Genomic DNA, 425175 nt, shown 5'->3' with positions numbered 1-425175 from the left:
CCGCTCACTGCCTTGTTTGCAGCTAGCTGCATTTAGCTGAAGCTAGTATAAGACTGAAGACTGGGGGAGGACACAGTCTCTCAGTCTGTAACATCAGGACTTTGACGCAGTCTACAATGCCAGCTATGTTTAGCTAACTTTGTGGATTTGTTGAGTTTCCTTTGGTATTATTGTTTTACCGTCTGAGTTTAGCATGTTTTTAACATGGTTTTGTGTTGCTAGCAGCTGTGTTTTAATATTCTTTTCATTGTTCATTGTGCATATTCCTAGTTTTTACTTGTTTTGTTTAACAGCGCTTTGTGATTACTATATGTTTAACACCTGGATGGAAACAAGCTAGTTATTCATCTCCCCCCCCCCATATTTGTGCTAAGCTAAGGTAACTGCACACTTCAGGATGTGCTGGTTGTATTATTTGTTTATCTATGTATTTGTTTATTGTTTTTGCTGTTTATGAGTAAAAATTTCAGGCTAATATCACAAAATCTGGAGTTGAGTTGAGTTAAGTTGAGTTAGATATCATGAAATTTCAAATTACTCAGAAGTAAACTGAAAGTTTGAGAGAGTCAGTATTGTGGGACTCATAGCTTCAAATTTTGAGTTATTTTATTGGCAGAAACAAGCTTCCTTAAATAAAGAGTACGCGGTTCATGATGGAGTTAATGTTTATATTTCATCAGTCTGGCAGCTTTCCCAGTCTCAATTCATTCCATTAAAGAGCAATGTTCAGATTCATAAAACACCACCATAACTTCTAAAATCTTTGCATATTTATGTAAATACAAACTTCAACAAAGAGGTTTCCATTACAGAAACTGTGATGGTGCTTGAGGTGTGTCGCTGTGTGCCCCTTGACACTTTCAGAGAGAAATCAAAATAGAGAAAGAGTGGAAAAACATTGTAGCATTTCTTTTTCTTTTTACATTTGACTCCAAGTTTCATTATCACAGAAAATACTAATTCAGTCACGAGAATTAACTATCCAACCTCCCACAAAAAGGAAAATGAAGTGTGATTCAATAAAACCTGTTTGAGCCTCCAGGCAGAGGTACATTAAATGTGTCGCAGTCTGCTACTATGAATACAAACGGTCACTTTATCTGAAATCCAAGACGAGCTTCTGACATTTTACGGCCATGAATCCAACAGTGCAAGCCAGCACTGGGATCTGGCCGACTGATAACATAATGAGACATCATCTGAAGAGACAAGGTGATGATTTACATCCCATTTGGGAACCCCATGTGAATAATCTCCGGGTGGTGATAAGGGGGAAGGATAAAGTAGAGGACAGATATTAAAGGGGGCTAAATAGTAGCTAATTCACAGCATATTTATGAAACAGTTTTGCATAAATAGGAATATTTTCCCTCTACAAGCACATTAATCAGCATAAAGACTTCTTTTTGTTGCCCCTCGAGCAACTAGAGTTTAAGCTGCTAAAAAAGCCAGTGTCTGCTCTTTAAGAGATCACATTTTATCAGTAGAAACACCCTCCATATCATCTAAATCATCCCCCAACAAGGTCACCTCATTTACTCTGAAACAGCCAATATTCATATATCACAAGTCAGACTGTTATCCAGTACCATCCAGAGCATTTAATCACGTATTTTATTACTTAGTGACAGCAGCGTGCTGACAGATATTAAAGGATCAATACACAAACCGGGAACACTGCAATTACACGGTCAGGATTGAAAACACAGAGACCACCAGTACACCTGCAATCAGCATTATTTTAAGTAGAAATAGAAATCAAGATATTTGTGCAAAATCTGCTTCACTATAGGTCACATTTTTTAAAAACAAACAAACAAACAAAAAGGTGAGTAAACAATAAGTGGACACTGGAATTCTTCAAATATGCAGTTATATCTTTCTGAAATAGTAATAAAGGAAAAGATTATTGTACAAATATAATGTAATAAAAAACATACTGGGTTTCTACATGACTATTATAATCTGTCATTACTTCACAGGTTAAATTCCTTTAGAGGGATGGAAAAAACACTCCTTTTAGCATTATCGCTCCATAACATGTCAGTGCACAATATTCACACTTCACTTATCAAACATGGAGCTCTTTCATCCACAATCAACACTAAGCGTCCTCAAACGTCTCTTCTTATCCAAGATTGAACTCTGACCATGAAGGTTATAAGCACAGTTTCATTGTTACTCCTATTAAAACCAAACATGTTGTCACAATGAAGTAAACAGCTAAGATATGGGTACATAGTGAGCTAAGGAGTACTGTGTGCATAGACTTGTGTAGGAATATTAGACTCCAACTCAATACTCAAATGAAACAGATCATTGCAGGTAACTGGAATCAAGGATTAAAAATAGTTGACCATTTTAGATTAAAGCTGTTGATTAATTTAAAAAGAGAGAGAGAGAGACTTTATCACACGCACCTGTTTATGATCCGTCTGGCTCTTCCTGCACTCGGAGCAGAGATTGCGCCCAGAGTTGTGAATTAAAACCTCACTCCTGCAGTTTGCCCGCTGAAGGTCTGACTTACGGAGGAAGATCGGCGTTGCTCCGTCGAGTCGGTCACGAATTCGTTCGGAAAACTGTGTAATCTTTGGGTAGAGAGATAACGCATTGCAGACACAGTCCGTGAGATAAACTGAGACGGACCGCTGGTCCCGCTCTCTGCTGCGTGCTTTCAGAGAGAGAGAGAGAGGGGGATTGTTGATGTTGTGGAGAGAGAGAGACCTGCTATCAAAGCGAGTCCACTCCACTGCTAATGAGCCAACTGGTCAAAGCTTTGATTAACTCTCTGCGATGAATCAGTGAATTTAAGTCAGTGTGATGTCCTTTACATAAACTCACTCTGTTTCTATCAGGACCAAGGACAGCTCCAATCAGAAAAGGATAGAGTAGTTTATGTTCTGTAATGAAATTCTTTACAGATCCATGTTGTATATTATAAACTAGCATTTTATCCATTTATGGTCACGTCTTAAAGAAAACACACCTCCAATCAGGGATGGAAAAACTACCCTGATTATATTCTCACATTATTCGAACAACTAGTCGTTTGTTCTGCTGTAAAATGGTCTCTGTGATTCATATACACTCTCTGGCCACTTCAATAGCTGCACGGAGGATGTGTACACTGTGGTCATAAACGGACGCATCTGTACTCAGGTAGGCTGCGTGTTTAAAGTTTAAAGTACTCAGTTGGTGCCAAAAATTTGGTGCTAAAAAGTATCCGCCACATTATTTCACAAGCAGGCTGAACTATAGATACATGACATGTAATACATTTCATGTTGTTTACTCTAAATTCTGACCCTATAGCTTCGGACTTTGACAAGCAGAAATCCAGACTCATCAAACCAGGCACCATTTTTCCAGTCTTCTATTGTCGCGCTGACCTAGTAGGTGTGGCTGTTATTCCTCTTTTCCTCCTCCTGCCCTCTACCTGTTCGGTGCTGCTGCTTACCCATGGCCGCTGATTAGACCTTGGGTGCAATCAACAACTAAGCACGGCCTGGTGTGCGCCGCCCTGCCAGGTGAGCCACATTAGAGCAATCAAGGGTGGGCGTGCTGAGTAAACCTTTAAATGCATGCAGCAGTCATTTGACCCGGGTGCAACATACTGAGAGGACGGCAAACAAAGCACTTTTCCACTGTGAGGAAGACTTTGAACAAGACAGGCTATCGGTAAGCTCTTGAGTTCACATTTTGCTTTTGCAGATGTATCTGGGACTATGGAAGCTCAGTTGTGCAAATGTTTTACGCTTAGGGAAATAGTTGCTGCTAGTGATGGTGAGATGAAGCCTCATGATGAACTGAAGCTTCCCATCCAACTGGTCGACTCATGGTTCGAAGCATTGTGATGATTCATTTGCTCTACTGCGCCATCAAGTGGACAATTCAAGTGAAACGGGCTCAATAATTATAATGATGTGATGTGTAAACCGCTAAACCGAATAAATAAATTGTTTTTCATGGTTATTTATCCCGAATATTGTCTCAGTATGTCTGATACAAAAGAGAAAGTGGAAACTATCAGTACACAGTTTTTGGGATGATTGTGTAACTGCGTAATCATTCTTATGTACATCTCAATAATGACACAAACTAGTGTGTGGCACTTCAAGTTGAATGAATAAAGGAATTACTATTGTTCATGACACCAATAACTGAACTCTAAATATTAGTTATATTTAATATTATACTAATTTTATATTAATTTAATTAATATTTGTGTATAATAAATTGGCAGCTTAACACAGGAATGTACATGGAAACAAAAAGGGAGGGAGTTGTGATGTGAATGTGCTTGTATAACAGTGCTCATGACACTAGGGGAAAGTTTTCATTTGTTTTTATTCAAAAATAGCAGCTTTCCCACAGTGCTGGGCTGAAGACGGTTCCTCTTTTTTGAGAGGATTTCTCCTGCTTTTGAAAATATCCTCTCACAGGGCACAGATGAAGCAGGGGTTGCAAGAAAAACCACAGCAAGTTTATACAAGTTTGGATAAAGAAATTTGTGTCCAGTACTCCAGTAGCTATGTAACACGTACGTAATCCAATTCCACAACACGATGTGATGAGGGAATCAGCTGTGTTTTGCTGCCCATTTTATTTCGAATCTGGCGCGAACCGGTGAACCAGTTCCCGAATCAGTCACGTGGTACGGACTGCCCGCGAGGCCTCGAACGTCACTGCATACGTAATCAACGCAAGCCTCGATACGCGCTTCAGAAAAACGCCCCCGCGATTACCCGACGCGCGATTCGAAGCTTCGACACACAGGACACATCACTAGTTGCTGCATTTAAGTTTAATTATATTGACAAAAATGAATGTTTAAGTTTGAATAAATTGTTTGTGCAGTTAGTGTTCCCACATATTTATGTTAATTAATATTAAAAATAGTTACCCCAAATCCTTGGGTGGATTGTAAAACTAGTGAATAAATGTTTGGTTTTGATTTAAAGAAAATAATTCTTTGTAAAGAAAATCCTTAGTTAAAGTCTATTAAAATGTTTGTGAACTCTAAAATGTATACTTTAAAATACAATTGTTTATAAAAAAAAAGTGTTAAATGCAAAGAAGACACATTGTGTATATTTATTTAAGAACCACAGTTAAATTAACACAGTTAACCACATGGTAAATGGCTTTACTGAAGTGTATTTTGTTATTTCATCTGTCTTCTGTGTAATTTATCTGAATGGTTAATGAAATGTTCTTTATTTTTGTGTTGAAAGGTTTTTTACCTGCTGCTACCTACCAGCTATCAAACTAGTTGGTCTAAATAAAGTTGAGTGAAATTCAAAGTCTGGTCTTTTTCAAGTGTGGACACCTCACAGTCAGAGGAACACTTGACATCTATTGTTCAGTTCTGATGAGGCCATGTGAATTATACACCCCGTTTCCTGTTCTTTGCTGACAGGAGTGGCACTTGTTGCTATCTTCAGCTGCTGTACTCCCTCCGCTTCAAGTTTCGACGCGTTGTGCGTTCAGAGATGCTCTCCTGCATACCTTGGTTCTAACAACTGGTTATCTGAGTTACTGTTAGCTTCTTGTCAGCTCAAATCAGACTGTCAGTTCTCCTCTGACCTCTGGCATCAACAGGGATTTTTTTTTTTCAGAGCACTGCAACGTCTATAAGTCTAAACGTGCTGCCCTATGATGGGATGATTAGATATTTACAGTGTCCAGATGAACCCAATAAAAGCGCCAGTGGCACTAGTTGGTTCAGTTTTTTGTTCTGCCTCTTTGTTAGCAGTCTAGTGACCACAGATTTTATGATATCGTTTTTTATGGATCATCTTCAAACTTCACAACAGTATTCGAGGCCTTGGGGAACATGAGTACCTTGGTTGGCTAAGCATTTGACCCTCGATCATGTTGCAATAAAAACAAAACATAAAAAGGTTTAGTACAGCACTTGTCCTTTGGGGGGAGTTGCGCTCTCTGAGGCTTTCTTGTATACTGTGATAGTGGAACAAAATAAACATATACAGTACATCATGCATAATTCAATCACTGGTAATTTAATCTCCTTTTCCTCAAGCCAAATAAGGGTGGCGGTGACATGATTAAATTGGTAGGAAATAAATAAAAAAACAAAAAGCTGTCTTTTCTTTTATGCATTATTTATTGTGAAATAAAGTCAAATAGGGATTGGTGGAACAAAAAGGTTAAAAGGTAAAGAAAAAGCATAAAGTAACAGTGTTGAAGTTGTACTTAACCGACCTCTGTAAAGTGCAAAACTGTAAAGTTTTGCTTGTAAAAGCTTTTAAACCACACGCCCGTGCCATCTGGCTTCTGTCAGGTGCAGTGTGTACAAAACACACAGCGATGTGAAAACAATGCGGCATAATGTCATTCATGCGCTTGCTACTTTAGGCATTTCAGCGTGAGACAAAAATACTATGAGGCAAAAGTGAGAACCAGGAAATTTACTGCAATAACTTGAGCTGTGAGTCACACTGCCCGAGTGTAGGCCTGTGGTATGCCACCGCTATTAACTCTGGCAAAGGAGAACTTAAACCATAAAATCTAAACCTAAGGTAAGAAAACAAATGAATGATATCCAGTAGGTCAAATTACCCTCCTTCAAAGCAAGAGAAAGCCTGCGTGTGCCGTTGACATGTGACATGATGTAAACGCAGATTAACACGTGACCACTAAGAGCTACGATACAGAGTTAGAAGAAAAAGTCCACAATGAAAAAGAGCGAAGGAATATTTTCATTTTCATACTTTATTTATGCACAGTATCCGTCATACCACAAATAACAGAGGAACGAGAAGAATCAGGTTAACAAAAAGCAAGGGCAGTGAAAGGAAACATACAAACATCCCTGTGGCTCTAACTGTAGCCTGTAGTGGTTCTGTACCCTGACTAGCCCAACTTATGATGATCTCTGTTAAGGGGTTGTTTTTGTTTTTAAATCCCTCTTTCAGTTCAGATTCTCAATGTGAGACATGTAAACACGCAGATTAAACGTAGAGATCTCATTTTGGTCCTGATATGTGACAGCTGCAGGGCTTAAAAGCTGTGGTAAAAAGTCTTCCTTAATTTGGCAGTTCATTTTGAAGATTCACTGTTTTAATTTGTACATATTGGTAATTAAAACACAAACAAAAAAAAACAACAAAAAACCCCAAAGAAATACAGAAATAAACAAACTGCTTGACGCACCTGACTGAAATCAAAAAAAGACTGTTTGGCACCGGTAAACAAAAAGCCATTAGAAGCAATTTCCACACATTTGTCTGCTTATATTTCAGCATTTTAGCCAAACAGGTCCGGCTACATGACAGCGAAACTGGGAAGAGACATGAAAGCGCACGATGCTGCTTGGACTGGGATGGTGGGGGTTTGTCTAATTCTGCGCGGTAAGGTGGGAAACTTCATGCTCCACACCAGGCATCTCTGTATTTCATGCAAGGGGTCGTTCTCATGCTTAGATCAGGCCTCGCCTCACGCATGCACACACGATATATATAAAGAATGGACGTATTTCGGCCCCGCAGGAAGGGCTCTGAAATCCTCATTAGCATTAACGTGGTTTAGTTACATAAGGAGTCAGCCCTGAGACGACCAAGGCAAGAGGGCATTCAACGGTTCCACGCACAGTAAGTGCTGCATATTCTCTATATGACACTGAGTAGAAAACAATGGATAAGTAGTGGAAATACATATAACAAGGTTTGCTGATACCAAAGCTACCAAAGATTCAGCCAAATGTTATATATCTCTTCTTAGGGCTAATCTAAACATAGAAATGTCCGAACCGTCTACGGTAATAAAAGCACATTCAGTTCGTAGTATAAAATCTGCAAGTAGCTCGTCGCTTCGAAACATATTTACATAAAAGACCCCCCAGAAACGAATAAATAAAACAAAAACACGGTCGACTCACGACAGAGGGGTTAGACGTCGCTCTGAATGTAAAAGCTGTCTTTTAAACAGAACATTAAAACAGGGACAAACCCCCTTTTTTTGTTTTTCCCAATTAGGACCCTCTCTTTAGAAGAAAACGTATGACAGTTATATAGCAACGCTGTTTATATCGTAATACTAAACTTTACAATGATACCAGACGTGTAATGCATCCTAGAGTCTACTGCTCGTACAGAGTCAGAAAATAAGCATGCAACAGAGATTTGCTTTGTGCATATGGAAAATAGCATCGTTATCATTCAAAACACTGCGACTCTTTAGCCACACTTTTCTGACCCTATAGCCACTGTAGGCAACATCTGTTGCATTGAAAAAACCTAGACAGTTTGTAACTGTAGCACAGTTTGATTCAGCTTCTCCATGTCAGGTTAGGTATACTGTAGTTTTACATGAGCTACAAAACAACAGATACAAACAGCCCCTGTTTAAGGGTTTCGGTTATTTTTTTTCACTGGGAAAAAAAGGCCAGAGGAGGAAGAGTGGAGAAAAAAACACTACAAGGACAGCAATAGAAATGTGTTATTCCACTTCTACTTTGGCACACAGTATACTACCTCTTTTTTTGTTTGTTTCTTTTAGTATATAAATATAATTTACACATGTAGCAGTTCAGAAGTAGATAAAGCCGGGACAGAGCAGAAAAAATAGGTTCCGTATTTGTTGTGCATTGCAGCTCTTTGTGTGGTGACATGGGGGAAGCATGAGAGGTGGGATGAGCTGGAAAACTGATTAAATACCTAAAGAGATAGTAACTGATACTGACACATATTTGTTCACAAGGTAAAGGCTGCGGGTCTGGAAAAAGAGGCAGAGAGTTAGAATAAAAGAACATACTGTGAGATGTTTGGGAAAGCGATTCTCTTTAGATTGTACATATATGGTTTTCACACTTTGCTCCTCTCTCCTCGGTCATTTCTCGATGCGGGTGTTGATAGCTAGTAGACGGAGCACTGCGGAGGATGAATCGAGTCTGTTGACAGCGGGGTGTTTGGTTGAGACCGGAAAGAACCTGTATACAGTGACAGTCATTCTTTTTTTGTGTGGTTTTCCTTCTTTAAAATCTCCGTTCTCTCTCTCCTCATACCACGCTGTGCAGGGATGGATGGAGGAACTGAGGGTTGATGTAGGAAAAGCCGGCGAACTCGCCCTGGTCGATGTTGGCAATGACCAGCTGGTCCGGAGGGGTGAGGACGGGTTGGGTACGCGTGAAAAACTTGTCAAAGTTTTCTGCTCCTTTGCCGCACTGAAAGAGATAAATAAAAAAAAGGGATGTCAGATGCAGAAAAGGGTCAGTTATCTTTTTGATCACCGGGCAGTAAAAAGCTGGTTAACAGTAACAGGATTGGAGTGGCATGATGAAAGGCGCTTCCTCGCTTTCGTTAGAAAGCTTCACAACAGTCCCAGGGAAGGGGTGCAGGAAAATGTCAAAGCCTGATGTGTAGCCGGGCAGATGCTGTAATTAGATTAGGAGCTAACCCTAAGCACCCACAGTGGAGGTCATTAGCATCGGTTTGTGGCCCCGCTCGGGGCTTTCATGTGTCTAAGCTGCTGAATATATATACGGTTATAGCCGTGTGTTGTGCACAGTCACGACACTTACAGGAAAATGAGATGAATTCACTCTGAATGAATAATCCACAACAAAAACAAACCTGTAGTGCATTTCAGAGCCTGCTGTTCCCAACGCATTTTCCTCAGGAGACATATCAGCATGTGAGGCATTTTCAGCTTCTTCTATAATATTACAGAAGCCAAACCATAAAGGCTCAGATGGAGGCTTTGTTTGGCAGTCCCTTCAGACCAATTAATGACACAGTGTACGAGATCACAACTGTGATACACCGCATAGCCCCCTGAATGGATGGATCTGCTTTTAGCAGTGTTTTCCTCCCCCTTGTGTGAGGAGAGGCAGACACATCCGCTGTGCAACCCGGCATCTATCAGGGCCTTTGTGTGGAAGTGAAGGGGAACTCTACTCTTGGAGAGCTATTTTTAATCATTGGTGGCAGCGGTTGTGTTGCTTTAAGCGCTGTAGGCAGCGAGGGGATGGAGCACGTGGGGGTCCGCAAACAGAGAATGGAGCGTTTGTGGTGACAGCAGGATGTTTAGGTGTCAGCAGCAGGCAGCGGGGCAGGTGGCTGCAGCTGGGATGCAGCCTTCAGTTCTTCAGAGTGCATATAAACCACAACACCAGCTGGAGGTGAACGAGAATACAAACAAAAGACGAGTGTTTGTTTTTTATGTTTGTGTTCTTTAGAATTGTTTAGGTCCCACTTTGCATGATTTATTTGAATTTATTGTTTTTTTGTGGGGCTTTTTTGCCGAAAGGTGAATAAACCCCCAATAAATAATTTAACGTTGCTGCTTTACGATCATTTGTGATATTATACTAGACCATGTAAACACCAATCAAATCTTTCTGCATCTGGAAATATTCACCTGAAGGAACAGATTTCACGAAATGCAACATAGAAACAAAAAAATACAACAAAAGGTGTTTTTTCCGTTTAGCTCAGCTGGAGCCATGTATTGATAAAAAGAAGCTGAGGCAAAGATGAAATGATAGAACGTGTCACTAAATGCACAAAAAAATATATGTTTTAAAAAAGCACCAAACAAACTAATTCACCTCCAAGTATGTGTTGAATTCATAAAATTCTACTAACACATAAAATCACATAATAAGTAATTATCCGGGAAATTTCCAGAATAAAACAAAAATATATTAACGCATTAGTGCCAAATATTATAGGAAGGATTAAGCAAACTGACAGTGCAGGTTGTATTTCTGGGCTTTTTCACTCATTTTCAGTGATGTCCTTGTACCCGAACATTTTCAGGGGAATATTTTTAATTTTTTAATCCATTTAACTTTGACCTATAAATGATTTAAGTGTTAAAAACGGGCATCTAACTCAATGAACGAAGCAGTGTTTTGTTTACACATTACAGACAATTTGGAAGATAATTCATTTTAAATGTAAATCAGTAGCATCCAGGCTTACTTTTCCAAACTTTTGGTTCAAATCATCGCCAATATGCATGGAGGAGGTCAGGATGGAGTGGCTGCATTTCAGCCAGCGATGTTGGGAATTTTGTCAAAATTGTTCAAATTATTAATTTTTGATGCACTATGCAATGCAAATCTGAGAAGCAGAAGAAGCGTGGGATCATCTTGACAGAGAACAGAACAAAAGGCAGCCAACATTCAAAGAAAAGCTTTGAATGTCTTTCAAGAAGCCTCGAGAACTATTCCTGAAGACTAATGAAAGGAATGACAAGAAAGCTGAGAGTTCAGACTATGTTTAAGAATAAAGGTGGTCAAACCAAATGTTGACTTTCAAGGTCGTTAGAATTACACAAATTCTTTCTTAGCCTTATATACAGGATTTTCATGCATGTTTGTATATTTTATTAGTTGCAACTATTTCCAATTTTCCTAGTAAAATATAAAGAGATGAGGGGTGGCTTAAGACTTTTGCACAGCACAGCTTCAGTGTTGTTCTTTCATGTTGGAAGCACACTCAGCCTCCACTCACCACTTTGGGTTTAAATGGTGGCTGGATCTCTCTGTTGGCCAGGCGCTCCCAGTCGATGCGTCTGAAGAAGGCCTGCTCTCTGATGTCTCTCTCACCCTCCAGGCCACAGCCGAGACGCTTTGAGGGGTGCTTGGTCATCAGCTGGTGACAAACGGAGGAAGAAAAAGAAGAGATGGAGGCAGCTTGAGGGAAGAAGGTAAAAATAGGACAGCAGGAGGACTGTGAAAGGATCTTAAAAACGTAAATATAGAAATGGCATATTTTAAATCCTTGCTTCCATCGGCAACATTATGCAGAGCCAGACTGACACTCAACCAGCTTATATATAGTTACAAGCAATCACGCCACCTTTTCATCGCTGCTTTTTTTTTTCTGAATCAACAGCCGCTTTTAATTTCAACTGTGAATCATTTGTTGCAAATGAAATGTGAAGAAAATAATAAGAGGGGTCAGGATAGTCTCTCTCGTCAGCGGCTCTGAGACGATGAAAGATATTTATAGTGGCGGGACGCAGCCACAGGATGTAATATCATAATAAATGAAGGCGGGTGTGTTATTAAAAACTCAATCAGACCGCGCTTGAATCTTAATAGAATTGTCTCCGGTTTCTAAATTTGCTGTGAAAACTCATTTCCATGTTGGTAAACAATCATAATAATGACGACCTTGATGCCAACTTGACTGTGATGATGTCAAAGTCCCCAAGTGTGAGAAAAAACCCCAGGTGGTCACTAAATAAAGGGTTAGTGTTGAAAGCCATGGAAATCGGTGATTTGGTGCATTTTTCCACATAAATGTTAGTGTGAAAAATTATTTCCTGCTACAGTGAAGCAGCATATTCTTAAAAAGGATCCTTAAAAATGACTGGTAATATTTATAATGTATTTACATCACTGTGGGCCGTGTTGCTAGGCAATCGAGCACAAGTCGGATTGCTTCTAGTCACCGATTTGAGAAAATGCAAAAAAGGTTAAAAGTAGCTTAAAGTTGCTTGTTTGGTGTAACAGTGTGTGTCTGGTTCGAGAAACAAACCCTGACGATGACAAGTTGTACTGCTGTTACCAAAACTGGTCCAAACTGGGAGTCATTTTCCAGGCGTGGAGGGTGTAATGAAAAACATGGGACACATTTGCTGTTGCAGTGTTCTGTCTCTACAGTTTTTTATTGCACTTTTATCAAAGTGCAATAAAAAACTGACTGGAGATCCCATGAGGAAGAGCATCTAAAGCAATGTTTTTTTTAGCTACAACATGCTTGTACCATATTGGATCCCCTTTTGCTTTAATTCTTTGTCGCATAGATTCAAAAAGGTGTTGGAAACACTTTCGTGTTGACATGATGGTATCACCCAGTTGCTGCAGATTTGTCGGCTGCACATGCTTGACGAGAATCTACCGTTTCACCACATCCCAAAGATGCTCTACTGGATTGAGATCTGGTGACGGTGGGGGTCATTTCAGTACATTGCATATATTGTCATGTTCAAGATTATTTGAGCTTTGTGACATGGCACCACCACGCTGGTGGAAGCGGTTTTTCAGGTAGTACTCAGGTGTGGCGTTTAAAAGATGCTCAGCTGAAACTAAGGTGGAAGAGTGTACTAGGAAAAATATCCCCCTCACCGCTATATCACCACCAGCAGGCGGAATCACCAATAAAGCAGGATGAATCAAGGCTTTCTTGTTGTTTATATCAAACTCTGAGCCTAATATCAGAATAGTGCAGCAGAAACTGAGACTCAGACCAAGCAACAGTAACAAGCTGTACCCTTCATATTTTTTGTTGACAGGAGTGGAACACGATGTAGTCGTCTGCTACAAGTTTCAACACGTTGCACATTCAGAGATGTTTTTCTGCAGCTTTTGAAGTAGCTTGAGTCTAACGAATGACTATTTCAGTCATTGCTCACAGGATATTTTCTCTTTTTCTCTGTAAATCTACATTTCTAAATGCTCTGAGTTAATGCCATGTTATTGCTGATTAGGTATTCCTGTTAATGAGCAGTTAATGAAGTGGTTAGTGAGTTAAATCTGCAATAACTGTACAATGCTATCACGTCAATATGGACCAAAATCTGTGAGGAATGTTTCCAGGATCTTGATGAATCTATGACATGAAGAAATAAGGCAGCTCAGAAAAGGAGGTCCAATTTCTGTTTTCTAGTTTGATCACTCATGTCTGACATGCCTCTGATGTTCAGTGTTTGGGTTCTCAGCAGCACGTAACACCAACTTAGAGTGGATAAAAATAATAATACTATACACTAACTACGATAACTATAAGTGTCCAGTAAGTATGTCTACAATGGCAGCAAACAAGTAATTACTGTATAGCAGCTGCTCCAGGGTAGAGCAGTGGACTCTCTGAGAGCAACGTTTGAGCTTAAGGGGTTAAAAGCTTTTGTGTCCAACAGATCAGACAGGATTCTTTGTTTCATGATTTGAGCTTTGATAAATATAACATAATATTTTTTCATTAAATCATACCCGACTCTTGCACACGACAGCTACTGAAACCAGCTTTCTGTTATATCCTATATCATTATACCCTGGAGGTTCAGCTACCAGTAGCAGAGCGGTGTCCTGTGAAGTGAGATTAATGACTTACCGAGCTGTGTCGAGCTTAAAGCCAGAGTTTTCTGTGGCTCTACCTGGCTAAACCTTTTTACTGTGGATCTGGTACTAATTGAATCTCAAGCCTTCTGCTCAAGGAGTTCTCTTAACAAATAAACAGATTTAGCAAAGAAGCAGGAGCCTTTTATCTGAAGTCCTTTGGCCTTTTACACAATACTTACTCCTTTGCAGATGGACACAGCTTCTTTAGACATGGACTTGGGGTAGGACACATTGTGCTCCATGATAGACTGGAAGAGCTCGTCCTCGTCTTCTCCATCAAACGGCGGCTGAAGAGAACAGAAGCAGTGTCGGAGAGTTCAGACAAAAGATGATGATGATGATGATAATGAAGATGACGATTTGCAGCTTGTTATGTGGAAGACACTTAGGCGGCAACTCTGGCAGGTGAAGGTGATTCGCTGTGGTGTTAAGTGTGTTATGAGGCGTTGCTATCTCTGTAAGCTGTTGTTGTACTTACGGTTCCTGTGTGGTTCACTCCAGGTTACTCAAAGCAGCGACACGTCTTATGAGCGGTAAACAAACAGCAAATCCTGGTATAACAGTTTATGTGATTGTTTTCAAGCATGAACCACCTAAACTAAGAAAAATGTCTTCCTCCAGACTGTTGCCTGGAAACTGGAAACCTTTTATTCACACCTTAAGTATCTGAGCCAAGGTAACTTGCGATTTCTTTTTCCAAGGACACACACTGGTTATAATAATAAGACGAAATATTGCAGTGCTTTGCTGCAGTCACTTTTAATCTTCAATCAAAACCAAACTATTCACAGAGATATTGTGAGGCTTCTCACTATTCTCTTTCATTTCTGAGCATTGGGAAGATAATTACTTGTCATTCCCCCTGTCTCTCTTTTTCTTCAACAAATTGCTCGTCTTTCATTAATACAGCTGGAGCCACTTCAGCTAGCTGCTGTTTCCGTCATCAGTTAATCTGATTACTATGCTAGCCGATCTTAATTAATTAATTTTCATCTAAAATGTCAGAATATAGAGAAGGAGAAAATGCCCCACAGTTTCCTAGAGATTGAAGGCACATCTCGAAATCTCTTTGTTTAAAGCAGATGGTCAGTGGCGTAGTACAGGAGCTCATCGGGCTCATCATGCCTCAAAACTCACAGGTTACTATAATGTGTGGAGTAAAGAAAGAAAGTGATAAGCTTTGTTGCTTTGTGGGAAGAAAAAACTCTGGAAACTCTGGCAGAACCAGGAGGAGGGTCAGCCATGTGTTCCATCCAAAGTGGGATGGATGCTAGCTTTCCTAACAAGACCAGGTTTTCCAGGGGAACAGCCAATAAGACTTCAAGAAATCAGAGATCCAAATGACTGCAGGAAACGCTTTGAATGCAGGCTGTGCTTGAGTGGCAGCTAATATTAAAATGTGAGCTATATCTGATTAACTTGCAACAGGTTTAAGCACAATTTTAAGAATACATTTGTAAGTACAACTGGTGCATGAAAAACAACGCATTACCTGTCCTGCCAGCATCTCGTACAGAAGAACTCCATAGGCCCACCAGTCCACTGATTTCCCATAAGGCTGGTATGCTATAATCTGAAAGTAATGAGAAAAGAAAATATATTCAAAAAGTGGAATAACTGTGAGGGCATGAAGCAACAACATCCCTGCTGTCAAAATCCTTTTCTAACCTGCCTTTATTCTGTCACTGCTGCTCGACTCTGTGCAGAAAAAGGTGACGACTGCAGTGTTGTACTGTATGCAACCAAAGGCAGACACAGTGAACGTATCAGAGAAAAGTGAACAAGCAAATCAACCGCCATTAAACACATTCAGCTATTCCGAGCTTCCATAACAAAAGCGTTTTCTCCTACCATCCAATTTGCCATCCCACAACTGCCTCCCACACACAGACTACACACGCGAAATGATAATCATGGAGACGCAAAAGCAACGCGCTAAAGCACAGCTGCACACAAACGCAGCAATTTATGCAGCTCCCAAAGTTATAATTTGTAGCTTGGCTTTCTTGGGAGATAAACCCACAGCCATGCGAGGTGCAAATGTTTACATCTTTCTCTGGATTCATTAACTTAAGAAAAAAAAATACAGTTTAGAATTAAAGCCTTGTCAATCTCTGTCAATGTTCCTGCATATTTAATGATTTAGAAAGTTATTAATATGTGGTGTTATTTTAGCAGGTGGAGTAGTAGTCAGGAAGTTTAAAAAAAAGAAAACGACTAAGAGTAAGGGCTTCCCTCACCTCCCACCTGGGAGATGCTCCCCTCTGAATCATTGCAGACAGATTGTATATATACACGTATATATGCGTATGCATGCACATAATACTAAACACATAATCACACATTTCATCACCCTGAGTGACTCATCTCCTCCTTTTACTCTTAACTCTATTTCTGTTCCTTTTATTAGTGATCTGAAGTCTTTCTCTTTCCGAGCATCCACCCACAAATAATATTTTCTTTGAGCATCTGATTTCATGAGCCTCAGAGCAGCTCCGGTGCTCCTTGTCGTGATGAGTGTGAGTGGTTAAAAAAAAGAAAGTGATTAAAAAAAAAGCCCATCACAGATCACTTAAACGACTCTCACAGGCTTGAGAGATGTCTTGATATCCAAGAAACTTCAAACCATAACGGTGACATGAAGGCACACACCCACATCTTTCTGTTCATTTATTCACACTTTTTAAAAAGCCTGACTTTTTAACACATTATTACTCCAATGGTTTCAATCTTTCTCCATAATTCACTATAAGCTCTGTTGGATTCCACAATTCGGTGTTTTTATGCACTCATGAAAGACTTCCAAGGTCTGTTTTTAGAAAAATGAACATTTGAAGTGTTTATATGCACTAAATTTATAAATTGTAAAGTTTTTATGGATTCTTTTTAAACTGTTATATTACTAGTATGGTTAATCTGTGGTGGGCAAAATTAAGTTACATTAAGTTATCAGTGCTAATTTTTTTATTTGTTATCAGAATAGGGAGCTTTTAATTTCATTAATTTGCACATACACAGGTAGAATAATTAAATTCATTCTCCAACCAGCTTGGTCTCACACTGTCCACAGAAACATCGGCTTAAAGCAGCTTGCATGGCTTTATAGGTAATCTGTTTCAAAGCAGGCCTATAGTGCAGTACATGGTAAAAGATATGTTCCCCCTCCACCTAACTACTGTTCTCTTTTTTCAAAGTAGAAATCAAATTTAAAACAGTAAAAATCTCATTTTTCGTTCTACGATTTCAGTCACTGTAATGAAAATGCAAAGTTCAAGTACTGGACAATCAGAAAGACCGACAAAACTCCATTACATTACAGTATTAAACCAATAAGAAAGTCCCCAAAGAACCTGCACAGTAGTAATGTCGTCTTTGTTTTGTTACTCTCATTGTAATCCCTGGGTTTTGTTTTGTTGTTGTTTTTTTGTTGCAGACATCTCACCTCCGGTGCGATGTAGTCTGGGGTGCCGCAGAAAGTGCGCGTGGTCATTCCTTCGTACATGTTTTCCTTACACATGCCAAAGTCTGCTATCTTGATGTGGCCCTCGTAGTCCAGCATCACATTGTCGAGCTTCAGATCCCTGCAGCAGAGGCGGCATTTGTGTGAGTGCATTTGTGACTCCTTTAATACTTCTTACATGCGGCTAAGCCAATATTTCTGCACCGTCTCTGAGCAGTTTATCTGCCTGCGGCGTACATCATACACTGAGTAATAAGCAGTAATTTCTAGGTCTGAAATTATTTTCCCATCAGCTTTTTATCTCTATGCTGTCGTTGCTCTTACAATTCAGCCCGCATCTCTGCTTGTGTTTTATGTCTCGATTCTTCATTTTCCTCCCCACCCCCGGCCTTCTGGCGGTTACGTCTGTCACATACTAGACTCTGTATGTCAAGCAGAGCGCTACTCGCATATGAAGAATGAACGTGAGCATTTGGCTGAAGTACTGAAAAGGAGCGGGGTGACCTTGGCCTCCTTCAATCACATTTTTTTTTTTAGAATTGAGTGATCAGTATGGATGTAATACTGTGGCTTAGGGAAAGACTGACGATCAAGGCATAGCTACATGTCCATTTTAATCTCTTTGTTTAGGGGCTCAGGAGATAGTGCGGGTTATCTACTAACAGGATGGTCAATGATTAAATCCTCGGCTCCTTCCTGATTATCACTGGGAAAGACACTGAACCACAGGTTGGGCCCGGTGAGTCAATCGTCTGTACGAATGTGTGTCTGAAGAGGCGATTGAGGCTTGCAGTAAAAAAGTGCTCGAGTGTTAAAATTAAATGCAGTTAGTGATGAAACATCATGACAAGCATCAACACCTGTCACCCACCTGTAGATGATCCCCTTTCGGTGCAAGAAAAACAAACCGACAGCAATCTCTGCGGCATAAAACCTGCAAAATTGAAAAACAGACATAATATACAAGCCATAAAATAGGCTGTATATCTTCCCAAAAGAAAACTGTCTGGGAATATATTAAAGGTTCCCTTTCCCTTTCCCTAAAGAATAATAAATTACAAATCATGGTGACCTGACACTATGAGCAAGCCAGAGTGTGTCACTGAGGGAAAATGCACCAAATAAAAACTTTCAGCTGGGGTTTGTAATGCGTCTTTTCAGCAGACGGTGCTTCGTGTTGTAGATTGTCATTTTTTGTTGCGTTCTTTTTCGCTCTCTTCTGAAAGTAGGCTGTTATATTTCTTGACACCTATTTGACAAGTCTGCTCTGATGGACAGAATGAAAAGAGTTGAAATTACAGAGAAGTGCTTCCTGTGATGGGCGTAGAAAGTATGACTAGCAGCAGTGTGGAGACCACAGATCATGGAGTGTCAATGAAATCCAGCGACAGCAGAGGCAAGCAAAATAACTATTAACCGTCTTAAAGTGGGGGAGTTAAACTCGTCTCAGCTACGACACGGGTGAAGAATGAAGCATCGCGTTGACTGACGTTTAGTGGAGCTATAAATACCCACGCAACTGAACCAACCGTCAGGTGCAAAGCAGTGTGTAACCAGGTAGACGGGGCTCATATTGTGACAGGAAAGGTGAATGAATGAAAGGTAGTAGTGCTTTTTTCCCCTTGTTGCAGGAATGCACTGATCCAGCGTTTTCAGTTACAATCTGATTCGATATCTGCTGACGCAGAGCCTTCTTCAAGTTTTGGGCGTCAGTACAACAGATCATCTGCCTCCATCTCACCCTAACCCCAGCATCCTCCTCACAGCAACCCTCTGCAAGTCCTCCTTCACTCCATTCATCAGTCTTCTCTGTTGTCTTCCTTATTTCCTCATGCCTAGCAGCTTTATCTTCAACATCCTTCGTCCTGTATATCCACTATCCCTCCTCTGCACATTTGCAAACCTTCTCAGCTTTGCCTCTCTAACCAAATTTCTGTTGCTCTGATCGTTCTGATATACTCATTCCTAATCCTGATCTCCCTTGACGAAAATCTTATTAAGTACCAATCCCAAAATTGAATTAATAAGCCCTAGTCCCCATTGTGAGGAACAGAACGGGAATTATTTTTAAATGTTAAAGGCAGCATTGGGTCCAACTTAAACATGGCCCGAGTTCACAAATTAACTGTTGCAAATAAAAAACAAGTAGGAAGAGAAATTTACTGAACTGCTTTTGTGTTACCAAGACGATGACAGACAAGGCAATCAAAATACATGGAGCCATGCAAATAAAAGCTTATGCAAGAGGATGCACTTTCCCAACGTAGCCACAATAGCTCGTTTTTCAGCCAAAATAAGCTGTTTCTCTTAAGTTCTCTACAAGTATTACCTGTTTACTTTTCTTACTCAAGAAATAAGCTGCCTGTGTAGGTGATACTGCATGTCCAGGCTTCGTCCTCACTCATCTCCCTCCACGCTACATGACATCATAGAACTGAACTGGATAGATAGGGCCATACATCAGCTTAGAGTCACCAGTACAAATACCAGATTGGTGCATCCTGAATACTCAGACACCACTGGCCCATGAGCTGCACCGAGACTCTCTGTTTTCAGCCTTTTATCTAGCATAATCATATTGTTATATTTAAAATATATCATATCTTAGAATCACCTAAAAATAATGTTATTTCAATATGATTTTCCTCTTAATTTGACACTCATCTTGTCAATATGTACCAGGTTAAAAGGAATACTATAGTTCACACATTACTCTACTATAGTACTGGGCATCATTACTGTAAGTATGTGTACTTTTAAATAACTTGACGTGACTATAAAACATGTAAGCTGCCTGCAGGATATCAACATCAACATCCTTACACAGCCTGTGGCTCCTTAAACTTGCCCATACGCTGGATATGATACATGAGGTCTCCTCCGTTAATGTACTCCATCACAAAGTACAACCGATCCTACACACACACAAAAAAAGAAGAAAAAAAATTAGTTATTGTCCACGATTACATAAAGATAAACACCTCACACTGTGAATCTGTGCAGATATAATATTCAGTGTCTAAAAGTCTACAGCCATATATCTTAGAGTTACAGTATAATTCAGACTGAATACATTCTTCTATTAAAGCCTGCTGTACAGATTATAGATCTATATTATAGGACACAAAGGTTTGATCATTAAATATAATTTTATTTAAGGACTTCTTGAGTCACCCGGTCTACGCACAGAGTTGACGTCATACAGGAGGACTTTGTATTCAAAGGGTGGTCTCAGTTCAGTTTCAATTTTCTCTGCAGGAGCACCGTTCAAATAAATGTAAGTAGGAAAAGCAAATATAGACGTAATGACAGACACACACAATAGGACACACAGATTGAGCACTAAGTAACGGCTCCCTTTGTAAATTAAACGGATATTTTTGGAAGTGTGATTAAAAACTTTGACGTCAGCAGGGGCTGAAGTTTCTACACACCACTGTCTGGAAGCAGGAGTGGAGCTGCGTGAGGAAGGGCGGTTTGTCTCTCAGGGCCAAGACTCTCTTCTCCACCATTGTACATTCGACGTCATCGTCCTGGATCACGACATCTTTCTTCAGGATCTTTATAGCGTACAGCTCCTCCGTCGACTTCATCTCAGCCAGCATCACCTGCAACGGGGGGAGACGCCAAGAGCCAAAGCCACCATAAGACAAAGATAAAAAACAAAATCAAGCAAATGAAAAAGCACAGGAGCATCTATTTTCTCTCACCTTGCCGAAGCTGCCCTTCCCGAGCAGAGCCAGGAAGTTGAAGTCATTGAGTCGGACCCGGTCCATATTCCCTGACGGGAAGCTGAACCGCCGGTGGTCTGATGGCGTGATCACTTTCTTACCGTGTCCCAGCTTTGCTTTCTGCAGAGACAGACGTGTGTTAGGATACAGACTGCATTCACTCACGTGCCAAATAGAGTCAAATTAGAGTTTGAGCGTGGATAAGGTTTGCACATTTTTGTTCTGTGCTTCAGATTTTGTTTTTGCTTGTAAATAACTGTAAGCATGATCCCAGCAAAGTTAAAGAAAAGAACTTAATCACCACCACCTTAATTTGTGACAGTCAAGAGGATGAAGGAAGTATACATGCCACCCGTTGCTGTTGTTTTCCAGTTTATGATAAGATATAAAAATCAGAAAACCATACTGTAACAACTCACAATGTAATACCAACAAAAACATGTCAAAATGTGATAAAAATATCTTTCGGAATGTTTGAAAATGCAACAAATTCTAATAAATTATGGTCAACGTGACAGTTCTTTACACGAAAGCATGCTGTAACATATTTACACCTCATTTAAGGTTACATTTTACAAATGGAGTTTTCGTGATTTGTTACATTTTCAATCTCTCTGGAGATATTTTAAAATGTTTCGCATGCTGACAATCACATTAATGCATGGGAGTTGCTTCTGTAATTGTTAGTTATTACATTGTGATATCGTTACAAAGAACAATGACAGACACATGCATCCATACAAAAAAAAAAGAAAAGAAAAACAGGTTTGCTGCATAATCACAAGAAAATATAAAGTCAAGCTTGTTTAATCCTTCCAGAGCCGACAGTAATCAGCATCTAATTTTTTTCTGGCACGCGTGGCAGTTTCTTTGTTATATTCAAACATCCTCGGTTATTCAGCGAGATCTCACTACTGGTGCATTTTGGGAAACTGTCTGGTGGACAGTCAGCGGGGGTTGCCAGTGTTGTGAGGATCCCTGTTGTTATAATCACTGCTCTGCTGAGCGTCTTTGAACAAAAAAAAAGGGGCAATTAGGACCCTGCCAGCTCCCATCACGGGTCCAGCGGTTGTCTGTTTCTGTCAGATGGAGCACACAAAAAACAACAACAAAAAGAAAAACATACAACCAGTGTGAGCCACGAGAGCTGTTTCCAGGACAACCGTTTCTCTACTCTTTACTAAATGTGACGGTATACTTCACTTAATACTTATCACATATTTATTGGACTCGGGTCACGTGGTTTTATGCGTACATCTGGTTAGGTCAGTGAGCAGCTGATTATTCTAAACATTAAGTAGGTATGTCAGTAAACAAGCAGGGCGGGATGAGTGATTTTCATTTTGACCCTGAGTGCCGCCTGATCCACTAATTCACTGCGGTTAATGAATTTCACCTGACAGTCCAAGTGTAATTGAGGTGGAGAGGAGACAACTGTGATGAAAATGAACTGACCAGATATTTGCAGGAGTGCGCAAAAGCGCGGGAGACAGGAAAAATCTAAATAAACAGCAGTCTACAGTCAGCGTGACCACACTCGAGGTTCCCTAGGGTGGTAACTCCACAGCTGAGGTCAGCTCACAGCAGCTCACAGTGCAGGCCAGAGTACAGGCCATATTTAATTTGGAGTTAAAATCTCCCTTTAATTCAATTTTAGGTGTTACAGGCCTAAAAAAAAATGTGGAAACAAAAATATGAGATAAAAAATGATGGTTTTATTTTGAAATTGCACACGAAATTGTTTTATGTTGCTAGGTAGATCTGACATGCCGCATTGCTGCTGCTCTTTTTATTAAATAGTAACACATTTGAATAAGACGGTAAACACTAGGTCGTGCTGTTGATTGCAACTGAAGTTCAGCTTCCACCGCTTGCTCCACTGATACCCTTACCTTGGAAGGACACCTAGTGGTCATTCCTCAAACACAAAACTGCACCTATCTAACATGGACCAGCTGCCGGTATATAGCGTATAAAAGAAACCGGCACGTCTCCAACACAAGCACTCACACAATATCGACACAAAGATGCTGTGGCCACACAAAAGTTAGGCAAACCGTTACAAAGCAGCCACTCACTGGTCTCTTAATAAATCTAGGACTGCCACTGTGTTGAGGGATCTGGCATGTGTGAGTGTTCATCAGTGCCTCATATTTTAACATTTAGACTCTTGACTAAAGAGACATTAATAATAAAACTAATTGGAAAGTCTGCCTTTGGGGTTTGTGCCAGTATCTTTCTCAAAAAGACTTAAGAAAACATCATGGATTGGACTTAAAGGTGTTAATCTTGTCTTACAGAGCCTCTCGGTAAACTTCTCTGTGCTCCATAAGTTTACAACAGAGGGACAGACGACAGACTGCTGTCTGCTGTTTGTGTATTAGAAGATATGAGGGACATAAGCTAAAGAGTGTACACGCGGCATCTTTATAATCATAATGAAACTGTTAAAGATACAGACTAAAAACACAAAAAGAATTTAAGTCATTCGCTTTCTTTGTTCTTTTATTTTTCATGTTGCTTAAATGTTTTTGAACCTCCTGCATGAAAGATGAAGATGTTGCAGTCAGTTTGGAGCACTTTCTGTAGTTCAGAGATTTTTTATTCTTCTGAGTCATTCTATATATAGCTAATGTCATGTTTTAGCAATCTGAGTTACACAGATCAAGCAGATACTTACCAACATAGTGCTCTGTCTACTTTGCCTTGTGTCCTGTGTTAAGTTTTACAGAGAAACAGAAAACAACTGGAAACAGCAGGCTTTGCTGATTAAAACCGCCCAGTAGATCACTGGCACCAATCATTCCAGTATTAGATACTAGCGAGCTGTCTGCACAAAGTCCGTAAGTAATACAGAAGCATCTGCTGCAGCGCTACCAGACTTCAGAGCAGTTTCTTTCCTCAAGCTTCTGATGCTACCGAATCCATCCTCCCGAGGTCAAGATGAAAAATGCCTTCTGTTTTTAAAATTATTCATTCTTTCTTTTATGTATTGATTTATTTGTCTAGTGGCACGAAGGTTCTACATCTACAATTTTGATGTAAAACCCTGGCAGGAATTCATCTATCGTTTTGAATATATTTGTGCACAAAACAAGGATTGTGGATTTTGTCCTTGACACTGGAATAAAAAAGGGGGGATGCATTAATGGGTGGCGTCAGCGGGTGGAGGAATGTTTACTGCAAGCAGAACCCTTCTTTTTTTCCACTGCTTGTACCTGACTATTGCTTTAACACAGGCTTGAAAAATTGCGAGCCACTCCTCTGCAGCCATTTGCAAGTGCTGCAAATGTCAGACTTTGCTGATGTGACCTTCAATGCGAACACACCAGGAGTTGTGAAAACCTCAAAATGTGTCATTCATTCATCGTAATGTGTGGTTCGTTTTACTTTATGCTTACATGTGATTATGAGCCTGAGACAAGGAGAGAGTATAAGAGTGCTCGAGAGGAGTTAGAGAAAGAAGACAATTTATTACAAAGGGTCTGTAACAGCAAGCAAATTGGGCTGATTCAACTGTGTGCTGTTGAAAGCCATTGTTAGTAAATCAGATTGATTTGTGGAATCCCAGCAGAGATTCACAAACAATCCTAATTCGGTAAGTAAATTAAGTGCGAGGCAAGCTACAAGTGAGAGAAAAAAAATTAGATGAAGCAGGCAGGGGAGCTACCTTCAGATAGTGGATATTTAACTGGCAGTCCTAGAAGAAAGGAGGAAACTCAAAGGTTAGCCGGTGTGTGCGAGCGTGTGGACAGAGACAAGAGAAGACATTATTCTGATCACTTGTAATCCTAAAATCGTAATTGGCCCGGAAAACAGAGAGATTCCTGCTCTGTCACATCTGTCGCATCCCGCCTTAGTTTCCACGGCAACCGCACAGTCGTGCATAGACGCGAGCCTTGGAGGAAAGTCGAGGTCAGCGTCGTACGCCGTGGAGAGAAAAGAAGCGAAAAAATTAAAAACAAAGCAGAGAGAGTCGGCGCTTTGAGGACTTGCTGTGAGTTTACACAGAGTATTAAAACCTCCGCCTGCCCACGCGCAGGGCTGGACTTTAATAAAACGCCTCTCGCTCTCTGCCGTCTCGGTTTTCCTGTTTTTTTAAAAAAATCTCTTGCAGTTTTGCACCTGTTTTCATTGCACTGTTCAATATAGCAGCCACCTTAATAATATGGACATAAAGAGGTCGTGAGTTTTATTTAAGGCTGCATGCTGTAAGGTGTTAAAATAATGAACAACCTGCAGTCGACAGCGAGGCCACTAGAGAGCCAACTTAAAGCCTGCTTCCACTGACTTGATTAGAAGGACTGTGCTGGGGCTGCTGCATGCTTATTTCACTTGGCTCTAAACATGTCAATGCGAAACATTTTCAAAGCCTTTAGTCGTGTTTTTAAAGGACTATGCATCGTTTCAGTTTTGAATTATAAAAGTGATGTGGAATCAAATATGTTTAAACATCTTAGTGAGCCTGGAAGCGCAACTGAGGGAGAAATCCAGACGAAAAACATGATTTTCAATTTAAAAAATAATCAAATTTTAGACATCAAGGACTCTTTGACACAGTGTATGAGGGCTTCTTGGGAGTTCTCATTTTACTCAAATGTTAACATAATAAAAAAACTAAAATTGTTTTTTTTTTTTCCAAACATCTTGAACGTTAATGTTTTAAATCTCTGCTGCTGCAAACAGCTTATGGTCAAATCCACTGAGGCCTGGGAAATGTAGCCTCAAAGCTTACCTTTCCAATTCAACAACAAAGCTACCCTCGAGTCAGAGTACAAACCCAGCGGTCCACATGGGATTGTGGCACTTCATGTGCACAAACTTACAGTTTAAACCTCTAAGTGAGCTTTTTTCAATACACACAACTGTTGTCATGCATATTTTATAAATTCTCCTACAGATTTTCTTCTAAAGTAAAACTACCTGTGCCTATGCAGCACTTATTGTATTTCTTGCCTTTTATTTGAAGCCGATTTTCATTTACGATTTTCATAGACTTGTTGAATAGCAGCTTCTGCAGCGAGCACCAGCGTGAGAAAGATAAATTATCATCTGCTGCTGTACTTCCCACATAGGGGTCTCTGGGATTTGCATCCTTCGTTGTCCGGTCTGTCTCCCGCTTCTGCGTGGTCTTATTTGTGCTGCTTGCACCTTCTTGTTTCAGCTCGCCAAGCTTTTAATGCACAGTATACACAATTGTAATTTAAAAAACAAGAGCTGATGATCTCCCTCTCAGGCGCACAGGGTGAAAAGCACAAGTAGGAACGGGATGAGGTTACCATGGTGACAGGGACACACATTTTGTTAAAATGAGTGCGTACAAGTACAATAGACACGTATGACAAAGGAAATCTAGTTATGCCTTTATTAGAGTTAGAAATCGCACAGCTCCTCACCTCAAACTTCTGTCGGAGCTCAAGGTTGACATCATCCACCTCGGGAATGGGAACATTGTAGTACTCTCCCTCTTCCTGGTTCAGCAACTTGTACCTGACAGTAAAGAAAGCAGAGAGATGTTTGTCGAAATGTGCAAAAACTGAGTGCATTTATTATTCAGTTTTCAAAACACATCACAATCTTTATTCGACAGAGTGCCTGTTTTTAGATGAAGCTGTTTGCAGACCTGTTCTGTGAGCAGTAAACACTTAGTCACGTGAAATACACAAGACTTTCACAAGACTTTATGTCGTCCTGTGGAAAACTAAGTACGCCCTTACTGCTTAATTAAGTAGGTAAGCAGCAGCCAGGTGGTGCTAATCAAATGCACTTGATTAACTGATTATCAGTAAGTGTGAGGCGCCTCTATAAAAGCAGAATTTTGGGAAGTTTGCTGGTCCGAAACATGCATGTGAGTGTTAACACAATGCTATAATTGTCACGATCCTGGGTCTTTTGACCCTGCGTTTTGAGTTTTAGTTTATGGTTTACGTTTAAGCCCTTCAGGTTTTCTAGTTCATTTTTTATCATGCCATGCCATGTTATAGTTTGTTATTAGATTCCCCTTGTGTCTTCCACCCTTGTTAAGTCTCCCTTGGCCTTTATGTGTTTCATGTCTGTGTCTTACGTTGTCAAGTTCAGGTTGTCATGTCTGCGACTTATGTTTCCTGTTTTACTTTGAAGAGATCTTGTGTTCCTGTGTTCATCGTGTTTAGTTTTACTCTTTCCCTGCGAGTTCATTATGTTCATGTGGGTTGTGCTGTTTTGATCTTTATAGTTATTATTTCCCTAGGTTTCAGTTATGGTTATCATAGGCTTAGTTCTTGTAATATGACTTTCCATGTGTTCCATGTTGTGTCTACTGTGCCTTTCTGTACCATGTTTCAGGTTCCTATGTTCTGTCTCCCCAGTTGCTGTTAAGTTTACATGTTTAGAGTTCAGTCAGTGTGTTTCCTGTTTTACTTTGAAGGTCCGTGTCTCATGTCAGTGTTTCTAGTTTTGCTTCCCTTGTCTCGTCCAGCCCGATTACTCCCAGCTGTGCTCTCCTTCTGTGTCTCATTCCCTCGTTATCCCTCAGTGTATTTAAGCCCTGTGTTTCTCTTTGTCAGTGTCTTAATCTCCCTCATAGTTGTGTGATTCGCCATGTGGTTTCATGTATGAGTTATTTGTAGTTTTCTCAGTTTAGTTTTGTTCTTTGTTTCCTTTCCAAGCCTGCAATAAAGCAGTATTTTGAGTTAACTTTTGTCTCGGTGAGTTTTGTGTCTGGGTCCTTCTCTTCCCTGCACACAGCCGAAACATGACAATAATCTTCCCAGGAGTGGACAGCCGCTGCAAAAATCCATAAAGCACCATTTTAGACTCCACAAGCCTCAGTTACATCATGTTACATATCATAGTTTAGGTTTGGAGTGAACTCCACTGTATACCAAAGTATTCTAGAGGTAAATGTAAGGTAATCTGCCTGACAGCTAAAGCTTGGCCAATGGGAATTTGAGCCCCAGCACAACAGCAAATCTACAACAGCATGGCTTAAAAAGCAAATAATTAAGTGCTGCAATGACCTAGTCAAAGTCTAGACCTCAACCTGTGTGATGGGACCTTAAGAGTGTGTGCATAAATGTCCCCAAACCTCAATGAATAGAAGCAACGTTAAGAGTGAAGAGTGGGAAGACGAGCGGGCCAAAATTCCTCCTTATTGATGTAAGAGAATGACAAAAGTCACACAGAAAACAGTTACTACAACTTATTACTGCTAAAGGATGTATTTAGTTCTCACAGGACTGCAGAGTCCTCCTCTACTTCCAGTATAGACATCTTCCAGCCACTTGTCTAACGACCTGTAATAACCAGTAAAAAAAAATAGCAGCGCGCACACATGCATATAGTACGCCTAAAAATGTTTTGGTCCGGTGTCTCGGAAACTACTGCAGGCATTTCCCAGAGCTTATAACTGTGCTCACAGCAGCAGTCAATCAGACTTGGTTTAGGCTAAGTCGCTGCAGGTATGCTAACATGGTTTATGGAAGAGTCATTTTAACAGGTCTGTGAGTGTGTGTTTATCAGACTGAGACAAAGCAGCCAGACAAAGATGGAGAGGCGAGGAAATGAGTCTAGTAGGTGAAGTTTGTCAGCGTGAGTGGACCTGGCTGCAGATGGCATTTCCGTCTGTTTTACGCACACCCTGCGGCCGTTTTGTTGTGGTCAGTGTCATGTCGACTTTACAAGTTGGCAACCTGCGATGACAAATAAGCTCTATATTAAATAAAGCAGATGATCTACAATATGACGTTTAAAACTAGCTTCCATTGCTGTCTGAGTTTTTGTAAATATGACTTTCCAGTGTTACTGGCACTGACAGAATTTAAAGCTCGTGGTTGTTTATATAAACACAAAGAGACACATGTACGAACTGTATTTTGACTCTTATAAAACAGCGCGGACAAAAGCCAACTAAAAGTGTTCACATTGACCATCCTTCTATTCAGCTCTCTGAATGCCCACAATCATGCACAAACAATGAATGCATGAATGATGCCTGAAAATGAGGCTACTGGACAGTAGTCCTTCCATTCATGCAGTCCTCCAACAGTATAACAGCATGGTGCACATACATAACTGCAGAACTTCCCACAATTATCACAATTATAAGTGGCATCCTCTAACCTGGGATATCATTGGAAATTTGAAGTGTCATTGATAAATACAATTTATTCATTAATGTTTGTAATTGTAAATTGGGCCCACACATAATTAGGAACACAATGAAGGTATGTAGTGTGTGTGTGTCTGTGTGTGTGTGTGTCACTGGGTTTATTTCCAGACTGTAAATGTATGTGATGTTCACACATGAAACAGTAACTTAACACTAACTCTGTACTCGGTGATACATACGGTACTCAGTACAGCACAGTAATAGAAGATATAATTTATATTACTGATGCTCCATTATGTTTTTTACCACTTATCTTGGCTTTCTACCACAGATTCTGATAACAGCAATTGCTATTATGTGAGGGGGAAAGAGAATAAGCTTAATATGAAGGAAGTTGGACTATTATGACTTCTGCCAAATCCTGGCATCATCCTGGATTTTAAAAGTCGCGTAGCACTCCACAAGTTTCATATAATTAGTTCACTATTAGTTTAAAGAGTGAATTACTGAACTGATTGATGTAAATTCTACTTTTTTTACTGACTGATAGAACAACCATCAAATAAAGCTTCTTTAGCCACATTTCTAATTGTTGAAATGCATGAGTGAGTGTACGAGAGTCAGAAACATAACGGACCATCCAACTGTAGGAGCTTTGATGAGCTCAGACACTCCAAACGACATGGACCCCATGAAGTCATTCCGAGTGGTTCGGTCCCAGTCCCACACCTCGATGGACAGACGACGGTCCTTGTCCGATGCTTTCAGCTTACTGAGCACATATACACAAAGCAGGAGGGAAAGTAACACAGTGATGTCATGCTTAATATTCGCCTGATTTAATGAAAGTATGATAAAAATGTCATTTAAACAAACACACACATACAAACTTTGTCACTTACAAGGTGAAGGACTCATTCCAGCACGGGTTGAGAGAGGAACGGATGGTCCTGGTCTTCTGTTTGGTTTCATTCTTTGGATCCGGGATGAGCTTGAGTTTAACATATGGGTCTGATAAACCATTTGGATCCATTGGAATCAGGTTCCTGGCTTCTCCGACTAGAAGAAATACGACACAAAGAAAATATGGTAAGACTTTATGATACAACCCATGACTTAGGCTGTAATTCCCCTGTAATTAAATTGAATTAAATGCATTTTATTTTGAAATTACAAAGTAATTATATTAAAGAAGCACACTAGAATAAGGAGGTAACAAGTCAGGTTTTTACAGGAAACAAAGAAATAATTATGCTATAAGTAAATCTAAGAAGTGTGTTATTTAGGTGCTGTATGATTTCCTGGTAATTCAGTGGAAAAACTAAACGTTTTCCTCATCTTAGATCATAAGTACGCTCTACTTTTTGGGGAGTGGGACATACTACGGAGTGGCTTACCCCTGTCTGACTTCTGGGTATTTTACAGGAGAGAAGACACATTATACATATAAGTAGTAAGTAATTATATAAAACAGGACAAATTAATAATACAAAGTCAAACAGAACATTAAATCCACTCCGTAATACAGCACACGCCCAGGAAAGTACAGTGTACATATGACGGGGAATATTGTTTAGAAATATTACCTGTAATTATGCAGTATTTAAAATTATTAAAGTATTACTTTAAATTTTCTTACAGCATAATTATTATTTGGTTTCCTGTAAAAAGCTGACTTGTTACTGCCATACTATGCCTTTATTTTTGTAGGGAGTTAGAGCATAATTTCAAAATAAATCCATTAAAATTTCATTTAATTACAGGGGAATTATGCCATTATTCACAGGCCATATTATAAAGAGTTACCAAAAATATAAGCGTAAGAGTATTTGCCACCCACCTCCCAGCTAAACGCAAAGACTGTGACTTCGCACTGACTCAGGGGTTAAAAGGCGCACAGATGGGAGAACGTAGATGAAGTGTTGATGAGAGGGATGGATAGAAAGAAAGAGGGGTGAGTCACTGCAAGTCACTCTATGGCTGAACAGCCAACAAGAATGATCTGACCTTCACTCAGAAGCAAATTATCTGTTTGTACTCTACTGTATACATGGGATTCTTCTTTAGATAGACAGGCAGATGGCTGATCAAATCAGGCACCACAGGTGCTGCAAGGCAAAGCATACTGTCAAAATTCACTTAAGTATAAGTGTGAAAAAACACCAACAGAAGTGTAATGCTGGTGGGTGTTAGGGCGCACGTACACGTAAATCAAAGAAAGAAAAAAAAAAAAAAAAAAGAAGTGTAATGCTCGCCCAAAAGCCACATTTTCTGTTGCAAAATGAGCAAAAGTGAAAGCAAAAGAGGTGAAAACACGTCTTTTACTGTCTCGTAGGAAACATGTGTGAGCGGATATTGTGAAGGACACATGAAAAATGATCACATAAAAACAAGTGATAACAGCAACAGGAGCAGGGGGATGAGGTGGCATGAGCGGGCCACCATCACCATGGCGACAGCATCTAGTGTTAAATGGCCACTCCCTCATATATGATGTAATGTATAACAGGGATCAAACAGAAGCAAGAAAGGAAGGAAGGACAAAGTCTACTTTAAACAACAGGCCACTAAATGTAAATCTGAGATTTTGAAATGACAAAACTCTTAACAGATGGAAAGCAGAAACAGGATCCCACTGATCCTGTAAAATAACGTTTTTCAGCTCCACTCTCCCCACTCTGTATATTTAAATGCAATCAGACACACTGCAGGATAAAGCAGCTCTGGAAAAACAACAAAAGAACAACTTATTCGTTCTAGTTCCACCGGTGGATTTCACATTTGTGGATGTAAAAGCCATACAAACCCAGGCCGTGAAGCGCCCATGAAGCACCGCTTCTGTGCTGATGTTACAGGCTTGCTGAGTGCCTCAGCACTCAGCAAGCCTGCTGTGTAACTGTGTGTGGCCCGTCACTTTGTGGCTAAGTTCATAAATGCTTCCACTTTGCAATAATACCAGTTAGAACTGATCGTGGAATATCTAGGAGGGAAGAAGAATAGAGATCTCTGATGTTCCGCCTTCAGCCCCTGGCACTCCTTTCTGATCTTGCTGCTCTCTGGGACTGTCACATCCCAGGGACTCCGCCTCTTCAGCCTCCACTATGTCTGCTTGTTGGCCAGCAGCTGCCTCTCTGTCTGGAGGTTGAATTCCCACAGGACCTTAGCCTTAGTGTTGTTCTCAACCACCTCTGGCACTGGACTTGGGGACTTCTAATACATGTGCAGCATAGAGGTTCGTCTACACTATCCCACCCCACCTTGCATCTTAGATCCTGCTACTATGTGCTGGGGCACCTCCAGCCTTTATGGAGCTGGAGCTCGGGGCCTGTTCTTGTGCTGATCAGAGCGTGTGTGTTGTCCTTTAGGCTGACCATTTCTTCATATCAGTCACAGCCTCAACCACTCAGTGGTACATCCCATGGAGGGACTTGGTTATCCATGGCTCACAAGCCAAGAGCTTAGAGTTAACCGTATATATGCTGTATGTATCCATACATATTACATGTATTAATGTACCCTCTTCCAGTTACATCCAAGCTTAAATTGTTCCTTTGATGTTTCATGACTTCCAACCTCTGGCCTCGCCCATTTGGTATGGAACATAACCAGTCAGCCAAAATGAATTCTTCCAAAATAAAGAAGAATAACGTGAGCTAACAAAAACACAATGTATAAAAAAACAAAACAAATCATTAAACACAATGGTAAATATAGTACATTCTATCAATGAGTCAGTCAGTCAGTCTGATCAACTTCCTATTGCTTCATGCACTTCCAGCTTAATGCAGTAGAGGGCAGTATAGGTCTCCTGCTTGGAGTTGCAAACATTGACAAAAGCTCTTCTCTTTTTCATTGTTGTGTTGTTCTAACCTCATAGTTAACTCTTTGTCCAGTGCACATTCTCAGCTACAGTACTCACCTTCCCTGTCTTATCGCCTCTCTCTCTCTTTGCGTCTCTCACGCACCCCACACACACACACACACACACACACACACACACACACACACACACACAATGAGACAAGTGGCAGAAGGACAATCTCCCACGTTCTCATCTAAATCCTCCCCTCTGCTGGCTGTGGCTGTGCTCACAGGCATCAGTCACTTCCATGGCAACGCTGGCACCAAACAACGCCAAAGAAACTTAGGCAAGCATGTAAACACCCTAACTAGACACAGGCACACAGGCGTGTGTGTGTGCGCGCACGCCATGCGTGGATAAACAGAAACTGCTGTTTAACAGACTCTACATAAGTGTGTGTGTGAGAGAGAGACCTGTGGCGCATGTGCTGTGTATGTAATTTACACACACACACACACACACACACACACACACACACACACACACACACACACACACACACACAATGAAACCTCATCATCAGCAGTGATCAAGGACTATCTCTGCTGTCGGTTGTTGCTTAGCTACAACAAGAGCTGCTTGCCTTCTGTGTCCTCCCCTCTACTCACTCCTTATGAGGTAGCTGCTAATATAATTAGGGTGTGTTTGTGTGTGTTTTGTTTTTATGCAGACATATTTTACATTAAGCATCTGCATCAATAAGTAACTTCAGCATTGGAACCTCTCTGCTATTGTCATGCTTTGTGAAAAAGCCAAACATAAGCCTGATACTGAAATCTTCTACAAAGCAAAAAAACTAACCCTTGGCATTGCCTTTGAAGTTTTGCAGTGTTTCTTCTCGAAAATGACTGCTGTCTATTATCCAGTGCCAATCGTTTCTCTAAAAAGTCTTAAATTAATTTATCTGTTGCACTTAAGGCTGTTGGACAAAATCTCTCCAACAGCAAATGCAAAGACACCAGCAAATTGTTTCAAATTTCCTGCGTATTATTTGACGTATAACAACAATAGCACCACCCTAACATTATCTCCTGTATCTGAATGTCAGCTTGATAAAAATGTGCCACAGCTAAAAATGACATATCATTTGGATCCCGGGGTGCGTGCATGCAGGGCTGCTGTGGGCCAACAGTGTAATCTCTCCCAACAAATTCAAATGTGTTGTTGCATAACAATGCCATGTGCAACCAATGAATGCCTGATAATCTTGGGGGGGGGGGGGGGGGGGGGGGGGGGGGGGGAGAGATATGCACGGCCAAATGGGAACTAGATAGATCCCTGCTGTGCAGTGCCTGGGATCTGAAAACAGAGGAACAGAGAAACAAAATGAACTTAAAAGTTCTATTTCTGGCCGTGGTCACTTTTAGGAAGAGCAATTAGGACATTAAGTACAGGCTTTAGGGCCAGTTCCCACTGCACGTCTCACACACACACACACAATGAGACTAATACCTTTCCATCTCTCATCACAACTCCAAAGTATCAAACCTGTTCACAGTGAATGCATAATGAGAGAAACCGCACTTTGATGACATTACTTTTACAGTTTGAAAAACAAATCGGTATATGTATCATTTGGTTCTAGTATATATATACTAGAACCAAATGATACATATACACTATACTCGAAGCTTCCTTGACGAATATCAGTTTGTTTGTGCCCACACAGTTTGAACTAGTGACGGTTACAGTTAGGGTTAGAAATGGAGTTATGGGTTATGGAGCAAATTGGTGTTTTGTCTCCATGTTTAGTCTCCAAATTAAATACAATGTCCTTACATCAAACACACCAAGGTGATGGGTAGGTTGCTGGAAAACCAGCTACAGTGTTGTTAGTCAGTGCAGGGACACTGACATCACATGCAAGCTATTCTGCATTTTATCTCACAGACCAGTAGAATTCGCCCTCACGTCAAAAGAGGGTGAAACCTTGATTTTGACTTTTGATGTTGGGTTTAACGAGTTTCAAAGTCTCGCTGCTTCTGGTAGTTTCTAATTTGCCTCCGATTTTAGGTAATGAAGGATGCAGTAATGTCCTTATGAAGAACACGTGGAACAACATAAATGATTGAATCATTCTTTAGGATATTCTGTAATGTAGTTTTAATGAAACATTAGGACATTTGAAAATGTTTACGGGTGTCAATAAGGGAAGTGTCAATAAATCCCACACATAATCAGTGAATGTCCAATCATAGCTTAACAACCAAACTATAAAGTTTGAACACAAATGTTCATGGGTGTATCCATGGTGCTAAACAACAAAATGAATTAGGACACAAATGGAACCTAAAACTCTCAGAAAGCAGCGTCAACCAGACAGTTACTCTGGACATTATTACCTTTGGCTTCCAGTAAAACTGCAAGGAACCTATGAGGAATAAGTAAACCAATTTCTAGGACTGCCTCCTTCATCTGCTCAATATTGTCCAAATTAGGTACACATTGTCCAAGAGTTATGCCAAAAAAATGGCTAGACTACTATAAATCGTTATTAGCCGTTATTATAAGAATACTTATGGAGAGAAAAAGAGATAACATTTCATCCATATTAGATTCTCTTCATTGGCTTTGTGTTAACACAGCAGGCCTTATCCTGTCTTAAAGACCTCATAGTATCATGTTATTCCAATAGAGTATTTCGCTCTCAGAGTTCAGTCTAAAAAGGGATTTCTTCCTCCCCACCATCACCAAGTGCTTGCTCATCGGTGTCTGTCCGATCACTGGGGTTCATTTTTGGATATTATAGGTTTTATTTACACTGCAGTATCAGAACACTACAAAACCTTTTTCCAGAGTCTTCTATATAAATAACTATTCCTTTTTTTTTCTATAGAATTGTGCAGAGAGACTGATCAGGTGTTTTAAAGACCCAATGAATCCTAAAATGAGCTTAATGAACTAGCCTGCTACAGACATTTAAATGACTAAACCAGCAGATTTGAATAAAAACTCTGATTTTCCCAACAGCTTTCTGAAATCAAGGACTCCTTATTTTCAAGAGTTTCAAGTCGCCTAAATCTGCCATAGAAACTTTATGATAACTGAAGCCTCCATAACTAGACTATGAACATTCTGGTAATGATAAACTGAAGCACCATAATCATATTTAATGCTTCCAAACATGAACATTAGTGAGTTATAAGACAGTTTTTGACTTCACACATGGAGAGATCTTTTGCATGTGTATAAATTGTGTTTCAACATAATGTCCTGAATTTTAATAAGCTCTCACACACAAACAGATGGCCTACTAGATTTCTCAAAAATGACAGGCATACATTTGCAGTAACACATTAAACTCTTCATATTAAAATAATTGTATTTTACTTGTGTTATCAAATATTACCAAACATTCAATATCTGTACTGTACATCTGTCAGCATCTGTGGAAAAGTATCTGCCCTGATTTCAGAGATTTTTGCGTATATACTTAAATGTTTCAATTAAACTAATTTTATTATTCAACAAAGATAACCTAAGTGATTACAAAGGGCAGTTTTCAAAATTAGGATTTCATTTATCAACAGAAAAAAGCTATCCAAATCTGCCTAGCCCTGTGTGAAAAACTAATTGACCCTTTATTTTTTTTATTTCACTAGCCACACCCAGGCCTGATTACTGCCAGACCTGTTGAACCAAGAAATTGCTGAAATAGTCCTGTATGATAAGGTAGCAACACATCACACCACCATCACAACAAACTCAAGAACTCAAGAAGGTCATTGAAATGTATCAGTCTGGAAAGGGTTACAAATGTGTTCTTTTGGGACACCGATGAACCACAGTGAGACCCATTATCCACAAATGTGGAACAACTTTGGCTAGCCAAGAGTGGCCGGCCTACCGATATTACACCAAGAAAACATCGACGGCGACATCCAGGAAGTCACAAAAGAACCCAAAACAATATCTAAAGAACTACAGGCCTTGCTTGGCTCAGTTAAGGTCAGAGTTCATGAACAAAAAGTGGTGGTGGTAGTGTGATAGCCTGGGGCTGCTTAGCTGATTGGGGACAACTTGCTTTAATTGATGGAACCAAAAATTTTGCTCTCTGACAGAAAATCCATCAGATGATGTCCTGACGTTCTAGCTCACTTGAGTTATGCAGCAGAACAACAGTCTGAAACACACCGGCAAGTCCACCTCTTAATGGCTTAAAAAAATAAATTAAAAAAATAAGTCCCGTTAAAGGGTGACTGATTGAAGTGCAACCGCATGATCTTAAAAAGGTCGTTCGTGCTAGAGAGACCTGTTAAAGTGTGACTGAATTAAAACAGTTCTGCAAAGAAGAGTGGGCCAAAAGTCCTCCACAGTGATGTGGAAAACTCCCAGCCAGTTATCACACACTAGATTGCAATTGTTCCTGCTGAGGGTGGCACAACCAGTCATTAGGTTGAGGGGGCAATTATTTTTTCACATGGGGCCAGGTAGGTTTGGATAGCTTTCCCCTTAACTTCAGGAAGGAGTGCTACTCAATGTGAAGTCTCACTAATTGTAGCCCTTATCTTTGGCTACAGCCGCACTACAGTGTGTTCATTTATTTAAGACACACCCACAGACAATTCAAAGCCCTGATCAGACACACTTAGATATTTAACTGTTATCCTCATATTTGTCAAAAGCTTCTTTGAAAAAAAAAAGGCCTAATATTAGATATTAAGCCTTAAGTGTACTAAAAGCCTAGTGGCACTATGTGCAGTGTCAGCGCAGGGTAAAATTTATTTGTGTTCAACTACGCTTTAAACCTGAGGCAAAGATGTCAGCAGTAGAAAATCTCACCCTGAGTAAACCGCCGTGCAATCCGCCATCCTCAGATGCTCTGAGTGTGTGTGTGTGTGCATGTTTGCCTTTTCTTAAAACTCCAGAATAAATGTCTGCTCATGCCCATAGGTTATTTATGTGACTTTCATGAGAAGAAACGGCAATTCGGGAGAGGAGTAAGAGAAGGATGAAGGATGCAATCAGAGGAAAGAAAGAAACAAGCAAGGATGGAGAAAATAAGAGAAAAAAGCCATGAAGAACAAAAGCAGAGGAAAGGACAGAGATTATGGAGGGAAATGAGTAGTCATTCAACTGAAAAAAAGAGGTCCTATGATGATGTCCTATTGAGGAAGAAAATGGATGTGGGGAAAACCTAGACGGGTGAGGCGAGCCCAGGTCTCGAAGGAACAGGTAGGCGAAGACAACACGAAAAGTCAATATTGGAGGAAAGATAGAGGAGAGAAAGAAGGAGACAGAGAGGAGCGGGTAACAGAGAGAGAGCCTCGAGAGCTTTGTCTGTTTTCTTGGCTGGAAAGATTTAATCAAGTTCACATCGTGCGGTGAACCACAAAGGCCCGCCACTTGTCTGAGGGGAGCCAGAGGGGAGCCAGAGAACAAGCTGAGCCTTCGCTGTTCAGACCGCTGTCGTTAGGGAGGAGGGGAAAAAAACGCAACCCAAAACAAAGCAGACACTTTCTCTCCCGCCCCTCCTGTGTTGATCTTTATCTACTTGTTACCAAAGAAAACTCTCAATCATGTTTAAAGCTGCGTGTCAGCATCAGTCTCATTTTCAGCTTTATTTCACTTGATGAAAAACTCTTTATCTATATTTATGGATTTAAAAACTTTCATGGTACAGTAGAAGCGCTCTTTGCACCTGATGATAAAGATCTTCTATTTAGCTGAAATCATCAACATTATTATGTTAACAGCTTTCATTTCCAGCTACAGGAAGCTCCTGTGAACTCACTGTATGTGTCTGCTTGACACCAAGCAGGAGACACATGATGTTAATGACTCTCTGTTGAACAAAGTGGAACCTTTTTACAGCTGAATAGACAAATGGAGACCCATGTGTATCAAAAAGAAGAGCAAATATTGGGCTTGTTGTACGTTGGCAGGTGGGCAGAGCCAGTAATAGACCATTAAAATACTAACCATGGCTATTTCAATAACTAGTCACTTTAGTCTGAATAATGTCCCCCTTCAAGGTTTGATAAGTTTTTGCTTGTTTGCAAGAAAACAGTCAATGTTGTCTACAAAATTAAATAACGGGTTCTCAGAGTGGGTGTCATTAGAAGTTGAATGCACTCACCGGTCAGTTCATCAGGCACACGTGTTTAACCACTCGTTAACATTACTATCTAATCAGCCAATCACGTGGCAGCAAGTCAATGCATGTAAGCATGGAGATGTGGTGGTGGGCCATGGTACCTAAAATAGGCACTCAGTACAATGAAGGTATACAGGAGCACCTCTGAATCCCAAGTCAAATCACAGGGTTGCAGCAGCAGAAGTCCACACTATATTCTGGTGTTCCTGGCAGACTTTGGGTCCCTTTGTACCAACTGAGCATTGCTGAAACGGCACAGTTTACCTAAGTATTACATGAGTATTACATGGTATATCCAATAAAATGGCTAGTGAGTGTATAAGTACAGCTTTTTTGCTTATTTTGCTCGACTTGAATGGCCTTTTAAATATAGGTTTGCAATGTCCGTCCATCCAACCATTTTCTTACGCTTATCCAGGCCCAGGTCGCGGGGGCAGCAGCCAAAGCAGAGAAGCTCAGACCTCCCTCTTCCCGGCCACCTCTTCCAGCTTGTCCAGGGGAACATCAAGGCGTTCCCAGGCCAGCCGAGAGACATAGTGTCCTAGGTCTGCCCCGGGGACTCCTCCCAGTGGAACACCTCGCCCAGGAGTCATCCTTATCAGATGCCCGGACCACCTCTACTGGCTCCTTTCGATGTGGAGGAGCAGCAGCTCTGCTCTGAGCCCCTCCCAGATGGCTGTACTCCTCACCCTAAGGGAGAGTCCAGCCATCCTTTGGATAAAGCCACCTACCCACAGCTCGTGAGCATAGCTGAGGGTAGGGACGTAGATCAACCGGTAAATTGAGACCTTCGCTTTTACACTCAGCTCTCTCTTCACCACGACAGACCGCATCGTATTGCTGTGCAATCCCACCATCCTCAGATGCATTGTATTGCTGGAAAATAATCCATAGCTTTAATCTACTGTACAGTAACACCAATGCCAATGAGATTAAATGCACTTTCCCAAAAATAAAACCTTTAAAAAAACAATAAAAAACTAAAGCATGTGAGCTGCAGAAGGTATAGCAGGTCCCAACTTTTTCTGCTTGACTTTTCTGTCTGATTGATTTGAGCACAAACCTAACTGACTGACTAATGAAATAATCACATGTTGCAGCTCTGACAAATACAGGCAGAGCAGCTGTATGATGAAAACAAACACAGAAGTCCAGAGTTTACATTTTATCAAAATATCAAATGCCACAAATGCCAGTAGCAGGTGCTGCAGAGCATACTGTGGTACATTCAGTGAGAAGTAGCACAAACACATTTAAAAAACACTGGAAGGCTGGTGGGTGTTGTGGCGTGTGTAAGCATAAAATCAAGGACAGCAAGGCAGAAGAAAAAGAAGGCTTATCAATTCAGCACGGTAGCAGCCACCTATGCCGCAGTCTCTGCAAACGCGTTCACTTTCAGCAGTGTCCGTCTAGCCAAAAAGACTGAGGTAACCATGTCAACGAGATCCCTGTTGTCATCATCACGGCTAATAGCCTACCTTGTTTGCCCATCGTCACCATCCCACAAGTCAAATTCACAGACAGACGAAAAACAAGAACATAAAAGAGGACATGTAGCTGTCAGCGCGGTGCACCAGATCAAAGCAGTAATACACACAAAAGAGCTGGATGTTGTGTGCAGCACACCAAATAATAAACTGCAAAGTAAAACAACAACAACTGAAAAGCACTGCAAGCAGACCGAACAATCAATGTCAGACTGATGCTGAATATTCCTCATTTTCCCCCCATTTTGAACACTATAAACGAACACACACTTTTTTATGAAAGCAATATATTTCCACGTCAATCACATCTGCCACTCTGCTCCCGCTGTGGCTGCAGGTTATTCCTGTCTGAGCCGCACTGAGTTAGAAACTATTTATTGGCCTCAGCAATCATATTCCCTGACCACCCCTGTCTCGCCCGGCTATTGCATGTGTGTGCGTGCGTGTGTGTGTGCGTGTGTGTGTGTGTGTGTGTGTGTGTGTGTGTGTGTGTGCGTGTGCTTGAGTGTGACAGTGAGAGAGGTTGTGGAAGTGACCCAGCAGTCATTTCTCTCACTGCCAAAGGGTTTTTAACACCAGAGAGATCTCCACTCCAGGTGCTGCTTATGACTGAAAGGATAATTTGGAGGTGTTGAAAACACACGCACACACACACACACGCATGCACGCAGGCTATAAAAGCAGCAAAGAGTTGATTTTTATGCTGGCAAAGTAGCACGCTACATTATTTTTAGACATAAGTCACAGTTTTTATTAAGTTACAGGCTGGAAAATTGAAGAGGATTTAGTTCCTCTTGTTTTTATTCATTTCTGTATTTTATGTATATAAGTTTAGATTAGTTATTTATAGTTGGTTTACACAGCTTTGTGTATGTATGTGTACGTATGTGTAATGTGTGTATATAGACACGTGTGTGTGTGTGTGTGTGTGTGTGTGTGTGTGTGTGTGTGTGTGTGTGTGTGTGTGTGTGTGTGTGTGTGTGTGTGTGTGATTTACATTGCTGTGCTTGAGAGCCACCATCTACCGGAACCAAATTCCCTGTATGTGTCTGCACATATACTTGGCCAATAAACACGATTCTGATTTTAAGTAAATCCTTCTGTCAAATAGTGTGATTTGGAATCAGGTAACACTTTATATTACAGCTGGGGCTGGGTAATAAAACAATAAAGATAATAATCGCAAAATAACTTTTTCTCGATGGAAATAGCAGACAAGATTTGTGTCCCAGTTCAAGGATTGCATCCTTCAAAGGTGGATTACATCAAAGCGTGGCGTAGAAGGCAAGATTCATTGCGCCCCAGTGGCAGTGGATCATTTTCTTTTTCAAAACTTTTCAAAATTTATTAAAAAAGAAAAAATAAAAGATGGGAAACAGCCCAAAGAAAGCAGCTGAGAAATAAACTTTTAAAAGTAAGTAATGGGTTTCATACGACTCAGTTATCTAACAGTACAAATAACAAAATGATGAGGAAACTTAAACCTGTGGAGCATGAATCATCAAATTTTTTGAAACTAAATTTTTAATTGTTTAAATTTGATTTTTAATATGTTTTTGCTATATCTGGCTTTTAAAGGTGTTTCAGGGGCTGGAGAGTCACACTGATGATGTAGAAACTTACAGAAACCCATTTATCAAATATAAAACATTCTGCATTACCAATTTACCAATACTGAGTACCAATAACATATCCTAATATGCAGCTTTCACTTTTACCAGGACAAGCCGTTTGTAACATTACGATTTTACCACATTGTAGTTTAAATTTATTGGGATTTTTTAAATTTGTTTCCCCCATTTTCTCCCCCAAAATAGAAAACCTTCAAGGAGGATTTCCAATTTTTTTTCTGGTAAAGGCCTTGGTCTGCGAGTTATCCATCCTGGCTTCTTAAGAGTGAAACATGTAATGCTCCAGAAACATGCTAGAGCATTACCCAAGCCTACTTGTTCCTTCAACTGCTGATGTTGCTGTCAGCTTGGGTTTGCCACATTTATTCAGCTTCTGATGTTTCTCACTGTATCGGGTTGGTTAGCCAGCAGCTTTGTTTTTGTTTTTTACGTCTGGAACTTTTAAGTCCCACAGGATGTTCGCTTTGCTGTCCTTAAATAGTTTGGCGTGTCCCATTGGGACATGGAGACTTCCAACCCAAATTCCACACAGATGTTCTTGTACACTGTCCTAACCTCTTGGTTATGCTTCACTCATATACATCATCTATCTGCTGAGGATACGTCTTGAAGAGTTTGATCTTCCACAACCTCTAGAAACTGCCGGTGACCTTGCCAAACTTGATAACTGGTTTAGGCCTGTGTGACTGAGGTCTAATGGGAAAATTATGGTTCAACAGTGGAAGTGCGCAGGGAGTCATGAGCAGCTTCGGACTGCCCACTGTTGTCAAATGGGGGTAGTGTCAAAAAAATGGTACAAAGCGTCACTAGGTAACTGTTGCTTGTGCTATTGTTGATCCATCAGCTAGCCACAAAGACCTGAAGTGAAAACAAGCAATGAAAAGCAGTCACTGCAGCCACTGTCTGTATTTTTCATGCTGTATTTTTTTTTTTAATCTTTGATGTCTTGTTTTTCTTGTTTTTCCCATTCCCAGTGAGCTCTGTTACTGCTTCCATTCCTGTTCCGACCAACTTGTCCACTAATTAGCATTTGACCAACACACAGAGCATCATTTATGTCAAGCACCTCTCCATAGGCTCCGTGTGGGCAAATACCTCTGTAAACAGACATAACCGTGGTAGCATAAATTAAGCATGAGGTGCTCCAACTAAACTTCCCAACCCTACAGCAATGGTGTATATCTAATTGAACTTCCCCTACATCTAGAAAAATGCTGTAACATTTTCATGTGGTAGATTAAAGTTAAAAATTGAATATGAATACATCCAACATAACTCTGAGACTGAGTACTTTTGTGCAATCAAGTGATTTACAGACAATAATTTAAACCAACCTGTGACGTGTAGCCTGTCTACGCTGACCTCTATCTTGAGGAACAGGCGACCCCGGCGCTCAGTGTGGTCCGTCCCACACAGGCTCGGCACATTGACCACACACTGTTTGTGCACGTTCATGTCGCAGGCTTGAAAGAGACAGGAAACAGAGACAAACATACAGAGGGTTGACTTCATCTGGAAAGGACTTTGTGTTTGGCTTTTTTTTTTTTTGACTTATGCGTGCAGTCATGCAACAATTCATGCTATTGCTAAATGCTAATTTAACACTTGCTGAATTTGAGGTTGAATACTTATATAACAGAAATGTTTAGGGTAAGAGGAGTTACTGTATTTGCATATACTAAAGAAGATGCTGATGTAAACAACATCTTCTGCCCCTGAAGAAAATATACAAAAATAATACATTTTCGAGAAGGAGAACCACAACGCAGGAAGATATACAGAATTACTCCAGTTAGCAAAAGATCAAGATTATTTAATAATTGTAAGTTAAACTTTATCCTAAGCTTTGCTGTGCTTACATAGATGCTGGCAAGAAAGTAAGTTGTGTCACTTTCAGACACATACTGACAAAGATAAAGCCCTTAGCTACTCTACTAGTGCAAAGGGGATGCCTGTGAAGCAGTGCAGCTCTTTCAGATAAAACAGTTATACAAGGCTCAAGTTTGGACACCTTTTGTAAGCTCTGTAAGTCAGAATATTTCCACTGAAATATTAATTAGTTTCTCTATGAGTATTGAAGCATGTTGTGTTTAGGCATCACAGTGACAGAGCCCCTCAAAGAGCTGTATGCTGTGCTAACATGACAAAACATTTATTGCAGAGAGTAATCAGAAATGCCTGTTTCAAGTGGTTAAAAGCAGTAATTAAAAGCACCGCTTGCTTTCTCAAATGTGCTGTCTAGTACTTTAACATCAATAAGTAATCACCACATGGATGTGCTATAATCCCTGTGAGCGGATGAGATCACCATTCAGCGGACTAGCAGTGGGTTGGATGTTGTAGGAAATGTGCTGAATCATGTTACAACATGAGCAAAGGCTGCTGGATTCTAATAATTAAAGATGCTCTTTGTCACGAATCAAAAAGGCAGACGAGAAATGTGTTTTTAATTATTAAATTATCGCCCTGGGATGAGCTAGAGTGCCACCTGACTTTCTTACAGCCTTTCTTCCCCTCTATATACTGCACTTTGTCCTCCTCTCTCTAACCCTCCATCCGTCTCTCCTGCTCTCTTCCCTTCCTTCCTCTTCTTGGCAGGCTTGTCAGGCTGACATGCCGAGAGGAGACAAGGAGAGACGAGAGATGGGGAAGCAGCTCGTAATAGCGATGGCCTCCCCACATCAATTTGTTCTGGTGTGCTCCCATTACCATCTGTGATGAGGCCACCACCAGAGACCCACAGATGGATGGACAGAACAAGAGGAAGGGAGAATGAGGCACGGTGATGGATGAAGAGGCTTTGGGGGGAGGAGGGAACAGGAAATGTACAGTGAAGGATATAAAAGTGGGAGAATCTAAAGAGAAATTTGTTGTTGGAGAAGGAAAAAGAGGTGTGGAAGTAAGTGATCAGGGGAAAATACCAGGGACAGTGGAGGGGAAAGGAAGGAAAGAAGTGGAAGGGAAAGGAGACTTTAAATGAGGGAAATATGGTGCCGGATCGGGGTCATACATGCAAAGAAAAGGAAGAAGACTTGAAGGAGGAGCGTGGGTGGAAAGAATGGGAGCACACAGAAGACTCAGCAGGGCAGGATAGTGAATTGTGCCTGGGCTGCAGATGTGTCTGAGTGTAGTACAGTACCAGCCTATTCCCATCTGTTCTCATTAGGTGCGGCTCTAGGACGTAAACCGGCACAGCGTGTTTGACACGGCCGCGCTCTGCACGCTCACATGCACACATGTGAACAAGGTGATACTCACTGTCACATTTCATCCCTTGGTGGATGAGCCCATACAGCAGCGAGCCACAGTGGTCACAGAAGGTTGGACTGCCGTATGTGTGAATCTTGAACTTGTGCTTGCTTCTGGGGTCCTGGGCAACAAAGACAGAAAACAGTAAGATGATTACAGCGAGTCACACCTCATTTCTTTTTATTTTGACTTTCTTTTTCAAAGCGGTCTTGAGCAATAGTTTTTGAAAGTTTAAAGTTTTACTTTGGACATTGGCTGCTTTTTCACTTATTTTCAGTTCAGTCCTTGACCACGACCATTTTCAGAGTATTTTTGTATTTGTTAATCCATTTAACACTGACCCATGAATCATTCAAACATAAAAAAGAAACAAGAACAAATCCAGCAACGAGCTGCCACAGGACCTGAGGGGTGAGTCCACAGCCATCTGTAAAACACAGTGTAGGCTTTGTAATGGTTTGATCCCAAACACACTGCCAATGCAGTAAAAAGCATACATGGATAGAAAAACACATCAGTCATATCAGTCGTGGATTGGTCTCTCCAGATGCTGGATCTCAACATTACTGATGCACTGTGGGATCATCTTAACAGAGAAAAGAACAAAAGGCAGCCGACCCCCAAGAAGAGCTTTGAATGGCCTTAAGGAAGCCTGGAAAACTATTCCTGAAGACAACTTAAGGAAATGACAAGAACGCTGACTAGAAAGTCAGGCTGTGTTAAAGAATAAAGGTGGTCGTATCAAATATCGACTTTCAAGCTTGTTAGAATTGTATAAAATCTTCTTTTGCTTTTATGCGTTTCACTGTATGCTTGTTTCAATAAATCTCTGCACATAGTTCCCCATTTTCCTACCCAATTAAAAAGAAATCAGTGGTAGCTCAAGACTTTGCCACAGTACTGTATGTAACTGATGCTAGGATAGATACAATGTTAACCAGCTTCCTCAACAGTATTGAATACATTGTACATGCCAATTTTTAAGCTTGGAGTTTCTGATCAACTATGACAGCGGCGCTCAGCCTCCAGGCCACGTACCGGTCCGTGAGTCGTTTGGTACCGGGCCGCGAAAGTTGAGGCTTGGGTGTGAAATGTACGGTTTTCAGGGTTTTTATCGCTAACTCTGTTTCCCGGGGTCTTTTCCTGTGTTGTAGTTGTGTGTCTTATTTTGAAAGAAATATTTACACGTTACCATAGCGACCAGAGAGCATTAAGGGGCAGAAAGGAGGATGTTACTCTCAATGTTGTTAGCGCATTTCAGGAGGACGCTGCTAATAAAGTTACACAATTACACAGTGAATTCGCATTTATTATTATATTTACAAAATACCACAGATTTTGACTTGGTTGTATCATTTTATTTTGTTGTATTTGTCTGCGACACCTTAAAGGCCGGTCTGTGAAAATATTGTCAGACATTAAACCGGTCCGTGGCACAAAAAAAAGTTGGGACCGCTGAACTATGACATAAGAATCTTAGAAAAACATGGATTGCAGCTTAAGAATTTCTTTGCAACATGTTAAATCAACATTTCTTCCAATGTGTTCACCAGGTTAGCTAATTTCCACAGTCACCACAAAATAAACATAGCTATAATTAAAGGCCTGCAAATGAGGGTGGATAAACCCCCACCAGCATTGCCTCCATCATTCTGAAATGTGTCAGAGTGGCTGGATGTGTAATTATCCAGGCCACTGACTGAGTAAGTGGGCCCGCATCATTGAAAAATGCCCTTTTCTCCACAAACACGCTAAATCAGATAAACAAGAAAATGACAGAAGAAGAGCGCGAGAGAGATGACAGCAGAGGGAGGGCGGAGGAAAGCCTGTGTGTGAAAGAGGAGGGAGCCGTTAGGGTGTGATTGGCAGGGGAATGACTCAGTGGCGTGAGGGTTCCAGAAAAGTCTAATTAACATGTTCTTCTTTTAGTAAGCATGCCTATTTTTACCCCTTTCCTCCAGCCTTTCTTCGAGGCTTTTCTTGTGAGGAAAAAAAAAGACGTAAAAAAAGATGGCGTTTTGGTCAGGCCCTTGTGTCCCGACTGTCTTTTCTCTCGGGTATTCTGCAGACCATTTTTACCTACTTATTGTTGCATGAACACTTCTTCCTCTCCATTATTCAATTGTTGGAACAGTGAATTTATCCTAAAAGAGACTTGCTGAGAGAACTGCAGACACCAGGGACCCAAACAGCAACTGAAGAGAGCTCACATCTCTCTGCTCTCTGTTCCCGTGCCTTTCTTTGTCTTTATCCAGCTTTTTCCTCACTCCTTTCCCCAGCAATCTGTGGACAGGGAGCCCAGGAAGTTTCTTGCTTTTTCTGAAGCTTTTATAGGTTTTCTCTCTTTAACGCTATGTCACTGTCTCTTTGCTTTTGCTCCCACTCTTCTCAGGAGCTAAGGCTGTAATAAAATTGTATTTTTTTCTCATGTACTTGCAGCCCGAGTCTTTAACTCAGGATTGCAGGAAGAGGCAGGGCGTGAAAACATAATGTGTTTAGTAACCTTGGATTCCGAACAATGTACTAGTGAAGGCGCACAGATAAGTGCAGATGCACATCATAACCAAAATCTAATACTTGCACAGGCTCAAACTAATTTCTCTCTCCCTCTCTTTCTGGCTCTCTTTTGAACTGCCTGGCGATCTCTAATAAGCAAGATGATGATATAAGACATCATAACACCATCAGTATCTCAAAATCACCACATACTTGCCCCAAAACCTCTCTTAAAGTTAGAATAGAATAAATTAAGCGTACGTAGCATAACCCACCTGGACTTCCTGCTCAAAACCAATACCAATACCAACATTAGCAGTATCCACAGCACCACCAGATCCCAAAATGTTGATTCTGTTCATCTGGAAGTAGTGTTTTCAGTAGGAAAAATGTTGCATCACTCATCCAAGTGACTTCTTCAGTCTCAGCTGACTGCAGGTTTCCCCAATCTGTTTATAAGATTGGGGAAAATGCTGAAAACGCTACGTCGCTACATCGCTACGTCCAGATGAACAGAATCAACTTTTGGGGATTTACTTACCTGGATGATTGAGCATGCATCAAGAAGCACCACCAAATGTTCATTACAGAAGATGGAAGTGCAGATAAAACCTTCTTTTGGCGAAAGTGACTAATTTGTATTATTTTTTTCAACTAGTATAAACCAATGCAAATCAGGCGATTGCACATTACACACTGTTTGAGATGATCATGAATCATAGAACATGGCTAACACCATTAGCAGGATCTCTCTTGTACAGATGTTTCAGATCTCCAAAAAAGAAGGAAAAAGAACAACAAGTTGTTTCTTTCTTTGTTGTGATTAGGTTTCAAAAACACTAATATGCATAATATTTAAATGTACAAACACTTGAAGAGGCAGCACACTTGGCAGCTTTTGATTGTGGCCCACGCTGCCACATTTAAAAAATAAAAAAAATCCACAGTTTGGTTGAGTGAACACACAGTTATGGATGTTTTTCATTTTTTCCACCAGAGTCAGAGGGCCCGTGTTGCTTGATGTGAGTATGAGGCACAAAGCCTTAATATCTCAGGGAAACCTTTGCCGTTAGCACTGCATGGCTTTTTCGACTGGCCCGTTCAGCCTTGGGATCCCTATTCACCAGCTGGACCATTGTTTCCACATCACCTTTGAATCAAGCTGCTTTTTTCCGTCTCTCATGGTCTGTCAACTCAGAGGCTGCTAAACAAATCACATGTAGTGGTAAAAGTCACCAGCAGCACACTGTGGTGGCTCTGATCTCATCTGTGTTAGTCTATAACACTATTTTTAAAGTTAAACTGTTTCTCTGGCTTCAACCGGACCGTTTTTCTTTGTTTGCTCTCCCAAAATCTCTATTAGTGTCATTTTATATCCAGTATAAATTCTGAAAATTAAATATTGCCTAAATATTACCTGATGACACCGGCGCGTTCTAATCTTTTCCATCTGGTGATGCAGATAATGAATTAAAACAATCCTGAGCTGTTTCTTTACACAGAGGTTTTTGGCCCTCTGGGCCTTTTAAAAGTGTCAAGTCATTCATCGCTGGGTGCTGAGAGAAACACTGAAAGATATTCGTACTTGCTTTGTTCGCTTAGAAGCAAACATGCACATCAACATCGACTGGAGCTTTCAATAGCGGCGTTCTACAGGTGACTTGTTTGTCTGCTACTCAGTTTTCATTGTTGTTGAAGCCGCTATGAAAAACATGATTCACAGTTCATCAAGAGACAGTCAAAAACGTAAGGAGGTTAGTCACAGAGCCCAGGCACTGGAAAATAAAATTCACAAAACCACGCTTGCATAATGCACAAAATAAAAACATCTGAAAGTATCAAACCTATTTGACAGGTCATCCTTTTAGCCTCAAACACCCTCTCAGTTATTTGAATACAGGACTGTGCTGAGGAAAGGTGTTATCAGATGAACCGCATTAATACTAACAAACAGAGCTGTGGACTTAAAAATGGGAGGTTTGGCTGTGGTGAGTCAAGATGCTTCTGCTGCTGCTGAGTTTCTCAGAGCGTAACAGGTAACAGTAACAATAACTAACAATAATCTATCTATCTATCTATCTATCTATCTATCCACACACGTAAGGTGGAACAGTGGTTGCCTCACAGCAGGAGGATTTGGGTTGAGAATCCACCGGGTGGCTGAGGCCTCTCTGTGTGAAGTCTACACGTTCTCCCCGTGCTTGTGTGGGTTCTCTCCGGGTACTCCAGCTTTCTCCCACAGTCCAAATGCATGTTAGGCTGATTGGTGATTTCAAACTGCCTTGGGATAGACTGGCAACCTGTCCAGGGTGTACCCCACCCCTTGCGTTTGGACATCTGGACTCGCAACCCCGTGACCTTGAACTGGATAAGTGGTTAAGAGGATGGATGGATGGCAAAAAACACTTTTCCAGTTCGGGATGTTTTGGGTAATCATATCCTATACTTTATTCTGCAGAACTGCTCAGATTCGATTGTTTACAACACTCTCGGCACTGTCTGCAGCACATGTGGCAGCAGAGGATGACAGTAGTGTCTCTTCAGTATAAGCTGCTAACCAATTTATGAAATACAGTGCTGGAAAGTTATTAAACAATGACCTCATCATTTACCCTGTCCAAAATAACTCTAGTTGTATGTATAAACATGCATACATGTGTGACTGTAACTAATTTTGTGGAACATAAAGCAATCCATCCATCTTCTTCTCTTTATGCAATTTGGGGGTCACTGAGGGGCTGTAGCACACCCCAGTGGTCACGGGGTGAGAGGCTGGTTGCCAGACTCACACCCCAGTGGTCATGGGGTGAGAGGCTGGTTGCCAGACTGTTGCAGTGCTAATACAGACAAATGTAGGAAGCGAGGAAGGAACTCGCTTTTCGGGGCTTTGAAGCCGACTGCTGTTTGCTTGCAGACATTCTAGACTATGGTTGCCTGGGTAACCCTCTAATGTATTTACTGCCATTAAACATGTCAATCAACAGTATCCCGCGCTCTGCCTGGAAGTTGAGAAAAGTTAGTCTCACCCATCTTGATCCACGTTGCCAGGTCACTCACTTTCTGCACTTCCACATAGGAAGGCCCCCAGGCAGCTGACAAGTCTAGGATCTTCTTACTATAAAGCAACAGTGCTAAACACAGCAGCACTGTGCTGCCCAATCCTCAGCTGTCAAAAAACATGGCAAGGCTAAAAAAGGGTGGTGCTGCCAGATGGAACAAAAGAAAGTCAGTCCGATGCAGCTCAGTCCCAGATGGCTGCAGCGTGTAGTCAGCCATGAATCTCTGCCAGGAATCGTATGACTTTCATGTTGCCTAATCTGACACAGTGATATCAACAGGCAACCTTTTTTAAGTGTTTATATAATTTAAAGTTAAAAGTACTTCCATGGGAAATTTGTCAGGAGAATTGGGACCAACAGCAAAAGGTTCTTTAAGGTTCACCTGGCCCAGGTTAACAGAGAGACACTTTGTGGAGGTAGAGGAAGTTCACCAGACAGGAGGTGTGACCTCAGCCTACTCCATTATCCTGTCAGGTCTGATCTCAGCGCTCCGCTGCAGTCGCAGGTCTCTTACTGGGAAAAGTAGCACGAACCTCCTCGAAGCAAAACTTCGGAACTGAATGTCAGATCTTCGCTTTAACACGAACAGATTGGAGAACTGAAATGGTTTAATGATTTAAGTCAGCAAAGCTCCATCAGGAATTGTTTTTCTGTTCATCGTTTTACTTTTTATTTATTTATTTTCTTTATTTGTATTTATGCGCTCCACAATCACACACTAGATAACAGCAAAACGGTCCCCAGACATCACTGGGGGGAATTAAATTCCTCAAAAACACCAACAGAGAAAAACAATGAAACTACAATTAAATTAAAAGACCAGAATCATACTGTGTTTATGCAAGAATGTGCATGCTCGTGTGAGTGCCTGTGTGCATGTTGGAAAAAGGCACCTGGGGTAACAAAGTGAACAACTGTACAGTTGCTATGGTGATAACGGGCTGGAGAAAATGCAGTGATAGATTGAAAGCAGGCAGGAAAAAAAACTAAGAGAAAGAGAGAAGGAGGTTTAATAAAATTAAGCATGTGCTGTGCAACTATGAAGAGAGTCTGGTTAGAAGTAAAGGAACAAGAAGAAGAAAAGAAAGAGTGCCAATCTCATAGCCAGATACACGTGATGAAATGCTCCCTTTTCTTCCAAGCTCAAGGTCAGGTGAAAGAAAGGACTGCGCAGGGTTGTTTTTAGCTGAGAGAATCATCAGTTATTCTCTGCCGGTAGAGTGGAACCCAAAACAACCAGTGTTGTCAGGCTCGCCCAAACAAACACTGCCCAGAGCTTCGGCTGAACAGGCGCTAGTCTGACCCGCGATGGTGAAGGGCACACACTGCTTATTGCACTCTGTGACTGCATTAAAATGAGTGTGCCTCAGTGTTTGTGTGCGCATCTGTCTGTTAGAGTGTGTATGATGGTACGAGCACCAGAAAAACAAAAAGGAGAGAAACCAGCGCAAAAGAAGAATTAATAGAAATAGAAATAATAGAAGGAAAAAAAAGATAGAGGTCTACCAATGTGGAGACAAAGAGAGACACATGGACAAAAAAGGAGAACGATGGCAGAGAGAAAGTTGAGCGGCGTTTGTGTGCGAGTGTGTTTGTGGGTGGGCGGGTTTGTTGCATCAAAGTAATACCAAATCTCCAGGCCAAGAGTTGAGACTTTCCACATTCAAGCCACCGTGGGCTTTAGTGAACTGGCTGGCGTACACAATGCCCAGACAACTATTTACACAGAGGGACGATCCACAGTGACAGTCAAAGTGAATCAAAGGCACAAGAAAACATTTTAAGCTGGGATTAAAAGGTATGGAAGCCCAGAGAGGCAAGGGGTGAAAAACTTTTGCAGGAATTATCTTTTATAATGTATTTAGTGTAATTTATTTTGTCTCCGTTATATGTGTTCACTATTTCCTGTGGTTCCCCTGTCTCTGACTGCATGTCTCAGTGTTACTTTAAAGATTAGTTTTCTCTTGTGTCTTGTTTTGATTTCACTTGCTGCTTTTGTTCCTTTGCCTCTGCTGTGATTGTCTGCCAGAGGCGATTTATACTTCTGTGTTAAAGCTACATGCACAAACCCCTCTGAAACCCTGCACTGTAACCTCACGGCCGCCTCCCTGGAAATGTAACCACTCGTCACATCAGTGCAGCCCACCGTTGTGCCTGGCCTGTTTAGGACAGTCAATTTGTCCATTTCCTGCCACTTTTTTCTTTTCTGTGTTAAATCTGCACACTAGGTATGTTGTAATTGTAAACCCCTCTGAAACCTCACATCATAATCCGACTTGGACCTCCAAGGAATTGCAAACATGGCGTCAATATAACGACAAAAAGCGAGGACCCAAAGGGGGGGAGAAATAAATCCCAACATTTTACTTGTTTCTATCACGTCTGGCACCACTTACCAAACACCAGGACACAACCACAAGGTAATTAACACATAGTGCACCAGCACAAGCATGAACGTCAGCCATTCATGTGATGAATAGTAATGACAATGATGTGGGAAGCTTGCATAGCTCATGTGGCCGACGTCACGCTGGAAGATTCATCGCAAAAGTCTAAATCAAACATGAGTTTCACTGGAGGTCTCAGGCCCACAGATCAAGAAAACAGCTGGCAACTGGTCGCTAGAAGGGGGGGGGAAAAAAGCATGTTTCAGCTGCAGAGAAGGTGCTGCATCAAGAACCCCCTTGGTACCTTTGGTTGCTTGCAGGTTGCTAGCGACTTTCTCAGGGAAAACTCGCCAACTACTCAACGAGTAAATGTAAACAGACACCATTCGCATTCAAAGTAAAAGCTGAGCCTTTTGAAATCTAAGTTACCACTTAACGTGTATACCCCTACTTGCCAAACGGTGGGGATAAACACCCTTCTCTTTAGTGGTTGCCATGGAGTCGCAGACCAGTCTTTAGGCTTGTGTGACTGAATTGCGTTCACCTGTCTCTTGTTCCCACTCCAGGGTTATAATCCTGTCTTTCCTCTCGTCTTTGTCAGAGCATCATTGTTGAGTTTCCCCTCTTCCTGTTCCCCGTGCTCCTACACATACTCTAGAGTCATCAGAACTCTCCAGAATCATACCACATATTAAAACAAATGGAATAAAGATTTGGACTGAGAAATATATGCTTCATCATGGGTTCTTTTAGGATTTCTAGTCATCGTGAGTAAAATAAATTACAGTTCTAGTACTGCCATGTCAAATACGATCACCAAACCGTAACTTGTCTACCAGTTCACACTGACTTTATCCCTCTTTCTCATTCACCCATGCATAAAACACGCACACACTTAGCTATACAGATACAAACCCTGACAGCCACCCGAGTCCTGGGGTGGGGTTTTGCTTCAAGCAATCAATCGTATCACAGAGACTAATCTGTCATCACTGATAAAAACAATAATGAAGCCGTGACTCAGTATGAAAGAAAAAGAAGACAGAGGACAGAGGGCGGCAGAGCTGACACGAGCTATATCAACAGCAGAAAAACTACTTGAGACGAGCAGAATAAGACTTAGAGAGAAGGAGGTCAGGCGATAAAAGGGGGGAAAAAAACCCAAAACTTGTCAAAGGTCATTGAAAACTAGAAAGCGCTGCTGATTTAAAAACAGCATAATGAGTTGCTCTTTATCATGTCGCCGCTTTTATTATCTCCCAGCTAACGTTTCACCCATCAAAGAAGACTCACAGTGACAACTGTGCATGCATTTGCTGTCTCCGGGTTCATCTGTATCTTCAAATCATGCTTGTAAAGGTACCTCTATCCATCACTGATTTAATTAGAGCTATCCCATCTCTCTCTCTCTCCACCTGCAGCTCCTGAGTGTTTACTGGACCATTGTTATCAGACTATCCCTCTGTAAGCCGCATTATGTTAAAGACCGATTTACAGCCAGGCAATCCAAAGTGGAAATTTTTAAACAGATACTGGAGGATATTTGTATTTAAAAAATGTTAGCCCCGAGGTTGCTTCATGGAGACTTTATTTTGCAGTATTTTGCCATTTCCGAGCTCCCTGATGTTATATGAAGTGATGGAGTGTAAGGGTGTTTTCACCCCATGGCCTGCCTGTCCCAGCGGCAGCATAATACACGTCTCGTCAATGCGTCGTTTGTTGTGTGCCTCCTCTGATTACATGCCTTTCTGGTCTTTTTAGAGATTCAAACATCAAAAAGCATTAGTATATCATGGTTCTCGCATACATGAAAGGATGCACTGCTGCATGCGTTCACGCAGGCACACAGACACACACCGGGAGTGTGCGAACAAGCTCATTAGTGAGGAATGGTACAGAGAGCAATGAGAGCAACTTTCCAGTGATTCTTTAATATGAATTGTGCAGTTGGATATCTAGCTGAAGCCATGAGAAGACTTATTAGTCTTGAGCGTCTCATATGGCTTATGGTGCACACCAGTGAAATTACCAGAACAGTCATAGAAACATAATCCGTTAAAAAAAGATGTTTCAAAAGTGAAATTACAAATTCTGAAGAAAACTGTTGGTTTGTATTAGGTTATTTATACATCAGGTTTTCTTCTTTATTACTATTTCGGTATCATTTTCTTGTTGTAGATGATTGATGTGGTGAGAAGAGTTTAAAATAACAGCCTGATTAACAGACCATCAACCTGGCAATTACCAGTCTTCCCCCATACTTCCGGGTCTACTTTTATAGCATTATTATACACCCAGCCTGCAGTTAATTACATGCACCTATCCAAGGTGCATGTAATAATCTGAAAGAGCAGCGCTGCAATAAAATGCTTTTATAAAAAGCTTTATAAAAAGCTATAATGTAGAAGTTAAGCACCTCTAAAACAAATTTAAACTTCAGGTTGCTGTTCCTGATTAAGGAACTCTTAATCTGTTTTCAAAAAAGCAAAATAAAAAGGAGAAGAGAAGAAAAAGCAGATTACAGAGATTATATTGTGTGGAAGTGTCGTCATTTCTGTAGTTATCCACGGTGATCACATAGTTAACCACACCCTGATGACTACAATCCTACAGTGCTTCAGTAATGTTGAGGTCTGGGCTCTGAGGAGGCCAATCCATGACTGATAGTGTTGCAGTGTGCTTTTTTTTATCCAGGTATGCCTTTACTGCATTGGGAGCATGTTTGAGATCACTGACATGCTGAGAATTGAAGCTGTTGCCAATCATATGCATTCCAGGTAGTTTTGCATAGTGCTAATGATAATTTTCTATATTCATAAATTCCATAAATTCTGAGAAGATCCTTAACACCACTGACTGGAGCCCTAAACCATTACAGAGCCTCTGCAGTGTTTTACAGTTGTACCTCTCGTCTGACCTCTAAACACAACACTCAAGCACATCTTGGTTGGTTGTAGGACTAGCCTTACTCAGGGCTGATACATATGGAAACACAACCAGGTTCTCAGGTGTCTAGCCGAGAAAGTTGAGCCCAAAAGAAAATCCATCATCGCTCAACCTTTCATAAACCAAGAGGAGCGTCAGTTTTCATCAACATTTGTCCGGGAAGGAGACAAGCTGAGGACAAGCCCCTCAAACCCAGATTTGGGCCCACTGAAGGTTGCCAGGGATTGGCAGATGCAAACAGACTTGGAACAGAGGCTAATTTTTCCCCACAGAGATCGTAACAACAACTTTGCGACCAGACCTCGTCCTTTGGTCTAACTCCCAAAAACTTGCGTACATCACTGAGCTGACGGTACCATGGGAGGAAGCAATTGAGGAAGCGTTTGAGTGTAAGAAGCTGCGGTATGCCAACTTGGCAGCTGAGGCAGAGGACAGAGGCTGGAAGATCAAGGTGGAAGTGGGGTGCAGGGGCTTTGTTGCCAGTACAACAGCAAAACTGCTTAGAGAGATTGGGATCAGAGGACAGGCGCAACGGCAGGCTATAAGAGAACTAGCTAACACTGCTGAGAGGACCAGTCACTGGCTATGGTTAAAAAGGGCTGACAGCACTTGGGCAGCTAAGGCAGTCAGCTAACCGCGAGAGAAAAGAAATATTCCGCTCTTTTCCCCTCTGCTCTTCTTCCCTTTTCTGGGAGGCAGTGGGGAGGTAGAGCGTACAGCCCGATCCAGCGGGGAGGTGTGGGAAGCCAGATCGGGCGCCCCTTTCCGGCTCTCCTCTCTGCTCTCTCCTATCTTGTCCCTCTTGTCTTACTTCTCTCTATCACCTTTTGGGTCTGCCATTACATTTTATATTCTTTTATTCTATTATATTTTATATTCTTCACTGTTTTGTCCAGTTTCCTCAAATTGTCTTAAGGATGCACTGCACACCATGCTGAGACAGGGCTGTGCGATATGACCAAAATCTCATATCCCGATATAAGACATTTATCGTCCTGACAACGATATAAATCACAAAAATGTAACATTTTCTGTAAATTCTGTGACTCTTGGGCAACTCGACTTGCGTGAAGTGTTTTCAGCTGGGCATCCTTTACCTGGAGTCCAGTGTTTTAACCGATGCATGAAACTGTACATTTTTAGACATAAGTTGTAACGGCCACCACTTTCTTTCGAAGTTTGAGTCTAAGGCTTATTTTTTAGCACCTGATGTCTCTGAATTTTGCTTCTCATCTGTAAACTCTCTGCATACTCTTTCACATGATTCAGATTATTTGGAAAAGTCTCAACAGGAGCTTGAGCTTTATTGTGAAAGTGTTACGTGAAAAACAAACAAGCGGACGGCAGAGCCACGCGATGGTTTTACCATCATTGTTGCTAACGACAGCACGTAAAAACAGGCGCTTGTCTGTCCGTACTGTTGTTATATTAAATATAAGAGAAAGAGAGAACTTTAAGAAATTAATATAGCCACTACAGTGACCATCAAAAGCTGAAAATATATTGCTGTAAACAGTTTATTTTACGAAACAAACAATAGCGTAATAGGAAACGATAGACGTTTTTATATCGTCATCTGATATATATATCGTTATATCGAACAGCCCTATGCTGAGATATGTAAAAGTTTTTGCTAATAGTTCTTTATCCTGTTGGTCCAAAAAAATTATATTTTATACCTGTGTTGTCTTTGTCATTATCTGCACATTTATGCAGCCAATGTCCAAAGAAACCATTTTTTTTAAAAGTGCTCCTTGGATACAAAGGACCTTTGCAAAACCTTTGCATAGTACTGTAAATAGGAGGATTAAAGGATCAAAAACAGCTTAGACTGGACTGTCCCACCTCAAGTTGGTAGAACAAGGCAGCCACTCATCTTGGAAACTAAATACAGCCACTGTTCACAAGTGATCCTTGCAAATGTCTGCTCCCTATATATCTTCACTTGTTTTACCAAGGCATAATGCATCACAGATGATGCCTCAGAAATATTCACAGGAAATTTATCACGAACGACAGAGCCATCACACGCTCGTTACACTCATAATCGTAGAACTATTGATCGTGTCCTCAATCCACGCTTCACATTACTGCCTGGTTGGAGATGAACAAACTGCCTCATTGACTCTGTTGTATATAGTATAAGGCTGTATGTGAGGCCAGGGCACTGATGATATTTATGAATATGAGCAAGTTTAAAATGACAACAAAGCACGGCTCAAGTTTGTCAGTTTCAAATAAAAACTTCATTGCAAATGAAAGCATTCTGTTTTTAAACACATATAAGACCAAATTTTACTTAAGAACTAAATGTGTAGACACACACACAGATAAAACACACAGAGTAAAATGAGTACAGAGTAAAATCAAACCGAGCAGACACAGGTGTTCGGCCCTTAATCCTTTCCCGTTGCTATCTAATTAGCAGATCTAGTGTTGAGATCCATTCAAACTGCACCTCTGAGCCGCGCACACGCTTTCATCACAACCCAACTTTCATCATCAAACAGAGCGTTTAATTAGATTGACTAGGATATGAGGCCTGCTTTTATATGCGCGTGGGTTGCCCTTTCTGTGGCATGAACTGTAGCTACAGTCCTTTGTTGCTTCAATTCGCACAAAGGCCAAAGCGGGGTCTTTAACCTGTGAGAGTATCATCACTTCCTGTTTGCGCCTCCATATGACTAGGGGTCTCTGCGGCAGCAGTTATCAGGCTCCATTAGGAGACACTGGTGGCAATAGCTCCATCTCGGCTCATTGGTAATTGAGCTAAATGGCTGTGAGAGAGGATGAGTTGTTCAGAGGATAGTTGACTTTGTCGAGAGGTAGTGGAGAATCCCACTTAGTGTAACAGAAATCCACTGTGCCTATATCTGGCCTGCACTTATGCCTACATGCAATATGTAAACACAGACAACTACTGCTTCAGCACATCGAGGACTGTGGTGAGGACAGGTTGACTGATGCAGTCCAGTAGGAGTCTCTGATGATGTTTGCAGACTATATGTTAGATTGCTGTGTTGTGGGTTTTAGAGAAGACAGTATTAACCAAAAGACAGGAGGCCAAACTGGAGGTGGCAGAGTTTAAGATTTTCATTGGGAGTGATCAGGTACATCGGGGGGACAGCTCAGGTTGAGTCAATCTGGAGACAGACTTAGAGATGTAAGGTTGAAATGATTCGGACATGTGCAGAAGAGGGATAGCGGATATATTAGACAAAGGGCGTTGAAGATGGAGCTGCCAGGCAGGAGGAAAAGAGGAAGACCTCAGAGAAGATTCAGGATTGGTGTGACAGAGGAGGATGGAAGATACAGGAAGACATGGAGGCAGATGATCTGTTGTGGTGACCCCTAATAGGAACAGCTAAAAGAAGAAGAACAAAGGCGGAGATATGTCCAATATCTTCTGAGTTCACATTGTTATTCTATTATTGAACATTAGGGAACCAATTCCATCCCTGGAATGAGCCCTCTGAAGGGCACATTATCTCCAACGTCACTTTTTTTTCTCGATAGCTGTTGCAGCATCTCCCTCTGTATAATTTGGGAATCCCATGTCTTCGACCTGAACGTCACCAGTCGCACCACCTGCACAAGGTTACAAAAATTGAGAAGTGTGCGACCAGCCGAAACACCACCAAAGCGTGGCCCCCATCAGTGAATGTGGAGTCACATAAGCAGTGGGTATAGTTGTAAAAAGAAAAAGAAAAAAAGAAAAGCTGAGCACATGAAATAAACTGCTCCCATACCTAAAGAAGCAAACGGTTCTTTCTGTGAAATTTTCATGAACACTTCCAGTTATTTAAAATAACATAAGAGAGGAGTCTCTAAATAAAAGGTGCACCAGCAACAATGCCAAGAATCAGAGTCGCTCTGCCTTTTGTCTTTAAACAGATAGTACCATGTCCAATCAGTAAACACAACAGTGCTGTGCTGGGACAAAAAAGAAAAGACCTTTAGAGTGCAGGTAGAGCTAAAAATAATCCAGTAATAAGAAGACAATTCAAAAATAAAGGAGTTTTGGGAAGAGGTTGGAGCAATCATAAAGGAGATTTTGTCAATTAAACTTGTGATGGATCCCAAACTTTTCCTACTGGGATTATATCCTGTAGGGTGTAACATAGATCATTTTGAAAAAATCTTCATAAACATGGGAATACTACAAGCAAAGAGAGTGATAGCTCTAACGTGGAGGAGTCTTGGCAAACCAAGTATTTCACATTGGTTCAAAGAATTGTCTTTATGTTTACCATTAGAGAAAATTACATATACTCTAAAAGATAAACAAGAAATTTTCCAGAAAATTTGGGGGCGCTACATCCAGTATATTGGGAATAAAGATCTATCTGGTTTACTGTGTGAGACAGGGACAGCCTAGCTATTCCCTGTACAGGACCACAACCATATGCTGCAATCTGAAAATTATTCTTTAAAATCTGTCAGAGGTCTCATGGACTCAAGTGCTTTCATTGAATGTACCTTGTGTTTCGTTTATTGTGTAAATTTGTTTGTGTGTGTACTTTATATATGTATATATGTAAAACTTTAATAAACATAATGTTAAAAAAAAAAGAAGCAGACAATTAGTTACTGGCTCAGAATATCTATCAAACTGTCTCTCACTGTTTGCTGCCAGCACTTCCCTCTTAGATCATTTTAATTGAATAATAATTGATTTAATGATGAGTCTTCTTCTTTTTCTTCTTCTTCTGTCTGTTATCTGTTGTTGCTGTTACCCGTTTCTCATTCGTCACAGCAGACTCAACTGTGTAATATACTGAGTCAAACAGCGCCCCTCTATAGATGTGTGGTGAAAGATTGTATTACATTCCCAAAAAGATAAGCAGGGAGCTGAGTTTGCTTCGCTTGGAAAATAAAAAATAAAAACAATCAGACCAATTAAGTCATACCACTGCGTCAGCTGCATTTTTACTGGCTGACTTGCTTCTGCTGAGGGTTCCTGCTCACTCAGCAAGTACGGACTTTATCAACGTTAAAGAATAAAATAAACGTGTCAGAAGAAGACTTGTGGACAGGATGGACTTTTCAGCTTTAGTGTGGATTTGTTCAACACAGTTATCACAAACAAACGCCACCCTCTTCAAATAGGGTGAGGGACAAGCACACCCCTTTTACTCTGTGTCTGGACACAGAAAACATACACAGATGAATATTTTTTATGTAAAATTATTTATGAGTGATTACAAATGTAAAAACAATCTTGTTTTATTATCATAACAAGTGAAAAACCCCAGAGCATCCCTGATGAACAAATTATGACTCTGATAATATAGTTGAACAACGTTTCTCCCATCTCTTTACTTTTTTAATTTTTATTTAGTGGCATACTAACATATCGACTGATATATTGGCCCTGCAGATGTACAATGTCAGGCTCTGGCTGACTGAATTGCTCATGTATCCATGCTTGCAGTTTTGCATATAGAGTCTTGGCTGGATTCAGCTGCATGTGTTAGTCTACTGAAGCAGTACTTTTAATACGGCTGTATACACACAGAAAACTAGCATAGTGGGCGGCAGCTGTAGGTTACCTGAACAGATTGTGACTATTTACAGCCTTGGCAAGTTTATTATTGTTGTTAGCCTGTTCTGTTGGGCACTGAACATTTGTTATAGTTTTAAATGATAAGGAAGCCTGAACAGGATTTTTGTATATCAGGGAAATAAAACAGAGTTACTAAGTCCTTTCTTTTAATACATTATCACAGAGAGGATGTGTTATGCATGCCAGTGAACTTGGATAACAAGGCATGTGCCAGTCTTGAATCTGTATGGTGCCGTTTTGTGTAAAATGCAATCCAATAGATGGGGGTTAGTGTTTCAAAATACCCACACAACCAGACTGGTTTAAATTGGCTTACCAAGTCTCAGAAAAGGCCAGCTGTTACAATAAAGTCATAAAAGTTTAAGAAAAGGGGAAAGTTACAAAACTTTTCAGGTCATCTATCACCTGGCTTCCCACAATGTTTTATAGCAGCCCCCACTTTTACCCTAGTTCCCCTGGTGTGTTTATTAAAGCTTTCACTTGCAGGAGAACAGGACAACTGGCTGTTAACATACCTGCCCGTTAATCACTGCAACATCGCCACTGAATCCAAGCAGGACGGGCCCCAGGTGGCCATCTCACACGGAAACTATATTTAACCATCGCACAATATAAACAACAGAAAAGAAGAAGCTGCACTTTCACAACTAAGGAGAGTGTACACATGTTCATGTGTGAACACACACACACACACTCTTTCTAAACACAAAGTACTATTTTCTGTAGGAGGCACAATAAAAATACAGGTATCCAATCCTATTTGTCACTCAAATGAACGACTGAAAATGGCTATAACCGATATTTTTATAATAACTAAGCATAAAATGTAATAGAGAAAACAATGTGACAGTGTGAAAGGGGTCGCTCATAGTGATGAACCTGCAGAAAATGATGAATCTGTATCTCATCTTTGCTTTACAGAGATTTATACACAGATTCATCTCTTTGTTTCTTTGCCCTGATGCAAAGTCACCGTTGTGGTTTACTGGCAGTGTGTTGGTTTCTCATCTCCAGGCAAAGCTCTAAAAACACCGTGCACCACAAACGCTGAGCAGACACAGTCAACATCTAGCTGGGTACTAGTTTCTAATACCTGCCTACATGATGAGCACAAGGGCAGCCCGCATGTAACAGTGAATATATAAGTATAAGAATATAAGACTGCAGATTACAAGTCACTTTAGAATTGACTGACACGAAAGCATATTGAAGCCCAGAGAACTGTACTTTAGTACAATGCACACAAAAAAACAGATATTTTGTTTTGTTTGAACAGTTTTTGAAAATTTAATATTTACCTAAAATGCCTTTGCATTAACGGCACTTGGTCTTCAGCAGAGAACTGGAATGCAGTTTAATAAATTAAAAGAAAAAGTTATTATCTTCCCTGTAATTGAATAAAACCTGGGTCACCACAGTGATTATATTTCATGAAAAATGCTTAAGATACACATACAAATCCATTACAGACTGTTGTATATATATGGGATTTAAAGTAAAGAAAAAATCTGCTTTACATTTTCTAAAGCGAAGAGAATTCTGATCTAGTTTGTCGTGTGTTTGACATGTAAATGTGTAAACAGATGCTCTGTTTGTCCTTCCTTATGCTGGCTGTGTGTGTGTGTGTGTGTGTGTGTGTGTGTGTGTGTGTGTGTGTGTGTGTGTGTGTGTGTGTGTGTGTGTGTGTTTGCGATCATCTTGCATGCACTAACATGTGTGAGTGAGGATTATGTCAGATGCCCTGTAGCTGGCAGAGAGACCACTTTGGCCCCTGATGTTTCTGTCCAGCGTCCAAAAAGCTGATGATTAGCGCCGCGCCACTTGATTGTCTATGTGCGTACCATTTACTCTCTGCAATTACATAAGCAACACAGCTGTTCTCTGCATCTTTGTCTTTCCTCAGTACAACTGCTGAATGTGCAGCTCTCCTCCCAACCACACTGCTGCCATATCCAGCTTACAAATGACCGGCTAACTGAAAGCTTTCAGGTCATCTAAGAGTTATGCATCATAAGGATGAAGCCAAAAGATCAACAGCTGTCAGTGGGGTTTTAATCCACGAGGTGTTAGAGATATGGGAACACCCTCAGCTGGCTTATGCATACGTGATTAGATGTAGGGGCATATCACTGGTGATATGAAATGAACCCTTGACCTATGCCTTTGCACTCTACTAGAGATAGATCTGCAGTTATAGATGTTATATATGTTCTGATCCTTAGATATGTTTTGTTATTTGAGAATAGCATATTTTATTTATAGCCCACTCTTTTTCAGTGAACCAGAGATAATTGGGCAACTGACTCAAAATGTCACATCAGCCTTAGACTCCCCTCGAACATCCCATTCTAGGTCAGCCTGACCTTTTGCCACTTCTAGAATGACTCTCTTTCTGTCTTTGTTCTTTCCTATAACAATAAATGACCCTGCCTTCCCCTTGTCTGTATATGTTTGGGTTCACCAGTTCTGCACAGCCCAGAAGCGTATTTCATAGGTAGGTAATGGTTGTTTGTTTGTTACATCTTCATCAGTTAAGCAGGCAAAAGGTCTAAAGTTGAATATATGTATGGGTATTTGCATTTTTAAGGCGTCTGCTTACGACGAACCTGGTGTGCGCGTTTCGAAAGGCAGAACTTTTAGTTTTAAGGCAAACATTCTCCATTTCCAGCTTGTGTTGCCTCTTTTACGGTTTCACAGCTGAACGAGTCGCTGCCAAGTGTTTGCAGACAACTCTGTCTTCCATGCAAACTACTGGTAACTGCGGCAACCTGCTAATAGCCAAAGCAATCACAAGGAGGTTTTCAGTGCAACAACATATCACTCTTGGCAACCAATTTCATTCTCGCTAAAGCTAGCAACCACTTTCCAACCTTTGTCTAGCAGCTAGTTGTTACCAGGGGGGCACTGACCAGTCTCTTGCACTGAATTAATGAGGCAAATAATTTCACAACAGTTACCAGTGACTGCCTCCAACAGTTGCTAGATGATTGCAGAGTGGTCTCTAGGCCTAAAGCAAATCCATTACATACAGAACATGCTTGTGAAGCCATTTACAGAAGATAACAGTGGCAGATGATCACAGAATTCTTTCCATTATACAATAAAAAATACTGGGAATTATCAGTGTTACTTCTCAGCCTCCCAGTAGACTCACGTACGGTATCAATTTGAAAATCCTACAGTATGTCACCTTGTTTTTGAGTTATCGCATTCACAAGGTTTTCAGAAAACTTGACCTCTGACCTTGACCCTGAAAACTAAAGGGTAAAAAAGTTCCAAAAACCTTAACAACATCCAACCAAGTGAAAAACACAGGAGGTAAGTACTGTACTAAGTCCACCAAAATGTTACCACAACATAATTTTTCATAGGATCTAAAACCATTAAGACCAGGTTACAGCTAAAGTATACAAACATTTTAGATACTTGATCATAATTTTTGGTCTCAGTGAGGGATATTTCACTCTGCCTAATTTAGCTAATAATTTATGTTTATTAGATGTTTGTTAAATGTTTAATCTCTGTTTGGTGTAGATTTATTTTTTTACTGTGTAGATTCTATCAGTACAACAATACCTTTCCTTTTAGCAATCATTATCCATCACTACTGATTTCTACAGATCTTTTTTCATACATCTTACAGCAAACTACATCTGTATCTGTTTTCACACATGAACTCCTAACAATTTTGGAAGAGTGAGGCCAGGAAATTGTGTTCATTTTTTCTTTCTCACACATAGCACAGAGCAGATGATAGACCCGGTCTCACTCTCTGGAAGATTGGTTTGGGATGAGGTGATGTAGAGTGTGCGAACGCTGGGTAGCTTTTATCAGAGCTGTTCTCACATCAGCTGTGAGAATAGTGGATGATCACTAAGGAGCTATCAGGTTAAAAAGATAATAAATACATCAGCAGTTTTGAACTCGGGAAAAAGAATGCTGATGTGAAAATGTCACATTGAACTTTAGAAATCTGTGACTCTACAACTGACACACACAGTTAATCAAGAAAATAATTATTGAACTAATCAATATTTTTGAATGCCACTGTCAATTTTTTTCCTTTTAACAATATGGACTTGGAGTCTTGGTTCAGTAGCTAACCCTCCAATCTATTGCATGAGGTGTGATCGCCTTAATATTTCAAAGATAAATAATTATTGGCATTCTTAGATGACACACACATGACACATTATCAACCCACTCATGACACAAATATCCAATTGCGCAGCTCCTGTGTGAGCGCATGAATATTTCAGACATCGATGTTAATACTCTACGGCTGAGCTCATCGATTATTTGTCAAGGTGGGGAAAGCGGCAGCGCCTGCTCAGACTTGATTGTGATTCAGATATTTGGAGACTATTAGAGGCTATTCTTGTCAAGCTGGGTGTCTTAGACAGGGCTGACTAATGATCCAATGGTCTCAGCCACAGCAGGAGGGATCAGTGACAGCTTAATGAGGCCACAGGGCTTCTGTGCTTACAGTGACAGAGGGAAAAGGAGGAATGTGGTGTGATGGGAGGTGTGGAGGGGGCAAAGGAAGGTAAAAGTAGTAGTGAGTAGAGACGAGATGTTTTGTAAAACCAGATAAGAAAAACAAGTTCAAGGCAAAACAGAAAAAAGTCTGGAAGAAGATAAATGAGAAAGTAGTTAGTATGCAATTTGAAAGAATGCACGGTGTAAGGTGTCCCACTGACGTCCTCCCACTCCTGAAAAGCCTGGGATTCACTCTTATGGAGGATCCCCAACAGCTCGGTGCATTTAAAGTGACAACTCAAGCGGGTGGTTTTTGTCTCCTGTGTATCCTCCTCCTCATCTTCCTGTGTTGGTGTTGGATGAGTCACCCACAGTAATAGTTAGGGAGGGTTGTGTTGCTCCTCTCGTCACTGCTCGAGATGGGGCCACCGTGGGGTGTAGGGCCTGCATCAGCATGTTTGCACCGACTGGCAGAGGAAGTTGGCAACCAAGAAAATAACAGGTTAGGTTGAAAGCAAGGGAAAACAACAGTGCGAGCAGGTGAACACCAAGCTGAAATGTTATGAGCAGTCACACATGAAGCGAATAACATGCTGGGTGCAAGAGAAACTGGCCAGTGTGCAACTGTGACGAGAGACAAATAGCAATGGCCACCTAATTTTGTCTCCATGTCAGGTGCTCATGGTTAGCAGACGTAAGCACATACTGAAACAAGTCTGTAGCCTAGGAGGAGGGACCTAACGATGAGGCGCAACGCTGCAGCAGCAGCACTGCTTAAAGTATCAGCTGCTGCTGTCCTGGTGAGATATAAAAGTCGTGCATAGTCCATGCCCAAAAACCCTAAATCAAGGGTGTCACTCTCATTTGACATCATACAGCCGACTTTGATTTTAAGTGGGCCGGACCTGTGAAACTACATGACAAATGTGTAAAATTACAGAAAAATATCTGGTAGTTTGTTGCCCATACTGTCCTGTAATTTTAAAATAAAGTTTTAGTTAATTTAGAAAACAAATCTCTTTTTTTCCCCTTCTGCTGTGGATTCACTGTAAAAAAAAAAGAAGAAGAAGAAAAAAAAAAAGGAACATTTCTGTGATTTCCAAAGCTGACCAGTGGGCCCAAGTGGAGTCTTTGCCAGGCCGATTCTGGCCCCCAGGCCATATGTTTGACAACTCCGTCCTAGATTTGGAAGGACTCCAAAATGTAATCATTTTTTAAGTCGTGCCAAGCCCCACCTTTGGTAGAAGTTTCATGCTAATATGTCCATAACTTTTTGAGTAAACCTGCTAAAAACCATCAAACAGGCAGACAAACTGAACCAATCATGAAATCTCCAGGGCACGGTGGAGTGAAATTAACTTGCACCATTAAAGCAGCATTAGCCACCTTCCTTAAAGTTATTTGTGTTTGCCCATGACCCACACATCTGTAAAGCAGGGGTTAGTTAAATGAAAATATAGTGACCGAAATTAAATTTAAAATGAATCTCAAGAGAAATAAGGTATAAAAAAAAAAATCACCATAAGAGGCTGACCGAAATCACTATCATCATCTACTGCCACAACCGCACCCTGACGAGAACTAATTTTATTCACATCTTTGGCCATTTATTTGGCCATGACACCTTTGTTCTAAAAAGAGATCCAGAAGACAGAGAACTACAAAGAAAGGGAGATGTGACCAGTTTCATCTTCTTGAAGTATTTCCCATCTGCTCACACATCCTTTCCCCAGCAGAAGGCCTAATCTTCAGTAGAGGAAAAGCAAATCTCACTTATTTCTTTTTGTAAAATGGTGCAACTCAGTAGCTATGCAAATGCCAGATGTGTCACTGTGCTCTACCTGAGACTATAAAGTAGGGCGGCAATTGTGTCTGTTCTCTGGGGAGACAGTCTTGAGTCATATAACTCCCCCAAAGCCCAAATATCCCCTGGCGAAATACTGAAGGTACACACACACACACACACACACACACACACACACACACACACACACACACACACACACACACACACACACACACACACACACACTTAAAGAGCTAAAGCACAAAAAGCAGCACATGGACAAACACACATATCTGCACACACATACGCACTCATATAACCTTTAAATGCCTAAATGTTCCTATGAGGTGCAGCCACAGACAACGAAACTTCTTTTTTTTTTTTTTTTAAATACAGCATTAGGTAATCTTCTTCAAGTGAACCCAGAAGTGAGGTGAGGAGGAGAGGAGGGAAGCTAAGAGAGAAGGAAAGACCTATAAGGTGACATCCCTAGTGGAGCAGCACAAATCATGATGGCTTTGTTTGAGAGACCTCAGCATGACATCTCACCCCTGCTGCTTCAGGAGAAAAATCGATGGCCCTGTTTTAGCTGGAGATTTAGATCTTAGATAGCCACTTTGCTAAGCCTAATACACTTACTGGTCCAAGACTTCTTACCGTTGTGAAAACCGTGATTTTTATCTCTTAGCAGCAAAGGCAAAGTGTAAAATATCTTACATTACCAATCTTTCCTACCAAGCTAACAAAGCCTTCAGAAACTGATGCAAAAATACGGTTTAAGTTTCTGAGCTGATAAATAATTATGTGGTAAGATTTTAAAGATAAGAAGAAAAGAGGACCTTAAGTTGGTATAGTTTTTACATAAAAGTGCCAATATAGACTTGTTATGGTCAAAAGTGCCAAGGAAGGGGAGTATGTGGAAGCTGACATAATTTTATTGTACAGCGCGAGGGGGACACATTCTGGTGTATTAGAAGTCACAGGAAACACACAATACACACAGGAACGATGGCATTATCAGCAGTGGAGAGCACATTATTAAGGCGGGGAAAAAAAACAATGTCCTCATTAGATGACAGGAGCATTGGTGCTGGCTTAAGTGAGACATTTCCCAGGAGACAGTGATTCATTCCCCATTTTGGATCTCTGTTTCACTTTGTTTTCGATCGCTCATTAGTTTCACTTCCACACCTTTTTTTTTTTTTACTCTGATTTCCACTTGCTGCTTGGTTAGGTTTAGAAGCCCTGCACACTAAAAACAATCCTCAAGGCTTTTAAGTGCAATGCCAAGGGGTGTTGAGTGATAAGCACCTAGGCAATGGTGAGACCTATCTCTTTGAAACCAGTGGCTCTGTAAAAAACAACAGCATTTTAGCTCTGAAAATAAGAACAAATGGTTAGAAAGACCTGTTAGAGACATCATGCACTGGTTTGGTTAAATAATTAGACATAAGCAGTGGAAATAGTGAATGTAAACAAACTGCTTTGGAGCCCAAAATAGTATTTCTGTTTATAGCTGAACGCATGGAAGTTTTAGTCAAGTATATTTGCTTTAAGATAATTTTAAATGTCTCAGCATGTATTGCGGGCATGCTGTGAAGGGTCCGTCAAGGTGAATGATGCATTAATAAGCGAAGGCCTTATTACAGTAAACAAGTCAACAGGTTGTGAGTCATTTTCATGAAAGCGAAGCTGGTACGTGACACCTCTTAGCCGATTTTAAAGATCATCATCCACGGGGGAAAAGAACATGTATTTTTGGACTAAAATGCAGCAATAAACCTACAACACCCCCCGCCGCCCCCTTCCCCATCTCTCCTGTGGTCCCTCCCTGGTGGTGACATTAAACACTGAGCTGCCTCCGCCTCCATTCTACGGAATAGGTCAGCTCCCTGGCTGCCGTCTGCCTGCAAACACACACCTTTTACCAGCCGGTCTGCAATTACACACACACACACACACACACACACACACACACACAGGCAGAAGGAGGTATGAGTAGATGCAGAGGCTCATACGCTAATGAATGCAAGTACACACACACCTCATATACTGTGGGTGTATAAATTATTCATAGAACTTTGAATTTATTCATCTAATAAATTCAATTGCCTGACTTCATTATCTTGAAGTGCTAAATAATACTATATTTATGCTTTCAACTTAGTCAAGTTCTTATTAACAATAAAGGGGGCATTTCAGTGTTTGTTGTTGATCTTATTTATCTCAGCAGCTGAATAAACAATATTAAGTCTAATAAGTTTCCCATATCCCACTGACATTATTTTAGGATACATTAAGGCAGAATCAAGTTTGAATGACATTTAGTTACTGCATTTTTTAGTTACAGCAACATCAGTGTGTTGTTAATGTGCCATTCGATGTGGGATAAGAGTTGCTTATGTTTTGGGGGAAGTGTCACAAGCTGACATGTACAGTCTGTGCTTGACTGACAAAGGCAGTTTGAAAAGTAAATAAGCAGTAGACTGCGTGTTATTAACAGTGATTTCAAAGCTCCACAACAATATCTGTAGAGCATGCAGGTACATGCACTTTTGCATTCTTGCTAACCATATATTTAGCTTTGTAGCCTGCAAAGTGACATTAGTGCAGGACAGCACATTGGAGTATGTTCCCAAGTTAAATAGGCTCATCAGGGAAGCTAATATGGCTTATTGTTGAGTCTCCTGGGCATCAGTGTTGTTGTTTGATTACGCTGCCTACGCTTTATAGCATTAACATTCATCTGGCTGTTTTCATATACATCAATGGATATTCAATTGTATTTCACTGGGATAATGCAATAAAATCGGAGGATATACAATATTCTCTTTGTTTATTTATGACTCCCTCAAGAGCTAATAATGGTATCGACTTTTGGTAATGGAGCACCAGGATAATGGGATGATCAGATTAAGGAAAAAGACCACTGAACCCTAATAGCCAAGGAGAGACTGCTACGCTAAGGTGTGTTATGCAATGACATGCTAACTAGACAAGTTGTTGTGTAGCTTAAAGAGCTAAAGGAGGCAAGTGTGGTGAAAGCAGCAATGGCTGAAACCATTCAGGAGTGCTAATGGAGTTATATGTTTAGTTTATGATTCAATACTGATGAGCGATTTAGTTTTTTTGTACCTTAGGTATCATAGACAAGTTTATCCTTACATGCTGAATAAGAAGACGGACACTCAAAAGCACAGGAGATGGCAACAAGTTGCTGCCTTAGTGGCTTCACTCAAGATCACTGATAGACAGTAAGAGTCAGGAATGGAAGTGCTTTGTGTTATTATCCTGAAATTAACTATTTGTTTGAGACAGCAGGCCAAACCAATTTAGGGTCACTCTGTAATATCCCAGCTATCACTGGAGAACTCATATGCATTTTTCTGGATTATGGGAGGAAGCAGGAGTACCGGAGAAAACCCACACAGACACGGGGAGAACATGCGAACACCGCACAGGCCGGCCAGTGGAGTCAAACCCAGGACCTTGGTGTGAGGCGACACTGCTGCCTCTGCACATTTCCATTGGCTAAAATGTTTCCTCTGAAGCGCTCTTAATAGATTTTTACTTGCAATTAATTTTGTCATTTGTGAGTCATCACTGCTCGAGGCAAATCGAGCCATTTGGAGGATATAAAAAAACAAATCTGCAGTGCAACATTTATGAGTTATGACCAAGCGTAACCCAGATGCTCTACTAAAATCTTACTGTGGCAGTGAGCTAATAAAAACCCACAGCTTTTGGGTCATCTGACACCCGATAACTAAGAAATAAACAATATGAGCAATACCAGGGTGATGGCAGCTTCATTGAATGAAATTAATGAATTAGAGCAGGTATAATGCAGTCCTGAAAGATGCTGAAAGGCTCCACCGGGGAACTCTGTGAATACTTCTCAGTGGGTTCATGATGAAGAGTAACACCTTTCACTTTACGTGCACCCCATTTTCTCCAGTTATTAATATAAACGCACAGATCAAAGCAAGTTTTTAAGTTCCTCTCATATTTCCTGTCTTGTGCTGGATAGGCAGAAATGTTTGCTGCTGCTGACCAAATGCTTTTCACATGCAGGAGACGCTGAAGGCAGAGCGAGATAAAGACAGCACACACCTGCACCGAGTGTTTGTGTGTGCGTGAGTGTTGACTTTATGACAGCAAAGCAAGTCTTATGTCCCTGGTCAGTGTTTGCGGTCGCATTCATGATGACTGAACGGCAATAAAAGCAAATTGCAGGAGCTGCAGGAAGAAGTGATGAACCTGAAGAAAACGTGATGAATGAGGTCAAAGGAAAGGGAGACGAGAAAGATGCATGAAGGTTGGGATTCAGATCTTTACAGAATTACAGACGTCTGATGGTTAAGTAAGCACGTATGCATTCATCATGAGAAAACTGAACCTGAATCCAGACTCAATGTTCTAGTTTATTAATGTCAGGCAACAAAATGAGTCTTGATATCAGTGTGGAATTTGTTGGATGCCAACAGAGCCATGACAGCGACATCTGAATAAGAAATGAACATATGATAATACTAAATCTCTCCGCAATCCAGGTTGTTGTGCACATTAATCATCAATGGCGAAACTCAATTTGATCTTTATGAAATTACGCTCAGCGGTGAAGTGTTCATGCACTGTCATTAAGTTATTAAATCAGGTTAGGCTCAGTAGTTAGCTTCCTCGTCTCGAAGACTTCCCAACAGGCCACTCCAAGTCTTTCACCTGCTGAGACTGCAGGCTTTATGACTATTCATCTTCTACCCTTCACCTCAGTGGGGAGCAGGATCTGGCACAATCTTTAGTCTGTCTGCACTAAATGAGCTCCCGTTCATTCGGCAATTACATCCACTGATGAGTGCTTGTGTGTTTGGAATAATTAAAGACTGAGTAAGTGTCTTAGAGCAAAAGAAAAAGAACGATTTTGCTGTTATCTGAGGAGACTGCTGGATTGCACACCTCAAAAGTTTTTATCCAGGTTGGTGAACTCGGGCAATGGAGGTTCCCTGATGCAATCAGCATAATGGAAAATAAATAACCCATTTAAAAAGGTCAGAGTTTCTATTAGCCACTTTGAAGTCCTCTACAAAAGTGGCATCTGAAAACCCCCCAAAATGGACCAACCTCTCAAGGAAGAGAAAGTCCAACTTAACAGAGATCAAACCAGGTTAGTGTGAAGAGTACAAAGGGGCACAATGACACAGAGTCTCGACCCAAGAGATGCAAGCATGTCGGGGAGGCTAAACTCCTCGACAGTCTACCTTTCTGAGCGACTCGTCTCTTCAGTAACATTGCAGCCACAAGCACTGGCTCAGACTGACATAACTGGGGCAGGTATCTGTGTGGGTGTGTTACTGTGTGTGTACTTGACTGAGACAAAAAAAACAATCTAAAACTTGCATAAATAATTTAAAAGCAATGCAACCAAGTGGTCATGGCAACTAATAAACAGTACAGACAGTAATGATTTACTGATTTAAAACAGTAACCTTTTACACAGTTTCCTCGCCCGCTCATGACCGCAGCTGAGGGGCCACACATGCATCTGTCTTTTATTGATTGAATGTTATGGTCTATATATAAATAGATACAGTCCACATTATCTAATGAAATGTGGCAGCTTTACCATGTTTGTGGTAATAACTGTGAAAATGGAAAATATATATATCAAAAGGACTGCCTTAAATCTTCATGACATAAATTCAACAAGGTGCTGGAAGCAATCCTCAGAGATTCTGGTCCATATTGATCACACAGTCGCTGCAGATTTGTTAGCTGTACATCCATAAAGAGAATCTTTTGTTCCATGACACCCCAGAGGTGCTTTATTAGATTGACAAATGGTGACTGCAAAGGCCATTTCAGTACACTGAACTCATTGTGATGTTCAAGGAACGTGTCTGAAATGATTTGAGCTTTCTTTATAGTTTTATTTCAAGTTGCTTACTTCAAGGAAGACCCTACAAAAGCCACTACACTGTGATTGTAACAAGTGGTTATTTGAGATATTGTTGCCTTCGTATCTGCTTGAAGCAGTCTGGCCATTCTCCTCTGACCTCTGAGATCAAAATCCCAGCAGATCAGCACTTCCTGAAATACTCAGACCAGCAAGTGTGGCACCAACAACCATGCCATGTTCAAAGTCACCTGAAATCACCTTTGCTTTCTACATTCTGAAGCTACGTTTGAACTTCAGGAGGTAACCTTGATCATGTCCACATACCTTGGACAGCTGCCATGTGAGTGGCTGATTAGATGTTTCTAGCAGAAATATGCCAATTAAAGTCACATATCATCATAAACTGTACTGACATAACATCATACAGTCTTTACAGTAACTGCCAGTATGTTTATGTATGAGGGAATGCTAAGGCCAGTCATGGACCATGTGGGGTCTCCATGAGGCCCATTTGCAGGCACGCTAATTATACTACCGTCTGCCTGTATCTCCATTGTGCCCTGATTACTGCTCCTCCTCTTGCTCATCACAGCCTGGTAAGGATTGTCCTTTTGACACAAACAGCATATTATAAACCACATTCTCCTCCTTTTGTCTCCCCCATTACACCCTTCCTTTCCCCTCCATCTTCCCACAAGCAGAAAGCCCTCCAGCTTACAGGCGCCTTGCTCCATTTCGCCTTTCGTTTAGAGAAACAACAACACTGTAGACATTCCCTTTCTAGCCTATGTTTCCCATCGTTGCTCGACTTCCATAGTTCCTTTTTCCCACCCTTCATTTCTTGTGAGCATCTCACATTAGCTACCTCTCTAACTTTTCAGGCTACTTTTAAAAGCCCAAGGCCCCCGGTACGGCAACCCACTAATCTGGATGTGAATATTTCTCTTTTTTCAAAAGCAGCTGCACTCTGGGCAAACACGTTTCTCCGCTTTCGATTTCCTCTTATTAAAAGGAGAAAATTAATTCTCATCCATGACCTAGCCACATTAATTAAAATTCCAAGAGGAAGCCGCACATATGGGCCATGCATTGCATGTTAATAAGGAAGATGAATCCTTCCATTTGTGCTGATATAATATCTGTGTTAATCTTCAAGATGATCACGCTTTAATTACCCTCCATAACAAATGCGTTGGTCACACAAAGCTGGAAGAACTGTTCAGGGGAAATGTATCGTCATTAGCTCATTGACTCTTTAATCTAAACAATATTTGAAACCAAGCGTCCTGTAAATAACGTACCAGCTGTGTGGGATGAAACAAGTCTGAGGATTTAATCTCTGTGTCCACTGATATTATGTAGCTTTTAGTTACGCCTATAATTTTTCATAGTTTTAGAACTTTATTAGCAGTAACACAGCTGTTATTCTGAAACTCTGTAGTAAATCTTTGCCATCTTCATAATTACTTCGCACTAATTTCCACCTCCCGTGCTTGCTTTCCTCTTCAGGTCTTGGGGGTTTATTTAGGAAGGAGGCTTCTGTCATTTTCCGCCTGTAAGCAGATTTTAATGAGCTAATAACTGTTAATAAGTAGAAGGAAGTGCCACTTATCATACATGCTCCGGAGTATGAACAAGTATACAGCAGAAGTGAAAACACAAACGCAGCGGTGTTGCATAATCACATTATTAAATATGTTGTCTTTCGAAAGAAGACAGTTGGTGTTGCTTTATTCAGCTGTTAGAGCCACATTTGCTGTTTTATCTAGCTAAACATAACAGAAAATAGACAAATTAACTGAGATTTTTTAGTGGCAATAATAGTTCTGGTCCAGCAGCTCTGGAGCCACATCACTTTTTCTTATCTCCACTGGATACCTGTTAGTTTAACAAAAACATGTGACGACGCCTGACTGTTAGTCTCAACCTTATCCTCTGCATGTGTTCCAGATTTCTAGCAAGCATGGCAGGGCTCAGCAAGTAGTGCCAGCTATAAACACCTGAGCTCCGCATTCTATAAATGACTATAAATGTATGGTTGGCTTCTTTCTGCCTCACGCTTAACTACCTGTTTGTCACCATGCCATGTAACAGCTTGGTTTCTCTTTAGTTTCTTTGCACTTGCAACACCAATAAACACTTCTACACCCATGCACGTCCTACACCCCAATCTTACTGATTTGCACACCTTAAAAATTGCTTTGTTAAACTGCTGAACAGTGTGTCCACCTTTTTTGTAGGGGTGTTACGAGCCAGGTTGTGCAACCAGATCCCGGATGAGCCCCCAATTTGTCACAACCTTGCTTATTAGCAAATCAAGAAAATCAGGGGTTAAGGGTGTAACTGCAACTGCAAAGACAGCATAAAAAACTGAAGAGAACACAAGTTGATGACGTGTACACATAACTAGCTATGGACTACAACTAACAAAAAATAAACTTTACTTATGAAGAAAAAAATCTCTCTTCCTAAGATTGTTAGGAAGATTTTTTCACTTTTACCATTTGGGCTTGATCTGCTGAATTTTACTTTAAAAATGTTTTTAAAAAGAGTAGTTTAACTATTTTTAAAGATATTACGTTATTACCATATTGTTTTTACTGGTAACAAGTAAAATGGCCTCAGAATTGTTTTGAAATCACAATTGTTTTACTCAGCTGGCAATTAAACAAAAAACAAAACAAAACCAACCCCCCCCCCCATACTACTAAAATTAATAACACAAAAGCATTTCATTATTGTGGGGCAGTCGTGGCTCAGGAGTTGGCGGTTTTGTCTTGTAATCTGAAGGTTGCCGGTCGTTGTGTCCTTGGGCAAGACACTTCACCCATTGCCTATGGTGGTGGCCAGAGGGCCCGGTGGCGCCAGTGTCCGGCAGCCTCGCCTCTGTCAGTGCGCCCCAGGTGCAATGTAGCTTGCCATCACCAGTGTGTGAATGTGTGTGTGCATGGGTGGATGACTGAATGTGTAAAGCGCTTTGGGGTCCATAGGGACTAAGTAAAGCGCTATACAAATACAGGCCATTTACCATTTACTATGTAATATCAAAATAGGGAATATCATAAACAACCAATGGAAGAGTAGTAGTAGTAGAATAATAGTAAAACATTTTAACTATTTCTGTCTAATTTATACAAATTCATTTCCCTCTTTTTTGTGCCATCATACTTTTTGAAAGTTTTTTGCCATTGAAACTAAGATGCAGTGTGTAAGAGGTGCTGACTTATTGGCTTACTAGCTCAGGTCTTCTAAATTTCCCTATACTTACTGCTGTGCAGGGACAACACTGCTATAACAGAAGCAGGCAATCGCAGGAGTCAGCCGGTGGCTGCGCTACAGTACAGACGCCCCACTGAGGGTGTTTGGGTAAGCTGGCCATTTTTTAGTGCACACGAGCTGGATGATAATAAGGGCAAAGAGACCGGAGGCGAGGAGAAGCAGACTGTGTGCTTCACTGTGTGAGTGCTTTCCCTCTCTATCCAGAACAGGCTGGGGAGAGTCACGTAAAAACCGTGCTTGGCACACTCCAACATTTACATACGCTGCATTTAGGCAATGTGTGATGTATTATTTCACACACCATATCAACAGCACAAAAAACAAAAAAACTTCTAAAGCCAAGTGTGTCTATGCACTCACACTCAAGCACAGTGTAAACATGGCAGGGATATCAATAAAATGCATTTACTGCAGATGAGATTTACACATTTCCTGTGCAATTAGGTGAGCAAGGCTGGCTGTTTAAAAGCCATAAATAGCATCTTAGTGACGCTGTTATCATGCCCATCATGCACTTTCTGTATACAGATGAAGGTCTTGGAAGTACCATAACACTCCTATTCTGTATAAAACTGAATCCTGCCTAAGGACAGCATGTGGATAACCTCAGGTGTCCTCACCAAGCTCTAAATAAATGCATTAACTACCATGTGGGCTTATGAAAGCAGGCATGATACTGATAACTCCAGATTGCAATTTGATATCTCTAATTAAATCAGCAGCTAATGTAATTGCTCAAATTTTCCAGCTGTTCAGACATCTGAGATTATTGAGCTTTTTGATTCTGATAGTTAAACTACGTGGTTTCATGCACACCATGTCATTAACATAGCATTCAGGCCTGTGCATAAGTCTTGAGCCATCTCTCTCTCTCTTTTTTTTTTCTTTGAAAGAGCCAGATGTTATTATATTTTTTTTAAGTGGTCTGCAGAATAGTTCTAAAGCCTTCCTGAAGGTCTTTCTAAGTTTTTGTTGGACTTTGGCTGCTTTTTCACTGATTTTCAGTCCAGTTTTTATGTCTAACCATTGTCATGGCATGTCCTTTTATTCATTAGGTGACTTAACACTGGCCTATGAATAATTCAAGCATAAAAAAGGGACCAAACTCTAGTGCTGTGTCTACACACAGAGAGATTAGCAAGTAACAAATTTTAAATGTCATCTTTAGACACATTTTTAAGCAATATGAAAAATGCCCAAAACAAACAAACAAACAAAAGCCAAGAAATTTTTTGGTTCAACATGGATGGATGAAGTCAGAGAGGTACAACAGTAAGCGTTTACAGCCATCTGTAAAACATGGTGGAGGATTTGGGGGCTGCATTTAAACCAGTGGTGTTGAGGCCTTCTCAAAATTAATGGGCTTATGAATGCAGAAAAGCCCAGTGAGATTTTGACACATCATGCGATACCATCTGGAAAGGAACAGCTTCATTTTTTTAGCACGACATCCCAAACACACTATAAACACAACTGTTCCTAAAGACTACCTGAATTGACATGAAAGCAGCTTTAGCAAGTTCAGGCTGTGATGAAGAACAACGGTGATCATACCCAATATTGACTTTCAAGCTTTTTTGAATTGTACAAACTCTGTTATGCACGATTTAATAGATTGCTGTAAAAGACAAAGTTATAACACTGATGACCACATCGACACACCTGTTGAACATATTTGTTATTCCCATGCTTATTCCCATGAGGGTCTCTACAAATAAAAGGAATATTTTTGACTAAAATCTTCTAAATTTGTATGCATGTGCTAATATGTTCATCAATAATAACATACCTAACATTCTTAATAGCATAAATTTAATTTGTATCGTTTGACACAGAACAATAAAACTGCTGAAAACCCAAAAACAAATCAACAAATCTGGTTTAATCATAATAATAAAACAGAAAGTAGAAAAATGTTTTTCCACATGGTTTCTCTTTGAGAGCAATCTGTGTGGAATTACCAGAGGCTGTCTCAGTGCGGGACATCTGTTCAGCCTAAAGTAAGGTTGCTTACTACTCAACACGCAGATTGTGATTTTTGACTGAGAGCAGCCTCGTGTCCCTCAGTGTCATGGCCTTGCATAATCACGATGTCAGTAATATAAGAGGCGATCTGTTCCGCTGAGTTAATGACACACAGCAGAGATTCATTTTTTGACCTTCCTCTCTTACATACTGCACAGAGTATATGTCAAGTTAATTCATCATCTTTTTCCCGCTCTTGGGCTGAACTCTGCAGCACGTGTTGACGCACCGAGTGAGGCTCGGCTCTCTAAGCTGTAATCTGCTCTCTGTGCATTTCAGCATTAACATGTAGAGGGATTTGATATTGTGTAAGCCACGTTCTGTTGCGAGCGTGTTAGGCTAGCTTACACAGCTGTTGCTGCAGATCAAAGCTGAGTTGATGGGAAGGAAATGGCTCGAAGCTGGGAGACTAATGGGGCGACACACTGCTAAAATGTAGGCTACTGTATTCTACGGCAGACGAGCCTAATGCTATAGCAAAGCACTTTGGCATGTATGTGATGTATAGCAGCTAGAAAGAAATCTGAAAACATCAGGAGTTTGAAAGTGAATTAAAGGACAATTTTAAATTTAAGTAAGTAACAGTAAAAGGGAATAAAGGGAACACAGATATCGAGAGTAACTGGGCTACTACACTAACTGTATGAGGACAGAGACTGCAACTTTTCAGGGTAAAAAAAAACAAAAAAAAAACAAGCAGTCAGCTGTCACAGCTGCCAACAGCATTGGGAGGAGATGGAAGGAACAGGGGATTTGCCATGTTTCAGCTCACCAACTGTCAATGTGTCAAAGTGATGCAGAAACATGCAGAAACTCGACTCTTTTCATCTAAGTCGTGATGCCCTGGCTCTTTTCCTCCATACAGGTAGGCAGTAAGAAGATGACAGTCTACAGGTAGTCTCCTCCAGCCAATTAAAAAAAAAAAAAAAAAAAGCCCGCCACATTGGGGCTTTTTTCCAGCACAAATATATGCAACATTAACAACATAAGCATCTCTGGGGGGATTCAGCATGCAGTGAGTGATTTTGCACTTACAGTCATGTCATCAACATCAGTGTTGAAGTGTATGTATAGAACCCCCCGTATTTACCCGTTGCACTACCAAAAACTGTTACGCTACTTGGCACATTGCTTTTGCAGAACCCCAAAAACACTGACTTAGATGTGCTGTTTTGTAATCAGTTAACAAGAAAGGGTTAAACCTCACACACACGCACCTGTGTCACAAACACCAGGACAGTTGGTGTTATTTTTGTGACCAAAAGGTCACACCTAATGCGATGAAAACCAAGCCAGAACGAAATGTTGGTCATTTCTTGGTCATGTTTACTGTGCTGTGTTCCCTCTCACCTTGTGTGGTCCGTGTCACCGCTGTACTCTCTCTGAGGTTTCGAGTTTCTTGTGTTATTGTATTTTTGCATGTTCAAGTTTAAGAGTATAGCAATAAAAGTGGCCTTTTTGAGTTTACGTTCTCCCTCTGGAGTCCTGCATACGGTTCCATCCTCCACCTGCCACACAGCCGAAACATGACCAGATGAATAATGGATCGAGGGGAAAACTGAACTCTTAAAAAGAATCAAATGAAACAGATTAGAAACTCACAGTTATGATTCCAGTTTAAATTTCACCTCATCCCTCTTCTTTCTTTTCAACACATTAAATGAACTTAAAGTAATGGATGCTTCACTTGCAGAGTCTCAACAAAAACTGAAAACGATGAACTCCTCAGTTAGTATTTACTACACGCTTCTTGTGCTGAATTGCCTACAGGTGCTTGTGATATTACATCCACCTCTTGTGGCATAATAAGCAGACACTCACACACACCAAGGCAGAGAAAGTCAAGTGTACTTTCAGTGCCACACAGTCATGTGTGCAGGTTGATTAATTAGCTCAAGTCTCCCGCACACACATAAGTATTCTGACTGACACACAGCCCTCTCAATGTCTTGTTTTAGCTCATCCACAAAGCACTTTTCTTTCTTGAGAACTACCGAGCTTGTGGTGATCTCACTAGCAAATTCATACTTACAATTATTTTTCTCTCTCTCAGCTTTCTTCGACACCATCCTCATTTTCACCAGAGCCAGTTGCTAATAGCTCTCCCTTACAGTGTAGATTTCAGCAGAGTCAGAATGTCAACAAGCCCGAGCACTGATGGCTGCTGTCATGGGGAGCAGAGGGTACAAGTTGGCCTTACTGGTTTACATAGATACTTTCTGAGTGTGGGAATTGTAAAAGTCTCATGAATGCATCACAGTGGCAACATACTTTAGGCCAAAAAGCTGTGCACGTACACTATACAGAACTGGTGGAGATGAATGAGATTAATGAATTAATTTGCTTTACCCCACTGTTTAATGTTCTCCCCAGTCAGCCTTCTGTAGTTCTGGTGGCTGGCTAAGATTCATCCAGTGTCACAACCAGTTTACCAGTCCATGCACATTCGCATCACAGCCAGAGTCTGCAAGCTTCAAGCATGGCAGGGTCTTTATTTGCAAATGCTGCCATACACGTGCCTGTTTGCAGTCCTCCCATAAAAACCAACAGCACGTAGCTCAAAGTAAATGACATCGTGCATAGGAGGAATGCTGATTGGTTGAAAAGTGGTCTAGAGAATTAAAAGGATGACAGTGGAGTTAAAAAAATGGGAGAAATGTGAAAAAGAAACTTTTAAAAAATGACCAGCAGCTGCAGAAGCAAGAGACTTGTTGTTTGTGACACTGCCCCCTGGTGACAATAAACCACTACAACATGTAGACAACACACTACGAAGCTGTCTGCAGGTAAAAACCGACGCAAACAGACACAAACGCATTGCATTCCTGCAAATCTGTCTTTAGCATTCGCTTGAGGCAGGAAAGAGAAAGAAATTTAACTCTCACATGACATCAAAGCTAGTAAAAAATAAAACCACATCACAGTAGAGACATTAATGGCTCTTACACATCCTAATGTGATACTGAGTTGGAATATAGCCGCCAACTACACCACCAAAAATTTTCACCATTCACGGTGTTACCAGCTGTAGCACTGCAGTAAGTCCAGTCCGTGATCCGTCAATAAATCATCGCATTTCATCAAGCTGGACAACATCCAGCTGGTCGGGATAATGATGTCAGATTTTTCCCAGAAGATTAGGAAACGGCATGGGAGAAGAGTGTTTTGGGCAGTTTTGATCCAGCTGTTTGTGCAGACATTACCTCAAGTTTATTTACAGAGCTGGGAGATGGACCTTATTACAGATGAAACAAACAGTCAACTGGAACAAAACCAGCATTTTAGATAACGGAATAAGTGTGGGAGATTTTCAGAAAAAAAAGGCTTCTAATTGTTAGTCAGCAAAACAAACTTCAAAAATTTTAATATTTTACAGCTTCAATGTTTTTTTTAAAAAAGAGGTAAAGTTATGTAACCAATCAGTTGTGAAAAATATAATGTTACATGCTGCCACTGAGTCTCTGGGAAGGATAATACAACTCACCAAGAGAAAAAGATTATGGTTGCACTGACGGGGTGATGATAAGATGGATATGTCATATATACTAAGATTAAAAAGGCTTTGATTGTGCACAGTTAAAGTGAAGCACAGCTTGAGAAAAAAAAAGATGGCAGAGCTGACTCTTAAAATAAATATCAGAAGGCTGGTTGGAGAGAAACAGAATAATCTCCTCAGACACAGCAACCACATCTGTCAATGAAATCAAGTGAAATCACAAAAAAGACTTGATCTGGTCAAAGATCTGGGCCCATTGTGAAAATGTAATCTGGTTGTGAAATCCATATTGTTTCTCCGTGAATGAGTCACCTTCATTCACAGGTTTCAGAGTGATCCTTGACTGATAATACAGAACTATTTACCGCCTACGCCTCAGTGTGCTGAATGAGAAACAGAAAGAGGAAAGAGAGAGAGGGCGCCTTTCACTCACATGCTAATCTGAACATCTCTCTGTCTTCTCCATGTCAATCTGCGAGTGGATCAAAGCATCTGCTGGACAGATGACGCCATTCGCACGCCGAGGCTGGTGCAAGGGTCACTCTCAACCCACAGTGCAAAAGGGACTTAGGGTGTATGTGTGTGTGTGTGTGTGTGTGAGTAAGAGAGAAAGTGACAGTGTGTGTGTGTGTGTGTGTTTCCAAGCCTGAAGCCAGACTCAGAGAGCCTTGACACCACACATGCTGAATCAGAAGCTGAGGTGCAGAGATGGGGGAGTGTGTGGAGTGATGGTGAGAGGGAGGGATTAACAGGTGCTAGTGAGTCATTGTCACTATTAAACGCAGATACTTCTTAATGCATTAGTGCATGATGGTAAAATCATATATACTCATTAGGGAGAAGGTGTGAGATTTTTTTTTTCCTGCGCTTGCTGAAGCCACCGACCAACTGGCCGCTTGGTCCTTTAGTTTATTACTATTATGCGTGGAAATTGTTCTGATTTAGGAAAGTGTCAAAAACTGATGGAATTAAATAAAATGAAGTGCTCTGCAGGTTTTTAAAGCTCTGTCGGTGAGTAAGTCCTGTATCATCACTGAAATTCAAAGAGGTTCATACCCTATTCACCGTTTGCCAAAGCTAGCCGGTGGATAATGGGCGCTAACAACATGGCAAAACTCACAATGAGCACTTCAAGCTAGCAATGTAGGTGTACATGTTAGCAAGAGCGAGAGAAAGGGAGGGAGAGATAACAGAAGCACAGAAAGATAGAGAGGAATAGTTAGGCATGAAGACAGAGCAGAGTCGAGGAGATACATGGATGAATAACAAGGAAACAGCCCAGGAGTGCTAGAGAAAATGAGCAATGGGCCTCAGAAGGTGGGAGAAATGAGTAATGACTGTTAAAGTAGTTAAATCGAGATGAAGAGAAGCCAACAGAGAGTAACCGCATTAATAAAAAGTTGAACACCAGGCATTAAAGATGTGCTCTTTCTCTCTTGATTGCCTGGGATGTAACCGCTTTCACCAAACTGTACTGGGTTTATGTTTTCTTAAACCACTTTAATGGCGTTTGATGTTATTTAATGAAGAAAACACGGAAATTTTCGAGAGGAGGTGCTGATCACAGAGTATTGTCGCAGGAGTTAATCAAGCATTTGAGACAATGCAGTCATTAAAAACAAAGCTTTTGATTACAGTTTGTGAGAGAATATTAGCGTGAGAGTGCTCCTAGTCTTCTAATCGGCTTTGCGAGGGAGCATTCATTAGCAGTTCTTTCAGTCTGGTGAAGCTGAAATGTGAGAACACCAGAGCCCAATTGGAGTATTATGTTTGCCCACTTAAAGAAGATGAAGAGCTGGAGATGAAGAGCTGGTTTGACAGGATGGGGAGTTTACAGTGTTTTTCTTGCAGCGGGCGGTGTGGCCGTGCTTGACCCCCACCTCTAACCAAGGACAGATCGCATCATGGCCGGCGGAAAGGGGAGGCTGAGGTTCAACTGTTACAGCAGGGTCGCACGTGCGCCCCTGACAAGGATGCTGTACCCCGAGGGACCTTTGTTCCAACACCACCCTGAACCAGACAGCGTCACATGCAGTTTGAGGAATAAAAGAATATAAATACAGGCCATTTACCATAAAAGATGACCAATGAGGGATAATGTTATCACACCTGATGTGTAGATGCAAAAAACAAACAAAAAGTGCCTCACATGTTTTATACTACAAATAGATGAATGACTCAATATAGTCACTATTGTATAATCAATACAGTGATCTTACAATACAAGAAATCTCTCTGTCTGTCTGTTCGTCCGTGAACTCCTCCCAAACCGTCAGGAGCTGAGCATCCAAATTTGGCAGGTACATCTCAGGCACCTGAAGGTTCTTATCTACATTGCGACACATCATGTTGCCTAGCAACGGCATAAAATGAGCTGCTTTTAGCATTTACGTACATATAACATCTTGCAAAAACATCGGATGATTTTTGTTTCATACAGTACCATCTAATTTATATCCACAAAAGCTGAATTATGCCTGCCATATTAGGATGTCACAACGTTGCCTGGCAACCACCGAGTAATAGGCCAAAATGACCTGGGTTTGGCCTTTATGCATCTATAATATCTTTATTTCAAGACAAAAAAAATCTCATTTATATCCATAAAAGTTCAATTATATGTGTCCCTAGCAACTACCTAGCAACAAGCTAAAATGACCCATTTCCAGCAAACTAGCAACATCCACCACCTCTGTTTTTGATACTTTTCTCAATATGGTCAAGTTTATCAGCCAAAAGCATGCACAGGCACAAACTTGACAATTTTGTCACATTGGCATGTACTAGTACGATATTTTTGACATAATGTCTAAAAGTGAATGCAGTCTTTAAAGATTTTAAAACACATGAGAGAGGTTTTATTATCTTTTTATATCTGACAGCTTCATCATCACATCCAATAAATCTATCAAATCCTACATTAAATACATCCTAACAGCTACGCTACAGACAGGTAAATGTTGATCATTTAAACAACTCTGAGACAGAACCACATTGTATATACTAATTTACCTACATTAGGCCTACAGCATTTTTTCCTTATTGATGTTCGCTTTGGTTGTAAATGGAGTGAGAAACGATTGAATCAGGGTTAGATTTAATATTGCTTTTAATTTGTTCATTTTTTGTAGTTTTTCTGTGGGATTATATAACTAACAAAAATAGTGCGGTAAAGGTTATATCACCCATCGCTATTTCAGCAGATGTTTTGTGAACACATCATTATAGAAGGAAATGTTAATTTATGCTGGGCTAAGTTACTCATCATGTATTTTCATGCTTTACTCTTGTGGACTCTCTTCATTACACTTTCTGTGGAGACTCTAAATATAGTGGATAAATCCTGTAATTAATTCCTACTTCAGTGTTTACACACAGAATCACACTGAGCTGTGACACGTCATAGAACTTACTACATATGCTATATATATTATTTGACTGGGAGTGCAGATAGATGCACTCAGGTGTATGCACAGAAAAACCTGGAGTCATGCAAAGCATTCACTTACATCTGTATCGGGACCCTTGTCGGCTCCGGGACACGAGAAGGTGACAAACTCATGGCACCGTTTGTGGACCACGAAACAGCAAACTGAGAGAAAAGAAGAAAGAGCAGAGAGTTTTACAGGAACAACTTATGGCACAATATTGTGAGCTGTTTTGTCTTACAAGTTTATGAAGGCCATTCAACCATAAAATCTGCTTCTTTAAAAAAAAACATTTGCATTCACAAAAAAGTACCGTCAATCCAAGTTTCAGACAAACAGTTACGAGATAGAAGGAGACACAAAGAGGAATGTACTTGTCCATTGTCACAAACAAATGCAAGCAGACAAACAGACTGAAATGCATGTGTACACCCACACTCACACCCACTCAAAAAATGTTTCTGCAGCTCTCGGCTCTTTACAAGCTGTTGGGGTTGATACCAATTGTATCATTGTCTCCCACTGAAATGGGATCCGCCTATACCAAAGTGTCACTCAGCGTGACACGGCTGACATGACATCTGACGCTGCTATCAAGTCAGCGATAGTGGCATTTACATTTGGACTCTGCCGCTGATCTGGAGGGGGGGGGAGCAAAAATGTGGACATCTGTGACAGCTGGCGCGCGAGCTGACTCCCTCTCCGTCTCTCACTCTCTGTACCCAACAGTATTTTTCTCTTGCATTGTTTGAAATTCTTCATTCTTTCTTCTTTATCCATTCTCACACAATCTGTCTGCTTCGCTCATTGTCAAGCTGCCTGCTTGCTCATGTGCACTGCTGCGCTCTCCCACTATCATATATGTGTGGTTTTGTCTGTAATTCTGCCAGCAAAGCCACACAGTTGCCAGACAATCTGACAAGCATTGGTTAAACAAGAGAAATTAGTTTGCTGCCGTCCAAGAAACAGCAGGGGTTTTGACTGAAAGGCAGTTGTATCATTCTGCTGGGCTAATTAGATACTTTTCAAATAGATAGTTAGATACTCATTTAGAGATCATTAGCATAACTGTGAGCGTCTTCAACATAACGCTTTAGCGTAGCCCTAATCCTAAACTAATAATCAACTGTGATTTCTTTTTGTGTTCTTGCCTGTGGTTAGTGCCGAGCTGGTGGCAATGTACAGTATGAATTCATCTCTTTGAGTAATAAACACAAAATGAAGCAGAGAGGGAGGGGATGGCACACAAAGCTCAGCAAAAATAGTAGCCCACAGTGATTTATCCCTGCTCTGAAGCTGTCATCTGTGCCATTTGTCATTTTCATAATGTACAGTACACAACAGCCAAACCAGGCACTCAGTACAGGTGTAAATGCAAACAGTGGGGATTTATGAAATCAGGTCCATCCATGCTTGCAATATTGCTATATGAATCTTTGGTCTGTCATCGCACACATAAAATGCTATGACTGAGATGGGATTCACTGATGTAGTTAACTGGGTTAAAAACTGTTGTGAAAAAGAATTTCCAAAACTATATTAAGGGTGCACTTGATTATCACACAATAAACACAAAGTCAGTTAAACTTCAGGGATATCATTATGTCCAGTTAGGAAGCAGAAACCTTTGTGAATCAGTTTCACCTTCTTTCGTATAAATTAAAAGTTACATTAGGCAGAGTGGAGAACCTCCAAAAAGTAAAGGTTTAATAGGTGGTTTTCACAGACCATTGCTCTCTTTCTGTTAGTCCTGACTGATTTTTCTGTAGCTTTGCCTTTTGCTAGTAGCCTAGTCACTCCTGCTAGCATTAGACGCTACCATCAGCCCTTTTAGGTTGCAGAGGTAGTTCAGCTTCTTCAGGATACATGCTATCACCACGCTGTCATCTTATTACTATAATGTACTTGGAATTCTGTACACCACTAAATAAAAACATAATAATCACATAAGTATGATATGCTGCTAAATATGTCTATTAATGACAGTATCCAATGCTAGCATGCTAAATACATACTAAATCCTTAGAATTGCCAAAGAAACAACTTTAGGCCAATGGGGAGGCACCAAAAACTGCACTTCCTCAAATGTACACTCAAGACCGACTCCAAAAGCAACTCAATCCCCATAGACTCCTATACTGAAAAGCCAATTTTACAGCAAAAATGAATGCTTATGCAACATACTCATTTCAATAATTCTGAGAGGTAAAGCCATACATTTCAATGGGCATGACAGATGTTTGTGATTGGAGAATTTAGTCACTAGTGATTAGCTTGACATGACCTCACTAAGCCGATTCACTGAACTGGACTTTTAAACTTTATTCATCGTGTTAAGACCTAAGAATCGTAGGTGTTCTATTAAACATTCTAGAGGTCTACATGCAATAGTTTTTAGGAGTTACATTTTTGCATTTTGTTTGTATGTTACAAGTACTTACAGTAGTAACAGGTATCTGTGTCTGTGTGATGAACCCATACAGTTTATCAGTGTCCCTCACTTGCCAAGTTACAGTGCTAGTCTTTAGCCATCCTGCATTTGTTTATATCATAAAAAAAACAAGTCAAGGTATGAACCAGTGTTAAGTCTACATACAGCAGATAACGTAGCAAAGAACCAGTTTTAAATTGATGCTTTAGTCAGTGTGTTATTAGCAGCCTGTTGGAAAGCCACATAATTTGTTTTTGGTGATTCCCAAAGAGCTATTAGTCAAAAATTTGGCATATCTCGGCAAGGTGTGCAGTGTGTCCTTAAAAGATTTGAGGTAACTGGATGACAAAAGAAGAGAAAAGAAGAAGGCTAAAAAAAACACTACAGATGAACGGTGTCTGAAATCATATTCTTAAGAAATAGGGAAAAGAGATGTATCTGGGCCTTCAGTTCAGGGCTCGCAAAATCGCTAGCCCGACGTCCCGGAGCTAGCGATATCTCCGGTCGGGCGACCAAAACCGAGTTGATCCATCTACTGTTCACCAAAGACGTAGCTATTTTGATCGAGTCTTTAAGAATATGTAAAAATGAATTTGCTAGATCTGTATCAATGTGTCAGATATTATTTCACGTCTTATTCTGAATTTTAGATGACTGTTTAGCTGGAGGAGATTCATTTCCAAAAATGGCCTACATGTTTCCTTGATGTGGCAGGGCTCACACAACAGATAGCATGATCATTTAAATGCAAATTTGCCAACCCAACCACCTTAAATCTTTTTTACTTTTAACTTCTAAAAGGTGAGATCAAGGTCCCTTTTTTCTTCAAAGCAACTGAAAAACACCAGTGTTGAATTCACATTAGACTTCTTGAAAGAGCGTTTCAACATTTTATTATTTCATTTTTCTCCTATCAGTGCATGCTGATTATATTAGTAATTGTTTTGGTGCTGACCTCAGGGCATTCATACCCACTTCATATCCACCTCCAACTTGCCCAAAAGTCAAACTTTCAGTCCTCCCATCCCACATCCTGCCCACTCAGCCGTCATTCAAATTAAGAAAACATTTGCTTAGATGCAAAGGAAAAGCACAAAGCACATAAAATCTGCTGCGTGTATTTTCATCTTCTCTAACACAGAGTTTTACTCAGCAGGATTCATTCTGAGTGCAATCATCAGGTTTTTCTTTTTCTCCCTGCAGCCTACTAACAATATGTGAATCACGCGTGTAATGACGTCTGTAGTTCTCTCTCTCTCTGCCCGTCCATCAGCACTCCTCACACCCTCGGCTACACACCCACATGCCCATTACTGCCTCTGTTTAGTGCTGATCCCTGACCGTTTGAATGTCTGCTGGTAAGCTGAGCTGACCGACTTGACACTGATCCCAGTTCAGAGGTGAAGGAGGGCACCTAAGCTGAATATAGTGGAAGGGATAAATCTAGCTTTGGACCTTGTGCGCCTGAGTCCAGGAGAGTGTGCACGTGTCAGGAAAGCTTAACCACACTTACACAAGTCAGAGACTGTGCTTCTCTGCAACTATAATCCTTGGCATTGACTTTCATGTGCATGCACACAGAATGATACACACATAAATCTAAAAGCTGTCTTACAAAAGTAGAAGCCAACACTGCATGCTGCCGCGGCTGAAACACTGAAGCTCTCTGGGAGCTTATGGGAAGTTACATGCACTCAGTAATTTCCATCTATACAGTGCTGTGCAAAAGTCTTGAGTCAACCCTTACTTCATTGAATTTTCTTCCAAGGAGCCAGGCTTTATTATAAATTTTAAGTGGTCCTGAGAAATTGTTCTCCAGCTTTTCAGAAGGTCTTTTAAAGCTTTTCTTTAGACATTAGCTGCTTTTTCCACCCATTTTGCTTCCAGTTCTTGTATCTGACCATTTTATAAAGAACTGTTTTGGTTTGGTTTTTTTGTCAAGCCACATAATACCCAACTAAAACAAGAACTCTAAAGCAAAAAGGAAAAACACCTAACTCAAGTAATAAACCACTATTGCATAAACTTAGCATATCTCATAAATTGTTTTAGTGGATGGTTAGCTGTCAAAAAGCCAGTGTTAAGGAAGGTAAACAGAGGGAAAAAGCTGAAGTGTGCCAAATTACACAAGAACTGGTCTCAAAATCAGTGGCAACAGGTTTTCTGGAGTGATGAAATCCAGAGTGGAGTGAAACAATGAGTTTACACCCACCTGTAAAACATGGTGAAGGTTCTGTCAAAACTGATGGAATTATTAAATATAAGCACATTCTGATCTACCATGTAATACTATCTGAAACGCTTCTGATTGGCTTTATTTCTCAGCAGGAAAATGATCCCGAACACCCTGCCAATGCAGTAAAAGCACACATGGCTAGAAAAAGCACATAATGGATCACTTTTAGTCATGGACAGGCCTCCCCAGAGCCCAGACGTTAACATTATTGAAGCTTTGTTAAAGAGATGACCAAATACTGACTTTCAAGCTCATTAGAATTGTTAAACTGTTTGTTTTGAATTTCTTTGCCTTATATTCTTCCATTTATGTTTATACATCACTGGACCCATTTCACATTTCCCTAAGAAAATATAAAGAAATGATGGGTAGCTCAAAACTTTTGCACAGTATCTTATGAACTGAAGTAACAGAAAATAATTTTCTCTATTTCTCCTGTGTTAAAGGAGTTTTGTTATAAAGTGCTGGAGGAGAACTAAAACGCACTAGAATTAATCTTTCTGGTGACTCAGAGGGATGTGACTGACGAACTCAGTAGTGACAAGAGCAGTTGTCTCCAAATGGTTTCATTCTCGCGGGGAGAGCTATGTAAAGCAGCGGGAGCAGAGGTGACAGTAACATACTGTATCGTCAGGGATATTATGATTAATTACTATGGGCTTTGTTTTACCAGCCTAATTACATAAGCACAGAGATAAGGGGCTTTGGCATTATAAAGCAGCTTACACAACATAAAAGCATTCTCGCAAGCGTGCGTGTGTGCAGAAGGTGGAAAGCACATGTTTATATGCATCATCCCAGTGCCTGTCTCTATAGGTGGCATGGTTTCACACATACCATTACATCCTTACCCCTTCTCCTCTGATCCTTTCAAGTGTGTATTTAGCTCTGGCTAATCTGGGAAAATTGATAATCTACCGAGCCACCGTTAATAGAATTATGATGTGCTCCTGCCCAGAAGAAAAGCTTGCAGTGGAGATATGGGAGAGAAAGCGCGCAGGACACGGGCAGCACAGAACCAACTCAATACCCTCCAGACACATTCAATCAATCCAGGTCCCCCAGAGTGCATCTGAACACAAAGAGAAAAGAAGCTTTGATCTGAGATCCGCAGGAGGAAAAGGAGGAAGTGTGTGACACGATGGATGAACAGGCAGAGAAGGTGGAAACAAATCCACAGGGGTTCCCGTGACTGTAGAGATGGATGCTTCCAGTTAGAAATGCTGCTCAAACAACAGCTCATCGTTTTCGCTATGAAATGTTATCGAGGTGATGCTGGGTGACAGCTTCTTCACCTAGCCCTGTCTGGGAATTGCTCGCAGCCTCTCATAATGCAGTATCTTTTAAATAAACACAAAGACAGGTTTCGTCCCAAGCAGGCACGTGACTGTGTAAAATGCTCCTTTTTGTCCCCTCCACCCTGATCTCGACTGTGCTCGTTCTGCAGCAGATCTTCTGTCATTTGATGCAAGACAAATGTCAGAGAAAAGGAGCGGAGAGGAAAAGAGAGGTTTCTTGTCCTCTCTTAGTTATTTTTAGGGTTGGTTCTGGCCAGGGCTGGAACAGCGTGTACTGAACTGTGACGTGGTGAAAATGTGAGGAAAGACATTTCCCCTGCACTTCTCTTTCACCTGCCTGGTGGACGCTGTAAGTGGCACGCGCTGATACAGACATCCAGCCGCATCAACGTATCTGAGGCCGGCATGTGTGTGAGAAACTGAGAATGATGAATGAAAAGCTATTGCTGCCACAAGCCTGCGCAAGTACTCAATGACAGATATGGAAAAAGCTGAAATATAACCATGTACAAACGAGCCAACACAATGCATCCGGCAGACAGACGAACTTCTAGCCTGTGTCAAGTTCTCGTCAAATTTTGATGCACTTCAAAGGTCAGGGAGAAACTATATCCATGAGTCACTTTACCATCCTGATTACTTGCACTAACCCTTGGCTTTTACACTTCAACATGCATGAGTTCATTTGGATTTAAAGAGGCTTGTTAGAGGTTTTGAGCAGTCTGGCTCTACCACTTGACTGAGCAACCTTTTGGAAAATATAGAAATCTCCAACATTCTGCTCAGCATCAGATCGTGCGAAAATATGACCAGATGAAATCACATTTCCGGACAGAATCCATAGATGCATAAACAAAGTTGGACATCTGTTCTAGAGGTTTTGACCGTTAAAGGGTCCCAATTTTTTGCTTGTTTGCAATTGCTTTAGTCTCTAGGAGATTTGCATGGTTTCTGCAAGACATGTTAACTAACCATCAAATTGTGAAACTTGGAAAAAGTGTTAAAGTTGTGCCTTATTACTACAACCAACACATTTTAAAAGGTGGAACTTTTATACATTCTCAAATTTTCAAGTTTCACAACCACTCAATGGTTATTTTGAAGACCAGTTGGTACTCCGAGCCCAGCCGTAGCAGTCAGAGGTAGCCACAGAGTCGCAGACTGGTCTCTAGGACTATGTGACTGAGGCCTCATACTGTATACAGTTGGGGAAATAATTGATCTCCTGCTGAATTTGTAAGTAAGGAAAACATCACCTAGTACTTTGTGGAAGAAACCTTGATGGCAAGAACAGCGGGAAGATTTTTCTTGTAGTTGGTCACCAGGTTTGAACTCATCTCGTGAAGGATTTTGGTCCCCTACTCTTTCCAGAAACTTTCCAAATCCTTTCAGTTTCTTGATTGCTAAGTTTGCTCAACTCAAAGCTTGAGTGAGCAAACTTAGAAACTCGCCAGGGGATCAAATAGTTGTTTATATAATTATGAGGTGAGCTGATAAAAGTCATTTGAGATTTTAAAAACAGGAAAGTCATCAGTTGCCCATTTGGTAAAAATGTGCCCCAAGTAATAGACTTGATCAGAGTTATAACTGTGAGAACACTGTTGCCGACTAAATTGTGTCAGTATATACATCTCTGTTTTTGACACTGCCACTAAGAAATGAAGTACATGTGCAATATACCGGCAAGCAGCATCTACATGGAGAGGGGGGAAATGAACGGTGCTGAAGCTACAACAAAGGCCTGGAAATTTGATTCCGGGCATACATTCAATTATGCATAGTATGGGCACATAAAAGGCAGAGATGCAACAATAAGGGCGCAAACAGAGAGTTTACATGAGCGTGTAACCTTGAAAGCAACAATAGAGCTATTCACAAAGACCACTGAAGGAAAAAGAAAACAGAAGATGAGAGCGGAATGGAGAAATAATAGAGCTGGAATTAGAAGATAGTGAGAGATAAGATTTGATGAGGACAGAAAACAGCATTATAATCTTTCTCCTGTCATAAATTTGCGAAAAACTTCCCCAGAAGTCTGTTTGTGCCTACCAATTATTACTGTCACCACAACATCCTGCTATTTGAATATGCATGCATGCAAATGCAATTGTTTATAAATGTGCACATAAGACATTTCTGCTTGTTAGTGGGAAGTTGCAGAAAACAGGAAAGAAAAACCTTAGCCGAGGTTCAGCACAGTAGTGGTGCGATAGTATCCTTGAACATGGTTTAAGGACACTGGATTGGTTGGAGAAATTCAGATGGAGTTCAAGGTGATGCTGGCCTTGTCAGATTGCATCTTAGTACTCGGTGGCCTCTCCTAGTTTCCATCCACACTGCACTGCAGGATGACAGTTGATGGCATTTATCATCTTGGCCCCCTGCCTTCTGGGATCTGTCTTTAGGTATGCATGTCTGGATGGGTAATAGAGTAGACACACAGAGCAGTGATGGTGTCCCCAGGTACGAGCTTCTTTTCATGTTTTGCATGTTGTGGTTTGTGTTTCACACATTCCCCTCTTTTAAAATAAACCTACTAAACAGCCAGACCAGACGTGTCGAGGAAATTCCATCTGTTATAATACACTTCCGTGTGTTTCCCCATATATCTCCTTAGTGGTTCACGCCAGGAGCAATATTACAGCTTCTGGGATTGCAGTTGGTTCATTAGTGTACAGTGTAGACTGATCTCAATAAATCTGCACATGAATATGCAGAATCTATAGGCAAGCCATGAGACCTTTGGTACCAGAAGCTTCCTTGTTTGCATTCACAGCCAGCTTGTTATTTGATATGTATTGATTAATAACATTTGAATGAGCTTTAGCTGCATGCAGATAAACATAAAGCACAGGTGGAACTAGATTTGTTGAAATTCAAGCGTGAAACCATTGTTTATTGTCAGATGTTAATTTAGTTTTTCTAGTTTTAAGATTTTTTTTCTCTCATATTAGCATTCAGAAACTCTGACTAGGGTATGGAAGGGTTGTCACCAGAACCAACAACAATATATAAACAATAACCAACAATAGTCAAAATTTGAGACGATAACACAAGGCAAAAAATGGTTTTTAGTGGTGGAAACAAGCTTCCATTCTAATAGATACAGGATACAGGAATTCATTGCCAGAGTGTTTGCTGGCCTCACCAGAAGTTTACACAAGTAGTTTACACAAAGACTCTGTTTGGATCAGCTGGTTTGCTGTGTTTGTGGCATGCAGAGTGCCCTCTGGTGGACAAACTATGCCACTTCAACAAGATGTTTGAAGGGTGTTTCACCTGTTTCTTCTTTATCCATGTATTTTTTTCATTATAATTTATTTGCTGTTATAAATGCCACACATCGGCAAAAAAATCCTAGATTGTATGTCAGTATGCTAATATTGCCATTTAGTTGCTAGCATGGATGCAGACTTCTTATTTTCCAAAATTTTAGCTTTATTTACACCCTCATAATATATTTTGGTAGAATATTCTGCATTGTTAGACAATCACATAAGATTGTGCATTATTAGGAATGATAAATAGACCACACTCAGTCAAATATGCACTCTTTGCAGCAGTAGTAGTGTTTGTATAAAGGATGGCCACAGGGGGAAGGGATCAATTATTTTAAACTAAAGGTGGGAGTGTTTGGCTGCTAGACATCTCTGAGTCACTCAGGGGAAATGGTGATACTGCCTCATGAATTTAATATGACTCTGAAAACAAATGCACTCATGTGCACACATAGACTCACGAGTACACGGGTTAACGCACACATATAGGTACGCAGATGCATTTTTACATTCTTTCGGTTGTACACATTTTGAATGTGCACAGTAATGAAGCATATATCAGGGACGTCTTAACACACTCATCCTTAAACTCGCTTGATCTCAGTCACACAGGACACACACACAGCACGTACGCGCACATCGGGCACCACTTTGTCTCGTTCTCTTGTCTTCTCAATTACTCACAAAGACACATGCTTGGACATATATTTAAACCCAACCCCATTTCAGCGAGCGATGTACTGTCTGCAGGGGTCTGCCTTAGAGCACCCTCTGTCTGCATATGGATCAGATATCACAGCAATAGTAATGTCATGAGCTTGGTTAGCTGTTAGAACTCACAGTAGAATGACTGTTAATAAGAGGTGCGAGCGTCTACAGTTAAGAAAGAAAGAATCTTTCTTTCTGAATATTGCATTCATGCTATGACGCAGTCAGTTGCCAGAGGACTTCTGCGTGCTCAACCTACACACAGAAGACGCGACGAGGCAAAAGCTAAAGGTCATGGCCAAGTCCAAGCCTGGTGCCGGGGGAGACTCTGATACCAAACATCAACATGAGAACATCTTCTGCTCCTACGGCACTGCACGTCCTAGACTAATTTGTTGAAGACAAATTAGTCTAGGACATTTCAGGACATTTCAGCTTCAGCTGCTTCTCCTCAGTTCTCACTCAATTTGTTGTTTTTTTATCTCTAGTAGAAAAAAGTGAGAAGTGCCCAAATGAAACTTTCCATAGAAAACACCTCGATTAGCTCTGTGCTAGAAATAAACACCACTTAGGATGTAAACACATTTACTCACTGAATATGATTATATAACAGTTGCTACTACTGACCATAGGTTATCTGACGCTACAGGCAGGAAGGCTGCTGCAGGGCTGTAATGCCAGCTGTTACATCTGATAAAACGTGGCAGCTTAGCAGGATGGTTCGCCTGCTGCACAGATGTGCCAGCACTGATTTCCGTTCATGACCTTCACCTGGCTCAGATTCTCGCATGCTTCACATAAATGTAGTGAGCAGGGTTGCTTTAAAATTTCTTGTACAAGACGAGTGAAATGCATTTATGATGATATTAAGTGTTCCTCAACAGCGCTGAAGTACCAGCATGTAATCTGGCCTTTCTTTGATAAATGTACCTGCTGGGACTGGTTTGAGCTGGGGGGAGGAAGACAGAACAAAAGGCATGTTGTGGGTGAGAGTCAGGTATAAATGTTTCTATCAGGGAATATTGAGAAGTTTAACTCCTTTAAATGTTTTATTTTGATAGGATAATAGACAGGAAAACAGGGAATGATATGTCCAGGGTAGACTCAAAGCCAGGCTCGTGCAACCCCCTGGCAAATGGGTCACCTGCTCTAAACTGAACTATAGCAGCTCCCTTGTAGTTTTATTCTTAACTTCAAAAATCATGATTCCTGGAGGAGCAAAATAGGAATTTATTTACACTCTGCTCTAAATACAGGCCCTGCTCTCCTCAAGATTTGCTCCAAGTAGCTGTTTTTAGAAAGCACATCAAAGATCTCCCCGCTGATCAGAAACCGCGGCATCAGATCAGTGACAACGATGACTGTGTTGCAGGTACAAACACGATGACTGACTTACAAAAAAATAAAAAACACCTTTTGCGGGTAGCGGATTGGAACGAGAAGTCAGCTTTAATAACAAGTATACCTGACGGTGCTTTGGTTAAGAAGTGTGAATCATAGCAAATATGCTGTACACATGAATCATGATTTCTCTGCTGGTGCTGGGAGACTGGAGTCAGGTGAAGAGTTGCTGCCTAAATTAGGATCAATCATCCTGGCCTTTTGCAAATATGAAACACTAGGTATTTTTTGTGAATAACAAGTGTTTTTTTTTTTTTACAGTAAATTAGTTTGTTTATTCTCACAGGTATACATATACACAACTATGAGTTTCAAGTTAATGTGTCACTTTTGACTCTTATGCAACACCAGGGTGATAAAAGGCATTAAGGTGTTAATACACATGATAAAAGCTTAATCAAATGCACTTAATTAAGCGTGGGTGTGTATAATAGTGTTGTGAGTCAGTAGTTAGACGCCTCCTATCTGATCGGCTGATGAGCTGATTCTGGGTCAGCTCAGGTGAGTTTTCTCCACAGCAGGTGACAGGACAGGCTCTCGCTGTGAGGTCTGCCTTCTGCTACAACATATGCAAATGCGCATGCATTTATACATGCAGATATGCATGGAGGGGAATGCCAAAAATACCTATCTATAGTCTCCTGCATGCATTAGATGCTTAGTTTGTACACACACACACACACACACACACACACACACACACACACACACACACACACACACACACACACACACACACACACACACACACACACACACACACAGGTGTGAGAAGAAAACCCACAGATGGACAGATTTTTTTTATTTTTTATTTTGGGCCACTCCACCTCTCTGGGAACTCCGAGGCCCTCCGAAGGCCTATCTCCCCTCACCACACTCCCTGCCGGTAACTGATGCCCTCAGGGGTCAGTGCGTTGGTGGGTCTTGGTGTCTGGGGCTGGGCGCTCAGGTATGTACCAGCTCACTCCCGGTGACTACTTGGCAGGGCCTAGTGCCTGTTGCTCGGTCAGGCCTCTTCCGGGGCAAAGGGGGCCCTCGGGCCTCCGGCCTCTGGGCCTGTGGCTCGGTTCACTCTGGCACAGCTGGCTGCCGGCAGAGCCGGCGGGCACGTCACTGCAGCCCCCTCTGGCTTCTGCTCCATGGCTACTGGGTGACCCCTCATCTGGGGCTCTCCTCAGCCCTTCAAAGGAGGGTGGCACGGATGCCCCACCGGTGGTCCTCCTTGGGCTCTCGCACTCTGGGGCCTCTGGATGTCTGGAGCCTGGATCTCCTCCATGCCTGCTTCATGCCCTGGGGGACAGGGCTATGGCTCTCTACATCCTCTAGCAGACCATTACATGGGGAAACCTTTTGAATACAAGCGCACTGATCCACACAGGTGTGCACACGGGTGTTCACTGTTCATAGACATAAACTACACCTTTATTGGCTGCTATTTCCAAGCACATTGTGCGCTGGCGGTCCTGCTTGCTACACAACAACATTCAATATTTAGTATTTCCTGCTGTTTACACTTAGCTAGATTAACGTGATGCTGTTGTGTTTAGTATGTTGCTCTGTTTTTTTTGCTTGTTTTCTCTTCTTTTTCTCTCAACAGGTGATCCAGGAGTTTTTTTTCCTCTACTTTCTCTTTTTAAGTGCCCTTTCTCACTGTCCCTCTCCCCTTCTGTTTTTCTTTTCCTTCATCTTTCTTTCTCCCTTTCCTCCCGTCTGTAACAACTGAAAATAAAATAAAAGAAATAATATCAACAAAGGTCGATCAAATGGACCAATACGGCAAGGCCGTGATGATCCATTTGGCAAAGTAAATCCATTGGGTATCTTTGTTGGTCTTCAGACAACAATTCTGACGGCTAAAGAACCAAATGGGACAGGCAAAAAAAAAGAAGAAGAAAAAAAAAAGACAGCCTCTTCAAAGATGCAGACCTAAACAGATTTTAGACAGACACACACACGCACACACTGACACAACCCGACACTCACACTCTGTCCCTCTCTTAAGCTCTTCTGGGTGTTTCTCTAGCACAAAAACTGCAGAGCCCCAGAGAAACACAGTCATGCCGTATTGAGGTCAAGAGGTTTGAGCCAGTAAAACCTGGCCGTTGTAAGAAGAGGAGAAGCAGTCAGTAAACTGTAGTGTTGCTTCAGCCCCTTTATTGCTGATTAATGGCACTCGGCTGAGAAAGGGAGCATGACTCTTCTCATCACTAGGCGTCTCTGCGCCTGGCTAATTGACCTAGTTAATCCACACGCCCCGCATCCAAGGCTGTGCGGAGCGATTAGTCAGCCTGTCGAGTGCATGGCTCATACCATTTGGAACTGAATAAGGGAGAGAAAAAACGAAAGGCAGCAGCTGTGGCGAAATGGCATTCTGTGCTTTCTGCAAGATGGTTTCAATTAGCACCTGCTACCTCCCACGCCACCCCGTGCTTTCTTATTATTTTTTCTGTTATCTTTAATTTTTTCTCCCCATTCAGTTTCAACAATTACTTTTCCAGCACCGCCACTGTGAAAACAAACCTATATAATCTACTCAAAAAACTCATAGAACATCTTGTACTTCGTATATTTGTGTAGATTTCACCCCGTGTTTTTAATAACGGGTATCTACACTGAACAGCTATGATGATCTAAAACATATTAGGTAAAGTCTATGTAGCATTTCCTAATGACTGGTGAGCCCAGTTGTAAAATGTAAACAATATGCACTCTTGCAAGACATGTCCTTGAACTTTGTTGCAACAAACCTTTAACTTCCCCAGCACGAACACTCCAAAGCAACTGTTCAGGGAAGCTTAGCCCTACTTGAAAAATTATTGCCAGAATTGACAATATAGCGAGGTAACAAGTCTGTCTGTCCGTCTGTCCATCCAATTATCACTTATCCGAGTTGCAGCAGTCTAAGCAGACATGCCCAGACGTCTCTCTCCCCAGCTACCTCCTCCAGTTCACCTATGAGGAAACCAAGGCATTCTAGAGCCAGACGAGAGACCATAATCTATCCACCGTGTCACTGGTTCTGCCCTGAGATCTCCTCCTGCTATACATGCCTGAAGTGTCTCACCTAAGGTGCGTCAAGAGGAGGCACCCTAGTTGGATGCCCGATCAACCACAATTGCCTCCATTTGATTTAGAGGAGCAGCAGCTTTACTCTGAAAAGTATCAACAAAGAAGACAATGGCTCACACTCAGGGTTCAAAATCCAAGAACTTCCTGCTTTCCCCACACATTAACACTGCTAAAAGTTTCTAAATATCTCGAGCTTAAAAGGAAAGGGCTTTAACCAATGCAGTCCTCCATTGCAATTTTATGATTGCTAGATGAGTTTTTTGGTTGGCTCTATAAAAAAAAATTAATCCACCCATCAGCATATACATGCAAAAGATTTTGCTTACATGATACACCTAATATAGCTCTCTCCTATATCTTATCTATTAAGATTAAGTAGCCAAACAAAAGTCACCACCTGGATTTAACTAAGCAAACGAGTGCCTCGGAGGATGAAGTGATACATTCATCATATCTAGTGTCTACTTTAAAAGCCAGTGGGGGCAGTGTTGTAATCAGGGGATACTTCAGTTGGTCAGGTGCATGTTCAGTAATGTTATGTGCCCAGGTAAAATTAGTCTGCAAACGACCAGAATATATTAAACAGCCAAGTTTTGCCATCAACATTTTCTATTTCCCTAGTGGCAAAGGCATATTCTGAGACGATCATGCCGGGATCCACTAGGCTCAAACTGTGGAAGAGCAGGTCAAGAAGCATTAGACATCATTTTCATGGATGAACAGACCAAAACATCCAGACTTAAACCCGTTTGAGAATCTTTGGGATGTGCTGGAATCCATCTTTGCCATTATCAACGCAAAAGAAAAAGAAAGAAAGAATGAATGAAACGCCAGATGGAAATGAAAAGTTGTGACACTGCATAGGCATATCAACATAATGCCATGGCCATCATCAAATCTAAGGGTGGGCAAAAAATATTACAGTGTGACTTTTTTCCTTTTGTTTATAATAAATAATGGGCAGGACTTCTTATATTATTCCTCGTATACACATAATTATACACGTTCTGTACTGCTCTACATTATGCAATATAATTTTGGAAGTTGTGCACTTATATTCTGAGATGTGAGTAGGTGTTTAGGTAAAAGCTTGTGAATAACATTGAAAGTATTTAGCACTAAAGTTGAGGATCTAAAGCTATTTTAAAGCCACCAGATTGTGCCAGAATGTGGTCCTAGCACAGAGACATGAGCGGTATGTTTTCATCTTTTCAGATCAAAGAAAACTAAAATATTTCTGGGCCAGAATGCAAATTCCAGGTCTAGTTGGAGCTGCGAAAAGTATGTTCTTATTTTTCAGCCTCTTTTGGGACAGGAAAGTTGGAAAAAGATATGCAGTGCACGGTTTGATAGACTCGAACCTGGGTCTCCGCATTAGACTTACACTGTATGGATTTTGGGGTTTTTATTTAATGGGACTAGAGCAGTCAGAACTGAACCTGTAGAAACAGAGTAGATTTTAGGATATGTTTGCTCAATTATGGCCTTTCATACCTGTAAATAAAGAAGGTCCTGGTTTGGTACCTTTGCAAAAAAAAAGCACACCCATTCCATATTCTTATTTATTATTTTCAAAATTCAGCTATTTCAGAAGTGTAAATGGTTCATTGGGAACAAATCTTTTTGCTAAAACAAAGCATATATTGAAACCAAAAGTGTAACAATAAAATACTCTGAAGTGGTTTTGAGCCTTGCATCCTTCTCTTCATTTCAACTGCTCTCCACAGTTGGGTAATTCAGCCCATTGAATACGCGGGCCTGTATGTGGTTAACCTCACTTTCAGATACAATTACGCCCACCTCTCTCGCTCGCCTCTGTCACCGTGTTTCTTACTGGCCCTCTCTAGCTACAGGTGAAGAGCTGCTCTTACAGATCGAGGCCTAATTTTTCTCTCAACAGCTTCCATTGCCACATCGTTCCAGCGGGATCTGCTCTTTCCATCCAGCCGGCCAGAATCAAAGAGCTGTTGACACAGTCTGAACTGACTTGTCAAGGCCACCGTGTCTGCATGACATTCAGTTTGCATTACAGAGCCTGTGAGTGTGTCGCAGTGCTGATGCACTTTTGTGTTATCTGCTAGATGGAAAGAGACCGGGCATTAGGACACTGTAGCCCTTCAGTATACAGATGTGAGTGTATAGTATGGGAGTAAGTGTCAGTGGTCCTGACGTGTGTGTTTGCCACATGAGATGTGGTTGATATATAGCTTAGTATTACTTCTATGTAGACAGACACTTTGCTATTTTTTTTGTACCTGCAATAGCAACTGCAGAGTGTGAATACTTACACGAAATACATGTCTGCAACTGAGCAAGACCACATGTTCATTTCAGGCAGATATGCAGAAAAATCCACACAAGTACAAAACTCACATATGCATTTTCTGCTCTCGTGTGGTTTTGCTTAGTTGCAGACATATTTTTTGTTTGAATAGTCAAAGATTGCAGTTAGTAAGGTTAGTAGACAAAAGCTCTAACAATCATCATTTCTTCGTCTAGCGTTTCCTTAATCACAAGGGGCCACTAGAGCAATTGAGTCCTGTTTCCTCTTAGTCTGTGTGTTAAGCAAATGTTTTAACCACTACACTAGAAAGTCACTACAACATAGACTTATTTTAAAATGAATTCATTACATTTAATCATTGTTTGTAGTTATAATCATTAGCTGATAGGTCTATTCAATAGCAGGCTGGTAGTCTAGTCAGTGGTGAGAACAATGAAATTATATCAAATTTACTTAAAGGCTGTTTAAATCTGACTGAGGAGGAAATTTCCTACATTTTCAATGTACACCTGATGCAAATTTATCTTGCAATTAATCATTTGTTTGCATTTTGTTTGTTTTGTTTATCATTATTACTGTTGCTACGATCATTGTTGCTGTTGTATTGCTATTATGGGTATCACTGTTGTTTTTACTGTTGCTGCTACTGCTGTTGTTACTGTCCAGTTAAATCTTATTTATATAGCAACAAATGACGGTGCCTCAGGACCCTACAATAATATAGAGAAGACAGAAAAAACCCAACTATCAGATGAGCTCCTATGAGCAAGCTCTTTGGTGACTGGAAAAGTTGTGTAACGCTGATTGCTTCTATCATGCAAGCCCATAGTCAGCATCATCTAAACTGAAGTTAATGTTCCCTTTCAGGCAGCATGACAATGACACATAAGCACTCTTTCTTCAGCATCAACATTTTCTCTCTGGCTTAAACACTGAACCAGAAGAGAGATTGATTGGTTGGTCTCTTAAACATTCTGCCAATTTAACATTTGTTATTAAACCCCTTTAATTAAAAATAAACATGATATTTGTGACCAGAAAAGGGGTGATACTTTAGGGAATGAGGACAGCTCGGGATCCATGGTGGTAGCAAACAGCAGGCTCAGCACTCTGGAGGCATTTCACCCTGGTGACACCAAATTTTTCTTTATAGTTTTATGATGCAGTTTAGTACAATATAGTATGATGACACAACAGGAAAAAAATATTATTAAGATTATTATCACCATTTGAGACCTCAACAAAATTCTGGATCGCTGCATGTCTAACAAATACTGAACCTATGTGTGGCTTTTTAAAAATCACCATTTTTTTTTAATACAAAACACATAAAACAAGATTTATTGGTCATATTTCTGTTTTCATAAAGTCAATATTCCAACAATGGTGCCTTATAAATACAAGAACAGTTGGTAAGAATCAATGCAACCCCCTCAAACCCACACACATCCGTCTTACACTTTAGGGCAGCAAAAATAACACTTCATTGCTTTCATTTATTTAGTTAAGACTCTATGTCTTGCTGATCACTTCATGACTGCATCTCAGTCTAGTCAAATGCTATTCTGGCTTTCTTTCATTACCTTTTTTTATTCAAAGCTAAAAATATATAAAGCCTCTGGATACATGGGTTACTTTTACATATAAACAGAAAGGACTAAGTAACAGAATCCCTTGCAATTTTATCAACTCCAGAGTAGACCCCAAATCAAAGGATCAAAGGGGGAAAAAAATCTTCCATTCGCCGACAGGAATGCCAGTAAAAACATGATTGCAAAGCACTCATTCTCCCCTGTGGTGCATGTTGCTATATTTGCCATGAGTGGACCAGAGAGGCTGGGAAAGACGAGGAGTCAACCTCAATTAGGAGTTGGAGTTGTTGGGATCTTTCTCCTGCCTTTGTCCTCCTCTCATCTCCCACAAGAGACTATGGCGTGAGAGTACTCAAGATGAACTATATCTATGTAAGATTAAATATTTGTGTGAGTGCATGTGTTATTTTTGTTTTTATGTCCAGAAGAGTTGTTTTTCCCAGTACTTCTTACTTTTAAGGTGAATGGTGTAAAAAGAGTCATTGTGGGGATATATCTGTGGTTGTGAAAAGAGTTCCGGTCCTATAGAAAAGTTTATGGGAAAACGCTCCTGGGACTTGGAACAAAACACCAAGTCGATTTTCTAAATTCTCAGGTATAGAAAGGAGAATGCTCCAGAGTTTGTTCAATTGTTAATCACAAGTCAATACCCAATGAGCACGCAGTTTTCACAGTCAGATCCACTGCCTTAGTTCTTTTTCCTGGTTGTCAAAACACTAAGAAACCCTCAAATTCACTGCCTGTACTAAATGAAATTGCAAAAGCTATCATAACAAATTGGAAAATAATGCTCGGTGGAACATTTTGTGGTTACTGATTCAGCAGCAGTCAGTTCGATAAAGTATCTGAAATGCATAGCTTTCATGTACATCATGTATCATAGCAACCAAAGCATTTCAGCAGATAAAACACTAATAATTCAAGCACTCTTGCCTTGGAGTTTTCAGCCAGCCAAGAAAGCTTTGCTGTCCAGTTCAATTTATTAGGGATAACAAGTAACAAGTTTCCAAATTAATTCTATTGACACCTTAAATGAACTGAATTTTTGGTTTATGAAGGAAAAATAAACTCGACTCCTCAGATACACTGGTCTCTATTTACCTAACCAACCTTTACATAGTATTCACTAAAGTCTAAGGAGCTTGGAAAGAAAAGCGTCAGGACTTCTTTGAGTTGCTTGAAGACGTTTCACCTCTCACCCGAGAAGCTTCTTCAGTTCTAAGGTCAAATGGTGGAGAGTCCCAGATTTAAACCCAGTGGGAGTTTCCCCCCAAAGAGGGACAAAGGACCCCCTGATGATCCTCTACCTAATCACATGAGCCAAGGTCTGAAAGCGGGTGTGGGTCACAATCAGCCAGGGTTTCGGGTGAGCTCATTGTGAAACCTAACGAATTTGCGTGTCATCCTTGCGCAGGGGCCATGCTAATCTTCTCTGTATCGTATCCAATTTAGCGTACGCACTTGCCGAAGCAAGCACGAAACCTAACCACACCCTATCATGTGATTTCCTGAGGTCAGATGGCCCAGGGTGTGAGTGGGCGTTAAGGCGTCTGGGGAGGGATCTCAAAACTGGATTATAGATGGCAGACAGCTGGTGTCGTAAACCACCGCCTCTGTTCAAAGATGGTCGCTCACAGTGGACATAAATGGCTTCTTTCACTCCTCTTTCAAACCATCTGTCCTCTCTGTCCAAAATGTGAACGTTGGCATCCTCGAAAGAGTGACCTTTGTCCTTTAGATGCAGATGGACTGCTGAGTCTTGTCCCGTGGAGGTGGCTCTTCTATGTTGTGCCATGCGCTTGTGAAGTGGCTGTTTGGTCTCTCCGATGTAGAGGTCTGGGCATTCCTCGCTGCACTGTACAGCATACACCACATTGTTAAGTTTGTGTTTAGGAGTTTTGTCTTTCGGGTGAACCAGTTTCTGTCTGAGTGTGTTGCTGGGTCTGAAGTACACTGGGATGTCGTGCTTGGAGAAAACTCTGAGTTTCTCCAATACACCGGCTACATAGGGGATGACAATGTTGTTGTGTCTGTCTTTCTTATCCTCCCTCGCTGGTGTCTGATCTTCTTTTCTGTGCATCTTTGCTGACTTTATAAACGTATTCACTTAAGAATGCTTAAATGAGGCACAGCTCCACATGGCTTAACATTAGCATGGCTTGGCACATCGCTAGTTTTACAGTTATATATGTACATTACATAGTTTTTCAAATTATATTTTTCAACTATATTTTAAGCAACATAGGCATCTTAGATTAAAAAGTAGCAAAAGACAGCTGCTTGTTTAGGTCACTGAATAATAACAGTCAACCTATATGCTGTGAAGCTAATGCACAGGCCCGGGTTTGAATACGCCCAGAAGCCATTACGTTTCATCTTCTCCTGGTCTTTCTCCTAGTTTTCCTAGCTTTTCTCCATTGTTATATTGCAACAAAGACCGAAAAGCCTAAATAAAAGTGGCTAAAAAGATATCCAGCTCAACTCTGTATTTTAAAAATGTTACAAAATGCTAGAAGCTAACTAGCTTAGCCACAGGAAATAACAGATTCTTCTATTTGGCATAGGAGCAGCATGGAAATAGTACACAAGCTGTTGACATTTACAGTTAGGTCCACAAATATTTGGACAATGGCACAATTTTTGTACATTCCCCTCTGTACAACACCACACTGTATTTTGAATAAGAGAATCAAGATGTGATTTAAGTGCAGGCTTTGAATATTAACTGAAGTGGTTTAAGAAAAGTATTTCAGGTTACATGTCATGCATTGTCCCCCGTTTTAAGAGACTCAAAATTAATTGGATGAACAAACATTTTTTTAAAATACAAGGATTATTTTTAATACTTGAATAAAAATTCTTTGCAGTCAATTACTCCCAGAAGTACAGAACTCATCAACATTACCAAATGCTGTGTTTCCACCCTTGAGATGCTCTCATCAAGAGTGAAAGTCTTGGGTTTCACTCAAGAGTTTCACAAGAGAGAATGCCAAGAGTCCCAAAAGTTATTATCCATATGGATGCAGTTTCGCAGTATTTGGCTGAATCTAATCAGAGAATATAGCCATGTACAGTTCAGAATTCATCTTGTTACTTCTATCAACAGTCGCATCAAACATAAACACTACTGGCAAGCCATACATAACATTGCCTCCACAATGTCTGGCAGATGCTTCAGATTCTCTCTACACACTTTTCTCTTCCCATCATTCTGGTACAGGCTAGTCTTGGTTTAAATCTTTCCAAATATTTATTTTTCAGAACTGTTCAGGCTCCAAAGTGTGCACCTTGCTGTTATTTGTCTTAACCATTGAAAGAATGAAATAAGCAGCTGGCCATGAAATTGCTTGTCCAATTAATTCTGTGAATGGGGCCTGTGTATCATATCTACTATCATATGTACAACATTTACTCATTTGTAATTATTAAACCCTTGCTCTTTCTCCCACAGTGTTTCTGTTCTGCTGGAGTTTTTCCTTTCCACGCCAACAGTAAATCTAACACTAAGGTTATGTGATTCTTGGAGATTCTTTCTAATGTTATAGGGTCTTTACCTTACCATATAAAAGGGCTGTCATCGTGAACTAGCCAAAATCCACCGTGCTGGTGTACAGATGGTTGATAGACATGAATGTACATTGCAAATGCTGATTTTCAAAAACATGAAAGTGGCGAATTTGCACAGTGGACTTGATTCATACTTTACATAGATACTACGAACCAGCTTCAACAAAACAACGTTGGTGAAGTCTGGAGAGGCCTCAGAACCATCTCGGGCCACAAACAGCAGAACTCTCTGCCTGGGAGGGATGTGAGGTGGGCAAATGAACTGAATCATTTCTTCAACAGATTTGACTCAGCCATGAGGCAGTCTGCAACATCGGCTGCAGACTCACCCACCCCCACTGCTGCTGTTCCACCTCAGACACTTCACACCTCCTCTATTCACCCTGCTCACTCCCCCCCACCCCCAACAACAGCATCCAATACACACTCAACACAAGGCTCCAGCCTGTCTCTCTCAACCACCCAGGTTAGGAGGGAACTGAGGAGGATTAATGGCAAGAAGGCAGCGGGTCCAGATGGCATCAGCTCGAGGGTCGTCAGGTCCTGCGCGGACCAACTGTGTGGGGTGATGGAGCACCTCTTCAACCTGAGCCTGAGGTTGGGAAGAGTCCCACAGCTCTGGAAAACCTCCTGTGTTGTACCAGTGCCAAAGACTTCACGCCCCAAGGACCTCAACAGCTACAGGCCGGTGGCTCTGACATCCCACCTGATGAAGACCCTGGAGCGGTTGGTCCTGGCTCAGCTTCGGCGCCTAATAAGCTCATCACTGGACCCACTTCAGTTTGCCTACCAGCCCGGCATTGGAGCGGATGATGCCGTCATTCACCTCCTACATCGTTCCCTCGCTCACCTGGAGACCGCTGGAAGCACTGTGAGAATCATGTTCTTTGATTTCTCCAGTGCCTTCAACACCATTCTTCCCTCGGTTCTAAAGGACAAGCTGGTGAACTCTGGAGTGGACCATCACCTCACTACCTGGATCCTGGACTACCTCACCGACCGACCACAGTATGTGAGGACTCAGGGCTGTGTGTCGGACAGGGTCGTCTGCAGTACGGGGGCCCCACAGGGAACGGTTCTGGCTCCGTTCCTCTTCACCATCTACACTGCAGACTTCTCCCACAATTCCACCCAGTGCTTCCTGCAGAAGTTCTCTGATGACTCTGCAATAGTCGGCCTCATCACTGATGGGGACGACAAGGAGTACAGAGGTCTGACCCAAGACTTTGTGGACTGGTGCCAGCTGAACTACCTCCAGATCAACGCCAGTAAAACCAAGGAACTGGTGGTAGACTTCCGCAGGCACAAGCATTCTCCACTGCAACCACTGAACATCCAAGGTATGGACATTGAGGCTGTGGACAGCTACAGGTACCTTGGTGTTCATCTGAACAATAGACTGGACTGGACTCATAACTCAGACGCCCTCTACAGGAAAGGGCAGAGCAGGCTGTACCTGCTGCGGAGACTCAGGTCGTTTGGAGTGGAGGGCCCACTCCTGAAGACCTTCTATGACTCTGTTGTGGCTTCTGCTATCTTTTATGGCGTGGTCTGCTGGGGCGGCAGCATCTCTGCTGGGGACAGGAAGAGACTGAACAGGGTGATCCGAAGGGCCAGCTCTGTTCTAGGATGCCCTCTGGACCCAGTGGAGGTGGTGAGTGACAGGAGAACGGCGGCTAAGCTGTCATCCCTGATGGACAACATCTCCCACCCCATGCAGCAGACTGTGACAGCACTGAGCAGCTCCTTCAGTGGGAGACTGCGGCACCCACGGTGTGGGACGGAGAGATTTCGCAGGTCTTTCCTCCCCACTGCTGTCAGACTCCACAACAAAGACTTTAACTGATCAAGCACACACATCCATACATATGCAATAACACTAAGTGCAATAATCCTTTCTGTCATCGTTGTATTTTTACTCAGTTGTATATAGTATTTGTATTCTATTCTTATCTTATTGTATATTTATTTTATTTTATTCTACTGTATATAGTATTCTATTCTGTACAGTTGTGTACTGTATTTATTCTTATTGTATTCTAATTTTTGCCTCATAACTTTTGCACTGTCCACTTCCTGCTGTGACAAAACAAATTTCCCACGTGTGGGACTAATAAAGGTTATCTTATCTTATCTTATCTTTATAACTATATTGTAGGAGAAGAAACAAAAACAAATTGGGCCAGATTTAAGAGTAGTCCGAGCTCTGAGACAGACTGATAATTTATGAATATGCTTACTGGTTCAAATGGACAACACAGCTGAACAGGAATCAACAACACATTTTGTTTGTGTGTGTTTGTTCAAACACAGTAGAGCCTCCGTACCATTTTCAGCCGTGCCTTCTGCCTTTTATAGGCAGGACTAAACTCGTTAATATTTCCATACACACACACACACACACTATCTGCTCACTGTTTACTGTAGCCTCATGTAAAGGTACAATTTGCTCACTTGAATTTGCTTCCAGCAGGAAATCTGTTTCTGGTGGTAAATATGTGGACAGATGGACAGTCAGGTAAAAAGGGGAGAGGTGTGAGGATGACTAAGATCGGCGCTGCAGTCTCTTCCTGGGTGACCCTCAAACTGTGCAAACACGCAAACACATACACACCAACACACTCACGCACACACACATACATGCACACACAGCAGGCGCAGGAAGAAGGAACACACGCTTCAGAAAACTGGCACACAATCTCTAACCCTCTGCCTCTCTCTCCCTGCTGCCCTGTCTTCCTGCATCTTTGTCCTTGCACAGAAATAGCATAAATATTATTCTGAAGCTGGGAAAATCCCATGTGTCCATCTGACACACACACACACACACACACACACACACACGTACGTCTTTTAGGTCTATTTCATCAGCATCTTTCTCATCTCTCCTGCTTAGCTTTATGCACAGAAACTTTAAAAGGATCAGATACAGTAAATAACAATAAAAGACAGCTGGTAGAGCATTAATGTAAAAATATGTTGCTAATTTGACTTATCCGTCGATTAAAATGGGCCACACTATTGCACGCATCTCATCTGCAGATTTTTTTCTTATTATTGTGTATTAATTTTTTCTGTTCTTGGCTGATAAAATTACATAAACATCTTACTCCAGACTGGTGGAAATGACTAAAACTTTCCCGCTGTTCCCAAAGGAAAAGATTCAGGAAAATAATGGGCTGATTAACCAGCACTATGATTAACTGACAGCTGTCACAATAAAAGTCAAATACATCAGTGTTACATCAGTTATGGAGAAAATACAGTAAAAAGACTGTTTGTCTTCTCAGTATTGAAGAATAGCGGTGATGATGTTACATTCAAATCGTATCTTTTCTCGGTGCTCATACCTTCGGTGGCACACAAGCATGCAGGGTGTAAGACTCTGACCCACTGAGCTCCAAAACCTCCTGAGTGCAGTGAGTGTACTCACCTTATGTGGGTCAAGACTGAAATCTCTGACTTAAAACCATTCCAGAAATAGCCGTGGGAGTAATCACCACAGAATTCATTAAGCACAGCTGGAGTGGTGAGACACGTAAAGATGAACGCTTCTGCTTTGAAATCCCCCGGGGAAAGTCTTTCTGTCCAGGACAGACTGCTGAGCGTTGCACAATCCACACAAATACACAGTGGCCTTATTGATCCATTAGACGGATTGTAACAAGTGACACTAAACATATAACACACTGTCATGGCAATTGATGGTTTAGGGAGATAAGCCCTATACACAGTAATAGGGTTAAATGTCTTCTGTTCTGCACTGATAGTGTCCTGTTATATAAATCGTTGCGGCAGCATCTATTATGAATGAAGGAAGGTTTAACGCGCTGCCATCTTCCACCTTATAAGAACACTGCTGAGATAAAAGAACGGGCTTTTACCGATAGGCGCTCGCCCCGTGTCCATTTGTACATGGGTCAAACAACTAAAAATGAATGCAAAGACAGACTGAGCTGTTACACATGAGCATAACCCAGTCATTGAGGGGGGGGGGGGGGGGAGTTACACACTGGCACAATACTGCGAAAGAAAAAGTCATTTTGTAACAGATGCTCAGCCAGTGTGGTAGAACGTTATCAGCATGTTTGTGGCAACACCGAGCTAGCCGTTTATTGGATCTTGTCAGATGTCTCTTCTGCCTCTCCTCTCCGTGCCATTTCTGGAAGCCACAAAGATTAAAATCACAGTGCTGCTATTGCTCCTGCCACTCTCAGTTGCCGTTTACAGACACACAGAAGACAACCAGCACTTCTCACTTCTTCGCTTCACCATCTCACCTCTGTCCTCCAGCCTGTGACCTGGAAAGTGACCTCAGAAGGATGTGTCCATTCCTAAAATGCATCTCAAGGAGACACAAAGCTTGCAGGAAGAGCTTCCCTTCATAGATAATCCTAAGTATGGCTGCTGGAGCTGTTATGAACACTGCTTCATTTATCTTACAGAGGCTATAATACAATAGCCGTAGAGAACATAACAGACCCAGGTGGTGCACACAAGAAAATTACTTGTTATTGTCAAATGTATGTTGCCTCAGATGTTTGCGATTCCTTCTTGCCTCCTCAACTTGCATCCCAAATGGGAAGGACTAGATTGTAAGAAGATGAGGAAAAGAATAGGGGGATGGAAGTAAAAACAAGGAAGAGGAAAAGAGGGAAACATAATCATGCATATCCTCTGTCTTCGGTGTCTTCATTATTTCTCCCTCCGAGGCCTCTCCCAATGCTCTTTTGCCTTTGTTTGTTAAAACACAGTGTCATCTTATTACACTGCATTGTGTCTCAGCAAAAACACACAAGCAGCTCCCTGACAATTAACTACCCACTCTCAGCTGAGTAATGCTGCCGAGCCTCCAAAGAGACCCCTTTTTAATGTCACCAGATGACACTGTGTTATGCAAGCAAAACACTGTGACTTGATCTGCTCAGACAGTCTGATAACGGGGAAATATTGGAGTTGCAGTGGTCAATACTGCACGGAGTCTGCCAGCGTACTGAAAATGAAAATGACATCCTTCCTTTTGTTGTGCTTCAGAGTGCGGCCAGCGAGCGCTGCTGGTCTGGCATTTCCTCGCCTCATTAAGGTCTTGATTTAGACTGTCTGATGAGCTCGCAACGATCCAGCCGCACAGACTCACGGAGGCACTGTCGAAGCTACTGAGACCCCTTTTTATTAGTTAAATGGAAGCTGAAGAGGTGATTTCAATGTTGACTCATCATTTAAGGATCACTTGGAAGAAGTTTTGTGTTACTGGACTTTAAACGGGGAAGGGCCTGCCTAGGGTAAACTACGTAACAGAGATTTGGCACATCACAGGCAGTGCGAGGGCCAAACACTGTTACCATGGTAACCTTGGCACACCATATCTGGCACGAGTTTACAGTAGCGAGTGAACATGAGGGAAAAGATATGGAAAATGTATCTTGTAAATCAAAACTGTTTTACAAGATATGACACAGGGCAGGTTACCAGATGTCTCTCACACCCGCACTCATTTATTGAATAAACAAATCTGGCAAAGCAATATTGTACGTGTGTGTGCACATAAGTGCATGTGTGTATAAAAACAAGAAAACATTAAAGAGAGAATCTCAATGATCCCCTATGGGAAAGCATTTGGCAAGAGTAGGGACAAAGAACTCCCTTACTCTACTACTTTTGCATTGTTATACACTAGCTGCCACTTCAACTTGTTCAACTGCTCAATAACATGAATATCCAATCAGCCAATCACATTGCACAAATTCCACACAAGTATAGTTGTTGACAGGCTGGTCTAAGTATTTCATAAACTCAAAAAAAAATGCAACCACATAGGAAGGCAATAACTACTCATTACAACCAAGGTATGCACAAGATCATCTCTGAATGCACAAGAAATTGAACTTTGAAGCAGATGGGCTACAACAGCAGAAGACTACACTAGGTATCACTTCTGTCAGTTAAGAGTGGGATCCATCCTGGGGTTCAAGCTGCTGCTGATGGTGTAACAGTGTAGGGGTTATTTTCTTGGCACACTCTGGGCCTTTTAGTACCAACTAAGCATCATTTAAACACTACAACCTACCCGAGTATTGTTACAGATCATATCCATCCTTTTATGATCACACCGTGCCCATCTTTTAGCAGTCATAAAGCTCAAATCATCTCAAACTGGTTTCTCAAACTGTCCTTTTGGGATGTGTTGGAACAGGAGATTCTCAGTATGTACAGCAGACGAATCTGTAGCATCTGTGTGATGCCATCATGTCAAATCTCTGGAATGTTTTCAGCACCTTGTTGAATCTGTGCCACGAAGAATTAAGGTAAATGGGGTCCAACAGATATTAGCAAGGTATACCTAGTGAGTACCTAATGGCTGATGAACATACTTTAATTTCATTTTGCGTTCAAAGTTTGCATTAATAGAATTTTCATCAAATTCAATCAATGTCTATTTGACTGTGGCTGCTTCAAATCAAAAAAAACATCATCACCGCCTTGTAGGAGGAGAATCACAGTCAAGTTGAAACTTAAAACACTTTCCCGTCATTATCTATTCCTTCTCACTCCCAATCCTCTCTCCTCCTCATCCTCTTCTCTCTATGTTGCAGAGTTTTAATGAGAGCTCTTTGTCTAGAACGCACACTTTGGCAATCCTCTTAACAGTGAAACAGAAGAAAGTCTCACAACCCTCTGTATTTAGGGGTGCTAACTGGCACACAGATTAAAAAAGCCTTCTGGGCATGGCTGTTAAGGCCCTACAATTCAATTTGACAAGCTACCAATTCCCCCCAGAACAGTAACAACCAATATATTTGACAGTGTGAGACTTTAATGACCTTTGAAACCCATAAATAGCACTGCGAAATCTGCTGAAATTGAAAACACTACCTGCTCTAAGATAATATGATTCATACTATTTGACTATGTGACATTTTGCTGTAAGGCAAATTTGCTATAAAATTTGCTATAAATACCACAGATGCCTTTTTTATGAAAAGCTCTGCCATGTCATTGCTTTAATCATTTGTATATACAGTACAAGACTGAGGGGTGGGGGGTTAATCATCGAGCGCAGATGCAATCAGATAACATAAAACGCACATCGACACTGCCCAGAGGAGCCGTTACCATGATAACAAAATGGAAATGGCCCACTTTGTTGCTACAGTGGTTGAGCGAGAAGGTGGGAGAAAGGAAAGGGAGACAGACAGACAGCGGGAAAATGAAGGAGGGCGGTGGCAACAGAGAGACCCGGTATTCAATAGTGGGGGGGAGACTGGGCATTTTTGACTGTGAAGCAGAGACAGAATTACACATAATTATCCAGGCCAGCTAAGCTTCCACTCTTGGTGTAATTAATGCCATTGAGCTGAAAGAGGGTTTTTTAAAATCGCTGATATATTAAAAGAATGTTTCCGTGATTTCTCCACATTCAACTATTCTAATTAGCCCCAAGCAGATACTCTCTTTTCTTCAAGCTTGATAACTGTGAAGCGATGGCTTAAATCAAGTTTGAAGTGAAACTGAAAGGCCTGCTGTGGGATTTTGATGTCAATCAAGGAACTACTTGAGAAATTTCGGTTGCCAAATAGTTTCGTCAGACATTTGAAGTGAAACTTGGATGCTCTCCCTGATTTAGCGTTTCACTTTGTTATTCATCTGGGAGCAAAAAGGAAAAAAAAGTGTTGGCTGTAAAAAAAAAAAAAAAAAAAAAAAAAAAAAATCTTTTCAAATAGCTCAAGGTATAATATACAACAGAATGACTTCTTTCTCTTTTTTATTTTGCATTTCTTTTTTTTCCAACTTAACTTTTTAGAATTCATGAGAGCTCATAATGGAGACTCCTCACCATCTTGTAATTCTAAATACTTAAATAAGGACCCAAACTTTCAGTTTTATTTCATGCAAATGTGACAGAGTAAATACAACACCCACAGGGATGTTTCCAAAAAGAAAATATATATATCAGAGTGAAGCAACAAAGCTTGGGTGTTGTTTGTAGAGCAACCAAAACATGATTTAATGAATTAACATATTTAGGCCATCTTCACACGCCAAGCACAGTGGGGCAGGAGGCCCCTTCAGATCTCAACAGCTTAAGAGGAGCAGCGCTGCGTCTCAGCCTGCTGTTGTGTAAGATGTTTATTGTTTTGGGGCTCCCCATCAGGAGCCGCGCAGGTCTCTCCGTCATGTTCCAACGCCCCCACGCTTCTGCTCCTTGATTGGTTAATGAGGTCCACAGCTCCGTTCAGAGCTGAGGAACTGATTGGCTCTACACCTACACCATCACGGCGGTCTCTTTGGAGGCATATCGGCCCTCGTATTGCTAACTGACACATACGTGTCGCCCACAGGGGTAGCAAATGTACCAACTGAGCAGTGGAGGAACCCACATCCAGTGCGCTCATCTGACAAAGTGAAAACGATATCATCCCTTGATGAGAAGTAAAACAGTCGCCGGGTCGGGACTGAGAGTGGGCAAACTGGATGCAGTTGGTATGCAAATGTATTCCAATCACAACAAAAGCCACACTGGTTGCTATTATGGAGACACCACCATGAAAGTAAAGCGCTACAGACAACATGGAGATTAGACAAAGCAACATGCACGCCTTTCTAAGGAAAGCAGTGGATATAAATGGGAGGAATGTTGCTTTTGGAGATCAATGCATAAAATCAATTCTTTATGCACAGACGGAAAGCTGCTTTCAGCTGCTCCCTTATTCACAAGGGGTCACCTCAGAAGCTAGCTCTGCATTGCATCCTGACGCAACCCCAAAGTGATTTCTGTTTTAAAGTGGAGATCTTTCCTTGTCAGGTGAATGTGTAAATCGCTACACCGGCTTTATGCACAGACAATGACTTCAAAGTTATCTAGCTGTGGGTCAGGCGTAAGTCACTTTTTAAGGCAAACTCACACATTTTTCTCTTGTATGAAGCTCGAATTTTGTCTTTTGCTATCTTTGCTTTCTAGTTAAATGCAGGTTTACCAAACATAAGGTGATATAGTTCCCCTCATAGCCAAACAGTTTACAGGAAGAGTGCCAACAACACTTGGTTCAAATTTTTAGCATCTTTCTATCATTTAGGAAAAAAAGACAAGCACAAAAAGAACAGGATGTGTGGAAAGATTTCAAAGAACACGTGACTCGTCTCTTTTGTTTACTCTAACTTTAACATTAAATACAAAGTTATATGTTTTTTTACACATCATTATTGTTGACTGTTTTTGGTCATCTTTCAAACAAAGAAGGCATGTAGGTGGATGGTTGCAGAGCCTGATTGGTTTACCAGCATGCCAATACAATCAGCTGATATTAGCCATTTGATATTAGCTGTTGGTAGTGGCATTCATAAAGACTAATGAATGAATGAAAAGTGAAAAAAAATAAAGAAGATATTGGAGAAATCTCACCCCAACTATGACACGAGTGTTGATCTTGCATTGATTGTCCACCAGGGGGCGCTCTGGTGGACAATCAATGCAAGATCATTGATCAGATTTTTTAAAATACATAACATTACTTAATAGGTACTTGATAAATATGCGTTAAATGAAGCTTATTATATTAATTATGTTAAAATATGTCATTCAAATGAATCTAAAATTTACATAAAACTCATGTAAACATGTTGCCTAAGGGATTGCTAAAGTAGTAGTACTGGTATCTGGGAGGTATCTGACTGATATTTGTCACATTTCTAACAGTATGATTGTGCTAAATGTTAATTTGCCATTTCTTGATCTAACAACAAAGACAAAGTAGCTGTGCACACTTTCCTACAACTCCGTGGATGCAAATTGTCAAAACAATTTAAAATGAAAGGATATATAATTTCCACTCACAACACCTGCTGCAATATCAGCTAGAACAGGTAGTATGTTGTTAATTAATAACAACTTCTGCACTTGAGACAGCGCTACTTGGATGTAACTTGGCCGCAGGCTACAGTCAGTCACCGCGCAGACATATTGTGCACCCCTGTTTTCGCTCTGCTCCCTTTCATCTGCTCTGAGTAGTCACACTGTTTGCTCTATCGTTGCCAAAGCTCAACAGCAAGAAGCCAAAATGTGTAAAGGGCCTCTTTGACTTAACCATCTCTTCACCCTCACACTTCCACCCATACAATTACACATCTTCCTGTGTTTATTTAGTGTTGCACTTATGCCTTCACCTTTGCCTCCTTCTTAGCGTCCTTCCACCCTTTCTACACTGTTACCGCTTCTTTCTCTTTTTCTTCTTCTTCCAACTGCCTGTCCAGACATGGTGCTCTCCTTCCAAACATGGCTCCTCAACTCTCCAGATGGCACAGTCATTTCCACGACTTCAAAGGATGAGGAGTAGGTGGGGGGGGGGGGGGGGGGGGGGAGGCAAGAAGGGATAGCAGAGCCTGCGCCACGGTGGCAAGTGATCCAACAAGCTGATGCACACTCGCTCACACAGAGGACCGCTTTCAATGAGACGATCTCGTGTTGGAAAGTTCAGGGAACAGAAGAAACTGTTTAACACCGAGACATCGGGGCTGTGTCCAAGTCACATTTTGATGCTGATGTCTTCATGTTTAAAACATTTTTTTCAATCCAAGCAGACGCACAAACATTCGTCACGTCATTTCCAACGCCCGTCCGCTTGTATGTTATGCACTAATGCAGCAAAACAGCCTCTTATGTATTTCTGCATTATCTATCAACAAGTGCACTCACATTACTGAATATGTTAAATGGACCAGATCATACTTTAAACAAGACAGCTGGTTTTCACTCTGCAGCTTTATCTGATTAATTCCCTTGATGCATAAATGCAATTTTTACCATCTGGGGTAAAGAACGTGTGTGACCTGTGACTAAAGCATAATCTCAGCTGTGTGTTTGCCGTAGGCACAAACAGTGTTTTCTATATATAAGTAGCAGCAGAGAACATTGTATAAGGGTAAATAAGGAAGAACAGTACAAAGAAACTAATAATAGACACGCTTTATATATTATATATATACTTTAACTCAAAATCTGAGAAGACGCATAGGCGCAGCATACTGTCCCAAAAAAGTAATTGAGATTGCATTTGGTTTTATCTTTAGCATTACTTGTGGATACAATATTTACCGGAGTATACTCAGATACATACGCTCACTGGCCACGTTATTAGACACCTAGTGACTGTTCAACTGCTTGTTTAAGCAAATATTTAATCAGCCCGTCACATGCCAGTAACTCAGTGTAAGTCGAGAGGACCTGCTGAAGTTCAAACTGATCATCCGAATGGAAAAGCAAGGTGATTTAAGTGAACACAATTTGAGTGAAAGGTGACTGAGGTGAAATTGGCATGGCCTGAGTATTTCAGAAACTGCTGATGTGCAGGGATTTCCCCATAAAACCATCTCTAGCGTTTTACAGAGAATGATGGAAAAAGAAAGAATATGAATATGAGTGAGTGGAAGTTCTCTGGGTGAAAATTCATTGTTCGTGTCAGAGGTCAGAAGAGAATGGCTAGACTGCTTCAAGCTGATAGGAAGGCAACGGTAACTCAAATAATCACTCGTTACAACCAAAGAATGCAGAAGAGCAACGCACAACACATCACACCTTGAAGCAGATTTGGGCTACAGCAACAGAAGACCACACTGAGCGTCACTCCTGTCAGCTGAGGACAGGAAACTAAGGCTACAAGTCACATGGGCACAAAATTGGACAATATGGAAGGTTAGAAAAACGCTGCCTGGTTTGATGAGTCTTAATTTCTGCTGTAACATTCAGATGGTAGGGTCAGATTTGGTGCAAGTAACATGTAAGCATGGATTCATCCTTACTTCAGATTGGTGGTGGTTTAATAGGGTGGGGGTATTTTCTCGGCATGCTCTGAGCCCCTTAGTGCCAATTGAGTATCGTTTAAACACCACATCCTAATGAGTTTTACTGCAGATCATATCCTTCCTTTTATGACCACAGTGTGCCCATTTTCTGATGGTTGCTTCCAGCAAGCAATATGTCACACAGCAACTCATCAAGTTATCTCAAACTGATTAACTGAACATGACAGTGAGTTCACTGTACACCAATGGCTTCCACAGCCACCAGATCTCAATTCAGTAGAGCACCAACAGCGTGTGATGCTGTCTTATCAATATGGACCAAAATCTCTGAGGAATGTTTCAGGCACCTTAAATCTAAGCCACATGAAAACTACGAAGCTGTCAAGGTCAAACCAACTCACTAATAGCAAGGTGTAACTAATGAAGTGGCCAGTTCATGTATATTACATTCTGCCAAAATCAGTTTTTTTCCCCCCAACACAATAAATTTATGAAAAAAATTGAATGGGAATACGTAAACACAAATGGGCACAACAGGAGAGGGAGAGAAGGTACGGGGTAGTGACGTCTAGGTTGAGTGTATAATGGTGTTGGTGTGCCGAATTTAACTCAGCGCGCCCATCTGACAGGATGTATCACTGCTGATGTTTCTCCATCACAGCATTTTCCACGTACACTAACCACTGCCCTGTACAGCGCATCGTAAAGAGCACTTTGTAAATAACAAGGTGTTTTAGGTGAGTCACATCCTGAGTGTTCCTATGGTGGCCTTAAATAAAGTAGGTTACAGTGAACGTGCGTGTTCAGGAAAACACAAGTAGATACGAGGTTGCTCAGCAAAAAAGGTATCACTTATAATCTTTTTATGAGTGATTCATTCTGCATTAATGAAATGAAAAAAAAAAATGCATTGCGCGATAACCTCAAACAACATTACCTTTGTTATGCTTAGCAATAAACAGTCACCACACTGGGAGCTGCAGGGGTTTAGTCCCACACCTACACAGATCACTTCAGTAATAAAAACATTTATTTTGCCATAACCATACTTTGACAGGATTTGCCACTGTGTGGTAAGGATGGGTAATCACAGGAGAATTATTAAGAAAAAAAATGTTATCTGGAAGCTCTAGGCAGCCGTTAATCTGCCTGCGCCTACGAAATCATAAACTATCAGCCACGCTGGGAAAAGGATAAAGATGAAGGATTCCAGGAGTTCTGCTACATCACCTTTCCATTAACTCTCAGAGGCTGAGTGCTATGTCAGTAACACATGTCACCTTTAGCCAGCATAGATACGAGCATCACAATGACTGCCAGTGTTGTAGGAGCACAAGTAGGTGACTTTACATGCCTGCCTCAGAGAAACAGCTCCACAGAGATTCCCTTCTGGAGCTCTGTGCATGAGTCTGCACTACCAAAGGGAGAAAAAAAGAACTCGTGCCTCGATTTAAAGCTTAAAGGAATCAATATTTGAACAAAAATGTATCTCAACTGTCCATTTTACTGTTCCACGTAATAACCATCATATTTTTAGTTTTCAAAAAGCAAAGCTTTTCTCGCTTGGACACTTTCAAAAACACAGTCTTTCTGCATCCGAGAACGTGTTTCTGTCAGCCTCCTCCAAGATGCATTCACTCCTCACTGACAATTAGCACTGCAAGCAGACAGCTCAGCCCGTGCACGCCATGTATATATATGAATGTTCATGCACATAACATTCCCATCTACTATAGCCTCTTAAAATGGAATGGGACGTCTGAGTTAGTGATTAGAAAATGTAAAGGTCAGGCGTGGCTGTGCAGATGTAGGACAAGGAGCACGCAGATCTTCTTGCATGACTCTGCAAAATGACTCAGTAAGTTTGGTGCAAAAATATCAACACATGCATGAGATGAAAACTATGTTAAAGTTGGTACACTTAACCATTCATCGCAGCTCATTTTATTATCACGCCAGTTTAACTGAATAGACATGAAATGTTCTATCATTGATCACTGCAGACGTTTTTTCCCCCCCACTCTTTCATCCTTATGTTATTTACATCCAAGAGTACTGGAAGTGATTCTGTGGTGCAGTGATTAAGATCCATGGTTTGAGGCAGGGCAGAGACACAAAACCCAGCCTCAGGGGTCACAAGCTAGTGTGCTCCCAGTGCCGGGCCCAAGTCTGGATAAATGGGAGGGTTTTTGCCAGGAAGGGCATCTGGTGTAAAATCTACACCAAAATAACATCTGCTACAGTAAATCCCTTGGGAAATAAGGTCCTTAAACACCGAGGTACTGATTGAGCCATGACAACACTTTAGTACTATAGTTGGATGACTGCACTAAGCAGAGATTGCCACTCTGCTTAGTGCACAGCAGCCTGGGCACTTCTTACATCAGAGTGTGCTGATGTCTCCACTGGTCGACTCCTGGTATTATTTTCTTTATTGTTAAGCAACCCAATTGGTGACTTAAGTTTTCTTTGACCCCTGTAATAACTATTAAACTTTGCTCCTACTGTAATATCTTTGTCTCCCTCCTTCATCGCCCTGTTGCCATAGTGTTGGATATCTAAGAGAGAAATCTAAAACTGGCAAAGACGGCGGGCCACGGGGGTGTTGATTTCAGGGAATATATTGCAACCTGACTCAAGAGACACAAAGTTCTCGGTCAGTGAAAAAGAAAAAAAGAAAGAAAGACGTTCAGTGTTTTCCAAATAATCAGAATAGTTCTGTCTACACTGGAAACATGTTTACAAGGGTGACGTTTGACACCCACACAGAGGGTGGTGCTGTTCAGCTGCCACACCTGTTAACAACCTGACCACTAATTGCCACGTGAGCAGCAGCTGAAAGTGGTCTTTGTTAATGAAGAACTGGAGTGCCGGTATAGAAAAGTAGCACAGAGGGATGTATTGTACAGGACAGAGGTTGCACTCAGGTCCTAGATCTAATCTGCTTGCCTTTAAGCCATACTGTCTGAGGAGTACAGGTTACTGCTTCTCAGCTAACAGTCATGGCTCTTGGACTCATTTTCTGGTATGTTTTGTTGATGTTAGCACAATTTATTCCAGTTACCTCTAAATGAGACTTTAATCTGATGGCATCGTCTGGCTATCTTACAGGGTTTCCTGTATTTCTTTACCATTTGATAGTAATGGTGGTTCACCAACTATAAAAGGTAGTTGCTTTTCTCAATTCTGACATTAAGCCTAAACTCTGCAATTTCTATATAAACTTTCTCTCACTTTACAGGCTATGGGCATAGATATGGATATATGTATCCAAATAAAGCAGAGCCACGTGACCTAGTGGATGATGGAGATGATGACATTTTGACCTCGGATCAGGGTAACCAGCAGGCTGCAGACAACCAGCAAGCTGGATTTGTGTACAAAAGCTATAACAAACGTTCGACTAAACAGCAGCAGACTCAACAAAAACAAGCGAACCCACAAATCGCACCAAAGATAGAGGGACTTGTTAATGGTGAGACAAGACAATGGGGGCTAGTAAACCTTAATGAGCCACTCCTATTCCCTTGAAAGTCCAGCTCTGAGGTAGCTAACCCAGCAAAGCCCAAATTAGCTGCTGTAATGCCTCGCTCTGCGTCATTTGTTTATGCAAGCACTATGCCCCTCTCGACAAGCACTGGTCAAACTGCATACTATGAGCCTGCTTCATCCTCAACCTTTCAGGCTGTGGCACCTCGCAGCTATGAGTCCTGGCAGCCTGAACCAGTGAGCAATGGTAATGGGGTGGCTGATTCAGGTTTTGATTACCCAGGCCAGGACGTCGGCACAGTCTCCAGTGGATATAGCTATCGTTCAAGAAAGAAACCCAGTCTTGTGTTTGAGGAAGTATTTCGGTATCCCTCTGAAAACTCCCAGCCTCAAAGTACTGGTCCTGGCACTAATGATTATGGCCGATTACATGAGCAGGGGGTCTGCAACTGGGCAAACCTTCACATCAGTGAAGCCATCCTCTCCGAGTAACGTACGAGCCCAGCCTTTCTCTCAGTCTTGGAGGGGGGTTCTTGCTTTTTCAAAGTTCTTTGGAGGCAGGAAGCTTAAATTTAATAAGATGCTCCCCCGGCCACAAAATGCAGTGTTCAGCCCCCTGTGGGTCCAGGTTCCCTCAAGGGTCAAGGTTTACCAGAGTGTCATGGCTCCGTCAAGAGGTTATCAACCGATCTTTCATAACCCACATCCTTCAAGATATATTGTCCGGTCCAGAAGCAGCTACCAGAGAGGAAGGTATGTCCAAAGCAAAACCAGATACACTCCGGATTATCCTCCCAATGGCATGGAAGGTGTCGAACGGCCTGCACAGAGCTAATCAGCCGAACTGTTTGGCATGGGAGTACACTCAAAGATATGCTCATGCTTATTTCAAACAAAACTTGGAAAATGCTGACCATTGAAATGGTTGTCCAGGATATTAAAACTAAATGTTTAATGTTTGAAATACTCTAACAGTTCAAAGTTTCTGATCTGCAAATACTAACTTCTGCTTTCTTGCTTGCAGATGTGCTCTTTGACAAAAATAAACCTTTTTATGTTTAAAGTGTTTACTTTCCAGGCTGTTTTTATATTAAAATATATATATATATATATATTTCTCTTCATACTACTATACCTCAAACGATCACTATTGCGCAACTGCTAATGCTGAAAGTGGCTGTATTGCGCTTAACTTGTCTCTTCAGGCAAATTGTGACTGTCAGTTAAGGGGTGTGTGCCTATATACTGAGTCTATGGCTCCACCAAAAAATGCATCAGTGCAGACATGCAGGTGGTTTACCTTGGCATTGAAATCCTTGTTTCCCAAAGCCCCTGCAACAAAAAGACGGGGAAAGCTAAGCAAGTTGGATTCACTTTATTCCATATTGATTAAAACTAGTTAATGACATGCATTCAATTCGATGAAAGCTTGACTACAAAATGCCACAGGTACATTTAAACTTGAACACTGCAAATGGCAGTGACCGAGGATATTACGCTGTGTGTGTGCATGAGTGACACTTACCAAATGAAGTCTGTACAGTGACTGCAGAACGTCGGCTGCTTGAAAAATCTCGCAGTAAACTTGTGATTTTTCACTTCATGCACGTTTTTCTGCCGCAAAGCACCTTTGCGGGCGAATCTGTTCCCAACCCCAGCTGAATCATTATAATGTAAAAGATGGTCAGCCATAATTGGGGAAGGGGGAGGAGGAAAAACCCCAAATTAAAAACAAAAACTACACAATCAAGTTTGTGTTGTCCCGACCGATTTCTTTTGAGTGATTATCCCTGTCTCTTCACAGCTCTGGACAAGTGCTGGAGCTTTGCCTGCTGTAGACGGACCGCACGCCTTCCCTCTGCCTGGACCACAGCTGAGCGCTTCTTTTTCATTCGGAGTGACGTCGGAGAAGCCCGCCTTCACGTACCGTGGGAATATTTCACTCCAAGTTCAGCGCACGATTAATCAGAGGCGATTCTTGCATAATATATGCAAAGAAATTAAAGAAGCAAAAGGTGTATTTTTTATGTGTTGGAAGACAATTTTATTTTCTAGCAAAGTAAAAACATATGCTCACTAATGGTACATCAGAATGGGTCAACTATATTTAATTATCCCTAAAAGAATGCGCAAAGTGCACTCTCTATGGATTCGATTTTCTGTAAGCACCCAACTATTTCCTTATTTGCTGTACTTGTTAAAAACGACTCTATACCATCAGCTGGGATTCTGAAAAGTTTCACCAGTGCTAAATAAAAACAAAAGAAAAGAAAAAAAGCTAGGAAATGGCTTTACTATTCTGCTCCTTTTTACACTGGAGTAAGAAAAACATACGAGGATCACTTGAAGGAAACGTCCATCACTTACTGAATGCAAATAAAACTGCGGGCGTTTAGCGCCATCGTGTGGACTTGAGCTAGATCTGATACATCCGTGGCTACAGTGCAGAAAGATTTGACTGCATTTGATACCACTCGGCCTGATATATATATATATATATATATATATATATATATATATATATATATATATATATATATATATATATTCATGCCACAGGCAAAAATCTCCTTTAAGAATAGACTTTATAGACGTATCTTAAAACAAGCTGGAAAATAAAGGTGTGAGCAAACCAGAGACCACGAGCTGCATATAAATGATTGAATAAACTTATTAAGCTGTAAAATGCCAGGGACAAATATGTACACATACTTATGTACGTTTACGGACGCAAAGGAGACGTGTTTCTATGGCAACATGGAGACGCTGCATGTCTGCGGAAAACGGATGTTGCGTAGCTGGAGGACGCTAAAGTTTTGAACCGTTTTGAGCGGCGGAATCAGTGCTCAGGGGACGCCGCTTTTTGGTTAAGTTTTTACATGTTCACTAACAGTGTGCCCTGTTTTAGCGCGTTCTCGTTCTGCTCGTGAAAGCCAAACGAAACCGTAAGAGAGGAAAGGACGAGCGTTACGTTTGCTCGCTTTAGCTCGGCTAACGGTATTTGCAACATGTTTGCTAATGCACTGCTCGAGTCCCAGTCAAGTAGCTAATAATTAGAGTTTCGGTTTTTTTAAATATGCTGGTTATTTTAGTTAATGTTAGCATGCTGCCATGTGTCGTAAGGTTTCCGCTTTGGATCACTGTTTAACTAATGTTAATATATGTAGTGTTTGTCAACAAAGCAGCACAGCGTACTCGTTGTTAGTGTCTTTTTTCACTTGCATACTTCTTATAGATCACCATGAGCAAATATGAGCTGTCATCGGAGAGACTGGACACTGAGTTTGACCATTTTCTGCTGGACATGAAGCCATATGTCCTCAAACACCCAAGCAAGACAGGTGAGCCGTTATTGCCTATGCATTACGCTTCAAACCGGGTTTAAATGGTAAATGGATTGGTACTTGAATAGTCATTCTTTTGAATTTAATTCTGCTCAAAGTGCTTACAACTACAAGTCTCAGTCACCCAATAACACACACGGTCATACAGGGCTTTTATCTATGTCTAAATGCTTTAAAGCATCCATACGAGTGTGAATGTGTGTGAATGCTTTAAGCATTTAGACATAGGTAAAAGCTAGGGTTGAGTTTTTCTTCCAAGGAGTCTTCGACCTGTGGAATGACAGAGTTACCATCAGCTCGCCAGACAATCTGCTTATAATATCTGAGCCACAGTCACCCCAAGTACAAACAGCCCTAGACTAACAACCCGTAACCCGCTTTTGTTGTTGTGAATTTGCACCGAATGACAGCTGTGAATGGCTATAGCCTCCACACTACCCTGTATCTGATATGTTAGTCATGTCATTCAGTTTTCAATTCCATTTTATTTATGCATCACTAATTAATATCAGCAGTCACCTCAAGGTGCTTACATGGTAATATAAAAGACTTACAATATAAAAAAGAAACCCCAACAATCAGCCGTCCCCTGTGAGCAAGCACTTGGTAGTGGGAAGGAAAACCTCCCTTTTAAAAGAACGATGCCTCCAGCTGCAACTAGTTGGGGGTTGAAGGGAAAGACGAGAGACAGGACAAAAGGCAAGCAATGAGAGAGAGCCAAAGTTGAATAATTACTAATGATTAAATATAATAGTGATGTATAAACGCTATTGCAAAAAAAAAAAGTTATTACATCATGGTTAGTGATCCTTTCTCTCCTTGTCTTCTCAGAGCGTCAGCGCTGTGCCCAATGGATAAAGAAGCTGTGCGACCCAGCCACATGTGGTTCAGGTCTGATTGGTCGCAAGAACCGCAACATGTATGCCCGTTTGCTCCTTCAGATGCTCAAAAGAGGGGTCCTGGATGGGCCTTTCACCAGCAAACCAGAGCCAGGAAGCCTTAAAACACTTCCTACATACATGGTAAGAGTTATTGCTTCAACAAGTCGTATATTTTCCTGTGCTGACAACTGGTTTTAACCACTTCAGAAAGTTTGAAAACTGTCACCCATTCATTTCAACGAGTGAGTGTGTCCAAACCTTTGACTGGTACTTTATATGCACTATTGCAGTGGATTGTTTAAACAGAGAGTTTATAACTAGCCAACCGAACCTTCATCTTCTGAACCTTGTACTTAATTTTAATTTCTAGTCCATCTACTTTGATGAGCCACTGAGCAGCCTGAGTGTGGAGCACGGTGTTAGAAGCCTGCCCGACTGGGTGACGGGGGAGCTGAGTGGCTGTTCTGATGACAGTTTAACAATGGATCTGTTTAAGGACAAACCCAGTTCTACACCTGTTAAAGATCATCACAGGTATTGTCAATGAAGATGACCTACAAGGTCTAATTGTGTTGGAGTATATGTATAACAGGGGTAGGCAACCTTTTTGGTGACGAGTGCCATCTAAAATTTCCACAGAAGTCAATGTGCCATATTAGCAATTAGCAATAAATTTAATAACGCTCTATATTAACAGTTACTGCGCTGAGCGGAGAGCTCCTGAAGCATTTGAAGTGTCGGAATGTGGAAATTTCAACATCGCTTGAAAAAAACTGCCAGCTATCAACGTCCCTCTCACCACTAGGCTAAGTGATTTTTAGCCAATTACAAGTTGAATCTGGTAGTTGGGGTTGTTAGCTAAGATACCATCATTAAGACGCGGCACAACTAATGTGTCTATGCGAGCTAATTTGCGATGTGCACCGCTGGCCCGGCCATTTATTTTTTAATGCACCCTCTCAGATTAATTCACTGCATGTCGTGCCCAGGGCTGGACTGGGACAAAAACATCAGCCCGGGCATTTTGACTAAAGACCGGCCCACCAGGTATTATAGGAAAAGCCATAAAGCCTTTGAATAAAAACAAATGCTGTTGTGACAGTGATTTACACTGTCTTGTTGACATATGTATAATTTCTATACGTTGTACATCAGATAACAAACTTTGGTTGTAAGTTCAGATAATTATTTAATAAAAGCTAGACATTTTAAATGAGAATAAGAAAGAAAAGTATTTCTTTGTGCCCCCCTTTCCCTGTTAATGCGCTACGTGGCCCCCCTGGCAAAACTTTGCTAGACCCGCCCCTGCACAGTTACCAGCTGTCAGCTACATAAAAAAGGATCCTGGTGTTATTTGTCTCTCAGAAACGGTTCATAACTTCCCTTCAACTCATTCATGCCACCTAAAAGGTAAACCTGTTTCTCCATCACCTGTTCAGCCCTGATGATTCAGTAAGGACATCTCCTGGTTTCATCTTCATGTTTCCCTCTGACCACATATCCAAACCGATATCATGACCAGCAGCTTTGCAGCTGTGTTTGCAGCAAACATCAGCCGATACTAGAAATTAGTATTAAATACATTCTAACAACAGCTGATCAAGCTTAAACGTGCTGTTGTTGTTTAGTGCGGCATCTGCTGGTTTCCTCTTTCTGGCGCAAAGTGGGCGATAAACAAAGGAGAAACGGGACTTGCGTCAGAAATACCGATCAGCTGATCATTGATCAGTTTCAAGATTGAATGAGAGAAGAAGAGGCAGCTGACACCGTAAAAAAGCAGAATAAATCCAGCTTTGTGTCTTTTCCATTCTAGCTGAAGTACGGGACAAACTGTGTTCCTTTTCAGCTCAATACAAAACGCGTGATATTTTCTCTGAATACGGGACGATTCCATTTTTACAGCACGGTTGGCAACTCTACTAACTAACCTTATGAATAAAATAAAGTTCACTATCAGTAAAATCATAGCATTCACCCAGCTGTATAGAAACTCCGTGATGCTAGCTAGTACGCCTTACGAGTTATTGTAACTGATTGTAAAAACTCAGCACAACGAAAATAAACTCCACCTAAACTTGGTTTATATCTGACCCAGATAGACTGCAGGTCATAACTTCTTACCTGAAGTTCAGTTCACCTGACACTCGGACCGGTGGCCGCCTCGGGTCTCTCCTCCTCCTCCTGCCTCACCTTTCCCTCATCCACCTGGCCTCTTGTGGCAGCTCCGCCATAGCCACCACCAAACAACTGAGTTATTTTTACACATCTGCCAGCATCTGGCCAATCCACCATCTTTTATTGTTTATACCGTTACAAAAAAAAAAAAAAAAAAATCATCGGTGGCCAGTCCAGCTATGGTCGTGCCATCAGTTAACCCTTCGCGTGCCAACTGTGGCACGCGTGCCCAGGGTTGCTGACCCCTGATGTATAATGTATAATTGGAGTATATGTATATTTTAAGGATTCCTTAAAACATTTTTTAAAGTTATTTTTTATGCATTTTCATGGTTTACTTTCTTTCAGTCGGGACACCTACACTTTTTTTGTTTGTTTTTTTGTTTTAAGCTGATATTTCCATCTGTTAATTTATTTTTGGTGGCATGGCTGTGGGGCTTTCTGGGCCCAGGAAGGCATCTGTCTCCCTGCATGGAAATCTTGTAGTGAGGAGAGCCGCAGCAAGACTGACAACACAGAACAGAACAGGCATCAATGGGAACAGATACAACACTGCCTGAGAATGAAAGGTGGAGCAGGGATGGTAGTAGGTTGCAAAATGGCTTGCACAGCAATTGTGGGTGTTGCCTGGCTTAAGTACCTTAACATTTTCCCCTTAAACGCCTGCTAGGGGTAACTGTTGTTTCTCTTTTCTGAACTGAGCGGTTTCTGTCATATTTCAGGCTTGCTTCCAAAATAAAAGGCCTGTGTGTGCATCAGGAGTTAGTGATTATGATCTCTGCCTATATTATCATGCATGGGCATCCCATTATAGTTCTTATTGGGTATTGGGTTTTTTTTTTTAAAGACTGATGTTGATCAGTTTTACATGGTCTATTTCTTAAGTGGGTTCTTGGTTCTAGTCTAGTCTTGGCTTCGGTTGTGGTAAATTGTGACCTCCCCTACATCAGCTAGGCTTATTTATTCCTTTTTTTTGTTCAGTGTATAATTTGCAGTACGACACAATGAAGAGCTGTCAGTCTGCTTTGTAGGTTTCTCTAAATACAATACAGATTTTTAAAACCCCTCAGTTTTGATCTGCTTCCTGTCTGGAGTGATACATGATCAGGCTAGTATGAATGGAAATTAATTCAGTGATCTGACTGACCAGCATATAGAAAGTGCATACAAACAGATAGGGCTAGCGTTTGAAGCTGAACGTATTTTCTGATGTATTTCACAGGTTTATCAGTGAATAATTTGCAGCTTCACTGCAGTGTCTCCTAACACAGATAACAGCGTCTAAGTGGTTAAGGATTTTTTTTTCTCTATAGCAGGAAGCTGCTATGTAAATTACCAAGTGTATATTGAGACAATATAAATATTGTCTCACTGAAAGAAAGTTGCTGTGAGACAGATCTTAAGTGTTTTTGACAGTGCTTTTGATGCATTAAAGAACTGTTTGCATTAAGCTGGCAAGCTGCTTCCTCATTTGATAAATGAGCAGAATCTGATTCAGTGGGAAACAAACAAAAAGACAAACTCATTTGCATATAAAATATAATATCTTTTATCTCTTGAAAAGTTCAGTTGCTTATTAAAAAGGCAGCGAGACATCCTGGCAATCATGTCCTTTGTTTTCTATGAAATGAGAGTTCAAACAATAATTGGTATGTATAGTAGGATGATGGCATGTTACTGCATGATTGGTAAGCTCTTCCTCCTGTTTCTCCTTTTGAATTTAATTCTCTATAAAAAAGAAAGTGGGAAAACAAAAACCCAAACATTTTTTTTGTCAGATATATAAGGTGCTAATGTATAAGGTATTTATTGAAGCATTCTGTTTTAAAGTTCTTCTACCAGACTTAAAATACTGAACTTTGCTGTGAAACTGGATACACGCAGCTTTTGTGAATGATTGCCCATCGTATTTGCTCAGCAGCGCTGTCTGAAAAAGCCAAAGACATTGCCAAGTTGTTGCATCAGTCCGCGTGAGCTGTCCGTTCTGACTTTTCAAAGAGAAATACTTCAAAACAGCATGAGAGGATGAACCTCTCGTATTCTCTATCCATCTTTCTGTTCCTCCCCTCTTTACACTTTACCAATTGTTGAACTTGAGGTGTAACCCCCACAGAGCAGATAAAGAGAAGAATAAAGCTTGGTAGCTCATTAGTATGTTCTCCGTTTTCTTTAATTGTTTGGCTTTCATTTCTTTTTGAACATCAGTCAAATGCCTAAAAAAAATATTGACTTTTAAAATTGGCCTGTGTTTTAAAGACGCTTGTGCTGCTCAGGTATACATCTATGTGTATAACACGCCTCGCTAAAACATTAAGCATCCTAGCATGCTTTTAGATATTTCATCTGACTCAAGGCCGTTCAGAAGCTCAACAAAGTGACGTTAGTAATGGCTCATTGATTTTTCACTGCAATTAACAAGGAAAGGCAAATCACCGCCCAGTGGCTTCATAAACTCATTAGCATAATAAAAAGAGAGCACTGTAAGTGCATTAAAGAGAGCTTAATATACACCAGGGCACTGTGTAAGAAGAAGCACAGGCCCGCCGCTGCCATATTTAATTCAAAGTTTTTCTGTCGGCTGTGGAGTCATTATGATTAGGCAGCGTGGTAGTTAGCTCTGTCACCTCACAGCGAGACGGGTGTGAACGTTTTGAACAAAGAGGCCTGGTGGGGCCTTGCTGTGTGGCACAAGCATGTTCTCCTTTTGTCTTTGTGGGTTTCTTCCCACAGTTACAAAAGATCTTGATTTGGTTAACTACCAACTCTCTGCATCAGCCCTGGTGTCTTTTCCAAACTGTCTCTGCTCCTGGGCTTTATTTTATATGACTTGCTCATATTGTTTAAATGAGTCTTATCCATGTATGGCCATAGGCCTGTATCTGTTTGCTTAGTAGGTGCTCGAACTTGAATTACAGATGATGTAAAAGAAAACGTGTGGCTACCTTCAGTTAGTTACAGCCTTAGAGGGTGTGGATAGAGGGGATTTTTGTGGCAAGCAGACTGCTGAGTACCATGGTGTCTGATTAGGATAAGACCATGAAAGACCTTCAGATCACAGACTAATGTCCTGATGGAGAAAATTAGCCAGACCAAGAGTCCTTTTATGTGTCTCTCTCATTTAGATAAGATTAAATAGAAGGAACTCATCTGAGTCCCTCCCTGTGATGTGGCAGCATTTGATCTGTTTCACGCACCATTAGTCAGGTGATAGGCAGGGCTACGTTTAGCTTCTGAAGCTGGCCGGTTCGGGTTTCAATGTCTAAATGTAAAATTGTGCTGGTTTTTTTCGGAGGTTTTGAGATCACACACAAGTGGATGTGGCATGTTGTGTATATGTGTGTGTTTAGCTGATAATATTTTGTAGCATTAGTCAGAAATATTGAATTCCAAGCATGCTTTCCTCTTAAGCTGTGGTATTTCTAATTCCTTATTTAGCCACCAGATAGAGCTACCGCTTCGTATATAGCAGCAGTCCAGGTACAGCAATGCTGTGGGACATAAAAGCAGCCAATCTGCATTGGTCAGCAGATCATATAAAACATAATCTGTGTTTCATATAATGTCTTATGTTTAAAGATGTTTCATTGCTAAATTGAAAGGATGGATAATAAATCCTCTGCATTTTCTGAAGTCAGTTGTTGATGTTGATTGAAAAGCCTCACATCTCGTGCTCACAGGCCCCCACTCTCCTTTTGTCGTCCCCCCCCTCTCCCCCCTCCAGGTGGTGTAGGGTTATGGTGGAGAATAGGTGGGGGCAGAGGGATGTTAGTGTCCCAAGGTCAGACTGCTTTAGTGAGGGTGCCCGAAGCCTGAGACCCGGACCCACTGGCTCTGCACCTGGAGGTCAGACTGGTGTATGGATGTCAGGTTTCTTTAATCAGCCAAGCTGCAGCTTCTGAAGGTCTACATGGTTTTCTCATTTTCTTGTGTGTGCGCGTGTGTGTGTGTGTAGCTCTGGCCTGACTTGCCACTGCTTTGATCTCTGGGCCTCAGACTCCAGACACATCTGATTCAATTATCCTCATCCACCTGTTGACTTAGAGGCCCAAAATTGCAAAGCTTGGCCCCCTTATCCATGTTCTGTGTGTGTGTGTGTGTGTGTGTGTGTGTGTGTGTGTGTGTGTGTGTGTGTGTGTGTGTGTGGACACATGCTTAGAGATGGAAACTCTTTCTTTTGAAGTGTCTTCACATAATTATTCACAGACTAATGAAACAATATTGGAATTTATTGTGAGTGATGTAAAGCATTCATTTCAGTTCATTCTTGACATCCACTGACTAGTTTCTCAGAAGTGATATTAGACTGCGCCATGTTTTTGTGAAATCAACTCTGCATCTACAGAAGCTGTAACATATGAAATAGACTCGAGCGCTACCGGACTTCTTCCAGCTATTAAACACTCCAAAATGAACTATTTTGTAAATGCTACATATAAAGAAATGGGACAATCATTTCTACATCTAATCAGTATGTTGTAACATCACCAGTGTCAATTACAAGTGTGTTATTAGATCAGAATCCTATTTACGCCACTCTCTTTGGTACAACAACTTAATAACATGATAAATACAGTGCAGTGAAGAAGTATTGAGCAGACAAGGAGGAAGATTTCCTCGTCATTTATTAAAGTGGTCTTGGTCTATAGTTCTCCAGGTCTTTTGAAGATTTTTTCAAAGGATTTTTTTAGGACATTGATTGTCCAGTCAAATGTATCTGACCATTTGCAAAGGAATGTTCTTGTTTGTTATGCCACTTAACACTAACCTATAAATCATTCAAGCATAAAAAGGCAACAAACTAATGGTATGCATGAGTGTTGTCTAAACATGAATGGACTAATTTTAAATTGTATTTTTAGCCTCTTTGTTGCTAATAGCCTTTTGTTCCAGTATCTTTAGTTGAATCTAGAGCTGGGCGATATGAGATTTTTTCATATCACGATATGTTTTTTTCATTTCAGGCGATAACGATATCTATCACGATATAAGCCAAATAACTATATTTGTAAGATTTAAATGTGCCGTTGCTCACAAGTAAAATGTGAAATAATCAGCAGCTTGTTTTTATTTAAATATTTATTTCCCATAATAAGTTCAACAGGGTAGATGTACTTAAGGAACATGAGACTTTTTCAGATAAATAAAGGCAAATATTGCAAACTACACAAAAGGCAGCCGCTAAAGCGTTTAAGTTTCAAAATAGAACAAACGAAACAGACTAAATTGTCAATTCCACTTAGAAACAAAATATTAATTCTAAAAATAAATCTTAGTTTGTTTTACAGAAGAACAGACAAAACTGACTAACTTTTGTCAATATCAAATAAACTGAGAACTAAAAGGAAATTCTCAATCTCTCCTTGTTGTATAGCTTAGCTTTTCAAACAGTTTTAACAGTTACTTTAGTCTGACAAAAGCCAAATGACGAATTAGCGCTTCCAGTCAGAGACTGAGGCTACATCCACACGTACACGGGTATTTTTGAAAACGGAGATTTTCCTTTTTCGTTTTAAAAAATAATCCCGTCCACACATAAAGGCAGAAATGAAGGAAAACGCTGCTATGAACATGCCAAAGCAGCAGGTGGCGCTAGATTCCTAACCGTGCAGAAATATTGGCCAATCAGAAGTCTAGAAGCCTCGGTGGGGAAAAAGTAAACAAAGCTGGGGCATAGAAGCAGAACCGAGTCGTATGTGTGGAGGGACAGTAACTGTGTGTGTATGTAAGCATTTAAACACTGCAGAGAGTAGAATTAACAGTAACAGTATTGTAGAAATTCATTTCACCGAAACAATAACGTGGCGCACAGTGTGACGCATGCACCAGTTTATTGTATTTCCAGACTTGCTTTCGGCACAATTTACAGTGCACGCTACTCTGTTTTTTGTCAGACTTGAAATAGCCGAAATACCTTCACACTACGGAACTTCTATGGCTCTTCCGTTCGACAATCTCTCCGGCATTGGAACCATCATCTGTTTTCTCTTCGGTCACGCTCGGTTGATTTTTCTAGTCGGCACACTCATTTCCTCCATTACCCGCTGGCTGCTTCCCAAACAAACACACGTGCGGCTTGGCACTTGTGCTGTAACAAGTCACGTGACGTGACGCTGCGGCTGTGATTGGTTCGGCTCTGCGCTACTTAATTTGGATTGGCTGACCTTTTTTTTTTTTTTTTTTTTTTTTTTAAGAGGACAAGAGCGGCAAGGTCTATCGCGATAGCTTAATTTCTCTATCGAGTAAAAGTTATATCGCGATACATATCGTTATCGTTCTATCGCCCAGCTCTAGTTGAATCTACAAAAATGCCATTGATAGACGAGTTCAGTAGGCATGAAATAGTATTTTTACACCAACAAGGTAATTCCCAAAGAAATATTAGCCAAAAATGTCGCATAAATCAGCGAACTATACCTAGATACTACACAAAGAGTTGATTGACAAGTCCATTATAATAAATGATAGGCAAAACCACCAAAGATAAATTATAGGATAAGTTCTAATTGTCTAAACTTGTTGCAAAAGTTATGTAAGCGATTCTGTTAGTGATACAGTTGCACTAATTATCAGTTCAATGAGTTTAGGTTCATTTAATGATCTGTTATTGAGACCAAGGTCTCTTTTATGGGATGCATCATAATAAGATGATCACACATTTACCCAGATGACCTTAATTACTCACATTATGACAGGATATGGTAACGTTTTCACAACTTGGCTCGTGGCTATAAGGACTCACCGAATGACTGTCAAGACATGCTCCAAGGTGGCAACCCCACTAGGGGTTAGACACCCAAGTTTATCTTTCAGAACTTAAGAAGCCTTTTGGGTTTTGTGAACCTAAAAAGCAGTCCATTTCCCTTCATGTGTCTTAGAGAGATTAGAGATAAAAACTTTATTAATCCCTCAGGTGGGTTCCTCTGGGAAATTCGGTTTCCAAATAGCACAGCACCGACAGAAGTTACAGACTGTGAGCAGAATACAATATATACACATATATAAATACAGAGACATATATAAATAAAGAGTATACAAAATGGATAAATAACATAAATAGGAATAAGAATACAAGGGAATTGCACATTTCAATTATTGAAGTCTATTGCACCGTTGAATATTAGCAAAAAGTATTGCACAGTGAAAAGGCACTACAGCTTAGTTGTCCCCCCCTCCTTTGTCCCCCTGTTTCCCTTCCCTCTCCCCTCCAGAGAGGAGTTAAACAGTTTGATGGCGTGTGGGACAAAGGAGTTTGTTGGTTCTTGTCTTTGGGAGAAGCAACCTGTCACTGAACAGACTCCTCTGGTTGTTTATGGCCATGTGCAGAGGATGCCCAGCATTGTCCATAATGTCCAGCAATTTTTTTTAGTGTCCTTTTCTCTGCCACTGTCACCAGAGTGTCCAGCTTCATGCCGACCACAGAGCTAGCCTTCCTGATCAGTTTTTCCAGCCTGGATGAGTCCTTCTTTGCTGTGCTGCTCCCCCAGCACACCACAGCATAGAAAAGTACTCCAGCAACCACCGACTGATAAAACATCCTCAGGAGCTTCCTGCAGATGTTAAAAGACCTCCACCACCACTTCCCCTGCCGGTGGCGGACTCCCTCAGGTGTCGGTGTGTTGGTGGTTCTTTGTGTCTGGGGGTGGGCGTCCGGGTACACACCGGCTCACTCCTTGGCGGCCGCTTGTCGGGGCCTGGGGCCTGGGGCTCGCTCGGGCCCCCTTTGGAGGTGGGGTGCCCCCGGCCTCTCGGCCTAGGGCTCGGTCACTCAGGCGCAGCTGGGGGCCGGCGGAGCTCACGGGCGCGTCACTGCAACCCCCCCTGGCTTCTGCTCCGCGGCTGCTGAGTGAGCCCTCATCTGGGACTCTCCTCAGCTCTTACTGGAACAGTGGCGCGGCTGCCCCTCTGTTGGTCTTCCATGGTCTTTTGTGTTCTGGGGGCCTCTGGATGTCTGGAGTTTTGATCTCCTCCATACCCGCTTCACACCCTGGAGGACGGGGCTGAGGCCCCCCCACACTCCCTAGCAGATCATTACATGGAGAAACCTTTGGAATGCAAGCATGCTGATCCACACAGGTATGCACACATGGGTATTCACAGACGCGGACTAAAGCTTTCTTGGCTGCTGCCTCAAAGCACACTGTGCGCTGTCTATCTTGCGTGCTGCACAATATTGTTTATTACTTAGTAAATACTGATATCTATGACTAGCTAGTTTATTGTGATGGTGCTTTGTTTTCTCTATTATTATGTTGCTCTTTGTTGTTTGCTGTCTCCTCTGTTTGTTTGTTTGTTTGTTTGTTTTTTTTTCTCCATACAGGTGACCCAGGAGTTTTTGTTTTTTTTTTTGTCTCTCTTCCCCCCCCTTCTCACCGTCTCTTCTCCCCTTTGGTTTTCTTTCTTTCTCTCCCCCTCTCTCTCTCATTCATTCCCCCTGTCCTATTTATTAAAAAAAAAAAAAAAAAAAAAAAAAAAAGACAAAGGATGAACTGAAGCTCTGCCATCACGTAATGTCGCATACTGCTGTTTCTGATGTCATTTAGAAAAAAAAAAAAAAAAGACCTCAGCCTCCTGAGGAAGTACAGTCGGCTTTGGGCTTTTTTATACAGGTGCTCTGTGTTGCATGACCAGTCCAGTTTGTTGTCCACCCACAGCCCGAGGTACTTGTTGACTAGGGCTGTTCGATATAACGATATATATCGGATGACGTAAAAACGTCTATCGTTTCATTTTATGCTATCATTTATTTCGCAAAATAAACTGTTTACGGCAATATTTTTTCATCCTTTTGATGGTCACTGTAGTGGCTATATTAATTTCTTCTTTCTCTCTTTCTCTTATATTTAATATAACCACACTACTGACGGACAAGCGCCTGTTTTTATGCGTTGTCGTTAGCAACAACAATGGTAACACCATCGCGTGTCCGCTTGTTTATGTTCCCCATAAACCTTTCACAATAAAGCTCAAGATCCTGTTGAGACTTTTCAAAATAAACTGAATCACGTGAAAGAGCAGATTATTTACGGATGAGAAGCAAAAAAGAGCCGCCAGGTGCTAAAAAAATAGACCTTAGACTCAAACGTTAGAACAGGCTTTTCCCCACAGCACCCTGTGTAATAAATACTCACAAAGAAAACGGCGGCCATTACAACTTATGTCTAAAAATCTATAGTTTCATGCATCGGTTAAAACACTGGACTCCAGGTACATGACGCCCAGCTGGAAACACTTCCTGCAAGTCGAGCTGCCCGAGATTCACATAATTTACAGAAAATGTTACATTTTTGTGATTTATATCGTTATCGGGACGATAGAATTCTTATATCGGGATATGAGATTTTGGTCATATCGCACAGCCCTATTGTTGACCACCTCCACCTCCTCTCCCTCTATCTGAACCGGCAGGTCCAGACTATAACAATACACAACCGAGAGCATTAGTTATTGGCAATACATGCCACTTTGATAGTGAACCAGGCATCTTTGTATTTTTTTAAATTTATTTCGATAGTTGAATACTAATTGTTTACTGACATGACATTTAAATGACATGAGAAATGAGGTTTAGAATACCAGGAATGCTAAAAAAAAACAGCAGTGATAGGATGCCCAGAGGCTCCACATTGAGAGTGTGAAACAGTGCCCTCTACAATGAAATGGGATGTCTTTATAAGATGATAGCTGCTTTTCTTTTTTCTTTTATTCTTCACTGTTGTCCTACATCTCCCTGCTTTCTCTAACATCTTCATTTAATTAGCATCAGTGGGCTTTAAGTGCCTTGTGTGCGCCAGTGCTTAATGAGATTGTTAGCTCAGTTATGCAGATGTGTGTGCGTGCGTGTGGGAGAGAGGCAATAGTGAGAATGAGGAGTATGTATGTGTGTGCGTACTTGTTTGCATGTGTGTCAGTGGATATAAGCTTTTTTCCACATCAGGCTGCTTGTTTAAACCATGACGGATGCAATGTGAGGCATCAATTGAGATATGCGATTATAAAGCGATTGTACATGTCATAGACTGGTGCCCGTGGGCTGTGCGTGGAAACAGACTGATGTGTAGCAGAGACATTTATTGTTCAGATGGGATGAAGTGCAGGCCACAAACCATGCAGCCAGTGCCAGATGTTGATCTGTGCAAATGGCAAGGCAGGCTGCCTATGCAAGCACATTCATATGCAAAGAGCGATTTGAGCAGACTCCAGAGATATGCACACACATATTGTAGGTTAACCTTTTACATTTGTGTTTGTCTCTCAATTTTTTCTTCCAGGAGAAGGCCATATGAGGATAGGGCAGCATCACGACCCGTGTCTTCCAGTCCACTGAGACAATCACCCAGACAAGCTACAAGAATGGTTAGTTCATCGCTATTCTTCAGAATTTCTAATCGCACCTCTGGACTTCCCCGGCATGTTTGTGTTACGATTCAGCAATTAGATTTATAGGTCCCTGCGAGGTAGCGTTGATGAGACATGAAATATTAACAGCAACCAGGCTGCTGTTGCCAACACAAACAGCAGACCCAACGTTTTGCTTTCTTCTTTAATGTTGACCAATTTGGGAATTCCTAAACTCATTTCCCCATGAAGTCGGAGGAAAATCCCTGTGCCCGCAAGTTTCTGTTTCGCAAAAATGACGATAATGTCTTCACAGCTGACACACATAATGTGTGCAGCTTAAAACAGCTTTACAACTTCTTCTTTATGATTGTAATATTGTTTTTTTAAAAAGGTGTTCCTTCACCTCTTTATCAGGTTGCAGTTTGTGGTGCTGTCCGCTGTTATTGCATTTGTTATGATCCATGATTGTGAACCATTATTTACATGTTAGAATCCTCCCACTGGGGTATATCCGTGTGCTTTTTTTTTTCTCTCCTCCCTCCAAGGTGTGTGAAAACTAGGGGATGCAAAACACATTGCACTGAGAGACATTGTCAATATTGTGTCCTGTTTATTGATAGTCTTGAGCTACCCTTCATCTCCTTATAAAGTGGGAAATAGGTGCAGTGATTTATTGATGTAGAAAGAATACATGGAATTATATAAGGATATAAACCAAAACACTGCTTGTAAAGGAGGTTTAAAGCCAATACTTGATATGACCACCTTTATTCTTCAACACACCCTGAACTCTCTTAGGAAAGCTTTCTTATAATTTCCTTAAGTAGTGTTCAGGAATAGTTCTCCAGGTTTCTTGAAGGACATTCAAAGCTCCTATTTGGATGTTTGCTCTGTTTTCTGTCAAAATCATCCCACACGGTCTGAGCTCTGGTGGAGGCGAATCCATGACTGATAGTGACCTATATATGCTTTCACACACTGACAGTTGTTTGGAACCATTGTCGTACTGAGAAATTAAGCCAATGTCAGTCAGCCTCACAGCAAGAAGGTCCTGAGTTGGATTCCACCAACTGGCTGGGTCTTTTATGTATGGAGTTTGCATTTTCTGCCTATGTTTACGTGGTTTAGTGAGGTTAGGGTCATTCTAAATTGCCCATAGATGTGAATGTGGGTGGGATGGTTGTTTGTTTCTATTTGTTAGCCCTGTGACAGACAGGTGACCTATCCGGGGTGTACCCTGCCCAGGTAGCTGGGATAGGCTCCAGCCTCCCCGCGACCCTGAAAAGGATGAGCAGAAGACAACGGATGGATGGACTGCACACCATGCTGAGATATGCCACATTTTCAGCTAATAGTGTGGGAATCTGCGGGAATCATCTTGTTTGTGCAAAAATACTATTTTATACTTATGTTATCTTTCTATTTTTCATATATTCTAATAAAGAAATAGGAAAAAAATTGTGGTGTTTACATCAGACTGTCAATAAAGAGGCCAAAGTTACAGTTTAAAAATCGGTTCTTTTCATGTCTTCATGTGCAGACATAACACTGGTTCTTCTATTAAGTTAGCTACTTTTTTGGTTAATGATTCATAGGCCAGTTAAGTGGCTTAACAAATAAAAACACTGCTGTGAAAATGGTCAGGTATAACTGGAATGAAAATTAATGAAAAAGAAGCCAATGTCCAAAGAAGAACTTTGAAAGGCCTTTAAAAAGCCTGGAGAACTATTGCTCAAGACCACTAACAAAAATGACATGAAAGTCTGACCTCTAGGTATCAAAATATTTAAAAAATAAGTGGTGCCTCAAGATGTTTGCACAGTACTGTATTTAAAAGTAATGCTTTGAATTTATGGTGCAATTCTGAGAATGTAGCACGCTGTTTTGAACAGCCGGTGGCCTGCATACCCAGCATTCCTAGATATCGAAATGTTTGTTTGAGGGCGAGGCTCTGGAACCTTAATGCCTTTTTAATCAGAAAGGGCATTTAATCCCAAGCTATTCCATTCTGCGATTTCTTTGCATCGGTGCAGTTCTGCTGAGGTACACCCAAGGTCCACACTCCACGAGATCTTAATCAAATTCAACAACATATCTCCTTTCCCTATCACTCTCTCAACTTTATTAGATATTTCCCCCATTTCAACCTTGCTGCCCAACCTCGACTAGAGTAAACTGATCTTGTATCAACAAAAGCCCCTGCAAGCATTCAACTTATCCTGCATAAAATAAATCCGGCGCCCCGTCGTAAAACAAAAGGCTGGAGAAAAACAAGAATGACAGGCAGCCGAGCTGCACATATGCCCCTCTTGCGGAATTTACTGTGTGACGGAAATGATGTGGAACTGCCAAAGATCTGGAGCGCTGTATGTGAGAGGGAGGAGAGCGAGGGAGCAAAGGGTGGAGAAATGGAGATAACAAGGGAGTAGAGGGTTGTTAGTTAAACACATGTGGGTGCACTGTGTATCTGTAAGCTTTTAAAGAGCCCTTTTGTTGTTGCCAAGAGAGAAATTACATTGTGTCAGCAGGCAGTGATAACCTCCATCACCGCCTGTTCCTCTGGCCAAACTGCCAATCAGAGCACTGTCAGAAAACATATCAACCATCTTAACTTCCATTTTATTCCTGCTGTTGATACCCTTCTTTTTTATCCCACCCTTGTCCCCCCCCCCCCCTCCTCAGGTGGATGGGGAGCCAAACCATATATCTCCCGATGACAGTGACCTGGAGGCTCGTCTCAACAGCTGGAACCTGGGGGTGAGTCCAGGGGCATGCCATGAGCTTCTTTGTTACATGCAGCTGTCAAACGTGCTGTTGCTCGCCACAGTGACAGCAGTGAGTCTGAGCACCTAAGTACATCCGCATCAGTAGTGCAGTGACGCAGAGTTAACAGCACCGTTCGAACAAAGGGTTGAGAGGCCTTTCACCTGTGTTCTCTTGAAAACACTTCCTTTAGGCAGTTTGGCGCTATTGTAGGATGTCAGGGTAGGACGGGGAGCGAGAGAAAGGTTGTGTAAACTGAGAAATTGAAGATGTGTGAATCATTCTTATCTTCTCTATCTGAGTGCATCAGGCCTGGGCTTGATATGCCCCCTGCCCTCATATGTTGCTATCTCCTCACCTGCATGACCCTTCGACTGTCTTTTTTTTCTTCTTCTTCTTCTGTTTTTTTGTTTTGTTTTCTTTAACATGCTTGTTACCTTTGACTTTCTCCTTTCTCCACTAATATTTTGGCAAAATCTCCCCTTTCTGTTTTCCGACTTTTTGCACGTTTCTCCAATCCATTGTCCTCTCCGTCTGTCTGTGACTACCTCCCCTTTATTCTCCCTCTCTCTTTCGGTACAGGGGTAATCTGAGGCATCCATCAGCCGACGTGAAGCCGCGCACCGCGCTGCTCTGCTTTCCTCTGTGTTGAAACGCTGATAAGAGGCATTGCTTGGCAACCCTCCCCCTAGCCTGCATCTTTCAAATCAACAGATGTTCCTTCACACACAAATACACACAGGCCTGCTCAAGTTTATAGAAGTTTTTATAGATGCGCTGCCTCAAAGTGCCCGACGCCTATGAAATTTCTGCACAGCTGAGCATCATTTTATCTGGAACATCTTTAGCATCTCTTTAGATGTTCTGAAGCAGTCCATATCGATTTGTTGTTCATTTCACCCTGATGTAATAAAGTGAGTGCAGTCAGCATTGGTAACGTGGTAACCGGACAGTGTATAACAAATTGCTTCAGACTTGGAAAGCTCGACACAAAACCTGAGTCAGCTGGACCTCCATCTGTTTTTAACTTTCATGTGGTTTGTGTGTTAGAGCAGCTAGTTTTATGTAAAATGGGAGTTTTGCTACCTTAGAGATGGGTGCAATATGCACAGGACTACCTGTAGGCAGAAGTTTTTTAAACTTGTGTCACATGTAATACAGTTGTTCAGTTGTTGCTCCTACCATTGGCTGTCTGTGGTTAAAAGGGCTGTGCCGAGGACTTTCTCAACACCAGTCCAAAACTAGGAAGCTATCAATCATGGCCTCTCTTTTGGCTGGAGAGCCATCCCTTGCGATTTGGAGTGTTGTTCCTCTTGTGCGTCCATCCATCCATCCACGTCAGGATTCAATGACACAGGACGCCGTGCCAGCTGCGAGGCTGGACAAACATATGCTTAGAGGAGTGTGTGTGTGTGGGCAGGCATGCAGGGCAAGAGTATGTGCACAGGCATACATGTGCACGGAGTCTAAGTTTAGCATTGCACCATGCCAGCATTACACCACAGCATTTAGTCTGCATGTCTTCCTCGCCCTGTGGGCCGTGCTCAATCAAATGTGATGACTGGCTGTCTGTAGATATAAAAAGAAAATCCCATTCTTGTTTTCAGTCTGGGCACTAGTTTAGAAGACTATCGATTGATTCATCACTTGGCGAATGTGAATTTGTTTTCTGGCCTTCACCAGACTTAAGTAGCAATTCATCACACATCATTGCACCCACCACCGCAGCGCTGGTTATTTTTTTTATTTATTTTTTTTATAGCGCTGGTTATGTCGAGCGGTCTAACTCGGATGTTTCCTTTTGTTGAGGACTTGCAGTGAAATGTATGACCTGTTTTTACCTGCGTGTAGACTTAGCAGGGAGCCACAGTTACTCACCCTAAAGCAAAGATTTTGTCTTTATCCTCATACTGTAACTCTAAACGTTTGAGGCCCAAACTCTGAGGTTTTTTCAGGTCCTATTTTTTCCCATTCATTCTGGATTAGCTTTGCGTGGGCCGTGCCACCTTACGGCATTAAATCCCCCCCCCCCACCCTTTTTTTTTTACATCGAATGAGTCCCACACTTCCCTCCTCTTCCTTCTCTTCCTCCTTGTTCTCCTCCTTCATTGCTATGTTGAAGAGATTAGCAACAGAACTGTTTACTGGGCGTCATTGCTGTCATCTCTAGAGTCGGCTCTGCTGCTTTGAAAAGCCGTGATCTTGCTGCTAGTTGGCAGCCCCTACAGACAGCCCCAGTGCATCAGAGCGAAACGCTGTATGATAGTGCGAGTTCACAAGAAAGTAATGGGGTCATAAACAAATGTCAAATAGTGCAAGCAAAAACAGCAGGCTGTCAAGCAGCAGATATTTTTGCAGTTTGTGTCACAGTTAGTGAGGTGTATTGATGTAACACCGCAGAGAGACATGGACCGTGACCCGCTTACTTTCAGGTGGTTTAGTGGCTCGCTCTTTTTCAATCTACTGTGTTTCATATTGTAATCAAAGAATACGCTGTGTCAGTGTTTTGGCAGGGATGTGTACACATTTGTCTCAGCGTGACAGTAAATGGACCAGGGATAGCTTAGAGATTAGCGGTCCTGAGTGTTGACAAAAGGGACAGCTGAAAGAGGCCAAGAGCGGAAACAGAGCTCGCCACACACACAAAGCCTTGAAGTGTCCCGACGCATTCTGCCTTTCTAAACAGACACAAGTTGACGGAAGAGGCTTCAGCCATAGCACTGGGCTTTTGATGTGCTCCCCACATTGTTTATGGCAGACTTAGGGTGGAGGTAGTGGTAAGGCTTTGTTAAGAGAGGAAGGAGCCAAAGAGAGGTCTAAAGTTTTTCTGTTTACTCTTTCAGATTGAGAAGCCAAGGTATTTGCGAGAGGAGCCCGTTCCCTTGTCACCAGTAAGTTGTCAGGGGGTCTCTTGTACTTTATTTATTGTTACGTGAAGAAAATTGTCTTTGATTTCCTGAGTCTTCTCATTCCCACATCTCTCTTTACTATATCTCCTTAGATTTTCAAGTCAAGCTTTGGGGGGAAGAGTAACTTGGCCAGTGATCAGGGTGCACAACTGTTACAGAGCAAAGAGGTATGAACCAGAATGAGAGACATTTGCCACTAACTGAGAATATACATACTTTATGCAGTCACTGGCCACTTGGTTTGGTCCATCAGTTCAATCAGTTTAGGGATGGAAACATGGTCAAGATGACCTGCTAATGTTCAAACCGAGCATCAGAATGGGAAAGAAAGGTAATTTCAGTGAATGCGTCATGGTTGTTAGTGGCAGATGGGCTGGTGTGAGTATTTCAGAAACTGCTGATCTACTGGGATTTTTCCCAAACAACGGTCTCTAGGGTTTAAGAGACAGTAAATCAAATAACCACTCGTTACAACCAGGGAAGGAGACATTCAAAGGGACGGGACAGAATCTGCTGTAAACAGCATGTAAGCATGACTCCATCCTGCCTTGTATCGACAATTCAGGCTAGTGGTGTTGTATTGATAAGGGGGATATTTTCTTGGCACACTTTGAGCTCCTTAGTACCAAGTTAGTATTGTTAAACACTACAGCCTACCTGATTATTATTGCTACCCATGTCCATCCTTTTATGACCACAGTGTGCCCCTCTTCTGTCATATCCTAAAGCTCAAATCATTTCAAATTTGGTTTCTTGAACATAACAGTGAGTTCACTGTACTCAAATGACCTCCACAATAACCAGATCTCTATCCAACACAGCACCTTTGGGATGTGGTGGAACGGGAAATTCACATCATGGATGTGCAGCCAACAAATCTGTCATGACAATAAGGACCAAAATCTCTGAGGAATGTTTCCAGCAGATATTTTAATTCTAAGCCATTAAGCCAAGCTGGTACTTGCAACGTGCACCTAATGAAGTGGCCAGTGAGTGTACATATACATTAAGTAGCCACAACAATGGCGAATGGTGAATGGCCTGTATTTGTATAGCGCTTTTCTAGTCCCTAAGGACCCCAAAGCGCTTTACACGTTCAGTCATCCACCCATTCACACACACATTCACTCACTGGTGATGGCAAGCTACATTGTAGCCACAGCCACCCTGGGGCGCACTGACTTGTAAAACTAATGGCTGACAGCTTTCATATAATGTATGTTATTATTGTTGAACTTTTCAGCAAACTATTTCACCAGCTAGTGAGCGAGTTAACACGAAGCCACCGCTTGACACAGACATTGCTTACAGCATAGAATTTAACACAGTCAGAGACACTCTGCTGGACAAGCTCTCTTGTTGCTTTATGGCATTAAACGCCCCCACAGCCACGTGCGCGCGCACACACACACACACACACACACACACACACACACACATACTGTTTGTACTGTTGAAATAGCCAAGGCCTCTTAAAAAGACAAATATAATGCAAGTTCCCAGTGATGACACTTTTTTCCCTTATGTGGATTTAAGCTGAAAATCCTATTCTGAAAACATGCTTTGAAGTCCCGTGTGCTCCTCCCAAACTTCCCCGAACCCCCACACATTCCTCCCACCATCCACCTTTTAATGCACTGTTAAATATAAAACTGAGCATGACTTGTCTGTAATAGCTATGGCTTTTCATACCTGCAGCCAGTCAGTAAGCACTGGCTGGAAAAACATACAGGACATTTTGGACAAGAATGGTCTGGTTTGTTGGTCTCTCATGACAAGGATCTGTTTGTGATCGGTGGATGTAAATCTTCTTTTACCAGTCAGGCAATGTTTCTGTGCACTGACTGAATGAGGCAACTCCATTATGAAAACATTAAAGCCACGTCCTATGCTGTTTGATCCCACCTCAGACTAGCTCACTGGCTCCATACAGCCGTGTGTGGTGGGAATATAAATTTACCTCAGCAGAACATATTTAATGCAGTGAGTTACCGTTTTATTAGATACACCTGTGTGATCTAGTGCAGTGCGACATAATTGTCCGTCAATAAATTGTGTAGTGTAATGTTTATGACATTCAGTGTTTTTGATGTTTGTGAAAGTGGTATTTGAGCATATGCTTAGTGTTTTTGGTGCGCACAGTATATTACGAGTCTGACACTGGTGTGAGCTGTGAGATTTAGTTCATATGTGAACGGCCTTGAATATGAGCATGGATTTTTAGGAAGAAAGCCATGGCAAACGGCGCCGGCCGTTTACCGAGGTCACATGCTAGCAATGTGGGAAATACTAAAAGTCCAGGAAATCCATTGCACTTAGTCTCAACTTGTATTGAGACTATGGTTTTCTAAGAAAAGTGCATCTAGATTGTTAAATATAAGCGTATGTGATTTAGACTTACTACATTACGGATGGACAACAAATGCATTTGGTACCAACAATTTGTAATTTGTTGCACTCATACGTGTCCTTCTCTGGATACTTTGATATTTGTAGAGGAATTTCTGTTTTAGATCTGTGGGGTTCTGGCTGGAATCTGATTGTAAACAAAGTGCAAAGTTTTGTGTATGTAGACAATAAAAGATTTGCAATTTTCACCAATGTAGCACAGTTAACCGCCACATTATCACAGTTACACGTGTCATTTCCAACTTGGCCCCATCGGGTCGCAAACTGATAGCAGACTGAATCTGTCTTATTGCTGTTGTATCGCTGTCTTGATGCACCAAAGTAACTCAGAAGACAGCAGCTGTAACTGTGAGTTGTTAGCGGACCCGGTCCGAGTCCATTTCATCCGTTTCAAAGGCGCACAGTCGCAGTCGTTTATGATCGTGTTGCAGAATCTAGCCACTATTTGGCCTAGTGTGACCGTAGCATAAAGTACCACATAGGTGAATTTCAAAGTCAGTCAGTTACCCGATGATGGGAGTGCTGTTTGTACTATTTATTTAAAAAATGGAACATACCATGAGCAGTTCCTTATTCAGGCACAGTATTAAGCTGCAGCTTGTGTTTTGGACCAGTCTGTGGCCACTGTAGTGAGGTATTTAAAATGCTGAAAAAAACACAGACTTACAGCAAAAGGTAAGAGTCAAACATGAGCTGTTACATTGAATCTACAGACTGCGAGGTTTGTACGGGTAAAGCACCTTCTTCGTAGTCAACCCATGTTGCCCTTTGACTTTGCCGGCATGCAGAAACTTTTCTCGTAATCTTGTCCGGCTCTGCTATTCCGTGGCTGTCTGGGTTAGGTCTGGGAAATCACAGTGACATCACTTCCCCGTAATCCCTAAAGCATAGTTGGAAATTTACCCAGGTTTAAAGTGTTATACACGCCACATGCCATTAAGCTGGTGGCAGCTTAACGAACATCTCAGCTTTCACACCAAGCTCATCCTCCTGCTAATCTACTGACTGCATTACTAAAAATGCAGACTGTTTTTTTTCCCTTGTGGAACAATGAGTGGCAGCTGAGAAACTTCCCTGCAAGCTGCCATTGCTTTAAGTAACTTAGCTTATACATATGTGCACACTTACAGGGGAAAATGTGGAAAATGTCCTGCTAAAGTCCTGCTAATCCTACAGCGCGCTCTAGCAGTGCTTAGCATTAAGAGGGCTGGGCCTTTATTTGGAAATTCAATTAAATGTCGACTGATGAGTCAGGTTACGCTATACATAGGCCTAAGTCTTGTAATTATGGAACATACTGACAGACTGACTAAAATACCCAGACTTTCTTCTGCAGTTTGTGCGTTCATGCTGTCTACAAACTACCCCCCACCCCCCACCCCCACCCCCCCACCCCCCCCTTGGTACCTGACCTGAGGGATTGGCAGTGTGTTAGTGTCAAGCAGTACCATTCTAATGGTCACAGTTCCCTGAATGAAGATCAGTACGCTTCGGATTCTGATGCCATAATGATGCAGTCTCTCTATTCTAAGACCCTTAAGATGGAGCTTGAGCTCACAGCCTGTGACTTAGAGGGCCATAGCCTGCCTTATCTGATCGCTTTTCAAAGCTAAAAAAAAAAAAAGAGTAACCTATTGAGTCTTAGTATTTTTTAAAGGGACTAGTTCAGTATGGCGCTTCAGGCTGGAAGATATAAAGGATCTGCAGTGTTCCAAGATGATGAAGTTACTGCTCAGCTTTTGAGTTTGCGTATTTGATGTTTTCATGTTAGAAATTTTTAAGTAGTGTGTTTACTTACTCTGTATTCAGAGCTGCGGTTTATTTATTTATTTATTTCCTCACATGTCAGAGTCGAATTTTAGCCAAAGTTTTTATCCGGCCTGTACAATCTGGACAGACTACAGTAAATTAACTTCTTGTCAGACTGTGGAAATGGCATCTAGCTGCTCCTGAGCAGATAGTGCAGCGCTGTATACCGACTATCCTAAAGCATCTGTGTTTACTGAGGATGAAAGACGCACCGGGACATTGTACATCTCAAGTGCGATGAAGGAAATGCACAAATGCAACCTTGCTTTGTGGAGCCTAAACAGTTAGCAGCCGATTTGTGAACACGTCCCCCCCGAGGGAAAAGGCCCTGACCCCGCGATGGTTTCGAGAGCAGAAAAAGCAACCTCCTTCCCTTTCTCGTACCCATCCTCGCTTTCGTTCCTCCGTCTCTCTCTCTCTTTCTCTAGCCTCTCATCCTTTCAAGAGCGAAGTGTCAAAAAACATGGCATCTTACAGCGCTCGCTACAACTCTGAAGAAGAGAAAAGGGAAAAAGCTGTACCACCCAGTTGGGCTGATTGAAGCTGTCTCAAAAGCCTTAGGTGTACGACATCCCTCCTCCTCCTTCCTTCACCGACGCCTTTTATAAACAAGTTTCAGACACCCCTGATCTAGTTTGGCAAACTTTCTCCAAAGAGCATTTGAACAGAGGATGAGAAAGTGACACCCCCACACGTTCTTTTTTTGGGGAGTAGAGGGGACGGGGGGAGGGCAGAATCAGGTCTCTACTAACTCCTTTGCTTTTCAATCACTGCTACCTCTCTCCCCATCTCTCCCTCTGTCTTTTCTTACCCCCTCCTTTTCTTTTGCCTTTTCCTTTCTTCTCTGACACGTCTCCTGTGGTCCCCTCAATTGCACAAGAAATGGCAGTAAATCAAGGAAAAAAGAAGCAGAATACTTAACAGAGCTTTGTCAAGGATACAGTGTCTAAGTGTAGCTGAAATACAATAATGAGGAGAATCGTCTAGAAGGCAATTCAAGTATTTTTAGTTGGAATTTTATTTTTAACACGGCTCACAATGTAAAGTGAATTGCCGACATGTATTTATAATTTTTTATATGTTTAGTATGTTGTTGGTGTTTTTATTGTATTGTATGTGTACACTTAAACACCTGTGTAGTTAAATCATGTCTGTACTCAGACATCACAGTTACTTCCCTTTGATTCTCTCTAAGAGAGAAGGTCTAATGTGGTTTGAGTGTGCCAAGTAATGTTGTGGGAATTTTCTGCTTAATAGTTTTTGATGACTAGAACAAACATGATCTAGCCCTGGGACGTTATAACTGCTGACATAGTCATACACACAGCCACACTTTCAAAGGAGGAACACTGTCACCCTGCTTTAGGGTTGATTAAGACACCAGAACAGACAGTGACTAAACATGAGTAGGGACATCAAAGGAAATGGTCAGTCATCCTTGTGTCAAAGACTTTCTTTGTGCCTCCGTGTGTTGTTGGCACTTAACGGCAATCTAACTAGGAAAATGTGAGAAATACTTTTTCCAAAGGTGGAATAAAAATAGCATTATTATTCCATGACATGTGACAGATTGACATCAGCCTTTGCAAGGTCACCCTGTCTCCAGAAAGAGAGACAAATCTGTATGGTTGTTGCACCAGGAAGGTTGTAAAATCTGCCAAATCAAACATGCAAAGTTACCTGCTGTAGCGACCCCTTGTAAATAAGGGAGTAGCCAAAAGTAGCTAATTATAGAAAATTCTGGTTTGTTTGAGTAATGAATTCATTACTTATCCAGCCAGTTTATGTTTACACATGTTTAATTTTAACGCTCACACAAAGAGGTTTGATATGTTTTATTGGTTTTGTGGGTTTATTCTTATTGGCAGTCTCCAAGCTGGTACTGGTGAAGGCCTGGGAACAGAAATCTTTATTCGCAGAAAACGTTACTTTAGCATTAAACTGATGTGTATTCTAATGGGTAGGAGGACCCGTTTACATGGGTCAGGCATAACATTATGACATATGGCAGGTGACTTATTATCTCTTAATCATGGCACATGCTAGTGAGATGTATTAGGGAGGAAGTGAGCATTTTGTCCGCAAAGTTGATGCTGAAATTGGGAAAAATAGACAAGTGTAAAGATTTGAGCAAGTTGGAAACAGCCAAATTAAATGGCTGAATAAACTGGGTCAGAGCATCTCCAAAACTGCAGCTTATATTTGGTGTTCCTGGTCTGCAGTGGTCAGTATCTATTAAAAGTGGTCCAACAGTGGTGAACCAGCGACGGGGTCATGGGCAGCCAAGGCTCACTGAAGCATGTGATGAACGAGGGCTTTCCTGCGCAGTGCAGTCGAACAGACGAGCTATTATAGCTCAAATTGCTGAAAAGGTTAATGCTGGTTATGATGGAAATGTGTTAGTTTGTTGTGTGTGGGGCTGCATAGCTGCTAACCCCACAGTATCCAAATTGGACAGAGCAACGGAAGAAGGTGGCCTGGTCTGATCAATGACATTTCCTTTTATATCACATGGATGGACCAGGTGTGTCACTTACCTGGGTAATGTTCTGATATCCATGTGAATGGGAGGTGTTGGTGGATGTAAGCTAAATTTTAATAGATTGTTAACACAGGCCCAATCCACATCCTTATAAAGTCTTCAGCAAATGAATTCAAAGCTTTTTGAGCTATACTGTTTACAGACAGAATGACACGCACACGAACGCTACCAAAAACATAACCTCCATCTCTGAGGTAATTATTAGTGAGTGTTTTCATAAAAGCGATGATCACTGTTACTAGTGGCAGCTAAATAGTGGTAGGATACAGTGTGTTTTGGACCACAGATGCACAGGTCAAAAGCTGTAAGTACAAATTCCTTAATACTGTAAGGCTTAGAGTATTATCTGCTCATACTTTCACATCTTATTGGTAAGACTAGGCTATGGATCAAAAAGTGTCCTCTTCTTCTTTTTTTCTGTTTTCTTTTCTTAGCTTTGAAAGTGTGTAAAAAGCACATTTATATCTTTATAAAGCTGAGACAGCTTTATAAATCAATAAATTCTTAGCTTAAGTTTAAGCCACTAAATATTTAGAAACCACGTTTTGTCAAAAAGCTGTCATTTTGTAGCTTTGTCTCTCTCCTTCAGGTGTAGTTGTGTGATGATTAATGGCTCTTTGAAGATGAAAAACACAGATTTTTTTTTTCTTTTTCTTCTTTTTTGTTTGAGTCAATTACAGAAAGTGACGAATCATTAGGGTTTTGTTTTACAGTGTGTGAACGTCCTCTAGCTCCAGGAGATTTATTCCAACATGCTCGTGACAACGTTGAACTTTTGATCCTTTGAAAACAGTGTTTGAATGAAAGCAGCCTTTCCCTGCATGATTAACTTAACTACACACAAACAGGTTTTTACTTTGTTTATTGTAAACAAACGTGTACACAGAGTAGAGCAGGGTGATATGACCTAAAATATTTATCACCATATACATTTGAAAATTGGCGATAACGATATAACTGACGATATAATTGACACTAGACAAAATACTTCACAACTCCACAACTTTATTAGTGCAAAAAACCCCATCAATGTATTTTCACTTAAACAAGCAGCTGTTTTTTATGTGCATTAAAGTTAAATAAAAACGTAACAGTGCAAATTCCTTGCTGACAGTTTAACCAAAAGGCATTTCCAGTGGAAATTGGCCGACATATCCTCAGCATAACCATGTATAATATCCACAAAACTTAAAAAGAGGTTATACACACACAATACGGTAATATTATGTTGAAGCACAGTTCGTATCACTCCGCGAGGCACCTGCCTACTATAGCCGTAATGCTCCGACAATCCATCAAGCAGTGCGGGTTCGTAGCTTAGCAAAGTCGTACTAAAACATTTGACAGATTTTCGAGCGCCGTGTACATAAAATCCTTTTGAGGTCAGTAAATACAACCAGAATTCATACATAAGGCACACGGGATTATAAAGGACGCTGTCGATTTTCCGAAAAATCAAAGAATTGATTTTAAGTGTGCCGTATTTTCCAAACAACACGGTAATAACGACGGCCCGCTAGCATGCGCTACCAAAAATAGTGCTTTGTTGTGTATCTGACGGACGAAAGCCAAACCAGTTCCACACCACTGAAGTTGCAGCATTTTTACAAACCAATTCTGGTTCATCCGTTTCATTTAACGATCCACTTTCGTTCTTCTCATTCCGCGTCGCTGCCATGTGCGTATGTAAACATAGGCACTGCGCATGCACGTTTTACCCATATTCTATGGCGATATTTCATTTTCCTATCGTTGCCCAAAATTACACCGGTATTACCGTGAACTGTATGATAGCCCAGCCCTAACACAGAAATAAGCAGCGCAAACAGTTGGGCACATTTGAAGCTCTCTGTGTGTGGAAAAATCTTATTTTTTTTTAAAGGTTTAATGTGGTTTTATTTGATCATCAGCTGCACTTGTTTGGGAGATGCTGTAACTGTATCATCCGGATTTATGTTACCTTTGACAGACAGGCTCTGTTATTCTGTGTCGTGTCTGTAAAACAGTTGGGACACAGATTTTAGTGGTTAAAATATCTTGCTCATAATATTTGGTGGTAGGATGACAAAAGTTAAATCACGGTTTTAAACGTGTTTTAAATGTTACATATGGCATTTGGTTCTCTTTGTTCTCAGACCGAGATGAAGATCAAAGTGTTGGAGGCCAAGCATCAGGAGGAAAAACTGAAGATGCAGCAGAGACACGATGCAGAGGTTGAGAAAGTAAGAACAAAAGCTTTTGCATATTTCACAGTCCTTGCTTAGTGTGTACTCAATTAATTATTGTAATCAATTATTGTAACTTTCCAGCTGTTTGGATATTTTTAATTATGGCAGTTATTGACCTGTGTTTAGCTAGCTCTTATAGGGAAGTGACAAACATGCCTTCCCTGGACACTTTATTAGGTACACCTACTGTAGCTAAATGGTAAATAAATGGTAAATGGCCTGCATTTGTATAGCGCTTTTCTAGTCCATAGGACCCCAAAGTGCTTTACACTACATTCAGTCATTCACCCATTCACACACACATTCACACACTGGCAATGGCAAGCTACATTGTAGCCACAGCTGCCCTGGGGCGCACTGACAGAGTATTGTTGCTGGTCTTGGGTTGGACACCCTTGCTTTCATAACTGCCGTAATGCTTTGTGGCTTAGATTCAACAAGGTGCTGGAAACATTCCTGAGAGATTTTGATTCATATTGACACTGACAGACTATTTGAGTACAATTAAGTCTTTGTCCTGTACAGCAAACCAGTTTGAGAACTGAGCTTTGTGACATGGAACATTATCCTGCTGGAAGCAGCATTCAGAAGATTGGTTACGCCATGGTCATAAAGGGATGGACATGGTCAGCAACAATACTCATCTAGGCTGTGGGGTTTAATGGTCAGTTGTCACCACCACCACCAATCTGAATTGTTCATACAATGTCTGATGGATTCATGCTTTCGTGTTCTCCATGTCCAAACTCTGATCCCACCACCTAAATGTTGCAGAAGAAACTGAGATTCCTCAGACCAGGCAACATTTTTCCAATCTTCTGTGGTCCAATTTTGGTGAGCCTGTGTAAACAGTAGCCTCGTGGTGTCATGTAACGGTGTGTGGCAGGCAGGAAAATAGGACCCAAACGCAAACTCACGGGAAAACAGAACTGAACTCAAAATGCAGCTTTATTGCTGACAGGTGACAAACGATAACAGTGATACAAAAGCAATGCAAAACTAAACTGGGAAGAGCTAATGGTAACACATACCAGAAGACACGGGGAGACTCACACACAGCATGAGGGACGATGCGACGCTGACTCAGAGAAACACAGGGCTTAAATACACAGAGGGATAACGAGGGAATGAGACACAGAAGGAGAGCACAGCTGGGAGTAATCAGGCTGGACGAGACAAGCAAAGCAGGACACATTCGCATAAGACATGGACCATCAAAGTAAAACAGGAAGTATCATACAGAGACGCAAACTTGACACAGTGGAGAAAGCAACTAAGAAACACAGAGACATAAACCATAAGGCAGAGGACTCTTATGAACCAAAATACGCGGAGGGAAATACTCAGCTTGGAACACAAGAAACTAGACTAGAGGGAGTAACAAAAGACCAACCATGAGAACACAATGCACAATGCAGAGGGACAGAAAACAAACTCAAACATGCAAAGACACACAATTACACAGAACAGAGGGGACACAGAGAGACATGAAGGGCAAGGGATCAAAACTAGAAGCCATAGAATAAATCACACAAGTACCATATTACAAACATCACAAGGAACTAGAAACGCTGGGTCAGGGGAAACATGGAATAAACACAAAGAGAGACGAGGGCTCAAAAATACACAGAGGGGCACACAGGGGGTAAGAGTCACGAAGGGAAAACACTTAGGGAACAACACAATAGGACAACTCAGGAAACATGGCCTAAATAAGGAACGAAATACAAAAATACAAGAAACTAAGAATACTGGGCCCACATGGCCCAGGACCGTGACACGGTCAAGGTTCAGTGTGTTGTGATTTCAGAGATGCTCTTGTACATACTTTGGTTATAACTAGTGGTTATTTGAGTCTGGCCATCTTTCCTTGACCTTTGACATTAACACGGTATTTCTAACCAAAAAAATGCTGCTCACAGGATATTTTCTTTTTTTTTCTATTCTTTTTTCTTTTTTGACCATTCTCGCAAATCATAGAGATTGTTTAATGGGTCAATCCCAGCAAATCATTGGCTTCTGAAAAACTCAGACCAGCCAATTTGGAACCGATAATCATTTAGTCCTTTAGTGAACATGGCTAAATCTCCTTTTTGATTGTATTTGTTATGGTCACGTCTTTAGATAACTTTTAATCATATAAAGTTGGTGCTAATATAATGCCCTCTACATGAGTGAAAATAGTTTGTGCAGTTCTTTTCTCGACAGGCCCGCTCACTTCGGTGCTCAGGAGAGCTGTTTAACCTACGCCCGTCACTGATCTTGATTCTCATTTGGTGGCTAATGAAAAGTAAAGGAATGAGTCTGTCCTCTTCTTAGCGCTCCATCCTGCATGTAATCACCTCTTCAAAGCTTTTTGTCAGCTGGTTAAAATAGCAATAAAGCTGGTTTATTTCACATTATAGTCGGTGCCCGTCAGTTAGGCTGCAGATCAAGCACCTGGGATCTGTCACATACTCACTATGACTTTCCTTTGCTGCCACACAAGCTTCTAATAAAACAGAAAAAAACACTCTACTTTTCTTCCTACTTTAAAATGCCCACTGCATCTTAGTGTTTGACAAGAGACAGGATGACAGCCAGCTCTTTTTTGCCCCCCCCCCCCCCCCCCCCCCTCTCTCTCTCTCTCTCTTTAATTACATACAGATTGCAACTTATGTCCAATTTAATTTCCACTGAATGTTACCCAATATTCCCCATAATAGCTTCAAAGGGGAGTTATTCAGGGGTGGACTTTGATGAGCCGGATGGAAAGTGGACAAGCTAGGTTTAGTTTTAATTAGTCTACTTATAAATAATGTATCGGCTGCTGAAAGGCTACGAGTCGTTGTCCCATTGCTTTAAATCCAAAGCATGGTGAGAGTAGTTCCAAAATATTTGATAAAATCAAGTGCAGAAGAACATCTTATGTTATTAACATGCAAATCTCTGTTTACTGTACAATATGTTATAAATGGCACTGAGATTAAATTACATATGTTACAGATTCTGTTGGTTCTTTCTTCTGCAGTTTAATTTTGTCCTCTTCCAGTGATGGTATTGGTCAAAGTCAGAGCCAGCCAGGCTGGATCCCCTTCCCCCGGCATAGGATGTATTTTCAATCCTAAAATGGACATCCTAAAAGCTGCCATTTCCCACTGTCTGGTGCACTCTCTCTGGAACTGACACTGTGTCATCGGCTTGTTCAGTGGAAATGACAACAACGCCTCTAGGGTAGTAAAATGGAGAAAAAAAAATGGGTATCCCTAAATGCTCTGTGAACTTTGCTCCAGTCACCCTATCCTCCTTTCATCTCTCTCCCATCACACTCTCACTCACAGAGACGATGGTAGACTGGACTAATAAGTGCACTTAAATTGAACAAAATGCTAAAGTCTCATGGGCTTTGGGAATTAATGGAAAAATAACCACTGGTCCATTTCAGCCAGAGCATCATCTGTTGTTGAAATAACGCTATTTATTCCCTTTTGTTAATGGCATTACTCCCAAACCTAAAAATACAGCCAAAAAAATCCATTAAGCTTATAGACAGGTTCAGAATGATATTTCAAGTAGATTTGATAAAATGAGACTTGGATTGTTGAGTTTGGATTCATTTTGTCTATAAAGTAAACCAGTCTGCTTGGCACCATCTGCATAGCAGATAGATTCACCAGTTGCAGAATGCACTTACATATATATGCATATTATGCAACAGAGTAATTGAGAAACTCTCCATGGCCTAATTTAACTAATTACTTACAGATGGCAGCAGGAAGCAGATGCAGTTACCTCATTGCGCCTTAGCACAGGTGTTTCATTCAGCTGCCATTTCTCACACTTTGCACGTAGTCTCCTAAGTAATGGATGTGCTTATTAAAGATGAAATGAATGAAGTCATACAGTGAAATGCCATACAGCGTGTTTCATGTTGCTACAGATAACAGCCTTTAATTTAGGCATGCATGAGATAAACACATGATTCATAGCAGACAAACAATTTCTTTTTCTGTCTTTTTTAAAAACGAAATTAATAATAAATTTACATTAGCATCCATAAACAGAAGACTTAAGCGTCACCACCGTTAAGCTAGTATGGCGTTAAATTCTCTCATTTTTTGTATCTTCATATCAGGGTTGCAGTGTGGCTGAAGCTTATCCCAGCTGTCATTGGGCAAGAGGCAGCGTACTCTCTGGACAGGGTGCCAGTCTCATGTACAGATAATCATTCTTTTTTCATATTCACCCCAACAGTCAATTTATAATCACCAATTAACCTTTTATGTAGTCATGGGGAAAAAAATTTTTTTTATAGGGCTCTATGCAAACATGTGGGAAAATGAGCTTGAAACAATGGTTTTCTGTCTGACTTTATTAGTCTCGCACATTGTTGCGAGTGTATTCTGACACACTCTACTTTACATCGTTACTTCAGTTCATCGAGGTTTGCAGGCCTTCATTTATGCACACCTGTCTTAAGGTCCCACCACAGTCTAATCTTTGATTGGGTCATTGCAACACCTCAAGTCTTTTCTTTTTCAAACATTTTGTTGTAGATTTGCTTCCGTGCTTAGGATCACTGTTGTCTCAGAACCGAGTTTCAGCCAAGCTTTAGCTGTCGGACAGATAGCGTCACATTTGCCTCGAGGATTCTTTGGTTCATGGTGGCTGCACTATGTGCCCTGATCCTATGGCTGAAAAACAAGCCCAATCATCACCCTTCTACCGTGCTTTGCAGTTGGTATGAAGTGTTTGTGCTGATATGCTGGTTGGCCAAACGTAGGTATCGCAGTATTGACCAGTATTGTGTGGTCTGACCTTCCTGGGAAGATTATGGCATTGTTTTAACACACATCTGAATGCTCCAGATCAGCAAACTGCTAAAACTTTGATGAAGGTGATCACACTTGCTAGTGGTCAGTCAATCAAATGTATTTGAGTGGCAGCACCTGGCTGTCTCTGGGAAGATGCCAGAGTACCTGGAGAGGACCTATGCAGGCACAGGAAGAACATGCAAACTCCACAGTCCAGCGGATTCAAACACATGTTTACCTTGAAGAATATATTCATATATAAATATTAGGGGTGCAACGATACTCGTATCGTTATTGAACCGTTCGATACAGTGCTTTCGGTTCGGTAGGCATATGTATCGAACAATACAAAATTTGTAATTTATTTTATCAACTTTCCTTCTGACGATGCTGTCTGTGTTGAGCGCCCAGTGAATCTGCGTTGGACTACTCCGCCTAGGCTGCACTGTCGAGCGCAGATCCACTAAGCACTCAACACAGACAGCATCGTCAGAAGGAAGAGCGCAGGGCAAGCCAGCGAGACAGAAGTTAAGCTCTCCTTGCAACATGGCAAATTGAACCTCCCCCACCCTCATTCAGATCTGGCGTTTGGAATTATTTTGGTTTTCATGTGACATATGACCCTGAAGGTAAGCGAGTCATGGACTAAAGTAAAACAGTATGTTGGATGTGCCACGCAATGCTCAATTACATGGGTGGGAACTAGTGTGTTAGCGCAGTTAGCTCGTTAACGTGTTGGTCGTCTAGCCTCAGGCACGGGCGATCAGGGGTAGCTCGTTAACGGAGATTTGCCGTGTTGTGGCGTTAACGTCATTTCAACGAGATTAACGCTGACAGCACTAGTGGGAACACAACGAATATGACTGCACGTTTACGCCGACATCATCTTAGTGCAAAGACAAGTGGAAGCAGACAAAAACAACAAGCATGCATGCTACAAACTTTACCCGAGTCATTTAGACAGCCGTTAGCACATGATTCTCCTTATGGGGACCTGATATGTTTAATATTGTGGCGAGCTTAGACAAGGTGGAGACGGAGGTGTCGTTTGGTCTTGCTTCCCGTGAGCTAGCCAGGGAGCACAGCCGTTTATTGACATCTGCAGAAGAACACTGCCGCTAGCTAACTGCTCAGCGCGGCAACCGCACAGCAACAACAACATCACACAGGGCGCCTTCTGACCCCGGAAAGACACACCGTCGCAGCGAGAGGGCGTCACCCGTCACTATGGCAACATAAACAAAACATAACTGTACAAACAGAACCCCGAACAGCCCTGACCCGCTACATAGTATTTATTTAGTATTTAGTATTTATTTATTTATTTATTTATTGTCATTGTCAAGAACAATGAAATTGCGTTTGGGGCTTCCATACAACCCAAAAAAAGAAGAAAATAATAAATACCCCTTAAAACCCAAGTGTACATATTTAACCCAGTGTGACTCCAATGCAATAAGACAATCCTTAGCAATAATGTTCGTAGAAATTCAGACAAAGACCTGAGAAACATGACAAAATACAACAATGCAACCCATTCAATATTATTGTACTGTGAGATATGATATCAGATATGATAGTTATCTATTTAAGAAAGAGGGGGGGGGGGGGCAGGAGGGGGAAGAGAATAAAGATATGATGCACCAATGCAGACCAGTTCATTGCTATTAAGAAGTTGGATATGGTTATTGTCCGTGAGAGGGGGGCAGAGAGTTCAGGAGCCTCACAGCCTGTGGATACAGGCTGTTGGCCAGTCTGGATGTTCTGGCCTGTATAGACCTGTACCTTCTCCCTGAGGGCAGCAGATGGAAAAGGTGGCGCGCAGGGTGATGTTGGTCCCGCAGGATACTGTGCACCCTCCTCAGACAGCGAGTGGGGAAGATATTACTGATCTCTGGCAGACTTGTTCCAATAATTCTGCCAGCTTCTTTCACCACCCGCTGGAGTGCTTGCTGATCGGCCTTGGTGCAGCTGGGGAACCACACTAGAAATCCATACGTCAGAACGCTGCTGATGGCACAGTTGTAGAAGTTCAACATCAGAGATCTGGGAATGTGTGTACATAGTCCCTACCTAAGGGGTCAGTCGTCCCCGACGACCCCATTACCCCACACAAAGTCCTGCAAATGTCCAGGCGCCTTCTTTTGCTGCACCGGCCTGTCACGACCGGCGGGGGAAAAGTCACTCGGGTCAGAACATGGGGTGCCACCATCATCCCACTTCTGACACGAATGTGGCGAGCTCAGACAAGGAGGAGACGGAGGTGTCGTTTGGTCTTGCTTCCCGTGAGCTAGCCAGGGAGCACAGCCGTTTATTGACATCTGCAGAAGAACACTGCCGCTAGCTAACTGCTCAGCGCGGCAACCCCACAGCAGCAACAACAACAACACACAGGGCGCCCTCTGACCCCGGAAGGACACACCGTCGCAGCGAGAGGGCGTCACCCGTCACTATGGCAACATAAACAAAACATAACTGTACAAACAGAACCCCGAACAGCCCTGACCCGCTACAATATGCTGCTGAGAATATAGCCCAGAAGAAGCGGATAGTATAGCTTTTATTTTGGAAAGAGCCATTTCTCTGTAATAAACTCTCTTTTCCAAAGATGAATGATTCCTCAATCAGATACAGGGCTTGCAAAATCGCTAGCCCCGGGACGTCGGGCTACCAAAATCTATCTCTGCCCTGCCCGTTGGGCTATTGTAGGAAGGAAAAATATATGTCAATGCTTTTGCATTCTTTCGGAAATGTAGCTGGGTAATTATGTCATTGGCATCGATGAGCCACTGTCAATATGTGACATATTGAAATCGCGTTTGAATTTGCGCTTGTTTTTTGCTTTCACTTTGCAATCGCGCGAACTGTGTATAGAGAGCGACAGCACTGATTGGTGAGTGATGATAATTTGCGCACCAATTCCTCTGACATCGTCTTATCAATCGTTAGCTTACTATGCAAACATGACAAGTGAAATCTCCCGCAGCAAGCTTAAACATATGAGAGGTTGATCGCACAGAGAATCGCTGACCGTTGTGTGTGTGTGTGTGTGTGTGTGTGTGTGTGTGTGTGTGTGTGTGTGTGTGTAAAAGCAGCAGGATATACATTTTAGTTCTGCTGAGCCAAATAAGACAGGTCAGGGTGAAGAAGTGACAGCCAAAGAAAAGCTTACCACAAAACGGAAAAGTTATGACAAATCAGACTATAAGGCAAAAAGAAAGTGCAGCTTTATGGTTTCATGGACAAAATAATTTCTGTGGCTGCAATATGACGAGCTAAATAACCAGGGCTGCACATAAGTGGTCCGCAGGTGCGCATTCGCTGTCAAAATAAAATAAAAAAACGCGCACAAGATAAGAAGTTGCAACGCGTGTTTGCATACATAAGATTTTCTGGAGGAGGACAGACATTTGTTTAGAACTCTTAAAGATGTCGAAGAAGCTCCTTTAAGCAATTACTTTGGTGTTCCTCCACCTCCAAAAAAATGTCAGAAGGAGTCCGAACCACAAAAGAAGCGCGTATTCTTGGAAAAGTGGTTGCAGGAGGTGAGCTGGCTTCAAACAAATGATGAACGCACAGAGATGTGGTGCGGAATGTGCCGTGAAAATCCCACTCTAGCGGACAAAAACAGTGCTTTTTATATGGACGCAAACGCGCGTTGCAACTTCTTGTCTTGTGCGCGTCTTTTATTTTGACAGCGAATGCGGACCACTTATGTGCACCCGTGTAAATAACATAATGTTCTGCCGGGTGTGTTGTTGGTTTTCTCTCGATTTCTGAGTCGACAAGCGCCTTTGTTACTGGGACCAGTCATTTTAAGAAAGGCCCCCATTAGAACCCATGAGAAATGCAAGAAATGCATTATTGCTCAGTCTGCAATATCTTTCCCAGAACAAACACCAATTGCAAATAACATACTAAAAATAAACCTGAAAAATCTGTTTAGAACAGCGTACTATGTTGCAAAGAGTGAACTACCACTGGCAAAATTTAGCAGTCTTTGCAAACTTCAAAAAGCAAATGGCCTAGATCTTGGTTCCACTTGCCTCTTACCCGTGACTTCAGCGGAAATTTCAAATTCAGGATCTGACACAGACTGATTCAAGTCCTACACAGTTCTTACAAGTTCATAGAAATTTCTGTTCAATTAGAACCAAGTATTTGAGTTGATGATTGTAATTTTTATACAATGTTGTAATTTGTTTTTCAACAATTTTTTGATTAATGTTTTGTTTCCTTTACAATATTATACATTAAAGTATAATATTGTAAAGGAAACAAAACATCAATCAAAAAATTGCTCTCTTTTTTATTCGGGCTACTTAAATTTATTTTGGGCTACTAAAAACTGAAGAGTCCCTGCCCGAAGGGCTACCAGGGATTTTGAAATTTTGAGAGCCCTGAGATATATTTATTTTTTAAATTACTTTTGTTTCAGCAACATTAAATTTAAAAACTGTACTTTTGAGTTAAAATATATATTTATAATTTTAATAAATGACAAATTAAAAAGGCATGAACATTTTTTTGTATCGAAAAAATATCGAACCGTGACACCAAAGTATCAAACCGAACCGAACCGTGAATTTTGTGTATCGCTGCACCCCTAATAAATATACATAATTTTTTTCCCTAAACCTTTTGATGTATTAATGTTCATATTCATGTTTACTTCCTATGTGACCCCTACCTACAAGAGTAGTAATAGTAGTAGTAGAGTCTGAATACTTAGCTGCATGTTCTGTTATGTGTGTGTGTGTGTGTGTGTGTGGGGGGGGGGGGTATACATGAGCTCACAAAGCAAGAAACTCTGCACAAAAAAAACAAAACTTCTTTAATGTTGCTGGTTGTCAAAAACTCCAGGGTCTCTGCGCTGTCTTTCAGTGTGGGCGGTTGCATTTTCCTTTTTTATATCTGGGTCACATAGTGCTTACTTAAATTTAGCCTTTGTGAACTTTGCATGCGAAAACTTTAATAGCTTTAGCTTTGCTATGACAGATGCCATTTTCTTGGCAGTAAGAGAAAAACAGCCGAATACACTTTCAGTGTCTCCCTCTCCATCTGTAGATTCTGGACCGAAAAAATGGTGAGATTGAGGAGATGAAGAGCCTTCACCGGACCAAGCAGAAAGAATCAGAGGAGACGATCCGTAAGCTGGAGAAGAAAGGTGAGAGGTCACATGATTGCGGGGTTAACATGAAGGATGTTTGTACTTGTGTCTCTGCCACTCGGAGTAAAAAGCCTAAAAAGATGCAATTCCACAAAGGATTGCACTGGTGTAGAGTGACACTCTCCAGCTGTGCTGCTCAATCTAAAATTCAGTCACCTTATGTGTCTTTTTATACTTGATATCCTTCTTTTTGGTCTTGTTCCTTTCTTTTCTCACGTGTCTGCTTTAAGAGTGTCCGATGATAAAACTGCGTCGCACAGAAGAAATAGTAGCCATTCAAATAGAAACAAAATCTTTACTGTCATTGATTTCCTGACAGCACATCAGTCGAGCACAAGTGTGCGTGCATGTCTGTTCATGTGTCCATCTGTTCATACCCTGAGGCAGGGCCTGACTGCTCTTTTGTGTGTTTTGTGTCTGCGCTTACCCGCAGTTCAAAGCGTGCTGCGAGAATCCCAGGTCATCTGCGAGAGCAAAGAGAAGCAGATTGCAGAGCTGAAGAAGATGTCGGATCAGAGCGCCGACTCTTTAAAAAACGAGTGGGAGAAGAAGGTATGAGGATAAGTTGAAGGGCTTAGAAATTCTACAGGCCAACGCCGTGTAAGCAGCCCTGAGCCAGAGGAAGACTGTTTGTTAGCATGAGACAAGCAGACTTTGCTTTAAGCAGCCAGGCTGTACCTCATTCCTTCATGTGGTGCTTAAGTTAGTGTGGGTTTTTTCACTGCTGAAAAATTAATGCTCTGTGCCCTAGGTAAATTGTCTTTTCACTCCTACAGCTCCAGCTAGCTCAGCTGTGGGGGCTCAATAAGATGCTAATGAAATTTACACTCATCTCTTCAGGGTCGCTCAGCATGTGCTAAATGATGTTATAGAAACATTTTTTTTTCTCTCAGATCACATAAAAAAATGTGTAGCATATGAATTATGTTTAACCCTGTTCAAAAAGAGATACTGCACATCTAAAGAAGCAGACGGTACTAACTCCACTTTTTGGAAGTATGCACTCACTGTCACTGTATTAGGTACACCTGTTCAACTTCATGAACATGGTCCATCATAGACATGGTCAAGACGGCCTGCTGAGTTCAAACTGAGCATCAGAATGGGGAGTAAAGGTGATTTAAGTGACTTTAAACAGCATGGTTGTTGGTGGCAGACGGTGCCAGGGCTGATCTGAGTATTTCAGAAACTGTTGATCTACATTTCCCACGCAACGATTTCTAGTGTTTACAGAGAATACATGAGGCCAGAGCTCAAAGGAAAATGGCCATACTTGTATTATTAATATTTCTAGCTGCTGGTAGTTAGAGCTGTTCGATATAATGATATATATCGGATGACGATATAAAAACGTCTATTGTTTCATTTTACGCTATCGTTTGTTTCGTGGTGTCGCAAAATAAACTGTTTACGGCAATATTTTTTCATAGTTTTGATGGTCACTGTAGTGGCTATATTAATTTCTTAAAGTTCTCTCTTTCTCTTATATTTAATATAACCACACTACGGACGGACAAGCGCCTGTTTTTATGCGTTGTCGTTAGCAACAACAACGGTAACACCATCGCGTGTCCGGTTGTTTATGTTCCACATAAACCTTTCACAATAAAGTTCAAGATCCTGTTGAGACTTTTCAAAATGAACTGAATCACATGAAAGAGCAGATTATTTACGGATGAGAAGCAAAAAAGAGCCGCCAGGTGCTAATAAATAAACCTTAGACTCAAACGTTAGAACAGGCTTTTCCCCGCAGCACGCCGTGTAATAAATACTCACAAAGAATACGGCGGCCGTTACAACTTACAGTATGTCTAAAAATGTATAGTATCATGCATCGGTTAAAACACTCGACTCCAGGTACACGACGCGCAGCTCGAAACACTTCCCGCAAGTCGAGCTGCTCGAGATTCACAGAATTTACAGAAAATGTTACATTTTTGTGATTTATATCGTTATCGGGATGATAGAATTCTTATATCGGGATATGAGATTTTGGTCATATCGCACAGCCCTACCGGTAGTGGTGTAACTGGACAATGACAGTGGGATTCCCATTACAGATAAATCTTCAACAACTGTGTGATGCTATCATGTCAGCATGGACCAAAATCTGAGTAGTGTTTTCAGCACTTCATTGAATCTATGCCATTAAGAATCAAAGCAGTTCTAAAGGCAAAGGTGGGGCCAACTCATTATTAGCAAGGTATACCTAATAAAGTGGCTGTTGAGTGTATGTATGTAACATTACAAGGTGTGACGTAAATGTCATTTTGTAACTGTTACCCAGAAGCCCAAAAGTTTCAGTCACTATATACTTTATAAACAAAGAAAGTATGGCATGAAGGTCTGGTGGAAGTCTGAAGCTAAAAGCCCATTTGACTGTGAGATATGAGATTTCTTCATCAGTCCACAAGTCCTTCAACAAGTCCTTCATCGAGTGTTTTTAATATAATGAATTGGTTAGACAGATTGGTATCTGTCCAGGTTGTACCCTGCCTCTCGCCCATAGACAGCTGGGATACGCTCCAGGCCTGCCGCGACCCTTAAAAGGATAAATGGCAGAGAATGGATGGAATTGATTTTAAAAAAAGAGTATTATGGGGTCTCTGATTGCTGAAAAGTGTTTTTATACTTTTAAAAATTAAAAGAGAAACGATTGATCAGTCATCAATGACTGGAATCGCGGCGAGGAACATCTGTGACTGACATGTAGATGTTTCATGCCCTTGCAGCTGCATGCTGCCGTGACAGAGATGGAGCAGGAGAAGTTTGAATTGCAGAAGAAACACACACAGAATATCCAGGAACTGCTGGAGGACACCAACATCCGACTGGCTAAGATGGAGTCTGACTATAATGCACAGTCACAAGCAACTGTGAGTACAGAAACAGGCATGTGTGAGTCTGGATGTGTGTGTATGTGTCAGCTTTACTGCATTAATACAGCAGCAAAGATTAATCTTACTAATATTGTTAGCTGTTTTTTTTTTCTGGCTTTCTGTTAATCTGTGTACTATGTGCACAAACAGTATGTTGATGAAACACGTGGGTGTTACTCACCCATAGTTGCTGTGTTACTCTTATTAAACTGTATGCAATGACACCCAGTTCAATACTACACATGCTTGGATGTCTGATCACAGCAGCTCATCAGTCAAGTGTGCGACACTGCCTCGTATCTTCTTTCTACTTTTATAGTTAAGCAACCATTTCATGTTTTATTCCTGAAATGCATGTGTCACATTTTATAACACTGTTGACATGAGATGCGTAAGATGCTACAGTAGCTCAGATTGATATAGACGACTTCATCATCATTTTATTTATTTATTTAAGTCATCTTTTTACAAGTTAAATGAAAGGAAAAACAACACCATCTGCCTCTGGCTGTAGATTTGAGGATCAATTGCTCTGCACACTTTCAGACAAAAAATAATTTTCTGGAGCAGCTTCTTTGAAATGTTGTGTTAGCACTCAGTCTGTTGGTGTTTTTTGTTGCAGCTGCTGTGTGTTGTGTCTGCTGAGACCAATGATGTGATTTTCTGACATTGAATTATTAATCTCCACACCCTGATTTATGTTGGACCTTGTGTTGCTGCACATACCAAAGTAGCAGATGTGCTGGAAGACTCCCACTTAACCAGTGGTCCCGTGGATTTACAGATGCAGTGTTGTGCAAAGGTTTTGAGCCACAAATATGTATTGTAACGTGCAAACATAAATGAATATACGGTATATAGGACAAAAACAGAGCTTGTACAATTCTAACAAGACTGAAAGACAATATTTGGGATGAGCACCTGTGTTCTTCACCACAGCCTGAACTATCTAAAGCAGCTTTCCTGTCATTTCTTTAAGTTGTCTTCAGGAATAGTTCTCCAGGCTTCTTGAAGGACAGTCAAAGCTCTTTTTCGCATGTTGGCTGCCTTTTTTGTTCTCTGTCAAGATGATTGCACACTGCTTCAATAATGTTGAGGTCCAGGCTCTGGAGAAAGCTCAGTGTTTTTCAATTTAGATATCCCTTTACTGCATTGGCAGTGTATTTGGTGTCACTGTCATAACAAAAAAAAGGAAGTTGTTGCCAATCATATAATATTGTATGATGGATCAAAATCTGACTGTACTTTTCTTGATTCATATTTACATCAGATTTGACAAGATCCCCAACACTAGGGCTGAAATACAGAATCTACACCATGTTTTACATATGGCTGTGAAAACCTCTCTCCTGACCTTGTCCATACATACTTATAACTGATTTTTATTTATTTTTTATTTTTATTTTTATGGCTTCATCACTCCACAAGACCTGTTACTACTGATTTTCAGACACTTTTCTGGAATTTGGCAAATCTCAGCCATTTCTGTCTGTCTCCCTTCCTTCAGAATAGCTTTTTGTCAGCCACCCTTTCACAGAGACCACTTCTGATGAAGGTTCAGTTAACAGTAGATAGATAAGATGAAGGGTCAGATACATCTCTCAGGTCCTTTGTCAGGTCTTGGCTGACATGACTTTCAGATACCGTTCACCTGCTTTGGACAGTTTTTAAGGCCTGACACTTCTTTTGTCCACTGCTTGTCCAGTTTCCTCTTTTTTTCCCACTAACTAAAGAAATGGAAACAAATGGTGTGACTGGCAGCAAGTAAATAAAGGACCTAAAGATACTGTTGTTCTTTTGCTAAGTTGTCAGTTATGTGTAGACGCGACACTGGATCATCCATTGAGTTAGGTGCTTTTTTTTTTTAATACTTTAATGATTTGTAGGTCAGTGTTAAGTGACTTTAAGAACCAGAAAAAAAACATTCCTCCAAAAATGGGTCAGGAATGGCGACTGCACTGAAAATAAGCATCAGATGCCAAAGAAATACTTTAAAAGGCCAGTGTGATGGGCTGAGTTGGGTAGGAGGAGTCCTAGGAATTATTAGAAAAATAGGGTTTCCATTTATTTAACCCTAAAAATTATATTTACAAAAGTAATAAATGTTGAGCTCATAAAAGAGGTCAAAGAAACAAAACTTAACTCAGGCAAAGAACTGCAAACTTAACAAACCAAACAACTGCCCAAACAAACATAACTGACCTAAACAGGAAATGACACACAAGGGTATATATGATGGCTGATCACATCACTATGACACACGAGGGGTAACTAAACAAAACACAATCATAAACCACAAAAACCATGCAGTACAGGCTAGTTTGTTAATAAACTAAATACCAAAGAAGAACATCAAAACCACTGAACCCTAAACTCAAATATCTAATCAAATATAAAAACTTTCCAAACCAATCAATAAACTTATTGGAAACTAAAGTGTGTTATTGTGTTCAAATGAAGAAATGAAAATACACAAAAGTTACCGACTTTAGAGTGTGGCCATGGGTTTGGGCATGCAAGCAGGCTTCTTGGAAGCAAAATGCGAAGAAAGGAGGAGTGGCTCAAGACTTGCACAGTAGTGTAAAACTCACATGATGAGCATATAAAACACAACATATTTAGTATTTTATTCTGGGTTAACTTAGTCACATTTTTGTGTCCATCAGTTACACAGTGAGTGTTTGTGTAAATCGACTTTAACTACCTGACTTGTCGTGTTTTCCCTTACTTTTTTTATTATTTATTTTTGTATGCACATGTTTGTTCCATCTGTCTGTGATCACGACTTATACTTAAGATAGTGTGAGCAGCTTTCAGAGATTCATCCTAAAGAGCAGCAGGGGATGCAAGTGTTCAAACGCTTAGTGTAGGCAGATTATTTTCTATGCTCAGCACCACCTTTCACTGGAACAAACAGGATTCTCTGCGACTAGATTTACTTCTGCTAAAAAGTCTTTCCTCAGTTAGTTCTAAATGTATACATCTGTCGCATGGCTAATCAGGGGGGAAAAAAGGGACCCACAACACTCAGTGGCTGAAATGAAAGGAGACATTCTCTAACCTCTGGCCAAGAATGACTCTCATATCTTGTGCCTGTCATCTTTAAAAAGGTCTTTGATCCAAGTATGTATTAAATCTTACCCATTGCCATGATTGTGCTTGAAGATGTGCGTGCACACATGCGTACACACCTCCCAAAGCTGCACTTTCTTTGAAGTCTTATGAAAGGACTTTGGTTTAAGTGGGACTATGCACATTTCATTAGCTGGGACCATCAACACCAGAGGCCAGTTGAATGCACGTGTTTCATAAATACAGTTTCTATCAGTATCAGTGTTCATGTGTTGCTGCCATACACACACGCTGCCTCTGGCCTTAGTCTGTCAACAGGGCCACATTTAAGAGGCTGCAAATACTGAATGGTCCATGGTTGATTTACCCCCCCCCCCCCCATTTAAAAAAAAAAAAAAAATAAGGCCAGACAAGGTCCAAGAAATTGGGGGGAAAGGCCCCTTGTCACTGTAACAGCTGCTGTCCTCCTGTAGTGTTGGGCTATTCACAAACACACGCTGAGGATATGTGTTGAAGGTAGTCTTTATCTCAGGTGAGTTGGTACAGCACCTTTTTGTCAGCGATTGCTGTCTCTGTGCTTGATCCTTTAGAGCTGGAGTTGCCTCATTTTGCCCCATGTTGACTTTCTTGAGTCTTTCAATATCCAGATGAATCTTCCTTTCAGTCCATACTCCTCATTAAATAGAAGTGAGCTCCAGTAATGCTGAACATGTGCTTTTGTGCAGCAAATCACATTGTAGTTGTTTGTGGTCAGTGCTACTCCTCTACTAAATACACTGCTCGAAGAAATCAGAGTAACACTTTTTGATCTGATGCAGGATCACCATGCACTAGTTGTGCATTTGGCTGTTGTGGGTGTCACTGCTGGTAAATGGACTGATTCTTATATAGCACTTTTCTACTCAACTGTAGTGCTCACAGCACTTTAGACAACATGCATCAGTCACACATTTATACAAGCACTTTTTCCTATGCTTTTCCTACCTGTGCTTTCTATCGAACAATCAAAGACAATGGTCCAAATTGAGTCCACGATGCCAGTGAACGCTCTTGGTGAACCCCAAGAGCATATCTCGGATACTTTGGCATGCAGACTGTAGCAGCCAGAGATCGAACCACCAACCTTCCAGTTAGTAGATGACCTGCTCTACCTCCTGAGCACCAGCCACCAATACTAGAGGTAGACAATGCTTGGACCATACGGAGGTTACAGTGGTAGTCCAACATCTTTCAATCTTCTGTACCTAGGCCTGTGCTTGTTACGGCACACATGTGCCATTGCCAGGAAGTTCTATGTCTCCCCGGCATGGAGGCAATTCCAGGAGAAAGACAGTTACTCTAGGGTAGCTGGACAGGGTCATAGAAGTTCCTTAATCTATCAGGAGGACCGGTATCTGCTACCTTTGTACAAAGACGAACAGGGTGAACACTGCCACACCAAACAATCAGAAGCAGGCTTCATGAAATTGGCCTGAGAGCCAGAGATCCTTTTATGGGCCCTAGGCTGACTGCCTGGCACCAGTTAACCTAACATTAATGTGTTTGGAAACCACTGCACCACTGTGCCGAAGAGATGTAGATCCTAAGTTTATATCCAGGACACAATATGAAAAGTTTGCTCACATCACACGCAACACAAGCAATCCAGGACAACCTCAAGTCGATGATTCATTCCCTTCAAATACAGCAGACTGGATGCAGCTTAATAACAAATGAAATAAAGACTGTTCATCTGCCCACCGCTGCCTTGTGGAGTTTCTCTCCAACAGAAGTATCACAAAAAGATACTTCGGATGTTGTTTTTGGCTCTTATCTCTGCGCAGGGCAGAACAGGTAGAAGTGACTGAGTAGGTGTTTGAAAATAAAGACAAGCTGCTATCTGCACCAGCCAAGCTTTTAACAGTAGTCCGTGCACGTCCAAACCAAGTAAAGATAGAGATGCATTTGTAGCAGTGCCACATTGTCTCCACTGCTGATATTCCACTGATTGAATGGGCTTTTCCTATATATAGGATATAATTAGTAACACTGTTTTAGACAAATACAGAATAACTGGTTTCTGAAGATGGCACTAAACCTTTTAAAAAAACATTTGCTGGACACTTATTCCTCAAGCTTACTATTTCCCCCTTACTCTATCCTCTTCCTTTAATAGTGTTTGCTTATTCTATATATGTATTATAGTGATGTTTTTATGAGGACTTTTGTAAGTCTAACCAAATTCTATTATTAGAATTTGAAGCACAATATGCGTGGCCTCAGGAGACGAGCGATGATACAGGCTGCCTTCCAGTTGCTGGCTGTAGTTCAGATACAAATATTGTGAAAGGTCGTCCATCACTTTTTATGACTTTTTTTGTCACAGCTTACATGTTTTGTTTTGTTTTCCCCCCCTCTTCAAAGGCTTAATCATTTCAAAATCTTCGAAGAGGAGCGTAGCTCATAATCTAGTTTAGTCTGCACTTCACACAAAGTCATTCTCCTTCTAAAACACCTAATTAGGGGACATATTTTGGCCCCACTGAGGGTCCAGGTGTGCCGAGTCAGGCTTCAGTATGGAGACGTGTCTTCTCATCTCCTGCCAGAAAGCTAAGTGTCAGCATGCGTCCCAGCACAACACAGACTCCTTGTTCCTTTTCTTAACGGCCTACACTGCTAACACAAAGACAAAGGTCTCTCTCAGCAGCCTTGCCGGGCGCAGCTCGCATACTCTTTTCAAACGCACCATTCCCCGCCTTTCCCGTCACTCCACCTTCAGTCATCGCAATCTTCTGTCATCATCTAGATCAACTAGCACACTCCGTCTTTAATCAGCGCCCCGTCATCGCCTTTATCGGCCCGCCTACACTGCATTCCACGCTGTCATGTGTACATACACACACACGAAGACACATATGTGCATGTTGATGGACAGTAGGCAGGGAAGGGAAGTTCTTTTTAATCAAAACAGTGTAGGAAGAAGCTGTCTGTTTAGGCTGGACTTTGATCATTGTCTTCTGAAAGTCTGAATCTTGATCAAGTTTTTGACAGTGGAAAAGAGACTGAAATACCTCAACGCTGTCATTGTGTATGCTGGAGTCATTTGATCTGATGCAGGATCACCATGTTCAGATATTTAAATCGATGAAGTTATAGGCTTTTTATGATGCCCTATGTTGATGTACCAGCACTTTACTGCCACCAGCGTTAAATGTCAGTAATTTAAGAGATGTGGCTAGACTTTGAAATTGCCAGTAATATCAGGCAATTTTCACACACTGACCCATCTAACAACTGATTATTGTCTGTTACTGGAATTGTAGAAAGAAAATGCGGCCTGTGCAGTTTGCTATTATGGAAGCATTCATTAACTTTTACATTTTCAGCTGGTATCACTATGAGTTTATTCTTATGTCTCAATTTGGGTAATAAGTTTAAACAGTAGCCAGAATGTAACAGAGGAACAACAGCTGACTAGAAACATGTGCATCTGAGTTGTTGTTTTTTTGTTTGTTTTTAACTTGAGTCTTCGTATGCTTACAATGACAGTAAAGGTTATCTCGTCTTTTCTCTTACAAAGGGGTCTTCTAAAAGTTTGCCATGTGGAGCAGGGAAGGATTTTCAGCTACAAATTTTATTAGCATGTAATAGTATTACACATTTTTGGAGTAATTATCATTTATTGTCAATGAGTGAAGTGAGAGGATCATTCAGCTGCACTGTTAGCCACATGTTAGCTTCGATACGTTCATATCAGTGACCTGATTTCTGTGGAGCATGCGATCCTCTGACTTATGCTCATTTTCCCGTGCTGACGCCCTTGGCGGTTCAAGCTGTTTGATTTCGTAACAACTTGTGTGTCCAGGAGCAAACGATGAGAGAGCTCGAGCTCCGGGTGAAACAGCAGTCAGCAGAAGGGGAGAAGGGCAACACGCTGCGTCAGAAAGTGACACAGGAGAAGGCTGAGCTGGAGATCCACATTGCATCTATCAGCACTGAACTCCAGGAGGCCAACAGACGGTATGAACCTGTTTGGCGTGTGGTATAGGGGTGGATTGAAAGATAAAGAGGAGAAGAGTAGCTAGTGCTAATATTGAAAGCTTTTCAACACTAACCAGCTTTTCATGACTAGGTTTTACTGCCATGTGCTTTTTAATTTAAATGTCTTCTTCACATCTTAAGAAAGCTTTATGTAATCTATTGCTAGTGTGCAGCGGATGGAAAGTAAAAATGGTGTATGAATAGAAACGGATCTGTATGTGTGAAACTCTTTCATGAAGTCTGAGTCAAGCTGTTAGCTTTTCACAGGATTATGATCCTGCAGAAGGAGAAGGAGGAGCTGAGCGAGCAGCATGAGCAGGCCACGCAGAAGCTCCAAGTCAAGTACGAGACCGACTTGAGCCACTTGCACCATGAGCATGCTCTCTCGGCTGCTAAGGTTCACATTACCACAACACACTCACACGTATCTCCCTCGGCCTGCTAAATTTTGCTGCTGACTGATTAATAACACACAACTTTTAGCAAATCTCTCCACTCTCTTTTGCAGGCCTCTGAGGTGATGGCAGATTTAGAGAAAACTGTGGCTCAGATCAAACAGCAGCTCGAGGACAGTGAACATCGAAGACACCAACAAGTCAGGGTATGATATGATTCGGGTGGCGACGCTCATTTTAAACCTCTCTTTCGTCACTGCAACAATACGAGCTTTAAAAGTGCTTGTCATTAGCAGCTCTCTCTGACCTATTGATTCGACTCTGCTTCCTTTCAGGATCAAGAGATGAAGTTTCAGCAGGAAAAAGATGAACTGCTGATCAGCTGTGAGAAAAAGGTAGTGTGTTCCTGTTCCATAAGGAAAAATCCATCTGCCAAGCTCAGTAACCTCCTGTCATTATATCAAAACCACCCCTGAACAAAGTGATTAGTGGAGATCAAAGCTTGGAGCCGCATGTTCCTCATGGTTCTCTGCTCTTGTAAAATCCTAAAAGCCTCAGTTAACAGGTAGATGTTAGGCTGGCACAAAGGAAGGCAGGATGGTAAGTTGGTAATTTAGAACAAGAATTATTAAGTTGTAAAAATAAGAAACAAGTTAGAAGCAAATTGAAATAAACTTCTTTTTTTTGGGGGGGGGGGGGGGGGGGGGGGGTGTCTGTCTGAAGTATGCACTGTCTCTGTACCCAGGCCTGTGCTTGATTACCCCCTCTCCTTTGAGAGACCCCTTTTAAAGCCATAGAGCAGCCATAAAGCATAAAGTACAAAGGCTATTGTTAATGATCTGAGCTGGACCAGACTAGGCCAGGCCAGACTTCATAGGTAAAGATCAGGTTTAAGCTCCACACTGCAGCTGGGTCATCTTCAAAGTGCCACATCTTGGTGGCAGGCTGGCATACACATCTGGCTGCCTGTGAGTGATACACCTGCAAAAACTTAGCAGGCATGTGTGTTCTTTATTTGGGGTCAAGGAGGATTTAAATTAAGCTTCCCTCAGTGGATTGCTTTTGATGTGTGTATGTGTGTGTGTGTGTGTGTGTGTGTGTGTGTGTGTGTGTTTCTTTCTTTTTTTGCCCTCGTAATCCACCTGTATTTTTTTTTCCCTACCTTTTCCTCTTCTTTCTTTGCTTCACGAGGTGACGGGGGAATGAAAGACAGACAAGTCCGTTGTTCATTTTCCTTTTTGTTTACTCTGGAAAGATTCCTCGCTCCGCTCCCGAGGAGTGCTAAAGGATACACAAGAAGGAGACTGTGGTATGGTATCTGGACATGAGAAGGTCCCATATGGCTGCCATAGATTCAGATTGAGAGGCCCTCTAAGGCAGGCGGGATGGGCTCAGCTACTTTTGATGGGGTGATAGAAGAGATGAGACCAGATGCACAAGGTCACAGGCAGAAGAGTTTCCTTGAGTGATGTTTGATGGTGTCTGCTTTTGCACTCACTCGCACCTCTCTCTCTGTTCCTCCTATACTCTCATCCTCGCTCCCTCTTCCTCTCTCTCTCCCTCTCTATCTGTCTAAGGTTTTGGCACTTCAAACTGAGGCAGAGAAGGAAAAGGCAGAGGCTAAAAGGAAGATAGCCAAACTGGAAGAAGCACTCAGGTATGATGGGAAAAGGCTAAACAGAGAGTTGTGTTGAATTAAAGACGTTTCATGGGTAATTACATCCTGGGTCTATGCTTTAGACTCCATTGATAATTATTTAGTCTGTTTAAGATACTTCATCAGCATTTCAGCATCAGATGTCTTTCCAAAATCCAACAGAATGAGGAGTAAAAGGACGATCAGGCAGATTTTCAGGCACAAACACAATACAGAACCAACCCAGTCATATTCTGACGTTGTCACATTGCCGTTGTGGCAGGTACATGGAGAGTCACGGTGCATTATCACTATCTGTACTGAAACCGGCAGCAAAGTTTCCAACATGTCTAATGTTAGCAAGCATGATTTTTTTTTTTTTTTTAAGAGTCATTAATATCACAGATTTGGGCCTCGATTTTGTGGCTTCAGACTTTATTAAAAGGAGTTGTTTATGTCTACTGACTTTGAGTCTTTGATCATAAAAACAGCGTGTATGAATTCTGTTTTAAGGCGGAGTTTGGCTTTAACAAGTCAACCCTTGCGCGCTCTCTTTGATCTCTTCTCATAACTGAAACTAGTACTGAGTTGAGAGCCTTGAAAGTCTCAGAGCTTCACATGTGACTGGTGTTTGCGATGACTTGATGAAAACTGGCAAATCTAATCCTATTGTATAAACCGAGTAGTCTCTATAGTAATGAAAGCTGATAAACAAAACTGTCGACTTTGACACAATCATACGGCTGATATTTAATGGACGAGAAACAGCCTGGGTATTGGTTAATATTAAAGAGTGTTATGGGGTGATGCACATTGAGTCAAGAAAATTAAAAAACATGAACGCTACACTGATCAATATTTGATATCAACAATTGATAAAATGGCAAAGTAATGACGTGCGGTGAATCCACCAACAGTTCTTGTTTAATTCACTTTTCCTCAGCCTCCACTCAGCTTACTACCATCATTCAGCAATTTGTTTCAATTCAGTCTCATGATTCTCATCAGTCCTGTTTCCAGATGCAGCATACAGCTGTTTTGAATAAACTAAAAAGCCATATATTTCCCACAGGAGTAAGTGAGGGTGGCCTGTAACACAGTATTTAACAATAAATATGCTCTTTTTAAGTCAGTGAGATACCCATCATTGCTCAATTGTGAAATCTGTTAAAGTAACCATATTCTGTCATTTATATACATGATTGCTTCACTCAGACATACTCATACGATTAATGAACATTGTCAGTGTCACTCTAGTGAAGGGTAAATACACTTTTGGATTGTTTAGTTCTCTCCATCTTTGTCGCCAGAAGGAAGACCTATGCGTATGTGCGCCCTCAACCCTTTCTGCCATCCAGACTGGTCCTCAGTCACTAATATCTCTTTAGAAATGTTCAAAAAATTAGTGCAGACACAAAATAGGCATTGGATTAAGTGCTTCCTCTGGATTAAAAGTGGTTAAGAAAGAAAAGTAAAAAGTAAAACTCACTGTGGCTCAAGTTTAAAAAAAAAGAAAAAAGAAGTATGTATGAAGTATGAAAGGCGATCAGTATTAAAAAGATGTCCAAGATGAGCCATATTCTCCAGCATCTGTGGAAAAGTGTCAAACATTTTGACTAAGTGACGACATCCAGCAAGGATGAGGATTCAATGAAGGATAAGATGAGAAGTATTAATAACATTAATAATGCTATGTTGTTGGTATGTTTGGTCTAAGGCACATATACAAAGATTGTGGAGCCCCGTGGTCCACAACAATCAAGTTTTCAATGAGCTCCACAAAGAAGCTCAAAGACATGGAGTCTTAAGCATGTGCATTTCATTAATGTGTCTGCAACACATTCAGACAACTGCTGTGACAACTTTTAAGGACACGCAATCGAATGGTGGCGAAGGATGTCTGAAGGGGAAGAATGTCAGTGTTTCTTTGGGCCTGTCTGATTGTTAAATACACAACGCTTTGCAAACACATTGACTATGTTTTCAGCATGATATACTGCTGCAGCTCCTGCTTCGAGGCAGTTGTGTTGAGCGTTGAAAGTGCAGATTTAACTGTTTCCAATAATGATTGCTCACATACATTGCGTGGTTCAAGAAGTTATTGTAGTGCACAAATGCAGGGCAATGAAACAGCTTTACCTAAATGGAATGTAGCCACACCTAAATAGTGTTGTTAATTAAACTTGTAGCTACAATGTTTCAGAATGCCTACTATAGAGGAAAATATTATTAAAGGAATGGATAAAAAATAACATGTAATCTACTCTAAATGCCACATCCAACACTAACTCCTTTAGCTTCAACACTCTCTTCTATCCAGAGCTGCATATGTTGAAATGCTCGACTTCAGCAGACTGCAGACAATCAGCAAACCAACCAGCGAGCCAGTCAGTACATTCCACTGGGTAATTAATCCCATACAGGGCCATATTACTTGGCCACAAGCAGATTATAGTTTCTGTGGCAAGACTAGATCATGTTCTGCACAATTAAACAGAGCGCCGGCTCGGCCTATTCAGCAACTGTAGCTCCAGTTCCAGCTATACATGGCCCAAGCTCGTCACAGTGCCATCACTCACCCCGAGTGGGTTTTAGCTGTTTGTTGTAGCATAATAGAAACCCAAAGGTCTTCCAGGGTTCTTCTTCTATGGTCAAAGTGGTCTTAGACAAACACTAACAATAACACTGTGGCTGTTTCAGGAAAAGATTGTATGGTTGTTACTCCTCTTCCTTTCTTTCAGTCACCATGATGCAACAAAAAAACACATTTTTGTAGCATTTAGTAAATATCGGTGTAAATATCATAAGGGGACACTGATGGTTGTGTTTTCTTATTGTTTGCTTGTCATTGTCAGCCCAGCTACAGAGAACGTCCTTAAACACAGCAGACGGATCCGTTTGTGCATAAATTATCCTTGTTGTTAGTATCAGTAACGAGCCAGTCATTCCCTCGTTTAAACACTGAAAACGGCAAGTGGCCCGTTGGGCTCTTAGCTAATTAAATACTCAGGCTGCATACACACGCACACACTTTCTCGAACACACTGAGCAGCCTGATGTCTGCTACCTGCCTGCTGCCGTGGCAACACTGATGGCCTTTAAAGGCGATCCAGCAGAACTTCAAAGTCAAAGCAAGACCGCACGCAGGTGTGTGTGTGTGTGTGTGTGTGTGTGTGTGTGTGTGTGTGTGTGTGTGTGTGTGAAGATTGGAGGATGAATGATAAAATTAAACAAATAGAACTGCTCAAGAAACCTCCTCCTTCAGATACTCTGCGATACATGCATCTGTATAATGCATGCACAATGATCCATGCAGACTATGTGAACATAGATTTATTATTAACAGTCTTTGCCTATATAAAAAAAAATATTTAAAAAATCCACAAATTTATATTTTTTTCTTAATAAGTTGATGCGACTGCTGGTTGTGCATTTTTAATGGATCTGATTATTCATATGTAGCATAAGTAAGTGATACCCATTCAAAGTCTAAGAAGAATATGATCTTCTTGTCCTGTCATGCAAATAAGCATTGCTGTGTCAGTTTGAGTTCCTGGTCTGTGTTACTATGGCAACAACAACAGAAAGCACTACAAAGCTGCGCTGGGAACAAGTTTCTCTCCTTTTTTTTCATCCCAACGTGCCTCAGATCATTACAGGGCATTAGCATGGAGATGGAGAGATACACCACAGATAGTGGTGGTTGTGGATGGGGTAGTAAAGAGAGGAGGGAGCTCATCTGGGGAACAGCTTGCCTGCTTTGCAACAACGACCTCCAAATCACAATTTGGGGAAAATAGAAAACCACTCAAATTTTTAGGGTAGAGAAAAAGAAAAAGGTTGTAGATTATGGCGTTTCTTTTCTCTCTGAGACGCAGGCATCGTTTTATTTTTCATGCCGCCCTTCCTAGAACTTGTATCCCAGCTGCGTTAAACAAAACCACATCTTTACTAAGGCGTGGTGCAAACTTTGGTTTTGTCTCTCTGATTATTTACACTTTGGAGTGGCTGAAGTAGCACTTGACTGTGAGCGGCTATCCAGTTTCACACGCGGCATCATTAATATGATGTTTCAGTCTTTGATTTATTTAACAATCCATCTCTAGTTTAAAGTTTGTCGCTTCCCTACTAATGTTGATTTTTTTTTCTTCTTTTTCGGGGGGGGAAACGTCGCCTTTTTTCACTGTTTATTCTCTAATCAGCTCTTGGCAACGTGTGTTTCCTTCTGGCTGCGTGTCATTGTTCACCTTGTGCATACCCATATGCATGCATGAGATAGGGTCCCTCATGCATGTCCTTCTACTCTTAAAGATAAAGGATTCATCCAATGCCTTCTTTCATGCTAGTGTGTGTGTGCGCACACTTTTTCTACAACTGGGTGTGTCTTTGAAGTGGTCTTATCTTTCTCAGCATTCCTCTCCCATGACAGGAGGGATGGAGGGAAATAGGGATGGGGTCCTGAGAGGGACCAGAGGTAGCCATCCAGCAGCACGGTTAATGTTCAGGTGCAGGAGGAGCAGGTGGAGGTATGGATCCTGAATATTGAGAAGCTTCAGTGGGGCTCAATATTGACTCCCATGATAACTACTTTGAAAGGGGGAGTTGGGAATGGGTTAAGAATCAGTTCAATACCACAGATTTGACAAAATGAATATTCTGTCCTTTAAATAGATTTTGATAGATTTTTTTTAAATGAATACTTATTTGTATGTTTATTATTCAAGCTTGTAATGATCAGATAGCACTGCAAGGATATAACTGAGTCAGTCTAACCAGTATTTCCTCCTATTTCTGAATACTGAATTAGTAAAGTAGATAATGAATAAAAATGAGCAGTAATTCTGGTTATTTATTATTCAGCTGTTATTTGTCATATTTAATCACCCCATCACTTAATGGTCTTACATTTTAATATCCTGCTTTAATGATTTTTAATTGGTTTTCTCTGCTTTCACGGTCGTCACTCGAAACCAAGCTTGGCATTTCTACGCGAAGCTGGTTTTCTTCCAAATCTGCGCTGAGAGTCTGAATTTAGACCAGCAGGCTCGCTTAGAGCTGATGGTTCAGACTGCACGGATTGTCTTCAGGGCTTTCATTGTTTCACTCAACTTCATCTTCCACTGCATTATGTTTGGGATATGTAAATACAGTAGTCTCACTTTAGGGACTTGTGCCTAGTTGATTTAGCATGTTTCCATTGTAGTCTGCATAATTCGTAAAGCCAAATAGCATTTTAAGGCAACAGCAGAGACAGGAAAACCAACTTAGAACAACATTTTCCTAGATTTATCTCAAACTTTTATTAAAAAATTGCTCCATTTGGTTTTTTGTTGCTGTAGTTTGAATCGGATGTATAGAGAGCACAAATAACAGCCTTCCCTCGGCGTGTCTGCGCTACACTAAAGCGACAAGTTGTTTGGAGGGAACAACTTTTTCTTTAACGCCTTGGAACTGAGCGAGCTCCAGAGCTGGTTTGAACAATGACAAACATATATTGTTCTTTGTCTTTTTGCTCCGTCCCACCCACCATGTTTATCCACCTACATACTGCTACTGCCAGTGTGTGTTGCACCAGATTCATTATTCTCTCTCCTTATTGGTGTTTAGGTGTTTTTGAGGTACGACTCACTAACTAGTGTGAGGTAAAGTCGTTTTTCTTCTTCTTCTTCTTCTCCGGGGATTATGCGAGAGCATAAACTTCACAGCAAAGTTTGAAATGTCATCATGTCAGATGTCATATCCTTCTGGTTCTCGAGCAAAGCACTCCAAAGCGATTCCCTTTGCAACTTCTCCGAGATGTGGAAATCAGCTACTTAGTTATTGCATTGTCGCGTATTTCTGTGACTGATCTGGTCTAAGATATATCAGAAAATACTGAAATATATTAAAAATGTAGCATCTCCACTGGCCAATTGATGTGTCTTATTTTTGCTCCACAAATTCATATTCAGCTTGACTGAGAAAAACTGGAAAGCGGTTGCCTTTGAGCAACCGCTTGTTGTTCTTTTGATTATTCAACTTAGTTGTTGCATCTTTGATTCATCGTTTTGCCACAAAATCTTTGGGGTTTGGCAAACTGCTAGAAGGTTGGGGCTTAAATTAAAAAAATAAAGGTCAACAGTCATGTCTTTAAAGATGCTACCGAGGCAGCTGTTCCCTGCAGGCACGCGGACGACTACATGTGTAGATGCCACTGTAGGCGGAGGGCTGTGCTCTTTACGTTTGTGGCTGTTTTTTTGTTTAATTTATTAAAGTGAAATGCTGCTCATAAACAAGGCCAGAACTGTAGGTTGGCTTTAAAGCCATCCAGCTCGACGATGCTCTGTTTTCTATTCCCTCTTTTCTACCCTTTCTGCCTTTAATATTTTCTTGCCCTTGTGCTATCTCTCTTTTGTGTTCACTTATTTGTGGTCTGTCTCTTATTCTGTGTCTGTTTCTGTCTTCTTCTTTTTTTTCCCACTCTCTCTCCCTTTCTCTTTCTCTGGGGATGCAGATGAAAACCAAGCCTGTTTTATTTTTTCTTCAGAGGGCGCTGAATATTTCAGTTTTGCATTTTCTCTCTTTTTATGTGCTCTCGCTTTTTTTCTCCGAGCCCCTTTGATGTGTCTGTGGATTCGTTATCATTCCGTTTGGATGAGCTCACAGACGCAGATGTGGAGGCACTCACATGCACTTGGCTCTCTCTCTCACACACACACACACACACAAACACACACTCACACTGACTCTCTGGCTTTTTATGCTAGAGACCAGCGGCATCCACATGCAAGCGTGCATTCTGGTCTGTTTGTCAGTCTTTTCCATGTGCTGCTCCACCCACATCACAGCCCATACAATTCTTAAATGCTCTTGCTTACATGAAAAGAATATTTGCATAAGCAATTAAGAGTTTCGTCTTTGTGCACAGACGTCAGCGGGTGCTTTTGTGTCAACTGCATGCGTGAGCCTATATACAGTAACTTCATTGTGTATCCGCCATGTGCTCGCGCACTCACACAGGCGGCACGTGGCACCGTGTGGTCAGAGGAGTCCGGAATATGCCGGCATCCCCGCACCCCTCCTGTCTGCCAGGCGGCTGGATGGCGGAAGCTCCTTCACCCTCTCTAGTACACAAACACTCTTCTCTCTTTGCCGCCCTCTCTTCCTCCCCTTTAAACAGCTGTTTAAGGATTGAGGGATAAGAGGACTTCCTCTTTAGCGAAGGCACATCTTTAATTTGAGCCTCCTCTCCTTCCACTTTTCTGACCAGAGATCCATTTAAAGCCAACAGGCCGCCCTGGCGCTGGCACCCCTCTCCTTCCCTTTCCCTCTCCATTTCTCTCTGCCAGGCCTCCTTGACTCCTTTTTCGCTGTCCTCTCATCTCACCCTCGTTGCTCTGTTATTGATGGTGACACGCTGTCTACCGCTGTAGTGACCACACACGTTCACACGTGCACACACACACACACACACACACACACACACACACACACACACACACACACACACAGTTATGCTCCCGAGATTCCCCGAAGAGGCCAAGCGTTCACCTGCTCTCCTCAGCTTAAGAGCATAATATGTTTCAATCTGTCACATACTTGAAGTTAGCTGCAGTCACTTTTTTTTCTTCCTGTGTATTCTCTGAGGTATAGGCCCATCAGCCAGCTCCAACTTACTCATAGTGCACTCCTTGAGTAGAGTTGTCAGTCACACAGAGAGTTTGGGATTGTGGCTCATGAACAAAGGCCTCTGTACACGCACGTGAGCACGCACGCACGCGCAGGCTCAGTTGTCTCTCAAGCGAGACACACACCCAATTCTTTTCTCCCTCTCTCTCTCTCTACGCTCTCCTCTTGGAAGTTTTAAAAAAAACTTGCTATTTCTGTGACATCCATTTTTCCATCTTCCTCTCTCTTTTCCTCTTTTTTTTCTCTTTTTTCCATCTCAGTCTCCCCACATATCCTTTGTGTCTGTCTGAGTCCGGAAGGCAGTCGTGCAACGAGACTGATTAATAATTACAGAGTACACAAAATTGGGAAAGAGGCAAAAAAAAAAAAAAACACTTTGTCGTTTGATGTCCAACATGAGAGAAACCAAAATTACAAAGAGACAGAACTCTATAAAGAGGAGAGAAAGCTTGCACATTCCTTTCTCAATCCTCTGCTTTTGTTCTCTGCTGTTTTGTTTTTTTAATTTTTTTTATTTTATTGCCTCCTCTGTTTTTGCTGGGGGGGTTTTATCGCCTCAGTTTCAGTTCTGTCTTTATAAACACCTAAAGTTGTTTCTTTGATTACAGGAAGAGATTAACCACTTTACAAAGCTGCAAACCACTATATGCCTTTCTTTAGATGTACTTCCAATTTTTCATTTAATTTATTTTTTAAGTTGTGCATGGATGCTCATAATCATGCTGCTTTTGACAGCCTTCCTGCTTTGTGAAGTACAGATAAATGCACGGAGCATAGTGCCTCCCCCTACCACCACCACCCGATGTGTGCCTGTTGTAATTTAGTAATAGTTGTACTTCTAATTGGTTTAAAGTCCCACTGGCCAGAATTTCATTCTCGCTGCTGCTTGTCTGTCCAGAGGGAATAATTATCCATACCCTCTTAGAGTAGCAATTTACAAGGGAGCAGAAAAACACAGCCACACATTCACTTATACTCAAAGCACTGCATAAGGCACACTGTAAAGAGGAAAAAGTGCACAGTCAGTCGTACTGTCCCCCCTGATATCGTGCTCTTTGTGCTTGAATCAGATGAAGCATCTTGAAGGGTTGAAATAGTAGCTGCAGTCCATGTACCCGTTGTTGTAGTTGCACATTTAGTGTTACTTTTTGTGAAAATTAAATCAATTCACGCAATTCTGTTTTTAGCAAAGTCCCATTTATGCACTGTACATGGATAACAGATGCTGTCGTTAAATTATTATGATCTGTTTTTTGGTGTTTTTAAACCTGGGTGCGCAATTCTTAAGTTGTTTATTCAGACTATATTCGTGCACGCCACACATGTGAGGAGCACGTGTGGCGTCATTAAAATACGAACGTTATACGAGTGTAAGGGGATAATATTTTCCAGGTTTGTGGGGGGTTTTTTTGGTTGGATTTTGTCAACATGGTTTCATCAAGAAGTGTCATGCAAGAGATGAGTGAATCTGCCAAATTCCAACACTTCGAAATCTACTGTGGGTATCATGTGACAAACACTTGGAGGTGGCAGAACAGATGTGCGTGCTTTTGCGCATTATTTTTCACAGTCAAGTCTGAGTCGAAGTCATTGGTGACAACAGAGTTTTGTCATCACAATATTGAGTATAGAATCATATAATAATAGCAAACGTGTGTCAACTAGTCTGTTGTATATTTATTTTTAATTCTTTAGTAATTTTTTTAGTTTTTAATATTTTTCATATAGCTGTGTATTTTCTTATGTCTGCCTTTATTTCAGTTTTTTTTTTTTAAATCGGTTAATAAACCAAAAAATATGCAAAGAGGTGCAAATTTAGAGCAAGAAGTTTAGCCTGGCTCCAAAAATATTTCGGTTCATTTGCATCTCCAGGTTTGAATGTCAGCAGCAACTTTGTCTGGTGTCAGTTTCGTGATTGACTGACAGCCTGTTCGTGGTGTCACGTGTCTCCTGCCCAGCTCTACCCTCCCGCATAAGCAGGTGTAGTGGATGGATGGACAGAAATTTAAAAGCTGTTTACAAAAATAACACCTTCACACACTTCCCTGGCTTCTAGCGCTGTCATTTTTTTCTACTCTGTATCCCTCCACCCAGACACACTCCCTTCCCCACCTACCTTCTGTGCGTTAAGCTTGACAGCTACATTGTATATGATGTTGCGGCTGGGCCTGTTGGCTGGGCTCTGACAGTTCTCAGTATGAGGCCATCCCTCTCAGTGTGCCTGTCAGTCCCTCTCCTCTTGGAAGACTGTGACCTGACATTTACCGGCAGTAGCATCGGCACGCCTGCCTGGGAGATACAGCCACGCATTCCGATGAGCGAGGCTATACCGCATGCACAAAGTGACTTATTTTAATTTAAAACAGGGTGAACGATAATGAAGGATCATGGAAAGTCTTCACACATCGTTCAACATGGGAAAGAAACTTGTTGTTTGTTGAATATTTCACTCTTTGATGTCGAGAGAAAGCACCACATTAAAGCTCAGTCTATCGTGTTTGATACATGAGTGTTGCTGAGTTTTTAAAACTTCTATATTATCAGTGAACCTAAATAAACTTCACAATACGTTTATAATCATTAAATTGCAAAAATTGTCAGCTGTAGCAAATTAAAACTCATATATGCAAATTAATATGTCATTATTTAATCGTTTGTTAATTTGTCCTCAGGTTCCATAAATACTCTATTTTCAAACAATTAGAATTTTGCAAAATAATATGGCAATTATTTCACAGTTCAGGTTTTAAAGGGTCAACCAAACCTGATAGTGTGTATGCAAAAAGAACAGTGATGATTTTCTGCTTCTAAGGTCTATCTTCGTTCTCTGTCTTTTACTATGAAACTACTGTTTTGAGAAGTTCTACAAAAATAAAAGTTTACTTTCTTTCTTAACTATTTCTGGATTTCTTGTCTGCAATTGTGTTTCTATGGCTATGTAGTGTGTGTTCATTTGTGTGTGTTTGGTTTGAAGGGAGAAGGAGAGCCAGCTGGACAGAGCCAGGGAGAGCCAAAGACAGCACATCCAGCAGGCAGATATGGCGCTGGAGCAGTTCAAGAAACAGGTGGAGCTCAGCTCTGAGAAGGCCTACGCTGACATGAAACTGCAGGTCCGATAACGCACATCAGCGCGCGCCGTAATCACAATGCATGCGAGCGAACACGGGCTGGCACCCACGCACACCTGTTTTCTGTTACACGAATGCATCCATATTCATGCGAGGACTGCACATTCCTCTTGTGCAATGTTTGTGTTTCCTGTTGTGTGCCAGAACAGATTAGTGTGTACACATGCACACACACTTTAACTGTAACCCTGTGTCAGGTTTGCTGTACCGCAAGCGGAGTGAGCTGCCTGCTTGGCAATAACCAGAACAATGGGCACACACACACATGCTCTTTATATTTTTTCAGCCTAACCACAGAGAACATATTCTGCAAGGCATCATTTTTCCAGCACCTTTGCTCTTACACTGAAAAATCTATATGCAAGAGCCAAGAACATTATCACCCTCAGGCCCTTTTTTGAGCCATCCAGTCATTCCAGATGAATGTAATTATTTGTAATCCCGCTCATTAAGCAGGTGTATTCACTTCACCGCTATCGCACAGTGAACTCTCTTCTTGTCAGTGGGCGTGACGTAGGCTGGTCAGGTTCCAGAGGAGAGCAGGTCGCCGCATTAAGCAAGCAGACTAATTAGTACGTCGGGCCTGCCTCGCGATCAGCGCTGCCTCGCTGCGTGGGCTGCTGCTTATTGGGAGAGACTTCCGATCGATACGCACTCGGCTCGAAAACTTCTGATGCTGTTTTACTAGTCAGTTTAGCTATAGGCGCTTTTGTCAAGCATTTCTGGCTATACTGCGTGTGTGCAGTATTGACCAGGCTGCACCGAGTGTGGTCCTAAATGTTTTAAAGGGCCCAATGCTGGAGAGATTATTAAGTTTTAGTTGCTGGTTATTTTTATTTATGTATTTTAAATGGCTAATCATTATTATGTCTGAGTGGGAGTTTTGGATATTCGTGGGCAAACAAACTAAACGTTATTTCCCAAGCCTGAATTTAAAATACCCTCTTGTATTTCAAAAAGCGAAGAAGAAGAAGAAAGAAAGTGTGCTGCTTGCATCTGATGCATCTGAGCAGAAAAAAGGAAGAAGATCCCATTCAAGTAATAAAGCATATTCAGGTGTTGTCGAAGCTGGGACTTTCTTGAAGTTTTTGCGTTATTGCGAGTAGACTCTTTTGGATCGGTGCCACAACACTGAATATTTTTAAATATTTGCACAGGAAGACAGAACTTTTGTTTGCCTTCTTTCTTTCTTGTTCTTGCTACTTGAATTCAAGGCCACATGTGTGGCGAGCGATGCCTTGGAAAATGTCTATATCGGTGCGCCACTTCATCCTGCTACTCTTTTCTGATGTTCTCATCCTTCCATCCTGTTGCTCATTCTTTCTTTTCCCGTTGAGCCCCCCCTTGGCATCCTGATCTCCAATCTGACTTTATCCTCAGCCCACATCAAAGCCATGGGAGAGGGGAGCAGTCTCTCCTGCATCTCTGTCATCCTCACCCCCCCTCTTTCCTCTTCTTTTCCTCCCCACCCCACTTGTTCATCGCTGCATCACGTTCTCAGGCTAAGGCTTTAATGTTGCAGAAAGAACTTCAAAAGAAGTTTTTACTCTCCTCCCCCCCCCTTCCTTCCTTCCTTCCTTCCATCACCCATCCATCCTCTCGTCATCTTCTCTCTCTTTCTCTGTCTGCAGATAGAGTTATATCTAATGGATTATCTGTATCACCCCCTTCCTCTCTCTGTCTGTCTCTCGTTTTAAAATCAGCATCTCACTTTTAGAGCTCACTTTAAAGGAAAGAGTCTGCCCTATTTTGATTTAAAAGAAAAAAAAAAGAAGAAGAAGAAGCACCACGCAGAATCAAATCTCTGTTGCGCGCATAGTTCAAAGGAGGCTTCGGCATTTTAAATGGATTAATCAAAACACATTTTGCATTTCCTGAGCGTTACACACAGCGTAGCCCAAATACAGAGGCGTTTGAGTAAATTGCATTTCCAATTGTTGCTGATTACCGTCACCTGAACAGGAAAATTAAAAGACAAATATTCCCGGAGCCTCACTTTCCTGCAGATCCCAGGTGTTATTCTGGTAGTTTGGTGTATGAGATTTACTGTACTTGCGATTCTGCAGAGATATTTCTAAATATACATATATGTATATGACCAGCCTTATGCTTGTGTACTAATTAATGAACTTATGTGCTGGATTCTTCTGATGCCTTTAGATGGAGAAGGTAGAGGAGGACCTGAAGCGCTCCAGGTCCCTCAGGGAGAAGCAGGCCAAAGAGTTCTCGCAGCAACTCGACGACCTCAGACAGAAGTTCGAGCAGCAGGTCTGTGAGTTTCTAACTCACTGTGCAATTGTTCTTGACTTCTGTGCTCATCTCCGTCATCGCCATCATCGTGTTATCTTCACTCTATTATCAGCGAGCACTCGGTCTATTGGAGACAGCTAACGGGCGACTGACATCCATTTGGAGCAGTCTTGTTATTCCTCCCCATCTGTTCCGTCTGATTAATTTCTCATGATAAGGGGCATGTTTTAGATTAAGCTTAGATTCCGGCTCAATAAATATCTTAAACGTGGCCAATTGAAAAGTAACGCAATCTGCATAGAAGATGTGTAGCTCGCTTATCACCCCAACTCACTCACTCTTCTTCAATTAAGAGTCGAGAAACCATTTTCACAACCCATTTGAAATCTGGCTCGCTGATAGAGACGCAGCAGATTCAATTAAACCGCAGGAGCCGATATTAGTGTTGGCGGCTGATCTTACTGTAGGAGGCAGAGAGCGTCACTTTTATTTCTGTTACTGTAACAAATGTAAACAGTATTTATATACCAAATAAAAAATAAACTATCTAAATTACTCCATACGAGACTTTATGACCATGTGACACCACGCTTGTTTTGGGCGTGGATATTACTAACGGCTGTGACATCTCTTTTTTCCTCATCTATATCCACAACATGATTGCTTTCCAGGCACCAAATAGCACTCAACCTTTGTGTTAATAAGCATGCTTACACTCATTTCCAGGCCAGATGGAGTTTACGTTGCGTGTAATTTGCTGTAGATCGCTGTAAATGGGGGGGATATGAGGCCAGTCTTATATCTAAGGAATGGAGAAACTGTGCTTCATTATCGATTTGCTCCATGGCTGAACAGTTGGGTTTGTAATTAGAATGGCATTTATAAAATAAAATGTTAAAAAATAGCATATTTTAAAACCACTTAAATATAAAGACTACAGTGTGTTGAAATATTTTTCAAAACATCCCCGGAAACTGAAGAAAGGGCCGGGACATAAAGCGCTTCACTGGCTGCTGCAACGATAAATCGTCATATAAATAGACACTGCTGGTTAAACCATTAAACAGATTGCATTTGCATCTAAAAGACACTGTCATCCCCATGTAACCATCCAGTAAATGCAAAGATTTATCAGTGTTTTGAATGCCAGCTACAGCGTATTGTTCTGAGAAGTCATAACTAACGGGTAAACGATCAAAGGTTTGCAGGAAATATTGAAGTGACGATTATCAGCCACTGCCACGCTGAGTGGGGGTGCAGTTGACAGTTGAAGACAGCCACATAGGGTTAGCGGCACATCAGAAAGGCTTTTGTCTTAAAGATAAAACATACATGAAAACAATGGACCTGTCTCTGTTATGATTTTGATATGAGAGCTGAGATTTGCTACAAAGAGTTTGGAGGGGGGGTGTTTTTACACCTAGGCATGTTATTATTCATGAGCTACTCTGTGACCAGCCGCTTAATGTTAGACATGCGTTATATATTGTTTTGAAGCAACTCCACATTCTTGACTTGTTTCCTTTCTCTCGTGTCTGTGTGAGAGTACATTGTGTTTTCACTCTAGAAAAGCTGGTGTCACAAGATTTCTGGGGTCAAGGTAGTTCATTCAGATGTTCACAAAAGAACACTCCCTCCAGTGCAGCTTCGGGGGGGGGGGATCTGTGTGCGAAGGAGTTGTTTTCCACTTGACCCCCAAGGCAATCAGACATCGTGGTTTCTGACAGAGCTCTTCCTCTTACAGTCTGGGAGACGTATCAAGATTAAACGGCTCATCGCGACCTTGAGAGTTTAAATACACAACCGGCCTCTTTCTTCAGATGTTAGGTTGGAACAATAAATACTAAAGCAGGCTGGTTTATTGTACAAGTCGACCGGTGATATTGGTGTCAGTGAATATGTTGAGATCTATGGGAGAATGTGTAGCTGCAAGAATTTGGTAAAAGTATATCATACAGGAGGGAAAAAAACACTTATCAAAGTTTATTTGGGAGCAAAAATGTTTTTTCTAGCCAGTGATAAAATAATAATAAAAGTATTGCATTAGCTGTTCAGGAATTTCGGTCTTTTATGTAATAAACAGTTCTCCATTTCACAAACTAGGATAATTTTTAATACAAAAATTGTTTTTAAAACTGAAATGAAATGAAAATCCTTTGCGGTCAGTGATTGCCTAAAGTCTTAAACCCATGAACATCACTAACCTCCCTTGCGATCCCCTGATAGGCCTTTACTGCAGCTGTTATTAGATGCTGCTTGTGTGTGGGTCTCTCTACATTCAGTTTCATTTTCAACAACAGAAAAATAGCTCTTTTGGGTTGAGATCAGGTAAATGACTTGGCCATTGAAGAACAGGACCTCTGTGGTTGCTTTTGCAGTATACTTTGGTTCATCATCCATGTCATCTTGCTACTTCTATCAGCAGACATATGACCAATAAACACTAGTGACGTAGTTACACTGCCATACATGAATATGCATGGTTATACTTGGTCATACATGCCTGCTAGTTCTAGCTCGGCCATACATGCCCATGCTACGACACTTCCTCCACCATCTTTGATAGATGATGTGTATGTTTTAGATCATGAGCTTTTTCTCTTCTTCTACATTTGTTTCTCGTACCTTCATTCTGGTACATGTTGATCTTGCCCAAATTGTATCCATTTTTTTTTCCCCAGAACTATCCGGAGTCTTACATTTTTTTTCTTGCTAACTCTAATCTAGCCGTCTTGTTCTTGAGTGTAGTGAGTGGGTTGCACCTTTTTGTAAGTTCTTGGCTGTAGACTTTGGCAATAATACACATAGCTTTTCAAGTCTGTTCCTGATATGGGTTGACATTGTGAAAGGTTTTTCTTCACCAAAGAGAGAATTCTACAATCATCCACTTTAATTGTCTTCTATGGTCTTTTAATTCTTTTGGTGATGCTGAGCTGGGCAGCGCATTCCTTATTTCTACCTGATTGCTGATTTGGCCACTTCTGCAGTTTTTGCGATCTCTCTGGAGCTTTTCTGGGGGCTTTCAGCCTAACCCTAACCATGACCTTTGTCATTCAGAATCAGTGAACAGCTACCGAATCCAAGTTCAATTCCACCTGCTTGATTTGTCGTATAATAACAAAGGAAAACATATAAAAATGGCTGTGAATGCGATAATTTTGTTGAACTCTTTGATTTAAGTGAAAGTCTGCACTTGAGTCACATCTTAAATGGTCAATTTAAAATCCTCTGTGTGCAGAGGCAAAATTACATGTAGATGTACAAGACGATACGTATATTGAACACATATATCAGCAATAAATAGAGTGGCCAGTTGCAGTACAAGCCTGTAGTGAGATTGAAGGTGTCTTTTTTTTTCTGTTCCTCAGTCTCTCTCCACCCGCCTTCATGCACCCCATTCTCCCCTGCTGAGACCAGACAGGCCTTCTGTTCTACTCTGCTTTCCTCCCTCCTCTCCCCTCCGCCTTTCCAAACATTTTCAGATTTCCCTCCCCAGGGTTGAAAGAAGCCTATTACCTCACTGTCCTGCTTGAAGGCATGCAGCTCACACACATACACAACCATGTCAGTCCAGGCTGACGGGAGTCGTGCTGTGCAGTAACACCCGACTCACTCTGTATCTACGGCACCCAGCTGTGCCATACCCGTTTCAGTCTTCCCTCATAAGCACCATGCCGGTCCCTTTAAGAACCACAGCATCCAGCATCCTCTAGTCCACAGTGGCGCTACGTGATGTCACAGCCAGGCTCCTTGCTATGTCTGCTCTCTGTCATCTCCTCTCCGTGCTTTTCTAAAAAGATTTTTCCACCATCTTGCCCAATTCTTTATCCTAATTTCTCCCGAGATCCCCTCTTTCCTCCAAACCTCCCCCCATGGGCCGAGAGTCTGAGCAGAAAGGAACAGTAAGTCAGGACGTCCTCCGCCACTTTCTCTTACCTGCTGGGGAGTTCTTGAAGCAGCTGCGCGCTGCTCAATCCCTCAGCTCTAAAATGTACAGCTGTATGATTCTGACTCTTCGTGTGGGACAATGCATTCTAGCTGTGGATCTGATTTGCATGTGTTATTTTGTTAAATGGGAAAGGAGGTGAAGGCGGTGCAAGTTGTCACTAGAATTTTCTGTAGACATCATCATCGGCAGCATGTGAAACATGTTGCGCTTGTTTCGTGTGGTGTTTGCCTGCCTGCTGTCCTGATCTGTTCTGAAAAATGGCATGTGTGTGAGGTTATCCTGAGGGTGTGTGTAATTGTTTACTTCTGCCATGCCATCAACTAAGCCTCAGAGATAAAATCCATTTTTATTCAGTGATCCTTTGATTGCTATTTGCTGAGGTTGAAGTTGAAGTTCTCCCAAAAGTAGAGGAATACATTCTTGGCTGTCTAAATCAAGTTTCTATTGTGGCCTTCGTCTCAGTGCCAGGGATGGAATCCGGCTTCCTGTAGATAGCCCCTCATTCATCACCTGCTCTGAATAGCAGGCAACGTTGGAAGATATAACCATGGATAGAGCAGGCAGCGGGCACAGAGGCCGTTGATCTCCGCTTCTCTGGCAGGCCAGGTAGGGTGCCGTCATGCACAATGTGCGGGGGATTAGCTTCAAAGCAGGGAGGCAAATGGGCCCCAAGCCCCTGCTGTCCTTTCAGGGCTCCGACTGGGCCTGCACGGTGGGATGGTGTGGGGGTCACTTGTCTCCCCGCCATGGGGGAGTGGGAACGGAACGGAGCCTGGGAAAGGCTTGGGGGCTTGGGGCTGGGAGCTTCACTGGCAAGGCTCACCTCTCAGCAGGTGACTCCGCTTACAGCCAAGATGGAATACAGACTTGGTTCAGCTGACAGGATGATTAAGCCCTGAAAAATTGGGGCTTTGCGTCCCATTAGAAGTGTTTTATTTTGCTCTGCTGTATTATGTGTAGGTGATTGCAGCTCTGCTGAGACTAAAGGCTTTGCTGTGGTGTTTTTAACTGCTAACCACGCCTTCTTATTGAATGGTTGGTGCAGGTTCTTACTACACGCTGACTGCATTAGCAGTATAAACCTCAGTTACATTCTGGTGGCATAGATATTTACATTTTGAGAAAATGGAATTGATTTTCATTAATATGCGCATTTTCTGTCAGTTAAATTCATTCATAGATTATAATACAGTACCAAGAATATTTTAGCACCTTCTCCTTTCACCTCTCTTTCCATTTTTTTTTCTAATTTGGGTTTATAGTAATCATCATAGTCATTGCCTAAGCCGATTTTCACATGCTGTCAGGCGCATAGCATGGGGCATTGGGTAGTTGCTGCAGCCAGATGGCTAACCCCTACCAGCTTGCTTGCATAGCCCAAACTCGCAGCTCTTTTATATGCCGATCCCAGAATAAGGCGAGGGGGACAGATTTGAAGAAAGAGGAGTGGGACGTGGAGGGCCAGTCTGTACAATTGGCAGGAGAGGCGGGAGGGCGGGGGGAGCGAGCCAGATGTAAACACATCACATCATGTCGTCCTCTGACGACGTGAGGAAGCGGCAAAACTTTTCTCGCTTTTTTCCCCCCCTCCCCGCACTTTCCTACCAATTTCGCCAAATTTGGCTTGGCACACGCACGGGGGTTCTTGGGTGCAGGAAGAGGGTTTGACGGAATAGGACGAAGAAAGGATGGATGGATCGGTGGATGGACAAGTTGTCATGACGACAGGGTTGCTCTGAGTGTGTGTTGGCTGATGAAGTCTCTCTTTGCCTGCTTGTCCAATCAGATGGCTGAGCAGCGTATGCAGCACGAGCAGGAGAGGACGCGGCTACAGCAGCAGCACAGCGCGGAAAAGGACAGCCTGGTCCAGGAGCACCAGCGGGAGGTGAGCAGCCTGGAGAGGCAGGCCAGGGCCGCCCTACAACAGCACCAGCAGCACACCCAGGAGTGGAGGAAGCGCGATGCCCAGGTAGGGGGTCTCCACTGATCCACGCACTCGCACGCACACACACACGCGCTGACCCGCCGGTCTCCCGTGGACAACCATTTTGTATTTTGCTCATTGACGTTTTCCTGGGGTTTCAAAAGCACAGCAGGTTGAGATACTTTTTTATTTGAAGCAAGACATATATTGACGTGCGGCGCGAATAATTTTAGAAACCGTATGTTCAGCGCAAGAACACAGAAGATCGTACATGCTGCCGTTTGAATTAGAAAATCTGTTTTGAAGCAATGTTGCGCGCGACAAAAAAGTTTTTTAGAAATGGAATGAACAAAACGCAGAATGGCACCGTCCCAACTTCAAACGATTTCCCCGTTGTATTTTAACTCACTTTTTATCGCAGCAGGCTTTGTGTAAAGTGTAAAGACCAAAAATCCAAAAGACCCACAGGTATCTATGTAAAGGGGAAGAAATCAACGCTGTTGAGTGCCTAGCTTTTATTCCACAACCATGGTTTGAATTTGTGTTTTAGATAATTGTGGACGCCCTGTAAAGCGCTTTTTAGTCCCACCAAAGTGAATTTTTCTGCCTGCCATTCTCCTTTCACCACAGGTAGCTATCACCCTCCGGAAAACAGCGATTATTCTCTTATTGCAGCATGGTCAGCCACAATGAGTGTATGACATTTTGGGTCTATATTAACGGATATCCCTGACAACTGAGAGACTATGTGGTCACCATTTAACCAAAGCAGCAGGGTTTCATCTCAGACCCCATCACGCACTGTCTTCGCCTCTCTCCAGCCTGGGCAAGACTGGAGCTCTGTGGGGAGCCATTCGACAAACCAGCCCCCAGCTGGGGTTTGTATTTGACTCTTCAAGCTTCTTGATGAAATGAACATTGGCATGTAGAGAATTTTGTATATTGGCAGTTAGCTGACGATGGGAGCCCAGAGAGACTTTTGTTACGTTTGTGGACCGAATTTCCTCACACCGACTCTGGTCACTCATCGCGAATGGCGAGGAAATCAAACCTAGACAATTTTCTGGTTAGTTTTTGTCCTCACAAGACAACAATAACTTTAAATGCAATAAGAATGAAATAGTTTATACCTAGTAAAAGCTAATATGCAGCAGTGTTATGCTTTAAGGAGTAATATACACCTGAGCCTCCCCAATTAGACAAATTTGATCAGTTTATCCTGTGTCTACGGTTTGAGTTTTAACATTAAAACTAGATGCAGTGCTCCCACTTAGTTTGAAAATGAATCCATATTTAGGATACGCTCGGATTTGTTTACTATAACTTTTATTTTCTCGACCCCGTATATCTTTTAGCCATATCAGTATACTTCTACAGTAGCCAAGTTATTGCAATATAAACCATCTTCAAGGCTGGAAGCTGTGTCAAAAGACTAACCAAAAAAAACCTGAGATGTTTCTTTAGATGCCGTCACCACAGGACATTTCCACTGATTGCATGTCGCCCTGCTCGTGTCAACATGACGTGCAGTTTGACAAATCTCACAATCTCAGCTAATGTCAGTCACACAATCTCAGCAAAAAAGCAAAAAGCAAACTTCCCCAGTCCTCATTTCATATTCTCAGTTCCTGTTTGCTCCTGCAGCATTTTCAGCAGACATCAGTCGCCTGCCTAATGTCAGATGTTAAAGCGTCAGAAATCAGGATTTTTCACTCAGGCCTCGGAAAGATGGATAACTGATGGTTTGTGAGGGGGGGTGAGCTGGTTTGACTTCCTGTGTGAGAGCAGATGCACAGATGTGCTGTTTGCTGTTAAAAAAGAGCCACAAGCTGGCAGACTGTCAGCCCATATGTATTAAAAATATGCCTATTATATACATACTTATTATTAAACACAACTGCAGTGCTGTAGCTGTGTTTTTCCACTTAGAGCTCTGCCACACTGATATCACGTGGCTGTTTACATGCGTCTCTTTTAAAAAAAACAATGTGTGAAAGTTGTGATATAAGAATTTAATTTTAAAAAACTTTTTATTTTTGTTGCATGCAGACAGTATGGAGCAATTCCTTGCAGGACGTGTTACACCTCATTCTTTTTTTGTGTTGCCGAGCTCCCCCTCAGACAACAGTGGACCATAATATCATCAAGCGACAGTCACAACATCATCATATCATAACAGATAGCTCAAAGGCTTGCTGTGGCAATAGGTCTCAAGCCCCTGTTTTTTTCTGCCTAGCTCTTCTCACTTTCTCTTAGTCTTCCTTGAATCAGTGGAAGGACAGTTGCAGCTAAAAAAAAGTTGGCAAGGACAGAGAACAGCTAATGTCTGTCACACACACTCTCAGGGTGAGTAATGCCCACTCATCCCCTTGATGTGGTGCGACACTAATAAATAGCATTCCTGTCTCTTGGCTTGTGTTTGAGAAGCAGAGCCAGTGAGTCGACTCACACAGGGACACACTGTCCTCATCCCACCAGAGTTTATCATCCAGGAAACTCTGGATTCTTCCACTATGTAGTCGCAAGTCAGCGGCGTTATCGGGGCTACGTTTGCGTAAAGGACGATCATATGCAAGGAGTTATCATTGTTTACACGTTTACATATCAGTCTTTTATAATCACGGGATTTCTAAAGAGAAAATATTGTAAAAGAGAGGGGAAAAAGTAACATGGTTCAATGTTCTCATTACAGAATGAACTAGAGATTTTGAGCTGGTTGAACCATTAAATTGATGAAATGTCTTGCTGGTGAAACATGTTTGCCCATAGCGTGTTTTGTTAGCTGATTAATGCCCCCCAAAGGACGAAGCAGCACAAATAATGATGGCATGGACTTTCTCGCTTCCATTCTGGAGACTCTAGCAGTGTGTGTGTTTATATACTTACTAAAACTTACTATTTTGTACCTCTAAACAGTAAAATATCCATAATAAAAGAAAACAAACAAGTATTGGATTTTACCGCAGAACATTTCAGTATGTTGTTGTGTGTGCTATTGTGTGCTATCACATTTGCGATAATTTATTTTTTTATTCATTTCTGTTTATTTTGATTCTTTTTTTTTTCCTGCGAAGCTTTTCAATTGTTAAACATTAGTAAGAGTTTGACTTCAAAAACTAGGGCCAGCATTATAAATTAATTGGAAGTTTGTGTTTGTATGTGTGTTTCTTTTTTTTCTTCTCTGCAAACATCAGGATTGTTTGTTCTATGCAAAACCCCATCGTTCATATTTTTTCCACCTGCCCCTCAAAACTCATTTTATGGGTATTATTTTCCCGAATAATTGTGTTTTTTTTATAAAGGAACGTACCACCATCTGGACTTCAAACAGCATGGGGGAGAGAGCGCGAGTCTTGCGGGGTCTTTCTTCTGGGCCGTAATGGACTAAATAATGATGCTGTCAATTTTTCAAAGCGCTTCATGATTAAAATGAGTCAAATGAACAGGGTGATGACAGGCTGAGTCAAAGGTAAAAAAATCAAGAGAACAAGAAAGTGCAGTTAGAAGTGTGTGTGTGTGTGTGTGTGTGTGTGTGTGTGTGTGTGTGTGTGTGTGTGTGGAAGGGGGGTGGGGGGCTCATTTGTTGTTTCAATCCTTCCATGTTGTCATTTAGGAAATGATTGGTCCCCGGGTGTTGTCAGGTAAATCTTTGTTACACGCTGATTTCAGTGGCACGTGAATATCCTCCTGAGTTGAGGTGTCATTGTGTTTGTGTTTTTCTCAACAGATTTCATCACGTTTTCTCACGGGGGAGTATTTATGTTAGATTTTTATTTTTGTTTTTCACTGGGGAGCTATTGATCATGCCTCAAGTCATCAGCGAATGCTGATGTTCTGTGATGTGTGGAGTGTTACAACATGCTCCCCTTTCAAACCCCAAAGCCATTTATTCCAGCCACACACGTTATCTGCCTGACAACAGCGAATCATTCATTACACAATTCAGCTACACATTTTAATTGCCTATAAGAGTCAAATGTCACACGTCAGTGCATGCGTGTGTCCTACTTGACTTTATACTTTGCAGAGTTATTCTGTTGTTTATAATATTTGTAGGTTAGTTTTTTGGGGGGATTTGCATACAACACTTTTTAGAGTTACGCAAGTCGAAAGATTATGAGCGCTCACTGATGAAACAAACAGCTTCAGTTATCCTGTTCAACTACAAAATTCTGAGATACTAAATTAGATGTTAAGTGAACAGTCGGCGCTTCTAACCCAAACCGCCTTGAAGGACGCCATATATTTATGTTCATACCCCGACATGATGCCAGAGTCCAGAATTCTGAGCGATGAACCAAAAGCGTTGTTATAGTCGTGATATATTGTCGAGATCGCTGCATGCATCTTTGGCAAAACTTGTTACCGTCACGCTGAAAGTGAAATTTTCAAAACTTCGTCGAGCTCTGTTTCAGTAAAAATCTCTCGCACTCTGTTTGTGTTTATATGTAAATAATATGCATTATACATCACATTATGCAACCCTGTCACCTTTATTACCAAAGAATTGCCTTTGAAATTCTGTCAGAAAGCTGTGGATACAGAAATTCATCATAAAAAAGAAACTGTTAACTTAATATTGCATGAATAGAATAAGATAGGATATTGCCAGCTGTATGCGCAGAGATAAATATTTTTGCCTGCAGTCAGAATGTTAAACTATAGACCTCACTTGTAGGATGCGAGTCGAGATGCGGTGCCTCTAAACGGGGTAGTGCTCACATTGTTGACGAGGGCATTAATTAGAAATGCCTCCAGCGTGGTTCTTGTGCTATTCTCGACCTTGCAAGTGGATACTTTCTGAATTCTCAGAGTTCGGAAATCATGAAAACAACTTCCTGCGTTGTTATCACAGCTCACGAGTTCAATCTGCAGGAACATAAAGGTGAATCTGCTAAGAATAATTATAGCTCTGTTACATTTAGGTGTAACTGTAATACATAAAGCTAGTATGTACCAGTATGTACCGGCTGTTATTAGTTACAGCTGTATCTGAAAAGGGTTTTGTCATGGTCCCTTGATAATGGGCAAACAGATTTCTCTCCTCCATCATTTTCTTAGCTCTAATGCTAATTGTGCTACAACAGTATACAGTAACTATAGAGTAGAACTGGTCTAGACCGACTATGTGATTCTGTGATAGCACCATCTGTATCTTTCTGCATTATGTTCTTTAATTTCATATTTTGGTCCATCTAACACACTCTGGCACTGTACCTTTGAGTCCCTATCGTCCTGTGATACCGGCCGACTTAAATGAGGGTCGGGCTCTGGTTACAGTTACAGTCTCATTTCATATTTAACATCTGACATTAAAGTCTCTAAAAGAGCCTAATTGGCATACCAGCGGAGTAATTATGCTAATCTGTTGAGACTCAATTAATGTTAGATATACTGAACTGATTGCACGTTTTTCCTCATTATTTTGTTTTCTGTTTTGTGAAATCGTGATAAAGCATATTCACAGATACCCATCGTTTATTATGCATTTCTTCATTTCATTTTGTTTTCTTCACAGAAGAATCACTGCTCATCCTAGCTGTGCGGGGTTGTCACTGTGCAGTTTAGTGGAGAGTAGGAGAAAAAGCAGTTAGTTGTGGTCTCGTAGAGGATTTTAGAGAATCTTAATACAATCTTTATAAGTGTTGATAAAGTCTTAAGACTGATCCTCACTTGACTGTGATATTTTCCCTTGATTGAACTCTTATTCAGTTCTTAACCACTCTCCCTGAGGTTGTTTTGCCAGTGTTTTGTCATCCTAGCTGACACGGTTTGACCCAGTATTTCATGTGACACTCTTCTATTGTTACCAAGAGCTGCTCCTTCACAGAGCTCCCCATCAGCCTGCTAACACGTGCCCTCTTGAAGCGACTGTGTTCGCTCCCCCCAATGAAAACATGCACTTTTGGCCTCTTAAGTTCCTGAAGTGTCATTGCCAATGTCTCTGTTCTGGTAGATTATGTTCTAACTTATTAAAAGATTTTTTTTTGGAGGACACATTCCCAACATTTGTTAAAGAGAGAATTATACATTAAAGACTCTTGAGGGCTCAGATCTCATAGCTGCTTGCACTTGAAGAAGGCACTAGAGGAGCAGTGAGACTGGTAATATTGAGAGACAGAAGAGTGGGACGCAGAGGAGTGCATGCGTTTGTTTGTTTTACCTCACATTCTCTCTCTCTGAATGCGCTGCATGGCAACCTATGTGTGTGACAGTGTGCCATGTGTGGCTGCTTCTCTGTGTAGGCATGTGTGTGTCTGTATGTGTGCAAATGGATCTGTGTGTGTGTGTGTGTGCTCGTGCCAATGTAGAAGCGAGTGAAACACAGCCACAACATCTGCCTGTTTTTGTGACACTGCTTTGAAGTCTCCCCAGTGCCCGCTAAAAAAGACTTCAGACGCTTTCTGTCTGATTGCCTTAACGTGGCGTTGTCCTGGGATGCCCAGGCTTTTGAGGAGCGGGAGGGGGCAGGAGCCTTAGCGCACAGTGCAAACCACAGTAAGAGGAGTACCGGTAAAAAGAAAAAAGCCAAGGAGAGGATGTGCAATAGCTGGGGAATACATGCAATACAGGTAGGGAAGTGTGAAACACTGCAATTCATCTTAGATCCACCTACACTTAACTACAATGCGCTTTACTCATTGCTTGTAATTTGTGTAAAATGATTACAATATGCCTGCGAGGTGTTTTATTTTTTTCTGTCCATTGCTGTTTACAGTATTGAATGTATGTGAATACAGCTAACTCAAGTACCTGTAAGGATATAAGGCGCATTTCAATGTAAAGTCCCCCACCCGTATTTCTTGCAGATAGTCTCCATCATCCCAAATATGTGATGTAGGTTTGACAAAACAGTAGACTTATCTTCTCCTTTTGACATCTCCCAAACTCTTGAGATGCAGCTTCACAGCATGTCAGACCAGTCTATTTCTGGTGTTTCATGGGCCGTGGAGGGTTGTACTTATTAGCATTCTTACTATGTAATGTTGACTCTCACTGGCAGTGCTATTAAAACGTTCTTCGGAGCAAAGTCAAGGCTGAGAGAGGTCGAGAGAGGGGTAAGGGCTTCATCGCATGGCGGATGGCTCCGTGCGCCTGGTTCTGCTGAAGGTTTCTTCTTATTAAAAGGGAGTTTTTCCTTCCCCCTTTTGCCAAATCCTTGCTCACAGGATTCCATCGGATTGTTGGGGTTGGAGTTTTCTCTCCATTAATGCAAAGTCAATATAAAGTGCCTTGATGCAGCTGTTGTTGTGAAATAAAATTGAATTGAATTTGACACTGAAGGAGAAAAACACTGACTGGAACAGAATGGAGCACAAAGGGGAACTCACTAAAAACTGCCTCACCAAGACGCACACGCTCTGTTGGAAGATATAAATGACATCAAGCAAAAGTATCAACAGTACAGCCGGTGTTACAAAAGAAACAAACAATAAAACTCAAACACAATTCATTCCCAAAACCAAAAGCAGTCATGAACCCACAAAAATTCTAAACCCTGGGTCTAAGATCCAGGACCATGACAACACAGATGGTAAAAAACCCTCAATATGCAATTCTCAGTAAACAGAAATACAAGAAACCTGTACTTAAAATGTGGACTTTTTATTTTTTTGTGATGTACTTAGTGTTACAATGGTGGGACACTCATATTGAATATGGCCAAAGCTTCAAATAATGACCTCAGCAAATCTGAAAGTAATCACCTTTGCAAAATGCAGTGTGAGCCTGAGCAGAAGGCCTTCTACACATAGAGGGGAAAAATTACTGGACATTAATTTTAATTTACTTAATTCAGCAGGTTTCTTTTTATCTCTGTCCAGACAATTGCAGATTTGGAGGCCCAGTTGTCAGAGCTACGTGAGGACCTCAAGAAGGCCCATGCCCAGCATAAGCAGCAGCTGGCCGAGATGGCGTTGCTCCAGGAGGAGGAAAAGCAAAGAGCAACCCTGGACAAGCAGGCATCCCTGGACCGGCTCGAGAGAAACCACCAGCAGGAGAAGGATGCTGCACATGAGAAGGTGAGAAAGTATAAGATATGGGTTTTTAACTCTGTTTTGACTGGGTGAATGAATACTGGAATGCCTGGAGTAGTAAAGGTTAAGGAGGTGTGGGGAATCTGCATGTTTTCCAAAAGTCAAAGAAGAAAACAACCTGGGAAAACATTAAAAGCAGCAACAGAACATCTCGAATAATTTAAACAGTGAATTTGAGAAAAAGAGGATGAACTGAAGAGGTTGTATACCTGTATAAAAGAGAGGGGGTTTCATAGAAGCCTTGTGCTTAAAAACAGTACCTGAAGTCAAGAAAGATGGGATGCAGAAGCTTTGTTTTGGAGGCTGAGTGTTAAAAACAGTGATTCTCATTTTCACATCAGCTGTTAGATCTACTGAACCTGATTTGTTGCTCTAGCAAAGTTTCTGGTGTAACAACGAAGTCTTTAAAATCTTTGGTAGGCACCTCATCTCCTGCTATTAGGAGATTTTATCCAACAACCCTGGGTATTTAGTCTGAACATTGCACGAAGTTGCCCTTTCATAATGGGGGACATTCACTCCAAGCACGTTCTCATTGCTGCAGAGCAGTTTGGTTGAGGTGAGAGTACTGCATGGGCAAAACGCGCAGGAGGCGGGACACGCGGCGTCCACTTGCTTTCTGTGAATTCTCGATCTGTTGTCACAGGCTCACTCGGACATCAGACTTCGAACTAGAAAGCTGGTATGTTAAAAACTGCTCAGTGTCCAGTCCTGACTGCTTACATTTGGTCAGGTAATGTCTAGAACGTTTGTGGCTGCAGCGAGTCTGGGAAACTGTTTTAAATGTCGGAGCATTTGGCTAAGAATACAAATGGGCCAATGTTATCTGACCCTAAGGACAGATTTCCCTGAACTGCTCAATCAAATCAACCGAATATGCCTAAACAAAAAGTTGGGCAATAAGTGCTGTCAAAATCAAAACTATTTGTACTTTTGGGTCTTTGGGGTAACCCACTTATCATCATGGAATATACTGTTTTGAAATGTGCAAGGTCAGTTGTAGAGAGAAAACCGCAGCATTTCAATAGAGCCATTGTTCAGCATTGCTTTTTACTATTCCTAACGCACCAGGAAGTACTTCAATGAAATCTTCCATCGACTATCCATCTTCTTTTCTTGCTTTTGTGCTTTTTTACTTTCTCTCTGTCATATTCGTTCGTTCGCCGCCTTAGAAGCTGGACCCACGGTTGCGAAATCGCTCATAATCTTGTGCTTGCCTAGCAGGAAGCTGACCTAAGGTGGTGTTGATCATAAACTAATCCTTACTGCAGGGCCCATCAAAGAGAGCATTTTTCATTAAACACCATCCCACACCAGCTGTGCAGCATTAGGCCCGGAATGCAGGGACCTCCGAAGCACCCAGGCGGCCATTTTGGCTCCATATGGCGAACAGAATCAGTAATTCTGAAGCGAGAAAGACCCGAGAAAGAGAGTGTGCTTACGACAGCGTAATCTTTATTTGAAGAACTCACGCTATTTACTATCAGTCCCTTTTGGATATGCGAAGGCTGTTTTTCAGCTAAAAGTTGTTTTATCTTTTAGGCCCCGCTTTAATTCCTCTGTGTGTCTTTGGTCTTTTATGTACGCAAGAAAAAAAATGACCCACAGTTGCTGGGCAGTCTGGAGTGGATTCAAAGCTGCGTTGAACTCAGACAGATAACACTATCAGCAATGCGCTAGTTTCACTTTCATGAAGAGATTAATGATTTCTCCATCCTTTTTGTCAGCTCAACGTTGATTCTTCAAAAAAAGATTCACCAAGGTTGAACATCTTACTTTCCTTTTTTTTTTGTACTTTCTTATCTGTCTCCAAGTTTGACTTTGCAGTGGGCAGGGAAAACTTTTACTATTTCTTACACCCTGTTTCTTTTTTTCCCACATGCAATTGAAGTCAGCCAGACCTCAGATCCATATTGACTCGTTCGCCCTGTTTTGTAAGCTGAAAATTTCTCATTCTTTTGATGCAGACAGAAATGCTGTCCTCTGCAGTCCACCATGCTCTTGGAAGCAGAGGCTGAGCAGGCCAGCTTTCCCTCTTTTTTATATATATATATTTATATATTTTTTTAACCCATCTCCCAGATTCTGAAAAAAGAAAAAAAAGAGGCAAGAGAAATCCATTAAATCCATGAATGGATTCTCATCAAAGACACGTGCGTTTAAGGGAGAGACAGAAAGGGAGAGCGATGGATACAGGGGGGGATGTGGGGGAGCGGTGTTTTGGTGGAGGTTCTGGGAGTAGACGGGCAAAGCTTCTGGAATGAAATGATGAGAAGCAGGAAATCAGAGGAGATAAGATCAGACGTTGAGATAGTTCAATGCATTTGATCACCAAAAAGGAAAGGAGAGAAGGAAAAGTGATGGAAGCAGGCTCAGGAAAAGGTGTGTGGAGGTGTGTTAGACTGGATGCTATTGAAGCTTATCTTTGCTAGTGTGTGTGTGTGTGTACACACATACATGCACATGTGTGAACACACACAGCCCCAGACCTCTCAATCTCTATTCTGCACTGAGGGGTCTGTGAAGCCGCTTCTGTGCCTGATAAAGACGCCTCATCTCTGGGCTACAGTGAGCATGAATCCTGCCTCTTACGCACACCACCTCCTTATTTGACTTTTTTATTCTACCCTACACCTCCACCCTCCATTTCTCTGTCTCTCCCTCTCTCTCTCAGTCTTCACCGATATCTTTAACCCTTCCTTCAAGCTCTAGCAAGACTTATAATGTTTGTGCTTTCTGTAAATAGTTAGTTTTAACCAGAAGCCTTCGCTAAGCAGCTTGGAGGCACAGTTTCTTACCACATGCATATGAACAGGTTCTTGTCAAACACCAGCTATATTTGCACTCAGTGCTTAGTAGAAGTTGAACTCACCCCACACCCCACAATAAGATATTATCAGAATACTACACTGCATTACAATGTAGTCGTGATCACGGTAATATGCCTAATTAATCCCCCCACCTGGTGCTTAATAGGGATATGAAGTTTGACATTTGTCTAGTGGAGAAAAGGTCTTTATGTTGGACGTCTTCACCCCACACAACTGTATATATCCATGTATAGCCACACCTTGCTTGCTAATACAGCCAAGAGTTCTGAGACAATGAAAGACAAAAGATCAGGAGGCTTCAGGTTTGATAGGAATTTAATAAAATTTGGAAATTAAAATTTATATTCACCTTTAGTCTGGAGAGTAAAGCACCTTGAACTGCAAGAAGAGGTTAGATGTGTGAATTTTGTCTAATATGGTTGTGTGGACCTGACTATATCTGCATGAGTGTGTACCGGTAGAAAAGAGAGGGCGCATAAATACAGAGACATGTTGAGTTTCCTTGTTGCATCTGTATGACATACACCAGCTTCTTTCTCATATTATTTTAATTGTTGGTATAACCAACACGTGTACATTAAAAATGAAGGAGAAAAAAAGCTTTCCATGGGTAAGTAGTAGAAAAGGACTGTGTGTGCATGCACAGGGTAGTGTCCATGTGCATGCACACTTGCACCCCACATCAAAGGAACGGGGCATTTCATCAAAAACTAACCGAGTGTGACAAAATTACCTGAAGGCAAAGTCAGCCAATGAGAAAGCAGCTTTTTGGCATGCAGTAGCCAACCACTGCTTCCTGTCACTGCACTAGTTTCCCCCTGGCTGTGCCCCATGTGATGTCCATGACATGAAAGGCACTACAGAGCTCAGTCATCCTCTGACACAGGCGCACACAGGCTGAGCATCAGACAGCTACACCATGGAGGCCTGTGCCTTCCAATTGGTCTCTTTAGTTTCACAGGTGTTTTTGTTTGCTTCAAGGACGTTTTTCACTTTAACCTGAGAGGTTTTCCTCTGAAAGCTACCTAGCTTCAGAAGGTGAATGAGACTGTATCCCCTAACTGGAACTGGGGCTTTGTTTTGTGTTTTCGCTCACTGGCGCGATGCTGCAAATGTATAAGCCTTTTATAGTGATGAAAATAAGAAAGTGCACCCTATTTCAATTCCAAGGTTTTACATACCAGGACTTCTCTTTTTTTTAATAATCAGGTCCTTAGCAGGTCCCAAACTAATTTAAATACCTCAGGTGAACAGCAACACATATTTTATTGCAATGTTTTTTTTATTCAACAAAAGCTAAGTGAAAATGCAGAAGCAGAAAAAACTAATCAGATCCTTTTAGTCAGCAGCTTGTAGAACCACAGTTAGCAGCAATAACTGAAGTGATCATTTTCTGTATGACTTTATTAATCTCAATTTTTTTGGAGGAATTTTCATTCACTCTTCTTTATTGTCTTGCTTTCAGTTCATTGAGGTATGTGGGCATTCAGTTATGCACAGCTCTCCTAAATGCCACAGCATTTCAATCATGCTGAGGCTGCATGATCCACTCTGGGCCAAACTGATGGCCGCACGTCTTTTTCTAGAATACTTTGGCATACAGATCAATTCATGGTCCCGTGCCTGCAAAATAAGCCCAAGTCATCACCCCTCCAGTGCTGTGCTCGACAATAGGTACGAGCTGTTTGTTCTCATATGCTGTGTTTTGATATCCCCAGACATAGTGCTGTCCATCATGGTCAAACATCTCTACTTTATTCTCATTTGTCCAAAGGACATTGTTCCAGAAATCTGGTTGTTTGTTCAGATCTGGTTTTACAAACCTGTGCTGTGTTGAGATGTTCTTTTTTGAGAGAAGAGGCTTCTCTTTGTAACCCCCCTATCCAACACCCTGAACAGGTCACTAGTGTGTTGTAGACGGAGACAGAAAGCCATTTGCACTTACATTTGCAGCTATGGGCAATGTAGAGTCACCAGTTAACCTAACCCAACTAACTCCATGTCTTTGGACTGTGGGAGGAATCTAGAGTACCTGGAGGGAACCCATGCAGACATGAGGAAAACATACAAACTCCACACAGAAAGGACTCAGCCAGATGGTGGATTCAAACCAGGACCTTTTTGTTGTGGTGTTAACCACTGCACCACCATGCTACCCTAGTTCAATTCATCCCTTTTCTATTCCCCAGGTTTCTCAATGGTGCAGTATAATCTGTACACCACTGTTTCAGGCTGAATGATAATAACCCCTCTGCTGTTAAATTGCTAAAACTGTATGGATTTTCAGGTCAGGGCAAAATTTGATCGCAGAGGATTTAAAAGATATTTCATGCTCATTTTTTTAACATTAAACAATAAGCGTGGAACATCTTTTAACCTGCTAAGAGATGATCTGGTATTTTAGAACTTAAACTTAAAGAACCAGCTAAAGATTATACTGCCAGGTAACACTGGCAGCCGCCAGTATTTATCTATTTATTTATTTTGCATTGTTAACTGCAAACAGCTAGGAATTGAGAATATCTTTCATACAAAGCAGGGATATATAATCCGACTTCTTCAACCTTCAGTCTGATACAGATACCTTTCTGCTGATACCAAGCTCGCATCTGATATTCAGTGTATAATAAGTATAATAAGGTGTATTCTCCCGTCTGAGAAGGTGACTGGGAATCATTGTTTTACACGTAAGGCAACATCAGGCTCAGCCTTGAACATTGATCTCCTAATTTCGTAACATAAATTGTCCAAAAACATCAAAGAATATTAATTTACTGAACTTTTTTTGTGAACTAAAGTGAATACAATAATAAATGTAAAAGTGTAATGGCGCTATTTATCAGGTGCTGTGAATTTATTTGCATTAGAGTCGTTTCCTTTCAAAGCAGTAGTGACTGTGTTTTTTACCCCTCGGACATAAAAGGCTGATGGGGTATTATTGTCACTCTGCTGGGCAAACAGGCAGGCCAATGACATGGACACCCAAATTTGAGAATGAGATAACTTGAGGAGTTTGAAATTAATAACATTAGTGCATCTACTAAAAATATTGGACTAGTTTTCAGGTTTTCTGAAAATCTTGTGAATGCGATAACTTAACAGCAAGGCGATGTAGGATTTTAAAATTGATACCAAAGGTGTGTCTGCTGTGAGGCTGATTTTTAGCACTGGCCGCTGCCGGTATTTTTCAGTCATGACAACTGATTTGACCACGATTTGCTGTTAGGTGTTACAGTTTTGCACACATATAATGAAAAGCTGGTGGTATAGCAGAGCTACTTGTTGACCTCTATGTTAGCTCACCTGCTAGCTCCTGCTATTATTTGGTGATATAAAGATAGAATAACACAGAACTGAACTAAATAGTTCGACACATTATTGATATCTGATCCCTGATTTTCCAAATCTTTCCCTTTAGAAATCATTTTAGCTGGAATGATTTTCATATACTTTCAAGTCTTAAGAGAGTGTATACAGATCTACACTCACATTTCATTTTAATTTGTAGAAAATTGCTGCAATCCCTTTAAAATGAGGTTTTTCTTTTGTTTTCAGTATTACATCTGGAGAACAGGGTTTCTGCAGGCCTTGGGTGCTTCAGCTTGGCTACAAACTTTGAAAACCTTTTTAAAAATTTGTTTGCACCAAGGAATTCATGTGTATATAAGTTTTGTTTGTTGTGCTGTGCACTACGCTGACTGTGCAGACTTTTATGTGGCCGTGCGCGCATCTGCTTTCACACAACTTTCCATGTGTGGACGCATGCACCCCTGACCGAATGTGGTTTGACTGTTTGGATCCTGATGTGCCTTCACTGTGTTGCATTCCCATCCATATTTAGAGCCGTGCACTTGTGATCAGACCACCCAAGATGCTTTTAGTACAAAACAAGCACACGGCTGATTTTCCTAATTTTCAGAGAATTTACAACTCCAATTGGCAGACTTTTTTTTTGGCTTTCTTTATTTAAAATGTTTGTGTAAATCTTTACGTGCCCGTTTTCTGCGTGCCTGTAGGAAATTAGCAGCTTACTGCATAAAACGTGAGAAAAGAAATCTGCTCAAACAGAATAGCAGTTGAGGTAAAAGATTTATAATTTTTGCAAGCGTGAAGCATATCTTAACGTGACAGTGAGCCACAGAAATATTCCACCGGTGGTGTTTTAGAGGACTGCATTTGTTATCATCATTATTATGAGTGTTTATCAGCCATAAACTGGTCCATAAATGTCTCATTTCTTTGGAGAACACAGTCTTTTGGTGCTAAAACTATAGACAAGTCTCAGCTTCCACGTCGCGACTCAGAAAGATGTGATAGCTGTTTAATTTTTTGTTTGTTTGGTTGGTTTTTAATACATTCGTTCATATTTTATCCACGTGAAGCCATTCATTCTTTCTAGCTCTGATCCTGACCTCCAGAGAGCTTACTGTTCTCTCTCTCAGCCGGAAGATGGTGGTACAAGGTTGTTGTCATTGTATTTGTCATAGCTACGTCTCGTTCTTCTCTCTTGCCTCCTGTCGTTGCTGACTTATTAGGTTGGTCCTCTGCCATTTGGAGATATACCAAATCATATTATTCAGTCGGTCATGGATTAGGCGAGGAGGAGAAAAACGGTGGCTGGGGGATGATCAAACAGGGCCCACATTCACCTCACACTGACAGACTAACCGGGAGACAAAGAGATTGGAGGGGCAAGGCAAGGGGTCTGATTTTATGGGGAGGGGTGGAGGGTAAAGTTTAAGATGTTTTGTGCAGATTATTGGCTAAATTTGGATTTGCCTTCCATTGGTATATGTTGGCATCACAGCTCCGTGCGCGCATGCCCGGATCTCTGCGAGCTCCTCGTTTCCTCAGTGCACCATCGGGCCCGGCGGCGGAGAGGGAGGGAGAGAGCGAGCGAGTGAGTCACCCAGCAGATGAAAGAGTCAAAGTAAAAGCTCTGCCATCCCCAAAAAAAAACATCACACAGCTCCCTCGCTCACTTTTTGAAGTCATCCAAGAGGAGGGAGGGAAGCGACACACTTTTTTCCAATCGCATTAAAACATGGCGTCAGGCAGCTCCCATCTTGTTGCACGCTATAGATTACACTTTGGTTTGAAGTGGAGTTTTAAGTGGGACACCACTATGTTGTTGTTTTTTAGTTGTGTGTGTGTGTAGCGAAGGGGAAAATCTCTCAGTTCAACTGAAAATCATGCTGCACCTTAACATCAGTAACATCAATCCAAAATACACTGAAGACATAAATAGAGATGTACCTACACAGAGAAGTCTAAACCGAATTTCATTGCGACTCTGCGAGATTTCAGTGAATAACTGAGACGATTCTGCGTGTTCTTGTGTTAAGTCACAGCTTGACTGTCAACTCAAGTTAAGACCAATGCCTGTGAACAGTTAACGCACAAATCTGGGCACAGAAAGCATGACTGAGACACTTTCAGCATCTGATTCAGCATTCGAAGCGTTTAAATCCTCAAACTTCTTTTTTTTAAATCCCAGCCTTAAGATGTAGGTTAGATTTTAATCCCTTTCACACTGATGGCAAAAGGATATAATTGGTTTTCTGTTATAAAGATCCAGCTGGTGGAGTGTGTAATCACTGAACATTTGGGATGTTGCGTGTGTCTGCGTATTTGATGTATGTTTATCTGCCTGTGCGTGCCCGTGATGCATTATTTCTGTGCTGTGTATGAAGCGGCACTGACAGTTAGCAGCAGGGATGAAGAGAATCACTACTGACAGGCAGTGATGGCAAACTGTGAAATGGAAATAAAGCCTCTTGTCATTACAGCAGCAACTCTCTCTCGCACACGCAGATACACAGGCGAGCGCAGCAAGACAGCAATGATTACAGACAAACGAGCAAATAACATCTCCCAGCTCTCCCTCACTAGCAGATTGAACTCAAATTGTTATGAGAGTCATGCGCGGTGAACAGAGAATCGTTTTGAATGCTTACAAATACTGCTGCCACTAAAACTGAAGGCTTTGTGGAGCAATGGAGAAAAGCTTCTCTTTGAAATCGCTTTCTTTCCTTCAACAAACGAACCCCCACAAATCTGCTCCCCAGCGTGTCGTACACAACTTGTTGTATGCAGGGTTAAACCACCAACAGCCATTAAGAGAACATGTTGTAACTCACTGTAACGTCCCGGCTTTTTACCTAACCACTTTTTGGATTGGAGTCCGCACTGTGTCCTTTCGATGTGTCTTGTGATATCATCCTTGCGTAAGCAAGTATTGACTTTAGTTTTGTGCCTTTTGTCAGAGTTCAGCTTTAGGACGATGCTGAAAACCATAATTGCTCTTTAGCAATGTGAGATGATTGGAAACACATCGCAGAAAAATGCCATATGGAAGCAATATCCTGTCCAAGATGGAAGAGATTTTGGAAATAAAACCTTGTTTTCGGAGAAGTTGGGATTGCTGTTTTAAATGTAAATAAAAACAAATGCAATGATTTGCAAGATATTTAAACCCCATTTTTAATTAAGTGGTGAAACTAAGGAATGTTCTAGTTCTTTGAAATATATGCTCAGTTAGAACTTGTTGACAGCAATTCTTTGCAAAAACAAAGTTGGAAAAGTCACATCGTGCTTAAAAACAAAGTGGGAAATGTCTCGCAGTGGATCAAGTTAGTCAGTAACATGACTGAGTGCTAAAAGAACATCCCAGAGTGGCTGAGTCTTTTAGAAGTAAAGATAGGGAGTGGTTTACCCCTCTCTGTGAAAGACTGTTTGGGCAACATATTGCAAAGAATTTGGGAATTTCATCATCTATGGTGCATTGTGTAATTAAAAGATTGAGGGAATCTGGAGAAATCTCTGTACACAAGGGACAAGGCTGAAAACCAATATTGGCTGTCTGTGACCATCTGGTCCTCAGGCGGTACTGCAAAACAAAAAAGAAATAAATCATTGCATGGACTCAGGAACTCATATAAAAATAACTGAACATAGTTTGTCTTTGCTGCCATAAGTACAATGTGGCACGAATGCAAAAGAAAACAAACATGCATAGTAGCAAAGCAGAAAACTTTCCTGAGGTCTGAAGAATCAAAAATTGGAAAACTTTCTTTCTAGTGAGATGGAGCTCCTTGCTTGTTGTCAGTGCTAAGAGTTTAGACGTTGGCAATGCATAATGATTAGCATTAGATGGATATTTGGGAAAGGCATCAGGGTTATAATATGTAGTGTGCACAGAGGTGCAGTGGTTAGGGCTGTTGCCTCACAGCAAGAAGGTCGCAGAGAGCGAGATTGCTTGTCTTCCTTGTACCTGTTTAGAGTCTCTCCAGGTACCCCAGTTTCCTCCCACAGTCCAATTACACGCAGGTTAGGTTGATTCTAAATTACTTGACTGTGAATGAGCATGATTGTCTGGCTGTGTTGGCCCCACGATAGACTGTGACCTATCCAATTTGTACCCCGCCTCTTACCCCTGACAACTAGGATAGGCTCCAGTTCATGGAATATATTCCAACAATATGCTTTTTCCTTTTTTGGGGGGAGAAGCTACGCAGTCATCCACAGTAGCTTTTTTTCAGTGTGGACATTGTTTATTTCAGTAAAACAATACCAAACTGCATTCTGCACAAAAACAAAGCTTCAAAGAAAAAAAAGGAAAGTACAGGTGTTAAATTGGCTTCGGTACAGTCTAGGTAAAAGGTACTTGTGGGAATGGGATACCATTTTGCTTTTGATTTCCTTAGTTCAAGCACTTTGAGATTTTTGTTATAAGGAGAGGTGATGAAACACATCCCAACTTCATTTTGAAATGCTTTGCATGTATGAAATTCGTTATTCGTTAATTTAGTAAAGTTTGAACATTTGATGTGTTTTCTACTGCTGAAAACTGTGACACAAACATTACCATGCAGTGACTACATTGATTACACTAAGAAATGTTTACCTTAGCTGCTTCCTCCTTTAGCAAGAATACAGCCGTCTGTTGTGAACAAAGGGATTGCACACCTTGAGCAAATCTCATTTCCAGCAACAGATCAAACTCTGGATGTGTGTTTGGCCTTCATGCATCCTGTTTGTCTGCTGTGTCTGTTTGAATAAGTGTGACTTGTGTGCGTATCGTTAAGTGTGTGAGAGAAAGTCCCCCCCCCCCCTCCCCCCTCGCTTTCTTTGTGCCACTCATGTCCCCATCCTTTTTAAGTGTGCCCATGTATCCATGTGTGCCCGTGTCTATGTGTGTGTTTGGCCTGCTTCCCATTGCAGATTATTAATTAAGTCCTGGTAAGCGGTGTATGCCTTACCTTCAGATCTACTTCCACTTTCTTTAGCACACACTGGTATCTGCGCACGCACACACACACACAAAGACGAACACACTTCAAAGCAGCTGCACTCCACACCGCTAGGATTAAGAGGCGATTGAAGAGCCTGATACAGCCTCAAAGTGCCTTCAGCGCAAAAATGCCTTTGGCAGGGCGCAGGTACTCTCTTTGAAAGTTCTTACACACTCACACAGACACACACATATGGATGGGCTTTTAATTTAGCACTGTTTTCCCTTTGTATTTGTCACAGTCCAAATGGGGTATTTTTCACTGCGTGTACTATCCATATTTTCTTCTACTTCTGTCCATTTTTATGTGTGTTTAGATGGTAGAGGTTTATAATGTTTGAAGTTTTTTTTAAATACTTTTTTATAATACTTCCTGCTGAAATCCCCCGAGTGACTTCAGGTAAAAGGAATAAGTTAGTAGCAAGCTCTTTGTGATTTTATAAAAAATCTGAGCCTGTTTGTGTGTCAGTATGACCACATGCTAAAGGTACAGTCAGTAATTTGAGGTCATTTAATGGAAAATAAGGATATATAGTGTGTAATTAGATCTTCCAACAAATTGATTCATTCTCAAACTTATAATTAATGTATTAAAAATAAATGGGAGTTGGTTGGCATTGGTTTGTGAAGGCTGCCATGTTCCCTTACTATATTTGAATACAGTGACCAGGTAGGACAGCTCCCTTCCAACTGATCGCATTTTATGTAGAGACACCTGCATTTTCAGGCTGAAGTTATAAAGGATCATATGTTTTATCATCGGGGGAGGGGTCATCTTCACCAAAACCACGAAGGAAAGAGACAGCACCACTGGCATCTGTGTAAAATGTCATACTCTTCCTTTGCATCTCAAGCCTTATCTCATAATATAAAGTCAGGGCAAAAATGTCCATAAACATGCTTATTTATTCCCAGTGTTGTCACAACTCCTTGTTGTCAGCAGATTAGACATGTGACACTCCGTCTCCGCTTGACAAGAAATAGCTAAACCACAACAGCTGGTTACAAGCTAACATCATACCAGCTAATGTTAGACTTGAGTGTCCTAAAAATCTCACTTGTCTTTCTTATCCATCTATTTATTCTTTTCCACTTGTCCTTATCAGGGTCGCCGGGGGGCTGGAGCCTATCCTAGTTGTCATAGGGTGAAAGGTGGGATATATCCTGGACAGGTAGCCAGTCTGTCACAGGTCTAACAATGACAGACAGACAACCATTCACACTCACATTCACACCTATTGACAATTTAAAATCACCTGTTACCTTCACCCCACTCTCCCATATCTTTGACCTGTTGGATGAAACCCAAGTACCTGGAGAGAACCTACACAAACAGGGAAAACCTGCTGAGGACCTTCTTGCTGAGGCAATAGTGCTAACCAGTTTCAGTTTTTTCCTTCTGATAAACAGTTTAATTAGATTCATATGAGAGTTTATTCGCCAAGTGTCTGAGTCCACTTCAAAGAAAGTTTCACTAAAGGCAGTTAGCAGCAGCTAACAGAGGCTAATAGCAGCGCTTACCAGTAGTTCAGGATATCTTCAACAACTCACCTCAGTGTGACTGTCGTGGGTCAGAAGTGAGTTTCACGGACTCATCAAATTATATTACAGTCCTTTGACAAAGATTCCCGGCTTCCTCCTGAGTAAATAAAGGTGGACACTACTCATCCAGCATTGACAGCTGAGGTAAACAGTGGACTGAATCTGGATCGCCTCCAAGCAGTAATAGCCAGCCAGCTGGGGCCATTATGGGGTGCAGTTTAAATTTAATGTTTTTGATCTCTTGGCTGTTGAAAACATGTTCGAGGGGCAAGAAAACACAACTCAGTTTACTGCACTTTGCAGTCTACTGACGTCAACTTGATTCTTGGTCTAGCTGTGAAAATTTTACACACTGTAAATTTAAACCCATGTACATGTGAACCTACAGTCTCACATTGTGCAGTATAAACATCACCTAAATTAACTGTAGAGACGATTATGTGTAAATGGAGAAATAGATACATTTAAGACTCTTCTTTCATCTTTTTTTAAAATTTTTCTAAATATAGAACACGAACAATACACAAATATTCGTTATTATAACAGAGTCACTCACAATATGGAGCAGAGCTGAGACAGAAAATGTAAAAAAAGAACTCCATTTGTTTCCCTTTCGCACAGACAGTTCATTCTCTCGTCTTTCCTACGCCCTCCTTTGTCCTCCGCGCTCTCATCAGCTGCTTTAGGGCCCCTGGGGACAAGCGGGCCGCCACTCAAAGAGTCCTGGCGCAGGAAGACAGGGCTTGTATCCTTGGTGATGGCTCTGTGTTTCCGTGGTGACAGGTGTGTCCGTTCAGAGCGGACGGCCGTGTTTGTCAGGAAGTGTTTGGAAGGGGTGCGGAGTCCAAACGCAGCTCAGGTGTTGATGGCTGTGAGTGGGAGTGTTCAGCGGAGCAGTGTTTGTTCATGAGTTGTCTGTCTGTCAGTGGCTGTCAGGAGAGTCAAGTAAGTGTTTGTGTGCGCAAAAGAGAGAGAATCAGGTTTACTACAGTTTAGAATAACTTTCTGAATACATCTCTGCATGGCTGATGGTTTACAGTTGTGTGTTTTTCAGGAATTTAGAAGAAGAAATATATTAAACTGTGGCCCCTTTTTTAGTGGCATAGCAACTGAAGCGTCTAAATAATATATAGCATATAAATGCTGATTTCTGTAGTTTTACAGCAGAATGTGAGACTTAAGTTTAATCCTCGTCCACTGAAAAGCTTTGCCTGGCCTTCACATAATGACCTCTTTCCCCCATTAATTCAACCCTTAGTGTTTCCTTAGTACTTGTATGGACCACATCCACGTCCATACAGGCCGCTACTGATGTCCCTGTAGAATTCCAGCACTTCACACCTAATTATCTCACTCCACAGTTCAGCCTCTTATTCAAACTCTGGCAGCACAACACAGCTAGCTGAAAGGAGAAAGATCTCGCATTAGAAACACACAGCCTTTGCTTCCAGCTGGCTAGCTTCCCATAGAGAAACAACGGAAAACAAAAGAGACGAGCAACGCTCACTAAACTTCCAGCAACAATCGCCATTCACTTCTATTCTGTCTCCGCCCTGTTTAGTTTCCCAGCTTCTCTCAAATGTCTCCCTCGCTTTTTTTTTTCTTACCCTATAGCTAATTGGCAGCAACATTTTAATTCCCCCACCCCTCACCGTAGCCCCTCGTCTTGTTAAGTGATGAATTGTTGGCAGGGGATCAAAGGGGAGTGGTGCCCACTGTGCACTGTGCCCATCGCTACCTGCTGGCACACATGAGCGCTGGGAGTGGCGCGGAGCCAAGGGGCCGCAGGCGTGCTCAACAGGGACACACTGCCAAGAGGCAGAGGTCAGCACAAAAGTGTGTGTGTGTGTGAGAGGATGGTTAGGTTGGGAGGGTAATGTGTCTCTGTGCACTTCCTAACGGAAGATTGAATTTCACTACCCTGTCTCTCTTTGTGTCCCTCAACCTGCCCGTCTGCATATCTCTTTCTCACACTCTCCTCTCCCTTCTTCTCCTTGCAGACCAACAGCAGGCTGAAGCAGATTGAGAGGGAGTACAGTCAGAAGCTTGCCAAATCTGCCCAGGTAATCAGTTTTCACTTCTGCCCATTCATTTCATATTCTTGTTTTTCTACTCGACTATGTGATGGAACAGACAAAATGTACTGATGGGGGAAAGGTGGTGACACACACACACACACACACACACACACACTGCAAGCTGCCATGGCCTTTTCTCTTAAGCACATGTGCACGGGCGCAAATGTACGAGAGAGTGCACGCAGAACATTCGTGTCAGTGCCAGAGCACGAAAGTTCATATTAGAGTGAAATTTGTAAAGCTTTGCTATCTGACTTTTATCAGCCCCTCTTTCATCCCTGTGTCCAAAGTCAGAGCATTTTTATCAGGCTTCAAATTTACACACAATTCTTCTCCTTATCTTTGCTAGCCTTAGATTAGAATTAATATTTGCTCTCTGAAAGCTGCACCAATCAAACACCGACACATGAATTGAAAGGGCTGGAATGAGTGCAACCACTACACTTACATTCATGTGGTGATCAGACACGAATCCAGGAAACTTTTGCCAAACATTAATATATCAATTGTGTCTTTTAAGTTTGTTCAGCTGCCCCCCAGTGGCCACAATTCCCCGGGTATAAAATATCTTGGCACTCTCTTAAGAGATTTTTCCTCCCACAGGACAATCACCAGGATTTAGAAAAGGGGGAGAAAAAAGAAAAAGAGTTGCAAAAACACAAGCAGTCCAGCTCTTTGTGTGATGCTGCCGCGGCCCCCAAGTGTACTACGGCTCTCTCATGGGAGCTACACAGCCCGAGCAAACTGTTAAGCCGGCGAAACATCTTGAAAACATATCGGTGAAAGTCCTTTTCATATACCATACCTGTCTGTCCATCACCTGGCTACACTTCAAATCCAGGAAATGTGTTTAACATTACTTCTTGTGTCCTTAGGCCACATGAAATCGAGTTAATTCTTCTGTCCAAACAGATATAACTTCCTCGGACACACGTTGCCATTCAGCACGACGTCTCAGAAAGTTCTGGCAGCTTTCACCTCACCAGTTCAAAGATCCAAAAACACCCTAAGTAGAGTTTACATTACAAAAAGAAAAGTGGTTTCTTCTTGATTATGTAGCAGGCTAAAATATTACAATCATTTGGCCGTAATTGCACCTCGTTACCCAAAGAGGAGATTCAAAAAGGCTGGGGGGGAGGGTGACGAGGGGGAGGAGAGGGTTGTTGTTTTTCTTTCTTTCTTTCTTCTCCTCTTTAAATCTCCCCCATTTCGGGTTGGTTGGCAGAGGCTCCGAGTTGAAAGCGGGGTTGACAAGCAGATGTTGTGAGGAAAAACGGTAGCTTATTAGGTTACACAATGCTCAACTTCAAAAGGAGTTGGGTTCTGTGCGAAAGTTTAGCCTCTGCCCGCTTTGGAGGGTGCAGGGCCGCCGCAGACGAGCAACAAGTGATTAATCCTCTGGTTTGGGGACACAGAGCTGGCATAAGTTTAACAAACAACACTCGCTGACATTAGAAGATGGTCCCAGAGCGCAGAACTCAACACCGCTGTTGATGCGAGCGGTTACATAAAGGTTATGCTAAAGGAGTGGGTTCTGTGCAAACATGTTAATATGCGTGAGTATTTCTGAGCATTTGTTGTGGGCTTGGGCGACTTTGTTTTAAAAGGTAAAGGTGGAACCAAGAAGGCTTTTTTTTCCCCTCCCCCCCCACCCACCCCTTGGAGCAACTCAGTCAAATGTAAACAAGAGGTCTTTGAACCTCAAAGGCTAACCCCAGTTGTTAACCCCTCAGTGTCTGACAGGGAGCATCGCTCTAGAGCTCAGCTGCATAGCTAATAGCCCAATTAAAAACATACCATGCCATGCATTATCCTAGGGGGCCTGATATGTATGTTTCTTTGCATTCACACACACAAACATACGCACAGAAGTGCAGATCCTATTCTTCTGTATATTATCTCCCTGCTTTTGTCTCTGTGCTCTGGTTCTTTCAATCAGGCACGCACACACACACATACATACACAGCTCTCCTAATTAGTGTCTCCTACCCAGTCCCTGTGTGTTAAGCGCCTAGCTGCGAGTGGTCCTCCTGGGTGACCTGTGAACTAAACAGGGCCCACTTAATGGTCAGGTTACAGTGGGTGGTAGTCTTGGTGCTGATAGATCATTACTTTATCCCTGACCGCAAGTAGGTGGGAGGTGGAGGGAATGTTCTCTGGGCGGCACGGTTCAGGACAGGTTGAAATTAATATGTAAAATTATTTCATTTATTATACACAATGTTGGGGGTTTGTTCGTTTGTTTCTTTCTTTCTTTCTTTCTTTTACTGTGCTTTTCTGTGACCTTTTAGGAATTTACTGACCAGCTGCAGGGTTTATTCCTTTGGAGACATTTTCACATCAAAACAAAATCGAAATGTGTCAGCACTGTTTAAACTTTGGGTTCTTTTCTGTATTGATTGTTAGTAGAGCTTTTGCTCTCTTTCACAACTCTCAGCATATTCATTTCCAGTAATGCAGGAGACAACTGGTTTCTAGGAAAAAGAAAAAAAGCTCTGAAGTTTCTTTGTGAACTTGCTGGCCAATTAATATCTAGCTGGCAAATACGGTCATGCGAAAAGAAAAGCTTTTCACACAACTCTCTGCAGCCCCTTTTTCATTCCAGTTTGAAAAGTCAGAACATTTTATCAGGCTTCAAATTTGCACACAATTATTCTCCTTATCTTTTCTAGCCTTGGATAATAATTAATATTTGCTCTCGAAGCTGCACCAGTCAAATGTCAGCCGGTAAGTTGAAAGACTTACATTCATCAGGTTTGTTCAGCTGCCTCACCACCTTTACCAGCAATAACTTTAACAGCACGGCTTTTTCGGCCTCTCACATCTTTGTGGAAGAATTTTTACCCACTCCTCTTGACCGTGTTGCTTCATTTCATTGAGGTTTGTAGGCATTCATTTATGCACAGCTCTCTTAAGGTCCCGTCACATTTCAAGTATATGAATCAGGTAGAAGTTCGGACTCTCACATTTGACTCAAGTGTATTCAAGGTGCCCAGGTCCTGTGACTGCCAAACAAGCCCAAATCATCACCCCTTCACATGTGTTTGACAGTTAGTATGAGGTGTTTATGCTGATATGTCTTTTGGCCAAAAGTAGCACTATACATTATCTCCACTTTGGTGGACATTTTTACATAAGTTTAGTTGTTTGTTCATCTTTTCAAGCCTAAGCTGGAGGGTTGGGAGGTTGCGCAGACTGAAGACACAAATTCATGCAAATATTATGTGCATTGAAAATATTTTTTGCACTCACCTATTCTTAATGCAGCTGTTCACACACACAGATCTCGTGATTTCACTTGATTAAATTGCAGAATTTATTTCGTTGGACCAAGCTTGATTTTTCTGAATAAACAGTTCTGACCAATCAGACCAATGCGTTTGGCAACAAGTGCACTCGTAGCTCAAAACACAGTACTGAATATACAAATAGAAAAATAATAGTATTTAACCTCAGACAGACAGCTAGACACTGCTCCGGCCCAGAATCTCTGTGTCTTCCTTTTCTTGTTTAGAAACATCCGGACCAGCTCATCATCTTTTCATGCTGACTTTATTTTTTCACACTGCGTTCCCCCCCCCCCCCTAAAAAAAATGCTTTTGGTTTGTTTATACATTGGAAAAATTCTAAATTTCGTGATTTTTTTTTTCTTTTCCAAAAACATACTTGGTGCCTAAAAGCTGTAACTTAACAACAAGTATGTCATATTTGGTATAGTTTTTTGGGAGGTTCTGAGACTTTTACATCATCAGTGTGATGAATAAATAACACCATGCATTTTTAAGCAACTTTTTAAGAAAATGTCGCAAAATTAAAAGTCAGATATGAAATTTAAGAATTTTGTGGCAATTGTTTCATATTTCAGGCTTTATGGGGCTAACACAGCTACACTTTGTTGGAGAACGCCTGCAGTTATGGCAGAAATGTTACCAAACAAAGAGGCAATAAGTGAAATGTTCTATCGTTTACACTGTTTTTTTGCTGGCGGGGTCAAATCACTGGAATCATTATCAAAGGAAACGGGCAACTCAAATTAAGCATCAGCCACCAAGTTTTCGCACTTACAAGTGTTTGTGTTCTTTTCATGTATCATTACAGAGCAGCCTTTCTCCTCTGGTAGCCTGTTTACCCACCTGTTTGTAAACAGGTGGGTAAACAGACTCGTTTCTGTCCTCCTTTCTTTTTTTCCATACTTCAGGTTCATGAGGAGGCAAGCCTTCCTTTAGCCCTAAACAGAGATGCTAGCAGGCTGGGAAAATAGGCAAGTCTCACCAGACCAATTATAGACTTAAAAAGGCCTGGCTGCCTATCAGAGAGTGAAAAAGGTGCTATGGTGTGTGCGTGTGCGTGTGTATATAAATATATATATACAATACAGGAGTAACAAGACAGACAGCTGAGTTTACTAGTTTGGAGTGCCGCCACTGCCCCGGGGCTGAAGACCAGCAAATGCAGGGAATCCATATTGCAAAATAATTATTATGACCAGAAATGATGTTCACATAATGATGTGTCATTTGTTGCTTTCATGTGGCTGTCCCACTGACTAAATAAGCCTAATCTCCCTTAGAGATGGACCGATCCGATATTACGTATCGGTATCGGTCCGATACTGACCTAAATTACTGGATCGGATATCGGAGAAAAATAAAAAATGTAATCCGATCCATTAAATATCACGAAAGCACCTCACAAAACTTGCAACACGCCGTAACTCACCTCAGAACGTTAGCAGTCGGAGCAGTATGCATCACGTGATAGAGCGGCTGTGGCATGCGGGACCTGTGGTGGTCTGGATAGCATTTGGAGCTTTGCTAGCAACCCGGCATTTCATCTCCGACAAAGTTATCCCCGAGAGAAGTAAAGCAAGTGTGTAAGTCCATCTCTGAATGTTTGTAAAGCATTCCTGCGTTAAGCTTAACAAGCGATATATGGAGCGACTGCCTCTCCTGCTGCTACTTCAATCATGAAACTGCTTAACGATCAGCTGATCAGCTTTTCTGTCGTGAGTCCGTGTCTCTAGTTTGCTTTTGGCCCACTTTGCACCAGAAAGAGGAAACCAGCGGCTGAACAACAGCAGCACGTTTAAGCTTGATCAGCTGTTGTTAGAATGTATTTAATATTACTTTCTACTCGAGGATCTTTTTCTACGTAGCTGACGCTGGTAACTGTGCAGGGGCGGATCTAGCAAAGTTTAGCCAGGGGGGCCGATAGGGCATTAACTGGGAAAAGGGGGCACAAAGACATACTTTTCTTTCTTATTCTCATTTAAAATGTCAAGCTTTTAATAAATAATTATCTGACACCCAAAGTTTTAATTTGATGCAAAATGAATAGAAGTCCATTACTGTATATAGTAACTATTAAGTCTAATATATATACCCTAGTAAGCTATAGTACTTTTTCCTTTGGGAAGGTACCATCTGTGCAGTCTGCAATTTTGTTGAAGAAAGATGTTGAATCTATTTAATATTTCTTGAAAAAGAATTGATTTCTGTGCATTTTTTTCACACTGCATCAAATTAAGGTTGATTACGTCGATTAAGCATCATGAGGTGGAGCGTGAGGGGTGGTTCCCTATTTTTTATTTATTTATTTTTGTTGTTGCTGGGAGTTGGAACCCTATTAGTTAGGTTGCTTAATATTTATGCTAAGTACTCTTTAAAATACCAGAATAGGGAGGATGGTGTAGGTTTAAGTTTATTAGATTGATCAGTATTGCTGAACTATGAAACATTTTTTTTGCATACAGGTATAACAGAATAGCTTTAGTGTAGTTGTTGTTTTAAACTTGAGTATGAACTTATACAAAATGCAGCAAGATATTTAAAAAACAGTTTTGTTGATTAAAAAACACTATATCGGATTCATATCGGTATCGGCAGATATCCAAATTTATGATATCGGTATCGGACATAAAAAAGTGGTATCGTGCCATCTCTAATCTCCCTAGCACCCCTCCACCCCCCTTCGCCCTTGCCGTCTCTTTCTGTCTGTGGTCGACCCGCGCCGCTTTAGCTCCCATACTCCCACACAATGTGCAGATTCCAGCGGGGCTAGTCCTCCAGGGTTTGAACATGGTAAACAATTATCTGTCTAGCCCAAAGCAGCAGCAATACCCTCCTTCCTCCTCCTCACCTCTTTCTCTTTCTCCCTTCCCTCTCTCTTTCTCTCTCTTTTTTTCTTACTCTCTCATCTTTCCTCTGCCTTTCTCTGACAGTGGCTTAAATAGAATGTTAATTTTGACTGGAGGTTTTCAAAGCCAAGACACTTCCTTTTCATCTTGGTGTGCACCGCAAGTTCACCAACACAAAGTCACTCCGCTCTTCAAAAAGGAAGTTGTTTTTTCCTTCCTGTCTATTTCTTTTTAACTCCCTCTTCTTTCTCACTCTTGCGCTTTCTCTCTCTCTTCTTTGTGTCTTCTGTCTCGTCTCAAAAAACAAAAAAGAAGACACAAGACTCTGGGAAAAGCGGTCTTTCAAGGTGATTGTTACTGCCTTCCCAAGCCATGGCAAATGCAAAATGCATTTTCCATCTGATACTAGTCTTTTTTTGCAAGCCCAGTGAAATGAAACGAATCAGAACAGCATTTTGTTAAGCGAACGTATTTTGCATTTTGCTTCTGGCAACAGGCTTTTCTCTCTTTGATCGCTTTACTATGCCGCTTGTTTCAAACATAAGCATAGAAATACATAGAACTTCCAAGTTAACTTTGCACTAGGAAAAAAAATGGTTCCCAAGTGCAAGCAAGCCAAGTTATGATCTTATTTAGTCACTGCCACTTCTCTTAAGTTTCTGTCAGTCCTGCACACACTTGAGGATCAGTCAAAAACCTGACTTTTCTTGCCCACAGCTAATTGCGGAGCTACAGACGTCTGTATGTGATTCAAAGGAGGAGGCGATACGTCTGCAGACAGCAATGGAGAAGCAGCTAAAAGAGGCCAGTGCTCGCTGGGAAGAGGAAAGAAAGACAGTAACCCACCGTGCCGATCAGACCCACAAGGTCAGTGTTGGAAACCACACACTTTAATAATTACATCACTCAGCACTGAGCAACAGGTATTTCTTCACATTCTATGATCCAAGTATGCAAGGTGGCACATGCCCCTTCTCTACAGGTCTCATTATAAGCAGCTTTAATCATTTGTGTCCATTTATTAGGTGTGTGGTCCAGCAGTACTCTGTATTATTAAAGCTTTCAGTGGTATACTGCAGTGTTCCGACTCTGTCTTGTGACAGTTGTTAGGGTTGGAAGTTTAAATTTGAACACACCAGATATGATGAGTCCCCGTATTGTTGTATAGAGACGAAAGAGCTTGAGAAACACTGCTTTCATGTTACTTAATCGAATGAGCGTTATAATTTTAAAAAATGAGAGAGTAGGAAGTGGTTTGCATGAGAATTACCACCTCAATAATCAATGCCAAGGTTCTCAAATAGAAACGAGTGGATTGCCCACTTTGAGTTGGGAATGAGTTGAGTTCAAGTGTCTTATAGACTTGCTTAAGATTAGACAGTGGAACAGGAAATTGACAAGCAGATTGGTGCAACATCTGCAGTGATACAGACACTTTTACTGTCTGTGGAAAAGAGAAAGCTGAGGTAAAGCCAATCGATTTAAAATTCCTCCCCTCACCTGTGGCTAAGGGTATGAAGCTCTGGCAAAGGACTGAAAGAATACGGTTTTAGATACAGACAGCAGAAATCATCCTTCTCTAAAGGGTGTCTAGGCCAAGACTTAGAGATATGGTAAGGATCTCAGTCACCCAGAGGTGCTCAGGGTAGTGCCAATTTTTGTCTGCACTGATAGGAGCCAGTTGTGGTGGTTTGGACATGTGACTCAGATGCCTCCTGAACGTGGTGCTTTGGACATGCTCAACTGGGAGGAGATCCCAGTCCTGACCCAGGGCACACTGGAGAGATTCTGTCTCTTAGCGAGGTTGGGAACAGTAATAATAATAATGGATTGCATTTATATAGCGCTTTTCGGGGCCCTCAAAGCGCTGTACAATTCCACTATTCATTCACTCTCACATTCACACACTGGTGGAGGCAAGTGTTTGCAAACAAGTTGGTGTCTTCAACACAATCAATAGGCAACCAGGCAAGGACGTTCTTGTATATTTCTTTGAGACCTGTTTCACTTAGTAACAGCAAGCGACCGCTCACCAACCAATCTGGGAATGTTTTCTCAGGACGGATGCTTGGCAGGAGAAGCGTTTTGAGTAACCAAACCCTCACAAAAACCTGAACTTACTTTTTATGTCAGTAAATGTAAATACACTATTAACTATGATGGAGGTTACCACTAACAAAAAATACAGGAGCTTCTGTCCAAAGTGCCAGCCACTTTAATAGTTCATTCTGATTCAGTAAAAGGACTAGATGTTACAATCCCTGATAATGCATTATTAAGAGAGGATGATAAAGTCCCAGCAGTCACACAGTTCCTCTTCTCAGTGGTCTTTGCAGTGTTTGGTATATCTAAAGTATCTTTACACCAGCAGAACTGGGGGTATGTCAGTAAACGTCGTGCTCTAAAAAAGCCTCATCTGGATTTCACTTTTATAGAGTAGACACGGGACGCTTTTCTTTAGTTAAAGCGCACTGCCTGTTTGTATGCATGTGCTCTGTCATTTTTATGGCTCGCTGCAAACTCCATAGTGACTTTAAGTGGCTCGTGTGCTCTGTGTCTGGCTGAATCTTATAAATCTCTCTGTTTCACCCAACGTCTTAAGTCATAACCCCTCTTTATCATTCCTGACAATCCCTTTTACTGTTAAACTTTACACTTTGGCACATTTCTTTTAACATTTTACTCTTTTTTTTTCTCTTTTGCTTCTGTAAAAAATGTAATGTTTTATATTAATAAAAAAAAAGAGAGATGTGTTAATCCTTTTCCCTGATCCATGTGGATTTCTTTTAAGGAATCGGCTTCTTGTATTCCTCTTCTTCCCAGAAGCTGAATGGAGTGCAGTTGAAGTAGCAGTTGACTGGGTGTGGCTCACTTTAAAAAGACTTGTTGTGTCTGGGATCAGGACATATTTCCAAACACAACCTTGTCTGTTTGTGGCTGGAGCTGTCTCATATAGTAAAGAGGCAGGTCCGTGAGCCTCTCTTCAGAGCTCTTCTCCTTCCAGGCCCTGGAATCCCAGGCCCTCCTCGCTCAGACGTGCACAAAAGCAACCTGTTTTCTATGAAATTACTAGTCCGGCCCCCACACTCAATTATTGTGTTGTCATTTTTATCCATATGTGATTAACGGTAAAGGCTCGTTGTAGTCCTTTGAGTCCAGATACATCAGCAAAGCCCTGTTTAGTTTCTGTCTGGACTGATATATCTTTACTTCCCTTACACTCATTCTTATGATACAATGATACAATAAAACTTCAGGAAGTTTTTTTTTTTAATGCAACAGCATTAAGAAGTACAGTAGAAACTGACCTAACAACTCAACATTCACTGACACTCGACATTTATTCAAATGAATTTGATACCGTCTTGAGTCTTGCTTACTGAAATGTTTCCACTGATCCTTAAAAAGAACTTTTAAAAGTACCTTTTTTTAAATAAAACTATTTAAATTTTACAAACAGGTGACACCTGAATGAGCGACTTCTTACTGCTGGATTATTTATTAAATTACTAGTGCTGTCAGCATTAATCTTGTCAAAATGACGTTAACACCATAACCGCATTAATGTGGCAAATCTCCGTTAGCGAGGGACTGGACGGCGCTAACGCTTTAACAAGCTTACCGCGCTAACGCATTGACGCCATGCAGCCCCGTTTGGACGAATTCCAATTATACTTTACAAAATATCAGGGCTTTATGTATTAAAATGTCTAATTGGTAACATCAGTTATTGAAATATAATTGCAGGTGTTATTCATAACTTTATACAATCTCAGCCGTGTACTAGATTAGTTAGGACTTAATGATAAAACAGCAAAGAGACCTGTGGAAGTGCCTAATATCAGCAGTAATGATAATAATATTAAAATGTCATCCAGTGTATTAAGTGCTGACTCCAAAGAACATCACTGGCATCGCCATACAACTCCAAATTAGCAAGCGTTACACGAGTTTACGTCCCTGGAATTTGTAGCTGCAACATTTGAATGAAAAAGAAACTTTCAAATCACATTCAGTGTCACGGGCTGCGATGGCAGACCGTGGAGTGACAGTGAAAGCAGGGCCCAAACGCGAGACTCTAAGTGAAGGACAGTGGATTTATTTACAGGAGGTGAAAAACACACAACTATATACAAAATCCCAGCACTGTGGTCCCGTGGTGATTCTCCCTGAATCCCACACAGTGCAGATGTCCGTGAGAAGTGAAAGGTGGCGACTCCAAAAAACTCCAATTCCCACACCGTGACTTTAGAGGCGTACTCCGCTCCCGATTCCTGGTAACACAAAAGGCAGAGGGTTAGCAGGGGATTTGTTTCCGCGGAGGTTACGTAAAAGCTCACGGCAGTACTGACGAGTTCTGACTCAAGGATCCAGCGTCGGCCTCAGCTCAGCTGCAGTCCTAAATGCCGTTCCTAGACGAGCGTAATCTGCTGCAGCTGGCAGAGGACGACGAGCGGCAGGTGCGGCCGTCTCTCGAGTAGACCACTTCCGGGTTCGCAGTCTCCTCAGCGAACCCACACCTCCGGAAGCTCACACAGAGACACATGGAGAGATGGAGAGCAAACCAATACAACACACGGAAAACATAAACATAAACATACACTGAAAATGCCTGAGCCCTGGGTCCCTAGACCCAGGCCATGACATTCAGGGAAAGTTCATCATTCACTGTGCTGGGTGACAGTGTCTGTGAATCATGCTTTCGACCCTATAACAAGTTCAGCACCACTAACAATGTTTCATGTCATCATGGGGCAAGTGTAAGGACATATGGCGAGAACTGGCAGGAAAAGAGACGTGCAGGAAAATGTTTTAGCTGTTGAGGCCTGTGTGAAATTGGTAAAGTGCTGACATTCAAAACGTGACTTTCAGCTCCTCTCCTGCCACAAGGGGTCACCACAACAGGTAGCTCCACATGCTTGCTTTGGTAGACTATTGCGCCAGATGCGCTTCTTTGCAACCCCAAAGGGGATTGATAAAGAGCTGGCATTAGCAAAACAAAAAATATGACGTCAGTAGAGGTCTGCTGCTAGCATATTATCAGCTACCGTACAGTTAACTCTGTTCATTAAAGCCTTATAGTATACTCTTGCACACAGGCACAGGGACACCCGAGTAGTACTTCCCGTTATGCTTCCTCTGAAGGGCACATGGACAGTTACTGTATTGTAACTGAGTCTCTGTGGGCGAGTCCTCTCCATCACAAAGAGTTTTTATCAACATGGACTCTTCTGCTCATCGTCTAATGATGAAATTTCAATCATTCAGACCCTAGCAGACTTGCGGATGCAGACGCATATCAAAACCTTAAGTATTCAGTGAGTCTCAGTAAGACAGCACCACTCCTATAAGTCAAACAGACTAAGATCTGGCTTGCATCATAAAGACATTCACTTCTGGCAGAGATAAATCAGGAAGCATTGCAAAAATTGATGGCTGGTTGGTCTGCTGTGGAAATCATTTCAGTCTTAAAAGGTGTTTGATTTTAAAAAAAAATATTTGCGACATTGGATACATTTCCACATTGTTCGCTCAGTGTCTAAATTAAACATCAGAACTGTAGAAGAATTCTTATGTGATTCAATTACTGGCCAAACGCTCACATACATGGTGACATGTTGATTAAGGAATTGGTTACTGTCTGTGTCGCACTGTAGCATGCAACACTTGTAGATCACATCGTGCTTTTGTTGTAATCTAAGTGCAACATGACACAGTAACACGCACGTGCCGACTTCCCCGTTGTGTGCGGTTTTACAAGACACGGGCCTTAGCATCTCTGTTTGGAGGAGACGGCAGCTTTCTGTTTCCATTATCTGTGTGCTCATTATTATGATCCCCGTGTATTAACCACCTGCTAACGAGGCTCTAATTAATGGTTGAATTGCTTATTAAAGGCCAGACGTGAGGGGGAGAAGTGAACGGGGGAGAGGAAAGTAAGATTAGACAAACATCAAATAAACTGAGAGAAAGTAAAGACGTAAAACAAAGATTTGTTGTGATCTTGAAAGAGAAGGTTGAGATCCCATACAGTGAAGGAGAAGAAAGGGAAACGACGGAGGACGTGTGAGGATTGAGACGAAAGGAGGAAAGAGCAGGGGAGAAAAAAAAGAAAGAGATGGTGGAGAGCTGTCAGTGGGCCATCGGAGGGAGTGTGTCGTCTGCTGACATTGTTTCCACGCTGCTCACTTCAAAGGGCTCGGATTATGAAGAGAGCGAGGGGCTTCAGACAATGGGAGGGGAAGAAAATAACATCAAAGTTAGCCGTGCATTTGAATTGGGATAATCCCAAAACAGTTGTTCTGAATGCATGCTGCACCAGATCAGATGTCCCTTTTTCTTTTTTCTTTTCCTCGCCAGCCCCATTCTGCCGTTTCTAGCCTGAATTTAGCTCCCTCTGTGGCTCTACTGTACTTGGACTTCTTAAATGTGGGTGTTAACTGCAGAGACCTTTGTATCTCATAAACCCTTTTTTTAGAACAGCGGCAGTACAGTTAAGTATGCTCATTATCTTCCTTTTTTCGTACACATGACGTTTAGGTGGAGTAGTGTATCCGTGCGGTGTGTGCGTGGGAGCGTGCTATGTGTGTGCGTACGTACATATGGCGAGCTTTAGTGTCTGTCTGCTTGCCATGTTGTTGCAGACGGGGCGCTTAGCTTTGCTTTCCCAGGCACATTTTTGCTTGAGTCGCAAATAGGTTAAATGTTGAAGTGTGTGTTGCAAACAGTTGCAGACGGTGCCCTGGTCCAGGATAATGAGCAGACTCAGCCTCTAAATCTGCTGAACTGAACCTACTTTTAGCTTGTTGTTTTATTTAATATTTTCTTTTTTGGCTCAAACTCAATTTTTGCAAAATATGCAAATCAAATGAGCAGAATAAACAGAAGCGCATTCATTAGAAAGCTCGAGTGTCATAAATGGTACCTTCACCTTTCTCCCTAATGTCATTTTTTATGAGTAATATCCCATATACAGTGTAGTCATATTAAAATGTGGTAAATAACTCTAGACTGAAATTTAAGGAGGGAGTTTGGCACCGTGAAGCCCCATGTGGAAGCCTTCTGCTCGGTATATTGGCCTTTGAACACCGTACACCCATACAGTGGCATCCTACTAATCGCGATGTCGGGCCACCATAAAACATGCCAGATTTTATAGGTCTTTTTTTAACGCTAATCTGCAAAATTAATTATTAAGACTTATATGGAGACTATTTATTTATATATCAATTAATTCATGAGACTTCTTTTGCAACCATTGGAGTCGCCCGCTTATGGCCAAAAGGAGAAATACAGATTTATGTTGTTGACTTCACTTTTCAGGCCAGAAGCCATCTATTATATACAGTCTATGGTGGTGACTCACCATTCCTAATCCAGTTAATTTTAGAGTGCCAATTATCTCATAACAGTTGGCAAGTCTCTTTGAGTGCACTGGAACCTGGCTGGTGTCAAAGGACTGTGCAAGGTGAAAGCTATACAATGCTCTCTGTTTGTTTTCATGCGTCCTGTCTATTTATAGCATTGATATAGTTGATATTGGCCACTGGTCCACCGTGACACATAGCTAGTGGTTTGTTTAGAGGATTATTCACTTCCTGATGTCAACCGCTTCTCTTCTTGTGGTTTTGTTATTAAGTGTCTGCATATTTGTGTGGATTTTTCCGTTTCTGATGCATAGGGTTAGAGGTAAATGTGTTTAATAGTGAGGTTATCTGGATTATTTGACCACATGATGTGTGTCTATGTGGCCGTGTTTGCAGGTAGTGTCTTTTCTTTTCTTTTCTTTTTGGTCTGTGTGTTCATGTGTGTGTCAGACCGTATTTATGAGTGTGCATGTACACTTGCCTGAAATGTGCAGCTGCCAAATCTGACAGAACTGAAGCCCACATTAGCATGCCAAGAAAAAAGGTACAAAGACACACACACATTCACACACATACACACGGCTTGTCTCTACCCTCTCTCAGAGCCTATCTTCCCAACTCTGTATCTTTCGAACTCTTTCTGTCTCAAACTCTGACTACACACACACACATACACAAGCACACATGCTCACCTCGCCCTGCCAAAAGGGAGAGGTGGCTGGTGAATAAACAATGGCACTCCGCCCATAGTGTCACCCGCCTGGGCTTTGATCAGCACCGCTGTTCCTGCTCCCCACAGCAGTGCTTCCTGTCTTTCTGCCTGCCGAATGTTGCCACGCACGTCCCCCAAAACGCACGCACGCACGCACACACACACACACACCTCTGTAACTTAGTGTTCGTGGACCTACATACACTCTCTTTCTCCCATTTTCTTCTCACTAAGTCTTTATCTGTGTCTTTCCCTCCCTCAAACTCTCCCACAAACACAGCTTTGAGTTAGTGCCCTTGTCTCTACAGTACATCTTCCAATAGTATTGCATTCTCTAACATACACCCACATATATTCAGTGTTTTCAGACACACACACACACACACACACACACTGAAGACAGGGATACACACCTTTGATCCAGGCTCCTCCAGCAGTAGCTTCTAGTGCGAGTCAAAGAGAAGGTCCTGTTGTAGTGTCCTCTGGGTGAAGTGACAGGAGACACATTACATAATGCAACAGTGACCATTGTCTCACAGTGTTTGAGGATGAGAGTGAATATGTGAGGTGCACTGTTCTTTGTGCATTAGACAGTAAATTTGCAGTAGATGTAGTCCATGTGATCTAGACGCTGTTTTTTTTTTGTGCATGCATAATAATGAGGGATCCTGTGCATGCACACACGCACACACAGCCATACAAACATGCACACATTAAGGAGGCTAGTTGTAGCAACTGCAGTTTGTCTGTAGTTCTGTAGTTATATATGCATTAGTTTCTGAGGGGGTTGAAAGGATGACTTTGCCTGTGGGAAGGAATGGCAGCAGTGGATCAAGAACAGGTGCGCTGGATACTCTCTGTAGCAGAGGCAAAGAGCTGCTTCAGTAGTTGTGTGTGTGTACGCGAGTGTCCATTTGTCTCCCGTGTTTCTGTGTCCGTCCACGTCCTTCAACACATCCGAGTTCTTTGTGTCAACCTTGAACTGCACATTTGTTTGTTAACCATCTGAACCATCATTTTCCTCTCTTTCTTCTTCTTCTCTTTCCTCTGTGTGTGTATGTGTGTGGGCATGAATACAGTTTTCATTTGTGTTGTGTGTTTGGTATCTGAAATGGTTGATGTTACTTGCTGAAAATAAAATAAACTGCTCTTTACTTTTAGCTAGGTTTAGGTTTATTGGTCCAGTTAGCCAAAATATATGTAACTGTTTATGCTAACAACAGATTAAGTTAACTCAGAAAATGTTATGTGATTTGTGGAATTATCTGAACTTGTGGTTTAAAGATGTGAGACTCATACCCCTCTTTGGTATGACACAGCAATGAGGGAGGGTCTGTAGTTATCCATTATCAGCCCTCAACTTGGTCCATGACGTTCCTCTCAGCCACCGTTGGACCCTGGTCAGATACTGGCTAGCTTTGGTAGGGATGTTTACATGTCTTTTGACCAACTGGCAATACAGAGACGAGAGAATGGTGAGCACAGAGCGCCACTTCCTGTTCTCTTGCTTCAAAGTCGGTGTTTTTGTTTTTACGTGGGTTTTTTGGTTAGATGCTTGAAATAAGATCTGTGGTTAACGTGTTTTAGACATTTTCCAGTTTCGTTCTACAACATAAAAAAACCTCAGTCAATAATCCGCCTGTAAATGTTGAAGAAGCACCAGCAAGTAGCTAAATGAGACTAGAGAAGAGACTGAAAGGCTGTAGTGATGATGACACTGTGACACTGAGAGAGCTAAAAGAGGCATTCAGTAACCTTTCTGTTTCGGTGGCTTTTTGTTTTGAGTCACTTTTATTTAAATCTGTGGTTTCCTCCAACGACTTTCTCACTTCCTGGGTGTGTTTGTTAGCATCACTAATAAAAGTATATTTCTTAATATAGGAGCAAACACACTGGGGCACTTCTTGTACTCGTGCCCCACCGATGGCTGTTGTTCTCTTAAATCTTAACTCCGTGCTGTCAAGTAAGCCCACATTCCAACTTCCAGCTAATTCCGGTTTGTCCTTTATGTCAGCATCAGCATTAGCCAGAAAGTTATAGTCTTGGATCTGTATACACACTGTATTTATAGCACGTGTGAAAGCGAAGGTTGCTCTCCCTCTTTTTTTCTTTCCCACTCTTTTCTGTATGCATTTGTGTGCGTGCGTGCGTGCTTGCTCCACACGTGTGCATTGTGTCGGCTGATTGATGAGTTTTCCGGCCATGGGGCCGATTCCCAGCAGCGTTTGATCCACATATCAGAGGAGGTGGAAGTAGAAGAAAGATAACATTCCAGGATGCTATAAAAGAACGTGGGAAGTAGAGTAGCTCATAGAGAGCATATTTGCAGACAACAAATGGAAATTACTCACCAAACCACAAACCTTATGCAATGTACAAAGAAACCAAGAGCTCTTTTGCGCTTTGGCTTGGGCTCCTCAGTTTGAAGGATACCATAGAACTTGGCTGAGGTCACAGATTGCATAATATCACTTAATAAGAGCTACAAGAGTTAGCGATATAGTTCAGAAAACCACTAAAATTGTCAGTACGTTCAATGCAAGATATTTTTTGGCATTCACAGAATGGTGATTTACTATTTTAATAGCCACATCATTATTTATTGTTGTAACCACTTATTTTTATTTTAATATAAATTACAGTGCTGTACAGTGGTTAGCCATCAGCAGGACACCAGATTGATTCTGTGCAGTGAAACGATATTAAATAGATGTGTATCGCATAATCTTGATTTTTTAAAATCCTGGTAAGAATCTGAGGATTTACTCCTAAATCAAAAGAGCACCTATGTTTCATAAGATGTTGTCAAGAGTTTTTAGAATGCACTTCATATGCGTCCTTTTCGATAAGCAGAACAAATGCACGAATGCCCACACACAAACGCACACACACAGCAGGCATATGGTGTATGTTTTATAGTCGTTTCCTATTCTCTTTCTAGCGCAGCTCACAGCAGCTGAAAGAGACGGGAAGACCGAGAACAGCGCGTTCCCCCCAGTGGGCACAGCTCGGTTGCAACATGTCTTCATTAGCGTGGCAATTGTCTTACTATTTTCATCAGTACCAGAAAAGACGGGCAAGATAACCGTTTGATTTACTGCTCAGGAGTTTCTCCACAACTGCTGCCATCACGCTATCTTCCCACTTTACTTCTAAATCAACTCTGGGAAGAAGAACTGAAAAGCATTAAAGCACTGAAAGCAAATCAATTCACACCAACATCGGTGTTATCTTTCAGTGGGGCTGTCCTGGTCGACTTGCTAAACCACTTTTCTTTTTCTTTTTTTCATTCCTACACACAGACAAGACAGACCAACAGCAAAGCAAAAGTTTCTCTTCTCTTAACACCTCAGGAGGGAGACCTCTCTCCTCCTCCTACAGCTTCTCTCTTACACTCACTTTTTTACCTTTCCCACAATCCTTTGATAAAAGTGCAGATAAAAGAAAGTCTGTGCTCATCTCTCTGGCCATCCATCTCTCCTTGAGGTTAGCACCTCCTTTATTATTTACTATTAGATCAGTAGCCATGCACACACACACCGCCTTGTTCTACTAAAGCTGGTGTGTGTGTGTGTGTGTGTGTGTGTGTGTGTGTGTGTGTGTGTGTGTGTGGGCGCAATCCACAAACTGTCTCTGCTTATGTATGTCTGTGTGCTTTGTGCGCCTTGTGTATGTATCTGCTCCTACCCTTGTCTGTGTGTGTGTCTGTGTGTGTGTGTGTGTGTGTGTGTGTGTGTGTGTGTGTGTGTGTGTGTCCTTGGCTGGAGGCGGTGCAGTGTGAGGTTTTTGCTGCTGTCTGAAGTTGTCCAGCCTCAGTGTCATTAGAGGATCTCTTTAATCCAGACTTTGGGAGAAACTTCTGACAGCACGCTGCAAATAGAAGGCCCCGCCGCACATGAAGAGCAGCTCAGCTCCTAACAAAACACCAAGTTTAAAGAGGCCCCTGGCCTTTTTTCCTCCTCCCACTATTCCCTCCCTTCTTTCTTCTTTGCTTTTCTTTTTTTTTCTCCTTGCCCTCTGTTGCTTTTACTTCACCCTGGGGAAACATGCTCGCCTTATCTGCGCAGGAGGACCACCCAGGAAAGATGACTAAGGCATCGTTGTGCCTGTGTGACGCCGCGTGTATGTTTGTGTGCGTACGACGCAGTAACTGCGCACTCATTTGACTGCAGAGTGTAGCGCTCACATTTTTAGAACTTTTGCTGTTAATATTAATGCATGCCTATACCTGTATGGATCGCTCTGAGCGGTGTGTTTGTTGGTGCTTGTGTGCGCGTGTGCCTCGCTAATCCTTTGAGCCAAAGTTTGGAATGAAAGGCAGAGGCACTTTGCTGATGGAGAGGTGAGAGAGACCTCTAAGCCCCCAACCGATGTACCGTGCGCCAGAAGTAGAACCGCTGCCCCTATCTCTTCACTCCGGCCACGTGTTTTTTTTTCTTCTCCTTCACGTCCCTCCTCCTCTTCGGTATCTTGCTGTTTCTCATTTTTCACCTTTCTGAACTTTCTCTCCTCTTGCACTCTTCTGGATGCGGTCACATTTCTCTTGCTGTCTTCTCAAGCTTTTCCTTTGCAATTTGCTTTTCTCACTTTCTTTTTTACACCTTTCACTTTCAGGCTTCCTTCGTTCATACCCAACATCTCTTCCTAAGGAAATCAGACCCCCCTCCTCCTCCCTTACACCCCCACCCCCTCTTCCTGCCCTGTTTTCAATGATCCCAGTCAGTCTGCATGACTGATACAGACCATATCACCCTCAGCATCTGGAGACATTTTTGCTGAATATTATACACATGGTCATTCATGTACTAAAGAAAAGAACTGTGTGCGTATGTTGACTACTTGTGTGTATCTGCAGTACATGTTATATGTACAGTACAGAGTTACAACAGTGGAAGTTAGACTGAGAAAATGAAGAATCAATAATGAAGCACCAGTTGGAGGTTTTGTGTCTGAACAAGTGCCCTCATTGATTAAAGTCAAGGTCAGACAGACCATGCACATCAGCTTCAGCACAGTATCTGTTGCTAATTCGCTTAATATGACCATTGTGTCTGACGGCAATAATGACTGAGTATCTGCAGCTCTTTCTGACTCACAAAGCTGTACTGTTCATCAGCAGAAACATCCCATATGATTCTATTAATGAAGGAACCAGGGTTGAACTTTTGCACTTAGATTTGCTTTGAGTACATCAAACGTAGAACCCACAAGAAAGAGAAAAACACGTCACCAGTGGGGTCAGCCTCACTTCCCAGAAGATGAGGTCGAGAAATTTTGTGTCACATTGCGGGGAATCACTAGTGGGACAGGAAGAGATGGGTGGGGTGTGATCTGTTAAGGACGCTTATCTATATTGTCTGCAACGGTGCTGTTTTAAGAATAGTTGTAGGTGACATTAGGGTCACAGTGGGTAGGTTTTACAAGATGATAGCAGACGTTTGCAGCTTAATCATAGACTGTATATAAGAGATGGATGCAGCCAACTTGATGTTTGCCACTAGTTTTTGGTCTCTGTTGTTTGAAGCCTTCGTGTTTGCATTTTGACGACAGCTATGCTACTTTCTTTGCAGCCAGAAGTGATTATATTTTAAAAGAAACGGTGCTGCTGTTACCGAGCCTGGTTAGTAAGACACAGTTAGGTCCATATATATTTGGTAAGAGACAACTTTTTACCTCAATAAATTTTTAATTAAACAACTCTGATGCAGTGCAGACTTTCAGCTTTAATTCAGTGGGCTGAACAAAAAGATTGCATAAAAATCTGAGGGACTAAAGCGTTTTTTTAACATCGCTTCATTTCAGGGGCTCAAAAGTAATTGGACAGATTAAATACAGGAAAATAAAATGTTCATTTCTAATACTTGGTTACTACTCTATCCAAAGAACGTTTTTCCAGAACTGTGCTGGCTTTTTTAGATGTTGGGGTTTTGTTTTTTTTAGCCAAGTTCAATCTAGCCTTTCTATTCTTGGCACTTATGAGTGGCTTGCACCCTGCAGTGAACCCTCTGTATTTACCTTCATGCAGTCTTCTCTTTATAGTAGACTTGGATATTGATACGCCTACCTCCTGAGTTGTGTTGTTCACTTGGTGGGCTGTTGTGAAGGGGTTTCTCATGACCATAAAAATTATTCTCAATATCACTTCTTGGGAGTGTTTATTAGCATCACTAATAAAAGTGTATTTCTTAATATTGGGGCAAACAGACTGGGGCATCCACCACTGTTGTCTTCTGTGGACCTCCAGGTGTTTTTGCGATGCTGAGTTCACCAATGCTTTCTTTCTTCCTCAGGATGTACCAAACTGTAGATCTTTCCACTTCTGATATTGTAGTAATTTCTCAGACGGGTTTTATCTGTTTTCACAGCTTTAGGATGGCTTGTTTCACCTGCATGGAGAGCTCCGTTGACCACATGTTGTCTGTTCACATCAAAATCTTCCAAATGCAAGCACCACACCTGAAATCAACTCCAGGCCCTTTAGCTGCTTAATTAATAATGACATAACAAAGGAATTGGCCACACCTGCCCATGAAAATAGCCTTTGAGTCAAATGTCCAATTACCTTTCCCTTTAAAAAGAGAGTGACACATGTTAAAGAGCTGGAACTCCTAAACCATTCATCCAATTTGAAAGATGGGAGTCTACTTATTATATAACTATATTCGGAATATGTTTCAGTAAATGGGTATAAAAAAACAAAACTTGTGTCAGTGTCCAGATATGTACTTCAGACAGAAGTACCTTGTGAACACTTTGTGTTACTGTGGGACACCGGATATGCCTGTAAATCTCGTCGTCTCTCTTTTCTAAAACTGTTAGAAGTTTGTCTCCAGCACAAACAGAAACGAAGGTACAGTCACTAAAAGAGCACTTGTTAAATGGGCCCCCTGTTGGGATGATGGTTAAAAAAAGAAATAACGGGGTGGGGGGTGGTAGAGTTACTACGAGTTTACAACATTATAAAATGAAGGTATGTAGGATATAAACCTTGTTTTTAAAAAGAAACACATTTTATTTGTCATATCACGGAAGAGAAGTGCTTTACCCACAATCCAAAGTTGAAATGGTCACTGTTACCATGGGAAAGTATTTTTTAAGATTTTTTTTTCTACACTCTCCCAAATGTTTAATTCGTCTCAAGAGACCATCACCACAATAAGCTGTGCATCTCTCTCTGCCCCTCTCCTCCAAACCCACTCCCACCCAAAAATAAATACTAGTCCTTGCATGCCTTCTCTACACTACCACTACAGCTACTTAAAGCTCTTGTAATTCATGTCAACTCCACTGAAAATGCTTTTCTTAGTGTCACTGAGACTTTGATTCGTCAGTAAACAAAATGAAATGATGAAATCAAAGGCAAAGGCTTTCACAGAATGGAGATGTAGGCTACAGTGGGGTTGTGACTAGTTAAGAAATACCCTGATTAATAGGATAAGCACGCTGGAAATGGGCCGCCTTTCATGTTGAAGAGCTGAAACTGACCTCGACGTGCTCTAGAGTCATGTTGGCCGATTAATGTGTGCTGAGAGGGGAAAAAAATCCAACTACCAGAAGCCTAAATGAAGCCTAAATCGCCTGCGTCAGTGCAGTTGAGGTTAGTTCACACTGTGTTTTAAATTAGTGAAAGAAAATGGTCATATATGAGATAAAATTGCCAAGAGGCACTGTGAAATCGGAGTGTATTCAGTATAAAAATCTAACTAACAAATCCAAGTCTGTGTTTCTTTTTTTTTTTTACTTCGTGGTGTAGTTTCCAGAGAAGCTCTACCTAAAAGTTCACCCCGGCCCTAAAGCCTTGCAGTCTGCGCGTGATTTATGTCAGTGGACTGAATCGTAGATCAGGCGGTCATGCCTATCACCTGGACTACGTTTCCCTCGGCTCGGAGAATCAACAAGTCAACACCTGGCCTGCTCACTCAACTCCAGTGGGGGGAGACACTGTGGATATTGATGTTAGCCAGTGCTACACTCACACTTCTTGGAGGTGTGTGTGCATGCAAGTGTAAATGCACGCCCGTGCTTTCATCTTAAGATATTTGTGTGTGTGTGTGTGTGTGTGTGTGTGTGTGTGTGTGTGTGTGTGTGTGTGTGCACACGCACACTTGCACGTGTGTACATATCAGTCCCTGCTTTCCATGCAGACTAATCAAAGATGAAGTGTCCACATGTGCACTCGGAACATCTGGTTCTGGGTCGTACGCAGGAACTGTGCTTTGCTATCACTTACGGGCAGAAAGGGGGGAAAACTGCTTTGTGCGTTTCTTTTTCTTTCTTTTTTTTTATTCTTCTTTCTTGCCTGAGTCTTAGAAAGCAAAATAGATTGAATTCTTTATTGGTACCTTGTGGGGAAATTTGATCGGCACAGGTACTGGAATACATGCGAGAGGGCTCGTTATCCACTAAATGATACAGTGTATGTTTCTTAGTACTGCCAAGGAAAGGAATAAGAACTGCAGCTTTATAAAAGACTAGAAAGTTTGTTTGTTTCCATACTGGGGAAGTCTTTCTTTATGCCCTTGTCTAAAAATAAGTTTAGGGTTAATGAGGGCAGCTTCATAGTAATTACTGAGATTGCTTTGTTAATAGCCTTTTACCTCCCAAAAAGTAATCACAAGCTGTATCTCTCTTCATTGTCCTTCTGTCTATGTTTGTGTACTCTATATTCCTATTAGTTTTCTCCATCTACTTGTTTTTTTTTAGCTCTGGTCTTGAGTCTGGTGTAGCCTCTTATTGAGATAAAGCGTGCATCTGTTTGCAATCTCAAATGTAACTGCAGATTAATGTCTATCAATTTGTGCCACGTAACACTTAACGCCACACCGAATTCGAAATGTTTTTCTCTTTGCGTCAGTCAGCTGACTGACTGTCTCTCCCTTCCCTCAGGCTCTGCAGGAAAAGGTGGAAAGTCTACAGAGACAGCTGCACTTGGCAGAGAAGAATCTGCTAAGCAAAGAGCTGGAGACTGAAGAGAAGGTGACAAGTTTCTCTTTTTCTCTCCATATCTCACCATCTCTTTCAAATGCTTCTGAGAAATGTACGAATGAGGCAAGACCGCCTTACCCAAACTGATTCTCTCGCCAACAGTATTGCTACATCCCTCTCGCTGCCCAGCATTACCTTTTTTAACCCTTTTTCATCAGAATTCCTTTTGGTTCGTGCAAGCACACAAGGCCTCATCTTTGGCCCCTCGTCGTCTTATGTCACCAGTCCCTCCCTCCCAATTTACCAACCTTACTTGATCCTCCAGGGGGCCACAAAAGGCAAACAAAATAGATTTCCCCCCTTCCTTTCCTGCCCTCCCCTCATCACTCTGCCATCTCTCGTTCTCCTGTTCACAACCAGAGATATGCCCCCTCGCACATTTCCCAAATTCCTTGAGATCTGGCTTCAAGAGCCAGCGCCTAGGGCCAGGAATGCCACCGCTGCCTGCGTTCAAAAGGGAAGCCTCTGTGTGCACACATGCCGACAAACACACACCCACAGCTCTCTAGAGCGCCCTGTAATCAGGCTCTGTTTTGACCTTGACACACAGAGAAGAAAGCACTAATGACTACACTCACACAGGAGGTTGTTCTTTTGTACTGTGGTATGTACACCAAAGGCATTCGCTCTCCTGCGTCCCCCTCTGATCCACCCACTGACCCTTGTACACACTTCACACACCCATTGCGCACCTCAGTGTCCAGCCTTCGCAAATTTTCAGGAAGAGTCCAGAGGTTTTTAGGAGCCATTGATCACTGTGCCAGTCCCAGAAGCAGGGTCATATGGTTTCCTATGACTTAGGAGCTGCTGAATCAGGAATCTACCTGCTCCCATGTCAGGTGAGGGGTTGGGTTGAAATTTCTGAGTGTTTTCAGCATTAATAAGTATCTCTGTATATCATAAAGTATACTTAAAGTGAGTGTATGATTCCTCATTTGTTTTAGGGGTCCTCAGTGCACACCCTCACTGTGTGAAGTGTGCATCTTGTAGCTCTGAGGCTGCCCTCTCTTTGCACCAACTTTCTTCTGACTGGCTGAGGCTGCTGTGCTTGAGATGACCATATTAAGTACATCCACTGTTGCTGACATCACACAGATGCAGACTTGAAAAAAGCTGTCTGAAACCAAGTGTTTATAAAACAGTCTGAATTTAGTCCATTGTAACAGTTGTATGACAGAAATTAATGGAACACAAACTAGTTCCCCTTAAAGGGTACAGCTGTTGTATTGCAACTTCCACAGTGTTCTCCTCTTTTGCAAAGCTTCATCACAGTTTTATTAGTCTTGCTAAATTTTTGATTGCGGTGCCACTAAGATACATGAATTATGATGCTGATTCCAAAAATGTTGCCTTCTGAAGCAAAAACAGCAACACTGCGATTGAAGCAAAGAACGGGTAAACACGACTAAAAATCTGTTTAGCATTTGGTTCCAATTTTAGGTGCTTGACAGTTCTTTTTTTCACAGCCACTAACACATTTCGCTAATCCAGCACAGATTGTTTTGCTGTAGCAAAGTTGGCAGCGCAGAGATCAACAGGAAGTGAGCCATCGTAGAAATAAAGGAATGTGTGCATGTGCCAGAAGAGCTAAGAACCCATTACAGGGTACACATTGCAGGGCAGCTGAGATCGGATCTGGAATGATGGGGTTTGAAGGTTTTTAATAAGGTACAGCAGCTAATGTTTCAGCACAGAGTATGACTTCATCAGAGGGAGAAGAGGAGGCTTTTGGCAATGTGGATGTTCAGAGTGCCTGCACCCAGCTAATAAGTGTCTCTCATAGCATGAACAGGTTTTACGTGTGTCTAGCCAATACCTTATTCCGAAAGAATGTATTATTATACATCCTGGGTTTGTGAGACATGTCTATCCAACTTTCAAGACCGTAGTGTTTTTTTGTTTGATTGTTTTTTTTAAGGCATAGGCAGCCTGTATTCCAAGGCTGAAGAGGAAAGATGCCCACAAGCAGAGGAAAAAGTGCACCTGGAAGACAGTGACCTGGGAAAACTGCCACATTAGCTCCTCTCGCAACTCGTTGATCAAATGCCAATTTTTGCTGATTTATTTCCCCAAAGAACTTCTGTTGACACCCTCTACAAACAAAAATCAGAGTTTTACAGAAAACAAAGTGCTGTGCTGAAGGAAAGACGTACAGATGGTTATCTGAAAATCAGTTGCTGTACACCATTCTTTACTTGACATATTTTACCTTAACCAACAAAAGCAGGTGCAGGTTTTGCACCTGCACATGTTACTGTATATGAATGTTGGTCCTAAGTGAGGCTAAGCAGGCTGAGAACCCTGAAAATAAGCTGACTGTGGTTCGTTGTCATTTGTTTACTGCAGCTCTAATTACATAGATGCTCAGCTAATGTAATGAAACTGACATTATATCTTGTAATAACATTAGCTAGCTACTTGTCAACCATCCTAGCATTTCAGTCTGCGCGCTGTTTTAATAAAAGGATTTATTTTTAAGTATAAAAGGTCATTATTTCATGATTGCTCACCTTACTCAATTCAGTTGAATTCTGCTGATACTGGTACCAACTACTAAATTTCTAGTGTCTTGACCTCCCTATTTAGCACTCGAGCTAACTCATCTGGAGGTCTAATGGCCCAGGAGTCATTCCTCCTGCGCCATCTTTGAAGTCCACTGCCTGGTGCGCATGCATTGTTGGTGCATTGTAATGTAAATTCTCCGTGGACTTGCAGGCATGCAGACATTGACCCAGACCCTCAAAATGACAAAATGTACACTACCAAGCAAACTTATGGATAAATATGGTAAATGTGGGGCGATTGTGGCTCAAGAGTTGGGAGTTCGCCTTGTAATTGGAAGGTTGCCGGTTCGAGCCCCGGCTTGGACAGTCTTGGTCGTTGTGTCCTTGGGCAAGACACTTCACCCGTTGCCTACTGGTGGTGGTCAGAGGGCCCGGTGGCGCCAGTGTCCGGCAGCCTCGCCTCTGTCAGTGCGCCCCAGGGTGGCTGTGGCTACATGTAGCTTGCCATCACCAGTGTGTGAATGTGTGCGTGAATGGGTGGATGACTGGATATGTAAAGCGCTTTGGGGTCCTTAGGGACTAGTAAAGCGCTATATAAATACAGGCCATTTACCATAAATATGACCAAGAATGTAGGTTACAGTTAGTTATGTGGAAGTATAAGTGGTTATGAGGCCATGTTGGCATTTGTAAGTCATGTGAACAATGTCTTTTTTTCCATTGTCAGCGTCCGGCAACTTTATAGTATCTTGTCGAAAATGTTTGTAGGTGCGTATTAGCATCGTTTCTTAGCGCAGCTTGTCACAATTATACCTTCGTGGAAGCGACTGGCTACATGATATATTGACTCCTGCCTCATATAATGCTCTTGGTCAAGAAAACGACATAGTTTGCATGCAACTATCAGGATTAATGTACATTATACATGTGTTAGAGATGCTGTGGACAGAGTCTGCGCATTGTTTTTTATTTGCCATTAAACCTAAAGGTATCCAGTCTCCACACACCAATAATATTGCCCTGGTTTATCTGCCAAGATGTGTCTTTGTAATCCGATCCCTCTCCTGCTAAAACAGCTTTTCTGCCCAGACTTCACACAGATGTTGCTTGCCTTACACTAGCAGGGCCCTCGCAGGCTCCCCCACTCTAAAATGGCAGATCATCAGCTCGCTGTGTGGTTCAATTCTCCTTGAAGACAGGAGCAGAATATTGAAGACTACAGCTCTTCGTATAAATACATAATGATACAGTGGGCATGGCGAACTGTACAAGTTTTAGAGATGTATCCTTGTGCAACACGGGAGCTCGGTGTAATAAAAAATAAATCATGTCTCTAGTTGTTTTCAGTATTGATGCAGACATAAAAATGCAGAGGAGCTGAACTTAAGTTCTGTAGGCTGAGCCTTTTTCCTGTGTGCTGTTTTTGTTGAGGCACATTACATCAGCAGCCACCAATCCATCCCATAGTTCTAACAACCTCACTAAGATCTGTAGCCAGTTCTAATCTCCTTCTGCCTTTCCTTTTTTTTTTTCCTTCTATTTTTTCTCCCTCATTTCTGTGAAGCGGTTTCCTTTTTTCCCTCTCGCAGCAAAGCGTTTCTGAATTCAAATCGCTCCTTGGTGAACTCACTGAGTGCCAACTCAGTGGATGTGGAGGCGCAAACTTTGTGAGTGGCGTCATTTTTGATGTACACCCTTGTTCCTGACAAGGTTTTTGTCACTCGGGAACAAGGGTGTATATCAAAAATGTCTTTCCAGCAGCTACCCCCACTCCTCTTCCCTCTTCCACCTCCAACCCCCCAACCTGTCCCACGCAAGCCTGTGCACACACACATACACCCCAACTTCATTAGCATACATCAAGCCTCCCCAACAATGTGACAAACTTCATTTGAACGTTGAAAGTGTTGAGGGCTTGTTCCTTTCTGCTGGCAGCTGTCAAAAACCATGCCATGTGACGGTACCAAACGCAAGGGAAAGTCAAAACCACAATCTAAAGACTATATATAGATGAAATGTTGTCATTTTAAGATGACTGGGAGGGGAAAACAACTGCCGCTCCTCACAGTCTTCAAAACTAGAGAATCACGCTTCATCAAGAACAAACAAAATCATCTCTCAAAGAGCTTCTGAGATGAAACCAGATTTCTCTTTAGAAAGTCAGCGTCCCCTTTCATTGCTCAGGGAAAATAGTGGCGCACTTTTTTTCTCTCTGTGATTCCCTTCCTCTCTTTTCTTTCCTATTCACTTGCATCTACAGTCCGTCAGTGACCAAAGAACCTCATGGAAGGTTTGATCAGCAGTATTGTTCAAAGGCATCAAACATCTGTCCTAATAAGTGAGGAGCCTTTTTTCTCAGATGCCGTCACGTCTCCTTCCACCTGTCAGAAAAATAAACATGCCTTTGCTGCAAAAATCATGTTGAAAGAAAAGTAAAATGTGTTTGCGTGAAGAAAAGGAGAGATGCAAGCAGAGGGACCTCAGATAGGGCAGGAAAATGCAAAGTCGAAGAAACGGCGTCTCTTAGGAAACGAGTCAGACATCTGCGGAGAGTTAGATGCTTCTGTCTTGAATTTTAACTCCATTGTGAGACATGGTGGAGTCAGAAATTTGAATTGATATTATACCTATTCTTGTCTGCTTTATGCTGTAACTGCTGTCTGTTAGATGTGTTGTTATGAACAAAAAAAAAAAAAAAAGAGTCCTGCTTCCACCCACACATGTTGCATAGTAAACTGTGGCTAAGCTTTAGATCAGGGAAGGCAAATGTTGTGGTCTGCTACACTGTAGAAAGAGCAGAAATACACCCTCAGGTTAAAGGAGCCCTATATATATGCTTTTCCCTATGTACTCCTATGTACTCTCTTACAGTGGTGGATGCTTAAATTAAACATGGCCAAAGTTTGAAATAATGAGGTATGCACAAGCGAGCCAAAAGCTCAGGCTTCAGGCTGCTCTAAATTGTACACAAGTTTCTACTCTTGGATCTCTGTAATGTTAGTATAGACATCAGGCGCACAGCAGCCCTGCCTCTCCCACCACCACCACTGCCATCACCTGCTATTCAAACGTTCTCTTTACGAGGGGCAGCCAATCAGAAATTTGATTTAAAGCTATGCAATTAACTTGCAATCTTATTGCCTATGAAATGGCAGCTTTGAAGATGGAGACCAGGTCTGCAATTATTCTCAGTCAGCTGCTGTCTTCAGAGCGACTTTAGTGCATCAAGACGGCAATAAAATCGAGTCCGTTAGATGGAGTCGCTCTGCTACCAGTTTGCAATCAAATGAGATCAAGTTGGCAATTACTTGTAATCTGTTTGTATAAGACAAACTTGTCATCTACAGGAATTTAGCGTCCATCCAGAATCTCTTGGATCTGAAACATAAATTCAACAATTCCTCCACAGATAGTGACATAGTTACGATTTAACTGCAGCACAACATAAGCACTTGGCAAACTTTGATTTTTATATAAGATCCAATACAACCAGCTGCCAGCCAGCTATGGTGAGTCTGTTATTGCAAAGAAAAGCGTCATAGACAATGGGCACTCATCGGTGCAGCATGTTAGCAATCTGCTTGTGTTTATAAATTAGATGGCAGTTATTTGCAAAGCCTTCACCAACCTGTCTAAGAGCGATTGTAGTGAGTCTGAGTCACATCACTATTGTTTGGAGGTCGGTTACCTCCTACCAGGCAACCTGTCCAATCGCTTTGCAATGAAAAAGTTGGTTGTGCAACACCCTCAACCTCTGGGGGACCAGTTAGTCGCCGCAACTACTTGCAGCCAAAAAAAAGATCAATGCAATCAGCAGGAAAACACCACTTTTCCTAATCACATGCAGGCTGCTTTTCTATTTTTAATCTTGTGTGTGACTGAGCTATAAAACATCTTGTTTCAGAGGATGAACTGAAGGGCTGCACAAAGGGCTCGGTGAAAGATAAACGTATTATTTTGAACTGTGACTCATCCAAAGCTGCTCTAGGACAATCCAAGAATGACAAATATGCAGCTGGAAATTTGTATAACAGGTATAATTCATCTGGATTTGAGGTGTATTTTTGTGTTTGTGTGTTCATGGAATATGTATGTGCTGTGCTGTTCCCATCATATTATTTTATGATGGGAACAGCAACAGAAAATTCAAGTAATATTTTCTCTTGCAGCCACTCTTTCAGCGCCATAACCATGAAGTCGTTGGTGCGAATGTAAGCTGTATGACCTTACCGTGTCATATAATACATGAACTTTTCTAGTTTGTCGCCCTTACGACCGTATGTACATCATCCAGCCGCCGTGAATGCGTTATTGCTGCCTTGCCGAATGTATGGGACAGAAAACGAAGACAGCATTGCCGCAACGGAGCTTGTAATTTAGGCAAAGCGGATTTCTCGTTGCTGCGGTGACGGCACCATACATGAATCAAGAATGCAACACTGAGGAACTTGGCTTTTGAAGAATCTAAGACTTATATTCAGAGTGGTTGGTAAGGGATGTGTTTATTCAACCATTGTTTATTGCTTCGGTCTGAGGTAGTGAAGTGTGTTTTGTCTTGGCTTGCCGTTTTGTTATGACTACAGGAGCTGCTATAGATAGAGACAGACATTTTGAAAATCTGCACTCCTCTTCGCTTGAGCCCTTTTTTCTTTTTTTTAAAATCCTGAACATTCAAATTAAAGCTTCCAAGTTTTGTTTTGTTGGGTTTTTTAGCCCTTGTTTTTTAAAGGCCTCTCTTTCAAATTATCCTTGACTTCATTTTCACACAGCGCGGACAAAAAAAAAAAAGACATAATTTTGTAAACTGATGGATTCTCAGCCTGACGTTATTGGTCCAACACTTTCAAATGAATAGGGCAGACGGAGCCTGAAAAATTGGCAAAGTTGTGGCAGACTAATCTACAGCACACTGTGCCGAGACAAAGTGAGCTGCTTCATGTTGGGATCATTTATACTGAGGGTTGCTTTGAAGTGCTTCCCAATCCCTTTCATTGTGCCCAGGAAGATTAATTAGCCAAAGCCAGAACAATCAGTTAAATCCACAACAGGAAGATTATTTTAGGGAAACCAATCTTTTTTTTTTTTTCCCCTCCCCATCCACCCACCGCCCCCACCACCTCATTCACGCTCTCTTCACTTGAAAGACTGATGAGAGGTGGGGATTGTGGGCATATTCTTAACGCTAGTGGACTTTGGCTCTGTAAAACACATTATGGTCATTTAAAATGCTCAGACTCTCTCCCCTGGTTACACCTTGAAATATGTTGGGGAGGAAGGGGGACAACTGTTGCTTTTCACGGGTCGAATTAATCCCCCGAGCTCTGTTAAACTATTCATCAAGCTCTGAATTAATTGATTCGGCGACTCTTCAAAAAATGCTGTAAATGTTTTTACAATACTGTTAAAGCGTGTATCTGCGTTTGTGTGTGTGCGTGCGTGCATGCGTGTGTGTCCATACATGTGTGTTTCTGGGTAAAAAGTGGGGGTTGCGCTAACCAAACCCTTTTCAACTTCTATAATCAAACTCTGGTTTAGTGGAGTGTAATTTAGCCCCAGACAGACTTCCTCCAGTCCTCCCCAGTGGAGATAGCTAGCTAGCTATTGAGCCGCTGCTGCTGCGTTTGATGTGTCCTGCCCTCCACCATGGCCCTGTCCTTTTCCAAACCCAGCTGTCTTGAGCCCATAAGTGCTTTGTGTCAGATCTCGCTGTAGTCACTATCATCCAGTAGGGGGTGTTGCGCAGAGCGAGTAATGTCAGTCTGCGGACCCCCTGTGGAGATGTGAAGGAGCTGTGAAGAGCGAGGGAATACTCTGAGCCATGAATAAAGAGGGGATGCCCACAGTGTGTGTGTGTGTGCGCCTCATCTAAGGGAGTTGTTGGTTTGGCCTGAAAATGCATACATGTGAGTGTGTCTGTGGAAAGAAAGAAATACTTATTCAGCAACAATACCACAATTGTTATCCAGTTGAGACACACCGTTTAAGAGCGTCTCTGGGGCATCAGAGACAACAAGAGAGTGCATGATTACTATATATTACTTAATAAGTATTATTTGATTAATGTGGTGCCTTACTTTCTTGCTGACTATGCATCTTTCCTACCTCTGTCTTCTCAGGTAACCATGGTGCATAAGGAGTATGAGGAGAAGATCAAAGGTCTGATGCCGGTGGAGCTCAGGCAGGAGCTGGAGGACACAATCAGCTCACTGAAAGCTCAGGTGAGGTTTGATCTGATAGAGGCAAAGCCAGAGCAAGAAAGATGTGTTCAGTCTGTTGAACATCTCATTGAGAATCCATTCATTTTCTTCCATTAACAGCATTATAACTTATAAAGTCTTGAGCTGGGAAGTAGGTACAGCGATTTGTTAAGACATCTGCAAAAAATTTAATGGATATACAGTCTTTAGCTCTTTACCTCAGCTTTCAGTATGTGTCCATGTCTGTTTACTCTGGAGGAGGTTGTAAAACTTGGTGAAATGAGTTTGATAGTGTCCGATGAGTCAGTGAAGCTCACTTCAGCCTGATGACACTCATACTGAGCGATACTGAGGTCAGTAGTTAAGGATAGCTGCTGTTAGCTGGCATTAGTGAAAAACTTTGAAGTGGCTCTGACACTGTGGCAGGAAAAAAAAACGTCGTACAATGAGGGGATGTAATGAGAAATGGGTACCATCCTTCATATATAACTCTATAGTTTTATATCTGAAGCGGTAGACACAAATTAAAATTTTCACTTGGCTGGTCTTTAGCCACATACATGAAACACCATTAGGCAAAGCGGCGATGTTCGTGTCGGCCACTGTATTCAAGCTGGCGGGGCGCCATGGTGGCTCCCGTGAGCCAACAGCTGCTCCTTTGCATTTTTATGGATTATTTTTAAGTTTATGAGAGTGCATCAGTTTGTTGGAAGATGTAATTACTAGGGGTGCAACGATACACAAAATTCACGGTTCGGTTCGGTTCGATACTTTGGTGTCACGGTTCGATATTTTTTCGATACAAAAAAAATGTTCATGCCTTTTTAATTTGTCATTTATTAAAATTATAAATATATATTTTAACTCAAAAGTACAGTTTTTAAATTTAACCCTAACCCTTGTGCGTGTTTTTTATTTTGACAGCGAATGCGCACCTGCGGACCACTTATGTGCAGCCCTGGTTATTTAGCTCGTCATATTGCAGCCACAGAAATTATTTTGTCCATGAAACCATAAAGCTGCACTTTCTTTTTGCCTTATAGTCTGATTTGTCATAACTTCTCCGTTTTGTGGTAAGCTTTTCTTTGGCTGTCACTTCTTCACCCTGACCTGTCTTATTTGGCTCAGCAGAACTAAAATATATATCTGTCTGTGAAGGTTCTCAGTCATCCAGGTCATCGTAGTCAAATATAAATCCTGCTGCTTTTACACAAGCACTCACATAAGCTCAGCGATTCTCTGCGCGATCAACCTCTCACATGTTTAAGCTGCGGGAGATTTCACTTGTCATGTTTGCATAGTAAGCTAACGATTAATAAGACGATGTCAGAGGAATTGGTGCACAAATTATCATCACTCACAGATCAGTGCTGTCGCTCTCTATACACAGTTCGCACGATTGCAAAGTGAAAGCAAAAAAACAAGCGCAAATTCAAACGCGATTTCAATATGTCACATATTGACAGTGGCTCACCGATGCCAATGACATAATTACCCAGCTACATTTCTGAAAGAATGCAAAAGCATTGACATATATTTTTCCTACAATAGCCCGACGGGCAGGGAAGAGATAGATTTTGGTAGCCCGACTGAAAAAATCGCTAGCCCCAGGACGTCAGGCTAGCGATATTGCAAGCCCTGTATCTGATTGAGGAATCATGCATCTTTGGAAAAGAGAGTTTATTACAGAGAAATGTCTCTTTCCAAAATAAAAGCTATACTATCCGCTTCTTCTGGGTTATATTCTCAGCAGCATAAGGAGAATCATGTGCTAACAGCTGTCTAAATGACTCGGCTAAAGTTAGTAGCATGCTTGTTGTTTTTGTCTTTGCACTAGGATGATGTCGGCGTAAATGTGCAGTCATATTCGTTGTGTTCCCACTAGTGCTTTCAGGTTAATCTCGTTGAAATGACCTTAACACCACAACATGGCAAATCTCCGTTAACGAGCTACCGCCGATCGCCCCGTGTGTGGGGCTAGACGGCCAACACGTTAACGAGCTAACTGCGCTAACACACTAGTTCCCACCCATGTAATTGAGCATTGCATGGCACATCCAACATACTGTTTTACTTTAGTCCATGACTCGCTTACCTTCAGGGTCATACGTCACATGAAAACCAAAATAATTCCAAACGCCAGATCTGAATGAGGGTGGGGGAGGTCCATGTGTCTTGCTAGCTTGCCCTGCGCTCTTCCTTCTGACTATGCTGTCTGTGTTGAGCGCTCAGTGGATCTGCGCTCGACAGTGCAGCCTAGGCGGAGTAGTCGAACGCAGATTCACTGAGCGCTCAACACAGACAGCATCGTCAGAAGGAAAGTTGATAAAATAAATTACAAATTTTGTATTGTTCGATACATATGCGTACCGAACCGAAAGCACTGTATCGAACGGTTCAATATCGATACGAATATCGTTGCACCCCTAGTAATTACATACTAATCTATATATGTTTACGAGTACAATATTCTTTATTTCTATTAAAGAAACTGAAAACATGACTGTATCTGTTAGTAGTTTTTAGGAATAGATCTCCAGGCTTATTCAAGGGTATTCAAAGCTCTTCTTTGGATGTTGGCTGTCTTTCATATTCTTTGTCAAGATGATCCCCCACTGCTTCAATAATGTCGAGGTTTGGGCTCTGAGGATGGCAATCCATGACTGAGAGCGATGTTTCATTGTGTGTTTTTGGATTGGCATTGTATTTGAGATTATTGTCATCCTGAAAAATGATTTTTTTCTGCCACTCAGACACTTTCCAGATGGTACTGCTGGGTGGATTTAGTTTGCTGGGTGTAGATATACAGACAATGGATGTAAGCTGCAAACATGCCAGATTTGATCATATCTGCTGATTTACATCCTTAACCCCCAGGCAGGTCCCATGAAACTATACAGTATGGAAGTGATCGTATGCAGATCCACAACAAACCACACATAACAAAGACACATACAAACAATATACCATCCTCAGGTAGAAGTGATCACAGATCAGGTTGGACATAAGCCATTGCCTGAGATCTGGAGAGCATTCTCTTTATTTTAACTACTAAACTATTGCAGTGTTTACTTCCTTTTATTGTTATTGCAGGATTTTGTGTGTTTTCACTTTCTTCTGTTATAAATCAATCAAAACTGAGGTAAAGCCCTCTGTATGAAACTAGATGTAGACTTATTTGTTTGAGTGAGACCTCTCTTCCGTGCAGTTTCGGCGTAGCACTCGATCATGGCCTCGGCATTCACTTCGGACCCTGCTGATCCTCTCTGCAAATGTTAATCTCTCATTGTCTTCCCCTCAGATCAAACAGTCAGCCTTTGCATAACCGCACTCGTACGTTTCTCCTCCGAGCCGTGTCCTTTGTCTCAGCATTTACGTTGGAATAATAATAATAACAGCGTGCAGTGCAGGTCTCTATAAAACGCTCGCATCATTAACCCCTGCCTTGTTCAAATAGCGCTTCCAAGATCCCGTTTCATTGGACAGACCGCAGCTCTGCGATCAGAAATGTTTATAAAATGCGATTCATGACCAGAGCGGCCTCTCCTCTCATTGACAGTGTCTTGGGTTTTGCACATTAAAGTGCATTATTTTATTACATAGTTTGAGAAAGAAAAAAAAAAGGTGCAGAGAGTTTCCGTGTCTCTGGAGGCATCCAACCACATTTGGGTATGGTTTTGCATATACTTTCCCAGTGCGAAGTGCCAAATGAAATGCTAGAACTTGAACTGAGGTCTCCCCCACAGAAAGGAATGTACCCTCGGCTCCAGTACGGTAGTCCCAGAACAATGCGGATTCTTTTGGAGCTGTGATTATTCTGCCAGGCTCTAGATGCCGTGTAAATGTAGATGGAGTTTATTTTCACTTCAGCGAAGCACACTTCATAAATAAACCGGCACTTTGTAGCCAAACAAAAGAACGGTGCTGCCTCCTAACCTCGGCTAACCTGGGCCTGTAATCTTCCCAGCGTGCCTTAACCCCGCTGCCCTAATCTCCTGACCCCCGGCCCCCGCTGTCGTGACCCCAGGAGTCAACAACCGAGGTTTTCTTCTAAAAAAGCACAACCGACCTAAATCAATCAAACCCTTCTCCACTTCCAATTCCTGTGTCCTGATGAACCAGTTCTTGCTTCCTTCATACTGAATATATTTGAACTCTTTACCCCTTGAAAGCCAACTAGGAGTAGCTTTTGATGCTCTTTTCTAACCTGAGTGGTTTCGGTCATGTTTCAGGCCTGATTATGGATATGATTGGATTTGCAATTAGAAGTTAGTGAAGGTGGTCTCTGCCTTTGCAGTTACGCTTGTAAAAACATAGAAAACTCTTCTAATGGTCACCAAACCACGTCTTTGTTTCGTTTTCGAAACTCGTCATAATGGTGGAAAGAGTTGAAGATTACCCCGTGCCGTTCTCTGTTTCAGGTTAACTTCCTTCAGATGAGAGCCTCTTTGCTACAGGAAGACCTGGATGCCTGTCGCAGCAGCAGGTGAGCATGTCGATCTGAAGTAGGCCAGAGCAGTAAAACTTTATGAGAAATGAGTAAAATGACAGAAAAGGTTCTGGTAATTCGTTCCCAAACTATTCTGTAATCATAATATATGAAGTTTTTGTGTTTACTGTGGACCGTTAAAAAAAAAAGACTACAAATTAGTGGAAAACCAGGATTTTTTTTGTCATTTCATTGTTTCTCTTTACTTACAATTACCTTGGTGTAATATGAATGACCATAAATCAACAGAAAATGGTGTAAAATGTATGAAAATACAGTTAAAAGGTCCAAATCCGTGCATTGAGTCACATATTTTGAAGCTGTCCAGTGGGCCAGATTAGAGTCTTTGGCGGACCGATTCTAGCCCCATGGCCTTACGTTTGACATCCCCGGTTTTGAACCTACAGAAATGCATGTGTGTAGTACACATCATAATCAGTCTGCTGCCTTGCTTTAAAGGTGCAGATACGAGCTTTGTCTTTGACTAAGACAGCTTCCAGTCTGAAGGGCTTTAATTGCTTTCCCTGCATCCATCACACTGTAAGAGCCATTTATGTTTTTGCAACTATATACATGTGCAGCGATGACAGCGCCCTGTCAGACAATGCCGCAGCTCACGTCTGTGTGCGCAATGCTCCCAGGACTGTCACTCACGGCAGATCACAGGAAAACTGTTATTTCCCTGCACTCTGCCCTCATTCCTAAAAGTGACTGTGAGTCAGTAAGGAGTGAGTAAATCAGAGCCGGTTTGCATTTGTGTTGAAATTACGACGAGTGTCTCTCTGCACAGGTAACAGCACGGTAACGTCAGGCTGATCTTCCGCCCGGACATGAAGGACGGCGTCGCCGATCAGGTGTGAGCACTGTTGGCCGTTACGAGTATTTCACACACCTGCCACGTCATCTTTTACTTTGAAAGACTGTTTTTTTTCTCTCCATTGGTTTAACATCTGAAATATTTATTCATTGTCAGATTTTAGTTTTGTCTTGTTCAAAAAAAAAAATTCTCGTGTTTTTAGCTTTTTGTATTGTTGTTTTTCATATCATTATTAACTTGATGTTATTGATGTTTTTTTTTAAATATATCAACTGCTTTTAATAAAACACTTTGCTTCAGTTTTCTATTGTCCTCCTATTATTTTTTCCTTATTCCGAGCATGTTTTTCATCTTCTTCAAATACCTCATAATTAATCCCTTATTTAGGGGGAGCTGTGCCATTGCCTTTGTTTTTCAATGACCACAAAATGCATGTTAACCAAGATTAGCTGTGTAAGTACAGTCCCAGACCTTGAAATCCCATCTCCCCATCACTGTTTAGCATTGCCTTTCTGCTTAAGACCCCATTTGAACTGTAAAGAGTAGTTGGGGGGGTTTGTGGTTGTTTCAGATAAAGACCGCCGCAAGTCGACTGTTTGAATCTCAGGCCAAAGGCTACAGTCCTCGGCCCCAGTGTTTCTGCCTCAGCGCACCACTTTGTGTTTTTACCAGCGACTCAAACCCAAGCCGATGATGGAGTCCGCAAAATGGTCACCCCGTCTCCAAAGTCTCCAGCTCAGAGGCTTTTTGATGATAATAACATTTGGTGGCTCCATAATGAGCCATTGTCTGTTGGGTGCTCTGTATGGTAGGTGAGGAATGCATGGGCTCGAATTGATTTTTGGACAGTTTGGAGGTGTTATTAAATCCCTTAAATCAGATTGGATTTCAAAGAGAGGCGTCTGCACGTATTTGCACTGGAACGGCTTTTCTTCTGACGCCCGCAGTTCGCGTGTTGCCGTTGTCCGTGACCTTTTTCCCGCTGTCTCCAAATGAAACACGATTCCCTTTGCTCTGTATTTATTTGATGTGCTGATTCTGCTGCCCAGGCAGAGACAGAGGAGAAGAAGAATAGGAAAAAAAAGAGACAGAAAGGAGAGAGGAGTGTCAAACCAGCAGGAATTTAGTCTTTCAGCACAAAGCCTTTGTAGAGCGTGTTGTTTCTGGACGAAGTGCACAGAGGAAACATAGCTATTACAACACAGCATCTTCAGCGCATGCCTGTACATCTAAGGAAGTATGCGAAAGGGTGGTTTGCATGGTGTTTGTAATTACATTGCCTCTCCTCTCATTGACAGTGTCTGGGGTTTTGCACGTTAAAGTGCATTATTATTATTGCATAGTTTTAAAAAAAGAAAAAGTGCCGAGGGTTTTCGTGTCTCTGGGAGCACCCAACCCAAATGAAAGTACTTTGTACATCATTTCCAACCACTTACAGAGACAAGTTTTAATAGCAGGGACTGTATGTGAACATGGCTGCTGCTCAGTATTCAAGTTAGGTTGGGACGTGGTACTGAGCTCCTGAGTCTTTAAATTTCAGGTAGATCAGCTGGTGTCTTTGATCAAATTTAAAAAGAAAACTTTCATCGATCCATTTATTTGTATAGCACAATTCAACAACAAGGTGATTCAAAGTGCTTTACAGAGACATTAGAAACAAGAACAAATAAAAAGCATGATTAGGGGGCAAAGACCTCATAATCGTGTCCTTGTTGCACCATTTTCTACAGGAATTGTATTTCTTTCCCACGTCTCTTTACTCTTAATGCTCAAATATAAACTCATCTGCCGCTTTATTAAGGACATCTTACCTTCAGAAGTGCTTTAATTCTTCATAACTGGAGGTTCTGGAAACATGACATGACAGAATCTCTCACTTGCTGCAGCTGACTCTATTGGATTGAGATTTCCAGCCTTTAAAGGCCATTTGACTAACATGAACTCAATGTCATGTTCAAGAAACCAGATGATTTGAGCTTTGTGACATGGTGCGTTATCGTGCTGGACGCAGAAATCAGAAGATCGGCACACTGTGGTCATAAAGAGATGGACATGATCGCCAAGAGTGCTCAGGCAGGCTTAAACGATTCTTATTTGGTACTAAGAAAAAAATCCCCCACTACATTCCACCACAACCAGCAGTGTGAACCATTGATATAAGCCAGGATGGATCCAAGCTTTATGTTGTTTACTCCAACTCCACTGCTATAAACCTACTAACCCTACCATTGGCGTTTTGCAGCAGAAATCACGACTCATCAGAGGCAACATTTTTCCAATCTTATCCAGGTGAACTGTAGCCTGGGTTTCATTATATTATGGCAGGAGTGGCACCTGGTGTGGTCTTTTGCAGTCCATCTGCCTCAAGGTTCGACATGTTGTGCGCTCAAAGATGCTCTTCTGCATACCTCAGTTTCAACATCAACAGGGCATTTTCTCCCTGAAAACTGCTGTTCGCTGTGTGTAAAAATCCCATCAAATACTCATACCAACCATGCCACAATCCAGCTGACTTAAATCACCTTTTGTCCCCTTTCTGATGCTGATTTTGAACTTCAGCAGGTGTCCTCAGCATGTCTAACACGCCTAAATGTGTTGAGAAGCTGATTGGCTCATTAGATATTTGCGTTAATGAGCAGTTAAACAGGTGTACTTACTGAAGTGACAGTGAGCCTGTATAAATTCAGCTTGATTTATAGTTGCGCCTTATGAGGTTGCACGCTAGCTACAGAGCCTTGGTACATAAATACAGAAACTAAGCAGCGTGTCACGACTAAGGCAGCTTTAGAGAAAACCTTACATAAACAACGTAATTATGACAAATGTAAGGATTAACACGAGGCACCATGCAACGTGAAGGAAAGAATGTAAACTTGGGTTGTGTGAGGCATGGGGGGATTAAATTCAATATGGTTGTAGTGTTGCTCTCATCCATTGAAGTGTAACAGTGAACTAAAAATCTGAATCAGCAAGAGTCCCATTAACCCCAAAATTGACGTCATCACTGTAACTGACGCAACCGAGCCGACACACGTGGTATTTATTAGCTGCTGTTTCCTGAACCTGCGCCTGCTGATGGGTATTTGCTTCAAACGGTAACAATATCTGCGTCCTCTTTTTACCTTTACATCAAAAAGAGATGTTTTACGCCCGGATATTGTCTCCTGGGTGATTTTTTTTACTGTAAACACGAGAACTGACAGAAGTAGGTGCAAATTTTTTTTTTAAAAAGTTGGAGATCAAGCCACATCTGGTTTAACCTCTGCATAAAGATCATCTATAAAAAATGTCAAACACCCACTCCCGAGTCTGTCATTAGAAAGAGGGCTGCAGACGCGGTTAGACAATAAGACGGGCACTTTGTTTGAAGCATACGGAGCTATTAAGGTTGGCTGTAGATCTAAAGGTTAGTGTGTTCTTGGGCTTATTTAGCAGAAGCCCGTTTTCCTCATTTACACCCAAATAGGCTCCAGCCATAACCTTTCCTTTAATCTGTGTTATTACTCGGACATAGTTTCACTCTAATTGATTGTCCACCAACCAAATTACCTCCATAATTGTGCTTGTGTAAATACAAGCCATGAATGTCATTTCCACAGAGCAGACATGGCCCCATTAAGGATCAAAGCCCTCGCTTCCTCTCGGCTATCTCCACATCAGACAAGCGGACTGTTATGTGACAACAGTGAAGGGCAGTTAGGCAGCTCCAGAGGTTTGCACTCATCCACCGTGTTCTTCCTTGCTGCTGCTGCTGCTGCCTCCGCCGCTGCTCACGGCTGATGTGTGACGCTCGTTCAGCTGAGATTCCGGCTGATTTTTAACGGGGCTCGCTTCAGCTGGAGGTTTTGGTGTTTAGCTGTCCTAATGAGGGTTTTCTCGAGCGCGTGGGAATTTTAAATGCCGCCGCAGCCGAGATCAAAAGTGCTGCATGTCACTGAATCTGAAATGATGCCGTTTCTCTGTGCAGATGAACCTTAAACTGTTCTTTTCTGTATGTGTTTTACGCCTTTAGGATATCAGAGAGGTTATTTGAGGACATTCAGTAGCTGGCAAACCAAACAGGCTGCCGTGTGCGTGTATATACCTTAGTCTCAGCCCTTGTGACAAGCCGCCGGGAATGACTGTACATCAGTGTTTGATTGACAAAGTTGCTGCTTGTGTGTGTGTGTGTGTGTGATCATACGTGCAGCTGGGTCTTTTTATAGAGCTTCATTGTGAGTCAGACCCTAGGAGGCCGGCGTTTGGCTGCTGTACACTGCTTGCATAAATAAACCTGTTTATCGCCAGCACTTCTGTCTCTCTCTCTCACACACACACACAACGCCTTCAACACGTTTCACTTACGCTGTTTATTCTGTCTTCCATCTTGTTTTTTACCTTTGTTGATTCTGTATTTATGGCAGTGATCCCGCCCCCCCACCCCCCCTTCCCCAACCTACTCCACCTCCCCTCCTTTTTTCCTGGGCCCTTGTCACTCAAACGCAACAGGAGCTATGAAAAGGATATGCCGCTGTGTGATCTCAGGAAGAAGTGGGTTACAGGCTGGAGTGAAGAAGGCACAGCAGGTTGTGTTTGTGTGATTGTGACACGGATCTGCCGTGTGGGTTGAGCAGAGGGACAGACGTCCATGCATTCAAGACAGTGTGGGAGGTTTTGTCTGTACCACTTGCCCTATGTCTCTGTCTGGGTATGCGGTATATCTCGCTCCTTCTTTTTATCTTGCTCAGCCTCTCTACCTAAAGTGATAATGGGTCAGTAGACAATTGCAAAACTGGCACTAATCACCTGAAAATGCATCTGTTTTTGTTTTTTAGCCATTCAAACCTTTGCAGGCTTTTGGATAATTTACCTTGGATTTTCTCTGTGCTGTCACGGTACTCCCACTGTCCTGGGGGAATGACTGGCATGGCAGGGCTGTTAGATCATCTAGTTGGTCTATAAAAGCTCTTCCATCACATTATATTGAATCTACACCTTCCTCATCCTCACAAGTACTTTGTGTACTCTGACGCTGCTGACACCATCGCACCATTCATGTTTAAATAAGGTGCACATGGCGCATTAATGCTAAGCAATAAAGCTTATAAAGAAGCACATGCACCCGCCCACATTTAGTCTTTTTCCATCTGTTTTACTTTTTCAGTTAATGCAAATATCTAATCAGTCCATCACATGGCAGCTATTCAGTGCATGTAGGCATGTAAACATGGTGGAGATGACCTGTTGAAGTTCAAACCGAGCATCAGAATGGGGAAGAAAGGTGATTTAAGAGACTTTGAATGTTGAATGGTGGTCTGAGTATTTCAAAAACTCACGATGTACTGGGATTTTCCCACACAACCATCTCTAGGGTTTACAGATACCAAAAATAAAGAAGATCTCCAGTAAGCAGCAGTCCTCTGAGTGACAATGCCTTGTTGATGCCAGAGGAGAATGGCCAAGCTGATAGAAAGGCAACAGTAACACAAATAACCAGTCATTACAATTGAGGAATGCAGAAAAGCATCTCTGGATGGACAACATGGCAGACCTTGGAGCAAATGGGCTACAGCAGCAGAAGAGCTGCCTCTCCTATTAGCTAAGAATAAGAAACTAAGGCTACAGTTTAGGATCCATGCTTCCTTGTATCGACTGTCCAGGCTGCTGCTGGTGGTTTAATGGTGTGGGGGAGATTTCTTTGGCACACTCTGGGCCCCTTAGTGCCAACTGAGTATTGTTTAAACACCAAACCTACATGAGTATTGCTGCTGTCCATGTCCATCTCTTTATGTCCTCAGTGAGTCCACATCCCAAACCAATAGAGCATCTTTGGGATGTGGTGGAACAGAAGATTCCCGTTGTGTGCAGCCGACAAATCTGCAGCAACTGCGTGATGCTGTCATGTCAATATGGAGCAAAATCTCAGAGGAATGTGTCCACCGACTTGTTGAATCATGATGAATTAACGCAGTTATGAAGGCAAAAGAGCCGTACGTTGGTATCCAGACAGCCATCTTTTTGAATTATGTCATAATGTTATTGTCAACTTATGAAACTAAAAGGAGACCCAGAACTGTTGATATAAAATTTTATGTCAATTGGTTTTCAAAGCAGAAATTGGGCTTCTTTTAGTTTTGTCATTAAAAAGTGGTTTCAGAAGAGTTTTATTATTAAATAGTTTTGATGTGCTTGTTAGTAGCTGCAGTCCTAAAAGGGGATGTCTAAGTATCTCAGCCTTGATCTGATTGCCATGTGTATTTGCCTGCACAGACAATGTGATAGCTTGGTATTTCTTCTCTGGATTTGGACTAACATCTGACAGATGAACAACATCAGACTTTTCCAGGAGTTAAAAACAGACACTCGTTGAGCGTTTTAGCCCTCATCATAGCATGCCCCCGTTGCCATGGCACACACTCTGTTGATATGTCACACCCTTTTAATGGAGGAACAGGAAGTGGGGATAAAGATAAAATCTGGCATCTGATGAATGGACGAGCAAGTTAATCACCTTCACAGGTCAGAGGAGGGGGGAACCCTACATCTCCAAGTCAGGAAAGAGGAAGACGGGGTTAAAGTGATAAATTAGGGATGAGTGGGGGGGTTAGGTTAAGACTGATTCAGAGACGGATCACTGTCCTGTCAAGCATGGTAGAACTGGGGCGTCCAGCTTGTGAAGTGTCTGCATGGTGCTTCAGTGCAAGCAGCAGAGGAAATGAAAGTCATTACTGTCACTGTGGAGTGAGCTTCATGGCCCAAACGGGATTAGACGGTGCATCCGACATTGTTTCTATACATTGTTAGACTTAAAAGTCAAGCGCAAAATGGGATTAAAACGAGGGGAAAAAACCAATAAATAACCTCCAACACGCTCCCCCCCTTTGCCTCTTTTATTTCTTCTCTGTCTTCCCTACCTTCCAGTTCCCTGCCTATTTCATAGTCTTTTCTCTTTCACCTGTCTCACTTCCCCTTTTCTGCTCTCTGGGATACGTTTATCTTTCCCTACTTCTGTTCTTTTCACACACTCCTCCCCATCATCATAATTCACACGTAGGCGCAGACTCCCACTTGCACTTTACATTCTCTGTTTTGCAAATAAAAAAAATAAAAAAAATACATCCTTCTGGGGCCAATTGGTGCTTGAAATCCAACTTTACTCCCCTCAAACTGAACCCTTTCAAAAACAAACCCCCTCCACAACTCGCACTCTTTTTCCCCTCCCTTCCTCCTCTTCCTTTTTCAAAACAGCCCCATAACAAACTGGTGAATTGTTGCCCTTCCTTAACTTTTAAGGGTATTATGCACCATGTCCAACTTCAAAGCCTGTCTTAACTCCACACTTTAATTGTATCTTCCCCAGCTCACTGCATGCTATTTGATTCTGCTGACAACAGCACTTCTCCCACCGTTCTTCTCCATCGTTCTCCACCTTTACTCATCTTGGTCCTTCCTTAAGTTGTGTGTGGACACCTTGCACCACCATCAACACTGCTGCACCTCTCTCATCAGCTTCTTGCTTCCTTTAGAGACCATTGCCCCCCCAGTTGTCACCTGCTTTGAAGAGGTGGCCTCCATTTCCTCTCTCGGCAGTCGCTTGTTGCCTGGAGTGTGTACACACCAAACAAACTTGAAACAGTAACCCCCTGTCCTACATTGGTTAGCCTCTTTATCTGTTCTCTCTCTCCCTCTCTGTCTGTGAGAGCTGACTTACACCTCATGGCCCTGGTTGATAATTGCCGTAAGCTTCCCTCTTGGTTTCATTTTCCATTGTCCTCCCCCAAATTCTTGGCTCTGGCTTGAGATAAAGGGATGAGTACTTCAAAGGGGTCTGCAAAGAGTTTAACCCCGAGCCGAAAAGGAACAGCACACAATACTGTAATTGAGAGCAGTTAGTAATCACAGAGCTTCTGTGCAGAGAGGACAGCACCGGTGGACTCGCACACACGCACACACTCTTAGTGTTTATAGCTACAGCTGAAGTGGCCATCAGCAGTTGGGGCAGCCCAAGGCTACTCATAACCCATCCATAAAAAAAAAAGAAAAACTTTCCTGTCCTCTAAAGTTAAATTCAGTTTTATTTATATGGCACCAAATCACAACAATAGTCGGCTCAAGGCGCTTTATATTGTAAGGCAAATACAGTAACACAGAGAAAACCCCAACAATCAGACGACCTCCTATGAGCAACCGCTTGGCGACAGTGGGAAGGAAAAACTCCCTTTTAACAGGAAGAGGAGAGGGAGAGGTAACCCATCTGCTGTGACCGGATGGGGGTAAGGGGGGGGGGAACGATAAGATAAAAGATTCTGTGAAAGAGCCAGAGATTAATAATTAATATTAAATGCAGAGAGGTGTATAAACACATAGTGAGTGAAGAAGAAACTCTCAGCAGGCGACGCTTATTCAGCATAATTAAGGGAGGATTCAGGGTCACCTGATCCAGTCCTAATTATATGCTTTATCAAAAAGCTCATTTTTTAAGCCTAATCTTAAAAGTAGACAGAGTGTCTCCCAATCCAAACTGGGAGCTGATTCCACAGAACAGCAGCCTGAAAGCTGAAGGTGCTGCCTCCCATTCTACTTTTAAATATCCCAGAAAGTAATATCCCAGCACTCTGAGAATAAAGTGCTCTACTGGTGTGATATGGTACTATGAAGTCTTCAAGATAAGATGAGGCCTGATTATTCAGGACTTTGTGTGTGAGGAGAAAGATAAAGTAAATTTAAAGTTGATTCTGGATTTAACAGGGAGCCAATGAAGAGAAGCCGATATGGGAGAAAAATGCTCTCAGTCTTTCATTTGTCAGAATGTTTCCCATCAAATATGACTTAAGGTGAAGTATTGAGATCCATGTTGCGCATGGAGAGAAAAAAGCAGTCAACATTAAAGAAGTAATGGGCTTACACCTGATTTATGTGACTCCCCCTCCCTCCCAATCCAACCGTCTCTATTTATAGAGCTCTTTGTAGCAGGTCTGAATTTGACCTGTCCCTGTAATAATATCTGCCCATAAAGAGAGACAGTTACATCCCATAACCTCTCCCCTTGAAGCCTCTCTTTTCAAAGATCTTTTTATAGGAGACAGAAACCCCTGGGCAGCCCCGGTCTCTGGCTGGTCACAGACCTGAGGTCAGCTCCTGAGGGGCAGCAGGGAAAATCCGACCAGTTGAACCACGGAGGGGGTTGAAGAGGCAGGACACGAGGGTCCAACTGGCCCCTGGTACCGGCAGGGGGTCCCTACCATCACCCTGGTGATGTCTTCCACCCTGATGTGTTTACTGTCAGAGGTCAGCCCTGGCTGTCCAAAGTTAACAAAGACTCACTCTGTCAGAGGTGCTGTTGGTATATTACCCAGATGACCTGTATAACCTGCACAGAGACCTCTGCTATGTAGATTTTTGTGAGATAAGAAATTGTGCTTGTGCTAACATTTCTCTCGCTCCAAGTCTGACTCATTATTATTATTATTATTAATGTCTTTCATGGGACAGGGTTTTCTCCTTCATCAAACACACAGATTTTGGTGGCAGTTTATTCTTTTGACCCAATTCCAGTGTTTATTCATTGCTTTTCAAGTGTTACAGCTTCCTCATAAAGCTGGTTGAGTTTACATGACAAATTTTCCATATGTCCTCCCTGAGAAACTGTAGGAGTATCTGCTGGGCTACACGGCTGTTCAACTTTTTGCCGGGATAGCGTGTTTGAAATAGACACAATGGGAATGTGCAGGATGTGACAGAATTTGAAGGCGGTAAAGTGGCCTTTGAATGATGAGTAATCCCTTAGTCATCATGGCCTCTTCCAATTTTCTCTTTTATTAACCTTGATGGGAAAAGAGGCATCAAGGGAGAAAGTCTCAAAGCACCTTTAGCAAACAGGCTGATCAAAGTGGTTTCCATCTTTGTACTGTACTTTTTTTTCCTTCTTTTTTGGATCCCTGTCCGCTGAGACAACAAGGACACACACAGACACCTACTGTCTCTCTTTCAAGAACATAGGCAGGCATCTTGCACAAAGGGTCCCCTGTGGTGGCTCATTTGAACACTAAAGACCCCTCCAAAACACCACTGAGTCTGTCCAATAAACACTATCAACACTACTGTAGCCACCACGGTACAAATAAAGGAAGTGCAGCTTCTAAAATGTCCATCTTGATGGACATTTTGGCTGCCTGAGCTGCTTTCCAACCCCCTTTTCGTGTTATCTCAACAGTGCAGTTAAGGAGTAGAGAGCTGCATAGTCAGAAGTGCAAAGAGGACTTATTCTTGTGCTGCTTAAATGATGTGATAACATCTGTCAGTGAACTTATCCACAGTGAGCAGATGTTTTAATCTGCTGTGTATGCACGTGCCCTTCTAAGCCACTGGTAGGAGCTGTGGAGTGATAACAGCACTGTGATTTCCTTTCCTATGGCAACACACTGTATCTTTATAAGCACTAGAGATGGTAAAGTGACTGTCCTTGAGTCAAAACACACGTTTCCATTGTTGGGAATTCCCTTCAGTATCTTTGAATCCTGCAGCGGTTCAATGAAACTTTCATTACTCTGCAGGATGTTTGCCCCCCAGCCACCCCCCTAAAAAAACAAAAAAAAAAATCATATTTGTCCATATTACACGTGCTATTTTGAAACGCGCCGTTGCATTTATTGTGCAACCCCATGAAAGAAAAGAAAAGGAAAAAATGCCCGCGTCTTTAAAGTTTATGTAGCAACAGAGGGATTGTAGCGATAATGCCATTGGGGCGGCAGATCAGTTACTTCTGACGCTCCAAAGCCTCGGGGAGTTGGCTCAAGATTGCCTGTCTTTGATAAGGTCCTCACACTGTAGCTACAACTTCGTGGTCTAAGGAAAGCTTGCCAAAAGATGGGGAGGGAAAGGTCAGAAAATAAACCGAGCAGCCTTTAAACAATATTTCGTCACCAGTAACTGCACAAAACTGTGGGGTCTCCACCACTTGTTTCGCTTTTTTCTTTTCTTTTCTTTTTTTTTTGAAGGCACGAGGTTGCAATTGTTTTTTATGCAGCTGCCGGGACCCGGCAGTCGGTTCCTCACTTTGAAGTGCGCTGCTCCAGCCTCTCGGTTCAGTTGGTGTTGGAGTCGCCTACAGGAGAGATCTACCGTGCGGCATGGCAGCCTGAAACCATAGGGAGGAGAAAAGGAGGAGGCAGAAAAGCGATATATATTTTTTTCTTCCTCTCTCGAGTGCATTTTTTTTCTCTGTAAACCGACTCGAACCTGAACGGACTGTATGTGGACGCGCTGAGGAGACCAGCATTGTGGATTATAAGCGAATTTTTGCATGTGTGTGTATGTATTTGTGGAGGGAGAAGGGAAGAAAAGAAGAAACCCGGAGTTTTAATTCGAGCTGAAGAACTCGTGGATCGATGGTAAGTTGCAAGAGTGTGTGCCTCCTCAAAGTGGCCCCCATTGGAGTTCTCTTTGATGTGCTGTTGACTCGCCTTTGAAGTAATGTTCTGAGGGTTGGGGAGGGGGGATGATTGGTCGCTTTTCTTACTTTTAAAGCCCAAGGAGGAACTGAGTCATCTCTGTGCCGTGTTCACGGAAATTTCCTTTGCGATAATATTTCGTACTTATATTTGTACATATTGAAGTAAGTGGTCGTTTCTATGTGTGTGTGTGCGTGTGTGCGTGTGACTTTCTTCCCCTCACAAGATCAGACAGATCAGAGACTTCGGTGCACTTGGAGTGTGGACGTTTATTTATTTATTTTTTAAACCAGGGCTTGTTTCGTCTTTAAACGCAGCGTTAAAGAAATATGTGACAAGTGTGTGGGGGTGTAATGTGCGTTATCATTCTCTTTCTTTCATTTTTCGGTATCCTGTGGGAAGCTTTTGACTTGTAGCTGTGCCACGAGCTCTTTTTTCTAATCTCTTGACATGTTTAACAGTCGAGCGGTGGATCGGTGATACTAAGTGACATGTTCAAGGTTGCACAGCAGCCGCTAATACACTGTAACTACCGCTGATGCTTCGGGGACACGTTGTAGCGATCTTCTGTGCAACAAACTGGGGGATGTTTTAAACAGTTGTGGAGGCTAAAGCTCCACAAGCAGCAGCCTTGCTGCCCGTATTAACTATTTCGGTCACGTTTTTCCATCACTTGGAGTTTGTCCCACATCGGTGTCCTACAGGTACTTGAAGCAGTGGCTCGATTTGGTGTATTTTTTTTTTTAGATGAGACGTAGAGAAGTGAGAGAGTGGCAGGGATGGTAGGGGTAAAACGATCAGGAAGCGGCGTCCGTGCGTAATGCTTTGGCATTTTATTGGGAGGGAGAGGAGTTGGGGAGGGTACATGTCTTATTAATTGGCGCTCAGGTCTTAACCCACTTTGACGTGCATGTAATTACTACTTCTCGTGATGTTATCGAAAAGGATGGCGGCGAACCAGTACAGACATCGCTTAGGTGGGTGCCCCCCTTCCCCTCTTGTTAAATGTTTTAATTTAACCAACTTCTATAGAAATCATATCCCTTAGTTGAGATATGAAGAAGTGCTGTTTATGTAATTCTGCTGCAGCTGGATTTTTTTTCTCTCCCCCCCAAATCTGAACTAGTCTGTCTGTTTCTGTAAAAGTCAGCGAGGGTCTGAAAAGGCTCTTACTGCGTTTCTGCCCCCCTTTGAAGTTGGGGCGGATCTGGTTTTGATTAGATCAATACTTTGTGTTTCAGAGAGAAGCCGGGCAGCCAGAGAGAAGCCCCCCCGCTGACATAAGAGAGTGAGGAGATTACAGTAGAAGCTCAGAGGAGGCGGAACAGCACACACGCGGGCTCTCTCCTTTCTGCCGTCAGAGCCATGAGCCGGGCGCTTATGGACCATATCGCCAGTAGTTTTCGCGAAGATGCGCCTCGACCCCCTGTGCCCGGGGAGGAGGGCGACGCGCCCTGCTACCCCGGCAAACTCCCAGTAATGAAACCCCTGGAGTCCCCCAAATCCGTTCTGCTCGGCTCTCCGGGTTCCTCTGCGAGGAGGAACGAGGATGGTCTCGGGGAGCCAGAGGGGAGTGCCTCCCCGGATTCCCCGCTTTCCCGGTGGACAAAGTCTCTGCACTCTCTCCTCGGGGACCAGGACGGCGCTCTTCTTTTTAGGACATTCCTGGAGCGAGAAAAATGTGTGGACACTTTAGACTTTTGGTTCGCCTGCAATGGATTCAGGCAGATGGACCTCAAGGATACCAAAACGCAGAGAGTCGCCAAAGCAATTTACAAGCGCTACATCGAAAACAACAGCATTGTCGCCAAACAGTTGAAGCCCGCGACGAAAACCTACATACGGGATAATATTAAGAAGCAGCACATAGACTCTGCCATGTTCGACCAGGCGCAGACCGAGATCCAGACCGACATGGAGGAGAACGCGTACCAGATGTTTCTGACCTCTGACATTTACCTCGAGTTCGTGAGAACTGGGGGAGAGAACCCGAGTCACGTCAACTCGAACGGGCTGGCGGACCTGAAAGTTGTATGTGGATACCTGCCCACGCTCAACGAGGAGGAGGAGTGGAGTTGTGATTTGAAAGCTAAAGCACTTATTGGACTTTCGGCTAAAGCGCAGAGGGCCCCCATTTCCCTGAGGGCAGTGGAGGTGATGGACGGGGGATTCAGGTATGGCGCTTTTACTCTGTTTTCTGGTGCAAAGTGTAAACCTGTTGTTGCACACCAGAGGCAACCGTGCAAGCATTTCTCTCCTGTACAAGTGCTTTTTCTCAACACCACATTAGTTTGCAGAAAACTGGTCAGCCTACCCCCTCCCTGTCTTTCACTCTGGCCCCCTCTCTCACCGTCTCCAGCAGCAGCAGCCCTCTGCTGGCGCTCGCCTGGATTTCCGGGGCTTTGAAATAGTTCCGCAGAGTGAGGGATCGTCTTCCACAGGAAAAGTTCACAGAGCACGCTGGCTCTGGCCCCAGCCAGCAAATAATAGATGATGACATTGCTGTGCTATGCCTTCTCTTGTACCACGCTGTCCTCAAGCTTTTGGCAGAGAGATAAATGTATAGCAGAGCTATAGATGGCACTTTGAAGTGGCTGTTTTGTAGTCTCACTCGGGTGCTTGCTAGGCCCTTTTCTCGTTTTTTTCCACGTTGCATTTAAAGGAGGGTGTTTTAGATTAAGACTGCATCCCAAATAAATTGAAGTGATTCATGAGTTTAAAGGACAGCAAAGACAGCAGTGTCAACTCTGGGGCATCCTCTGATGTTCCTGTTGCTAACTTACGGTGACAGGCTGAGCTAAGCTGACAGCTACCTGCTCAGGACAGCAGGGATTGGCAGCTCTCCCTTTTCTCTTCCCTCCCATTGTTGTCACCCTTTCAGATTCAAAACATGTGCTCTTAATTTCTCCCCCTCCCCTTTTTTTCTCCTTTCCTCTCCCCTTACCTCTTCTCATCTGACTCAGATTCTCTTAAAAAAAAAAACATAACAAACGGCACCAGCTACGGTGCAGAATCAACACCCACCACCACCACCTCCCCGCCAAAAAACCTTCTTCACTCTCTTCTTCCCTCTTTTCTTGTTTGCGTCAATTCTCCTCTGATTCCCTCCTTCGCTGCGTTCCCCCCACCCCAACCCACCCGCCTTCTCTACTTTTATCTTTTTCCTTTGAAAACTCAGGGATAGGGACTACGAGGCATGCTTTTGGAGCGAGAGTGAAGATGGGGAGGAGGAGGTGGGAAGGGGGAAAGGGAGCGAAAGGAAGGAAGGACAGAGGGAAAGGAGGTGGTGGGGTAGGGGTGGGATGCATAAAAGAAAGGGAGGGAGGAGAAAGCATAAATGAGGGGGTGAAAGAGGCAGGGAGGGAAGAATGCAAGGCCAGCTGTGTTAAATACCTGACTCTTTGCGAGCCCCTCTGAAGGTCAGCCCGGAGCTGGGGGCCTACAGCTTTAGTCATGCTGCGTTTCTGCTTCCTCGTGAAGAACCCACCTCTCCCCTTTGTTTCCTTCTCTGACACACTCTCATGCATCCCACTCCATACTTTTTTCCTTTTTTGGGTCATTCCCCCTCCTTTCCTCTCCTCCTGTACCGTGGCAAGAATGCATACACAGCGGGAGATGTATGCCGGGGAAATGGAAAGAGAAGTTATGGGATATTTAAGAAGCAATAAGGAGAAAACTGAAGTTTTCCCAGGCCTCAGACTGCTCTGTCACATCCATTCGTTGTTGTTGGGAGCAGATGAGTGAGGCTATAGTTATAGTTCTCTGAAACATTAGAAGATGCAGCTTGTTTTGATGTCACCTTCTCAAAATGACAGAAACACAGTGAATTGTACCCACCTGTTGGATATTGATTCATATTAATCTGATTTTTGTTGGAAACTTCTCAGGTCATACAAGAGAGGAGACTCACTCAACCCCTGCCATTCAGGCTCTTTCGCTCCTGTCAGCAGCACGAATGACAGCGAGGTTTCCAGTGACGCCTTGACTGATGACGCCATGTCCGTGACTGACAGCAGTGTGTAAGTGAATCTTATCCAAACATGCGTTATGTGTGTGTGTGCAAAAATGAGAGCAAATCCCAAAGAGCTTTCTGTTTGAAGCTGTAGCCATACTGGAAGAATAGCTTGCCATTGATGGATTGTGGCACCTTAAAAAACAACCAAAGATGCACTCCAGTATCCAGGACGTGGTCTAGATTAATGCTAAGCTCCACCATAACACACTTTTGACTTTGCCACTGGAGTGTATATGCAGGAAGACTTTGAGTCGATTAGAAGGAATGAGTATAGTAACTTTACATTTTATGCATCTGTGGGCATGAGCAGTGTTTTGATGTCAGCTGATTTGCTTGTTACACTTTCTGATTAGCCTCTTGCTGAGTCTTGCCCTGCTGGGGCTCTCTTTTCCTGCTATTAGGGAGTATTTCTTCTCCACTGTCACCAAGATGCTTGTTGCAGTGAAGAAAATCAAGAAAACCTCATTTTTAAAAGTTGACATTTGTCTAAATTAGCTCTGATTGATCACTTATCGAGGAACTTACAAATCAGTCGCTCATGCTGTACATGTGGTTTGCGCTTATCTGTGTACGTGCCTTGGCGCTCGTTCTTCTAAAGGATTGCTTGGCGTAATCACATGTGTCTCAAGTGACAAGGTGCTATGAAGTCATTGCGTGGTGCACAGCTCAAGGCCAGATGTGCTTTAGTCAGCTGGCTTTTGGACGCAAAGCAAAAAGAAAAGTTGGTGCAACAAGTTGCTCTTTACCTCGAGTAAAGAGGAGGTAGGCGGGGTTGTCGAGGCATGGATGGATGCAGTAACTATGACCAAGCTAATGAAACTCAAAGACTGACACATGGTTGTTCAGCTGAATTAATGGGGCTGGGTTACACATAAGTATGGCAGCTGTAAAGGCTTCTTTTTTTTTTTACAATGGGATGTCCTCTGTTCTGGCATATCACTACACAGCCTTGCTTCAAAGAGACCGAGGCCTATATTGCCCTGTTCCGCTGTACTTTGCCCAGAGCCAGTGACAAAGCCCTGGCCACAGGGGCGCAGCTTCTCCACCTCATTTTCTGCCCGTTCTGGCCTTGATCTGAATATCTGCCTCGCCGCTTTAGGTCAGTTAAAAAAAGACCCATAAACATTTGAATTTCATTTACAGATAAAGAGGAGAAAAAAAGAGAGAAAAGGGAAAACGCAACGGGGGAGGAGGCGGTTGGGTGGGAAGAGAAAGAGAGTAGCGGAGGGGGGATTTTTGCTTATATCTTATTTATGGATTTGCTTGGACGCTGGGGAATGCAGCTGCGCAGACTTCAAACATTACCTTATCTTACAAACCAGCCTTTTGATGTGCGGAGATCAGAGGCTGGCTGCAGCAGCGCTTGCCAAATGAAGATTGGGGAGGGGAGGGAGGGGTGGTTGCTTATGCGCATGACTGTGGCATTTCAAAGCAAAAGTGGAAAAGTGCTTCTCAGTTAGGCTAGGTCACCAGGAAACTGCTGTTTAGCATGGAAGGAAAGAGATTGTTTTACACTGTCAAGTGCTTCAGTTTGAAGCTCTGCTGTTTGTTGTTTGATTCCCTCTTTTTTGTTTTTTGTTTGAGTCAGTCAGCCCTTCATCCCCTCAGACTTAACCAGGTTACCTGCACCCTTGGGTCCTATCCTGCAGTAACTCTTTGAAAAAGCATAATGAGTAGCTAATGCTAACTGTGTCCTCAGCTTACCATAAAAGTCAGGAGGGAGATGCTAATGCTGACGCTACTTAAAGTGGAGCACAGTAACTGCAGTGTGCATTTGTGTGTATGCTGGTGAAAGGAAATGACCAGCAGGGTGCCCAGTGTTGTGCTGGAGCCAGCCCTGAAAATGAGTGTCGTTTCTAGGGCAAATAAAACCTTACTCATTGCAGCGTAACCCGAGCCGCTCGGAGGCGGAAATGCTGTCATAATTTACCTCTGAGTAGCCTTTTTGTTCTCAGATTAAGCCTGAAACATGAAAAGCTAAATGAATTGGAGAATTAATAAATTAGATTTGTTCTTGCCTGAACTGTGTTTGATCTGCCCATTTGGCTAACAAGCTTCTTCCTGAATGTCTGTTTGGTCTTTAATGATGTATCCGATTGGGTAATTGACCTTTGTGGTCTGTCTGCGTACCCCCCTCTCCCCCTCCCCAGAGATGGCATCCCTCCATATAAACTGGGCTCCAAGAAGCAGCTACAGAGGGAGATGCAGCGAAACATGAGGATGAACAGCCAAGTCTCGCTCCCTGCTTTTCCTGTAAGTACACAAACGCACACAGACACACTCACGTGCATACGTACATGCATAACTTCACATACACATGCTCAGAAGTCTCCATACCACCCTGTGTTCGGGTCTCTCTGGGTTCTATGAATAGTATTGCACAAACTGTATTTGGCATCTTCAATTCAACAACGCCAGCAAAGATCTAAAGAGTAACGTCAAAGACCCAGCCTCCCACTCTCTCTCTCGCACACACACATACACACACATTCACATAAGCTCGCATGCAAACACAACCCCGCTCCCTACCTTTGGTGTCACCTGCACCCCCATTAGGGTTCCTTGAAGTCTGCGGGAGACGGGGGGGGTCTCTAAGCTGTTTATCGCCGCAGCGCTTGGAACACACCAGGGTTTTTCTTCCCCACCGATGGTGTAAATATGGAGAACAGAGAGAGATGAGGAAGATCTCTGCCGCTTTATCCCGAGGGCTCTGAAATCAGCCCGGTTCCTCAACAAAAACACAAAGATACTCAGACACATTCACACGCACGCACATTCACGCACACGCGGCGCTTTGATCCACGGATGAATGGAACAAACGCACAGGGAAGTGACAACTTCCAGCAGAGCTGGCCCCCTTTTTTTCTCCCCCTTTTTTTCACAGCCCCGCCACCCTTCCAACCCCCAGCACACACACACATACAGAAACACAAATGCTCAGCCAGCCCCCTCCCCTAAAAGTGAAGGATCTAAGGGGAAGAGTTTGAGCATGTCATGTGAGCTCTCAACAGGTCAGAGGGGAGTTTGTAGCTTAAGGCTTAAGAGAAGCTAACTTCATGTTGAGAGAAAAAAAAAGTCCGAATCGAAGGCGGGGGGGGCCACAACTTGCAGTAGTAGCTGTAACAGAAGCAGCTTGTTAAAACAAACTTAAAGTAACTCCCTTTTTTTCCACATTATGAGGTATGCAGTAACTGTTGCTGTTGGATTTCGCCGCTTTCACTCACTCTCCCCCTTTTGCTTTATTTTCTTCTTTTTTGGCTTTTATTCTTGTTTTTGTTTCCCGTCTGATTTTTGGCGATGGCTGCCATTCCCATGGTGCACCAGCTCCAGGCACCATCAGACAGCTCCTCTTTTTCTCACTTTTTTCTCCCCTTTATCCCGACTACAAAGGCTTATGAGAAATTGGGGGGGGGGAGAGAATCAAGAAAACCCAAGTGCAAAAATAATTTAAGATGCGTGCGTATGCACCCAATCTCATGCTGTCACTTTACTGTACGTTAAAGATGCCCAGCGTGTGGGGGTGGGGCTAAATTACCTCAACCTTTCTGATCTCCCATCCTGTTTTTCTGGCACCTTTATCTCTTTCCTTCAGTCCTTCCCTCTCTTCGTTTTTCTCCCACACACATCTCAACTTCTCCCAGTTTCTTTTTCTTTTTTTTAATCCCTCATCCTTTTCCTCCCTGGAGTTCTCTTCCACCCCCTGTCGATATGTGGCTTTTATTTCTAGATGTAAAGCCACTGCTTCCCATCAATCTATCCCTCCATCCCCCCCTCAGCCGCTCTATTCTCCCCCCACTGTGTGTTTGATATTTGACGAGGAAGGCTTTGAAGTGAGCTGACTTTAAAGAGGCCTGCTGATGATGACAGAAGGAACCAGCCGAGGCCCTGGCCCAGCATGACCATGCACCAGGCCTGCCAACCCCTGAAAACAGCCCTGTAGCCATAGGTGCCAGTGCGAGTGCCCTGATCAGAACTGCCTTTAGTGGGAAATGCATGCTATAGATGATGTGAAGTGCTATAGTAATGGAGGGATGGCATGAGTCTTGCAGTTTCTTATATATCTTCTTTTTTTATATATCTCCTCTACAGCGTACTCGCCATCCACCAAAAGAGATGATACCAATGGAGCCAGCACAGTTTGCAGCCCAGCTCATCGCCCGCCTGGAGAACCTGAAGAGGCAGCAGGAAACCATGAACACGTTGGAGGAGAGGCTGCAGCAGATTCAGGAGGTTTGTGTGACTCTGGTTCTTACTGAAGAAATGAAAGATGAAGATGTTTTGTTCTGGCCTTGACTTAGTTTGCCTTGTTTTTATCAGGAGGAGGAAAGAGAAGATGCCGAGATCATGGGAAGTGCTCCCGCGCTCTCACCCCACTCCTTACCCCTCCTCTCTGGCTCCTCTGACGAGGACCCCCAGGCCATCCTGGACGAACACCTTTCCCGCGTCCTGAAGACCCCCGGGTGCCAGTCCCCGGCCGTGATCCGGCATTCCCCTCGATCCAGCTCGCCAGAACACCGGCCTTTCACGCGTGCTGGCTTCAGTGTCAAGGGCCTGGTGAGAACTGGGCCCTCCAGTTCGTCTGCATCCAGTCCCGACCAAGGGGCGATTACCCTGTCCCTGGGTCCCAACAGAACCCTCGTAAGCAGGCAGAGCACGAAACACATCCACCATCACTACATCCACCATCACGCTGGTCCGAAGTCTAAAGAGCAGATCGAAAGGGAGGCAGCCCTCAGGGTGCACAGCGTGTGCTCCGGCAGCAGCGAGTGCCAGCCCTGTCAGCCGTACCAGCGCAGCCGCAGCCTAGGCAGAGAGATGTGTGGGGCCATCACCACAGACAACAGCATGGGGTCAGTCCCAAGCACTTGTTTCATATTTGTCTCCCATTTGTTTTTTCTTTTCTGTCAGTGTTTAAAATAAGCAGTGCAATTACTCTTCCAGGCGTTCAAGCTCTCTATCGAGGCGGGTGTGTCGCTCAGGGGCTGAGGATGGAGTAGCGGAGAGGTGCATGGAGGACTGTGGACCCTTACAGCTGCCCACTGACACAGCAGATCCCACCCAGAATGTGCTGCAGTGGATCCTGGAAAGTAAACGACAGGGCAGACACAAGTCTCACAGGTGAGTGGAGGATAATACTAGGAGTATCTGTGTGAGTGTTGGGGACACCTTTTCATGTTGTTAAAGTCAAATTTCCTCGTCTCCCTCTCAGTACCCAGAGCACCAAGAAATCCTTTGGAGGCTCATCTACTCAGACACACACGTGGGGCGGGGGTGGAAGCTGCGGCCACCTACGTGGTCACCAGCCGGCCCAGCCATTCATCCAAGACCCAGCTATGCCTCCGCTCCCTCCTCCCAACACTTTGGCACAGCTGGAGGAGGCCTGCCGCAGACTGGAGGAGGTATCCACCAAGCCCACCAAGCAAAGGTACACACAGACTTCAAAGAGCAGATTATTATTAAGTAACGCTCTTGGTTATAACTTCAAACTATTCCAGATGTGCTTTTTAAACTCAAGTCTTATTTCATTTCTCTTCCCAGGCATTCAGCGTCCAGCCTTCAGCGAGAGAAGACCCACCTCATGCCTGTTCAGGACGGGGCGTCTGTCCCCCTGCCGCTCGTCAGTCCCAGCCCCGCTGGCGTCCCTGCGACCAGTCTCCAATCAGAAGAGTACGATGCCTCTACAGTCCTGCCCTCCCTCTCCTCTCCTCCTTTCTGCTCTTCTTCCTCCTCCTCCTCTCAGCTCTAGCCTCCAACTTCCAAGTGTACTTTGACCCTTTTTAACTCTTCCCACTTGTCACCCGCACCATTTGCTTGCACACAGATAGATGAGAAGCAGCTATGCTACACACACATTACACCCCACAGACACTCACTTATTTAAAGCTTTGTACACCTAGCACTGCCTCTTACGTCTGCATGAATCGCGTGCATTTGTGCTGTGCATGGAGAGCGTGTGTCTGTGCGTGTGTGCAGTCACTGCACCACCTGACCGAGACATCCCTTTTCATATATCTGTATCATTTTTATTGGCTGTCCTTCAGTGAGCTGGCACTAGGTTGGGGCGAGCAGAGCTTAGCAAAGGGAGGGTTCCTCTGAAGCGGGCCTACAAAGCCTTGGACGTAGCTGAAGGGGAATTGATAACCGTGCAAACACAAGCGCAAACTTATAGACGGCACTGGGTCACTCCGTCCCTCAGGATGCTCTTAGTTACTGTATTTCTGGTCTGTTGTGGGAAAAATTTAGTAGATTGCTTGTTGGAGAACTTCTTATTTCTCTTTTGTCGAGATGTTGTCTGGTATAGCGAAAGCGCTCGCTGCTTCTGACACCCTTCCTCTCTGTCTTTTGTTTCCCGGCAGGTGTAAGAAGGGTTCAGGAAGCCACGCGGTGAGCAGCGGGGAGACAGTGGTGACGTACTTCTTCTGCGGTGAGGAGATTCCTTATCGGAGGACCATGAAGAGCCACAGTCTGACATTGGGTCACTTCAAAGAGCAGCTCCGCAAGAAGGGCAACTACAGGTGTGTGCAGGCACATTGAAATATACAGATCAGTTTTAAAGTTTTACAGTAGTGATGCAGCTTTAGTGACATAAATACAGTTAACTTTTTATGAACTGGGATTAGTTCATTGGCCTTGATTTAAAACAGTCTTTGTGCTGACTTGTAGACAAAGTTTACAGTGGGATCATTTGATTTCTAAGGTGTGGGAGTATCTTCATGTCCAACATTCCTGAGGGCATTTTAGACACAGTGACCAATCAGAATGATGGAGACATAAACCCTACTACCTTCTGTAGTGGTAAAATTCTGCCTTTGAATGGCGGTCAGCACCTGCAAGCATAAAAACCTGAAATACTGTCTCCGTGACTACGTCAAGGACCGATATCAGCATTTGTTTCCATCGGTGTCTGCACTCAGGCAGGCCTCTGGACAAGTGTGCGTTTGGTGTGAGGGGTGCAGTGAAAAGGAAGGGACAAGAGGAGGGAGGGAGGGTGGTGCAGGGGTTAGTGGGAGAGTTTGAACTGGAGCGATTTTTGGGTCCCATCTGGTATTGATTTCCATGCTAAGGCACACTTAATACACATGGCTTTGAAGCCCCAGCCCCTTTCATTTCAACCAACAAAGACTCACACAAATGGCCAGCGTGCAAATTCTTCACTGATGCTATCAGGGCCTCTTTTTTTCCTGCTCTGGGGTCTTGTGTGCGTGCGTGCGTGTACCCGCGCGCGCATTAATGTGCTTTGCGTTGAACGCGCACAGTGTTTACACATGTTGTAATCATTTTATGGATATTTTTGAAAGGCATACAGTTAAATGCCAGATCCGCTTGTTTGCTCTGCTACGGGGCCTTCACCGAGGCCGCTCGGCTTCGACGTGTGTTTGTGGAGAGAGATTTAATTTGATTGTTTCTTTCCAGTGGGCATTAAAGGGGGGAAAAGATCAAACATTTATTGTTTAAACTGCCACGGTCTCCAAGATAAGCACGGCCCAAGTATTGTGTTAATAATTACAGGTGATGGGGGGAGAGAAGAAAAAGCAAAAGAACTTAGCAAAACCTCTTCCTGTCCAGATGTCCACAACATTTTCAGATCAACAAACGTGACAAGCACTTAGCGCTGAGTTCTCCACATCTGTCTGTTTGCCCCCACCCTTCCTTACACCCCTTACTTACTCTTCTTTTCTCTCTGGCTCACAGTCTCAGTTCTTCTGTCATACCATCCACATTTTTTGGAAAGAGAGCTGCACGGCGCTTTAATAGCAGCCAGAGAATGTGTGGAGTTGGGTCATTTCAACATGGCAGCGGTTCAACAAAGAACAGTACTGCTCGGTCCTGCCAGACGATATTGGTGCCAGATGTCAGTGCAAACGGAGGGAGAAGGGGAGGGGAGGCAGATCCAGCCACATAAAACATGTTCCAGTGGAAATTCAGGCTCTCTGTGTCTCTGTCTGTCTCTCTTAGCAAGAAAAAAAAAGAGGGCGATCATAGCTCTTTGAAGATTTTGGGGGTTTTTTTAAAAGTAGGAGGGCTCGACTTTTCTTTCTTCCTCTCCAAGGAGGGAACAGTTATCAGGCGTGTCCTTCGCTCTTTGATTTCATCTGATCGGCGCGCTTTTTCCTAAAAGGCGGTCGTTTTATTTCATACCCTGTGTCGTTGCCCTTTATTAGTGATTACCCTCGTGTTAATTAGCACACGTGCACGCTTGTGCACCTCTGCAATGTTGTAGTTCTGGTTTTATAAGTGTTGCATGTCTTAAAAACAAAGAACAACCACAAAAAATGCTCGCAAACATGCCCGCATTCCAGTCACCACACACTGAGCAGATCGAGGAATTTTTCCATTACATAGTTAATGAGTGAATTTCGAGTCCCGGTTAACCAACCCACCCCTGCTGATTTCTCTTCCTCTAAAATAAGGACTGGGAGGGGGGGGGGGTTACATCATTATGGCCCAGTGAAGTCATGGCTGACGAGAAGCCCCTCCTGAGTTTGCTTCTTCTGCACACATACACAAAAGTCAGCTGCCCTTCCTATAGGTCTCAGTAAGCGCTCACACTGTCAACACGGGCGAGGAAGGACACACGGCATACTGCTTGCTCGTTCTCCTCCTCCTCCTCCCCCTCTACTTTGTCTCTTTTCTTTGTCCCTGTAATAATGAACCAGGGATGAGGAGTGAGTGAAAGCCCTGTGCACGAGCGGGTGTGTAGGAGTCAGGGGTAATGACAGGCAGACTTGCAGGCACCCAAAATTTCAGCCTTTGTCAAAGGACCCCTTCATTTGCACACGGGTCTAATTGGCCCCTGTTAGCCAGGGCAAAACTCACAGCAACACAACGGGGGGGAGAGAGAGAAGGAACGGGAGAAAAAGTAAAAGAGAACAAGTGGAGGGAGGGATGTGGAGAGAGGAAGCCTGCTGTTTAAAACCAAGTCTTGTCAGCAGCAGGTTCCACCCTGCCCTGGTATCAGCAGACTTGGCTGATTGTGTACTCAGTGGCTCGGCTGCAGATAGCGGAAATGAAACTTTATGTTTCAAAGGGGAGCGTTAGACTTATCAGGCTTTCTTTTTCTTTCTTATTTTTCTTTGGACTTTTTGTTTATGAGCTTTAAAGTATCTTGAATCAAAGGGAGAAGTATTTTGTGTTAACGCTTTCATCTCTCGGTCACAGGTACTACTTCAAGAAGGCCAGCGACGAGTTCGAGTGCGGCGCCGTGTTCGAGGAGGTGTCCGACGACTGCTCCCTGCTCCCCACCTACGAGGGGAAGATCTTGGGAAAGGTGGAGAGGATGGAGTGAGCGCTGCCGGAGTTGATCAGTAACTCTGCGGATGCCCTCCTTCATGTGCTCTCACACATGTACGCAGCCTGTGTGTGTGTGTGTGTGTTTTTTAAGCTAAGACTTGAAGGACTGGAGATGTTGTTGAAGGAACGCTGGTTTTTGGGCATGCGGACTGGAAGCGGGACAAGATATCCACATTACCGGACTATCAAGTGAAAAGCTCATCTAGAAGTGAAGAAAACGTGGACTTTATGCTGCTGGGCTCAAAACTTCCCAGAAGAGGAATATCTAGAGACTCTAGGTGAATGACCACTTGTCAAAGAAGCAGGGCGCTGTGGGTTTAATTTGAAACTGAGAGCCTACTTGAACCCTCCCCGTGCCAGTGTCTGCCTATAGTTGCTCACTAGCGCATTACTAATATGTATACGCAGATATACATGTACATTGCATTGTATTGTGATGCTCGTATTGCTGTGTAAAGATTTCTATAGCTATTTATTGGAAATACCCCTTTCCCAAATCCTATCCTTCTTCTACTTCCATGGACAAGCTGCTTGGAGTTGGACAAACTTCTCGAATTATCCACATCTGTGAACGCCCCACCCTACTCCACCCAACCCTCTCCTTCTGAGCATCAGTTCTCAAGCAAAGGTTTTTATTCCTTTTCAGCCCCTCATATTGAACTGTAAACATCAACAATACCTCTTCAAGAACTCCACTCTCACTCCGGGACATCTCCGCTCTCCTGGCCGGAGAGCTAACTGCTGAAGCTTTGAGAATGGCTCTCTTATCACTTAAAAGTTCGATAATATATTTACTACTGCAGTGCTATTTGTGGATGTGTCCCCGTCTGCTCTTAGGGGTGGGGGGGTCTTCAGTGTGCTATGGAATTTAAAAGAAAAAAAGAAAAAAATGCTATTAATGTTTAATTCCATACTCTGGGACTGTGCCCAGCTAGCCTTGATCTGTCACGTCTTAGTGCCTTTGTTTCAGCGGCGCAGGCATCGCACAAATAGCCTATATATTTACGAGGAGGAAACTGCCCTGAACAGGTCTTTGAGTCCCCAAAATGTGTTTACACCATATTCATATTTACCAAGAAAAAGTTCTATAATGTGTTCCCCTATGTGCTTACCTGTTAGTGAGTGAGTGTGTGTGTGTGCGTGACTGAGAGTATTTTAAGCCTGCACTATGAGCTGCAGATGCTAATGATGGTGGTGATATATATATATATATATATATATATATATATATATATATATATATACACTATGTTCATAGTGTCTTTATTTGAGTACAGTAGCTGTGCCTACATGGATTCTTGCCATGTTTTTCACCCAGTTTTCAGGGTCCTGTTACTCCCTTGGTTTTTACAAGGGGCCTTATGTTGAAAAGATATTTTTATGCCTTTTAGTATCATCATGTTTATGTTTTATGGTATTTTTCATGGCTTCCTTGGTTCTTCTTGTAAACTGTAAATTATGCGTTCTATAGAGCTCAGTTGAAAAGATGCCTCGGTACTTTAATTATTGTAATTATGAAGAGATGTAGCCTTTAATAAAATGTTCTATTTTTCAAATTAGCAAATTGCTTCCTCTTGTTTCTGTGTGTGTGTGAGTGTGTGAGGGAAAGAGAGTTTTGATTGGACTTTGCTAGCTCTAATTGGGATATTAGGATGGTGGCGCGTCTGTGTGTGCTTGTGTTTAGAAGCAGCTTCACCACACACACACATACACACCCCTGCTGCGCAGAGTAAAACTCATTGGATCCAGTGAGAAATTTGCATCCATTATCAGCTCTTAATGTACTCCCTGTTGGAAATGAAAACATGCAGCATTAATTTGGCCACTAGAGCCTCCGTGTGTTTTAGGGGAAGAAGCAGACAGAGACCGGGAGAGCTAAGTGTGTGTTAATGAGACATTTGGCAAATATATGTTATAAGTACATTTTAGCCAGTTATTTACATGGTAAAATGTTTGGCCTCCTGTGGCACTTTATGAACTGCGTGTGAGGGTATAACGTGCACTTTTGCTCAGTCCCAATTAGGGCAGAGGGATGAGAACTCTCAAACATAATGCTGTTTGACATTAACAGAGAATCCCAAGATCGTCTGATGGGCTACATCAACTTTGTGTCTCTGAACTGAACGGTAAAAAATTATCTTATTTGCTGGAAAAAGGTATGTTTGGTTAAGTGAGTCCAGGAGACGGGACACGTGATGTCCGCTCGCTCGCTGTGGATTCAGCGGCACGATCAGATATTATATGGACTTTGCACTGCAGCGGTGGGGCATTAAAGACTGCAAAGAGTGGGATATGACTGTGCCGTGCACGTGTCAAACCTTTTTTTCCCTGATAGATTCTCATAGCCTGGTTTTACGCCTCCGTGATTTCCCGTCTAACTCCAGACTACTGTGCATATGCAGTGTTTTTAGGAAGTTTTTCAGCACCATCATTTTCTAAACAATTAGCAACTATGGGTGAACACAGTTGATGCAACAGTGAGTAGGAGTGGTGAAGCTAATTCAGCATATGTGTGTGGGTTTTGTTTTTTTTACATTAAAAATGAGGTAAACACAGGTGTTGCTAATGACATTAATGAAGGTTTTGTTTAATATAGCCTTAATCTAAGTGATTAGTACCACCTGTGTTTACTGTTTCACGTGAAAGAGGTCTGTCGGAGGCTCTGGCTACATGCAGTCATGGTAAAAAAAAGAAAAAGAAAGTATTCTTATTTCAGTTTGAAGGTTTTAGGTATGAGGACATACAAATTCTCAGGAAGTTTTAAAATGAGGTAAATACAGCTTCAAATGACATTACTTGCTACACCGTGTCATTATTTGTTTAACAATAACTAAGCTAAATGGCAATTCAGTAGCTTGTACAACCACCATTAGCGACTATAACTTGGAGTAGTCTCTCACATTGTTGTGGAGGGATTTTTGACCACTCTTCTTTACAGTGTTGCTTCAGTTCATCGAGGTTTGAAGACATTCGTTTACACGCAGCTCTCTGAAGGTCCCACCAAAGCATTGCAGTCAGGCTTGAGGTGTGTGCTTTGACGGGTTCATTTCAACACCTTAATTCTTTTCTTTTTCAGACATTCTGTTGTAGGATTGCTGCTGTGCTTGGGATCATTGTTGCATCACCAAATTTCTGCCAATCTGTAGCTGTCTGATGGCCTCACATTTGACTAGTTTGCCACACAGAGAAGTTCGTGGTCAACTCAACAACAGCAAGGTCCCTAACCTGAATCATCACCCCTCCAACACTGTGCTAGACCGTTGGTAAGAGGTGTTTTTGCTGATATGCGGTGTTTGGTTTGTGTCCTGAGGACAGAGGTCCAAGAAGTCTTGTGGATAGTTCAGATGCAACTTGTTGTTTTTAAAGAGTCTAGGCGTCTTCCTTGTTGTACTTGTTCATCCATCCAGTCTCTTCCAGTTATCCTTTTCAGGGTTGCAGGGGGCTGGAGACTATCCCAGCTATCACAGGGCGAGACATAAGGCCTGGACAGGTCGTCAGTCTCTCGCAGGGTTAACACAGAATGACAGGCAACCATTCGCACACATTCACACCTATGGGCAGTTTAGAATCACCAGTTAATCCAACCCCACTTGCGTGTCTTTGGACTGTAGTACCTGGGGAGAACATGTGAACGCCACACAGAAAGATCCCAGCCTGATGGTAGATTCAAACTCAGGACTCAAACACAACTCTTCATGCTGTGAGGCACGCTGCCCCATAGTTGTTTAGCCTTTTTCTAATTGTTCTGTCTTTAACTTTAATGTTTAACATGCTAACTGAGGCCTGTGGAGTCTGAGATGGAGCCCTTTCTCTGAGCATTTCACGATTTGACTTTACTTGGAAGTCCATCCCTGGGAAGACTGGCAACTGTAAATGATCTTCTGCTTAGACCGATGGGCAGCAATTGCCTCTCTAAGAGCAATGCCGTTGACAGTTAAGTGTGCAATGATCAATTATTATGATCAATTAATCAATAAAGTGCATTTGATTTCCTTCTACCATGACTGTGCGCAATACTTGTTAGAAACTCCTTTTCAGATTTTTCATTGCACTTATGGGACGTCTTAAATTAACACTGTCCATCTTTTGCAAAACTGTTCCTCAGTGCGCATCAGGTGAAACCTCCGGCTGCGTATGGTGATGTAATTAACTCATTCTAGCATGCAGGCAGCATTTAAATAGCTAACATCTTATGCTATAGCCTCACCTGCACACCGATGCCCCCCCGATGCTATTTTACCCATCACGTCCTTCTGTCACACTCGCGTCCTTCAAGTTTCATTGCTTAAGAGTGTTGCTTATGCTGCCTTTCATATTGAAAGGGCATCATGATATTGTTAAAATACCATTTTCAGCCCTTTCATCAGCAAAGGTCAGTGCATACACTTGAAGGCCATCTTTTAGAATCTTTAGAACTAAGAGGCCCTCACAGAGCGGCGCTCCACTGTCAGAAGGCCTTGTGAACCCACCTTTGTATGGGGAGCTATTTTAGATGGGGTCATCTTTTTGAAGGATTCATGGGGTTGGGAAGACTCTAGACTGCTATTCATGAATGTAGGAAGGCTTTTTAAACATGAGTGAGTGATGCATTTTGGGGTTGTTTTTTTTCACCGTTAGCTTTTATATCTCTTTTAGCTTATCATCAATTAGTGCCATAGAGATCCTGAAACCAAGCAGTGATCCTTTGTGCTGGTTCAGAGTTATTGGCATTAAAGATTGTGCGTTCATGTGTTGTGGCTAAAATGGGTTTCTAATGGGAGAATGCACATAAACACTACTTCAAGTCTGAACAACAGCTTAGAGAGTTTAGAAAGCCTTGCTTGGTCTGTTGATATCCATGATGGAGAAAAGTGTACTTTTTCTCTTTCTAATCTAATTTCTAATGTTTTAAAAGGACAAGAAAAACACTGCAGCTGAAAGACCAGGAAAGGAAGGATTCAGGAAATGTGACCATCTGAGGAGGACAGGAATGCACAATGAGGGATGGGCACAACGCATGGGCACGTAGTGTATCACAGGGGATGCCACATCTGTGATGCCTCACAAAATCCCGGCTGAAAGACTAGCATATTGCGCCCCTTTCTTCCAAGGCTATTGCTCATTTACAGTCTCATCTTTGGTAGGTTACCCCCTGATACATCCTTCCTAATGACAGGTTGACTGGTTGGTGCCCAGCGTTTAGTCTGCTTTACAGGGAAAAATTTATGGCTGTAAAACCACATTTGACGCAGTGATCATCCTGCGAGCCATGCTGTGTCATGTGATAGTTGACAGGAAAATGCATGCATGTGTGAGAAAGGTGCTAGATCTAATTTCCCAAATAAATTTGCATGTAATCCAATCACAGTGAACCCGGCAGGATCGAGACCATTGGCCCGTTTCTCACGAAAACATTCAAAGTGTGTTTGCCGATTAAAAAAAGAAGGCAAACAAAAGTTCATGGAATTGAGAACAAAAGCAAGAACTTTTACACTTTAATCTGTTTTCTGTCCAGTTCTACATTTATCCACTGATATCTTTCTGTTGGATCTTATGCAGTGAGTACTGGCACATACTTGGGTGCACAATTCAAAGTAAGCAGCTGTGAACTTTAATCAACTGGCACGACTTTGAGTTAATCTGCCACCTCAGCCTCCCCCTCACATCTCTGCCTGCTATTGTTTCACCAGTTCATATCCAAATTCTGCTACCTGTCCCGCCCACACGATGTGAGATCAAAGGCTTCTGACTTGGAACAATGGCAAACAGGAACCTAAACAGGATGTGGAACCAAAATCTCACAGAGGCACGCTGAATGGCAAATGCGAGCCGTTGGCGTTTGTGTGCGGCCGTTACAAAGCCCATTTTCAAAAATGGATTGTTAGTGAAGAAAAGGTGTGACCTTGATCCCATCCCCCCTTTGGAGTAAAGCCATTTCAAAGCAGTGGTAATGCACTTGCCACATCCCCTTCCTGAGCCTTAAATGTTTGGGATTTTACGGCGAAATGGCACGGCAGGGTACATTAAAGCACACGATAAGTTGATCCAGAGTTAGAAACACAAACCTAAAGAACAGCTGAGTTGCTCGCTTTCTGTCACCGCAAACCTCTTTTTAAAAAAAAAAAAAAAATGACAAAAAACCCTTCAGTCGTTTCACCATAGACTTGTAAAAGAGAACGAGACCCCCAATTTTCCGTCCAGGTTTAACAAACCCCATCATTTAACCTGCATCAGCAACTGCAGTCGCAACCATCAACCCAGACAACCAGTGACTGTGGTCAATCAGCGGCCCACGTCTGGATCCTGAGTAGACGCCACTGTGGAAACTGATCCCTTCACCGTTTAACCAATCAAGTGACCTTACACCACTTTATACTAACGATGTCATGTTTAGACAACGGCTGCTTGGCCACGGTGAGCTGGACGGCACCCATAAGAGAGGAATTAACAGAGTTATCACTGTAAGGCATAAACTGGATCTGCATTGTCATTGCGGGCTTATAAACGTTCTGTCGGAAGGCTTGAGAGGAGTAGCTGCTCTTTTATCCAACGGTACAGACGTTGTATTTTCCTCACCAATCAAACAGCAAGAAACTGAAGAGATTATGTATCTCACTGTGCTTTGGGGAATAAAGAAGACAGGGGCATGACACTGAAAGCCAGAAACCCAATCTGCTGCCGCTGCGGTGAAGCAGCGCCCGGATGCTATGCTGCCAAAGGGCACTGAGGACATGAGGCGTGATAGCCGGCCGGGCCGCGTTGGGGAATTTTGCGTGCATCCTCCCCACAACTGAAGGGAAGGCATCTTTTGTAAAGAGAGGGAGTGCCTTTGTCCTCCTTTGGTGTTTACGTTTGTCTTAAATTTCACCTAGTGCACAGCGCGGCCCCACCAAGCCACAGGATAGGCATTGTTCTGGGCCCCGTGCAGGAATGGTAGCCTGCAGTCACCTTCTTTCTGACTGTCGCCATTGTCCCACCACCAACCCCCCCAAACCTCTTTGTTTTTGCTCCCTGCCTCAGACAGCTCAGATTGTTGCCTGATGTTGCTTCCTCTCTTCCCATTGTTTCCATGTCTCCTCTAATGTATGACTTTTCTTCTCCTTCTAGGTCGATGTGTGTGTCGGTTGGTTGGGTGGTTGGAGGGGATGAGAGTGTGGGGTGTGGAGGGGGCTGCAGTACACAGAGTGCATGTGAAGTTTTATGGTTAACCACATGTGTTTTTGAATCTTTGAGCTTCCACATTTTTTTTTTTTTTTTTCCCAGGGTAAGGAGTCGGGGGAAGTATATAGCACGAGGATGGGGTGGAGAAATTATTAAAGAACCAGAAATCAGACATGTGGTTCTTGTTTGGGGTGCTACATGCAGAGATGGTGGGTCTGGCTTCTCTTTGCTCCAACCTGCATGTGTAATCTAAACAGCCCACTGATTATTAAACAATATGGATGCCTCTCATGCCCCCTCGATGTGAACCAGAACCAGCTAAACACAGCAGGATCACAACAAATTAGCAGCACGCTCTCCTTTTTTTAAAATCTGAGAGTCACAAGACCAGCTTTTTCCCCTCAGTGAACAAGCAAAATTCAAGAACACACCACTTTTCACAAGGCAGCTCTTACAGATCCATATTTGTTTCTTTGTAATATTTGATCCTTTTTGTTGGTTGTAGCTACGTGGGAGCATATTAGCATTATGCAACAAGAGTCTGGCCTCGATACACAATGTAGTAAAGTTGGACCACGTGAACATCAAACATCACAGCACGCCTTCAGTCTGTTGGATACAAGCATCACCCACACAACTCCACTCAGTAATGAGCTGTTTTACATGCGCACACCCTGAGAACACCAAAAGGCCACCAGATCATACCACCGGACCTTTGGGAAAATTAACCAAAATTCATTTTGTCATACAGGAGTTACAGGATAATTTTCAATAAGCACCAGGTTACTGCAAGTTAATCAAAGAAGTAAACATGAATTTTGTCAACAGCAATAATATTTTATAGATAAATTGTAAATTAAAAACTCATTTTGCTTTGGTTCAAATAAAACTGCTTTGTTTTTTTCCAAAAACCTAAACCTCTGATTTTTTATTACAACATGAGGACATTATCCATCCATTCGCTTTCTCTTATCCTTTTTCAGGGTCACGGGGGGCGCTGGAGCCTATCTCAGCTGTCACAGGGTGAGAGGCGGGGTACACCTTGGACAGGTCGCCAGCCTGTCGAAGGGCCAACACACAGAGACAGACAACCATTCGCACTCTCATTCACTCCCGCATTCACACCTATGGGCAATTTGGATTAATCAGTTAACCTATCCCCACAAGCTGATGATGACATTAGCATTGCTGTTATAGAAAACTAGTGTAGTATATTCATCTATATACAATCTTGTGTCATTGTGAAGTTATATATTTTATTTGCAAAAATAATGTTTTAAGAGCTCAAACAAACAAAGTACTTATGCCCCCCAATGACAAATATGTTGCTTGGAGATGATCCAGTGGAAACGAAAGCATTTTCCTAATTCATGTGAGCCTGACCTTTGACCTATGACCCTGAAAGCGTTACACAATAAAATGGTGTATTTTTATTTTATCTTTATCCATGTGATTGGAGCAGCATTGGCGGAAATCTTTGGCTTCTATGAGCTGTCAAACCTAAGATTTTAAGATATATTCATGTAGTGTGTAACTTTGCAAAATCTTATGGTTTCATTTTGACGTCAAAAGGCATTGAAACAATTTAAAAAGTGTTGTACAGCTCTGTCCATGCCCTGCCATGTGATATATTACTTAATATGGTTTCTTACATTTTTTTTCTAGGTCAACTTTGAACTTGGGAGCTAACATCAAAGGTCACGGTCATACGCTCATCCAAAAGTATTCATGTCTCAAACAGCCTGGCATGTTGTTGTGAAGTTTGTAGGTGATCCATTAAAGTATTGTGGGTAATTTCAAGTTTTTACTCAGTTTCACATTTGGTGTGACCTTTCCCCAAAATTCAATCAGCTCGAGCTGTTACTGACATCCACCATCACACAAAATTAATCTTGAATTACACTGCTAACAATCAGACGAATAAACAAACAGAGCTGATGTTATACTCGCTCCCTCTTAGGGGAGAAAACTCTCTCAACCGCTTCTGACAGCGCCTCTAAAAACAAAATTTAATGTGACGTCTTCTGTTTGTATCTTACATTTGTAAGCGGGGTAACATGGGGGCCCTAAAATGTGAATACGCTAACCTTATTTGTTTTAAACATTTCAATTGATGTAATAACATTGTAATAATACCCTGATTTTGTAGTTACACTGATAAAATTGAATGTAAGTTCGTCTTTTTATAATTACTTGTTAAATTTGAATAATATAATGGTACCAGGCAACCTTAATGAATACTGCTACTCAGGCATACAGTACATATGCTGGTCTGCACAAACAGTACATACATCTGTGCAACATGATGCGGTGTCACTTAAATTTTACATTTTAGTATATTGACTACAAACTAGTTAGATCATAATTTTTGTTTAATATCTGTTTAATTTTTAATAATTACCTGAGGCAGATGCTTTATATGTTTGACTACAAAACCAAATTAATCCTAACTCATTGCCAATTTGATAGATTTTAAGCTCTTAAAGTCCTCAGGAGATGAAGATTGCTCCATAAGGTAAGCTTTAAAAAAAAAAGAACAATGAAAAAAGTCATTACATGCTAACCGTACACAATCATAATTTCTGGTTATTTGCTTTTCATCTTGTCGCCATCCTGCGACCCCCTTGAATTATGTCATCTCACCAGCTGGAAAAAAAAAAGAAAGAAAGAAAGAAAGGGAGGAAGGTGAGAGCGCCAAGGAGCGCGGTGAACTGTGAGCCGGAGTCCTCACTCCTGATGGTCTGCCTGGGAAAAGAATGGATCTGGCTTCACATCACACGCAGCTGCACCAGCACAGGCTACGTGTGAGCATGCACGTGAGTGGATTCACATGCACGGCAGTATGTATTCTTGTGCATGACTGGGAGAGCTCGCAAAGAGAGGGGGGATTGCTTCAAAGTAGCTGGAGAGTCTGAGGAAAAAAAGGATAACAAGGAAGGTGTGAGAAGGCAGAACAAAATCAAGGAGAGTGTTTGAGTTCAAAAATAACACCTCATAAATGTGATAAAAGAAGCCATGAGGCTCGCAAAAATGGACGATGGCTCCACGGGTAGAAGGGGAGAAATGAAAGGGGTAATTGATTAACATTAGATGAATGGTTAAAAAGAAGTATTGGAACGTTTTTAAGGGCAAAGACAGGTGGGGTGGGGGGCATAAAAATTTGAAATGAGAGCGGGGAGAAGTCTGTGATGACAGCAAAAAATGCCAAATGTGGAAAAAGAGCTGCAGTGCTTGTGCGTCCCTGGCTGGGTGTGGGTCAGAGCTGGAGTAAACAAACCCACAGCTTTGCAGAATGTTTGATCTGTTCGACTATGAAACACTGAATGGAGTAAACAGAAAAATTAGCCTTGGTCAGCTACAGGGGGGAGCTGTAGAGGTTGTGCGTGCATGTGTGTGTGTTTGGTAGGGGGGTAAGTACATACACACCAAAACAAGTGAGCTGTTCCAACCCAAAAGCAAACGAATGGGGATTCTCACCATCGTCTGTTACGACCACTTTTCAGCACCTCAAACTTGGCCTGTCATCACTTATTTTGAGTTCCAATGAAACGTGGAGCTTTCCAGCAAAGTGAGCTTCTGAGTTAAACAAGGATGTTATTCTACCAAATGAATGGCCTGAGTAATGTAAATCCAACATAAATGTTAATGGGAGCTGTCCTCACCAGAAAAACTCAAGCAAAAGTTGTTAGCTGTCATTTGTTCAGACATTTCACAGTGATCTTTAAATAGCAGCAGCATAGCAGGAAGATGGTTTTATGTTTTATGTTTATTTAGGGGGTTCAGCATACCAGGAGGGACCCCCTTTTGCCTTAAGAACCGCCTTAAATCTTGATGACATACACTGAGCAAGGCTCCTCTGAGGTTTTAAACCATATTGACATGATAGCATCACACAGTTGCTGCAGATTTGTCGGCTTCTGATGCAAATTCCCCATTCCACCTGACTACAGGTGATCTATTGGATTGAGATCTAAGGACTGCAAAGGCCTTAGGTACAGTGCACCAAGATGAAACGTTATTAGTGTATCAAACCACCATGTATCAAATGGCAGTGAATACCTGCATCTAGGCATTGAGACATGATCAAGATGAACCTCTCAAGTTTAAATAGAGCATCAAAATGGGGATAAAAGGTGATTAAAGTGACTTTGAACATGGCATGGTTACTGGTACCAGACAGGCTGTTCTGAGTCTTTCAGAAATCTGCTAGGATTTTTCACACACAGGTTTACCACTTTTTTGGTCTCACTAAGACCAAAAAAGTGGACCACATCAGTCCAGCTCTGAGGTCTTTACACTGGCTGCCTGTCCGTCAGAGGATAGACTTTAAAGTTCTGATGCTGGTCTATAAAGCTCTGAATGGTTTAGGACCAAAATACATCAGTGACCTCCTGATCCAGTATGAACCTTCCAGATCCCTCAGGTCACCTGGATCCTGTTTTTTTTTTTTTTTTTTATCAATTCCCAGAGTCAGAACCAGACATGGAGAAGCTGCATTCAGCTTTTATGCTCCATATATCTAGAACAAACTCCCAGAAAGCCTCAGATGAGCTGAAACACATAGTTTATTTAAATCCAGGTTGAAGACTCACCTGTTCTCAGATGCATTTGAATAAAGCACCAAATCCGCACTTTTTTACTTTTAAGCTTACATTTCAAAACTTACATTTTAACTACTGATTATATCTACTGTTGATTTCTTTTTTTTTCCATTTTAAATCATGCTTTTTATTTGTTTTTGTTTTTTAATGTCTCTGCAAAGCACTTTGAATCACCTTGCTGTTGAATTGTGCTATATAAATAAACTTGCCTTACAGAGAATAATCTGAAAAAGAGAAAATATCCAGTGAGTGGCAGTGGTCTAGGAGAAAATGCTTGTTGATGTCAGAGGTCAGAGGAAAATGGCCCCACTGCTGATGGCAAGAAGTCAAACAGCAACTGAAATAAACACTTGTTCCAACCAAAGGTTTGCAGAAGAGCATTTCTGAATTCACAATGGGTTACAGCAGCAGAAGACCACACCGGGTGCGTGTCCTGTGAGCTAAGAACATGAAACTGAAGCTGCATTTTAAATGGACTCAACAAAATTGCACACAAGAAGATTGGAACAATGTTCCCTGGTCTGATGAGTCTCAATGTCTGTTGGATTTATTTGGTAGGTAGGGTCAGAGTTCGGCATAAACAACATGATGCATGGATCCATCCTGCCTTGTATCGACAGTTCATCCTCCTGGTGGTGTAATGTTGTGGGTAAGGATTTCTTGCCTCACTTTCAGCCCCGTAGCACCAACAAAGCATTGTTTAAACACCACAGCCTACCTGAGTATTGTTGCTGACCACGTCTATCCCTTGATGGGTACCCTTACAGTGTACTTATCTTATGATAGCTGCTTCCAGCAGGATAATATGCCATGCTAGAATGCTGAAATCATCTTAAACTGGTTTCTTGAATGTGGCATTTCACTGTGACTAAGAGATGAAATGACCTCCACAATCACCAGATCTCAGTCCAATAAAGTACTTTTGGGATGTGGTGGAACGGGAGATTGACATGATGGATGCGGAGCCAGCAAATCTGCAGAAACTGTGTGATGCTGGCATGTCAGTGTGCCACAAAGAATTCAGGCAGTTCTTCTTTTTTTTAAAAAGTATTTTTAATCTTTATTATGACAGGAATCCTGGGAGGGAGAACAGAGGGAAGACACATCAAATGCCCTAGGGCAACTCAAACCTGAGGTCTGTGACATAGGCTGACAAGCTTAACCCAGTGAGTTAAACCAGTTTTCCAAATTAAGGCAATCATGAAAGCAAAAGAATCCTCAACCTAGCACTAGCAAGGCGCAAATAAAGTGACTGGAGAGTCTATATTCCTGTTTGATTTATTCATCTTAAAACGATAAAATGAAGTCTTATTCAGGATGGAAAAAGACACTGTGATGCCATCTGCCCTCCCAGCGCTGACAGTGCTGAAGCCTTAAGGACATATATCCCTTCTCCACCTCAGAAGTTCTCGGGTGTGTTTGATGCCGATGCCAAATTTTGAACCAGTTCTGCGTGTTTCGACAGCTAAAGCTTTTAGCCAGAAACGATAGTTTGAGCGTGGCTCCAACAACTTTGTGGTCTAGTACTAACTGACAATTTAGACAACCACTGTTGTATTTAGCAGTAATTTTGTATACAGTAACATTTTGACCCGTTTCTCCAGACTGGCAAGCAAATTCTTAAAAGTTTAATTAATCTGAACCACCACTGGTGCCAGAGCTAGACCCATGTTCATGTTACTGTAGAGGGCAGCAGTCCCCAACCTTTTTTGCGCCACGGACTGGTTTATGTCAACAATATTTTCACGGACTGGCCTTTAAGGTGTTGCGGATAAATACAACAAAATAAAACCAGTACCAAAAAAAAGAAGAAGATTTATTTATAACACATGGGAAAAGACACAGGTAAACCGAGTTAACGATAAAAATGATTAAAAAAAATAACGCTAAAGACCGATAAAAACCCTGAAAACCATGAATTTCACACCCGAGCCTCAACTCTGGCGGCCCAGTACCAAACAACTATGCCGCCCGGGAGTTGTGGACCGCTTCTTTAGGGTTAGCTTAACTTGGATTGAGCTAGCTAGTTAATTCAGTTGTATTGAATCTCTCATGAATCATTGCAGCCACCAAATTCACTGATTGAACTCTATGCAAACAAATTCACAAATTGTGCCATTTAATTGATGTTGCTCTTGGAATGATGGTTAGACTGGGACCATAGTCCCAACGGGGGCGCCAGGCCGGCAGAAGATGCAAATAAGTTTTGCTGGCACGGAAACAAAGAGTCATACGCTCAAGATAAAAGCTGATGTGCAAAGCCTGTCAAAGATACAACACTCAGTTTATCAGCCTGCTGACATTGAACATCAGAGACATGGCGTTACTTTGGTGGACCTCGGCTACCTTTGAACACCCGTTACTTGGCTGAAAAAGAAGCACGTCGGGCAGAAGAATCTTCGATGCGCCTTTGCCTGTTTTTCCAGCCTTGAAGAAGTTAAAATTAGTCTTTTAAAAGGCAGAATTCAAAGCTGTGAGCATGAAAAGGAGGGCAGAATGAAATGTCGGCACTGCAGTGTTAAAAGGGAGATGGGAGATGAGAGATCCTAGTGTCTGACTTTGGTGTGACTTCAAAAGACTGTGTTTAAAGCGGCAGGCCTTAATGCTGGCCTGATAGCAGAACTGTCATGTCTGTGTGACCTCCCACAGCTGGCCAGCCAGGGACACAGGACTCCTGCCATGTGTGTGTGTGTGTGTGTGTGTGTGTGTATGCGCTTGATGATGTCTCGATGTGTGTGTGTGTAGAAACTTGTTTGCTTTTTTTTGTATATTTGTGTGTCAGCACTCTTGTGGCTCTTGCTGTGTGTCTTGATGTGATTGTCTGCGTGCCCTTTAATGTTTGTGTTTTGATGTGTGTTTGCCTAAGCTGTGAATTGGTGTGTGTGTATGTGTGTGTATGTGTGTGCACGCGCACACAGAGGTTGAAGATCTAAGCCGGGCTCTGCCCTCTCTCTCTATGCACAGGGGCCTTTTTTCCTTCTTGTTAAGATTCAAACGCTGATAGGCTTTGAACTGCAGCTGTAGGCTCTGCATTCATTTCACCACTTTAGCTCAACTAGCTAAAGTTGCCATTGCACTGCCTGCAACGCTATATTGCTACAGACCATCACACCAGCCGCATTAACTGCACAGCAGTGGGCGAAGGCGTGCAGCTCTGTTTATAAAAGCAAGGATTTGCCTTTGATGTGGCAAAACAGACAACTGGTTCGAACATGATGTCACTTAGCTCAACTTTTTGCTTGTGGAGAAATACAGTAGATCCAGTGTTTTAAACTGAAGAAAGGTATATTCATTTGAACTGTTGCGTGTCTCTCTTGGCCTTCGCTGCTTTTACAGTCACCTTTCCCGACTGTGACATGGTTGCCTTGAAGTTTTGCACAGATTAATGTTCCCTTGTGGTTAAATGAAAACAGATTTGGTATAACGTCTCTAATAACACTAGCAAAAGGCCAGCCTACAGGAGTTGTTTGGCAGGTCTGTGGCGCTTTTTCAGATTCTTCATTCTGCATTTAGTCGTGAGCTGAATAAATTTCCAGCACGGATACATGATGTCGATGTTCATGCAAAGTTGTTCATATTGGCCCAGCAATTAAGAAGGATATAAGGTGTATATAAACTTTTAGAGTGACCAACCGCCCTCTTTTCACGTTCTGTCCGGGGCGTCCGGGGGGATTTTCAAGATTGATAAAAATGTCCAGGTTTTTCGATAGTCCGAGAGAGGACCCATGTGTGTGACCTCATCCCCAAACTTGCTTTGTGAGCGCTTGTTCTGCGCTCACTGACGGGAAGGACAGCGCACAGCAGCGCGCCTAATGATGTTTAAAAGATCCCAAAGCGCAAGTCCTTCTTTCAGACAAACTGCAAAAGAAATTTCCCTCCTACCGGCCATAGCTGGACATGGCCATCGGGCATACCGGGCATTTGCCAATAACCCGACGGACCAGTTGCAGGAACCCAAAACATGGTAGGTGTGTTTTATCATGATTCATATAATACTGATGATGGATTTTTAGGCTAATAGTTAAGCTAACACACTTACCTCTCATCTTTTCTTTCCTCACAAAACCAATAGATCCTCCACTTCTTTTAAGTGTCTCCCAGCGCAATTCTTAGCATATTGTGTTTCCTGCAACTGGTCCGTCGGGTTATTGTTTCCCCAGAAACACTTCTCCTGTGCTTTTGAAACTCTGTTTTTTCTTATTTCTGTTTTGTTTTTTCCTATTTCCGTTGTGTTTTGTGTGCTTTTGCAGCGTTTTTCTTATTGCTGGCGCTTTCTTAAGTTGCAGTCCGTTTGACCTCTCAGGGCCACCGTAACGATCTCCCTGGATGCCCTGCATTGCTCACTAAGCCATTTTATCAGTCAGATAACTCCAATAAAAAGCTCAAAAAAGGAGTTCAGGGACCCTAATTAGTGGAGGTGATTCCTAGCACACAGCTACTGGCTACAGGTGCCTTCACTGGGACCTCTGTTAATCAAAGTGGCCATGGCCCTATAATATCCAGGTGACTCTATAGGGTGGTACTCGCCCTCAACTTCAATTTATAAGTAGCAGAACTTCAGTTTTTGGGAGACTTGAAGCAAAGACAGATGAAAAGGTGACTTGAGTTGAGTGCAATGCCCACTATCACTAATGCAACCAGCTGTCATCTACAAAGCAATGGGTGAAGAGTGAGTTGCTTTATAGATGGGGCTTTCTCTTCTGTAAAAAGTTCTCTAAGAAGCGTCTTTAATTTCTAAGACTGAACTCAAACATTGCTGATAATCGCCGTCATCTTGACAGATTAATGAGTCTGAGTTTCTTTTATAGCGCTTATCATCTCGCAGACGCTTGTCAGTTTATTTTCCTCTTGCTTTCTGTCCCTCGTGTTCCTTTTGCTGCTTCTCCGCTTATCTGTTGGAGCTGCCAGGCAAGAAAAGGCGAGCAGTCTCCTGCTCTTTTAAGTCCAACAGGCGGGATACTGCTGAGGACTGCCTCTCTTCTCCTGCACTTGTTTGTTCTCATTTCATCTCTCTCTACGTTCTCTCGGGAGAGAGCGCGCAGTCCGGCGTAGATGTTGCCAAAAGACCACCACATACACACAGATTTACCGCACCTGTGTATTACACACACACACTCTCTGAGGGGAGCCCACCAGGGAACCTTTCTCTGCATACGCATCCTGCCACGTCCATATCCTCGTTTCTTGTTTTGAACTAAGCTGGTGAAGGGTTCTGTATGCGCCTATCAGTTGATCAAATAAAAAGTTTCCAGCGGTCACCTCCGGGCGTCTGACTGTGTGTCCGCTTTGCTGACAGCGGGAGAGCAAAGGAAACATCGGGAGACGCTCCTGTCACACCCTGATCTCTGCTTTGATGAGTCACATCAAACTGTGTCCACATCTAAACGTCATCCTCAAAGGAAAAACTGGGGGAGGTGTGTGTAGCTTATTTGTGTGGAAGACACACTAAAGGGGGGAAAAAAAGAAGAAGAAGAAGGGGAGTAAAGACACGGATAAACAGTGGACTGAGCTGTTGATAAGGTTTACTTACTTAAAAGTGCCAGATCCAGACACTGCAGTTTACTTTAAAGCTTTGTTCGTACAGGGTTGTGTGTTTGGTCAAGAAGCAAGTTGCCAGGGAGAGATAATGGACTTCTAAAGGGATATTAAGTCTTGGAAGTCTCTCTCTGGGCCATTCAAGGGCAGAGATTTAACTACTATCCACTCAGTTGTGAATTTGCATCTCACACACTGGCTCAACTGTTTCTACAGATCAGGTTTTATTCCAAACCGTCACATGCTCGCGAGGAATCTGTGATGATAAACCCCCGTAGAGAGCAAAGTCAGGTATTCAGATGATGTTACCGGACTGGATATGAATTCAATCTACTGTTCCTCTCATCCATATTCTACTTCCTGTTTCCCTTTAGCTGTTGCTGTTATTGTCAGTGTTGTTTTCCGTCTGTACTTTCTTTTCCTTCAGTTTTCCTGCATTGTTATGTCCTCTGGCTCTTCTTGGCATTGTGTTGAAACAACAGCTGCCAATAAAGCGACTTTTTCCTGTGATGAAGATTTAATGTGCTTGTCAGATGGCACAAATGGCATATGTTTGCCCCTGTTGCTGCTGCTCTCCAAATACTCAGCCCAGGATGAGGATGGAGGCATGCATTTATTAATCATCTCCTGGAGGTTCTGGTGCGGAAGTCGTGAGCAAATTTACAAATACGGTTTGGCACCAAGGTGGGTAGTCTCAGTGTGGGAAGTATAGTTTTCTTTGAAATATGTCGCTAACTTATTTGGATATGATCCTTTTTTCATGTCAGTCAGATTCTGTGCTGTGAGCTCAGGGTATGAACTAGTGTCTGAACATTCACCTTCAGGACTTTCTGGTAGAGAGCAGAATTCATGGTTCCTTCAATTACTGCAAGTTGTCCCGGTCCGAAGCAGCAAACAGCTCCAGACCATCATACTACCACCACCATGCTTGACTGTTGATATGTTATTTTTATGAAATGCTGTTAGTTTGACACCAGATGTAACAGGACTCAAACCTTTCATGAAGTTCAGATTTTTGTTTCATCAAAAAGATGAGATGAGATGAGCTTTTGAGCTCTTTTTGGTCAGCAGTGATTTACACCTTGATACCCTCCTGTGGTTGACATTGATGCCCAAGCTCTTTCTTATTGTTAAATCATGAACTCTGGTCTTATCTCAGTTCTGCAGTTCTTTAGATGATATTCTGGGCTGGTTTTTGACCTCTTGGTTGATTTCAGTAGGCCAGCCACTCCTGGAAGGCTCAGCCCTGTTCCAAGTTTTCATAATTTGTGGTTAATGGTTCTCACTGTGGCTCACTGGAGTCCCAAAGCCGCAGAAAAAGCTTTTTTGCTAACTGATAGGTGTCAGTGACTTTGTTGCTCACTTGTTTCTTTAGGTCGTGACATGATGTGTTGCCTTTTGAGATCTTTTGGCTCGCTTCACTTTATCAGACAGGTTCTATTTAAGTGATTTATTGGCTGAACGGGTCTGACAGTAATCAGACCTGGGTGTGGTGTGGTTAATCTCAGGACATTTAAGATTTAACAAAGGAGGCAGTTACTTTTCCACATAGGGCCAGGCAAGTTTAGATAACTTTTCCTCCTTAATAAATGAAATCATCATTTAAGAACTTAATTTTGTATTTACTCGGGTTGTGTATATGAGTCCTTTTAACCCTGCATGAATTTAAGAAAAATTCCAAAATAAGTTCAGACATGTGCACACAGTTGTTATTGTTTTTTTAAGTCTTTAAAGATGTTTGCTCTACAATTATTCCACTCTGGAAAAAGAACAGAAAGAAAAACCAATTAGATTAATTACCATGACATTCATGCCCATGATGGGTGTATGTAATCTTCTGACCACAGCTGTAAGTGTGCGTAGAACAGGCAGTCTCACCCTCAATCTCAGTCTACAGGACTTTCTAAAGACAACTTGGGGTCTTAATTAGCAGAAAACTGAGCGGCTCCGTGAACAAAATGAGCCTCATCCTCTCTTTACATCTACTAGAAGACAACATAATAACATGCTCTTCCATTCACTCAACAAAGTGAGGAAGGGCAGAGCCTTGTTACAGAGATGCATGAAAGGCAAATAGGATTGTGATATACAGTGAGCATAGACATTTGCGTCCCTGTGTCTGGCTGTATTGATGTATGTAGCGTGTTGCGTTTGTTTCCATTAGTGCCACCCTCCCACCTCCGCGCTCCGCGTTGTTCCGATGAAAGTGATCCAACATCCTGTGCCAGCACGGGGCCCGGCTGGCTGATTAAAAATGCTAATGTCTCCCGTTGGGTCTTTGATGCAGGACCCAGGACCACAAAGCCAGCCAAGGTTACCAAGGGTCTGTGTAATCCTTTATTCGGGCCCGACGCAGGAGGACACCCAGCTGAGAGTCCTGACAGTCACAATCAATCATGCCAGGGACGCCTCACACAGGTCTGCTAACCCCCTGCTACATGTTCTGCTTTAATTAGCAAACGCTGGAGAATCACAAGAGCCGGCGCACATGCAAACGCGCTCACAAACGCGCTCACAAACTTAGAAATACACATATTACCGTCATCTTCTGCTAAAGAGATAAGCATCAATCTGCACGTCCTAAGCTGTCTAATGTGTGTGACTTAATTACTGCTGATTACCGTGGGTGATGAGAATCAGATGTGTATGTGCATGCGTGAGAGAGAAGAAGTCTTTGCCACAGTCTTGTGAGCTTCTGATCACTTTTCTCCCCTGACAGCAAAGCAGTGATGCTTTAAAGAGAGAGAAAGTGAGTGAGGGATGAGGACGTGTGTGTGCGTGGAAGGGGTGGTAAAGAGGCAGAGGATTGAGATGGGGGTTATTTTGAAGTTTGCTTGACATCGTGTTAACAAAGCTTGCCTAATCCCTACGGATGGAAGGCTGGGCAAGAGCTGTGCTGATGCAGTCGTGTGTGTTTGTGTGTTTGGGACACATGCTAAGGTCCTGTCTGCCTCGTAGCAGCAACACATCAACACAAATCTGCAGCTCCTCACCAACGTTCACATCCATAAATGTTTAGTATTCAGCATGGCAGCTCTGATGAAAGCATTGTATTTCTGATGAACGCTTTATGAATTTTTACCTAACTGACCCCGATGTCATATTTTTGCTAGTGTTGCTGGAAATCTGGGCACAAACTGAGAAGTTTCTGCACTCATGTCATATTTACCGAACTTATCACTTAGGTCCGATGTTAGCCTTGATTCTAAAATGCTGTCCTGTACCAAAACACACACACAAACCTGGTTATGATGAAAAGATTGTGGTTAAAAATTACAAAAAAATGCATCTGAGATTTCTCATCCATCTTTTTTGATTTCCACACCCTTACTTGATGATCTGTTACGTAAATCTGGGGTTTGGGATCCACATGAAGAGGATAAAAATGTTGGTTGCGTGATGACTGACATTGTTTCTCTGAAGTACTTTCAGACCTCAAAGAAATAGCCAGTGGAAAAAATATTGATCCTGAAGAAGATTAAAAGTCTTCTTCAGGTTTCTCATGTGATATCACGTGCATGTTGCATGAGAGTTGTTAGCCATATTGGATTTGATGTGTGGAAAACGTGTATTCCCCTGCTGATCGGCAGTGTTTCCTGGAAGTTTTTGCAGTTTGAAATGGGTTACAAAGGTCCTCCACCAAAAACCTACTTGTGATTGCTTTGGTTGCATGTTTGTCTGCAAATACTCGCCAACTAGTGTTGGTACAGCTTGATGAAACTGGAAATAGAGAAGGTTTGCCTTCAAAAAGGGCGCTACTTTTACTTTGAAGGTTTATCAAACTTTTAACAGTTTCACGACAGCTCGGAGAGTCGCTGGCCAGTGCTTGTAGAAAATGTTGTTACTTCCATTCAAATTATGACGACAACGATGTGCTGGCAACCGAACCAATCACAAGGAGGTTTTTGTTTACTGGCTGGGGAAAACACATTACCTATCAGCTAGTGATATTTCCCCAGCCACTGCAATCAACCAGCCAACTTAATGTCTAATGTGCGTGACTTTTCAACCACTCACAACTGGTTGGGGCATACTCAGTTTTACCTCACGACCAGTGGTTGTCTTGGACCTTAATCACGCGATCCTACTCTGTCACCATGATTGTCACATGTCCAAAATGGCGGACAATTTAACATCACATGGTTGCAAAACCTGTATGTGGGTCCAAGTCAGGTAGTTTCTTTCATAACAGGATGAAAGTAAGTCTTTGTGTGGACATTTGCTCTTTAAAACTGGGATCATACTTGGAAGCACTCACTAACAGCTGCGGACACCATAAACAAATTTTAAGGACTCATTCATTGTAGTGGCAGTATCTCGAAGAAGAGGGCTCCTTGCTGTCTTCACTGCCTTAAGGCAAGGGAAACCTATACAGTTTGTTTTTATTGTCTTTGTTGAGCACTTTGGGTTTGCGTTTGATGAATTGTGCTATATAAATAAAATTGCAATTACCTGGATGTATGACTAGACTAATTTATTGCAACCATGTGCACTTGTCCACATGAATACTCCTGGCTTCACATATAATCTCGAAGCAGACTGGAATAACAAGTAGTATGACACGAACTATTCATCAGTGGTGAAATCTTGGCCTTTATTTGCAATGAATGAATATGGATAAATATGGATCTTTGGTATATAGGGTTTCGTTCCATTTGCAAAAACAAATACATGGTAGTAAAGATGGTAAAGTTGCACACCAAAGTTGTTTTGCTGTGTAGTCAGACATTTCTCTCCGAGTGTTGTTGCACTGCGGGACTCTGGGCTCTTTGTTGTCTTCCCTCAGTGTTTTTAAAATCTAGAGGTGTAAATAGTGTAAACAGAAATCCTTATATTTTACGGATCTGCTCACACCATCTACATGTAACCTGCACGGTTAGCACAGCACACGTTTTGAATAGCATTTGCAGTTTCATGTTGTGTATTTACATACTTTGAGAGGCTGATATTAGAATTCGGTGCAGGTGGGCTGATGTAGAGCTTCCCTCAGGAGCAGAGTTACTTTGCTCTTTGTAACAAACTTCTGAATCCGCTGCACACATAGTAGGCTCAACTCCAAACAAAACCTGAGCATACCTTCTTTTCCCGCTGTCACGCTCTGCTTTTATTTTGTATATTCTTAGCTTTCCCAGCCCCGAACGCTTGGCACAAAGCTGCAGTGTGGCCTCATCATCATCCACTGTACTCAAAAATAGAGTGCTGCTTTCACTTCAGAGCTGGGCCAACTCCTGTTTGCTCTGAGTCCTGACAGCGGAGCAGCCTGGTTGGAAGGTGGCTCAGAGAGAAGACAGAGCAGACCAAATGTCTGCATGGGACTTTTTTTTTCCAGGTGCCTGCTGGAATGAATTTGATTAGTAACTGGGAGGGAGCACCGAGGCAATCAGTTTGGCATGAAACAATCTGGTTCATCTCTTCTTCTTCCTCCTCCTCCTCCTCTTGCTTCACCTTTTTGGTGCCACACGTCAAGGGGAGGCAGGAATGCAGAGAAGGGGAAGCAGCAACAGTGAATGTCCTTTTCCCTGGAGCTATCTGGCAGGGTTAGATTACAAACTGAACACACACGAATGTATGCACACACGCACTCAACTCTTTGTGGTGAATCTACCTCTTGTCTCACCTTTGCCCATTCTTGGTGGTTGAAATGTGAGACTACGCTGGCTCCAGGGCTTGGCTCAGGTTGGGGCTTGGCACGATTTCCACTTTTTAAGAAGAAAATCGACAAATCCTTAAGCCTTTTAGGAAGCCCTCTGCTTTTAGCTTTCTAAATTGTCAATCGAGGTCAAATTGATGTTTGTGAATCACAATCATCTGATCCAAGTACATAGTGGATGCAGAAAAAAAAAGAAAAGAAAAAACAGTAGGATTGATGGATTGAGAAGCCAGACGGCTTGTTGATGAGTCGGCTAATCAGTCAGGCAGCTAGAACATTTATTCAGGCTGTCAGTTAAAAAGCCATTCAGCCAAGCCAGTAAATCACACACTGACTAGAAAACACAGAATTGAAAAGACAAGCAAAACTGGAGAGCGTTCGGTGGCGGCTCCTACTTTGAGATTCCAAAGGAAGCAGCACTGTCATCCAACACTTTAATTACCCGTGTGCTGTATGCCTGCATATCATGTCTGTGTATTTGAGTGTCTGTGTGTGTGTGTGTGTGTGCAGCAGTGTCAGACCTGTCTGACCAGATAGGATAACTGTCACCTCTCATATTCTCAAATTAGTCCCCCTCCCACTGCCACCGCCACCTCCTATTATGGGGCAGCCCATACAAGGTTTCAGCCACGCACTTTTCAACACGTTTCGGTGTTGCTTACACTGAGATCCTTGGCCCTCATTTTTCTCAGCAGAAATGTAAACATATCATCCTCTTTCTTCTTTTATCTTTTTTTCTGCAACTTGTTTTTCACGCTTTGAACCTGACAGTACATGCTGAGAGCCTGGAAGTGTGTGCTGTATGTCTGTCTGTATATATAATGCAGGAATTCACGTTTTAAAAGGAGTTAAATATTTTTCCATTGGATTTTAAATTCTTGTCTCGTGATTTGGCAGAAATCTCAATCGCATACTATAAAGGAAACTCTCACAGCCCAAAAAATAAAAAAGGATCATACCAATATTATGTTTCTGAAGGTAATGCATTAACAACAGTGTTTGAGAAAAGATTAAACTCCAAAGAGGAACAGGTTAGAATTAGTGAAATTACTCACTATTTATTCATTAATTGCAGGACTCAGAGACAAAGGGATAAACTAGAAGAAGTAGCTTTATTGCTATTACTTAAAAACACAAAAAATACAAGAACCCAGGTGAGGCTAAAAACTAGAACTCACTAACAACATGAGAAAACACACTATGAGTGGACAACACAACAGAGAACAGATGGAGACGCAGACAATATAGATACAGGTCGCAATTGTGGTAGAGTGGACACACCTGTGGAACACAGCTGAACAGAATCTAAACACAAAACACAGCTAACAAACTAAACATGACATACATGAGACAAGGGACTGTCAAAATAAAACAGGAAGTGACACACACACACACAATACACACTAACACTAAGATACATTAACTTCAGAGACTGGGAATAAACAAACATGGAGGAGTAACAGACTGGGGAGACAAAAGGGTGAAACACAGAGAGAGCATGGGAACATGAAGAGAGAAAACACAGGGACAGGACTACAAATGTATTAGCTAGACAAGACAGGGGAACACAGACAGCCACGGAGACAGCCACAGAGTGATCAGACAGACTCGGGTATATGACTGGGGTGACTGAAAAGATAACAAAACAAGGACAGACTGGACACGAAGGGAACAAACATGAAAAAAATCAAGAACTATAAATAACAAACTCAGAGGCACTGGAAAGTAAAACACAGTCATAAACTAGAATATAGTTATCCTATACTTTAAAAGACGTAAGCAACAAGAAAACAAAACTCAAAAACTGTGTCGAAGACCCAGGACCATGACAGAGAGACAGAGAGAGTGCATTTTGAGTGTCGTCCAAATAGATAGTAGGAATCTATGCAGGTCCATAACATGTTGGACAAACACACACAGTGGATTTTAAATCAAGCAATCAAAATGTAATTAAAGTGCAGACCTTCAGCTTTAATTGCAGAAATTTTGCACAAACTGTCGCGGAAAAATGGCTATTTTTATACACTGCCTCCCATTTTCAGACTCTCAAAAGTTTATGTTTTTTTTAACTGAGAAGTTTGCTCATTTTCTGTCCTGAGAAACTCTTGGGTTGCTTTTGCAGGACGCTTTGCTTTTGGGGCATTACCTGTTGGCACTGTGAGGTGATGCACTGTTTCATCTGTTTAGCAGTATTTTACTGAATCTGAGCAGCTCATCCTGCTGCTTCTATCTGCTGTCACATCATTAATAAACACTAGTGAGACTAGTGGGATTACTTTTTCATGCAGGGTTAGATAGCTTGTTCCCTCAATAAATGAAATCAGGATTGAAAAAATACAGTTTGTATTTACTCGGGTTATCTTGTCTAAAATTAAAATTTGTTTGATAACCTGAAACTTTTAAGTGTGATTGATAATTTGCAAGAAACTGAGAAACCAGAATAACTCAGAAAATAAAAAAATAAATCAATGTCTGAAGATATGTTTTGATTTCCATCTTTTGCTCTGTTTCCAGATGAAACATTTGCACTCGTCTTGCTCGTCTCTGGTAGGAAGCCTTTAAAAACCCCTCATCATTTCCTTTTTATGCCCTATTCTCTATTCTTTCAGATAGGTTTCTTACAATAGACCTGCAGAGAGAATTTGTTGACATTATTTAAGTTTTTGTAGTTTTGTGTAGTAAGTACCGTAACTACTTGGAAAGTTGGTGGTTCGGTCCCTGGCTCCCCCAGCTTGCATGTTATCTTCTTATGTTATAAATCTAAAGAGGCAAGGTTAAGGCACCAGTACTTAAAATTACCTACAGTATATTTATCTTTCCTGTAAAATGTAAAGGCAAATGTTACCCACTTATTATGTCCACTAGTAAAGATTTGTAGATAAATATACTTACATAATTACATAATTTATGGTAAAACAGACTGAAATTCCACTTACTGCTTGGTTAATCACACCCTTAATCACAGGCTGTATTATAAAGTTCTACCAAAAGAAGCTAATTATTACAGGTGTTAAACAAACCTTCGAGTTTTCCTGATGTATGTTTTGGGGCTTATTTCTCAGTTTAACTTGGCTTGAAGTAGTTTAACAGTTGCTTTGCTTACAACCTTTGCCTCCATCTAAATCCTCACCTTTATTGTGTTTTGTTGTCACAGCGTCCCCCACGTCTTATCTCTTCTCCCCATCTCCAGCTGTTCCCTGAATACTTCTTTCCCATCAAGCCAAAGCTGCCCTCCTGACCCATCACCTGCACATGCTGACTCAAGGTGTTCGCTTACCCTCCCTTCCCCTCCGCCAAGTACCACTGATATGCACAAACGTGCACCTGCAGCCAACAATAGAGGCTTTATGCAGGGTGGGCACACTGCTGATCCAGCCGGCCGTCTATCAAAGGCTAGGATCTGGACATGGGTGGATATCATATCGAGGCCACGGTGCTTCTGAGGCTTACTTAAAAAGTGCACCAGTCTGAGAGGCGCATGAGTTTTTACTCGTGTCTGTTTAACAGTCCTCATCAGCCTAAACAAGGGCATTATCCAGAGTGTCACAGCTTTGTCACGTTAAGAGTAGAAAAGCCGCTCTCCACCACACAGGGGGATAAAAAGCTCAACTGAGCAGTCTATGATATGACTGTCTGTCATTACATTTTGCAGGCTAAAGCCAGATTTGACCGCGTCTAAATCCTGTGTTTCTCCTCGCCGTTGATGCATGGCCTCAGACATAACACAACATCCCCATGGCAATGACATCACTGTCTAAATAACATGCTTGTTAGGAATCTCCCTTGATGTCTGCCTCTGCGCAGAGGGATAAAAGTGGGCGAATGAAAGAGAGGGCAAAAGCCATCAGACGCATCTTCAAGAGCAGCTTTGGGCTTCAAAGGCAAACCTCAGGCGCTGTGACAGAGAACAACGGCTGATGACGTCACGGAGGGCGCAGGACGTTTAACCGAACCTCCTTGCAGCCTCTGAGCCTTTTCTTGAGCACGAGCAGAAGAAGACAAAGATGCATGAGAGAGCTGAGGAAGAGAGGGAGAAGCAAGAGAGAGGGAGGGAAAGAGAAAGATCCAGAGAGAGCAAGGGGTTCACGGGGGTCGGTTTGTGCACACATCGGGCCGGCAGGCGAGATCACATCCACAGGGAGCGTTCCTGTGTTTGGGATAGGAGGGAAAGATAAATAAGTCGGTATGGCTGCACAAAGAGCGGCAAAGGAGGAAACGGGAATGTTGAGATTCCAAAAGGAAAATTCGTGCCTCCCGCTCTCCCTCTCACACATAAACACACACAAGCAGGTTCAGATGGAATGAAATGGTAAACAGACGTGTGTGTGTGTGTGTTTTGTAACCATGGAACACGAGTTTTAGAAGTTTGTTATGGATTTGTTTTCAAACTGACGGCCTTTCACAACAACTCCCTTCCACTGCTGCGTGCTAGCGGATGGCGTATGTTTTACATCATGGCTCTCGTCCTGATGCCTCGGAGTAAATAATATGCAAACAGCAAACTAGCTGGCTGCACACTGCATATCACTAGGTGCTCCTATTTTCATAGGACCGAACTTGAACTAACTGCTTTTCGAAATCTTAAAGAAAGTAGAGCATACACGTTTAACTGTTGTGCTATTTGGGTGTATTTTATGTGTTTTTATCTGCCTCACGCCCTCCTTTTTGTGACCTGTGGTACATTTTCCTCTGGCTGTCCACTGACTCGGCTTCTCAGTCCCAACTGAGGTTAAGGAAAGAAGGTTGCAGTTATTGATCTCTATTAGAAAACTCATCCTAAGTCCACCAGCATTGCTGTGCCAGGTGTCCAACTCCAGATGTGAGTGAGTGCTTTGGTCAAGGGTTAAGGGATTGTGAAGGGAGGGCTCTGGAGACACCAGAGCCCTCCCTTAACATGGGTTAGGATGGCGCTCGAGCCATTACTCTGCCAGTCGGCTCTTTCTGGATGATTTCCGGTGTGTTGATGAGGTAAACTGCTAGACACAGTGGGACTATTTTATCACAGATGTGTCAGAGCTTGACATTGGTGCTCTTGTTTTTTCACTTACACCACTCTGTCGTTAGTCGTTATTAATCTCTGTCTCTCTTCCAAAGTTCTATAATTATTCTTTTTATTTCATTAATTAGCCCTGCGACAGACTGGCGACCTGTCCAGGGTGTACCCCGCCTTTCGCCCTATGACAGCTGGGATAGGCTCCAGCGCCCCCCGCGACCCTGAAAAGGATAAGCGGAAGAGAATGGATGGATTTCATTAATTAATTAATAATAATAATAATAATAATTTTATTTATTTTTTTAAACAGATTGCTTCCTGTTAAAAGGGAGTTTTTCCTTCCCACTGTCGCCAAGTCTTTGCTCATAGAGGGTTATTTGATTGCTGGAGTTTTCTCTGGATTATTTTACCTTGTAGCATAAAACACCTTGAAGGGATTGCTGTTGTGATTTGGCGCTATATAAATAAAATTGTTTTGAAATTTTTGACACACCAGCTTAGTGAGCAGAGTAGTACCTGTCAACAATATCCCGCATCCACACACATCTAAACCACACGTTTTCTTCCACACTTACAGCTAAGTGCATCCAGAAGCGTTTTTCCTTGAGCTTGGAGTGAGGGAGTAATGAGAGGACACTGGCACTGCACAATAGCCATAAAAATCCAAAGTATCCCAAACAAACTTCATCGTTCCCCTGCCGGCCTCCCCTCCCCTCCCCTCTGATCTCTCTCCTCTTTCATCCTCCTCTGGTAAGACCCCCCCCCCCCCCCCCCCCCCCTCTCCGTTGTCCCCATTCTCGCTCCTTTTCATCTCCAGGCAACAAGGCAACGGCAAGGTTTGAGCTGAGAGGGAGGGAGGGAGAGAGAGGGAGAGCAGCAGACGGGGAGATAGCGAGCTGCTCTTGAAACTTTTGAGACAGCAATGTAAGGAATGCAGGTGCCTGCTGTGAAGACAACAAAGTGAGGGGGACCTCCATAGGAGCGCAGCGTGGCCGAGCAGCACGTCGGTGCGAGAGGAGCCAGCCCACATTTCAGCTCGGCTGAGCCGCCTCTCATGTAAAGCACTTGTTCCAAAGTTCACTTTCAAAGATATGCTTGTTGCCGCGCGAGGCTACGTGACGCCAAGTCTAAGAAGTCTAAGAACTTTGCGTTTATCATTGTTATCTGGCTTTCACAAAAACTCACCTGAAATATTTGTTTACCATGAAAATTCGTAGCGGTAGATAAACACATTTCATGCAAACACAAACTTGAACTGAGCATGACCTTCTCTGATATTTGGGGCACATTCTGTTCATCAGTGCTGTTCTGTGTGGTAATAAGAACAGAGAATAAAGACACTTTAACTCTCTTTTTATTGTCTGTTTTTCCCGTCATAGCCTACCCCCCCCCTTCTCGAAACATCTGCATTTCTGTTAGTCTCTCACCTTCTCGCCCTCTTTCCTGGGCTGTGTTTTATTCAGCAAAAAACAGAGTAGCCACAACACAAGGATACCAGAAGGGATTGAAAAGGAGCACACGAGGGAAGAGAAGAGAAAAGAAGAAAAGTTAAAAACAGGAGAGAGCTGCAGAGAGCGCGTGTGATGTGGCTGAGTAAAAGGACACAGATGACAGAGAATATTTTAGACACAGATATAAAAGAACATTATTTAGTGGTGCTGTGTGTGTGTGTGTGTGTTGTTTGTGCCAGTGCTTGAAAGTGAGGTAGCGTGAGAGCGGCAGATTGACTTCTATGTAGGTTTTATGTGTGTCATATATGTATAAAATCTTGACTAGACACATGTATGTTCATAAAAAAACAATTTCTGCCGGTGTGCTTGGTAGTTTGTGTGTGTGTGTGTGTGTGTGTGTGTGAGCAGCTGCTCATCTGCCTGGTGGAGTTCGGGGGCCCCGCGGCCCTCACAGCCAGTGACTGATGTGATTTAGTGACGCAGGTCAAAGGTCAAGAGCCCCTAGTCTCCATCTGCGTCTGAAGAAAAGGCCATCAGGAAGGGATTAGGTTGGAGTCAATGGTCCTAGTGACATGTGTTCTCCTAGAAACACACGCGCACACACATACACTTACACACACATCGTGCTCTTGTGGATTAACCATCCATATCCATTAAGTATCGGTATTTACACTGGTGTAAAGCCTTTATTATCTCTTCCCCCCATCCTCTTGGTCCAAGTTAAATTGACTAGCTGGGAAATTTGTTTAAAACTGATCATTGGTTATTATAACTATTATTACTTTGCTGAATATAAGAGTCACTAGAAATGAAGGTTTCCCTTTTCAGTTATAAATATTATGCTACAATAGTAGATGTTCATATTTAACATAGTTAAGGTTTGAAGTTATAAATGTGTGTGCACATTGTGCCTATGAGTCAAAATGATCAGGATTCAGTTAGCTGGAAATGCTCTGTTTCATTTTGTTTTCTTCTTTTGGATCTGCATGATGTCAGATGTGAGCAGGTTGTAACACCAATTACTTGGTGTGTACACAGTAAGCCCTGCCTGTACCTGTACACAAACCTTGTGTTTATGAGAGGCAGCCAATCAGAAGAAAGTTGGCTCAAAGACAGGATTGACAATGGATGATGTGTAGGGCTGCATTGAGGCTTGGTGTAAGATAAATAGGGGTTTTTTTGAACTATAAATCATGCAAAGCTACTCTGGCGTAACATAGCATGGTTATTAGTAGTATATGACTGGCCTGTTAGTTCTGGTACACCAGAATCTGTATTGCCCACTTTGTCCTTGAAAGCCCAGAAAATTCAAGCTGCTTGTTTAGTAGCTGCATTTCTGTAGACGGCAGGAGAAACCCAGGGAAAGTGCGATTTATGATGAGACGTTTGACAGACAGGCAGGCCTGCGATGGCTGAAGACAAGTGTGTTTGATGAAACATGGCAGGAGCCAAATCCCAGTCAGCCCTCTTATTGAACCTACTGAAGGAGGACTGTGTTGTGGAAAACTTACCCAAAGTGGCTCAGAAAGAAGTGCACGCTCTTCTGCAGGTGAAGGGGGAAATGGCGAGCTGAGGGAATAATGTTTATGTATTACATTTCAAACACTTCCGTCTCGTGAGGAAACCCAGATGTAAAGGTATGTTCCTCTGCCTCGAGGATCTGACGGATTCCTTCTTCTTTTTTCTCTCTTATTTCCCGATATTTTCTTTCTCCCCGTGCCACGACAGAGCGACAGAGTTTGGCTCTCCATCATCACAACACACAGAGGATTTTTTTTGGAGTTAAATATGCATACAGGTTGGATGTTTTGCTTCTTTTTAAAATTTACCATGTGGGCAAAGTGTGTTTTTCCCGCAGTCTCACACACCTTTAAGTTTGTAAAGTGGAATTTGAAAAAATTAAAAAGCCTACCATTAAAAGGACTTATATCAGTTAAAGACTCTCCCTATAGACAAACCAATTTCTAGACCATTTATATTTCTTTCAGGAAAGTAGCCTGTCCTATGATGGCGACAGAACTTTTAATCTTCAAACAAACCATATCCAGCTCTAGTGGGTCCCCCCCCCCCTCACTGCTCTTATCTTCTTACAAGCGTCGTTGCTGGAGTGAATTTCTATATATTCTTACTTTCTTTGTCAGCACATATAAACAAACCCAAGGCCTTCACAAATACGTACCGCCCTGCTTTCAGAAGTGTGATAAAGTCTTTCTTTTTCTTTTTTCCCCCCACGCTACTCAGAGAGGAGAAAGCGGGTTGTTAGCTCTTTGAGCCGGCTATCAGAAAATCCGGGGGAAATTACGCTGAGCGCAGCAGTCGTACAGCAAAGGGTGATTACAAATTCAAATGGATGCTTTTTGCATCAATGGAAGGCTTTGAAGACCTCTTAATGAGCAGATAGCCGGAGTTAAACATTTGTGGAACTGCCATCTTCGAAAGAGAAGCAGAGAGGGGGAAGAGAGGGAGAGGGGAGGAGAGGCGAGAGGAGAGAAAGAGGGGTTTTGATCCTGGCAGATATCTGCAGGGCAGCGCTGAGCAACTGTCTATAACGGACCAGCGGTTGTCTTCTGAGAGGGAGAGAGAGCTGGTCGAGGCTCTGTTTGGATCCAGGGGTTGATGGGGCTCTTCAGAACAAACTTGCACCAGGACAGCATCCCTGCTGCTCCGCGCTGATCAATGTCTGTCAGATTTGAAAGACTGGCACATGTGATGAAAGCTGGATTGAGATACAAAGGGGGGTGGTGGGTGGAGGGGTGGGATAGGAGAACAAGAGGGCTGCGTAGAGCTGCACGCACCACTAAATCAAATATTGAAAAGGCAATAAGAGGAAGAGACAAGGCAAGAACAGGAGAGAAGGAAGCTAAGTTGAAAAGAAAGAGCGGATGCTAAATAAAGTAAAAAGGGGCTTTTGCTCAAAGAAGAAGGGGATGCAGAATAAAGGGAGGAAAGCAATGGAAAAAGAGAGTAAAGCAGGGAAAGAGAAGGTTGAAAGAGAGCAAAGCAAAAGATAAACAAACACAGGGAGGCAGAGGGAGACGAAAGAGTTGTTCCTCCATCTCAGCAAAGCAGCGGGAGTCTAGTGGAGCTTTGAACTTGGCCCCCATTAGAGGCCTGATGACGGTTTGAAGTGAACGGTTGAAACGAGCCGGAGCATTTTAGATGTTAATTTGTTTTTGTTGTGTGTGTGTGTGTGTGTGTGTGTGTGTGTGTGTGTGTGTGTGTGTGTGTGTGTGTGTGTATGTGTGTGTGTGTGTGTGTGTGTGTGTGTGTGTGTGTGTGTGTGTGGGTGGGTGTATTTTCTCATCCTTTTCAGGGCTTCCGAATCGTTCATAGTCACACCCAATTTAACACTGCAGGATAAAATGCTTCCTTTAGCTTTGTTCTTTTCTTCTGTTTTCCTTTCGTCTCGTTTTCTCTTACCTCCTTGTTTTGTTTCCGGAAGGGAGACAAAGATTGTTACAGCACAACTTTAAGTTGAATTCAGCTTTTCTTTATTCAAAGGAGAAAACAAAAACGAATCTGTGGAGATGTTATCTTCATGTGAAACTGTCTTGATTTGAGATTTTGTTTTTGATCTTCCCGTCTTGTTTTCTCCGTTATCACTCGGAAGTGTATTGACAGGGAGATATGAATCTTTCAAGTGTGCAAATAGTTGGAATATTTTGGGATTATGACTCATTATTTTTGTATTCTTTTGTTAAAGTGTAGCCATTAGAGATTTTTCTCATTTTCTTTCAGATATAAACTGCTGTAACAGTGGATTCGCGTATTACACGTGCTCTGTGTAATTAGTCAGTTTTTGTGTTTGTATGATATCGTACAGCTTTCATATTCCTCATAAGGTCTGAAGCCCCAGTCAGCTGCTGTTTAAACCCTCTGTTTGTGAGGAACAGCCAATCAAAAGAAAGCTGGATTGAAGAAAGAGTCCAAGAATGCAAGTACAGAGTTAGAAATGAGTAGAATCAGTCCGCTGTCATCTTCTATTTCCAGTTGTTTCTTGCACTGAGAGTTGAAGATGATCATGAAGTTATTGCTTAGTTGTTTGTTGTTTTTTTTGCATGTTTGAGGTCAGTAGCCCCTTCAGGACTTCAGCACAGTGAATTCACATTAAAACAGCTGTAATCACCATCCATCCATCAAGCTACAATCCAGAACACCTCAACCAGGGGTGCCCAGACATGTTCCCATAGCGAGCTTCAGTAGCTGGTGATCGGACTGGCAGGGCCCCTGTCCTTGACCACTGCTTAACATACATTTTACCCAATGACTTTGGTGCCTGCTGCAGGTGTTGGGACTCCTTTTTGGGCTGTGCCTGGCTGGGGCCATGGGCTAAGACCCAACCTCCCTCAAGCTCTCTCCCCATGTCTGGCTAAACCTATCCTGGGCAGGCTAAACTGGTGATTTCGTCTCATAGGAGTGCTCTTATTTTCATCTTGCTCATCATCACCTAGGACCAGTTTGCCTTGGGACATCCTATCAAGGGCAAAGCCCCAGACAGCATAGCTCCTGGGATCAATGTGACATACAAACCCCTCAACCATGATAGGGTGGCGATTCACAACAAGCTCCAGTCACAAGACATTAAATTCAAGTGTGTGCTGGGAGAAGTTGTCAAACAACCCAGGGAAGGTCAGCTGACTTTTTTATAGCCACTCTGACCTGTGACCACTGGTTGTATCTCACATTTGGTCAGCGGCAGCGTGATCAGATTAGAGAGCCAGTCTGGCACCATCACCACCACCAGGTTAACTCCCAGTCTTTGTCCCCAAGCCTCCTCAGTCTGGGTGACAAGTTTCTGTTGGGACTGGTGGAGGGGTCTCGTGGAGGGGGTTGTGTGTCTGGATTGGTCTAGTGTGTAAACACTGAGCGTCTGTGATCTGGTGACACATGAAAGGGATCTGCCTGTGGGGTTGCCGGCCCATCGTCTATATGTTGGCATCCCCCACCTACTCCTCCCCATACACGCACACACACACCCACACATTGACATCAGATTTATGTATTTATGCATTGCTGTGGCACAGCTCAAAGGGCTATAGCTGGAGGGAGGGGTGAAGGAGAGTGGAAGGGGAGCACGGCTGCTTGGTCTGCAGACAGAGACTGATGGGGTGCTGGAGGTTGGAGGGCAGCTCGTGGGTGACATGCGAGATTGAAACGCAGGAGGGTAAGGGGTGTGTGAGACATCTGGAGAGCGATGATGCTGATTTATAACTTACTGCTTTGGTCCTTCTACAAACTTGTGTGAGTGCATGATTTTCAAATAAAGCTGTTTTTTTTTTGCTCTTATGTTGAAATTATAAGTATGTTGAAGGTCCAACCTACGCATTATATCATCATAAAACCTTAGAATATCAAAATTAGACAATTTCACTGTTAATTTTAAGTAATCAGTCATGTTCCTGTGATTCAATACAGCAAGTGCAGTAGCAAAATCTCAACACTAGTGGGTATTCATGTCCGTGTATCACTGGATGCCTTCTGCTTAGAGCCATTTCTTGAAGATAGCAGCCTCGGCTGACAAGAGGTCATCAGGCCGTACCCACCGTTCATTGAATATTTTGACCCTTAACCACAAGACTCTCTGTTTAGCAGCGTCAGCCAAGTCCCACATCCAGACCTCCAGCTCAATTTGTCCCATTTGTGTCAGAGCCAACATGAGGGTCTGTTACTGCTTTTCAGTCCCGCCTTAGCTGACCACACACACACACACCTCCCTCAGGTGACTCTCCACCGCCTGGGTGGCGAGGCATTAATGTTCCACTTACACTCTAAACAACCACGTTTTGTGAAATGTGTTCAAAGTCCTGCACCAGCTGTTGTTACCGCTCGGGTCTCTTCACAGCCCTGTCAGAATAATCTTTCCTTTGCTGACCAGATGACTTCATTTGACCCAAAGGTTGTGGAAAGTGCAGCTTCAGCTCTGCTTTCATCTCTCAGGTGCTGACTGAGTAAAGAATGTCTGGTTTTACTGTGATTTTCTCCCAATCTTGATGAAGCTGATTTGGGTTTACTGCCACTGGGTTTTCTTCCAGAATGCTGGCAAACAGACGTAATGCTCTTTTAGGATGACACCTGTATCTCTCCTGGGTTAGTGCTACTTTTCACACAGTCAATATGCCGTCATGTGCTTTGGGTTCTTATTAATTCCACTAAAAATATGTTTTATTCTCACTGGTAAAGCCTTTCCAATGCTGCTAGAAGTGCGGTGTTCATAGGCCACATTGGTTGTCTACAACGACCTTGATTTTTTTTCTTTGCAGACAAGAGTTTGAACTGATCACACCCTGATAGATCTAGTTGTGATCCCTCTTTCATGAATTTCTTGCGAGGCTCTCGAGATCATGGACAGCGTGCATTTGACAGCTTTGAACTCAACGGGGTGGATGGGACTCCGTAGCTGTGTAGCTCCTTAAATGATGTGAGCCTTCAAGGTATTTCTAAAATGCCAAATGGAGATTTTTTTTTAATCTTAATATTTCCCCCTCTGCCAGAACGCATGAAAAGCCTCCTATTTTTACTGAATTCTAATAATGATAATAATAATAATATGAAAAGTACCTTCTAGTGTACCTATTTACAAGTAAATACAAATAAACAGTGACTGACCATACCAACCCTAAGGTCTGCTTTTGCAGATATCATGAAAAGGAAACACCTAATGAGTTCACACTAGGATGTGGTTTCTTGCTTTTGAAGAGCTGATGTGCCATACATGATTCCATTTGAATTGGAATAAAAACTTTGCTCCGATTAAAGTTTCAAATAAGTAAGTAAGTAAGTAAAATTTATTTATATAGCACATTTCACAGATAAAAATCACAAAGTGCTTCACAATAAGATCAGACATACAAGTTAAAATTAATTAAAAGCCCCTTTGTATAAAAATGTCTTCAGCTGATTTTTAAAGGAGTCAGTAGAGTCTAGACAGCGTAAAGACAACGGCAGAGAGTTCCACAGCCTCGGTGCCAGTGCCTGAAAAGCCCAATTGCCACGTGTTTTAAACCTAGTACGTGGGACCACCAGTAGCCTCTGACCTGAAGACCTAAGTGCTCGGGATGAAGCATGAGGTTTCAACAGGTCAGAGATATACTCGGGAGCTTCACCGTGCAGGGCTCTAAAAGTTATTTTAAAATGAACCCTAACATTTACTTTCAACCAATGAAGAGAAGCCAAAACTGGAGTAATGTGTGACCTCTTGTTTGTACCAGTTAAAAATCTTGCCGCTGCATTCTGTACAGACTGAAGGCGATCCAGAGCTGATTTGTGGAGACAAGTAAAAAGACCGTTACAATAATCCAAACGAGAAGAGATAAAAGCATGAACAATCATCTCAAGTTCTGCCTTTGACACCAGTAGTCTGAGTTTAGAAATGTTTCTTAAATGATAAATAGTTTCTGAGACTCGACTGAAATGAAGGGTCTAAAAAACTGATATGCTGCTTAATTTCTGAGAGCATGTGATCAGGTGCAATAATCAAGGTTTCTGTTTTATCTGCATTTAACTGGAGGAAATTGTCATTTAACCATTGTTTGATTTCTGACAGACAATTATTTAAACAAGACAATTTATAAAACTCAGAAGCTTTGAAAGAACAGTACAACTGAATGTCATCAGCATAGAGATGAAAAGAAATATTATTGTAACGTCTGATAATTTGGCCTAGAGGGAGTATATACAGCAAAAAGAGAATAGGACCTAAAACAGATCCTTGAGGTACCCCAGAAGGCAGAACTGATGTTTCAGACAACACATGATTCATACAGACAGTAAAGGATCTCTCAGATAGATATAACATAAATCATTTTAAAACAACACCAGTAATCCCAAACAAGTCCTTCAGCCTATTTATCAGGATGCTGTGATCAACAGTATCAAAAGCAGAGCTGAGATCCAACATAACCAGAACGGTGTACTCTCCAGAGTCTGCTGCCATCAGAATGTCACTAGACACTTTAAGCAAAGCGGTTTCAGTGGAGTGGTTTTTATTTGAATAATTTAAAAAGATTACATAAAGATGATTTTTTAAAATGAATTCCTGTTAAATTCAGCTGAAATAATTCAACCTAATCGGCTCGTGTTCTCAAAGCCGTGGCCATTGTGGTTCAAACCAAATCAAAGCTTCTAACGGTCATATTATATTATGTTTGCTCAAAAATCACAGATCAAATTTTGTCGCAAAAATGAACACAGGAATCGTTTCAGCTCCCCGAACAGTCTTTTACTCTTTTCTTTCTTTGCAAACACCAAAGTCTTCAAGATTACAGAGAGAGAGAAGGACAGAAAAGGAAAGAAATAAAGGGGGATGTCTGGGTAACTTCAATAGCCTCTCTGTGTCCATCTAATATGGAAGGCTAGCATGCTGGGAGTTGGCCCTTTCCATTCAGACAGACCCCAAACTCATAAAGACCTCTTCTATGGCCCCCAACCTGAAACCCACCCACCAAAGCCCTCATTGGTATAGGCCTCTTCCATGGGAACTTGCAATCTGCAACGTAATCCCACTTTGGCCCCTGGAGAAGCCTTTCCAAACAAACCATGTGAGCCCTAATACCCAGGGCTTCACAAGTGGCTCCTGGCTAGGCCTGAGCTCCACCATCAACAACAACTTGGCCCTCCTTCTTCTTTTTCTCTCATTCTCTTGCTTTCCCTCTTTCCACAGATAGACGACAAAAGAAAGGGATCTCCTTCTAATTGCTTCGGAGATTGAAAAGCTGAGAGGGGTGGTGGGCGGCTACAGAGGGAAGTGAGACGTAGGCTCTAGAGGCAGCGGGGGACTGTCAGTCTGGCTTTGGCCTTCCCTGGGTGTGCGGTAGCTGGGATAAAGGAGCTGGCAGGACAGCCTCTGCTGCAGAGCTGAGCCGAGTGGATCAGAGTGGAGGCGGGCGACTCCCAGGGCCTGGCTTTACAACTCCGGCCAAACAGAGGACTATGAGAACGTTGAAGAGCTTCAGCGGCTCTGCTGGAGGCCTTCTTCACACATGGGAAAGAACGTCTGGTCCTCACAACTGTGATTCAGAAACCATAGGGCCGTGGAGAGCAGTGTGTCCAAGCCAAGAGGGAGTGTCCGACACTGAGAGGGCAGAAACACGGTGTATTGGTAGTCATCCAAACATTGTGCTCTGTACGAACAGTCGAGCCACTGTTGATCAGTGAGGTCGATGATGAAGTGTGTGAACACACAGCTGGGGTGGTCCGTGACCTTTGGATCTGTTGCCATGACATGCAGAGTTGCTAATAACACTCACACTCACTCACAGACACATACCTTGACCTCTGGAGCATGCATTGCCACAAATCCAAGCCTGTTTCGCTTGCTCTGCATCACCCAGCAGCAGCAGCTCTTTGAAGCCTGGCAGGAGTTTTGCTCAGCTGTCTGTTTGCGTGAAAGAAAGAAGCTTCTTTGGTGATGATGAAAATGAAGATAGCATTGCCTATTTCTTGCAATTCAGTAATAGGAGAATTGCAAATGCAAAGCAAAAATCAAATTTTAAGTTTTAGTGCAGCTAGATTAAGCTTCACGTAAAGTTTAAGTTCAAAGGTTGAATATGAAAGGGTCTGCTCTTCTGCATGTTTAGTGACATGGGATCCAAAAGGATTTTGGCCTTACTAGCTCCTGAAATTTCCTTTAGTCTCCCCTCCCTGACCTCCTTTCATCCCTCCGCCTTTCTTCTTTTTAATACAAATCAGCCACTCAATGCCATGCACATGTTTTAGTGTTATTTGAACTCTGGCAGCGAACTTCAAACAGCTTTTAAAGTGAACAGTTTTTTCCTCTCGCGCTCTCTATCTCTTTCTCTCTCTCTTTTTTTATTTGAAAGAACACAGCCTGCTTCCAAGTACACCTGATCAGAAGGTCGAGAGATGGGGATTATGATATGCAAATGAGGCTTTGTTATCAGCGCTGACATTCGTTATAAAGCTGAACAGCAGAGAGGTAACATGAAAAGGTGGCAACTCACTACCCCCCCTAACCCCTTTTTAGCATAACCTCTCCTCTCAAACACATTGGCCTACCTAAGCCCTCATTTTCCCCCCCTTTCAGTTTAAAAGGTTACACCAACAAAGAAAAGCCTGTGTGGTAAAAAGAAAGTTCCCCTATTCTACGTACTTCTATATAGTCAAGAGTATTGATTGGTCAGTCGGTCCTAAGGTGTGTGCACCATCTCTTACTACTTTTAATGCAAGACCTGATATCTAGAACCATCCGTGTGCCGATGAGGGTGTCGTCTCTTGTGCTGTTTAGGCAGCGCGCAGGACTTTGCAATTACCAAACACTGTAGAAAGGCTTTCATGTCTCTCCCCTGCTGTGACAGGATAAGTGTGAGGACACACACAAGTACACACTCTCACACGTACACCGAGAGATTTAGTCTTCCTCTTTTCTAATGCACACAGAAAGATGCATATGGTTGCCCCCCCTGTTCAATCTGCATACGGTTCAGTTCAAAGGAGTCCAGGCGAGGTGGCGGTCTGTGCTACTTTTCCAGCTATTAGCCTGGCCCACCATCTGCAGTGATCTAGCGAGGAGTGGGTTTTATGAAGTTCATAAAGGGATGGTTATTAGAGCGTCAGAGTAGAGATTGGCTGTCTGGCCTTTGAGTTTAACAGCAGGGGTCCCGGGTGCTTTGATGTGAATCATACTGTTAATTAACTTTGGAGAGGTAGAGGGAGCCACTGAAACCTTACAAAAAGGCCAAGCCCTTGTTATATAAGTGATAATTGACCCATTTTTGTTCCTCTTCCTCTTTTTTTTTTACTTCTTTGAGTGTGATGACAACCTCAATGAGATGCAAATGATGAGCCATTTGGTGTCCATCGGTTTCCAGAGTTAAAAACCATAGTGACCTTTGAAGTTCAACATAATATGGTGTCCAAGTACAGTGCAAGTTTTCACAGTGCTTTACTTATTCCACATTTTGTCATGTTACAGCCTTATTCCCAAATGGATTAAATGTATTCAAAATTCTACACATCATACCCGACAAAGTGACAAATGTTAGCTTGAAATTCTTGCAAGTTTTGTAAAAAAAAAAATTATATTTATATATAACATGAATATTGACAGCCTTTAATCAGTACTTTGCTGAAGCACCTTTGGCAGATATTACAGCCTCAGCTCTTTTTGAGTGTGATGCTCCCAGTTTGGTTCATGTATTTTTGGGCAGTTTCTCAATTTATTCTTTGGGGAACTTCTCAAGCTCCATCAGGTTGGATGGGGTTCAGTCAGTTTCAAGTACTGGCTCTGGCTGGGCCACTCAAAGACATTCACGGAGCCACTCCTTTGTTATCTTGACTGTGTGCTTAGGATTGTTGTCCTGTTGGAAGATGAACCTTCACCCCAGTTCGAGGTCCAGAGCACTCTGGAGCAGGTTATTATTAATAATGCATTGTTATATACATTGCTGCATTCATCTTTCCCTCGACTCTGACTGGTCTCCCAGTTCCTGCTGCTGAAAAACATTCACACAGCACGATGCTGCCACCACCATGCTTCACATGGGATGTAATTGGCCAGGTGATGACCGGTGCCTGGTTTCCTCCAGACATGACGCTTGGCATTCCAGCCGAAGAGTTCAATATTTGCTTCATCAGTCTAGAAAATGTTGTTTCTTGTGATCTGAGAGTCATTCAGGTGGCAAACTCCAGGCTAGTTGTCATCTGCCTCTTAATGAGGAGTGACTTGCCCTTCTGGAAAGTTCTCCTCTCTCCACAGAGCAAGGCTGAAGCTCTGTCAGAATGACCATCAGGTTCTTGGTCACCTCCCCAGTTAAGGCCTTTCTACCCCGATTAGTCAGATTGGGCAGGTAGTCAGCTCTGGGAAGAGTCCTGGTAGCTCCAAATTTACGGCCACTGTTCTCATTTGGACCTTCAATGTTGGAGAAATTTTTCAGTACCTTTCCTCAGATCCGTGCCTTGACAATTCCTTGGACTTCATGACTTGGTTGGTGCTCTGACATGCGCTGTCAGCTATGGGACCTTACATTTTGTTTTTCATTTTTAACAAATTTGCAAGAATTTCAAGCACTTTGCCATTATGGAGTATTGTGTGAATTTAACCCCATTTTGGAAAAAGGCTATAATGACAAAATGTGGTGCGGGTGAAACGGTTTGATGCTGCCCAGTTTGATGTTTGGTGTTTAATTCCCTCCATTCGTGCTGTTGTGGGTGGACTCAAACAGAGAAGGTGTTTTGAACCATGACATCCTCCCTGTGGGAGGTGAAGAAAGGAATGTCGTCCTGGATTTCAGCCTTTTCACAATTTTCCATCACAGTTTTGGGGTTAAAATGATGGTTCAGACATGAAATATTAGATAAGATTCTTGAGCATCAGATGGGAATTAAGGCCTTTGTAACTTTCCATCATAATCATCAAACTGTATCTAACTACAAACTGAGAAAAACTATGACACAAACTTCTATACCCTTTGTCTTTAATAAACACTAGATAATAGAAGCTATTATACCAAATCCAGACCTGCTGCTACTTTCTTCTGGAAGATCCTCTTTTGTTAAACATTCCAAATAGGCTGCGACTAAGGGTCTAATTCCCCTGTAATTAAATGCAATTTCATCATATTTTGTTTGAAATTACAATATAATTACCTACAAATAGGGTCAACAAGTTAATTTTTTTACACTAAAGGAGACACCAAGTTTTTAAAGTTATTTAAATTAGGGGCCTATCCCAGCTACGAGAGGCAGGGTACACCCTGGACAGGTCACCATCATGTTGCAGGACTAACACAAAGAGCCAGACAACAAATCACAATTATTTACTCACTACTTAAATTTACTTACAGCATAATTATTTCTCTGTTTCCTGTTGAAACTGGACTTGATACCCCCTTTTTGTAGTGCACCTACCTTTTAGTAGGTAAATGTATGTAACTATAATTACATTGTGGTTTCAAATAAATCAAATTAAAATTGCCCTTTATAACAGGTAATTACACCCTTAGTCACAGGCCGAATTGGAGGTCAAAAATAAGCCCAAAGTTCCACACAGAGCTTAAAGAGCTGACAAATATTGTTTACCCAGTAAGACTTAGATATATACTTATCAACAAGTAAAATGACTGCGAACCTTCACAGACAACAAGTAAAATGTTTTTAAGAAGATTTGACAACTTTGTCGAGACAGATGGGAGGCAGTCTGCAAGACATCCACCTCATGCACCATGTGTCAGCTGCTGCTTTGTAACCTTGGTCCTTATGCACTCTTGCCTGTGTCTTTTCAATTTAAAATATAGCAAAATATATACACATATAAAACACGGGTTACTCTTTGTTAGAACCTTTGTTTCTTCTCTTTTATATGCATTCAGCTTTAATATGTTACCTTGATGGATAGATAGACTGAAGTCTTTGTTAACAGCAGGGACACTGGAGCGAATCAGAAGACCATCCTGCTAACAGTCTAACCCATCAGAGGAGGATTAACACCATGAGCATTCAGATAGATATTAGTATCTCATCAGAAACATAAATGGCTCAGTTTGACATCGCTCTCACTCTAGCCTGAAGGTGAACAGGCTAATCCCCAAGTGCATCATTTAAACCTTATATTGGTAAATGGTAAATGGCCTGCATTTGTATAGCGCTTTTCTAGTCCATAGGACCCCAAAGCGCTTTACATATATTCAGTTCAAGGTAGGACAACCACAATATATCAAATGATGGAGCAGATTCACATATTTTTAGAAAAAAATACACGCTTAGTTTTTATTTTCATGCCGAAAGCATCTTTCAACAAAAAAGATAGGACAGTGGCATGTTTACCACCGTGTTGCATCATCTCTTCTTAAAAACAGAGAAAAATAAATAATAATAGTAATAAGAAAAACTCTGTAAGTGTTTGGGAAATGAGGAGACAACTGCTGTAGTTTTAAAAGCAAAATGTTTCACCTTTCATTTCTGATATGTTGTGGCTTTTTCCCCCATAATGCACCCAGGTTTTCAGTGGGTGACCTGTAACAGTACTCCTTCACTGTGGAGCCTTGCTGCTGTTGGAGGCACAGAATATGTTTTGAGGTGAAAAAAGCTTTCAGAGAAAAGCCAGCATGTTACTCCACATCTGTGTATACTGATACACAATTCTTATATTCTTAAACAATTTTTAGATTTAGTGAATCCCTCCTGAGCGTTATTTACTCTCTTGGATGCTCCTTTATTGGCCAGTTGTTTTAACAACATGTTGATTATTCACCATGAGCTTTGTACAATTTTTCCATCCTTTGTTATTCCACACCAATTCAAATTAAATGTTTTCTTACACTTTACTGCTTATTATACACATGCATTAATAGGTAAAATTTCAGTTTCAACATTCGATTTGTTGTTTAGGATTGTTGTTGTGCTGAAAACAAAAACAGCAGCTGGCAATCAAATGCTTTCCAGGTGGTATTGCATGGTGGATCAAAGTCTGGTGGTACATTTCTGCATTCGATATTCCATCAATTTTGACAAAATTTTCAACACCAATGGCTGAATTGCAGTTCCACTGTGTTTTACAGATACCGGTTGACTCTTACTGTGGTGAGAAATTTCAAATTTGGATTAATCAGTCCATAAGACCTGTTTCCACTGATTTTCAGTCTAGTTCTTGTCTAATTTGACATCCTTCAGCCTTTTCACCCTGTTTCCCTTCCTTAAGAATGGCTTCTTGATCTGTCCACTCAGACCTTTTCTGACAAGGCTTCAGTGAACAGTAGATGGATCAGCTGAAGGCCCAGATACATGTCTCAGGTATCTGAGTATCTAAATATCTGAAGGTCTTTGCTGACTTTCAGATGCTGTTCATCTGCTGTAGACAGTCTTTAAGTTTATTATTTTTAGCTCTGCCTTTTCTTTTATCTTTTATTTATAAAGATACAGTTTAAAGTTGCTTCATTGCTAAGTCTGTTATGTATATTTAAACACTAGTTTGTCTCAATTTAGGTGACTTTTTATCCTTGAATGCTTCATAGGTGGTAGTTGGCTTAACAAAATGGTCAGGTATAAGTACCGGACTGAAAATGATTTTTTTTCTTTTTTTTTCTTTTTTAAAAAAAAAAGAAAAAAAAAAGCTAATGTCCAAAGAGGGGGGGAAAAACCTTTCACTTTCAGATCGTTTGGAGAACCTTTGCTCAGAACCACTTTCAAAACCACAAAAAAGTCTGTAAAGAAAGCGGATGTGGCTCAAGACTTCTGCACAGTACTGTATGTGGTGTCTTCTGGAAAGCTGCTTCTCTAATGAAGGACTGGAACACATTTACAGCAACAAGAAACAACGCCACCATAACCACAAGTCATGAACTAAGAAGCTCCAACGGGGCATTCTTTTAAATTTTCTTACACTTACAAAGTGCTTTAAAAAAAATTTATCTAAACTACCTTAAGATGTCGTCCAGGTCCTCCCCCAGGGCCTCCACTTTAATCAGCAAACTGTGATAAGAGAGACTGGCTTTACAACACTGCATCGTTTATTTGGGATTTGAGTTGATTTATGGAATTTTGAACGCAATCAATGCTTTTCTGCGGCCCAGCGTTAGCATTGATGTCCACTAGATGGCCCCCTCCACCGACAGAAGGAAGGTTGCTGCTGGGACTCACTTCTGATCCAACCACAGATATATGCAACAAACTTACTGCAGTGTAACCGGAAGATCAGTCGATTTTAGTGTGCGGGTTATATCAGATGAAAGATGAACCGGCTGGGCAAAAATCCAAAAAAGGACGCACGTGGACGGTTTCTCTTGATATAATCACATCAATCCAGTAGGTGGCAGCCTATTCAAGCTAATATAATCAGATTAAAGGAACCCAAATTTAGACGGATCTCCTCAGTGCCAGAAATGCTGTACACGTAGTGGACTTGATCCAGGGGTAGGCTGAGCTCTCTGTTTTTTTTTTTGTTTGTTTCTTTGTTTCTTTGTTTGGTTTTTAACTTGCTGGTTAATGTAACAAACAAACAAAAAACAAAACAAAACATGGCGTCTATGAGGGGATAAAGCTGGGTTTTTTAACCGTTTTGGAGCCCTTGTGTTTTAATCATCTGATCAGGTTCTCAGCTGTAGGCAGCTCTTTATCAGAGAGACTTGATGCTGTTTGCGGAGGGAAATCCGCGTCTTGTGGGCATACTGCAACGCCGTGACGCAACTCGCACTCTCCTGCTGCATCACTATAAAATATGAATCACCAGTGTGCCGACGATCGGGTCCTGATTTGGGTGTAAATATCATGTAATTGGTGAGGAAGGAGGGGGGTGTGGCGCAAAGTATCGGCCATTCACTAAAATCAGTACAAGCCCGGAGCTGGTGCACTCGTGCACAGGGAGCCAGGTTTGATCGCTGTGGCGCTGTCTGTGTGCTCGGACTCCGGCTGGGTTCTCAGGCCAGCCAGCCTTCGGCAGCCATCCCCGCCGTGCCCCATCCCTCCGCAGGCTCCGGGCTGCAGATAAAAGCGCTCCACGCAGGGACTCGCATCGCGTTACGCAGCTTCAAAGCCTGGATGCAGGGCGAGCCAGTGGCCTGGGGATGATGATGCGATGCCCACGGTGTGATTAAAGGTGCGTTTGGGGTTTGTCTTCTTGTCACTTCGCTCTCGGTATCACCTGTTCGGCCCATGGATGCGTTACAGTCAGACATAAACCAGCGCAGAGCTGAAGCCGAGACGTGCGGAGGACAAAGGGACGGATGGAGCTGTAGGTGCCGTACCTTATAAATATTCCTGGTATGTTAAAGGAGGAAAAAAAATGTTGATTTCTTTATAGAGCAGCCACACTTTCTACAGCTCTCAGGATGCTTCAGTTTTATCAGAGCACACTGAGAACTGTGGCGATGTCTCAGTGGTTGGACCATGTTGTAAGTCGCAGCTAGTAGATGAGACGGGTTTATAGGAAGTGGCTGTGTCTGCTGGCAGGTGACAGATGCATCAGCTGAGGCTCGTTATCCATGAAGCCTGCTGTGAGCTGCACAGGTCTGCATGGGTAGCTTCTCTCACTCTGGGCTCTGCTTTTAGATCAGGCCACAGCATCAGATCCACACACAGCAGTAGATCTCTCGTGTTTTGATCATTGTGTAACTTTAGGACAGCTTTATGTCAGGAATGGATCATAGCAGGTCTGTAATGACATTGCTTTTCTTTGTGGGGGGTGCGGTCTGTGTCCAGTGTCCACATCTGAACCAGTTCCTTATGAGCTGGAGGTTGACTTATTAAAAGTGTGTACAGTCTTCCAGGAAAGAGACCGATGAGGGACTGATGGACACATTTGAACCTGACAGTCCTTTTCCACTGTTTTCCCAGGTACGTCAGCATCGTGATCCATGGCTGTGCTGTGTGTGTCCGAGCAGATTGTGATCCGAGAGAAGATTGAATGCCTCTAAAATCTCAAGGTAAGACACCCCCTCCCTTCTTTGACCTTGTGTGTATGTGTGTGTGTGTTTGTGTATATCTGTGAGTTAGTTGCGTTCAAATTGATCCATGGCCTTGAGCGCCGCTCCCTGTCTCACTTTTCTTCTCCTTAATTGTCTCCTTCATCTCGACTTCTATTACTCAGTACCAAACATCTATCTCATTAGCGTAAAAGCACATTTCCCTGTTTGAAAGCATACGTGGAATTTCACTTGTGTACATTTTATACATGCACACACTCTGTGTTTAGGACACAAACATCTGTGACGTGTTTTTCTGCATGACAGGGGTTAATAACTTTTCATAGGCTTAATTAGACAAATTGCTTTGGGGGTGGAAGCAAACAGGGGCAGCTGAACCATCTCAATAAGCTGTTGTTTTTTACTACAATATGAGCTAAAAACAGGTTTTCCCAGCTCTGTGAGGCCGAAGAATTGGATGCAATTGGACGGGTCTGCTGTGTTTCTATGTTTACGTTTGCTCGCTGCAGGCCGTGAACTTTCATGGTTCAGCTGCAGTTTACCTTTAGTTTAAACTTAAAATAAATTCAGCTCCAGGCCGTCTGAGTCAGCAGTTGACCCCTCTGACGGGGGTCAGCATGCGTGATGTGTTAGTCCTGTTAACACTTATGGATGTATCCTGTACTGTTCAAAAGAACAGTCGTCTGCACGTTTATTGTGTTGTTGTACTTTCTGCGTCCTGGGGAAAGAGTACGATCAGTGAGAAATAAAGAAATATGAAAACAATGGAATATGCATGCTCTATGGGAATAATAAGAGGAAGGTTATAGACAAAGCCAGTGTGGTTTACTATGTATTTATGTTACAGTACCTATGAGAAGCAGTTTGTCTATTCGGGTATAATGTCAGTGCATTCTGGCAAGTTTTGGGAAGTAAAGTTGTCTTTGTTAGCCTTAACTTCCCACTTTGACCATTTTATAGCTGGTGTCATACTAATGTGCCTTATAGCTCTTTCACTTTCATCTCCCTGTTTTGTTTACCAAGCAGGTGCAGGCTGAAAGCATATACGATAATGGGCAGTGCAACTCTAACAAACGTTCCTGATGACGGTGTAAGAGACTCACAGGCATTAATTTGGTTTTAACTGCTCTTGATTGGCTGCTAGACTAAAAACATTCTTCATATAGCTTTGATCAGAGGCCTTTATGTTGTAGCATTTATTGATATTTTAGACCGTGGTGTGTTGTTAACTTTGTGGCAGCAGTTACTTTAATGACGAGAGAGGTTGTGTCCTACATGCTGTATTGTGATGGGGAAGCATTTATGCAGACCGTAAGGCTACAGTTATGGTTATTTTAAATACGATCTTTGAAATTAAGGTTTTGCTAAAAATAAAATATGCATTCAATTTTGTTAGGTGCACCATGCTACTACAAGGCTGAACCCTGTTTTGTCTTCTGACCTGGCATCATTCATCATGATGTAGATTCAAAAAGGTGCTGGAAACGTTCCTCTGAGATATTTTGGTCCATATTGACATGACAGCGTCACGCAGCTGCTGGTGAACAGGCTAGAAGCATGGCAAGAAAATATCCCCCACACCATTACACCACCACCACCTGAAGCATGGATACAAAGCACGGTCGATCAGCGTTTTAATGTAGTTTACACCGAGTGTTGCAGCAGTGTTTTCCACTCTTCTATTGACCAATTGGTGAGCCTGTGTGAATTGTAGCGTCTGTTTCCTGTTCTTAACTCACAGGTGTGGCAGTTGTGTTGGTGTAGCCCATCTGCTTCAAGGTTTAACGTGTAGTGTATTCAGAGATGCTCTTCTGCATACCTTGTTTGCTGTTGCCTTCCTTCAGCTCAAAGCATCACTCTCTGCAAACCCTTGAGATGGTTGTGTGGGAAAATCTCACCAGATCAGCCGTTTCTGAAATTCTCAGACCAGCCTGTTTGGCACAGAGAACCATGTGATATTCAAAGTCACTTAAATCACCGGTCTCCACGATCCTGATGCTCATTTGAACTTGGGGACACTCATATGGACCCTGCTACTCAAGGTAACCATATTGTTGCAGGCATTTAGTGATCTCAGAGAAAAGACTCCCATAAACTAGTATTCATTATTGGCTTCCTCTTTAATAACCTCTGTGTGTGTGCCTCCTGCAGCTTGGGCATGTAAAGTGTGTCTTCTAGAGCAAACATATGTATTTATAGATGTTCGTTTTAACAAAATGTCTGAATTGCTCCTCCCTGACACAATCCTTTTTTAATCTTTATGTCATTGTTCCTCTTTTGTTTCACCTAATGATAAACATTTACCATATTCGGGGAAGACATTAATGTTTCACAGTGAAGATCATGTAATGTTTGCAGGGAACAACAGTAAGCTATATGATTCTCACTCTGCAGTGTAAGCAGATGAGTGGTGGGGTTGGAAACGTCAGGTTATGTAAAAGTCATGCCTCTGCAAAGTGTTTGTATGTATAGTCATTTCTCAGCACCAACTGTTTACTGCAGTGTGAGCAGCGTTTTTAGCAGTATATGCAGTCAAATGGAAGTCACCGGCGGACTTTTAAGGATAGATCAGGAGCAGTGACAAACTATTTCTTCGCCCTCTTTGGCACCCCACCAGGTGGTGACACCTTAGGCAACTTTCATACATGGCATGAGCCAAAACTGTCCCCAGCACGACTTGATTGCAACCGAGTGCGATCAAATTCCTGCAGCCAGGTTCCAAAATAGTTCACAATTATTCTTCAAGTAATATTCAAATGTTAAATTTCCTCACTTCAAATGCACCTCTGTGGTTTGACGTGTGGAGAAGAAAATGCAAATTAGCAACTGATAAGTTCTACAGAAATTTGCGTTTCCTTACGAAATCTTGTGGACTAATTTAAAATTAAACTGTCATCAACTGACTGTAAAACTTTCTGTCTTCCTTCCTCTCTCTTTATTTATATAAATTACAATTTTATAAAAGCACTCACTGACAAAGCAACATACTGGGCTGCACAATGATTTACTGCAGCTGGAAAAATAATTCACTCTGGCGAAGATGCATGAATTTCTCTTTGCACTAAACAAGAGCGAGAGTAATGGATGGTGCTTTCGTCTTGTCGTAACTATCTTGACAAACAGGAAGTTCGATTTAGAGAGAAAGGAGGAAGTCTGTGTTGGTTCGATCACACAGAGAGATTTTACCACACGGAAAACACACTTGATATTGCCACACTGCGCTCGTCATGAAAGCCCTGTATATGTCCGGCCTGGAAATTGCAGTGCAGTTTTAAAGTGTAGGGTCCCACATATACACCTGGACTTTACCCGTAACTGTTAATTGTTCATGACCTGCTTGAAACATGAGTTTGTAACTTGTGTTTGACATGGCATGTCATGAGCTAAGGTGATGTTCCATATTTTTTATATACACCATTCATTCATGGTTCAAAAACGAGGAGGCTGTAATCTGTTCCTTCATTACTGTGAACACAGGCATTGTAGTTTGCTTTGACTCAACCCCGCTTAACTTTAAATACTCACTTCACATCACCAAATGTGTATTAATCCAGGGCTGAAAATAATCCCCAACAAATACTGTCTAATGACAGTTTGCTAAAAGCACTTTGTCATTTCCGCATGAAGTTATGACATGATCGTATCTGCAGTGGTCTGGTTTTTCTTTCACGCAATCTTCGCAGAACATGGCTCAACTTATTACAGGTGGATTTTTGAGAGATTTCTCGTGTCAAGCCTGATTTTAAACTGCCTGTGACAGCACAATGTAATGGCTGAATTGTGGGTGTCCTACTTAAGAATGAGAAATGGAGCTTTTCAGCTGCTGACAACTCATGAGGGTATTGCAGGCTCTCATTACCGCCACTATTGTTGAGTGTGTGTCTGATCACACGCTCAACACGCTAGATATAGGGGGGGGAAAATGGCACATTTCAACACGAAGAACCATTGTTTGAAAACCGCCCCCTGTTATTTTATGTCATTAATATGCTAATGAGCCCCTGTGTCGAAGCCTCTATTGTGCGCCACTTCACTGTCAAAAATGAGCCGCAAAGAAAGGAGATTAGATATTTCGAGCTGTTTATTGGGCTGGAATCGTTTAATGATGCTGGTTTTGCAGGCTGTGTTGATACTGTGGGTCTACTTGGTAAATATTGAATAAAAACATAGATGTGAATGTAATTTAAATAGTTCTTCTAAATGCCCTGAAGGCTTGCAGCAACTTTAACCCTTTACAGCCGATCGGAGCGGGCACGCTCCATTTTGCGTAACTATTTTTAAATCCCGGTAGCTCTGCAACCACGTAAGCTAGCGCAATAATTTTTTTTTGCATATGAAACCGGAGGAGTTGTACTTACATCTTATGCCATCAGCTTGTCCTAGGTCACAGTTTCCTTCCACATATAGCTTTGCAAAAACTGCATAAAAATCACTTGCAGCAACAAAAACATGATATTCCAGAAACACGCTTCGCCGATCCGATCAGCTGTTTGTAACACTTCCTACGTCCATCAGCGCGAACTATCACATGACCGCATGACCTGCCCGAAACCGGAAGTGACGTCATTTTGCGGAAATGTAGTTTTTTTACGATCGGGGCCTTATGAGCCTATACTTGTGTTTTAAAAAGTTATGTTTGAGTTTATGACTTTCTGTGTCGTTTCTGGGATGCTTAGGACTCATATTGCACTGCTGGAAATAGTTTATTTTGATGCATATGCTGTTATTTTGCAAATTTGCACTATAATATTTATTTTCATTTTTCCTGCAGTGTATAAAAATTGGTGTATTTCAAAAATAAAACTATGAAGACACTCAAAATAAATTTCCTGTGGTGGGAAACTAGTTTGTGCAACTTTTTTGTATTTACAGTTTTGAGGGATGAGCCTCTTAAATTTCTCTAACTAGAAATATATGTTAAAAAAACAAAAACGATTTTCAATTTTTTTGTAGTTTATTGCACTTTTTTGCAATTTATGTAATTATTATGCACCTAATGCAGACATATTATTAAAGTTTGGGCTATAATGGTTGTATTGATGTATAGCAACTTGAAATGCTCCCAAAAATGGCTCCACAGCATGTAAAAATATAATATAAGCTCTGGCGGACTTGGTTCTATGGTAGGTCTTAAAGGGTTAAGGAGCAATCCATGAATAGAAATTCAAAATCTAGGTTGCTTCCCTACATTTAGGCCTCTTTAATGCTGGCAGTTTGTCCTGTCCCTGTGAACAGAATATTACAGAAATATCTTAAAGGAACAATGGATTTGGGAGATCACGATCACAAGCCTTGCCAGGCTTCAAGCTATGCGCTTGTAGCTGAGCCAAGCTAGTTCTGACCAATAACAACCTTCCTACTGGCCAGCAAGATTACACAGCTATGGTCCTGCCTGCTTAAGGTTTTCCATTACATCATTTCAATAGGCTTTTGCCTCACCCTTTAAATCTGCCCAGGTTTAGATTAATTTTTCACCAAGATCTTGAGTTGATGATTGGAGACTCAGACTGCTGCCTATTCCTCTGCACATCCCCAAAGATTCATAATGGGATTGAGGTCTGTACTCTGTGGTGGCCAATTATGTGTCTGCAGGGAATGGAAAAAAATCCATTGATGGAAAAACTTGGTCATCCATTTGCAATGGAAGACTCATACCTGCTTGTTTAGTTAAATCCATGTGGTGCCATTTTTTTTTTTTTTTTTGCCAGGCTGAAGGCCTGTTAGGCCTGTGCATTGGCTAGTTTCTGTACTTTTAGACAAAAGCTGCAACCATTAAGTTTGCAAATGTTATTGCTTAAATTTGTTTTGCTGCTCAGCTAATAGCAAACGGCAAATGTCCACTAATCAAGGTAAGCTTAAGCAGGAATTACATTTCCCACGTCCACTAGGGTTCACTCAGATTTCATCATCAGATGGTTAGCGTAAGGATCCGTACAGACGTCCGTGTGCCTGCCTGTTTTTTGGGACCACGTAGACTAGTCCACAGAGAATTTACATTACAGTGCAACTATGCCTGTGCCCCAGGCAGTGGACTTCAAGTGGAGGTAAAAAGAAAAATAACAGGATGAGCACTCAACAGTCAGGTTTCCAGCTGTCCATGTCCACAGTGGAGTATTATCTAAGCTTAAATCATTAATGGCTGTATAGTGAGTGAAGGTAAATGTGATGTGTGGTGCCCCTCCAATGATTCCCAGTCAGCAGATAGCATTAAGTGGGTGGATAGCTCTACATTAATTAGGTAAAATATTAGATTGAATGGATGTGTTTTCTGAATTCCTGCCTAGCATATCAAAAAGAGCATGCTCAACTTTCCATATTGGTCCTGGCACATCAAGTTAGGACAAGTAGTCACTTGGACTCAAGTGTCCACATAGGAAAAAATACACACTTATGTGGTAGCTAGAAACTGTAGAAAGTCAGTGACATTTGGGGATTTCAAGCAACAACCAGTGGGCAGGTCCCCAAATGAAACATTTCTTAACTTTAAGGTTAAGAGACAGGGTGGCCCACTAATTGCCAGCTGCACTTTCACTTGTCGCCCAATGTGGGACGTTCACACATGAAGCAATTCTCTTGTTTGCATTGCTTTATCGCCAATGGTCGGTTGTGAGCAGAAATTCCAGGAAACCTTTGCCTAGGTAACTTTTTAATCTATTTGCCATCTTATCACATGTCAATCATCTGTTTGCTTGTTGAAGTTGTCAAATGTTACTGACTCTCTGTGGTCTCTGGTAACCAAATCAGCACAAATCACCTCCCTTAACGCCCACTCGCATCCTGATTCTTCTGACCTGAGTGGGGCTTGGTTTCAAGCTCCTTAGACTCCGGTGTAGACGCAGCTCTTAATTTTTGTCAGCTTCAAGGTGACCAACTGAAGAGACTACCAATAAGAAAGATGAAGAGAGAAGCTGAACATGAATGGTTGTGCCTGTCCAGGATGTACCCTGCTTCTTGGCCTAAGACGCCGGGGATTGGCTTCAACTCCCCTGTGACCCTGAACTGAATAAGCAGTTAAGAAAATGGATGCACATTTTATACTTTGTCAAAAATCACTGTGACATTTTAGCACTCAGGAACACATTTCACTTTTGATCTGATACTTTAGTAAGTTGGGAAGTGTTTGCTACCTACAATATATTATATAAGTCTGACAGACGATTCATACTGCAGTATGAATCGTTGGTGGAAGGTGTGCAACCTGAAGGCTGTAATATTAGTGTCTATTTCTGTCCTACTTTTTTTCAAATCTAATTTCCTTGTGTGATTTTCAGTTACTAAATGTGTGAAACCTAACAAAAACTGGCACTGTATCTACTGCTCTCAGCCACAAACAGCAGCACTACTGTTTAATGTTTCAGCAATATAGACGACTTATTTGTGACAGTCAGCTTTATCCACAGAGACACACATTTTTCTGTCTTTTTTTTCTGCCCCTCACGTCTCCCCCTATTCCCTCCGTTTCTCCATTCATCGTGTAATTGGATGGATTATGACTAATGCCAAATCCTCCAGCTGTTTTCGGGTCATCAAGCAGCTTTTACATGGATTATAAATAACTTAATATGTTTGTATTGGATGCCTGCATGTTTGTGTGTGTTCAGTCAGGATTGCACGTTCGTTTGCCTTTTGATCTGTCAAATTGGGTAAGACGCTGCCAGATTTGGATATCTATCCCAAATCTGTTCTTTATCGAAGCGAAGCGTCAAACCAGCTATTTGAACAAATCAGCTGCTTGTAATGTTGGTAACAGGCACATGTTCATCTCAACACTCAAAGAGAACATTAAAGTTGGCTTAAGTTGTCAGGAGAAAGTTTATTGATGTTGACAACCATAATCAGAGTTTATTAATTGATCGGGGACATTCGCATCTTAGGCAACACAATCCCCAAAATGACCAATTGATGTGCATCACATTCTCTTTTTCACATATCTCAGAAGTTTTACATCTGAGATCTGGGTTTTGTCGTTTCTTTTTCTTGTTCTGTGGCTTTGTACCCACACATCCTACACACGCGCACACACACACTGAACACAGTTCGCTGACAGCTTTGTGCTAACAAACCCTCCACACCACACACTCCTCAGAGCGCACCATTACAGAGCGAGAAGAAGCTGCCCTCCCTAACAAAAGGATGCAGACACGAGTGCAGAGCAAGATGAAAGCTTCTCGGTTGGCATGGCAACCACCCGATCATCTGCCGCACGGCGAGGTTGGATGTTTGACGTGTCGATGGTGCATTCTGGGTTAGAGAGACAGAGGACGAGAGGGAGAGGTGAAGAAAACTGGTTTGATCCAGCTCAGTTGAGCGTGTGCTCTTTATCTGGCTTGGCTGTTATTTTATTGTTGTTTTACGTCTTTCTTTAAGAGAGAGCTGCATGATTCAGCTCACCATCAAACCGCTCCTCAGTGTTTCCTCTGAGCTCAACTGGAGCTCATCAAACTACCAGCTCGTGTACTGTCAGACCCTGGAGGTGGACTGTGTTAAGCTCTGTGTGCTTGTGTGTTTTATATGAGAATGTTACACAGCAAGTGTTGTTGTTGTGCAAACGTGCTGGTCTAACAGGCTGAGTGTGAGACAGGCAGTGGTGATCACTGCTGATGTGAATGCCCAAAAATAGTCAGTAAAACTGAATGTGACATGTCCGTTATGTCCATGTCCACACTCAGGTTTAACATTACAAAGGTGTGATGCAAAAGTGGGGGGTACAGTATCAAAAGGACGTTTCGCTTTTGCATTTGGGGGCTATTTAACTTGCATAACGTGTCTTATTTTAGACTTTTGCAAAGAAAATGTTCAAAAATGTCTTTATTTTAAAATACTGTCTTGTCTGTTGACATACATTTACCGTTACACTTTGCTAGTACTGGGCTGGACCCCCCTTTTTCCATAAATTCGTAGATTTTACAAGGTGCTAGAAACGTTCCTGTGAGATTTTGGTCCATTTTGACATGAGAACATCATATAGTTGCTGCAGATTTGTCGGCTGCACATCCACAATGTGACTCTACTGTTCTGGCCACATCCCAAACAGGGGTGCACATAAGTGGTCTGCAGGTGCGCATTCGCTGTCAAAATAAAAGACGCGCACCAGATAAGAAGTTGCAACGCGCGTTTGCGTCCATATAAAAAGCACAGTTTTTGTCCGCTAGAGTGGGATTTTCACGGCATATTCTGCACCACACCTCTGTGCGTTCATCATTTGTTTGAAGCCAGCTCACCTCCTGCAATCACTTTTCCGATAATACGCGCTTCTTTTGCGGTTCGGACTCCTTCTGACATTTCTTTGGAGGTGGAGGAAAACCAAAGTAATTGCTTAAAGGAGCTTCTTCTACATCTTTCTACATCTACATCGTTCTAAACAAATGTCTGTCCTCCTCCAGAAAATATTATGGACGCAAACGCGCGTTGCAACTTCTTATCTGGTGCGCGTCTTTTATTTTGACAGCGAATGCGCACCCGCGGACCACTTATGTGCACCCCGGATCCCAAAGGTTGTATTGAGATCTGGTGACTGCTTAAGTTTGAGCTTTGTAGAATCCGAGCTGCTGGAATCAGATCAGAAAATGGATACACTAGAGTCATAAAGGGATGGACATGGTCAGCAACAATACTCAGGGAGGCTTTTGTGTTGATATTTTCTGTGTACGCCATTACACCACCAGCACCCTAAACCATTGATACCAGGTAGAATGGACCAGTGCTTTCATATTATTTGCACCAAATTCTGACCTTGCCATCCAACTATTGCAGCAGAAATTGAGTTTCATCAGACCAGACAATATTTTTCCAATCGTCTTTTTCTCCAATTATGTTGAGCCTGTGTGAACTGCAGCCCTGTTTCCTGTTCTTAGTGGACAGGAGTTGTACCTTGTGTGGTCTTCTGCTGCTATCGCTCATCTGTTTCAAGGTTTAATGTGTGCATTCAGAGATGCCCATCTGCATACCTTGGTTGTAACAAGTGGCTGCTTGAGTTACAGTTTTTTTCCTATCAGACTGAAACCATCTGGTCATTCTCCTCTAAACTCTGACATGATCCACACAGAGAACAGCCACTCGCTGCATACTTTTCTGACCATTCTCTGTAAATCTCTTGGGAAATCCCAGCAGATCAGCTGTTGCTGAAATATTCCAGCCTATATGGCACCACCAATCATACCAGGTGACTTAAATAGCCTTTCTTCCCCATTCTGATGTTTGAACTAAAGCTAAAGGTCTAGACCATGTCTGTATTCTTAAATGTGTTGAGCTGCTGACATGTGGTGGGCTGATTACATATTTGCATCAGCAAACACTTTAACAGAGAGGCTGATGAATGCATATGCAAATAAGAGTTTGGTTAACACATATTTAAAGAATACATTTGAGAAAACTTGCAATGCAAAATACAAAATGTGAAAAACACATTAAAACCCATTTTCTCTCTTTTTTTCACACACCGAGCCCGAAATAAATTTGCCGTCATTTACTTTACAGATTTACCGAAAGGTTTGTTTGCATATCAAAAATGGATTTATTCCCGGCTGCTGACAATAATTTGGAATTTTTCTGAATAATAAATGCAGATATAATCCCCTCTCTAAAAAAAACTCTAATGTTGACAAATCAAAGCACGAATTCTGAATCTTGCTTCAGCCATTATTCAGATTTCTGTTTTAAAAACCTGTGAAATTAGCATACATTTAAAAGTCTAATTCCTTATTTGCATCCTTAAAAGAGCCATTCGAAACACTTCGAAAAAGAACAAAAAAAAAGTCATGTTCTTGGTAAGTAACCAGCTCACGATAAGCCAACACTGCAGGAACTACAAGACACGATCGCAGATCTTTACAGAGGTGATGTTGATTAATGCCCGCTCAATTGCCAACAAGTCTTATATTTTAAATGACTTGTTCTGTGCAGAGACGCTTGATTTTATGTTTATCTCTGAGACGTGGCAGCGTGAGAATGAAGTCTCACATCTTTTAGAGCTTTGTCCCGCAGACTGTTCGTTTCTCTGTGCACCTCGGATATCTCGACGAGGAGGTGGAACAGCTGTAATTTTAAAAAAAGACATTTTTATGCCAGATGATCTCTTCGAGCTGTTACAATTCTTTCGAGATGATCGTGATAAAAATTGGAAGAGATCAGCCCATGTACGGTATCTTAATTTATCGTCCACCTGGGTCTGCTGCATCTTTTCTGGCAGACTTGCAAGAACTTTTAATTTCCACTATTAAACTGGGCAAGGTCGTCATTGTTGGAGACTTCAACATTCATGCAGAAGACTCATCAAATAGTACCACTAAGGAGTTCCTGAGCATCATGGACTCTTTTAATTTTGTTCAGCATGTATCAGGCCCTACTCACACTGCTGGGCATACTCTGGACTTGGTCTTCACTTATGGCATTTCCCTTGACCACGTGAATTTAAATGACGTTGTTTTTAGCGACCATAAGTCAGTCTCTTTTAATGTGTCTGTCAACTCAGAGTCTCTTCCCCAAGGTTTTTTTAGGCGCAGGCGCTTTATTGATGACTCTGTTATTTCTAAATTTTCTTCCCTTTTCAGCCTTTCAGTCGGTGGCACCAAGGCTGTGGAACAGTCTACCACCACAACTACGTTTGGCTGACTCTGTGTAAAAAGCAGTTAAAAACTTTATTATTTAAACAGGCCTTCTGTTAATCAACACTTTTGAATTTGCATTATTTATATTGTCTATTTTATTACTTGATGTTTTCTTTATTTTAACCTTTCTGCACAGCGCTTTGTGACTGCCTGTCTACGAAAAAAAGTTCATGTCATTTAGTAGCGATTTTAAATCTTGTCTTTGTCTGTTGAATATACTATTATACTGCTTAAATCCTTTTTAGTCTCCCATCTGTGCGCTGTAAACGGCCAGTCTGGTGCTGGGGGACGACACCTCCACTGCCTCGCAGAGCTATTTTAAGAACTGCTTGTGTTGCTTCTTCACTGTGAGAGTCAAGTCAGGGACTCCTTGGCTGATAAAAGCGGGCGTAGTCCGGCTTTCGTGTTGGTCTATGATCGTGATGACCTCTCTTCATTTGCGTTCGACTCTTCTGATTTAGGTCACGGTGGGAAATGTTTGGATTCTTTCCCAGCTGACACGCTCTGACTCGCCCTCTGTGCAATATGCTGCATGTAAGCAAACAAAGTCCAGTACAATAGGGCCAGGGTGCCCATGATGACTGGGACCTGCGTTCTCCTAGGAGCGAGCAGCAGAGTATGAAACAAGGTGGGTCGTGTGTTTACCTGCTCTGAGCTTTTGTGTGACTCGTGTGCTCGGCGACAAAGCCTCCTCGACCTTTGTGTCTTTTTCTGTTTCTCTCCCTCCGCTCGCTTTAGCTGCTCAGACTATTCTCCCCTTTGTCTCGGTTTGCTTGCACCCTACTCATCCAGGCAACTGTGCGCATCACAAGTCCACAGAGTGTGAGTGTGCGTGCACTCGTTAGTGAGTGAGGCCTCTGTGTATCTCGGTTGTTAGTGACAATCAATTGCGCCATCATCCCCCTCCCCCGCCCTGCACCCTGCGTTCATCTCCGATCTCTCTGTCTCACTCGATTTATCTTCCCGCCGTCGCCCTCCCCTTTCAGTCCCTTCGCTGACTCGCTTCTTCTTTTGATGTCCTCTCTGTTCTTCTCTCGCAACCATTTTTCACCCAGTGGGCTCACGTCACTCCTGCACGCCTGCTTTTATTTCTTTTCTTTTCTGTTTGTTTATCTAAAGGTAAAATGTCTTTGCGGAAATGAACTTTGCAGACTTTAGGCGAGGTCACGCCGGGCTGTCCTGAACACCCGCCAGTCACCTTGTTATTTAATTACAGGGATGCACTTAATAGGTTGGGATTAACTAGGAAACAACAACAACTTGGTACTGGCCCTAAAAACCCAGTGTTGACTAAAATTCCCACCTTTCCTTTAGCAGCCCACTTCTCATGTTCCCTTTCTGTGTCTAATAATGGATAGCAGAGAATTTCTGTGGAGTAGATGCACTTTGAATTGAAGCAGGATGTTGGTATTGGACAAGGATGTTTTTGTGTATAATATTGATTAGCAGACTCTACATTACAAAAACATTGCTTTATGTAGAAGTCGTCATTGAACACCTTTTACACGGGCCGCTGTGCCCTGTGCTGACATGCTTGTTGCCCTGTAGCCTGTTCAGCCTCTTATGTCATTATGTTACCTTGCTGCTTTTAACCTCCCTCCCTTTCTCTGAAGTCTCCATAGGGCTGGCTTGAGCTGATTAGAGAGGCCATGCTTGCATTGATTAATTGGATGAGTCTCGTCTCCATGCCAGTCTCCTCTCGTCTCACAGTAGTGGCTAAAACAAACACACGCAAGGCGTTTAATGGCAGTGGAGCTTTGATGACAGGAAGTACCCGAAACTGTGGGTGTGTCAGCAAACACAGTGTTGGTGTGAACCTGAATAGCAGTCATCTTAACAGCAAACCTTACGTCTACAGAGGAGAACAGTACCTTAAAAGGTGTAGGTGCGTGCAAGCGTGCTATGTTTTGCATTGATTCAGTGTGCGATTTTTATTTTTTTATTTTTTTTGTCTTTTGGCTGCACCTTGCTAAAACCTGACTCTGAGAAAACTTGGAAACGTTGCTCCCTGCTCACCTTGTCAGCCTCCATAATGCTTTAATTCGTCCTTCAGGCTCTGATGACAACAACAACCTCTCCCATCTCCATGACTCTGTCTCCCCACTTAATTTGTCTCCTCTCCATGCTCTCCTCTCACTCTCATCCACTTCCCCTCATCTTTTTCGTCCTCCCTGTTTTCTCTCTCCTCCTGTCTTTAAGTAAATTCTGCTTCAAAAGCTTGTCTCTGAAAGGTCGTCTGCTGCTTCTGCAGACCCCCTGTGGCCTTTCATCTTTCTTCTTTATGTTGCTCTTTTTTTCCCTGTATCTGTCATTTTCTTTTGTTGTTTTTATTCGATCTGCTCTGCCCCTAGCACTTACCATGGCAGAACCAACAGCACACACGCATATACTGAAAATGACACACACAAAACCTATTGTAGCTCAGCCAAGTGAATGGCTGGCTGGGAAAGTCAAACGCTCTGTTATTCCATCCCGGCAAATGCAATCTCTGGAGATACAGTGCCAACCAGAGAGCCCCTAAGGGGCACTGAGGCTTTCTCAGAAATGCAGACAATCACACAAGCTTACTGCTATGTTGTCCCTCTCCCATCCCTCCTTCTTCCATTACAGACCTTTTTTTTTTTTTTTTTTTTTTTATATCAACCAGCTGAAAGCCCCAACACCAAAGAGGCTGCATGGTGTTGTGTGCACAAACAGCATGTTTGCACATATGTGTGCTCTGACTGTTTGATCATGCTAACCAAGGATGAGGAAGAATAAACAAGCACAATAACTCAATAACGACGCGAGGCCTCATTCAGTGAAATCATTGCATGATGAACGACTGCGGTTCCACTGTGTCGACTACACAAAAGACGCCTTGTTTCTGTGATCGCTTCAGCTGAACGGCCACTTTGTGGTGTCATTATGACCCGTATATTGTTTTGGATTGGTGAGGGAAAGTGGGTTTTGGTTTTTTTTTTTCTTGTCATGTGAATGTTTGTCTTTTTTAAGGTCAAATAAGGTCAACCCTTTATAGAATCTCTTATCTTTAAAACTGGTCTTAAAATGCTGCTGCCTTTGTTTGTATTGGCAACATTCAGGAAGTCATACTGGTATATGTGGATTCTAAATATCACGTTTTAGTTTGCATCCAAATATCATGTCATGTTTGAACTTTGCTTACCTGTAATGCTTTAATTTTATTGTACTGCAAACTTCAATGTTTAAAAAGAAATCTCATGAAAAGCCGCCCAGAGAGTGAGCTGGCTCGGGGGAGGTTTGAGCTCTTGGAGTGCTCCTTCTTTTGATCCGTTCTCATTTTCACCTCTTTTCAGTATTTAACCCGCTGCATTCTTTCCCCCTTTGGAGGGTGGAGTTAAACACAGCTGAAATGTTGATGGCCCTTCTTCTTGAGACTTGTGAGCTCTGAAGTAACCCATTAATCATGTTGCCATAGTGGGATGAGTGACTGGGTGCTTGTAAGACAGAGCGGGAGAGAGAGAGAGGCTTGGCCTGAGAGCAACTCGGTCTTCCGGCTACAACCTTACATAATGAGAGCTAATGGGTTGGGGAACATAGACATACCTGTCCAGTCCACTCACATTAGGGTGAACAGAAAGCTGCAAGGCTGTTCTTTTCTGTCTCAAGTACTGTATGTACAAGGAGTGCATTTAGAGCTCGTGGGGGTCTCTGCAGTTGTCACATGAACTCGAGAACTCTTTCATCAACAGCACCTCGTGCAGGAATGTGTTCAGTCAGTTTAACCGGGTAGACACTTCTTTAGCTTACCATTTATTAGTTGAGGGCAGTTAGCAACCAATAATTTCATGATGCATAGTAAAAATCTTGAAGTGTTTAGCCATTAATGTATTTTGTGCTGCTGGGTAACAAATTTAATAGTTTAATTTATACTTTTATCTACTTGGCTGTCATTCTCTATGGGTGTCAGTTTTCTACTGCTTATCGACTACTTCCAGTAGTTTTCCGCTCAGACCATTTTGTTCAGGCCTGCTCAATTCTGTAATTAAATTGCAATGTAATTTTTTTCCCCCCATTGGTTGATCTCATCTTCCCACCTATCCCCTGGCTACTGCAGAAGTGGCCCTCAGGGTACTTATACGTCTGGTTTGAAATCGCTGATTAAATCGAATTGCCAATTTGTACTACAAACACTACAGCCTCCCTCCCCCCTGCACTGATGCACTATTGCTTCATTGTTTTTTATTAACCACGTGTTCCCACTGTCTCTGTGTTTTGTTTTGTTTTTCCCCCCCCCAGGCCGTGAGCCCTGTGCAGGGTGATGATGAGCAGTCAGGGCGGCAGCAGCAGGGGAAGTGGCCAGCATGCTGCCACTCCGCCCCCTCGTCACACCCCTGGACCCAAGCTGCAGGTCCAGCGTTCCCACTCTCGTGACACCATCACCATACACTTCTCTGCTCTGGGGAAAGAGGAAGACGATGAGGAAGAGGAGCTCTTTGGGATACCCGCTGGATCTGTTAAAGACAAGTCTGTCCTCGATGGTACAGGGGGGCTTCAAGGTCCAGCTTCAGCAGCTGATGACCGGTGCGTTGCTACAGGCTTGGAAGCAAAAGAGGAACTGCTGTTTGAATCTGCTGGTGCAGACACCCCCTCGGGACCTGCTGTTCTCCCAGTTTTATCTACCACCTTATCTGTGCAGCCCTCAGACCCTCAGCCACACACACACTCTCCTGCCTTGACTATTAATCCCACATCCACCCTCTCCTCCAATCCTCCTGCCAGCTCCTCCTGGCCGTCTGAACGGCTCCCGGTCAATCCCTCCCCCGCAAGCTCCAGCTCCTCTTCACCATGCAAGTCTGCAGCACTGTCATCCTCCAAGCCTTTTCTTAGTCTGGTTAGGTCTTTGTCCAATGACGTTGAGTCTCGAGAAACTGTCCCTTCACTTTCCACCGTAGCACCAACCCACGCACGTCATCGACACTTAATGAAGTCTTTTGTTAAGTCTCTGTCCACGGACGCTTCCAAGGCTGACCATTCGGAAGGGCCTCTTCAGCATCAGCAAATACAGCCATCCCATCGGCCTCCACCTCGCAACATGCAACTCTTCAAACAGTTCTCCCAACCCCGTTTATCCTCCAGTCCCGTCATCGTCACTCAAGCAGGTGGAGACTCTAAAACAGCCCCCTCCTCCCCCATCATGTCTCCAGATGGTAGGTCCTTCTTCAAAGTCCAAGAGGTGGAGGCCAAGATAGAGGATACCAAGCGGCGGCTATCGGAAGTGATGTCAGACCCTCTGCAGCTTTTTAGTAAGATAATGGGGGATGAGTCTGGTACGGGGTCTGCTGGAAGTGCTGCTTATCGTGCCAAATCGCTGTCCTCCAGCGCGTCGGAGCTCAGCGGAGTAACAGCGGTAAATGGACACGGAGAAGGTGGCAACAACTACAGCATCAAAGAGGAGGAAGGGGCAGAAGGAGAAGACGAGGAAGAAACCCCCACAGCTAAGGGCCCAGAGTCAGGTTTTTTCTCTTTCCCGTCACTCGCGCCAGCCCTCACCCAGGCCTCATCTTCTGCCCTCCACAAATCTCCCTCTCTCACTCTGGGCCGCTGTTCGATGTCAGCCCTGGTAGCTCGACAGGAAGACGAGGACTTCTGTGAGCTGTACAGCGAAGACTTTGAGTTATGTACTGACACAGAGACACCGGACGGTGATCGTTCTGGGTCCCGGCAACCCCATACTGGTAGCACTGGTTTGTGTAGTGAGCTCGATCCAGAGGACGAGAGAGCCGAAGAGGAGGCCGAGACCTTACCCGTGACTGGTCTCATTATTTTAACACAGTTGGTGTATTGGTATTTGGTGCTTCCTGTGCCACCCTGTGTGTGCTCAGTAGTGCACGGGATAATAGCGGGGTTCGCGTTGGCGTTGCTCGTGCTTTGGCTGTCATCCCCTCAGCCCTCCTCATCAGTGAGCAGAAAAAGGAGGCGAAGGATAGAGCAATGGAATGTGGCCCAGCTGGATATTAAGGAACCAGGGATATTCAAGGTAAAGGCAAAACATGTGACTTCAAAAGTAAACTTGTGATTAGTTTTCCCAAGTGTGGTGCCTATGTTCAGTTTGTCCTTACTCTGAAGAAGACTATATGTTTCTACTCTGTTATTTCAGTTGAATTGCCTTTGTTAACACAGTGCCCTTCGGGAACAAAAAGGTAGGAGTTTGGATGAGAATTCAATCTGTGCAGCCTGTTGGGGAATCACGAGGTTGTGTTGCACTTCTTCTCCAGTGATGGCTCCAGTTTTTCTTTAAGCGAAACATTTTAATGACAGCACCACCGTTTGCTCCTTATTCTCGAGTAACCTCAGAAAATCAGAAGAGAAATCTTTAGTAATTTGACAGAGTTATGCAAGCATGTGTATGTGTGTGTGCCTTAGTGGGTACTAAGCGATTGCACAGGATAGCCTGATGGCTAGAGGCCACAGCTGTTCCAAAAAGAGGAGCTCTGCAGAACATGATACAGGCAGATGAACGACAGCCCCTCGGGCACACAAGTGTGGGGAAGCGGTCCAACAAGCTTTGTCTTTTTCTTCATACTTGTCTTTCTTTGGGAATACACAAAGTCTCAGATGCCCCACTTTATCTTTTGCTGTGTTGCATAAATTTTAAGCAAGAATGTCTTTTTAAATCAATGGTATGTGATACATAGTGGAGATTCAATAAACTGCGTTTTTTGGCACTTTAATGATGGTTTCATTTTTTATCTCAGGAGGTTACTTAGTTAATTTGAGCAAATTAATTCTCTGGTTTTAAACTGAAAATCTGATGTGTGTATAAAAGACTGTGCAAAAGTCTTGAGAGGTGACTCGAGTTTTACTTCATTGTAGCTGAAAAGTCTTCTGCTTCTCTCTCGCAGGGCTGGATGAATGAGATCCACAGCTATGACCCGGAGACGTACCACGCCACCCTGACCCACTCCGTTTACGTCCGTCTAGAGGGCTCAGTCCTGCGTCTGTCCAAGCCCAACCGGAACATCTCCCGTCGTGCCACACACAATGAGCCTAAACCTGACGTCACTTACATCAGCCAGAAGATCTACGACCTGACTGACAGCAAGGTGCGGTGGTTTAAACAAACCTTTTGGTCATGGAAAGAGAGATTTTTGCTAACACCACTCAAAGACGAGGGGGAAATTAATGTGTTAAGTGTGTGTGCGCGTCTCCTCAGTGTATTACTGTGCTTGATGATAAGCTTAACATTTAGTGACATCGAGCACACGTCCCGTCACATTTGCCTTTGCCCGACTGCATGCTCGCTAATAGGTCATGCTCAGTGACAATCACAGCTTGTGACTCGTAGACTGTGTGTAAACGTAGAGTGAATATCACAGGTCACTGACCTTATATACACAGTTGTGTATCTTGTGTACTAGCGCACTGATTCAACAGTTTTGCATATCTCAAGGCACAGCTGACATTTCTCATGTCAGTGTATCACAGAGCAAAAGGTTTCATCATGTACCCTTAACCTACTCTTCTTCTCTGGTTTCCTAAAGTGCCCTTTCTCAGTTATTATTGTAGATACTTAGTGTGTAGTTTATTCAGACACTCGTACAGGAAAAGCATCCCTGAAGGTCCAATTTCTGCTCATGGTGTTATTGTTTTAATCTGAGATCCAATACCGCTCCAACCCATTACAACCACAGGGATGAATGAAGTGCTGCTGTATGTATTAGAGAATTGTTGGCCTATAGCAAGAACAAAAGCAGAAGTACATGAACCTTTCCAGCCCTGAATGGTGCCAAATCTTGGTTACTTATCAACAGAAAACAGGCATATTCTTACATTTATTGCCACCAGTTGTTTCCACTCATACCCTCAGGTATCAATCTGCCGCATAAAAATGTGAACACTTTTTCTCTTTATCTTCTTTTCTTTATAATCATTCTGTTGCCCTAGAAACACCAATAAAGAAATAAAGAAAGCACTCATGTTCATGAGATTGATTTAGTGAAGTCAGTCTTTATACCCCACAGATATACCTGATGCCTCAGAGCCTGGCTAGGAAGAGAGTTTGGAACAAGAAATACCCCATTTGCATTGAGCTGGCCAAGCAGGATGACTTCATGTCCAAGGCCCAGGGAGAGAGGCCTGAAGCTGGGGAAGAAAAATCGACAGTTCAGAGTGAGAAGGTGGAGAAAACGGACAAGGGTGAGAAGGCAGAAGGATCGGCGTCAGCAGAGGAACCCAAAAAACCAACCTTTGGAGGCGGGGATTTGACTATCTACCTTTTCGGGAGGACGGGTCGGGAAAAGGAAGAGTGGTTCCGTAGATTTCTTCTAGCATCCCGAATGAAATCAGAGGGAAGAGGTGGCAGTCTGCCTAGCATCTGCAAGAATGGTGAGCTTCACACTCTCCCAGATCAAGGTGCAAACACACACACACGTAAAGCATTTGTTATCCATGTTCTTTCTTTCTTTCTTTTTTTTACACACCTGTATTTGCACAGACACGCGCCATTCCTCGATGTCAGAATAGCCGTTCTATTAAGTAGGCAACTGCGCAGCAATCAGATCTGTGCATAAGCCCCAGCTTAGGGACTGCCAATCCCCTCAACTAAGTGAACCGATGAGTGTGGTGGGTCAGCAGGATTACAAGCACAGAGCATCAGCGTATTATAGCATCACTTTCCACAGTGGGATGTAAGCCTGTGCGGAGGAGGCCTTATACAAAGAGAAATGCCAAAATTGTGTGGGTCAGGAGATAAAGGTAGTAAAGGTAGGGCTGGATTACTGGAAAGCAGTGTACAGCATGCTAATTCAGAGTGCTGCAGTCTACTGTGAGAAAGGAATACAAAAATAGCTGACAGCTATCTAAGGCTAATTCAATTTTGAGCATTTATTATTATTGTATACAAATCTGGAATCACTAAAAATGTTCCGTGTTCTAGCATAATTGTGTCAAAACACCCCCTTCACATCCCACATTTCCTTCCTTCCATTTGTAGCCTTCTTACCCTCCCACAGTCGCAGTAGCAGCTTTCAATCTGTCGGAGGCCTGGAGGCTGACAGCAGGAGCAGCAGCCGGGGAAGCCTGGAGGAGCTGTCTCAGTCTCAGTCTCGTCACAGAGAGACCACCGCCGCTCTCTCCTGTGGCTCTACTGCAGGCTTGAAGCAGAAGATGCTGTTGGACTATAATGTCTACATGGCCAAATACGTGAGTCCCCAGGTGCCGCCTAGAAGCCCGACTGCCACTGACAGCGCTAGGAACAGCCCGGATAGCAGCCCCCAGACTACCAAAAAGGTAGGAGACAGATGGATGCATGTCAGGCTGAATAGAAAAAGATTGTCATCCAAAGTGGGCATCTATCAAAAGCCCCCCCTGGGGTCTGCACGTTTAAACCACAATATCAACTAAATCAGTCTGTTGTCACCTGAAGTTACCCCAGAGAGCTCCGAACCACTGGCAACTCAGTGAATCTTACTGAAGGGTTGCTGGGAGCAAACTCAATATATCAAGCTCAAGCTTGATGCAGAAAATGATTATAGATATTCAAAACTGCCATTCATACATGTATGTGTGTCCTTTAGCTGCGTAGGAGTTCAGAGGAGACTGCGGAGCCTGAGGCCTGGGTAAATGCATTTCTGGGAAGGATATTCTGGGACTTCCTGGGAGAGAAATATTGGGCCAATGTAGTCTCCAAAAAGATCCAAATGAAGCTCAGTAAGATCAGGGTGAGTAGTAGTAGTAGCAGTAGCTACAGTTAGTAATATCCAAATGCAAGAAGATTTCCTCAAGAGATAGAGATTTGTCTTTGCGTTGGCTGTATTTGTATCTTTTTCCGTACATGTTGTCTTTTAGCTGCCATATGTTATGAATGAGCTGACTCTGACAGAGCTAGACATGGGCTTCTCCATTCCTAAGATCCTCCGTGCCTCCAAACCTTCAGTGGACCACCAAGGTAGGAAGAAAATTACATTAGGTGTGTTATTTTTTTTACATTTTTGTGGGTGCTTTCAAGATTTCTTATTTTTATCTTACTCGAGCCACTTATTAATTCTGTCTTTTCCCCAACCCGTCTTCTTCACCTTTCATACCATATCTCCATCTTATTCCTCTTCTCGCTAGATTAAGCCATAACCCCCTACCCTCCAACACTCTGTCCTTCTCTCCTCTGGAGTCTAGCCTTTCTGCATGTTTGCTCTATTAAGCCACAGTAATTAAACCTCATGTCTTGGCTCCCCCTCATCCATTACTGAAACACTGACTCACCCAGCCTGCTTTAAGCCTGAGCAAAGGGACTAGTTTGACACAGAAACAGAGCAGAGATGTGTATTAATTCCAGCTGGTTTAAGGCAAAAAAAAGAGATTGTTAAAAGCTTCAGTCATTTGGGGTGGGGGTTTTTTTTTAGTTTTTTTTTTTTAAATTTGTCATTTCTTAAAATATGATGATTATACACTTGCTAGCCATTTTGTTAGGTATTGTTCAACTGGTCGAATGCGTCATTAGCCAATGACATGGCAGCAACTTAGTACATTTAAGCATGTAGACATGGTCAAGATGACCTGCTGAAGCTAAGGCTATAATTGACATGAGCTCACCGAAATTGGACAACAGAAGAAAAATGTCGAATGCTGAAGACTTCACTGGATTCAAATGGCCTCCACAGTCACCAGAGCTCAAGATCTCTGGAGCACCTTTGAAACCGAAATCTGTGAGAAATGTTTCCAGCACCTTTTCGAATCTGTCTCATGAAGAATTAAGACCCTTCTGAAGGCAAAAGGGGGTCCAACTAGTAAGGTGTACCTCATAAAGTGTCCAGTGAATGTAAATGTCATGAGGAGCCGCCGTGTTAAAATTTTTGTTTATCAATTCCAGATTAAGAACATTCAGTTTTTCTTGATCTTAGGTCTAAAGATTCTTGTTGTTCAGTTGTTGGAGCAGGGTGTCTGCAGAGCTCACAAATGTGTCTGAACCTATACATCCTCAGATATATACTAACAAAGCATCATTAGCCGATGATGAAATGTGCGCTTTCATCCTGCATGAACTGAACACGCTTGTGATTTCTTCTCTTGTGTGATGATGGTAAAATTGAGGGAAAGGCAGCTTCTCAATGCCTTATTTATGGGGAGACATGGCTTGATTGACAATGTTTACACTGTGCTTCGATAACCGCACAATACACACAAACTGATGTTTGTCAGTTGTGCAAAGATGTGAAAATGAGCTAGAGGCTTATAAGAAACAAGTGGGTATAACATTCTTGACGTTAGTGTATGCACAGAACCATTTTAACCATCTTAGCATGCAGACATTTCATAATTAGCTCAGAGGAGAGTCGGGCTGAAGCGTCACTTTTGCAATTGCTTGGTCATGCACATGCTGCACAAATGGAAATTATTAATGTGGAGGCAAATTCACCACACTATATGACAATGAGAGCGATTTAAAGGAATATCTAATGCACGATTGCTGTGATATGTTTCCCGGTTCTACATCTGTCTGTGGTAGAGATGTGTTGGCTCCTTCAAATTTAATGAGAAAATCCAGACGGTCTCTTCCTGCTGTTTGTCTCGTGCTAGACAATGAGACACTGTCTTCCATGATGTGTCTTGCTGCTGTCATGTAGCTTCTCTCTGGCACTGCTGTCACACAGACTGTACGAATCAATGAGCATTTACAGGGAGAGGGAAAGTGAAGAGAAGGGAGGGGGGCAGACAGAGGGGATAATAAACGTCAGTTACCGGCTGCAGACGTTCGCTGTGCAAACAGCAGGGGGATCGTAATCTGAATAATTCTCCTGCCGCCCGCTGAGGAGTGGGACGTGTAAACAGGAAGTAGCTTAATAAAGAACTGCTTCCTGATAGGTGACCTTTTTTTAGGTAGATGAGCACTACAGTTAACCTTGCAACAATTAAACACAAATCATTAGGTTGTTATTGATTTTCCTTATGCTATTGACGAGGATGTCAGCAGGCATGGGTTTGGTATAAAAAACATCATAAGTCTTTGTTTTCTTTCTCAGGTTTGTGGTTTGATCTGGAGGTCTCCTACACGGGCTCTTTCCTCATGACGCTGGAGACCAAGATGAACTTGGCCCGTTTGGGAAAGGAGGGCGAGGGCCTTGGAGAACATGGGAAAGATTGGTGAGGCTTTAAAAGTGCATTTCTTCTTTTATGCAGAATAATGAAGCTGAGTGAAGCTCGGTCTGATTTTATTTTGTTTTTAAGAAGGCTTCCAGATTTTAGAGTCGTCCTCCACAGCTTGTCCTGATTCCTCCGTGTTTGTTTTTCTTCTTATTGTCTCATTCTCAGTGACAGTGCCAAAATAAAATGTGTGAAGGATTCGATTTTCTGCTAAAGAAAACCAGCTCTGAGTCGGATGGTAATCGGGTGCATTTGCATTTTTAGAGCCATATTAGTTGTCACATGCGTTTTTCACAGTTCCTCCCCTTTTGTCGTGTTGCCTTTTCCCTCCTTCTCTTTATATACTAATCCTTCCCGTGGATGCTTACCGCTGTGGACATGTGTACAGTAAACTGGCGAGTTTGGGAATTGGATGCCTACAGTCGCTGTCCCTGAAACAATACATTTTGGGTTATTGGATCTTTTTTTGAGTGAGATCGGTGGAGAAGTAGTTCCTGGGATACATTTAATGGGAATTAATAGTGATTGATAAGGGCTCTTTGCAAAGCCACTGGGGCCTGACTTTGCAACATGAGTGCTTGTTTATGTGTGCGTGACAGGTCAAGGCCACGGACATACTGTCTGGCAGACAGTGACGAGGAATCGTCTAGTGCCGGTTCATCGGACGAGGAGGATCCTCCAGAACTCCTCAGTGACAAACCTGTTCTGCCTGGAGCAGAGGGGTGAGCAAATGTCTCTTTCTAACAACATTAGTGCACCTCCGAATTGAAAATGAGCAGAATAACATTCGTACTGAGGTTCTGAAACAGAACATTTTTCCTTTTTCTATCCAACCAGCCACCCACTCAGACATACATATTTGAAGGCTCGCTGATGATTTAATGTAGCACCCGGTCACTTGCACACATAGCCCCTCGATAGTGGGTGCTGAGTAGCAAGAGATGCCGTTATGAATTAATTATGAACCTGACTCACTCCTTGTCTCCCCTCCTCCTCTGTTTCCATCATCGACTCGCGTAGTTATGTGGGAGGCCACAGACCCAGCAAGATCATGCGCTTTGTGGACAAGATAGCCAAGTCGAAGTACTTCCAGAAAGCCACAGAGACGGAGTTCATCAAGAAGAAGATGGAGGAAGTATCCAACACGCCCTTGTTGCTCACCGTAGAGGTGCAAGAGTGCCGCGGGACTCTGGCTGTCAACATCCCACCTCCCCCCACAGACAGGATATGGTATGTTTAGAAGGATGTGGAAAATTGCAGGATGGAGTTGGTATGTCACAATCTATGTGAATGGCTTGAGATTATAGCACTGCACCCTCTGCTGGGCAAAAACAACAACACAAGCAAGTGATGAGAGAATAAAAATGTTTAATCACATCTAAGAAATGAGGGCACAAAGGTGTGTTTTCCATTAAAGATGTGGAACATTGAAGCCTTAAATACACACTGATTTATGTTTGGCTTAATTAATACGAACTTCTTTATTTGCGCCACTAAATAGGTGCTAAGAAAAATATAATTAAAACAACATATAGAAAAATCTGTTTCTGTTGCATGCTATATATGTTTTGCATGTTTTCCTCCATGTTTTTACCTTTTTTCTCCTTAAATACTGCTAATATGTATTTTTTTTTTTTTTTTAATTGAAATGAAGCAGTCATTTAAGGAAAAACCCATCAATCGACATCTGTTTCATGAAGCTGGTCTGAAAATTCAACACGATTATCACAAACTTCTCTTTTTGGCTGTCAGGTATGGTTTTCGGAGTCCGCCTCACCTGGAGCTCAAAGCACGGCCCAAACTCGGTGAAAGGGAGGTGACGCTGGTGCATGTAACAGAGTGGATTGAGAAGAAACTGGATCAGGAGTTCCAGGTATACACTGGGAGAAACAAGCACCGGTGAAATCTAATCTTAAGTCATAATAAAGTCTACTTATTGTCCATTTGCAAGTTCAATTGTTAAAAACGAGGAATTGCATGGTTTTAAATTTACACTCGCTGGTCACTTCATTTACTATACCCGCTGAACTGTTCATTATTGCAGATATCTAATCAGCCAATCACATGGCAAAACGCAAATACATTAAGACATGTAGGCATGGTTAAGACAACTTGATGAAGTTCAAACTGAGCATCAGAATGGGGAAGGAAGGTGACGTAAGTGACTTTGAATGTGGTATAGTAGTTGATGCCAGACGGGCTGGTCTGAATATTTCAGAAACTGCTGATCTACTGGGATTTCCCCACACAGCCGTCTCTATGGTTTACAGAGAATGGTCAGAAAAGAAAGAAAAATATTCAGTGAGCAGCAGTTGTGTGGATGAAAATGCCTTGCCAATGTAAAAGGTCAGAAGAGAATGGCTAGACTGTTTTAAGGGCAAGAGTACCTCAAATAAGCACTCATTGCACCCAAGATATGCAGAAAGGCATCTCTACATACAGATGGACTACAGCAGCAGAAGACCACCCTGGGTGCCAGTGTGGTCAGATAAGAACAGCAAACTGAGGCTACAATTTGAAAGATTTGACAACAGAAGATTGGAAAATGTTACCTGGTCTGACGATTCTTGATATCTGTTGCAATGATCATTAGAATCAGAATTTGACATGGATCTGTCTTGTGTTGTATTAATGATTCAGGTTTGTGGACTTTGGGCTAGTTCTGGTTCTAGTTGCTGACCACATCCACCCCTTTGTTACCACAGTGGACCCATCTTCTGATGGCTGTTTCCACCATGTTAACGCACCATGCCACAAAGCTCAAATCATCTTAAAACTGTGTTCTTGAACACACAGTGACCATGTTCAAATGGCCTCCAGAGTCACCAGATCTCAGTTTAATAGGGAACCTTTTGGAAATGTTGGAATGGGAGATTCTCATCATTGATGTGCAGACTATAAATCTGAAGCAACTGTGTGATGCTGTGATGTCCATATGGACCAAAGTCTCTGAGGAATGTTTCCAGCACCTTATTGATTCTGTGCCATGAATTAAGTTAGCTCTGAAGGTAAAAACCGGGTCCAACTTAGTACTAGCACGGTGTAATGAAGTGGCTGGTGAGTGTTCAGTTTGAATTTGACACTCTGTTTGGAACTGAACAAGGGATTTTAAGTATTTAGCACATCCGAATATACCTTAAACCAGTGGTGTTCAAACCCAGGCCTCGAGGCTCGGTTTCCTGCAGGTTTTAGATGTGTCCTTGATCCATCACAGCTGATTTGAATGGATAAATGACCTCCTCAACATGTCTTGAGGTTCTCCAGAGGCCTGGTAATGAACTAATCATTTGATTCAAGTGTGTAGACCCAGGGTGAGATCTAAAACTTGCAGGACACCGGCCCTCGAGGCCTGGAGTTGGCCTTAAACCAATGTTCTTTATGTAAAATACCTTTGGCCTATTTAGAATTACCACCCATGTGTGCATAGGAGGAACATGTAGATCCAAACAGAAAGTTTTAACCAGTAGGTTTAAATCCAATATGTTGTTAATACATTGTGCTATTTTCAATTGAATATAGTTAAAAAAAAAAACTCCAAATCACTGGAATCTGTTTTTACGTTTAACACAGCACCCTAACCTTTTTTGTAAACATGGGTGCATTTAGTGCATGATGTCATATCCTGTGGTATTTATCAACTGATGTTTGAAAGTCTATCATTGGCATGGCCGAGAAGCTCAAAGTTTACTCACCAAGGACAAAGAGCACCTCTGCAAACTACCGCAGCAAATTGTCCCTGTCAGGTTTACCACACATCAACATTTATCTCTGCCTCCTCCTCAGGGGCTGTAATTACGTTTTGGCCCCCTCCACAATGCTTCTAGTAAAATATAGCGCTGCGGTGCACACTGTTGTCATTTGTGAGCAAGTGTTTACATCTGGCTTTCAACAAACGCTGGACTCAGGCTTTATTGGGTTTCAGACATAACAATACAGGGTTGCTTTGTTGCTTTCTTGTTAAAAGAGATAGTTTGAAACTTTATTTTTGTTTTCATTTTGTATGTTTTTGATGACAAAACTAGAATTTATAGGTTCTGTTCCTCTAATAGTCTCTCACAGTGGTTTTCGAGTAAACATGCTTCACTGTCCTCCACCATATTTATTGCTAATCCTTGTTTTTGTTTTTTTTCATCATTTCACAGAAAATATTTGTGATGCCAAACATGGATGATGTGTGGCTACCCATAATGCACTCTGCCATGGATACGCGTTCAAATGCCAACTTGTTTACTGTGACAAATGATGCCTTGAAGGATCCAGAACCCGAATCTGATGTCTCTGACATGTGAAGGCACGCTGCTCGAGGTGTTCAATGACAAGCTTTTTATCGCCATGTCCCCGCCCCGTCTCAGAGATCACAGCTCCAGCAGTGGGCTCGGTCGGCTCCCTGGTATTTTTACCAGTACTCCAGTCCTGCTGTCGCACCGCTCCATGAAGGCTGTGCTTCAAAACGATCTGAAATCTACTCATATCTGGCTATTAAAAGCAAACAGAAGAGAACAGTGACTCACAGACTGCCGATCATTCACACAGTTTTAGTGTGACATCAAATATTATGATTCACTCTGATGAAATTACTTTTTTGGGGGACATGGTTAAAGTGTGTGTGTGTGTGTGTGTGTGTGTGTGTGTGTGTGTGTGTGTGTGTGTGTGTCATGGTGGATTGACAAATAGCCATCCGATCCAACCAGAGGAACCATAATACCTGTGATGTACAGCTGCCCCAAACGTGATAGTTGTACAGTGTAAACCTTTTATGTGACGTTTCTAATTGACTGGTTTATTGTTACTATAACTCTTTGAGAACTCCTGAGGCCACTAAACGAAGATTGTGTATATCTGAGCGAGCAAACACCTGACAGAATATTCCTTTAAATTCGCAGGCGATTTCGCCGAAAACCCCAGCATCTGTGATTACATGTTTCACAGGGATGTCGAGACACATTTATCAACCACTCACACTGCTGCCTGTGCCGGCTGCCTGGCACCTATATGCAAACCAATCAACGGCTCTGCGTCTATAAGACACCGGGCCTGTTTAGAATAAAGGACTGTCATTATGCTTTTTACCTGTGTCATAGGACTTACAGAGGAGTCGTGTGAATTGAAGTACATCTGCAAACGCAGCAGCAAAACATTGCCTAGGTCTATTGAATGTATACATAGGAATGCAGCTCTTTAGCTGTGCAATGGAATAGCTCATTCACTAAAAACGTGCTTCTAAGCAACATGTTTCAAGCGCTCTTTTCGTGTTATGTTCAGAGTCGACAAAAAGTAATAATTTTCTATTTTTTATTGCCAAAGCAATCTTTCAGTGTGGTTTAAAGAAAGAAACCAGAGGGTTGTGTATGAGGTAAACAGAAATTCAGAAGATGGAGAAAAATAATCTGCAGGGAGTGATTTTAATGAGCAGGAGACTGAAACACTTTTAGTTTAAATGGAAACACATAAACTCAGAAATGTGTAGTTTAAAGAGCTGGGACATCCACTCTTGCTGTTTTATTTTAAATCAATAACATACTGGATATTAGCCATATTATTTAATGCTCTCAGCAGACATCCAGCTAATGAATGCTCCGTTTCTGTTGAATTATTTATTGATTTCCTTTTTTTAAATGCTGTCTACTGTTGTACACATTAAAGAAAAACATGACATACACTAGAACTACAGGATCTTTGTAATCTGCCAAGACGCCCTGCTTTACAGGTGACTTTTACTTTATATGTCCAGACATGTGTGTTGACAAGTGTATGAGGCAGAAAGTGCCTTTAAAGTAAATTAAACATTCCTCCATAGTGAGCCGCCGTGTTTCTTGCATCAGTTGAGAATAGGAAAAGGGGGAAAAAAAGTCTTTGTGCCATTACTGTGTCTGTTAAGACATGCCCATTTTGGTTTTTCATGTCTCGGTGTTGTTTATTTGCACAAGTGATGACAATATCAAACATTGCTGTTGTGTTCAGTGATGTTGCAGAATGTTACGTTTCTGATCATTGTGGATCAATAAAATCTTTTTGCTCGGAAAGAATACGTATGGATTTGATGTTCTGACAGAAGAGATGAGGAATGAGAAGCCGGAGCCAGATTCTCATCAGAAGACATGCATTTTTATGCTGTTTCGCTTCATAAGGTACGCCTGTTCAATCACAAGGCGCCAACTCAGTGAGTTGAGGCGTATCAAGATGAGATACACCAGAATGGAGAAGAAAGGTGTTTTAACTGACTTGGCATGGTTGTTGATGCCAGATGGGCTGGTATCTACTGGGATTTTCCTGCACAATCATCTATTAATGTAACAGGGAATGTTCCAAAGGAGAAACTATTCAGTGAAAAACGCTTTACTGATGTGAGAGGAGGGCGGGAAGAATGCTTTGAGCTGATTGGAAGGCAACAGTACTCAAATAACCACGTGTTATGACTAAAGTATGCAGAAGAGCACCCTCTAATTACACACCAAACAAACCTTGAAGCAGATGGGCTACTGCAGCAGAAGACCACACAGGGTGCCACTCATGTTAGCTAAGCACAATCCACAGGCTACAACCCACAAAATTAGACAATGCAAGGTCTCTGTGTTCCCACTCGTGACCTGGAAACTGATAGTTTGATCTGCTGAGAGTTGTCTCAACTCCCGAAACAAATCTGTGGGTAGAGACGTTGCACAGGTGTCATTTGTGGAAGTGTTTATACACGTGAAGTAGTGGTGGCACATCACTGGATGATATGAAGCCTGCTGAGAGTTGGACTTTAAGATATTCAACAAATGAACTTTATCATTTCCAATTATAAATATAGTGGCTATAACAGCCACTTATGAGATGATGCCGCTGTCCCATGTCATAAGTGGCATCTTATTTTTGTTAACCAGTTTTTCCTAGCCCCGTCTGCTCTCATCTGGGGGAAGAGGAATCAAGGACGTGAAGTATGAAAGACAACACTTCACAATCTAAAAATAGTATGTGTGTGGATGTACATTCACTTGACAAAAATATTCAGTATTTAACCGGCTGCATTTCTTCTTTTTAAACATCTGACTTGTGGTGTCAAATTAAGTGTTAATGCTAACAGATGTGCTGACACCACAGACGGATGTTAAACTCCGTCACGTGGGCAGCTTCCACACTTTGAGAACACTATACCTGAACTTCATCTCGAGTCTGTGTCTTGCTTTAAAAGAGAGACTTGGTGAAATAAAAGCCAAGAAACCCCAGTTATGACAAGACATGACTTGATCTTGCACTGCTCTCCACCTTCGAGTGGCCACGGAAGAGGCCAGCCAGGTTCAGAGGAGTGCCCAGAAATAAGTTAAAATAACAAAAACGACGCTGTTGGTTTGTGGAAAAATGCTTTATTCTTTTTAAAGAGTCAAGATTCAAAGTGTTTATTGTCATGCGTCACAAGAGAAAAGGCATTTCTCTGTGCAATGAAATTCTTTCTTTGCTGTCCACCCGCAGATGTCGATTAATATATACAATAAAAATAGAACAAATACAAATAGTACAAATAAAATAAAAACAAAGATGGAAAAAAACCCCCCCAAAAAAACATGTTTATCTGAGACACTGCAACTTCAAGCCTGGGTCCACTTCTTGAGCATCACAGGCTGGTCCCTGAAGAAGAAAACAAATAAGCTCAGTTGTTAACAAGCTGTTTATAAAGATCTTTGAGGGGGGCAGATCAATAATGTCTTCAAATTTATCAGAAGACTTATCAGTTACAATCATTTTGGATTACACTCAAATTACTTACTGTGTCATTATCCTGAACATCCATTCACACTGAAGGCCCCTGTGCAGAAAATGATAAAAAAAAAAAAAAGCTTAAGTGCATGTGATTGATTGATTACAAATCCTGACCTGTGTTAGTGACTCAACTCAGATTTCAATTCTGACTTCATTTTCAGATCAGAAGTCTAACGCACGAAAACTCATCATCCATGAACCAAAGGGAAAACACATTTTCTGTACTTCACATTTCTGACTTCATACCTCGCTGCTGGCCGTCCTCCACGAGACTGTATGACACCACCCTGTCCACGTGAAGTGCAGAAAACATCCACTAGAGCAATCACCATCCTATTTCACAAAGAGACCAAAATACCTGGTTACAGATGGGAGCTCAAGCGGGTTGTATTTTTATTTAGTTTTTTTTTTTTTTTTTTAAATAAGTTCTTACCTTCGTTTTCTTTGCTCATGCGGCCTAGTCAAGTCCCGCTGCTCAAACGCGCAGTCATTGCTTTCAGTGCTCTAACTTTACACCTCCCCATCATATATGCACTGGCAGTCAGCTGCAATAATAATAACTACAACATAAAATTTCATAGCCAAATTAAACACGACCATGCCGCAGTTCGCTTGCCCAACGCTGAAAGGCATGCCTCCCACACTCTTCGCAGACCGCTGTAGAAAATGTCCCCCGGATCTATTTTATACCACATCCGGTGTCCGTATCGCTTTTCTCATTGGCTCACAGACTCTCGACATTTCCCCTCCTCCACTCGTGTGGATATCTATCCCAAAGTCCAACCCCCACGGTTTTCATTTCAGGAAGAAGCACATTTAACGTCGCATCCAGTGCGGCTGGCTCGATGCCTTTAACGTATCAACATTTACAAAACTATTTATAACACCTGTCTGCGAACCAGAAAGCGGTTTCTATGTAGTCTGCGGCCGCTCGGACCTCCCCAGCTGTCTATCCCGGTTTGAGACCAGAGAATATGGACTGGACAGTGAGCAGTCGGGCCCTGGTGTGGTGCATTTTAGCCCTGCTTTGCTACGCTGGTCTCCCACAAAAGGTAAGAGAGCTAGCTGGTTAAGCTAGCTAAACTTGGAGGACACTAACAGCAAAATTACAGTTATAAACAAAACGTGGACAGATATTTTTCACTACACGGGTGTCACCGCAGGGAGCTAAAGTTGTGTCATTGAAGCCTCTGTTTGTGTGCTTCGTGTTGCCCCAACATTACAGAAGTGAGCTAACACAGATGTTAGCTACCTGGCTGAAAAGCTCTAAAATTGAACTTTACTGGCACCAATTTTACATTTTCAGCGCTTCAGACCCGCTTCGCAAGCGAAAGAAGCAAACATGTTTACATTAACATTTTTGTTAAACATCTGAGTTATTGCGGAAAACGAGAAATTTTGTATTTACATGTTTAGACGTCTTCGTTTGCTTGTTTCAAAAACAGGATTTTTAAGTGTTTTTGTGGCTTGGTGATAAGTTAATACGCAGTATCTTTTACAAGCATCAGCACACATCCTGTCCCTTCACATCCACATCAGTAGCATCAGTAATCGCTGTAGGATATTTAAGCTGCAGAGGTGACAAACCAGACACCACAATGTGATGGCTTGAATAAACATTCTCCAAACGCTGGAGACATTGATGAGATATTACAATTGCAAGCTCAGTTCAAGGTAATGAGAGGTGGCTACAGAAAATGTGCTCCCTCTGTTGTTGGTTTTCTTAAGCTCGAAGGATAACATTGTGCATAAATTAAGCCATCATGCAGAAACACCTGCACTCAGTAACTGCACGCAAGAGATGGATTATGTATGAATTAGTACGTGTGCTAGTGATGTATTGGTATCAAATAACTTCTTCTTCTTTGCAAAAGAAATGGTTCTCACAAAAGCTTTGAAAAGCTGTAATTGGATCTGGGCGTTCTTTTAGTTCTGACCAAAACCCCTATGGCGACCCTCCCTATTATCCACAAACACCAATCCCATCCTCACCTATCCTGTATTGCTAACATCCTGTAAATGAGCCAGATCTCACAGTAAAAGGCTGGAGGCAGAGACCCTTCAGTACCCAGATACTAAACCACTTCAGCTAAACAGGAGATTAAACTAGATTTATAATTCCCTATCATGTCTCAGGTTACTCTCTTAGCCTGTTAAGATGGTCTGTTGGTGTAGCGGGGGTGACGGATGATAGGCTATCTATAGATTCTGACTAACATGTGTCTGAGTGGTAGATATAAATTGGATATTTTCAGAGAATATATCTCTTTCCTTGTCACTGTTTTTAAGGTCAGCTGATTTTTTTTTTCCATTGAGGGAAGGATGTCTCTGACTAAAAGCTTGCTAACTGTTTCAGCAAAACATAATATTTGTTTATAGATGCACTTTTTGTTTTTTCTAATGCCTCACTTTACACTCTGCAGGCTGTGTATAACAACACTATATTTAATACTTTTGTCCTCAGCTGTAGTTTACCCATTGCTCACAAGAACAGCATTTTATTTTCATCCTTATTTTTTCAGTATGGAGACAAGATTAAGGTTTGTTTTTAAAAGAAAATGGATAAAAGGCTGCGAGCTTACTCTGTCTTATCACAGGAGTGGATTGACTCCACTTTGACTGAGCGTGCCTGATCGTGGGCCAACATGTGACATATTCCACTTTGCAGCAAACGCATGGGGAGCATAGGTCCTTCAAACCTTCTTAGACCTGTCTTTGTTACACAGCTCCAGAGGAGAACCTTTATGTCTAGAGATATTACCAGGCTGTCCTTAATCCTAAAATACTAACGTCTGATGTTTTGTCACCCATGCGACTGTAGTCGGGTGATTTTCATTGTAGAGCCTTTTTTGTCATTTTATCAGATGTAGTATGTTCTTTTCTTGGTTCCTGTGTTGTTGGTTTTTTTTTTTTTTTTTGCTTCCTGCACAAAAGCAAGCTGCAAACACAGCTTATTGCTGCAGACAAGCTAATCGGTAGGACTGGCAGAGGTAATTTAGCAAGAAGTTAATTACCACGCGGAGGTAGTTTTTGACTGGTGAACTCTTAATGCCATTCACAAATTTCATTATTCCTCTTCTATTATTATTTATTTTCTAAAATTTATATTCACAGAACCCTCATCCCTCTTATGTATGTGATCCAAAAGCCCATGCTTCACAGCACAGCTTCTCTCAGGGTTTTTACTTAAGGGGGAAAGAAGCGAAATAATTTTCTGTTATACTTCACTGTCTTTATCAACCCTGCTTTATAAAGTCTTTATTGTTCTTTGGCTCCTTAATGCGCTTCTCTGTAATCACATAATCGCCTGAGAGGTCAGATAATAAAGGAAAATACTTGTCTGTCGCAGTAGCCTGTACTCAGACAGCCAAACACATGACTACATCTGCACACATGTTTTTATAGTCTCTCCATGGTCTGCTGCTCTAAATTATGAGCATGATGACGCTAAAACGAACAGGCCATGCTTTCTCTTAATATGCCAGGTATTTGAGGTGTGTATCAACCCAAACAGAGAGGTTATCAGTATAACTCAGTCTGCTCCTAACCTCTTGTTGTACTGTACTTTGGTTGGCAGAAAGAATATGAGAACAAAAACAAACTGTTTTAACCCCTGTCTGTTGGTTGGTGATGTACTCCAGCATCTTATCAGACATGGAGGGTTGTGATGCATGTAACGTGCTATCAAAGTGCTTTGTTTACACTCAGCTGGAAAGCTGCCAGTTACAGCCAGTCCCGTGTTCAGGTTGGTCTGGCAAGCAACAGGCTGTGAAGCACCGTGACACTTCAGTGACTGCTAACAGGGATACCATAAGCATTGTAGTCTGTGTGCCTTTAAGCCATGCTGGGTCTCATTGCAGAAGGAAAAGAAGATCTTTAGAATAAGCCAATCGTTTTGGTTTCACCTCAGTCTTGTAGTATTATGTAACACTCTTGTGCAATAACTTCACATTTCTCTTTTAGAAAAAAGAATGAGGAAATGAGAGGGAGTGCACCAATATTTCACCATTAACTTATACAGCGCTTTATAACTCGCATGCTCAATCATGGCTAGCAGCCAGATGCTGTCTAGCAGATGTCCCTGAAGCTGAATACTGTATCCACCAGCTGATGAATATCAGTGTGCGTCCAAGACTAGGAGGCTAGCAGATGTTTGGAGAGTTATTTGTTTGCAAAACCAAGAGTGCTGGTAAAGGTTACAGGGGGCCTAAAACTGGATTAGTTATGATTTTTCTCATGAGTTCGGCACCCAGTGGGAACTGTCACAGATGCACATTGTTGACACAAATGCTTGTATAGGATAGGTGAGACTACAGCAGGGGTTTTGTAGGCAAATGTAGAAGGACACAGTTTCTTTATGTAGATAGTGTGAAACTTTCAGGGTTTGTTTGGCCTTGGTTTCTGCACAGACTATTAAAGCATGCTAGTGTCTTCCCATTTTTTGAGCAGAATGACTCACAGGAAGAAAGAAGTGAGCGTTTTAACATGGTAAAATTTGGAGTTTAACTGTAATTTGGTGCTTTCCCACTAGTGTAGCCTGTATTACGTTTTCTATTCACTCTTAAAAGTGGGGAAATACACTCCTTTGTTTCTCCCCTTTCACTAGCGGTGCTTATCTGAGAGCCTCTTGTCTGTGCCAGATGGTAATCTTTGTGAAATGTAGAAGTAATTTAATTGAGTGCTGGTACACGAAGACAACACTTGAAACCTGGGTTGAAGAATATTTATGGTAGTCGTCATTAACAGAAAAGTGTTAAGACTCAAGGTTGATCTGGTGACCCCCTCTCAGCCTCGAGTCTGTCAGATCCTGTACTAATCCAAAGCAACCTGACATTCAACCACCCAAAAATTGCACTATGCATTGCTGTGTAATGACCTGCTATTGTATCTGACGGCCTTATAGTGCTGACACCACAGCCCGTAATCTGCCAGAGTAGCATCTGCTGTTTCCTCTGCATTTCCCAGCTTTGCCAGTCGTTTTACAGTATATAACAGTCAGTCCTTCTCTCATTTCTATGTTGCAATAATTTCAGTTAAAGTAAGTCTTGAGTAACATTGTTATTAGCTGTTTAACTGTATTAATAATATTTGAAGCACACGGAAAGCTGAAAACGGTGTCATAATCAAGTAGTGGTTTTAGAGATGTAATTACAGACCAATACAGAGGTGTTAACTGTTAAATAAACTGTTGGATACACTGCTGTTTATATATATTTATTTATTCATTTATTTATCTATCTCATCAAATTATCACGGTAGAAGGACTGATCAGGTTGGGTTTGTGCATTTTTCTGTGGGGAGGCAAGCACGTCCACTGGGGTTTTTTCCTGCCAGAAACTGAAAGGTGCCCACGACTTGGTTATCAAGAGTGGAGTTTCTAGCATTCCTTAGTGGGTGACTGGAGCACTCTTCACCCACAGTGTTGTTAATTCTGGCATAAGCCAAGTCATGGGGCTGGATTGCTTTGCCACTGTTATGGGTTTTGTGGGTTCAGTTGTTGGGCGATCGTGGCTCAAGAGTTGGGAGTTCGCCTTGTAATCGGAAGGTTGCCGGTTCGAGCCCCGGCTTGGACAGTCTCGGTCGTTGTGTCCTTGGGCAAGACACTTCACCCGTTGCCTACTGGTGGTGGTCAGAGGGCCCGGTGGCGCCAGTGTCCGGCAGCCTCGCCTCTGTCAGTGCGCCCCAGGGTGGCTGTGGCTACAATGTAGCTTGCCATCACCAGTGTGTGAATGTGTGTGTGAATGGGTGGATGACTGGATATGTAAAGCGCTTTGGGGTCCTTAGGGACTAGTAAAGCGCTATATAAATACAGGCCATTTACCATTTACCATTTTCCCTGCGCAGTCTTTCATTTTACTTTCTCTTTATTTTCTCTTTGTATGTACTGGTTTATCTCCTCCTTGTATACTGGCTATTTCTTTCATGTGCTGAACCCATGTCTGTTCTTGTGCCACATATTTCTGAGTAGGAGAAAAAGTTTGTGAAAGGATTAGGTGCCCGTATGGCTCGTCAGCCTACTAGTCATCTGTGCAGCAGGATGTTGAAGCACTCTTCTGAGTTAATCCATTGCGAAATCTGTTTTCAAGTAGAGTGACCAAAAAAATCCCTGAAGTCAATTTACGATTCCCTTTGTGCTCTTGGAGGCTTGGCTTACCTCTAGCTTTCATTTTATCTGGGATTATGGTATATAACGTTTATTTAGAAAAAAAAACTCAAAGAAAAGCTGAGCTGCTGCTGATAGAGGTTATACAGATAAAAAAAAAGCTGCATAGGTGGTGAGTTAACAGTTCGGTATGATATCAGGCAGCGATGACCCTCAATGCTGCTGCAGACTCTGACACATCATCAGTGTCAGTGTGACATGCAGCTCTCTCCAGCCACAGCTTTCTGAGTGCACACAGCCCGACCACTTACAGTCACCATCTTTCTCCGCCTCCTCAGCCAGTGGGCACTGACCTCTGGTACTGCATCCTGTAGTGTGCACAATACAGCACTGGGAGATCAGTTCGACAGAGAGACAGGAGTCTGTATGTTTGACATAGAGCTGGGCGATATAAGATTTTTTCATATCACGATATGTTTTTTTCATTTCAGGCGATAACGATATCTATCACGATATAAGCCAAATAACTATATTTGTAAGATTTAAATGTGCCGTTGCTCACAAGTAAAATGTGAAATAATCAGCAGCTTGTTTTTATTTAAATATTTATTTCCCATAATAAGTTCAACAGGGTAGATGTACTTAAGGAACATGAGACTTTTTCAGATAAATAAAGGCAAATATTGCAAACTACACAAAAGGCAGCCGCTAAAGCGTTTAAGTTTCAAAATAGAACAAACGAAACAGACTAAATTGTCAATTCCACTTAGAAACAAAATATTAATTCTAAAAATAAATCTTAGTTTGTTTTACAGAAGAACAGACAAAATTGACTAACTTTTGTCAATATCAAATAAACTGAGCACTAAAAGGAAATTCTCAATCTCTCCTTGTTGTATAGCTTAGCTTTTCAAACAGTTTTAACAGTTACTTTAGTCTGACAAAAGCCGAATGACGAATTAGCGCTTCCAGTCAGAGACTGAGGCTACGTCCACACGTACACGGGTATTTTTGAAAACGGAGATTTTCCGTTTTCGTTTTAAAAAATAATCCCGTCCACACATAAAGGGAGAAATGAAGGAAAACGCTGCTATGAACATGCCAAAGCAGCAGGTGGAGCTAGATTCCTAACCGTGCAGAAATGTTGGCCAATCAGAAGTCTAGAAGCCTCGGTGGGAAAAAGTAAACAAAGCTGGGGCATAGAAGCAGAACCGAGTCGTATGTGTGGAGGGACAGTAACTGTGTGTGTATGTAAGCATTTAAACACTGCAGAGAGTAGAATTAACAGTAACAGTATTGTAGAAATTCATTTCACCGAAACAATAACGTGGCGCACAGTGTGACGTCAAAAAATGCGCACACCTTTGACGCTGCGTTTTCTCCGTTTTTCTAGTCCACACGTAAATGCAAAAACGGAGTTTTCAAAAATCTTCGTTTTCAGTGACCAAAAACGCCGTTTACGTGTGGACGAAAGGTGCAAACGCATAGAAAAATCTGCGTTTTCAAAAATACCCGGGTACGTGTGGACGTAGCGCATGCACCAGTTTATTGTATTTCCAGACTTGCTTTCGGCACAATTTACAGTGCACGCTACTCTGTTTTTTGTCAGACTTGAAATAGCCGAAATACCTTCACACTACGGAACTTCTATGGCTCTTCTGTTCGACAATCTCTCCGGCATTGGAACCATCATCTGTTTTCTCTTCGGTAACCTTCGGTCACGCTCGGTTGATTTTTCTAGTCGGCACACTCATTTCCTCCATTACCCGGGCGGTATGGTGGCTGGCTGCTTCCCAAACAAATACACATGTGCAGCTTGGCACTTGTGCTGTACGTAACAAGTCACGTGACGTGACACTGCGGCTGTGATTGGTTCGGCTCTGCGGTACGTAATTTGGATTGGCTGCTCTTTTTTTTTTTAAGAGGACAAGAGCGGCAAGGTCTATCGCGATAGTTTAATTTTTCTATCGAGAAAAAGTTATATCGCGATACATATCGTTATCGTTCTATCGCCCAGCTCTAGTTTGACATCAGACATTTTGTGTTTTTAAATAGTACTATAAAGTAATATTCCACCCTAACTGACTCACCAACCCACACACAGCTCTGACTGATAAGTTCTGGCAGTTTTTGTCTGGCTGACGAGCACTTCAGCTTCCACAATCAGTAGACAAGTAGACAAGCTTCAAACCTCATTATTTCTAGACAAATGGTCCGTTTTCATTTCTCATGCAAAGCAGACAAAATGTAGTCTAAAGTCGAGTTGCATACTTCGTGGCAGCACGACAGTAGATTAACTCAGCCAAAGGCCCAGTTTGATAACCTTTTCACTAAGTAACTTTGGCTGTGGTGGTGAAGATTGAATGGCAAGAAAAATGGTTTTTATTTATTTGGTTTTTTTTGTTAAGATATTCTATCATTCTGTCCTTGATGAATTATGAAATCTGTGAATTGGTTCCAGAAAAGTGTTGCTGCCACTCTTAAAGACTTGATTGGGCATTAAGAGTAAGATTGCTGTACTGTGTTTGCATTCAAAAACTCATGGCGCATCCTGTGGTAGGCCCAATGCTGATTGGTTAAAAAGTTGGCCGGAACAGAAAAGCCAGCGGCCTTGGGGTTCGTCGTGAATAATGCTACGTTCCGGTTATCTCAGAACTTGGGAGTGACTGCACTCATGGGTTAGTGCATTCCAGACAGTGTGGGGAAAGCAAAAACATGATTTCTTGTAGGCTTTTTTTTTTTTTTTATCAAGGCAAAGGTATTCAGGTATTGATCGCAATACAGTATAATCCTTGTCCTGTTGTGCTGAAACACCACTACAGCCTGGCCAGTGCTCTGTGTATGGCTTATTTAATGAGTCACAAATACAGAACAGTACTGATTTAAAGTTTTACAGTTTTAAGTTCAGGGTTGCCATGTTGGATTGTTAGCTCAGGGTTTCTGGGGGCTTCTTCGACTTTCCAAGCGGAAAATCAGTTCAGGGGGCTTTCTAGATTCAAACTTTGACTGGGAACTCGGAAATTCTGACTTCAGACTTTTTCTTGGAACGCACCACAACCATAAAAAAAATAATCAAAAACTGTATTAAAAACACAGGCATTGGGTGCAGAACAAACTTTCTATTATTTGTAACACCCGTTTTCTCTTTAGCTGTTTGTATGTTTTACCTTTGCGACTGGCTGAAGGACCAACAGCACAAACCGTTGTAGCCCACAGCCCACATGCTTGTGAAACTGGCTTGCAAAGCTTCCTTGGCTCCATGTGGGACCAATGTAAATGCATGAAAAAGCCATAAGGGCTTATCCAGTAACCTTCCCCCTGTCATCCACCCTGTCAGCTTCTTTCTTATTGCGTCTTCTGCTGTATTGATTTGAAGTTCATTGATTTTCATAAGGGTGGCAAACTCCCTGGGGCAAATGACTGCCATGCAAGTTCTAGCAAAGGCTAGTTATTGCAGGGTGATGATGAAAGCATCTTTTTGAAGGTGTAACATTTTCTTCCGTCTGATGCCTTCGTCTTGCAGTGTAAACAATTTCAACATTTTCCTAACGTTTGCTTCAGCCGTCTGTGCAGATAACCAGTGTCTGACTGCAAATGAGATTGCAGTTCTTTCCTAGTGTCTGATTATGATTATTTTATTTTATTTTTTTTAACTTTGCAAATGTGATAATTTTTATTTGCATCAACCATACATAACTTGTTGTATTAAGAGCTGTTTGTGTTTGTGCTCTTTGTAGGGGCTTTGCAGTGGCAGCACAGTGTCGCTTCCTGAAAGCCTGCTCTTTGTGTCCACCCTGGATGGAAACCTGCATGCTGTTAGCAAGAAATCAGGCTCTATTAAATGGACTCTAAAAGAAGGTAAGAGGAGAGGACTGGAGTCAGGTTTAGGTCTTTGTTTGTATTTTTCTCTGTTCAGCCCCATTAAAGCCCTGGGTTTTTTTTTTTTTTTTTCCCAAGCAGCCACAGGAAAAACAATGTATCCTGCTGCTTTTGAAAAAGAATAAAGAAAGTGTCAGAGAGGTGCCTCAAGCTCATTTTATTTATGTCATGTAAGCTGTTTTAGAAAACAACAATAAGACGTAAACTTAATAAAATAATTTAAAAAGAATGAGCTACAGACAACTATTCTTGTCATTTTGTTTCAGTTTAATTTTATTTTATTTATATAGCGAATCAGAACAGCAGTCGCCTCAAGGCGCTTAAATATTGTAGGGTAAAAGACTGTAATATTGGAGAGCCAATCAAATGACCACCTTTTATGCCAACACTTGGCAACAGTGGGAAGGAAAAACCCCTTTTAGCAGGAAGAAACCACAGGGATAGGCAGCAATCTGCCAGGACTGCTTGAGGGTGGGGGGAGGAAGATGGGACAAAAAACACAATATCCATGAATTGCACACTTCATAGATAATACTTGGCTTCCTTGTTAAACTGGCCTGTTGATTTGCAGTACTCCTTATGTGTTTTCTTTCCTTCTTTTATGAATGCAAGGTTGTGCACTTTGTCAACATATTAACACTAGGATTTAATTGTAACATCACATTGAATATTAGGCAATATTTAAACCCAATTTATTAAAATGGTGTAATGCTGTCTAGGGCTTATTTATACTGGTAATGACTGGAACCATGTGAACAAACTAAAAGCAGTTAAAAGACATCTATACCTATGAATTATATTGTCAGAATAGTTATTGACAGGTGGTGTTTTCTAGGCTTGAATCCTATTTTCAGTCCCTACTTGAAGAGAGTCTTTTGAAAGGCTCCATTATGCATGAAAACTGGTTAATTATTAACTGAGAGAGGGGAAAATATAGCCTGTAATCAAGGTCGGAGTGGGCCGGGGTAAGCAACGTTGCCGTACTGCACATGCACCGTGTGCAGTGATTACCATGTTAATGTACGAACTGTATGTTTGGGAGTTGTAGTAGATAAGATACACGAAGGGATAATTGGAAAACATTCAAGAGACATAATACGTGAGAAAGTTTCCCTGTTTTCTACATACATTTCTGATACTTTTCTGACATTTTTAAGATTGGTAAAAGTAGAGATGTGGGCCTGTAAGTCCGTCAGCTACCCCAATCATTAATAATGAGAGGCAGAAGCTGCCTCCTCCGCATCATCTGTTTTTCTGGAACAACTACTGAATATAAATGTAACCAGTTTTGTTCCAGGCTTTGCACACACCTGTTGTTGTGCGTCTGTCAGGCAACTGTAATCCTGCATAACGAAAAGGAGGCAGGAGTCTTTTATCTACACCAAGGCAGTACAAGTCAAGCCACATGCTTGCACGTGCACATGTCCCCTTACTGTTTGCTTATTACTCCGTGTTGGCTTTGTAAACATATACTTGTATTAAAGCCGGTCAGGGGGTAACATCCTTGTATGTAGCACAGAAAAATAAATTGTTTTCTCCACACCCTCTGTAACCACATTGAATGAATGCTCGTACTGTTCTTTAGCACCTCCATATAATCTGTGCTTACACCCTGCTATTGTTGACCCCTTTGGGTGCTTCCACAGAGATCAACTCCACCTGTTCCACACCCTGTATGTTCACAGTGTAAGGGAGGTGTGTGTTTAACCTGTTTAGATGGAGGCTTCACATTTTGACTGTTGTGTGTCAAGGAAGCACACTGGTATTTTAAAAGTCGTTGTAGTGGCTGGCCGTATTAGTGTTTTCTCTTTTTTTAAAAGGGATGTTCCCTTCTTTTAGGGAACTGCTTGTTTGTTTGTGTGACATGGAAGGAAAATAAGATGTGATGAGAAAGTGACTGAAATGATGACAGCAGTAATGTTTCTTTGAAAATGAACCATCAATTTGTGTTTTTGTCAGATTAAATGATACGAATGCTTCTGTTTCATGTCATGTTCATATGAAACTAATTTTCACCTCTACTAAACAGCTTTCCACCAGATAGTCCAAATGATTGCATTAGTAGTAATACAAAGAGCTTGAAATATTTACTAAACTGGCAGAATTTCAGGTGGGAAATGCCCTGAAAGCTTCTTAATGCCTGTTTCCTTAGCAGGGTAGGAGTAAAAAAAAAAAAAGATTCTGTTTGCAGGATGAGCTGAGGAAATTATAACAGTTGTAATTATTTCCAATAAAACAATCACATTTTGTGCCTTAGCAGTTGGTGTTTATTTGTCTGATTTATTCACTGAAAGCTGTTTGTTGACATGACTGTTTGCCTTTGATGTTTGCCACGGGGGAATCCATGTTCATTTGGACTGTGTGTCCTCTGCGATTTTAATGTCATCAGTGCTCATGTCATCCTCTTACTCAACCGCTCCTGGCAGTGCTTTTCATTGTTGGTTGATATTCTTGTCACTCCTGACTAGCATCTTCTGGTCTCGCTTCACAGATCCAGTTCTTCAGGTCCCCACGCATGTAGCAGAGTAAGTATCTTTGTGTTCACACGCATCCTTGTGTATTGTGTTTAACTGTCAAAAGATGGATGCAAATAATCGTGGCAATCTGTTGAGCTCATCTTGAGCCATGATCCTGATGCCGTTTTTCTTCTTTGCACCAGGCCGGCCTTTCTGCCTGACCCAAATGATGGCAGCCTGTACTCTCTAGGCGGGAAGAACAACGAAGGCCTCACAGTAAGAGGAAACAAACTTATCACACACTATAATCTTGCCCCCCCCTCTTTACTTCTCACTTCTCTGTTCAGGGGAAAAAGTATCTAAAAGTAATACTCTCTCATTTTAACTTGCAGTTGTGGGGATGCATAGATTCCATATATTATTTTAGGATTGCAGATTAATATTGTTTTCTAATGTTCGTTCATTTTCCTTAAACAGAAATTACCCTTCACCATCCCTGAGTTGGTCCAAGCTTCTCCCTGTCGCAGTTCTGATGGAGTCCTTTACATGGGTAAGGTGCATTCATAAATAAAATGATTAGGACACTTTTGATTAAGCTCAGTGTTTTATTCTCGTGGCTGTGTGCAGTCCATGTCCTGTGTATCACCTTGTCTAGCTGAGCTGGTGACGTTCTGGCCTCATATCACAGTGGTTTTCTTTTCCACTCAGCCTGCTGTCGTTGCCTCTGCTCTTTTGAATTTGCAACAGTTAGCACAGAAAAGGTAATCTGCTGTGGTTACTATGTGTCATTGTTAAAAGAGAAGCGGCTGCCATTTGCCTCCCTGTGGTCATTATCAGTGAAGTATTTGCTTTCATTTAACTGACACTGCAGCCAGAAAAAGCATATTGGAGCTGATGAGTGTTACAAATTCTCACTACTTAAATTTGTTCATGTATGAATTTTTTGCAAAGTAGATTTTGCAGTTATCAGGGCCAAACAACCGTCCCTCTTTGTCTGCTTTCTGTCAATCAATCAAGCCATTTTCTGTATTATGGCTTTTGTATTGATCTATAACTAGCAACGACTGGCATTGCTTCTACACCCTGCATTGACAAAGTAGGCGAGGCAAGGAGTCCGTAAGCTGCTTATTGAATTACAGAATGGGTAACACCCATTTCTGTCAATCTTTAAATCCATATTGTTTTCCTTGGACAGTTTTCTTTACATGAGGCAAATATACGTTAGATGTTTTGCACTCTCTCCTGCTACACCTTTGTTTCCGTGTGACAAAACGAAGAGTAGGAAGTAAAATTGGAAAAGCCTCATGAGAAGGTGCCCTCTTTGAGGACGGACACACACAGTGGTAGTAAAATAAAGCAATAGTGAGAATTAAAGTGTCACGATTGGATACATAAAACCCCGCCTATGAATATGTAAATATGAAATGCAACAACAGGTTTGTAGGACGTGATTATGAAATCGCTTTTGCAAGGAGCTGTTTGAATGTTGAAATCTTGGTAAGTAATTGTGTTATGTGCTCTCACACAGGTAAAAAGCAGGACTTGTGGTATGTGGTGGATCTGTTGACTGGTGAGAAACAGCAAACCCTGACCTCATCCTTTGCTGAGATGTTCTGCCCCTCTTCATCTCTTCTCTATCTGGGACGCACAGGTAAAAGCAAAACCAACCCAGCAACACAGTTAACTGACACAACAATAGTCTCTGTGGTTCATCCTGTTCAGTTGTTGATTTTAATCAACTAAGTTTATTTGTCTTGCATACTCTGGTAAGCCCAGACGGTTTGCAAACCATTGTTTGCCTCTTACTCATCCAATCTCCAACCTCGCCTGAAAGAGTGCCATCCCCTGATCTGCCCTTGCAGACTTTAATGTCTGGGTTAAACAGGATGTTATGGTCCAGCAGAGGTAGGCATTTTAGTGCTTGTCTGCCGACAGTGAGCTCTGTTGTGAGATGGGTGCAGTGCGCAAAATATGTAGTACAACCTGTCTGTGGGCCACTCTTTGCTTGTACTGTTGTTGGTCTGTGAGCCAGCAGGCTGAGAAGAGTAAAGTTACAACATAAAAAAAGCTGATGTGAAACAGTGTTAATAACAATGAAAAGTGTCACTGCAGTCACTGTCTATGCTTTTCATGCAGTTCTCCCATTCCTGGTGAGCTCTGCTGTTTCTCCCTGCTCTATTCCACCCCAATCCAAGCTGGAGGAGTGCAAATTAGTACGTCTGGGGGTGTGTGAAAACCCCCTCTCTCCCCTCCATCTGAATTTTATACACAGACGGGCACATTTGCAGGAGCATGAAAGCTTTAGCTCTAACTATAACTGCAGACATGGAACTAGAGTCCTGCAAATCTCATCCACCCATCCATCATCTCCTACTTATCTAGGACTTGGTTGTGGGGGTAGCAACCTAAGCAGAGAAGCCCACACCTCCCTCCCCCCAGTCACCACCTCTAGCTAAACCTGGAGAACATCTAGGCATCTCAGTGTGTGCGATTTTGATAACCGCCATTAATCCTGAACATGGTGTGAAGTCAAAACTTAATTTGTAAACACAGCATATAAGCTGACTTTTCTTTCTTTACATTCCCATTGTTGCAGAGGAAGTTGAACACCGCTTGACATCTTTCTTACCACCTGAAATTGGTTAAAAAAAAGGCTTTTAGTAGGTTACTTAAGAAATCTGTAAAAATACTTTAAACTGCATCCCTGTCAAAAGTGGTCATCACAGCAGGCAGCTTGGCATATTTGATTTGTGAATATTTTCTTTTTGATTTGTATAAGCACAAAAATGTCTTCCTTTTGTGAACATATCCCTGCTGTTCATTTCTCCGTTAGAGTATACCATCACCATGTATGACACCAAGAGCAGAGAGCTGCGCTGGAATGCCACCTACTCCGACTACGCCTCCACCCTCCCTGACGATGACACCAAATACAGTAAGATCCTTGGAACGTCTGTGTGTTTTATAGCTTTAGTTTCCAACAGACTGACTATAACACGTCTGCTTTTTTCTTTTTTTGTCTTCCTCAGAGATGGCTCATTTTGTGTCCAATGGCGACGGCCTTGTGGTGACCGTGGACAGCGAATCTGGAGATGTCCAGTGGGTCCAGAACTATAACTCTCCGGTGGTGGCCATGTATATCTGGCAGCGCGAGGGCCTCCGCAAAGTGGCCCATACTAACGTGGCCGTGGAGACCCTACGTTACCTCACTTTCATGTCTGGAGAGGTCGGCCGCATCACGCAGTGGAAATACCCATTTCCTAAGGAGAAGAAGCCCAAGAACAAATTCATGTAAATTATGCTTTTGTATGCTTCACTGCTAAAGTGGATATTGCATGCTGCTTCCTGGAGGTCAGAATTGTTTCTTTCTGAATATTGTTAGAGCCAAACTGATTCATTCAGTTTCTGGAAACAAGCATTGGCTAAGAGTTCTCTTAGGCATGTTTCAGCATTTTGTGTGAATCACACTAAGAGGGTGGAATCAAAATATACTTTTATTTATCCAGCCTTTGATTGCGTACTGTTTGAGTCGAGACATGCAATATCTAAGTGGCTGCCAGAAGGCCCGAGGCCTGTACTATGAAGCAATTTAAACATACCCAGAAGTGCAACTGTCCACTAATCAAAGAACTGGGTGTTGGATCTCCAGCTTGCCCTGATTTGTTACCAGCATGTAAATGTGCTTTGTAGTTAAAACGACTTTTATGGGGCTTTGTTAGACTAAAAGTGTTACGTAAATGCAGACCATTTACATCATCATTTACCAAAAGCAAAATGGCAATCACACAACGGTGGTTATCAACTCTGGAGGTCAACCCAGGTTTTCCAAATCTAGCTGCGAGCACGTCCACATAGTATCAGTGTTGGTCACAGATAACCTGTTGCAACGGCTGAGCTGAACATTATTCACAAGAAAAACAAATCATCTGAAAAGTGAGCAGTTTACAAATAACTGCCGTATCAGTGTGACATCATTAAGACAAAAGTAGATCTAGATAGTTTCAGCCTCATTCTTTCTGCTGCAACCCTGCTATTGTTAAACTCATGTTAAACATTTAGGGGCAAGTAAAGTAGAAATACAAAAATATAATTCAAATAGTATGCAGGCTTGTTTACTGTCTCACTGTCTCAAGTACTTTGGTGCATTAACAGGTTGTGTAACGTCTTTACACTGACATAAAGGGGAGTTTCACTGACCCGGCTCACTTAAGATCAAAGTGTTCTGTATGTGGCCTTTGATGTAAAATGAGTTTGACATCCCTGGTTTAGACCATGATGTTCTATTTTCTACTTTTTAAAAAAAAAAAGATAACTAATTGTTTGGCAATGATTTTACATGCACTGTTCTTTTAGCTTAAACACAACTTGCTCCAGAGCCGGTTAAATCTGCAGAGTAACTAACGTACCACAGAAACAAGTGACCCGCCTCCAAATCCCTGAAAACCCAGGGTTATACCAGAAGCCTCCTCGCTAACCTAAAGGCCAATTGTGTATTACAAGCCTCTAGTTTCAGCTCTTGTTTCGCACTCTTGTATATTTTTACGTCTTGCATCAACACCTGCTGATGAAAAACATTCAACGGGTTTCAGTACCTAGATCCTCTGTGAAAGTTTCGCCTGTATAGAGAGGTGATTTCAGGGAACTTGTTTGTTTTATTTTTTGGAAGTGGTTTTAAATTTTTCATGGTGTGTAGATTCTGTTGTTAGGTTGCTTTATTTTGACTCTGCTATTTGTTTTACAGGGCTACTTTGTATGTGGGCAAATACTCGACCAGTCTGTATGCTTCTCCCTCCTTGGTGCACGATGGAGTCACTGTGGTGGTGAGTGATGGCTGCATTTCTGTGTTCATTTCAGTAAAACATAAGTTGTGCATGACAGAGCAAAACATCAGTCAACCATCCTAAAAGGTGATCTCTCTGTGTCAGGGTTTTTTAATCTGTCTTCATTGTAGTGAGTGGTTTTTTGGAAGGAATGTTAAAAAGCTTGTGTGGGTACATCATGCCCATGTTTCGTCTTAGCTTGCCTCAGCTCAGGTCATTTTGACTCACAGGCCTTGACTCCGTAACATTACTGTACTCTTGGGCTTACACAAGAAGCCCATGAGGAATCTGCTTGATTACTCTGACTCGCTTAAATGTTTGTATTTGTGTTTGTGTATGTTTAGCCTCGTGGCAGCACATTCCCCATGCTGGAGGGCCCGGATAGCCAGGAGTCGGAAGAAGACAAGGAGTGTGTCATCACACCCAGCACCAGCGTGAAGTTCAACGCTGCGCTCCGTGAGCGGAACCAGGTCAACTTTATGAGGAACTACCTGCTTCTTATAGGTACTACGCCAGTATAGAAACCAGACAGTAATATTAGGTCTAACCTACTAGCTTGTTTTATTTTATTGATGCAATCAGGAAGCGGGTATCACACCTTTTGTTTATGTGCTAAGGCGTGTAAGCTGGTGGGTTTTGCACACAGGTTTCACACAGTTCAGGACCTTAAATGATCCCGTGTTCTTTCAGTGAAGATTTTGAGCCGACACTGCCCTCTGCTGGATACATTGTGGACCCACTATAGGCTTTTCTTTGCATTGAAACACAGGCAGAAAATTATAACAGTTGAAACTGGTTTCTAGGTGAATGTTCATGAGTTTCCTAATGATAATGATGACAGTAGTGATATTTTAAAAATATTCTTTGTTTATCAGGTCATCATGAGACGCCTCCAGAAGCTCACACTAAGATTCTTGAAAAATTCCCCGACAGCTTCCCACGCCATCAAGCTAACGTCATCCCACCAACGACTGACAAGAAAGTAGAGGAGGTTTGTCAGTGTGTCACCCATTACTTATTTTAAGGTTTTATGCAGAATTTTAATAAATGTACTCTTGCTTTTCTGCCTTTTTCCTAATTTTTGTGTCTCTTTGCCTTCATGTAGAAGGTTAATGACAGCGGTATGGATGATGGGCCCCCTTCAGCTGTCCCTGAGACGTCTATCCAAGAACCTGGGACTGGTGGCCGCGCTGTGCGCCCAGAGGCCCCGGTGGATTCGATGCTTAAAGACATGGCTACCATCATCTTCTCCACATTCCTCCTGGCTGGCTGGGTTGCCTTTGTGATTACATACCCCAAAGTAAGTCAGTTACAGCCTTCCATTGAGCTGTTGATCATTTAAGATTAACTGTGAGGTTTAAAAAAACTATTATGAAAGAAGTAGGAAGAAAAACCTAAAGTGTTTCAAGTTGATTAGCGATAAAGCATTGTATTAGTTTTTAATAAATTATGGTAATACATAATTAATATTTCCCATTTCTAACTAGTTCAAGTGGAGCTACTGTTAACGATTTTATATAAAATGAGGTTATAGAATAGAGGAAATGGAGCCTGATCAGTTTGTTTTTTGGTTATGATCACACTTTTAAAGATTTAATTTTAGCTTTTGCATCTCTCAGAACTTCTAAAATTGTGCACTGGCTTTTCAAACATTAATTTCTGAGAAATATTATAGATGATTTTAGAGAATTTGTTAATCTCCAGATTGCTACTAAATTGCTTTTCACCATTGGTTCAAAACCAGAATGAACAGTTATTGTCACCTAAAATAGTTGCTAGGTGACAACACACATTTACACTTAACTGCTGTGTTCACATCACTCACAGCTACCAATCAGTTGACATAGAGCGTTAACACATTATTTGTCTTCTAACAGAGTATGCACAAGCAGCAGCAGCTGCAGCACCAGGAGTTCCAGAGACAGATGGAGGAGAGGTTGGAGATGCTGCAGAGGCAGCAGCCTTTTCCACCTGCAGAAGTAGGCATGGGTTTGACTCTAGAGAGCGACTACCTGGAGGTGGCACGCACTCGCTCCGAATGCTCAGACCACAGCAGCCCCAATGTCACCCCTCGTGCCTCCAACCACTCCAACTTGTCTGTGTCTGAGCTGGGGAGCTCAGCCAATGAGCACGAAGATGGAGGTAACGACTGGAAAAATTGCAGCCACACTCTTTAGGCTTGTTCAGCACTTTAATGGTTTAATCTAGCTTTCACTGACCAACATTTGTATTATCAGAGGCAGACTCCAGTGTTGTCAGAGTGGGGAACATAACTTTCCATCCCAAAGAGGTCCTGGGACATGGTGCTGAGGGGACTATTGTGTACAAGTAAGTTAACCAGCTAGTGGTTATTCACAGTGGTGGTTTTTTAAACTGTAAAATGCTGATGACCAATGTTGTATTTTTTACCATTTCTCCACTAGGGGTCAGTTTGACAACCGTCCAGTTGCAGTGAAGAGGATTCTCCCAGAGTGCTTCAGCTTTGCAGACCGAGAAGTTCAGCTGCTGAGGGAGTCTGATGAGCATCCAAACGTCATCCGCTACTTCTGCACGGAGAGGGACCGTCAGTTCCAGTACATCGCCATTGAGCTGTGCGCTGCCTCCCTTCAGGAGGTAATCGCTGGCTTTTTTGGGAGTATGGAGAAGCTGATTTTAGGTTTCCTTAAAAGTGCCTTATTCCTGTGTCATTTGCATGTAGTTGTCTGAATTTAAGACTAGCACAGGATGGTTTTCATTGTCACTTTCTCACAACAAGCACAATAAAGGACTTCCTATGTTAAAAATAATTTCGCAAAAAGTGTCAACTTTTCACAAAACTCTTATAAGTTTCTGATTGTGCTAATGGCGGTCCTTCATCTCTCTAGTATGTGGAACGAAAGGATTTCAATCGTCATGGACTTGAGCCTGTTATGCTTCTCCAGCAGACCATGTCTGGACTGGCCCATCTGCACTCCCTCAACATTGGTATCCATCACTGAATACAAAATAGTGTTCCTGTTTTCATTGTCATTAAGTTTTTTGTGTGCCTAAACAACTCTTTCTGTCTTTTTCTTTTTGTCCTCGTATTTTTTCTTCAGTCCACAGAGACCTGAAACCTCACAATATTCTAGTGTCCATGCCCAATGCACACGGTCGGGTCCGCGCCATGATTTCAGACTTCGGCCTGTGTAAGAAGCTCGCAGTGGGCCGCCACAGTTTCAGTAGGAGGTCTGGGGTGCCCGGCACTGAAGGCTGGATCGCTCCAGAGGTCCTCAGCGAGGACTGCAAAGACAACCCGGTGAGTTGGTGGTAGTTCTGCAGCTCTGTAATTATTACTGCAAGGTCAACTCTTACTGTTTCTATTGGGGAAATAAAACTTCCAACCAATGCAAGTTTAGCTAATACTTGATATTTGAAGTGGATGCTTTTGAGAGTAAGGTGAAAATTTTTTCAAAGGATTGCAGAGCCCAATCCAGGATTAATAACAATAATACTAATATATATGTTGCAACAATGCTTTTAAATTGGTGTTAGCCTACATGCTGGATAATTTGTGTAAACAGAAGAAACCTTGTTGATGATGATGTTGGTGGTTATGGTTCTGTTTCATTATATACACAGCTGTGACCTCCTCTTTTCTTCCTCTCTGTCCCTTGTAGACCTGCGCAGTTGATATTTTCTCTGCTGGTTGTGTCTTCTACTACGTTGTGTCCCAGGGAAGCCATCCTTTTGGCAAATCACTGCAGAGGCAAGCAAACATCCTACTGGGCTCGTACAGCCTGGACCATCTGCAGAATGACAAACATGGTGAGGATTCAGCTTCTGGTTTTGGTAAAAGTAATGCAGGTTAAGTCAGATGATTGTGTTGTTTGAGGACTTTGGGGTTTCTCATTTTAAGGCAAATTAATTTAAACCTTTGAAGATTTTCCCAGTGTGTCCACATAGTCCTCTCAGTCATGGAAAGGTTTCTTTAAACAGCACATCCTGATGGACTTCAGACCTGCAGACAAGAACTGGTTCATTCGGACGAGAAAAAACAAACAGATACAAACTTGACAACATAGCCGAAACATATCACTGAAAGTAAAAAGAAATACACGTTTAAGGAGATTCATATTCAAATTTTGGACAAAACAGAAAGTTAGAAAGAGGAGCAAAAGATGCAATATTTAAGCCACAGAAGTGTCTTTGAAAAGAGTTGTTGTTGTTGTTGTTGTTTTGTTTTTTGTGTGTGTGTCTTTGTAATTGTATGTGTTAAGAGGTGTGGCACATTGTCAGAACTGCTATGTTTATGTCTTGCCAGGTGACATTGTAGCCAGAGATCTAATAGAGCAGATGCTGAGCATGGATCCCCACCGGAGGCCTTCGGCTGAAAGCGTTCTTAAGCACCCTTTCTTCTGGAGCCTGGAGAAGGAGCTGCAGTTCTTTCAGGTTACTCTTGTTTTTACCCTACCTGGTAAATTTCACTGCATGTTGTAAAAACGACTCCTCTGACACTGTTCCTGATGTAACCTTGCCAGTATACAGTGGTACTGCAGACTAGTCTGTGTATAGACCCTGAACTTCCTTAAAATGTTCTAAATGGTGTAGAGCACATGTGTCAAACTCAAGGCCCGCGGGCCCACATCTGGCCTGGCGGACATTTATATCCAGCCCGCGAGATCATTTTATATAGATTTATTATTATTGTTATGCATGGCCCGGCGATATAAGGCGCTAATAACACCCAAACTACAGATCCCATAATGCAGCGCTGCAGCCTCCTTGTTGAACGCTAGGCTAGCTGGGAACATTCTCGCGTCAATCAAGTTATACTTCTGTTATTGTGAAGCTAGCCGCTCACAATGGTGGAGAGAAAAGTTGATTCTGAAAACGGAGCCTTTCAGCACCGGTGGGAGGCTGAATATATGTTTACAGACATTGCCGGTAAATCCGTGTGTCTTATTAGTGGAGCTAATGTGGCTGTAATTAAGGAATTTAATTTAAGACGGCACTACAAGACAAAACATCAGGATGAGCTGAAAAACCTAAATGCAGAAACTACAGAAAGTAGAAGAGCTAAAGAAGAATCTGACATTTCAGCAGACGTTTGTCACCAGAGCAAAATCACAAAGTGAAGCTGTTGTGAAAGCAAGTTTTATTGTAGCAGAGGAAAAAGCCAAATCAGCGCGGTACCACTCTGAAGAGCTGCATGATGAAGGTGTGCGACGTCTTGTGTCCAGACAAAACGCAGATTTTGGCAAATGTGAGCCTGAGCAGAGACTTATGTCAGAGTGTAACCGACACGAAACTGCCCTGAGACAAACTTGTTGGACTTACAAAAGATGGAGCGCCGGTGTTGTGCGGTGAAAAAAGCGGACTAGTCAGCAGGATGCAGTACAGATGCAGGAGAACTGTACCGGCGAGTTAACAGCATATCACTGCATCAGACACCAGGAAAGGCTGTGTGGTAAAGTCCTAAAATGGAGCATGTAATGATCACCGTGATGCAAACCGTAAATTTGATCCAATCTAAAGGTTTAAATCACCGTCAATTTCAGTCTTTTATGTTTAGATTCAGAGTTTGCCGACATTCCTTATCATACAGAGGTCCGTTGGCTGAGTTGGGGAAAAATTCTCAATAGTTTTGGAGCTCAGCAAGGAAATCTCAGTTCATGGACATGGCATGTATGATGCGGTGAAGCTGTCACAAATGCACCAGTGCAACTTGCCTCACTTTCCCTGTTGCCAAGTAATGTTGAACCAAGTCAGTGCAACAGTGTTCCCAAATGCGCACTTTGCTGATAAACTGAGCGCACGGCGCTTTGGTGACTTTGAAGCACAAAAAGAGAATTTACAGTTGAAACTGCACCTGTGCAGATTCAGATGGAGCTACATTCTAATGGGACACTCGAGGGAAAGTACGACCCGCCGGGTTTATTAGTTCCATTCCTGAAGCAATGCTCAGCTCCGTCTACATGCGGCTCGAACCTTGTGTATGTTTTCATTTATTTTTTCTGGTTTTGGCAGCATGTTCATATTTCTAGCTTGCATAATTTTGACAGGATATATTTTTATAAAAATATTTAAAGTTAAAGTTTATTTTTTTAAGTTTATTCTGGAATTGTATACCTGTCTGTTTTTATTCATATTTATGTTTAAAAAACACTGTTTTAGTGTGTTCAATAAATGTTTATCTTGTCTGGCGACCTAAAGTGTGCCTTGAGGTTTGGCCCCCTGTGCAATTGAGTTTGACACCCCTGGTGTAGAGTATGTTCAGCTTCCCTTTTTAATAATAAGCTTCTGTATAAATTTAAAAACAAGTGCTTTTGATTACTGTGATATTAACTTCTACAATACATTTTTTTATTTAAATAATGCAATAATATTGTCATTGAGAACAACACTCCAGACTGCCTGCCATATTATATTCACCGGGTGTTTTTTGTTTTTGGTTGTTTTCAGGATGTGAGTGACAGGATAGAAAAGGAACCGCTGGACGGACCAATTGTGAGACAGCTGGAGAGAGGGGGGAGGACTGTTGTCAAGGGTGACTGGAGAGAGCACATCACAGTGCCACTGCAGACCGGTATGAAACTGACTGTGCACAAACTCCTGGAGCCTCTTTTTGTAAAACGTTCTTCTTGTTTGTTGTGTGAAATTAGACTTGACAGTATTACACGTTACACAGTGACGCTTGTACCAGTTCATCTTACAACTTGTTTAAGTGCCTCACTGTATGTTCAGTTGCATGCAGCATCCTGCTGCCAGAAAACATTTGAGCATGTGGTTAATTAAGCATGCTACTTCCTGTCAACAGCGCCATTTGACCCAGTATCACAACAACAGATTCTCCATGGACTCTGCGCTCATTTTTATTGACTTATAAAAGATTTGGAACAGATATTAATGATTAATCCAGAGATGATGTAGATAACAAAGGATTCACATTTAATAAAGATGAAATGGTACACATACCTTTCTACATGTTTTTAAATACAAGAGACACTTGGAACCATGCTCAGTTCAAGCTACAGCTTCACTAGTTTCAGGACTTCCTTTGTACTGATTCTGTGTTTAGAATTCATTTTTATGATCGATGCCTGAGCTCTGAGTTTTCCTTGTGTGGCAGATCTGAGGAAGTTTCGCTCCTATAAGGGCGGGTCAGTCAGAGACCTGCTGCGTGCAATGAGAAACAAGGTAAGAGTTTTTCCTTTATAACAAACAGCTTTGTGCTAAAGTGAGCCTGTTTTGCCACCGTCACATTCATGGCTGACCTTACTTCAACAGAAACACCATTATCGAGAGTTACCCACTGAGGTCCAGGAGACTCTGGGCTCCATCCCCGATGACTTTGTCTCCTATTTCACCTCCCGCTTTCCCCACCTACTGATGCACACCTACTTGGCCATGCGGACCTGCGCGCCTGAGAGACCATTCCTGCCTTACTACTGCTCTGCAGAACAGCTTGCTAAGACACAGGCCCAGTTAGCTCACCATGGGCCGCAAAGACATAATGAGCCATGCACTCAACACCTGCCAACACACACATCCACAGCTTCCTCACCACCCCAGGAGTCTACACATTTGTCACTGCCGGAGCAGGTGTGTCACACAGCAGCTGCTGAATCAGTGCCCTCATCAGCACCGGAGCCCATATTGTCACATATCCCGGTTCAGACAGTGCAGCCGGCAGAGCCAGCACCGTCCACACAGACTGACTCACACAGTCAGACCTCAGAATCAACTCTCAGGCAAAGAGAATCCAATCAGCCTGAGGTGACCCCACTGACAAATCCTCCTATACTGGACAACAAACCAGTGTGAACTAGACTAGAGCCAGGTGGATCCAGCTCAGATGGGAGCATTGCCTTAAAGTGTGAGGGAGACAAAAGGAAAGGTTGGACTCCTGGTTGTGGCTGTGCTGTGAGTCGGTGAGGACCAGGCCTGCAGTGCCTGGGATTCACCGCCAGACGCGGCCGCTGCATCCTGCATTAAGTGCCTTCTGCTAACCTGCATTAAAATGATCCCCAGCACGAGACTGTCCACGAGCCACCCTGAGAAATCCAGCAGGTGTTGGATGTTCTATTGTAGCCAAACTGAGTGAAGAAAGCTTTTAATTTTATTACGGCATGTCCAAAAAGGTGTATCTGGTCTCCAGTGTGGGGAAACGGGTCCAGATGTTGTTGAACACTTGGGTAGTTTTATTGTGCAATGTTGTGTACGTCTTGGTGAGCCTGTTCTCTGCACAGATACTGTATGTATATTTTTGTACAGACCAGTTCAGAATTTGGATCATTGATGATAAATCACTTGATGTGGCCGTTGTGCCTTTTTTTCCCCCTTTTTCCCCTTTTTAATATCACTGTGCTGTATGTGTACAGATGTTTTAAAATTGACTATGCTAAATGTGCTTGATTCCAGTTAATGCTGCTGCTAGACTGCTTCTCTTTTGTCAATCAAGACTATTGAGCTGACTCATTAAGAGTGGGCTCCTCCAAAGGGTGTTCAGAGTGACGTCTGGATACAGTGGGGTTTTTGTAATCCTCCTCTTTATAGAGTCAAATTAGGAGTTTGGAAGTCAGGCTGCAAAATGCTTGTGTAATAACTTTTTCAGGGGTGTCAAAGTGAAGTTAATGACTTGCACATTAAATTCTATTGTTTTTATACTGATATTTTGTGTGTTTTGAGTGTGCTGCATGCCACAGTTTTGTAAGGTCTGTCATATTTGTCTACAAACTGTAAGTTTAACAGTTTCACCTGCTGTTGCTTCAGGCAGCTGGTGTTGTCTGACTTAGCAACAGAAACTATTAACTCTGAACCTCCTTTGGCATTATTATCAGCACAAAAACTGTGCGCCAGGAACTTAATGGCATGAGTTTCCATGACTAGCAATAACATGTAGGTGCCCCACGACCTTTGTCCATAGTGTATCTCAAAGGTTGGAAACAAAAGCCAGAAGTACCTGATGTTACCTTTCTAAGATGCTTCATGTAGTGTTCAGGGTATGAATGATTTGATGGCCTTAAAGTACAGAAGATGTAAATATTATTTTGGGTTGCTGTGCTTATACTACTACCACTGGAAAGGTTCACCTGATTTTGCCTAATTTCTGAATTAACCATCAGAAATAACACAAGACAAACCTGCAGGTATGACAAAGATGTGGGGCCTGCACTACTTTTATGATCCTTTAATGTGTAATCATAGACATAGAATCTACCATCAACAAAGGTACAAAGAATTAACTCCAATAGTGAGCTGTCAGTAATTTTCATTAATAGCAAATGGTTGATTTTACCTAATTCAGTGAATCCTGAGTTTAAAAAAAAAAAAACAAACAAACAGTAAAAACATCAAATCATGTACACCTTTTAGCTTTCTGAGCTTTCAGTGTCAGCATTGTACTCATAAAGACCTTCAACATCAACATAATTCAAAATGATCAATTTCCAGTAATGGAATACAATCCCTCTCACAATGTCTAATAAAAATAAAATTTGTTTCCTGGAGCCTGGAGGTTTTTCGAGACCCAAGTAGTTCAACTGCTTCCTTTGGCAGGTCCAAATCTAATTTTGGATCAAGTCATTAAATTCTGGCTGAGTGAATAACTGGGGAGCAGATGAGCTACTGGATTTGGATGTGTAGTGAAGTATCCACAGTCGAAGGAAATTATATCTGGATCATGTTTGCAATTGCCACTTCTGGGGAAAAAAAAAAAAAAAAAAAGTGATATAATGGAGCAAAACGTATAAAATATTTTTTGAAGCCACCAACACAAAATTAGTAAAGACAAGGTGTTGGATTTCATGCTGTAAATATGATGCAGGGCAGTGTTATTTATAGCAGCTGCCCTGTAAACACATTCTTGCACATATGCAGTGGATATTCACCCTGGTTACTTATGAAAACAACTTGGTCTCTTTGCAAAGCATAAAATACACAAATCCTGTTTATCGTAATGATGTGGATATTATTACTAGGCTTTAGTAATAACTCAGTTTTTTGTTTGTTTTTTTAACACGTTTAAGGTAATTTGCTAGTGTATAGTTTTTAATGTTTAACTGACATGAGCTGTTTTGGTTACTTTTCTCAGGCTGCTGGTGACAGACAGCCTCTCCTTGGTTGAAGCTAAGGTGTGGCTCGAATAGTTTACTTATTATGGTGACATTATTTGTACTGCTCAGGTCAAATCAATCCAATGTCACTTCTTTTAGCTTTTTGTGTTCTAAGTTTTAATGTTGACAGTGGTTTGGCCACAACTTACGGCTGGGCTAAAGCAATAAAACAAGAAGCATATTTGTCATTGAAAGAGGAAATGTTAATTTATCACACATCCATAACCTTACATATGATTAAGGTGATCAGAGTTCATAACAAATATTGGTAAGTTTGAATTTTCCTTTTCTTAAAAGTTTCAAAAGCTCTGTTTTGTGCTCAGATGCTCACTCATCCCGGTTTTTACAGCATAGTACAAAGACGGGACACAACATACCATACTGTTTCCAATATGGTAGGCTTCAACACTACTTAGATCTATCCTATTAAACAATGTTAACACATTTTGGTACTTATTTTGTCTGAATCTTTAAAAAGCCTTTTCAAAATACCTTTATTTCAAAAATTAAAACGCAAACAGCTTTTTTCTTTTTAACAATCACGTGACGCTCATTATGCTGTGGGCTTTCCGGTGCAGGGGTGCAGCTCTGCGGGCTTGTTTCTCCAAAAACGAAACTTGAAACTGATCGAGGATACCGTGTGCAGCATAGCAGGAAACGACACATAACATATCGGGCTTGAAACACAGGCGGCACTTTTCTTTGTATGCCTGCAGGGACTGTTTTCCGTCGGTATTTCTCCAAGGTAAGATAACTGCCTTGCCATATCTTATAGATCTAATAGTTTTTTTTTGTCTCACTTGTAGGTTGAAATCACGGCTTCTTATAAAAGTTTTTAGTGATTCTTATTGTAAGAGTTAGCCTACGTCTTTGAGTCACAGATTAGAAGCACATGAAAAATATTTGCTTTATTAGGTGTTGTCTCAGACACTTTACAGTTAACAGCAGCTGTCGAGAAAAACGGTGACAATGTTTTTTTCACATGACTCCTGAAAAATGCCTTATTACAAACACGAGCGCTGTTTCTCAACATTAATCAAACGAAATAAATGAATAACGCTACACCATTCATTCAAAGTGTAAGAAATGTGGCAGCTATATTGAAACGCTTGCTGGCCCTTATTTGGACAGTTATAACAAAATTACCTTTAATTTTACTTTTCACCATAAAAAGTGCATTTGTACAGTTAGCAGTCAAATCTGAAACCGCTTCTGAGTTTCCCCCAAAATCAGGTTTATACCCCCGCCACCCACTACTTTTTTCTTTATATGCTGGGCGTAATACTTCTATAATCAACCTTGTCCTTGAGTGATTTAGATTTAAGTGTGCCTCTGGAAATACATTGCCTCGACATGCCTGACATGTGATTTCAAAGGGGCCGGGCTATATAGTGATGGGATTTCCGGATCTTTTTAGAGAATCGGCTCTTTCGGTTCGACTCACTAAAAAGAGCCGGCTTTTTCGGCTCCGAACCGGCTCTTCAGGTTGTTTTGTTGCTTTAATTTATTTATTATTAACAATAATATAAAATTATGCACAAAAGGAATTACTAACGTAAAAAAACAGTGGTTTTATTTACATATGTTTATATATAAATATATGCGGTGGCCCCTAGAGACAAAACACGTACAAACTCCAAAACATATTTCTAGCATGAACTGAACTTCCAAAGCAGAGCTACTAGATCACTTAAATTACACAATTGAAAGCATGTGTGTATTGTTTGTGTATTTATACACAGGCACTCATGTATATTCAAATAATTTAAAAAAAAAAAAGTTAATTTACCTGTTACTACCACACACCAAATCCGGTCATTGGTACTTGCTGGATTGTGTAGCCACTAGGTAACAAAAGCTTAACACTGCGCCCAGCATCCTGGAGCACTTCTGTTGTCTTTTGTACGTGTTTTGAGTTTGTACGTGTTTTTACGTGCTTCGGAGTTTCTATGTGCTTTGTCTCTAGGCGCCACCGTAAATATACTTTTATTTATTCACTCCACATAAAATGTAATAAATAAATCATATAATACAAAAATCAACTATTCACATGTCAAATTTTAACTATTTAAATTTTCAGCCTTTTCCTTTTACAAAATTAAAGTGAAACAACACAAAACACTGCAAACCACAACACAATTAAATATAAATTAAAATATGAAAACAAAAAGAACATGCATATTCTCTGTCATATAGGCCCGCATGAATAAACTTTCTGAATCCTTTATCATCTGCAACTGAAAAATAGTTGTGGATGATTACTATCCGGTTGTTCAGTGATGACGCGACGAATCCTACTTCCGGGTCTAAAGTAGTCTGCGTTTAATATGGCTTTTATGTTGTTAACATGTTTAATGCTATGTATTTTCTTCTATTTGATCTCAAAAAGCTCCTAAAACAGTCAGTGATCCCTGTTGACCTCCCTCGGCTTTTATTACCGCTAATCATTTATTTAAGCTCAGTTTTTAAAACCTTAGGATGTAACTACAGCCCAGCCCATGCAGCAGTATATGAATGACTAACTTTGTATTGTAGATGAATTATCTCAGTTGTTCTCCTGGCTGAAGTTTGGTCCTTTTACAGCATCCTGCCATGCGATTACATTTGTTTCTGACCACCGAGAAAACTCACGTTAACTTTTATCGAGTGGAAAAAAAGTTAGCTTGTTTATATTATGCTAACATAGCTATGTCGCTAGCGGTCACGTAGCACATCATTATATACCAGCTAGCCAAACTTCAGTAACCCTACAAACGTCACTGCTGTTTAGTTTTCTGTCTTCATTTATGCTGGAAGTGATAAGAAAGCTGTACGTTTTAATTTGTTTCCAAAACCCCGCAGTCAGGACATGCTATATTGTATTTAGATAGAAGCTAGCGAGCTAACTCCCTGCTAACTTCTAACTCCGTTAAATGTCATAAATTCCGTTTTCATGGATGCCTGGATGTTAAACTCAATTGTTACACCTGGTAGAGCAGAACACTGATCATTTTATTAAAGATGAAAGACTTTAGACAGTTTTTCAACTCTCAGTAATGCCACAGTGATCGTTTGATATATGGACCTGCAGCAGAGTTTAGACCCAGACACGGCTAGTGACGTCAGACTGAACAACCGGATACCTTTCTAATGTGACGTTGTTGTCCCTGGCTCTCTTTCTCTCTCTCTCCCTCTGGCTCTGTTCCTGTGCTACTGAGTGTAACTACCGCCCCTCCCCCCTCTGCCCAGCGTAAAGCACAAGGCTCACATGCAGAGTGAAGTGAAAAAAGTGCGAGAGAGGCTGAGAGAAAGAGAAAAAAAAAAATCACGTGACGGCTCGCGATAAGGAGCCGGCTTGCGTCGTTCACGTCAAAGAGCCGGCTCTAAGAGCCATTTCGTTCGCGAACGACCCATCACTAGGGCTATAGAAGGGGGTCCAATTACAATAGCGAAGATTGGACTTTAAAGTGATTTCTAGCATTTGTTACACTACTGTCAGTAAAATATATAACAAAAGAAGTGCCATGCCTGAGGTGATATCTAAAAGTATCAGCTAAACATCCAGGAAGCAAATCTCCTTTTCCACCACATCGCACAGGTGCTCTGTGGATTGAGGTCTCTGGATTGAGCTCTCGTGACTGGAAGCCATTTGTGTACAATGAACTCACTGTCATGTTCAAGAAACCAATTCAATTCAATTTTATTAAATTTTATTTATATAGTGCCAAATCACAACAACAGTCGCCTCAAGGCGCTTTATATTTCACAGTAGATTGTACAATAATACATACAGACAAAAACCCAGCAATCATATGACCCCCTATGAGCAAGCACTTTTGTGACAGTGGGAAGGAAAAACTCCCTTTTAACAGGAAGAAACCTCCAGCAGAACCAGGCTCAGGGAGGGGCGGCCATCTGCTGCGACCGGTTGGGACGAGGGAAGGAAAACAGGATGAAGGACATGCTGTCGATTTTTGGGATTATTTGAGCTTTGTGATAGTACGAGCCCACTGGACTGTTGTGATTTCATATAAACTTTCTTTTGTAACCAGAAGAGGTTTGGTTAAAACAGTGATTCTGGGACAATATACGTTTTAGTTTTGTTTTAAACGCTCTTGCATCAAAAATATTTGCTTTAATAATGCTACATTTACCAAATGGCAAAATCAAAATGTGCCCAAAGACTTGGTATTAAATCCAGTTCTTTTGGATTCTTTACGGCTAAAAAAGACACAAGGCTCAAAGTGGTCTTTTAGTCAAAAAAAATATCTTTTCATACCCGGGATATGGAGACCTGAATACAAAACACACAACCCCAGGTCTGAAGCACAAACAGAAGCCTAGGTATTTATATACTTGCTCTCTACGTCACACCACTATAAGTTTCGATCAAAGACTCTGCTTAGTTTCACTTTCTGGCTGCAAAAGCATGCAGTTTCCCGTCAGTACTTTTTGGCACAGACTGTACTCAGAGTTAGGCCTCTCTTATATTAAAACAATATAATCAGCAAATACACATTCAGATTATATATTCAAACCCCAACATTGGCTATTTTTTTTTTTTTTTTTGGCATTAAAATCTTTTAAAATAGTGTTCACAGTGAGGGATGAACTGTGAGACAGCAAGTGTTACAGCCGCTCGGCAGAACGGATTTACATCATTTTGTTATTAAGAGCAAAGCAATAACTACAAAATCAGACTGGGCAAGGAACTTGTGGTGGTTGATCTTCAATTGGTGAAGTTCGGGGCTACAAGAAACTTTCTTTAATGAGCAGCTGTCTAATTAGGCAAAGCCTGCACCCCACTTCCACCGGGCGCACCTTGATCTTCCAGCCTCTGTCCTCTGCCTCAGCTGCCAAGTTGGCATACCGCAGTTTCTTATGCTCAAACGTAAGAAGCTGCTAGTTTTATTACAGACATGGCAGGACCCCCCAAAATCCCGAAAGGTTGTGTCTTATCAGTCCACAAAATATTTTTCCAAAAGTCTCTGGGATCATCAAGATATTTTTAAACAAATGTGGTTTTCTCCTTGGAGCTCTCCCATTGCCATTTTTACAAATTCTTTCTTATTGTTGAATTGTTGAGTTGTCAGCTTTTTCCTTAGATTGTGGCATGATATGTTGCTTTTTGAGATCTTTTAACCTACTTCACTTGAAATTATTTAGGACTTCATGTCATTGTGTGATTTATTTGCAGATAAAAGGTGATAATTGGGCTCATCTCGGACGGGGACGAGTCTGCCTACAGGAGAGAGGTTGAACGTCTGGTGTCTTGGTGCAGCCACAACAACCTGGTGCTGAATGCCCAGAAGACAGTGGAGATTATTGTGGACTTCAGGAAGCACACAGCCCCACTCCCCCCCATCATCCTGACTGACACCCCCATCACCTCTGTGGACTCATTCCGCTTCCTGGGTACCACCATCACCCAGGACCTGAAGTGGGAGCCCACCATCACCTCCGTCATCAAGAAAGCCCAGCAGAGGATGTACTTCCTGAGGCAGCTGAAGAAATTCAACCTGCCAACACGGACGATGATGCAATTCTACACTGCAATCATCGAGTCCATCCTCACCTCCTCCATCACCGTGTGGTACGCTGGAGCCACTATCAGGGACAAACAGAGACTGCAGCGTGTTGTGCGCTCTGCTGAGAAGGTGATTGGCTGCAGACTCCCATCTCTGCAGGACCTGTACACCTCCAGGACACTGCGGCGTGCAGCCCGGATCTCAGCTGACCCTTCTCACCCTGGACACAGTCTGTTTGACCTGCTCCCCTCAGGCAGGAGGCTCCGGTCCATTCGCACCAGAACCTCTCGCCACAAGAACAGTTTCTTCCCCTCTGCTGTTGGACACATGAACAATAACCACATGATTGTCCCCGCCACTAACATATGACCCTACGCTGTGTAACTGCATCATTTCATGTTTGGCACTGATCACCACCTGCACTCATGTATATATCTTTCTACGTAGCACTCATAATTCTTATTCTCATGTATATATCTCATGTATATCTCATGCACATATCTTTCTTTCTACATAGCACTTTAATTCTTATTGTCTGCACTGAAGCACCGCAGCAATTTCCTAATGTTGTAAACCTCAACATCTGGCAATAAACCCATTCTGATTCTGATTCTGATAAGTAAAACGCAGTGCTAATAATGTGACAAAAGGAGGAAGAAAATCATGGGTAAGTAAATTTTGTTTCTATGAGATGCCTTTTTTTTTTTTGCATTTATGGAACTTTCAAGTATCTGTAGCCTACTTGCAATTTAATGTTTTCTTCTCCAATTCCAAAGTGTTAAGCATTCCATCTTAATCCGGTCGTTAAGTGATGACGTGACGAATCCTACTTCCGGGCCTAAAGTAGTCTGCGTTTAATATGGCTTTTGTGTTGTTAACATGTTTAATGCTTTGTATTTTCTTCTATTTAATCTCAAAAAGCTCCTAAAACAGTCAGTGATCACTGTTGACCTCCCTCGGCTTTTATTACCGCTAATCATTTATTTAAGCTCAGTTTTTAAAACCTTAGGATGTAACTACAGCCCAGCCCATGCAGCAGTATATGAATGACTAACCTCGTATTGTGGATGGATTATCTCAGTTGTTCTACTGGCTGAAGTTTGGTCCTTTTACAGCATCCTGCCATGCGATTACATTTGTTCCTGACCACCGATAACACTCACGTTAACTTTTATCGAGTGGAAAAAAAGTTAGCTTGTTTATATTATGCTAACATAACTGTGTCGCTAGCGGTCACGTAGCACATCATTATATACCAGCTAGCCAAACTTCAGTAACCCTACAAACGTCACTGCTGTTTAGTTTTCTGTCTTCATTTATGTTGGAAGTGATAACAGAGCTGTACGTTTTAATTTGTTTCCAAAACCCCGCAGTCAGGACATGCTATATTGTATTTAGATAGAAGATAGAGAGCTAACTTCCTGCTAACTTCTAACTCCGTTAAATGTCATAAATTCCGTTTTCATGGATGCCTGGATGTTAAACTCAATTGTTACACCTGGTAGAGCAGAACGCTGATCATTTTATTAAAGATGAAAGACTTTAGACAGTTTTTCAACTCTCAGTAATGCCACAGTGATCGTTTGATATATGGACCTGCAGCGGAGTTTAGGCCCAGACACGGCTAGTGACGTCAGACTTAACGACCGGATAGACTTTATCAACAGAACAAAAAAAGATATGTACACACAGATAAAAAAACCCCAATAAGTCATATTTAGTAGTTAAACTTTCACAGGTTTCGTAGGTGAACCATCAGTAGCATCCTTTAGTATATTTTTTGATTATACAGACCATAATGCTACTGTTTTGGTTTATCCTTGCTGTTCTTTTCCCTGTTATCTCCTTGCTGCAGGCTGCTGTTTGCAGGTGTATGTATAACTTGTACATGTCTTTCTTGTGTAAATGTAAATTTGTCTGTGATTGTGTAAATACTTATGCTATTGTGTGCTTCACACATGGAGAAAAGACAAACTGCCTTTCATTGTTCTTGTAACAGTGACAATAAAAGCTATTCTATTCTATTGTTTTGACCAAAAAAAAAAAAAAAAAAACGCTTCAATAAGTTTAAAATTAAGAAGCAAACTATTATATTGTCAGTATTTCGCTTAAAGATGGAATTTCTGTCAATTGTCACACATCTCATATTTTTTTAACTAATTTTATTAATGCATAATCAAATACATGCTTTTTTGTGCTCTCACAGCTAAAATACCTCAACAGTTACCAAGTGCTTCTGGGTGGACTGAATCTGAAGTAAGCACCTGGCTAAGATCAATTCGAATAAAGGAACATTACATAGAAAAACTCTATGAAGAAGAAGTAGATGGACAAATCCTACTTGCACTGGATGAGGACTTTCTAAAAACAAAAATCTGCATGAAGTCAGGGCCTGCTCATTTGATTATTCAGAAAAGAGATGAGCTTATCAACTCCCAGCAAAAATGTCAAGAAAAGAAAAAAACTACTGGTTCCAAAAGAACTGAGTTTGAGGAAAAGAAAAGTAAGAAATCAGTTCAGTGTCTTCAAACAGTAAGTGATGGTTCTCCAGCACAAACTACACTGAGCGATCAGGAGAAAGAAACTGCTCAGGAACAATGTGTGTTGATTTCAAAGGAAGACTGCCAACCACGGCCATTCGATCAAGAAGGGACTAATTTCTTATATGTAAAACACAGCATCCTGCAGCCTGAATCAGGTGCTTTTAATCTGATATCGCCATGCCACGAATTTAAGTCTTTTGCTGTAGCTGCTACATTGGATCGCACAAGACTCCAAGCTAAGTTTGCCAAAGAGATTCTTAAATTTGCAACTGGTTGTATGAACATCAGGTCAAATGGTACAATACACTTTGGTGTGATGGACAGCAAGGAGGATGGAGGATATGTGCATGGCGAGATAACTGGTATCCCTGTAACAGAGAAGGATATTTATGTCGATGCTTTGGACTACATTGAAAAGAGTTTCTCCTCTGACACAGAACACATACGCCAGTGTGTGCGACCGCCAAGGTTCATTGAGGTTATGGATCGACAAAGTACAGAAAAGCGATATGTGGTAGAGGTTGACATTGTGCCATTAATAAGTATTGTCAAGAGCAAAGTGTATGCAGTCCGTCTGCCAAATTTCAAAGAATCGGCAAACAAAGTAGAGTATGAGAAAGAGATGATTTTGCGAAGAGTGGGTTCAAAAACTGAGCCAGTGAGTGACAAGAACCTAAGTGACTTTTACCAAAGAGTCAAAGATCGCGATGCTCAAAGAGAAGAAGCAGAAAAAAATAATTTCCTTATTGCTCCAGAAATGTGTCAAGACCTTGGAAGGAAACTCACCATGCTGATGACCAGTGGTAAGAAATTCATTGAATTCTTATCAGGCTACATTCTTATCAGGCTACATTTCGAGGTTTTGCTCAATATGACACACAGTAAAAACAAAGTTAACAATCTAATTACCAAGCATACATTTGCAGCTGCAAAGGTGGCACTTCCAGCTGACATTGGACACAATGTGAGCAACAGTTTATACCACTCTATATAATTTATGCAAGCTTTTGGTGAATTAATAGAGCATATGGTGATATTACGTCTACAATATAAAATTTCCTTTAAACTGTGACTGAATATAGATCTACCTAACAACATAGAATCGTTGTTTGTAACAAGTTAACAGAGGACTTAATTGGAGGCACTCGTGGAGCCACAAATTTCAGACTTTGTTCATTTATTTAAGGTTAATTCAGTGTGTGGAAGCTCCATCGGTACGTAGTTTGAATTGTTCATAACAGCCAAACGTTAAAAAGGTCTACTCTCCTCTGTTCATTTCTATTGTTTTGAAATTGCTTCATTAATTTTTATTTCTAAAACAGCATGTCCTGAGTGTTGTGCTGCTGATTCAATCAGCTTTTTTTCTTGCAAAAGAATAACTGATTAAACTGTTATATAGTTGCTCTGTTTGGACACTAAAACCACAAACAGAAGTATAATGACTAACATCTGAGGCTGAGCTACCACTTCCCTCCACATATCCTCATTTACTCCTTTTTCTTGACAGCCCAGCTCCTATAAACTCCTTCCTTTTTACAGCGGGAAAATGGCTATCTGTGCCACTGTGTGTCTCATCACAGGAGACAACATTTTTTCGACGTTATCCTGAACGCAGCAAACTCCCATCTATCCTCCCGGACACGTTTTGCCGAGTTTGACAATGACTTCAGAACGGCCTAGTGTGTGAGGAGAAATCATCTGTTATTCGGCCCACGACGGTCCATACATCAGCTGCCCTGGAGTGGAGCTCGCTTCCAGGAGGCCCTCCCTTTTTTGTGCCTATCCAGCTACCTATCTGGACGGCCAACTGACAACATCAAGGAGATTTAGAGCAGAGTCTCAGTGGGCCTGGTCTGAACAATCCCAGTAGATGGGAAACCGTAATTACAGCTAGAAGGCTCACTGAGAGTCTGGAGCCTTGCAGAGATTCAGTGTCATAAGGCCAATAGATTCCTGGGTACCTGGTTGCTTCAGCTGTCAGAGCAGAAAAAGAGCTACAGATTTGAGCAAATTTGACTTCAGAGGAGGTGATTTAGTGGTTTAGCTGTCTACTTAGTCCCATAATTCTACCCAGATGGGAACATTAAGACTTTACGTTGACATTATTACTTGTGTATGAGTTATTTAAGATTAATAACACTTCAGAAGAGCCAATTTAACTTCACAAAATGCTTAGCTACCTATATTATTCTTAAAGGATATTTTAAATTCTCTCATGGTGTTAATAATCTGTGTTTAAGATCACTGCAATAAACTCGTGTGGTGTAGACCAAGATGAGACAATAGGGAAACAATAGGCACATAAATACATGACATACCCTGAGAAGATAGTTTCTCAAGCCCTTTAGTGACTCATTCGCAATATCTGCAGGATTTAATTAGGGTCAACATAGACAATAAAGTGCCACCCTGACCTACAGAGGCCCAGAAATTTACAGCAGGGTCCACACAGCCTCTGGTGGTGTCTGCAGCATTATCTATTTCTAAATCTTCCTGCTTCATATTCTCCACCATCTCCCTGTTTCACTCGACAACTCTGTCATTCTCCCTCTCTGTCATTCCGCCGCTCTCTTTTACTCTAACCTTTCAAGCCACAATCTCACTTTCTCCCACTCTCTCTATAAATATCTGTCTCTGAGACAGTCTTTTTCCCCACTTCTCCCGCTTGCTTCTGAAGAGAACGGGAATCTTCTATCCCCTGTGGATCTGAACACCCACTCAAGGTTAGGAGTACTACAGATGCAGGAGCTAACAGATCAGGCTTTTAACCATCACATAGAACTTAAGACATTTGTACAGGCCATTGCATTAATAGCCCTCACTGCCAAGTACTAAGTCACTTATCTACCAAAAAAACAAAAAGCCAAAAAAAACTATAGCTGGATTAAATTCTTTAATTTTTCATTTTGTTCCCGCTTTCTCCAAAATAATACAGCAGAAACACAATTAAACTTGTACATCCCATTTTGCTGAGTGAAAGCACAGTTTGTATTCTTACCCCTGCAAAGCAAAAGCAACAACATCTTCCTTTTATGCATCAAAGTTTTGTCATTTTCTCATTTCTCTTGGTGGTTTAAAAGGATTGATTTCTTTTGATCTGATGATCTGTACCTCCTAGCAAACTCAAAGAAAAACACAAAAACACTTAAGACTTATAAGGAGTCACCCTGAGAAAAGAGTGATTGCATTGTTTTCTCTAATGAATCATTCAAACTATGTAATATTCTTAATTATATTTGAAGCCATCCATCAATACAAACTGTCACTGGGCCAGAGGAGGTACACCCTGGACAGGTCACCAGTCTGTCACAGGGATAATTTATGTGATAATTATGTAACATTTAAAACAGAGAGCATTATTTGTTTATGTCTGGTCCATATCTATAAACTACTCCAGGTTAGTTTATTCGAAGGTTCTATGTGTGAGTTTCTACTTAACTGTTGGCATCATCTAACAACGCACACTTGAAAAAGCAGCTCATTTGCACTTTTTTGATTTATATTGGGATTGTTACTAAGAGTGGTAGGATATGGCAACGCCCCAACTGGAAAAACCAGCCAAGACTGATCACACCTCTCCTACCATTCCAACATCCACATCTAAGGAATTGGAGCTTATTCTGTTTGTTAGTCTCACACGATGTGAATGTCTACAGTAGTGCATAAATTTAAAATGTAGCATAGCACATAGATACAATTTCAATATTCAACAAATAATGATTTTTCTTTCTTAATTCTCTCTGATGTGGGTAATGGGGTCAGCCAGGCCTGACGAAGAAATTACATGATTTAATGGCACCCCAGGGGAAGTTTAAATATAGCTCTGCATTCCAACTAGCCTCCGACGGCACAGCAGGACATCAGTTCATCCATAAACAAGTGTCCAAAGCCTGGATGGGCTTGGCTTTAAGTATTACTGTGAGCAAATATTGCATGATAGGGATGACGTGCTCATCTGCTATTGTAAACACATTTGCTCATTCATTTCATTATAGGGAAAACATGGGTGTGGGTGAAGGAAAGTGAAGGCTCTGTGTGTGGCTGTACATGTTATGGTGCTGTTACTGCACTGCCACAAGGTGGCAGGACAACACACATCTGCTCCACATGAAAAATCTTTATTAGTGTGTTCATCCTTGCTCCTCTTTCACAAGAGTCACACAGAAATAAATGAGAAAAAATGTAATTAGTTAAGCTAGTAACCCAGTGAATGAAGGTTTATTGAAAAACATGCAAGCAGAATATGGATTAGCATTCATCATGTTTTTTTGTTTTTTTAAGAAAAACCCGTCTTATTTTACATTCATATGAAATCAGTGTGTTCAAAAACCCACCAGGCAGCTTATTCCCTGTATAGTGCCTCACCAATCATCTGTATTCATGTTAGGAAAACTCATGTGCTGAGCCTCAAAAATGGTTTAACCACCAAATCTTAATTAACAAAACACCAGTAATGCAATAATGTGGAATTGAGAGAAGAGACGTCAAGGTGATGAATACAAGAAGACATGCTGTAAAAGACCTAAAACATCAATAGGGTATTTAACAGGACAGGTTTCAAGTGACGAATTTAAGATCCAATCCTCAGTCACACCGCATAGCACGAAAAATGCTCAGTGAAGTGTAACATTCAGTTCTCCCTGTGGAAATTAGTCTAATTCTGTGATCCTCCTTAAAGACTGATCACCTTTAGTTAAACTCAGAGCGACAGCACGCTCAAGTGCAAGCTGAAATATATCTAAAGGTTCAGTGCTGGAAACTTCAAACTGTAAATTGTGTTTGCCTAAAAGTGCGAACTGATTGAAAAATTAATAAATAATAATATTTGTAAACCCAAAAGGAACAGTACTTTCCAGATTGACGTAGCTAATGAAGCCTGACAGATGTAGGTTACATCTGGTCCCACTGGTAAAAAGCAATCCTCCATTTAAGACTCCAAGCTAAGCTAAGAGGAGGTGAGAGCTGCGGATACCTTTAATTTACTCAGCCTGCTGAATGCTACCCTCCATTCAATCATTCTCTCCGTAACGATTGGATGCAAGGCTGACTGGTCTGGATTCATCACGTCCTTTTCTCTACGCTTCACTCAAACTGCAATACCCACCGTCTCCCAGCACTCTTCTGTCAGCTTTCCTAGTTTACCCTCATGCAAGTGTCAGCCTGTGTTTCCCCCCCTCCCTCCCTGACAGCAGTCTTGAGTTATTAGACAACACCAAACCTCATCAGTTAGTGTCATGAAAAGGCAGCTCTGAGATGATGGTGGATGACACATGTCATCCCAAAGGGCTTTAGTGTTTTCAGCCAAAACATCACACAATGCATTCAAAGAAGATCTGATTCTAGCAGCTTTGCAATTTAAATGAAGACTTTAAGAAATCTAGACACACGTCAAACAGACAGCACAATTTCCGATTGCCCTGGGTTGGGAAAGGAAGAAATGATGTCTGTCAAATGAATGTGAAAGCTATAGTCTCATATCTATAGTTATAAGTGATTGGTGTTTAAATGACATGAAAATGAAAAGTATCAGATGGTGCAAAATGCCCCATATTGCAGTTCAAACACTGCCAGCAGAAGAGCCAGAAAGAAAGAAAGAAAGAAGCTAGTATACAAAACACTTCCTAGCATAATGTTCAGACACGCACTTGCATTCCAAACTACAAGTTCCTCTTAACACTATCACTGTTCTGGTTCACATGTTCAGCTTGTGAACACCCACTGAGACAAACTCTCCTAAAGAACACGCCAAGGAAAAAAACCCTCATTATATCTCTCATCACATTTACTGCCACAGCACCTCCGATATTCTGATTTACAATGCACAGAAAACTTAAGTCCGCCACAAGACCACTGTGTAGGTGCTGACCTTTCACCAACAAACAATCGCTTTGTGTTTGCCCAAAGGGGAAAATCTCAAAAATGCAGGCAGACACCAAACTGTCAGCAGCCCGCATGCAGCAGTACGTTTACGAGGCTGTTTTGATTTGGCTTATGTCAGAAACAGTGTGTCTGATTTATGACGCTTTGGTAGATCATCAACTACCAAGGCTAACTGCGGTGACCGATAATTGTTGCGCACTTTTCGGCTCTCTGTGCTCTGCAAACTTAATACTTGCTTAGTGACAGTCCAACAAGTTCAAGCTCGGGTATGAGGAAGAATGGCGCCTCGATGATCCTTGAGTCAGATTGAGACAGTTTATCAGCTAGAGATGAACCTGAACAGGTCTTCTAACCCGTGAATGCGCTGAGAAAAAAACCCATGTTGACTATCATATATTCTTTTTTGAGCTGTTTTATGTCAAAATAATACAGTTTGGTACTGAATTGTGCAATGTTGATAGAAAGCCTAAACGTAATAAGTAATGTGTTTAGCATGATTGTGAATTTTATTACTACTATTACACTGTGATCAGATTAATGTGGGCAATAAAGCTGCTAATGATAAAAGTTGTTAAGCAATGCTAGTACACCACACACTCAAATGTAAGATAAAGCTAGAGGAAATGACGTCTGCAAACTAGACACAAGATATAAAAATTGCTTTGCTACACTCTAATCATGTGTTATTTCATTGTCTGGTGTAGCTGAATGACTACCACCGTAAACCTCTATTAATATTTACTCTTACACAACTATCTCAGTGTCAAAATGCTATATTGCAGTAAAAGGACTGTTTTTAAAAGCTTGTTAATCTAAAAGTCTGATTAAAATTAGCAAAATATGAGTTAAGCATCAAAAGCAAAGGACAAGTACTTGATATGAATGTCAACACTGATAGCTATGCTGTATTATCAGTTATATTTCTGGATTTCATTGATGATGATGCTGCATTAAGGTGTCATAAGTAGGTGGAGTTCATTTCAAGTAGGTTATATTGTTGTAAAACAATGTTAGACAACTACTGAACAGGTTACCATATGTAGACTATTCATCTGCTAGGTAACAAATAACTAATAATGTAGTAAATGAAGAGTGCAAATATGAGAGTATATATTAAGTTGCACCTATCCATAAGAATTTATCTAACTGAGAATGGCAGTGGGTGCTGGAGCTTGTCCCAGATTACCAGTACACGTTACCAGTCCACCACAATGCTTAGCTGGTATTCTATTATTAGGCTCCATTAAATGTAAGTACTCAAATTACTAGAACTCTAATCACTAACGCAGCCTGAGTAAATGTGTTTTACTTTCCAATTATTTTTTAATAAAAATAATATTTTAAGAATTAAAGCAGTTGTATAGCGTTCATTTTGTAATGCAGCATTTTGTAATAAGCGGAAGTTTGGGGGGGGGGGGGGGTTCAAAATAAGGGAGAAGTCGTCCTATTTAAACAAAATCGAAACAGTAAGAATCGGAAGCGTGACTTTGTTTTGGAGAAGCCGTCAGTAAAAGCTGAAGCGTTTCAAAAGAGGCTTAACCAGCGTAAGAGAGAAGGAGGAAGTCACCTTTGGAAGTTGGGCACAGCACACCGGTTATACCTGTCAGTCAGAGCTGAGCCCGTGCTTTCAAGAACATGGCAACAACTGCTGCTGACGGAAACTTAAAACCATACTTGAGAAAGAATGGAGTGAAACGCGAACATATCGGGAAAAACGGCTATCATAACCACAAGGAGGTATGTCTGTCTGCCTGTCAGCGCAGTGTATTTATGAAGATAATTTGTTTTATTTCGTGCGCTCTATGCGTGACTGCCGGCTTTACAGCAGTGGCAAGAATTTTAACACAATAAAAATAACACAGGAAGTTTGCTTTTATTTTGAGCTCTTCTTCGCTAAACAAGACAAATATGACGTCGGCATGTTTTGTAAGTGTTCACCTATTTTAAAAAAAAAGTATCACACCACTACGAAAGTTAGGCAACACCCACAACTGCAACAGCATAACTATGTCGTTACAACTGTAATATGCCATACGAGTTTTATAATGTGCCAGTGCTTAGTTTACAATCGATTTAAACTGTAAAATATCGACAGCAGGATGATGAGTGCTGTTTAGTTCCCCTGCATATAAAAATGGACAATGTAAAGAGCAATAATAATGCAATACCCCGCCCTGAAACCTCTTTTGACTCACATAGATTTTCTTTGTCTTCAGGCATGTGAGCCAAGTGAAGTTAGGCTAGTGTTTGTTTTAAAATGCATTTGTCTGTTGTGTAGGATGCTGGTTGGTGAGTCGCTGGTGAGTGAGATGTAGCTGATTTATCTGAGCCAACTACATGAAGGTTCAAGCAATGTCCATATTGTTTAATAGTTGAATAATTGAAAACGTGGACAGTCTTAACTGCCTTACAAGTTAAGTTTGTATAACCCTACATACAAACAATCTATGTCGTAGCATAGTTTGCTAAATTGACAGTATACAGTATACAAGCTATGGCTTAGCATCATTTTTGTGGTTGCTAGTTTTTTTGTAGCTATTTCCAGTACTACCTACTGTTGAGTCACTGTCTTAAGGGTTCTTCGCACTCCTGAAAATGTTTCTGTTAAAATGTCATAAAAGAATTTAAAAAATGTCTTTAGCTTGACATAACCTGCCTGAAGATAAATATCTGTGCTGGCTTGTGGTGTAGTGGGTTAGCTGTCGGCCATATTGCTTCAACAAGGCCTCCGTGCTGGTTTTACAACGTAAAACAAGACTTTCTGGTTGCCTTGTGCCCTTCAAAAACCCCAATGACACACATGCAACCACTATGCTTGTTCTAGTTTGTTATTAAGAATGCTAGTTTATGCATTTAATACTTCTAGGCTGGAGAAAGAAAAGAGAAAAAAAAAAAAAAAAAAAAAAAGAAGAAATTCATTGAAAAGGAAAAATGGTTCATACTCGTAACAAACAAATTCAAACCTGATGACCTTTGTAACATTGACTGGCTGATTAACATGAATATTTTCTGCGTGTTCGACTTTGACCCAGACTCAAAGATATAAGGTCTTTGCAGTAGATACCTTAACGACCGTGTTGCAAATATGCATTCTCTCCAGAGCTACAAGGTGTCCGCTGGCACAAACATCAAAGAATTAACAAGTAAGATGGTTTTGTTCGATCAAGTTAGTTGGATCTTTTGCTATGGCCGTACTGACTTCAAAGGAAATGAAGCTCCATGTGATGAAATGACTTGGATCAAGACAAAAATGATTCAACTTAAAAAATCTGTGTCTTTGATCTGTAATCAGATTTTGTCAAAAGGTACATTCCAGGTCATATTCCTATTAACGTCACCAGTTGAGAAACCACTCTTGTACACCTTCTATGAGTTTTTCACAGACATGGAAGGTCATGAAGACATTATCTGCATCTGTGAATCAGAGGAAAACTTCCAGAAATGGCAAAGCTTTGCAGAGGATCCATGTGGGAAAGAAGCTGTAAACAATTCCAGTGTTGTTGGGATGAAAATGAGCCACATTAATGCAACTCTGCAACATATACAACCTGTGAAAACGCATGCCAGTAAACACTTGCCAGTCTTTGTGGGAGGAACATGTGTTCTTAAAACACAAGTAGAGGAACAGATGTACTCACTGGAGATTCTAATCATTGTGATGAAACATGCAAAGAATTCATCAATGAGGAAAAAGAAAACACGGAAGGCCAGTTCTACCATGGTGGGAGAGTGACTTGGTTGCATTTCTGGCTTGCTGAGAACAAATATGCTGGAGAGGTCATTGAAAGAGATGCTTATCACGATACTTCCAAACTTCTCAACAATGCCTTGAAATATAATGCAGACCAGACTCCAGTGAATATCATAAACATCTACCATCACCCAGGAAGTGGTGGAAGCACTGTGGCAAGACAAGTGCTGTGGAACAACAGAAAAAGTCTAAGGTGTGCGGTTGTGAAGCCCTCATATCCAGTTTCTGTTGTTGCACAACATGCAGTTGAACTAAGAGAATATGAAGAAAAGGATCCACAGAGATGTCTTCCTGTGCTGCTCCTCACTGAAGACTCAGACAAAGAATATCTAGATGATCTCAGGAATGAACTAGAGGGTGCCATAAACGAAAGACAAATCCAGTATGGTACTCTATGTTTCATTTTGTTGAGCTGCAGACGCTCCCATGATCCAGAGAAAAAATGCAAGGAGTCTCCTTTACAGAATGTGTCTGTCACTCATAAACTGTCTGATCAAGAGAAGAGAAAGTTTTCTGAAAAACAAAAGGCACTTAACAAAAAATATGACTTTAACTTCATTCTGACATTTGTTCTAATGAGCAAAGGATTCAGTGAAAATTATGTTCAAAAGTTTGTGAAACATCTGCTCCAAGGCATTAACCGTCACTCTGTTGAATGTCGTCTCATTCGTTATGTAGCATTGCTGAACACATATGTTCAAAACTCTTTCATCTCTCAGTCTCACTGTGAAGCTTTGCTTGCCTTAAAGTTTGTCTCAGAGAGGTTTCGTCGACATGAGTTTGAGAGATCCCTCAGTGATCAGGCTAAGCTAGTCTTCTTGCACCTTCGAGATGACAAGACGCACATTGAATCAATCAGAATCATCCACCCACTTGTTGCAAAAGAAATTCTTCAACAACTTCTGGAACCCCAACAAACTCAAAGCAGTTTGGCGATGGATTTGCTCCACGAGGATGTGCTCTTTGAGCATAGTTTAGAAACAGATGAGTATCTCACATTTTTGAGACTGCTTTTTATTCGAAGATCCAGAATAACTGAAGAAGACAAATACTTTTTGAGTTTGTTCTCTCCTTTCATTGAGCATGTGCGTGGAACTGAAGAAAGCCCAAATAAAGCGATCGAGTTGCTCAAGGAAGCATTCGAGCGTTTCCATAATGATCCATTCTTTGCACAGCAACTTGCTCGTCTTCATTATACTTATGAAAAATTTGAAGAGGCCAAAAACTGGGCAGAGACAGCAGTGAAACAGCTGCCTGACAACTCCTATATACTCGACACAAAGGGGCAAGTATATAAGAAATGGTTCCAAGCAAAATGTAAAGCAATTGAAAATGTACCAAAGACGGCGCAAAACACAACAGATGCTGTGGAAACTGCACTGAAAGCACTTGAGTGTTTTCAAGAATGTCAGAGAGCAGCTGATGCTGAGATGCAACATGTCAACACTTCAGGGTTTTATGCTGAAGTTGAGGTTGGGCTGGGCCTTCTCAAACTGATCTTTTCATTGCAAGTATTTGCAAACAGATCCAATGGTCATTCAGAGTGTATGAAGTACCTAACATCAGATTACATCCCAGTGGAAGTTAAAGATGCTTGGGAACCATTTCATGACCATTTGAAAAAACTGTGCCAGACAATGGAAGACACTTTGGAAAGGATCTCAGAGGACCTGAGTTATTTCCAGACAGACATTGATGCAGATGAAGAAGAGACGCCTGAAGGCCCTGAGGGGAAGATACGTCATCCATTGAAATGGTTGGCAATAAAATCCTCTGAGTATGGCAAGTACTTCAGTGAAGCTTTTTCTGCTGCAGTCCTACAGCATCGGAAATCAATCCCAGCCAACCTCACTCCTTTCCAAAAACGAATGATGATCTATCATCTTGGTGGTGGCAACATAACATCCATTCTCTATAAGATAACTGATCAGAAGAACGCAGTAAAACTTCTAGAGCTCATCCTTTCTCTCTACCCCAGTAATCCATTAAAAGCTAAATTTGATCAAATGGATATTGTTAATTACATAGCGGCCCATATTTCTCTGAACTGTCTGTCACCACAAAATCAAAAAGTAGCTCCTCTGAAAGTTCTACAAGCACTTCGTCACCAGTTTCCATATGATAAAATGAAATGTTTGCCAAATGCCCTGTTCTTGCTTACATTGCTATTCTGGCCAGAGGATGACGACACAGAGCATGAGAGAGAAAAAAAATATCAAATTGTGCAAACAGCTGTTGAGCACCTGGAAAAAGGCCACAGGACCAAGATGAAAGACATTCCTCCATGGAAGAGAAGGATTTACACTCATTTTTTTCTAGGCAATGGGAGTGGGCTGGACAAGTTCGTCCACAAGAATAAGTTTGAAAAAATCAGAGAGTTGTCTTCAATCACAAAGTTGTCTGAAAAACGCATGAAGTGGTTTAGTGGTGAGGCATTCAAGACTCCAGAGATTGCCGCAATGCTAAAACATGTATCTGGGTGGACTAAAGATGGATTGGTGTATCTTGAAGGTCCCAAGGAAAAAAAGTTCAATATCAGGCCTGTTACTTTCAGTGCCTCAAAGTAATGAAAACATCACCTTCTACCTGGGGTTCAATTTCAGAGGCCCTGTTGCTTACAACATAGTTGTGACAAAATAGTCAACAACCGCTGCCTGTCAGTGTCAATCCAAGTTACTTTTACTTTTTAGTATTATGGATGTTAAAAAACTATGGATGGTTTTTAAAAAACACACGAGCCTCAGTTTGTGAAAAAAAGAATAAAGCTAAACAGTTGTAGCATGTAATGATTATGTATGCAATTTTAGTGTCACTCAAAAAACATTGCTCAAGTGTCATAAAAATAATTAACCACTGTTTTGTTTAGTTGTAAATGTATTTAATCTGGCCAAGTTATTTATCCAACTACTTTGTATTGTGATTATGTGGGTGTCACATTTTGTTATGCTTCATTAGTCTCATTTTAGGTTGTACTTCTATTAGTGTATATTTGCATTGTTAGTCTATTAATCTCAACTACACTTTGGGGCCAACTTTTTCTTATGGTATGTGCTATTAGAAGGACGGCATAAATTACTCTGAATCTAAAAATTATTAGGAATAACAATGTAAATATAATTATTGTCATGGCTGGGTATATCCTCTCCGGCTAATATGCCTGTGTGTTTGTTACTTGTCTGTATTCCTTGTGTTCTCTTGACCAACTGTACTTGGATTTTATGAGCTGGTTCATATTCAGTGTTGATGCAGTGTAGAGGTTGGAGAGATTAGTGGTCACAGTGTCACCTGAGTGTGAAGTGTTTGTGAACAGAATCGACAGCCCCAAATCTGCAGCCATTGCTCTTAGTTGGGAAAAGGGCGAAGTGTGCTTTGCGAATGAGTTGCTGCCCCAAGCAGAGTTTCTTAAGGTCTTGTTTACCAGTGAGGGGAGGCTGAGGGGAGAGCTGGGTAACTGGCAGACAGACTAGTGCAGCATCAGTAGCAACACTGTACTGGTTTGCGGTGGTGAAGTGCGAGCGGGAAACAGTCGATTTACAGTCCATCTACATTCCTACCCTTACCAATGATCATGAGTTGTGGATAGTGATTGAAAGAATGAGACTGCAGACAAAAGCGACAGCAGTTAGCTTAGAGATAGGACGAGGAGCTTGGTCATTCGGGAAAGGCTCAGAGTATAGCTGCTGCTCCTCTTTATTGGAAAGAGCCAGTTGAAGGGGTTCGGACGTCCGATCAGACGTCCGAACCCCTTCCGTCTGTCAGGAATGTTCCACTGTGAGAAGGCCTCGGGGTAGACCCAGCACACTGGATAGATTTTGACTCTGGGCTGCCTGGTTGTGTTTTTATTTCAGTTATTTTATATTGGAGTCTAAATGACCCAGATTAGTTCATCATTAAAATGCAAATGAAAACTAGTACAGATTTTTGGTTGACAAAATATGTAAAGAAACAAAAAGTAGCAAAAATAATAATAATCTATGTTTTCTTAGACGACATTAATTACCTTTGGTAGTCCATGAATGCAAAATATGTTCATCAGATGAAGGTTAACATGCACCTTATACTATACATTAGTGTCTAATAATAAATTACACAACACTGCGTGAGTTTTTTTTCTCTAGTATTCTGCCTTAAAGATCCTATATCAGTAAGCTCTATTCTTGAATATTTGTAATGTGTAAATTCTAATGTAAAATCTGACAGTATTTCGCATTGGATTCAGGAGACATTTGGTACAATAACTCTATCAGGAAAGATAAAATTTACTAAAGTTATAGTCAGTTCCAGTTTCAAAAGTTAATGATAAAATTTGACAACATAAATGACCCAGCAAAAATAATACAGGACTTAATGTGACGGTTTTTCTTTTTGACAGATGGAATGTGATGATAAGTAAAAACCAATACTGATGTGTGACAAAACAAGAAAGGAAATCATGGGTGAGTGAAGTTTGTTTTTATGAGATCCCTTTTTTTTCTTTTTCTTTTTTTTTTTACATACATGATACTTTTAGGTTTCTGTAGACTAATTGTATTTTGTTGTTTTAAACATTCCATGTTTAACTGGCTTTATCATCAGTGTATAATAACCAGACAGCTGAAAATGACTATTTGCTAAATCTGGGCTATGGTAACTGCTTTAGTACAAACATCATCCTCTACTACAGCGGTCCCCAACCCTTTTTGCGCCACGGACCGGTTTAATGTCAGACAATATTTTCACCGACCGGCCTTTAAGGTGTCACGGATAAATACAACATGCTCTCTGGTTGCTATAGTAAAATGCGTAAGCATTTCGCATAAACACGGGAAAAGACCCAGGGAAACCAAGTTAACAATAAAAACTCTGAAAAACCCTGAAAACCATAAATTTCACACCTGAGCCTCAACTCTCGGGGCCCGGTACCAAACGACCGGTACCACTGCTCTACTACACCAACTTAACATGACAAAATTAAGTCAGATTAAAACATATTTAGATGTATGCACTTTACATGGACATCTTCACATCTTCACCATATTGTCCTTCTTCCTGGCTTAAGAACTTTTAAATGTTACAGCTTCTTTAGTTGAATAAATACCTACTATATTACCAAAAATATAGTAGGTATTCATTATTATTATTATTATTAATAAAGTATTGTTAATATAGTAGGATTTATTATTAGCTGAAAATGACAAGTTGTGGGGGAATTTTCAAACCATTCTTTTAGGAAAAGGCAATAAAATACTATGAAAACACCTCAATACACATAAAGGTATTATTAGAAAATTGTACATAAAGTTTCAAAAGTAAAAATAATATATATACATAATATACATAATCTTCTGTAAAGCATATATTTGCAGTGGCTGTCCTGTGAGAAAAAAAGATCAGTTGTTTGTAAGCTCAGAATCACAGGCTTACATCTTTTTTTCCCCCACAAAGTGTATTCAAATATTAGTAACAAAAAAAACATCTAAAAAGGCTTGAGCCATGTGTGACATAGTTAGATATCATTATTTACAAGCAGAATATCAATGCACAATGAAGATATAGTGTTGGCAAAAGAGCTCATTAAATCTGCTAAATTCAGACATTCCTATAGATGCTAATCTGACAGTTCTGTATTAGTGCTGCTGTCCCCTCTCCATCATCTTCAAAGTCATCTTCAAACTGCTTCCCCCTGCTCTCAGCCTACCAGGCTGAGCTGTTTCGGGACTTGGGCCACCTGCTGGATAAAGGTACTCCTACAGTTTGGGTGGAGATATTTATCGTCACTGATCTTATTCTCTGGACCTCTATGGGCGATAAATAAATAAATAAAAACGCCACTACCACAGCCACAGCCAGGCATAGAGTCAAGGATGTTTACAAAAAAAATCTGAAAGTGGAGGTCAGTCTGTCACCCGAGACATCCCCCAGGTCCATTAGCTGCCAGAGATGCATGTGCAGTCAATCCATGGGTGTTAACAACTGTTGCCAGGGATTACAGACTACAGTTTGCAACAAAACTACCCACTTTCAGTGGCGTGGGTTCAGTTGCTACAGGGGAAGCCACAAAGGCTTTAGAGAGCAAAATCTCCTCTCTCTTTAGCCGAGGGGCAATAAGAGGAAATTAATAGAATCTAGACTTTTATTCCAGATATTTCCTCATTCTGTCCCATTCTGGATTTACGCTCCCTCAATTCTCATCTCAGAAACTACAAATTTAGAATGTTAACACAAAATGTGCTGTTTTGATCTATTTGATGGAGTGACTGGTTCACATCTACAGAATGATTTCCACATAAGCTTTAGTCCAGCACACAGGAAATTCCTAAGGTTTGTCTTCCAGGGCATAGCCTACAAATATCAAACCCTCCATTTGGGATCGGCCCTTGCCCCAAGGGTTTTCACCAGGTGTGTTGAAGCAGTTCAGAGCAACCATTTGACCTGCTTCAACACACTTGGTGTGTTGAAGCAGGTCAAATGGTTGCTCTGTTTCGCAACAGAAAGCTGGTCTCATTAAGAACTTATATTTAACTGGGCTGGTAGGCACTGAAAACTGCTGCAGATCTGCTCTCCAGATCTTCTTTATGGAGAATGGGCACTCAATACAGAAATAGTGCACCAGCTGTGCATAGAGGTTTGGCCAGGCGAACCTCTATGCACAGTTCCTGTCTGCAGTTTTTCCCAAATTATAGAAAGGTGGCTCTGTGCCCTAAGCCTACCTTTGTGTCTAAGGTTAGGGAGTCTACCATTGGAGCTATCAGCTTTTCATTCACCGGCCATTTGCTGATTAGAGCCAGAGGCGGCTTAATTCACTTTGTCCTGTCTGCGCATTATGCATTTAGCTAAACAGGACTCAGGGGTTTAGGAAAAGCAACCAATTCTTTGTGTCCTGGGCTACCTCTCATAGAATGAAGCCTATGTCACATCTATGGCACAGGGGCTATTATAAAAGGATGTCTGTGTATGCAGCTTGCCTCTCGCCACATACATAATGCGATTAGGCGGAACGGCGAAAAAATGTTTTAATATACAAGGAATTTCAAAATAAAGAAGCAGTATAATATATTGTCAGTTTTTGTCATAAATAAAAAAAGTTATTGTCACACATATTATTTAACTGATGTTTTTATGCATAGGGTAATTCATGTTTTGTTCTGCTTTTTTGTCCTTTCGCAGCTGACACACCTCAGCAGTCACCCAAGAATTGGACTGAATCTGAAGTAAGCACCTGGCTAAGATCAATTGGAGTGAAGGAACAGTACATAGAAAAGCTCCATGAAGAAGACGTAAATGGACAAATCCTACTTGCACTAAATGAGGACTTTCTAAAAACAAAAATCTACATGAAGTCAGGGCCTGCTCATTTGATTATTCAGAGAAGAGATGAGCTTATCAACTCTCAGCAAAAATGTCAAGAAAAGAAAAAAACTACTGGTTCCAAAAGAACTGAGTTTGAGGAAAAGAAAAGTAAGAAATCAGTTCAGTGTCTTCAAACAGTAAGTGATGGTTCTCCAGCACAAACTACACTGAGCGATCAGGAGAAAGAAACTGCTCAGGAACAATGTGTGTTGATTTCAAAGGAAGACTGCCAACCACGGCCATTTGATCAAGAAGGGACTAATTTCTTATATGTAAAACACAGCATCCTGCAGCCTGAATCAGGTGCTTTTAATCTGATATCGCCATGCCACGAATTTAAGTCTTTTGCTGTAGCTGCTACATTGGATCGCACAAGACTCCAAGCTAAGTTTGCCAAAGAGGTTCTTAAATTTGCAACTGGTTGTATGAACATCAGGTCAAATGGTACAATACACTTTGGTGTGATGGACAGCAAGGAGGATGGAGGATATGTGCATGGCGAGATAACTGGTATCCCTGTAACAGAGAAGGATATTTATGTCGATGCTTTGGACTACATTGAAAGGAGTTTCTCCTCTGACAAAGAGCACATGCGCCAGTGTGTGCGACCGCCAAGGTTCATTGAGGTTATAGATCGACAAAGTACAGAAAAGCGATATGTGGTAGAGGTTGACATTGTGCCATTAATAAGTATTGTCAAGAACAAAGTGTATGCAGTCCGTCTGCCAAATTTCAAAGAATCGGCAAACAAAGTAGAGTTTGAGAAAGAGATGATTTTGCGAAGAGTGGGTTCAAAAACGGAGCCAGTGAGTGACAAGGACCAAAGTGACTTTTACCAAAGAGTCAAAGATCGCGATGCTCAAAGAGAAGAAGCAGAAAAAAATCATTTCCTTATTGCTCCAGAAATGTGTCAAGACCTTGGAAGGAAACTCACCATGCTGATGACCAGTGGTAAGAAATTCATTGAAAAGGAAAAATGGTTCATACTCGTAACAAACAAATTCAAACCTGATGACCTTTGTAACATTGACTGGCTGATTAACATGAATATTTTCTGCGTGTTTGACTTTGACCCAGACTCAAAGATATCAGGTCTTTGCAGTAGATACCTTGACCAAAGAAAAAAAAAAAGCACGGTACGTGCTGCAAACATGCATTCTTTGCAAAGCTACAGAATATCCACTGGCACAAGCATCAAAGAATTCAAAGAATTCACAAACCATCTGCATTTATTTGATGAAACTAGTTGGATCTTTTGCAATGGCGATACTGACTTCAAAGGAAATGAAACTTCATGTGACGAAATGACTTGGATCAAGACAAAAATTACTTTACTCCGAGAGTCTGTGTCTTTGATCTGTAAACAGATTTTGCCAAAAGGTACATTCCAGGTCATATTCCTATTAACATCACCAGTTGAGAAACCACTCTTGTACACCTTCTATGAGTTTTTCATAAACATGGAAGGCCATGAAGACATCATCTGCATCTGTGAATCAGAGGAAAACTTCCATAAGTGGCAAAGCTTTGCAGAGGGTTCATGTGGGAAAGAAGCTGTAGACAATTCCAGTGTTGTTGGAATGAAAATGAGCCACATTAATGCAACTCTGCAACATATACAACCTGTGAAAACGCATGCCAGTAAACACTTGCCAGTCTTTGTGGGAGGAACATGTGTTCTTAAAACACAAGTAGAGATGTACTCACTGGAGATTCTAACGGTCAATCATTGTGATGAAACATGCAAAGAATTCATCAATGAGAAAAAAGAAAACATTGAGCGCCAGTTCTACCATGGTGGGAGAGTGACCTGGTTGAATTTCTGGCTTGCTGAGAACAAATATGCTGGAGAGGTCATTGAAAGAGATGCTTATCACGATACTTCCAAACTTCTCAACGATGCCTTGAAATATAATGCAGACCAGACTCCAGTGAATATCATAAACATCTACCATCACCCAGGAAGTGGTGGAAGCACTGTGGCAAGACAAGTGCTGTGGAACAACAGAAAAAGTCTAAGGTGTGCGGTTGTGAAGCCCTCATATCCAGTTTCTGTTGTTGCACAACATGCAGTTGAACTAAGAGAATATGAAGAAAAGGATCCACAGAGATGTCTTCCTGTGCTGCTCCTCACTGAAGACTCAGACAAAGAATATCTAGATGATCTCAGGAATGAATTAGAAGTTGCAGTTAATGTTAAACAAATCCAGTATGGCACCCCGTGTTTCATTTTGTTGAGCTGCAGACGCTCCCATGATCCAGAGAGAAGATGCAAGGAGTCTCCTTTACAGAATGTGTCTGTCACTCATAAACTGTCTGATCAAGAGAAGAGAAAGTTTTCTGGAAAACGGCAGGCACTCGAGGAAAGATATGAACCTCAATTCATTCTGACATTTGTTTTGATGAGTGAAGAATTCAGTGAGGTTTACGTTCATCAGTTTGTGAAACATCTGCTCCAAGGCATTAAGCGTCACTCTGTTGAATGTCGTCTCATTCGTTATGTAGCATTGCTGAACACATATGTTCAAAACTCTTTCATCTCTCAGTCTCACTGTGAAGCTTTGCTTGCCTTAAAGTTTGTCTCAGAGAGGTTTCGTCGACATGAGTTTGAGAGATCCCTCAGTGATCAGGCTAAGCTAGTCTTCTTGCACCTTCGAGATGGCAAGACGCACATTAAATCAATCAGAATCATCCACCCACTTGTTGCAAAAGAAATTCTTCAACAACTTCTGGGACCCCAACAAACTCAAAGCAGTTTGGCGATGGATTTGCTCCACGAGGATGTGCTCTTTGAGCATAGTTTAGAAACAGATGAGTATCTCACATTTTTGAGACTGCTTTTTATTCGAAGATCCAGAATAACTGAAGAAGACAAATACTTTTTGAGTTTGTTCTCTCCTTTCATTGAGCATGTGCGTGGAACTGAAGAAAGCCCAAATAAAGCGATCGAGTTGCTCAAGGAAGCATCCGAGCGTTTCCATAATGATCCATTCTTTGCACAGCAACTTGCTCGTCTTCATTATACTTATGAAAAATTTGAAGAGGCCAAAAACTGGGCAGAGACAGCAGTGAAACAGCTGCCTGACAACTCCTATATACTCGACACAAAGGGGCAAGTATATAAGAAATGGTTCCAAGCAAAATGTAAAGCAATTGAAAATGTACCAAAGACGGTGCAAAACACAACAGATGCTGTGGAAACTGCACTGAAAGCACTTGAGTGTTTTCAAGAATGTCAGAGAGCAGCTGATGCTGAGATGCAACATGTCAACACTTCAGGGTTTTATGCTGAAGTTGAGGTTGGGCTGGGCCTTCTCAAACTGATCTTTTCATTGCAAGTATTTGCAAACAGATCCAATGGTCATTCAGAGTGTATGAAGTACCTAACATCAGATTACATCCCAGTGGAAGTTAAAGATGCTTGGGAACCATTTCATGACCATTTGAAAAAACTGTGCCAGACAATGAAAGACACTTTGGAAAGGATCTCAGAGGACCTGAGTTATTTCCAGACAGACATTGATGCAGATGAAGAAGAGACGCCTGAAGGCCCTGAGGGGAAGATACGTCATCCATTGAAATGGTTGGCAATAAAATCCTCTGAGTATGGCAAGTACTTCAGTGAAGCTTTTTCTGCTGCAGTCCTACAGCATCGGAAATCAATCCCAGCCAACCTCACTCCTTTCCAAAAACGAATGATGATCTATCATCTTGGTGGTGGCAACATAACATCCATTCTCTATAAGATAACTGATCAGAAGAACGCAGTAAAACTTCTAGAGCTCATCCTTTCTCTCTACCCCAGTAATCCATTAAAAGCTAAATTTGATCAAATGGATATTGTTAATTACATAGCGGCCCATATTTCTCTGAACTGTCTGTCACCACAAAATCAAAAAGTAGCTCCTCTGAAAGTTCTACAAGCACTTTGTTGTCAGTTTCCATCTGATAAAAGGAAATGTTTGCCAAATGCCCTGTTCTTGCTTACATTGCTATTCTGGCCAGAGGATGACGACACAGAGCATGAGAGAGAAAAAAAATATCAAATTGTGCAAACAGCTGTTGAGCACCTGGAAAAAGGCCACAGGACCAAGATGAAAGACATTCCTCCATGGAAGAGAAGGATTTACACTCATTTTTTTCTAGGCAATGGGAGTGGGCTGGACAAGTTCGTCCACAAGAATAAGTTTGAAAAAATCAGAGAGTTGTCTTCAATCACAAAGTTGTCTGAAAAACGCATGAAGTGGTTTAGTGGTGAGGCATTCAAGACTCCAGAGATTGCCGCAATGCTAAAACATGTATCTGGGTGGACTAAAGATGGATTGGTGTATCTTGAAGGTCCCAAGGAAAAAAAGTTCAATATCAGGCCTGTTAATGCACCTTCAGTGCCTCAAAGTAATGAAAACATCACCTTCTACCTGGGGTTCAATTTCAGAGGCCCTGTTGCTTACAACATAGTTGTGACAAAATAGTCAACAACCGCTGCCTGTCAGTGTCAATCCAAGTTACTTTTACTTTTTAGTATTATGGATGTTAAAAAACTATGGATGGTTTTTAAAAAACACACGAGCCTCAGTTTGTGAAAAAAAGAATAAAGCTAAACAGTTGTAGCATGTAATGATTATGTATGCAATTTTAGTGTCACTCAAAAAACATTGCTCAAGTGTCATAAAAATAATTAACCACTGTTTTGTTTAGTTGTAAATGTATTTAATCTGGCCAAGTTATTTATCCAACTACTTTGTATTGTGATTATGTGGGTGTCACATTTTGTTATGCTTCATTAGTCTCATTTTAGGTTGTACTTCTATTAGTGTATATTTGCATTGTTAGTCTATTAATCTCAACTACACTTTGGGGCCAACTTTTTCTTATGGTATGTGCTATTAGAAGGACGGCATAAATTACTCTGAATCTAAAAATTATTAGGAATAACAATGTAAATATAATTATTGTCATGGCTGGGTATATCCTCTCCGGCTAATATGCCTGTGTGTTTGTTACTTGTCTGTATTCCTTGTGTTCTCTTGACCAACTGTACTTGGATTTTATGAGCTGGTTCATATTCAGTGTTGATGCACTACACCGAAAAACAAAATCTACCAGCTACGCTAAAAGTGAAGCATGTATTGCTTGACTACAGTGTGAGCCTTCTTTCAGTTTTAATGCAGCTTTCCATTGATGTTCCATGACAGGAAAGTTGTTTCCAAGTATGAGCCCTTTATGTGTACTTTTCTAGTATATTATTGTGTATTTTCCAGGATAAATAAGGAAGCAGTATAATTAAATGTGAACTATTTAATTTTCTTGCCTATTTGCTTTTTAAATAGATTGGGAACTGATGTAAAAAAGTTTTTTGCAGTCAGAAGAATGACACTGTTGCATAGATGTTAACTTTACTTACAACACGATTCTTTAGGTAAAAGTGCAAAACAGTAATTTAATGTGCATCTTTTTTTTCTTTGAAGATTTTGCATTTTATTCATATACATGACTAAGTAAACATAAGTGTCCTTAAAATATGTATAAAATAAATGAATAAATAAGGTTAATGACATTTCTGGTGTTGTTTCTTTGTCAAATTGAAATCTCCAGTTCTGCTCAAACTAAAAGAATGGTGACATATGCTTTTTATAGGCAAATGTTTTCAGCTGGGGAAAGGTCTGAGGCTTGTACTGCAAAGCAGGATTTGGTCATATCCAAGTAACTTTAAGTTTAACTCAGGGTTTTCTGTACTGCAAAAGTAGTTCACTTCTTACTAGGGTATATTGCCATGGTAACTTATGATGTGAACTGATTAGAGATCAACAACAAAACTCACTGCTTATCGGCCAATGTGTTCTCCAGAAAATAGTGTCACCATTCTTTGAAAATCCCTTAATTGGATTGCTGTGTGCAGGAACTAGGAATGTGTAAATTCTTTCTTTCCTTGATCATCTGTAACATCAATGGAACTTTATTCCTTGATTTTTTTTCTCCCTGTTGACTGCAAACAATTTTACCGTAATTTTATGGTTCCCTAATTATTAATGATCCTAAAACAGGACAGCTACAATGTACTTGCTGACTTATCAGCAAGTACAGTAAAACATGAGCATAAGCCTAAAATAAACATTAATTAAAATTTCAAATTATGCAACACAGACTTTTAGCTAGTCTTAGCATTTGATAGCACAGCTAGATGCCATTTTCGTTTGGATCAATGACTGTAGAAAACATGGACGGTGCAACAGCACCTCCTCCCATTGTGCAAAAATGAAACCAAAATATCCCGCTTTTGGAGGCTGCCATCTTGCATTTTTGGAGCTAGAGTCTGCGCAGTAGTGACTTGAGGTCACACTCCCGCCCACACACCCGCTGGACATGACCGCAAACACTCCCCCTTACACTTTTTACTTAACCCGGCTGCTCCATTTTTTTGTTGATGGGTTTACCATGACTGACAACTCGTTAAAGGTAAATACAACCACGTCACTGTTATGAAAAAGACACACAGCTTATCTTATAGTTCTACACCATCTAAAAATCACTTTGTTAATTCGTTTGCTAGATTAGCCGCTAGCATACGCAATGTGTTGGGGGCTTGTTGCTAGCTAGTTAGCAATGCTACACACTTGTTACTCTAATCCGGTTGTTCAGTCTGACGTCACTAGCCGTGTCTGGGTCTAAACTCCGCTGCAGGTCCATATATCAAACGATCACTATGGCATTACTGAGAGTTGAAAAACTGTCTAAAGTCTTTCATCTTTAATAAAATGATCAGCGTTCTGCTCTACCAGGTGTAACAATTGAGTTTAACATCCAGGCATCCATGAAAACGGAATTTATGACATTTAACGGAGTTAGAAGTTAGCAGGGAGTTAGCTCTCTATCTTCTATCTAAATACAATATAGCATGTCCTGACTGCAGGGTTTTGGAAACAAATTAAAACGTACAGCTCTGCTATCACTTCCAGCATAAATGAAGACAGAAAACTAAACAGCAGTGACGTTTGTAGGGTTACTGAAGTTGGGCTAGCTGGTATATAATGATGTGCTACGTGACCGCTAGCGACACAGCTATGTTAGCATAATATAAACAAGCTAACTTTTTTTCCACTCGATAAAAGTTAATGTGAGTGTTCTCGGTGGTCAGGAACAAATGTAATCGCATGGCAGGATGCTGTAAAAGGACCAAACTTCAGCCAGGAGAACAACTGAGATAATCCATCCACAATACGAGGTTAGTCATTCATATACTGCTGCATGGGCTGGGCTGTAGTTACATCGTAAGGTTTTAAAAACTGAGCTTAAATAAATGATTAGCGGTAATAAAAGCCGAGGGAGGTCAACAGTGGTCGCTGACTGTTTTAGGAGCTTTTTGAGATCAAATAGAAGAAAATACATAACATTAAACATGTTAACAACACAAAAGCTATATTAAACGCAGACTACTTTAGGCCCGGAAGTAGGATTCGTCGCGTCATCACTGAACAACCGGATAGAGTGTGTTATTGAAGGATTCCTTGAAAGAGAAAATGACCTTTTAAGAAGTTGACTCTATTTCTTCTAATTCTACCATACCATCTTTATTTATAAAGCACTTTAACATAAAACCAGAGCTCAAAGTGCTGTACATGCAAATAGCATAAGCAAAGTAAAAATAAAATAACAAGATAAAAATAAATAACTAAAATAAAACAAAACATGTTAAAACAAATTGAGTCAACCCCCTTAAACAGTGCCAAAGGCTTCAGCGAATAAGTATACTTTAAGAAGACGTGGCCTGTCTAACGTGCAAGGGCAGATCATTCCACAACTTTGGAGCAGCCAGATTTAAAAAAAAAAAACAACAACAATAAGAGAATTTTTAAAATGACCTTTAAATGTACATGTAGCTAATGGAGTGAAATTAAAATGGGGGTAATGTGCTCAGACTTTGTTCCAGTTAAAAGACGTGCTGAAACATTTTGGACAATTTTCTCTATTTTACTTTGTTTATGCTATTTGTATATTAGGGGTGCAACGATACACAAAATTCACGGTTTGGTTCGATACTTTGGTGTCACGGTTCGATATTTTTTCGATACAAAAAAAAATGTTCATGCCTTTTTAATTTGTCATTTATTAAAATTATAAATATATATTTTAACTCAGAAGTACAGTTTTTAAATTTAACCCTAACCCTTGTGCGTGTTTTTTATTTTGACAGCGAATGTGCACCTGCGGACCACTTATGTGCAGCCCTGGTTATTTAGCTCGTCATATTGCAGCCACAGAAATTCTTTTGTCCATGAAACCATACAGCTGCACTTTCTTTTTGCCTTATAGTCTGATTTGTCATAACTTCTCCGTTTTGTGGTAAGCTTTTCTTTGGCTGTCACTTCTTCACCCTGACCTGTCTTATTTGGCTCAGCAGAACTAAAATATATATCTGTCTGTGAAGGTTCTCAGTCATCCAGGTCATTGTAGTCAAATATATATCCTGCTGCTTTTACACACGCACTCACATAAGCTCAGCGATTCTCTGCGCGATCAACCTCTCATGTTTAAGCTTGCTGCGGGAGATTTCACTTGTCATGTTTGCATAGTAAGCTAACAATTAATAAGACGATGTCAGAGGAATTGGTGCACAAATTATCATCACTCACAGATCAGTGCTGCCGCTCTCTATACACAGTTCACGCGATTGCAAAGTGAAAGCAAAAAAACAAGCGCAAATTCAAACGCGATTGCAATATGTCACATATTGACAGTGGCTCACCGATGCCAATGACATAATTACCCAGCTACATTTCTGAAAGAATGCAAAAGCATTGACATATATGTAACCCGGGTTTAAAAGATGCATAAATAGTAAAAGATAAGTGAAGTCTGAGAATATAAATATCAAAGAGTTCATTTATTTAAATTTTCTTGTTTATTAAAAAGGTAAAAGTTCATGTAAAATTATTAAAAACATGTTTGCATTGTTTAAAATAAGTTATTTTTCTTTTCTTGTGAATTGTTTGTGAGAACTGTAATTTCCTACGGGGATAAGGTCGGTGAAGGTAACACAGGGTGGAGAAGGAAAAGGGAAAAAGAGACGAGAGCGCGAAAAGAGAGGGCGGTGGTGCGTGAGTTACACGGAGCATCCGGAGAAGTTAGCTTGTTTTTTATGTACTAAGAGTAAGTGTGTTTTGACTTTTCGGACAGATAAGTCACAGTGTCGGTAAGCTAGTGACATAACACGTAAAGTTTCAGCGTGAGTCTGCTGGACTGTGTGCTTTGTTTCTTGCGGCTGTGCACGCATTAAGTTAAAGTGAGGCTAACCCAGCCGTTCGCTAATAAGGACTACTGTAGGCTGCCGTTTCGCTATAGTTGTGGAACGTAACAAGCTGCAGAGGATCGTTACCGAACTGGATAACGACGGACACACCCCAGATAGTCACTCTGAGTGCCCGCGTCACTCAGAGTACCTCTGGCAACGTGGGAAGCTAAAACAGGTAGCTTGTGGAGCACGTGGAGATCACGGACCTTCCTCATCTTTGTGCTACTGCATTCAGAGCGGAGTGTTTCTGACGGAGCTGAAGACAACTTGTTACCTGGATTAAGCTGGTGGGAATTGCACGTTTCACAAGGTACTGAGTTTATTTATTTATTTTTTGCTCGTTGAGTGAAGAACTTCCGGTTGGGAGATCGTTTTGGATTTATACTGGAGCAATACAGGCCTGCAACGTAGGGTTTATCTCTGCCGGCTTTAGGTTTAGTTTGGGACTATAATTGTTTTATCACTGGTGGTTTACACTGTATGTGTGGAGATTCTGTGTACAGTGGGTAAATTGCTGTGTGTGTTTTTGGTTTGCCTGAATACTGAAATCTGCCATTTTATTATTTTCTTGTTTTCATTGTTTGGTAAATTAAAGGAGGGTTGCAATGCTCTACTTTACATGGTGTATGACATGATTTACTGCACTATAGACACTAGTGTTAATTTTCGCGTGTAGTGCTACTGTTAAGGAATAAGCTTCATTGATCCCAGAAACAAAAGAGAAGTTAATTTAAAACATCGTACGAGAGTACACTAGAAAAAGAACCCAAAGCCCATTTAATTAATGGTATTGAGTAAATGAGGGCTACATAAAATGGAGGCACCGCTGGGATGTTTTTGGGTCTCATAGAAGTATTAAAGGAGCCACACGCTAAAAAAAAAATAAAATAAAATTAAAAGTTAACCTACAGTAGCTAGTTTACACTTGTTAGTATTTTTGGCTATTATGAGTATGGCAGACCACACCGGGCTCGCTGCAGAGCTGAAGAGGTGGTGTCGGGGTGAAGGTTTGGAGGAAGCTAAAGCACTCTTGGTTCTGGTTCCAGAAGAAGTGGAAATAGCCCAGATAGAAGAAACCTTGGAGACTATTAAGTGTCTAGGACGAGTCCGGGTTAGAGGGCGCTTGTTCCACACCCCCTTGAGCTGCCTAATGGTTCTCTGCGAGTGCAAACAAAGTATACCTAAAGATAATGCACCCAAGGAAGTGCTGGACCAGCACAGTGGTGAGAGATGGCCGATAGTGACTCTTAATGAATGTGCAGCTCGTGACGATTTTGCTGTGAAGTTGAAGAGTCTCTTAGACACTGAGGGTAGGACTATGGAAGACATACAAAGCTTATTTCGCAGCTTTGCTCCTCCGCAGCGCAGCTCTGATCCTTCCATAAACTCCACTGAGTCTGTCTTGCAAGCGGTTGGTGATTTTTTGGAGAAGGCACGTAAACCACAAGCTGAAGGTGGTTATCGGCGTTTGAGGCTGTTTTCAGGGAACTTACCAGTTCCCCCTAGTGAAGACCCCTTTGACCATTGGCTTGAGCAGGCATGGCTCATGGTAGAGGAAAGTGACTGTACAGACAAGGAGAAAAGGCGCAGGCTGATGGAAAGTTTAAAGGGGCCGGCGTTGGAGATTGCCAAATCGGTCCGTGAGTCAGACCCTGAGGCGGGCCCTGTTGAATACCTGGAGGCTTTGGAAAGCGCCTTTGGCAGTGCTGAGTCTGGGGATGATCTCTATTTTGCTTTCCGCTTAATGCAGCAACAATCAAGTGAAAAACTGTCTGATTTTCTGAGGCGTCTGGAGAGGGCCCTCAGTAAAGTTGTTCAGAGAGGAGGATTTCCAGCTTCTAGCAAAGACAAAGCTCGCCTAGAACAACTCCTGAGAGGGGCTGTTGTTTCCGATCTCATGCTAATTAATCTGCGCCTGAGAGAGAGAAAGTCCAAACCCCCAACTTTCCTCCAACTCTTAAGTGAGATTCGCACAGAGGAAGAGTATGAGGCATCAAGGAGGAAACTCAATACCTCAGTCCAGCATGTGCAGACAAAACCTTTAGGGACTGACAATACAGAAATACAAAGTCTCAAAGCTGAAGTTAAAGAGCTTAAGGCCAAGTTAGCCACCTGCATGACTAAGTCCCCTGATGTCAAAGAGAAAGGCCCGTCCTCAGTGCAGTCAAGTGAGCCCAGTGACACCAAGGAACTGGCTGCTTTGAAAAAACAAGTGAAAAGACTGCAGCAGAAAGTAGCCCAAAGAGATACTGTTCCGGACTCCTCTTTAAAACTGGCTACCATGGCAGCAGTAGAGGCTAACTCAAAGACAAGGACCCCTTACCAGAACAGAACGCCTTTGGATGAGCAGTTCTGTTACCGTTGTGGGGAAAAGGGACATTTTGTCGCAAAGTGTCAAAATCCTGAAAAGCAGAGCAAAGTTATTCGAAAGCTCATCCAAACTGTCAAGACACTGAAAGAAAGTTCAAGTACTTCAACAAGTAATGCCCCTGACACTGACTGTCATGTCAAGCAGGGTCTTCTGACTTCTCCCACCCCAGCTGGAATTCCGGAGGGACTGATTGGGCCCCCAAGTATTGTGCCACTTAAAGTGAATGGACAGCCCTGTAATGCCTTATTTGACAGTGGATCACAGGTCACCATAATATTCGAGTCCTGGTACAAAGCCCATCTGCCTTCCACCCCAGTGCATCCAGTCACCGGTCTCAACATTTGGGGTTTAAGTGAGTCCAATGTCAGTTACCCCTACCTTGGCTATGTTGTGGTAGATGTTGAGTACCCGGCTGAAGTGACTGGCACCAAACACACAGTACCTGTCCTTGCCCTGATCTGTCCAAGCCCAAAAGAAGAGCAGATTCCTGTCATTGTTGGCACTAACACCAGCCATGTCCGCAATTTGGTGCAGGAATGCAGAAAAGAGGGGCGTGACATAACCAAAAGCCTGGGCATCCAAATTCACAGGGAGTCGCTACCCACTTTCACAGACTCCATCACCCTAGGCTCTCAAGATGACCAGGTTGGCTGTGTGACTTGGCAGGGTTCAAATCCCTTGTCCTTACCCCCTGGAAAAGACTTGCAAATAACCTGCAAAGTTCATTTTCAGCAGACAGTTGGCAAAGAGATCTTGATGTTTGACTCTTCTCCCTTAGCTCCTCTGCCGGGTGATGTCCTGCTTCAACCCATGGTTGTGCCCGCCAATGCGGTACAAGTTAACAGCTTCAGGATCCTGGTGCAGAACCAGTCCGCCAGGGAAACCATTATCCCGGTTGGAACCGTCATGGGTCACCTTTATCGCACCGAAAGCGTCATCTCCATGCCAAACAAAGAACCAGAGACGACAGCATTTGACAGCAGCCAGATCGACTTTGGTGACTCTCCTGTGCCTGAAGAGTGGAAGGGCCGGCTTAGACAGAAACTAGCGGAACGCTCCCACGTCCTCTCAGTCCATGAATGGGACGTTGGCCTTGCAAAAGAGGTGGAGCACACCATCCGCCTGGCTGACACAAGACCTTTTCGGCAAAGATCACGTCGACTGGCACCTGCAGACATAGAGGATGTAAGAAAACATCTGCAAGAGTTACTCTGTGCCGGCATCATTAAAGAATCCCGTAGCCCCTATGCCTCACCAATTGTAATAGTTAGAAAGAAAAATGGCACCATACGGATGTGCATAGACTACAGGCTCCTTAACAGTCGGACCGTGCCAGACCAGTACACGACCCCCTGCATTGACGAAGCACTGGATTCTTTGTCTGGGAGCAAATGGTTCACAGTGCTGGATCTGCGTAGTGGATACTACCAGATTCCAATGGCAGAGGAAGATAAAGAGAAGACGGCGTTCATCTGTCCCCTAGGCTTTTTCCAATTTGAGAGAATGCCGCAGGGAATAACAGGGGCACCTGCGACTTTCCAGCGTCTAATGGAAAAAACAGTCGGAGACATGAACCTCCTCCAAGTCCTGGTTTACTTGGACGACCTGATTGTTTTCGGAAAGTCGCTGGAGGAACACGAAGAGCGGCTCATTAAAGTCCTAGATCGTCTTGGAGAAGCAGGACTAAAGATCTCCCTGGACAAATGCCAGTTTTGTCAGCCACAGGTGAAGTACCTCGGGCATATTGTGTCTGCCCAAGGTGTCTCTCCTGATCAGCAGAAGATTGAGGCTGTTACCACCTGGCCTCAGCCCCACGACCTAAAGACTCTGAGATCGTTCTTAGGTTTCTGCGGATACTATAGGCGATTCATTGCTAACTATGCTGCCATTGTGAGACCTCTCACTGAACTGACCAAAGGTTATGCTCCGACACAAAAGAGCAAGAAAAAGAGTCCAGACATCAACAAGTCCTACTTGAAAGAGTCAGAACCCTTCGGAGATCGGTGGGATGACGCCTGCAGCAAAGCCTTTCAGCAGATCATCCACTGCCTAACCCATGCACCGGTATTAGCCTTCGCTGATCCTACCAAGCCCTATGAGCTCCACGTGGACGCAAGCTTCAAAGGATTGGGGGCTGTCCTATACCAGCTACAAGAAGGGGACCTAAGGCCAGTTGCATTTGCCAGCAGGAAGTTAAGTCAGGCTGAGAAGAGGTACCCCATACATCAGCTGGAGTTCCTGTCATTAAAGTGGGCTGTGGTTGATCGCTTTCATGACTATCTGTAT

At 41.9% G+C, this 425175-nt stretch overlaps 7 protein-coding genes, 1 long non-coding RNA gene, 1 other non-coding gene and 2 pseudogenes across 15 annotated transcripts; 8 read left to right on the top strand and 3 right to left on the bottom strand.

Annotated features, from left to right (window-relative positions):
- Positions 1-9019: 9019 nt before the first annotated feature.
- Positions 9020-125385, bottom strand: prkcab (protein kinase C, alpha, b). 3 transcript variants are annotated; one of them, XM_085352397.1, is made up of 18 exons: positions 125219-125385; positions 124994-125025; positions 86626-86708; positions 45711-45822; positions 43787-43915; positions 30278-30434; positions 30013-30147; positions 26683-26776; positions 24957-24986; positions 21266-21406; positions 20990-21163; positions 20379-20470; positions 18427-18489; positions 17538-17676; positions 15588-15668; positions 14275-14382; positions 11481-11621; positions 9020-9184 (listed from the first exon to the last, which is right to left on the bottom strand). In XM_085352397.1, exons 1-18 carry the CDS (start codon positions 125383-125385, stop codon positions 9020-9022), a joined length of 2043 nt encoding a protein of 680 aa, XP_085208523.1. The 3 variants fall into 3 exon arrangements, with proteins under 3 accessions (XP_085208523.1, XP_085208522.1, XP_085208524.1); XM_085352396.1 differs by lacking the exon at positions 24957-24986 and having other exon boundaries at positions 21266-21402; positions 26649-26776; XM_085352398.1 differs by lacking the exon at positions 24957-24986.
- On the top strand, positions 96790-124528 carry LOC146633657 (uncharacterized; annotated as a pseudogene).
- Positions 106211-106318, bottom strand: LOC146633658 (U6 spliceosomal RNA). The gene has a single exon (XR_014906180.1). It is a non-coding gene; the product is annotated as a U6 spliceosomal RNA (small nuclear RNA).
- A 1549-nt stretch (positions 125386-126934) lies between the features above and the next one.
- On the top strand, positions 126935-255147 carry cep112 (centrosomal protein 112). Its single transcript, XM_085352395.1, has 25 exons — positions 126935-127034; positions 127869-128059; positions 128289-128452; positions 140362-140446; positions 143114-143188; positions 146038-146085; positions 146196-146270; positions 154999-155085; positions 164952-165051; positions 165488-165606; positions 167787-167930; positions 174850-175004; positions 175293-175422; positions 175534-175626; positions 175756-175815; positions 176998-177077; positions 187699-187834; positions 190013-190120; positions 195838-196020; positions 203799-203996; positions 218678-218740; positions 225610-225759; positions 241858-241947; positions 250577-250678; positions 255079-255147. Exons 1-25 carry the CDS (start codon positions 126935-126937, stop codon positions 255145-255147), a joined length of 2805 nt encoding a protein of 934 aa, XP_085208521.1.
- Positions 255148-267047: 11900 nt separating this feature from the next.
- axin2 (axin 2 (conductin, axil)) lies at positions 267048-280716 on the top strand. Its single transcript, XM_085352394.1, has 11 exons — positions 267048-267332; positions 268634-269566; positions 271280-271411; positions 273558-273660; positions 275497-275637; positions 275725-276257; positions 276349-276525; positions 276617-276832; positions 276946-277074; positions 277764-277922; positions 280567-280716. Exons 2-11 carry the CDS (start codon positions 268758-268760, stop codon positions 280691-280693), a joined length of 2526 nt encoding a protein of 841 aa, XP_085208520.1. The 5' UTR covers positions 267048-267332; positions 268634-268757; the 3' UTR covers positions 280694-280716.
- Positions 280717-339617: 58901 nt separating this feature from the next.
- On the top strand, positions 339618-355660 carry tex2 (testis expressed 2). The gene is made up of 12 exons (XM_085352393.1): positions 339618-339674; positions 343307-345047; positions 345913-346113; positions 347032-347395; positions 348003-348298; positions 348586-348729; positions 348857-348956; positions 351025-351145; positions 351745-351867; positions 352166-352375; positions 352898-353018; positions 355288-355660. The coding sequence occupies exons 2-12, from the start codon at positions 343329-343331 to the stop codon at positions 355432-355434; spliced, it is 3546 nt and encodes a 1181-aa protein (XP_085208519.1). The 5' UTR covers positions 339618-339674; positions 343307-343328; the 3' UTR covers positions 355435-355660.
- A 3231-nt stretch (positions 355661-358891) lies between these two features.
- LOC146633652 (uncharacterized) lies at positions 358892-359530 on the bottom strand. The gene is made up of 3 exons (XR_014906161.1): positions 359319-359530; positions 359132-359218; positions 358892-358931 (listed from the first exon to the last, which is right to left on the bottom strand). It is a non-coding gene; the product is annotated as an uncharacterized LOC146633652 (long non-coding RNA).
- Positions 359531-359695: 165 nt separating this feature from the next.
- ern1 (endoplasmic reticulum to nucleus signaling 1) lies at positions 359696-384742 on the top strand. 2 transcript variants are annotated; one of them, XM_085351596.1, is made up of 22 exons: positions 359696-359937; positions 368726-368846; positions 371359-371392; positions 371527-371599; positions 371801-371873; positions 372852-372974; positions 374157-374258; positions 374353-374614; positions 376065-376143; positions 376488-376647; positions 377019-377134; positions 377249-377443; positions 378021-378285; positions 378381-378471; positions 378567-378756; positions 379008-379107; positions 379221-379420; positions 379782-379929; positions 380426-380553; positions 382567-382690; positions 383234-383301; positions 383392-384742. In XM_085351596.1, exons 1-22 carry the CDS (start codon positions 359860-359862, stop codon positions 383926-383928), a joined length of 3267 nt encoding a protein of 1088 aa, XP_085207722.1. In that variant the 5' UTR covers positions 359696-359859; the 3' UTR covers positions 383929-384742. The 2 variants fall into 2 exon arrangements, with proteins under 2 accessions (XP_085207722.1, XP_085207723.1); XM_085351597.1 differs by lacking the exon at positions 359696-359937 and having other exon boundaries at positions 368581-368846; positions 371336-371392.
- Positions 384743-386852: 2110 nt separating this feature from the next.
- LOC146633648 (sterile alpha motif domain-containing protein 9-like) lies at positions 386853-415798 on the top strand. Of its 4 annotated transcripts, none has more exons than XM_085351593.1 (4): positions 392382-392393; positions 393933-393982; positions 408273-408336; positions 411047-415798. In XM_085351593.1, exons 3-4 carry the CDS (start codon positions 408306-408308, stop codon positions 415699-415701), a joined length of 4686 nt encoding a protein of 1561 aa, XP_085207719.1. In that variant the 5' UTR covers positions 392382-392393; positions 393933-393982; positions 408273-408305; the 3' UTR covers positions 415702-415798. The 4 variants fall into 4 exon arrangements, with proteins under 4 accessions (XP_085207721.1, XP_085207720.1, XP_085207719.1 ...); XM_085351592.1 differs by lacking the exon at positions 392382-392393 and adding an exon at positions 393584-393597; XM_085351595.1 differs by lacking the exons at positions 392382-392393; positions 393933-393982 and adding an exon at positions 386853-386964.
- Positions 393795-395812, top strand: LOC146633650 (sterile alpha motif domain-containing protein 9-like). Its single transcript, XM_085351599.1, has 2 exons — positions 393795-395072; positions 395777-395812. The coding sequence occupies exons 1-2, from the start codon at positions 393911-393913 to the stop codon at positions 395788-395790; spliced, it is 1176 nt and encodes a 391-aa protein (XP_085207725.1). The 5' UTR covers positions 393795-393910; the 3' UTR covers positions 395791-395812.
- Positions 401785-406633, top strand: LOC146633649 (sterile alpha motif domain-containing protein 9-like; annotated as a pseudogene).
- Positions 415799-425175: the final 9377 nt, after the last annotated feature.

This window comes from Diplotaxodon limnothrissa, linkage group LG4 (genome assembly GCF_057381915.1).
Source record: "Diplotaxodon limnothrissa isolate DT_005_m linkage group LG4, D_limnothrissa_male_GT1.1, whole genome shotgun sequence".
Classification (NCBI taxonomy): domain Eukaryota; kingdom Metazoa; phylum Chordata; class Actinopteri; order Cichliformes; family Cichlidae; genus Diplotaxodon; species Diplotaxodon limnothrissa.
The sequence above is the reverse complement of the archived record's forward strand: the minus strand, read 5'-3'. Positions and strand labels throughout refer to the sequence as shown.

Coding starts and splice junctions, on each gene's coding strand:
- prkcab (XM_085352396.1), bottom strand. CDS start 125,385: ATGGCTGACCATCTTTTACATTATAATGATTCAGCTGGGGTTGGGAAC. Junction 30,148..30,277: donor TGGAATGAGTCCTTCACCTT/GTAAGTGACAAA, acceptor ATATGTGCTCAG/TAAGCTGAAAGCATCGGACA. Junction 18,490..20,378: donor TTTAAGGAGCCACAGGCTGT/GTAAGGATGTTG, acceptor TCAATTTTGCAG/GTTTTATGCCGCAGAGATTG.
- cep112 (XM_085352395.1), top strand. CDS start 126,935: ATGAGCAAATATGAGCTGTCATCGGAGAGACTGGACACTGAGTTTGAC. Junction 128,060..128,288: donor AAACACTTCCTACATACATG/GTAAGAGTTATT, acceptor TTTAATTTCTAG/TCCATCTACTTTGATGAGCC. Junction 143,189..146,037: donor TCAACAGCTGGAACCTGGGG/GTGAGTCCAGGG, acceptor TTACTCTTTCAG/ATTGAGAAGCCAAGGTATTT.
- axin2 (XM_085352394.1), top strand. CDS start 268,758: ATGAGCCGGGCGCTTATGGACCATATCGCCAGTAGTTTTCGCGAAGAT. Junction 275,638..275,724: donor GGCTGCAGCAGATTCAGGAG/GTTTGTGTGACT, acceptor TGTTTTTATCAG/GAGGAGGAAAGAGAAGATGC. Junction 276,833..276,945: donor ACCAAGCCCACCAAGCAAAG/GTACACACAGAC, acceptor TTCTCTTCCCAG/GCATTCAGCGTCCAGCCTTC.
- tex2 (XM_085352393.1), top strand. CDS start 343,329: ATGATGAGCAGTCAGGGCGGCAGCAGCAGGGGAAGTGGCCAGCATGCT. Junction 348,299..348,585: donor GCCCCCAGACTACCAAAAAG/GTAGGAGACAGA, acceptor TGTGTCCTTTAG/CTGCGTAGGAGTTCAGAGGA. Junction 348,730..348,856: donor TGAAGCTCAGTAAGATCAGG/GTGAGTAGTAGT, acceptor GTTGTCTTTTAG/CTGCCATATGTTATGAATGA.
- ern1 (XM_085351596.1), top strand. CDS start 359,860: ATGGACTGGACAGTGAGCAGTCGGGCCCTGGTGTGGTGCATTTTAGCC. Junction 379,421..379,781: donor AGGACTGCAAAGACAACCCG/GTGAGTTGGTGG, acceptor TGTCCCTTGTAG/ACCTGCGCAGTTGATATTTT. Junction 382,691..383,233: donor CACAGTGCCACTGCAGACCG/GTATGAAACTGA, acceptor CTTGTGTGGCAG/ATCTGAGGAAGTTTCGCTCC.
- LOC146633650 (XM_085351599.1), top strand. CDS start 393,911: ATGCTTTTTTGTGCTCTCACAGCTAAAATACCTCAACAGTTACCAAGT.
- LOC146633648 (XM_085351595.1), top strand. CDS start 408,306: ATGTGTGACAAAACAAGAAAGGAAATCATGG. Junction 408,337..411,046: donor AACAAGAAAGGAAATCATGG/GTGAGTGAAGTT, acceptor GTCCTTTCGCAG/CTGACACACCTCAGCAGTCA.